Source organism: Lonchura striata, chromosome 25, assembly GCF_050655825.1.
Source record: "Lonchura striata isolate lonStrDom1 chromosome 25, ASM5065582v1, whole genome shotgun sequence".
Taxonomy (NCBI): domain Eukaryota; kingdom Metazoa; phylum Chordata; class Aves; order Passeriformes; family Estrildidae; genus Lonchura; species Lonchura striata.
In genome coordinates, this window is record NC_140727.1 from 1740236 (window position 1) to 2280131 (window position 539896).

The 539896-nt window shown below is 55.0% G+C and overlaps 41 protein-coding genes, 5 long non-coding RNA genes and 2 other non-coding genes across 131 annotated transcripts in view; 25 read left to right on the top strand and 23 right to left on the bottom strand.

The window, feature by feature from the left end:
- Positions 1–545: 545 nt before the first annotated feature.
- On the top strand, positions 546–6547 carry EFNA4 (ephrin A4). Of its 2 annotated transcripts, XM_085560582.1 has the most exons (6): positions 546–667; positions 3127–3419; positions 5208–5276; positions 5393–5452; positions 5852–6105; positions 6188–6547. In XM_085560582.1, exons 1-5 carry the CDS (start codon positions 561–563, stop codon positions 5938–5940), a joined length of 618 nt encoding a protein of 205 aa, XP_085416708.1. In that variant the 5' UTR covers positions 546–560; the 3' UTR covers positions 5941–6105; positions 6188–6547. The 2 variants fall into 2 exon arrangements, with proteins under 2 accessions (XP_085416708.1, XP_085416707.1); XM_085560581.1 differs by lacking the exon at positions 546–667 and having other exon boundaries at positions 1236–3419.
- A 10525-nt stretch (positions 6548–17072) lies between these two features.
- Positions 17073–26345, top strand: EFNA3 (ephrin A3). 2 transcript variants are annotated; one of them, XM_021532179.3, is made up of 5 exons: positions 17073–17287; positions 24188–24477; positions 25165–25230; positions 25368–25445; positions 25585–26345. In XM_021532179.3, the coding sequence occupies exons 1-5, from the start codon at positions 17175–17177 to the stop codon at positions 25704–25706; spliced, it is 669 nt and encodes a 222-aa protein (XP_021387854.1). In that variant the 5' UTR covers positions 17073–17174; the 3' UTR covers positions 25707–26345. The 2 variants fall into 2 exon arrangements, with proteins under 2 accessions (XP_021387854.1, XP_085416710.1); XM_085560584.1 differs by lacking the exon at positions 25368–25445.
- Positions 26346–31415: 5070 nt separating this feature from the next.
- Positions 31416–34417, top strand: EFNA1 (ephrin A1). Its single transcript, XM_077789400.2, has 5 exons — positions 31416–31546; positions 32638–32933; positions 33021–33086; positions 33334–33384; positions 33651–34417. Exons 1-5 carry the CDS (start codon positions 31440–31442, stop codon positions 33767–33769), a joined length of 639 nt encoding a protein of 212 aa, XP_077645526.2. The 5' UTR covers positions 31416–31439; the 3' UTR covers positions 33770–34417.
- A 1147-nt stretch (positions 34418–35564) lies between these two features.
- SLC50A1 (solute carrier family 50 member 1) lies at positions 35565–38584 on the top strand. 2 transcript variants are annotated; one of them, XM_085560583.1, is made up of 6 exons: positions 35565–35675; positions 36716–36793; positions 36867–37017; positions 37092–37250; positions 37316–37435; positions 38183–38584. In XM_085560583.1, the coding sequence occupies exons 1-6, from the start codon at positions 35611–35613 to the stop codon at positions 38282–38284; spliced, it is 675 nt and encodes a 224-aa protein (XP_085416709.1). In that variant the 5' UTR covers positions 35565–35610; the 3' UTR covers positions 38285–38584. The 2 variants fall into 2 exon arrangements, with proteins under 2 accessions (XP_085416709.1, XP_021387852.3); XM_021532177.3 differs by having other exon boundaries at positions 36894–37017.
- A 2936-nt stretch (positions 38585–41520) lies between these two features.
- DPM3 (dolichyl-phosphate mannosyltransferase subunit 3, regulatory) lies at positions 41521–43255 on the bottom strand. Its single transcript, XM_021532183.4, has 2 exons — positions 43197–43255; positions 41521–42998 (listed from the first exon to the last, which is right to left on the bottom strand). Exon 2 carries the CDS (start codon positions 42990–42992, stop codon positions 42705–42707), a length of 288 nt encoding a protein of 95 aa, XP_021387858.1. The 5' UTR covers positions 42993–42998; positions 43197–43255; the 3' UTR covers positions 41521–42704.
- Positions 43256–44231: 976 nt separating this feature from the next.
- On the bottom strand, positions 44232–46579 carry KRTCAP2 (keratinocyte associated protein 2). Its single transcript, XM_021532180.4, has 5 exons — positions 46517–46579; positions 45884–46038; positions 45437–45500; positions 45148–45214; positions 44232–44436 (listed from the first exon to the last, which is right to left on the bottom strand). Exons 1-5 carry the CDS (start codon positions 46518–46520, stop codon positions 44316–44318), a joined length of 411 nt encoding a protein of 136 aa, XP_021387855.2. The 5' UTR covers positions 46521–46579; the 3' UTR covers positions 44232–44315.
- A 182-nt stretch (positions 46580–46761) lies between these two features.
- On the top strand, positions 46762–57189 carry TRIM46 (tripartite motif containing 46). Of its 2 annotated transcripts, none has more exons than XM_021532173.3 (10): positions 46762–47169; positions 49403–49658; positions 50898–51241; positions 51699–51842; positions 51964–52059; positions 52183–52436; positions 52515–52636; positions 55275–55574; positions 55658–55955; positions 56065–57189. In XM_021532173.3, exons 1-10 carry the CDS (start codon positions 47107–47109, stop codon positions 56438–56440), a joined length of 2253 nt encoding a protein of 750 aa, XP_021387848.1. In that variant the 5' UTR covers positions 46762–47106; the 3' UTR covers positions 56441–57189. The 2 variants fall into 2 exon arrangements, with proteins under 2 accessions (XP_021387848.1, XP_077645521.2); XM_077789395.2 differs by having other exon boundaries at positions 46905–47169; positions 49408–49658.
- Positions 57190–59345: 2156 nt separating this feature from the next.
- Positions 59346–64794, bottom strand: MUC1 (mucin 1, cell surface associated). 2 transcript variants are annotated; one of them, XM_085560578.1, is made up of 7 exons: positions 64561–64792; positions 63265–63854; positions 62741–62814; positions 62495–62637; positions 62127–62245; positions 61889–62035; positions 59346–59781 (listed from the first exon to the last, which is right to left on the bottom strand). In XM_085560578.1, exons 1-7 carry the CDS (start codon positions 64601–64603, stop codon positions 59707–59709), a joined length of 1191 nt encoding a protein of 396 aa, XP_085416704.1. In that variant the 5' UTR covers positions 64604–64792; the 3' UTR covers positions 59346–59706. The 2 variants fall into 2 exon arrangements, with proteins under 2 accessions (XP_085416704.1, XP_085416705.1); XM_085560579.1 differs by lacking the exon at positions 59346–59781 and adding an exon at positions 59796–59861 and having other exon boundaries at positions 64561–64794.
- A 2990-nt stretch (positions 64795–67784) lies between these two features.
- On the bottom strand, positions 67785–75770 carry THBS3 (thrombospondin 3). 3 transcript variants are annotated; one of them, XM_021532184.3, is made up of 23 exons: positions 75618–75769; positions 74746–74952; positions 74358–74614; positions 74166–74268; positions 73920–73946; positions 73571–73653; positions 73424–73475; positions 73193–73341; positions 72936–73076; positions 72688–72765; positions 72453–72605; positions 72242–72352; positions 72052–72159; positions 71686–71845; positions 71477–71595; positions 71326–71378; positions 70996–71189; positions 70743–70921; positions 70590–70638; positions 70234–70430; positions 69984–70156; positions 69026–69165; positions 67785–68872 (listed from the first exon to the last, which is right to left on the bottom strand). In XM_021532184.3, exons 1-23 carry the CDS (start codon positions 75694–75696, stop codon positions 68814–68816), a joined length of 2871 nt encoding a protein of 956 aa, XP_021387859.2. In that variant the 5' UTR covers positions 75697–75769; the 3' UTR covers positions 67785–68813. The 3 variants fall into 3 exon arrangements, with proteins under 3 accessions (XP_021387859.2, XP_085416679.1, XP_085416678.1); XM_085560553.1 differs by having other exon boundaries at positions 71477–71845; positions 75618–75770; XM_085560552.1 differs by having other exon boundaries at positions 70234–70638; positions 71477–71845; positions 75618–75770.
- Positions 75771–77371: 1601 nt separating this feature from the next.
- MTX1 (metaxin 1) lies at positions 77372–80612 on the top strand. The gene is made up of 8 exons (XM_021532178.2): positions 77372–77479; positions 77565–77634; positions 78611–78690; positions 78821–78913; positions 79199–79381; positions 79625–79701; positions 79951–80105; positions 80230–80612. Exons 1-8 carry the CDS (start codon positions 77399–77401, stop codon positions 80454–80456), a joined length of 966 nt encoding a protein of 321 aa, XP_021387853.2. The 5' UTR covers positions 77372–77398; the 3' UTR covers positions 80457–80612.
- A 985-nt stretch (positions 80613–81597) lies between these two features.
- Positions 81598–85700, bottom strand: LOC110471547 (lysosomal acid glucosylceramidase). Its single transcript, XM_031506909.2, has 11 exons — positions 85669–85700; positions 84637–84778; positions 84320–84511; positions 84102–84248; positions 83844–83977; positions 83437–83609; positions 83100–83337; positions 82796–83020; positions 82520–82683; positions 82317–82442; positions 81598–82234 (listed from the first exon to the last, which is right to left on the bottom strand). Exons 2-11 carry the CDS (start codon positions 84701–84703, stop codon positions 82126–82128), a joined length of 1575 nt encoding a protein of 524 aa, XP_031362769.2. The 5' UTR covers positions 84704–84778; positions 85669–85700; the 3' UTR covers positions 81598–82125.
- A 141-nt stretch (positions 85701–85841) lies between these two features.
- On the bottom strand, positions 85842–98521 carry LOC110471575 (lysosomal acid glucosylceramidase). 9 transcript variants are annotated; one of them, XM_085560572.1, is made up of 11 exons: positions 98386–98521; positions 93307–95053; positions 92917–93108; positions 92697–92843; positions 92441–92574; positions 91912–92084; positions 91585–91819; positions 90709–90933; positions 90467–90630; positions 90264–90389; positions 85842–90188 (listed from the first exon to the last, which is right to left on the bottom strand). In XM_085560572.1, the coding sequence occupies exons 2-11, from the start codon at positions 93374–93376 to the stop codon at positions 90083–90085; spliced, it is 1572 nt and encodes a 523-aa protein (XP_085416698.1). In that variant the 5' UTR covers positions 93377–95053; positions 98386–98521; the 3' UTR covers positions 85842–90082. The 9 variants fall into 9 exon arrangements, with proteins under 9 accessions (XP_085416698.1, XP_085416697.1, XP_085416694.1 ...); XM_085560571.1 differs by having other exon boundaries at positions 92917–95053; XM_085560568.1 differs by having other exon boundaries at positions 85842–90933; positions 93307–93423; positions 93751–95053.
- On the bottom strand, positions 95201–104610 carry LOC110471546 (lysosomal acid glucosylceramidase). Its single transcript, XM_085560577.1, has 10 exons — positions 104395–104610; positions 103914–104105; positions 103693–103839; positions 103471–103604; positions 103218–103390; positions 102897–103134; positions 102541–102765; positions 102304–102467; positions 102034–102159; positions 95201–100726 (listed from the first exon to the last, which is right to left on the bottom strand). The coding sequence occupies exons 1-10, from the start codon at positions 104459–104461 to the stop codon at positions 100624–100626; spliced, it is 1569 nt and encodes a 522-aa protein (XP_085416703.1). The 5' UTR covers positions 104462–104610; the 3' UTR covers positions 95201–100623.
- Positions 99092–106167, top strand: LOC146765365 (uncharacterized). The gene is made up of 3 exons (XR_014950055.1): positions 99092–99234; positions 100394–104318; positions 105773–106167. It is a non-coding gene; the product is annotated as an uncharacterized LOC146765365 (long non-coding RNA).
- ENTREP3 (endosomal transmembrane epsin interactor 3) lies at positions 104891–111209 on the bottom strand. 4 transcript variants are annotated; one of them, XM_085560575.1, is made up of 12 exons: positions 110991–111209; positions 110373–110429; positions 110145–110255; positions 109869–109994; positions 109667–109774; positions 109329–109489; positions 109140–109239; positions 108972–109056; positions 108546–108892; positions 108076–108141; positions 107004–107266; positions 104891–105921 (listed from the first exon to the last, which is right to left on the bottom strand). In XM_085560575.1, exons 1-12 carry the CDS (start codon positions 111207–111209, stop codon positions 105849–105851), a joined length of 1716 nt encoding a protein of 571 aa, XP_085416701.1. In that variant the 3' UTR covers positions 104891–105848. The 4 variants fall into 4 exon arrangements, with proteins under 4 accessions (XP_085416701.1, XP_085416700.1, XP_085416699.1 ...); XM_085560574.1 differs by having other exon boundaries at positions 108076–108144; XM_085560573.1 differs by having other exon boundaries at positions 108332–108892.
- Positions 106176–110994, top strand: LOC146765366 (uncharacterized). Its single transcript, XR_014950056.1, has 3 exons — positions 106176–106702; positions 107173–109789; positions 110155–110994. It is a non-coding gene; the product is annotated as an uncharacterized LOC146765366 (long non-coding RNA).
- A 799-nt stretch (positions 111210–112008) lies between the features above and the next one.
- SCAMP3 (secretory carrier membrane protein 3) lies at positions 112009–114933 on the bottom strand. The gene is made up of 8 exons (XM_021532171.3): positions 114752–114933; positions 114513–114632; positions 114313–114433; positions 114104–114232; positions 113817–113976; positions 113585–113686; positions 113383–113500; positions 112009–113283 (listed from the first exon to the last, which is right to left on the bottom strand). Exons 1-8 carry the CDS (start codon positions 114866–114868, stop codon positions 113137–113139), a joined length of 1014 nt encoding a protein of 337 aa, XP_021387846.2. The 5' UTR covers positions 114869–114933; the 3' UTR covers positions 112009–113136.
- Positions 114898–118267, top strand: LOC146765367 (uncharacterized). Of its 2 annotated transcripts, XR_014950054.1 has the most exons (3): positions 114898–115251; positions 115886–115950; positions 116540–118267. It is a non-coding gene; the product is annotated as an uncharacterized LOC146765367 (long non-coding RNA). The 2 variants fall into 2 exon arrangements; XR_014950053.1 differs by lacking the exon at positions 114898–115251 and having other exon boundaries at positions 115810–115950.
- CLK2 (CDC like kinase 2) lies at positions 116597–129409 on the bottom strand. Of its 2 annotated transcripts, none has more exons than XM_021532170.4 (13): positions 129286–129409; positions 126334–126503; positions 122823–123057; positions 121076–121169; positions 120661–120727; positions 120228–120344; positions 119842–120008; positions 119336–119430; positions 118945–119074; positions 118140–118222; positions 117850–117929; positions 117582–117672; positions 116597–117269 (listed from the first exon to the last, which is right to left on the bottom strand). In XM_021532170.4, exons 2-13 carry the CDS (start codon positions 126501–126503, stop codon positions 117087–117089), a joined length of 1512 nt encoding a protein of 503 aa, XP_021387845.1. In that variant the 5' UTR covers positions 129286–129409; the 3' UTR covers positions 116597–117086. The 2 variants fall into 2 exon arrangements, with proteins under 2 accessions (XP_021387845.1, XP_021387844.1); XM_021532169.3 differs by having other exon boundaries at positions 121076–121172.
- A 673-nt stretch (positions 129410–130082) lies between these two features.
- On the top strand, positions 130083–140415 carry HCN3 (hyperpolarization activated cyclic nucleotide gated potassium channel 3). 3 transcript variants are annotated; one of them, XM_085560561.1, is made up of 9 exons: positions 130083–130526; positions 132855–133284; positions 133418–133579; positions 133999–134217; positions 134594–134740; positions 134842–135082; positions 135545–135709; positions 136364–139136; positions 139358–140415. In XM_085560561.1, the coding sequence occupies exons 1-8, from the start codon at positions 130207–130209 to the stop codon at positions 137494–137496; spliced, it is 2817 nt and encodes a 938-aa protein (XP_085416687.1). In that variant the 5' UTR covers positions 130083–130206; the 3' UTR covers positions 137497–139136; positions 139358–140415. The 3 variants fall into 3 exon arrangements, with proteins under 3 accessions (XP_085416687.1, XP_085416688.1, XP_021387933.3); XM_085560562.1 differs by having other exon boundaries at positions 136364–139044; XM_021532258.4 differs by having other exon boundaries at positions 136364–138570.
- Positions 140416–143915: 3500 nt separating this feature from the next.
- Positions 143916–148454, top strand: FDPS (farnesyl diphosphate synthase). Of its 2 annotated transcripts, XM_021532167.4 has the most exons (9): positions 143916–144111; positions 144193–144327; positions 145028–145108; positions 145195–145317; positions 145827–145915; positions 146676–146748; positions 147633–147710; positions 147788–147922; positions 148085–148454. In XM_021532167.4, exons 1-9 carry the CDS (start codon positions 143983–143985, stop codon positions 148283–148285), a joined length of 1044 nt encoding a protein of 347 aa, XP_021387842.1. In that variant the 5' UTR covers positions 143916–143982; the 3' UTR covers positions 148286–148454. The 2 variants fall into 2 exon arrangements, with proteins under 2 accessions (XP_021387842.1, XP_085416706.1); XM_085560580.1 differs by lacking the exons at positions 147633–147710; positions 147788–147922; positions 148085–148454 and adding an exon at positions 146928–147134 and having other exon boundaries at positions 146676–146820.
- A 110-nt stretch (positions 148455–148564) lies between these two features.
- RUSC1 (RUN and SH3 domain containing 1) lies at positions 148565–156892 on the top strand. 2 transcript variants are annotated; one of them, XM_085560551.1, is made up of 10 exons: positions 148565–148647; positions 149883–151531; positions 151823–151927; positions 152254–152330; positions 152429–152603; positions 152691–152796; positions 152888–152934; positions 153185–154127; positions 155337–155438; positions 156313–156892. In XM_085560551.1, exons 2-10 carry the CDS (start codon positions 150010–150012, stop codon positions 156479–156481), a joined length of 3246 nt encoding a protein of 1081 aa, XP_085416677.1. In that variant the 5' UTR covers positions 148565–148647; positions 149883–150009; the 3' UTR covers positions 156482–156892. The 2 variants fall into 2 exon arrangements, with proteins under 2 accessions (XP_085416677.1, XP_085416676.1); XM_085560550.1 differs by lacking the exon at positions 148565–148647 and having other exon boundaries at positions 149328–151531.
- A 4321-nt stretch (positions 156893–161213) lies between these two features.
- On the bottom strand, positions 161214–238987 carry ASH1L (ASH1 like histone lysine methyltransferase). 5 transcript variants are annotated; one of them, XM_085560587.1, is made up of 28 exons: positions 238795–238987; positions 231455–231965; positions 214917–219666; positions 207131–207232; positions 201438–202152; positions 200398–200577; positions 195769–195863; positions 192593–192666; positions 191007–191052; positions 190663–190771; positions 188418–188624; positions 186471–186617; positions 185173–185281; positions 184843–185004; positions 184547–184641; positions 183907–184064; positions 180494–180646; positions 180033–180087; positions 179803–179935; positions 177784–178032; positions 175509–175595; positions 173697–173787; positions 168803–168941; positions 167318–167490; positions 166009–166175; positions 165066–165106; positions 164070–164371; positions 161214–163295 (listed from the first exon to the last, which is right to left on the bottom strand). In XM_085560587.1, the coding sequence occupies exons 2-28, from the start codon at positions 231863–231865 to the stop codon at positions 163204–163206; spliced, it is 9042 nt and encodes a 3013-aa protein (XP_085416713.1). In that variant the 5' UTR covers positions 231866–231965; positions 238795–238987; the 3' UTR covers positions 161214–163203. The 5 variants fall into 5 exon arrangements, 3 of the variants coding, with proteins under 3 accessions (XP_085416713.1, XP_085416712.1, XP_085416714.1); XM_085560586.1 differs by having other exon boundaries at positions 180488–180646; XR_014950058.1 differs by lacking the exons at positions 161214–163295; positions 164070–164371; positions 165066–165106; ... (3 more) ...; positions 173697–173787; positions 175509–175595 and having other exon boundaries at positions 177894–178032; positions 179803–179934.
- A 3437-nt stretch (positions 238988–242424) lies between these two features.
- Positions 242425–259521, top strand: DAP3 (death associated protein 3). 3 transcript variants are annotated; one of them, XM_085560604.1, is made up of 14 exons: positions 242425–242768; positions 243547–243595; positions 244871–244913; positions 248302–248418; positions 250825–250926; positions 252184–252292; positions 252679–252771; positions 254020–254150; positions 254325–254405; positions 255514–255672; positions 256822–256881; positions 257882–257971; positions 258637–258754; positions 259411–259521. In XM_085560604.1, the coding sequence occupies exons 3-14, from the start codon at positions 244875–244877 to the stop codon at positions 259494–259496; spliced, it is 1185 nt and encodes a 394-aa protein (XP_085416730.1). In that variant the 5' UTR covers positions 242425–242768; positions 243547–243595; positions 244871–244874; the 3' UTR covers positions 259497–259521. The 3 variants fall into 3 exon arrangements, with proteins under 3 accessions (XP_085416730.1, XP_021387839.3, XP_085416731.1); XM_021532164.3 differs by having other exon boundaries at positions 242425–242479; XM_085560605.1 differs by lacking the exon at positions 255514–255672 and having other exon boundaries at positions 242425–242479.
- LOC146765368 (uncharacterized) lies at positions 257977–259557 on the bottom strand. Its single transcript, XR_014950070.1, has 2 exons — positions 259418–259557; positions 257977–258431 (listed from the first exon to the last, which is right to left on the bottom strand). It is a non-coding gene; the product is annotated as an uncharacterized LOC146765368 (long non-coding RNA).
- An 8-nt stretch (positions 259558–259565) lies between these two features.
- On the top strand, positions 259566–265414 carry MSTO1 (misato mitochondrial distribution and morphology regulator 1). 3 transcript variants are annotated; one of them, XM_085560597.1, is made up of 14 exons: positions 259566–259695; positions 260128–260251; positions 260654–260708; positions 260855–260921; positions 261001–261043; positions 261939–262047; positions 262142–262259; positions 262349–262483; positions 263191–263343; positions 263821–263952; positions 264038–264222; positions 264406–264501; positions 264592–264710; positions 264975–265414. In XM_085560597.1, the coding sequence occupies exons 1-14, from the start codon at positions 259621–259623 to the stop codon at positions 265202–265204; spliced, it is 1641 nt and encodes a 546-aa protein (XP_085416723.1). In that variant the 5' UTR covers positions 259566–259620; the 3' UTR covers positions 265205–265414. The 3 variants fall into 3 exon arrangements, with proteins under 3 accessions (XP_085416723.1, XP_085416722.1, XP_085416724.1); XM_085560596.1 differs by having other exon boundaries at positions 259568–259695; positions 264403–264501; XM_085560598.1 differs by lacking the exon at positions 260855–260921 and having other exon boundaries at positions 259568–259695; positions 261902–262047; positions 264403–264501.
- GON4L (gon-4 like) lies at positions 265195–304656 on the bottom strand. 4 transcript variants are annotated; one of them, XR_014950060.1, is made up of 32 exons: positions 304428–304656; positions 302535–302699; positions 301548–301744; positions 300129–300203; positions 299669–299719; positions 298988–299038; positions 298565–298660; positions 297512–297616; positions 296495–296665; positions 295349–295541; positions 293891–293992; positions 293246–293286; positions 291791–291894; positions 289000–289198; positions 287993–288079; positions 287262–287433; positions 286612–286756; positions 286343–286493; positions 285740–285856; positions 283652–285256; positions 282013–282262; positions 279473–279654; positions 275623–275820; positions 274622–274765; positions 273189–273332; positions 272813–272901; positions 270937–271065; positions 268743–268911; positions 267235–267967; positions 266719–266821; positions 265806–265956; positions 265195–265643 (listed from the first exon to the last, which is right to left on the bottom strand). XR_014950060.1 is itself a non-coding variant. In XM_085560589.1 (32 exons), the coding sequence occupies exons 1-31, from the start codon at positions 304639–304641 to the stop codon at positions 265807–265809; spliced, it is 6363 nt and encodes a 2120-aa protein (XP_085416715.1). In that variant the 5' UTR covers positions 304642–304656; the 3' UTR covers positions 265195–265643; position 265806. The 4 variants fall into 4 exon arrangements, 2 of the variants coding, with proteins under 2 accessions (XP_085416715.1, XP_085416717.1); XM_085560589.1 differs by having other exon boundaries at positions 272813–272932; XR_014950059.1 differs by having other exon boundaries at positions 265195–265956.
- A 600-nt stretch (positions 304657–305256) lies between these two features.
- SYT11 (synaptotagmin 11) lies at positions 305257–321313 on the top strand. 5 transcript variants are annotated; one of them, XM_077789397.2, is made up of 4 exons: positions 305257–305546; positions 308202–309001; positions 314400–314520; positions 317687–321313. In XM_077789397.2, exons 1-4 carry the CDS (start codon positions 305513–305515, stop codon positions 317995–317997), a joined length of 1266 nt encoding a protein of 421 aa, XP_077645523.1. In that variant the 5' UTR covers positions 305257–305512; the 3' UTR covers positions 317998–321313. The 5 variants fall into 5 exon arrangements, with proteins under 5 accessions (XP_077645523.1, XP_077645522.1, XP_021387837.1 ...); XM_077789396.2 differs by having other exon boundaries at positions 305258–305546; positions 317684–321313; XM_021532162.4 differs by having other exon boundaries at positions 305259–305546; positions 314400–314523.
- RIT1 (Ras like without CAAX 1) lies at positions 316305–333969 on the bottom strand. 2 transcript variants are annotated; one of them, XR_014950064.1, is made up of 6 exons: positions 333837–333969; positions 332327–332383; positions 330158–330231; positions 327519–327710; positions 324605–326275; positions 316305–323956 (listed from the first exon to the last, which is right to left on the bottom strand). XR_014950064.1 is itself a non-coding variant. In XM_085560600.1 (5 exons), exons 1-5 carry the CDS (start codon positions 333925–333927, stop codon positions 326045–326047), a joined length of 645 nt encoding a protein of 214 aa, XP_085416726.1. In that variant the 5' UTR covers positions 333928–333969; the 3' UTR covers positions 316305–326044. The 2 variants fall into 2 exon arrangements, 1 of the variants encoding a protein (XP_085416726.1); XM_085560600.1 differs by having other exon boundaries at positions 316305–326275.
- Positions 333970–335165: 1196 nt separating this feature from the next.
- Positions 335166–351780, bottom strand: KHDC4 (KH domain containing 4, pre-mRNA splicing factor). Of its 10 annotated transcripts, none has more exons than XR_014950062.1 (14): positions 351632–351780; positions 351313–351553; positions 348992–349114; positions 347524–347603; positions 346966–347018; positions 345566–345729; positions 344687–344898; positions 344173–344233; positions 343508–343565; positions 341929–342182; positions 340277–340435; positions 339153–339237; positions 337411–337502; positions 335166–336428 (listed from the first exon to the last, which is right to left on the bottom strand). XR_014950062.1 is itself a non-coding variant. In XM_085560592.1 (14 exons), the coding sequence occupies exons 1-14, from the start codon at positions 351676–351678 to the stop codon at positions 336229–336231; spliced, it is 1854 nt and encodes a 617-aa protein (XP_085416718.1). In that variant the 5' UTR covers positions 351679–351779; the 3' UTR covers positions 335166–336228. The 10 variants fall into 10 exon arrangements, 6 of the variants coding, with proteins under 6 accessions (XP_085416718.1, XP_077645530.1, XP_021387833.1 ...); XR_013341324.2 differs by having other exon boundaries at positions 348992–349120; XR_014950063.1 differs by having other exon boundaries at positions 340277–340432; positions 351632–351779.
- On the bottom strand, positions 344960–345088 carry LOC116184489 (small Cajal body-specific RNA 4). The gene has a single exon (XR_004149245.2).
- On the top strand, positions 351737–367398 carry HORMAD1 (HORMA domain containing 1). 12 transcript variants are annotated; one of them, XR_014950067.1, is made up of 16 exons: positions 351737–351876; positions 356291–356383; positions 356480–356531; positions 356824–356968; positions 358198–358261; positions 359031–359067; positions 359421–359441; positions 359540–359566; positions 360140–360207; positions 360944–361095; positions 362426–362661; positions 363009–363072; positions 364872–364939; positions 365561–365644; positions 365732–365819; positions 366390–366466. XR_014950067.1 is itself a non-coding variant. In XM_085560613.1 (15 exons), the coding sequence occupies exons 3-15, from the start codon at positions 356499–356501 to the stop codon at positions 366468–366470; spliced, it is 1080 nt and encodes a 359-aa protein (XP_085416739.1). In that variant the 5' UTR covers positions 351737–351876; positions 356291–356383; positions 356480–356498; the 3' UTR covers positions 366471–367398. The 12 variants fall into 12 exon arrangements, 10 of the variants coding, with proteins under 10 accessions (XP_085416739.1, XP_085416746.1, XP_085416748.1 ...); XR_014950068.1 differs by lacking the exons at positions 365732–365819; positions 366390–366466 and adding an exon at positions 363975–364705 and having other exon boundaries at positions 365561–365598; XM_085560613.1 differs by lacking the exon at positions 365732–365819 and having other exon boundaries at positions 366390–367398.
- Positions 367306–383383, top strand: GOLPH3L (golgi phosphoprotein 3 like). Of its 7 annotated transcripts, XM_085560608.1 has the most exons (6): positions 368761–369891; positions 370161–370386; positions 370625–370833; positions 378246–378404; positions 379335–379449; positions 381799–383383. In XM_085560608.1, exons 3-6 carry the CDS (start codon positions 370657–370659, stop codon positions 382224–382226), a joined length of 879 nt encoding a protein of 292 aa, XP_085416734.1. In that variant the 5' UTR covers positions 368761–369891; positions 370161–370386; positions 370625–370656; the 3' UTR covers positions 382227–383383. The 7 variants fall into 7 exon arrangements, with proteins under 7 accessions (XP_085416737.1, XP_085416738.1, XP_085416733.1 ...); XM_085560611.1 differs by lacking the exons at positions 368761–369891; positions 370161–370386 and adding an exon at positions 367306–367440 and having other exon boundaries at positions 370657–370833; XM_085560612.1 differs by lacking the exons at positions 368761–369891; positions 370161–370386 and adding an exon at positions 367306–367440 and having other exon boundaries at positions 370657–370833; positions 378273–378404.
- A 423-nt stretch (positions 383384–383806) lies between these two features.
- Positions 383807–387200, top strand: LOC110471476 (alpha-endosulfine). 2 transcript variants are annotated; one of them, XM_021532154.4, is made up of 3 exons: positions 383807–383919; positions 384689–384790; positions 385579–387200. In XM_021532154.4, exons 1-3 carry the CDS (start codon positions 383863–383865, stop codon positions 385747–385749), a joined length of 330 nt encoding a protein of 109 aa, XP_021387829.2. In that variant the 5' UTR covers positions 383807–383862; the 3' UTR covers positions 385750–387200. The 2 variants fall into 2 exon arrangements, with proteins under 2 accessions (XP_021387829.2, XP_085416750.1); XM_085560624.1 differs by having other exon boundaries at positions 385582–387200.
- Positions 387201–389314: 2114 nt separating this feature from the next.
- LOC110471539 (MCL1 apoptosis regulator, BCL2 family member) lies at positions 389315–394153 on the top strand. Of its 2 annotated transcripts, XM_031506890.3 has the most exons (3): positions 389315–389894; positions 392886–393133; positions 393992–394153. In XM_031506890.3, the coding sequence occupies exons 1-3, from the start codon at positions 389330–389332 to the stop codon at positions 394106–394108; spliced, it is 930 nt and encodes a 309-aa protein (XP_031362750.3). In that variant the 5' UTR covers positions 389315–389329; the 3' UTR covers positions 394109–394153. The 2 variants fall into 2 exon arrangements, with proteins under 2 accessions (XP_031362750.3, XP_085416725.1); XM_085560599.1 differs by lacking the exon at positions 393992–394153 and having other exon boundaries at positions 392886–393950.
- A 664-nt stretch (positions 394154–394817) lies between these two features.
- On the bottom strand, positions 394818–409573 carry GLMP (glycosylated lysosomal membrane protein). Of its 3 annotated transcripts, none has more exons than XR_014950065.1 (7): positions 409482–409573; positions 408101–408358; positions 407048–407227; positions 405448–405666; positions 403500–403777; positions 400186–400308; positions 394818–398613 (listed from the first exon to the last, which is right to left on the bottom strand). XR_014950065.1 is itself a non-coding variant. In XM_077789407.2 (6 exons), the coding sequence occupies exons 1-6, from the start codon at positions 409551–409553 to the stop codon at positions 402183–402185; spliced, it is 1176 nt and encodes a 391-aa protein (XP_077645533.1). In that variant the 5' UTR covers positions 409554–409573; the 3' UTR covers positions 401330–402182. The 3 variants fall into 3 exon arrangements, 1 of the variants encoding a protein (XP_077645533.1); XR_014950066.1 differs by having other exon boundaries at positions 394818–398616; XM_077789407.2 differs by lacking the exons at positions 394818–398613; positions 400186–400308 and adding an exon at positions 401330–402351.
- Positions 400290–401443, top strand: LOC146765369 (uncharacterized). The gene is made up of 2 exons (XR_014950069.1): positions 400290–401076; positions 401200–401443. It is a non-coding gene; the product is annotated as an uncharacterized LOC146765369 (long non-coding RNA).
- Positions 409574–413185: 3612 nt separating the features above from the next.
- On the bottom strand, positions 413186–413259 carry TRNAR-UCU (transfer RNA arginine (anticodon UCU)). The gene has a single exon. It is a non-coding gene; the product is annotated as a tRNA-Arg (tRNA).
- A 26672-nt stretch (positions 413260–439931) lies between these two features.
- Positions 439932–444523, bottom strand: LOC144247764 (uncharacterized). Its single transcript, XM_085560625.1, has 3 exons — positions 443838–444523; positions 442421–442481; positions 439932–442321 (listed from the first exon to the last, which is right to left on the bottom strand). Exons 1-3 carry the CDS (start codon positions 444507–444509, stop codon positions 442008–442010), a joined length of 1047 nt encoding a protein of 348 aa, XP_085416751.1. The 5' UTR covers positions 444510–444523; the 3' UTR covers positions 439932–442007.
- Positions 444524–448449: 3926 nt separating this feature from the next.
- LOC110471475 (cell adhesion molecule 3) lies at positions 448450–487163 on the top strand. 7 transcript variants are annotated; one of them, XR_014950071.1, is made up of 10 exons: positions 448450–448634; positions 461712–461852; positions 463502–463654; positions 465636–465773; positions 469078–469248; positions 470395–470485; positions 472361–472530; positions 475205–475330; positions 476457–479364; positions 479600–480455. XR_014950071.1 is itself a non-coding variant. In XM_077789408.2 (9 exons), the coding sequence occupies exons 1-9, from the start codon at positions 448559–448561 to the stop codon at positions 476573–476575; spliced, it is 1185 nt and encodes a 394-aa protein (XP_077645534.1). In that variant the 5' UTR covers positions 448450–448558; the 3' UTR covers positions 476576–480455. The 7 variants fall into 7 exon arrangements, 3 of the variants coding, with proteins under 3 accessions (XP_077645534.1, XP_085416760.1, XP_021387826.1); XR_014950072.1 differs by having other exon boundaries at positions 476457–478157; positions 478228–480455; XR_014950074.1 differs by having other exon boundaries at positions 476457–478157; positions 478281–480455.
- Positions 481833–485354, top strand: ACKR1 (atypical chemokine receptor 1 (Duffy blood group)). The gene is made up of 2 exons (XM_021532250.4): positions 481833–482071; positions 483009–485354. Exons 1-2 carry the CDS (start codon positions 482051–482053, stop codon positions 483939–483941), a joined length of 954 nt encoding a protein of 317 aa, XP_021387925.3. The 5' UTR covers positions 481833–482050; the 3' UTR covers positions 483942–485354.
- Positions 487164–489018: 1855 nt separating the features above from the next.
- On the top strand, positions 489019–491815 carry DUSP23 (dual specificity phosphatase 23). Of its 3 annotated transcripts, none has more exons than XM_021532288.3 (4): positions 489019–489118; positions 490519–490791; positions 491420–491601; positions 491704–491815. In XM_021532288.3, the coding sequence occupies exons 2-4, from the start codon at positions 490522–490524 to the stop codon at positions 491720–491722; spliced, it is 471 nt and encodes a 156-aa protein (XP_021387963.1). In that variant the 5' UTR covers positions 489019–489118; positions 490519–490521; the 3' UTR covers positions 491723–491815. The 3 variants fall into 3 exon arrangements, with proteins under 3 accessions (XP_021387963.1, XP_085416763.1, XP_085416762.1); XM_085560636.1 differs by lacking the exon at positions 489019–489118 and adding an exon at positions 489302–490190; XM_085560637.1 differs by lacking the exon at positions 491704–491815 and having other exon boundaries at positions 491420–491605.
- A 3402-nt stretch (positions 491816–495217) lies between these two features.
- Positions 495218–512813, top strand: IGSF9 (immunoglobulin superfamily member 9). 2 transcript variants are annotated; one of them, XM_085560627.1, is made up of 20 exons: positions 495219–495552; positions 495947–496138; positions 500998–501150; positions 501246–501397; positions 501521–501638; positions 501738–501879; positions 502009–502154; positions 502262–502404; positions 503180–503320; positions 505288–505404; positions 505889–506039; positions 506140–506263; positions 506337–506512; positions 506598–506848; positions 508431–508515; positions 508872–509042; positions 509175–509220; positions 510221–511381; positions 512352–512497; positions 512577–512813. In XM_085560627.1, the coding sequence occupies exons 1-20, from the start codon at positions 495501–495503 to the stop codon at positions 512768–512770; spliced, it is 3861 nt and encodes a 1286-aa protein (XP_085416753.1). In that variant the 5' UTR covers positions 495219–495500; the 3' UTR covers positions 512771–512813. The 2 variants fall into 2 exon arrangements, with proteins under 2 accessions (XP_085416752.1, XP_085416753.1); XM_085560626.1 differs by having other exon boundaries at positions 495218–495552; positions 512352–512813.
- A 3664-nt stretch (positions 512814–516477) lies between these two features.
- On the top strand, positions 516478–519421 carry TAGLN2 (transgelin 2). 2 transcript variants are annotated; one of them, XM_085560635.1, is made up of 5 exons: positions 516478–516512; positions 518138–518478; positions 518555–518729; positions 518799–518901; positions 518980–519421. In XM_085560635.1, exons 2-5 carry the CDS (start codon positions 518287–518289, stop codon positions 519119–519121), a joined length of 612 nt encoding a protein of 203 aa, XP_085416761.1. In that variant the 5' UTR covers positions 516478–516512; positions 518138–518286; the 3' UTR covers positions 519122–519421. The 2 variants fall into 2 exon arrangements, with proteins under 2 accessions (XP_085416761.1, XP_021387962.1); XM_021532287.2 differs by having other exon boundaries at positions 518270–518478.
- A 1246-nt stretch (positions 519422–520667) lies between these two features.
- LOC116184463 (Fc receptor-like protein 2) lies at positions 520668–527742 on the bottom strand. 2 transcript variants are annotated; one of them, XM_085560629.1, is made up of 10 exons: positions 525788–527742; positions 525087–525107; positions 524768–524998; positions 523922–524557; positions 522918–523187; positions 522526–522828; positions 522359–522442; positions 521959–521980; positions 521797–521876; positions 520672–521711 (listed from the first exon to the last, which is right to left on the bottom strand). In XM_085560629.1, exons 1-10 carry the CDS (start codon positions 526131–526133, stop codon positions 521602–521604), a joined length of 2103 nt encoding a protein of 700 aa, XP_085416755.1. In that variant the 5' UTR covers positions 526134–527742; the 3' UTR covers positions 520672–521601. The 2 variants fall into 2 exon arrangements, with proteins under 2 accessions (XP_085416754.1, XP_085416755.1); XM_085560628.1 differs by having other exon boundaries at positions 520668–521876.
- A 149-nt stretch (positions 527743–527891) lies between these two features.
- FCRL6 (Fc receptor like 6) lies at positions 527892–533161 on the bottom strand. Of its 3 annotated transcripts, none has more exons than XM_085560632.1 (10): positions 532006–533161; positions 531304–531324; positions 530985–531215; positions 530530–530787; positions 530153–530431; positions 529348–529617; positions 528956–529258; positions 528789–528875; positions 528293–528314; positions 527892–528131 (listed from the first exon to the last, which is right to left on the bottom strand). In XM_085560632.1, the coding sequence occupies exons 1-10, from the start codon at positions 532400–532402 to the stop codon at positions 528032–528034; spliced, it is 1968 nt and encodes a 655-aa protein (XP_085416758.1). In that variant the 5' UTR covers positions 532403–533161; the 3' UTR covers positions 527892–528031. The 3 variants fall into 3 exon arrangements, with proteins under 3 accessions (XP_085416758.1, XP_085416757.1, XP_085416756.1); XM_085560631.1 differs by having other exon boundaries at positions 527892–528157; positions 528789–528872; positions 532006–533156; XM_085560630.1 differs by having other exon boundaries at positions 527892–528157; positions 532006–533155.
- A 1899-nt stretch (positions 533162–535060) lies between these two features.
- LOC146765370 (Fc receptor-like protein 2) lies at positions 535061–538669 on the bottom strand. The gene is made up of 7 exons (XM_085560633.1): positions 537925–538669; positions 537223–537243; positions 536904–537134; positions 536417–536680; positions 535644–535913; positions 535253–535555; positions 535061–535172 (listed from the first exon to the last, which is right to left on the bottom strand). Exons 1-7 carry the CDS (start codon positions 538268–538270, stop codon positions 535078–535080), a joined length of 1530 nt encoding a protein of 509 aa, XP_085416759.1. The 5' UTR covers positions 538271–538669; the 3' UTR covers positions 535061–535077.
- A 137-nt stretch (positions 538670–538806) lies between these two features.
- The window catches only part of LOC110471572 (Fc receptor-like protein 3), a 7704-nt gene continuing 6614 nt past the window's right edge, over positions 538807–539896 (bottom strand). The window contains exon 10 of the mRNA XM_085560638.1: positions 538807–539896. This exon is cut by the window's right edge and continues 397 nt beyond it. The gene's annotated coding sequence lies outside the window, so the exon portion shown is untranslated.

Genomic DNA, 539896 nt, shown 5'->3' on the forward strand with positions numbered 1-539896 from the left:
GATCCCGGTGCCGGCGGGGGCAAGCGGCGCCGCCGGTGCCGGTACCGGTGGGTGCCAGCTTGGGGGGGTTTGGCAGGGAGCCGGACTGGGTCGGAGCCGCCGGTGCCAGGGGCGGCGCCGGTGGATGCCAGGCGTGTCGGTCGGTGCCGGTGCCAGGGATGTCGTTGCCGGGGATGCCGATCCCACGTGCCCGGGCAGTGGCGGTCCCGGTGCCGGTGGATAGTCACGGTACCGGGTCGTGTCGGACTGGGAGAGGTACCGGGGAGTTGCCAGGGATACCGGTGCCGGTGGGTGTTGGCGGTACCGGGGGCGCCGGACCGGGGCGTGGCTGCCGCTGCCGGTCCCGATGCCGGTGGGGAGTTACCGGTCTCGGTGCCGGTCCCGATGCCGGTGCCGGTGGGTGCCGGTGCCGCCCGCCAAGGGTTAATGGCAGTCGGTGAAGTTGCCGGGCGGCGGCGCGGCGGGATTGGCCCGAAGTTCTCGGGGCGGGCCGGGCCGTGCCGAGCCCCGCCGGGCCGCCCCGCCCGCGGCCCCCGCCGCCCCCCGCCGCCGGCGGAGCCATGCGCCCCGCGCCGCTGCTCGGGCTCCTGCTCTGGGCGCCGCTGCTCTGGGCGCCGCCGGTGCGCGGCTTCCGCCACGGCGTCCACTGGAACGGCAGCAACCCCAGGTACCGCCGCCGCCCCCGCCGGCCCCGCCGCCTTTGTACGCCCCGGGCCCCGCCGAGCCCCGGGCCCCGCCGAGCCCCGGGCCCGCGCCGCCGCCACGGGACGGGACGGGAGGACCGGCGGGCGGTGGGATTCGGGGGGGGGCGGGGCTGCTGGCCACCGGGCCACCGGGCTCCCGTGGGTGAGACTGAGCCGGGGAGCACCTCCCGGTGGGACCGGGCATCCCCGGCAGCAGCGAGCGCCCAGGTAATGCTGAGCTGGCGAGCGGCCCCCGGTGCGCCGAGCCCCCGGGCATCCTCACCGGCGCCGAGCCCCGGGTGGTACCTCCGGTGCTACCGGGCCCCGGTGGTACCGAGAACCAGTGGTACCGAGCCCCGGTGGTACTGAGCCCCGGTGGTACCTCCGGTGGTACCTCCAGTGCTACCGAGCCTCGGTGGTACCCAGTCCCGGTGGTACCGAGCCCCGGTGGTACCTCCGGTGGTACTGAGCCCCGGTGGTACCAAACCCCGGTGGTACCTCCGGTGGTACTGGGCCCCGGTGGTACCGAGCCCCGGTGGTACCGAGCCCCGGTGGTACCAAGCCCCGGGTGGTATCTCTGGTGGTACCCAGCCCCGGTGGTACCAGGCCCCGATGGTATCCAGCCCCGGTGGTACCGAGTCACCGGGCAGCCCCGGGTGCTGTGCAGCGGGTGAGAACCCCCGGGGGTGCTGAGCTCCGAGCAGCACCGGGCACCTCCGGTGGTACCGAGCCCTGGGCAGGACAGAGCCGGTGAGTGCCCCAGCCGGTACCGACCCCCGGGTGCCCACGGGGGGCACTGAGCCCCGAGCACTGCCGGTGACACCGAGCCACTGGGCATCCCTGGGTGCCACCGGGACAGCGAGCACACCGGGGTGGTGCTTAGCCCCCGGCACTGCTGGTGGCACCGAGCCCCAGGTGGCATCCAGCTTGGCTGGCATCAGCTCGTGAGTCTCCCTCAGTAGCACCAAGCTCTGGGTGTTCCCACACCAGTGGGCATCTCTGGTTGCCCCCAGGCCAGTGGGCACTCCTGGTGGCACCAACCCTTGGTGGCACCAAGCTCTGGGTGTTCCCACACCAGCGGGCATCTCTGGTTGCCCCCAGGCCAGTGGGCACTCCTGGTGGCACCAACCCTTGGTGGCACCAAGCTCTGGGTGTTCCCACACCAGTGGGCAGCTCTGGTTGCCCCAGGCCAGTGGGCACTCCTGGTGGCACCAACCCTTGGTGGCACCAAGCTCTGGGTGTTCCCACACCAGTGGGCATCTCTGGTTGCCCCCAGGCCAGCGGGCGCTCCTGGTGGCACCAACCCTTGGTGGTACCAAGCTGGTGCTGCCAATCTGCCCGTGGTACCCACCTGTGCTGAGCCTGAATGCCCGTGGCAGCACTGAACTCTGGGCATCCTCTCGTGGCATCAGGCTGGTGGGTGGCACTCCCGGGGCTGTGGGGTTCCGTGGCAAGTGTCCCCTCTGGTGGGGCCCACACCCTGCCCTTGGTGCTGCCCGTGGGCTTGGCTGTCGCCAGCAGGCCAAGCTCTGGCTCCATCCCTCTTCCCAACCTCCTCCATTTTAGGTATTTCCCAGCTTGGGGCTTCTCTGGGAGCGGGAGGCAGGGTCAGGATCCTCCCCCGTGGAGGTTCCGTGCTCTGCTGGACCGGGGCAGGCTGGCACACGACGGGCAGGGCTGGGGGTACAGGCGCTGCCTTGCTCCTGTCCTGCGGATGGGGGAGGTGACGCCCCACCACCCATGGGTGCCCCAGGAAGGGGGGCTCTGGGTGCCCCGCTGCTGGGTCAGGCGCCGTCCCCCCAGCCCTTGGCCCTGCCCAGGCCCGTCCCAGCCGGCGTCACCCGTGGGATGCTCTGAGTCAGCAGGAGTCTGTGCTCCATCCTGCCCTCGGGGAGCCCCCGGCCTGAGTGGGGTGTCGGGGCTTCCAGCCGCCCTTTGCCAGCGCTGCCATCCCGCTGATGAATCTTCTGCACTCTCTCAACACCGTGGGGCCGACATCTGCCTGCCGGCCCCTCTTTTCCACGCTCAGGACCGACCGTGTGTGCACACGCGTGTGCCCGCTCATGTGCACACGGCTGCTCCACCCCGGCCCGGCCGCACTTGCTGCCGGCACAACCGGGAGCTCGGAGCATCCCCTGGGCTGGGCTCCGTCCCCCACCCGCCCCGCGCCCCCCGCGGGACCGGAGCGTCCCGCCGCACCGGCGCCCCGCCGGCGTGTCGCGGCCGATCACGGCCCGGCGGGTGCCCGCGGCGAGGGGCTTTGTGCCTGGCCAGCGTGGCTCTCCAAACCCCCTGGGCCGCGGGGGCCGAGCCCATTCAGCTCCAGCGGCCTGCGGCTAATCGGAGCTGATGGCGCGGCCGGTGGTTTTTTGGGAAAAGCGCAGCTCCCCGCTCCGCTGGGGCGGCCCTCCCATGGGAACCCCCTGCTCTTCCTGCCCGCCAGGTTCCTGCGGGACGATTACTCCATCCAGGTGGCCATCAATGACTACCTGGACATCTACTGCCCGCACTACGAGGGGCCGGTGCCCGCCGGGCGGGCAGAGACCTTCACGCTCTTCATGGTGGACCGGGAGGGTTACCGAGGCTGCTACGAGACCCCCGGCGCCTTCAAGCGCTGGGAGTGCAACCGGCCCCGGGCTCCCTTCGGGCCCGTCCGATTCTCCGAGAAAATCCAGCGCTTCACCCCCTTCTCACTCGGCTTCGAGTTCCAGCCGGGGGAGACCTACTATTACATCTGTGAGTGCCCCCGGGGCACCGCGGGCACCGCGCTGGGCTCACGGGGTGCTGGGTGCTGGCCCCGGGGTCTGAACGTGCCAGGGGGTCTTGGGTGCAGCTCCCCAGGGTTGGGTGTCACCAGGATCCCCGTGGGAACGAGTTTAGGGTGTATGGGGGGAGCAGGGTACAGCCAGGATGTCTCTGAGGGGTTCTAGATGATGCCAGGGGGGAGGTGCAGGAGGCTCTGGGTGTCCCAAGGGTGGGGGCACAAGGGGATGGGGATGCAGGTGGTGTCTGGATGACCTGGGGTGGGGGATTCGTGGAAGCTTGGGGTGCAGAGGGGTTCTGAATGCCCTGGGGTGGGGGATTCGTGGAAGTTTGGGGTGTAGAGGGGTTCCAGATGCCCTGGGACAGGGGATTCTGGATGGAGGTGTGGGGTGAAGAGGGGTTCTGGATGCACTTGGATGTGGGATTCATGGAAGTTTGGGGTGCAGAGGGGTTCTGGATGCTCTGGGACAGGGGATTCATGGAGGTGTGGGGTGCAGAGGGGTTCTGGATGCCCAGGGAGGGGGATTCATGGAGGTGTGGGGTGCAGAGGGGTTCTGGATGCCCTGGGGTGGGGGATTTGTGGAAGTTTGGGGTGCAGAGGGGTTCTGGATGCCCCTGGAGGGAAGCACAAGTGGATCGGGGTTCAAAGGGTTTGTGGGTGCCCATGAAGGGGGGCACAAGGGGATCAGGGTGCATGGGTGGGGTCTGGATGCCCTGGGGTGGGGGATATGTGGGGTGCAGGGGCTGTCTGGGTGCTGCAGGGAGGGGGCACGAGGTGTCGGGGTGCCCTTGGTTCGGGGTGCAGGGGGTATTTGGGTGCTCCGGGGTGGGGGCATGAGGGATTAGGGTACCCCCGGGTTTGGGGTGCAGGGGCTGTTTGGGTGCTCCTGGGTGGGGGCATGAGGAGTCGGGGTGCCCCCGGTTCGGGGTGCCCTGGTTTGGGGTATCCCTGGTTGGGGGTGCAGGGTGGGCTGTGCCGTGCTCCAGGGTGGGGGATGGAGGGGTTGGGGTGCCCCAGTTGGGGGTTCCTTGGTTGGGGGTGCCTCAGTTCAGGGTGCCCTGGTTGAGGGTGCAGGGTGGGCTCTGCATGCTCTGGGGTGGGGGTGCCGGGAGGGGTCCAGGTGCCCTGTTTCGGGGTGTCCCGGTTGGGGGTGCAGGGTGTATTTGGGTGCTCTGGGGCAGGGACACGAAGGGTCTGGGTGCCCCGTTTCGGGGTGTCCCGGTTGGGGGGGGCAGGGTGGGCTCCGCGTGCTCCGGGGTGGGCGCGCCGTGCCCGCGTTCCGCCGGGAGGGGGCGCCCCCGGGCCGCGCGGAGCCGCCGCCGGTGGTCCCGGGGGGTCCCGGGGGAGTCTCGGGGGGTCCCGGGGGGATCCCGGGGTGGTCTCGGGGGGACCCGGGGGAGTCTCGGGGGAGTCCCGGGGGTCTCGGGGGGTCCCGGGGGTCTCGGGGGGACCCGGGGGAGTCTCGGGGGAGTCTCGGGGGGTCCCGGGGGATCCCGGGGTGGTCCCGGGGGATCCCGGGGTGGTCTCGGGGGGACCCGGGGGAGTCTCGGGGGAGTCCCGGGGGTCTCGGGGGGTCCCGGGGGGATCCCGGGGTGGTCTCGGGGGGACCCGGGGGAGTCTCGGGGGAGTCCCGGGGGTCTCGGGGGGGTCTCGGGGGGTCCCGGGGGGATCCCGGGGTGGTCTCGGGGGGTCCCGGGGGGTCCCGGGGGGGTCCCGGGGGGGCCGCACCGGAGCCGGTCCCCTCTGACCCCCCCGCCCAGCCGTGCCCAGCCCCGAGAGCGCCGGACGATGCCTGAAGCTGCGCGTCACCGTCTGCTGCCGAGGCACCAGTGAGTCCGGCTGGGGGGGGGCCGTGCCCCAAAACTCGGCGGATCCCGGAGCCTCGGGGGCGGCTCCGCGGAACCCGCGGCAGCCGGTGCCTGACAGCCGTGGGGGGTTTTTACAGCGCCAGAGCCGGTGACGGAGGTGCCAAATTCGCAGCCCCGAGGGCGCGGGGGCCCCGACGGTGAGTACGGGAGCGGGGCCGGTGAGTACGGGAGCGGGGCTGGTGAGTACGGGAGCGGGGCCGGTGAGTACGGGAGCGGGGCTGGTGAGTACGGGAGCGGGGCTGGGAGGCCGGTGAGTACGGGAGCGGGGCCGGTGAGTACGGGAGCGGGGCTGGTGAGTACGGGAGCGGGGCTGGGAGGCCGGTGAGTACGGGAGCGGGGCCGGTGAGTACGGGAGCGGGGCTGGTGAGTACGGGAGCGGGGCTGGTGAGTACGGGAGCGGGGCCGGTGAGTATGGGAGTGGGGCTGGTGAGTACGGGAGCGGGGCCAGTGAGTATGGGAGTGGGGCTGGTGAGTACGGGAGCGGGGCTGGGAGGCCGGGCACCGGCTCGCCCTGACCTCTGCTTCTGCCCCGGCAGATGTGGCTCCTGCCCGGGGCTCCGCGCTCCCATCGCCGCCCTGCGGCCCGTGCCTGCCGCTCGTGCTCCTGGCCCTGCTCTGGATGTGACCCCGGCGTTGTCCCTGGCGGGGGGACGGGCTCTCGTGCCCCGACGCCGCTTCCAGACTCTTCCTCACAGCCAAACCCCCCGAGCCCGTGGGGCAGCCCCAGGCCATGACCCGCCTGCTGGACCTCCGCAAAGCCGAGCTGGGGCCGGGAGCTCCGGGCTGGAAGGTGAGGGGCAGCGGGGGCTCCCGTGGGTGAGCGCCTGCCTGCTGCCCTGAAGCATCCCTGGCCGGGGCTGTCTCCCTCTCAGGGCCACCGCTCGCCGCCGGCATCGCCTCCGTCGCCGGGATTGCCGCGAGTCCTCGCGCCGGCATCGCCGCCCCCCTGGCACTGCCCGCCGCCCGCCCGCCCGGCGCTGGGGTCCCCTCAGCGAGCGCCTCTCTGCCCCACAGCCATCACCTCATCTCGTGCCTTTCCCCACGGACCCCCACCCCCGGGGCCCAGGGACCCCCGAGCCCGGAGCGGGGCAGCAGCTCCGATGGTGGCATCTGCCGCCGTGTCCTCCTCCAGCGGGGACACGCTGATCTGTCTTCTGGGAAGACGCTTTCCTCCGTCCCCTCGGTTCGGTTTTAACCCTTGGTAGTGACTGAGCAATACAATATTTGCAAGATCGCTGCGCCCCGGCCGTGCGGCCCCCGCCGTCCCCCTACCCGTGCCCCCCATGCCCGCACCGGTGCCAGGGTGGCTCCTCCAGGGTGTCCCCTCCAGAGTGTCCCTGCCCCTCTCTCCCTGCACAGCCTCCATGGCCGAGGGCTTAATTGCAGCAGTTTGATATTGAGTCGTCAGCTCCTGTCACCGGGAGAGCTTTAATTACAGACGAGCTGCTGGTAATTAACACCTGGTGGTGGGATGAGCATGGGACAGGGGGTGAGGGGGCAGTGGGCTCGGGGGTCACTCACCCAAAACCCCCAGCCAGGCACCCTGGTCCTTCTTGCCACCTTTGGGTGTGGTCAGGGTGCCCACAGAGCAGCCACTCTCTGTCCATCTCTCCATCTGCTACGCGCCCCGTGAGACGCCAAAAATGGGGAGGTCTGGGGAGCTGCAGGGGGAACGGGGATCAGCGGGGGCTGATCCCATGGCACAGCAGGGTCCCCGTCACAGTCACGGCTCTGCCACATGCCCCAGGCCTGCCAACCGGTGGGAGCGTTCCCTGATGCTCTGGGTCCCCCATCCCGTGAGTGCAGCCCCCCGCTTTGCCCTCCCGAGGGGCTCCAGAGGGGCCCAAATCCCCCCGGGGCCGCCTGCAGCAGGGCCCCCCAGCCCCTGGCCGCCGCGCAGGCGTTGCCGGCCGCCTGCCGCAGCGGTGCCGGGCACGTCAGACAGGTTTTATGGCTTCTGGGAGAAAGAAGCTGCTTGGCAAGAGGCTGAGCGAGAGCATCGACCGTGCCGCTCCCCTCCCCCAGCCCGGCTGCCTGCCCTTCCCCCAGTGCACCCCATCCTGCACCCCGCCCTGCCCCAGCCCCAGGGGGACGCAGAGGCTGCCAGGGCACGGGGGGGCATCTCCCGGGGGACCCGACCCTCCCCAGGAGGGGGTGAGACCATCTGGGGAATGCGGTACCCAAGGGACCCCCGTGTAGGATGCTGGGTGGGGCATCCCCCAAAGTACCCCCCTGCGGGGGTGCTGGGGGGCGACGATGCCTGTAGGAGCGGCGTGTGGGGATGTCAGGGGTGATGGTGACTTGTGGGACCCCCGGGCAGGGATTCCAGGGTGCAGCCATGCCCTGCAGGGTCCCCATGCCCGGATGATGGGGGGGCTGTACCCTGTGGGACCCCCACGCAGGGATTCCAGGGTGCAGCCATGCCCTGCAGGACCCCCATGCCCTGCAGGGTCCCCATGCCAGGATTCCAGGGCACAGCCATGCCCTGCGGGACCCCCATGCAGGGATTCCAGGGTGCAGCCATGCCCTTTGGGACCCCCATGCAGAGATGCTGGGTGGGGGCATCCCCCAAAGGGCCCCCATAGAAAGATGCTGGGGGACAACTGTGCCCTGGAGAAGCCCCGTGCAGGGATGCTGGTGGGCTGTGCCTTGCAGGAACCCATGCAGGAATTCCAGAAGGGGGCTACCCATTGCAGCACCCCTTCCCCAGACCCTCAGAGGATTCCCAGACAAGGCCAGGGAGTCCCTGTGGGACCCCCAGCATGGGTGCTGGGTGCTGGGTCTGGGCCCTGCCCTTGAGGCAGCGTTGTTTGGTATGCAGGAGCTGCCACCAGCTTCAAATCCCATCGACTTCCAATGAGCAATGCCATCAATAACGGCTAATTGATGGCGCGGGCGCTCCAAATCAGATTCCCCGTCCCCTGAATCCAATTGATGGCTCCGCACCCCGCAGCCGCCGCGGCAGAAATTGAATCTATTCAAGGAATGGGCTCCATTAGCCCATCCCTTCTGTCTCGCCATCCCCCTGCCTCGGGGCCGCCCCTACCCCCCTTCCCGGTGCCACCTACACCAGCTGGGCTGCCCGTGGGGAGGAGCGGGGGGTGAGGATGTCGGGTGTCCCAGGTGGGTGGGAGTTAAACCTTCAGAAAGTGGGGAGGAAAAATTTATCACCTGGAATAGCAAGTGATGGGAAATGGCAATAGGCAGCAGGGAGATGGAGAGCAGGATAAAGAGCCGAGTGGTGCCAGGGGCTGGGAGCCGCAGCAGGCAGCGAGGAGGGAGCATGGCATGGCAGTGCCCACCGTGGCCTGGCTCGCTGTCACCACAGGGATGAGCCTGGCACTAGGATGAGCCTGCTGGGCACAGCCCCTTTAGCTCTGTGGCGTTCCCACTCCTGGCATCAGATCCCTCACCCGGCCACGCTGCCCCCACCCAACCCTGCCGCGAGAGCGTGCCCCAAACCCCCCCCAACACCCCAGCACGAGGATGAGGTCAGGTACTGCGGCCACCCCAGAGGAGCCCGAGGACACACGGGGCACACGGGGCATACGGGGGACACAGGGGACACGGGGGACACGGGGGACACGGGGGACATGGGGGACACGGGGGACATGGGACACGGGGCACACGGGGGACACAGGGGACACAGGACACACAGGGGACACGGGACACACAGGTGACACGGGACACACGGGGGACACGGGACACACGGGGGACACGGGACACACAGAGGACACAGGACACACGGGGACACAGGACACACGGGGGACACAGGACACGGGGGACACAGGACACACGGGGGACACGGGACACACGGGGGACACAGGACACACAGGGGACACGGGACACACAGGACACACGGGGGACACGGGACACACAGGGGACACGGGACACACGGGGGACACAGGACACAGGACACACAGAGGACACAGGATACACGGGGAACACAGGACACAGGACACAGGGGGCACACAGGACACACGGGGACACAGGACACAGGGGGGACACAGGACACACAGGGGACACGGGACACATGGGGCACACGGGGGACATGGGACACACAGAGGACACAGGACACACGGGGAACACAGGACACAGGACACAGGGGGCACACAGGACACACGGGGACACAGGACACAGGGGGAACACAGGACACGGGGGACACAGGACACACAGGGGACACGGGACACACAAGACACACAGGACACACGGGGGACACAGGACACAGGGGGGACACAGGGCACACAGGGGACACAGGACACATGGGGGACACAGGACACACGGGGGACACAGGACACACAGGACACAGGGGACACAGGACACACGGGGGACACAGGGGACACAGGACACACGGGGGACACGGGACACACGGGGGACACAGGACACAGGGGGGACACAGGGCACACAGGGCACACGGGGCACGGTGCCCCACCCCGGTGACTGAAAAGGGGGAGCACAGCCCCCCAGGGCTGTGGGGCCCACCCCCGCCTGCTTCCCGTGGGCAAAGGGCAACGGCGGCAGCGCCCACCCGGGAGCTGTGGAGAGCATCCCGGAGATGGGAAATGGCTCCGTGTCACCATGGAAACGGGGCCACTGGCTCCACACGCCGAGGGGACGCGTGTGCCGAGGGGACACGCACGCCGAGCCCCGAGGAGCGGGGCGCTGGGAATGCCAACCTTCGGGCACGACGGGCTGGGCAGCGGGCACCGGCCGCAGGGCTCTGAGCCGAACCGCAGGGCCCATCACCCGCCCCGGGCCGGCTGCCTCGGTACCCACGGGGATGCCAGCTCGGGGATGTGAGCTCGGGGATGCCAGCTCGGGGATGCCAGCTCGGGGATGCGAGCTCGGGGATGCCAGCTCGGGGATGCGAGCTCGGGGATGCCAGCTCGGGGATGCCAGCTCGGGGATGCCACCGTGGCCGGGCGGCTGCAGACCGCCAGAGCAGTGCTGGGCGCGGGGAGCGGGGGCCGGAGCGGCGTTCCCCGAGCAGCCCTGCCCGATGATGCGCGTCGTCAAGGTTATCATTTCGCCAAACGCTCAGCGGGGGCTCGCAGGGAGCCGGCCCGCGCCGCTTCATTAAGCGGAGCTGCACGCACCGAGCCCGCTCCTGCCATAGCAATGAGGGTGCGGGCACCGGGCTGGGTGGCACAGGCAGGGGCTGGCACGTCCCACCCTCACCTCGGACTGGCCAGCTGCCAGGTGGGACCAGCAGGCAGCACCGAGGCTTGTGCCCACTCCAGGAGCCAGGGTGGCAGCCGGTGTGGCGGGGAGGGTCACTGGGGTGTGAGGCAGCCTGGCACCGGTGGGTGTGCCCGTGCAGATGCTGCCTGTGGCATCACTATTCCAGGCCGGGGTGGCTGTTTGTCCATGCCTGTGTCCGTCTGTCCTGTCGTGCCTGTGCCCTTGCACGTGCTGGAGCGCACCCCCAGTGTGATGTAATCCTGCTGGACAATGATCCTGCAGTGTCAGGACAGGCACGGGCAGGAGCTGCCCTTGCTGCCAGCGCTGCTCGGACCTGCTGCAGACTGAGGGCCTGCATGGTCCCCGTGCTGGGAGAACCTCTGCGTCCCTGGGGAGGACGATTAGGACTTCAATCATCCTCCTGAGTGGGTGCAAATGCCATGGGCCATCACCCCAGCACAGTGCTCCTGTCTCCAGGGCAGCCAGACCCTGGGGGCAGAGGCTGGGGCAGGTGCTGCCCACCCAAAGCAGCAGCTCCCAAGGGTGCCCGAGTGGATGCTGAGGTGCTCTGTGCCAGGGTGTCACCGGGCTCGCACCACCTGTGCTGCCATCCGGCCTCTCCGGGCATGTGTCCACTGGAGGTGGAGCCCTGGAGTGTCTTGGGCCCTGCTCCCCACATCCACCGACCTGCCCTGTGCTCCTGTCATCCCTCAAGCTGCTAACGAGCTTCTCTGGCAAAGAGCTCGTTAGCCACGGCAGTCTGGGCAGCTCCTCAGGTCCCTGCGGTCCCAGCCCAGGGACAGGGACAGGCCAGGCCAGTCCCAGCAGCTGGCAGGACTGGCCAGTGTGGCCAGGCTGTGGCCAGAGGCAAGTGCAGCACGGGTGGGTGGATGCTCTGAATTATGGAGCACAGGAGCACAGAGTGGCAGCGACAGCACCACCCGCATGGGGGGCTTGGGGCCACGCTCACAGCCAGGCATGGCAGCCCACCTAGCCCTGATAGAGCAGCTGGGCACTGCCAGGCTGCAGAGACACTGCACCCACCCAGGGTCCTCTGCCAGCCCCTCGGGTGGTGGCTGCCCACACTGCCAGCACCTCTTGCTGCTCTCCAGGCTATCCCCGGCGGTGCCCGCAGCACCTCCTGTCCAGCACCCACCTCCCATCCCCTGGGGCCACCGCAGCCAGTGGAGGGAACCCCCATTTTCACCCCAGCCCCTCTGGTGAGCCATTTCCAGGCGATGCGTTGTGGAAGCCCCCCCGTGCCGTCGCTCGCGGCCGGCGTGACGGCAGCGCCGCCTCAGCCCTGATGAATATTTCAGGCCCTGAAATCTCCTGCGCCTGCACGCTTGGCCCCAGCCCCCCGCTGCCCCCCCAGGTTATGGGCTCCTTTGTTTGCCTGCGCTTCTGCCCAGCAGCACGGCCACAGCAGGGCAGGGACACGGTGCCACCCTGCCCTTCTCCCTGGGGACGGTCACCCGTGGGCTGGAATGGGATGGGAATGGGCTGTTCCCAAAGGGGCGGGTGGGCACTGCTGGTGCCAAGCTCAGCGCCAGCTGGGGGTTCCTAGGATGGCTCCTGTGTTTCCCAGGTCAGCTGTGCCCATCCCCAGCCCTCATTTGGGACTGCAGGTCCCTGGTGCCATCACCCGCAGGGTCAGGGCAGGAGGATGGGGACAACCTAGAGCGCAGCATGTCATGGATCTGTCCCTGGCACCCCAGCCTGGCACCTCCCAGTTCAATGCCATCCCCGCCAGTGCTTCCAGCTGCTGTTTGTGGCGTGATCTGTGTGCAGTGGGAGAAGGATATCGATGCTGCTTGTCACTCCTTCATCAGCTTAACGTCACACCCCACCAGACACCTCACAGGGGACACCAGGGTGGCATGGCCGGGAGGAGCAGAGCATGTCCCAGGGCCAGTGGGGAGCCAGGTGCTGCGGCTGGCAGCCACAAACCCATCTCTGTGTCCTTGTCCCTTCCCCGGAGAGCTGTGGCTGCACGGGGCCATGTGCCAGCCCTGCCCTGCCCAAACCTCCCACCCGGCACGGCCCTCCCACCTCCAGCACATCCACGCCGTGGTCATGGCAGAGCAGCAGGGGCCCGGAGTGAGGCCGGGGCTGCCACGGGTGGGTGATATTGGAGTGATCTTGAGGCCAGGAGGGAGGTTTGCCATGCGGGAGGAGAGGAGAGGAGCCGGCTGAGTCACCCGGTGCCGGCTGCTGACTCAGGCGCTTCCTGCCAGGTAACCTCCGCCGCCGGCTGTGGGCTGCTGGGACAAGGGACGTGGCACAGGGGACAGACAGGACCGCCTGGCACAGCAATCCAGCACCCAGGGTGGGCTAAACTGGGAATGTGCATGGCTGTGCACCATGTGGCCACCTGATTCTACCTGAGGTCACCCCGCCACAGGCCGTGGGAGCCACGAGGAGCTGGTGGCTCCCATCTCCCACCCGCCACCTCTGGGTGCCCACACGCCCAGGGCGGGTGAGATTTGGCACAGCTGCTGGAGCCAGGGTTCCGGCAAACCGGCGTCTGGCTCCCGGGGCAGGAACCCTGCAGCTTCCTCCTGCCGGGCAGCGGGAGCGGCGGGGCTGGGAACCACGCGCTCCTTCATCCAGCGGCTCCACCAGGAAGCTGATTTCCTCCGACGGCCCTGGCGCTGCCGCCTGGCATCGCTGCTCCCTCGCGGGTGGCCGTGGTGGCAGCTCACCCTCCTCTGTGAGCCCACAGAATCCAGCTCCACGTAAATTAACTCGGGCTGCTAATTCAGGAATTTCTCCCATGTCCCTCTGTGCAGCAGGCCTCGCTCTGATCCTCACCAAGGAGTTGTCTGCCCATCTTCACCTCCCTTGCGTCCACGCTGCCAGCACGGCCAAGCCCGGACCCAGGATGTCCCCCAGGACTCCTCCAGAGCTGGGTCTTCCCCCGTCTCCCCGGGACCTGGGAAGGCTCAGACCCTGCGCCCTCCCCGAGGCGATGCCCGGCGCAGCCATCCGTGAGGCTTCATTCAAATTTAACGCCTGACGCGGGCTACAAAAGGGAAGGGGCAGGGAGGAGCAGGGCTGGGGTACCGGTGGGCACACTGTGTGTGCTGAGTGTGCCCCAGGCGTGCCAGCCTGGCAGGACAGACCCGTGCCCGAACAGCGGCGTGGAGTTGTGAGGCTGCCGGGAGAAGCTGGCAGGAGCCAGGACTGTTCATCTCCACGTGGCCACGCCAGCACTGCCAGCTCCTCGACCCAGGCCATCCTCCCTGCATGCTTTTGGCTTGTTCTTGCCGTGTCTGGCTGGACGCGTGCCGGCACCTGGCTCCCGCGGGCGGGTCGGGAGCCCTGAGCTCAGCGCGTTGGGCCCCGGTAGGTGTGGCTGGTGAATATTTCATGCCCGCGTTCACCGAGCCCTTTCTTGGTTACAATCCTGCCTCCTCCCCGCACTCTCACCGTGTTTATTTGTTTAATGAATTATTTATCGGCTCCCCCTCTCGCTCGGCTGGGCGCTGCCCCCCCCCAACTCCCCCAGCCCAGCTCCCAGCCCGGCGCGATGATTTATTGAATGCCGGCTCTGCTCTGCGGTTGCGACATTCTGTCACAGGAAGCCGCGGTTAAATATTAACCGAGGCGGGCCAAACGGGTCCCGTGCCCGCCGGGCACCCGGTGGTGCTCATGGATGCCAGCTGGGAGGCTTTCCCCAAAAGCTGCTGGTCCTTGTGACAGGGACAGAGCAGGCAAGCAGGGCTGCTCTGCAGACCTTGACTCTGGGCAGCTCAAGGCCTCACGTCCCCCCGCCGAGAGCGAAGCCGCCAGGCTGTGTCCCCATCCATCCCATCGCAGGCACCACGTCCCCTTGTGCCAAAACCCGGCCAAGCCCCCTGTCCGTGTCATTCCAGGAGCAATTCCCGCTGGTGCTGACACCTGCACACAGCGCGGTGCTCCGGGGCTGCCTTCTGCCCCCCGGGCGCCTCCGTCCGCACCGGAGCCCGTGGATTGTCCCTCCGTGGTCCCGCACCCGGCGGTGCCGTGGCGGGGGGACCCCCGTGGTGCGGGCGCTGACGGCGGCGCCTGCGTTGCCATGAGCGGGGGGGGGTTTCCATGTGGAGGTGGGTGTTGCCATGGGTTTGCCGAGCCAAAGCGTTTCCATGGTGGCAGCGCCGGTGCTCCGGGTCCTCCCAGAGGTGTGCAGCGCCCAGGGATGCCACCGCTGCCGCTGCCACCTCAGCCCACCACACAAGGAAGGCCAAACCCCGCAGCCCCCCCAGCTCCCCCCCGCTCCCACCCGCAGGCAGCCAGAGCCCTTTTCCACGTGTTGTGTTTTCTTCACTTCACTTCTTCGGATGAATAATTAATCGAGGCTTTTTTGGTCCTCCGGGCCTTTCCGCTGGCCCCCTCCCCCTTCCTGGCAGGGCTCCAGCAAGGGGCTTGGGCTCCCAGTGCCACCAGTATGGATGGGGAATGGGGGCTGGGGCACAGCCCTGTCGCGGGCATCACAGCACTGGGTGTCCACAGTGCTGGGTGGGACCGGGGCCCTGCCCATCATCATCCTCCTTGTCCCCCTCCATAGCCTGGGGCAGCATCCACATGGCCAAAGGCACCCCGAGAAGAAACGGGGTGGCTCTCCTCCCACACTGAGCTCCTCCCAAAATTCTGGGGAGCCAGGAGACCCCCAGGACTCAGCACCGGGACCAGGCCTGAGAGTCAGCAGGCCCACTGGGGATTTGGGGAGATGACATCTGGCACCGCAGCACCCTGGCCACGCTCACCACGCCAGCCAGATAGCTCCTGGCAGGAGCAGCTCAGGCCGGCTCAGCAAGCCCAGCCACAGCTTTGGGAGCCTCCTGGTTCCATTCCCAAGCTCCTCGAGGCTGCCAAAGCTCCGGGTGATGCATGACGCCGGCGCTGCCAGGGCAGAGGCCACTGGGTCGGTACTGGAGGCTCCATGTGGGAGTGGAGAGAGAGCTGAGTGTGCCCGGTGAGCTGAGTGTGCCCCGTGAGCTGAGCTGTGTGTGTCCGGTGAGCTGAGTGTGCCCGGTGAGCTGAGTGTGCCCTGTGAGCTGAGTGTGCCCGGTGAGCTGAGCTGAGTGTGCCCCGTGAGCTGAGCTGTGTGTGCCCCGTGAGCTGAGTGTGCCCAGTGAGCTGAGTGTGCCCGGTGAGCTGAGTGTGCCTGGTAATCTGTGCATGCCCAGTGAGCTGAGTGTGCCCGATGAGGTGAGTGTGCCCTGTGAGCTGAGTGTGCCCTGTGAGCTGAGTGTGCCCGGTGAGCTGAGCTGAGTGTGCCCAGTGAGCTGAGCTGTGTGTGCCCCGTGAGCTGAGTGTGCCCTGTGAGCTGAGTGTGCCCAGTGAGCTGAGTGTGCCCGGTGAGCTGAGCTGGGTGTGCCCAGTGAGCTGAGTGTGCCTGATGAGCTGAGTGTGCCCGGTGAGCTGAGCTGTGTGTGCCCGGTGACCTGAGTGTGCCCTGTGAGCTGAGTGTGCCCGGTGAGCTGAGTGTGCCCGGTAATCTGTGTGTGCCCGGTAATCTGTGTGTGCCCGGTGAGCTGAGTGTGCCCGATGAGCTGTGTGTGCCCGGTGAGCTGTGTGTGCCCGGTGACCTGAGTGTGCCCAGTGAGCTGTGTGTGCCCAGTGAGCTGAGTGTGCCCCATGAGCTGAGTTTGCCCCATGAGCTGAGGGTGCCCAGTGAGCTAAGTGTGTCTGATGAGCTGTGTGTGCCTGGTGAGCTGAGTGTGCCCGGTGATCTGTGCATGCCCACGCCGGTGCGAGCGTGCCCGTGCGTGCACACGTGTGCCAGGGTGCCTGGCACTCGCTCTGCCGGGCGGCGCTGCACGGCAGTTGCTAAGGGATCTCGCTGAGGACGGGCACTGGGAGCTGGCACTCAGCTCGATCCCCACAGCCCCCGTGGCTCCCCCAGGGATCTCCACGCCACCAACCCTTGGGGTGTGGGAAGAACAAGGGCCCGGCCGTGTGGGTGGGCACTCGGCCAAGCGCTGGCTCCTGAGGAGGTCAGGGCAGGCGGCAGAGCCTGGCACCGTCTGTGCCCCTCGGTAGCCACGCTGTCCTGCTACACGGGCACGCTCCCTCCACCCGCTCCTGTGCCTCCAGGATGGCCAAACCCCTCTGTGGGTACGTGTGACCCCCATGGCACTGGCAGCAGCACCCTGAGGAGCCTCGGGGGTCCCGAGCCCCCACCCACGGCTCCCTCAGCAGCTCAGACCCACGGGGGCTGCTGCCCCAAGGCCCGGCACGACCCCAGTCGCGGTGGGTCCTGATGCCCCCAGCCGTGGTGACCCAGGGACATCCCGGTGGCACCGCGGATCCCGCTGGCACCGGATCCCGCAGGGACAGGCACGGGTGCACCTACCCGTGGGTGCACCCCCAGGGGTCCCGGTGAGACCCCGATGGCAGCGGGACCTTTCACAGGCAGCGCCCCCCACCCATGGGCGTCCTGCCGAGATTCCGGTGGCACCTGGAGACGCGGCCCCGCTGTCTCCACCCGCGGGGACCCGCAGCCCGAGCCTGGTGCCGGTGCCGAGCCGGTGCCGGGGCGGGCCCGGGGCGGCGGCGGGAGCGCGCGCGGGGGCGCGGCGGCGGCGGGCGCGCGCGGGGCGGAGCTGGGCGCCGGGGCCGCGGGGCGCGGGCGGCTCGGGCTCGGTTCTCCCTCCATTCCCCGGCATCGCGGCGGGCTCGGGCGGCGGCAGGATGGCGGCTGGGCTCCTGCCCCTGCTCCCGCTGCTGCTGCTGCTACCGGGCCGGGGGCCGCCGGGGGCCCTGGGCAACCGGCACGCCGTGCACTGGAACAGCTCCAACCCGCAGTGAGTGCGGGCGGGGGCGCCGGGACCCGCACCGGGAGGCGGGGGGGGGGATGGGGGGGTGTCCCCGGGGCCGCGCGGGGTGGGGGCATCGCCAGGAAGGACGCGGCGGCGACACGGCGGGGATCGCGCTGAAGGATGCGCCGGGGGCGGCGGGCGACACCGGGACTGCGGGACCCCCGGTGCCGGTCTCCTCCCGGCGCCCTCGTGCGGGCGGGGCCGCCCGTCCGCGGCTGCCGGTGCCCCCGGTGCCCCTCGCCCTGCCCGTGAAGCCGGGGATCGCTGCGGCGGGAGGGGGGCAGCCTCCCGGCCGGTTCGTGTCCCGGTGGCCGCGCCGCCGGGCGGGGCTCGGCGGCTCCCGGTGCGGGCGCGACGAGGTCGTGGGCACCGGGGGAAGAGCCCCCCCCCCGCCAGCGCTGACCCACCGGGGGCAGCGGGGACAGTCCGGCTCCCCCAGACTCCCATCTCCCGGTGCGCCGGGGCGGGCAGGGGTCCCGCTCCCCCCGCCAGTCGCGCCCCCCGCATGTCTGGGTGCGGGAGCGGCACCGGCGGCGCGGCGGAGGCGGGGGGGGCCCGACAGGTGCCTGCCGCCCCCCATCGTCTTTGCCCGGCAGCAGTGGCACCCCCGGGGCGGCGGCGGTGGCTCCGGGGCTGCGGGGACAGGGGGGTGAGAGCGGAGGGAGGGAGCGGCCGCCGGGAGCGGAGCAGTCGGGGGTCGGTGGCCTTGGCCCCTCCCTCACACCCCGCGCCGGGGCTGCCTCTGCCCTCGCCGGCGCACCCACAGCTGGAGTCGGGATGTGCACGGGCACGGTGCGGGCTGCACCCTCTCGGGAAATGGGGGCTGCGCGCCTGTGGCGTGGCCGTGGATCCCTCCACGGGGATCCGCGCCGGCTGCCATCGCCCACCTCTCCGTCCCTCGCTGGTGCGAGTGCCCAGGGGTGTGGCGGGGACACGCAGCCAGCCAGAGCATCCTCTGGTGCCCGTGCGTGCAGGGGCCCTCCTGGGCTCCCCCCATCCCACTCCCCTTTTGTGCAGGGTGGGAGCAGCCCCGGCAGCCCCCTCCCCTGCCATTGAGATTGTGTCGCCGGGCGGAAGCTCGGGCCCCATAAATCGTGCGTGTGTGCGACGTGCCGAGGCGCGGCACAATGCCGAGGTGCCGCCACGCTCGGCATCCCCCCCTGCACCCCCCTGCTCTGCCCGGACCCCCTTCACGCCCGGCCTCGTCCCCGCACCGTGACATCGCCACGACGTCGCTGGCGGCTGGGCCACCCCCACCCTCGTCTCTCCGTGACTCCCCAAATCACCGCCGTGCCCTGCCGCTGCCCCGGCACCTCTCGAGGGACAGGGCGGAGAGGGGGTGGCAGTGCCCGGGCCGTGCCAAGCCGGGGGTGTCGCAGCCAGATGCCCGCACCCCCTGCGCAGGCGTGTCTGGCGCGGCCGCCGGCGTCCGGCTCAGGGCATGGGCGGCGCGGTGGGGGCGGCTGCGGCAGAGCCGTGTCCCAGGGACTCCGGAGCTGATATTTATTGTTAGGCAGTGCGGCAGCTCGGACGCAATTATAGCCGCGCGGCAAAGTGTCTGGATTGGATAAATTATGGGGGGAATTAGGCTCCCTGGGCCGCAGCCTGCAAATCCCAGCAACCCTGCCGCAAGTGGAGCCATAAACAAGCCCAGCGCGGCCCTGCGGGGCTCGCCGGGGAGGAGGGGGTTGCTGGCTGGGGTTGCTCCTTGGCCACGAATTTATTGTGGCTCCTGCCATGCTACTCTGAGTACCCCTGTTGCTGCCCTCAGCGGGACAACAGGACGTGGGGCACCGCAGGGAGCAGCCCGATGGTGCCTTGGGAAGCACCTCAGCCCCTTTGGTTGTGCAAGGAATGGCTGGCGGTGCCAGGAGGCCAGGAAGGGTCCCCAAGCAGGCAGAGCACCCCTCGTGCCATGGGGTTGGGGTGTGTTGGCTAATCCCAGGGGAGCTGTGAAGGTGGGATCCTCAAACCCTGCTCCCGCTCGGCCTGGTTGTTGGTCCGGCTGTGCATTCCATCCCTCTGTCCCATCACCTGCAAGCCCTGGGGGTGTGGGATGACCCTTGACTCATCCCTGCCCTCCACTCCCCCCGTCCTGCCAGGAATAGGCCCGGTGGCATGGGACAAAGGTGCGGGACAGCCATGTCCACCCAGCACTAGCTTTTTTGGGGCCTGTGACCCATTGAGCAGGGTCAGGGGCTCCTGGAGTGACCCCAGACAAGCCAGGTCCTGGCATGCTGGAGGATCTCTCCCTGCTGTGTGTCCCAGATGCCGAGACGGGAACGGCAATTTGTCCCTGTTCATGGACACAGACACGGCCGGCACTCCCGACACTGCTGCACCCCAAGAAGCACCCCAGAGCAGGTTGGGGTGTACCACCCTGTGCCACTGACTGATCTGGGACCTGAGGATACTCGTCCTGAGGGCCTTGGGTGCCGTGGAGGGGGCAGAGCGGGGGGTGCTGTGACACAGGGGCACAGAGGGTGCCTGGCTGTGGTGTGGGGGTCAGAGCCCACCTGTGTGCAGGGAGGTTGTGGCACCTTGTGCAGGCACACGGCTCATGCAGCTGCCGCCAGCACTGGCACTGCCACCACGCTCACCTCTCCAAAGGTGGCTTTTATCTGGCCCAGGCTGTGTTGCAGGCAGCAAGGGCTGGAGTGGGCTCTGGAGAGGGTTGGAGTGGGCCCTGGAGAGGCCTGGAGTGGGCTCTGCAAAGCCCCAGTGCAGAGCTGGGGAATATCTCACCCAGGAGAGGAGCCACATCCCTGCAGAGCAGGTCTGGAGGGGCCCAGGCTCCTCTGCAGCAGCCGAACCCCAACACCAGGGCTGTGCCTGGCCACGTCCCCCCATCCACCGGCACCCGCAGGGCTGAGGAGGAGTCACCCACAGCAGGAGGGACCCGTGGGTCTGGGGGCACCCAGCAGGAGGTGCTGCGGCTTGCGGGGCAGCTGTGCCCAAGCAGGGACAGTTCCATGCCCACTTGTGGAGCTGAATGTAGGCACAGTGCCAGCAACACCCCCTTTGGCAGCCCTAGGCTGGCTGGGGGGCTCAGCCAGCCCTCACCCCACGCCTCTGCCCCGCAGGATGGGCACCCAGAAACCCCAAAAACCCAGCCGTGCACGGGTGCTCGTCACGGGAGCGGGTGCCCACGGGCAGAGCGCGCCGTGCCCCGTGAGTCACGGCGCTGGGCGGCACCGAGCCCCGGCAGCACGGACGGCGTTCCCGTGGGAGAAGCGGCCGCGATGTCGGGGTGCAACAGGGCCGGGGCCACCTGCTCCTGCCCGGGCTGGTAATTGAGTCACCGGTTGCAGATTGATGGTTTAATTAAAACCCAATTAGAAACCTCATTGATCTTGTTAGCAACGCGGGAAGGGGCCGACTTTAGCCGGGATTACGGGGATTGTGTGGCCGTCGATAGTGACGGGGGGGGCACCTGTAGGGTGCTGCTGGAGTCCCGGCGTGCTTGGGGAGGGCTCTGCCCGTCCCGCCGCCGCTGCCCGCTGGCACCCACGCGTGGATCAGCGCTGGCCTCCCCCGCTCGGAGCATTCCCCACGCAGGGAGGTGGCCCCGGGGACGCCGTGTGCCGGCGGTGCCGGCAGCGCCCGCGCCTTGCGGCTGCGCCAGGCGAGGCCGGGGGGGCTGTGCCGTGGCTCGGTGCCACTCTCGTGCGTGGGCTGCGTCGCGGGCGCTGTCTGCCGAGCCAGCGCGCGTGTGCGTGGCCGTCTGGGCGCCGTGACTGTGCAGCGCTGGCTGCGTGGGGAGGGCTGCCACGGGGCGGGGGGGAGGCGCGCTGAGCCCCCCATCTCCCCCGCGCTGGGTGCGGGAGGACGGTCGGTCTGTCCGTCCGTCCGTCCGCTGGGGTGGACCGGCCGCAGCGGTCGATGCGCCTTTGCCTCTCGCTGTGCTGCGGGGTGACGGGAAGGGGACTCGTAAATCAATGGCACTTTTTTGTTCCCCGGGTGATGGATGGGCGGCGGATGCGCCAAAAGGACGAAGCTACCGGAGCCGAACAAAGAGCCTGGCTGTGCTGGGGGCTGTCCAGTGCCGGGGGGCACCACATGGAGGACACAGCCCGCTGCCCTGCTCCTCACCGCTGGCACCGCCCATGTGGGGTGCTGAGCCCAGCTCTGGCCCTGCTGCCCTCCAGGCCTCTCCAGCACCGTGGCAGCGAGTCTCTGGAGTGTGGGGGTCCGGGCAGGGGTCTGGTCCCGCCGTGCCACCGCTGCCAGGGCGTGCTGCAGTGCACCAGGCGCTCCCCGGCAGTGTGGGAGCCAGCGTGCGGCACGCAGCCCGGATTTATGGCAGCAGATGGGAGCGGAGCGGCCGCCCGGCTCACCGGTGGCTGCGGCGTGCCAGGTAGCCAGGGGTGCCACCAGGGTGCCACCAGGGTGCCACCGATGTCCCTCCGGTGTGGGGCCGGCGGGCGCCGAGCCCGGGGCCGGTGCTGCCAGGGGACATCCATCTGCCCAGCGTGACAGGCTGCTGGAAGGTACCACTGCCTCACCAAGCCCTGCTCTACAAACGCAGTCGTGCAGAAGTGATGCTGCCCGTTCTCCTCCCGCACTTAACCCTTCGGGCACTGCCAGAGCCCACCATCCCCACCGGCCGTGCCATGGCTGCCGGGATATCGAGGGTCCATCCCAGCCCAGGTGCTGTGGAGCTGGCAGGGACCAGGCAGCTCATGCCTGCTCTGGGATGGGTGCTGGTGAGAAAAGAGGCAGAGTCCCTCTCCCAGAGTGTCTGTTCCTGCCCTTCCACCCCAAACCAAGGCCCACGAGCTTCCTGGATGGTGCTGTCAGCAGATCTTGGAGCACGCGGGCTCACTGCACTGAGGGGGCTGCTGGATTTGGGGGTACCTGGAGTTGCTGCTCTGCAGCGACTGTGCAGGAGCCAAGCGTGGCAGGGACACAGTGTTATGGCCAAAGCTGCTACTGGGGTCGCCCAGATGTGCCTCGGGCTGTGGTGGCCCTGTGCTCTCCCCAAAGAGGCCATTCCCCGGCCCCTCCCAGCTTATGATGATGCCCGTGGGCTCCTGGCATGTTGTGGCAGCTGGCAGTGCCCGTGGGAGTCACTACCATGGGCATTGCCACACCACCTGAGGCTCCTGCACCCTGCCATGGGTGCTGCTGTCCCCCAGCCCGGGGGGACATTTTGGTGCCTCGTTAGTGAGGCTGTTTATCAGCAGCTACACCTCTTAATGAGCTGTGGCTTAACGAGCCCCAGCCTGGGGTCCCAGGGGACCGTGCCTCAGCACTGGGTGCCACAGGGGAACGGGGCTCCCCAGCACCCCGTGACAGAGTGCCACTCGTGACACTTCTCCTAGTCCCCCTGTCCCTTGGCACAGCCACAGCCCGGCTGCGGGGAGCCCCAGCTGCGGGTGCCCGCCCCGGTGTGGGGCAGCTGGTATTGGGGTACGCCGGCGTCCCAGCTCTGCGTCCCGCGTGGAGTTAATTGCAATTTTCTCCTTGGGGCCATTTCTTTAATAACAAGCCTTTTTCTCCCCCCGCCCCCCTTCCCACCACATCAAAGGGGGAAGATGAAAGGTCCCGGCGCCCGCTCAGCAAGGGTGGCTGCCTCAGCACCTTCCCGGCGGAGCAGTTGCCGGCGGGTGCCGGGATGGGCTGCGGAATAGCGGCTGCGCAGCGAGGGAGGGGCCGCGTGGGGCTGCGCTCCCTGTCCCACGAGTGATGAGTTCTGCCTTCAACCACCCCTCCGTTTCCCCCCGGGTGCTGGAGGCGGCGCTTCTTGTCCCCCTCCTTTGCCGCCCGACACCGGGTCCCGCTACGGTTCTGTCTCCGGCGCTCGGCTCGGGGTGCCGCGGGCGCTGGCGGCGTGCCGGGGCTCCTCAAACATCGCCGGGGGCGATGGTGCAGGGTGGGGCGTCTGCACGCGTAGCCCTGCCCGCTGCCTGCCCAGCCCTGCCGGGGAGACCCAGGGAACCGCTCGGCTCCGCGAGGGGCGGCGGCGCCCCCCGCCCAAAGCAAGCCGAGGGGACGCGGAGTGATGCTTTGGGGGGCTCACGCTCGGGGGTTTGCCCTGAGAGGTGGGAAAAGGTGCAGAACCGGGAGCACGCGTGCCGGGATGCTGCTGGCCGTGTCCCGCGGGATGCGGGCAGCGCGGGCCGGTCGGGGTCCGGTGCCGCCGCGGCGGCTCGGTGCCGAGCCAGCGCCGGCTGGTAATGAATTGGCAGGAGCAGCGGGTCAGAGCGGCGGCGAGGATTACCGCGGCCGGGATTTCCGTCGGGCGCGGATTAGGAGCCAGCCGAGCCTCTCCTGAGTGGATCTGAGGGGATTGCTTGCTCCTAATCAATGTAAATGAGGCTCCCCCAGGGCCACCCTTTACGGCATTAACGAACTAACGGGATTAGCCGGAGCAGGGTGAGAAATCCTGGCTCCGAGCTGCGACGCGTGCCAGGGCCGTGGTGGGCGGCAGCGGTGGGTCGGCTCCAGGCTGCTGGAAATGGGGAATGCCAGGGAATTCCAGGGAATTCCAGGGAATTCCGAGGTCCCCCGCGCACCCACGGACCGCGCCCCGTGGAGACCCCGGTGCCTGTGGGACGCCGATGCCCTTCTGGGTCTGTCTGTCCATCTTTGAGGCTGTCTGTGCTCTTGCCCGTCCCACCTCTGCGTGCGGCTTGACGCTTGTCCCCAGCAGCGCCTGTCCCCCACCTGCTCCACCCGTGCCCTCCAGGATGGGGATTCTGCTCCACTCGTGAGGCTCATCCCATGCAGGGGTCCCACACAGGGGTGGAGCAGGGGGTATCACTGCTCCAAGAGTTCCAACCCTCGCTGCAGCCTCATCCAGCCTCTGGCTCCCCTTGGAGAGCGCTGTTTGGAGAAGTGCAGGGCGTGTCCCTGACCTCCCACCCCTTCTTTCCCTCGCAGCCTGCGGCGGGAGGGCTACACGGTGCAGGTGAACGTCAACGACTACCTGGACATCTACTGCCCGCACTACAACGCCTCGGTGCCCGAGCACCGGCTGGAGCAGTACGTGCTCTACATGGTGAACGCGGAGGGGTACCGCACCTGCAACACCAGCCAGGGCTTCAAGCGCTGGGAGTGCAACCGGCCCCACGCGCCCCACAGCCCCATCAAGTTCTCGGAGAAGTTCCAGCGCTACAGCGCCTTCTCACTGGGCTACGAGTTCCGTGCGGGGCAGGAGTACTACTACATATGTACGTGGGGCGCCGGGGCGGGACCCCCACACAGCCCCCAAGCCCCCCCTGAGGTCCCACCCCAGTTGGGTCCCCTCAGGTCCCACCCCAGTTGGGTCCCCTGAGGTCCCACCCCAGTTGGATCCCCTCAGGTCCCACCCGAGTTGGGTCCCCTCAGGTCCCACCCCAGTTGGGCCCCTCTGCGTCCCCTTTGGCTGGTTCCCCTGCACCCCCCAAATTGGGCAGCTGTTTCCCCTCTAAGAGTGGGAACCTGGAGCTCTGGGAGAGGTTGAAGGAGCAAGGGGGTGGAGGGGAGGGGATTTTGCATGATGCAGGGAACAGATAGGGGTGTGGGAAAAGCTGGAAAGAAGGTTGGGGCTGTGGATGGGGGTGCCAGTGCGTGATGGGGTGCTGGGGGATGGTGATGTAGGGTGCAGGATGCTGATGCAGGATCAGGGTTCAGGGGCTGCTGCTGCAGGATTTCAGCATTGGTGCCAGATGCTGGTGCCAACTTGGGATGCTGGAGCTGATGGGGTGCTGGTACAGGGCATCGGTGCAGGATTTGGGGTGCTGCTGCATTCCCCCAGCCCAGAGCGCGCCCCTGGGCAGTACCAGACCCCTCTCTCTGTCCAGCCCCACCGAGCCTCGGGGTGCCTGGGGTTGGGATCCCTGCCACGGAGCCCCTCTCAGCACGCTCTTGCCTTGCAGCCACGCCGACACACAACCACCACCGGGCCTGCCTGAAGATGAAGGTGTTTGTCTGCTGCGCCTCCAGTAAGTACCCCCGTGCCCATCCCGGGGGCGGCGAGGCCGGCCGGTGGGTGCCCCGTCCCTCCTGAGGGGAGGGGGCTGCGTGGGGGCTGCGGGGGCATCCAGGGAGCGTGACCCCCGTCCCCTCTCTCCCTCCACAGCGTCGCACTCCGGGGAGAAGCTGGCGCCCACCCTGCCCCAGTTCACCCTGCGGCCCGAGGTGAAGATCGAGGACCTGGGTGAGTGAGGAGGCGCAGCCCCCGGCCCCGCAGCGCCGTGTCCCGTCCCCGCCGCCGCCCCTGGGGCAGCCCCAGCTAACGGGGGTGGGGGTTCAGGGCCGCCCTGCTGCCCTCCTCATCCTCTCGCTCCTCCCCACAGAAAACTTCAACCCGGAGATGCCGAAGCTGGAGAAGAGCATCAGCGGCACCAGCCCCAAGCGGGAACACTTGCCCCTGGCCGTGGCCGCCGCGCTCTTCCTCATGACTCTGCTGGCCTCGTAGCTCCCGGCGCCCACGGGGGCCCGGCCAGCGCCGCTCCGCCGAGCGCGGCCCCCTGGACCTGCTGCCCCTCGTGAGAGCCAGCGGGGAAGCACCGCGAGCCCGCCAGCCCCTGCCCGGAGAGCCGCCCGCGGAGCTGGGACCGCGGCACGCACCGACCCGGCCGGACTCGCCTCCCATCCCGCCCGCGGCCGCGGCCACCGCCGCCGGGAGCCGTCCCCGGGAGCGCGGGGTCCTGCCCGCGCCCTCCCGGTGCCCCGGGGCTGCCCCGTGGCTGGGGGGGCAGCGCCGAGCCCGATGAGAGCAGGGACCCCCGGGGCCGGGCAGTCTGTACATACCCATATAGATCTATACATACTGTACAGAGATATATCTATACTGTACCATAGGCAGCGGCGCCGGCCCCGGGCTGGCTTGTACATAGTCGAACGTGTTGGATTTTCCTCGTCTTCCGTGAAGACCCGACCTATGCAAACGCACAGACACTTTTTGGGGAAAAACAAAACAAAACAAACGAAAAAAAAAACAAAAAACAACAAAAAAAAAACCATTCTCGATCTTTTTTTCAAGTGCTTTGGCTGGTGATTTTCATATTCTGCTCTTAGTCTATAAAAAAAAATAATAAAAGGATAAAAAAAGGGATCCCTGTCACCGTGGCGTGCAGCACTTCCAGCCCTCGGAGGGGTCCCAGGGGGGCTCCGGCTCGGCCAGGCGTTCAGGAGAGGGCTGACCCCACCGTGCCACCCGCCTTGCCGGGCACAACAGCTCCAGCCACGGGCTCGGTACCGCTGGAAGGGGGACGCGGTGCTTCCCACAGGAACGTGGCCTGGACATCGGACCTCTTGAAGGTAAGGGCAGCGCGGGGGTCCTTGGCACGCAGCCCTGGGGGCGCTGGGGTGGCATTTGGGAGCAGGGGAGCCTTTCTTGCCATCCTCGCCAGCTGCACAGAATGAGCAGACATGGGCTGCTGGCAAGCCCATGGGAACTGCGGCATCGCCCCTGCGGCGCGTCTGGCTCTGCCGGGCATGCCGGCTCCTGCCTGTTCCGGGGGGATCTGGCACTCGCTGCGGGCCGGGGGACGCCGTCATCACCCCCCCACCGCCTCCAACCAAGAGGATGCGGCGGCTGGATTATGCCTGGGGGTGGCATTCCATCTAAAGGGGACCCCCACAACCCCCACAGACACGGTGGAGCAGTCGTGGGCTCCTCACCCTGCGCTCTGCGGGGACCCGGTGCCCCCCGGGAAGGGGCAGCCACTGTCCCCACAGGGCGGCAAGGGATGAGGGGCTGCGAGGGTCCCGCTGCCGGTGTGGGTTCCTGGGGAAGGGGGTCCTCACAGCCGCAGAGAGCGGGGCAGCCACTCTCCCCCACCCAGCGGGTGCTGCTGGGCGGTGGCTGGGTGTCCCGCCGGCCCGGGCTTGTCCGGGTGCAGAAAGAGTCGAGGAACCCGTCAGACGGGTCCTGGGAGCCCTCCCAGCAGGCGCCGGGTTCCCGCATCCCCCCCGCGCTCCGCAGGCCTGGCCCGACGTGGGGCTCTGCTCCTGCCATGGGGACCTGAGGTGCCACCGGCAGCTGTCTGCTGGCCCGGGGCAGGGTGGGCACGGCGCGGGTGGGGCAGCGCCGCTGCCATTGCCAAGGGCCATATCCAGCCCGGTGCTGATTGCCGGGGACTGGCCAAAGCGCCTGGCCCGCTGTGGTGCCACGCTGGTGGCACGTGGCACGGTGAGCCTGGCACAGCTTGGGTGGCCAGTGCCCTGGGGGGGTGTGAGGCTGGAATCATCGCCCTGGCACAGAGAGCTCTGCCTGCAGGATCCCTCCTGCCACTTGCCTCGACCCTGGCACCGCTTCTCGTGCATGCGTGGCACCAGCGAAGGCTCGGTGGGCACCTGGCTCGGGTCTGCTCCGAGCTCCAGGGCTGAGCATAGTGGGACAGCCTAGACCCACCAGGAGACTTCTGGGGTGCTGGCAGAGGGGATACCCAAGCCCAGCTGCCCCAAATCAAGTGGGGGACCATTGCTGGGACCCCAGTGCTGATGTTTGGGTGCCCCTTGAGTGCTTTGGGGTTTCACAGCCTCGGCAAGCAGATCCAGGCAGGGGGATGTGTGCCAGGAGCAGCTGTGTGGCACAAGGCTCTGCCTCACCTTGGGGCAGCTCCCCTGCCCGGTGTGGGCTCTCTGGCCAAGGGGATGAGGTCCTGGCACAGCTGGACAGCTCTGCTCCCACCAGGCTGGCATCAGGCCATGCCTACCTGCCATGCCTACCTGCCAGGCCGCACGCAGCTGGCACTGCGTCACCGCGGCCTTCGCTCCCAGCCACAAACTGGACGGCTCCTCTTCCTCCCCCAGCCTTGCATGGGTGACGTCAGCTCGGCCAGGGGCCGGGGCACTCCCGGGTGTCCCCAGCCAAGGAACCACAAACACTGTCACGAGTTCGGTGCCCTCTGGCCGACCCTGCCTGCCCCACACGGAGCAGCAGCGATGTTTACAGCCTGAAACGGCTTCACCTTTGTCCCTCCATCATGGGCACCCATCCCAGCCCATTGGCACCTGCTCCCAGGTGCCATGGCCATGGCCATGACCATGCACACCATGTGCACCATGTGCACTGGCACCCCCAGTGCCACTGTGGGTGGGCAACCACCCTACCCAGCGCCCCGGGAGGGAGGTAATGGGGCATTTCTAGCCCCATTTTTTGTCTCAGACTGTCCCAAGCAGGGGATATGGGTTTGTCTTTCCAGTCCTGGTCCTCCAGCAGTGCTCTGGGCCAGGCATGGTGGTGGCACTGGGTCTCGGCGTGTCCATGTGGCCTCCCTTCCCTGTGACCTGGTGGCCTGGTCCAAGGCTGGGGCCATGGCACACGGGACAGGGGAGCCCCTTGGCCAACGGGGTTGGGTACCACAGGATGGATCCAGCGTGGTCTCCCAGGAGGCTCATTATGCCCCTGGCAGGCCCAGCACAAGGCTCAAGCACCAGGGGCTGCCCAGCCCTCCTTCCATCAGCGCTCCCTGCCTTAGTTTCCCCAGGCACAGTCTGTCCCTGACGCGGAGCGGGCAGTACCAGCGTGGTGCCAGGACCATGGGATTGGTGCTGCACCCATCCCCGTGGCCTGCACGTGCCACGCTCCAGCTCTGGGATCCCAGCGCTGTTCCCAGGAGGTGCTGCCCCGTACAAGCCACGGCAGCGCCGGCATCCCGGGAACAGAGGCCTGGCACTGTCATTAGCGATGATGTCAGGCCTGGCCACAACAGGGAGGATGAGAGCAAAGCAGCCTCCCTGGGAGCGAGGGCGTGGGGAGAGAGGCTGGCATGTGGGTGGCATGTGGGGCACGCAGCTCCACGGCCCGGGCCCGTGGGACGCCGCGGCAGCGGGAGCCGCGGCCGCTCTCGGGTTGCCGCGGCGGCGCCTGCCGGAGCCCCTGCCGCGTGCCAGGGGAGCGCTCCGCGCCCGCTGCGGCACAGGGCATGCAACATTACCCACAATCAATGGATCATTATGGAATAAACAAGAGGAAAGTTGTTTTGCAAATGCGGCTGAGTTATCGCTCCGCGACACGCGGCGAAGCGTCGCGCGCCGGCCGGGACACGGATGGATCCGTGTCGGAGCAAATGGGAGCCGACAGCCGGGCACCGCGCTCCCGCCAGGCTGTGGCAGCGTGCCCGCTGTGCCCACCCCGGCTCTGCACCTACAGAGCCTGTTCTGTACATACAGACCCCTGTTCTGCACCCACAGTTCTCCCTTCTGCACCTACAGCCCCCTCTTCTGCACGTGCAGCACCCCATTCTGCACCTACAGAGCCTGTTCTGCACCCACAGCCCCCTTTTCTGCACCCACAGAACCTGTTCTGCACCTACAGACCCCTGCCCTGCACCCACAGACCCCTGTCCTGCACCCACAGTTCTCCCTCTTGCACCAACAGATCCCTGTCCTGCACCTACAGCCTCCTCTTCTGCACCCATAGAACCCTGTTCTGCACCTACAGACCCCTGCCCTGCACCTACAGACTCCTGCCCTGCACCCACAGTTCTCCCTCCTGCACCTACAGAACCTGTTCTGCACCCACAGCCCCCTCTTCTGCACCTACAGACCCCTCTTCTGCACCCACAGTTCTCCCTCCTGCACCCACAGATCCCTGTCCTGCACCTACAGAGCCTGTTCTGCATCCACAGCCCCATCCTGCACCTACAGACCCCTGCCATGCACCTACAGACCCCTGCCACGCACCTACAGTTCTCCCTCCTGCACCTACAGAGCCTGTTCTGCACCCACAGCCCCCAATCCTGCACCCAGAGAACCCTGCCCTGCACCTACAGAGCATGTCCTGCACCTACAGACCCGTTCTGCGCCTACAGAACCCTGTCCTACATCTACAGACCCCTGTTCTGCACCCACAGTCCCCTCTTCTGCACATGTAGCACCTCATTCTGCACCTACAGCCCCATCCTGCACCTACAGCTCTTCCTCCTTCACCCACAGCCCCTGTACTGCACCCAGAGCCCCCAATCCTGCACCTACAGCCCCCCATCCTGCAAGTACAGCCCCGGCCTGCACCCACAGCTCTCCCTCCTGCACCCAGAGCGCCCAATCGTGCACCTACAGACCCTTGTCCTGCATGGACAGTCCCCCATCCTGCATCCACAGCTCCCCTCCTGCACCCACAGCCCTGTCCTGCACCCACAGCCCCCCATTCCTGCATGTACAGCCCCGGCCTGCACCCACAGCCCCAGCCTGCACCCACAGCTCTCCCTCCTGCACCCAGAGCACCCTGTCCTGCATGTACAGACCCCTGTTCTGCACCCACACTTCTCTCTCCTGCAACCACAGCCCCCAATTCTGCACCCGTAGCCCCCTATCCTGCACCCATAGCCCCTGTACTGCACCCATAGCCCTCAATCCTGCACCCACAGCCCCCCATCCCGCACCCACAGCCCCAGCCTGCACCCACAGGCGCCCATCCTGCACCCATAGCACCCTGTCCTGCACCCACAGCTGCCTGTCCTGCACTCACAGCTGCCTATCCTGCACCCATAGCCCCCAATCCTGCACCCACAGACCCCATCCTGCACCTACAGCTGCCTATCCTGCACCCACAGGCACCCATTCCATACCCACAGCTCTCCCTCCTTCACCCACAGCCCCCTGTCCTGCACCCATAGCCCTCAATCCTGCACCCATAGCTGCCTATCCTGCACCTACAGGCCCCCATCCTGCACCTACAGCTGCCTATCCTGCACCCACAGTCCCCTGTCCTGCACCCATAGCCCTCAATCCTGCACCCACAGCCCCCAGCGGGGGGATGGGGGGTGGGTGGGTGTGTGGAGTTGGGGTGGTCCTGCAGCGTGGGGTGAGGCTGGGGTCTTCTGTGTGCGTGTGTTTGGGGGGCTCCTCATCGCTGTGTGAGGAGCGTGTCCCCTTCCCGGTGGGGGTTTGTGTCCCCCTGCCCGCTCCTGGCGTGTTTGTGTCCCGGTTAACGCCGGTCCCGGTAGGGAAGGTTTGCATCCCCCTCCCTGCTGCCGGTGCCGGTGTCCGGGGGCGCGTATCTGTGGGGGGAGGTTTCCGTCCCTCTGATCGATACCGGTGGGGGTGTGTCGTGTGTGTGTGTGTGTGCGTGTGTGTGTGTCCTCCCCCCCGCCTCGTCCCGTGTGTTGTTGTGCGAGCGGCGGGGCGGGGCGGCGGCGGGGCCGTACTTAAGGCGGAGGCGGGCGCGGGGCCGCCCGTGGAGCGCAGCGCCCGCGGAGCGATGGGGCAGCCGGGGGTGCCCCTGGCCCTGCTGGGGCTGGGGCTGGGGCTGTGCTGGGCTGCGGCGGCCGAGCGGCACACGGTGTTCTGGAACAGCTCCAACCCGCGGTGAGTGACCCCCGCCTCCCACCGGGAACCCCCCTCCCCGCAAACGCGCACCGAGACCGGCACCGGCCGCCCCGAGGGCGCGGGCGGCGCCGCTCCGCTCCCCGGCGGCCTTTGTGCGGGACGGGGCGGCGGGGCCGGTGCGGGGCCGGTGCGGGGCCGGTGCGGGGGGCGGCGGGGCCGGTCCAGGTGTGCCCGGGGGGGCCTTTCCGTTCCCAGGGCCGTGCGAAGGGGCCGCTTCCTTCCCGCGGGGGGGGCACGGCGCCAGCCCCGGCGCCGGCCCCGGGGACCGTGTTGACAAACACGGGGCAGGATGTGCGGGGGGGTGAGACCTGGATCGGGGCCCCCCGCTCACCGGGCTGCGGGGTGACCCCACGGCAGGCAGCGGCCCTACAGGCTCTAGGGGTCCCCCCTGCCCGCTGCCCTGACTCCCCTTGCTTGTTGAGGTGCTCCCCCGGAGCATGAGCTCTCTCAGGCTCTGGGATTTCGGGAAGACCCCCCATCCCACTCTCCAGCCCCCCAGGTTGTGGCCCTGCCCCACACTCAGGCACCGTGGGGAGATACGGGGCCTCCCCTCTTTCCCGTCCGTCACTGCCTCCCCCCGTTTTGGGGTTTCCCCCCCACAGCCCCATATCATAGCGCTGTGTCCTCCCGGGAGTTTTTGGGGTGTCCTAAGTGGCTGTGCCCTCTCGAGGCCACCCCAGCCGGCGAGGTGGGGACCCCGTGGGGGCCCCCGGCGTGTCCCCCCCCCGGCTGGGGTGTGGGGCGCAGCTGGAGCCGGGCTGGCTGCCCCACGGCGAGCGCCGCGCCGGGCAGGGCGCGGGCAGGCTGCGCGTCCCAGCGGGTCCCTCCCTGCTCCCCGGCTCTTGGCAAGCGGGGTGCGCTCGCCACTCACTGCCGGGGGGCCGAGCCGGAGGGAGAGTGAAGGTGGCGTTGCCCTTTCCAAGCTGTTCCAGGTGCTGCGAGGCTCGGCACAGGGAAGGGTGGACCCAAGGGTGCCCCTGCCCAGCGCTGCCGTGGCATAAAGGGGATTTGGGGGTGTAAATTAGGCCCTTAACCCAAACCTGACCCCCCTGCCGGCCCTCCTGCGGCAGGTTTCTGTGGAGTGACTACACGGTGGAGGTTCGTCTCAATGACTACCTGGACATCATCTGCCCCCACTACGAGGAGGGCAGCGTGGACCCCCGGGCCATGGAGCGCTACACGCTGTACCTGGTGGAGCTGGAGGAGTACCAGGCCTGCAAGCCCCGCTCCAAGGAGCAGATCCGCTGGGAATGCGACAAGCCCAGCGCCCTGCACGGCCCCGAGAAGTTCTCGGAGAAGTTCCAGCGCTTCACTCCCTTCACGCTCGGCAAAGAGTTCAGGGAGGGACACAGCTACTACTACATCTGTGAGCGCTGGGGGGGCTGAGAGGTGCTGCAGGGACTCACCAGCGGGCTCCCCCCATCCCTTCCTAACCTTGCCTCTCCCTCCGCAGCCAAGCCCATCCACCACCACGGGGAAGCCTGCCTGAAGCTGAAGGTGACGGTGGCAGGCAAAGGCAGTGAGTATCAGCACCCCCCCGGGGCCCCCCGCGTCCCGCTCGCGGCGCCGCTGCCCAGCGTGGCCTTGGCCGCGCTGAGTCACGGCCTGGCCGTGGCCCCTGGCCAGCCCGGGGTGTGGGCACGCACGGCTTGGCCAGGAAGGTGTTGGTGGGGGTGGGGGAAAGGGGGACAACCCACAGCAAAATGGGATTTTTGGGATTTTGGGGTGCTGCCTTCCCTGGCGTGACCCCCCTGTTTACTCCGCAGCTCCGGCACCGCCTGCCCCGGCTTCGACGCAGAAGGGGAGGATCCAGGCAGGTGGGTTGGGGCTGAGCCAGCTTCCCTTCTGGGGAGGCAGGGTGTTCTTGGGGGTGCCAGGAGGCAGGTGGGGGGCACTGGCCTGAACACAGCCACCCAGGGGTTTGCCAGGGGCACTGGGGCTCATCTGCCCCTCCTGGGGGGCTCTGGAGCTGGCTGAGGTACCAAGGCTGCTGGCACTGCTCTGCAGGGCTGTTGTGCTGCTGGTTTGGGCTACAGCTTGCCTTCGGGGGTTGCTGATGGCTCCTCTCTTTTCCCCCCTGCAGACGACGCGGCCGCACACGTGCTGAGGAGCGTGGGGCAGAACTCGGCCATGCGCAGCAGCAGCCGCCCCTTCACCTTTATCAGCCTCCTCCTGCCCCTGCTGGTGCCACAGGGGCTCTGAGCTGCCCCTGGTGCCCGGACCCACCGAGGCTGTGGCCACTGGAGACCCCCGTGGTCCCCACACATCTGCCCCGGGTGCCCTGCCCGGTGCACATCTGGGCAAGGAAAGGATTTGTGTCAGTATTATGGGGCTGGAAGACCCAAAAAGCCATGGGAGCAGCTGGAGCCTTCAGGCTTTCCTGGCCCTTCCAGGATGGTCCTGGCAGCCAGAGACCGAGCGGGAGCCTGGAGCTGGAGGGGCTGAGGTGCCCCAGACTGGAGAGGGGCAGGGGGCTGGCACCCCTGCCCCGCGGCCGAGCTCGCCCACCACCCTCGGGGCTTGGTGGGCTGGAGCTGGAGCGTGTCCTGCAGGCAGGGACGTGGGGGTGGCCAGGTGAGGCTGGTGCAGGGGGGCAACTACCCCCCAATGTCAGTAGCCAGGGAGCACAGGCGGGCTGGAGATGCCCCGCAGCCAGGGGAGCGGGGTTGTACCAAACATCCCCCTCCTCACTGTGCTGCACCCCTACCCCGTCCCTCATCCCCTGGCCCTTCCCCATCCCTCCCCTCCGCTGGGTGCCGGAGGGGCCCCCCAGCACCCCCTTTGTACAGTTTTTGACACAGGATTTTTTTTTATACCATTGTCGGGAATAAATAACCAAAACCACGCTGAGCTCCTGAGACCTTCCCCCACCCTCCTGGGCCAAGGCTCTCCTGGCCCCTGTGGGGGGTTGGGCTGGTTAATTAATTAATTGGCCGGTGTTTGCACGGGGCTGTTAAGTGGCAAAGTGCCACCGTGGCTGGCACTGTCCCCGGCTTTATCTGGTGACACAAAGGCCTCCCCTGAGGGTAGGGACCCCTCCCCCTGCTCTGCTGTGAGCTCCTGGGGCAAACCCCACTGGAATGTGGCAGATCCCATGGGATGGGCCTGATAAATCACTGCTGCTGAGGAGGGGGCTGGGCAGGGGACACAGCCTGGCTGCGCCCCGGGGACCCCCACGGAGTGACCCCAGGGATGTGGGACCCCCTGAGGGTGAGACGCTGTGGGTGCAGGGAGCTGGGATCACAGGGAACTGGGAATTGCAGGGAGCGAGGGTCCTGGAGAGGCGAGATCTGGGGGTACAGGGATGCATGACACCCAAAGGAGGGGGACCCTAGAGATGGAGGGTCGCAGAGAGGGGTCACAGGGATGAGAGACCCCCAGGATGTGTGTGGGGACCATGGGACAGTGGGGTCAAGGGGGAAATGTGGATCCCAGGATCCTGGGGAATTGTCACAGGGATGTGTGACCCCCAGGATGTGTGGGGGGACCATGGGACAGTGGGGTCATGGGGGAAATGTGGATCCTGGGGAATTGTCACAGGGATGTGGGGACACCCAGGGACAGTGGAGCCACGGGGGAAATGTGGATCCCCGGATCCTGTGGATGCAGGATCCTGCGGAATTGCTGTCACGGGGATGTGTGGGGACACCCTGGGACAGTGGAGCCACGGGGGAAATGTGGATCCCCGGATCCGGTGGATGCAGGATCCTGCGGAATTGCTGTCACGGGGATGTGACCCCCGCAGGAGGCGCGGAGCTGGGGTCACAGCGCGGGTGACCCCCGGGCCGTGCAAACCGTGAGCTTCACTCTGGGGATGCCCAGAGACCCCCAAACCGAAAGTGGGGCGCTCAATCCACGACACCTTGCGGGTGCTCCCCCCTGCTCACCGCACCCCCAAACCGGCCCCGGTGCCCTCCCCGGGTGCCCCGGTGCCGCTCCCCCCGCTCGGAGCCGGATCCCCGCCGCTCCTCCCCGGTAGTGCGTCCCGCCCCGCCCCGCTCCGCCGCGGGCAGCGCCGCCGCCGCCGCCGCCCGGTGTCCGGCATGGTCGTGTCGGTGCTCGCCGGTGTCTGCCTGGCCGCCACCCTCGCCATGTTCGCCACCGGCTTGTGAGCGATCGGCGGCGGCCCCGGGCGGGGGCGGGGCCGATGCGGAGCGCACCGGGGCCGGCTCGGGGGTGCCGTGACGGCCGGGGGCGAGGGGAGAACCCCAGCGCTGGTTTTGGGGGGCAGTGGGGCAATGGGGAGGGCGATTTGTGGGTGCACTGGGACTCATGGGGGATGAGGGTACAATCAGGACCCCAGGGCTGGTTTTGGGGGGCAGTGGGGCAATGGGGAGGGGGATTTGTGGGTGCAGTAGGACCCATGGGGGATGACCACCCCAGGGCTGGTTTTGGGGGACAGTGGGGGCAATGGGGAGGGGGATTTGTGGGTGCACTGGGACTTATGGGGGATGAGGGTACGATAAGGACCCCAGGGCTGGTTTTGGGGTGCAGTGGGGGCAATAAGGAGGAGGATTTGTGGATGCACTGGGGCTCATGGAAGATGAGGACCCTAGGGCTGGTTTTGGGGTGCAGTGGGGACAATGGGGAGGGGGATTTGTGGGTGCACTGGGACTCATGGGATATCAGGACCCCAGGTCTGGTTTTGGGCTGCAGTGTGGGTATTGGGGCCCATGGGGGATGAGGACCCCAGGGCTGGTTTTGGGGTGCAGTGTGGGGCCTGGTGGGAGGGTTGGGGGTGCAATAGTGAGGGCACCAGAGGCATTTTGGGTGTTGCAGTGGAGGCCATGAAGGGACACTTGGGGGTAAATTAAGGAAGGTGTTAGGGCCAGTTTGGGGTGCAGTGAGGAGGGTGGTAGGGGGGTGTAATAGGGGCCAGATTGGGGGTGCAGTGGGGGCGATGTGGGGTGCAATGGGGAGGGCACCAAGGCCAGTTTGGAGTGCAATTCAGAGGGCATCAGGCCCAGTTTGGGGTGCAGTGGGCCACGGATGGCTGGTGCAGAGGGATTGGGGGTGGTGCTGAGTCCCGTTTGGGGGTGCAGGGGGAGGAGAGTGGGGGGTGCAGTGCCTGCTGGCTGCACAGACTGGAGCCCCCCAACCCCAGAACCACCAGGCACCCAGGAGGCCGCTGCCCTCCACCGTCCCCAGGTCTGACCTGCGCCAGATGTTGGCGACCAAAAGCGTGGAGAACATCCAGTTCCTGCCCTTCCTCACCACTGATGCCAAGTACGGCGGGCTCGGGGCCTGGGGAGGAGGGTCACACACATTTGAGGGGCAGGGGGGATCCCCCAGGCTGCAGCCGAGTGCCTGTGCCACGTCCCTGCAGCAACCTGAGCTGGCTGGGCTACGGCTGCCTGAAGGGGGACGGCACGGTGATCACCGTCAACGCCATCGGGGCAGCTCTGCAGACCCTCTACATCCTGGTGTATCTCTACTACAGCCCTGCCAAGGTGGGGCAGGGCCCTGGGGCCACGGGGAGGATGGGGGAGCCTCACCCTGATTGTCCCCCTGCTGTCCCCCCCAGCGCCCCATGCTGCTGCAGGTCCTGCTGCTCCTGGCTGTGGTGGTCACTGGCTGCGGCTACTTCAGCATCCTGGTTGACACGGGGACGCGCCTGACACACCTGGGGCTCTTCTGCAGCGTCTTCACCATCAGCATGTACCTCTCACCGCTGGCTGACCTGGTGTGTGGGGCTTGGCAGAGCTGGGGCTTGCCAGCCCGGGCCCTGCCTGACGTTTGCTCCCGCAGGCCAAGGTTGTCCGGAGCAAGTCGACACGGTGCCTGTCCTTTCCCCTGACCGTCACCACCCTTGTGGCCTCCAGCAGCTGGACACTCTATGGCCTGCAGCTCCATGATCCCTACATCACAGTGGGTTGGGCTGGCGGGATGCCGGGGGTGTCATTCTATCCCATCTCACATCCCCACCTGTCCTACTCCATTGCAGCCCCATCCCCATCCCACCCTGGCCTGCTCCATCTGTGTTCCACCCTTCTCCATCCCATTCTGTTCTGTCCCCCTCCTGCCCCATTTCACCCCATCCCATTCCCATCTCACACCACTCCATCCTCATTCCACTCCTATCCCATCCTGTCCTATCCCATTCCCACCCCATCCCATTCCCATCTCACCCCACTCCATCCCCATTCCACTCCTATCCCATCCTGTCCTATTCCATTCTCACCCCATTGCCATCCCATCCCAACCTCTCCTATCCTTCCCCATCCCCACCCCACTTCCATCCCATCCCATTTTATCCCATCCCATTTTATCCCATCCCAGCCTATCCTATTCTTCCCCATCCCCACCTCACTGCCATCCCATCCCATTTTATCCCATCCCAGCCTGTCCTATCCTTCCCCATCCCCATCCCCACCTCACTCCCATCCCATCCCCTCTTCTCCCATCCCATCCCACCCCATTCCCCTCTCGTGGCTCAGCCGAGCGCTTGGCTCGGCGCCGGCCCCGTTCAGCACCGCGTGTCACCCAGCCAAGGGTGACAAGGCCCAGCATGATGACTATAGATTTCAATTAATTAGCTGGGATGGGGCCAATAAGCCTCCCCCAGCACCGTGGAGGGGAGGGGTACATCCACGGTCCCCCCGTGTCCCCCCGCAGGTCCCCAACGTGCCGGGGATCGTCACCAGCCTCGTGCGGTTCTGGCTCTTCCGGCGGTACAGGCCGGAGCAGGGCAAGCCCTACAGCCCCCTGCCTGCCTGAGGGGTCCCCAGGAGCCCCCCAACTCTGGCCTGGGCTGGCCCCAGGTGCCACCTTGGCCACTCCCAGTGGGACATCAGCAAGGACCTCCTGCCTCCAGCCCTGCATCCTTCAGCGAAGGCCCTGGAGCTCTCAGCGAATCCTTTGGGGGTGCCGTAAGCCCCTCAAACCCCAGGGTGGGAGTTTTCCGTGCCCGTGGCACCAGGATTTTGAAGGGCAGGGCTTTCGAGTGGCTTCCAGGGCTCCAGGTGTCACTTTTGTATGGATTCAAGTGCCTTTTAATAAATCAGAGACTTCCCAGTGCCTGCTTCTTGTACCTCCCTCCTGCTGCTGAGGATGCTGCAGAGAGCTCTTGGCCCTACAGCAGCTTTGGGAGCTTTTGTGGCCAGCCAGGGGGGCTCCTTATGGCCATAAAGGGGCTACTTGTGGGGAGGGCTCGTCCTGGCACACCCTGGGCTCTGGCAAACCCTTGGTGGGCATCAGCCCTGGTGTTGGGGCCACGAGGGGACCCCAGGGAAGCCAGTGCTGCTGGGGGTCTGCTCGGAGCCCCCTGAGCTACAGGAGCCTCCCATCACAGTGTGGGGGTAAAAATCTGTGGAATTGATCTGCAGCCACCATGGCAGGACGTGGGAATCGATGGAATCCTTGCTAAACCCCCGTGGATTGAGCAGGCCTGGATCAAGCTCTGTCAATTAACCAATTAACAGCGATCTGGAATGAAGATATTGTGCCAGTGCCTCAGTGGAGGGATGGGAGGGGCCAAATCACACAGCAGACCCCAGAGCCTGGCAGGGAGAGACCCCCACCCCATGCAGGACCCCCCAGGACTGAGGAGCCTCATCTCACACTCCCCCATGAGAAGACCCCAGGGAAGCCAGCGCTGCTCTGACCCCCCTGAGCTACAGGAGCCTCCCATCACAGTGTGGGGGTAAAAATCTGTGGGATTGACCTGCAGCCACCATGGCAGAGCGTGGGAATCAATGGAATCCTTGCTAAACCCCCGTGGATCGAGCAGGCCTGGATCAAGCATCGATGCTCTGTCAATTAACCAATTAACAGCGATCTGGAATGAAGATATTGTGCCAGTGCCTCAGTGGAGGGACAGGAGGGGCCAAATCACACAGCAGACCCCAGAACCTGGCAGGGAGAGACCCCCACCCCATGCAGGACCCCCCAGGACTGAGGAGCCTCATCCCACGCCCCAGCCAGACACCGCTGGGATGAAGGATGCTGGCAGGAGCTGTGCTGTGCCTCTGCTGCTCGTGCACGCCTCACACACAGCCTGGAAAAATCCATCTCAAGGGCCAGAGCTGAGCGTGGTGCCAAGGGAAGGAGGACGAGCTCCTGGCGTGCTCCGTCTTGCCCCTGTGGAGCCGGGGCTCCCCATGCCTGCTCTGGCTGCTCCCAGGATTCGGCCCAGCAGGGAGGAGCCCCCCAACCTCAGGAAAAAGCTCCCAGAGCCTGGGGAAAGGGCAGCTTTCTCCACTGCCACACCTCAGCTGCCAACCGGTCGCTCCGGCTGGCCCGTGCCGGCAGCGGCTGTGACGTGGCCCCTGGTGCCAGGCTGGAGGCAGCTCCCAGGTGCTTCCACGCAGGGAGGAGCTGCCACACAGGGCTGGGAGGAGCTCCTGATGGCCGTGACTCGAGGCTCTGGATCGCCCTGAGTAGCCCCTGGATGACCATAAGTAGCCCCTGGATGACCATAAGTAGCCCATTGAAGACCATGAGTAGAGGCTCTGGATTGCCATGAGGAGTTACCCACGCATGGGTAGCTCAGAGATGGCTGGGAGTAGCCCCTAGATGACCACAAGTAGCCCCTGACGGTCCTGAGTAGCTCACAGAGGACTGTCAGTAGCCCCTGATGGCCACAAGTAACCCCTGGATGGCCACGAGGAACTCCTGGCTGGCTGTCAGTAGCCCCTGATGGCCACAAGTAGCCCAGGATGGGGCTGGACTTTCACGAGCAGCCTGTAGAGCCATGGGCAGCCCTTACATGACCACAAGCAACATTCATGTAGCCCCTTCAAATGATCATGAGGAGCCCTTGGCTGGCTGTGAGTAGCCCCTGATGACCCCGAGTAGCCCCTGATGACCCCGAGTAGCCCACAGAAGGCTGTTAGTAGCCCCCAGAGCACTGCTGGCCTCGTGCTGTGGTCCTGACCCCACCAAATCCAGGGCAATGTCACCCCCCCCTCCAAACCACCCGTGTGCCAAACGAGCGCTGGCAGCTTCCCACTCTGCTCCCACCAGCCTTTGCTGCTCAGGAAACAGCTAATTAGCTGCTCCTGCTAATTAACCCGAGTCCTCCCAACTGCTCCTTTCTGCAGAGGATACACAGCTGCTAATTAAAATCCCAAAGTCCTTTGGCTGGAGGAGCTGCAGGCTGCCAGGGCAGGTTCCTGCGCAGGGGGTCAGAGAGCAGAAATGAGGATCCCCTCCCCAGACAGAGCCCCCCCACCACAATTTAAAGGCTGCGTTGCCCACCCCACCCTACAAACCCCTCTCCTCCTTGCCGGGAGCGCGGCCAGCGGGACGGGATGAGGCTCCTGCAGCTCCCGGGGTGAACCACACCTGAGCCGGGAATGCGGCTGGGCCACGGCCCCGCTCCCGCATCCCAGTTCCAGACAGCTCGGCGAGGGACAGCAGCGCCTGTGGGGGATTCCCCGAGACCCGCGTGGACACCCTGCCCTTCGCAGAACCCCCAAATTCTCCCCTCACACCGCCGAGAGCTCAGCGATTCCCCCGGGAGAACCAAGGGATTCCTCCGGGTGGTTTCCAGCAGCGCCCGAGGCTCCCGCAGCCCCCTGAGCCCCCCAGCCCGGCAGTGTCCCGAGGCTTTATTGGGGTCCTGGGGCTTTTTGGGGGTCCCAGGGTCCCACAACAGCATGGCCAGCATGACACCGGGACTTTCTTGGGGTCCCGGAGCTTTCTTGGGGTCCTGAGGCTTTATTGGGGTCCCAGGGTTTTATTTGGGTCCCAGGGTCCCACAACAGCACTGGCAGCACCGTCCCGGGGCTTTGTTGGGGTCCTGAAGCTTTTCTGGGGTCCCAGGGCTTTTTTGGTGTCCTGGGGGTTTATTGGGGTCCCGGGGCTTCCTTGGGGCCCTGAGGCTTTATTGGGGTGCCAGGGTTTTATTGGGGCTCCCAGGATCCCACAGGAGCACAGCCAGCATGGCACCGGGGCTTTATTGGGGTCCCGGGGCTTTATTGGGGTCCCATAGCAGCACAGTCAGCACCGTCTCAGAGTTTTCTTGGGGTCCTGAGGCTTTATTGGGGTCCCAGGGTCCCACAGGAGCACGGCCAGCACGGCATCGGGGCTTGATTGGTGGTCCTAGAGCTTTACTGGGGTCCCGGGGCTTTACTGGGATCCCAGGATCCCACAGCAGCACGGTCAGCACCGTCCCGGGTTTTCTTGGGGTCCTGGGGCTTTCTTGGGGTCCCCAGAACAGCATGACCAGCACTGTCCCAGGTATTTTTTGGTGTCCTGGAGCTTTTTTGGGGTCCCGGGGCTTTATTCAGGTGCCGGGGTCACACAACAGCACGGCCAGCACCATCCCGGGGCTTTATTGGGGAACACAAGAGCAGGGCCAGCACCATCCCAGAGCTTTTTTTGGGGTCCCAGGGCTTTTTTGGGGTCCTGGGGTCACACAACAGCAGGGCCAGCACCATCCAGGGCTTTATTTGGGGTCCCAGGGCTTTATTGGGCTCCCGGTTTTTTTGGGGGGTCCTGGGCTTTATTGGAGTCCTGGGGTCCCAGGGTTTTACTGGGGTCCTGGAGCTTTATTGGGATCCCGGAGCTTTACTGGGGTCCCGAGGCTTTTTCAGGGTCCCGGAATTTTACTGGGGTCCTGAGGCTTTTCTGGGGCCACACAACAACAGGGCCAGAACCGTCATGAGGCTTTATTTGAGTCCAAGGGCTTTCTTGGTGTCCCGGGGCGTTTTTGGGTTCCCGAAGCTTTCCGGGGCTCCCGGGGCATCACTGAGCTCCAAGGCTTTTTTGGGGTCCTGGAGTTTTCTGGGGCTGCCGAGGCTTTACTGGGCTCCCGGGAGTTTTTGGGGGTCCCGGAGCTTTCTGGGTCTCCCGGGGTGTCACTGAGCTCGGAGGCTTTTTTGGGGTCCTGGAGTTTTCTGGGGCTGCCGGGGCGTCACTCCACTCCAAAGCTTTTTTGGGGTCCTGGAGTTTTCTGGGGCTCCGGGGCGTCACTGAGCTCGGAGGCTTTTTTAGGGTCCTGGAGTTTTCTGGGGCTGCCGGGGCGTCACTCCACTCCAAAGCTTTTTTAGGGTCCTGGAGTTTTCTGGGGCTGCCGGGGCGTCACTCCACTCCAAAGCTTTTTTAGGGTCCTGGAGTTTTCTGGGTCTCCCGGGGCGTCACTGAGCTCCGAGGCTTTTTTGGGGTCCCGGGGCTTTCCGGGGCTCCCGGGCCGTCACTCCGCCCCGAGGCGCAGCCCCCGCCGCCGCAGGTCGGCCCTCGCCGCCCTGATGTGCTCCTGCAGCTCGGCCGCCGCCTCCTCGCAGTCGTTGAAGGTGGCCAGGCGGTAGCCCACGGTGGCCAGCGAGTAGCAGCCGAAGGCCACCAGCAGGTAGACGGGCAGCGGCAGCAGCGCCCGGCGCAGCGGGGCCGGCGGCTGCAGCCCCGGCGGCGCCAGAGCCAGCGCGGCCCAGGCCGAGCCCAGCAGGGCGAGCGCGCAGAGCCACTGGGCCAGCTTGGTCATGGCGGCCTGAGGGGAGAGAGGGCGGCAGGCGGACATGGGGGAGCCGTGAGGGGGAAAAAAGGCGGGAAAAGTGGGGCGGGGGGAGGGGAGCGAGACGGAGAGCCCCGCGCCGGGCCCAGTGTCTCAAGGGAGAGCGGCCCCAATTCCCTCTGTGCCTCCACCCGCCGCACCGAGCCCTCCCCAGAGCCCCATCCCCACCCGCACCTGGCTCGGTGCCGCTCCCGGTGCCGTGCCGCTCCCCGCCCGGTGCCGCGATGGGCGGTAACGGCGGCGGCGCGCGCGGGGGATGCCGGGAGTTGTAGTTCTGAGGAGCGGCGGCAGCAAGCGCCCCCTGCTGGCGGGGAGGGGCGCGGCACCACCGGGACCGCTCCGGGAGCCCCCGAGAGCTCTACGGGAGCCCACCGGGACCCCTCCGGGACCACTCGGGGACCCCCCCCGGGAGCCCCCCGGGACCACTCCGGGAACTCCCCGGGACCGCTCCGGGACCCCCCAGGAGCTCTACGGAAGCCCACCGGGACCCCTCCGGGACCACTCGGGGACCCCTCCGGGAACCCCCGGGAGCCCACCGGGATCACACCGGGACCACTCCGGGACCCCCCCGGGAACTCCCCGGGACCACTCAGGGAGCCGCCCGGGACCACCCCGGGAACCGTCCGGGAGCCCTCCGGGACCGCTCCGGGACTCCTCCGGGAGCCCCCCGGACCCCTCCGGGAGCCCTCCGGGAGCGGGTCCGGCCCCGCTGCCGGTGCCGCAGGAAGCGCCGGGCTTTGTCGGTCGCCGCCGGGGCCGCAGGAAGCATCTGGTTTCCTCCGCGTCCGGCCGGAGGGGTGCCAGGGAGCCGGCGTGGGAGCGAGTCCCGCCCGCCCTCCCACGGCTGCGGGAACCGCACCGTTCCCACCCCCCCGCCACAACCGGGCAGCCTCGGTGGCCCCCCAGCCCGGTGTCCTGCGGAGGGCACGCAGGAGTGCGTGATGCCCTGCCAAAGCCGGCAGGCTGAGCTGTGCCAGCGGCCGGGGGCAGATGGGGCTGGAGCCATGAGCCACTGGGACCACCAGAGCCCCCTGCCCACTCCTGGCTCCACTGGGATCTTCTTCCCTCGCAGCTCTGGGCGGACAAAACGCCAGCAGCATTTTGGCCACCCCCACCTCACCTGGGCAACCCAGAACCTACCCTGGGCTCCAGGGCCACTTCCAGCAGGGTCAGGAACCCGGCTGGCAGCTGGCACAGGGGACAAGAAGGTACAAAGAAATGGCTTTATTGGGCAGGGGGGAGTCCCAGATCGGCCACAGGGAGGGGGCTGCCCCAGGAAGGGGCAGCAGGACATCAATTTCTCTTCCTGCCCTTGCCAACAGCCTTGGCAGGAGGAGCGACGGGCGCTGTGGACTGGTAGAGAGTGGAGGAGATCTTGTTGATGTAGTAGAGACCCACCATGGAGAAGATGAGGCTATGAGGGCAGATGGGAAGAGGCTGCTCAGCTGCCGGGGGCAGGAACACGCCAGGCTCACCCCAGCTTCTGGTGCCTGGGTCCCCCTACCCTTCCCAAACTCTCTCCCTTGGATCCCATTGTGCTGCACTTCCTAAACCTACAATTTCCCCTTGGATCACACTCCCCTTCCTAAACCAACAATTTCTACTCAGATCCCACTTCCCTGCCCTTCCTAAACCAATAATTTCCCCTTGGATCCCATTGTGCTACCCTTCCTAAACCTACAATTTCACCTTGATCCCATTCTCCTGCCATTCCTAAACCAACAATTTCCGCTCAGATCCCACTCCCCTTCCTAAACCAACAATTTCCCCTCAGATCCCACTCCTCTGCCCTTCCTAAACCAACAATTTCCCCTTGGATCCCACTCTCCTGCCTTTCCTAAACCAACAATTGCCCCTTGGATCCCACTTTCCTGCCTTTCCTAAACCAACAATTTCCCCTTGGATCCCACTCCCCTTCCTAAACCAACAATTTCCCCCTGGATCCCCTTGTGCTGCCATTCCTAAACCAACACTTTCCCCTTGATCCCACTGCGCTGCCGTTCCCGCCTGAGGCTCCCTGGCACTCCTGGCCCTGCCCAGCCTCCTGCCCCGCTCCCGGTGTCACCCGTGACCCCTCGGGGTCCCCGTGGTCACTCCCTACCCCCCAGGGCAGCTCTGGACGTACCAGGTGGTCACACAGACCCGGTGGATGAGGCCAGAGGCGAACAGGGCCAGCAAGAGGCAGGTGAGGACTGCGGAGAGCCAGGAGACACACCATGCTGCAGGGCTGCCCCAGGTGATGGGGAGGCCGTGCCTGCAGCACCAAAATTTCCCCCAAACCCAGGAGAAGCTCAAGGGGAACTGCCACAGTTCCAGGGCAGGGCTGGGACTGTCTGGTGCCACTGCTGGAGCATCCCCAGCCCTTTCACCACTGCTGTGTCCCCCCTCCCCTCCTGGGCTCCCACAACACTTACTCTCGGGGAATATCTTAGCCTGGAAACCCTTCCCGAAGATGAGGTTCTCCAGGTTGTTGAAGGCCTGGTTGTGGAGTTAAGGAACAGAACGGGATCCTGCTGTCCTGCTCCCATTTCCCACCCTCCTTACTCCATCCCCACTCCGGTCCTCTGGACCTGCTCCCCAGCAGCCCCCTGGTCCCGTTGTCAGCACCCTGGTCCCGTTGCCATCTCCCTGGTCCCGTTGACATCTCCTCGTCCCATTGCCAGCCCCCCGGTCCCGTTGTCAGCCCCCCGGTCCTGTTGCCAGCCCCCTTGTCCTGTTGCCAGTCCCCTGGTCCCATTGTCAGGCCCCTGGTCCTGTTATCAGCCCCCTGGTCCCGTTGCCATCTCCTCGGTCCCACTGCCAGCCCCCCGGTCCCGTTGCCAGCCCGGTGGCCCCGGTGGCCCCGCCGTGCCCGGGGATGCCGTGAGGGAGCAGACGAAGAGCGCCGAGCCCAGCAGCCCACCCTGGATGGTGAGCCACTCGGTGGAGGCCAGCTGCCGGCTGTACATCTGCATCCCGGCGAACAGAAGCAGCGACAGCAGCGACGACAGCGCCAGCGACGTGCCCGTGCCTACGGCTGAGCCCCGGGGCCGACTCAGCACCGGCACCGGCACCGGGGCCAGACCCGGGGCTGAGCTCAGCCCGCAGCCATAGGGCTGTGCCGTGCCCCCCTTCCCCCAGCCCAGCTGCCCCGCCGCTCCCGTTATCCCCGTGCCCCAATACCCTCCTGCCCCGTTACACCTCCATCCCCTCTGCCCCGGTATCCCCCGCTCCCGTTAACCCCGTTAACCCCGTGCCCCCAATACCCTCCCCGCCCTGCCACACCTCCATTCCCCTCTCCCCACTGCTCCATTCCCCCCGTGCCCCGGTACCGCCCGTTCCCCTTTCCCGTTCCCCCCGCTATCCCCGGTACTCCTCCCGCCTCCGTTACCCCCCTGCCCCGTTACCCCCGTTACCCCATGTGCCCCCAGCATTCCCATCACCGCCCCCGTCTCCGTGCCCCCCATTCCCCCCGGTTCCCCGTTACCCCCGTGCCCCCCCCCCCCCCCCGTTACCCATGGTGCCCCCGGCCGGTCCCGGTCCGCTCCCGGTGCCGCCGTTCCGCGCACGCGCGCTCCGCCCGCCGCGCGGCGGGGCCACGGCGGCAGCGCCACTGCGCGTGCGCGAGGGGCGCGGCCCCGCCCCTCCCAGCGCGCGCCCCCCGGCGGCCGGGAGCGGCACTGCAGCTCCACGCCGCCCCCGGAGCGCCCTCTGGCGGCGGGGACGGGAACAGCGCGGGCACGGGACACCGGCACCGGCAGCGACCCCGGGAGCACCGCCGGTACCGGTGCCATGCTCATCCTGCCCGCAGCCCGCCCCCGGCGCCGCTCCCCGAGCGTGGCTCGTCGGGGGATGCCCGGGGGTGCACCCAGAGCATCCCCGCGCTCCCCGCCCCCCTGCCCACCACACCGGTGCCGCCCCTCCGGTGTCTCCACCGCCCTCCGGTGCCGGCGGTGAGGGCGCCGCCGAGCATGCGCGCCGCCGCCCCCCGCCCTCCCCCCGGCTCCGCCGCTCCCTGCAACGCACCGGGGCGATCGCGGCCGCCGCTGCTGCCGCCGCCGCCGCTGCTGCCGCCGCCGCAGGCACGGGCGCGGGTAGCGGAGCCATGGCCGAGGGCGAGGACCTGCAGACCTTCACCTCCATCATGGACGCGCTCGTCCGCATCAGCGTGAGCGGCCGCGGTGGCGGCGGGGGGCGGACGGGGCTCCTCCGGGACCGGGTCGCCGTGGCAACGCGGCGGGGACCGGCGGGGGGGGAGGGCGATGCCCTTGAGGGGTGGGCGGGCAGCGGACCCGCACCCCGACTCACCGCAGCGACCCCCGGGAGGGCAGTCCGTCACCGGGACCCCCCCACACCGAGCCGTGACCGAGCCGGGAGCAGCGGCTGCGGGGAGGGCGGCCGCATCCCGGCCCCGATCTCGGTGGCCAGCCCGGTCCTGGCGCTGGTCGCAGTGGCGGAGCCAGTTCGGGCCCCGATGTGGGTCCAGCCCCAGTCCCCATCTCCATCCTGGCCCCCATGTCCGTCTCCATCCCAGTTCCAATCCCACACCCATCCCCGTCCTCATCTCCATCCCAGCCCTGGGCCCATCCTGGCACTATTCCCAGTGCTGGTCCCCATCTCCATCCCAGTCCCCATCCCACCCCTGGGCCCATCCTGGTGCTGATCCCAGTGCTGGTATTCATCCCAGTCCCAGTCCCCATCCTCATCCCACCCCTAGGCTCATCCTGGCACTATTCCCAGTGCTGGTCCTCATCCCCATCCCAGTCCCCATCTCCATTCCAGCCCTGGGCCCATCCTGGCACTATTCCTAGTCTGGTCTTCATCCCTATCCCAGCCACCATCCCCATCCCACCCCTGGGCCCATCCTGGCACTATTCCCAGTGCTGGTCTTCATTCCCATCCCAGTCCCCATCCCCATCCCAGCCCCGGGCCCATCCTGATGCTGATCCCAGTGGTGCCCCCATCCCCATTCCACTGCCAGTCCTGATATTGGTCTGATCCTGGCCCTGCTCTGGGCCCAGCCCCAGTCCCATCCCCATACCAGGCCTGGGTCCCATCCAGGTTCTGATCCCAATCCTGGTCCTGATTCTGGCCCAGCTGCTGCTCCCAGGCCTGATCCTGGCTCTGATGCTGGTCCTGGTGCCAGTGCTGGCCCCAGTCCTGCTCCTGGTGTGGCCCCAGTCCAGCCCAGGGCTTCATCCTGGTGCTGACCCTGACATTTTTTCAGACTGCTTCTAGGCCTGATCCTGCCCATGATGCTGGGCCCAGTCCTCGCCCCTATCCCAGTGCTGGTCCTGACACTGGCCCTGCTCCTGGCTGTGGTTCCAGTGCTGACTCTGGTCTTGGCCCTGCTGCTGATCCCAGCTCCATTCCTCATCGCAGTGGCAGCCCTGATCCTCCTCCTGCTGCTGGTCCTGGTGTCCTCATCCCATCCCTGGTGCTGCTCCCAGGCCTCATCATTGCCCTGATGATGGTCCCAGTCCTTGTCTCCATCCCAGCCCAGATCCCATACTGGGCCTGATCCTGTTGCTGATCCTGGCCCTGCTGTTAATTCCAGGCCCTGGTGCTGGCCCCAGCTGTGATACTGGTGCTGAACCCAGCCCTGATGCAGGTCCTGGCCCTGGTGCTGGTCCTGGCCCAGATCCCAGCCATAGGGATGGTCCCAGCCCTGATTCTGATCCTGTTCCTGGTTCTGGTCCTGGTGCTGGTCTCAGCCCTGACATTGATCCTCGCCCTGGTGCTGATCCCAGCCCTGGTGCTGGTCCTGGCCCTGATCCCAGCCATAGTGATGGTCCCAGCCCTGATTCTGATCCTGTCCCTCGTGCTGGTCCTGGCCCTGGTACTGGTCTCATCCCTGATGTTGATCCTGGTCCTGGTGCTGGTCCTGGCCCTGATCCTGGTCCTGGTGCTGATCTCATCCCTGGTGCTGGTTTTGACCTAGATCCTGGTCCTGGTGCTAATCTCTGCCCTGATGTTGATCCTCGCCCTGGTGCTGGTCCTGGCCCTGGTGTTCGTGTCCTGGCCTTGGCCCAGATCCTGGTCCTGGTGCTGGTCCTGGCCCCGGTGCTGGTCATGGCTCAGATCCTGGTCCCGGTGCTGGTCCTGGCCCCGGTGCTGGTCATGGCTCAGATCCTGGTCCCGGTGCTGGTCCTGGCCCCGGTGCTGGTCATGGCTCAGATCCTGGTCCCGGTGCTGGTCCTGGCCCCGGTGCTGGTCATGGCTCAGATCCTGGTCCCGGTGCTGGTCCTGGCCCCGGTGCTGGTCATGGCTCAGATCCTGGTCCCGGTGCTGGTCCTGGCCCCGGTGCTGGTCCCAGGCCCTGATCCCAGTCCCGGTGCTGGTCCCTTCTGCTCCTGGCCCTGCTGCGTCCCCGGCGGGTGACGCTCCCGCTCTCTCCGCAGACCAGCATGAAGAACATGGAGCGGGAGCTGGTGTGCCCGGTGTGCAAGGAGATGTACAAGCAGCCGCTGGCGCTGCCCTGTACCCACAACGTGTGCCACGTGTGTGCCAGCGAGGTGCTGCTGCAGCACGGCCACCTCTACTGCGACCCCACCTCGGAGCCCACCTCGCCTGCGGCCACCCCGTCCACCCGCAGCCCCCGCCTGGGCCGCAGGGCTGTCCCCAAGCCCGACCGGCTGGACCGCCTGCTCAAGTCAGGTGGGGCTGGAGGGGCTGCAGGAGGGACAACAGGGGGACAGGGCTGGCTGCAGATGGTGGGGGTGGCTGAGGGCATGGGGACAGGGAGGGCTGGAGGGGTTTGGGACAGCCAGAGGGGACAGGGATGGCTGGAGAGGACAGGAGTGGCTGAGGGGATGGGGACAGGGTGGCTGGAGGGGTCTGGGACAGCCAGAGGGGACAGGGATGGCTGGAGGGGTTTGGGACAGCCAGAGAGGATGGGGACAGCTGGAGGGGACAGGAGTGGCTGAGGGGATGGGGACAGGGTTGGTTGGAGGGGTTTGGGCAGCTGGAGGAGATGGGGACAGGGATGGCTGGAGGGAACAGGGATGGATGGAGCGGATGGAGATGGCTGGAAAGGACAAGGGTGGCTGAGGGGGTGAGGACAGAGATGGCTGGAGGGGTTTGGGACAGCCAGAGGGGATGGGGACAGTTGGAGGGGACAGAGATGGCTGGAGGAGATGGGGATGGCTGGAGGGGACAGGAGTGGCTGAGGAGATGGAGACAGGGATGGATGGAGGGGTTTGGGACAGCCAGAGGGAACAGAGATGGATGGTTGGAGGAAATGGGGACATCAGAGGGGACAGAGATGGCTGGAGAGGACAGGAGTGGCTGAAGGGATGGGGACAGGGATGGCTGGAGGGGTTTGGGACAGCTGGATGGGACAGAGATGGCTGAAGGAGAGGGGGATGGCTGGAGGGGATAGGGATGGATGGTTGGAGGAGATGGGGACAGCAGAGGGGATAGAAATGGTTGGAGGGGACAGGAGTGGCTGAGGAGATGGGGACAGGGTTGGTTGGAGAGGTTTGGGACAGCTGGAGGAGATGGGGACAGGGATGGCTGGAGGGGTTTGGGACAGCCAGAGAGGATGGTGACAGCTGGAGGGGACAGAGATGGCTGGAGGAGATGGGCATGGCTGGAGGGGACAGGGGTGGCTGGAGAGCACTGGGTGGCTGAGGAGATGAGGACAGAGATGGTTGGAGGGAACAGGGATGGCTGGAGGGGAGGTGAATGGCTGGAGGGGATGGCAGTGGGAAGAAGAACAGCAGAGAGCATGAGGATGGCTGGAGAGGACAAGGACAGGGATGGCTGGAGGCACTGGGAGCAGGACCAACAGGAAGGGATGGCGGTGGGCACGGGGACAGCACCCTGGGCTCCCCCCGGGAGAGGGCTGAGGGACTCCGTGCCCTGCTGACCCCCACCCCTGCCTCCTTCCCACAGGCTTCGGCACCTACCCGGGGCGCAAGCGGGGTGCCGTGCACCCCCAGACCGTCAGCTTCCCGTGCCCCGCCTGCCAGCGGGACGTGGACCTGGGCGAGCGGGGCCTGGGCAGCCTCTTCCGCAACCTGACGCTGGAGCGGGTGGTGGAGCGCTACCGGCAGACCATCAACATCAGCGCGGCCATCATGTGCCAGTTCTGCAAGCCCCCGCAGCTGGAGGCCACCAAGGGCTGCACGGAGTGCAAGTCCAGCTTCTGCAATGAGTGCTTCAAGCTCTACCACCCCTGGGGCACGCAGAAAGCCCAGCATGAGCCCACGCCCCCCACCCTCACCTTCCGCCCCAAGGTGGGTCCTCCCGCCCTGGTTAAGGCTGGGAGAGTTGGGATGGTTCAGCCTGGAGAGGAGAAGCTTTGGGGTTACCAAATTGTGGCCTTCTGGTGTCTGAAGGCAATTTTAGGAAAAATGGGGTGAGACCGTTTACAAGAGCCTGGAATGACAGGACAAAGGGCAACAGGTTCAGATTGAAAGAGAATGAGTTTAGGTTAGATATCAGTAAAAAAACTATTCTAGTGAGGGTGATGTGGTCCTGCAACAAGTTGCCCATGGAAATTGTGAATGCCACACCCCTGGAAGTGGTGTGGATGTCCCTGCTCGTGTTACACGGGTTAGGACAAGATGATCTTCAAGATCCCCTTCCAACCCCAGCCATTCTGTGATTCTGGAGATGTGGGGTGCAGGGCTGGGACTCTGCGGGGCTGCAGGGGGGTGCAGGGCCCCGCTGAGCCCCGCTGTGCCCGCGCAGGGGCTGATGTGCCCGGAGCACAAGGAGGAGGTGACTCACTACTGCAAGACCTGCCAGCGGCTGGTGTGCCAGCTGTGCCGCGTGCGCCGCACCCACACCAGCCACAAGATCACCCCGGTGCTCAGCGCCTACCAGGCCCTCAGGGTAAGAGCTCCTGGGGCCAGGCTGGGGCTCTGCGGGGAATTTGGGGCACCACAGAGCCCCAGTGCAGAGGGGAGGGGTGTGGGGCGGGGGCTGCTGGCGCCATCTCATCACCTTCTTGCAGGAGAAGCTGACAAAGAGCCTCGCCTACATCCTGAGCAGCCAGGACACGGTGCAGACCCAGATTGCTGAGCTGGAGGAGACGGTGAAGCACACGGAGGTAAGGGCAGAGGATGCCCATCTGTCCCTGAGCTGTCCCTGGGCAGGGGTGGCACAGGCAGCCCAGTCCCCTCTGATGCCAGGACGTGCCACACGCCGACCCTGCCGTGTCCGTGCCCGGCAGGTAAACGGCTCACAGGCCAAGGAAGAGGTGTCCCAGCTGATCCAGGGGCTCTGTGCCATGCTGGAGGAGAAGCGTGCCACGCTGCTGCAGGCCATCGAGGAGTGCCAGCAGGAGCGGCTGGCCAGCCTGCACGGCCAGATCCGGGAGCACCAGGCCATGCTGGAGAACTCGGGCATGGTGGGCTATGCCCAGGAGGTGCTGAAGGAGACTGACCACCCCTGCTTTGTCCAGGCTGCCAAGCAGCTGCACAACAGGTACTGAGCTGCCAGGGGTGTTGGGACCCTCTGGTGCCCGAGGTGGCAGCCTGATATCCCCTCTCCCCTGTGCTGCAGGATCCTCAGGGCCACCGATTCGCTGCAGAGCTTCCGTCCTGCAGCCAACGCCTCCTTCAGCCACTTCCAGCTGGATGTCAGCAGGGAGCTGAAGCTGCTCACTGACCTGGCCTTCATCCGAGGTAAAGGCAGCGGGAGCCGGGCACCGGCTGTGCCCCGTGCCGAGGCACAGCCCCTGCGGGCAGAGCGGGTCCCTGCCCGCCTCGGAGCCGCGGCTCAGCCACCTCGCGGATGTGCCGGTGCCCCCTCCCCGTCAGGGACAGCCCCCGCCCCAGCAGCCCCCAGAAATACCCCTGCCCTGTGCCAGGGCAGCCGGGGCAGGCAGGCAGGGCCGTGGTGCCAGGTGAGGGTGGCAGCAGTGCCGGAGGGTGAGTACGGAGCTGCCCCGCCGCCGGGCAGGCGCTTCCCGCAGGGCAGGAGCCGCGTGGCCCTGCCAGGGTCTGGCGACCCGTTTCAGACCTGCTTCTACCTCTCTTTGTTTATAGGCTGCGGCCGCTGCCGAGGCGTCACCGAAGTAACTGAGGCAAGTCACACCCCTGCCCCAGAGCCGCCCCCGCTCTCTCTTCCCATCCCTCCATCCTGCTCCCAGCCCCGGCCCCGCTCCGCCGCCATCCTCCATCCCCTCCATCCCCTCCATCCCCTCCATCCCCTCCATCCCCTCCATCCCTTCCATCCCTTCCATCCCCTCCATCCCCTCCATCCCCTCCATCCCTTCCATCCCCTCCATCCCCGTCCTGCCCGCTGGCCTTGGCAGCCGCTGGCTCTGCCTCCTCCATCTGCCGCCCCTCCTGCCCTCCCACCCCCTCTCGCCACATTCCCATCCCCATCCTCACCCAATTTCCATCCCCATCCTCACCCCGTTTCCATCCCCCTCTTGCCCCATTTCTGTCCCTTCTCAGCTCATTTCCATCCCCCTCTCTCCACATTTCTGTGCCCATCCTCACCCCATTTCTGCCCCCATCCTCACCCCACTTCCATTCCCCTCTCGCCCCATTTCTATCCCACTCCTTGCTCCATTTCCATCCCCTTCCTTGCCCCATTTCTGCCCCTTCTCACCCCCTTTCCATCCCCTCTCTCCCTATTTGTCCCACTCCTTGCTCCATTTCCATCCCCTTCCTTGCCCCATTTCTGCCCCCTCTCACCCCATTTCCATTCCCCTTTCACCCCATTTCCATCCCCCTCTCACCTCATTTCCATCCCCATCCTCATCCCATTTCCATCCCCCTCTCGCCCCATTTCTCTCCCTTCTCACCCCATTTCCATCCCCTTCCTTGCCCCATTTCTGTCCTCTCTCACCCCATTTCCATCCCCTTCCTTGCCCCATTTCTGTCCTCTCTCACCCCATTTCCATCCCCTTCCTTGCCCCATTTCTGTCCTCTCTCACCCCATTTCCATCCCCTTCCTTGCCCCATTTCTGTCCTCTCTCACTCCATTTTCATCCCCTTCCTTGCCCCATTTCTGTCCTCTCTCACCCCATTTCCATCCCCTTCCTTGCCCCATTTCTGCCCTCTCTCACCCCATTTCCATCCCCTCTTGCCTTCTTTCCATTTTCTTCCTCACCCCATTTCTGTCCCCTCTCACCCTGTTCCCATCCCACTCTTCACTCCATTTCTGTTCAACTCTCACCCTACTTCTGTCCACATCCTCACCTCACTTCTGTCCCTTCCATCACCCAATTTTGTGCTCCCTCCTCATCCCATTTCCGCTCTCCTTTGCCCCATTTCAACGCCATCCTTGCCCTTTTTCCACTTTCTTCTCATCCCATTTCCATTCCCCCACTTTCCATTCCCACCTGTCTCAGCCCTTTTCCTCCCCAGTCTCAGCCCATTTCCACCCCAATCTCAGCCCATTTCTATCCCATTTCTTGCTCCATTTTCACCTCTCCTTGCCCCATTTCCACCCCTCTAATTGTTCCATTTTCTTCCCCCTTTTGTCCCATTTTCTTTCCCTTCCTTGCCCCATATTTGTCCCCCCTTCACCCCATTTAGTCCACATTCCTCCCCCATTTATGTTCTTCTCTGCACCCATTTCTCTCCCACTTTCACCCCATTTCCATCTTCTTCCTCACTCTATTTCCACCTTTCTCCCCATCCCATTTCTTTCCCCCCTTGCCCCATTCCCATCTGCCTCCTCACCCCAATTCCATCCTGCTCACCCCATTTCTTTCCCTTTCTGCATCCCATTCCCACATCCTCCTTGCCCTATTGCTGCCCCATTTCCATTCTCCTCTCTTTATTTCCATCCTACTCTCACCCCATTTCTTCCTCTCCCCATCTCCATCCCTCTCCTTGCCCCATTTCTACCTCCCTCACCATCCTGTTCCCTTTCTCTTCCTCGCCCCATTCCCATCCTTTCCTTAACCCCTCTTCCACCTGCCACCCTTCATCTCCCCTTCCCACCCTGCCTCTGTTCCTGCCGGTACCTTCTCCCACCCTCCATCCCCATCTCCTCCTCCTCCTCCTCCTCTCCTGCTGCCTCCACTTTTTCTCTCTCTCTCTCTCCTCCCTCCTGACTTGCACTCGGCCTGTCTGGTCCCTGGAGCCCCACAGCAGCAGCTCCTCTGTCTCCCCGACTCTCGCTCTCCTCCGGTGCCGACGCACGGTCTCCGCAGTCAGACCCCTCTTAGACTCCGCTGGTTGTGCGTCCGTCCGTCCGCCCGTCCGTCCGTCCGGAATGCCCCTTCCCCGCGTCCGGCCGCCTCCCTGCCCGCGGGGTGGGGGGACGCTGCCTGACGCCCGCCGCCGCTGCCTCTCCCCGCAGCGCCCGAGGCCCCCGTCATCGACACGCAGCGCACCTACACCTACGACCAGATCTTCCTGTGCTGGCGGCTGCCGCAGCACTCGCCGCCCGCCTGGCACTACACCGTGGAGTTCCGCAAGACCGACGCCAAGGCCAAGGGGCTGAAGCTGTGGCAGCGGCGGGAGGAGGTGAGGGGCACCTGCGCCCTCGTCGAGTACCTGGACACCGACAGCGTCTACGTGCTCCGCGTGAAGGGCTACAACAAGGCGGGCTTCGGGGACTACAGCGAGGACATCTACCTGCACACGCCGCCCGCCCCAGGTGAGAGGGGATGGGTGCTGGGATCAGCACGGAGCGCCCCGCTGTGCTGCGCTGCTCACCTTTCTCCTCTCTGCTCCCTGCAGTCCTCAACTTCTTCCTGGACAACCGCTGGGGCTTCAACCGGGACCGGCTGGCCATCAGCAAGGACCAGCGCGCGGTGCGCAGCGTCCCCGGCATCCCCATGCTCTTCGCCGCCGAGCGCCTGATGACCAGCTGCCACCTCTCCATCGACCTGGTCATCGGCGACGTGGCCATCACCCAGGGCAAGAGCTACTGGGCCTGCTGTGTGGACCCCAGCTCCTACCTGGTCAAGGTGGGCGTGGGGCTGGAGAGCAAACTGCAGGAGTGGTTCCAGGTGCCGCAAGACGTGGTGAGCCCCAGGTGAGCGCGGCGCTTTGGGGGTGCAGGGTTTGTTCTTACCCCCCCCAGCAGGCACTGGGACGTGCCCCGGGATGTTCTTACCCCAGGCTGACCTGTCCCCGTCCCACAGGTACGACCCCGACAGTGGCCACGACAGCGGGGCAGAGGACACGACGGTGGAGGCTCCTCCTCCCTACGCCTTCCTCACCATCGGCATGGGCAAGATCCTGCTGTCGCACGGCTCGGCCCTCACGTCCCGCGACCCCAACGGCTGCACCGTGCCCTTGCCCCCTCGCATTGGCATCTGCCTGGACTACGAGCAGGGCAAGGTGAGCTTCTACGACGCCGTGTCCTTCCGCGAGCTCTGGGAATGCGGCGTGGACTGCTCGGGGCCCGTCTGCCCCGCCTTCTGCTTCATCGGAGGGGGGGCCCTGCACCTCCAGGAGCTGGTGGCCAACAAGCAGGAGAGGAAAGTGACCATCGGGAACTTCGCCAAGCTGGACTGAGCCATGCCCGTGGTCCCCACGTGCCCCACGGGGGACACACGTGGGAGCAGAGCGGAGCAGGGGCGGCCCTGCCACCGCTGGGGACAGGCCAGGTGTTTGTTTTGTGGGACGGGGGGACGGGGACAGCTTTGCCGTCCCCTCCTCACCCTGTCCGCTTGCCCCGAGCTCCAGCTCAGCCCCAGGCTGCTCTGGGCAGGGCTGGCACAGGGTCGGCCCTAGAGATGGGTCAGGGAGGGGGACGGGGCTGCGCAGGGAGGGGGGTGGAAGGTGACGGTGGGGTGACACTGCAGGGCAGAAGCTGGGTGCTGGTTGGGGCGGGGGAGGCAGCTGGGGTGGGGGAGAGGGCTGGGGCGGGGTGGGGGAGGCTGGGCTGGAACAAGGTGTGAAGGTGTTTTGTAAATGGCTCATTTTCAACGTGGGTCGTCTGGCTGCAGCCCCTGGGCACGGCCAGCGTGGGGTCCCTCCCGTGGGCTGCTGGGCACCGCGGTGCCGCCTGCTCTGCCCTGTCCTGGGGGAGGAATGTGCCTGGCCAGCCCTGCACTGGGCTCCTGTTACACCCAGCCCTGTGGCCGGGGTGGGCTGGGGCTGCAGGGTCTGGGTGTGAGCCCGGCCAGGGAGCCCCAGGCACCGTGGGGGCCGTGGCAGCAGTGCCACAGCGGGACCTGGCCGAGCTGCTGTTGTTTCTCCTGGGTTCTGCTACAACTAACGCTGTATTTTCATGGTTTCCTACAATAAACTGCAATGCCAGACTCCTCCGGAGCCGCCCTGGCACTGCGGGGCCATGGGGCCAGGCTGGGCACAGGGTCAGGGTGCCAAGGGACGTGGGGACCTTGGGTTTGGGTTGGTGGTGGGGTCTCAGGGCTGTGGGGTCGCAGGGTTTTGGGGTCTGTGGGGTCTCAGGGCTGTGGGGTCACAGGACTGTGGGGTTGCAGGGCTGTCAGGTTGCAAGGCTGTGGGGTCTCAGGGCTGCGGGGTCCATGGGGTCTCAGGGCTGTGGGGTCCATGGGGTCTCAGGGCTGTGGGGTCCGTGGGGTCACAGGGCTGTGGGGTCTGTGGGGTCTCAGGGCTGCAGGGTTGCAGGGCTGTGGGGTCACAGGGCTGTGGGGTCTGTGGGGTCTCAGGGCTGTGGGGTCTGTGGGGTCTCAGGGCTGCAGGGTTGCAGGGCTGTGGGGTCACAGGGCTGTGGGGTCCGTGGGGTCTCAGGGCTGTGGGGTCACGGGGCTGTGGGGTCCGTGGGGTCTCAGGGCTGTGGGGTCACAGGGCTGTGGGGTCTGTGGGGTCTCAGGGCTGTGGGGTCCGTGGGGTCTCAGGGCTGCAGGGCTGGGCTGGCCCTGGCGCCGTGGACCCAGCCTGTCCAGGGGCACGTGTCCAGTGGCGTGCACGGGACCGGGGCCATGGGGCCGGGCTGTCCTTTGGGCCGTGGCCAGCAAGTGCCAGCCCTGCCCAGCAGTGCTGACGTGTCAGGTCCTCCCCGAGCTCTGCCCGGCCACGTGGGCACTGCCACTCCAGCTCCAGCTGTTGGGGGGCTCCTGGATGGGACATCTCCCCATGGAGCCCAGAACAAACTCCCTCAGCACTGCCGGGGAGCCCCACGGCAGCCAGCCCAGCCAGGGGGGCTGGGGGGTCTCGGGGCTGTGGGGTCTCGGGGCTGTGCAGTCACAAGGCTGTGGGGTCTGTGGGGTCTCAGGGCTGTGGGGTCACAGGGCTGAGGGGTTTCAGGACTGTGGGGTCTGTGGGGTCACAGGGCTGGGTGCTGAGGCACCTTCTCAGGGTGGGTGTTGGAGCTGCACCCCCCCAGCCTGGGTGCTCTGCAGGGCAGCTGGAGGGGCCACAGGTGGGTCCCAGTCCCTGGAGGTCCCAGTCCTGAAGCTGGACGGGGAGGGGGTTGAGCTCTCTGTGGTCACCCAACCCTTTGTAGGGCCCAGCCCTGCAAATTTGGCCCCTGCTCCGATTCCTGGGGCCCTGCCCAGGGCTGGGGGGGCTGAGTGGGGCAGCAGCAGTGCCAGGCACACCCCGTCCCCTCTCCTAGGCACACAGCCCCGTGCCCAGCTGGCAGAACGGATCTGGGCGTGGGGGGTGCTGCACTGAGCCAGACCCCCATCAGTGCCCCCCCCCAACAGTCTGAGGGCACCCCCTGTGCTCCGGAGACCCCCAGCCCCTGGCCCGCAGCCCAGCACAGCTCTGAGAGCTCCCAGCACGTGCCAGGGTTCCTGGGCACCTGGCACAGCCATGGGCCCCACCCAGGCCCACGTTCTGTGGCCGAGGGCTCCGTCAGCGTCCCGCTGCTGGGCTGGTCCTGGGGCTGCTCCCGGCCGAGCCCTGGCTCCGTGCCTGCGCCCACACGGGCTTTCTTTGGAGAAGGTTTGCTTTCCTTGTTTTTCTGCCTTTTCAGTGGTTGCCAAAACACTCCCAGTGCCCAGGAACAAGCCCGGCTCCGACTGGGGCTGCCAGGGGGCCACCGCCGTGCTCCAGGGACGGCTGCTCCACAGCTTTGTGTCCCGGTGCTGCCACGCAGCCTCTTCTTCCAGCACCCCCAGAGCCTTTTTTGGGCTCACTGAGTGTTTGGAAGAGCAGGACACGCCGCACGCAGCCAGGGACACGCGTGCAGCTGCACTGCATTCCACCTGTGCAGCCACCGGGAAACCGGGCATGTCAAAGGAGACACGTTAAATCACGAGCAGAAACCGAGAGCGCGGGAGGGGTGAGAGGGATGGGGGCTGGCAGGATGTGTCACATCCAGAGGCGTGCGGGCACCAGGGACGCAGTGACACCGCCAGGACTGCTTGGAATGGGAAACAAGAGCCACCACCCAAGCCGAGGCCACCTAGGTGGGTGACAGCCACGTCGGGGGGATTCACCACCCCAGAGAAGCCCCCCTGGCACACCACAGCAGGGGCCACATGGCTGCCCCCATCCTTTTATTTTAACCGCGATAAATACACCCCAGCCGAGGACCTGCCACCCCGCAAATGGAGATATTTATAGAAAACAACACCACGAAAAGAGCAGGGGGGAGCACCAGCCCAGCCCTCCACCCGCCCCGGCACGCAGCAGGGTTGCAAAGCCAAGCGAGTGCGGGGACCGTGGGGCGTGCGGGACCCTCCCTCCCGCCGCCGATCTTCGTCCATCCACTTCTGGCACGTGCACGAATCCGGCTGCTCCAGAAACCATCGGGCTCCCGCTGCCCACGGCCGAGCAGCACCGGGGGATGCGCCCGGGGGCCGCTGCTGCTCCCTGGGCAGCCGCCCTCCTTCCCTGCTCGCCCTTCAGAGGTTGTCGGAGCCGGCGGCGGGGTTGGTGTAGGTGAAGGTGCCGGCCCTCGTGGTGCTGCCGCCGGCCACCTTCGGGGCAGGAAAGATGAGGGGGGGTGTCAGGATTTGGCTGAGGCAGCACAGGAAGACCTGCACCCTCTCCACGGCCACTATGGGCAAGAATAAATATGATTGCCTGGCAGAAGATTCACAATAGTACAGCCAGGATGAAAACAATCCCCCATATTGGTTGGACAATGCCCTTACCTACAGATAGGTCCAAAAATCAAATGGACTGCTCAACCTCAACCCCCAAAATGTTCATCCCACACCTGTAACCCTCCCCTGAAGCATCAGGCGTCTGTGACCCCGTTGGCCCAAGTCTTGTTCCAGCCCACCTTGAAGCCCCCTGACAAGGGGTCTCTGAGGGGCCAGATGCTCTCTTAGAACTTCCTTTCTCTTGTATCTTCCCCTCTCTTGGAACTTCCCCCCTCTTAGAACCTCCCCCCTCTCCTGGAGCATCCTCTTTTCTCTCCTGTCCTCCATTCCCTCAGGCCTTACCACGCTCCAAGCGAGACCTTTCACCATCCCAAATAAACCTGATATCCCAAGAGCAGCTTCAGAGATCTCTCGTCTCCATCCATCAAAACCGTCCTGGAGCCCAGCCTTCCCTACATCCTCCCACCGTGGTGGGGCTGCTGCCCCCAACCACGGGCACCCACGGACGCCCCCAGCCCCCACTTCCCATGGCAAGGAGGAGCAGCGGTGGCCCCGGCTGTGTTCCCGAGCGATAAGCCGGCCTGGCGAGTGCGAAGGTAAATATTTACCCAGGCCCCTGGTATTTGCTCAGGGTGAGCTGCTCGAAGGGAGCCAGAGCAGCTGGACACGGCCCCCGCCCACAGCCCCGCGTGGGGGGAGTGCAGGGCACAGGCGGACGGGGCCCCCCGCACCCCACATCGCCTTGGAGAGCCTTTTGCACCTCCAGGCAGCAGCTCCAGCTCGTTTCGGAGCTGCTGCTGCGGGATGAGGGATGCTGGCCGCGGGAATCGCCTCCTCAGCCCCCACATCAGCGCCCCAAGCTCCCCACCCGCGGCAGCAGGAGACCCGAGGGTCTGGGTGGGGCACAGCCGAGCAGGGTGGGCAGGCAGCGAGCCCCCCGGTGCCGCAGGGATGGGGCACCGGCAGCGGCTGCCCAAGGTCGCGGGAGCTCCCCGGAGCCGCTCCCAGGCTGCTCCAGCCAGGCGTGAATGTTAGGCACACCTCCCGGCGAGGTGACGAGCTCCCAGAATCCCAGAATCGCGGAATCCCGGAATCACAGAATCCCAGAATTGCAGAATCGCAGAATCACAGAACCACAGAATCACATAATCACAGAATTGTGGAATCGTGGAATCTCAGAATCTCAGAATCTCAGAATCTCAGAATCTCAGAATCACAGAACCACAGAATTGCGGAATCGTGGAATCACAGAATCTCAGAATCTCAGAATCACAGAATCCCGGAAACACAGAATCGCAGAATCGCGGAATCGCAGAATCACAGAATTGCAGAATAAAAGAATCCCAGAATCCCAGAATCTCAGAATCACAGAATCGCGGAATCCCAGAATCTCAGAATCACAGAATCACAGAATCTCAGAATCGTGGAATCACTGAATCTCAGAATCTCAGAATCCCAGAATCACTGAATCCCAGAATCTCAGAATCCCAGAATCACTGAATCTCAGAATCCCAGAATCACAGAATCCCAGAATCTCAGAATCACAGAATCACAGAATCTCAGAATCGCGGAATCGCGGAATCACTGAATCCCAGAATCTCAGAATCTCAGAATCATGGAATCACAGAATCCCAGAATCTCAGAATCTCAGAATCTCAGAACCACAGAATCTCAAAATAAAGAGGTTGGAAGAGACCTTTAAGATCATCAAGTCCAACCTGTGCCCTAACACCACTGGACTATAGCACCAAATGCCAAGTCCAGTCTTTTTTTAAACACATCCAGAGATGGTGATTCCACCACCTCCCTGGGAAGACAACTGCGGTATTTTATTATTCTTTCAGTGACATTTCTTTCCTAATATCCAACCTAAACCTTCCCTGACGTATCCTGAGGCTGTGTCCCCGCACACCCGTGTCCTGCCCTGCCATCTCTGTCTGTCACCTGCCCTGCCCTCCGGGGAGCCCCGCGCTCTCACCTGGCTGTAGGGGTTGGGTTTGCTGCTGGGGGACACGTAGCGCCCGTGGCTCTGGTACTGCAGGTATTCGGCCATGGGGTGGTAGGAGTCCTTCTGGCTCAGCAGGTCCAGCTTCCCGCGGCTTTTCCGGCGGCAGGTGCACGTGGACTTGGGGAGAGAGAGGGCTCAGAGCTCGGCCGGTGCCAGGGCAGCGAGCAGCAGAATGCAGGTGAGGATTGGGGCGGGGATGGGGCCTCACCATCAGCAGGAGGCAGGTGAACATGGTGAACAGCAGCAGGATGCTGACCAGGACCAACAGAGCAATGGCCCAGTCCGGGATCACGGGCGCTGGAGCTGGGGACGTCACTGCTGCGGAGCCTGAAAGGAGCAGAGCTGTGTCTGCACCAGAGGCAGAACCACAGAGCCCTGAGAGATCCCTGGGATGGGACACCGGGGTCTGAGCCCTCCTGCCTGGCACAGGCGCTGCAAACTGTGCTGGCCCCACCCTCTGCATCCCCAAGCCCATCACAGCACCAAGCAGCCCCCTGCCTCCACCAGGACAGGGCAATGCTTCTGGAGCCCCCCAGGCTTCGCCCAGGCTCCATCCCCTCCCTCCCAGCCTCTCACTCTGGATGCTGTCCAGCTGCAGGCCCATGATGAAGCCATTCTGGTCCAGGCTCTTCCTCAGGCGCCGCTCGGCAGCGTCGGGAGTGACGGCATCGCTTCCGTTCCCAAACACGAGGGTGGACTGGACCTCCACCGAGCCTTGGCTGCACGGGAGGAGGCATCAGCACCCGGATTGCCCCCTGAGGAGCTACAAACCGGGGGGGTACACTGCAGGACAGCAGCCCTGCTGGCGCTGCTGCTGCTCACCTGTAGCGCAGCTCGCTGCACCCGGTGTAGGTCTGCGTGCCCATGCAGCCCGCGCAGCCGAAGACGTGTTCGAACTGGAAGGAAGCACTGAGGTCACGGCCACCTCCCCACGGACACAGGCACCCCCCTTTCCTGTCTCCATGCAGAACTGGCAGAACGGATGCTCCAGGTGCTTCCACGGAAAGCCACGAGGTGAGGGGGCTCCTTCCCAGCACATCTGCCCCAGGGTGAGGGGGCTCCTTCCCAGCACGGCCCCAAATCTCTGTCCCAGGGTGAGGGGGCTCCTTCCCAGCAGAGCCCCAAATCTCTGCCCCAAGGTGAGAGGGCTCCTTCCCAGCACATCTGCCCCAAGGTGAGGGGGCTCCTTCCCAGTACATCTGCCCCAGGGTGAGGGGGCTCCTTCCCAGCACATCTGCCCCAAGGTGAGGGGGCTCCTTCCCATCATGGCCCCAAATCTCTGCCCCAGGGTGAGGGGGATCCTTCCCAGCCAGCCCAGGGTCTCTGCTGGTGGGGCTGGGACTCACCATGGCCAGGACAGTGCGGCTCAGGCTCCTGTACTCCTCCGATGCCGGGTCTCGCAGGCTCTCGTTGAAGCTCCTGTTGATGATGCGGAAGGACAGCGGGACACGGACGAGCAGCTGGACGCCAGCTGGGGTTTTGCTGGGGTTGGGACCACCCCGGGTGGGGGTCTGCCCAGGAGCCGTGCTGCCCTCGGACGTTATCTGGGTGGGAAAGACCTGAGCGCTGGTGCTGCCGTTGCCTTTGGCGCTGCCAAAGTGCGTGGTGGTGGGGGTGGCAGAGCTGCCGTTGGTGCCAAAGTGGGGCACCCAGCTGCTGCTGTTGGAGGTGGCATTGGCATGGGGGATGGCTGGGCTGCTGTGGACGGGCACCACGGTGCCGTTGGACGTGGAGCGGTTGCCAAACTGGAAGTTCGTGGTGTTTGTGCCAGGGAATGCGGTGGCATAGGGGACGACGGAGGTTTGGGGCCGGCTGCCCCGTGTGCTTTTGGGGTATATATTTGGCAGCCAGGTGGTGCTGGTGGTTTCCGTGGTCATCTCCACGGTGGTCGTTTCGGTAGTTTCCATCTCCATGGTTGTCTCGGTGGTCGTGGCACCTGGAGGAAACCCTGGGAGTCAATGGCTGCAGCCCAGTTAGGGAAGGTTTCACCCAAAACAGCTCATCAGCTGGACGCTGTGGGAAGCACCACAACCCCCAGGAACCAAGAGCCGGTTGCCCACGAGGCTAACCCCACCAGCAACACCCCACGGCTGGGTACTTGTGGCACCACCGAGGGTCCAGGTGGAGCTGGCTGGGCACTGACACCGGTGCCACACCCAGCACTGCAGACCCTGGGGCGTCCCTGACATGCGGGGGGCTCAGGCATGCCACCCAACAAAGCCCCCCTTGCTGTGGGGGACAGGCTGGGCTGCCCCTGTGCCCTCCAGACTGGCTGGGGGCCAGTACAGGCAGCTCCCGGGCAAGTTCCCAGCGGGTGCTGCAGGCAGCACTGGAGGAGAGCCCGGGGTCCGGCTGCTCACCGGGACACACCTGCATTCCAGCCCGCAAGCCCCGGGCACAGCCTGCTCCGGCTGCTCCCGGCACAGCCCGGCCCTCGGCCGAGCCCTTCGGACGCGGCAGAGGGGCCGCGCTCTGAGCCCCCGGGTGCCAGCTTTCCTGGGCACAGCCGGGGCGCTGCACCCCACAGCCAGAACGGGACAGGTGACAACGGCGCTGCTGCCAGGATGCCAGCGGGTCCAGGATCCCCCGGTGCCCGCTTTGAAAGGGATCCCGTTCCTCTCTCCCTGCCCCCAGCCCCTCACCTGTGCCCACCACCAGCAGCAGCAGCAAGACGGGGAACGCCATGTGGGGCTTGTCCGGGGGTCCCGGCGCCTCCTGGGGCTCAGCAGCGGCTGCTCTCCCGTTAGCCGGTGGCTGGCACACGCCTCGGTCCAGCAGGGATCCGGAACTGGCAGCGCGGCAGCGGCCGGAGCTTTATGGAGCACCTGGGGCAGGTGGGGCGGCCCCGCCCCGCCCGGCTGCGGGCAGGGGGGGTCGTTCTGCCCCGCTTGGCACAGGGGTGCCACCGTGCCCACGGGGCCCCCGCGGCATCAGCCCCCCCAAGCTGGGTCTGTCGCGCTTCCCTGGCTCGGGGAGGCGCCGCCGGCAGCGAACCGGTGCCACGGGCAGAGAGCCGCGGGCGGGGGCACGGGGCGCGAAGGTAGCCGGGCATCCCGGGGAAGGGGTGGGAGCAGCATCTGCCTGGGATGAGCCACGGGCTCCAGAGCCTGGTGGGGGGCACGGGGTGGGCACGGAGTCCCCTGGTGCAGGAGGGGCCTCGTCCTCTGCTCAGCCCAGGGTTAATCATTACCGGCTGGGCATCGCCTCGCCCAAATAAACACCGGTGACCCCCCCGAAACGCTTACGCAGGTACAGCCCAGGGCCCCACGACACCCCAGTACCTCCCAGGAACCTCCCTCCGGGTGCCAGGGCCCCCCTAGCAGGCACAAAGCCCCGTCCCAGGACACGGGTGATGCCAGTGCTGGGTGTCAATGCCCCACCCCAGAGGTGACGGGCACCGCCCGTGCCTGGGCGCAGGTGACTTGTGCTCCTGGCACGGACGGGCATCAAAAGCTACCGTGGTCCCACTCTGCCCCTGCCCTGCAGGAATTCCTGAGAGCCCCAATCTCTCAGGAGGGTGCTGATTCCTGTGAGGATCCCAGTCCCTGGGGAGGTCGCGGTCCCCACGCTCGGCTCCTGGCCAGCCTCACGCGAAGCCAAAGTGCCACCGCTGTCACTCCAAAGGGTCCTGAGGTGGTGCTGAGAAGGGGAGCAGAGAGGGGGGCCTGGGCACTGAGGCTGAGGGTGGATGCCCTGGGTGTCAGCTCAGCAACGGGACCCAGCAGCGCCCTGCTCCCCCCACGGTGGCCACAGCCTCGGCAAGGCCGGCCACGTGCGGGCAGCAGCTCTGGGCAAACATTTCCTTCCCAAAAGGCCTCACTGTTGCGGAAGATAGATAAATAGGATTATCCATAAATAACCCAGCCAGGATGAGAACAGTTCTCCCAGCTAGCCGGACAACGCCCCTGCCTACGGATGGGTCCTGGGGTCAGGAAGACTGTTCCATCTCACCCCCCAAAAGATGTACGGCTCACCCCACACCTGTATTCCCTCCCCTAAAACATCAGTGGGGTTACAGGCACCCCATTGGCCCGAGCCTTGTTCCAACCCACCTTGAAGCTCCTTGAAAAGGGGGCTTCGAGGGGCCACGCAGTCTCTTGGAACTCCCTCCCCTCTCTTGGAACTCCCTCCCCTCTCTTGGATCTTCCTATCTCCTTGAGCATCCTTTTGTCTCTCCTTCCCCACCCTCTCAAACCCTGCCACATGCTTGGAGCACGAGGCAGGACCCTTCTGCATCCCCAAAAAACCTCATTCTCCAAGAGCAAACTTCAGAGATCTCTTGCTTCAATTCAGCCAAACCGTCCTGGAGATGCAGCAATTTTCTACACCTCACCAGGGGAATGGCTCTCCCCACGCAGTGCTGCTGAGCCCTGCTGCCCTCTGCTCCAGCCCGAATCCCCCACCCTGCTCAGCTCGGGGGGCTTTGCTCTGAGCCTCCCCACGAGGGGGGGGCTGAGGGGGTCCCAGCAACTGCGGTCACCCACCAGCCCTGGGAGAGAGGCCATGTGCCCACCCTGTCCATGCCCAGTGGGGTGCCCACCCTGTCCATGCCCAGTGGGTTCATGTGCCCACCCTGTCCATGTCCAGTGGGTTCCATGTGCCCACCCTGTCCATGTCCAGTGGGTTCCATGTGCCCACCCTGTCCATGCCCAGTGGGTTCCCATGGTGCCCGGTGAGATCCCTGCATCCGCCCTGTCCGTGCCCGGTGTTTCCTCTGTGCCCACCCTGTCTGTGCCTGGTGTTTCCCCTGTGTCCAGCCTGTCCGTGCCCAGTAAATCCTTGTGCCCACCCTGTCCGTGCCCGGTGTTCCCCTGTGCTCACCGTGTCCAAGCCCGGTAAATCCTTGTGTCCAGCCTGTCCATGCCCGGTGTTTCCTCTGTGCCCACCCTGTCCATGCCCAGTGTTTCCCCTGTGCCCGCCCTGTCCATGCCCGGTGTTTCCCCTGTGCCCACCCTGTCCATGCCCGGTAAATCCTTGTGCCCACCCTGTCCATGCCCCGTGTTTCCCCTGTGCCCATGCTGTCCGTGCCCGGTAAATCCTTGTGTCCAGCCCGTCCGTGCCCGGTAAATCCCCGTGTCCGTCCTGTCCGTGCCCGGTGTTTCCCCTGTGCCCATGCTGTCCGTGCCCGGTAAATCCTTGTGTCCAGCCTGTCCGTGCCCGGTAAATCCCTGTGTCCGCCCTGTCCGTGCCCGGTAAATCCCTGTGTCCGCCCTGTCCGTGCCTGGTAAATCCCTGTGCCCACCCTGTCCATGCCCGGTGTTTCCCCTGTGCCAAGCCTGTCCGTGCCCGGTAAATCCTTGTGTTCAGCCCGTCCATGCCCGGTAAATCCCTGTGCCCACCCTGTCCGTGCCCGGTAAATCCCTGTGTCCGCCCTGTCCGTGCCCGGTAAATCCCTGTGCCCACCCTGTCCGTGCCCGGTGTTTCCCCTGTGCCCATGCTGTCCGTGCCCGGTAAATCCCTGTGCCCACCCTGTCCGTGCCCGGTAAATCCCCGTGTCCGCCCTGTCCGTGCCCGGTAAATCCCCGTGTCCGCCCTGTCCGTGCCCGGTAAATCCCCGTGTCCGCCCTGTCCGTGCCCGGTAAATCCCTGTGTCCGCCCTGTCCGTGCCCGGTAAATCCCCGTGTCCGCCCTGTCCGTGCCCGGGGGTCCCAGCCCGCCCCGTCCCCGCCCCGCCCGAACCTGCGGCGCCCCCTGGCGGGCACCGCCCCGCACGACGCTCCCGCCGCGCACCGGGACCGGGACCGGGACCAGAACCGGGACCGGGAGGGGGAACGGGACCTCTACTGGAGTGAGACCAGGAGCGTGACAGGGACTGGGATTGGAGCGAGAGCGGGAACGCTGCTGGAAAGAAACCGGGAGCGGAATCGGGAATCGACTGCAGTAATGCAGAGCGGGAGTGAGACCGATACTGGAGCGAAACGGGAGCGGGAGAGGGAGCAGGAGCGGCGTCGGGAACGGTGCTGGACCGGGATCGGAGAGGGAGCAGAAGAAGGACCGGAACAGGAACGGGAACCGCGTTTCCCCGCGGGAGGAGGCGCTCAGCAGCCAGCGCTGATTTCACCTGTCCCGGTACTCCCGGGGAGAGCCGGCTGCGCTCCCGCCGCGGCCTCGGGGACGGGCACAGGCCCCAGCCGCGGTCCCGGTCCCAACACCGGAGGGCACCCCCGCGTTGCCCTTTTAAGAGGGGCCCGGTGCCGCCGCGCCCATTGTCGCCGCCGCCGCCGCCGCGGGGCGGGGGGGCCGGGCCGGTGCCGGAGCCGCGCGCTCCGGGGCGGGCGGGATGGGGTGGGGGGGGTTGGGGGCACATTCCGCCGCGTTGCCGGGACAGCCGTCGCCGTGGCGACCGGTCCCTGCCGCCGAGCCGCGGTGCGCGCCGCGCAGTTCCCACGGAGCGGCCCGGGCGGCGGCGGCGGCTCCGCTCCCTCCGGGGCGGCGGGAGGGCCGGGATGCGGTGCAGTGTTGTGCTCTCGCCCACCAATATTGCACTCGTCCCGGCCTCCCGCCGCCGCGGGCTGCGCCTGTGGGACCGGCCGGGCGCTGACCCAACCCCGCGACCACCGGGAGGACGGCGCGGGACGGAGCCGCGAGCACGGGGGGGGGGACCCACGGCCCTCCCGGGCCAGCGGGAACCCCCAGGGACCGGGCGCGCAGGGTTAGAAAACACTCAAAACTTTATGGCCAGGCGTGGGGCAAGGACCGGAGCGCCCGGGGCAGGCGTGGCGGGAGCCCCGGCACTGCGGGGCCCCGGTACTGGCAGTGCAAAGTCCGCGGGGGGCCGGGAACGGGGCCCGGCCGGGAGGAGCGGCGGGGCCCGGTGCGCCCCCGGGTGCCGCCGGTGGCGAGAGCCCGGAGCGCCACCGGTGCCGCCGGCGGGGGAGGCCCGTGCCGGGCGCGGTCACTCGCGTCCCTCCAGCAGGAACCGGCGGAAGGGCTCGAAGTCGGCAGGGATCGTGTCTGTGGGGAGCAGCGCGGGGGGCGTCAGGAGCCGGCGGGGGCAGCGAGCCCCGGTAAAGCCCCCGGCCCGGGACTGAGCCCGCCGAGGGGCGAGCGAGGGGATGCTCGGCCGGCCGCCGGGCCGGTGCGGGGGTCCCGGGGGGCCCTGCTCACCGTTGCAGCGGTACTGCAGGTTGGACCAGATGATGTTCTCCTGGGAGAAGCAGAAGACCCCCAGCCGGCCCCCGCGCATCGTGGTGTCGATGATCACACCGGAGTCGGCCACCAGCTGCGGGCCCTCGTACAGACGGACCCTGCGGGGGAACGGGGCCCGACCGGTCAGCGAGCCCTCCCCGGGACCCCGCCGGTACCCGACCGGGGCCAACAGCGGGATCCTACTGGGACCCCCCCACGACCAGCACCGGCCGCCGGGCATCCCGACCGGGAGACGGTAGCGCCGGGCATCCCGACCGGGGGACGGTAGCGCCGGGAGGAAACCGGCGCACCCTGCGGGATCCTCGGGCCGGGGGCACCGGACCGGCTGGATCCTCGGGCCGGGGCCCCCCGCCGTGGCCGGGCTGAAGCCCCCCGCGCCGCCCCCGGCCCGGCCCCGCCGCTTTTGTCGGGCGCTTTGCATGTGAAAGGCGCCGGCGGGGTCGCCATGGCGACGGGACAATGGCCCCGGGGGCCCGGGGGGCGGAGGGCCCGGCGGCGGAGCCCCCCCGCCGCGGCCGCCCCGGCGGGAGCCTTAAAGGAGAAACGCGGCTGCGGTCCCACCGGGCAGAAGCCCCCGCCACGCCCGAAATCTCCCCACTGCGGTGGTCTCACGGGGCTGGCTGCTTCCCACGGCCGGTATCCCCACACTGCGGTGGTCCCGCGGGGCTGCATCCCCCGCACGGCCGGCATCCCCTCACTAGGGTGGTCCCGGGAGGCACGAGGCCTCCTCATGGACATCCTGCTACCCCCTGAGGTGCTTCTGCAGGGCAGAATCCTTGGTTATCACAAGGGCCGGGTCACTCTGGGCTTGCTTCTCACCACTCACCACCCCCGCGCTGCTGTGGTCCCACTGGGGCTGCACCGTGGGGAGCGCAGCCCCCACCCCGGTGGGCAGCCCCCCTGCCCCCCTGCTTACCTGATGTAGCCCACCTGGGGCCTGTGTGCCAGCTGCCAGCGGTAGGACGTCTTGTCCCTCCAGCCCACGTTCCGGGGGTCCTTCCAGAGCAGGCGGACGTGGTCGGGCGTGTGGCCCGTGTGCCACAGCGCGTTGCGCAGGTGCTCCCCAGGGCCCGTCGAGGACTTCACTGCCTGCAGGTGCATGGGGGCTTCAGGGGGGAGCTGAGCAGGGGGGTCTGAGCCAGCCCGTGGGTGGGGTCGCCACCCACCTTGAGCTGCAGCCCTGGCTCGGCCACGGCACGGAAGGGAGTGGCCTGCCAGTATGTCTGCTCCGTCTGCTTCCACATCACCACATAGAAGCTGGCGCTGTCCTGGTAGCTGAAGATGAAGCCGGCGTAGTCGTCGTCGGTGATGGTGTTGACGTGGAAGGTGCCCTCAAAGTCTACCCCGTTGAAGGCTGTGTAACCTACAGGCAGGAAACGCTGTGGGGAGCCCTCTCTCCCCACAGGACTCCCAGCCCACCCGCCCTCCATCCCCAATCTGTGGGGCACAGAACCTGCTCTTACTCCCCTGCACAGTGGGAGTAGATGCCCCCAGAGCCTGTGGGTGGGTGAACATATCTTACCCACAGCCAAACCCGGGTCACTGTTCATGGTCTGCACGATCTCCATGCCCTGTGGGAGGACAGCTGGGTGAGGGGCATCCGCTTCTGGCCGCCTCCCAATCCCCTGGGCTCCCACCCTGCAGCCCCCAGAAACACGGGGCGCAGCACCCACACCTGGTTGAGCACCACCCAGTTGGGGTCGATCTGGGCGTCCCCCTCGGGGTCGAGGATGACGGTCTGGTAGGCGCGGAAGTCGGTCAGCGTCACCTCGGCGCTCTCGGGGCACACGTCCAGCTGGTCCACCACCGTGTCGTTGTCGAAGTCCTCCTCGCAGACGTCACCCACGCCGTTCCCTGGGGACACGAGCGCAGTCAGGGCTGGGCTGAGCCCACGCGGCTCTGCCTCCCTCTGCCCACCCCACGCTCACCGTCTGAGTCTTTCTGGTTGGGGTTGGGGATGAGGCGGCAGTTGTCTGGGCCAGGTGCCACGTAGTCGGGGATGCCATCGTTGTCATCGTCATTGTCACAGTCGTCCCCCAGCCCATCGTTGTCCGAGTCCAGCTGGGAGCTGTTGGGGATCTCAGCGCAGTTGTCCTTGGTGTCCTGATGCCCATCCCCATCGCTGGGAGCAAGAACGAGGTCAGAGCGATGACAAAACTGGAGATCTCCCCAAAGACCCCATTGTCCCTCCTGACAGGCCCCAGGAGCCCAGTTCTGCCCGCCGGGACACAACTGGGAGGTCACCCCGCTATCCACACCTGTCCTCGTTGGTGTCACAGATGTCTCCTACCAGGTCACTGTCCATATCTGTCTGGAGGAGAGCGGAGCCCTAGTTCAGTGGACATCCTGGGGCGAGGAGGGGGAGGCCAGACCCCAATCGTCCCGGGCCCAGCCTGGCCCCAGCCATACCTGAGTGGGGTTGCTCATTTCAGGGCAACTGTCACAGGCGTCCCCAACACCGTCCTCGTCCCGATCAGTCTGCAGAGGGTTGGGCACCTTGGGGCAGTTATCCAGCATGTTGGGTATCCCTGCAAGGAGAGTGCTGAGTGGATGCCCTCCCCCACCCCGGTGAGACACCCCCTCCCCGGCACAGCCAGGCCAGCCCGAGAGCGGCTCACCGTCCCCGTCGATGTCATTGTCACAAGCATCACCCTCGCCGTTGCTGTCCGTGTCCCGCTGGTCATTGTTGGGCACGTTGGGGCAGTTGTCACAGGCGTCCCCGAAGGAGTCAGTGTCCGAGTTCTGCTGGTCCTTGTTGGGGAAGAGCCGGCAGTTGTCCTGTGGAGAAGAGGACGGGGATGTTGGCACTGTGGTGGTGGGCAGACAAGAGGTGACAGTCCCCCGGTGATCGGGGCAGAAAGGATCTCCAGCACCTTGAGAGCATTCCCAAACCACCAGCCTGCTGCTCCTCAGGAGAAGCATCTTGAGGGACTCAGAGCCAAAACGAGAAACCCTCCTAGAACCACCCCATCCAGCACAGCCACCTCCACATTCTTGACACCATCACCATCAGCGTCGTCATCACACTGGTCCCCAATGCCGTCGTTGTCAGCATCCTCCTGCCCGGAATTGGGCGTCAGGCGGCAGTTGTCCTGCAGGCACAGCCAGAATTAGGGACAGGGAGGAGATGAGGTCTGGACCACAGCCCTGCTGTGCCCCCCTGCAGGAGCCCACCTGCTTGCAGTGCTTGTTGTTGTCGATGCAGGGCAGGGGCTCGTCCGGGTACCCATCCAGGTCTGTGTCTGGCCCACACACGTTGCCATTGCCAGCCCAGCCCACGTTGCACTGAATAAAGAAGAGATCAGGGGCTGGAAATCATTGGGGCAGGACCAATGCTGCCATGCTGTACCCCCATACCCTCCTCCTGCCCCTGTCCCCCGCTCACTGCGCAGGAGATCTCGCCGTTCCTCTCAAACAGGCAGAAGCCGTTGACGTCGCAGGGGTTGGAGGTGGCAGTGCTGCAGGACCTCTGTGGGATGCAGCCGGACGTTTGGTTGCCCACAAAGCCCGACTTGCAGGGCCCGCACTTGTAGGAGCCCTGGGGGAGAGAGGGCAGGGGTGGGATGAGGGGAGCTGAGCGGCCCCGGGAGCGAGGGAGGGAGCGGGACAGCGCTGCTCACCACCGTGTTGGTGCAGACGGAGTTGGGGTCGCAGCCCCCGTTGTTCCCATCGTTGCATTCATCGATATCTGTGCAAACCTGTGAGCAGGGTGGGAGAAATGCTCACCCGGAGCCTTTCCCTGCGGGTGGCTCTGCCCACTCCTGCCCCCAGGACGCTGTCCTCCTCCGCAGGCACTGCATTTTCCACGCTGTCCCGCACTCCAGAGATGCCACAGGGACCTGGCCCAGTCCCCTGGCACTGCACTCACCTGCTTGCTGGCCTTGGCATAGTCCACCCCCACGCCAGACACGGTGTTGCCTCGATAGCCACGGGGGCAGGGCTCGCAGCGGAACCCGGGGGCTGTGTTGATGCACTTGGAGCCGGGGAAGCAGGGGTTGGCGTGGGCACACTGCAATGCCGGGAGGGACACAGCCGTCATCCTCGGGCATCTGCTGCTGGCCCAGGCTGCTCCAGGGCCTCACCAGAGGAATCATCCTCTGCTGATGCCCCCCGGACCGTGCCCACCTCCTCGATGTCAGCGCAGTGTGTTCCGTTGCCCTCCAGCCCCGGCGGGCAGGGCCCGCAGCGGTACCCGGGGTACTCGTACGTCTCCATGCAGTCCACGCCGCTGAAGCAGGGATTGGGGTTGCAGCGGGAGCGGTGCTCATGGAAGCCTGAGGAGAGGAGAGGAGAGGCAGGGGAATCAAGGTGGCCCTTTGCCCCCCGAGGTGGGAGCAGAGCCTCGCCAGCACTCACCGCAGACCTGGCACTCCATGATGGTGTTGCGGATCAGGGACATCTCCTTCACCTGCAAGGCAGCAGAGCGTGGAGCATCAGGAGGGTGCTGGCGCTGTGCTCCAGGAAAATCCAGCCCAGGGAGTGTCAGTACCCCCTCAGCCCCACCTGGTCCCTAATGTCTTCCCGCAAGTCGGTCAGGAGCTGGTTGAAGAGGGTCAGCTGCGTGACCAGTGCCTTGGTCTGCTCACCTGCCAGCAGCAGAAAGGAAAGGTCAATCCCAGCACAGACAAAGCCTCGCGGGGCTGTGGGCCAGGACTGCTCTGCCCATTGGCACTGAGCTAGGAGGATGAGGCACCTGGCAGCCTGCGCTCACACAGAACCCCTTCTCCTGTAGCACACCCCACACCCTCTGATCCCACATGGGGCACGGGGACAGGCTGGGCAGGGATTGCTGCCTCCGTGGAGCCCCAAACGCCTCACGCCAGGCAACGAGGGAAGCAGAGCAGGGACTTACCCAGGATGGAGGCCAGCACGCTCGTCACTGCAAGGAGAGAGATGGGACATTACCAAATGCTGCTGTCACACCCCAGCAGCATCACCTCGCGTGGTCACTCCTGGTCAGCACACGTGCAGCACTGTAGCTCCCACCTGTGTGGGGACACTGGGCCAGGAGAGACCAGAACATCCCTCTGTGCTGTCACCCCCACCCCCTTGTGCCACAGCCCACACACATGACCCCAAAAGCCCCCCAAGCCATTACCTGCACTGTGAATGGACTCGTCTCCTTGGAAAGGGCACTCACTCAGGGCCCCTACACGGCTCATGGACCCTCCCAGGATCAGCTTCATCGACTCCACAAACCCCTGATGTACGTGGGGAGATGCAGTCAGCGCGGGGGGCTCTGCCCATCCCCGAGGGTGCATTGGCCACTCTCCATCCCCCCGGCTCTCACCTGCATCCTCTGGTAGGCCTTCAGCCCCGTGCGCACCTCGATGGACTCCACCTCGGCCAGGGGGATCTCGGAGAGCTCAGGCAGCCCCACGCTGGAGTCCATCTGCTTGCAGTCGACGTAGAGCTCCACGCTCAGCGTGTCCCTGCGCAGCCCGCTCAGGCGCACGATGACAGAGTGGCTCTGCCCGTCCGCCACCTGCGCGTGCTGCAGGTTGACCGAGTGCACCTTGTTGTCCTCCCGCAGGTACCTCACCAGGACTGCAGGGCAGCGGGAAGGGGCCGTCAGCTCCCCCACCAGCACTGGCAGCACCCTGGCACCGGCGTGTGCCCACTGCTCTTCCCTGCAGGAACTCAGTCCCGTCCCTCTCTCGGAGTCCATCCCCACCCACCTTTGTTAATCTTCCCCACGACAGAGACCTCCAGCCATCGGGTGTTGTCCTTCTTGGAGTAGAGGCCGAAGAGGGTCCCGCCCTGCTTGGGGGGCAGGCGGAAGGTGGACAGGAGGTACACGTCGTTGACAGTCAGAAGCTCCATGCGGATCTTGTGGGCCACGCTGGCCATCTGCCGAGCCTCGCTCACCAGCAGCAGGTCGATGACTGCGGGACACGAGCACCGGGGGTCGCCGCTGCACCGGCAGCTGCAGCTTCGGTGACAGCGGGGATCCCCGGTGCGGTCAGAGCGGGGGTGGGCCGGGGGCGTCCCGGGACCGCCGGGTTCTGGGGGGAACAGAGAAGCCCCGGGGGCTCCGGGGCCGCCCCCGCGCGATGGCGCTCCAGGACCGGCCGCTCCTCCGAGCGGGACCCGCGGAGCCCCCGCACCGGCGGGACCGGCAGAGTCCCGGCCCGTTCTTGGGGCTTCCCTGCATCCCGTTCCGCGGAGCTCCCCGCGGGCCAGCCCCGGTAAGGGGTGTCCTTACCGGGACACCTCGGAGGGACGGTCCGAGTCCCGGCACCGGCTCGGGGCGCTGAGCGGAGAGCGCGGACAACCGCACGGGTTGTTCCATGCAGACGCACCGAGCAGACCGGGGTCAGCCCCGCCGCCGCTCTCTCCCGCGGCCCCGAGCCAGCATCGGACCGGCGGCCACCGAGCGCCGCGGTGTGAACGTTCCAGCGTCCCCGCCGCCCGCCGCCCAGCTCCCCCGGGGCGGGCAGAGCCGCTGTCAGCGGCCGTGGGACGGGGTCTGCCGCCGCCGACCCCCGAGTGTCGCCCGTCCCGCAGCCCTTCGGGGCCGCCCCGCCGCCGCCCCGAGCCCCTCCGGTACCTTGCAGCTCCTGACGCGCCGCGGCGGCGGCGCCCAGCAGGAGCAGCGCCAGCAGCGCGGGGCTCCCCGGTGCCCCCATGGTGCCGCCGGTGCCGCCGGTGCGGAGCGGAGCGCGGCGGGGCGGGGTGGCGCACGGGGGAGGGGCCGGCGGGGCCGGCGAGGAGGAAACAAAGAGCCGTCAATCACCGGGCGCATCCCGGGGACACCGGCGGGCCACCGACCGCGGCTCCGGCCCCGGAGCGGGGCACCGTGCCGGCGCGGCGCACTGGGCCCGGGGCTTCGGGGATGCCCGGGCACTGCCGGCCCCGGGACAGCCCCCGTTCACAGCGCCGGTTCACCGGGAGGTCAGGCGGGGCGGGCTGCTGGGGTCGCCCCAGCAGCGCCGGAAAATCCCGGCCCGGTAGAGCGGGACCGGCCGTGGGGTCGCTTGTTCGGGCGTGCCCCACGGGCCGGCAGAGCCCCGGGGCCGCTCCGTACCGCCGGGGGATGCTCGGGCCGCTGAGCCGCTCCCGCGGAGCTCCGGCCAAGGCGGGCGGGCGGCCCGCGGCGTCCCGGCCGTGTTTACAGCTGTTTCCCCCGGTGCCATAACAACGGGCCGAGCCCGGCCCCGGGGCTGCCCCAGCCCCGCGCCCCCGGTGCGGCTCCGCGCCAGCGATCCCGCGTAACCAGGGGGTGCGGGCGATGGAGGGGGGTGGTCCCGAGCCGCACACGGGGCGTTTTCCTTCCGCCGCTGCCAGCGGGCTCCCGGCCCGGCCGCTGTCCGTGGAGAGCTGCGGGGGGGTGCGGGGCCGAGCAGGGTGAGCAGTGCGGAGCTGGGCTGAGCAGGGTGGGCACACGCGGGGAGATGCGGGGCGCGGCGGGACTGTGCGGTGCGGGACCGAGAAGCGCGAGCAGTATGGAGCTGAGCCGTGCGAGGCGGTGTGGGGCCATGCGGGGAGATGCGGGGCTAAGCAGGACTGAGCAGCGTGGAGCTGAGAGATGCGGGGCGATGCAGAGAGATGCGGGACACGGCAGGACTGTGAGCACGGTGCGGGGCACGGCAGGGCCGGGAGCACGGTGCGGGGCACGGCGGGGCCGGGAGCACGGTGCGGGGCACAGCAGGACTGTGAGCACGGTGCGGGGCACGGCAGGACTGTGAGCACGGTGCGGGGCACGGCAGGTCGGTGCGGTGCGGGACACGGCGGGGCCGGGAGCACGGTGCGGGGCACGGCAGGACTGTGAGCACGGTGCGGGGCACAGCAGGACTGTGAGCACGGTGCGGGGCACGGCAGGGCTGTGAGCACGGTGCGGGGCACGGCAGGACTGTGAGCACGGTGCGGGGCACGGCAGGGCTGTGAGCACGGTGCGGGGCACGGCAGGGCTGAGCTGTGCGGGGCACGGCAGGACTGTGAGCACGGTGCGGGGCACGGCGGGGCTGTGAGCACGGTGCGGGGCACGGCGGGTCGGTGCGGTGCGGGGCACGGCGGGGCCGGGAGCACGGTGCGGGGCACGGCAGGACTGTGAGCACGGTGCGGGGCACGGCGGGTCGGTGCGGTGCGGGGCACAGCAGGGCCGTGAGCACGGTGCGAGGCACGGCGGGACTGTGAGCACGGCAGGGCTCAGCTGTGCGGGGCCGGGCACCGTGCCGCTGAGCTGAGCTGAGCCGTGCGGGGCCGGACGCGGGCTCTGCCCCGAGGACCCCGCCGCCTCCCCGGGCTCCGCCGCACCGCGGAGCCCCCGCTCGGTGCCGCCCCGCGGCCGGGGCGGGCGGGGCCGCCCGTCCGGTTCCGGGTCGGCGGAAGATGGCGGCGCCCATGGAGCTGTTCTGCTGGGCAGGGGGCTGGGGGCTGCCCTCGGTGGACCCCGACTGCCTGGCGGTGCTGGTGAGCGGCGGGGTGCGGCGGCGGGGCCGGGCCGGGGTCCCGCGGGCAGAGCCCCGCTCTATCCCTCCCTCCCTCCCTCCCGCAGACCTACGCGCGGTTCACGGGGGCGCCGCTGAAGGTGCACCGGGTCACCAGCCCCTGGAGGAGCCCCTCCGGTAAGGGCCCCGCCGAGGACACCGGCACCACCACCGGGAGCCCCCACCCCGTGATCCCCTTGTCCCCACTTGCCGCTACTGCACCCTCCACGTGTTGCCCCCCAGACCCCATAACAGCGTCCCAGCCCATCTTGTCCCTCACCACTGGACCCCCTGCCCTGTTGCACCCTCTTATCCCACTGCACCTCTCTTGCCCTGTGCTCTCTCCTCCCCACTGGCACCATCCTACCCCAGTGCGTCCCCCTGAACCTCATCACACCCCCTGTCCCCTTACCCCGTTACCATCTCATCATACCCCCTGTCCCGTTTCCCCTGTTACCATCTCATCACACCCCCTGTCCCCTTACCCCGTTACCATCCCATCACACCCCCTGTCCCATTACCACCACCTCATCACACCCCCTGTCCTGTTACCCCCATTACCATCCCATCACACCCCCTGTCCTGTTACCACCACCTCATCACACCCCCTGTCCCCTTACCCCTGTAACCATCTTGTCACACCCCCTGTCCCCTTACCCCCATTACCATCTCATTACACCCCTTGCCCCATCACACCCTCCCACCCCATAGCACCCCTCATGTCGTGTGCCCCTGACTGCCCCCTCTCATCTTATTGTACCCCCTTGTCTCGCATCCCCCCACCACTGCACTCCCCTCTATCCCATCCCAGCCCCATCTTCTCATCACTGTCCCTGTCCCATCACACCCCCTCTTGTCCTGCTGCCCCCTCGTGCCCGTGTCCCATTGCACCCCCCTGTGCATCACCCATCCCCACTCCCCCCCTTGTCCTGGTGCATTCCCCATTTCCCATCACACAGTTTTTACCCCCTCTCCTGCACCTCACCTCACACCCCTACACTGCCTCGTGCCCCTCATCCAGGCGTGGGGGTCCACACCCCGTTGCAGCCCCCTGCACCCCTCACCTGCCCAGGGCACGGTGACTGCAGCCCCCACTCACTCCCCCTGCCCGCAGGGCACCTGCCCGCGCTGAGGACGCGGGACGAGGGCATCATCTCCAAACCTCAGCAGATCATCACACACCTCAGGAAACAGGTACACAGGGGCTTGGGGCACCCCCTGCCCTGCTCTGCAGGAGCCCCTCGGGGAGGAGGGAACTGTGTTGTGTCACCCACGGGTGGGATTTGGGGCATCCCGTGGCATCAAAGTGGCGTTTGCTTTGCAGAAGTACAACGCTGACTACGACCTGTCGGCCACGCAGAGCGCGGACACGCTAGCCTTCGTGTCCCTGCTGGAGGAGAAGCTGCTGCCAGTGCTGGTGAGGCTCGGGGGGGGGCTCGCCGAGGATGGGGAGCTGTGCCAGTGTGTGCCCAGCTGCCAGCAGAGCACTGCCAGCAGCACCATCGTGGGAGCCGGGCATGGCAGGGATGGGGGTTTGTGGGGTGGCACCAGTGGGTTGTGCAGCCCGGGGTGGGGTCTGCCCTTGACCCCAATGCTCCTGCAGCCCCTGATGGTCTCCAGGGTGGCTGTGGCAGGCAGGGGCTCTGGTGTGCCAGCAGCCCTGCCAGGGGGTGGCCAGGCTGTGGATTGTTCTCCACTGCAGATCCACACCTTCTGGGTGGACGCCAAGAACTACGTGGAGCACACGTGGAAGTGGTACGCGGAGACCATCCCCTTCCCCCTCAACTTCTTCCTGCCCAACGCCATGCACAAGCGGCACCTGGAGCGGCTGCAGCTCATCTGGGGGGATGACTACATGGAGGATGAGGAGAAGCTGGAGAAGGAGGTGAGATATGGGGTCTGGCCACAGTGGGTCCTCAGCAGTGTCCAGGAAATCCCTGTGAGGCTGTCCTGGTGTGACTTCATGATGCTCGTATCCCCATTTGTCTGTTTAGCCCAGAAATAAGTTTTGCACCTTTCAGATTGATTCTGAAAAAAGCCCAGCTGGGGTTTGGGTTCCTTCCTCCTGCTCCCCTGAGCACTGTGATGGTACCTGGGCAGGTGACAACCCTCTGTCCTCCTCCTGCAGCTCTACCGGGAAGCTCGGGAATGCCTGACACTCCTCTCCCAGCGCCTCGGCTCCCAGAAGTTTTTCTTTGGAGACTCGTAAGTGGCCAGAGGGGGAGAGGAGAAGGGGCCTGAGAGCCCCCTACACCCAGCAGGGCTGAGGCCCTGTAGTCTGCAGGGAAGCTGCAGCTGCTCTGGGGGTGGAACAGGCTCACAGGGGACAGGGCGCTGTCCCAAAGGAGGGGGAGCCACGTGGGGTCCCCGGGGGTGCTGGGGCTGGAGGTGCCTGGTGGGTCAGGGTGGCTTTGGGTGGGGACAGTGGCCCAGGCACGGCTCTCTGTGCCCCAGGCCGGCCTCCCTCGACGCCTTGGTCTTCAGCCGCCTGGCGCCGCTCCTGAAGGCGAAGCTGCCCAACGGGAAGCTGCAGCAGCACCTCAAGTCCCTGCAGAACCTGTGCAACTACTGCACCTCTATCCTCAGCCTTTACTTCCCCTGGGACGGAGGTGAGAGCCGTCCCCAGCCTCACCCTGCGGGCTGGGGGTGACCTGTCCCCCCCAGGTGCATCCCCAGGTGAGGTTCGGTCTCAGGGTCACCCTTCCCACCCACGTCCCTGCTCTGCCCCTCCAGGTGAGCCCCTGACCGGTGTCCCTCGGGCTGCAGGCACAGATGGCAGCGAGGCAGAGGAGGACCCCCACAAACGGCGCAAGCAGCTGCTGTCAGTGCTGGTGGGGCTGGTGGCCATGCTGGGCTACGCCTTCCTCAGCGGCATCGTCTCCATCCAGCGCGGCAGCGTGGGGCCGGCCGGCCGGCAGCCCGTCACCCTGGAGGAGGAGGAAGAGGAGGAGGAGGAGTGAGGAAGATCTGCGAGGCTGCTCCTCCACAGCCCCTGGAACTGACTGTTTTTACCCTGGGAGCGTGGCAGCAGCCCTGCTCCGCTCCGTGTCCCACCAGGAACCACAGCCCGCTCCGTGGGAGCGTCCCTGCCACACCAATAAACCTCCCTCTCTCCACCTGCTCCCTTTCATGCTCCCAGCACCCTCAAGGCCCTTCCCAGTTTCCCCAGTTGCCCAGGCTGGAGTTTTGCAGCAGGCACCAGTGTGTCCTGCCTATAGCTCTGCCCCTCACTGCAGCTTGGGGTCCCAGAGCAGGGACCTAAAAGCATCTGTGGCACCTGAGCCGCGTCCCCTGTCCCTTCTCCAGCAGCTGTGGGGCCGAGCCCCACATCTCCCCTGCATCATTCCCACGTTGCAGCCCTGCAGGCAGCTCTGCTGGGCTGGCACCTCCCCTCCGCGCCGCTGCCAGCCCGGCAGCAGAGCCGAGACACGCAAGCAGAGCCAAGGGCAGCCGGGGCTGCTCGTCAGGACACGTCCCCGGCCCGGGAGCGCTCCCCGCTGCCAGCGGGACAGCCGGAGCCCCGCTCCAGCAGCCGGGATCCCTCCGGCGCTGACAGCTGCTCGCATTCCAGCGCTCCTGCCAGCGCCGGCAGCTCCTGCGGCTGGCACGGCTGCGAGCGCATCGCCCGGGCGCTCCGCGGGGCTCCGGCCGCCCCCGCGGACCCCCGGGACACCGGCGCGGGGTTGGAGCCGGTGTTTGGCTGCGCTGCCCTTGCCGGTTTAGGAGCGCGCACAGATGGAAAGGCGGCGTGCGGCCAGGCCGGCACACAGCCCTCGCTTGTTCGGCCGCCGGCTGCCACCGCCTGCGGCATCCCAGCCCTGCTGCTGCTGCTGCTGCTGCTGCTGCTGCTGCTGCTGCTGCTGCGGTGGCTGAGTGTCCCCAGGCTGCGCTCCTGGACACGAGCCCCGCAGCCGGGTGCGGTGGCCAGGGGCCCCCACACTGGGCTGGAGCAGAGCCAGGGTGCTGGGCCAGCTGCAGAGCCTCCCCCATACTGGCCCAGTTCGAGGGGCCCCACTGGGAGGGGGATGACTCAGTGCAATCCCCCCCACACCCCCCCAGCACGCTCCCCTCTAACGTCACGCAGGAACTATGTGCCCCACGCTCCCGCTTCCCATTAGCTGGAGGGGCTGGTGGCTGCTCCAGCAGGAGAAAGCACAGCCGCCTGCTCTGGCCAGGGAGAAGCTGGAGCTGCTGACGCCAGAGATCTGCTCTAAGTCCTGACTGCAGCTTTGGGCCCTTCCCTGCCTGGGGATGGACAGCAGAGCGATGCCACCCCCTTAGGGTGACAGCCCCCTGCATCCCCAGCCCGGTGGGATGCCTCAAGAACCTGGGCAGAGGAGGGATGGCACCCATGGGGCCTCAAATCTGCCTCCTCTGGGCCCTGGCATAGTCCTGCCCACTGAGCTGGCACCAAGGGGAGGTCAGGGGTTCAGGAAAGTTCGTAGAAAACCTGTTTATTTTATGAAACATCTAGAAAAGCACAGGCGTTGCAGCCCTGGGGTCAAACAGGTCCCCTGGGGCACAGGGGGCTGCAGGGGCTGTGCTGCAGCCCCGACCCCATTGGAGTCACCTCTCCAAGCTGCCACCAGCACCGTGCTCCTGGTGCTGGCACCTCGCTCCTCTGCCACGCTAGGCTGGCTGCTTCCAGAGGAACGTCTGGATGGAGTCGCTGGGAGCCACGGCCTCGATGAAGCCGACGTGCGGGTCGGAGATCCCGAAGGACACGTCCGTGGCGGAGCTGTGTGGAAAGCGAGAGGGGATGGGGGGGCTCAGTGGGGCCGGTGGGGCCTTTCAGCAGGGATCAGAACCGAGCCACTCACCGGTTCAGGACCACCAGGACAACGGCGCCGTCGGGGCGCAGGAAAGCCGAGTGCTCCAGGTCACAGCGGCGGCACTTCTTGGAGACGGCCAGTCCCACACGCTGGGAGCCCTCGGGGATGAACTTGCTGTGGGGACAAGCAGGGTCAGAGCGTGGCACTTAGGCCGTGGTACCTGGAGCCAGCAGCCCGTGGCCCTGACACACCTGAAGTGGCCCAGGTGGTAGAACATGGGCTGCTTGTAGAAGACATCCTTGCTGCTGTCCACAATGACGGGGCTGTCCACGTAGTTCTTGCTCCAGTTGGGGCCTCCCTCCATGTCCAGGGCCAGGTTCCAGTCGGTCCAGCCTGTCACGTAGTTGTTGAGGTTCTGTGGAGAAGGGGGTGGCGCTGAGCCGCAGGTGGGGCCAGGGGCTGGCCAGGGTGGCCAGTGTGGCTGTTGTAAATCGTTTTAGGTGGCCATGGCTCCCACCCGGCCCTACCGACAGAATGCTGTGGCTGTACTTGCTCCCGCGGTCCCAGCCACCCAGGACCACCCTGGGCTCCCAGAAGTAGGAGCCTGTGGAGGCCTCCGTGGAGAGGAGGAAATAGTCTGGGAAGAGGTGATGGGTGATGGAGAGCGTCAGGTCGATGGGTGCCAGAAAATCCAGGTACCAGTGGATGCCGATGCCGCTGATGTAGCTGGCAGCCACAGGGTCTTTGAGAACCTGGCAGGAGGAAAGGGTCAGCAGCGCCCAGGGCTGGGAGATCTGCTGTGAGGCCAGGAGAGCTGCTGTGGGCACTCACCACCTCGGCCCAGTAGGGCAGCATCACCCTCTGGTCGTCCAGGATGATGAGCTGGACGTGGCGGTGGGAGCTGTTGGCCAGCGCCGGGCCCAGGTCCTGGGCGATGAAGTCCCGCTGGTGCTCAGGGGAGAAGCCCAGGCACTGGAAGGGGTAGAAGATGATCTCACCAGCCGTGGGCTCGTTCCCTGCTGTCACTGCCCAGAAGGTCAGGTTGTGCTTGGCGTATTCATCCAGGAAGCTGGTGTGGGGTAGGAGGTGACACACCTGTCACACCTGTGCCAGCCCCAGCTCCAGGTGTGGCATCCCCGGCACACGCCGCACTCCCGTGGCACCTCACCGGATAAAGTACTTGGCCCAGGCCCGGTGGTACTTGTCCCCTGGGTTGCCCTTCAGGGTTCCCCTCCCTGTCATTGCTCCGTTCGTCTTCATCCACACCGGGGAGGTCCAAGGGCTGGCATAGAGCGACAGCGGCCGCTTGGCCACTGCCTGGGCTGCTTGGAGGATGGGGATCTAGGGAGAAGGGGGACGGCACAGAGATCTCTGGGTCTGTCCCAGTGCTGGCTGTGCAGGCAGCAGGAGGTGTCACCTCCCTCCCCAGAAGTGGGAAGGTGCTCCCTTTCCCCATCCCATCCCATCCCATCCCATCCCATCCCATCCCATCCCATCCCATCCCATCCCATCCCATCCCATCCCATCCCATCCCATCCCATCCCCAGTCCCTCAGGCCCTTCCTGCAGGACTCACCTTCATGCGCGTGTCCTCCTCGGTCAGGTTGAAGTGCCTCAGCTCGAAGTCACCCTCGGCGTCAGCGTAGGTGTACAGGCGGACAGAGAAGTCCGTGCTGGCCATGGGCACACGCACCAGGTTGTACTCAATGCCTGAGGACGGGGCAGGTGCTGATGGCCATCCTCCAGTTGCATTTGGGGGTCCAGATCCCCCAGCCCCTCAGAACAAAGCCAGGCAGACCCCAGCTCTACCCCAGCTCTGCCTGCCTGGCCTCACCTTCCTCGGAGAAGTAGGAGCGCAGCAGATTCTTCTGGGCACCCTTGGACAGGGACTGGATGTTGATGGCGGCCGCGTCGGTGATGGAGCCACCAAAGCCCTTCACCTTCTGGTACCTCTGCGCTGTGTCCAGGGTGAGGTGGAAATCTGTGGGGACGCGCGGCGTCACCGCCGCTGCCGGGGGGGACGGGCCCTCCTCTCGCAGCCCGCGGGGGTACCTGGGCTCTTGGCGTTGTGCTGGAACTTCCCCTCGCTCCGCTCCAGCCGCTTGCCGGCCTTGCTGCTCTCGTACCTGACGTAGGAGCCGGGGGCCGGCAGGACCAGCGGGTCCAGCGTGTCGCAGTACGTGGCACTGCAGGCACAGACCACCGAGCCGTGCCCAAAATCCTTGGCGTCACAGGGACGGCCGCCTGCAGCGGAGGAAAGAGTGGGTAGGCAGCAAGGGCTGTGGTAGGAGCCCGGCTCATCCCTTCGAGCCGTGACAGACTCCAAATGTGCCACCCTCCAGAGCCCAGGGACACGTGCCAGCACCTACCTGTGGCCTGCAGGGCCGCCTGTGCCAGCAGGAGCCAGCCCAGGACACTGGCACAGCCTGGCCCCATGGCTGCAGCGGCTCAGACGATGCCGATGGACTCGCCGGGAGCGGGGCAAGGTCTCAGCACCCAGAGCTTCTCAGCCTGACCCAGCCACACACAGGGACACAGACACGGGGCAGGGAGAGCCCCAGCATCACCCCCCTGCCTGGGCTAAGCCTGTGCTGCCCTCTGCCCACCGCTCCAGCCCTGCACCCGCCTTCCCTCCCACCCCTCCAGAGTCCACCAATAGTTCTGGTCTGACCCAGCTGGGGGTGCAGCCCCCCAGGTGTGGGCATCCCCCAGGTGTGGGCATCCCCCAGGTGTGGGCATCCCCCAGGTGTGAGCCACCCCACCAGCCTGCTGCTCTCAGCTGCCCACGCTGGCTGTACCCAGCAACCCGGTTCACTCCCATCGACTCCCTCCCACTCCTTCTCCCTCCTCACGGCTGTGCCATGCCGTGCCACGCCGTGCCATGCCGTCCTGCATCACCCCATGCATCCCCAGTGCCCCCCGAGCCATGGCTAGCAGCAAACAGCTCCACATTCCCAATCCCATATGCCTGGAGGCTGAGGCTTGTCCAGCCAGAGTGGTCTGGGGCTCAAGCCCCTGGCATGGAGAGCCCCACATTCCCCCGTTCTTGCATGTTTTCACACCCTGTCCTGTCCTTCCCGTGGTGCTGGGCAAGGAGAGCACAGAAGGAGCCACCTCCAAGCCTCGGCACCCTGGTGCCAGGCTGAGGACACCTGGGGACCTCTGCCAGGGTGGGATGGTGCCCTCCTGTTGCTCCCCAAGCTGCTGTGGGATGTGGAGTGGGGCCAGGCAGTGGTCCCACCTCCATTGCCTCCCACTCCCTGCCAGGGAACGATGCCCAGCTCGGCCAGGGCACGGCCTCAGCACGGTCCTGTTGCCCAGGGCTGTCCCATGCCCATCCTTATCCCCGTCTCTCTCCCCATTCCCACCTGCTGAAGCCACCTCGGAGCCAGGGGACTCACCTGCTGCCAAACCAGCTCCTGCTGCTCTCTGTGGCAGGTCCCGTGTCCCGGCTGTGCCTGGTGGGAGGGGACGCGTCCGGCGAAGCAGGAAAGGTGAGTTTGGAACGGGACAGCTCATGGGACTCCGTGTTTGAAGAGGAGCCTGGGGTTGATTTTGCAACCTGGCTCCAATAAGCTTTCCACACACCGCAGCATTTGCAAAGCTCCCCTGAAACCTGTTCCAGTGGCCAGAGGGAGGCTGGGGAGGGGAGGAAGCTTTGCCAGCCCCCCCCGAGTGCCTCCATCACCCCCCAGCCTCCATCAGCCTGCCCTGCTCCCCTCGGGAAGAGCCCCACGGGAGCAGCCCAGTGTCCCTGGCACACCTCGGGCAGGGCAGGGCTGTGCCCACCCACCCAGGGTCGCTGCTCTTGGCAGCACTTTGCCACCACCAATGCCACCACCAGGACCTGTGGTGTGCCGTTTGTGGCTGCTCCAGGACCTTTCGTGGCCGGTCATGGCAGGGATTCCAGACCCCTCTTGGCGTGGGCACAGCAGGGAATGCCCACCCAAGCCCCCTCGCCCCCGCCGTGCCCCCGCATGCTGGAGCCCCGGGCCGCAGCTGGGCTGGGTGGAGCCGGCAGCAGCGGTTTGTCATCTGCAAAACAAGTCTGGGCTCCACACCGTCTAATTTGGGATCCTTCCTAATTGCAGGCATCTGCTCCGCTGGAGAAACAGGAGGCGGGCAGAGGCACGGGGGGAGTGGCAGCAGCCCCGGGGTCCCCTTGGGGCAGCTGGTGAGGGTGGCCAGGGAGAGACCCCCACCCAGGGACCACCGTCCATCGCTCAGTGTCACACCCAGCCAGAGACCCCCACCCAGGGACCACCATCCATCACTCAGTGACACCCAGCCAGAGACCCCCACCCAGGGACCACCGTCCCTCCCTCAGTGTCACACTCAGCCAGAGACCCCCACCCAGGGACCACCGTGCCTCCCTCAGTGACACATCCAGCCAGAGACCCCCACCCAGGGACCACCATCCATCGCTCAGTGTCACATCCAGCCAGAGACTCCCACCCAGGGACCACCGTCCATCGCTCAGTGTCACACCCAGCCAGAGACCCCCACCCAGGGACCACCATCCATTGTTCAGTGTCATACCCAGCCAGAGACCCCCACCCAGGGACCACCGTCCCTCCCTCAGTGACACATCCAGCCAGAGACCCCCACCCAGGGACCACCGTCCATTGCTCAGTGTCACACCCAGCCAGAGACCCCCACCCAGGGACCACCGTCCATTGCTCAGTGTCACACCCAGCCAGAGACCCCCACCCAGGGACCACCGTCCCTCCCTCAGTGACACATCCAGCCAGAGACCCCCACCCAGGGACCACCGTCCATTGCTCAGTGTCACACCCAGCCAGAGACCCCCACCCAGGGACCACCATCCATCGCTCAGTGTCACACCCAGCCAGAGACCCCCACCCAGGGACCACTGTCCCTCCCTCAGTGACACATCCAGCCAGAGACCCCCACCCAGGGACCACCGTCCCTCCCTCAGTGTCACACTCAGCCAGAGACCCCCACCCAGGGACCACCGTGCCTCCCTCAGTGACACACCCAGCCAGAGACCCCCACCCAGGGACCACCATCCCTCCCTCAGTGTCACATCCAGCCAGAGACCCCCACCCAGGGACCACCGTCCATCACTCAGTGACACATCCCCGGGCAGGGTCCCAGCCCCTCGCTGGAGATCGCAGACCCCTGTGGGAAATAGCAAAGTTCAGATGATTTTCAGAAAGCTGGAAAAGGAGGCTTTAGAAAGAGAAAGAGCAGAGAACTTGCTGCAGCTGCAAAGTCTGGAAGCAGGCAAAGCTACAGTGAGAATCTGAAAGTAGAAAGCAGCACAATCTGAAAATAGACAAAGCTACTTTTGCTAATTGGCTAAAACGATTGTCTGTAAGCTTTAGCAGTAACTAGACTTTTTGCTATCAGCTAGAACATTTTTCAAGTGCTCTGTACAAAGAAATCTTCCACTGCTACTGGCTGTACGTGAGCTTTACCATCTTCCCATTGTAAAGAGGCTGATGCTGCAATTAAAGCTCAAGGAACGTACCCCAACAGTCCCATCCTGTTCATATAGAAAACACCTCCCCAACACACGCCCCACTCCAGGCCCTGCTCCTCCTGCTGCCCCCAGAGAAGGGACCCCCCAGTGGGGATGCTGGGGGTGGTTCCTCCAGCCTCACCCCACCCCTCATGGCCATCCTGCTGCGGTTCCAAAGCCTTTCCCTGCTTGGCCCTGGGCAATGCTGAGGTTCCATATTGTTGGGAAGGATGGAGAAATATGATTGCCTGGCAGAAGATTCACAATAGTACAGCCAGGATGAAAACAATCCCCCCTATTGGTTGGACAATGCCCTTACCTACAGATAGGTCCAAAAGTCAAATGGACTGCTCAATCTCAACCCCCAAAATGTTCATCCCACACCTGTAACCCTCCCCTGAAACATCAGGTGTCTGTGACCCCGTTGGCCCAAGTCTTGTTCCAGCCCACCTTGAAGCCCCCTGACAAGGGGTCTCTGAGGGGCCAGATGCTCTCTTAGAACTTCCTCTCTCTTGGATCTTCCCCCCTCTTAGAACCTCCCCCCTCTCCTGGAGCATCGTCTTGTCTCTCCCCTCCTCCATTCCCTCAGGCCTTACCACGCTCCAAGACCTTTCACCATCCCAAATAAACCTGATATCCCAAGAGCAGCTTCAGAGATCTCTCGTCTCCATCCATCAAAGCCGTCCTGGAGCCCAGCCTTCCCTACACCATATGGGCCATGCCAGCACAGCAGAGGTCCGCTGTCCCCTGGGAAGGGGACGTTCCCGAGGTGGCAGCAGGACATGGGCACTGATGAGGCCTCACCTCAAATCTTTGGGGTCAGTTCTGTGCCACTCACAAGGGCTGGAGCATGTCCAGGGAAGGGGATGGAGCTGAGGAAGGGTCTGGAGCTCCAGGAGGAGCTGGGGGGGTCATGCTGGAGAAAAGGAGGTTCAGGGGGGACCTTGTGGCTCTGCACAACTCCCTGACAGGAGGGGACAGCCAGGTGGGGGTCAGTGTTTCCTCCCAGGGAACAGGGACAGGACAGGAGGAAATGGCCTCAAGTTGCATCAGGAGAGCTGTGACATTTCCCTGGAGTGGTTTAGGTTGAATATTAAAGAAAATTTCTTCACGGACAGGACTTCCCAGCCCTGGCATCGGCTGCCTGGGGCAGCAGCGGAGTTGCCATCCCTGGAGGGATTTAATAGATGTGCATGGAGCACTTGAGGACGTGATTTAGGGCTGGCCTTGGCAGCGCTGGGGGAACGGTTGGGCTTGATGATCTTGGAGGCCTTTTCCAACCTCAAGGATTCCGTGATTCTATTCTATAATTCTGAGCTCAGCCAGCCCGACCCAGCTGCCGTTGGGGCCAGCATTCCCAGGAACATGGATGAAAGCACAGGACAGGCTGGTGTGCTCCATGAGCAGGGCTGGCACGGAGCCCGGTGCCACCTTCACACCACACTCCAATAATCCAGCCGTAAAACCGCTGGGTTCTTTCATTTTCCCCGACCTCAGCAGTTCCGTGGCTCTCACACAAGGGGCACTGGCCAAGGAGAGCTCTGGCTTTCTCATTCCTGTACTTCAAAGGTGCTGGGAACGTTCCCAAAGGCACAGGGAATACTGGAACTGGTATTTAGGGAAAGCAAACAGGACGGGGAGGTCACTGCGGGCTGCGGCCGGTGTCGGCCACAGCCAGAATAGAGGGCACTCTGTCCAGAGGCCACCCTGGAGAGGTGGCACCAGCCTAATTTCTCCATAAGGTTTGGTGGACGGGGACACTGATATCATTTACTCTGCCTTTCCGACAGCGTCTGACATTTGGGGATTTTTTTTTTTTGTTGTTTTTTTTTTTTAAAAAGTAGGCTGGGGAAAACCAAGAGCACATATGGAACGAATCAAGGGCTGGCAGCGGCGGAGGCTCTCCAGCTGCAGGGATAAACAAGGAGCCACCCGCAGGCCACGGGGGCCGGAGCCCCCGGGGTACCCCTGGCCCCGGCGAGGAAAAAGCCGGCGAGGTTTCCGAGCGCGTAGAGGAAACACTGACGGGAGCGGCGCATTCCGCGGGGACGGCGTCATGGCTTTACTTGGCGCCCGCCGCACACGCGAGGCTTTCGAGGGGGCCACGTGTGGAAGTGTGCTCCAGGAGACGGTGCAAAGGCAACTTCCAGGGGGATGGGAAGCGCCGGGAGGGAGGGGAGGATGGAGACCCCGGGGGCTGCACTCCCGGCGATGGCTCAGCAGCTTCTTCCACCCTTGAGGGATGCTGGAGGAAGGCTTGACCCCCAGAGCCCCCCAGAGCCCCCAGAGCCCCCAGAGGCCCCCAGAGCCCCCCAGCACACCCCTGGCTATCACTGCTGGCGCCACAGGTAGGTCTGGATGGAGTGGGCTGGAGCCACAGTCTCGATGAAGCCCATGGCAGGGTCCTGGATCCCAAAGGGCACATCCCGGCCAAACCTGGGGAGCAAGAGGGGCTGAGCAGGTTGGCACAGCCGGGGCTGAGCATCATCCCCATGCCCCGCCCGGGCTGACCTGTTGAGGACCACCAGGACGAGGGCACCGTCGGGGCGCAGGACGGCCGCGTGCTCCAGCTGGCAGAGGAGGCAGCGGCGGCTGCTGCGCAGCCCCACCCGCCGGGAGCCCTCGGGGATGAATTTGCTGTGGGGAGAGGACCAGGAGAGAGGTTCTGCCTCTGCTCTGGGGCTGGCGGCAGCACCCGAGCTCCCCTGACCCACCTGAAGTGGCCCAGGTGGTAGAACATGGGCTGCTTGTAGAAAACATCCTTGCTGCCGTCCACGATCACGGGGCTGTCCACGAAGTTCTTGACCCAGTTGGGGCCTCCCTCCAGATCCAGGACCAGGTTCCAGTCGGTCCAGCCAGACACAAAGTGGTTCATGACCTGGGGGGGCAGGGAGGGGGCTGAGTGGGGCTCCCCCAGCCCGGGTGGGCGGTGTGGGGTGGTGGGATGGGGAGGTACCGTCAGGATGCTGTAGCTGTAGTGATCTCCCCGCTCCCAGCAGCCCAGGGACACGGCGAAGCGGAACATGAAGAAGCCAGTGCAGGCCTCCGTGTAGAGGAGGAAATGGTCAGGGAAGAGCTTGTGGGTGGCCTCCAGGCTGCAGCCAGGTGGGACGATGGCATCCAGGTACCAGTGGACGGCCAGGCCAGCCACGTAGCGGGCAGCGGTGGCGTTTCCCAGGACCTGGGGAGCAAAGGAGATGCCTCACACCGAGGCTACCCATGCCTGAAGCCTGCAGGGATGGAGCCCGTGTGGTCTCCCAGGGCCAACCTCTCGTCCAGCACACCCTGCAGCCCCCTCCCTGCAGCACTGCACCCCTTTGAGCAGCACCCCAGCACGGATCCGGTGCCCCAGCACGGCTTTGGCACCTCGCTGGGCGCAGTGCTAAGGGGGTGGGACACAGGTTTGTCCCCAGCTGGCTCTGCTGCTGCCTGGGCCTCTCTCCACACCCCGCTGGGGCTGTCCAGCCCTGCAGCCATGGAGGCAAAGAAGGAGCAGGCTGCCTGGTTTGAGGAGTTTTACTTTCTTTCCTCTTAGTTTAAGGCAATATCCCCAAAGAGCATTGTGGGGGGGAAACCAAATCAGCCAAAACTCTGCCCAGAAAAGTGCCCAGCAGCACTGCCAGGGCATCCAGGTTGTGGGTGCCACCTCCTGTCCTCACTGCCGCCGGGCACACGCGGAGCTGCTGCTCCAGAGGGGCCGGTTCTGGCTCCCGCTCCGGCAGACCCGGTTTGCTGCCACTCTCCAGGGCTGGGAGAGGCCACGGCTCCATTTCCCCTCAAGCCTGGGGCTGGGGAGTGAGGCGGAGGGGAAGGAAGGGACGCTGCTCTTCACCACTTTGGCCCAGTGTGGGAGGTGGATGCGCTGGTCGTCGAGCATGAGGAGCCGCGTGCGGTGGGAGCTGCGGGCCAGCGCGGGGCCCAGGTCCCGGGCGATGAAATCCCGCTGCTGAGCGGCCGTGAAGGCGATGGTGGGGGCCTGGGGGGGCGTGAAGAGCCCCGCCAGCGGCTCGTTCTGTGCCGTCACCGCCCAGAAGGTCACGTTGTGCTTGGCGTATTCATCCAGGAACCTGGTGCGGAGAAAGTGGGGGCAGAATCAGCTGTGCTGCCCCGCTCCCTGATCCGCCCGCTGCCCATCCCGTTCTGGTTCCAGAGGCAGTACTTGATGAAGTAGTTGGCCCAGGTCTTGTGGTATTTGTCCCCTGCCTTCCCCTTCAGAGTCCCCTTCCCACGGACGTCCCCGTTACTCTTCATCCAGGCCGGGGCGGTCCAGGGGCTGCCAAACAGCAGCAGCGGCCGCTTGCTCATGGCCAAAGCTCGGCGCAGGAGGGGAATCTGCAGAAGGGGACACAGGGACGGGCTCAGCTCCAGCTGCAGCTCCCCCAAAACCACAGGGAAGGCCCAGCACGGCAAGAAGGGGAGAACTCCAGGCACCTCAGCGGGGACTGGCAGCTGGCAAGCACCACCCCACCGGCACAGGGCACAGCGCCCTGGCTCCTCACCCTGCCGCTGCCAGCTGGGATGCGCCAGGACGTGCCCCGGGGCAGGTGCCAGCTCCCACAGGCTGTCCCCGTGCACCCTGCCACGGTGTGCAGGGCTCAGCAGCACCTGGTCCCAGCGGTCCCAGCACACGCAGGAGCTCCGGTGCGAGAGGGGACAAAGTGCCGATGGCGGCGGCTTCAGCCTCCCACCTTCATCTTCACGTCCTCGTCCACCAGCCTGAAGTGCTTCAGCTCGTAGTCCTTGGGGACATCATCGTAGCTGTAGGGGCGCACGGAGAAGTCGCTGCAAGCCATGGGCACCCGGATGAGGTTGTACTCGATCCCTGAGGAGAAGGAAAAACATCAAGCGGCACCGGAGTGGGCGTCCAGGTGACGATGTCCCCGCAGCGGGGACAGGCACAGCCTCCTCTGGCGACCCCCACAGCGCCGTGCTCTCACTGCTCACCGCTCTCGGAGAAGTAGGAGCGCAGCAGGTTGTCCTGGGCTGGCTGGGACAGCTTCAGGATGTTCATGGCAGCGGCATCCGAGAGGGAGCCGCCGAAGCCCTTCATGTGCTGGTACAGCGCGGAGATGTCGAGCGTCAGCAGCAGCCCTGCGGGAAGAGCCGGGCTCGGTCCCTGCTGCCCGGGGACCGCGGTGGCACCGCCACCCACCACTGGGGCTACCTGGGCTGCGCAGGCTGCGCTGGAACTTCCCCTCGCTCCGCTCCAGCCGCTTGCCGGCCTTGCTGCTCTCGTACTTGGCGTAGGAGCCGGGGGCCGGCAGGACCAGCGGGTCCAGCGTGTCGCAGTACGTGGCGTTACAGACACAGACCACCGAGCCGTGCCCAAAATCCTTGGGGATGCAGGGTCGGGCACCTGGGAGGCACGGCAGGGAGGGTGGGGGTGGCTGCCGGTTCAGGGACGTGTCCCTGGCTGCTCCCCCGCCTGCCCCGGGGTGATGCCATCGCTCCGGTGCTCCGCACCCCGGCACCTCCCGGGCACCCAGCTCCGCTGCTGTCCTTGCCGCGGGGTGCCCAAACCCCGCTGCCACCCCCGCGACGTCCCCGAGCTCACCTGTCACCTGGGCCACCGGCAGCAGCAGCAGCAGCAGCAGGAGCCAGCCCACGATGCCGACAGCCCACATGGCCCTTCCGCCTTGCCCAAAATTTGGAAGTTCCCGCGGAGCAGCACCTGCGGCGGGGACACCCTCAGCCACGGCAGGGGGATGGAGGGATCAGCCCCATCTCCTCAGCGCCACGGAGCTCCTGTCACCTTCTCCACCCCCCCAAAAACCACCTTCATCTCGCTTGGGCAGGGTCCACCCCTGCCCGGAGCCCGCACCACACCCGCCTTCACCCCGGCTGCTCCCGACCTGCGCTGCCGCCAGCCCTCCTCCTCCTCAGCAGCTGCAGCCTCCCCACCTCCTCGCCTTTACAGGGAGCTGCTCGGAGACCTCCCATCCGCAGCACACCCTCTCCCACCCCCACAGCTCCTCCTTGCTCTCCTCCCGGCCCGTACCTGCCGCGCATCTCCTCGGAGCACCGGGTCCCCTCTGCCACCGTGCCGAGGAGGGACAGGGACACGGTGCTGGCAGCTGGGCCTGGGGGAAAAGTCCAAGCAGCACGGGGAGGTGCCACAGGGACAGATGTGAGACCCCAGTGCTATCCCTGAAGGAAGAATTGATTCATTTATTTTGTCGGGCAGGGCCTGGATGAGCCCCTGAGAGCCCAGCAGAGCCAAGCAGGCTCCTGGCACTGTCTGTCCTGCTGGGCACCTCCAACAGGACACCCACCCATCCCTGCCTGCCACCCCGCTGTCCCCAGTGTCCCCCAGGAGCCGCAGGGCCGTGCAGGAGGGTCCGGGGCACCCAGGCAGGGTCAGTGAATGTGGCTGCACAGCTCAGGGCACAGCAGGGGTGGCCACAAGGGAGCTGGGGCTGTTACCATTGCCTGCCCAAGCCTTTGGCATCGCTCTGCCCAGCTCAGCACGTGCTGGGGAAGGTGGCAGCAGTGGCACAGTGACAGCAAGCAGGCAATGCCCCAGCTCCTGGGCAAGCAGGGCGACACTCCAGCTGGTCAACAACAGCAGCCAGACCCTCAAAGGGCACCCTGCTCTCCCAACACCACGCCAGGAGCAAAGCCCAGCTCAGCAAAGCCCACTCCCTGCTCCTCCAGGAGCCACCCTCCAGCCTCAGCAAGCCAGGGCTGAACTGGGCCAGCTCACCTGGGCACCCCAGACCCTACCTGGTCCCATCAGCCAGGATGTCCCCACTCCTGTGGACATGTACCCCTCACTGTGGGGACATCCTCGGCGTCTCCACACCGGGGTGGCCCAGGGGATGGGGAGTGGCCACATCCCAGCCACAGCTCCACTTGCCTGGAGCATCGATCACCAGCTCAGGGCTCCCCTGCACAGGGTTACAGGGTTAAACTGCTCCGTTAGTTTCCCTCCATGGGTGGAGCAGCGCTTCATGACTAATTTTCTCCATTTCTGCCATATCAGATGCAGCTCTGGGGCAATTTCAATTCATCAAAGTTCCTCCTACCCCCAGCACTGCCCTGCTACGGGGCCCTGCCCCAGTTCCACACCTCTGCTGGGAGCTGAGCCATGAGACACCTGCAGCAGCTGTGGATGGGCCAGGGAGCCCCTGGTTACATCTCACGGGGCAAACAGGTGCCCAGGAAGGAGCTCCTGCCCCTGTCCCGCTGCACCGTGCATCTCCCACCTCCAAGTGTGATTAAAGCGTGACCAGGCTGCTACACCCAAGTTAATAAGCCCCAATTTTGGGGAGGGATTAATAGCTCCTAAGGCAATCAGCAACCTTCTGTTGAGGCGCGGCATGCGCTCCTCGCCGCGGCACTCCGAGCCGTGCTGGGCGGTGAGGGAAGAGAACGGGCGGCCGCTTTCCCCCGCAAGCTCTGCAGTTTCAGTTCGTGGCGCGCAGGGACAGACGAAGGCGACACGGGACTTGGGGGGGGAACGAGATGGTTTTATTCCATGAGCCCCAAGACCCCGGCGGGCGGGGGGGCAAAGGTTTTATACAGAACTCAGGAGGACGGGTGTAGGAACAGTAACCAATGAGGGAATAGCAGGGGAGGAGTTTAGGGCAGAACTAACATCTGGAAGCTGAGGAGGGGGCTAGAATGAATGACAGGGAAGGTTCTAGGGAAAGGGGCAGGGAAAGGGGGGTTGGGGGGGGAAACAGATATTAAACAAATATCAAATGAAAGAAAAACACACCACCGCATCTCCCTCTTTTACTTTACAAAAAGAAGGAGAATTTTGTGGTTTAAGCAAATTAATAAAACATGCAAATAATATAAAATCATATGATAACATTGTAAATTATTTAAAGGACATGAAAGACACATTATTGCATTTATAGGGCAGGAAGAGTAGTAACAGCTTAAATTAGACACAAGACTGCACAAAACTTGCTGTTTTGCTGTTCTGAGTAACAATTTAAAATAATGTAAATAATGTAAATAATTGAAATAGAATGAAATAATTGACAGAAATTAAACTAAAAAATTTAATTAGAATGATTAAAATTATAACTATCTAATTTGAATAAAATAATTAAATGGAATTATTGGAATTAAATATAATAAAAGATCAACTAAATATAACTAATAAATTTTTAAATTTCGCAGCAATGCAGCAAGCCTGAAGCGATATAGTAGCTGAGTGATTCCTGTAGCAATAATGGTTAAACACAGCCTTTAAGTTAAAAAATATCAGAAAAGACTGAATTAATTATAATTACAACAAAACAACTTAATATAAAATCAAATTGTAATATTACATATTATTAAAAAAACATAAATTGAAAGACATTAAAAAATGATAAACTAATTGTGATTATAACATATGAAACATATAAAAACTTCATCTGGAATATATAAAATTGTCCTAAATGAGAGTCTAAATTAAGGGTACAAAGCACAGCAGGATTTGTGACTTCATCTGATTTAGAATTTGCTGCGTCGCGGTGCTTGCGATGTTTGGCTTCTCAAATTCTTAAAGCAGAGTCAGCGGAAAACGGCGCTTGTCTTAAAGCAGAGTCAGCGGACAGCGATGTGGTTTGTTCAATTTGAATGTTTGTTTGCGAGGTGGGCATAATATCTTAAGTATTAATTAACTGGGATGATCTTTTTTTCTATAAAATATAACTCAACAAACAGATTATTCAAAAATAATCAAAAGCAAAAAGAGGAATTTGTAGTTAAATAAAAAGGAATATTGGGTAGGGTACATTAAGGAATAGGATAGGGGAATCAGACAATCACTTAATTAGTGATTGCCATGATTAACGGGGGGTATCGGTAAGGGGTGGACCGGGGCGCCGCCATTTCAGGGGGAAGACAAAATGACGGATCCCCAGTCCCGGGTTTCGGCTCCATTTCCTCGGGAGAAGATCCCTCCCGACCTTCCCCCCGGAGGAAGAGCCAGAAGAAGGATGGGGAATATCCAACCCCGCCTCCCCCAACAGGGACTAGCCTCGTGCAGGGACGGTGCAGGGCTATTGGGGGAGAGATGGGACTGGCGGGAAACCAGGGGCGGAAAAAGAAGGGTCAAGGCGGGAAATGGGTCCCGAGCGGCGTGGCCAGCGCCATCTTGAGAGGGGTGCCGGGCACACTGCACTTGGCCTGAGCAGTGTCCGGCAGGGCACTTGGGGCGGCTCGGCCACAGCAATCCCCAAGGGAGGATAGGAAAGGGTTTTAGGAAAGTCCGAGGGGATGGGGGCATAGGGAGCTTCACAGAAGCAAAAAGGGGAAATTTATAGGAGGGGGGGGGGCCGCCCGACGCAGCTGGATGTCGGCGCAATGCGTGGGTGTAAAGGGCCCCTTTTAACAACTCTCCTATAGCTAACGTGTCGTCTTCTTAGCTGATCCCTACTGGTGTCTTTTCTACCCCCTCCGTCCAGCCCAGAATGGGGAGGGGAGGATAGAGAAGACAACTTTTTCGAGGAGAAGAAAAAGCGATCTAATCTAGGTCCCCACAGAAGACTAGGCGAAGGATAGCACTCAGTGCTAGCTTCTCCCAGAAAAGGAAAACCCACCCGCTTGCCAGGGACATGCACGGCTACAGCCCCAGTCTGGGCGCAGACGGGGGTTAAAACGCGAGAAAAAAAAAAGGTGGCAGACCCAGCCGTCCGTCGGGGCGACCCCCACCCCGTGTAGCCTACCTTACCTTGCAGGCTCGGACGGAGATGGCTTGAATCTTCTCCTCGACTCGATGGAAAAGTCGCGCTAAAAACTGGGGATGTTCCTTCTCTTTCGGTTTGGCCCTTCCGGAAGCCTGGGTGTTCCCGTTAAACCAAGACTCGTCCCCGAAGCCTTGGTTTCGGCCACTATCAGCCTCCGGTGGTCTCGCTGCAGATGCTGACCGAGGAATGAACCTCTTCTCGGTCAGCCCCTCTTCAGGCTCCCCCGAGCCGCTGCCAAAACCGCCCTCTGTGTTCTCGGGTAAGTCTGCCCGCCAAAAAGCTCTGCAGCCCGGCTGCCCGTGCAGCGCGGCTGCTCCCGGGCGGGAAGATGGCGAGAACAAAGAGGTCCCGGAGCCTCAATCTTTTTCGCTCGGCGCTCAGCTCCTCATAGCATCAGGCAGAGCTTTTACGGCCGTAGATGTTCCTCTTCCTTCCTTCTTCTTCTGTGAGGCGGGCGCCCCCACAAATTTGCCCGTTTTTTTTACAAGACGAAGGAGGGAACCATCCTCTCGCTACCATATGTTGAGGCGCGGCATGCGCTCCTCGCCGCGGCACTCCGAGCCGTGCTGGGCGGTGAGGGAAGAGAACGGGCGGCCGCTTTCCCCCGCAAGCTCTGCAGTTTCAGTTCGTGGCGCGCAGGGACAGACGAAGGCGACACGGGACTTGGGGGGGGAACGAGATGGTTTTATTCCATGAGCCCCAAGACCCCGGCGGGCGGGGGGGCAAAGGTTTTATACAGAACTCAGGAGGACGGGTGTAGGAACAGTAACCAATGAGGGAATAGCAGGGGAGGAGTTTAGGGCAGAACTAACATCTGGAAGCTGAGGAGGGGGCTAGAATGAATGACAGGGAAGGTTCTAGGGAAAGGGGCAGGGAAAGGGGGGTTGGGGGGGGAAACAGATATTAAACAAATATCAAATGAAAGAAAAACACACCACCGCAACCTTCGAGCTCGCTTCCAGCCATCCAGGATGCCCCCGTTCACCCTTTGCCATTCCAAGCTCCAGTTCTTCCTGCCCTCCATCAACCACAGTCCCCTGGCTGGCTCAGGTCCCACAGCTCCTGGAAGCAAAACACTGCGGAGGCTGCTGGAGCTCAGCCTTATCAACACCAGCTGATAAGAGCGCCCTGCTGAGCAGGAAAAGTGAGACCCAGGGGCCGGGCAACGCCTCGCACGGAGCTGCTGGCACGGCAGATACCAGGCAGCCCCACCAAGCCCCCAGAGCCGCTTCTTGCAGCCAATCTCCAAATTGGGGGAGCTCCTGGGGGTCGCAGGGGCCTGGTGGCATCGTGTGAGCGCCCTTTGCAGTGCTCGGGTGTGTTCTTTCCAGGATGGGGTCAAAGAAGTGAGGTCAAGGGAGCCATCAGAGGAGCCAGAGGGTGAATTTTGTCCCTAAGCCAGGCCGGTGTGGATGGGGACACAGGGACACGGAGCTGGGCTGAGTCACCTTTCCGGGGATCACAACTCTCCTAACATCAATGCCAAAGAGCCTCACAGCGTGGCATCACGGCAACTCCTTCCCAACAGCAGGACCCCGGCCCAGAGCATGCGGGGACAATCCTCAGGGCGATCACCGGCTCTAGGTGGGACCCCAGAATCCCCCGGCCACCGCCAGCCCCACACGAGCCAAGGCTTTGCACAAGAATTAATGAGCAGAGCCAAGCCCAGCGACGTCGGAGGATTCGCCCCCGCTGCGTTCATCCCGGAGCCAGTCGGTCCTTGAGCACCGAGCCGAGCGCAGGGTCCCACCGGGGCCCTTCAGCATCCGGCCAGCAGCTCGGAGCACCGCCAGGTAAGCGAGAACCAGGCGGGGGAGCAGCCCCGCGCCGCGAGTGGGGTGCCGGCAGCAGGGCGCTGGGGATGGGACTCGCCGCACTCGTGATCCTGGAGAAACATTTCCCTCTTGTGGACAAACACAAACAGCCTCGGGGCAGGAGCAGGGTGCTCTCCCCAGGGCTCTGCCGGAGCTGCGGGGTCGCAGGAGCAGCATCCCTGGGCTCCCGTGGCGTGCCAGTGTGCCAGGGTGCCACTGTCACTCACTGGCCACGCCTGGGCTGTGCTCAGCCCACGCGGCATCGCGGCTGTCAGTCCTGACAGCGCCCCTGGGCACATCCCGCCTGCACGGCCCTCCTCGCCCTGAAATTAGGACCTCCCTGCCCTAATCTCCTGCTCTCACACCCTGCCGCCTCCCTCCCTCCTTCCTGGCTTGCGCCCACACTCGGCACCCACTCCCGCTCCTGCCCCCGCTCGCTCAAGGCACCCCGGATCTGTGGTGGGTGCACCCCCCGTCTGCTCAGCACAGCGGGGACCCCTCGGATCAGTCCCCACGGGGAACAGCAGGCTCCAGGCGGGGCTGCTGCAGCCCGGCCAGCCTCCCTGACCCAGGAAAACCCCAGCAGCAGCTGGCTGGGACCCTGAGCTCCTGGAGCTGGCCCTGCCTCCAGCCCTGACCTCTCCTTGGTCTGGGAGAGACGGGACCCACACAGCCCCTGACCTGGCACCAGGCTGCAGGTGGCTCCGGGCTGGCAGGGAAAGCACAAAAAGCTGAAGTTTGGCCACAATCCCTGCTCAGCCCTTCCATCGAGGGTGGGTGTCCGAGCGCTTTGCCCCTGCTCCTGATGCAGCACCCCGAGCATCCGCGCTCAGGGTGAATCCTGAGCTGCTTGCTAGGTCCTAAAACCCATCCCCAATGACAACCGGGGCTCCGCTCAGCCCCAGCCAGGCACTGCACGCTTGGAACTGGGAGCAGAGCATGCCTGGAGCATCTCTCAGCAGGGTGAGCCCCAGGGCAGCTGAAGTGGGCAGAAGGGCAGGGGCTGGGCAGGGAGAGGGGCTCCAGCATGCTCCGGCTGCTCCGCGCCGCTCGCCAGCCTCCAGCAGGCTCCACGCCGGGGTGGCACCCAGCCACGGTGCCCAGGAGCGCGGGAGGCACCCGGAGGTTTCTCTTCCAGCCGCAGACATCAAGGCAGCACCCGTGTTTAATGTCAGAAGAGCAGCACACAGCGTCCACAGCCGGTGGGGTCTCCACCCTGAGGGGCACCGCTGCCCCCGGCCCTCCTGCACACGCACAGCATCCCCGGCCGGGCCGGTCTGGCTCTGCCACGGCCCCGGGGACGCTTCCCCCGGCCCGAGCCCGCGGGCGGCGGGGGCTGCGCGTCCGGCCCGGCTGCGTCCGGCCCCGTCACGGCCGCTGCCACAGGTAGGTCTGGATGGAGTTGGCCGGAGCCACGGCCGCCACCAGGCCCACGGTGTCCGCCAGCCCAAAGGTGATGTCCTGTGGGGACCTGCGGGGGGACAGCACGGCGGTCAGACCTGCAGCACCTGCACAGGGCCCGGCGGGATGGGGTCCCACAGGGTGGGGGTCCCAGAAAGGGATGGGGGTCCCACATGGGGATGGCAGGGTGGGGTCACACAGGAGGATGGGGGTCCCACATGGGGATGTCAGGATGGGGTCACACAAAGGGATGGGGGTCACACAGAGGAGTGGCAGGGTGGGGGTCCCAGAAAGTGATGGGTGTCCCATATAGAGCTGGCAGGATGGGGTCACACAGAGGGCTAAAGGGATGGGGGTCCCACATGGGGATGGCAGGGTGAGGTCACACAGGGGGATGGCAGGGTGGGGTTACACATGGGGATGGCAGGATGGGGGTCCCACACAGAACTGGCAGCATGGGGGTCTCACAGAGGGCTGGCAGGATGGGGGTCCCACACAGGCCTAAAGGGAAAGAGGTCCCACACAGGACTGGCAGGACGGGGGTCCCACAGAGGGCTGACAGGATGGGGTCCCACAGAGGCATTGCAGGATGGGGGTCCCACATGGAGCTGGCAGGATGGGGTCCCACATGGAGCTGGCAGGATGGGGGTCTCATAGAGGGCTGACAGGATGGGGTCCCACAGAGGACTGGCAGGATGGGGGTCCCACACGGGGCTGGCAGGACGGGGGTCCCACAGAGGTCTGAAAGGACAGAGGTCCCACATGGAGCTGGCAGGATGGGGGTCTCATAGAGGGCTGACAGGATGGGGTCCCACAGAGGACTGGCAGGATGGGGGTGCCACATGGGGCTGGCAGCACGGGGGTCCCACAGAGGGCTGGCAGGATGGGGGTCCCACATGGGGCTGGCAGGATGGGGGTCCCACATGGGGCTGGCAGCACGGGGGTCCCACAGAGGTCTGAAAGGACAGAGGTCCCACATGGAGCTGGCAGGATGGGGGTGCCACATGGGGCTGGCAGCACGGGGGTCCCACAGAGGGCTGGCAGGATGGGGGTCCCACATGGGGCTGGCAGGATGGGGGTCCCACATGGGGCTGGCAGGATGGGGGTCCCGCAGAGGTCTGAAAGGACGGGGGTCCCACATGGGGCTGGCAGGATGGGGTCCCACATGGGGCTGGCAGCACGGGGGTCCCGCAGAGGGCTGGCAGGATGGGGTCCCACACGGGGCTGGCAGCACGGGGGTCCCGCAGAGGGCTGGCAGGATGGGGTCCCACACGGGGCTGGCAGCACGGGGGTCCCGCAGAGGGCTGGCAGGATGGGGTCCCACACGGGGCTGGCAGCACGGGGGTCCCACACAGGGGGCCAGGCAGCATCACCCACCGGTTCAGAACCACCACAACCACAGCCCCGTCGGGGCGCAGGAAAGCCGTGTACTCCAGCGCTGTCTTCTTGGACTCTCTGGAGGCGACGAGCCCCACGCGCTGGGAGCCCTCAGGGATGAATTTACTGAACAGACAAACAGGAAGCAAGCTCAGGGTGGAAGTGAGACCCCAGCAGAGTTCCTCTCCAGCTAAGTTTGCCTTGCATCTCTCAGGATAAGCTGCTGCTGGAGCCCAGGAAGATTAGCACATGCTGTGGGCTCCAACCCACCTGAAGTGGCCCATGTGGTAGAACATGGGCTGTTTGTAGAAGATGCCTTCACTGCTGTCCACGATGATGGGGCTGTCCACGTAGTTCTTGACCCAGTTAGGGCCCCCCTCCAGATCCAGAGCCAGATTCCAGTCAGTCCAGCCGGCCACATAGTGGTTCAGATTCTGCAGCAGGACAGCTCAGATGTCTGCCCGACACCAACAACCCTCCCCAGGGCCCGGCACACAGGGGCCTCACCGTCAGGATGCTGTGGCTGTACTGGTTCCCCCGCTCCCAGCAGCCCAGAATCACATCCCGCTCCCAGAAATGGGCCCCAATGCACGCCTCCGTGGCCAGGATAAAGTAATCAGGGAAGAGCTCATGAGTGGGCAACACCGTGTCCTGGATGGGACCGATGAAGTCCAGGTACCAGTGGATGCCGATGCCGTGGACGTAGCGAGCTGCCCCCTCGTCCTCCAGCACCTGGCAGGGAGAAGAGTCAATCCCATGGGCTTGACTGCCAGCCCTCCTCAGGACAGAGCACCCAAACCCCCCACAAGGACAGGGGCTCTGTCCTGGGTCACCACGCTGGCACACGCCCCCACCACCCTCACCACTCTGGCCCAGTGCGGGAGGTGGAGCCGGTTGTCGTCCAGGATGATGAGCTGGACGTGGCGGTGGGAGCTGTTGGCCAGCGCCGGGCCCAGGTCCCGAGCGATGAAGTCCCGCTGCTGCTCAGCTGTGAAACCCAAGCACTGGAAGGGGTAGTTGTTGATCAGCCCAGCCGTGGGCTCGTTCTCCGCTGTCACTGCCCAGAAGGTCACATTGTGCTTGGCGTATTCATCCAGGAATCTGGCGTTGGGGGAAGGGGTGAGCCGTGAGGAGTCCACTGAGAGTCCCCCGGGTGTTGCCCCGGTCCCCCAGCAGCTCCTCACCGTACAAAGTAGTTGGCCCAGGTCTTGTGGTACTTGTCCCCTGCCTGCCCCTTCAGCGTCCCCTTCCCCACGTAGGACTCGCTGGTCTTCAGCCACGTCGGGGAGGTCCAGGGGCTGGCATACAGCGACAGCGGCCGCTTGCTCATGGCCGAGGCTCGGTGAAGGAGGGGGATCTGCAGGAGGAGGTGGAGGGGCCCGCTCAGCTCAGCCCCCATCACCCTCCACCCCACCCTGCTCCCTTCCCACCGCTCGCCTTCAGCTTGGTGTCCTCGTCCCGCAGGCTGAAGTGGGCGAGCTCGAAGTCGTAGGGGACGTCGTCGTAGGTGTAGGCGTGGAGGGAGAAGTCGCAGCTGGCCATGGGGAGCCGGATGAGGTTGTACTCCAGCCCTGCAGGCACAGCGGGACACGAGGCGTCCAAGATGTGCCAGCACCCACAACCCCCGTCACCATCCCACCTCCCTCCCCGACACCCTACCCTCCTCAGAGAAGTAGGAGCGCAGCAGGTGATCCTGTGCTCTTTCAGGCAGGGATAAGATGTTGATGGCGGCCGCGTCGGTGATGGAGCCACCAAAACCCTTCACCCTCTGGAAGCGCTGCGTCGTGTCCAGCGTGAGGACAACATCTGCAGGGAGGGCAGCCCAGCATGACGGTGGGTTGCTGCGGGGTCCACCCCATCCCTGCCACCCGTGGCAGTACCTGAGGGGCAGAGTCTGCGCTGGAACTTCCCCTCGCTCCGCTCCAGCCGCTTGCCGGCCTTGCTGCTCTCGTACTTGACGAAGGAGCCGGGGGCCGGCAGGACCAGCGGGTCCAGCGTGTCGCAGTACGTGGAGTTGCAGACGCAGACCATGGCATCGTAGCCGAAGTACTTGGGGCTGCAGGGCCGGGCGCCTGGGGGGCACGGCAGGGTGGTGGGGGCAGCCTCAGGGACGCGTCCCTGCCTGCCCCGGAGGTGATGCCACTGCTCCCGTGCTGCACACCCCGGAACCTCCCGAGCACCGAGCTCCGCGCTGCCTCCGGACCCCCGGACAGCTCCTGGGCATCCCTGACAGCTCCCGAGCATCCCTGAGAACTCCCGAGCATCCCTGAGCACGGACTCCAAAGGTATTCCCTCCTCCTCCCCGCCCCGGGAGCCCCGTCCCCTCCACCCGCCGCGTACCCCCGGGTCCCCCTCGCTCACCTGCAGCCCGGTGCACGGCCAGCAGCGCCAGCAGCAGCCGCCAGCACGGGGCACCGACAGCCCGCATGGCCCCGCCGCTCCCGGTGCGCCCGGAGCCGGCCCGGCAGCACCGGCCCCGCCGCCGGCTTTGCCTTTAAGGGCGCCCCGCAGCTCGTCCCGCCCACACCCGGTGCAGAACGGCACCGACTCTGGGCGGGCCTGACCCCCGCCCTTCCCCCGAGCCGGTTCTGGCCCCGCGAACCGGGGGAACCCCGGGGTCGCTTCCCCCGCCCCCTCCCCGAGAAGCGCAGGCGGTCCCGGTCCCGGTATCGCTCCCGGTGCCTGTCCCGGTCCTGCTCCCGGTCCCCGCTGCCTCCCCACGCCCCGACGGCGCCGGTCACCCCGCCCCGCGATGCCGCTACCGGGAAACCGGGAACCGGCACCCCGTGACCGCTCAGCTGACCGCCCGCCCCGCCCCGTTCGGCCCCGCCCGCCCCGTGACACCGGCCCCGTGGGCGGCGGTGACCACCTTTATTCGGTCTCTAGCGAGCGGCGGCGGCCGCGGGACCGGCCCCGCAGCGCGGCCCGGGCGCAGCCGGGCGGGGAGGAACAGGCACGGCCGGCACCGGGACCGGCACCGGCACCGGCACCGGGACCGGCACCGGGCGGGGCGGAGGGCCTGGAGAGGAGACGGGCAGAGTGGGACAGCTCAGGGGACAGAGCAAGGGACAGGCGTGGTCGTCCTGGAGGACAGGCACGGCTGGCGCAGGGGACCGAGGATCAAGCCAGCATGGCCAGCCAGAAGAACAAGGCAGAAGACAGGCACGGCCAGAGGAGGGGACAGGGCGGGGGACAGGGAGGGGCGATCAAGCCAGCACAGCCAGCCAAAGGGACAGGGCAGAGGACAGCATGGCCAGGGCAGGGGACAGGCACGGCTGGCACAGGGCACAGGAGATGGACACGGCCATGCCAGAGCACAGGCACAGCTGGCACGGCTGGCACAGGAGATGGCCAGTGCGTGGGTCAGGCACAGCCACCACACGGGACAGGGCAGGGGACAGGCGTGGCCATCCCAGGGAATAGGCACAGCTGGCACAAGGGACATGGCAAGGGACAGGCATGTCCAGAACAAGGAACAGGGCAGGGAACAGGCATAACCATCCCAGCCAGGCAGGGCACAGGCACAGCTGGCCCGGCCCCCAAGGGGACCAGCCCCGAAGCCCAGCCCTGCTTGGGGAAGGGGCTCAGCCGAACCCCCGGGGCAGCAGCGCAGGGCGCAGCCCCACCAGGGCGGCAGCAATGTCCGAGCAACGTCCAGGGCTGAGGGCAGGGTGGGATTCCCTGCCCAGAGCAGAGGCTCCCTGCACGGCCGGGCCCTCAGAGCGCGCTCTCCTTGCAGGCCCCGCTGAGGCTCCGGGGGCGGCCGCGCTCCAGCCGCCGCGCGGACAGGAGCCGCCGCAGGGACGAGGTGGAGCTCAGGTCCCCGCAGCTCTGCAGGTGGATTCCTTCGTGGGGCCGCTCTGCGCCCGGCCAGGCACTCCAGGGAACCTGCAAGCCGTGGGGATGGGCTGCAGCCACCAGGGATGGCAGTTCTGCCCGTGGCACCCTGCCCGTGGCACCCCTGCCCATGGCACCCCTGCTTGTGACACCCCTGAAATAACACCCCTGCCCGTGGCACCCCTGCAATGGCACCCTTGCCCGTGGCACCCTAGCCCGTGACACCCCTGCAATGACACCCCTGCCCATTGCACCCCTGCTTGTGACACCCCTGCTTGTGACACCCCTGCAATGACACCTCTGTCCATGACACCCCTGCCTGTGGCACCCCTGCAATGGCACCCCTGCAATGACACCTCTGTCCATGACACCCCTGCCTGTGGCACCCCTGCAATGGCACCCCTGCCCGTGGCACCCTAGCCTGTGACACCCCTGCAATGACACCCCTACAATGACACCCCTGCCCATGACACCCTTGCCTGGACATCCCTGCAATGACACCCCTGCCCGTGACACCCCTGCCTGGACACCTCTGCCCGTGACACCCCTGCCACAACACCCCTGCCACAACATCCCTGCAATGACACCCCTGCAATGACACCCCTGCCCGTGACACCCTCCCGCATTCACCCCCCTGTGCTCGACCCCCCGTGCTCCAGCGGGGCCAGGTGGCACACGGGGCAGGAGGACAGAGGTGACAGGGATGGCAGAGGCGTGCATCATGCGCCCACACTGGCATTTGGGACAGGTTGGTTCCCGTCAAGGCCTCCCTGGGCTGCGCAAGGACTCCCGTAAAGCTGAGTCGTGGGGACGTCCCAGCAACTGCTTCCAGGTGCAGTGACTCAGGGGCAAAGCCAAAGCCATTGCAACAGGCACGGTTTTCCCACCTCCAGTGGCTCCAGTGGGGATCAAGGAAAAAGGAGCTGCCCCCCAGGAAGGGCTGGGCAAGGCCAGAGCTGCAGGAAGAACGCTCTGCCTGCAGCCAGGGTGCCGACAAAAGGGGTGTAGCAGGGACACGGAAACAAAGGAAGGCTGGAAAGGTGGAGGTGTTGATGGGGAGAGACGGGAGGGTGAGTGTGGATGGTTCTCTGGGAAGGAGGAGCTGCCCATCCCCTGTAGCTTTCAGAACCCACCTGTTTGTGCCCGTGGAAGCTGTGTCCAGACACCTCCGTGCCAGCTGCCGGGTTGCGCTTGGGTCTCTGCAGGAACCTGGCCACCAGCCCACGGGTGCCTCGGTAGCCCTTGAGGTCCCCCAGGGAGCGGGTGGTTGTCTTTGACAGCTGCTGTGGCACCTTCTTGCAGGGTGGCAGCTTGTTCTTCCCCATGGAGCCGGCCCGGAGCAGCGGCGGGGAGTCACAGTGGGAACGGTGGAGCAGGCAGGCCTCGGAGCACAGCCCTGCAGAGTGGGGCTGTCAGACCTGGGACACTGCCCTGACAGCCCTGTCCCCATTGTCAGAGCCAGGACACTGCTCTGACAGCCCTGTCCTCATCATCAGACCCAGGACACTGCTCTGACAGGCACAGGACACTGCCCTGATGGACCTGTCCCCACTGTTAGACCTGGGACACTGCTGTGACAGCCCTGTCCCCATTGTCAGAGCCAGGACACTGCTCTGATGGATCCACCCCCACCATCAGACCTGGGACACTGCTCTGACAGCCCTGTCCTTGTCATCAGACCTGGGACACTGCCCTGATGAACCTCTCCCCACTGTCAGAGCCAGGACACTGCTCTGACAGCCCTGTTCCCATTGTCAGAGTCAGGACACTGCCCTGATGGATCCATCCCCACCATCAGACCTGGTACACTGCTCTGACAGGCACAGGACACTGCCCTGATGGACCTGTCCCCACTGTCAGAGCCAGGACACTTCTCTGATGGCTCCATCCCCACCACCAGACCTGGGACACTGCCCTGATGGACCTGTCTCCACTGTCAAAGCCAGGACACTTCTCTGATGGCTCCATCCCCATCACCAGACCTGGGACACTGCCCTGATGGACCTGTCCCCACTGTCAGACCCCAGGATGCTGCTCCCAGCAGACCCATCCTCAGAGGCCTGTTGTCCTGCTGTCTCCCATGCCCAGTCAGCAGGAGCAGTCCCACCATTGCTCCAGCCCCAACAGGGTGAGCTCAATCCCCAGAGGGTTACAGACACCCCCCCATGCCCCCTTTTGTATCCCAGCACATCCCAGTGCCCTGACCTGTATCAGCGGAGGAGTCGGACACGGCGTCCTCCAGTGCTTTGGTATAAAGTACTTCCCTGAAATCTGCTGGGAGCAGAGAGAGCCCTCAGGCCTGGGCGGCTGTGCACACCCCGGGCAGCACAACCTCCCAGGCCAGCAGACCTCCCCTGCTCCCCAGAGCGGCCCTAATCCCGCCTGGCCACAGAAAAACACGGCCAAACCCCGCTGCCACACTCGCTGCCACGCTCCCATCCCAGACGTCATTGTCACCTACCAGCACGGCCAAGCGTGGGCACGCCGGGGTCACTGTGTGACCTGAGCAGCGGGCGCGGGGCCAGCCCCGGGGACGAGGGGCAGGAGGTCTCGCTGTTGCGCCGGGGGTGGCCGGTGGCCGTGGGGCGGCCACCCCCGCGCCGCTGCGGCGTGGAGCCCTTGTCCTTGAGGCGCACCTCGGGGAAGCAGGGCCCGGCGCAGCGCGCCGGCCCCACCAGCCTGTTGCAGCTGTGGGTGACGGCTCCCCCCAGCAAGACGCCGTCGGGGCCGGGCTCCGCCGTGGAGCAGGAGTAGGATCGCTCGCCCCGCGCGCGGGGCTGCGGCGTCTCCTCGAAGGGGCCCTGCAAGGCCAGCGTGGGGCTGCGAGCGTGGTGGCTGCACTGCACGCAGTCCACGCTCAGGCAGTAATCGGCGCGGCTGCGCTGGATGGAGCGGAACAGGACGTAATCGACGGAGCGCATGGAGCCCTGCAGCTCCAGCAGGCACGAGTCCTCCGAGGGGCTGCTGTCACCAGGGATGTCCATGATCTCGGACATGATCAGGGACCCGCTGTCCATGGAGACTGCAAGGAGAGGACGGGCACCACTGAGGAGCTGCTACGGCCCCCGCTGCCATCCCCGTGCCCCGGGGGGAACGCTCACCTTCCCCGCTGAGCACGATGGAGGGGACGCGGTCGCAGGTGCAGGCGTGGGAGCTCTCTGTCAGCTGCGAGTCGAACAGGGTGACCTGTGGGACAGCAGGCTCAGGGCTCAGCTGAGCACGAGCCCGTCCTGCTCAGCCTGGCCTCCCCACGGCCCCACGGCCCCCACCTGGCTGTCCCCCCGCAGCCCCATCACAGTCTCGTACGATGGGGGGAAATCGGTCGGGTAGAGGGGCACGGGGCTGTCCATGGAGCCATTGTAGGTGATGCTGCAGAAGCAAGAGCAGAAAAGCCACACTGAGTGGGACGAGCCCAGCCTGGGCACCCCTGCCCTGCCAGCCTGGCTCCCAGCTGGTACCTCTGCGCATCCGTCTCGGAGCTGCATGTGTACTCAGGTGGGTAGTAGGGGGGTGGCGGCACCGGAGGCACAAACTCCTCGAAGTCCATCATGCTCTGCAGAAAGGTGTCAGGTGGGGACGTGCATTCCAACGTCACAGAGCTCGAGCGCTGTGGGACCAGCTGCGGGGAGAGGGAGGGGAGAAGGGAGAGCTGAGACCTCCTGGCCAGAGATCCAGCAAGGGATGTGCATCCCGGGCTTTCATCTGCACCCAGCTGGGGCCGGGTCCTGCCCTGGCACCTCAGGCACCACCCCTGCTCCCCAGCCCTGCCTGCTGCTGGGCCAGAGCTGGCACTCACCACATGGACGATGTCGAGGGAGAAGATCTGGATGCAGCACACGACAGCAGAGAGCATGCAGATGACGGTGGAGAAGATGGTCAAGCCACAGACACTGAAGAGGAGATCCTGGGGAGCAGTGGGGTGAGCTGCAGAGCCCGCGGAGCGTGGCCGGGTGTGCGGCCGCTTCCCAGGGAGCCCTTGCATCCCCCTGCTCCTCCACCTTGAGTGCCACACGGATGCTCCGGCAGTTGGGGTTGGGGAACATGGTCAGCATCTCGCTCTGCTGGCTGCAGGAGGCGGGCGGGGGCTCGGAGCGGGCCTGGCAGCAGACACACGTGTCCCTCTCCTGGGGACAAGAAACACTGCGAGGAAGCTCCAGATGCTATCCCCCTGAGAGATACCCGACCGCAGCTCCGCAGCTGCCCGTGTCCCCAGAGTCCCCCACAGCCAGGGAGGAGCCGTGCATGGAGGCCCGGGGGTCTCCGCTCAGCCTCACCCTCTCGCAGGCCTCCAGGGTCTTCACCAGCTGCGCGTTCTGGCACGACAGGATGGAGCCGGCCAGGCTCAGCATGACGCCCAGCACCGACAGCAGCGCGAAGAAAGCGATCTGCAGCGGGAGCAGAGGAGGGGCTGCGGGCTGCACACCCCGGGGGCACGGGGGGGGTTCCTCGGCCTCCCCATCCTGGTCTCCCCCGCCTCGGAAGGGCGTCCCCCCAACACCTACCACCAGGGTGAGCGGCCGCTTCCAGGAGATGACGCCGACCAGCCCGGACAGTGCCAGCTGCAGGTGCACAAGCCCCGGGGTGAGCACGGGGAGAAGGCTCTGCCAGGCTGCGGGACCCCGAGCAGCCCCTGCCCACGGGCAGAGCCCCCTGGTCCCCGCAGGCCTGCAGCCAGCCCAGGAGCAGTGGGGCTGTAGGAGCAGCCCTGGCGCCACAAGATGGGAGAACTGCTGATTCAGGGCCTGCTCTGGCTGGGCAGCAAACCCAGGCCAGGATCCGTGCTGTATGATCACCACGGGGGACCCCGGGTGCTGCCCACACCCCAATACCCAGCAGACAGAGCGGAGCCCCCGTCGCCACCCTGCCCCTGCCCTGTTGTCCCTGCGGTGCCCCCGCGCCCCTCCCCGCCCGTGGCTGGGTGCCCAGGACAGTCCCCCCGCACCCCTTGGGGGTCCCCATCCCTCACCGAGTCACCCTGGGGGAGCCCTTGGGATACTCCCACAATGCACCGCGGCAGCCACGGGCAGAGGGTGGGCGAGCAGCGGGGCTGCCCTCCCCGGGGACCGGCGGCCAGCTCGGCCCCCGGGGAGCGGCGCAGCCCCCTCGCCCCCCGCACTCACCGAGAAGCCGGCCCAGGACGGGCAGGAGTGACGGATCTTGGTGGAGGGAGTGATGGTGGCCGCCACCAGGCTGAAGGTGACGATGAGGACGCCCAGGACGGCTTGCACGAGACCCAGGGCCAGCAGGACCTGCAGCCAGGTGCGCCGGAGGCGGAGGTGGGTGAGGCTGCGGGAGCCGCGGCCGGTCAGCGAGCGGCTGGAGTCGGTGGGGGAGGGCATGGCCCCGGCGGGCGGCGGCGGCGCGGGGCCGGCCCCGGAGCCCCGGGGCAGCCGGCGGCACCGCGCCAGGACCGCGGGGAGCGGGAGCAGCCGCTCTGCGGGAACGGGCCGGGCTCCACCTTTCGGCCTGCCGGAGGATGCTGACGGCGGCTCTTCACTGCCCCGGGCGGGGGGGCTCGGGCAGCGCCCACGGCCACGCGGAGCCCCGCGGAGAACAGAACCGGCCTAGAGCCGCCGGCCCGACACACAGCGCGGCCCCGGGACCGCCGCCTCCTCCCTGGCCGTCGGTGGAGCGCCGGGCCCCCGCCGGGAGCTCATCCCGCCCCGCGGGGTCCGAGAGCCGCCGCCCGGGACGCGGCCCCCGGGGCAGCGGCAGCAGGCGGGAGCCGCGGTCCGGAGCGGAGCATCCTCCGCGGGCGGCGGGCGCAGGGCTGGGTCCCGCTGCCGGGCCGGTACCGGTAGGGGCGGGCGGCTACCGGCGGTCCGTCCGGCCCGCGCCCCGCAGCCCCGGCGCCGCGGGGAGCGGCGGGCGGGCACGCCGGGCCGGCGGAAAGCCGCGGGCGAGCATCGCCGCCGCCGCGCCCTCCGGGAGCGCAGCCGGAGGCGGGCGGCGGAGCGCCGGGAGCGGCGGGGACGGTCCCACGGGCCGGCGGCTGCTCGGCCGCGCCCGCCCCGGGGCCGGCCCTGAGCGGCACGACGGGAGCTGTAGTCCATCCCCACCACCCCCGGGAGCGGCGGCAGCGGCAGCGGCCCCGCCGCTCCCCCCAGCCCCGGTGGGCGCGCGGAGATGGCGAAGGAGCAGAGTGAACCTTCATTTATTCCTTAAATAAACCGGGAGCGGTCGGGAACAGCACACGGGGAGCAGCGGAGGAGGCGGGACCCCCGCAGGAGCCCCGGCCGCAGCGGGACCGGGAGGGCACCGGCCCCCACAGCTGAAGGCACAAAGCCCCTCGCCAGCCCCGGAGCTGCGGGGACAAACCGGGAGCATCCGAGAGGAGATGGAGTGAAGCAGAATGCAGGAGACCTGTCCTGGGGACCCCCAGGGACACCAGGGCAGGGGACAGAGGGCAGGTAAGGGGGGCGCCGGGCTGGCTCAGCCCCCGAGGAGTGTGAAGGGTGCTGGGGGCAGCGAGGGGTCACAGTCCTCGAAGCGGGTGGGGAGGGGGACTGGAGGAGCTGTTCAGCCCTCCCTGGAGGCAAGGGGGTGCCATGTAAACACCAGGGCTCCTCCTCGGCACCCAGCCCGGCTTTGGGTTCCACGTGGGCTAAAGGCAGGATCCCCACAAGCAGCAGCTGCCTGAGCTCTGCCCGTCCCTGCCCTGCTCTCCTCATCCCTGGGCCTGAAGAGAGGGAGAGGATGGGGAAAGGGACAGGACAAAAGGACAAGACACCCTGGGGAAAGCACCAGCCCCATCCTCATCCCACTGGAGCAAGCCCCAGGAGGAAGAGGGCGATGACGTTCTTGGCAGAGCATGGGGGTCCCTGGGCACGCGGGGGGCAGGGGACCCTCCACACCCTGGGGCACGCAAGCGTCATCACCAGGTGGGGAAACAGGAGAGCACAAGGAAGGCAAGTTCCAGTCCCTGGAAGCAGCATTCCAGCCATCTGGAGGAGGCTCCTGCCCTCAGCAGCTGGTGCTGGAAGGGCGGGCGATGGCTCAGGGCTCGTCCTCAGCGCTCCCCACCCTGCTCCCCCCAGTCTGCTGAGGGGAGGGGACCAGCACAAACCAGAACAGCCTCTGTCCGTGAGGAAAGGGGGTTAAGAGCAGCAGACGATTCAGGCACCAGCGCTTCCAAGCTGGGATGAGGCAGCCTCTGACAGCTGACGCGGACGCACGGGGATCCAGTGAGAGCGCGACTCGGGTTTCCTCTTCCTCGGGAAGAGCTCCCGTGCGCCAGGGAAGGGGCAGGGCCGGGCACCCGCGGGGCTACGGGGCGCGGAAGGCGTTGGTGGCCGCGCCCGCGGCGGCGTTGGCCGCGGCCGTGCGCACGGCCTGGTTGGAGAAGACCCCGGCTGCAAACTCCTCCTGGGCCTTCTGGAAGCTGGCACCCGTGCGGCGGTACAGGGAGTGGATCTGGAGGGCAGGAGCAGCCTGGGGGTCAGGGCCCTGGCAAACAGAGTTGTGAGGGCCCAAAGCTCCCCAGCAAAGGGACAGGTTGTGATGCGAACCCACCTTTTTCAGCATGATGATCCCCAGCACGGCCACCGCCGTGAAGGACAAGGACACCAGGATCATCATCACAGCCACGGCCGTGTTAGTCCGCAGGGCTATCAGGCTCAGGATCCAGCCGCTGCAAAACAAGAGGCTGTTGTTGGCCCCGGGTTCCCTCTTCCCCGCCCGCCTCTCGCCTTGCCAGGGTCAGCACACGGCGCACCTGAATCCCCAGTTTGGGATGCCGATGGCCTGCAGCACGTACATCACGTTCTGGGCAAAGAAGACGAAGAAGAAGACAAAGAAGTTGAAGGAACTGTCGCTCCTGGCAGGAAGAAACGGGCACGGTTAGGCCACAGGAGGAAGCTCTCAAACTTTCCTTGAAGCAGGAGGACGGGGAGCTCGGGGTGGAACAAAGAGGAGCCCGAGCAGGTGCACAGGGTTCAGGGACACACCTGAAAGCTTTGTACATGGGCCGATACCAGCAGACGAAGGAGCAGGGCGTGTAGAGCAGAGCCCAGAGGATGGAGAGGCCAAACCCAGACCCGGAGCTGGGGTCCACGCAGAACCAGGCCAGCGAGGACAGGAAGTTCAGGAAGAGAGTGATGGTGCTGGCTGAGGGAGAGGACAGCTCTCAGGAGCCAATCCCACCTTTACCACCACCTGCTCATCCCAATTCCCCCAGAGCAGCAGCACAGGACGTTCATCCTTCCACCTGCCCCAGGCTCGCCTGCAGCCTCACCCATCCAGAGGTAGTACATGGTTGTCACTGTCTTCTGGAAGTCGGCCGGGATCTCCACGGGGATGTCCTGGTAGAAGCAGGGCTTCACCGGGCAGAAGGACGGCAGCGGGGGCCAGTTGTTGAGCCTCGCTGCGGACGGGAAGGGGTGAGGAGGAGCGAGGAGGGGTCCAAGCGGGTTCCCCTCCCTGCCCAGCCCCGCAGCCACTCACTCTGGGAACCGCCGAGGGCCGCGTTCTGCAGCTCCCGCTCCCGCCGGTCCAGCTCCTCCGCTTTCCGGTTCAGCTCCTCCTGCCGCTTCAGCAGCTCCGCCGTGGCGGCGGCGGCCGAGGCCTGCGGAGAGGGGGGACACAAACCCTGGGCTCCCGCCGGCGCCCGAGCCCCCCCGGCCCGCCGGCGCCTCCGCCCGTACCTGCGAACCGTAGGAGCCATAGTTGCGGGGCTCGGTGGGACTCGCCTTCCGCGGGGGCTGCGCGGCCGCCGGTACCGGGGGCGGCGGCGCTACCGAAGGGGTCTGGAACGGCGGCGGTGGCTGCAGGGGAAGAGGAGAGAGGTGAGACCGCGCCGGCAGCGGGGAGCGCTCCGCTTCCCCCGGGAAGGAGATCCGGTGCACGGGCAGGCCGCGGCGTCCGGGCAGGCCGCGGCGCTCACCGCGTCGCTCTCGAAGGGGTTGTAGCCGTCCAGCACGGCGGCGGGCCGGGGCTGCAGCGCGGCGGGGTCCTGGAAGGGGTTGTCCGGGAGCGCGGCGGGGCCGCCGCGCTGGGCCATGGCCGGACCGGGCCGGGAGCGCGCGGGACCCGCGGCACCGGCGCCAGGCCCCGCCCCTCCGCGCCGCCGATTGGCCCCGCGCCGCCGTGACGTCATCGCGGAGCCCCGCCCCGCCCCGCCGCAGGGGGCGGCTGCGCACGCGCCGGGCGGGGCGCGCGCGTGACGCGGCCACGTGTCCCGGGTGGGGGGTCACGTGCGGCGCGCCCATCTCACCCCACCCCCCTCGCTTTCCTTTGGGGTCCCCCCGGTGTCCCGGTATCCATCGCCCGTGGCCTCCCGGTGTCCCGGTATCCATCGCCCGTCACCCCCCGGTGTCCCGGTATCCATCGCCCGTGGCCTCCCGGTGTCCCGGTATCCATCGCCCGTCACCCCCCGGTGTCCCGGTATCCATCGCCCGTCGCCTCCCGGTGTCCCAGTATCTATAGCCCATCACACCCCAGTGTCCCGGTATCCATCGCCCGTCACCGCCCGGTGTCCCGGTATCCATCGCCCGTCACCGCCCGGTGTCCCGGTATCCATCGCCCATCGCCTCCTGGTGTGCCGGTATCCACCTCCCGTCACCCCCCAGTGTCCCGCTATCCATTGCCTGTCACCTCCCGGTGTCCCAGTATCCATCGCCTGTCACCTCCCGGTATCCTGCTATCCACCTCCCGTCACTCCCGTGTCCCGCTATCCATTGCCTGTCACCGCCCGGTGTCCCGGTATCCATCGCCCATCACCTCCTGGTGTCCCGGTATCCACCTCCCGTCACTCCCGTGTCCCGCTATCCATTGCCTGTCACCTCCCGGTGTCCCGGTATCCATCGCCCGTCACCCCCCGGTGTCCCAGTATCTATAGCCCATCACACCCCAGTGTCCCGCTATCCATTGCCTGTCACCTCCCGGTGTCCCGGTGTCCATCGCCCATCGCCTCCTGGTGTCCCGGTATCCACCTCCCGTCACTCCCCAGTGTCCCGCTATCCATCGCCCCCGGCTCCACGGTCAGCAGCATGAATTTGTGATTTTCTTGAATTCTAAGAAACGACACAGTCGATTTAACCGGGGCAGTGGGACAGGAGCTGCCCCTGCTGCCTCAGGAGGAAGGTGAGCCCATGGAGATCACTGTGTCAGTGTCACCCTTCCCCACGCTCCCTCCAGGTGAAACCAGACTTCTCCTCTCCCCTCGGCATGGTGACAGCCTGGCACAGCCTGCTGGTGCCACAGCAGAGGGTTAGGAAGTCTGTCACCCACACCCCAGTGAGACTCTCCCCGCTGCCATCAGCTGTGACACGGCCCCAGCAACGCCCAGGGAACAGCTCAAACCAAGGCCCAGCCTCCCTGCAGAGCTGGGAAAAGTCAAAAAGCCACAGCCAGGCCTGGGGTGGGTGTAGGACAGCTGGATGTGGGCTCCTGACAACCCCTTTTCCAACAGCCACCCCCCCCCCAGCTGAGGCTGAGAGGTTCCTTCAGGTGAGAGAGCAGCTCTCCGAGGGCCCCACTGTCCTTTCTGTGCCTCCCACCCCAAAAATGGACCCAGGCCATGAAGAAAGGGCCAGTCCCTGATCTTCTGTCCCACACAACAACATCTGCTCAGGTCCAGCTGCAGCCCTGATGGCCAAGAGCAGCTCCTGCTCAGTGTAGGAATGGTGCAGCTGGATCACAAAGTTCCTTTAATCTCTCCTTTTCCCCACAGAGCACAGCAGAACAACCCCAGGCTCAGCTGCTGCCGGGCCGAACCCAGACCAGGTGCTTTATTCACTTCATATTTATTTTTCACAAAGACTGTACAAAATTCTTATAAAACTCTGGTGTGGGGATGGGCTATGACATTGATCCAAAAAATAATTCCCATGCAGTCCCACCAGTTCCATAACTTACAAGGAAACAGATAAGCTACAGAGAGCTGCGAGTCCTGGAGTATTTACACCGAGGAGGGCAGGAACAGGAGACAAAGCAACACAGGACAAGAGGTATTTACAGCACGGACACACAGGCCCCCCTCACCTCACGAGAACGGCAGCAGCGACAGCAGGTCAGGCCCGTGGTGCTCCTAGGCTGACAGAGAATCTGGGCTATTTACAGTATCTCACATATTAACAGCTTTACAAACTTATCCAGGAAGTTCATCTCATGTATAAAAAAAAAAAAAAAACCCAAAAAAAAAGCACCAAGTGTCTGAATAGAAATCACACAGGCCTCCACGGGGGCTAGAATCCGAGGGCTGGCTGGCACCTGTGGCGTCACCGGCTGATGTCCCGGCTCGAGTCCCACATTTTTGTGCTGGGCTCCATGCCTAGCATGTCAAAGAAGGGGTGCTTGAGGGCCTCGGCCAGGGTGACACGCTTGGAGGGCTCGTACTCCAGCATGCTCTCGATGAGGTCGAACAGGCGGTGGTGGTCCTCGGCCTCCGAGGTCAGGTATCGCTGCCAGGTGGAGGGGGAAGGTGAGGTTCAAGGAGGCTACACCCCGTTCTGGGATGTTCCCCGGGCTCAGGGATGTTTGTTCACACCATCACTCAGCCTGCAGCTGAGCTCTGCACTCCTCTAGCTAAACGGACAGATTTTCACGCACCCTCCCTTCCCCGGGCACATCCTTAACTTTTCATGCCCTCCTTGTCCTCCACATTAAACTCAGGCTGCTGCAGCTTCCTATTGCTGGGACAGCCAAGGATCCCTTCAACCACTCTTCTGCTGGCCCAGAGAGGGAGAATCTAGGGAGGGGCCAAGCTGCCTTACCCGCAGTGGTTTGCAGTTCTCCCTAACATAGCGTCCAGCTGAGGTGTTCTCGTCCCAGTCCAGGCGGCCGTGGTAGAAATATTTCTGTTTCCTGTCAGAGTTAAGAGGTGGCAGCAGGTTACACCTGAGCACGACACACCCTGCAGCAGCAGCAGCAGGGTGCCAGCCCCAGTGGGGCACAGCTGGCTGGGCAGGCAGCTCCAAAGTGGGGTCTGCCCATGGAGCAGGAGGACTGGCAAACCTGCAGTGCCCAGCTGGCCTTGCTCACCTTGTCTTCCGGACCATCCGAGAAGGAATTGGCCCCAGGATCCTCTCCATCATGGCCAGGTGCTCCCGGTTGTCATGTGTCTGGCAGGGAGAAATGTAAAGGGAAGGCATGGAACAGATTCCAGCGGTTCTGCCTCCAGCCCTGGGTATTCCCCCACCCAGAACCCCCTTCCTGGCCAACACCTTGGGTGTCTCCACAAGACTGCAGTGATGGAGGGACCCCCATCAGTCTCAGGGAAGCAGCCAGCATCCTCTCACAGCTGGGAAATACCCACACAACACAGTTCTCACCTGGAAAAGGGTGAAACCCACATAATACTCAAAGATGATGCAGCCAATACTCCACACATCACAGGGCTGGCTCCAGCCAAGCTCTGAAAAACAATGTCATTTAAATAAATGATCCAGTTACAACCCAAGAGTCCAAATCCCTCTCTCTTTTAGAAATAAATAACTGATAAAAAAAATAAATAACATCCTATTCCAGCCAGGCTCCTGGTGCTCTGCTGGCAATATACCGCCCAGCTGATGATGGATCAAGGAATCAGCAAGGTTGGAAAAGACCTTCAAGATCACCAACTCCAACCTGTGACCAATCCCCACCTTGTCACCCAGTCCAGGACACTGAGTGCCACATCGAGCCATTCCTTGGACACCTCCAGGAATGGGGACTCCAAACCTCCCTGGGCAGCCCCTTCCAATGCCTGACCACCCTTTCCAGGAAGAAATTCCTCCTGATGTCCAACCCTGGCACAACTTGAGGCCATTTCTTCCTGTCCTGTCCCTTGCTCCCTGGGAGCAGAGCCCAATCCCCCATGAGGAAATTGTGGAGAGTGAGATGGTCCCCTCTGAACCTCCTTTTCTCCAGGTGAAACAAACCCAGAATAATGACAGGGCTGTAACCATGACCTTTCTCAGGAAACAGATTTAACAGCACTGCGGAGCTGTTCAATCAAGCACTTCCCATCTCCCAGGGCAAACCCACAAAACTCCTGAATGATGTGGAAGCCAAGCCCAACACTCCCCAGCCCAGCGGGCAGCACTCGGTGCCCTCAAGGGGCACACCTGCCCTGGCAGAGACCCAGTGGCACCTTACCCAGGATGACTTCAGGGGCCCGGTAGTGCCTGGTGGAGACGATGGTGCTGTGATGCTCGTGGTCAAAGGTGGCACTGCCAAAATCCACCACCCTGATGGCCGTGCTCTTCACGCTCCTCTCATCCCGCTTCTGCAAGGGGCACAATGGGATCCATCACCTGGGAGCTTACACAGCTGAGGGCACCACGGGAGGGGAAGGTTTTGGCAGCCCCAGACGAGCTCCCACCACCAGCCAGCTACACCTGGGGTCACCGTGGCTAACTCAGCACTGCCTGGCAGATCATGCACAGCCCTGAAGGACTGCATGGAGCCCACAACCCCTGGGGCTGTGTCTCTCCTCTGGCAAGGTCAGGGACACCAAGAAGAGAGCCAAGTCGAGGCAGTGTGTTACCTTTTCCAGGTTGTAGGAGAGCTCGTAGTCAGAGTTCACGAAGAGGATGTTCTCTGGCTTGAGGTCAGTGTGGGTGAGTTTATTGTCATGCAGAACTGAGGGAGCAAACAGAGTCTGGGTGAGGGGAGAGAAGCAGAACAAGGCTGCACCACCCCCTAAAAAAGCCATCACTGGTTCAGTTTGCTCATACTGGCACCAGTTTAACCCACATTTCAACCTGTTGTGAACAGCCAGGCAAAGCCCAGGCCACAATGCTTCAGCAGAAGCACAAAGATTTATTGTATTGATCACCAGAAGGTGAAGGGGGGTGGATGCTGGAGTGCTCTGAGCTACTGCCAGCCCACAAGCATCAGAAAATGAAGAGCACTCATTCCCAGAGGGGCGGGAAGGCTCAGGCTCAGAACCACAGCAAAAACTTGTTGCTCTGGGCCACCAGTTGCAGAAGTGCAACCTACTCAGCTCCCCGGGTCAGCCCAAAGCAGGGGAGAGCAGCAGGGAACACTTACACTTCACAGCCTGGCACACCTGGAAGGCCATGTGCCGTACTTGGTGGATGGGGTAAGGCAGGTAGTTGTTATCCTTCAGGAAATCAAAGGTGCTGAGCCCCAGCAGCTCGAAGGAGATGCACATGTGGCCGTGGTAGTCAAACCAGTCAAACATCCTGACACAGAGACTGACAGAAACATTCCAGTTGGGAACAGCTCTGCAGGCACTGCTCAGCTGTGTCACCCCTGCGTCAGGCTCCTCCTTTCCCTGCTCAGTCTGCGTCTCACAGCAAGCCAAGATGCTTCCAAAACTATCCAGGACCACATTCAACCACACAACACCAAGCACCTCTTCCACCCCAGCCCTGAAACCGGCCCGTCCTGCTGAACAGCAAGGGCACACTCACTTTGTGTTCTCAGGATCCTTCTCGTTGATTTTCTCCAGCACGTTGATTTCCAGTCGAGCAGCCTCTTTGTATTTCTCTACGTTTTTGATGATTTTCAGAGCAACACGTGCACCACCCCTGTGGGAGAAACAGGAAGAAAGCACAAGGTGAGCCCTGAGCAGGTAACAGGGGCTGTGCCCTGTGAAAGGGACCTTCTGACCAGCCTCCCTTGCTCAAGCAGCTCATCATTAAGGGGTGTCCACCAAAGGTTTCCCTTTCCCTCCCTACAGAACAGCCCTGAAGCTTTCCCCAGCACATGGGCAACACAAGCAGGGTGAGAGCCTGGAGCAGCAGAGGATATTGGAAACCAGGAGACCGATTTTCACCCCCAGGCTCCCACGTTATGCCCAAAAGGCTCCGTTGCCAGCTGCGGTCTCTCCTTTCCCCCACATACCTCCGGTGATCCATGCACTGCACCACTCTGCCGAACGTGCCTTCCCCCAGGGTGCTGATAATCTCATCTGGGAGGGAGAGAAGGAGAGGGAAGGAGCTGAGAGAGGGAGCAGGACCTGGCTGCAGCGATACACAGGGCAGAGGAGAATGCATTGCAACACCTAACCTGCACACAGCTGGAGAGACCGGAGCAGCGGAAGGCTGACACCGGCTGCACAAGGCAGCTGCCCTAATTCCCTGGCACTTCAGTAACAATACACAATATAAACGTAGCTTTAACAAAAGGGGAAGGAAAAGGAGAGGGTTTTTCTCTTTAATAAACAATGAAAATAAAATGAAACAGAAAGATAAGACAGATCTGCGACTGCGATGGGAGCTTAACTAGAGAGCTAAATTATGTTACGATTTGGCTGTACATCTTTCTTGTAGCCAGTCGCCGACGCGATAGATCAGATGCCCCTCGTCGTCGTCCTCCACACTCTTGGCCCTTCTGCTGCTCTGTCGACTCCGCTGCTGGCCCAGGCAGACAGGGAATTCATCATTCACCAATCAGATTTTCAAACCAGCGCAGCAGCCAGCGTCACGCATTGGTTGGTTTGGAAATTCACATGGTTGTTTGAGGAGGGGTTGCAGGAGGAGATTCCCAGCCAATTCATACGGCACAGAGGAATATATAACGATAGGGATATTGCAAGGGAACATGTCAAGATACAACACACTAGCTCAGAAAAGAAAAAAACAGTTTGCTTTTCGTTGTAGCAAAAAAAAAATAAAAAAAAAAGGAAAAAAAAAAGAAAAAGGAAAAAACAAAAGAAAAAAGAAAAAAAAAGAACCTACAAACAGCCCCAACCCGAACCAGAGTGACAGCAGAGCTGTCAGAGTGAGGGAGCTGAGGGGCGTGGAAAGGGCTGGCTGCTCTCGCTCCCACGGGGGCTCAGAGAGGAACAGCACTGGCCTTCGGGTCCTGGGGACTGCCTGAGCACGCCGAGGGCCAGAGGCCACGGGGAAGGGCTCCCCGGCCCCACGGCCGCCGCAGAGCACGGGCAGCAGGAGGCAGGTGCTGGGAGGTCCTGCACAAGCCCAGGCTGCCCCCACAGGCACCCCTATCCCACTCCAATAACCGCCCACACAGCTTCCCCCAGCCCCGACACTCAGGGAAAGATGAATTCTGAGATTTCAGAAAAGCAGCTCTAGATACAATGATCCATCCAAAACGGAAAGTTCGCAGTGACTGCCTGGGGAAAGATGGACAGTTCTTCCTAGACCCTCCCCCAAAGAAGCTGATCCTGGAAGGACTAACTTCCAGAAGAGAAGCAGAACCCAACAGGGAACAGGGACAGCCTGGGATGAGGCAGATAAAAGAGGTTTATGCCGGAGAAGAGAAAATTCCTGCCTTCGGTTCCTCAGCTAAGTATCCCCATACCTGGGCGCAACCAGACAGCAGATTTGGGACCCAAATCCAGCCCCCAATCCCCTCCCTGGACACAGAGCCAGAACAGACCAGACAACACTGAGAGCTCCACACACAGAGCAGAGAATGTGTCTGGGGTCTAACAGAAGTGGAAGGTGAACAGCAGAACAGACAAGAAGAGAAAGCCAGGGATGCTTCCGGGAAGAGCCTGGGATGGTTCTGCCTCCACCTGAGCCGAGTGCTCCAAAAGCTCTGCTCCTCCGCAAAGCCCACATCAGCTGGGCCCACCCAGGAGGATCCTGCTCTGGAGCAGGTTCTCAACCCCCAGAGCCAGGGCCCGAAACAGGGACCACAGGGGCAGTCACCTGTCCCAGGCTCTGTGGGACTGGGAGCAGCTGAGCGCTGGCTGTCGGAGCCTTGCACAAATCCCGCCTGGCTGGGGCTCCTCACAGCGCTCCGCGAGCATCGCTGAACGCGAGGAGATGCAGCACCACCCTGGGGACCCGCCAGCCTCGCGGGGCACTCCTGTCCTCCCACCTCAGAGAGGGCCTGAGCCACCCGTGCCCGGCTGGCACCACGGCGCACGGGGACGTGGGCAGGAACGCTCTGCACCGAAACTCCTCTAACACACACGCACACACACGCTTCGAGCCGACTCGGAGGGAGCGTTATAAAGTGAGTTTTCTACTTACCCAGCTCAGCACCTGGGAGAGAAAGGTTACAGGGCAGGCGCGGCACGGCACGATACTCACCGATGAGGAGCGGCTAAAGGACCGGCTGCGGCGCCGCCTCCGCCTGTGCTTACGCCGGCTGCTTTTGCAGCTCCGGTAGCTGCCCTCGCGGTCCCGGGAGCGCCGGTACTCGTAGGAGTGGCGGTACTCGGGCTCGTAGTAGGCGTCGCCCCGCTCGCGGCTGTAGTCGTTGCGCCGGTAGCTGTCACAGTAACGGCGGTCGTAGGCCCGTCGGTCTGCGGAGTGGTCGTCGTAGCTGGGCAGGGGGAGGCGGAGGGGTGAGGTGTGAGAATCTCGGCCTTGTTTTGGGTTCCCATGCGGTGGTGAAATTTCTCCTCTAACCCGTGATTCTAAAGAAAAGCTCTGCAGTCTCTTGTTTGGTCTCAAGGCAGTTTATTGCTAGTTATCTAACAGATTATGTTCTCGGGCTGCAGCTGTTTGATCAGTGGCCTGGGCAGAGGCACACACACACCCTGACATCCTCTCTATCTGCTGTCTTCTTCTTTGTCTCTCCCCCCACCCAGGGCTGCTGCTATCTTTTATATGATATATTACGTATTACATGTTTATAGTTTTCTCCCAATACCTACTACTTACATTACAAAGTGCTTTTCTACTTTAATCTGTGAGTGCCAACATTACTAAGAACATGGAGGTAAGGAAGAAGAAAGAGGAAGGATAGGATCGGCCCACTTTCCTCTATCTTAGAACTTCCAACTCCCATATACAAAGTAAAAACCCCTTTATACATATACTAAAACCCTCCTATACAATACTAAAAAAATTTCCCCTCTATTTTATAACTACTTTTACTATACTATCTAACCTTTTATAACTACTTATTCTACCTCTAAAGTTAGTAATTCATTCCATAGCTCAAACTCAAAATCACAGCTGTTTTTCAGCTGCCTACCAAAATCTAAAATACTTTTAACTAAAGCCTAAAACCTCTAAAAATGTCTAAGAGACATTTTGAATTCCCACAGTGATGTGTTAACTCTTTGGGTGTTACGAGCTCGCAGAGAACCCAGCACACCCCAGAGAGTTCTGCTATCTAAAATTAACAGGATGGCTTCTGAGGTAGTGCTGGAAACAGAAAAAAGTTTAATAAAAGACAAAACGGCAAAGGTCTGACAGAGAAAAACCGAGCCGGGGGCAAGAGGTTCTTGTTCCTGCTAAAACACCCCACAAAATGGATTATTTCCTTTGTTCTCTTCTTTTTCTAGTGAATTACCTATGTGAGACCTCTAGGCTTCTGTCCAGTTGGGCAGCCCCAGGTCTGAAGTGAAGCCCCAGAGGTGTCTTTTTACCAAATTGAAGAGAGAAACTTCTGGGCTTTTTGCCTTTTTAAGCAGACAAATAATAATTTAGTCACTCCATCAACAGAGGTCACATTCCTACATCGGGGAATGTTGAGGGGTTGGAATGGACCTGAAGATCATCATTGCCTCTCACTAGACCAGACTGCTTTGTCCAGTCTGGCCTTGAACGTTGACAGGGTTGGGGCATCCACATCCAACCTGTGTGCAGGGGTCTCACCACCCTCACAGGGAAGATCTGCCCAAGCCTAGCCTAAATTCCCTCTCTTTCAATTTGTACCCATTACTCCTTGTCCTATCACTACAGCTCCTCATGGAGGGTCCCTCTCCAGCTTCCTTGTAGGTCCCCTTTAAAACTGGAAGGTGCAAAATCTTCTTTTCTCCAGGCTGGAAAACTCTCCCAGCCCAAATTCTCTCAAAACTTTCTCTTCTCCAGGTTGGAAAATGCTCCCAGCCCAAATTCTCTCCCAACCTTCTCTTCTCCAGGCTGGAAAACTCTCCCAGCCCAAATTCTCTCATAGTTTTCTCTTCTCCAGGCTGGAAAACTCTCCCAGCCCAAATTCTCTTACAACCTTCTCTTCTCCAGGTTGGAAAGCGCTCCTAGCCTAAATTCTCTCACAACCTTCCTCCATGAGGAAGGTGTTCCAATCCTCTGAACAACTTCCCAGCCTCCTCTGGACTGTTCCAACAGTTCCATGTCCTTGCTATGTTGGGAACACCAAAACTTTTGCTGTGCTTTGAGGGGTGGGAGCCCAAGGCAAAAAGCCAAGAACTGCCAATCCTTTGCATAACAAGGGGGACAGGGACCTGTGTCCCAACCAGGTGAGGGACACTGAGGGACACTCTGAGCTGAGGACCCCAAATCTTCCTGTCCTGAAACTGTGAAGGGATAAAAGCTCAGCAGGTCCCTCCTTGAAGGCACCAGCTAGAGCTGTGAACTTTGTTATTGCACCAAGATGAAACATCTTTAACGACTGAGATGTCTGAGACTCTGCTGTGAGAAACCAGGGCTGAACCAGTAAGAAAACTGGTCTGACTGGGACCGTGGGGTGTGTAGGGAGTCAAACAGAGCAACCATTGGGTCACTGAAGCCACCTCTGTGGGCTCAGTCCCAGCTCAGGTGGTGGAGTGGCACTGCCAGAGGGGCTCCTGGGTGGAAGGACAGGGAAGTTTCCCTGAGAAGGGAGTGAGGGGCTTTGGTGACAAGCACTGCCCAGGCTGTGACAGCTCAGAGCAGGCCCAGGTCACATGGAAGCTGAGTGAGTATGGATGACTAGGCCATGATTAAGGGACTGGAGCATCCCTCTTAATGAGCAGAGACTGTGGGAGATGGGCCTCGTTAGTCTGGAGAAGACTGAGAGGAAATCTCATTATTGTACATCAGTATCTCCAAGGCAGGTGCCAGGATGGTGCCAGACACCTTTCAGTGGTGCCCAGCGACAGGATGGGGAGCAAAACCATAAATTAAAACACACCAACACTACCTCAACACAAGGAAGAAGTTCTTCCCATGGAGGGTGGCAGAGCACTGGAGCAGCTGCCCAGGGCGAGCCTGGTACCTCCTTCTCTGGAGACATCCCACATCAATATTGCCAAGGCAGGTGCCAGGATGGTGCCAGACACCTTTCAGTGGTGCCCAGCGACAGGATGGGGAGCAAAACCATAAATTAAAACACACCTCAACACAAGGAAATTCTTCCCGTGGAGGGTGGCAGAGCACTGGAGCAGCTGCCCAGGGAGAGCCTGGGGTCTCCTTCTCTGGAGACATCCCACATCAGTATCCCCAAGGCAGGTGCCAGGATGGTGCCAGACAATTTTCAGTGGTGCCCAGCAACAGGATGGGGAGCAAAACCATAAATTAAAACACACCAACACTACCTCAACACAAGGAAGAAGCTCTTCCCGTGGAGGGTGGCAGAGCACTGGAGCAGCTGCCCAGGGCGAGCCTGGCACCTCCTTCTCTGGAGACATCCCACATCAGTATCCCCAAGGCAGGTGCCAGGATGGTGCCAAACACCTTTCTGTGGTGTCCAGTGACAAAATGGGGAGCAAAACCATAAATTAAAACACACCAGCACTACCTCAACATAAGGAAATTCTTCTCGTGGAGGGGGACAGAGCACCAGAACAGGCAGCCAGGCCAAGCATGGGGTCTCCCTCTCTGGAGACATCCCAAAGCCACCCGGACGTGTCCCCCTGCCCCCGTCGCTCACCTCCGGGATCGGACGTGGTAGCTGTCCTCCCGCCGGTGCCGCCGGTCCCGCTCGCTGCTGCTGGAGCGGGAGCGCGTCCGCCGCCGCTTGTGCTTGCGGCTCCGGTAGCGCTCGTGGTAACTGCCGCGGCTGCTGCGCTCCGACGAGCGGTACCTCCGGGAGTGCGGCATCTGCGGGGACAGCGGGGACCGTCAGGGACCCGCGGGGACAGCGGGGACACTGCGGGGACAGCGGGGACACCGCGGGGACAGCGGGGACCGTCAGGGACCCGTGGGGACACTGCGGGGACACCATGGGGACAGCGGGGACACCGTGGAGACAGCGGGGACCGTCAGGGACCCGCGGGGACAGCGGGGACACCGCGGGGACAGCAGGGACCGTCAGAGACCCGCGGGGACAGCGGGGACACCATGGGGACACCATGGGGACAGCAGGGACAGTCAGGCACCCACGGGGACAGCGGGGACACTGCAGGGACAGTCAGGGACCTGCGGGGACAGCAGGGACACCATGGGGACACTGTGAGGCACCCATGGGGACAGCAGGGACCCCGTGGGGACAGCAGAGACTGTGAGGCAGCTGTGGGGACGCAGGGACCCTGTGAGGCACCCATGGGGACAGCAGGAACTTGTGGGGACAGCAGGGACCCTGTGAGGCACCCATGGGGACAGCAGGAACTTGTGGGGACAGCAGGGACCCTGTGAGGACAGCAGGGACCCTGCAAGGCACCCGTGGGGACAGCAGGGACCCCGTGGGGACAGCAGGGACAGTGAGACACCTGTGGGGATAGCAAAGACCCCACAGGGACAGCAGGGACCCTGTGAGGACAGCAGGGACCCTGTGAGACACCTGTGGGGACAGTAGAGGCCCCGTGAGACACTTGTGAGGACACCAGGGACCCTGTGAGGACAGCAGGGACCCTGTGAGGCACCCGTGGGGACAGCAGGAACTTGTGAGGACAGCAGGGACAGCGAGACACCCATGGGGTCACCCAGGCAGCATTAGCAGCTGCATGGGACAGGAACCCAACGTGTGTGAGTGTGCCAGGGGATGTGAGAGAGAGGAGAGCAACCTGAGGGACCCCAGAGCCCCACAGGACAAGGTGAGACCCCCCACTTGCCCCGTGGTTCTCCTTCCCAGGTTGAGACCCCTCCTTCACGCCCATCTCCACTGCCCACAGCTCCAGGAACAGCTTTTGCACCTTCTCTCTTTAAGCTGCCCAGGAAGGAGGGGAGCAGCACCAAGGAAGGTGAGGGAAGGGGAAATGAAGCCCTGGGTATCACCAGAGTCCCTGGGCAAGGTGAGAAATGGATTTTATAGAAAATTCTCAAAGCCTGACAGAAGTTTCAAAAGGTGGCCATGCAAATAAGACCAGAATCTTTGGAGAACTAGAACTATGAAAGATGCATTGTGGTAAGACCCACGATGGGTAATTTTAAACTATTTACTTTAAGGTATGATGTGGCTAAAACTGATAAGCCAAAAAAATGATTATAATGTACTGTAATTAAAAAAATAATTAGAATCTGATTGTGATGGCGTGGATTATAACATCTGTATTGTCTCAGCCTTCACAAAGGACAGAGAATAGAATAAAAGTTTAAAAAAAAAACTCTCAGTTGCCTCATCTCTGGGTCAGAAAAAGGCATAATGTAGCAATGGATGCCCAGAGAGCAGCTCCTCTCAGGTTTACTGCCAAGTGACTCTGACAAGGGTGGGGAAGGGGCTAGGGGAGCCCACCAGGAGCAGCTGGGGGCATTTGTTCTGTTCAGCTGGGACTCAGGAGAGATCTCAGGGGGCTTCCTCAGGAGAGACAGCCCCAATCTCTGCTCTGTGGGACAGTGACAGCACCCCAGGGAACGGCTGGAGCTGTGTCAGGGGGGGTTTAGGTTGGATTTCAGGACAAGGTTTTTCCCCCAGAGGTTGCTGGGCACTGCCCAGGCTCCCCAGGGAATGATCCCAGCCCCAGGAGGGTTTGGACAACGCTCCCAGGGATGCACAGGGTGGGGTTGTTGTCCCTGGGGAAGGACGTCAGGACTTGCTGATGCCTGTGGATCCCTTCCAACTCAGACTGGTGACACAATTCCCTCTGTCCACCCAGGAGCAAACCTTCCCTTCCCAAAGGACATCACCAGAGCCCCGCAGACCCTCAGCTCTGCCCACCTGGGGGAAAACGAGAGGCTGGAGCCGAGGGGCCAGCGAGGTGGGGTGGCACAGCGGGCACAACCCCTCGCAGCCTCTCCGACATTCCCCACGCGGATTTGGGAATGACAGAATTATTAACTGGGCGGGACCCCCAAAACTCACTCAGTGCCACTTTTCACTAGCCCAGTTTGCCCCAGTGCTCGCCCAAGCTGCCTTTGAACATCCCAGGGATGGGGCAGCCACGGCTTCTCTGGGCAATCCGTGCCACGGCCGCAAGAGAAGCCGGAATTTTCCCCCATCCAAAACGCCCCTGGCTGCGTCCCCGTCCCCGCCCTGCGCTGACATCACCGGCAGGGCTCGGACAGGCCGGACCGGCCCCGGGCTGACCGGGGGCACGGGCCCGGTACCGCCCGCACCGGGGGCTTTGCCCGGGCTGCCGCCGAGCCTGGCGGTGTCCAACCGCGGGGCGAAGGGAGCGGCGCTGGCGGCCCGCCAAGCCCCGAATCCGCGGAACGAGCAGCGGGGCTGGAACCGGTTTGGGGCCGGTGATGGCGGCCGCGCCGGGCGGGGCCGGAAGCACCGGGACACCGGGAGAGGGCGGGGCGGCCTCGGCGGGGAGGCCTCCACCCGGTTCCCCCGGGCCATCCGGCCGCGCCGCCCCCCCCGGGAACACCCAAGGCCGCCGATTCCCACCGGGAACCACCAAACCGGGAACGGCAAACCGGGAACCGCAAAGCGGGCCCGCCCCGCGCCGCCCTCACCGCCCGCGGCCTACCCACCCCGCCCCCGCCCCGCGCGGCCTCGCACCGTCCTGGCAGCCAGCCCGGTGCGCTTGTCCCACAGGAAATCCGTGATGGCGGCCGTGGGCCCCGGGGCCCCGCTCCAGCTCCCGCCGCCGCCGCCGATCCGGGTCCTGCCAGCCCGCGGGGCCGCGCGCGCACGTACGCGCTCGCTCACGCACGCACGCACGCACGCACGCAGGCGCGCGGAGCTGCGTCACGCCGCGGTGGGCGGGGTTAAACAGGAGGGGCGGGGCATCGCCCAATTTGTAAGCCACGCCCTTTCGCTGTCCCGACGGCGCTGGGTGGGATCCGAGGGGCGTGGCCTGCGCTGATCTCCCCGCCCACCTCCTCACCGAAGCCACGCCCCTCTCCTGACGGGGCCGAGGGCGGGCCCGCTCTAGGGGCGGGGCCTATGCTAATACGCTGGCCACCGCCTCCATAAGCCACGCCCAGCTCCTCACAAGCCACGCCCCCTAGCCTCGCTGCCGCCGATGGGCGGGGCCAGGCAGAAAGGGCGGGGTCTCTATAGGTAGCCCCGCCCCTCTCTCGTGAAGCCCCGCCCCTCAGCGGTTCCCCCGGTGGTACCGGGGCCGGACCGGGGGCGCGTTCTCCTTCCCGAGGTCCCTCCCGCCAGCCCCGCCCCGCCCCTCCCGCCGCGGGGTCCCGCCGCTCCGGTGCCGCCCGGGCCTCGCCGCTCCCCTCTCCGCCGCTCCGGTGCCACCGGCGCTTCCCGGCTGCCGGCGGCCGCCGCGCCCGCGCCGGAGCGTGCGCAACAGGCGGGCGCCGGCGGAGCTTCGTGAGCGCTCGGTGAGCGGGCGGCCGCGGGCGGCGAGCGAGCGCCCGCCCGCCCGGGGCCGGGCATGTGCGGCGGGGCGACGGGCAGGGCGCCCGGGCAAGGGCGTTTGAAGGAAACGTGAGGCGCGGCGGCGGCGGCGGCGGCGGCGGGATGGAGGCGGCGCCGAGGCGAAGCCCCGAGCCGCGGGAGAAGCCGCCGCTGCTGGACGGGGAGGCAGCGGGGGCGCCCGCGGGGGCGTCGGGCGCGGCCCCGGCCTCGGCGGCGGCGACGGAGCAGATCGCGGCGGAGGGCGAGGCGGCGGCGGCGGCGGCGGCGGGCACGTTCGTGCAGCGGCAGCTCGGGGCGATGCTGCAGCCCGCCGTGAACAAGTTCTCGCTGCGCATGTTCGGCAGCCACCGGGCCGTGGAGATCGAGCGGCAGCGGGTGAAGTCGGCGGGCGCCTGGATTATCCATCCCTACAGCGACTTCAGGTGGGACCGGGGCCCCGCGACCCCCGCCCCGCCACCGGCACCGACCCCCATCCCGGCGCCGGTCACCGGCTCCGCCGCCCGGCCCGGTGCCCGCTGTCCGTGGTGCTGAGCGCCGCCCCGCCGCCCGACACCGTAGGGGCAACAAGTGCCGGTAACCGGGGCTCCGCACCGGCCCGGGGAGGAGGCTGCCGACCGCCGGGGCCCGGGGCCCGCTGCCCCAGCCCCTTCCCGTCGGGGATTATCCCGCCCGCACCGGCGGCTCTGTCCTGCCCCAGCACCCGCGGGCTCTCGGGGCTCCCGGTGCCCGGGGGCAGCCCGGCTCCGCCGGTCCCCGCTGCCCCGGCCCCGGGCGTGCGGAGGCGGCGGCAGGGTTTGCTGGGCTTCGCCTGCCCTTAGAGCTTCCCCCCGCCCTTCTCGATGCTGTTTTTAATTTGATCCGGAGCCTTCATCCCGCTGGGACGCGGCTCCCCGCGGCTGGAGCGGGGCTGGTCACCCAGCGAGGAGCCGGGCCCGGCTCTCGGTGTCACCGGGATCACAGCGGGAGCTCGGGGATGGATGATGTGGGAGGAACTGGGTGTCACGGGGATGTTGAGTCATATAGGGTGGGCTTTCTCCACGGGGAATGAAGCTGCCAGGCAGTCATCTCCCGCAGCAAGCTGTGACATGGATGATGTCCCCAGCCTGGGAAGAACCTCAGAATGGAGCCAGCACCCGGTGTGGGTCCCCAGCACCTGTAGCCATCTCCCCTCACCCCTGGGTCCCTTGCAGCACCCCAGCCCTGAGAGCCCTTTTCCCTGGGAATCCCAAAGTTTGGGAGCCTTGAGCTTGGCAGGAGCAGCTTCTGCAAGCAGCACCGTGAAGGGAGCTGGCAGGTAGACAGCCAGGCGGATTACTCCAGTGTTTATCACATTAGGGAGATACATAAAGGCCATGGAGATCAGGGCCCTGAGTGTTCAGTCTGACACGTACTGAAGGACAAGGCCTGTCCTAAAGAGCTTAAGCCTAAATCTGAAGCGAGAGCTCCAGGCAGGCTTGGGCAGCTCCAGGGACAGGCAGCTTCCCTGCTCAGCTCCTCAGGGCACAGCATGGAGGTGCAGGAGGCAATTCCTCCGCTGGGTCAGGCCCTTTCTGCCTCAGCTGCAGTTCCTTCCCTGGAAATCCCAGCAAATCCTGGCCACTGGCAGGAAGGTGTTAACTCAGGAGAGGCTCCTGACCCTGGGGTGGTTTGTAGACCTGGTGTCACTCTGACCTTGGGGTGGCTCCTTGAGGACCCTGCCCCCCCTCAGGCTGTGATGCTCTCTCTGAAGAAGCCTCTCATGGCACCACGACTTCCCTTCCCTTCCCTTCCCTTCCCTTCCCTTCCCTTCCCTTCCCTTCCCTTCCCTTCCCTTCCCTTCCCTTCCCTTCTCCCATCTCCAGAATTCCCAATATCCGTGTCCCACCACGGGTGTGGGGTAGGAAATCCCCACAGGCTTCTGCCACCTCTAAAAGCTGGTTTGGATTGCCTGGGCACTAAGAGCTGCCCTGAAATCACCCTTGGAGATGTGAGCCAGGGCTGGGACAAACAGGGACACCTAAAGCTGGGTTTGTTTTCCCATGAAGGCTCTGACGGGGGATCCCAGGAGTCACAAGCCTGGTGGAGAAAGTCCTGACGTGTCTGTGTGAAGAATGAGAACATCCCGGTGGCATTTGCATGTGAACAGGGCTGCTGGGTGCCCTGACAGAACCAGCTGCTGCCGGCATCTCTGGGCTTTCCTTCCAAACCCTCCGAGCCCATCCACTCCCAGCAAAAGGAGGTGGATGAGGAGTCCTTCATCCTGCCCGTAGTGTTGGACCTTCCCCTGGTACCAGCACTGTCTATCCTTGTCTGGCTGCTGCCTGGCTCACCACAACAGCCTCCCTGCTCCTTCTGTGCTGCCCCCGGGGAGCTCGGTTTGCATAACCAGCAAAGCTTATCCCAAATCCTGCTAAGCCAACTCGGGTGGTGCCAGGGAGACAGCGGATGACAAGGAGCCTCGAGGGAGCAAAGCCCACATCCTCTCTGAGTTCTCCGTGGGCACGTGGCAGCTTTGGGGTTGGGGCATAGGTGTGCATGGAGAAAGAGGGACAGCCAAGCTCCCACACCGCCCATTCCCACACAGGGGGACTTCTGCACCCCACTTCTGCTCACGTCCGTCCCAGCCAAGCAGCAGGGTGTTAGTCGTGTGTGTGGGCAGGCACGTGTGTGTGTGTGTCTCCTCAGCACCCTGTCAGACCCAAATTTCATCCTGGGTTTATTGTCTAACTGCCTGTGTCCCGCTCTGGCCCCTGCATTCCCACCCCCTGCAGGTTTTACTGGGACCTCATCATGCTGCTCCTGATGGTGGGGAATTTGATCATCCTGCCCGTGGGCATCACCTTCTTCAAGGATGAGAACACCCCTCCCTGGATCGTTTTCAACGTGCTTTCGGACACTTTCTTCCTGGCTGACCTGGTGCTGAACTTCCGGACAGGCATCGTGGTGGAGGACAACACGGAGATCATTCTTGACCCTCACACCATCAAAATGAAGTACTTGAAGAGCTGGTTCCTGGTCGACTTCATCTCCTCCATCCCTGTTGACTACATTTTCCTCATTGTTGACCTGGAGACCCAGGTGGATTCTGATGTCTACAAGACAGCCCGGGCCCTGCGCATCGTGCGCTTCACCAAGATCCTCAGCCTGCTGCGCCTGCTGCGCCTCTCGCGCCTCATCCGCTACATCCACCAGTGGGAGGAGGTGAGAACCCCTTGGGGGTCTCCTGCTCGGGGTCCCAGGCCAGCTTGGGCTCCCCTGTCTGAAGGGCAGAGGGCTCCGAGGGCTGTTCTTGGAGAAGAGTTCCTCTGCAGCTCCGCTCCTGCGCATTCCCCAGATCTTCCACATGACGTACGACCTGGCCAGCGCCGTGGTGAGGATCTTCAACCTCATCGGGATGATGCTGCTGCTGTGCCACTGGGATGGCTGCCTGCAGTTCCTGGTGCCCATGCTGCAGGACTTCCCCGAGGACTGCTGGGTCTCCAAGAACCACATGGTGGTGAGTGCCCAGACTGGGGTGGTTCCAGCTGGGATTTGTTGTGGTGGGGAGGGGATTTGGTTTCCTGTCTCTCAGCCCAAGGCTGGAGCTGCTGGGAGATGTGCTGGTGAGCATTGTCTCTGTGGTCCCAGCAGTGGGAATCTCTGCATCACCTTCCCATCTCAGCCCATCCCGCTGGAGTCAGGGAATCCCTCGGGGAGGGAATAGGACAATGGGGCTCCTACCTCCTCCCCAGAGCATGGACTCGTGCCTGCTCAGGGCTTCACACACTCCAGTTCCATTTTCCTGGAGGACAACTCATCCCTTTGGCCTTGGAGGAACCTTCTCACTGGGTGCCTGGACTCCCCAGCTTAGGGAGGTGGGACTGGGGGGTTCAGGTGCACACCAAACCCTTCAGCAGCGCTGTCCCTCGCCTGCAGAACGACTCGTGGGGCAAGCAGTACTCGCACGCCCTGTTCAAGGCCATGAGCCACATGCTGTGCATCGGCTACGGGCAGCAGGCGCCCGAGGGCATGACCGACGTGTGGCTCACCATGCTCAGCATGATCGTGGGGGCCACCTGCTACGCCATGTTCATCGGCCACGCCACCGCCCTCATCCAGTCGCTGGACTCGTCCCGGCGCCAGTACCAGGAGAAGGTCGGCGGGGTGAGGGAGGGAGGGCCTGGGTGCTGGGGAAAGAGCGGGTCCAGCTCCAGAACCAGCTCGGCACAGCTGCCGTGCGCTGAGTTGGGATCTTTGTCCTTGCCACCCTCCCTTGGGTTGTTGCAGGTGAAGCTGAGGCTGTCTGTTGAGAAAGAGTGTCCATATTGGGGTCACTCCTGCACAGCGTGGCCCCATCCTGCCCCCTGCCCTGGGCCCACCTGCATCCTCAGTGCACAGGCGTGCTGTCCTTTGTCCCCGTGGGCGCTGGAGCAGGGGTGTGTGTATCTACACCACCGAGGAGAAGGGAGGCGTGGTCCAGCCACGCAGGTGGTCCCAGCTCAGCCCTGTGTGCCTCCCCTTGTCCCTGCAGTACAAGCAAGTGGAGCAGTACATGTCATTCCACAAGCTGCCTGGGGACACGCGCCAGCGGATCCACGAGTACTACGAGCACCGCTACCAGGGCAAGATGTTCGACGAGGAGAACATCCTGGGGGAGCTCAGCGAGCCGCTCAAAGAGGTGCGGGCAGCACTCCTGTGCTGTGGCCAGGAGGGCAGAGGCTGGTGGTGGCAGGGGCCAGGCTCGGCGACGTCCCCACTGACCCGTTCCTCACCCCTCAGGAAATCATCAACTTCAACTGCCGCAACCTGGTGGCCAACATGCCCCTGTTCGCCAACGCCGACCCCAACTTCGTGACGGCCATGCTGACCAAGCTGCGCTTCGAGGTCTTCCAGCCTGGGGACTTCATCATCCGTGAGGGCACCGTGGGCAAAAAGATGTACTTCATCCAGCACGGCGTGGTCAGCATCCTCACCAAGGGCAACAAGGAGACAAAGCTGTCTGATGGCTCCTACTTTGGGGGTGAGGCTGGGCTGGGGGAGCTGGTGAACAGAGCAGGGGACAAAAGCTGTCCGGGAGCAGAAGCTGGGGCATCCTTAATGTTTCTGCCTGCCCTTCTCCTCTTGCCCAGTGCCAAAGTCTTGGCATCCATTCCACCCCAGTTCTGTCTGGCTGGGGCAGAGGGAGCATCCACTGCTGGCCAGGGAGGAGTGGGGCTTAGAGCAGAACATCTGAGCCGGTTTGTAGGATTACAGGCACAGCTCTGGGAGGGAAACAGGCCAGGCCATCACAGCAGCCACACCTGGGGGTGTCTCCATGGCCTGGAGAGGGAGGAAAATGCTGTGCCAGGCTGCAGGGTCAGTCCCTGCCTCCCAGCCGAGCTTTGTGCAGGGTGGTGGGGTGCTGGGCAGCCCTGCTCCTGCTGGCAGGGTGGGAGGGGGGTGGATGGCTGTGTCGCCCTGACCCCAGCCCCGTGCCCTGCAGAGATCTGCCTCCTGACGCGGGGCAGGCGCACGGCCAGCGTGAGGGCCGACACCTACTGCCGCCTCTACTCGCTGTCCGTGGATAACTTCAACGAGGTGCTGGAGGAGTACCCCATGATGCGCAGGGCCTTCGAGACGGTGGCCATGGACCGGCTGGACCGCATAGGTGAGGAGGAGTGACCCCCCTGGGCTCAGCGCAGCCACCTCTACAGCCACTCCCGGGGGCCCACCGGCCCCCAGACCCACGGGTGGTGGAGTCACAGAGGTGGCATGAGGTGATCACAGCGCCCCAATGCCGTGGGTGCCCAGCAGTGAGGATGATGGGGAGCAGGAGGAAGGAGCCTGTCCTTTCTCTCCCCACTAGCAAGATCCAGGCAGTGCTGTAGGACAGGTTTGTGATCACAGGTGGTGATCACATGAGGTGATCACAGCGCCCCAACGCCGTGGGTGCCCAGCAGTGAGGATGATGGGGAGCGGGAGGAAGGAGCCTGTCCTTTCTCTCCCCACTAGCAAGATCCAGGCAGTGCTGTAGGACAGGCTTCCCTGGGAAAACGTAACTGCACTGCACTGCACTCTCAGTGCTTGGCAGCGACCAGCTGCTTGTCCTCACCCTTCCTTGCCTGTGGACAAGCAGGACCCCAGCCCCCAGCCCCTTTGGAGTCAGGGCTCTCCTGTTTTGTCCCTGCTGCTTCCACTGCTCCAGCCTGGACCCTTCCCAGGGTCTTGCTTCCCCTGGAACGCTGGCGAGGTTTTATTGTCCCTTCCCCACTGCCACCCTGCCCACACTCCAGGGTCGGTGACGCTCCTGCCTCCCCTGCAGGGAAGAAGAACTCCATCTTGCTCCGCAAGCGAGCCGAGCACAGCTCGGGACCCCTGAACAACGAGATGATCCAGCAGATCGTGAAGCACGACCAGGACATGGCCCACAACATCCAGGACCTGCAGCAGATGGCGATGGGCCGGGAGCTGAGCGGCAAGCCGGTGATTTGGGAGCCGCTGGTGCACGCCCCGCTGCAGACGGCCGCCGCCACCACCAACGTGGCCATCGCGCTGACCCACCAGCACAGCCTGCAGGCTCACATCTTCCTGCCGCCCTCCTCCATCTCCAGCCCGCTCTCTCCCGAAGCCACGCTGCTCACCAAGCCCGTTCGCCGCTCGCAGCCCAGCCTGGGGGGCTCCCGACCCTCCTCCGTCGGCTCGCCCTCCGGGGCGCCGTCCCACCTGCAGACCCCGGCCGCCGCTTCGCCCTCCTCGCCCGTGGTCCAGCCGCAGGCGCCGCTGGAGGGCGGGGGCCAGAGACCGCAGCCGCTGCCCCGCTCCGCGCAGAGGGCGGAGATGCCCGCGGGGCCCAAGCAGCCCCCGGCCGCCCCCCAGCCCCAACTCTCCCGCTCCCGCGGCGCCTCGGTGTCCACCTCGCTGCTGCAGCAAGCGGCGGGCGCCGCGTCCCCCAGCTCCGAGCAGGCGCTGCCGCCGGGGAGAACGCTCCACTACAGCCTGTCCCGAGCCACCGGCTCCCACATCTCCCTCCTGATGCAGCCGCAGCAGCTGGTGAAGCACAGGAGCATCCAGGGCCTGCCGCTGGGGCGGCTCACGCAGGATGTGCGGCTCCTGTCTGCCTCGCAGCCCTCCCTTCCCAATAAAGTAGCCCAGCAAGGCGACGGGAGCTCTTTGAAGCAGGGCAGGAAATCTGCGGGGAATTTGGCCCGCAGGTCCTCGCCCTCGGTAGCCGGACTCCTGGCCAAGCCGTGCGCGGGGCTGCCCGGCCAGCCCGCACACTCGCAGCAGATGCCTTCAGGATCGCTGGCTCAGCCCGGCCGCTCCTCCGCGGCAGCGTCCACTCCCCAATCCCCCAGCTCCGCGTCCAGGCAGCCGCCAGGTCCCTCCCGCAAGGGCTCCGTGGCCTTCAGCCCCGAGGTGGAAACGGCGAAGCCCAAACTCCCATCCAACATGTGAGTCCTGGCGGCGCCCACGCGGGCGGGAGGGAGCCGGGCATCCCGGCGGCACCCGAGGCAGGAGAAGCAGAGCACCAGCCCCGCCGTGCCGGAGGGAAAATGAGGTGAGAGGCACCAGCCGGGGCCGTGGAGGGGCTGTTCCAGGCACGGGGACACGGCAGGGATGAGGATGGCGCCAGCCCCAGAGCTGGCCCAGCGGGGTGAGGAGGGGGCTCTGCTGACTGCCCCAGGGGGGTCACCCTGCCCTTGCTCATCACCATCTGTGAGTTCTGCCCTCCTGCCGGAGGCGTAGGACAGGTCAGAGCCCTTTGCCCAAACTCTGGCCTCTCTGGGGAGCTCAGCCCCCCACGCTGTCCCACAGCCTGTCCTCGGGGCAGGCTGACGCTGGCAGCTCCTCCAGCTTGGCCTCTGTCACAGCAGGGGCTGCCCGATGCCCACCTTCAGCCCCAGATTGCTCTGCCCAGCCCCTTTGCCTTTAGGGTGAGGAGGCAGAGGCACAGCCTGGCTCCTCTGCCCGGCTGGAGGGAGGAGGTGGAGCCCATGGCAGAGCATGAGGGTCCAGGGTCAGCACTCCCCCTTCCCAGAGTGCCAGGACCGCCTGGGGGTCCTGGGCAGGGCTCCCCTGGTGTGGCGAGTGCCAAGGGGCAACGCTGGGGGCAGAGGAGCAGCCCCCCAGTCCCTCTCCCCGGCTTGTGGGACCGTTTTGCCTCAGAGGTACTGAGTGCCAGTCAGGTTGGGACGTGCTGCCGGGCAGGGCTCTGTGGCTGCCCCTCCACGTGCCCCCACGGGGGCAGCCCGGGGGGATTCTGCAGCTCCAGGAGGATGCTCAGAGGGTCAGTCCAAAGGGACCCCTCTGTGGCCTCAGGAGGATGTCCAGAAGATCATCTGGGATGACCCTTCTGTGGCCCCAGGAGGATGCTCAGAGGGTCCATGCAGGGACCCCACTGCCTGCGGCCCCAGGAGGATGCTCAGAGGGTCTCCCACAGGGACCCCACTGCCTGTGGCCCCAGGAGGATGCTCAGAGGGTCTCCCACAGGGACCCCACTGCCTGTGGCTCCAGGAGGATGCTCAGAGGGTCCATGCAGGGACCCCACTGCCTGTGGCCTCAGGAGGATGCTCAGAGAGTCCATGCAGGGACCCCACTGCCTGTGGCTCCAGGAGGATGCTCAGAGGGTCCATGCAGGGACCCCACTGCCTGTGGCTCCAGGAGGATGCTCAGAGGGTCCATGCAGGGATCCCTGTGGCTCCAGGAGGATGCTCAGAGGGTCTCCTGCAGGGACCCCTGTGGCTCCAGGAGGATGCTCAGAGGGTCCATGCAGGGACCCCACTGCCTGTGGCCCCAGGAGGATGCTCAGAGGGTCCATGCAGGGACCCCACTGCCTGTGGCCCCAGGAGGATGCTCAGAGGGTCCATGCAGGGACCCCTGTGGCCCCAGGAGGATGCTCAGAGGGTCTCCTGCAGGAACTCCACTGCCTGTGGCCCCAGGAGGATGCTCAGAGGGTCCATGCAGGGACCCCACTGCCTGTGGCCTCAGGAGGATGCTCAGAAGGTCCATGCAGGGATCCCTGTGGCCCCAGGAGGATGCTCAGAGGGTCCATGCAGGGACCCCACTGCCTGTGGCCCCAGGAGGATGCTCAGAGGGTCCATGCAGGGATCCCTGTGGCCCCAGGAGGATGCTCAGAGGGTCCATGCAGGGACCCCTGTGGCTCCAGGAGGATGCTCAGAAGGTCCATGCAGGGACCCCACTGCCTGTGGCCTCAGGAGGATGCTCAGAGGGTCCATGCAGGGACCCCTGTGGCTCCAGGAGGATGCTCAGAGGGTCCATGCAGGGATCCCTGTGGCCCCAGGAGGATGCTCAGAAGGTCCATGCAGGGACCCCTGTGGCTCCAGGAGGATGCTCAGCCCGGGCTCTGCTCCCCTGCCCTGTGCTGCAGTCCCATTTCCAGGTCACCCAGAGATGCCAGTCACCCGTGCCACGGGAGCAAAAGGCTGTCACGAAGAGATGCCAATCCCGGGCAGCGCCTGGGTGACGTGTGGGGCTGTGGGGTCACCCCCCCGTCCAACAGGAGCCCGGGGTCCCCCCAGATGCCCCACTCCCCCCGTCTAGAGACAGCAGTGTGCAATGTGTGTGCGAGTCGTGGCTCTGCCAAGCAGCCGAGCTCTGCTTCCAGCGTCGCTTTGGGCCAACCGTGTTCAGTCCTGGTTAGAGTAGCGTCCCCTCCGTCCTCACCGCGCTGTGCCAGCTGCTTCCCACTCCCGGAGTCAGGAACCGTGGCTTGTCTTCGTGCTCTGGGGCTGAGCGGCGGGCGAGAGGTCTCGTTCCCCGCGGAACTCACCGAGCTGCGGCGCTCCCTTCTCCACGCTCGCGTTTTGGGAGCAGCGCGGAGCGCAGGGCTCCACCGGGAATCCCGGCAGCGCCTGCCGCAGGGGATGTCCTGCGCTGCCTTTTTATCCCCCACGCGTTTCAACCTCCCTCCCGTGCTCACCCCCACGTCCCGCTCCATCCCCGCGTGTCCCCATCAGGAGGGGGGGACACGAAAACCTCCCCAAATCTCGGCTGGTTCACACCGCGTGGTGTCGGTGTCTCGGCGGGCCGGCGCGGACAGCACCGAGCTCTCTCCGGTGAGCGCTCCCCGTGTCGGGAGGCAGAGCCGCCCCGAGCTCCGCTCACCGCCACCGGGGCGCCCCGGGGCCCGGTGCTCGCCCCCGGTGCGGGCTGGAGGGGCCGGGGGCGCAAGTTCAGCCACCAAAGACCACGACCCTCCACTCTTGCACTCACGGCAGTCGATGTACAGAGCTTGTAGTTTTCATATCGCAGAGAAATTTAAGAGCGGGGTGGTTTTTTTTAATTTAATTTAATTTTATTTTATTTTTTCGGTCGTTGTACATAACGGATTTCAATAATAAAGAGAGATTCGGAGCCGGGCTGGGGGGAAACTCCTTCTGCACCTCCTGTGACCCCCGGGGGATGGGACAGCACCCCAGCTCCAATCCTGCAGAGCCGGGACAGCCTCGGGAGCCACCGAGGGGGTTTAGCAGGGCGGCACAGCAGGTCCCCTCCCAGGCACGCCGGTCCCTCTCGGCCCTGGGCAGATTAATGTTTAATCTTGGGTTCTTTTCCCCTTCCATCTCCGTTGCCTTGATTGCCGGGGACGGGGGAGGGGCGGGTTTGGCAGCGCCTGATTGCAGAGCAGCAGCCGAGGCATTAACGCGATTAAATGAAGGTCACGGAGCGCAAGGTGGGCACCTGGCGCGGGTCACCTTACAACACAGGTGGTAAATATTAAAGAAAAACTTTAAACATATAAACATCATCTATCATATATAAAATAACAACAGCCCTAGGCAGAAAAGAAAAAAAAAAAAAAGAACATACAATAAGGGTGTCAAAAATACACGTGTCTCTGTTGGAACTCAAAATGTTTCTCAGACATTTTTGGAGGTTCCAGGCCTTGCTCAGAAGCATTTGAGACCCTGGCAGGCAGCTGCAAACAGCTGGGATTTTGAGTTTGAGCCATGGAATGAATTACCAACTTTAAAGGTAGAACAAGCAGTCACAAAGAGTTAAATAATATAGTAAAAGTAGTTACAAAATAGAGGAGAAAAATTTTTTAGTGTTGTACAGGGGGGGTTTAACACCTATACAGGAGGGTTTTTACTTTATACATAAAATTCAAAAGTTCTGAAATAGAAGAAAGTAGGCTAATCCTATTCCTCCTTCTTCTTCCTTGGCTCCATGTTCTTAGTGATGCTAGCACTTAGAAATTAGTTTAAAGTAAAAAAAGCACCTTATAACATAGGTAGTAAATATTAAAGAAAAACTGTAAACATATAACACATCATCTATCATATAAAAAATAACAACAGCCCTAGGCAGAAGAGGAAAAAAAAAAAGAACACCAGACAGTAAGGTCGTCAAAAATATATGTGTCTCTGCCTGAGCTGCTGACCAAACAGCCACAGCCCGAGAAGAAAATCTTTTAGATAATTAGCAATAAACTGCCTTGAGACTGAACAACAAGAGGCTGCTGAGTTTTCTTTGGAAGCTCGGGTTGGAGGAGAGACTTTTCCACCACACGAGACCCCTGAACCAGGCTGGGTTCTCACACACCTCTAGGTCGGGGGTGACTCCGTGCGGTGGAAAAATCTCTCCTCCAACCTGTGCTTTCAAAAAAAAAAGCTCAGAAATCTCCTGTTGTTCGGTCTCATGGTTGTTAATTGCTAATTATCTAAAAGATTTTCTCCTTGGGATGCTGTGGTTTGCTCACAGCTCAGGCAGAGGCACACACACACCCTGACATCCTCTCTGACTCCCGACTGCTTCTTCTCTCCCCACCCAGGGCTGCTGCTCTCTTTATATGGTACATTATGTGTTAAATGTTTATAGTTTTTCCCTATTGCTATTACCTGTATTAAATTGTGCTTTTCTATCTTCTATATGGTACATTATGTGTTAAATGTTTATAGTTTTTCCCCAATTTTACCTATATTAAATGGTGCTTTTCTACTCTAAACCAATCTGTGAGTGCCAACATCACCAAGAACATGGAGGTGAGGAAGGAGAAAGAGGGAGGACAGGGCAGGCCCAAATTCCTCTATCTTAAAACCTCTGGCCCCCATGTAGAAAACCAAAATCCCCCTGTACAGCACTCAAAAATTCTTCCCTTTACTTTGTGACTACTTCCACTATAATATCTAAACTTTTGTGACTTCTTGTTCTTCCTGCAAGGTCGGTAAATCGTTCCATGGTTCAAATCCAAAATTTTCCAGCTGCCTGCCGGGGTCTCAAATGCTTCTGACCTGGGTCTGGAACACCCAAAAATGTCTGAGGGACATTTTGGGTTCTGACATCCTTCCCCAGCCCCCTCGGGCAGGGCACAGCGGGCTCAGACAGGACACGGTGGCAAGCAGGACATGGGCGCCGGTGCCACCGAGCTGTGCCCTGCCCGGTGTCCCCACCCGTTCCCGGGGCAGCCTTGCCCCGCTGCCCGCGGGAATTAGGCTCGGTGACACAGCGAGAGCTCAGCGCTGATTAACGGTTTCTCTCTAATTTGATTATTTGAGATTACACCGCAGCCAGCCTGATTAAGGGGGCACGGGGCTGGGAGCAAAAAAAAAACCAACAAAAAAAAAAAAAACAAAGAGATCATTTTTTTTTGGGAATGAATTCCAGCAGATGTGCTATTCCTATTCCAACACTCTTCCAGCGAGTTCGTGTCCTCGGCTCCGGCGGCCGAGGCAGCGGGACCGGCTGGCGCCCACCGCACACCGGGATGCGGCGGAGCCCCGCTGCCCGCCCGGGGCTGAGGGCAAAGCCGCGGGGTACGGGGCCCCGCAGAGCCCCGGGGATGCGGGCAGAGCCCCCGTCCGTCCCCGCTTCCCTCTCCCCGGGGACAGCCGGGGGCTCTGCCCCGAGCCCCGCGTCCCGGTGGCGGCGGGAGGGGGATTAGAGAGAGATGAATTAACGCGGGTGAGCCGGGATTAGGGGATGCGGGGATGCGGGGCGGGCGCCGAGCGGAGGGCCCGGGGGCCAGGCAGGAGCTGCGGGCAGCAGCGGGAAGGTGGCACCGCGTGTGCCCCATAACTGCTCCGTGCCCTATAACTATTCTGTACCCCATAATTGCTTTGTGCCCCATAAATGCTCTGTACCCTATAACTGCTCCACACCCCATAACTGCTCTGCGCCCCATAACTGCTCTGCGCCCCATAACTGCTCTGCGCCCCACACCCGCCCCACACCCACTCTGTACCCCATAATTGCTCTCTGCCCCATAACTGCTCTGTACCCCGTAACTTTTCTGCACCCCATAACTGCTCTGCGCCCACACCTGCATAGCATGTCAGCTGCACGGCGCCCCACGCCTGTGTGTACCGCACACCTGTGTGCGCCTCACACCTGTACTGTACCCCACACCTGTGCTACACCCCAAAATCACGTTGTATACCACACCTGCATGGCGACCCACACCCCCCTACAACCCCACAGACCGCATGGCCCCCCACACCGGCACCCCACACCCCCATTTTGCCCGCAGTTCCAGCGCTCCCCCGTCCCGGTGCTCGCGACTCCCCGTTCCGCTCCCGGTTACCGATCACGCCCCGCCCTAAGCCACGCCCACGAGCCCAAAGCCACGCCCCCGCGCCAGGCCGTGCGCTCTTTCCATTCCCCCTCTCCACCAATCACCGACCTGCATCCCGCCCCCGCCGCGCTTCCATTGGCTCAGCCGCCTTGGGCTCATCCTCGCACGATGAAACAGACCAATGGGCGCCGCTCCAGCCGCGTGCCCGCTGGCCCGCCCCCAGGCGCGGGGCACACTGGGAGTTGTAGTCCACTGTGTGCCCTGGGTAGCGGTCGCACCCGCGCCTCGGAACTACGCGTCCCGGCGTGCCTCGCGCGGGGGGCGGGCCCGGAGGGGCCGCGGGGGCCGCGGGCGGCAGCGGCGGCACCGGGGAGCGGCACCGGGGAGCGGCACCGGGAACCGGCACCATGAGCGGGGCGCGGGCAGCGGCCGAGCGCGAGGAGTTCGCCGCCTTCTTCCCGCAGATCGTCCGCGACCTGACGGAGGACATGCTGGGCCACCCGGAGGTGGGAGACGCCGTGGCGCGGCTGAAGCAGGTGAGAACGGGAGGGCGGCGGCGGGAGCGGGGACGGGGAACGGGAAAGGTCCGGGCTGCTCAGCCGGCTGTGCCCCCGCAGGTGCTGGAGTACAACGCGCCGGGCGGGAAGTGCAACCGGGGGCTGACGGTGGTGGCGGCGTTCCGGCGGCTGGCGGAGCGGCAGGAACCGGGGAGCCTCCGCTGCGCGCTGGCCGTGGGCTGGTGCATCGAGCTGGTGAGAACCGGCACCCGCCGGGGATGGAGCTCAAAATGTCCCGCAACATTTCCAGAAATCCCGAGCCCCCGAAACCCTAACAACAGCTGTGATTTTGGGTTTGAACCGGAGAATAATTTAGCGATTTTGCAGAAAGAGCAAGAAGGCGCAAAAGTTTAGATATTGTAGTAGAAGTAATCGCAAAGTGAAGAGAAAAAATTTTTAGTACTGCACAAGGAAGTTTTAATATTATACAGGGGGGTTTCTGTTTTATACATAAGAGTCGATAGTTTTAAGATAGAAAAAATTTAACCAGTCCTTCTTCCTTACCTCCATGTTCTTAATAATGTTAGCACTCACAAATTAGTTTAAAGTAAAAAAACACCATTTAATATAAGTAGTAAGTATTAAAAAAAAAAACTATAAACATATAACACATAACATACCATATAAAATATAACAATAGCTCAAAAGCAAGGAAAGAGAAAAAAAAAACACCAACAAAGAAGATGTCAAGAGTGTGTAAACCTTTGCCTAAGCTGCTGAGCAAACCACAGCAGCCTAAAAAGACAAATCTTTTAGGGAACTTACAAATAAACAACCATAAAACCAAACAACGGGAAGCATAAATTAGGGGGGAAAAAAAGTTTTTCCACCGCACAAAGCCACCCCACAGTCAACACCCGGGGGTTTTACCCATCTTTGATCCAACCTCTCGCAGTTCCAAGCCTTTTTCCTGGTGGCTGACGACATCATGGACGCGTCGCTGACCCGCCGGGGGCAGCTCTGCTGGTACAAGAAGGTGAGAGCGTCCCTGTTCCCATCTTGGGGGGGTGTCCCCTGAGGGTCAGGAGGGTTTGGGACACCTCCCTCCCCTCCCTGGTGCAGGAGGGGATCGGGCTGGATGCCATCAATGATGCTTTTCTGCTGGAGTCCTCGGTGTACCGGCTGCTGAGGAGGTACTGCGGGCAGCAGCCCTACTACCTGCACCTGCTGGAGCTCTTCCTGCAGGTGAGCCCGCCTCCCCAAAACCCCTTCCTGATTTTTTTGGGGGGTCTGAGCCTTCACGTCGGACCTTTTCTGATGTGGGTCTCGGAGTGCTCCTTGCATTGCTGGCCGTCCTGCTGGACGCACCCTGGCAAAAGCCAAAGAGGAGCTGAACAAGAGGAGTTTGGGGTCTGCACTGTGCTGTGCTGGGGCTTTCCTGGAGGGTTCTGTGAATAAATCATGGAATCGCTGCTTTGGGTTGGATGGGACCTTAAAGAGCATCTTGTTCCACTCCCCTGCCACGGGGACACCTCCCAGCTTGCTCCAACCCGGCTTTGGACACTTCCAGGGGCACCCACAGCTTCTCTGGGCGCAGGAATTCCTTCCCAATATCAACATCATTGATCCAGCATAGCCACCAGCCTTTATCTTCTTATTCTCCCCGTTCAAAACATCCTCCTCCCTCTTTTTTACACCCCTCTGAAGCACTGCAAAGCCACAGGGAGGCCGCAGATCCTTTCTTTCCTCTCCAGACAGGCTACCAGACCGAGCTGGGGCAGACCCTGGACCTCATCACTGCTCCAGTCTCCCAGGTGGACCTGAGCAGGTTCAGCGAGCAGCGGTACGGGGGGGCAGAGGCAGAGCCCGGGGCTGGTTTTTGGGGAGCAGCCCGGTCCCTTCCCAGCTCTGCTGAGCCTGGGGCTGGTTTTTGGGGTTTTGGGGAGCCCTTCTGTCCCCAAGGGTGGCAGAGGCAGGGCCTGGTCCCTTCCTGGCTCTGCTGAGCCTGGGGTCGGTTTTTGGGGAGCAGCTCAGTTCCTTCCTGGCTCTGCTGAGCCTGGGGTCGGTTTTTGGGGAGCAGCTCGGTTCCTTCCTGGCTCTGCTGAGCCTGGGATTGGTTTTTGGGGAGCAGCCCGGTCCTTTCCTGGCTCTGCTGAGCCTGGGGTCGGTTTTTGGGGAGCAGCTCGGTTCCTTCCTGGCTCTGCTGAGCCTGGGATTGGTTTTTGGGGAGCAGCTGAGCCTGGGGTCAGTTTTTGGGGAGCAGCTCAGTTCCTTCCTGGCTCTGCTGAGCCTGGGGCTGGTTTTTGGGGAGCAGCTGAGCCTGGGGTCAGTTTTTGGGGAGCAGCTGAGCCTGGGGTTGGATTCTGGGGAGCAGCCTGGTCCTTTCCTGGCTCTGATGAGCCTGGGACTGGTTTTTGGGGAGCCCCTTCTGTCCCCAAGGGTGGCAGAGGCAGAGCTTGGTCCCTTCCTGGCTCTTCTGAGCCTGGGGCTGGTTTTTGGGGAGCAGCTGAGCCTGGGGCTGGTTTTTGGGGTTTTGGGGAGCCCTCGTGTCCCCGAGGGGGGCGGAGGTGGCCTCGGGGCTCAGCCTGCTCCCTCTGGCACAGGTACAAGGCCATTGTGAAGTACAAGACGGCGTTTTACTCCTTCTACCTGCCCGTGGCCGCAGCCATGTACATGGTGAGTCTGCTGGGACGGCAGGTCCTGGAAGGCGTGAGCCCCAGGTCCTGGAAGGCTTTACTTCATCCCCAGGTCCTGGAAGGATTTACTTCATCCCCAGGTCCTGGAAGGCTTTACTTCATCCCCAGGTCCTGGAAGGATTTACTTCATCCCCAGGTCCTGGAAGGCGTGAGCCCCAGGTCCTGGAAGGCTTTACTTCATCCTCAGGTCCTGGAAGCCTTAATCCCCAGGTCCAGGAAGGCTTTACTGCATCCCCAGGTCCTGGAAGGCTCGATCCCCAGGTCCTGGAAGCCTTAATCCCCAGGTCCAGGAAGGCTTTACTTCATCCCCAGGTCCTGGAAGGCTCGATCCCCAGGTCCTGGAAGCCTTAATCCCTAGGTCCAGGAAGGCCTTACTTTATCCCCAGGTCCTGGAAGGCTTCATTCCCAGGTCCTGGATGCCTTAATCCCCAGGTCCAGGAAGAATTTACTTTATCCCCAGGTCCTGGAAGGCTCGATCCCCAGGTCCTGGAAGGCTTTGCTTTATCCCAGGTCCTGGAAGGCTTTGCTTCAACCCCAGGTCCTGGAAGGCTTTACTTTATCCCCAGGTCCAGGAAGGCTTCATCCTCAGGTCCTGGAAGGCTTGATCCCCAGGTCCTGGAAGGATTTATCCCCAGGTCCTGGAAGGCTTTGCTTTATCCCCAGGTCCTGGGAGGCTAGGCTTTATCCCAGGTTCTGGAAGGTTTTACTTTTTCCAAGGTCCTGGAAGGTTTAGCTTCAACCCCAGGTCCTGGAAGGCTTGATCCTCAGGTCCTGGAAGGTTTTACTTTATCCCAGGTCCTGGAAGGCTTTATCCATAGTCCTGGAAGGTTTTTTTTATCCCTGTTATTCCTCCCCTCCCCTCAGGCAGGCATTGACAGTAAGGAGGAGCACGAGAACGCCAAAGCCATCCTGCTGGAGATGGGAGAGTTCTTCCAGATCCAGGTAGGAGCTGCCTCAGCACCCCTGGGTGCTTGCCCGGCGCTGGCTGGTGGCACTCAGGTGTCGTCACTGTCACCCAGGACGATTTCCTGGACTGCTACGGGGACCCAGCCCTGACGGGGAAGGTTGGGACCGACATCCAGGACAACAAGTGCAGCTGGCTGGTGGTGGAGTGTCTGCGCCGGGCCACGCCGGAGCAGAGGCAGATCCTGGAGGTAAAATCCTGGATCCCACACCTGGGAGAGGGGCTGGAGAAGCCTGGGTGTACACCTGGAGTGCCAGGCGCTGCTACCTGGCTGGGAGGAGGGAGATGAGCATGAGGAAGAGAGAACAAAGCTCCGCGCCGTGAGCTGGGACTCACTCCAGCGTTTTCTCAGGAAAACTACGGCTCGAAGGAGCCCGAGAAGGTGGCCAGGGTGAAGGAGCTCTACAATGCGCTGGGCATGGAGGCGGCTTTCCGGGAGTACGAGGAGAGCAGCTACCGGCGCCTGCAGGAGCTGATCGGGAAGCACGCCCAGCGCCTGCCCGCGGAAATCTTCCTGGACCTCGCACAGAAGATCTACAAGCGGCAGAAGTGATGGAGGGGCCGGCAGGGGGCTGGGCTCCGGCACGGACCGCCCGGAGCGGCTCCCTGCCCTGGGAAGGGTCGCGGCGGGTTGGAGAAGGTGCGATGGGGTGGCCGGGCTGGGGTTCAGCCGTCTCCCCCCGCCACCCCCGGCCGTGTGTGAATAAACATAAATTATTGTAGCCGCGGCGCTGCCTGCTGTGGTCTGGGGACAGGGAGGGAGGGCGGGACCCCTCCCGTGCTTTCCGGGCTGGGGGGATGCCCGGAGCGCCGCCTCCGCCGGCGGGGCGGGACCGGGCGGCTCCCGGTGCGGCGGCGGCGGGGCCGCGGCTCCTCCCTCCCTCCCGCAGCCGCATTCGCCGCCGCAGCGCCGAGGTGAGCGGGGGACGGGAGGAAGGGGATGGAGCCGGGAGGGGGATGAAGAGGGCCGCGCCCAGGAGGGCCGCTCCCGCTGCCTGGCTGCCGGTCCTCGCCCTGCGCCCGGGGCATGCTCGGAGCCGGGGGATGCTCGGGGCCGGGGGGTGCTCGGGGCCGGGGGATGCTCGGAGCCGGGGGATGCTCGGGGCCGGGGGATGCTCGGGGCCGGGGGGTGCTCGGGGCCGGGGGGTGCTCGGAGCCTGCGGATGCTCGGGGCCGGGGGATGCTCGGAGCCGGGGGGTGCTCGGGGCCCGGGGATGCTCGGAGCCGGGGGGTGCTCGGAGCCGGGGGGTGCTCGGAACCGGGGGGTGCTCGGAGCCGGGGGGTGCTCGGGGCCCGGGGATGCTCGGAGCCGGGGGGTGCTCGGAGCCGGGGGGTGCTCGGAGCCGGGGGGTGCTCGGAACCGGGGGATGCTCAGAGCCTGCGGATGCTCGGAACCGGGGGGTGCTCGGAGCCGGGGGATGCTCGGATCCGGGGGATGCTCGGATCCGGGGGATGCTCGGGGCCGGGGGATGCTCGGGGCCGGGGGGTGCTCGGAGCCGGGGGGTGCTCGGAGCCGGGGGATGCTCGGGGCTGGGGGATGCTCAGAGCCTGCGGATGCTCGGAACCGGGGGGTGCTCGGGGCTGGGGGATGCTCGGAGCCTGCGGATGCTCGGAACCGGGGGGTGCTCGGGGCTGGGGAATGCTCGGAGCCGCCCTCCCGCGGTCTCCCGTTCCCTGCCCAGAGCCTCCAGCAGGTAGCCGGGGCCGGGGCTCCCCATCCCCCCCGGTAAGGCCAGGCCCGGTGGTGCGGTGGCGGCTCCGCAGCGGCTCCCAGGACCGGGGGATTCCAGCCAAGCCTTGGTCCCTGAGCACCCGTGGTGCCACCGCCCCCAGCCAGGGCAGCATCCTCCCCCGGCCCCCCCGTCTCGACGAGGCTCCAAGGGCGTTTTCTCCTTGGCGGCATCCCCGAGATGCTCCCGATGCTCCGGAGGGAATCGAGCCCCGGAGCAGCCCAGCTTGCTGGGATCATTCCCAGGCCACGCTCCATGGAGCAGCGGCTGGTTTCGGCCCCTGCCCGGCCGCAGAGCCCCAAGCCCGGCAGGAAGGTGTGGGGCAGCCCCTCCCTCAGGGCACATCCCCATGGCTAACCCCCAGACCCATTGCTGCGAGGTCACTGCCATCCCTCTTCCCCCGGCTGTGCCTCTCTCCAGGTTTGTCCCGCTGGGTTCTTCCTCGGCCAGGAGGGTGTTTGGTGCTTGCAGGGAGCTGGATGGTGTGAAGAGAGGAGCTGCTGGCCTTTCCTGGGAGCCCTGGCACTTCCAGCGAGGAGGCAGCGCCATGCTGGCTCCAAAGAAAGGCCTCCTGTGCAACCTCAACCACATCCACCTGCAGCACATCTCCCTGGGGCTGCACCTCTCCCGGCACCCCGAGCTCCAGGATGCTTCCACGGCCGGGGGAGAGCAGACCGGCTGCACCCAGTGCCCGGAGAACCGGGAGCCGGTGGATGCCAATTCCAACAATCCCTCGGTGAAATGCCGCTGCTGTGAGTCCCACGCTCCGGAGCTGGAGACGCTCGGGCTCCAGAACCAAGAGGATTTCCCCTGCCTGCACAGCGGAGACGAGGAGGAGGCGGCTTCCCCTTGTGATCCCCCTTGTGATCTGGCTTCTTCCTCCTCCTCCTCCTCCTCCTCTGTCAGTAGCTGCTCGGATTTCAGCTTGGATGAATCCCCGGTCTCGGTGTACTGCAAGGAGTTCGCCAGAGCAGAGTCCCAATCTCCTGACAAGCAGCTGAACGTCATTCCCACAGAAAACGCCTGGCATGGAGAGTCTCTGGCTGATGGAGAGAGTCTGCCTGACCAGGAGAGGACGTGCCATGGGAGAGATGCCAACCACAACTCCCCGGTGTCCCTGCGAGCCACCGCCGTGGCCAGCAAGAGCCCGGACAGCCTCTGCAGCAACAACTCGCTCGACTCCCACTGCGACGAGCTCTCTCCCAGCGCAGCAGCAGCAGCAGCACAGGACACCGCCGGCACCTGCCCTGACCTAGACCCCAACTGCAACCCTCTCCCCGAGCCCGGTGCCGCGCCCCCAGCACCGCCGCCTGTGCCGGAGCGGCGGGACCCCGGCATCCCGAGCAGCGCTCCGGAGCCGCGGCCCCGGCCCGGCGGCCTCCCCCCGCCGGTGCCCCCTCGTCCCCGGCGGCGGCTGCAGGTCCTCAACGCGCACAGAGCGGAGCAGCCGCCGGAGCCCCGGGCCGGCCCCGGTGAGCTCTGCCGAGACACGGGCGCCAAGACCATCACCTCCTTCCACGAGCTGGCCCAGAGGAGGAAGAGGAACGCGGCCGGAACGTTCGCCCAGGCCAGGGTTGACCGCAGTGACTGGCTGATCGTGTTCTCGCCTGACACGGAGCTGCCCCCCACCAGCGAGCTGCTCGCCGGCACCGCGGGCCGGGAGCCAGCCCGGCCTCCGCCCCAGCCCCAGCCGCAGCCCCGGCAGGACGGGCCGGCCGGGCCTCCCGGCTCCGGGCAGCGCGAGGTGACGACGTTCAAGGAGCTGCGGTCCCGCAGTGCCGCCCGGCAGCCCAAGGGCCAGCGGGCAGAGCCGGGCCAGCGCCCCGCTGTGCCCGCGGGGACGGGCGCGGGCCCGCAGCCCGTGCCGGCACCCAGCGACCAGCTGAGGAGGAGACCCCGGCCGAGCCTGCAGCCCATCGCGGAGGGGCAGCCGAGGGATGTGGAGAAGGGGGAGCAGCCCCCGGGGGAAAAGGGGCTGGGCACCGCCCCGCTCCGCAGGCTCGGGGGTCCCGCCGGGGACCCCGCGGTGCCGCGGGCGGCTCCGGGAGGAGACGAGACCCGCACGGGGGGTGAGTCTGGGTCCCTCCGGGGCTCTGCCGGGGGGCTGCGGGGCCGAGCGGTGGCAGCGACCCCGGGGTGCGGAGAACCGGGGCTTCCCCCGCATCGCGCGGCCCGGGACGCGGCGGGGCTGTCCCGGTGCCGCTCCGCCCCGCGCTTCCTCCGCCGCCCGGCCCGGCCCCGCCGCCCTTCGCCCCGTGAATCCATGAGCCGCAGCGAGCCGGGCCCCGCCGCCGGCCCCGCTCCTCCGCCGGCCCCGGGCGCCGCCGCCCCGCCTGACCCCGCCGCCCCGCTCTCTGCAGCCAGCCCCGAGCCGCTCACCGCCGGAGCCGCCGCCGGAGCCGCCGCCGGAGCCGCCCGGCCCGGCGGGGGAAGAGCGGAAGGGCCGCACGGCGAGCAAACCAAAGGTTGGGGCAAGTTCTCCTCCGCGGAGCCTCCGCGGGGAACGGGAGGGGAGGAGCGGGCAGCGGGACCCGCAGCGTGCCCCGTTCAGGCCGTTCCCCTCGGGGGGTGCGAGCGGCTCGTCCCGGGCCGGCTCGGTGTCCTGGGGCACGGACAGTGCGGGCCGGGATGGGCAGCGCTGCCTGCGCCGGGCGCGCTGCCGCTGGTCCGGGAGAGCGCGGCACAAACCCGCCGAGCGTGCCCCGAGCTGCGGCCCTGGCACAGCCCCGGGCCCGCCCGGTCCCTCCTGGGCGCTGACCCTTCTCTGCTCCTCCTCTCCCGCTGTCCCCAGCGCTGCTGGTGGCCGTCAGCTCCGCTGTGGACAAGGTCATCGCCCACTTCAGCACCGCGCGGAACCTGGTGCAGAAGGTGAGAGCTGGGCTGGAAGGATTTTGGGATGCCCTCATCGCTCCCAAGGGTCGCGTGCTGCCCTGTCCTTCCCTCCCCTCTCCTTGTGCCTCCCCCAGGCCCAGCTGGGGGACAGCCGGCTCAACCCCGACGTGGGCTACCTGCTGCTGCACACCCTCTGCCCTGCGCTCTACGCCTTGGTGGAGGACGGGCTGAAGCCCTTCCAGAAGGATGTTATCACGGGCCAGAGGAAGAATTCCCCCTGGAGCGTGGTGGAAGCCTCTGTGAAAACAGGTGAGGGCGAGGCTGGGGGCATCCCCAGGTGCCCGGCGTGCTGCTGTGCCCTGGGCAGTGGCTGTCTGTGCTCTTTGCACCCCACAGGCCCCAGCACCCGCTCCCTGCACTCCCTGTGCTGGCACGTGGCCGGGCTGGCCCCGCTCAGCAGCGCCAGGCAGAAGTTCCACGCCTTCATCCTCGGCCTTCTGAAGTGAGTGGTGTCAGCCCTGCCAGCCCCAACTGCCACGGCAGGTCGGAACGGTGCCAGGGGCTCTAAGTTGGCCTCCCTTCATCTCGTTTAGCATTAAACAGCTGGAGCTGTGGATATCTCACCTGCAGAAGAGCCCAGGTAAGGCCACGGTGGCCAGCAGCTCCCTCCCCGAGCCCCCTGTTCATACCTGCCAGGCTGATAATGCCACTCTGGGGCTGGGATGCATCCCTGCTCGGCTGGAGTTCCCGCGGTGGACCGGGGCATCGTTTTCCGTGGTGCCTCTGCAGCACAGAGGTGCTCTGAATGCTCTGACCGACGCGGGCAGCCTGGCTGGCCCTGGGCGGGGATGTGGCGAGGGCAGGGGGGCATTCTGTCCCTGTCCCCACAGGTGTGATCTCCGTGCTCTACTCACCCACGGCCTTCTTCGCCCTGAGCCAAGGCCCGCTCCCCCACCTCGCTGACGAACTTCTGCTGCTCATCCAACCCCTCTCGGTGCTGACGTTCCACCTGGACTTGCTCTTTGAGCACCACCACCTCTCCGTGGACGTCCGGCCCCTGTCCCGCCGGGCGCGGGGGGCCGCGTCTCTGGGGGGCCTGGAGGACGAGACCCCCGCCGCTGCCCTGGGCGGGGTGGGGGGCACAGGGGGCAGCACAAGGCTCTGGTCCCCAGCGTCCGTGGGTGAGCTGGTCCCAACGCCCCCCGTGGGGGCTGCCCTGCACCAAACCTTCCAGCAGGTCCTGCGCTGGGGCGACCAGCTCGGCCGCAGCTTGCTGGGGTCCGACGCCCCCTCCCCGGAGAGCCACAGGCCCGAGGGGGACACTGGGGGTGGCCTCGGCGGCTGGTGGGGCCAGCTGAGCCAGAGCTCCAGGGTTTACACCGCTCCCAGCAAGGAAAAGTCCCCCTCGGTCTGGTGGACCAAGCTGCGGGCGGCTGCGGGGGATCCCAGCCCGGGCCAGGCCGGGCAATCCCAAATTTCCAGCAGCGAGCCCAGAGGCACGGAGCTGCAGCTCCTTCAGACCAAAGCTGTCCCCGAACGCTCCGGCGCGAGGCCCAGCAGCAGCAGCAGCAGCACGGACACCTCGGGCACCTCTTCCCCTGAAGATCTCTTCTTGCCCGCTGGAACTGGGGCGCTCACCAAGCCCGATGGTCCCAGGGCGGGGAGGAACCTCCCGGCTGGTGCCCACATCCTCCCGGCAGCACCTGGAGGGCCGGAGAGGGGCGATGCCAAGGGTCCTGCCAGGGGCGGATGGCTGGGCTGGCTCTTCGGGGCCACCAACGCCCCGGCCGGGAGCGTCCCCGCCGGCCCTGACGCCCTCGGGGCCGGGGCCAGGTGAGACCCGGCTCGGGCAGGCACGGGGGAAGGGTTTGGGGGAGCTGAGGGAGGGTTCTGTGTGCCCAGGTGTGCTCAGGGAGGGTTTCTCTATACCCAGGTGTGCTGAGGGAGGGTTTTGTGTGCCCAGGTGTGCTCAGGGAGGGTTTTGTGTGCCCAGGTGTGCTCAGGGAGGGTTTTGTGTGCCCAGGTGTGCTCAGAGAGGGTTTTTGTGTGCCCAGCTGTGCTGAGGGAGGGTTCTGTGTGCCCAGGTGCCCTGAGGGAGGGTTTTGTGTGCTCAGGTGTGCTGAGGGAGGGTTTTGTGTGCCCAGGTGTGCTCAGAGGGGGTTTTTGTGTGCCCAGCTGTGCTCAGGGAGGGTTTCTGTGTGCCCAGGTGTGCTGAGGGAGGGTTCTGTGTGCCCAGGTGTGCTGAGGGATGGTTTTTGTGTGCCCAGGTGTGCTGAGGGATGGTTTTTGTGTGCCCAGGTGTGCTGAGGGAGGGTTCTGTGTGCCCAGGTGTGCTGAGGGAGGGTTTCTCTATACCCAGGTGTGCTGAGGGAGGGTTTTGTGTGCTGAGGGAGGGTTTCTCTGTGCCCAGGTGCCCTGAGGGAGGGTTTCTGTCTGCCCAGGTGCACTGAGGGATGGTTTTGTGTGCCCAGCTGTGCTGAGGGAGGGTTCTGTGTGCCCAGGTGTGCTGAGGGAGGGTTTTATATGCCCAGGTGCACTGAGGGAGGGTTTCTCTATACCCAGGTGTGCTGAGGGAGGGTTCTGTGTGCCCAGGTGTGCTCAGGGAGGGTTTTGTGTGCCCAGGTGCACTGAGGGAGGGTTTCTCTATACCCAGGTGCACTGAGGGAGGGTTTTGTGTGCTGAGGGAGGGTTTTGTGTGCCCAGGTGTGCTCAGGGAGGGTTTTGTGTGCCCAGGTGCACTGAGGGAGGGTTTCTCTATACCCAGGTGTGCTCAGGGAGGGTTTTGTGTGCCCAGGTGCACTGAGGGAGGGTTTCTATGCCCGTCTCACCACGGTTTTGGCCTCTTGGGGGTCCTGTCGGCTCCGTGCCCGTGGGATTAACGCACATCCCACGTGCTGCCGCCGCCTCCCCGTTCATTCCCGGTTCTCGGCGGGGCTCGCTGCTGCTCGGGGCTCCTCGGCCGCTCTCGGCTCGCCAGCACAGCCCGAGGCTAGCCTCGGCAAGCGCTGCCGGGCGAGCTCGTGGCTCTTTGCTCTGTGGCAGGAGGCCGTCCCGCTGGCTCGCCCCCGGCCCGCACCTCCTGGCCGGGCTGAGGAAGGCTCTGGTGTCCCAAAGGAGCCGCGCCCCGGAGCCCCCGGCCCGCAGGTGAGCCTGGGCACGGGCTGGGCACGGGGTGGGCACGGGGGTGGGCACGGGCTGGGCACGGGGTGGGCACGGGGTGGGCACGGGGTGGGCACCCGGCCCGCAGGTGAGGCTGGGCACGGGGTGGGCACGGGGTGGGCACGGGCTGGGCACGGGGTGGGCACCCGGCCCGCAGGTGAGGCTGGGCACGGGCTGGGCACGGGGTGGGCACGGGGTGGGCACGGGCTGGGCACGGGGTGGGCACCCGGCCCGCAGGTGAGGCTGGGCACAGGGTGGGCACGGGGTGGGCACAGGGTGGGCACGGGGTGGGCACCCGGCCCGCAGGTGAGCCTGGGCACGGGCTGGGCACGGGCTGGGCACGGGCTGGGCAGGGCTGGAGGGGATTTCTGCACCGGGGGAAAGCCGGGGCTGCTCCCCGACACGGCCCGGGGGTCGCACGGGTCTCGAAAGGGAGGCTCCCCCATCCCCCTGCGGGTTTTGGGGAGTCTGAAGCTCTGCCCGCCATCAGCTGGTTTTTTCCCCCAGATGTTTTGGGGGGAATTTTCCGCATTTTCTCGTGTGGTTTCTGGATTCAGAATCTGGGGCAAGCATGCAGCTGGTGGTGCAGGGGTGGCATTTGGGGTGCAGGGGTGACATTGGGGGTGCAAGGGGGGACATTTGGGGTGCAGAGGGTGACATTGGTGCTACATGGGGTGACACTGGGGGTGCAGAGGGTAACATTTGGGGTTCAGGGGGTGACATTTGGTGTTGCAGGGGTGACATTGGGGGTGCAGGGGTGACATTGGGGGTGCAGGGGGAGACAGTGGCCGTGCAGAGGGTGACATTTGGGGTGCAGGGGGTGCCATGTGGGGCTCAGGGGGTGCCACTGCTGCTGCAGGGCAGTTCGGGCGCTCTGTGACCACACGGGCACCGCCGACGGGCACCTGAGCTTCCAAAAAGGAGACATCCTGGAGCTGCTCTCCACCGTGGATGAAGACTGGATCTGCTGCTGCCACGGGGACAGCACCGGCCTCGTCCCTGTGGGTTACACGTCCCTGATTTTGTGAAGGAGGCAAAAGGGACCCGAGGAAGCAGCTGAGCTCACCCGAGAGGAGACGTCCCCTGCCAGGGCTGTGCCACCTCCGGGGCTGGCAGCTCCCAGGGGACCCCGCCTTGCGCCTGTCACTGCTGCATGGCATCAGCGTCTGCCACCGTGTCCCATCGTGTGCCACCGCCTGCCACCCTGTCCCCCTCCTCTCTTGGGGGCTGGGGGGCTCCTCTGCCGCTGCCCACCCCCGTGCCAGGGCCTCTCCCTGCCCCGTGCCCCCTCCGTGCCCCGTGTCCTGCGCCTGCCGCCTCCCCGCGCCCTGCCCTGCCGCGGGGGCCCGGTGCCAGCGCTCTGTAGAGAGGTGTAAGCACAGGGCTGAGCTGGTTCCGCGGGGGGAAAAGCTGGAAATAAAGGTTGTGATTCACGTCTCCGCCGGGGCAACGAGCGCTGGGGCTGGCGTGCGCAGCTCGGGGCGGGATGAGGATGCTCCAGCAGGGTGAGAACCCCGGGCTTGGTCTGGGGTCTCGTGCGGTGGAAAAGTCTCTCCTCCAACCCCAGCTTCCAAAGAAAAACTCCGCAGCCTCTTGTTGTTTGGTCTCAGGCAGTTTATTGCTAATTATCTAAATGATTTTCTTCTTTAGCTGCTGGGGTTTGCTCACAGCTCAGGCAGAGGCACACACACACCCTGACATCCTCTCTGACCCCGACTGCTTCCTCTCCCCACCCAGGGCTGCTGCTCTCTTTTTTATGATATATTATGTATTACATGTTTATAGTTTTTCCCCAATACCTACTACCTATGTTAAAAGGTGCTTTTCTACTCTAAACCAATCCATAAGTGCCAGCATCACCAAGAACATGGAGGCAAGGAAGAAGAAGGAGGAAGAACAGGATCAGCCCACTTTCCTCCATCTTAGAACTTCTGACCCCCATGTACAAAGTAAAAACCCCCCTGTACAGGTGCTAAAACCCCCCTGTACAATACTAAAAAAATTTCCCCTCTGTTTTGTAACTACTTTTACTGTACTATCTAACCCTTTGTGACTGCTTGTTCCACCTCCAAAGTTGGTAACTCATCCCATGGCTCCAACTCAAAATCCCAGCTGTTTCCAGCTGCCTGCCAGGGTCCCAAATGCTTCTGAGCAAGGCCTGGAACCTCTAAAAATGTCTGAGGGACATTTTGAGTTCCAGCACAGGAGCGGCCGGGGCTGGGGATGGGCTGGATCTCAGCATCCCGGCTGCCAGGCGGAGCAGGGAGGCTCCGGCAGAAGATGCTCGAGCTCCTCCACAGCGTGGGAGGAGCGGCTGCATCCTCCCAGATCCGGGAAAATCCCGGGAGAAGCTCCCGAGGAGCAGCCGCACTCCGCGGGAGCAACTGGCAACAGCCCAGGTCGCTGGTTAATTATTTCTGTCGCTTCAGCTAATCTTTTCACAGCCCGGAGGATGGCAGCAGGGGCTAAACGGCTCCGAGTTCTTCATGGTTTTGTCGTTGCTCCTGATTTCATCCCAGGATTTGCGTTTCCTGCTGTGAAAGAATGGTGTGGCCATAGCGGGGAGCGGCCGCAGCAGCAGCAGCCTGCGCCCCGGGGAATTTTTGGGTCTCTGCTCCCTCCCAGGGCCACGTTTCACCCTTCGGAGTTCCCCTTTGGGTGGCCGGGCTCTGCTGCTCTGCTTTCACTCTGCTCTCATTTCCACTTGTCTCCCTGGCATTTTTATTCTCAGCCGAGTGACGTTATTTCCTAACTGGAATATTCCTTGGCTCGCCTTAAGGAGGTTGGATTGATTTTCCGCAGCTGCTTCTGGACTTGGAAAACGGGGTCATGGCAGCAGGGGAGGAAGCCAGGTGGTACTTCAATTTATTTATTTCTTTTTAAAATAAACACCTCTCCAAACCTTGGGTTTATAAAGGAGCGTAGGGGTCAAGCGTGGAATTTTCATGATCACAGAGAGCCAGACTGGGAAAGGGAAGAAGAAAAATCAGGCTGCACAGGAGGGAAGAAGAAGAAAAAGCTGTTTAATCCCCGAGGGACCCTGGTCTCTCTCTGCACTCACCTGTGCAGGTGGGACACGCCCTGGGGGTGACAGTCCCCAACCTGTGCAGGACAAGGGGGCTCCAGGACACCAAATGGGTTTAATGGCTCACACTGAACCCTCTGAGACGTGTGGCAGCTGGGGGCTCCCATCCCAGGGGGGGTTCCTGGCTTGGTTTTCACCCCACTGAGTGATTCTGGATTCCCATTCCAGTGGGTGTTCCTGGGTTCCCATTCCAGTGGGTGTTCCTGGGTTCCCATCCCAGTGGGGTGATCCCAGGTTCCCATCCCAATGGGTGATCCCAAAATCCCATCCCAGTGGGTATTCCCAGGTTGGTTCCCACCCCACTGAGTGACTCTGGATTCCCATCCCAGTGGGGTGACCCCGAGTCCCCATCCCAGTGGGTGTTCCTGGGTTCCCATCCCAATGGGTGATCCTGAAATCCCATCCCAGGGGGGGTTCCTGGGTTGGTTCCCACCCCACTGAGTGACTCTGGATTCCCATCCCAGTGGGGTGACCCCGAGTCCCCATCCCAGTGGGTGTTCCTGGGTTCCCATCCCAATGGGTGATCCTGAAATCCCATCCCAGAGGGTGTTCCTGGGTTCCCATCCCAGTGGGGTGATCCCAGGTTCCCATCCCAATGGGTGATCCCAAAATCCCATCCCAGTGGGTATTCCTGGGATGGTTTCCACCCCGCTGAGTGTTCCTGGGTTCCCATCCCAGTGGGGTAACCCCGAGTTCCCATCCCAGTGGGGTAACCCCGAGTTCCCATCCCAATGGATGATCCCAAAATCCCATCCCAGTGGGTATTCCCAGGTTGGTTCCCACCCCACTGAGTGACTCTGGATCCCCATCCCACGGGGATGCATTCGGGAGCTGGGACAGCCCCATCCCCACCTTGTCCCCAGCCCAGAGCTCCGAGTGCCACCTCCAGGAGTTCCTTGGACACCTCCAGGGATGGAGATCCAAACCTCCCCGGGCACTTCCAAGGCCTGAGCTCCCTTTCCAAGGGGAAATTCCTGCTGCTGTCCCCCCTGAGCTCCCCTGGCCCAGCCTGGGGCTGTTCCCTCTCCTGTCCCTGTTCCCTGGGATGATCCCAAATCCTCCTGGCTGTCCCCTCCTGGCAGGAGCTGAGCAGAGCCCCAAGGTCCCCCGGAGCCTCCTTTGCTCCAGGCTGAGCTCCTTTCCAACTCCCTCAGGAATTCTCCAGCTCCCCCAGGAATTCTCCAGCTCCCCCAGGAATTCTCCAGCCTTTCCCAGCTCCCCCAGGAATTCCCTCAGCTCCTTCCCACTTCCTCAGGAATTCTCCAGCCCCTCCCCAGCTCCCTCAGGAATTCTCCCTGTATTTCATGGCTATCCCTGTGGATTTCATGGATTTCCCTGTGAATCCCACGGATTTCATGGATTTCCCTGTGGATCCCTGGATTTCAGGGATTTCCCTGTGGATCTCATGGATTTCCCTCTGGATCCCACATATTTCATGGATATCCCTGTGGATCCCTGGATTCCCCTGTGAATCCCAGGAATTTCCCCGTGGATCCCACGGATATCCCTGTGGATCCCATGGATTTCCCTGTGAATCCCAGGGATTTCTTTGTGGATCCCTGGATTTCCCTGTGGATCGCATTAATTTCTTTGTGGATCCCTGGGATATCCCTGTGGATCCCACAGATTTCCCAGGGAATCCTACGGATTTCATGGATTTCCCTGTGGATCCCAGGGATTTCCCTGTGGATCCCTGGATTTCCCTGTGGATCCCATGGATTTCCCTGTGGATCCCAGGGATATTTCTGTGGATCTCACGGATTTCCCTCTGAATCCACCGGATTTCATGGATTTCCCTGTGGATCCCTGGATATCTCTGTGAATCCCAGGGATTTCCCTGTGGATCCCTGGATTTCCCTGTGGATCCCAGGGATATTTCTGTGGATCCCAGGGATATTTCTGTGGATCTCACGGATTTCCCTCTGAATCCACCGGATTTCATGGATTTCCCCGTGGATCCCATGGATTTCCCTGTGGATCCCTGGATATCTCTGTGGATCCCAGGAATTTCCCTGTGGATCCCAGGGATATTTCTGTGGATCTCACGGATTTCCCTGTGGATCCCATGGATTTCCCTGTGAATCCACTGGATTTCATGGATTTCCCTGTGGATCCCTGGATATCTCTGTGGATCCCTGGATTTCCCCGTGGATCCCTGGATTTCCCTGTGGATCCCAGGGATATTTCTGTGGATCTCACGGATTTCCCTCTGAATCCACCGGATTTCATGAATTTCCCTGTGGATCCCTGGATATCTCTGTGGATCCCAGGGATTTCCCCGTGGATCCCTGGATTTCCCTGTGGATCCCATGGATTTCCCTGTGGATCCCAGGGATATTTCTGTGGATCTCATGGATTTCCCTCTGAATCCACCAGATTTCATGGATTTCCCTGCGGATCCCTGGATTTCCCTGTGGATCCCATGGATTTCCCTATGGATCCCAGGGATATTTCTGTGGATCTCACGGATTTCCCTGTGGATCCCATGGATTTCCGTGTGAATCCACCGGATTTCATGGATTTCCCCATGGATCCCAGGGATTTCCCCGTGGATCCCAGGGATTTCCCTGTGGATCCCTGGATTTCCCCGTGGATCCCTGGATTTCCCCGGATCCCTGCCCAGACCCTCTGGCACATCCACGCTCCCAGCCAAAGAAAACCCCCCGAGCCAGCCGTAGGAAAAGATTTTCCATTTAATACTCGACTCTCAGGATTGAGACGCAGGCTTTTTATGCAATTACATCCAATGTTAAAATTGGTAATACATAATTTACAAAGATTAACATCCAAAACAATGATCTATTTAGATATGCTTTGTAAAAAGGAAATATATTAGCAGCATTTATTTTCAGCAATCACACAGCCTACACCCATGCAGACTAAGGTTCAGCTCTATTTGCAGTAACGTAGTGCTTCCTGGCTCCGGCGGCGATCCTGGGGACACACGGGTCTGCTCAGTATTATAAAATAACCAAAAAAATAAAAAAAGTCATTAATTTCTACACCAGTAAGAAAAAACAATTCTTTGCACTTACCTAACATTTGATTGTCTAAAAAACATTTTGTTTAGTCTTTCAACAAAAGAAAGATAAAATGACAGAGCTAGTGTTCTCGCTTCTGTACGCACTTTATTTTTTTATTTTTTTTAAAAACTTTTTAGTGTTTAACACCATTTGAGACAATGATTTCTGTTTGAAACTAAATGAGACAACTTGAGGGTTTGGACATGCGATATTCCTACTACACGCACGAGTATTTTATACTCAGGGTTCCTGGTACTGTACAGTGCTTCTCTACAGTAAGAAAATATTCCAAACTATTTTCTTATTTCTTTTTTTTTTTTTAATAAAATATTTTTTTCTCAAAGGGTTTTTTTCCTTTCTTTTTTTTTTTTTTTGTGTGTGTGTTTTTTTTTTTGTTTCGTTTTCTCTTTTTAAATCAACACGTAAAAGTTAATGGAATGAGTCATGTTCCACTAAGAGTAAAATAATTATAATAATAACAAGAATGTACATTAGGACGAGCTTGGTCCAATAAAAAGGAACATGGAACTACGGTATTGCTTTACATCCACGCAGCAGATATATACAACTTGGCACATTAAAAACTGGATTTCTTATAAGAACACCTAAAACAGGACTGGGTATGCGTGGGGCCCTTCGCTGTCCACCAGCACACGAGGGTAGTGTCAGCAGCCGAAAATTCCACAGCTCACGACAAACACTCGCCTGACGGAGTGAAAGGGTCCTGGCTTGGGTTGGTTTTGTTGTTTTCTTTTTGTTTGTTTTTTTTTTTCCTTCTTTTGTTGTTTTTTTTTTCCTTTTTTTTTTTTTAACGGGTTTTTTTTTGTTTTTTTTTTTTTTTTAATTTGCACAACACACGAGACACACGAGAAACCACAGCTTATCAAAAAAACCAACAGCGATGGTGGCGTCAGGAGCTGACTTCGCTTTTTATAAAATTTCTCCGCAGGGGAAAAAAAAAAGTGGGGAAAAAAAACCAAAACCCCTCAGGCCCCCACCCACCCCCTCCCCCCTGCACAGCAAGTGCCTCTTCCCAGCGCTCCTGCCCCGCTCCAAGGGCTTCTGGAAGCTTCTCCTTGGCACAGGCCGCAGGGACACGAGCCCAGCTGTCCCTCGGCTCCGCTGGGGACGTCGCTCTCTCTCCTTGGAACTTGTGCAAATCACAGGCCACGGCTTCGGGGCAGCTTTTCCTTCTAAGCCACTGCTGGCCTTTCCTCTCCCCTCTGGATTCCTGGATTCCCTTGCCTGGAGTGCTGAGGGTGGCTGGTACAATCCCAGGTTAGCAGTGACCGTGGGGAACATCCTCCTCAGAGTCCTTTTCCTCTATCCTCCCTATTATTATTATTTTTTAAAAATTTTGTTTGTTTTTTTTTTTTCTCCTCTGAGTGGGAATATCAAGCGCAAATAAATTAAATTTGACCATCCTGGACAATAACCACGAGGTTTCCTCAGTACCTAACATCAATACAAGGCACGCCCACCAACACACACACCACGAGCGCTGCAGAGCAGGGTGGGCAGCGTGCCGGCCCGGCCCCCCAGGTGCCACTGTTTGTATTTTGTCACTTTGCTGCTGCCTCCCCTTGCCCAGGGCGCTGCCCCCAGCCCTGGCAGACCCCAGAGCTCGGCTGCCCCTCCTGGGTCACTTCCTGAAGCTGCTCTCGGGGATGCTCAGAGTGCGGCGCCGCAGCTTTCGGCCCGAGCCTTCCTCCAGCAGGTAGGTGACGTCGATGGCTGCAACAGAGCACAGGGACACCAAGGGGATTTTAGGGCATTTCGGTCATTCCAGGGTCACTGAGGCTGGAAAACACCTCCGGGATCATCGACTCCGAGCTGTGAGTGATGCCCACCCCGTCGCCCCGAGCGCTGCCTCGCGTCGCTCCTCGAACACAGAATTTGTTTCCTGCTTCTCTCAAGGGTGTTCCCCTCCAGGAAATCCAGAACACGCCAGGACAAGGTGATGAGTGACCAAGCCCTGAGCCACACCTCCAAAAATCCTCCCAACCCAAATGAAGCATCAGTCCATGACTTTTTGGCACTGCCAGAATTTGGAAGAGACTGGACAGAGCTCGTCCGGGCTACAATTTAAAAGCAGGGTCACACTTCACCCTGATCCCTCATCCCACTACAGCAGGTACTCAGAACCAAAGGAAAGCTCACGAAAGGTCAAAAGAGACTTTCCAAATTCCCCTCAGTCTTTCCTGGCTTGTCTGCTAAGTTTCTCCGTTGCAGATACGGAGTGAAGGGGAGGAATTAAGTTTATGGAAAGGTTTTGTGGTCATTAAAAATATTACACAAAAAAAAATTTAAAATATTATACAAAACAGTGTCATAGTTGCAAGAAATTTCACTTGGATTTAGTGGATTTCTGTTGCAAAGGAAAACTTTCCCAACGGCCGCTAGCAAGAAATTCAGCCAAAAACATTCATTTTATCAACACAGCTCAGCCAGGCGACCCCAGACCTGCAGCAGACCCAGGGGCTGTGCAAGCAGAGCCTGAACTCTCACCGTTTTTCCCTGGGATTTTCTCGAGGAGGTTGAGCAGGATCTGGTTCAGCCTCTCCCTCTGGAGGTGCCGCCGCTCCTCGGGGCTGCAGAGCGGCCTCGTGTCCGAGGGGTTCTCGTCCCCCTTCTTCTCAGCCTGGCAGCTCTCGCTGGCCACGGGCTCCTTGTCGGGCTCCTCGGGGCTGGGCACCTCCCCTGGAGCCTGCTCAGGGGCCCCCAGCACCTCCTCCATCAGGGGCAGGGAATCCTCCTCTTGGGTTAAGTCTTTGATCTGCGGTTTCGAGCGATCCGATTTCCAGGATGACCTTGCCGGGGGGGGAAAAAAAAGGGTTTGAAGAGCAGTTTTTCACCTGAAAGGATAATTCCCAGCCAGTCCAGCACTCATCCATGGGTAGGAGCTGTCTGGAGCTCAGTTTATTCCCTCAATCCCTGCACTCACACCCACCAATGCTTTATCTGCACCGCACCAAACTCAGCTTTGAAAAACAAATGGCTTTTCCTTTTCAGTTCCAAAAGATTTTACCTCCAAAAGCACTTTGGCCCAGCCCTTAGTGGGATGTTCTTGCAGATCTGGGCTCTGACTGCCCCACAGACACGGGCAGCACGTCCAGGACCTGGGTTCCTCCATCTGGGGAGGCTGGAGCCTCCTGTTTTGGGCATCTCCTCACTCAGCTGCTTTTTTTAATTTTGACTTTCAAATGGCTCCTTTCTCCTCCTGATGTACATTATTAGGGCTGCCTATCCCTCCCAGATTGTTCCCTTTTACCTCTCTGAAAGTTTCAAATGGCTCCTTTCTTTTCCTGATGTACATTATTAACGCTGCCTATCCCTCCCAGCTTGTTCCCTTTTATCTCTCTTAAAGTTTAGAGAGCTTTAAATAATTTAAAACTTCTTCTTTCCATAGCAGCCAGGGGAAAGGGGCAGGAGGAGAGGGGGCACAACAGACAAACAAACAGCATTATTTCATCTCTTCTCAACAATCTGGGAGGGGAGACTCACCTGCCTCCGTTCCTCTTGTAGTTGTCTGGCACATAATGAGGCTGCAATAACAATAAAGATTATCATCGATACCAAATCAAATTCACAGTGGAAGGAAGTGCTGGTCTATCAAATATGTGAATGTGCCAATGCAAGACACTCTGGAAATGCTGGTGTACCTCAAAGGGACTTCACAGGAGGAGGCACAATCATGTAATTAGAGCCAGACTTGTCTGATTCTTCACATCTTCTAAATAAATTTCAAGCCACAGACCACGGTGATAAAAATCATCTTTGCTTTCTGCACAGCACGAGTCTGGAACCTTCTCCAAAGGCACTACACAAACCTCTGCTCCAGGAGGAACAGAGCTCACTTGCAGGTGTGCAGATCTGCTGCTGTGTGTTTCTTTGAGCTCACCATCACCATCCCTTGAGCACCTCTCTGCCTCGCAGCTGCAGGTTCTGTTACACCCAGTTTTCTTTCCAAGCTTGTTTTCCAGCCAGCTTTTCCCCCCAGGCTGTGCATACTCACAGAATCATGGAATGACTGAGGTTGGAAAAGCCCTCCCAGAGCACCGAGTCCCAGCTGTGCCCAATCCCCACCTTGTCCCCAGCCCAGAGCTCTGAGTGACACCTCCAGGAATTCCTGGGACACCTCCAGGGATGGGGACTCCAAATCTCCCTGGCTTTGGAGGGAGGTTTGGATGGGGACTCCAAACCCCCCTGCCAAAGCCTGACCACCCTATCCATCAGGAAATTCCTCCTGATGTCCAGCCTGACCCTCCCCTGGCACAGCTTGAGGCCTTTTCCTCTTCTCTTGCTCCCTGGGACCAGAGCCTGACCTCCACCAGAGCATCAGCTCCCTCTGCCTGACCAAGCTTCACTTATAACCAGTCAGGAGCTTTCCAGAACTCCATCCAGCCTCCTAAAAACAGGTGAGGAAGCTGAGAGCAAAGCCACTTACTGAGAAATCCCTCTTGGGTGTGAGTTTCTTGGGGAAGTGGTCGAAGGCGTAGGGCTTGGTGCACACGGGGTAGCGGTTGCGGTGGATCTTGTAGAAGAGGTGAGCTGATTTATCCAGGCGGTAATCACAGATGTAAACATCCTGCTCCTTCACTCCCTTGGGCCTCCCTGCCATCAAAACAAGGGGAAAACAGTCATGGATTGAGGAGGAAACACATGGTTCATCACTGTGGTTGGCACAGTGTCCCTGTTGGTTCTCTCCCTCAGAACCCAACAGGGTCGCTCTGAGGGGAGAAACTGAATGCTCTGATCAAACATTTCCCCAGCTTTCACACACACAACTATCAACTGACATCATTTTCTCTTCCCTCATTTCCATTCTGGCTATGAGGGTTTTCCAGGATCCATTCTGAGCCCTTTTCAAACAGGAATCCCTGTCCCAGGGCAAAGCCATCGTGCGTCCTCAGCTCTGAACCACACAAACATCCCCCGTGGCCTTTGGGCAGCAGGAACTGCTCCAGGGCATGTCCTTCCTTCCAGAACAGAGTGGATCTGTCCCAGTGCCTGGTTCAGGGTGAGGATGACACTGGTGGTGCCCAGCAGTGCTCAGGACCCTCCAGAGTCCCCTGCTCTGCCAGCAGGGCCAGGACAGTTGATCCCAGGATATTCCACACCACAGAGGGTCTGATCCAGTGGGGGTGACTGGCATTCCCCAATTTTTGCTGGGGAGTGGCTGCACTGGGCATCACTTGTGCTTCCTGGGGTTTATTCACAGAATCATGGAGTGGTTTGGGCTGGGAGGGACCTTAAATCTCATCCTGTTCCATGCCCTGCCATGGTCAGGGACACCTTCCATGATCCCAGGTTGCTTGGACACTTCCAGGGATCCAGGGGCAGCCACAGCTTCTCTGAGCAACCTCTGCTGGGGCCTCCCGACCCTCACATAAGAATTTCCTCTCTGTGTCCAACCCAAATTGCCTTTTTTTCAGGTTGAAGCCATTCCTTCTTGTCCTGTCACTCCAGTTCACGATTAAGAGCCTCTCTCCACCTTCCTTCAAGCCCCTTCAGATATTAGACACCTTCCTGTAACCTCCCTTTCTATTACTACTACTGCTATCATTATTATTACCACTACAATATTTTAATGTATTTCAACCATTAAACTGTTTTTACCCCTACCCCTGGGTTTTAACTTTTTCCAGTTCCCTCTCCATCACAGGGGGAATGCTGAGCTTTCAGCAGGGGTTAAACCACCACAGCCCAGTGCCCAAATGCTTCCTTAAACACAAAGGAATGTGTTTAATTCCCACCTTTGCAGTAGGTGTAGAGGTCTAGCACACAGCACGTCCCCACCACGGCCTCCAAGGGGATGATTTCGTACAAGGGCACCCGGAAGAGTTCGTTGTGGTAGAACTTGCGAGACGGGGAATGATGCGTTTCGTGGGGACGGAAATAGTGGTGGCCAAAGGCAAAGCGCTCCTCCCTGGGGGTGCAAAGGGGACAGAAACACCAATCAGCCCATGACACAACTCACTCACTGCCCCCTGCTTCATTCTGAGCTCCCTCTCCTCCCTGGGGGTGCAAAGGGGACAGAAACACCAATCAGCCCGTGACACAACTCACTCACTGCCCCCTGCTTCATTCTGAGCTCCCTCTCCTCCCTGGGGGTGCAAAGGGGACAGAAACACCAATCAGCCCGTGACACAACTCACTCACTGCCCCCTGCTTCATTCTGAGCTCCCTCTCCTCCTTGGGGGTGCAAAGGGGACAGAAACACCAATCAGCCCGTGACACAACTCACTCACTGTCCCCTGCTTCGTTCTGAATTCCCTCTCTTGCACCTGGCTGTGAAGAACAGCAGAGTCACACAAGTGTTCCATGTTCTGCCTGCAGCAAGGGCAAACCCTCCCAGCATCATTTTGGAGGGCACAGCAGAGCTGTCACTGCACCCACACTGAGGAAATCCATCCATTTCTATCCCTAACCCTTTGCTTAAACCTCCAACCTCACGTGTTTCCACTGTGCAGCTGCGGAGCACAGCTGGAATTCCCCAACCTCTGCACCTGGCACTTTGCTCATTCCTGCATCTATAAGGTGAGGCTTCCACAAAATCCCTGAATTCCACAGTAATTCCACAACTGCTTTGACAGGCAGGCCAGGGGGATGGCTCAGATGGCTCAGCTCAGGCTGTGTGGCACGTTGTCAGAATCCGTGGTATTGATAATTCCCAGATTGTAAAAGTCTCTGTCTGTCAGCCCCATTGCCAAAGAAGAAGTCATAATTGGTCTGTGCTGGTTCCAAGGTTGTTTATTCTGTTGATCTCTCACATGTTCTGCTGCCCTGCCCAGCTCTGTCCTGCAGGGCAGCGTGTGGGGCTCTGCCCTCAGTGGGATGTGACAAACATTAAATACCAGAAACTCCCTGGGCTGCATTTACAATAACGTGCCAAGATCTGTCACCTACGTTGGACAGTGTGTCCCCAGCCTGAACCAACAGAAAAATGCCAACACCACAGTGAGACATGGAGGGCATGAAGAAGGAGAAAAAGGACAAGGCACACCCAATTTCCTCCAGCTTGTCCCCTTTGGATCCCTCATCTAGAACCCTAAAATTTTACTTTTGCACCCGTGCCACACTTAATTATTACTTAAATCAAACACTCAGAGCTGGTAATTCATCCTGTAAGATTGAAAACTCTTTTCCATGGACAGAGATCACAGCCAGTGTCTCTGGGGGCTCTGTCCAGGGTGTCCCAGGGCAGCCAGAGGGAAGCCCTGGGTTCCCCCAGCACATACTTGTCGTTTTTCCAGAGTTTCTCGATGCGGAAGATGTCGAGCTTGTCGCGGTTGATGTGGGACAGCAGGCGGTACGACTGTCGCACCGGGTGCCCGTCGGGGGTCCTGCGGCTGTCCCGCATCAGGTACACGCAGTCACCTGTCCAGGGCACAAAGGACACACCTGTGAAGAGCCTGCCTTCAGCCCAGCACGCCCAGAAGCAGAGGAAATAATCCTTAAAATGAACACAACACGGGTACCTAATGCTGGGTTGTATAGGAACAACATGAAGCTGATAGTAAAAAGGGGGATTTAGGGTTAAAAGGAAAATTAAGCTTAGTAGGCCCTGAAAAAAAAAAAAAATACCCTAGGTACATGAAAAGCCCTTGCACCTTGCTAGAAATGCAGCTGTGTAGCCAGTACATGATAAATGATATAACTGTTAGACGTGATGATTGGTTAGTAATTAAATATAATTACTGTTTTGTGGGACTCAGATTCAGTCAAAGAAAGAAACTGAGAGTTGCTAGCCTGGGAAAGAGCTGGAAAGAATGTAAATAATTCTTGATCTCTCTTGTTTTTCACATTGTTTATAGTGAAGTTCTATCACTGTGCCTCAAGCACTCTGCACCAATGCTGTGGGTGGTTTTCACTTCAGGACCAACGGAGTTGGTCCTTAGGAAGCTCTGTTTAAAAGAGCAGTGTATTTTGAATAAATTAGAGTTTTACTCTCAGCAGTCTTCTGAGTCTCTCATTCCCGTCCTGCCTTGACAGCAACACTGTTTAATTGTAAGAATAATCATCAGAAACCGTGGTCAGGGGCCTAAGAAAGATCATGAGAAACTCATGTCAATGTATACAATAGAACAATATCAGTTTAATAATTAATATGTAAGTTATATAAGGATAGAATATAAAATATGTTCAGCTCGAAAGCCATGTCTGAGTCAGATTTGGGTCTGTACCTGATTCCCAGAGCTCTTCATCAATAAAAGCACCTGCAGATAATCATATCCCGTGATTATGTGTGCTCCTGAAAGCTAACAAACCCACTGCAGAAGCTGCCACGAGCACTAAAATGTTTTTCACAGCAGCTTTACAGCAAAACTACCCATAACTTTCCACGCCCAGTCTGAAAACACCAATCTGTAAGGAATCAAAGCCATGACAAACCACAGGATATGTAAACGTCAGTCATGATTAGGAAAAAGTGTAGGAATTAGTGATGGCTGCAATAAATCTTTGAGAGAGAAGATACTTAGAGAGAAGTTTACTATTAAGGAAATAAATCTTGTCCTGAGAAGCCCCAAGCCTTTGGTTATTCCAGCAGAATTGCAATGAGATGTAGAGCTCAGAAAAGATAAAGAGAATGCAAAAAGGACTAACAAACTGGCACTGCTGGCAATCAAAAGGTTTTTCTCAAGGGTGACCCCTAGGTTTAAATTTATTCATTTTGTCCCATAATTCACCCCTTAATTTCTCTGCTCTGACCTGTGAAATCCCAGAATGATTTGGGTTGGAAAGGATCCTAAAGACCATCCAGACCCACCCCCCTGCCTTGTGCAGGGATCTTTCCCTGGACCAAGCTGCTCAGAGCTCCATCCCACCTGGCCTTCAGCACTTCCAAGGCTGCGAAGAGACTCCACTTCTTCTGTTATTTACCTAAAAATGACCAAAACCTGGGAGGTCCCAGGTTATAAAACCTGCCCTGGGTAGGAGCAGAGGTCACACAGGAACAGACAAGCCAAGGAAAAGCCTCCCCGTGCTGTCCCTGCCTTTCTGCTGTTTATGGACTTTCAGAGCCAAAGGCTAGAGCTTTGGGGATTAATCCTTCTTCCAAGTATTTGCCTAATCTTTTTTGGAATCATTTATACTCTGACCTCTCCACCCTTCTGTAACAAGACTTGCCACAGCCTAGTTATGCTTTTGTAAAAAACATCTTTACAGCCCAGAGTTTCACTGTTGCCAGCTGATTTCTGTTTGCTCCCTAATTTCTGCACGGTTGCACCTTCCTGAGCATTTCACAGACTTTCATCATCCACCCTCCAAATCAGCTGGGCAGACTGTCCACAGAAAAGTTGATCCAGGTCGGATGATCTTTGTTAGCTTTGTTTTTACAGGTAGTGAGATCCCCAGTGCAGTGGGATGTCAGAGCAGCACAGGGCAGACAGGCAGCACAGGAGGTCACAGAAAGGCACAATCATTCTGCTGTTTTGTGCATAACAATTCCTGATACTCCCTTTGCCTTTTTTGAATCAGGCAGAACATTTTTCTCATGTTCCCATTAAATTGCAATGACTCCTGGTGTTTTTTTTCTCCATTTTTCCCCCTGTTTTTGTGTATGTGTAGCTATGGCTGTTTTCCTTCCATGGATATTGGTGTTATTAATTAGCATATTTGGGGAAAAGATGCCAGGGAACCACTGAGAACAACGTGTCCATCAACACCCCAGTTTTGCTATAACCAGATTCAGGATTAAAGTGAAGCACAATTCTATTTTCATTCATATAATCTAATTTATCAATCTTGTCTAAATTTAAAAGATACTCTGTAGGACTCCTCATAAGCAGAAATTTCTCCCATATATCCAACTTAAACTTCACATGGTCCCACCTCTCTGGGTCCCTCTGGATCCTTCTGTTCCCTCTATCATTTTGACCACACAATTTGGTGTCTTCTTCCCACCTGAGCTAAAACTGGGACAACACCACCTTCCCTTTACAACTTTAGGGAGAACTTTTAAAGAAATTGGGGAGCTGGGTCCCTCAAAAGACTCTTAGAAAACAAAGAACATACTGAGAGGAGCTACTGGCCCCAAGCAGAATGTAATTAAACATAATGTAATGTAATGGTGTAAAATAATAAACAATAAAATCATGCAAAATGTAATGTAAATAATTTTAAACCATCTTTTTTCAACTCTTCTTCCCCACCTCTCCCATGAGAAGAAAGCAAGCCCAGCATTATTGTGCCTGCCTGAAAAAGGAGCATTCAGAAGGAGATGTAGACAGATGCCCTCTTGTTCTAAAGATCAAGAAACTTGATTTCAATTCCAGTTTATACAGGTGTTCTACCTCAAAGATGAAGTTGCCAAGGAAAAAACACAGCAGCTGTTGCTGGTGCACCAGGGGATGATGATTTGTTACAATTTCTGGATATGTGGGTTTTCCAGGATCCATTCTCACCCCTGTTTATCAATTCCTATCCAAGATAAAACTCTGTGTTCACTCCAAGGGATGGATCAGATCTGTTTTATTTGCATCATCTCCTGGGTTTAGGAATTAGGGAATTCCTGCAGAGGAAGCTTGTCTGTGATGTAAAACTCAACAATTCCAGCAGAATTGCCACGGAATTAAGAAACAAGTTCTGCAACCAGCCCTGAGATCCCTCTGAACGAGAGGGATTTGGTCACAGCAGAGTGTGACCACTCACAAAGCTGAATTTCAGTCTTTTTCCCCCAAAACATCAGCTCTTAACCTTGGAACTCAGGGTGCAGCTTCTCAATGCACTTCCAGGCTCTGTGGCAGCATCCACCTCTTCCCAGTCCACAACTCCCAGGAAAATGCAAACCCACACACAGCCTCAAGGGCTGCAGGCCACGTTTTTGCCTCGGAATGTGGAATTATGAGGCCTTGTAGACACCAGAGGGAGTAAAAAAAGCTTTTCCTCCCACTGTCCAAGCTGCCTGATACACCCACAGCACAGTAAAGGTCCTGCCTGAGGACTCTGGCTGGAAAAATCAACAAGGTCATGGATTTCTCCTTTCCCTGCTGGAGCTGCATGTTCTGTTCCAGCACCTTGGGGTGGAATTTGCTTCATCTGCTCCCTGTGCCTGCAGAGGCATTTGGTGCCCAACAGCTGCAGTTTGGTCTCCTTAGTCCCCTGCCAAAAATGTCCCACAGAGGGAGATTTCTCTCTTTAAAGGGCATTTCTCCAATTAAGGTCACCAAGATCAGATCAGATTTTACACAAGTAAAATTTAACACACCGTGACAGAAATTATGTTAATGCTCTGAACACCTGGAAGATGCCACAAGTCCCAGATAAAACATCACCCATTTCAACACAAAATGTAAAATCAAGTTCTGACACAGCCCTTGAAGTGAGTTACTCTCCAGCAAAAAAAAAAACAAAAAACCATGAGACACTCAAAGGCTGAACTCTGGAAAGAGCAGACAATGCAGAACAACACCCAGCAAGGAGAGCTAAATGCAAATTCCAGAATCTTGCAGATGGGATAATGAACATGCTGGGTTTTGACCTTTTTTAATTCCCCATTTTCCTGAAGACTCTCCTATTCCCCTCTAGCAAACTTATCAGCTGGTTTCACTCATTCAAGAGCAGTTTCCTCATAATGCTAAAGGGTTCTTTCTAGCCTTGTGTGTATCTGTGGCATGAAATAAAAAAAAGCAATAATCTGTGAGCTGAATTGGGCAGCTGCTTGGAGAGATTCAGGAATTCAGAGCACAGTCCAGAAGAGATAAGCTTTAGGGAACACACAAGCAATGAGCTGGATGTTTTAATGACCATTCTGCACTAAAATACTGGAGATCTAACAGCTTTCTTGGCCTTTACTTCTAAATGTTAACTACCAGCAGTTGGCTCAGCGTCATCCTCCCCTGGCCAGCACAGCCCTGGCTGTGCTAATTAACATTTCTTCATCAACAGCCTGTGAGAACTCTGACTGTGTATCACTCCCAGCAGTGCAGAGAGAGCAACTTGCACTTGTGAAAAATGAAAGTATTTTGGACAGGGTGATGCCACAAGTAGCAGCTTGCAGTTGTGAAAAATGAAAGTATTTTGGACAGGGTGATGCCACAAGTGGCAGCGTGCACTTGTGAAAAATGGAAATATTTTGGCCAGGGTGATGCCAGAGATCCCTGCACACTGAAGGGACCCAGGGGCAGCACGTACCTTGGCGGAGCAGCAGATCATCCCTCAAGAGGCAGATGTAATAAACACAGCCAGGCTGGGCATAGTGAGGCCGAGGGATCATAGGAACCTCCTGCAGGGAGAAAAATAAAAAGGGAATGCTCAGCTGCCCACCAGTGTCAGAATTTGTGGTGTTGATGATTCCCAGATTGTAAAAGTCTCTGTCTGTCAGCCCCGCTGCCAAAAAAGTCATAATTGGTCTGTGCTGGTTTCCAGGTTGTTTATTCTGTTTATCTCTCACATGTTCTGCTGCCCTGCCCAGCTCTGTCCTGCAGGGCAGCGTGTGGGGCTCTGCCCTCAGTGGGATGTGACAAACATTAAATACCAGAAACTCCCTGGGCTGGATTGACAAGAACGTGCCAATATCTGTCACCTACGTTGGACAGTGTGTCCCCAGCCTGAACCAACAGAAAAATGCCAACACCACAGTGAGACATGGAGGGCATGAAGAAGGAGAAAAAGGACAAGGCACACCCAATTTCCTCCATCTTGTCCCCTTTGGACCCCTCATCTAGAATCCTAAAATTTTACTTTTGCACCCGTGCCGCACTTAATTATTACTGATATCAAACACTCAGAGCTGGTAATTCATCCTGTGAGACTGAAAACTCTTTTCCATGGCCAGAGATCACAGCCAGTGTCTCTGGGGCTCTGTCCAGGGGGTTCCTGAGCCCTGCCAGGGTCCCAGACCTTTCCACACACCAGGATTGGCCCAAAATTGGGCTGCCAGCTGCAGTTGGTGTTGTGTTCATTCAAGGGATGGGATTCAGATTGCACTAAGAACGTGCAATCCTTTGGGCTCCTCACCTGCTGGAATGAAAACCCCTCTGAGCTCCTCAGAGAGGGAAATGAATGCAGGGGTTGAATTTCTTCAGAGAAATTAAGATATATTAACCCACACAGATATCAAGTAGAGGTGTAGGTTTAAGTTTTAAGTCAGTAGAAGTGTAAGTTATAATTTTAAATAAGTTTAAGTTTTAGGTTTTAAGTATGTAGAAATATGTTTTAAGTGGCTTAAGAAACTGTGCTAGCTAGCAAAAGCCCTAAGGCCTAGTTTAAAATTCAGTAACTTAGTCTTAGATATAACAGAAACATATTATTTAGATAATATTTGTTTGAGAGGTTGTGAGATTTGTAAGATAGGAAGTAGTTGGTTATAGATTTTTTGTTATAAGGTATTATATAACTTTCTGAGCCAATAGGCTGTTATAGAGTTTATTTTGCTTTTTTGATGTATCGCTTTTATTTCTTTTTATTGTAATGTAGATATTTTTGTCTAATAAGGTTTTATTACATGTATACACATATGTTTTTATTACAATATCTAAATTATTCAGTTATTTTATACAATTACATTATTAAATTACTGTGCTATCAAAAGTTTTATAATCTTGTTTAATATGATATTATATATAATCTATAATCTATAATATAATATATTTTCTCTTACTTACTTAAAGTATATTCTTACTTTTAACTATAGAAGCATAAGTTAATGTTTTTTTTTAGTTCAATGTTTGTTTATTTTGCTTTTACATCGATTTAGGCTTCTTCTAAGGCTACAAATCAAACCCTCCTGAGTCCGTGAGGATTTCTATCTTTCCAATTCCCACACCACCCTATAGAAATACATAAAGAAAAACAGAAAAAAACAGAGAAAAACTGACCCCTCGTGGAGCTGAACCTAAATCAATCTTCACCAATCCCAAAAGATACAAATTCTAAATACAAATATAAAAAAAGCCCTAAGGAGCTGCTGTAGTTTTGTGGGAGCAATAGGAAGTTTTGTTTTACCCTGTTCACAGCTCGAGGTTCACACTGCTCACACAGGTAGTGTTCAACATCCGAGTTCACACCCATGCAGTCACAGTGCTGCCACACCTGGAAAAACAGATAAAAACAGATAAAACAGATAAAACACATAAAACTCCCAGTCACAGAGCCCTGGCACAGCTTATAGCTGCAAACTGCATTTTCTCAACAAATATTAAAGAAAGCAAGAAACTTCACACAGGAAATTTAAGATTTTTATGTGAACTACTTCACACCACGTCAGCAGACAGACAAGATCTCCATGCAACAGTAAAAGTCCAAAATTTTAAAATTAATTTCTCTCTCCCGAGAGAGCTGAGGCAGTTTCAGCTCGCCTGCACAATGCAAGTTGCATTTTCTCTGTGAAAAGAGAATCTCTCCTCTTGTGGAGAGGAAGTTAAAGGCCTGAGGAGTTAATTAATGCTGCCATTAATTAACTGCTGGTGAAAAGCTCCACTTGCTGTGGAGGAGAAGAGAGAGGAGAAACCTTTGGGCTCCTCCTCACCTGCTGGAATGCAAGCCCCTCTGAGTTCTTCAGAGAGGGAAATGAATGCAGGGGTTGAATTTCTTCAGAGAAATTAAGATTTATTAAGCCACACAGATATCAACTAGAGGTGTAGGTTTAAGTTTTAAGTCAGTAGAAGTGTAAGTTATAGTTTTAGATAAGTTTAAGCTTTAGGTTTTAAGTAAGTAGAAATGTGTTTTAAGTGGCTTAAGAAACTGTGCTAGCTAGTAAAAGCCCTAAGGCCTAGTTTAAAGTTCAGTAACTTAGTCCTAGACACAACAGAAACAGAACCTTGCCACTAGAATAGACAGAATTATTCATGTAAAACAAATAAAATTGCTCATGTAAATAGAACTATTCACATAGATAAATTATGCAGATGGGAAATATGCAAGTAAGATTAAGCATCTTGCATTGCATTTGATCATATCTTGGAATATTTAGGGGTGGAGAAAATGTGATGAATGCCATCAGCCAATTTTCCCCCAGGTTTTTAGTTAACCAGCAGAGTGTCTACATGCAGAGCTTGATTCTTTCACTCACCAGCTGGGAGAAAATCTATTCAAGCAAACAAAACCTCCCCCAGGCACACGAATGGCTGCACGTCCTACCAGGTTACAGCTACAAACCTTCCAGTAAGTTTGTAGGAAACTTCCTGAGACATGTAGGAAATGTTGAGATAATGACCTGCTTTGTTTAAGAAATCCATGGCACTGTATTTATTATGTTTGCTTTATATCAGCTTGAATAGTGGCAGTTTTTTATCAGTTTTTCTTTGCCATCATCTTTTCCAAATGACTTGGATTTGCATGATAGTACAGAATACATAGATAGGAAACAGATAGTACATTTGTGTAAGTAGATAATAGATTTTTAGGTAAGAACTGATGCTACTTTTGTACATTAGAATCAAAACCAGATTGGTTTAGAAAGAATGTTTTAGAATCAAGAAGAAGAGGAAGAGAGGAGGAGAAGGAGGAGGAAGACGAGGAAGAGAAGGAGAGGAGGAAGAAGAAGAAAGTGAAGAAGGTGAAGAAGAGAAGGTGAAGAAGAAACAGAAGAAGAAACACAGAAGAAGAAGACAACAGAAGAAGACAACAGAAGAAGACAACAGAAGAAGACAACAGAAGAAGAAAGAAGAAGAAAGAAGAAGAAAGAAGAAGAAAGAAGAAGAAAGAAGAAGAAAGATGAAGAAAGAGGAAAGAAGAAGAAAGAAGAAAGAAGAAGGAAGAAGAAAGAAGGAAGAAGAAAGAAGGAAGAAGAAAGAAGAAGAAAGAAGAAGAAAGAAGAAGAAAGAAGAAGAAAGAAGAAGAAAGAAGAAGAAAGAAGAAGAAAGAAGAAGGTTGCGGTCCCTGCAGAAGAAAGAAGGAAGAAGAAAGAAGGAAGAAGGAAGGAAGAAAGAAGGAAGAAGGAAGAAGAAGGAAGAAGGAAGAAGGAAGAAGGAAGAAGGAAGAAGGAAGAAAGAAGAAAGAAGAAAGGTTGCGGTCCCTGCTGCTGCTCAGAACCTCACACTCCACACCAGGGAACAATTGCTGCTGCTGCAGTTCCTGCACAAAACCTGGGACAATATACAACAAAGCAGCCTTGCAACTGCTGCTCCAGCCTGGGACTCTGTGCCAGGAAGCTTCTGCGTGGACTTTAACACCTCTTTGCCTTCGAGATCGATATATTCACGCAATAAACAACCTCACAGCAACCCACAACCGCTGGTGTCTCTGGCAACCCGAGCCCCACTAACACCTGCACACCCACCATGCACTTTTCGCACTGGATCATCAGCCCCTCGTCCTTGTAGAGGCCGCAGATGCAGCGGATGACGTCCTCGTCCTTCTCGTGCCCGTTGTCCTTGTCACACACCGAGGTCTCGCTGCTGTCGGCCTCGCTCGCCGTCTCCCCCACGATCTCGTCGATCTGGGCCGAGGCCTCGTGCCGCGCGTTGTAGTAGGCCTTGCGCAGCCGGCACACGTCCCGCCCCGTCGGGGACTTCCTGCCGTAGTATTTCTGCAAAAATCACAAAAAAAAACCCAAAAAAGCTTTATTTCCAAGTGCCATCCTGTTTAGATCCTGCCTGTGCACACCTGGGCAGTAGTGGGCCTTGCACAGCCGGCACATGTCCTTCCACATCAGGGATTCCTGCCGTACTATTTCTGCAAAAATCACAAAAAAAACCCCAAAAAAACCTTTATTTCCAAGTGCCATCCTGTTTAGATCCTGCCTGTGCACACCTGGGCAGGAGTGGGCCTTGCGCAGCCGGCACACGTCCCACCCCGTCAGGGACTTCCTGCCGTAGTATTTCTGCAAAAATCACAAAAGAAAACCCAAAAAAGCTTTATTTCCAAGTGCCATCCTGTTTAGCTCCTGTCCATGCATGCCTGGGAGCCTGTAGCCCCAAACCTGGGGTGACATCTCCATCTCCCTCCTGACTCTGGCCAGCCGTGCGCAGCCGGCACGTCCTGCCCCATCAGGGATTCCTACCGTAGTATTTCTGCAAAAATCACAAAAATATCCAAAAAAGTGCTTTATTTCCTGCTTAGCTCTTGGGAGGGGTTCTCCCTACAGCTGCAGCCCCAAACCTGGGGTGACATCTCCATCTCCCTCCTGACTCTGGCCAGCCTTGCACAGCCGAGACACATCCCGCCCCAGGACTTCCTGCCGTAGTATTTCTGCAAAAATCACAAAAAATCCCCAAAAAAGCTTTATTTCCAAGTGCCATCCTGTTTAGCTCCTGTATGTGCATGCCTAAGAGGGTTTCTCTCTGCAGCTGCAGCCCCAAACCTGGGGTGACATCTCCATCTCCCTCCTGGCTCTGGCCAGCGGGTGCATGGACGTGACGTGCACAGGGGAGGAACTGAGAGCAGCCCTGGGAGGAGGACTTGGGGTGATGGGTGACCAAAAAGTCAATGTGCCCTGGCCATGTGTGTTCACAGCCCAGAAACCAGCCCTGTCCTGGGCTGCATCCAAAGGAGCATGGGCAGCAGATCAAGGAAAGGGATTCTTCCTCTCTCATCTGCTCTCCTGAGACTCCAGCTGAGGTGCTGTGTCCAGTTCCAGGACCCCCAGTGGAAGAAGGACATGGAAGTGCTGGAGCTGAGGGGACTGGAGCCCCTTCCCTATGGAGCCAGGCTGGGAATGGTCAGCCTGGAGATGAGAAGGTTGTGTGGAGACCTCAGAGCCCCTTGCAGGGTCTGAAGAAGCTCCAGGGAAGCTGTAGGAGGATCATTCATCAGGAACTGGAGTGACAGGACAAGGGGGAATGAGTTCAGACTGAAAAAGAGGAAATTTAGGGTGGCTATATGGGAGAAATTCCGCCCTGTGAGGGTGGAGGGGCCCTGGCACAGATGCCCAGAGGAGCTGTGGCTGCTCCTGGATCCCTAGAAGGGTCCCAGGCCAGGCTGCCCAGAGCTTGGAGCAGCCTGGGACAGGGGAAGGTGTCCCTGCCCATGGCAAGGGGTGGAATGGGATGAGCTTTAAGGTCCTTTGCAACCATTCCATGATTCTGTGATTCCATGACATCTCATACTGAAAAAACAGGGTATCCCTTCCAAAAGGAACAGAAATTTCTTTAGGTCAGCTCTTCATGAGTGTCCTTGACCTTCTCTCTGACCTAAGGCAGTCAAGGGCTCATGATTTGCTACTGAGCCCTCATCAGGAATGGATCAGCACGAGTTCTCTTCCTCCAGAATAAATTTCTTCTTTCATTCCTGTAAGAGCATTAAAGGAGGGCACATCCCTGCTGCCAGTGCACAGCCATCAGACCAGACAGAACCTCACCTCTGCATTCCTGAAGACCTTCAGCATGTCCCCATCAAAAGCTTCCACAGTTTTGTAGTAACCAGTCAGGATCTGCTTCTCAATCGTGGCAAGGTCCAAGGGGTCAGAGATCTTTTCATAATAGTCTGCATTTCTACAACAGGAATGTTGGCACAATGTCAGGCTCGCCACTCAGCAATTCCCACTGTGCAAATCCATCAGAGAAGCAGCTCTGGGAAGGCAGCACTTACTTTTTCTTTGGGGGCAGGTTCAGGAGAGGAGCTGCCAGCGCCTGCCTGGAGGAGTCTGCAAGAGGAACAGAGCTTAGTGCCATCACTGGAGTGAAACTTCCAAAGAAAAGCAATTAACAACATTCAATCTGGGTTAAAAAAAGGCTTTTCTGTTATCTGAGCCATGGGGAATTTCAATGCTTCTGCATTTCTGGATGTTGGTGGCGCAAGGACAACAGTTTCTGATTTTTTCTGGAATTTTGAAAAATCAATTTCAAAGGACAGCAACATCTGCAGATTCTGGTGGTAAAGCAGGGTGTTGTGTTGAGGCTGAAGCAAAGTGATTACTGGAAAGGGAAGACATTTTAAAAACCAGGAGTTACTTAACACCGTTATTTTTCTAGCATTTCCTATTCACAGAGTCCATTTCCTAAGGTTGAAAACACGCCCACAGCGATTTTTTTAAAGAGAATCACCTTCACCTTTGTAGGATATGATGCTGTCACATATCTCCTTGAAGATCTGAGCCAGGCGGGCGGCACGAGCCACCTCGAGGTTCTCCTCAGCCGCCGCCAAGCGCCGCGTCCGCACCGAGCGCGACGTCTGCAGCGCCGAGAACTGGGTCATGAACACGTCTGAGAGGGAGAGGGGCAGAGATTCACGTTACAACACTGGATTTCTGCACAAGTTCAAATGGGTTTTGTACGTGTGGGGTTAAATAACTTTGGTATAAAAATATGGGGTTTGTTTCTGTTAATTACACTTAGGCATAGTAGTGGAAGAGCTGATATGTGTAAGATACATATTATAACATTGACTTTTCTTAAATGTTCAAATGGATTTTATATGTGTGATGTTAAAGTAGCATCATTATATATATAGTTTTCAATATGTGATGTTAAAGTAACTTTCTTATAAGATATGTTTTTTATTTGTTAATTATGCTTAGACATAGTAGTGAAATAGCTGATAACTGTGCTATAGATACATATTACAACATTGGCTTTTTGCAAATGTTACAATGGATTTTATATGTGTGGTGTTAAATAACGTTGTTATATATAAAGTTTTCATATGTATGATGTTAAAATAACTTAAAAGGATATGGTTTTTATTTGTTAATTATGCCTAGACATAGTAGTGAAATAGCTGATAACTATTTGCTATAGATACATATTATAACATTGGCTTTTTGCACAAGTTCAAATGGATTTTGTGTGTGTGGTGCTAAATAACTTTGTTATAAAAATATGGGGTTTATTTCTGTTAATTACGCTTAGGCATAGTAGTGGAAGAGCTGATATGTGTAAGATACATATTATACATATTATAACATTGACTTTTCTCAAATGTTAAAATGGATTTTATATGTGTGATATTAAAGTAACTTCGTTATGTATATATAGTTTTTATATGTGTGATATTAAAGCAACTTTGTTATATATATAGTTTTTATATGTGTGATGTTAAAGTAACTTTATTATAAAGATATGTTTTTTATTTGTTAATTATGCTTAGACATAGTAGTGAAGTAGCTGATATAAGTATGTGCTATAGACATAATATGACTTTTTGGAAATGTTACAATGGATTTTATATATGTGGTGTTAAAGTAACCTTGTTATCTATATACATATAGTTTTTATTTCTGCTGTTAATTAAGCTTAACAAAATAGCTGAGAGAAGTATATGTTATAGATACATATTATAATATGGCTTTTTGCAAATGTTAAAATGGATTTTATATGTGTGGTGTTAAAGTAACTTTTTTACATAGCTTTTATTTCTATTGTTAATTAAGCTTAGTGAAATAGCTGATATAAGCATGTGTTATAGACTATTATAACATGGCTTTTTGCAAATGTTGAAATGGATTTTATACATGTGATGTCAAAGTAACTCTGTTATACAGATATGCTTTTTAAAGAGGAGCCAAAACCACAGCCAAAGGCAGACCCAAGGAGGGACCATGTAAAATAGCTCCTGGAAGATGTAAACTAGTTATGCATATGCATAACAGTCTATGAATATGCAAGATAATGAATGGAAAAGGTATTTAAGGGGTATCCCTGAATATAACAATGTGCTCTTGGCTGAGGGCCATAATAACCTCTGCTCTATGGTCCTTGTCTCTTATTGTCCTTTATTAAGCTTTTAAAATTTTCCCAGGAGAGTGAACGTGATTTTCACACTCCACACGAAGTATTCCTTCCTAAACCAGAAATATGTAAGAGATCCAACCACAGCATCTTCTCTGGTGCAGCAACTCCACCGTCGATTATTAAATGAAGATGTGTCCTGAGTTACAAGATGTGGTTGGGGGTGTGTATTTTATTTCCATCTGTTATCTTCTGTTAATTGTTAAAATTAACACTGTTTTACACTGTTAAAAGCAGGTGGGGCAGTTCTCTTCTGTTCACTGGGCAGTTTTATTTATGTCTTCCACAAACCAATCCTCCCTCCAGGAGATCTCTGCTGTTCATGGGCCATTAATTAATTATCTTCTGTTCATGGATCACTGAGTGTCCCTGCATGGCTGATGAAATTCCACCACCCCATGGGGAGATGCTCTGCCCACGGGGAGGAGCCAAGAATTCCTACCTGGATATAACCTGGGATTTTGGGACACCAGAACAGCTTTTCCCCCTGCATTCCCAGAGGAGCAGCTTTCCTCCCACTGCATTCCCAGAGGGGCCCAGGCCCATCTCCACCACCAGAAAAAAGGCTCATCTTCCTTTTTTCAGAGGAAAACTCCTCCCTTGTGCAGGATCCTGCTCCAGCAGAAGCACAGGATCCTCCAGGATCCTGCAGGAGGGCTGAGCCACCATGGAATGGCACTGCAGCCACCTCCCCGACCCACGGGGTGCCAGGGCAAATTCTCTGTTAGTAGGTTGTTTTTTTTGTTTCTACTATTACATTTGTATTTTTAGCTGTCCTAGTAAAGAACTGTTATTCCTATTCCCCTATCTTTGCCTTTTAATTTCAATTTTAATTCGGAGGGAGAGGGTTTACATTTTCCATTTCATTTTCATTTCCCGCCTTCCTCAGCAGACACCTGGCCTGTCAAACCAAGACAAATATGTACCAACATTGCAAGTCACTCATTCCAAGAATGGATTTACAGAGAGTTTTAACTCTTTGTGTCCCGGGCTGGCCTCATGTCCTGGCTTGTAAGAAAAGCATGTATTCTATTGCCATCTGTTGGAGGTTGGGCAGTTTTCTTATCTCTTCCAAGGACAATGCCTCCCTCCAAGGAGATATCTTCTGTTAATGGGCCATGGAATGACTCACTGCATGACTGATAAAGTTACATCATCCATTGTGAGATGCTCCACCCAGAGGGAGGAGCCAAGCATCCTACCTGCATAAAATCAGCATTTTTTGGGACACTGGGCAGCCCTTTGCTGGATTCCCAGAGGAGCAGCTTCTTCTCTGCTGGATCCCCAGAGGAAGACCAGGCCCAACTATTATCAGACCTTCAGGGAAAACTCCACCCTTCTTCAGCAACATTTCATTTGCCCCTCCAGGAGGAGCACCCACCATTTAACTGGACTATTCCCAACACCCTGACTCCTCAGGGTGTCAGGTTTCTGACTCTATCAGTAATTTTGTTTGTACTAATTACATTTTTATTATTATTTTTTAAATTTAATTTTTCTCCTAGTAAAGAACTATTATTCCCATTCCCATATCTTGCCTGAGAGCCTTTTTGAAAATTGTGGTAATTCACAGAGGGAGGGGATTTACCTTTTCCATTTCACAGGAGGCTTTTGCCTTCCTTCACAGACACCTGGCTTGTCAAACCAAGACAAATATGTACCAACATTGCAAGTTACTCATTCCAAGAATGGATTTGCAGAGAGTTTTAACTCTTTGTGTCCCGGGGTGGCCTCACCTGATTTGATGTTGCCGTCGTCGCGGCAGATCCCGTTCCAGCGCGTGTACAGCGAGGAGCTGTGCATGCTGTCACTGACGTGCTTCACCTCCTCCTGCTTCTGCCTGATCTTCTCCCAGTTCCGTACCAAGAACACGTGGTGCTTCAGCACAAAATTCCTGCAGAGATTAGGCAGCTATTCAAGAAGCTGTTTTAATGGGAAATTCATTCTTTAATGTGGGGGAAAAGCTGGATATTCAGAGGTGTATCCTGCGTCTTCTCTCCTCAGTGGAGAGCAATTCCAGCCTGGCTGGTAAAGGAGAACTAAAAGCTGCACCCTCAGAAATTTCACCATGATCCATCTTCTAGAAGAAGACATCAGTATTTGTACAGCACTCTATCTCCTGCAGAGATTAGGCAGCTATTCAAGAAGCTGTTTTTACTGGGAAATTCATTCTTTAATGTGGGGGAAAAGCTGGATATTCAGAGGTGTATCCTGTATCTTCTCTCCTCAGTGGAGAGCAATTCCAGCCTGGCTGGTAAAGGAGAACTAAAAGCTGCACCCTCAGAAATTTCACCATGATCCATCTTCTAGAAGAAGACACCAGTATTTGCACAGCACTCCATTTCTGAGGCAAATCCCCCTGAAATCAGCCCTTACCTTTCCCTGTTAGACATGGGCTTCATCTGCAGCTGAGGTGTCAGCCTGGTTGGGGCGTTCACGCTTTCACTGGGTTCCTCGGGGATGTGGCCCCTCTGGAAAAAGAGATTGTTCTGATAGACAGGAAAAACTGTGCCAAGAACTCAGCAAAGCAGCCCTGAGACAGAGCCTGCAGCATTACTCTACTGTACTTCTGTTTAAAGTTTCTGTTTCAAGTTTAAAATTTACAAAACGACCACTTTTTGGTCTGGTGGCACAGACTGATTTCCCACCCAAGCTCTGTCTTTCCTACTTACTCTCTTCTTTAGTTTGTGCTTTGACTTCCTCTTCTCTTTCGACCTCCCAGGTCTTCTGTGGGTGCTCACAGGCTGGTTGCTTTTGCTTGAGAGTCCATTCATGCGTTGACTTTTACCCCCAATTATTCCTCTGCATTTGTCAAAGCCACATTTGCAGAGTTGCTTTGAGGAAAAAAAAATAAATCAAATAAACCCCAAATGTTTAGATTCATTCTCAATATTAAAACATTTTCTGCCTAATACAACGTGACGGGTTTTGTTAATTTTTACACTTTACAGAACTGTTAGGCCTCAGTGAGATTTTTTTCAAGGTCTCACAGGGGTTTTTACCTGCTTTTCAACATTAAATGAGTGGAAGTTGTAGTCATAGGTGAGCTCAGTCCCAGCAGGCATGTCCTTCAGTGCATAGAGCCCGATCCGATACACACCGTTCACAGACCTGGAGGAAAATACAATCAAATACCCAAAAATTCAACATAAAACCATCTTTGTGCACAGAGTGGCAGTGTTAGAGACAGGCAGCAACACCTCTGCCGTGCCCTGGCTTATGCTTGTGCATTTCTTTTATTTATCTCTTACAATAAACTTTGGCAGTGGGAAGACATTGCCCCCTGTCCTGTCACTCCAGGACATAAATAAAATAAATAATTGGAAATAACCTCTCTCCATCTTCCCTGCAGCTCCTTCAGGTACCAGAAGGACACAATTAGGACACTTGGGGCTCTTCTTCTCCAGGCTGAACCACCCCAATTCTCTCAGCCTTTCCTCATAGCACAGCTGCTCTTTCCCTCTAATAAATTTGGTGCCTCCTCCAGACCCTCCAATAGCTCCATGTCCTTCCTGCAGAGTTCTCCTTTCAGATCTTTGTGGCAGATGAGGCAGATGATCCATTTCAAACATTAATCACCCCTCAATTCTGGACTGAGAAAAACTTGGTTAACCAAAACCCCCAGAATTCTGCCTCAGACTGGAGGCAGCTCTGCAAGGAGGGGCCTCACCTGAGCAGGGCAGAATCCCCTCTATCTCTTCAACTATTTTATTTTGAGTTGGATTTTCATGTTTAAAACGTTATTGTTGCTTAAATCTAGAATCACTTGAGAACCATGAGCTACTCTTATGTGCAGTGACTCCTGTTCCACCATTTGCCATTCCCCTGAAAATCACTCACTACAAATCCCTCAGCAGTACTTCCTCCTAAGTGCTGGTGTGCTGGAATCCCATTATTTCTTTTTTAACCCTGCTTTAAAAAAATATTTGAATTGTCAAAACAAAGGGTTTATACACAGATAGATGATTTTAGAGCATTACCCAGGCTTCAACCTTCACAGCAGATTAAGAGTGTGAAAAGCAGCAATACTGGGAGGGAAAGAGCCCAGCGTAACCAGAAATGCTGGGAGGGAAATATCCCAGTGCGACACCCAGCAGTGCTGGATCTGCCAGCAAACTTGGATCCTGCCTCCAAAGCATCCAGCACTCACCAACACCACACAGCTTCTCTTGAGCACCGTGTAAAGATTATTTCCAGCTCGATTCCCTCCCTGTTTTTAGATCTGAGTCCCTCAGCTGAACTGGCTCTCTCCCTCTCTGGGCACACGGGTTCTCCCAGGGAGCAGAACGCCCCTGCTCACCATTTCTGCATCTCGCAGTTGGGGTTGCAGCTGTGGTTGATGAAGCGAGCCTCGTTGCCCATGCGGTAGCTGTCGATGACCATGCCACTGTCCAGGTTCAGGCAGTAATGGTCGCTGTGGTTGTGGTACTGCTCAATCATCCGGTTCCTGGGGGCAACACAGGGTGCAGCTCGTCATTCTGCTTGTCCCCACACAAACCTCTCAGAGAGGGTTTGGAAGAAAAAGCATTGATAATCTTTTATATTTGATAGAACTGTGGTGACCAGGGAAAGCTGGACAGGGTAGAATGCACATCCAACCTGTGTGATTAATGCAATGTTCTCCATTTATTCCAGAGAAGATGGCAGTTTTTATACACTTCTATATAGTCTGATTGGCACGCTAACATTGTTTACCTTTGCCTTAAGGTGGTCAGGCTTTTCACGCTGCAGCTCTACCCTAATTCACACTCAGACAGCTCATTACTTTGTAATTACCTTAACATAATTTCTGACTGCGCCACAACTGAATTCTCACTGCATCAAAGGCTTCCAGGCCCCACCAAGGCCACTTATCAATGCCTAGTCCAAGTAGGTAGAGCTCAATTCTCACTCCAGACATAAATCATGCCCTCTCTCCCTCAGAAATTCTGCAACAACTGTGCACCTAGAGATGGAGGGAAACCCTTATTGTACCTATTTTTATAAGTCAAGGTCAATGACAGAGCTTGGGTTAGAATTCAGAAATTTGCTCTTCTGGAATGCCCCCTTTTGAGTCCTGTGGCAAACACATTTCTCTCTCCCTCTCAGGACTTTTCACAGAGGTGCACAGAGAGAAATGAAAGAGAAAACAATTTCTATTTCTGCTCCTTGTTTTTCCTATGTGTTTGGAGAATTGTTTACCTGGAGTGAGTGCTTGATTGGATTCTGGTGAGGATTGTTTGAGCCTGATGGCCAATCCAACCCACCTGGGGCTGGGCTCTCAGAGAGGGTCACAAATTGTGTTAGAGTCAGAGAAAGTAGCGTGTAGTTTTAGTGTCTTCCTTTTATATAGCATATTAATGTATTTTAGCATAGTTATAATAAAGAAATAATTCAGCCTTCTGAATTGAGTCAGACATCCTCATTTCTTCTCATTGGGTTTGCCTGCATTAACAATAGAGTCCTGCAGATTATTTGTAGAAATTTCATGTATGGAAGAGAAAATGCAAGTGTGCATTCCTTGGGGTGTCTGTAACAACCAGCTTCCTCCTGAGTGGGCAGCATCTGGAATCACATCCATGGATCACAAGAGCACAGGGACAGGGGTCAGGGTTTATCTCTGTGTGAGGAGAATGCAGCTGAGAGCAGCAAGTCCCTCCAATCTCAAATATCCCACGGAATTAACAAGACAATTTCTTTCCATGCTTCCACTTGTTCTTTTTCCTTCACATTTTTTTGCAGAAGCCCATGCTCCTTGCAGCCCCACTCTGGCCCTCAGTTCCACCTGGTGCAGCCCAAATCCTGCAGAGTTCTCCTCTCACATCCAGTCACTTGTGGCATTTGGCATTTATGGGGCAGATGAGGAAGATGATCCATTTCAAACATTATTCACCCCTCTTTTCTGGACTGAGAAAAATTGGTTAACCAAAACCCTTGGAATTCTTCCTGGGCAGGTTCTGGAATCACATCCATGGATCACAAGAGCACAGGGACAGGGGTCAGGGTTTATCTCTGTGTGAGGAGACTGCAGCTGCCTTCTGGTGGCATTTTGCATTTATAGGGCAGATGAGGAAGATGATCCATTTCAAACATTAATCACCCCTCAATACTGCACTGAGAAAAACTTGGTTAACCAAAACCCCCAGAATTCCAAACCTTCCTTTTCCCCCTCATTCTCCTGCTTTAGGATAACCCAACCACAACCGCAGACGCTAAAAATAATTCATGGGCCTTTGCATGCGAAAAAGCAACAAATCAATGTTGGCACCTGAATTCTTGCTCGCTAACAACTTCTCCCAGATACTCGATGATGAACTGTCCTGCTTTCAGGGGCTCTTTGGTGCGGATGCCCCATCCCTTCTCCTCGGCCCGGAACCTCTCCAGGCACTGCACCCACTCGTGCCTCTGGATGCGCTGGTTGCAGCACTGCTCCCCGCAGGGGCACGTGTTGGGGGAACACTCGGCGAAGATCATCCTAAAAAGGGACGACACACAACGTGAAGGCAGGGGAAGGGTGCTCTGGGATAAAGGCATAAATGTGAGGGTAATAAGAAAATAAGAATAAATGCGATAATAAATAAAAATACAAACATCAATATGTGAAATTGAGATATAAATATATACATCATCACATAAGTAATATATAATAATTTATAGCTATTAAATCAAGCTAGAAATATATACATAACCACAAACATAATATATAATTATTCATAAATATTAAAAACATAAATATATAAAATTTTATAAATATATAAAACTTTATAAATATATCAAACTTTAATATAATTACAAATATATACTTATATAAAAATATATAAAACATATTTATTTATATATATTAATATAAATATAACAATTATAAATATAAAAAATAGAAACATAAAATTATATACATTTTATATAATTATTTATATATGTGATTTCAATTTATTTATATAGTTTTATATTACTTATATAAAATACATAAATATAAATATATAAAATGCATATAGGTTATATATAATAATTCATATAGATCTATAAATCAACAATACATCTATATAAAATCAATTTATAAATCAAGAAAAAATCGGTATTATATATATTATGTATATATGAATCAATAATAAATCAATACATTAAAAAATAAATTAATAATAACAAAACAGAAGTAATTGAAGAACTAAAATACTTCTTGTTTTCAAGATGCAATTCACACAGTGATTCCCTGCCTAGCTCTCACTGCCATTCATAGGGCAAAAAGGAGATTTTAATGGGATCTGCCGTTCAAAGGGCAAAAAGGAGATTTTAATGGGATCTGCCGTTCAAAGGGCAAAAAGGAGATTTTAATGGGATCTGCCGTTCAAAGGGCAAAAAGGAGATTTTAATGGGATCTGCTGTTCAAAAGGTAAAAAGGAGATTTTATTGGGATTTCCTCCGGAGAAGGGGCAGGGCAGGGCTGGGACTCACCTGGCGCAGGTGCAGCTCCTGCAGGCTGTGCCCTGGGCAAGGGGCCGGGCCGGGCACTGCCCCTGTGCCTGCCCGTGGCCAAGTGGCCACTCTGAGCCCCCAGAGCACCGGGCACAGCTTGGGGGGACACGAGGACTGGGGGGGACACGAGGCCAAGGGGGGGACACGAGCCCAGGAGGGGGACATGAGCCCAGAGACCCTCCCAGTTGGGGACACAAGCCCAGTTGGGGACACAAGCCCAGTTGGGGACACAAGCTCAGGAGGGGACATGAGCTCAGGGTCCCTCCCCAGGGAGGGGACACAAGCCCAGGGAGGGGACACGAGCCCAGTTGGGGACACGAGCCCAAGGTCCCTCCCTAGTGGGGGACACAAGCCCGGGGGGGACACGAGCCCAGGGAGGGGACACAAGCCCAGGGTCCTTCCCCAGGGGGGGACACGAGCCTGGGGTGGGCACACAAGCCCAGGGAGGGACACGAACCCAAGGTCCCTCCCAATGGGGGGGACACGAGGCCAGGGACCCTCCCAGTTGGGGACAAGAGCCCAGTTGGGGACACGAGCCCAAGGTCCCTCCCTAGTGGGGGACACGAGCCCAGGGAGGGACACGAGCCCAGGGAGGGACACGAGCCCAGGGAGGGGACACGAGTGCAGGGGAGACAGAAGCCCAGGGTCCTTCCCCAGGGGGGACAAGAGCCCAAGGGGGGACACGAGCCCAGTTGGGGACACGAGCCCCGTTGGGGACACGAGCCCCGTTGGGGACACGAGCCCCGTTGGGGACACAAGCCCAGGGTCCCTCCCCAGGGGCAGCAGCTGGAGCTGCTCCTGTGGCTGCTCCACCATGCCAGGGCTGGAAGGATCCACAGCCTGGAGCTGGGAGGGAACTGGTCAAACTGGGAGCAGCTGGGAGTGGCTGTGAAGGGGCCTCAGTGACAATCTGGGGGACCCCAGAGCTGCTCCAGGAGGGTCCAAGTGGGAATTTCCCTCGCTGGGATGATGGCTTTGTTGCTGGGGTGCACCCAGCAGAACTCTTGCTAGGAGATGATGAGGAAGAATCCATTTCTAACCTGTTCAGACAATCCTCCACACAGCCCTTCCCACTGTCATCCTCTGGTTTCTTACAGTTGCACGTGGTGGCCTCGTAGCCAGAGAGAGGTTTGACATCCACGTAGACATCTGGAGGGAAAAAAAAAAAAGAAAAAAGAAAAGAAAAACAAACCCAAATAGGGAAAAGAATTCTTTTCAGGTGAAAAACCAGAACTGTTTATCTACAGTATTATCATTCCAATCAGTAAAGTAAAAAAAAAAGCCAGGTGGAAGTGTCTTTGGTAGGACAAAGAGCAGGACAGAAAGGAGGGTGTCACACGAAAATTCCACAGTTATCACAGTTTAGTAATAAGATTTTACTTACTGGAACGGATTTTTTTATAAAGTGGGACATCTGGCTTTTTATACAACTAAAAGGAAGAGAAAGAATATTTTAATACATTGCATAAGTGCATCTGTTATTCAAAAGGAGCAGGGAAATTATGTTCTGTACATAGGCAACTGTTCTGTAATCATTACTAGAAATCTGTGTTCTCTTTGGGCTCAGACTGCATTAACAAATAGGTCACAAGAACAACCTGAAGCAGCAGAATTTGGGCTTGGTGAGACAGTGGAGCAGTTTGTTCATTCTGTCTGTCCAGAGCAATGTGACAAAGAGCTGTCCTGAGGACAGGCTCCCCTGAGCAGGGCTTAGAAGAAGAGGAATTATTTATATCTACTTTGGAGAAACCATCTTTGGTGGAATCACCATGTGCCAATGCTTAAAAAAGTGAAAACAAAAAAAAAATCAAGGTGCTGATTTATCAAAGTGACTCGATGATCTGAAGGGTTTTTCCCAATCTAAAGGATTTTGGGATTCTGTAAGAACTTTGAGTACAGGTGGGAGCCATGAGAAATGCAGATTCATCTTCTCTGCAGAGATAATGGGAAGGGAAAGGAGAGCTTACTTTACAATTCATTATTTCATCTATATTCCAGCCTGTCAAACAAGCTTTAAGGAATAATTTCCAATTATTCTCTATTTCACACACATTTCCTGCTCTAAGAACCTTCCTTCGGTGACCCTCGTGGCCCACAGGAACAACCCAGACATCTCCACACCCCTGTGCAGAGAAACTCCTCTGCAAGGGCCTCCAATATTCCAGGGAGAGCTGGGGAATGTCAAGGAAACAGATTCCATCTATTTATTACTCATAAAATACTGAACAGATGAGACAGGCATTGTCAGTCCACGGCAAGAAAAGTGTCCTCAGCTGAAATGTTCCCAGTGCTCCTGACTTGAGGATCAGATTCCAGGGGTGTTGGAGTGCAGCTGGAGCCACAGCACCTGGCAATGTGTCCTGCTCATTTACCTGCTCAAGTTACACCTCTGAGAGCACTTTCCCACCACAGAGCTGAGGGCAGATTCTCCCTTAAATCCTGTGGTAAATCACTTGGTGAAAACATCTCAGGGAAAAAAAAAAAAAAAAATCCTATTTTTAAGCTTGCACATATTTAAAGCTCTTTAAAAAAGAACGAGACTGTTAAACAGTTTCTCCTCTTTCCTCGGTATGAAAATTTCAGCTCGCAAGTGAAAAATAAATTCCACTCTGCTGGGATTGATCCAAGAAAAACAAGGCCTGAAATTTCTCAGTGCTGCTGGCAGTACATCCCAATTCTCCTGAGGCGTGTCTGAAACCAGCACTGCCAAAATAAAAGTCTGCAGCCAAATTAATGACTTTTTTTCAGAGCAGAAACTCACAGGGTTGCTATTTTGCAGGAGATGGAATAATGGGAATTTTCAAGGTGAAGTACATATGCAAATCCCTTCTCCCCTCGCGCAGCTGGGATGTGTGAACAGGCTCCGGGTGTTGCTGTTTCCTTCCCATCCCAACCTTGGCAACCCCCGAGCGCTGCTGTTTCCTTCTGATCCCAAAATCTTGGCAACCCCAGTGACTTCTTATCTCCTACCTGGTTGTGTTTCCACTGCCAGAGGATGTCGTAAGGCAGCTGGAAGTCGATTCTCTTTTGTCTGAGGTACTTCCCTGGAACCACAAAAACATTTGTAAGGGGCACACACTCACAGCCACATGTCCTGAGAGAAGGGAGCTGCCCCCAGGCACCGGCCAGGCTCTGGCAGGGCCTCTCAGGGCACAGAGGAGAGGGGCAGAAGCCTCTGAGAAGATCCTGGATGTCCCAGGGAACCCCCCCCGGACACAGATCCAGGTCCTGTTCTCCTGTCCTGCTCAGGAGGGGACTCCAGGGACAGCAAGGGATGGGGAGATGGGTCAGACCCACCACGGCCAGCCCAGGACAGAACTGACCACAACACCTGACAGCACTACCACACCTGGAACAACTGACCACAACAGCTGACAGCACTGACCACACCTGGAACAACTGACCACAACAGCTGACAGCACTGACCACACCTGAAACAACTGACCACAACACCTGACAGCACTGACCACACCTGGAACAACTGACCACACCTGGAACAACTGACCACACCTGAATCAACTGACCAAACCTGAAACAACTGACCACAACAGCTGACAGCACTGACCACAACAGCTGACAGCACTGACCACACCTGAAACAACTGACCACAACACCTAACAGCACTGACCACACCTGGAACAACTGACCACAACAGCTGACAGCACTGACCACACCTGGAACAACTGACCAAACCTGAAACAACTGACCACAACACCTGAAACAACTGACCACAACACCTGAAACAACTGACCACACCTGAATCAACTGACCAAACCTGAAACAACTGACCACAAGAGCTGACAGCACTGACCACACCTGAAACAACTGACCACACCTGAAACAAACAACTGACCACAGCACCTGACAGAACAAACCACACCTGAAACAACTGACAGCACTGACCACACCCGGAACAACTGACCACAGCACCTGAAACAACTGACCACAACACCTGGAACAACTGACCACAACAGCTGACAGCACTGACCACACCTGAAACAACTGACCACAACAGCTGACAGCACTGACCACACCTGAAACAACTGACCACAACACCTGAAACAACTGACCACAGCACCTGAAACAACTGACCACAGCACCTGACAGGACTGACCACAGCTCTGTCCTCAAAGCTGACCCATTCTCCTGAGTTTTCCTGTGCACAACTCAACACTTCAACACCCAGGACAAGACCTGCACCACCCATGCAGGCTGGTAAATCATAATATTGTACTCAAAGAAATCAAATCAGTTCTGAAAATAGTCTCCCAGCCTGTTCCCGTGACCTTTACCAGAAGAGATTTAAGAATGAATTCAGACTTGGCAAATACATTCCTGGATTTTTTGGAAAGGCTTCAAGGGGATCTGTATTTTCAGCAATAACTAGAACTCGTTTTAGACAGGAGTTCCTGCTTTCACTGCAGATTTTGGCTCTGTTCTTTCATTCCCTGACACCCCTAAAGGACACAGACCCATTACATCATTCACACCAGCCCCGAGGGCAGACACTGGTTAGTTCCAGCCAAAATTCAACATTCTCTGATCATTTTGCTGGAATCCTGTGTCACAAAACTGCAGGGAGCAAGCAGAGTGCCTAGGATGAGGTGTCAGGCCCAGGCCTGGTTTTTTATCCCCAGCTTTTCTAACTGTTAACAAATGCCTTTATATTCCTCCAGCAATGCTCTGTGGGTTCATATAAATTCACACAGATACCCTCACCACTGGAAAATAAAAATGGTAATGTTTTCCTTACAATTTACCCCTAAATTACTTTCCATTTTCAATGCCTTATTCATCCCTAGCAGGTTCCAGGAAAGAGCTAAATCTGCTGGGAATTTGCTTTCACTTCTATGACCTCAGCAGGCCAAACAAAAGGCTCTTTCAGGTGCCCTGGCACCGAGCCCCCAGCACAGGGAAGGTCCCCCCAGCCCACCCTGAGTGGCACCAGGGCAGTCCCCTGGCAGAACCCCAGTCCTGGTCACTGCTCTGGGGTTAAACCATCCCCAGGCTCCCCTGGAGCCACGGGAGCAGCTGCAGGGCAGGAGCAACAATGTGGGTGAACCTGGTTTTATGACCCCCCATTGAAAAAGGAGCTGAGCAAGGAAACATTGTGAAGAATTTAAATTGTCACCTTCGGCTCTGAAACCTGTTCTGTGGCTGCTGATTCACACAGGTCTGTCCAACTGCTCTGCCTTGCTGTGCAGTTGTGCAGGGAGCCAAAGAGTTTTGTGACAGGAGACAAAGCAGTGACAGCTTGTGTTCCGTGGGACAAAGATTCCTGAATTCCCCAAACCCGCTGGGCCTGACAGGACTTGCAGCGAGAAATCACAGCACTTCAAAAGCTGAAAACAATTACCTGACAGTCAGGAAATTACTCAATCCTGGTTTTAACCTGGGAAATGGTATGAGCTGCAAACAGTGGGAGCTCTGCACCATCCCCCCTGCCCCAGGAGCAGCAGCCTGAGCTCCATCCCATCCGAGGGCCTGGGACAGATTTTGGGTTATCCCTTCTTTCCACAGGATAAGGGAAGAATACCAGGGACAGGGTTTGGAACCTGGGCTATGGAATTCCATGGAACAAGGTGGAATAAGATCATCTGTAAGGTCCCTTCCCACCCAAACCATTCCATGTTTCCGTGATTCTGTGAAATCCTAATTCACTTTTTTTTTCCTACCTGAGACATAAAAATGGGGATGCAGTAAAAAAAAAAAAAAATATTACAGCAAAGCTTTTAATTCCTCCACCCTTTTATCCCTGTGTAAAGACAGACACCTTTAAGTGCATGGGGACATGGGGGAATTTATCATTCCATGCTCAGCTTTTGGGATTTAAATGGTCAGAATTGTCTGTGGCTATTCTGCTGTAATTTTACTTTGAGGTGGAGACTATTGCTCTGCATTTCATCCAAGTACTATCACAGTTTTCATCTAGAATGGTATTTTCTGACACCCCAAAAAAATCAAGAACAATGTTTTAAGCTAAAAAAAGCCTCTTGAGTCAAACTGGGGAACACAGAGGGATGACTTGGCAAAGTTCATGTGCAAAAAGCCACGGGTGACCTGGCAAGGGATAAAAAGCAGAGAAAGGCAGAAGCTGTGCAGGCTCCCCAGTGCCTCAAGAATGAAAATACAGATGAGGTACCCACCAACGTGGATAGGGGCTGGGAACAGCCCGTGCTCGTGCTCCCCTGGGGTGTATTCCAGCTTCTCCTTCTTCAGCTGGATCAGGCGGCTCTTGGGGCTGTGGAGGACAGGGACAGAACCAAACCATCACAATGGGCATCATCTGTCACTTCCAAAAATGCATTTTCTGCTTTAGTTAAGGCACAAACGGCTGGAGCATCAGGCAAGAGAGTGATAATAGAAACGGCCAAAGAACTGCCCTCCAGGTTGCCTGTCAAACACACTGATCCCAGCCCTCCCACAATGGGTTTTTTCTCCATAAATGCTGTTAAGGCAACACCCAATGGGACTTGAAATGCCCAGTATGTGATATAAAAGTAAAAACTAAAGCTACACAAACGAAAGAGGAGCAGCAGATTGTATCTGGTGGCTTTGCTGAGGAACTGTGACACGTGTACAGCCCTGCTCTCCCACTTCCCTGAGAGCAAACATTCATGTGCTGCCCTTCAGAAGGTTGTTCATCAGGAAAGGCAGAAAAAGAAGATAAATCAGAGTTTAAAAAGGCAATGAGACACCCCTTTGCAGAAAGAAAAATAAGAGTATGGAATTAGAATGGTTGTATGGGTTAGGCAGGTGACAGCTCTGTAATCTGGTGTTTATAAACATCTCCCTCTGGCCAACAACAAACCTCGGAAAATAGAATCTGATGTGGTTATATTTAGAACTGCAGTCCTGCAACATTCAAAGGAGACTTTTAAATGTTAAACATACCAAAGATTAAATGATATTGAAGCCTGTTGAAGTTTAGTACTAAAGTTTTTCAAGGGATCTATTTTAAGAACTGGACAAGTAACAGAAAGATGGCTCAATAAAAAAATGTGGTATCATTGTTTAATCATTATAGTGGTTAAACAATGCAGACCATTATAGTGAAGAGAAAATGCAAGTCAAAAACAAAATTTTGAGATACAGATATCAACAACTGGAAATACTTAGGAAGAAATTCTTCCCTGTGAGGGTGGTGAGGCCCTGGCAGAGGTGCCCAGAGCAGCTGTGGCTGCCCCTGGATGTGTTGGACAAAGCTTGAATCAACCTGGGATAGTGGCAGGAAGTTTTAAGGTCCCTTCCAACCCAAAGCACTCCATGATTCTGTGATTCCAAGCAAGCCAGTGAGACCTGGGAAAGACTTTGCCAATCATCAGGGAAATGACAACTTCCACCAGCCCAGGTGGGCACCTACAACAGGGAGCTGGGAGAGGACATTCCTGAGCATCTGACAGACTCAAACATAAGCCTGGCTGCACAAAACCTCAGCCTTGATGATCATGGATGTTTCTCCTAACTTTAAAGACTCTCTGATTCTACAAGAAAAGCTTCCCACTCTGTAATCCACTGCCTACAGCTGTTTGGTTCAGTTTCTGTGGGGATGAATTTGCAACACTCATTTTGGTGCACTCCACACCAAGAGAACTAAACTGGCCTCTGTGCAGGCTCCCAGTAACAGGGTAATGGCCAAATGGTATTTTTGTAGATGAGCAGATTTTGTTCCACTCTGCAGGGGCTAAAGACTAGGTCTGGTCTCCAAATGTCAGTCTGAAATCTCAGGCAAACTAAGGGAACAAAGACCAGACCCGGAGTTGTCTTCCCTGTACCTGCACTTCTCTCCATCACTCTGCTTCCCTGTTTTCTGTTCCATTTGTGTTCTTCCTCTCTAGCTTCCACTCCTCCCATGCTGGCTGGGATCACTTCTCTGTGGAATGACATTTTTGATGTGTGGAGCCCCATTTTCCCTCAGCCCATGGTTTGATGAACATTTTAGGTGGGGATAAGCTAGCTTTGATGTCAGACCATTGCTCTGACTGCAGAGAAGCCTCCAGTGGAAGGCTGGATTCCATCCAACCATCATCCCACCTGGACATCAGCATGGGACAAAGGAAGGGACAGCACAAGAACAGGAATTTGCCAGAGGTGAGGAGAATGCACAGCTGATTCTTCTGGTGCACCATCAGCTTGTGCCAGCATCAGCTACCTGCTGACCTGCACTTCATGTCCTGTTCAAGTACCAAAATAATGTGTTTCTCAAAATACTCTACAGCATTTTAATTAATTGCTAATTTACCAATTGTGCATTTTTTGTGAACTGCACTTTGCAGTTCACTCCTCTAGGAAAGCCACTGCTGGATACAGAGAACAAGTCCTGCAGAAGATCTTCCCTCATTCTCAAAGCTGCAACCTTGTGCAACCACAGACTGAACATCTCACTTCCACCACGGAACTCCCAGAGGGAGCTGAGGACTGGGAGCACTCCTGTGGAGGTTACAGCCATGCTGCCTACAAAAATTACAGCTGGAAATGAGGCAGAACTGAGACTGACTCAGGACCAATCCCTTTTATCCTTACGTCATCTGCAGTGTAACAAAACCTGTATTTTAACAAGGAGGGGAGCTGGAGCGAACTCCTGAGACAAAATTCTACATGACTGCAGAGAACTGAGGTGTTTTAAAAAGACCTTTTTAACATCAACTATTGAAATCTCTTTTAACAGTCCATCAGCACTGGCCAGGCCAGGCCAAACCTGTCCTGTGCTGTTGTTGATTGAGCAGCTGGATGTGACTGGTGCAGGAACAGGCTGTGACTTGTATAAACCTCAGTGCAACCTTCTCTGCTCCACACATCCTCGTGACATTTAGGAATTGTTTAGGAAGGATGAAATAAGAGTAGGAAAATGGTGTTTAAGGCAAAATGTCTGCAGTGAACACTGCAAACAATGACAGAAAACCAGTGAGTACGAGCCACTAATGGAATGGGGACAGGGACCAACACTCACTGTGGCAGCACTAGAGGGTGCCCCATGATCACAGAGCTGCCTTTTCCTTCTCCACTCACATCAGGTTTTCAAACTCCTACAGCAGAAGTAATGGGACAACAACCTGAACTTCTGCTCTCCTCTTACTCTGTTTGCAAATATCCAACCATATGTCTGACCATGCAGTAGAATGGGAACAGCACAGAAAACCAGATAAAAATCTGATTACCAGAAAGTGACAGTTGTACTGTGGATTTAGTTGTGCTGTGGATTTAAGTCTACTGAACCAGCTTGGTAAAAAAAGTGCCCCAGTGCCAGCAGGATGGAATGGTGGAATCAGCCCCCCGGGCTCCAAAGGGCAGGAGCAACAATGTGGGTGGTGGCCACAGTTCTGTCCTTGCCCAGCTATGCAGGTCCATGCCCTGCTTCACTAGCAGTGTGCAAACAGTGCACAGGCAGCATTTCCTTCCTTGGAAGGGTGAAATTCCTCAGTGTCCACAAGCAGCTCATCCCAAACCCAGGATCAGAGCAGGGGAGAACTCAGCATATGGAGCAAAAGGCAAAGGGAAGACAGAGCAGTCCTCTGTAAGTGATTTGTGACTCCCCCTGAGGAGCAGCTCCAATCTCTGCTCTGTGTGAGCAGGGACAGCACTTGAGGGAATGGCCAGGGCAGGTTTAGGTTGGATTATAAAAGGTTCTTCACCCAGAGGATGATGGCACAGCCCCAGGGCTGCCAGGGCTCCAGGACACAGCTCAGGCACAGGGTGGGATAGTTGGGACTGTGCAGAGCCACGAGTTGGACTCCACGATCTTTGTGGGTCTCTTCCAACTTAGCAACACCCAAAGTTCCAAATATTTACACTAAAGAAAAGGAGAAGACTCTCTCAGCTCCTCCCATAAGATGAAATTGTGAGATTTGAACTGTGTACAGCAGTGACAGATCAGCCAAGTGGCAAAGTTTTAGCACATCTCTTTAAAACAGATAAAATTCAAGTGGCCTCACTTAGGTCAGACTGAGATCTGTGTTTTTTCCTTAATCTTCACCCTCTCACTGATTCTTTGACTCTGCTGCAGAGAAAGATTACAGCAGGAGCAGCTGATAAACTGTACTGGCAGCTTCCCAGTGGTCTCTGTAACATTTTCAAGTGGTCCATGACATAGTGACAAGGTGCCAGATTTTCTCTCTTTTCAATCTGTCAGATCATATTGGAACAGAAGCATAAATTCCTGACTTCAACTGATTTGTTCAGATGGCATTAGAAAGCATGTGTGACTACAAAGGGAAGGGAAAGAGGGAGGTGACCACATTCTAGTGGACACCAGGCTGAAAACCAACCAGTGAATAAAGAAATGCTGGATTTTTTTACCCTAAACATCTCAGAGAAAACAGAGATGAACTTTGCTGAACTGTGAAATGAACTGGGTGCATAGCTGGAATTCTTTCACACAGAAGATGACCGGTTGTCACCATTCAGCCAGTGAAAACAGGAACCTAATGACCCCTTCTCTGCAGACACTCTGCTCCAATCCTGCTCAGAACCTGCACACATCCAGCTCTCCCAGCACCTGGATTGCCAGGACTATTAACACTCTTGAATAAATCTCTTCTTCAAAGCTGATAACCAGAAATACTTCCAGCCTGCTCGAGGTTGTTTTCTGACTGGAGTTACATTTTACATCCTCACTGGGTTAGGTTCTGACAATTATCATGCACATCATTCTCCACAGGCTTCACTTATGTTGATGGTTTTATTTCACCTGCTCATGAGTGGCAGCTCTTTATGGTTCTAGGTGAAAGGAGTTTCCCCTGGATTATCAGAGAGCAGTTTTGCTCTGTTTTACTTACTCTGTTGTTTTGTAGACATCAGAGTAGAGCCCAGCCTTCTGGTACTTCTTCTTTGGGGGCCGAGGGGCTTTCTTCTCACGCTGGGTTAGAGGAGGCAAAGGCTGCTCAGGGGTTTCAGATTCAGGTGGTTTCCCAAGGGCCTCATGTGGACTGGGAGGTTCAGCTGCTGTCTCAGAGAAACTGGAAGAAAAAGTGGAGATTAAAAAAAAAATCCCCTTCCCATTAAGATCATCTCACAGGATTTCATTATTCCTCTCTCAAATCTGGTCAGCATAAAAAGTTCATGTTTCTGAATTTCTGGGTGTCTCAACTACTTAAAAAAAAATGCGACTCAATGATCATGATCAAGTGGGGGTTAAGTATAATCATAAGAAAAGCATGATTCTTTTTGTGATATTATTATTACAAAAAGAATGTTGTTTGTACTGCTAATGTTTATCCCTTGGAGCCTCAGCTGAGTAATTCAGAAGGCAGCTCTTGCTTTCTGCTTTTGCACTCTAAAACCAGCACGTGGTAACCCTTTCCTCAGCCTTCAGGAGAGCCACAGAGCAGCCCTTGAACATTTCTGGAAAGGAGAACTCCTGACAGAGTTTGTTTATTGATGACTTTGGGGATGAGTGTGAGATGGTGAGATCAGAGAGAGATTTTTGGTGTGTGCCTTTACCAGTGACTGCTTTAGTTTTACTCTTTATCTGCATCACTTGACCTCACTTTGCATTTGTGATCTCCATGAGTAGATCCCATGGCACACACGACCCTTCAGGGCTCCTCATTCCACACAGGATGAAGGAACAATCTGTGGCCCCTCATCAGTAACCCTGTTACCAACTCTTCACATAAATCCTTCACCAACACAAGAACAGAACCAACAGTTTTAGATCACCTGAGATTCTCATTTCTGGGGTGTTTTCGGTACCCTGACAACACGTTGGTTCCCTCTACACTGAACTCCTTCATAAAATCAAGCAGAAGACGATTGAAATGTTCTCAACGACTGAAACCTAAAACCAACTGAGGTACAAAAGTGCAAAGGAAATCACCTCTTGTTGCTCTCCTGCTCGTCTTCAGGCAAAGCCTTGTGCCTCTTCCTGGCCTGCTCCTCGGGCAGCCACCTCTTCCTCTTCCAGCCCTTGCGGTGCTCGGGGTTGAGGTTGACGCTCTGCACCACGGCCTCGATGACGTCGGTGATGGTGTCGGGGCCCAGGCGCAGGGGGCTGCGGCTCTGCTCCCCGTCCTGCAGCTCCTGGCTGACCATCCTGGCCGCCTGCAACGCCTGCACGGACACCACGGCCTGCAGCGGGTACTTGCGCGGCCGCCCCGGCCGCCGCTTGACGAAGTTGTTGCCCGTCCTCGACTGCCTCTGCAGCTTTTTGGCTTTCAGGATTTTGTTGACGTGGTCCAGGTTTTTTTTGGTCGCCAGGATCTTGTTGTAATTGCACATTTTCCTCGCTTGGCGCTGCATGGCTTCCACCACGCTCCTCTTGAGGTGGCGCGGCGAGTAGCTGCCGGGCAGGCGTTCCTGCGGGCGGGCCGTGCCCTCGCCGCCGGGCACGCCGGGCACGCCGGGCACGTCCTGCCTGCCCAGGGCTGGCTCCCGGGAGCGGCTGCGGGCCGGGCTGCCCGGAGGAGGCGCGGCCAGCACGGCCTCCAGGCCCTTGTCCAGCGCGGGGGGCCCGTCCGGCTGCGCCAGGCGCTGCAGCAGCGAGTCCACCGCGGCCTCGGGCGCCAGGCGGGCGCGGGCCGGCGCTGCCGCCCCTGCAACACACACACGTGAGGCCTGGGGCTGCGGCGAGGCTGCCACCCTGCACGTCTCTGCAGCGCGGCTCGAGCAATGCACTCGTTCTGATATAACATATTAATTATATTATATTATATTATATTATATTATATTATATTATATTATATTATATTATATCAGAATAACATAATATAATTACACTATACTATACTATAATATAATATAATATGACATAATATAATTATACTATACTATACTATAATATAACATAATATAATATAATATAATATAATATAATAAATATAATAAAATTAATATAATATAATATAATATAATATAATATAATATAAATGTTATATATATTATATATAATTATATAATATATTATATATATTATATATAATATATGTAATATATTCTAATTTATATTATATTATATTATATTATATTATATTATATTATAATGATATAATAATAGATCACATAATGTATGTAATGGATATAATCTGTAATATACATAATCTATATAATGTATGTTATATATAATCGGTAATAATTATATAAGATATAGCTATAAGATATATAATCTATCTAATGTATGTAATATAATCTGTAATAATTATATAAATCTATAATAATTATATATCTATAAGATATAGCTATAATATATATAATCTATCTAATGTATCTATAAAATATATCTATAATATATATAATCTAAGGTATGTAATATAATCTGTAATAATTATATGGATCTAGAATAATATACCTATAAGATATATCTATAATACATAATCTCTCTAATATATGTAATATAATCTGTAATAATTATATAGATCTAGAATAATATATATCTATAAGATATATCTATAAAATATATAGTCTAAATATACCTATATAAAACTCTAATAACATAGTAATTCTGATATAATAGATCATATAATGTATGTAATATATATCATGTATAAAAATTATATATCTATAATATATATAATCTATCTAATGTATGTAATATATATAATGTATAATAATGATATATCTATAATATATATAGTCTATCTAATGTATGTAATATAATCTATAATTATATAGATCCATAAAATATATCTATAATATATATAGTCTAAATATACCTATATATAACTGTAATAATACAGTAATTCTAATATAATAATAGATCATATAATGTAGGCAATATAGATAATCTATAATTATATATCTATAATATATATAATCTATCTAATGTATGTAATATATATAATCTATAATAATTACGTAGGTCCATAATAAGATATATCTATAAGATGTAACTATAATATATATCATCTAAATGTACTATATATAACTCTAATAATATAATTCTAATATAATAATAGATCATATAATGTATGTAATATATATAATCTATAATAATTATATCCTCTCTAATAAGATATAGCTATAATATATAACTATAATATATATAATCTAAATATATATCTACAGAATATCTATAGAATCAATATATAATATGTATATAATGTATACAATATATAATATATATCTAATATAATAATATATAATATAATATTAGACATATATTATATATCTATATTATCATATAGATATAATATTATAATATTCTATTTGATTTTATAATATATAATTATATATATTATATTAATATATATAATATATAGTATATACAATATATAATACAATATTATATGCTATACAATATATACAAATATCCCCATTTTTATTCCCACATAATCGCCCATTTCTAACAGCAAAAAGCAATGAGGGCTCACAGAGCCCTCAAGTTTCTTTCTATTCAACATTAAAAATCCCCTGTGCACATAAAAACTCAATCCTGATAAAAAATGGAGAAACATCTGATATCTTTTTAAACTCAGTTTTCTTTTTTTTTTTTATAGTTTGGAAGTACTGAAACAACTTTTTTCATTGCTCTTGCAGTTTTTCTACCAAATAGACAAGGCTGATGATGACAGAACTGATTGGATAAAGGTAAATCAAAGTTATCTGGGCAAAAGAGAAAGGCTAATTCACGCAGGAAATAAATCTAGAGAGATAAAGCACAACCAGTTTAAATATTTTCTACCCTTCTAGCTATTCTTGAAGCCTTTTCTAGTTTAAATATTTTCTATTTTTTTCCAGTGCTCAGCAATCCAATTGTGTTACTCTGGAGAACACAACCCTCACTAAGATTTCAAAGTCAGGAGTTTTTAAGTGCAAATAAAAATGTATTTTCTAGCTATTCTTGAAGCCTTTTCTAGTTTAAATATTTTGAAATATTTTTTTTTCAGTGCCTAGCAATCCAATTGTGTCACTCTGGAGAACGCATTCCTCACTAAGATTCCAAAGTCAGGAGTTTGTAAATGCAAATAAAAAATTATTTTCTAGCTATTCTTGAAGTATTTTCTAGTTTAAATATTTTCTAATATTTTTCCAGTGCTCAGCAATCCAATTGTGTTACTCTGGAGAACACAACCCTCACTAAGATTCCAAAGTCAGGAGTTTGTAAATGTAAATAAAAAAGTATTTTCTAGCTATTCTTGAAGCCTTTTCTAGTTTAAATATTTTGAAATATTTTTCTTCAGTGCCTAGCAATCCAATTGTGTTACTCTGGAGAACGCATTCCTCACTAACATTTCAAAGTTAGGAGTTTGTAAATGCAAATAAAAAATTATTTTCTAGCTATTCTTGAAGTATTTTCTAGTTTAAATATTTTCTAATATTTTTCCAGTGCTCAGCAATCCAATTGTGTTACTCTGGAGAACTCAACCCTCACTAAGATTTCAAAGTCAGGAGTTTTTAAGTGCAAATAAAAAGGTATTTTCCAGCCTTCTAGCTATTCTTGAAGCCTTTTCTAGTTTAAATATTTTGAAATATTTTTTTTCAGTGCTTAGCAATCCAATTGTGTTACTCTGGAGAACACAACCCTCACTAAGATTTCAAAGTCTGGAGTTTTTAAGTGCAAATAAAAAGGTATTTTCTAGTCTTCTAGCTATTCTTGAAGCCTTCTCTAGTTTAAATATTTTCTAATATTTTTCCCATGCTCAGCAGTTCAATTGTGTTACTCTGGAGAACACAACCCTCACTAAGATTCCAAAGTCAGGAGTTTGTAAATGCAAATAAAAAAGTATTTTCTAGCTATTCTTGAAGCCTTTTCTAGTTTAAATATTTTGAAATATTTTTCTTCAGTGCCTAGCAATCCAATTGTGTTACTCTGGAGAACGCATTCCTCACTAACATGTCAAAATCAGGAGTTTTTAAGTGCAAATGAAAAGGTGCTTCAGAGAATACACAATGTGGAGGAGAAAGAGCAAAACATGTTTTAAAAGTCCTCCTCTGGACAATGCTCTTCCTGGTGACAAAGGACAGGAGAATCCTCCTGCTGTGAGCTGACAAGGACACCCCAACAGCTCCAAGACACCTGGAAGCATTTCCACTTCCAGCTCTGCGTTCCAGATGAAATAATACAAATAAATTACCCTTGGTTTTCTCCTTGAGAGATGGAGCTGGGGCTCCTCACCCGCTCGGGACCCTCAGGCAGCACCATCTCCCATGGGTGCCCTGGAGCTGCTGCTTGGGGAGGGATGCTGAGGGCTGGGACAGCTGCAGCTCCTCTCTGACAAACGCACGGAAACCCACCCGAATTCCAGCTCCAGGGAAAACACCACAACCCACCCGAATTCCAGCTCCAGGGAAAACACCACAACCCACCCGAATTCCAGCTCCAGGGATAACAGCAGTGACTGATCTGCTCAGCTGCATCCTCAGCTCGCTGACTTTGAAGCTGATTAACTCGCGCTTCGTGTCCTGCACAAAGCACTCCTCGACTTTAACACTTCCCATTCCCACTGAGGACAACTGCAGCTGCCCCTTTCAAGCGAGTGAGGGCAAGAAAGGGCTTGAGACAGAGGAAAAAGGAAGATTCCTTTCCCACTGCGAAGGATTCCTGCAGCACAGGCTGAATGCAGCAGCTGCTGTCAACATCTGCTTAAAGCAGGGAGGAAATGGCACTTTTGGCACATCCTTCCTAGATGGAAACCATAACTAGCTCTAAGTACCAATCCCAGGGATTTACTACATATTTGCAGTCAGTTTGGGAGTCTGAGAAACGTCTGAATTCTGGCAATCGGAGCGTTTCTGCAACTGCGTGTCTTAGAAAATGGGTCAAGCTGCTGGATTTTCTTCTGTCCAACCCCAGGGGAGCTCGCATTCTATTTTTACAGAATCACAGAATGGTTTGGGTTGGAAGGGACTTTAAAGACCCTCTTGTTGCACCTCCCTGCCATGGAGAAATGATGATGCCTGGCCTCCAGTTCAGAAGGCTGAATGATTTCTTTATGATAACTGTACTATAATACATTAATATACTATTTAAGGGAGATACTAAAACTACACACCTACTTTTCCTAACTATCCTAACTCACAACTTGTGACCCTCTGTTGAGAGTGCAGACCCAGGTGTGTTGGATTGGCCATCAGGCTCAAACAATCCTCACCAGAATCTAATTAAGCAATCACCCCCAGCTAAACAATTCTCTAAACACATTCCACATGGGAAAACAAGGAGCAGAAATAGAAATTGTTTTCTCTTTTTTTCTTCTGTGAAAAAATCCTGAGAGAGAGAAGAATGTGGCTGCCACGGTCACCCTCCATCACCTTGGCAGGATTCTCTCATGTGAGCAGGAAAACCCCACAGCACAGCCTGGCCTGATCCTCCTGTGAGTTGCCCAGAGCAGGAATTCATTTATTCCTCTAATTCATTGATTAACTTCACAGGTCTGGATTAAAGCCCTGAGCTCCTAACTGAAGCTGGTGAGGAACCAAACTCTGAGCACCAGCTCGAGTCTCCCAATTCTACAACCCAACCCACAGCTCCCGTCCCTCAAAATGCCAGTGGAAAAGGTTCTCCCAGCCATGCTGTGTCCCAGCACAGGTCTGAGCACCCAGGGATCCCAAACCAGGTCCCTGAGCAGGACTTGCCTGGAGAAGAAGTGCTCTCTGAAGTGGATCTCTTCCTGGAAGGGCTGCAGCTCGTGCTCTCCGACGGCCTCTGCGAGGGCTTGTCCTGGCTTGGCAAAGTGCCTGCAAGGCAGAGCAGGGAAAAGGCACAAAAACATCATTTCAGTCTGGCTGGGCCACTGCAGCACTGAAGGCTCAAATTCAGGCTGCTCTGGCGTGCCTTCGGAACACCGGTGTGCTCCCAGAATGCAGGGAGGGATGGGAAGGAAACGCCGAGCGGGGATTTCACAGGCCAGTGGCAAACAAAGCACGAGTAAAGAAAGCACGTAGTGTTAACCAGCAGAATTAGCTTGTGAGGAAGGGAAAAAGGGAAAAGGAAAAAGGAAAGGGAAAAGAAAAGGAAAAAGGAAAGGAAGGGAAAAATTAAAGGAAAGGAAAGGAAAAAGGAAAAGGGAAAAAGGAAAGGAAAAAAGAAAAATGAAAAAGGAAAAAGGAAAAGGAAAAAGTAATAAGGAAAGGAAAAAGAAAAGGAAAAAGGAATAAGGAAAGGAAAAAAGAAAAAGAAAAGGGAAATGAAAAGGGAAAAAGAAAAGGGAAATGAAAAGGGAAAAGGAAAAGGAGGAAGGGAAGGGAAAGGAAAGGAAAGGAAAGGAAAGGAAAGGAAAGGAAAGGAAAGGAAAGGAAAGGAAAGGAAAGGAAAGGAAAGGAAAGGAAAGGAAAGGAAAGGAAAGGAAAGGAAAGGAAAGGAAAGGAAAGGAAAGGAAAGGAAAGGAAAGGAAAGGAAAGGGAAAGTCCCCCACATATTCCTACTCTCAAGTGAATCCAAACTCCTCGATTTTCAGAAGAGTTTGGAAAAGACCTCTGCAGATTACCAAAACCAAGCACCCTGCTCAAAACAGGGTCAGCTTGCTCAGGGCCACCACATTCCACTGGGTTTTCTACACCTCCAGTGACACAGATTCCCAGATCTGCAATTCCCTCACCATCACTGTGACCCCCAATTTCTTCTGCACAATCAGAATTCCCTGAACTCCAGTGGGACTCCTGCTGCTGGGCACCACCAGAACCAGTTTCACTCCTTTTTCTTCATTCCCTCCCAGCTGGGAAGAGATTCCTTTGTGCATCCTCTGCTCCAGATTTGACAATCCCAGTTCTCCCAGACTCCCTGGATGAGCAATCCCAGTTTTCCCAGTCTCTCTGGATGAGCAATCCCAGCTCTCCCAGTCCCTCTGGATAACTGATCCAGCTCTCCCAGTCTCTCTGGATGAGCAATCCCAGTTTTCCCAGTCTCTCTGGATGAGCAATCCCAACTCTCCCAGTCCCTCTGGATAAGCAATCCCAGCTCTCCCAGCCCCTCTGGATGAGCAATCCCAGTTTTCCCAGTCTCTCTGGATGAGCAATCCCAGTTTTCCCAGTCTCTCTGGATGAGCAATCCCAGCTCTCCCAGTCTCTCTGGATGAGCAATCCCAGCTCTCCCAGCCCCTCTGGATAACTGATCCAGCTCTCCCAGCCCCTCTGGATGAGCAATCCCAGTTTTCCCAGTCTCTCTGGATGAGCAATCCCAACTCCCCCAGTCCCTCTGGATAACTGATCCCATTCAGGGATCTGTCCCAGCATTCAGGGCACTGGGAAGGAGGTGAAGCCCTGGGTGGCTCTGTGCTGCTGAGCCCATCCCTCTGTGCTGGAAGGTCACCTCATCCAGGAACAGCATTCCCTTGCCCTCCTTGGGCAGAACAGCTCACCAGGAACTGCAGACAGGTGAAAAGCCAAAAAAGAAAACCCCCAGGATTTTAAAATTCTTTAGATTTGCCCCTTGCTGCGTTGCTTTTCCTTTACAAGATCCTGCCACAATAAAAAACACAAATATTTCTGCTCCAGTCCATCGTGGCAAAGCTGTTAAAGCCCTGGGGCCTAAACAAGTGAGGATGATGATTATCTACACTCAGAGCAGCACTGGATTTTAGGCACCTGCAGAACACATTTCACTCTGTGTTCCCAGCACACATGGCTTGCTGGTACTTGCTAAATCCTTGGGTGATGTCACCAGGCAGCAGGAAGCACAACTGCCATGCCTTGAGTTAAACCAATTTTAGAAAGATACAGAAATCCCACGACTGCTGCAGGGTGAAGGGACAGGGCTGGGAATGGCAGCTCTGCTGAGAACACAAGCTATTTGTTTCCCTTTTTACACTGTAAATATTTTCTTACAGTAAACTGTTTTATTTTCCTAAAAATTCGACTTTCAGAGAATCCCAGTTACGCTTGAAAGCAAAGGCTGTGGGAGTCGTGAAAATGTCATAGAAAAATCTGGTATTGCAGTTATGAAAATGCTGAGATATTAAAAACTCAGATCGGTGTAAAACCCCAGATAAGCAAAAATGCACGTGGTAGTGCAAGAGGAGAATGTGCATATCCTGAAAATATTGAGAAGACAAAATCCAGGATGCAAAAAAACCAGATTTTTGCTGTTCCACTTCAAAATATGGTTCATCATGAACAAGCCCTTCCCTGCCTTCCTCAAAGAATCCTCCAAAAGGTGACAGCAGGACCCTGAATTTCTGCCCAAAATCAAGGCCCAAAATTCTTCCCCTGCCCACGGCCTGGGGCTTCAGTGCCTCAAGGGAAACCCCAAGAGCAGGGAGACAAAACAATTCCTGCTCTAGCTGGGGACCAAGGCCAAATGATCCAAATCTCAGCCCAAGAGCACAAACAACGTGGGCTGAAGAGAGAAAAAACAAGGATGGGACTGCATGGGCTGGAGCTGTAATTGGATAATTAGCTCTAATATGTTAATGGACCAAAACTCATAAAAAAGTGTGAGACTCGTCCATTTTTGTAGCCATTTTGGGTTGTGCTGCCCAAGATGGATCTGTTGAGGTCTCTTAATAAATTCCTACTTTATTCTTTAACTCTGCTCTGCCAGCAGGGCCAGGACAGATGATCCCAGGATATTCCAACACCACAGAGGGTCTGATCCAGTGGGGGTGACTGGCATTCCCCAATTTTTGCTGGGGAGTGGCTGCACTGGGCATCACTTGTGCTTCCTGGGGTTTATTCACAGAATCATGGAGTGGTTTGGGTTGGGAGGGACCTTAAATCTCATCCTGTTCCACCCCTGCCATGGTCAGGAACACCTTCCATGATCCCAGGTTGCTCCAAGCCCCAGTTGGTGCTGAGCACTTCTGCCTTGTGCTTCTTGGGCTTTATTTCCCTCTGTCCTTTCCATGACAATTATTACTACTGTTATTATTATATATCATTTTATTTCAATTATTAAAGAGTTCTTAACCCATGAGTTTCACTTTCTTCTGACCCTCTGGGTTCAGGGAGCTGCTGTAGCAGGTCTGTCATTCCAGGGTGACTTTTCCTCCTGAGGAACTCCAAGATTCATTGAATTAAAAAAAAGTCTACATTAACCAAATCCCCTGGGAGCTGGGATTGAAAACGGAAATTAAACAGTGGGAGTTAGTGTTCGGAGTGAGAATGGACTGTAAATTCATAACAGAGAAAGAGGAAGAAGGTTTTGGAGGTGGTCCCTGTGCCGAGCGGTCCCGGTCCCTGTGCCGGTCCCTGTGCCGAGCGGTCCCGGTCCCTGTGCCGGTCCCTGTGCCGGTCCCTCTCCCGAGGGGTCCCGGTCCCTGTGCCGGTCCCTGTCCCGAGGGGTCCCGGTCCCTGTGCCGGTCCCTCTCCCGAGGGGTCCCGGTCCCTGTGCCGGTCCCTCTCCCGAGGGGTCCCGGTCCCTGTGCCGGTCCCTGTGCCGAGGGGTCCCGGTCCCTGTGCCGGTCCCTGTGCCGAGCGGTCCCGGTCCCTGTGCCGGTCCCTCTCCCGAGGGGTCCCGGTCCCTGTGCCGGTCCCTGTGCCAGTCCCTCTCCCGAGGGGTCCCGGTCCCTGTGCCGGTCCCTATCCCGAGCGGTCCCTGTGTCCATCCTTGCCTGGGGGTTCCCGGTCCCTCCCCGAGGGTTCCCGGTCCCTGTCCCGAGGGGTCAGCGGTGGCACATCCCGGGGGCTGCCCCAGCCGGTGCTCCGGGAGGGGCCCCTGTGTGACACCCGCAACCCCGCTCAGCATCCCGGGACCCGCTCAGGTGTCCCCGGTCCCGTCCCGGTGCCCCCGGTCCCGTCCCGGTGCCCCGGTCCCATCCCGGTGTCCCCTCCCGGCTCAGGTGTCCCCGGTCCCGTCCCGGTGTCCCCGGTCCCGTCCCAGTGCCCCGGTCCCGTCCCGGTGCCCCGGTCCCGTCCCGGTGCCCCGGTCCCGTCCCGTTGTCCCCAGTCCCGTCCCGGTGTCCCCGGTCCCGTCCCGGTATCCCCGGTCCCGTCCCGGTGTCCCCGGTCCCGTCGGTCCCGTCCCGGTGCCCAGGTCCCGTCCCGGTGCCCCGGTCCCGTCCCATTGTCCCCGGTCCCGTCCCGGTGCCCCGGTCCCGTCCCGGTGCCCCGGTCCCGTCCCATTGTCCCCGGTCCCGTCCCGGTGTCCCCGGTCCCGTCCCGGTGCCCCGGTCCCGTCCCGGTGTCCCTGGTCCCGTCCCGTTGTCCCCGGTCCCGTCCCGGTGTCCCCGGTCCCGTCCCGGTGCCCCGGTCCCGTCCCAGTGCCCCGGTCCCGTCCCGGTGTCCCCGGTCCCGTCCCGGCGCCCCGGTCCCGTCCCGGTGCCCCGGTCCCGTCCCGGTGTCCCCGGTCCCGTCGGTCCCGTCCCGGTGCCCCGGTCCCGTCCCGGTGTCCCCGGTCCCGTCCCGGTGCCCCGGTCCCATCCCGGTGTCCCCTCCCGGCTCAGGTGTCCCCGGTCCCGTCCCGGTGCCCCGGTCCCATCCCGGTGTCCCCTCCCGGCTCAGGTGTCCCCGGTCCCGTCCCGGTGCCCTGGTCCCGTCCCGGTGTCCCCGGTCCCGTCGGTCCCGTCCCGGTGGCCCGGTCCCGTCCCGGTGCCCCGGTCCCGTCCCACCGGGCTCGGCGGTTCGCGGCAGAGGAGCGGCGGAGCCGCCAGGGGGCGCTGCTGCCCGCCGCTCCCGGGGCCCCGGGGCGGGAACGGGAACGGGAACGGGACCCCTCGGGACAGGGACCCGCACCGGGACCAGGACCCCTCGGGACCGGGACCGGGACCCCTCGGGGAGGGACGAACACAAGGACCGGGAATCCTCGGGACAGGGATCGGAACAGGGACCGGGACCCCTTGGGACAGGGACCGGGATGCCTCGGTACAAGGACCGGGACAGGGACCGGGACTCCTCGGGAGAGGGACGAACCAGGAACACTCAGGCAGGGACGGACACAGGGACAGGGACCGGGAATCCCTGTGAAGAGACGGAAACAGGGACCGGGAATCCTCGGGACAAGGACCCCTCGGGAGAGGGACCGGCACAGGGACCGGGACCCCTCGGGGAGGAACAGACACAGGGACAGGGGTCCCTTGGGGCAGGGATGGACACAGGAACACGGATCCCTTGGGGCAGGGATGGACACAGGGACACGGATCCCTTGGGGCAGGGATGGACACAGGGACGACCAGCACAGGGACCGGGAACCCTTGGGACAGGGACTGACACAGGGACAGGGACTCCTCGGGACAGGGACTGGGAACCCTCGGGCAGGGACGGACACAGGGACAGGGACCGGGACCCCCTGGGAAGAGACGGACACAGGGACCGGGAATCCTCGGGACAGGGACTGGGACCCCTCGGGAGAGGGACTGGCACAGGGACAGAGACTCCTCGGGACGGGGACAGGGACCCCTTGGGGCAGGGATGGACACAGGGACAGGGACCCCTTGGGGCAGGGATGGACACAGGGACAGGGACCCCTCGGAATAGGGACTGGGACTCCTCGGGATAGGGACGGACACAGGGACCGGGAAGCCTCGGGAGAGGAACGGGGACTCCTCGGGACAGGGACTGGCACACGGTCTGGGGCTGCCCCCCGGTAACACCGGTTATCTCAGACATGGGCAAACCCCTGCCATCGGCCAGCATCGTAAAAAGAATTTGTTCAGCCAGTTTTATGTTCAAAATGCGGAGCTGAGGTAGCATTCCATGGTTTTTCACATGGAATACGCTGAAATAAAGCATCACAAACATTCCCTATGGATCCCAAAGACCCATTCTGGATGGTTCCCTGATGCTGATCCCTGACTGTTTATTCCAAGTCTCTGATCCTGCACCTCTCCACCATGCACCTACACTGCATCTGGTTTTATAAATAAACGATCACTGATGCACCAAAGATTTTCTCTCCATCTGTGCCTTTCCTTTAATCTTTAATCCATGGTCATGGATACAGAATCACCATTTGGCACCATGGCTAAAACCTAAACACCCCAAACACAACATGCAAACTGGCATGGATCTCAATCTCCACAGTCTGGCATTTCCCTTTCCTGAGGCTTTTTACCAGATGTGGTTTCAGTTTTCCAAGTGATGTGGGGCACTGGGAGCTCACTGGGAACGAGCTGGACGCCAATCCAAGTGCCAGCCTCACAAAATATCCAAGCTCCAGGTGGGAATGGCCTGGAAGTGACATCCCAGCTCGAGGAATCGCTCAAACTTCCTGGCGCAGGCAGAGCCTTCCCAAAAAGCATCTCTGCCCTCCCCCTCCCTTGGGTCATTCCTCACACAAACCCAGGTCAGATGATTCACTCCAATGGAAAACATCTCCCAGTTCCCAGAGCTGCACAGGTTCCCACAACCAGTTCACTCCTCGGAACCGAATTTAACCCTCTGAGCACTTGGAACTTCTCTTTCCATCGCTGCAGGAGAAGCAATCTCACGGTTCTGCTGCCCTCTCCACACTCCTCTCACCACCTCAAACAATTTCAGTAGCAGCACAAAGAGATATGAATTTGTCAAAGATCCAATTGTGCTTAAAATAAAGAAGGAAAACACAAACCCCCCAAATCAAGAGAAAATCCCTGTGCATACACAGGTGTGCAGAGCAGAGGAGGTGGCAGCAGGCATCAGAGCAGGAGTATCCCAGGGGAAAGGAGAAAGATGAGAGCCAGGAATGTGAGGAGGGATTTTTCAGTCCTGGTACCTGGTTCTTGCTCTGTGAAATATTAGTCACAACGATTTAAACTTCAAGGGAGAATTCAGGAAGATGGGAAGGGAGAAGCAGCTCGGGCTTCCTTCACACACTGGAAGCAGGCAGGAGCACAAGCTGCACTTGCCCTTTTGCAGGTTATCTTTTATTTTCCTTAATGTTATGCAAATGACAAGTTCCTGTTCCTGCTCCCCCTGTTCCAGGTTTGCTCGGGGCTGTCAGTTGCATTTCCCAAGCATGAATAAATCCCAAATTTCTAGGTTTGGTCTCAGGCATCCCCAGCATCAACCCCAGCTGTTCTGAGGTGTTGCAAGAGGCCTCAAGGCAGGGATTGAAAGCTCTGTTGCAACAGAGATTGTGGAATTACCAAAATGGAGTTACAAAAGGAATAGGAAACAGTTTCTTAAATGAAAACATTACTCACAACAGTAGCAGCAACACTCGATCTGAACCAAACCAAACTTCAAACAGAAAAATGGCTTTGAAAATATCAAAAATCGTGAGAAACTTTCCCAGAAAATTAAAATTGTATGGAAAAAGCAAAGAGCTTTGCATGAGAAAGCATCCTTAGCCTGTAAGGAAGCAAGAGGAGCCTGCTGGGAGGAGGAACAGAGTGCTGTGGGTGGCTCTGGGGGAGATCCCCTGCGCTGACCCTGCAGGAACAGAGCCCCAGCGAGGGCAGGGCCGGAGCCGGCGCCGATCCCTGCAGAGCCACAGCTTCACCTTCCCCCTGCTGCAGGTGTTTGGTCCAAGAGAACCCAGCGAGCCCCGGGGAAAGCCTGACTCCCTTACCTGCCAGTGGCTTCTCCAGGGCAGCAGGCACGGGCTCCTTGCGCAGGGGCCGGCTGAGCGCCGCGTCCTGCCCGCCGAACAGTCCGGGGCTCTCGGGTAACTTTTTACGTCCGCTGGTGCTGGCAGAGCTGGTGACTCTGCAGCTGCCTATTGCACTTGTGAAAAGGTTTGTGTGTTCATCGCTGCTGGCCGCCTCCGAGCTGGGAGTGAATCCCCCCAGGGACAGAGCTGGGGAATTTTCGGAGCAGTCTATCTGCAGAGGGGTCTGCAATCCCAGCGCCAAGGAATTAGACTCCGAAGGTTCTCTCCTGACCCACTGCTCGTCTCTGCTCAGCAAACCCTTGGAAGGTGACAGGTGAGGACAAGACATGTGGCATCTGTGTTTCTCTTTATGTTTGTACCTGTCTCCAACAGCCTCCTTCCCAAACCTGTAGCGCTTCAAGGACTCCAGAACCGTTCTGGAGGAGCTGTTGGCCGCGATGGTGTCCATGGAAACCTGGGGCTGCTCGGAGGAACGGTGCTCCCGGTGCTTGTGGCGGTGCCTGTGCTTGTGTTCCAGCATCCAGCCGTAGGCCATCTCGGGTGGGACGCTGGGGTACGTGCTCATGGACAGCAGAGGAGTCCTGCTCGTGGTGAGGAAAGCTTCCTGGCGCAAGAGTTTATGCTTCTTCTTGTGGTATTTGGTGGGGTTGAGAAGCAGGTGGCCTGTATGCATGTAGGAAGGTGGGGGCAGGGGGGTAGTGAAAGAAGGAGAGGGTGGAGGAGGGTAAAGAGTCGGAGGGTACCTTCCATAATAACCTAATCCTATGGGAGCAGCTGCCAGGGGAGAAGGGGAGTAAGGCATGCCATAGGAGGGGTAGAACCCGGTGCTGGACAGGGGAAAGCTGAGGCTATGCATGAAAGGCATTTCTGCCATAGCTTCCCGCATTTTTGGAGGCCTGCCTCTCTTTTTCTTTAAATCGGGTTTTCTAATGTAGTGCAAAGGATCTAAAGGAAAAGTAGGGTGGGTGTAGAAACTATTGAAATTTATCCTGAAAATGGTAGGCAGCAAATCTCGGGGTATGAAGTGGTGACTTCTGTGGGTTATTCTAATTTCACTTAAACGACTTATTAACTCCTCTAACTCGGCTAGGAAATCAGGGTCCTGCCTCCCCCGGAGCTGAGGGTACTTCTTTTTCCTTTTTCTCTTCTGCCTCTTCATCTTGTCGTAGCTGAGGTAATCGTGGCTGCGGCGCTTGCACTTGTGCTTGTGCTTTTCCTTCAGGTTGCTCAGCACGGTGGAAGTCTCGGGTGGGATGAGGGCCACGTGGTCGAACGAGTGCCTCTTCTTCTTCTGCCCGCAGAACTTCTCCGCTCGGTCCGAGGTGCTGTTGTTGTCCGTGCCTATCCCGCTGTCGCTGGGGATGGTCTCGTCGCTGTGGGACTCGCTGACGGGGGACGGGGTGGCCTCTTTGAGCGACGTCAGCTCGCTCAGGTGCGACGGGGAGTTGGGCAGCAGCGTGGGTGGGGACAACCTCCTCCTGCCCTTGGCTGCTTTCTTCATGGCCAGCGTCTGCACCACGCCGCCCTGCCTGGGGTGGAGGTGCAGGTAGGGCACCGAGCTGGGCTCGATGAACCCTGCCTCGCTGCTCACGGGGCTCTGCCCGCCGCTCACGGCCGAGGACTGCGAGCAAACCGGCGACGGGAGGATCTCCGAGGGGTTCGCTGCCGAGGGCAGCAGGTGGGGAAGGACTTGTCCTAGGGAGGTGCCAGGAGCTTGCTGGGCAGACTTCTCCAGAACCGTCAGGCTGGCAGCGCTGCTGGCTAAAATGCCGTTCAGGACAGCTTTAGGTTTCCTCCCTCTCCTTTTTCCTATGTAAATCGTTCCTTTCTTGCTGACGTTGATTTGCTGGCCTAGTTTTGAACCGAATGTGGCAGCGAGAGTTGACACGGTGTTGTGGAGCTTGGATTGTATCTTCCCTTTGGTATTTGGTTCCACTGTACTGGACAGAATCTGATTCAGAAGTTTCTTTCGCTTCAGAGTTTTCATTTTATTTATTTTTCGAATGATTGTTTTCATTAACTGTCCATTATTTCTCTTGGCAACTTTTCTGTCTGAGTCTACTTCCAAATCACTCATGCTACAAATACTGGGGCTTTGGACTTCTTCTGGCCCTCGGAGCTGGTCCTTCCTCTCAAAGAACTCCCCAGGTCGATGCTGTTCACCGTCAGGCCCCATCTTGCTTGAGTTCTCTGTTCCAACAAAAGGTGCCACAGACAGAATAGGTGGTTTCATTTTAATCGACGACCGGATCTGCCTTTTAGGTCTCCCTCTCTTTTTAGGAAAAGCTTGTCCAGATAAGCTTTGTTTTAGGGAGGGAATTTCGACTTCGGGCTGCAAAATCGGAGGTTCTTGCTCTTCTTTCGACTGCACTGAGAAGACTTTTGATGCTGGGATCTTAAGAGTTCTTTTGGGGGGACCTTCGAGTTCTGGCATTTCCTTGGCTTTAGGTCTTCCTCTCTTGGGTTTGTATATGTCAGGTAAGAAATCATCCGACATGCACAAGCTAGAGGGTTGTTTGTGAGCGCTGTAGAACTTCTGAGTTTGTTTGTCAGTCTCAGCCAGCAGTGCCAGAGACTGTCCACTAGCTTCATTCAGCTTTGGCAACTGATGTTTGACAAACTCATGCTCCACAAATGAGGACGAACCGATGTTCTTCAGGAATTTGGCCTGCTCCAAATTACTGCTCGATAGTGCAGTGTATGAAATGTTTTTAAAAAGCTCTGACCTTTCTAGTTCCAGACCCTTTGGAGGTCGGCACGCGCTTCTTGACACCACTTTAGTCCATCGTGGCTTCCTTCCTTTTCTTTTCTTTAAAGGTTTTGATTGCTGAGTGCTGCTCAGGTTTTTTGCTCCTTGGCAGGATTTCTCGGATGCAGCTATTGCACCGATCTTGAGGAACTGCTTGCTACCAAACAAGCTGGTAAAACTAACTACTGAAGGGGTGACAGTAGCGTGGATGCTCGTCTCAGCTGCCAAAATGGGCTTTTTCCCTGTGGGAGGACTTGTTCTTGAAGTTTCCACGTAAGATGCTTTTGAATCGCTTAAGTCTTTCTCAGCACCTTTAAAATCAGTGCCGAGGGTGTGGTTCAATGTCCTGTTCAGACTCAGCAGGGAGCTGTCCGAGGAGAACGGCGTTTTGCCCATGGGATCTGAAATGCCTTCCAAGAGCTCTGCCGTGGAGCTTAAGTGCAACGAGTTGGACGCCAGCTGGGAGGAGGCTGTGGAGAGGCTCCTGTTCAGGGTGGGGACAGACACTGTGGGGGAAGGAGATGGGAGATTCCCCTCTCCCACTGCGCTGAACGGGGACTTGGCTGTCGACACCTCCGAGGCACCTCCTGTCCTGAAGTCTGGTGAAGTGCAATAAACTGGAGGCTGCTTTTCGTGCTTCGACGTTTCATAAATCCCTTTTTCACTGGATGAGTAGGCATCCTGTGGAACACACATTCCTTCATTGAACATCTCTTTGCCTACATCAGCGATTTCTTTCCGAATTGAAAACTTGTCCAAGATACTTTCTTTGCTCTGTCTCATAATGTGCTTCTCAAAGGTTTTGCTGGTAGTATTTTCCTTCAGTAAATCCGCAGGCTCATGGCTTTCAAGGCTACTGAGGTTTGAGTTGCAAGGAAGCTTAAAGGGCTCTGAGGAGGGCATGAGGGAGTCTGCTTTCAGAGTTCCAGAGTCCTTGTTAGCCAAGCCAGCTGGACTGCCAATCCCTGCTGGCTTCTTCCCACAGTCCTTGCTAACCAATCCCACAGGACTGCTGATTCCTGGCATCTTCCTCCCAGGGTCCTTGCTGACCAGTCCCATCGGGCTGCCAATCCCCGGTGTCTTCCTTCCAGAGTCTTTGCTAACCAGAGCTGTGCTGTTCCCAGGCCCTGGCATCTTCCTTCCAGAATCCTTGTTAAGCAGACCTGTAGGACTATTTATTCCCAACAGCTTCTTCCCAGCATCCTTGCTCACCAATCCTGCTGGAGTGCTGATCCCTACTGGCTTCTTGAGAGGCTCCTTGTTAGTCAGTGCAGCTGGAGTGCTGATCCCTGGAAGTTTCCTCCCCGCATCTTTGCTGATCAAGCCAACTGCAGAGCTGGTCACCGGCTGCTTCTTTCCCAAATCCTTGTGGACTAACCCTGTTGGAGTGCTGATCCCTGGAGGCCTCTTCCCAGAGTCCTTGCTTACCAATCCAATTAAGGGGCTGATTGCTTGGGGCTTCTTCCCAGAGTCTTTGTTAAGCAGTATGGCTGCGCTGCCAATCCCTAATGGCTTCTTCCCTGAGTCCTTGTTCACCAACCCAACAGCAATCCCAGAGCCCGGCAGCTTCTTCACCAAATCTTTGTTAACCAACCCACTCGTGGTTATGGCTCCTGGCAGCTTCTTCCCAGAGTCTTTCACCAAACCAGATGTAGCTCCATTTCCACTTCCTGGCTTCTTCTGCTTTGTTTTGGAAGACTTGGAAGGAGGACAAGTTGCAATAAGTTGAGCCAATTTTTCCGTGACGGTTGTTGCTCCGTTAATTTCTGTTCTATCCTTTAAGTCAGAATTATGGCTACTGATAAGAGTCGGAGGAGATGACTTTATATAATCTGTCATTTCAGAATGCAGTGGGGAAACTTTCTTAGATAAAGGGGTTGGTTCTACTTCGATACCTTCTTCCACGTGTAACTCAACTGATGCAACTTCTCCAGCTTTCTTGTAAGACTTTGAAGGGTCCTAAGAATTAAGAAACAAAAAAAAAAAACCTTTAGGAAGAGGGTACAAAGAATCAGTTTGAGTAACACAGTATCTTTTTATGTTTAGGTGATTAACACTTGATCTGGTATCAGGGTTAATGTATAAATGTTAATTTGTATTAAAATATATTTTATATATATATATATATATATATATATATATATATATATAAAATACCTATATAATATATATCACATATTATAGATATATCTATAATATATTATATATAAATATATAAAAATATATAAAGATATCTATAAATAAATATATATAAAAATATATATATAATATATTATAGATACATATATAATGTGTATATAATGTAGATATATAATGTATATATTGTAGATATATGTATATATAATATATATATAATGCTATGGCATAGGACATATATATACACTTATATATGTATATATATATACACATTATAGGTTTCATGACCCTATTAATTTTAAACCAAACAACAGTAATATCAGTAATTTAAATAAGCAAATAAACATAATAAAATAAACACATTCTGCAAATAATAGTGACATTCACATCTACAGCAAAATTTTAAAACGGTGGGCACGCTGAGGCTTTGCTGATGTTAACAAAACCCAAACTCCCTCCCAGCCCGGAAATACAAACCATTTAATCTGTCCCCCAATTACTGCAAATATCCTCTGAAAATACTGTTGATGTTTGTTAATAAAAACCCACCAACAACAAAGTGCTGGGCTATTTATAGTGTGAGAGCACTTGAAGAGCTCCCACGGAGCTGAGCAGCAGCTGAGCAGTGCCCTGGAAGGGCTGGCACTGTCACCCTGTCCCTGCACAGCCCTGCTGGCAGCTCAGCCCCTGCACCAACAGCTTCTCCTGCCAGCACAACACTGACAGTCAGGAAAATAAGCGAAATAAGTCCAATTCTTCTGTTTGAATGGAGGGGAGGGAGTGGTGTTAATGCACACACACAGAATAGCTGAAACTCGCACTCATTTCCAGTTCAGGCCTCACCCAACTTGAAATTTATTCTGTAAAGGTTAAAATCAAAAATTGCAATACCCAATTCCTTCATAAATCCTACTGAGAGCATCTCAATAAATTCATCTTTGATTTTGGAAGGATATTCTTTACACACAATGCCCAAAACATCTCTGCAGTGCAGGGGACACGTCCAGTCCACGCAGGGGCTGGGAATGGAAGGCTCTGACCCTCGATGAGATAATTCTGCCCAGGGCTCTGATGTCCCCAGCACAAGAAGGACACGGAACTGCTGGAGCAAATCCAGAGGAAACCATGAAATTGCTGAAGGGACTGGAGCACCTCCCCTATGGAGAAAGGTTGGGAATGTTCAGCCTGGAGATGAGAAGGTTGTGTGGAGACCTCAGACCTCACAGGAAAAGCTGAAGGGGCTCCAGGGAAGCTGGAGAAGGATCATTCATCAGGAACTGGAGTGACAGGACAAGGGGGAATGGGTTCAGACTGAAAAAGAGGAAATTTAGGTCGGATATATGGGAGAAATTCCTCCCTGTGAGGGTGGGCAGGCCTGGCACAGGTGCCCAGAGAAGCTGTGGCTGCCCCTGGATCCCTGGCAGTGCCCAAGGCCAGGTTGGACAGGGCTTGGAGCACCTGGGACAGTGGGAGGTGTCCCTGCCCATGGCAGGGGGTGTGGAACAAGCTGGGCTTTAAGGTCCCTCTCAGCCTAAAGTCACTGTGATGCCGTGATTTTGTTCCCAATTTGAAAACCTCCTGAGACCTAGCAGAACAAACACTAAACACAGAATGAAAAACATCAATGCCACAGCTGCTCATCCCTCTGCAAGACAAACTGCTATGGCAGTGACTTCCAGCACTTGATTACATTGCCCTGATCCCAGAGCTGTACCTATGGCAAACACCTACGGATGCTGAAGGAAGGGGCAGCCTGGATTCCCCTGGAATCCAACTTTGGTGCTGATCACGAAGAATTACGTTCTGGATTTGTGCCTGGATCCAGCTGAACACTGCTGAGATGAGCAGCAGCTGTGTGGGCAATGTGGGAGCCTCTGCAGCGACCCCCAGGCACCCCAAATCCAGGGATGGGGCAGGAGGGGGGTCTGGCACCCACGAGTCAGCATGACACCACCCTGAGCCTGCAATCCAACTGCTCCTGGAATTCCCTGGGACAGACCCCGAGTGCCACTAATGAGCATTAAAGCCTTCAGAGAGCTGCATCCTACTGCTACAACCTGAAATTCTGACAAGAACTTTGGAAGAAAAATCTCCTTTGTTCAGCCAATTTCAAAATTCCACCTCAATACTGACTTGGGAATTCAGCTCCTCATCCCTGTATTTGCACTCCAGACTCTTCCTTCTTTTTTCTTTTTTCAGCCACCCCCTGGGCCAGGCTCTGTGATGCTCTCACACTGCCACTGCTGGGTATCCAACACCACTTGGCAGGCTCTGCTTTTCCCTGCTCACCTCCACTTCCAAACAAAGAGCTTGGAGGTTTGAGGAGACACTTAAATAATAAATACATAACTAACAAAACCCTTCCAAACACCAGCTTTGATCTGAGCAAGATGCCAGGATTCTGAAAACAAGACTTTAGCATCAAACACAGATCCTTTGAAAGCTGAAGGCGTGTGCCCTGGAAAGCTTCTTTCTCATCTAAGGGTGAGTGAGTTTTCCAAGCACACTGAAAACTAATTCAAAGAACATGAAGAGCAAAACAGGAAGCATCTAGTGAGATGTCACTCAAGAAGTCAAAAAAGTCTGTCATTTTTTTCAGCATTTTAAAATCCAAAATTCTTATAAGGGAATTTTTTTTCCCCATAAATATACTTAATAATCAGCATGATTAAAATAAACATTTTGGAGGGAAATTTTTAAGGACAAAATTTCATCCAGTAACCTCTAACAGAAACATTTTGAGATGTTTCCTTTGGAGAAGGTTGCAGTGGCTGCAGAAACATTAAAAAAAACCTCCCAACATCAGCCACAGAGTCAAAGCATCTTCTTGCAATTCTGTATCATTAAAAATTTCAGATTTTTGGTTGAAGTGAATAGCAGGTATTGCTGCCATTGCAGACAGAGACCAAAATCAAACTGCAATCATGCACAGCCCCAGACTTCAGGAATAAAAAAGGACATTTTCTCTGCAGAGGCAACAGAGGAAGAAGTGGACTCCAATGCTCATATACTGAGGGAATCAGGTAAAATCACCTTCAGCCACGTCAGCCCAACTCTCCCATCACACACACCCTGTCCTGGACACCCCCTGGGAAACAAAAAAACCCCAGGACACTCCCAGAAACCCCCCTAAACACAGGGGGGGTTTGGGGACACATCTCTGAGTCCCCCCAGGACAAAGCCCTGGACACAAATGCCAGACACCCCCAGAACAAAAAAATCACAGAACTCAACAGAACTCAAAAGTCACAGAATCACAGAACTCACAACTCACAGAATCACAGAACTCACAAAATCACAGAACTCACAGAATTCACAGAACTCGCTGAACTCACAACTCACAGAACTCACAGCTCACAGAACTCACAGAACTCACAGAATCACAGAACTCACAGAATTCACAAAATCACAGGATCACAGAACTCACAGCTCACAGAACTCGCAGAACTCACAGAATCGCAGAACTCACAGAATCACAGAACTCACAACTCACAGAATCACAGAACTCACAAAATCACAGAACTCACAGAATTCACAGAACTCGCTGAACTCACAACTCACAACTCACAGAACTCACAGCTCACAGAATCACAGAACTCACAGAATCACGGAACTCACAGAACTCACAACTCACAGAATCACAGAATCACAGAACTCACAGCTCACAGAACTCACAGAATCACAGAACTCACAGAATCACAGAACTCACAGAATCACAGAACTCACAGAATTCACAGAATCACAGAACTCACAGCTCACAGAACTCGCAGAACTCACAGAATCACAGAACTCACAGAACTCACAGAATCACAGAACTCACAGAATCACAGAACTCACAGAATCACAGAATCACAGAACTCACAGAATCACAGAACTCACAGAATCACAGAACTCACAGAATCACAGAACTCACAGAATCACAGAATCACTGGGTTGGAAGAGACTTTCAAGATCATCGAGTCCAACCCAGCCCCAACACCTCAACTAATCCATGGCACTGAGGGCCACATCCAAGCTATTTTTAAAAAATCCAGGGATGGTGACTCCACCACCTCCCCAGGACAGCCCTTCCTCCCCCTTGGACAGATGTGCAACCTTTGAAATAAGAAATGTTGACTTAGAAATGCCATGGAATAGGACAGATATTTTTGAGAGAGAAATGGAACTAGAAACAAGCTTTAAAGCATGGCTTTGCAAATAAGACCAGATACTTTGGAGACATAGAACTATGAAAGATGTATTGTAGTAGGATTTACAAGGGGTAATTTTAGATTACTTGCTTTAAGGTATTTACAGCATGGTGTGGCTAAGGCTGATAGGTCAAGAAATGCTTATAATGTATTGTAATTAGGAAATTATTAGCTTCTGATTGTAATTACATGAATTATAACACCTGTATTGTCTCACACTTCACATGAGACTGCAAATGGAATAAAAATTTTTAAAATGCCTCTCGGCTGCCCCATCAAAAAAAAAGAGAGGGATAATCCAACAGGACACACCTTGAGATACACCCCTAGGATATCCCCATCAGGACACACCTCGGGATACAGCCTCAGGACAACCTGTACAGGACACACCCTGGGATACACCCCCAGGACACACCTTGGGATACAGCCCCAGGACACCCCATTCAGGACACACCTTGGGATACAACCTCAGGACACCCTGTACAGGACATTCTCTCCAGGACACACCTTGGGATACACCCTGGGATACACCCTGGGATACACCCCCAGGACACCCCATTCAGGACACACCTTGGGATACACCCCCAGGACACCCCATTCAGGACACACCTTGGGATACAGCCTCAGGACAACCTGTACAGGACATTCTCTCCAGGACACACCCTGGGATACACTTCCAGGACACCCCCTCAAGGACACCCCCCAGGACATCCCCTCCAGGATACACCTTGGGATACACCCCCAGGACATACCCTGGGATACACCCCCAGGACATCCCCTCCAGGACATCCCCCTAGGACACACCTTGGGATACAGCCCCAGGACATCCCCTCCAGGACACACCTTGGGATACACCCTCAGGACACACCCTACAGGGATACACCCCCAGGACATACCCTGGGATACAACCCCAAGACACTCCCTCCAGGACACACCTTGGGATACACCCTCAGGACACACCCTACAGGGATACACCCCCAGGACACCCCCTCCGGGACACACCCTGAGATACACCCCCAGGACATCCCCATCAGGACACACCTTGGATACACCCTAGGATACAGCCCCAGGACACCCTCTCCAGGACATCCCACCAGAATACACCTTGGGATACACCCCCAGGACACCCTTGGGATACCCCCCAGGACACACCATACAGGACATCCCCTCCAGGATGTGACACCCCACGGTGTCCCAGTCTGCGGCCACGGGGTCAGGCTGAGCTCAGCCCAGCTCTCCTGCGGGTGTGGCGGGTGTAAATCTCATTTACACCCTGAGCAATTGTCCCTGCAGAGCTCCAGAGCCCAGCTGGGCAGGGGGAGCAGAGCACTGTCACCTGCACAGGGACAGCAACACCGCGTCTGGGAGATGGGGACACAGGCCTGGAGCCAAGGCCAGGTGACAAAGTGTCCTCAGCTCCTGTCACTGTCACCATCAGAACTGAAGGATGGGACCATTTTCAAGTTAAGAATGATTTATTCCAGAGGTAAAAATCAGTCTTAGAAGTTGTGAGATTTTAGAGGAGTAAGTATTCAGCTATAGCTCAAGAGTAGTCACAAGTCTGTTACAAGATAATATATAATTTTATAATAATAGATAATATATTATTATATATATATTACTATATAATATACAACTTTCTAAACTAATATAATAACTATTAACTAATATAATAACTAATAACTAATATAATAACTAATAACAAATATAATAACTAATAACTACTATAATGACTATATAGCTAATAAAACTTTCCAAATGAATATATAACTTTCTAAATGAACATATAACTTCTCAAACGAATATATAACTATCTAAATGAATATATAACTTTCCAAACTAACAGACAGTTGCCACAGAACTTATTTTGCTTTTCTAACTTATCACCTTTACTTAACTTCTGCTGCACTGAGGATACTAATGGCTTCTGTCTCCCTTTTACACATATGCTACTCACAGCTTACTCCATACACCATTTTATGTATAGTTTCTTATGTATTTAAAGTAAATTTTACTTTCAGCTACAGAAACATAAGGTGGTGATTTTTCTGCTTAATATCTGTGTATTGTATTTTTACATCAATCCAAGCTTCTCCTAAGGCTGCAAATCAAACCCTTCCTCTGCCTGTGGAAGTTTCTATTTTTCTGATTCCCACATATTCCCATGGAGCTGTAAATGTGTCCCTGTCTCCTGCCAGCTCCTGGTGCTGCAAGCTGGGCATTCAACATTTCTTTAATTCCTTCCTGAGCCCTGCTTCCCTTGGACAAATGCAGTTTTCCATCAGGGAAGCACAAAGTCAGGTTTTAATCAGACACATTTTGTGAACGCTGTGGAAAAAAAAAGAAAACAACGCCAACATTTCCTGAATGTTTCACCTGCTCTCTCCTCCTCTCTCTACGAGCAGCTGCCTCAATGTTGCAATCAAATGGACAATGCCATAAAAAAAAGACTAAAACATTTTTCCTGGAATTCTGTGCCTTTTCAGCCCAAATTTCAAGCCCTGCTCGACGTTCCTGTGGTGTCAGCTGGAATGAAATGGCTCATCTGGGCACAAAGCTCTTCAAAAGGGCGAGATTACCTTGCATCAAAAAGCATTTTGTGCTTTAAAAACCGAAACATTTGTTCCTGTGCAATCTTTAGTTCAACTGTCTGATTTCAGAACCCATCCAATAAAAGTAGTGCCCCAAGCAATTGCATAAAACACATGAAGTTGCCATATAATTGGCATTATTCTTAGTTTGACACTGAGCTGAACTGAAAATTCCTTATCTCCTATGTGAATATACAGTTTCTTGACCTGCACCATTCATCTGAGGGATAATAATAATATTATTATTATTCCAGGTTATTTTGATATAAACTATTAGCAGGTTATGATTGCTGGGGACATGGGTCAGTGGTGGCCTTGGCAGTGCTGGGGGAACACTTGAACTCCACCATTTTAAAAGTCTTTTCAACCTAACAAAATTCAGTGATTCCAGAATCATCACAGGCACCAACAGCAAAAAAAAACTCTATTTTAAAAGGGGAATCAGGGTTTATTACTACTAGATCATGATTTAGTGTCATTATCATTGGTATTTATGTGCAAAAAGGTCAAGGGTAGCTGATGTCTCCTGAGAACAGGGACATCTATCAAGTCTGGTGTCCTACTTCTCAACAAAACCCCAGTTGCAAAATACAAAATACCCTCAGCCTCCAACACCTGAAGTAGTTAGAAGGAACCAGCCTGTTAATGAAAATGTTGTGTGGTATTTCCTGACAGCCACTGGCAAGCAATAAGGATTTTTTTATGCACATAAACAGATTTACCCATTATTATTTCGGTTGTTGGACTTCAGGCCAATGCTCAGACTACAATTCAGAGCATTTTGAGGAATCACAGGAATTGTTTTGTAGTTGTGGCATCAACATATTCTAGGCAATTCCTTAATTAAAAATGCTGTTTATTTTTCACTTCCATGTTTTAGGCTTTTCTAAAAGTTTGAACAACCAGGAAAACAACGATTCTGTGGAATTAGTCCAAGACAAAAAAACTTTTGCCCCAGATCCTGCAGGAAATATTCCTGAGCTACCCAACAAGAAAATTTAATCAATTCTTCCTATTTTAAACTTTTTTGGCTTGAAACTTTTTTTGGTGGGTGGCTGTGATTTCATCAGCAAACTTCCCTGCATGACCAAAGGCAAGAGAAAGAGCTGCAGAATCCTGCACTCAGCATTTTCACACAGAACAAGGAGATGGAGCAGGACGAGTCCCAACCTGCTGCCCTTGTGTTTCCACCGAGTGAGAGTTCCACAGGCTGCTACTGTCACTTCTTGCCTTTTATGTGCTAAACCATTCCTACAAAATAACAGGGGTAAAATGTCTACTTTTGTTCAAAACTCAGGTTTTTGGGCTTAGCACAGCAATGTCTGCCTGCCCCAGGACACTTTTTGAAAGAATGAAATCCATATTCAGTGTCAAAAAGCCAACTGAACACTGCTAATTTTGTTTCTTGTAACACCTGGGAATGTCAGTCATTCCTGGGTTTCCCTTTCCTGCTCTGTGAAAAAATATTTAGTAACTTTTATGTCTACGTATTTCTGGAGGACAAATTTTAAATACACAAGGGAAATGCTCCACTGAAAGGGTGGTCAGGCATTGGAACAGGTTGCCAAGAAAGTGGTGGAATTACTATCCCTGGCAGTGTTGAAAATCAAAATTCAAAAGCATGGATGTGGCACCAGGGCTCAGTGCTGGGAACTGAGCTGGATTCCATCATTTGGGAGGTCTTTTCCAACCTGAAGGATTCTGTGATTCCAACTTACATCACCCACCCACACCCCTTCAGACTGGAGATAAACCCTCTATTCATATCTCTGAAGATACTCCCCAAGTTTTATGAGTCCTGTCAGCACTAAACTTGAGGGAAAAAAACCTGTCAGGGATGGCAGTGCAAAGGATTTTCCTATTATTTTCATTTTAACACTGGTATTCCCAGGAGGAGAATTCCACTACTTGTCTTCGTCTTTCAGTGGTTAACTGTGTACACTGCAAGTGCTAAATTTTCATTCTAATTCTTCATTGCTCTTTTAAAAGAACAGAAAGTTCCTTTTCAGAGCTCCAAGTAAAGCCACACCTGGCTCTGAATGGGTCACATGCTTGCTTGCCCTCCTCTGCATCCACAGCAAAAATTCATGGATAGCTTTCTTTTGCTGAAGTGTAATTTGCAGTGCTAAAACTCACTTTATTACATGGCAGTAAGACAAAAAAAAACAACCCTTGGGTATTATATTCAAAACGTGTGATGGTTTTCAGCCATCACTCCCATTCATTTCCACACAGACACTTCTAATCCCTCTTCAGGAATCAGCAGGATGTTGTTTAGTGTCATTTCTAACAATCCAAAGTGCAAAATGGCAGCAGGGAACAGACAGACTTAAACATCATCTCAGAACAAGTCAGGAGAGAGCAGAGGATCTAAAGTGAGTTATCGTGAGTCAGGGATTTGAAACTCTTGTAAATAATGCAAATTTAATGCAACAGATCTGCATCCAGGGCTGCTTGCCAGGCAGGAGAGCAGTGACTGCACTGAGAGGAGCTGCAATTTAAAACTGACATGGTATCAACATGCATCACATCAATAATACTCTACACCATCACTAATATCTGCCTCCCTTTCTACTTTCCATTTGAAATGGGATGCACCTCTGGAAAAAAAAAAAATCCTGGTGTATAAACAAAGATGTCAAGGATGAAGAATCCCTGCTGTCACCATGAGAATTCGAATATTGATTATTTTCTCCGGTAAAAACTCCCAGGGCACGATCTCTTGATGCAAAGGGAAAATCTCCAGACACAGTGGTGCCTGTTGAGTATAGAACCAGGGAATTGTGGAATTTCCTGAGCTGGAAGAGACCCACAGGGATGAAGCTCCTGGCCCCGCACTGACACCCCAATAATCCCAGCCTGGGGATCCCTGGGAGTGGTGTCCAAACTCTCCTGGAGCTCTGGCAGCCCTGGGGCTCTGCCCATTCCCTGGGGAGCCTGGAGAGTGCCAAGCACCCTCTGGGGAAAGAATTCCTGACACCCACCATAAACCTCCCTTGATTAACTTAACATTAAACCTCCCCTGAACAAGAGATTTTCAGCTGCAGGGGCCACCTCAATTCAGACATCAAGAGAAATCACTGGCTGGATATTCTAGACTGTTCCAATATTCAACTCATTTCAACAGAGTCTTGTCAAAAAAAAAACAAACAAAAAAAATAAAGAAAAAGGAAAAAAAAAAAACATCAGTGTAATAACAAACGGCCATCGACTCTTCTCATGTTTTTCAAGCCAAAGTTAGAAACATCATTAGAAATAATAAGCTTGTTCTGAAATGGAAGAATGTAAAACAAAGACCACTGCCAAAGTTTTAAGTTACGCAACGTACACTTGAGAATTTCTCGTTCAATGGGCTGACACTACAAACACCTCTGCTTCCAGTGGAGGAAAACACCAGTGTCAGTGCACTGTAGAGCCTGGAAAAGGCAATTTTAGTCCTTACACGTAACATCCAGCACACTTGTTTTGTAAGCACATCATTTATTCCTCAGAATCTCAAAATCCCACACTGGCTTGGGCTAAAAGGGATTTTAAAGATTTCATTCCACCCCCTGCCATGGGCAGGGACACTGTCCCAGGTTGTTCCAAGCCCTGTCCAACCTGGCCTTGGACACTTCCAGGGATCCAGGGGCATCCACAGCTTCTCTGGGCACCTGTGCCAGGGCCTGCCCACCCTCTCAGGGAGGAATTCCTGCCCAGGATCTCATCCATCCCGGCCCTGTGGCAGTGGGAAGCCATTCCCCCTGCGCTGGCACTCCAGGCTTTGGAAGGCCACAACGAGGTCATCCCCAAATTTCACTTCTCTTTAAGGTGACTCTTCCTCAAGGCAGGGTATGCCAGGGGAAAGGAAAAGGGCTGGGTATGTCAGGCACAAATTACCTCAGCACAAGGTGAGGAATTTTCCTTCCCCTTGGGCAGGTTCTGCCTTAGGAGATCTGCCAGGAGCCCTGAGAACAGAAATCCATTTCCTGGAGAAATGGAAATTATTCAGCCTTGGGAAGCTCTGGAGCAGGAGCCCCCTGAACAGAAAACCCCTGCAAAGGAAGGATTCCAACTTCCAGGGATTCCCTGGATTGCCCTGCCGAATCACCTGGCACAAGGATATTCTAACACTTGATTAATAAAACTTTTATGTTTATTGGAAAAAAGAGCAGACTGGAACCAAACTCTTCAAAAATTTAGCATCTATGCTTTTATATTAGTAATCCTTGCCATTTATCCTGTTTTCCCTACCTGCTACTGCTGCTCTTGCTGATCTCATCACGGAGATCATAAAAACAAATCCTCGAGGCAGGGCCACTTCCTGGTGTTTGGAAAAGCCCTGGCACCTCTCTCCAGCCACTGCATTTACATGCAGTTATCACCAGGCTGGTTTCTAACTCGTTTGGAAAAGTCCATCTTACTTGTCAGACCTTGCCTGAGCAGTGACAGGTGAGACACAACAAAACAACTGCTTCTAACAGGGGAAAAAATAGAAATCCAACCAGCAGAGACAAGCACAGCACATCCAGAGCCTCATCTCAAGAAACAAGATACCCAAACCCCTCCACAGTTACAGAAAAGAGACTAAAAATCTCCCTATTACTTTTCAGAAATGAACCCACTTCAAGTGAACACCGCTGTTGAAACAACAAATTGGCACACTGTGAAAAGAGCATTTTTCCCTGCTAGTGACCACAAAACAAAACCATTTCTAACACCAGACACTTCAGTATCAGAGGTTACACGAAAAAAACCCAGCAGAACACAGTGGTGCAGAGATGATGAAGCTTTTAAACACAGCCTAAATGTACCGTGACTTGCAAATCACCCCTCAGCCACATCACTCACTTGCTTTGAAGGACAGTGCTCGCTCTTCTCCTCTGTCATCTTCCCACTCTTGGGGGCCCTTCTTGGCTGCTTGATGCTGGTTTTTATGGCAGGCCTACAGACATAATTCTCCAGGTTCTTGGGAGGCTTTTTTGTCCTCTTTGCTTGAAGGCCAATCTTCAGTTTGAGGTTTCCCTCGGAGAAGTTGGTTTCTTTCACCGAGAACTGCTGCTGCGCATCGCCCAGAGCCTCGCTCCTGCCGCTCTCCTCCCTGCTCTTCTTCCTCCCCTCCTCCTCCTCCTTGCTGCAGCCTTCGAGCTCTGCTTCCCCTTTGCCCACCAAGGTGCCAATGTTTACCACAGAGGGGCTTTTCCCAGAAAACCCTTCAGAATCAGAACCCAAGCCTAACATAGCAGTATTCCGAGGGTCCATCACAGGCGGAATATTTGCCTTTGGGTGATTTTAGGGAAGATTTACAGAGATATGTTCCTCAGGAGAGCTGTTCCACTATGGGCAGTCAACATCTTTCACTCTGTGGGAGGAAAAGACAGACAGCATAAACTTGGATTTTCTAGTAGAAATTAAACTAATATTAAATAAAAGCAATCTTGAAATCTAAAACCAATATAGTTAACAATAACACAGAAAACCAATATATAAAAATATAATGCATAATAATATATAAGTATATATTAAACCAATTAGAATATATTTATTAGAAAATATATATAGATTAGAAAGCAAACAATTGTACCATATAATTAGAAAGCAAACAATTGTATTTCAGACAAGCACAGCAGCTGATAGTCCAAGACACCGACGCTTCCAGTCACTTCCTTCAAAATCACAACTAAGCTGTAAAACACTTTTAAATAGTAAGTGAAAAAATAAAAAGTATGTGAATATTATAATTTCCAAATTATCCACGTGACACTTCCAATTATGGCTAGAGAGTTCGATATTGATCATCAAAGTAATTTTTTTATTTATAACCAGAGCCTGGTTAGTCCCGGTCTTGCTGCATCTAAGGAAGGGGCAGGCAAATGAAACCCATGAGAAAGCATCCAAAGCCCAGCAATATTCTGGTTTTAATTATCTGAGCCACCAGGAAAGCTGAGCCTGAGCCACGTGTGCATCAGTTTACAAACACGCCACAAAATCCGCTTGTTAGTCAAGGACTTTGCACAATTCGGGAAGAAGGATGGGAGAACAGATGCCAGCCCCACCAAACATTCACACACTGCTTTGTGCTTCCTGAAGCAGGGGAAGAGGGAAATCCACATTTCCATCAGCACAGACACTGTTAGGAATATAGAATTGACCTATTTAGCAGAAAATAATAGAGGGGAACCTTTTCATCTTAATACAGTAAATTAGAGTCAAGCTCTAAGTTTGTGAGGGTCCCCAGAACCTTGTGAGGCACTGCTCACTACAGAGATCCCAAGCTTCCCTCCCTGCCAGAACACAAACCAAACCTGTGCTCCTGGTAATTTTATCATGCAGACAAAAATCCCAAAATCCCAGAACTGTTTGGGCTGGGAGGGACCTTGAAGATCATCTCATCCCAGTGTGAGTGCATTGTAGAGCCTGGAAAAGGCAATTTTAGTCCTTACACGTAACATCCAGCACACTTGTTTTGTAAGCACATAATTTATTACTCAGAATCTTGGAATCCCACACTGGCTTGGGCTAAAAGGGATTTTAAAGATTTCATTCCACCCCCTGCCATGGGCAGGGACACCTCCCACTATCCCAGGTTGTTCCAAGCCCTGTCCAACCTGGCCTGGAATCCTTCCAGGGATGGGGCAGCCTGTGCCAGGACCTCACCACAAAGCCATTCCCCCCTGTCCTGTCTCCAAACATTTCTAAATTCTCTCTCCATCTTTCTTGCAGGCTCCCTTAAGGCACTGAAAAATTATTTGTTGTGGGGGCATTCTAAGGAGAAAATGCTTAAATATCTGCAGCACTTAAATAGCTTGATCATTTTTGAAATGAAATGGATCAGAAACAGGTCTGAAAAAACACTGATTTGCTGAAAAAAGTGCACCACAGGCACCAAACCAGCCTGAATCTCCTGTCCTTCTCTTCCCAAAAGTCATTAAGGCTGAATGGCATGGAAAGGTGATCTCAAAATGAGTTTCCAACAAAGGTCTCAAGGAGCCCAGCACCTTTCTGTGATGTTTGGCACCCTGGCAGGAGCCACAGCTCCTCCATGCCAGACAAAAATCGGGGAAGCAGCAGCAAGGAGCTGCTTTTGGGGTGGCTCAGGAGCGCAGGCAGGGGAAGGGTTTGAAAGGATCAGGAATGTGAAAGGAGACACCAGAGAGCACCAAGGCAACTGCAGTGGACACAGGTTGGAGGACAGATGCCAGGATTAGTGGGGGCAGAAGAAATGCTGCTGGGAACACCAGATGCAGCCAGTCACAAAGCCAGGCTTCCCTGGCTGCGTCCTCAGAGAAAACAAACTTATTTCCATGTGTTCTGTGCACGTTCTTCGTGGGGTTTCTAGCTGCTGCTCTGGCTTTCCAACTACACACATCCTCAGAAATCAAACCTGTTATTATTACTCATAAGACCAGGGGTAATTAGATAAAATCTCCATTTTACAAGGAGAAATAAAGGGTAGAGCAGTGTGACATGGACACAGAAAGTGAGTCAGTGGCACTGCCCAGTTCAAAGCCCAGTGTTAATGCAACAGGCTTCACCATGTCACTAAAAATGGGCTTTTTCATCAATGTGCAAGGAAAACTGGCCAGCAGGTAAATAATTCTGAGCTAAAGCCTGAATTTGTATTAATCAAGTCCAAGAAAAGGGACAATCCCACATGCTATCATGCACCTCTTAAATCTGTGCTCACACAATTGTTTCCTTTTCTAGTGACTGGAATGCAGAGCAGTGACAATACTTCAGACATTTTCTTACAAATTAATTAATTAATTAATCAGCTTCAAATACAAAACCAACAGCAAGACTCGCACACTGACCTTCAGAAACTCCAAGACCCAAAGTGCACGGTGGGAATCAGAGCAAAGGAAAGGTGTTCACATCTTACTCCCACAACAAAGTCACTGAATTGATGGCTCCCACAAACACAGAGCAGGTCATTTATTCATCCATTAATTGCTCTCAACACAGCCAACAAAAATGCTAATCCTGGCCCTAATCACCATTTTGCCTCCATCACAGTAATCTTCTCCCAGCTCCCCACTAATTCACAGGATGTGTGTCTGCCACTCAGATCTCATCTCCCCGAATCCCCATGTGCTGCTTCCTCCCTGCCTTATCAAGTTCAAGCTTCCTGCCACTGTCTCCGAGGTGTTCTCAAGTGTACCTTGGCTCTTGCCTTGCTCCTGCTCCTCGGAGCTGTTTCCCCAGTGATGCCACTGTTTGTTTTCTTTTCTCACTTTACTTTCTCTGTGCTGCTCTTCACTCGCTGCGGGATCTGTTCCACTCCTCCTGCAGGCTGTGCCTTAAAAACTTGTGGATGTCAAAGTAAATGAGCAACCAACTGGTGACAGCCACAGTTAAGAAACCTGCAAGAATTCACCCTGAAAACTCTCATGCTTTGGGACTTTAAAGACCTAAAATGATCATATTTAACCATGTGAGATAAGATACTTATCCGTATCTCTGCTTTCCATGTTTGCTGCAGTTCTGAATTATCCCACATCCGTGGTGTCAGATTAAAGCATTATAATATATTGTAGTTAAGAAATAGTTAACTTCTGATGATAATTATAACATCTATATTGTCTCACCCTTCACATGAGACTGAAAAGAAAATCCAAATTTTTAAAACGCCTCTCAGCTGCCCCATCTCTAAGTCAGAAAAAGGCTTAATCTGACACATGGGATTTAAGTTAACAAAACTTTTGCTGCATTGAAAACCATCCAGTACCAAACCCCTGCGTGGCCTCTCAAGTGAAGAGCAAGACATGTCCTCACCACTCCCTACGAAGCAAATCACATCAAACTCCCAGCCCCTCAGCCAGCAGCTCCTGTAGATCTCAAATCCCTCCTGAAATTGTTCTTCCCCAAAAAAATTAACTACGAGGCATTTTACCATCCATTTTTGACACGTGCCACCTGGAGCTAAGTGGTGTTCATTAATGATTTCTCTAATGCCATACACAGTTTTAATACCTGGCGCTCATCCTTATTCCCCTGGTGTCACATCCCAAGCCCTTCCTGCCCATCAGCAGCGAAGATTTCTGTTCTTCTGATCTTCTGCTTTCCCAGCAAAAAAACCCACCAAGGATTGATTCTACTGCCAGATCCCAGATATGTTTCCCCACACCCCCTCAGCAATATTAGCCGAGATTTCCCCCTCTGTTCATTCCTGCTGCTGCTTTTCTCGATGAAAACACACTGTCATGTCATATTTGGAAGGTGAATATTTTTCTTTTGGCTCTTTTCATTGCTTCAGCTCCAAGGGACATTAAAACCAATTCAGCTAAGTGTTAGAAATCCCGGAATATTACTACTAACTCTATGGCCTCCCACGGTCCCCTCTCAAATTCCTTGTCTTCTTTTATTTGCTAAGAAAGACAGACCACACTCAGAAAAAAAGAAATAAAAAGTGTGATAAAGCCTCACTTAAAGTATTTCTCTGTATCACAATGCCAGAACAGGAGAAACAGGAGCTCAAGGGCCTTGAATCACCTGCACAAGCATCTTTAAAATGTTTAGAGATGGAGACATTTCCCAGGAATAAAGTAACTGTTTGCTTTACAGGAGGTAACAAATAAAACACTTCCCAATCAGAATCTGCTGGGTTTTTTTGGTGTTTTTTTGGTTTGTTTTTTTTTTTTTTTTTTTCTGACAGAAATCCCAGGGGATTTCTTGTCAGGAAGAATATTCCACAGAAGTGCTGGGAGCAGAGGCCAGGCTCAGGGAAAGCACCTGGAAGAGGACACAAATTTTGTGGGAAGAAAGGCAGAGGACAGACATGGTAAAACACCCTCCAGTGGGAGGAGGAAAATTGGGAAGCAGAAATAGATTTTTCTCCTGGTTTTTAACCTGACTGCAGCTCTGGAATCACCTCCTGAATTTGGAGGTGCAGGCTAATTCTGTCGGTTGCCTATTCATATGCAAATAAAGGCAAAATTGCTAAAATCTGCATAACCAAGTCTGGAGCAAAGGTTCCTCCAGCCTTAGGCTGCGAGTGCCAACATCAGCCAAGGCTGACTGCTGAGGGAAAAGCAGTTTGGGAATTCTCCTAAAATATTATTATCCCATCTGCCACAGGGTGAGTCAGGAGCTCCCTGAGAGGTCTCCACATCCAGTGCCTTCCAGGGGATTTTTCTGGACAAAAGCCATTTTATATCCATCTAGTAAAAGATAAAGGTCACAGCTAACCAACACTTGCCCTTTAATTCCTTTAAATCCTTTGGTTATTCCCAACCCACCCCAAGGCAGAATGGGCACACCTGTGCCACAGGTAAGGGACACAAAACCAGGGACAAACAGAGATTTTGCTTTCACAGAACAAACACAGTAGGTCTCGTGACAGATTTTTTTTTTTCCCTTTGCAAGCTGGAGATGGGACTCATGACCTCACTGGTCCACAACAGCACCAGCCCTTGCATAGCAGCAGAAATGAATTTAATTTTAAAATAGCCAACAATCCTATAGAAAACAATATCTATTTTAAAATACCATTAATTCAGTAACTACATGTGCTATTGCCACTTTTCTCTTGTAACAACAGCACTGCCATTTTTTACCAATATGTCTATCTCTTGCACCAAGGGAAAAAAACTGCTTTTTAAATCTTCTAGGACAGTTTAAACTTTTGAAAACAACTAGGAAGGAAAAACAGAAAAAGCTTCTTCTGGAAATTGTAACTCAAATTTTGTCACTGGTTATTATCACTCAAACCTTTTTAGGCGACTGCCTGTAGCAAAGAATTCAAGTCCAAAAAGAAGTTGTGGTAATTTTGTCTTTTAAATCAAGATGTTTCAGACTTAGAACTGTTTAAAATGGAAAAGAAAAAAAAAAAAGAAAAGTCTCTCTTTTATACTCTCAGACAGCTGAGAAAAGCTTTGGGTAAGAACACTTCTTAAGAACTCAAGCAGGCAGACAGATGATGATTTTAGAGCCCATCTCTCCCCATATGTTCAAGCAGCTGCCAGAATTTCCCCGTTTCCCACAGAGGCACCAGGGATGATCCCAAGGTCCTCAAGGATGACCACAAATCTCACAGGATTCACCCCAAAACCCCAACACCCCCGGAAAACAAGTGCAGGTGCAACCTAAATTACTTAGCAATGAGGCCAGCCGACACAAAGTAGGAGAGAAGGTCCTGAAAATGAAAAGTGAGGAGGTTTCAAGGGATGAGGGTGAAGGCACAGGTTCTGTCCCTGCTCCCAGCAGCTCCAGTTTCCCTGCCTGGCTCTGACACCACACAGCTGGCAGCAGAGTGAATTCGTGTCCCGAGGCCATCGGATGGAAACCCACATTCCAAATTCTCTGCCCCATAATTAACGGGGTGAAGAACCACAAACCAGGAGTTAGGAACTCAGGAGACCATGGAAGAGAGGGACAAGGATGGGAACACATTTTGGATTCTGATGGGAGAGGTTGGGAAGGCCAAGGTTCAACCACCCAAACTCAAATTCACCATCAATAAAGCTAGAATAGGACTAAAACCTCCATGAAACAATAAATAAAACTGACTTAAAACTTCACAAGTATGCTTTTGGAGAAGGAAGATCACCAAGTCTACAAGACACTGACCCAATAAACCAGCCATTATCCTAAAAAAAAATAAACATCAATATTTGGGAGGGAGACTCCCCGCTCCATGCCCCGCGTGTCACCCGGGGAAACACCGAACTCGGGGATGCGCAGCTCCGCTCCGCGGGGATGCGGGGCCCGGGGGGGCTCCCGGGGCCGCTGTCAGGCACCGCCCCGGCCCCGGTACCGAGCGCGGCTCCCAGGCTCCCGCACCCCGGGGGCTGAACGGCCCCGGGCCCGCCGCCGCCGCTGTCAGCGGGCCCCGCCGCCAGCGGGGATCCCCCGCCCCTCGCCGCGCTCCCTGTCAGGGCTCCCCGGTGCCTCCCGCTCCGCCAGGGGCTCCCCCCGGCTGTCACGGACCCGCCGCCCCGCTCCCCGTCCGCTTCCACGCCGCGCTCCGGGCCCTACCGGGGATCCCCCCCCCGCCGCCCCCGGGGATCCCCCGCCGTGGCCGGGGATACCCCGGCGGCCGCCACCGCGCCCGCAGCGGGGATGCGGCGCGGCGGGGATCCCGGGGGGGATGCGGGCGGGCTGCGAGGCGGCCCCGCCGAGGATCCCAGCGCGCCTCCCCTCCCCCCGGGCCGCGGGCCTGAGGCGGTCCCGCTCCCCCGCCCGCTCCTCACCGTGTCAGCGGCAGCGCGGCCGGGGCCGAGCACGGGCTGCTCCGCGCCGCATCCCCGCGGCCGCCCGGGCGCGGACGGGGCCGGGGAGGGACCGGGACCGAGCGGCCGCCGCGGCGGGGCCTGAGCCGAGCGAGGCGGCGGAACCAAAATGGCGGCGGCTCCTGCTCCGCCGCGAGCGAGCGCACGGCCACGCCCCCCGCCGGCCACGCCCCCTCCGCGCGGCCACACCCCCGCGGGCAGAGGGCGCGGCGGCCACGCCCGTTGATTGGCTACGCCCACCGCTTGGCCACGCCCATGTGTGAATAGGCCACGCCCACCGCGGCCCCGCCCACGCCCACCGCGAAAAGGAACGGACGGGGAAGGAAAAGAGGATTTTTTGCCCCAAAGTGATGCAGGTGGTGATTTTCACCCACAAAGCCGTCTTTTCCTCGAGTGTTGGAACTCAAAATGTCCCTCAGACATTTTTGGAGGTTCCAGGCCTTGCTCAGAAGCATTTGAGCCCCTGGCAGGCAGCTGGAAACAGCTGTGATTTTGAGTTTGAGCCATGGAATGAGTTACCAGCTTTGAAGGTGGAACAAGAAGTCACAAAAGTTTAGATATTAGAGTAGAAGTAGTTACAAAGTAGAGGGAAGAATTTTGTAGTATTGTACAAGGGATTTTTAACACCTGTACAGGGGAGTTTTTATTTTGTACATAGGGGTCAGAGGTTTTAAGATGGAGGAACGTAGTCCCATCCTATTTCTCCTCTTTCTTCTTCCTTACCTCCATATTCTTGATAATGCTGGCACTTATGGATTGGTTTAGAATAGAAAATCACCATATATAGGTAGTAGGTATTGGGGGAAAACTATAAACATGTATCACATAATATATGATATAAAAAATAGCAGCAGCCAGGGGTGGGGGGAGAGAAGGGACAGAGAGGATGTCAGGGTCTATTTGTGCCTCTGCCTGAGCTGCTGAGCAAACCGCAGTAGGAGAAAAGAAAATCTTTTAGATAATTAGCAATAAACTGCCTTGGGACCGAACAACAAAGGCTGTTGAGTTTTCTTTGGAAGCTCGGGTTGGAGGAGAGACTTTTCCACCACATAGAACCCCTAAACCAGGCCGGGGTTCCGACACTTGAGTGCCTCACACACACCCTCCCCACTTCAGTGTCATTAAAATCTTCTGGGGGGATGTTAAGGGGTTGGAATGGACTTTAAAAGTCATTTATTCTCAACCCACCTGCTGTGAGCAGAGCTCTTCCACTAGATCAGATCACTCAAAGCTTGTCCAGCCCTTGGGCACTTCCAGGGATCCAGGGGCAGCTCTGCCAGGGCTTCCCCACCTTCACAGAGAGGAATTTCTTCCTAACAGGTGACCTGACTTTTCCCTCTGTCAGTTTGTTCCCATTACCCCTTGTCCTGTCACTCCAGTTCCTGATGGAGAGTCTCTCTCCATCTCCCTGTGTCGCCCTGATTTTTAAGATTTTCTAAAGCCTTCTGAGTTTACACTCTGTTAGAAAACTTCCCCACACATTTTCTATAAACAACGTATTGTTTTGCATTCCTTTGTGGGGCTGGAGGAAGTTGATGTACTGGTGGTTTGGCCAATGTCTTTGGAGAGGTGGCACCTTCACTCTCCAATCCACTGTCACCTTTAGAAAAGTATAAAAATTAGAGTCAGAAAATAAACCTTCTTCTTTTTTACCTTGCCATCGCAGTAACTCGTGTTGTGCTTTCTCGTGTCCTATAGCGACATCCCTGGAGCCCTTTTAGATCCTGGAATGTGCTTTGAGGTCTCTGCAGGCTGAATATTCCCAAATTTCCCAACCCTTTTAGTGACGTTGTTGTCCCCACTAGACTTCCTCCAACAGTTCCATATCCTTGGTATTTTGGGAATGATGCTCACCATATCTGATGGGAATTACTACAGCCATTTGTAATTGCTGTTAATTAGTGTTTTAAAACATTGTCTGCCAGAAATAGCAATTAATTAAAATATTGTGTTACAGCAATGTGTATATAGAAAACCCAAATGAACAAAAATCCCTGGACTCATGGCAAAAATAAATGTGAAGTCTCTGCAGAAGCAGGGATTTAAGTTGTCAATACCTGAAAATCTGGCAATGAAACCATGAACAGCAAATTAATCTTGCACCATGCGTGCAAAATTCAATAGTGAGGGTCCAGATGATTCCTCAGAAATGAAAAATGTCCTGGAGCCAGCAAAATACTGGGGGCTTCAGGACGAGCATTCCCAGCAGGTCAGGGAGGGATCCAGGGAGTGCTGAGCCTCTGGAGTGCCGTGTCCAGCTCTGGGACCCTGAGCACAGCAGGTCAGGGAGCTCCTGGAGGGGCTCAAAGATGCTGAAGGGCCTGGAGGGTCCCTGCCCAGGAAAGGCTGAGGGAGCTGGGGCTGCTCAGCCTGGAGAGGAGCCCCAGCTGAGAGGGGCCTCAGCCCTCAGTGGCCCTGGGTGTCCCCGATGGCCCTGGGTGTCCTCAGGTGTCCCTGGGTGTCTCTGGCTGTCCCTGAGTGTCCCTGGGTGTCCCTGGGTGTCTCTGGGTGTCCCTGATGTCCCTGGCTGTCCCTGAGTGTCCCTGGGTGTCTCTGGCTGTCCCTGAGTGTCCCTGATGTCCCTGGGTGTCCCTGATGTCCCTGGGTTTCCCTGTCTGTCCCTGGGTGTCTCTGGATTACTGTGGGTGTTCCTAGGTGACCTCAGATGTCTCTGTGTGTCCCTGGGTTTCCGTGGATGTCCCCGAGTGTCCCTTGGTGTCTCTGGTGTCCCTGAGTGTCCTCAGGTGTCCCTGGGTGTCTCTGCCTGTCCCTGGCTGTCCCTGGATGTCTCTGGCTGTCCCTGGATGTCTCTGGATTTTCATGGGTGTCCCTGGGTGTCCTCGGGTGTCTCTGGGTTTCTGTGGATGTCCCTCGGTGTCCCAGTCTGTCCCTGACTGTCCTCTCTGTCCCTGTCCATCCCAGTCTGTCCCAGTCTGTCCCTGTTCATCCCAGTCTGTCCCTGTCCATCCCAGTCTGTCCCTGTCCATCCCTGTCCCAGTCTGTCCCAGTCCATCCCAGTCTGTCCCAGTCCGTCCCTGTCTGTCCCAGTCTGTCCCAGTCCATCCCAGTCCGTCCCAGTCCGTCCCAGTCCATCCCAGTCCATCCCTGTGTCCCCAGGCCCTGCCCCAGCCCCAGCGCTGCCCCAGAGCCCCGGGCAGGGCCGAGCCCAGGAGCTGCCCCTGCCCAGGAGGCAGAACTGCTGCCCTGGGCAGTGCCAGCCCTGGGCAGAGCCCGGAGAGGCTGCGGAGCGTCCAGAGCCGCCTGGCCACCGCCCCGTGCCCCGTGCCCTGCGATGGCCCTGCCTGCACAGGTCGGTGCCACCAGATGTGCCACCAGATGTGCCCCCATCCACGACCCACCGCCACCCTCCCAACCCGACCCATCGCACCGCTCTGATTCATTCACCCGTTTCTTCAAACCTGCCCGCAAAGCCCTTCCCGCGCCGCGAGAAATCAATTAAAACAAATTAACGCGGCTCGCCCCGGCGCCGGGGCCACGCCCACCGGGGCCACGCCCACCGCGGCCACGGCCACGCCCACAGCCACGCCCACTCCGGCCACGCCCTCTTTGGCCACGCCCCCCGTGTCCCTCAGCGGCTCCCGTAGCGATCGCGGCGGCACCGGCGGCACCGGCGGCACCGGCCCCGGTGAGTGCGGGGCCGCCGCGGCTCTTTCGGGGCCGCCGCGGCTCTTTCGGGGCCACCGCGGCTCCCTCGGGGCCGCCGCGGTCCCTCCCGCTTCCTCCAGGCGTCCGCGCCGCTCCGGTCCCCGGTGTGACCGGGAATGGGGCGGGCACCGGGCCGGGCAGCGGGCCGGGCAGCGGGCCGGGCAGCGGGCCGGGCACCGGGCCGGGCAGCGGGGCGGGCAGCGGGCCGGGCAGCGGGCCGGGCACCGGGCCGGGCAGCGGGGCGGGCAGCGGGCCGCGCTCGGTTTTGGGTAATTTGGGGGAACCGAGGCGTTCCCGTGGGTGGGAGTGCGGCTTTGCGGTTGCCTGAGGGGGTTTTGGTGCTTTGGGGTGCTGGGTTTTGGGGTTTTGAATTCTGGGGTTCTGGATTTTGGGATTTTTGGGGTTCTGGATTTTTAGGGTTCTGGATTCAGGGATTCTGGGGTTCTGGGTTTTTGGGGTTCTGAGTTCAGGGGTTCTGAAGTTTTGGGATTCTGAATTCTGCGATTCTGAATTTTTGGGATTTTGAATTCTGGGGTTCTGAATTGTTGGGGTTTTGGATTCAGGGATTCTGGGATTCTGTATTTTGGGGTTCTGAATTCTGGGGTTCTGTATTCAGGGGTTCTGGATTCAGGGATTCTGGATTTTGGGATTCTGGGATTCTGCATTTTGGGGGTTTGAATTTTGGGGTTCTGAATTTTAGGGTTTTGAATTTTGGAGTTCTGAATTCTGGGGTTCTGGAATTCTGAATTTTTGGGATTCTGAACTTTGGGATTCTGAATTTTTTGGGTTCTGAAATTTTGGGGTTCTGAACTTTGGGTTTCTGAATTTTGGGATTCTGAGCTTTGGGGTTCGGGATTCTGGATTCTGAATTTTTGGGATTCTGAATTTTTGGGGTTCTGAACTTTGGGATTCTGAATTCTGGGATTCTGGCAGGATGCTCAGAATTAAGGGCGGGTTTTAAAAGGAAGTCAGCAGCAAAATTAAAAAAAAAAAAATCAACGGGGAGTTTAAAAATATTGACATAATTAAGTTTTCTGTTTTCTGCAGGTTTTACTCACCACTTCCACCGAGGGGCAGCTTCTTCTGAGGAATTCAGGTAATTAATTAATTAACACTCCCTTGAAATGCAAATTACTGCACCCAAAGCATCCTTCTTAGGCAATGTCAGCATTTTCTCCTCAGGAAATTCTGGGGAAAAGCCCTTGGATGCAGCAGAGGTGGCAGAAGAAATCAATTTATTCCACTCTTTGCTTTTATTTTGGGTTTTTCCTCCAAGCTGGGCTGTTTTTTTGGGGATTTTCCTTCAAGCTTGGCTGAGACCTTCAGTCGCTGCATTATTTCAGTTTTTTCCTGATAATCACTCTTACTCCTCTTAACATTTTCTGTCAAAATTCCTTTCCCACTCAAAGCCAACAAAAGACTGTTCTCCTCTCCAGGAGAATGAAATATCTTCATTTACAAAGGGTTTTTTTTTTTCTCTTCATATCTCTGAGAAAATGGTGATTAAAGGAATAGTTTTTGTTAGTTTGATTTATGCTTTATCAGTTTTTTTTTTTTTAAACCCTTAATATAGGGGGTTTAAAGATTAAAAAAAATTTATTTTCCATTAAATCATTCCATTAAAATGTTAAATTTCTTTGTTTCTTTATTTTCCATTAAACTATTCCATTAAAATTTTAAATTTTTTAATTCCTTTATTTTCCATTAAATTAGTCCATTAAAATTTTAAATTTTTTTCATTTCTTTATTTTCCATTAAACTATTCCACTAAAAAGTTAAATTTTTTGATTTCTTTATTTTCCATTAAATTATTCCATTCAAATTTTAAAATTTCTCATTTATTTATTTTCCGTTAAACTATCCCATTCCAATTTTAATTATTTCAAATTTCAAACTGATTTTAATCTTAAAATTTTTTTTAAATTCATTTTTAAATTTAAAACGATTTGTGATTTTAATTTTTAATGGCATGGTTTTTGTATTATTATCATTATTGCTATTATTATTGCTATTATTATTGCAATTTTTGCTGTTATTGCTTTTATTTTTATTACTACTACTACTACAAATTATTATTATTGTTATCATTATCATTATTATCATTATTGCTATTATTATTACTTCTATTTAATTTTATTAATAGTTTTTCCTGGGCAAGTGGTGCTGCAGCAGTCTGTGTCACTGCAGAGCATCTGACACTTGCTCTGAATTATTTGTGCCCTTTGTCACAACACAAACTTTTTATTTTATTTGTGCACTTTTTATTTTTTTTTTTTTAATTTGTGCACTTTTCAACACAAACAATTCTCTCTCGACATAAAATAATCAGACATAACAAAACCAACTAAAATATCCATTTCTGCTCCTGCAGGAAAATGCTGAGAAGCCTGAAAGGAATGTGCCATTCCCTGAGGGTGAGTCCTGTACGAGCCTGCTGCTATTCCCAACATTCCAACTTTCCTGTGGCCTGGAATGCCAAATCGCAGCTGTAAAAAAGTGAAATTTTTGGTGGCTGCTCTGAGCTGGGGGTGTCGACTCCCAGTGTGGGATAAGGGAGGAGCTGGGACAGAATTCCCACATTTCCCCGAGGGGTCTGGCTGCAACCAGGGTTCTGAAATCCTGCACTGGGGTAAAAAAGGGATTTTTCCTCTTGCTCTGCGTGGCTGGGACGTGCAGAGGAAGAAGCCACGCGCCTTGCAGAAATGCCAAAAATCCTGGAATTGTGGGATGTCCTGAGCTGGAAGGATCACGGAGTCCAAGGCCGGCGATCCCACCCTGTGCCGGGAGCTCCAGATGCCCCTGGAGCAGCTGTGGGGCTGTGCTGGGGCAGGAACCTTGAGATTTTTCCATTTCTGAGCCAAAAAGTGGATCCGGGGGATATTTGGGAACAGCCTGGCATTCCCAGAGCCTGGGATCCTGTGGGATATTTGGGAACAGCCCGGCATTCCCAGAGCCTGGGATCTGTGGGATATTTGGGACCAGCCCGGGATCCCAGAGCTCGGGATCTGTGGGATATTTGGGAACAGCCCGGGATCCCAGAGCTCGGGATCTGTGGGATATTTGGGAACAGCCTGGCATTCCCAAAGCCTGGGATCCCTGGAAATGTGGGACCAGCCCGGCATTCCCGATGCCCGGGATCTGTGGGATATTTGGAAACAGCCTGGCATTCCCATAGCCCAGCATCCCTGGAAATGTGGGAACAGTCCGGCATTTCCAAAATGTGGAACCCTGGAAATGAGGGAACAGCCCAGGATCCCTGGAAATGCAGGATCAGCCCGGCATTCCCAGAGCTCGGGATCTGTGGGATATTTGGGAACAGCCCGGCATTCCCAAAACCCAGCATTCCCAAAACCCAGCATTCCCAGAACCTGGGATCTGTGGGATATTTGGGACCAGCCCGGTACCCCTGAGCCCAGGATCTGTGGGATATTTGGGAACAGCCCAGCATTCCCAAAACCCAGCATTCCCAAAATCCAGTATTCCCAGAGCCCGGGATCTGTGGGATATTTGGGACCAGCCGGGCATTCCCAGAACCTGGGATCCTGTGGGATATTTGGGAACAGCCCGACATTCCCAGAGCCCTGGATTCCTGGAAATGCAGGAACAGCCCAGGATCCCTGGAAATGCGGGACCAACTCAGGATCCCTGGAAGATGTGGGACAAGCCTGGCATTTCCAAAACCCAGGATCCCTGGAAATGCAGAACCAGCCCGGCATTCCCAAAACCCGGGATCCCTGGAAATGCGGGAACAGCCCGGCATTCCTGAGGCCGGGATTATGGGATATTTGGCACCAGCCCGGCATTCCCAGAGCCCGGCATCCCTGGAAATGAAGGACCAGCCCAGCATTTCCAAACCTGGCATCCCTGGAAATGCGGGACTAGCCCGGCATTGCCAAAGCCTGGGATCCCTGGAAGTGCGGGAACAGCCCGTCATCCCTGAGCCTGGGATCTGTGGGATATTTGGGATCAGCATTCCCAAACCTGGCGTCCCTGGAAGTGCGGGACCAGCTCCACCTCACGGCTCGGCGCTCCCGCTCCATCCCGCCGCACGTGGTGGTTCGCTGCCATTTCGGGGATCCTAAAGGATCGTTTGGATTTGAGGAGGAAAAGGGCAACGTGGGAAGATTTGTTGGGTGATCTCCTGTGGGAACCCAGGAATTCCCTCTGGCTGCCCTGGGACCCCCCAGACAGAGCCCCCAGAGACACTGGCTGGGATCTCTGTCCATGAAAAAGAGTTTTCAATTTACAGGATGAATTACCAGCTCTGAGTGTTTGATTTAAGTAATAATTAAGTGCGGCACGGGTGCAAAAGTAAAATTTTAAAATTCTAGATTAAGAGTCCGAAGGGGGACAAGATAGAAAAAATTGTGTGTGTCTTGTCCTTTTTCTCCTTCTTCATACCCTCCATGTTTCACTGTGGTGTTGGCATTTTTCTCTTGGTTTAAGCTTAGAACACACTGTTCAACGTAGATAATAGATATTAGCACATTATTATAAATATAGCAGACATAGTTTCTAATATATAATGTTTGTAACATCCCACTGAGGGGCAGAGCCCCACACGCTGCCCGACAAACAGACCTGCAGCAGGGCAGCAAAACATGTTATAAATAAGCAAAAATAACCTTAAAAACCAGCACAAACGAATTATAACTTCTTTAGCAACGAAGCAAAAAGAGGTTTTTTAAAATCTCAGGATCATCAATACCACAAATTCCAACAATATTCCTATTTGCACTGCAGCTGTTCTGTTCCAGAGGGTCCAGGCTGGATTCATTCTTTCCCTAAGAGGAGGGCAAGCGCCCAAATGCCAATTGAGGAGTGTGGAATGTGGGTAATTCCGTTTTCCCTGGAGCCCTCGTGGCTTTGCAGTGGCCCCCCGAGGAGCCCTGGGGTGGCAGCGGAGCTGCGTGGTGCCACGGGGAGCTGAGCCAGCTGTCCCTGCCTCTGAGCTTTGCATTCTGCCACACAAAATAGGAAACTGCTGGCTGTGTGTTCAGCTGCCACTGGCCCTGCCAGTGCTGCGAGGGGCTCTCGGCTTCTAGAGCCTGTCTGGAGGATGCACTTTTTAAATCATTGACAAATGTTTGTGTTTTCTTTCACCACAGCATAATAAAATGCTTGTCCTGCCACTGCTCACTTCCTTGCCTGTTTTGGCTGGGCTTTGCAAGGCAGGCTTCAGCAGTCTGTCTGGGGAAAAATGAATTAATCAGCTTAGCTGGCTGTTTTGGTTTCTCAGCCACGTCTGTATCCTAATGCCAGAGTCTGGATGCAGGGACACAGAGAAATCGGTGTAGGCAGTGTAATTATAAATATCAAATAGTGGGCAGTGCTGCACTAATCCCTCGGTAATTGAGGTGATTATGGATTGCTAGACAGCCTGGATTTTCAGGGTGCTGCCACTCCTCAGTGTAGGCAGAAACATGGTGGGCACTTCCCAGCAGTGAGAATGGATGTGGGATCTGCAGGAATTCTCTGGGGTAAAACTCAGGGGCAGGGCTGAGGTGGCTTCAGGTGGAACCGGCTCGGGTGGGGATGGTTTCAGTGCAGGCATCTAAATGTGAAACCTGCTTCTGCCGCATGTGGGTTTTCCTGATGAATTTCCATGCTAATGATGAGTTTTCATCCTAATTGCAATCAGAGTTCAGCTCTGGGTTGCGCGTGCCTCGGCGGGATCATGGAGCGCTCGGAGCAGACTCCCTGGGCTGGATTTCACCAGCTGACAGCTTTGTTGTCTCTTTGCCTTGCTTTTCCTTGGCTGCTGACAGCTTTGTTGCCTCTTTTGCCTTGTTCTCCCCTCAGCTGGAGCGTGGCTGTGCCCTCCACACGACATCCAGGGCTGGCCTGAGCTCTGTGTCCAGCCAGGATGTGCCTGCACAAAAGCCCCGAGCAATTTTCCACACCAGCGAGAGCGACCCGGTGAGTGACTGCCACCTCTGTCCCTGCCCGCTGCCAGCCCTGGGTGCCACCAGGGGCCATCCTGGCAGCCAGCACTGCTGCCTGGCACTCTGCTGGTCCAGGGAAGGGGGTACACAGACCGAAATTTGGGATCGGCTCCGAGGGAACGGGCTGTGGCTGTACAGGGCGCCTGCTCAGCACGGGGCTGTTCTGCAGGGGGTAGAACAGGTACTGATCCCTTCTCCAGAGCTGCACAGATGAGAGACAGATGCAGAGAAGCTGGGACAGGGCTTAGCTTGTCATCACCCCCCATGAATTTCAACTCCAGGGTTATTCTTCCCTGGAAAAGCCTGCCTTGAGTTGGCTGTGAAGGGGATAAAAACCACACCGCAGATGACCTCAGCGCAGCTCTGCAGCATCAACGATTCCAGCCTCACACTCTGTTGTCTGGAGCACAAAATGAAGGGCAGCTAAATGAATGGAAGAAGCCTTTTCGAGGTGCTTTTCTGCTGCCGTGTAATTGGAGTCTCTGTGCTGATTCCTCTGGAGTCTCTATGGAAACGGCAGCGGGAGATGATCCGCTGCACGTGACCCCGTGTCTCCACGGATTGCACAGCACAGGCCAGATGGCCACCATTGTCCCCACTGGCCTCTGCCTGCTTTTTGGTTGCCAGGCAACTCCTCTGGCATTCTGACTTGTGCCTGAGCTTTGGCACAGCTTTGGCACAGCTCTGGCCGGCGCTGGGTCACTCCAGCAGCAAACCCTGGTGGCACCCCAGCTCCTGCACCACACAATCCCATTGAATTTGGACTAAGAAAGCCACCAAACACCACATTTTTTCATCAGTTTGTTTATCCTTCCATTAGCAAAACTCCAAGTGACTAAACACGAGGATAAATGATGTAGGAGAGTTAAGGAATTTATCCAAAGTCATGCAGCAAGTCAGGGATAAAGCTGAGAATGAAAATGGGCTCTGGAGTCCTGCTCTTCTGGAAAACCACAGGTGCTGTGTCCAGCACGTGCAGGAGAACTCCAGGGAAGCCACAGTTTGAAACAAGGTTGGGAAAAAGAAGTGTCACTTCACTCTTATCCTCAGGTGATGCCTCCTTACAGCAGGGCACCTCTTGAGCAGCCAGGATTTAACATTTCCCCCCCCGTTGCAAAGATTTCCTGACCAGTGAAGCCCAGTTTGGCAGCTCCAGCAGCTCAACCCTTTGCTGAAGTTACCAAACTTTCTGGAAATCATTCCTTGAACCAGGAGTTCCTCAAATCCTGCAGCTGTGCCAAGGTAAACCACAGAGTCCAGGACACCCTAGGGAGGTGTGGAACAGGGGCAGTTGCTGAGTAAAAGGGGCAGAAGGTGAGAGCAGAGGTGTATTTTGTGCTGAAAGGCTGCAAATCTGTCCTGAAGAAGGGAAGGGACATTTAACAAAAATCCTGTGGCCAGAAAATTCATGGATATGCAACAGAGATTCCAGCAGTGGTCCGTGAAGAGCCCATCAAGAGCTGGGAAAAGCCAAATATTCCTGGCCAAACAGGCAGAAGTCACACCTGCACACAAAAATGCTGGCACGTAAAATAAGGAAAACAAGGAAATTGTTGTATTTGTTGTTGTGCATTCCAGTTTTTATATATAACAGGAATAAAGAGGAGGACAGTTTTACTTTAAATCCATGGGAAAAAAATGCAGAAAGCAGAGCAGGACAAGATCTAAGCTTCAAAGATTAACACAAAACTGCTAAAAGTCACACAGGAAGGGCTGCAGAGCAGTCTCTGTTTACTGTCCTAATTAGACAAGACACAAAAAAGGATGACTTGAGCAAGAGGAAATAAGTAACTTTGCAGGTATTGCATGGCAGGAAAAGAGAATAATGAAAGGAAAGAGGCAGGCATTAAATGAAATTCTCAGATCCCAGTGACAAGAGCTTCTTGCTGTCATTATGGTGAGACCTGCAGGGTAAAAACTAGAAATAAATGCAGCAGGATTCAAGTCCAGTGGAGGAAGAGCCCTGATCACTGAGGTCACCACAAGGGACTGGAAATTCTTGCCCCAGAAAAAAGATGAGGAGTTTTTAAGCCTCCAACCCCAGTAATGAAATGGCACCGTGGGAATCTCACTGCTGGGAGGCAGCAGCCCCAAGGCAGAAAACATCATTTTGTCACAGAAGAAAGTGAATGTGACACCAGCAGGGAGCTCAGAAGGGTGTCACACCTCTGGCAAGGTTTGGGGGGGCTGTTGAAAGGTGAGGTAAATTTGTTGTGCCTCCAAAACACCACAAGCTCCGGGAATCCCTTCATTGTTCAGTGCCAAAAAAACCCCAAAATTCCTGCTTTATCTGCTCTGCCTCCCAGCAAGAGAGCATTGCCACCCTGCGTGCAGCAAAGAGGCATCACCAGGGTGCAAAATTCCCATTTTGTTCTTCCAGGCCAAGCACACGGAGCAGCACGAGGGGCGTCTCTACGACATCCCCCTGGAGGAGGTGAAGGCTGTGTTCCCCCATGGGCTGCCCCACCGTTTCCAGCAGCAGGTATTTCACCTTGGAATGCACAAATCCAAGTCAAAAACGTTTCAGACCCTAGCAAACAACTAAAAGCAATTCTCATTTTCAATTGAAACCATAAAATCATTTACCAACCTTACAAAAAAACCACAAAAAATCACAGAAGTTTAAGTATTATAATAAAAATAATCACAAAATAAAAAAAATTAAATACTATACAGGAGGGTTTTAAGTCCTATACAAAAAAGTTTTTATTTTATACGTAAAAGTAAAAAATTTTAAAATAAAAAAATTTAAGCCTATCCTATCCTCCCTCTTTCTTCTTCCTTACCTCCATATTCTTAATAATATTAACACTCACAAATTAGTTTAAAATAAAAAACACCATTTAATAGAAATAATAAACATTAAAAAACTATAAGCATTTAACGCATAATATACCATATAAAAATAACAACAACCCGAAAAAAAAATCTAAAAGTATATATGCACAGGTGCAAAAGTAAAATTTTAGGGTTCTAGATGAGGGGTCCAAAGGGGACAAGATGGAGGAAATTGGGTGTGCCTTGTCCTTTTTCTCCTTCTTCATGCCCTCCATGTCTCACTGTGGTGTTGGCATTTTTCTGTTGGTTCAGGCTGGGGACACACTGTCCAACGTAGGTGACAGATATTGGCACGTTCTTGTAAATCCAGCCCAGGTAGTTTCTGGTATTTAATGTTTGTCACATCCCACTGAGGGCAGAGCCCCACACGCTGCCCTGCAGGACAGAGCTGGGCAGGGCAGCAGAACATGTGAGAGATAAACAGAATAAACAACCTTGGAACCAGCACAGATTAATTATGGCTTCTGCTTTGGCAATGGGGCTGACAGACAGAGACTTTTACAGTCTGGGAATCATCAATACCTCAGATTCTGACAGAGGACAGACCTTTGAGGGTCTGATTTGTGTGGCAAGGCAGGTGGGCTCTGCTCTGTCAGCCTGGTTCAGGAACAGATTCCTGTTCAAATACCTGTGCAAATCCAGTTGATTGAGTTGGATTCATGCACAGGCCCAGCCTGTGGGAACAGGGTGGAGCAGGTGACCCAAAAAATCCTTCCTGGGCACAGAGAAAATCCTTCCACCAAGGGCAAGCAGCACCTGGCCACCTCTCAAGTGCTGCTTGCCCAACCCTGTGGGTGCTGCTGGGCAGAGCTGGGGGTGTTGGAGCCTCCAGGCAGGGCTGGAGCAGGGCTGGAGGGGTCCCTGGGGACAGCTGGTGGCAGTTTGGTGACTCCTATCTCAGATCCAGACCTTCAACGAGGCGCGGGTGATGGTGCGGAAGCCAGCGCTGGAGATCCTGGCTTACCTGAAGGGCTCCAACTTCGCCCACCCTGCTGTGAGATATGTGATCTGTATCCTTGAATTTGAGGGTGGAATGAAGAGAAACACGAGAATTTAGTGCGGAGGAGAGGGTGGTTGTGACCCTGAGCTGCTCTGGTCTTCAGGAGGTGGTTGTGCCCCGTGGTCTGTGCTCGGTGCAGGGACTCCAGGCACTTGAGGGAGCTCAGAGCTTGGATGCCTTTGTCCTAACTCGTGGCAGGGTCAGCACACAGGGCAGGGGCTCCTCAGTTCTGCTCAGTGGGGTGGGGGACAGAGAGCAGAAACTCTCTGGGTGAAATGCCATCCTTGCTTTGACGAGCTCTTTGTGCCATTTCTGAACTCCCTTTCTGGAGGAATCACACTCAAGTACAAACTGGAGTGGTTTTTCAAAGATTTTCCTTGACAGTCCTCGTTGGAGATGGTGAGAGAGGAACAGGGAAGACCATGACCCTGTGCCACGTGGTTCACTACTGCTCCAGGCAGGGCTGGCTGGTGCTGCACGTCCCGGATGGTGAGAAAGCCAGGGCTCTGTTACCACACCAAACACCCAAACAGCTGCTTCAGGAGCTGTAGGATATCCCACACCAAACACCCAAAGAGCTGGTTCAGGAGCTGTAGGATATCCCACACCAAACACCCAACAGCTGCTTCAGGAGCTGTAGGATATCCCACACCAAACACCAAAATCAGCTGCTTCAGGAGCTGTAGGTTATCCCACACCAAACACCCAAAGAGCTGCCTCAGGAGCTGTAGGATATCCCACACCAAACACCCAAACAGCTGCCTCAGGAGCTGTAGGATATCCCACACCAAACACCCAAACAGCTGCTTCAGGAGCTGTAGGATATCCCACACCAAACACCAAAATCAGCTGCTTCAGGAGCTGTAGGATATCCCAAACCAAACACCAAAATCAGCTGCTTCAGGAGCTGTAGGATATCCACACCAAACACCCAAACAGCTGCTTCAGGAGCTGTAGGATGTCCCACCACAATCTATCCTTGTTTTTCTCTAGTGGAAAAAGCTCATAAAACACAACCCCCCCCAATAAAACAGAGCATAATTAGTTATTTTCACCTGCTCACACGTTCTGTGGGCCGGGGTGGTTTTCTCCATTGGGAAGAGATTGTTTGGGTGTGTGTGGCCTCCTCTGATCCCAAGGGAGAGATCTCCAGGAAGGACGGAGCTGCACCACCTCTGGGGTGCCCCACAGCAACATTCCCTGTGGAAATGGAGGCAGAGGGGGCACCAGGATGATCAGAGGGATCAGGGGAGCAGCTCTGCTGTGAGAATTGGGATTGTTCAGCCTGGAGAAGAAAAAGGCTCTGGGTTTACCTTTTTGTGGCCTTCCAGGACCTAATGGGACTGGAAGAAGAACGGAGAGAGGCTGTTTACAAGGGGGAATGGCCTCCCACTGCCAGAGGGCAGGGATAGGTGGGATGTTGGGAAGAATTCCTCCCTGTGAGGGTGGGGAGGCCCCGAGGAGCTGAGGATGCCCCTGGGTCCCTGGCAGTGTCCGAGGCCGGGGTGGATGGGGCTTGGAGCTCCCTGGGATGCTGGAAGGTGTCCCTGCCATGGCAGGGGGTGGGACTGGTTCATCTTCAAGGTCCCTCCCAACCCAAACCATTCCATGATTCTGTGACTTCCCCTACCAGAGCTGCAGACACAACACAAACACCCCTACCATCCCCACCTCCTAACATTATTTTGACTAAAAAACCCAAAAAAATTCAAAACAACTGTTTTATTTCGCTCACAGCTCATCTCTGGGTGAAGAACTGCAAGGAGCTTTTTCAGTCTTCCTACAACAAAGACCGGCTGGATCAGCCTCTGCAGGCCTCAGTGTGGCTCAAGAACTTCAAAACCTCCAATGAACGTTTCCTGCAGGAGGTTTGTGGCTGCAAACCCCACCTACCACTCTCAGCTGCTGTAGGAAAAGCAGTTTAGATCCATCCTCTCCGTGGGGATGGCTGGTGCTGGGTGGATACTCCTCCCAGATTCTGCAATCCAGCCTTGCTTTGCCTCCTATCATCCCCAAATCTCATCCTAGTTTTCTTCCAACAGATAAAAACACAAAAAAAATACACGTGGGGCAAAAGAGAAAGCACAGAGGAGGGCAGACCTTTGAGGGAAGTGGTGGAGCAGGTAAGGAGCAGCCCCTGCTGCTGGTGTGGTCTCACCTTGCACCAGAGTTTTTGGAACAGATTGCTCCTAAATACCTTAGATACGAGTCCTGGGAAATAGAAAGTGTCTCCCTGTCAATAAAAGATGTTGTGGAGGATCTGTAAAGAAAATTGTACAGAGAATTTTGATAGAAGACAAAGTTAGAATTAGAAGTTCCCATGTTTTGATGCTCACACTGCTCTTGGAAGAGGTTGTTGACTGTCAGTTTGTCTTCCCCTGGAAGGGCTGCCCAAAAGTCACCCCCTAGCAAGAAATTCTCTTGGTTTGACAAGCAGGATCCTTCCCTGAAAGGGAAAATGTAAACCCCCTCCTTCTGAATTATTACAATTTTGAAATTAAAAAGCTCACAGGCAAAGATGGGAGTAGGCATAACAGTTCTTTACCAGGAAAGCTAAAAATACAAATGTAATAATAATGAAAAAAATATATTGACAGAGTCAGAATCTGCCCTGACACCTGTGGGTCAGGGTGGTGGCAGCAGTGCCATTAAATGGTGGCTGTAGTAGGGTTTTTTTGTTGTTTGTTTGTTTTTTTTTTTTTTGGGGGTGACAAATGTGATTTTATTGAAGCAGGGATCCTGTAGGAGAGTGGATTTTTGCTCTGAAGCTCCAGGGGTGCTGGAGATGGGCCTGGGCTTCCTCTGGGAATGCAGTGGGGAGGAAAGCTGCTCCTCTGGGAATGCAGTGGGGAGGAAAGCTGCTCCTCTTGGAATGCAGTGGGAAAAGCTGTTCTGGTGTCCCAAAATCCCAGATTATATCCAAGTAGGAATTCTTGGCTCCTCCCCCTGGGCAGAGCATCTCCCCATGGGGTGGTGGAATTTCATCAGCCATGCAGGGCCAATGAACAGGAGATAATTAATAATTAATGGCCCATGAACAGGAGATAATAAATAAATAATGAACAGAAGAGATCTCCTGGAGGGAGGATTGGTGGTGGGAGAGATAAAGAAAAAGCTGCCCCATGAACAGCAGAGAGCTGCCCCAGCTCTGCCAGGTGGCAAACAGAGCTTGCTGAATCTTTCGTGCTGGGTCAGCCACAGGCTGAGCTGTGCTCCTTGTGCTCCCCGCAGGGCCTGGCTCGGGTCAGGAGCGCCAGCGACGCCCTGGGGGTGGTGCTGAGGGAGCTCAGGCAGCAGAGCCACCGCGGCTCCTTCCGGCTCCTGGTGGCCGTGGACGGCGTCAACGCGCTCTGGGGAAGGACCACGCTGAGCAGGGAGGACAAGAGCCCGGTGAGGACGGTGCCTCTTGTAGCTGGGACAGTCACAAGAGCAAGCGACGCTCCCTGTTCAGGCTGCCTCAAAGCTGGTTTTATTCTAGCATGCTTTTTCTACATTCTTACAGAACTAACAAATTTACGCTTCACTCATTGCTCAGGAAACACAAAAAAAGTGCTCGTTGGAATAGATTTCTCTTATTTATCCTTTTTTCTTTCTTGGTTTCCATGTTGTCAACCTTGATAGGAAATTCTTTCAGGTGTAAACATGGATCCTCTCATCAAACTTCTCTCTGCTCACAGAATTCTCTGTGAAACCTCTTCCACAGATTGGGCTACCTAACAACAGAGGCCAGACAAAACTAAAGGAATAAAAGCAATTCTACTTATTGAAATGCCTTCAGGTTTTTGGGCTACACCCAAAAAATGGATGATGGGTCACAGGTTTTTACACTTTTTGGCCCATTTGCATATTGGGGGTTAATCTTCCAATTCCAGCTTTAGGTAATGAAGTAATTTACCCCAAGTTTGCTTCTCTCAATTCACTTTTGTTTATATTTTTCAAGGCCTAAGGCAGTGAGGTGTCCTTGATTCCCAGGCCTGGAGAGGGATTGTTGTGTCTGACCAAAATGGGAAAGCTGTAGTTAGCATTGTCTATGGAATTTAGAGTTATACACCAAAGAATTGCAGGATTATAAATATAGAAAAAAATTTAAAATATTAAAAAAATAGAAAAATATATAAAAATTATGAAAGCTAAAATCCTAAGGCATCATCCCCCCCTCATCATTCCCCCAGAGCTCTGCCCTGGGGACAGCCCTGATTCCTGCTGCAGGGAGGCTGTTTGGTTCAGTTTTATTTCTGTGGCAATCCCTGAAAACGTCCAGGCTTTGGAGGGGCCTGAAAGCTTCAGGTTGTGCTTTAGACAATTTTTTACTGCATTTCTCCCTGGGGCAGAAGTGCAGGTGGGTGTTGCAGAGGCAGGGCCTGGGTGTTGCTCGGTGCAGCTTGACTCAGGCTCGATGCTGCAGGGTGAAGGGAAAGCAAAGAAAAAAAACCTGAAAGATAGAAACAATCCCGGCCTCACTGGGAGGAGGGGAGGGGAATTTGTGTCTCAGAGAAAAGCTGCTGAAAATGAAATAGTGATGCAGCCCATCTCCACCAGGTCTCTCCGGAGGAGCTGACGCTCGTGCACAACCTGAGGAAGATGGTGAAGAACGACTGGGTGAGTTCCAAGCTCTGCTCTTTGCCCCTCTCTGTCCCAGCACTTCAATCCCAGCAATTAAATCTGCCACAAACCCAAAACCACGAGTCCAGGAGAGCACAGACTTGGCAGCAGTGTGACACCACCTGAGGAGAATGAGGGCAGCTGGAATCTGTGGCAGCATCTCCTGATTCCCCTGCCAAGCTCTGCTGGAGGACCCTGAGCTGGGGGTGTTTGATACCCTTGGGACAGTTTGAGTTCTTTGAGCTCATGAAAATTTCTGGTTTCTGAACATTTTGCTCCTCCTGCTGCTTTTTCAATCCCCTGGATGCTCAGAACTAGAACGAGTAGGCTGCAGATTGAAAGGTATATAGGAAAATCCATTTTAAAGTATTTCAATTGTTGGCATAAAAAACCCATTATAGGTAAGAAATTTTAATGCCAGCCCTGGGAACATGAGCTGTGTATTTATTTTATTTTCCCCGGTGCTCTCATGGACTTGGAGCAGCCAGGATGAGTGTGGTCAGGAGCATGGTAAAAAGTTAATCTTTGTAGAATTTTTGAAGAATCCAGATCCCAAAATGGGATCTTAAAGCCCACTCAGTCCCACCCCTGCTGTGGGCAGGGACAGCTTCTGCTGTCCCAGGCTGCTCCCAGTCCCATCCAACCTGGCCTTGGGCACTTCCAGGGATCCAGGGACAGCCACAGCTTCTCTGGGCACCTCCTCAAGCTCACAGCCAGGAATTCCTTCCCAAAATCCCATCTATCCACGCCCTGTTACTGTGAAACCATCTCCCCTTGTCCTGCCCCTCCATCCCTTGTCCCCAGCCCCTCTCCAGCCCTGGCAGGAGCTCTGAGCTCTCCCTGGAGCTGCTCCTCTCCAGGTGAGCTCCAGAGCAGAGGGGCTCCTCTGGACTTGCTCCAGCAGTTCCATTTTCCAAGAAAAAGATGCCTCAGGGGTTGATCCTAAACTAATTAGCACTGGGTTTGCAGCTTATTTTATTTCTGATCTGCGTTCCAGAGTGGAGGTGCCATCGTGACCACCCTGAGCCAGACTGGCTCGCTCTTCAAACCCAGCTCAGCCTACACTCCCCAGGAGCTGCTGGGAAAGGTGAATTATGTTGGGATTTTTTTATTTATTTTGGGTTTTTTTTCCCCTCTTCACATTGGGAAACAAACAAAAATCTTGGTTCTGCTCAAGGGGACGCTGTTCAGGGTTTGGATCACAGCCACCTTTGGGTCAGCAGTGCCCTGACAGCCAGGGGAGCCAAAAGTGTCCTGGGGTGTGCCAGGCACAGGGGCGAGGCAGGGATTTGGGCATCAGCATCTGTGAAAGGTCTGAGGCTGCTGGGGAGTGCCCAAAGGAGGGACACGAGGATGGTGAAGGCTCTGGAGGATGAGGAGCATCCGAGGGCATTTCTGTGCAGCTGGAGAAGAGCCTGAAGGAGACCTCGGGGACCTGCAGCTCCTCGGGAGGGGCAGCTCGGACCTCTGTGACCCGGACAGGACCCGGGGGATTTCTGGAGCTGTGTCAGGGCAGGGTTGGGCTGGGTATCTTCTTCCAGAGGGTGCTGGGCACGGAACAGGGAATGTCACAGCCCCAGGGGAGTTTGGACACCGCTCCCAGGCACAGGATGGGATTTTTGGGGTGTCTCAGGAGCTGGACTGGGTGATCCCTGTGTGTCCCTCCCAACTCTGGATATCCACACCTCCATGACTGAGCTGTTTGAGGTTTTTTTGAGCACTGACCCCGAGTGACCTCCCTCCCCTCCCCAGGAGGGCTTCGATGCCTTGGACCCCTTTGTGCCCATCCCAGTCCCAAATTACAGCCCCAGGGAGTTCGAGAGCTGCTACAGCTACTACCTGGAGCGCAGGTGGCTGCAGCACGAGCAAGGTCAGAGCTGGGGAGGGGCAAACCCATCTCCCCCCAACCCTCCATCTCTCCCCCAGCCCTCCATCTCTCCCCAAACTCCTCCATCTCTCCCCCAGCCCTCCATCTCTCTCCAAACTCCTCCATCCCTCCCCATCCCCTCCATCCCCCCCATCCCCTCCATCTCTCCCATCCCCCCCATCCCCTCCATCTCCCCCATCCCCTCCATCCCCCCCATCCCCTCCATCTCACCCATCCCCTCCATCCCTCCCCATCCCCTCCATCCCCCCCATCCCCTCCATCTCTCCCATCCCCCCCATCCCCTCCATCTCCCCCATCCCCTCCATCTCTCCCCATCCCCTCCATCCCTCCCCATCCCCTCCATCTCTCCCATCCCCTCCATCCCCTCCATCTCCCCCATCCCCTCCATCTCCTCCATCCCCTCCATCCCTCCCCATCCCCTCCATCTCTCCCCATCCCCTCCATCTCTCCCCATCCCCTCCATCTCTCCCCATCCCCTCCATCTCCCCCATCCCCTCCATCCCTCCCCATCCCCTCCATCCCTCCCCATCCCCTCCATCTCTCCCCATCCCCTCCATCTCCCCCATCCCCTCCATCTCCTCCATCCCCTCCATCTCCCTCAGCCCCTCCATCTCCCTCTCCCTCTCCCTCTCTCGCAGCGCGCACTGAGGACGGCAAGGCGGAGCTGCGGTTCCTGAGCGGCTCCAACCCGCGGCAGCTGGAGCGGCTGGCGGGGCCCCTGTAGCGCAATAAACGCTCCGTTCCCCCGCTCTCGGCTCCGCGTCCCGCGGGCGGGCCCGGCCCCGCCGCCGGCCCCGCCCGTCCGGGGCGGGCCCGGCCGTGACGCGCTCCCGGTTCCTGCGGGGGCGATGCCGGGGGAGGCGGTCACGCTGCAGCTCGGCCACTACTCGGGCTGGGTGGGCGCGCACTGGTGGGGGCTGCAGGTGCGGGGAGGCTGCGGGACCGGGCGGGGACCGGGCGGGGATCGGGACCGGGACCGAGCGGGGACCGGGACCGGGACCGGGACCGGGACCGGGCTCGGGCGGGGACCGGGACCGGGCGGGGACCGGGCGGGGATCGGGACCGGGACCGGGACCGGGAGGGGGCCGGACGGGGATCGGGACCGGGACCGGGACCGGGACCGGGACCGGGGCCGGGACCGGGATCGGGGCCGGGCGGGGACCGGGACCGGGAGCGGGGACCGGGCTCGGGCGGGGACCGGGACCGGGCGGGGACCGGACGGGGATCGGGACCGGGACCGGGACCGGGACCGGGACCGGGATCGGGACCGGGCGGGGACCGGGGCCGGGCTCGGCCGGGGCCGGGCTCGGCCGGGGCCGGGGCTCGCTCTGATCTCCCGGCCCCGTTCCCCGCAGGCCGCCGCGCTGCGCGGCCCCGCCGAGCCCGCCGAGCTCCGCGCGGCCGCGCTGCTCCGGTTCGGCCGCGGCCCCGGCGGCACCGAGAGCCCCGCGCCGCGGCTGGTGGCGCTGGAGCTGAAAGGTACCGCGGGACGGCTGGGTGGGTGGGGACCGGTACCGGGTACCGCGGTGCCATTACCGGGTACCGGGTACCGCTACCGGGTGCCATTACCGCGTACCGGGTACTGCTACCGAGTACTGGGTACCAGGTACCGGATACCCCTACCGGGTACCGCTATCAGGTACCGGGTACCACTACCAGGTACTGCTACCGGGTACTGCTACCGGGTACCATTACCGGGCACTGCTACCGGGTACCGGTACCAGGTAACGGGTATGGCTACCGGGTACCGCTACCGGGTACCGGTACCTCTACCGGGTACTGCTAACCAGGTACCGCTACCGGGTACCGCTCCCTGGTATGGTGTACTGTTATCGGCTACCGTATACCGGGCGGCCCCGCCGTGACCGGGCTGTGTTGCAGGCGGCGTGGGAGCGCTGGGAGCCGCCGGGGCGGGCGATGAGCCGCCGGTGACCTGGTGAGTGCGGGACCGGGACCGGGCGGGACCGGACCGGACCGGGCGGGACCGGACCGGGACCGGGCGGGACCGGACCGGACCGGACCGGACCGGGCGGGATCTCCTCCCGCCGCCGTCCCCGCAGCTGCCGCCGCTCTGTGCCGCAGGGACGGCGCCGTCGCCGATTACCGGGAGCGCGCGCCGGGGGACGCCGGGAGCGCCGGGAGCCGCGGGGTGAGCGCGGCCGCGGCTCCGTGCCCGGGGCGCGGGCGGGGACGGGCGGAGCGCCCCGGTAACGGGATTGTTCCCGCAGGGAGACGGCGGCGGGAAGGGGAACCCCGGCGCTGCGGGGCCAGGTTCGTGCGCGGGCCGGGCGGGCGGAACCCCCGCGGGATAACGGGGGCGCTGGGCCGGAGAGCCGGGCCAGCAGCGATGGGCCAAAAACGGACAAGCTGAAAGAGTGGATACGCTAAAAAGTGATTTTACATCCGTGGGGATGCTCGGAGCATGTCAGAAAACTGATTTTACATTCACAGGGATGCTCGGAGCATGTCAGAAAACTGATTTTACATTCACAGGGATGCTCGGAGTATGTCAGAAAACTGATTTTACATTTAGGGGGATGCTCAGAGCATGTTAGAAAACTGATTTTACATTCACAGGGATGCTCGGAGCATGTCAGAAAACTGATTTTACATTCACAGGGATGCTCGGAGCATGTTAGAAAACTGATTTTGAATTTATGGGGATGCTCAGAGCATGTCAGAAAACTGATTTTACATTCACAGGGATGCTTGGAGCATGTTAGAAAACTGATTTTACATTTAGGGGGATGCTCAGAGCATGTCAGAAAACTGATTTTACATCCATGGGGATGCTCAGACCATGTCAGAAAACTGATTTTACATTTATGGGGATGCTTGGAGCATGTTGGAAAACTGATTTTATATTTATGGGGATACTCAGAGCAGATTGGGGATGCTCAGAGCATGTTAGAAAATTGATTTTACATTTATGGGGATGCTCAGACCATGTCAGAAAACTGATTTTGCACCCACAGGGATGCTCAGAGCGTGTCAGAAAGCTGATTTTACATTTATGGGGATGCTCGGAGCATGTTAGAAAACTGATTTACATTTATGGGGATGCTCGGAGCAGATGGGGGATGCTCAGAACATGTCAGATAACTGATCCTGCATCCACGGGATGCTCAGAGCTCCAAGAGCTTTGCTCTCCCTGGCCTCCCTGCAGCTCCCACGGGCTCCCAGGAGCCTCCCTCGCTGAGGCTCTGGTCCGACTACCTCAACGTGCAGCTGCACCCCAAGAGCGTCTACGTGATCCGGCAGTACCTGCACGACGGGTACGGCCCAGAACCCAAAAAAGAACCCGAGTTTTGCCTTCAGGAGGGAATAAAAGGGATCAAACAACCCCTCTTCACCCCTTTTTCCCCTTAGGGATTGTGGGTGCCTCGGAGCCTTCGGGCAAGGTGAAAGTCTCCTGCAGGACTCTGCCTGTGTGGAGGAGCTGGAAGATCGGCTGCATTTCTTCGTGGAGGAGTGTGATTACCTCCAGGTTCACACCTTCTCCAGCTCCCTTGGCCTCCCAGAAACGTTCTGCTCCAGCTGAAGCAGAATCCGAGCTGCTGCCCTTGTTTCCCACAGGGCTTTCAGGTCCTCTGTGACCTTCACGATGGCTTCTCTGGAGTCGGTGCCAAGGTGACAGAGCTGCTCCAGGATGAATATTCACGGAAAGGGATCCTGACCTGGGGCCTGACTCCAGCCCTGAGTCCTGTGGGAGTGAGTAAAGCATGGGGAGAGCCAAGAAAGGTGCCCAGCCTGCCTTTGACAGGCTCTTGTCTGCTCCTCGAGGTCCCAGTGGTTGGATTTTTATCCCATGGTTGGATTTTTATCTAATTGTTGGATTTTTATCTAATTGTTGGATTTTTATCCAACGGTTGGATTTTTATCCCAGTGCTTGGATTTTTATCCCAATGGTTGGATTTTTATCTGTGGTTGGATTTTTATCCCAGTGGTTGGATTTTCATCCCAATGGTTGGATTTTTATCCAATGGTTGGATTTCTATCCAATGGTTGGATTTCTATCCAATGGTTGGATTTTTATCCCAATGGTTGGATTTTCATCCCAATGGTTGGATTTTTATCCCAATGGTTGGATTTTCATCCCAATGGTTGGATTTTTATCCCAATAGTTGGATCTTTATCCAATGGTTGGATTTTCATCCCAATGGTTGGATTTTCATCCCAATGGTTGGATTTTCATCCCAATGGTTGGATTTCTATCCAATGGTTGGATTTTCATCCCAATGGTTGGGTTTTTATCCAATGGTTGGATTTTCATCCCAATGGTTGGATTTTTATCCCAGTGGTTGGATTTTTATCCCAATAGTTGGATCTTTATCCAATGGTTGGATTTTTATCCAATGGTTGGATTTTCATTCCAATGGTTGGATTTTCATCCCATGGTTGGATTTTCATCCCCCCAGGACCCCCAGAAGAGTTTTTGCAGACTGATGAACACGGCCCTGGGCATTGCCCACCTCTCCCGTCACAGCTCTCTCTTCTGTCCCCTGTCACTCAGTGGCACTTTGGGAATCAAGCCAGAACCTCCTGTGACCTTTCCATACATCAACTACAACGTGAGTCCTGGCCTGGCATCACCCACCACGAGCTCCTGCAGCTTTACCCCTCTCAAAGTGTTTCCTGTGGCTGGGTGGTTTTTCGTGGTGCTGTTTCTGCTCAGCAGAGACTTTCCCCTGCTTAATTTCTGTGGTTTTCTTCCCACTTTTGGAAATATTAAGGCATTTCCTTGGCCCGTTGTGTTTTCTGGTGGGGTGCTGCCTGCAGTGTTGGCACTGAAAAGGCTTTTCTGTTACTCTCCTTGCTTGGAGTAACTCCAGCTTCACTAAGGAGCCAAAAAAGATAAGGAAACTGGCACCAAAGTTAGCAAACAGCTGGGCTGGAACTACAGATACACACTGGCTGCTTATCCCAACCCTCAAATAACTGCAAACCACCTCTTTTAAAGGCACCACTTAAGTTAAATACACAAAACTGGGTTAAGGAAGGGCTGACTGTGACCTGGCCTGTGACTCCTGCATTTGCCTCCTCCCCAGGCATCCCTGAACTACCACAGCAGCTCCATTTTGGCAGCAGCCCTGGACACCTTCACAGCTCCCTACAGGCTCTGCTCCTCCCAGGGCTCCATGCTGCACTTTGCTGACTCCCTCACCTTCTCTGGGAGGAAGGTGAGGATGCCTTCCAGCTGTGCTCCAGCTGTGCTCCAGCTGTGCCAGGAGCCTGCTCCAGCCTCTGCTCTGTCACCCCATCCAGGTTGTGGCAGCGTGGGCAGCTCTTCCCTTCCCTGCCCCGTCGGGCTCCTCGCTCCCTGATATTTTAAGTGCCCACCAGGACGTGCCCTGGAAGCTTCTGTCCTCGTGGAAGGAGCAAAAGGGCAGCTGCTGTTTTGCTCAGTCTGTTGTGCTACGAGGAATTTGCCAAGAGAAAAAAGCCACCAGGTAAATTCAGCATCTGAGCTGCGCTTCCTCCCCGGGAGGAATCCAAGCTCCCTCCGTTCCGAGAGGCAGCCGAAGGGAGGAGCAGTCTACTTGAGTGCTACTAATTTTAGAGCAAAACTCCTAAAAAGCAGCTGAGGCGTGGATGGTTTCGGGCTGGGAAACGCTGAATTTCCTTTGCAGCAGCTGCCTGGGCCAGCCCAGCTCCCCCCTGCACAGCTGTGAGAGCCCTGAGCAGATGCTCCAGCAATACCTGCACACCCAATTCCCCGGAGCCTTCAGGTGGGTGCAGGTTTAGAGCTTCAGCTGGGGCTGGTTTAGAGCAGGGGACGGTTCAGGGAGCTCTGGGTGACTTTATTCATCTCCTCACAGCACATCCCACGTGCTCCGGCAGCCCTGTCACACCCAACCTCCCTTCCCTCAGTTCTTCTCTCCTCTCCTGACCAGACGAGGCTTCCTGCTGGACAAAGCTCAGGGAATTTCCTCAGCAGGTAACGGAACACCCCTGTAAACTCTGCAACAGAGAGAGCAGGGCCTTACAGAGGTAAAAATCACCAAAACTATTGATAACGAACCAAAACTATTGATAACAAACCAAAACTATTGATAACAAACCAAAACTGTTGATAACAAACCAAGAATGATTCCCAATACACCGACCCAGCGCGCCGAGTGCCGGTGGAGCAGCACGGAGCACGGGCTGCGAGCCGGGATTTCGGGGCTGTTTAACCCCTGCTGTGCCTGTCACCCTGCAGGTGTGGGGAGCATCCCCGTGCTGGCAGCCCTGCAGAGCTGCCCGGGGCTGGCCTGGCTGCTGCGGGGGCTGTGCCGGGAGCTGCGGGCGCGGCGCTGCAGCAGCTCCTGCGCGGCCGGGCTGGAGCACGACGACTTCCAGGAGGCCCTGGAGGAGATGAAAAGCCTGGCGCAGTGCTACGAGACAGGATTTGGAGCAGATGGATCCGAGGATGAAGCGGATTCAGATTAATCCGGCTTTATTTCCTGGGAATGGTTTTGGAGATGGTCCAGCCGCTGCTTTCTCCTCATTTTACCAAAAAAAAAATCTTACTTCTGGGGCTCACAGTTGTGTTGGTTTTTTGGGGAGCTGGTTTTATATGTATTTTGGTTGGGTTTTTTCGACTGTGCAAAGTGGATTTGCTCCGCCTGTTCAAATAAAACCCACACAATAAATAGAGAATTCAGACTGGAATTGTCTCACGTACAATCAGCACGAGGGGAGAGCTTAGAAGAAGTCATGTGTTTGTTCCACATGAAAACTGACAATATCTACAGGTCCTGGGCAGAGGCTGCTGGGCCAACCTTCACCCCAAGGCCAGGCCAGCGTCCACAAATTCTGTAATTTCACTGCTGAAGCTCCCCAGGGAGGTTCTGGAGAATTTTATTTCCTGCCTTTGGTTTGGTACAGGCTGGAAACGGAACAAAATAAATGAAGGTGCTGATTCAAGTACCTGTGCAAATGTTTTTTCCACAGCACCTGTCTAGCAGCAAACTGGCAAAAAAAAAAACCCAAAAAATTAAAAAAAACCCCAAAAAAAACCCCTTTTCTGGTGCAGTCAGTAGTTTGTCACCTCAGTCATCAGGTTCTTCCTCAGAAAGCAGAAGATCTTTGTCTGACAGCTGGTCTGTGTTGCTGGTGCTGGTGGCATCCTCCTCATCCTCAGAGCTGCCATCACAGGACGTGTGGAACAGCCTCATCAGCTCCCTGAACCTGTGGGACACCTGGAGAAAAGGGAAATCCAGGGGGGAGAGCTGTCATGGAATTGGAATTTCCTATTTCACAGCTCAGGGGGCTGTGTGAAAAAAAACAAAAACACAAAAACCAAAAACAAACAAACAAAAAAATCGTAATTTTATAATTTTTTGTTAGAAAGTACAGAAAGGACTCCTGGGTCACTCTGCCCTGTCTGTTTTAAAGTCTTATCTTCCTTATCTCTTATCTTTTAGTGTGGAAATCTGCATTTTTTCTCCTTAGCTGGGGTAGTTCTGCTAGGCCTGCAGTCACCAGACTGAACAGCACATTTTGCAAGCTTAAAGTGGCACATTTCACCTAAACCCACATGGATTTCTACCCCGTTAAATTTTCACTCTGTCTCGATACCATGATGGCATTTCAAACAGGAGCCAGGCATAAAGAAGAGGAATGGAAGAGCACTGGGTGGTTGATTGCTCTGGAAGAAAGTTACACTCTCCAGGTAAAATCTGGCAGTTTGGGAGGGCCCAGAGACAAAAGCAGATCCTTTTCTCAGAAGCAGGAGGCTGAAAACCTGAGTAGCAGCTACAGAAACAATTCCAGTACCAAATCTCAATGGTGACCCTGCCAGAAGGGATTTTTGGCACCACTAAACCAGAGCAAAGTTTGGTTTTGTTTGGATTTTTTTGTTTTTATTTGCAAGATGATTTTTTTTCATCAAATTGAAGTTTGGGAGACTGGTAGGACAGCACCTCCCACCTTCCCAGCCCCTCTCCCACAGCAGCCCTCACCTCACTGGCTGTCTTGTTGCCCAATTTCTGGGAGATGGCGTGGAAGGTGTCCAGGTGAGCTCCCTTCTCCTGGCAGGTGGTGAGGATGACTCTGTCAGCCTCCCTGCAGAACAAAACCCCGTGAAAGCAGCCCAAAAAAACCCCCAGCCCTGTTCCCAGCTCAGCAATCCCTCCTTCCTGCCACCCCCAACCCCAGGACCCTTCTCTGAGCACAGCTCCTTCAGCCTGGTTTGAAGTTATTTGAAGGTTTAAAGAACCCTTCTCTAAGCAGAATTCCTTTAGCCTGGTTTGAGGTTTTTTGAAGGGGGTTTAAAGGTTTTTTTGAGAAAGTTTCAAGTTTTCTTTTCCCTGTCTGAAGTGCTGCAGTAGCAGCCCTGCCAGGAGCTGCTCACTGATGGACTGAGCAACGTCCAAAGAAAAGGGTCGGAAAATCAGGATCCAAAATGAAAACCAATGAACCCTGTCAGAGCTGGAGCCAAGCAGGGCACACAGAACGAGGAGCTCAGGCAGAAGTACCTGGTCCAGAGCACAACCTTCTCCCCAGTGGAGCTGACTTTGCTGTTCTTGGCACACACGGTGGCCTCGGTCACCCTCTGCTGCTGCTGCTCCTCCTCCCTCTGCCCCGGCGAGGCTCTGGGCTCCAGCTGCTCAGCTGGGTGCTGATGCACCACCAAGCATGCACTGGCCCTTGGGCCGCCCTCGGGAGCAGCTCCAGTGCAGCCTCTGTCCTGCATCTCTGAGCTGCGGCGAGCGGGGGGCCCCGAGCTGCAGCTCCCGCCCGCCGCTGCTCTGCTGCTCTTGGAGATCCAGCCCTGCTTTGCTCCTGCTCTTCCTTCCAGGGCCAAAGATGCTCCCTCGAGCTCTTTGCCACCTCCCGGGCCACGAGCAGAGCCCCTGGGCTGCTCTGCAGCAGGATGGAGCCCCTGGGTCTGACGGGGGCTCTGGCAGCAGCGTGGAGCTCCCAGGGAGGCTTTTGCTGCAGCAGAGAGCAGCAGGTCCCTGCCCAGCCCCGGGGGAGCCTCTGCATTCCCTGCAGGCTGCTGCAGTCCCTCGCTGCAGGGGCACTCCTGGGGCTCCTGAGGTGGTTCCAGAGCAGCTTCTTGCAGCTGTGCCCATCGGGGGCCAGTGGCAGCAGAGTCCCCGTCCCCGGCAGCGGCCACGGATGCTTCTGGAAGCTGGGCATCAGCTGGGGCAGCTTTCTCACAAGATGCAGGTCTGCTGGAGGCCACCCTTCCTTCCAGGTGAGATCCTGTGAGAAACCCAGACAAGGTCAGAGAAGAAACCCCTGGAGGCTTCGTTCCCTGACTTTCAAAGATATTTTTATTTACAGAGCTTCATGCTGCTTGTTGAACACTTTGTGGCTCCCACCTGAGTTTCACCCACCTGTACTTCAAAGAAGACAATCTGCAGCCAATTTCCTTCACCCCTGTGGGTTGCTACAACAAACTGCTGCGTGAAGTGATGAAGGTTTTTTAAAAAGCTCCCCAGTGGAACAGCCGCAGCTGCTCTGGGCAGCCAGGTTACAAAGCCAGGCTTGGGAACAGATTTCAGCTCCTGTGTTTAACTCTGTGCTGTCCCCAGCACAAGCTGAGCCCTGGCTCCAGGGAGGAGGGAGAAATCTCCCTCGGGTTGTTTTTCCTGCCAAAATTGTGTTTTTCCTTGTCTGGAGCAGAGTGGAGGAAGAACAAGCAGCACAGAGGTTGTTTAAAGGTTGTTTTAAAGATTAGGGTGGTGGGGGTTCTGAACTGCTGTGCTAAAATGGAAACTGGGAAAAAACCAGTTCCATGGGCTGGGGATGGAGCAGCATCCTAGCAAGAGGATCTTTGTGAAAAGGGCAGAACATTCTCCAGGCAGGAAAGGTTTTGTTGAAGGGAACGCTCGGCGGGTTTAGAGCATCCAGAGAGGAAGGAATAAAAAGTGAGAAGACAGCAATTAGAAGCTCTCATGGTAATAAACGTGCGTGACAAGTGGCCGAAGCTCTGCCCACGCCTTTCCAAACCGTTCTGCTTTTGGTCTGCACCCACCTGGGGACGGAGGCTCCCCGCTCCTCGGGGCGGCTTTCGCTCTGTCCTCTCCCTCCGGGATTTCCTCTCCGGGCCCCCGGGAGGTGCCGGGCTCCTTCCCCTCGGGCTGGGCGAGGCCGGCAGGCGGCTCGGGGCCGTCCCTGCTCTTGTGGAGTTTGTTCTCGCACACCTGCAAAGCGACCCCGGGCAGCGTCACGCGCCCGCGTGCCCCTGGATGTGCCCCTGGATCCGCCCCTGATGTGCCCCTGGATGTGCCCCTGGATGTGCCCCTGGATCCGCCCCTGGATCCGCTCCCGGCCCTGCCAGGGCTGCGCTTGGGCGCTGGGCTGCCCCGAGCAAGGGGGCTCTGGTGGTATTATTCATTATTATTTTCTGTTATTGTTATTATTATATAAATATAGTAATTTATCTGAATATGTATAATATACTGTAATATATTAATGTATTACTATATTAGCATATTAATACATTATATATATTAATATATTATTACAGTATACTATAATATACTATGATATACTATAATATATTCTAATATACTATAATATACCATACTATACCATACTATAATGAATATAATTTAATAAACATAATTAATGTAATATAATATACCATAATATAACACACTATAATATACCATAATATAACATACTATAATATGCCATAATATACTATAATATACTACAATGTAATATAGATTATTATTTTGTTATTCCATACTAATGTCTATAAATATATAATATATTCTACTATATTAATATATTAGTATATTAATATACTGATATATTAATATATATTATTGTATTATTACAATATAATACAATATATTATTACAATATAATACAATATATTATACCATGATAGACCACGATATAATATACCATGATATAATATACCATATAATACATATATTATATTATATTATATTATATTATATTATATTATATTATATTATATTATATTATATTATATTATATTATATTATATTATATTATATTATATTATAATTACATTATATTACATTATATTTATTATTATATTCCCTTCCCCTCCCCGACATTTGGGATGGATTCCCTCCCCTGCCCAATATTTGGGATGGATTCCCTCCTCTCCCCAGTTTCGGGATGGATTCCCTGCCCAATTTTTGGGATGGATTCCCTCCCCAATTTCGGGATGGATTCCCCCCCAGTTTTGGGATGGATTCCCTGCCCAGTTTCTGGGATGGATTCCCTCCTCTCCCCAATTTTGGGATGGATTCCCTCTCCCCAGTTTTTGGGATGGATTTCCCCCAGTTTTTGGGATGGATTCCCTCTCCCCAGTTTTTGGGATGGACTCCCCCCCAGTTTTTGGGATAGATTCCCTGCCCAATTTCGGGATGGATTCCCTGTCCAGTTTTGGGATGGATTCCCTCCTCTCCCCAATTTCGGGATGGATTCCCCCCAGTTCCGGGATGGATTCCCTCTCCCCTGTTTTGGGATGGATTCCCTCCCCAATTTCGGGATGTATCCCCCCTGTTTCGGGATGGATTCCCTCTCCCCAGTTTCGGGATGGATCCCCCCAATTTCAGGATGGATCCCCCCAGTTTCGGGATGGATTCCCCCCAGTTTCGGGATGGATCCCCTCCCCAGTTTCGGGATGGATCCCCTGCTCAATTTCGGGATGGATTCCCTCTCCCCAATTTCGGGATGGATCCCCTCCCCAGTTTCGGGATGGATCCCCCCAATTTCAGGATGGATCCCCCCAGTTTCGGGATGGATCCCCCAGTTTCAGGATGGATCCCCCCAGTTTCGGGATGGATCCCCCAGTTTCGGGATGGATTCCCCCCAGTTTCAGGATGGATTCCCTCCCCAGTTTCGGGATGGATCCCCCAATTTCAGGATGGATCCCCCAGTTTCGGGATGGATCCCCCAGTTTCAGGATGGATCCCCCCAATTTCAGGATGGATTCTCCCCAGTTTCGGGATGGATCCCCCAGTTTCGGGATGGATCCCCTCTCCCCAATTTCAGGATGGATTCTCCCCAGTTTCGGGATGGATTCCCCCAGTTTCGGGATGGATCCCCCCAGTTTCGGGATGGATCCCCCCAGTTTCGGGATGGATCCCCCCAGTTTCGGGATGGATCCCCCAGTTTCGGGATGGATCCCCCCAGTTTCGGGATGGATCCCCCAATTTCGGGAGCAGGGGCCCGCCCCTGACCTTGCTCCCGCAGTGGCTGCAGCTCCTCCTCTTGCTCCTCTTGAGCCTCAGCTCGCCGCCCTCGGCGCAGGGGCGGGAGCCGGAGCCGGAGCAGGAGCACTCCCGCAGCCCTTCCGCCCACTCGGCCTCCTGCGGGCGGACAGACGGACGGACTGACCAAAGCCCAAGCGACGGACAGACAGACAGACAGAACCCCAACAGACAGACAGACGGACTGACCAAAGCCCAAGCGACGGACAGACAGAACCCCAACACAGAGACAGACGGGCTCCAGCACACGGACAGACTGACCAAAGCCCAAGTGACGGACAGACAGAACCCCAACACAGAGACAGACGGGCTCCAGCTGACAGACGGACGGACTGACCAAAGCCCAAGTGACGGACAGACAGACAGACAGATAGAACCCCAACAGAGAGACAGACGGGCTCCAGCACACAGACAGACGGACCAAAGCCCAACAGACAGACAGACAGACATAACCCAAACAGGCGGACAGACAGGCTCCAGCACACGGACAGATGGACAGACAGACCAAAGCCCAACAGACAGACAGACAGACTCAATTCCAACTGACAGGCTCCAGCTGACAGATGGACAGACAGACCAAACCACAACTGACAGACAGACAGGCAGACATAACCCCAACAGACAGACACAGACAGACTCCAGGTGACAGACAGACAGACGGACAGGCAGACCAAAGCCCAACTGACAGATGGACAGACAGACGGACAGACAGACAGGAACAGGCAGAGCACTGAAGTGACGCTGGCAAGCAAAGCACAGCGGGGACATCCCCGTCCCCTTCCTTCCACCTCTGCCAGGTGCTGCCACATCCTCAATCATTCAATCCCAATTCAATCCCAATTCAATCCCAATTAATCCAAATTCAATCCCAATTCAATCCCAATTCAATCCCAATTCAATCCCAATTCAATCCCAATTCAATCCCAATTTAAATTGCTCAGAGGTGAAAAATGCCAGGAGATGCCCCAGGCCCAATTTAATCCCAATTTAATACAAATTTAATTTGCTCAGAGGTGAAAAATAACACAGAGACGCCCCAGGCCCAATTAATCCAAATTTAATCCCAATTTAAATTGCTCAGAGGTGAAAAATACCAGGGAGATGCCCCAGGCCCAATTAATCCAAATTTAATCAAAATTTAATCCAAATTTAAATTTCTCAGAGGTGAAAAATACCAGGGAGACGCCCCAGGCCTAATTTAATCCCAATTTAATCTGCTCAGAGGTGAAAAATGCCAGGAGATGCCCCAGCCCCAATTTAATCCCAATTTAATACAAATTTAATTTGCTCAGAGGTGAAAAATAACACAGAGACGCCCCAGGCCCAATTTAATCCCAATTTAAATTGCTCAGAGGTGAAAAATAACACGGAGATGCCCCAGGCCCAATTGAATCCAAATTTAATCCAAATTAAAATTGCTCAGAGGTGAAAAATACCAGGGAGACGCCCCAGGCCCAATTTAATCCAAATTTAATCAAAATTTAATCCAAATTTAAATTGCTCAGAGGTGAAAAATACCAGGGAGACGCCCCAGGCCCAATTTAATCCAAATTTAATCCCAATTTAATCTGCTCAGAGGTGAAAAATACCAGGGAGACGCCCCAGGCCCAATTTAACCCAAATTTAATCCCAATTTAATCCAAATTTAAATTGCTCAGAGGTGAAAAATAACACGGAGATGCCCCAGCCCCAATTTAATCCCAATTTAATCCAAATTTAAATTGCTCAGAGGTGAAAAATACCAGGGAGACGCCCCAGCCCCAATTTAATCCAAATTTAATCCAAATTTAATCCAAATTTAAATTGCTCAGAGGTGAAAAATAACACGGAGATGCCCCAGGCCCACCTTGTCGTGCTGCTGGCCTCCCATCTCCTTCCTCCTCTTGTTCCTGGTGGCTCCGTGGATTTTGGGTGGCTCATCCTCCTCTTCCACCTCTGGCAGAGACACCTCTTCAAACCCATCGAACTACAGCAGAACAAGCACACAGCAGCTGCTCTCAGCTCACCCAAATTTTGGTTTCCCCCCACCAGAAAACAAAAATAAAAAATAAAATAAAATAAAATAAAACCCCTAAAGAATTCACCTGCTGGCAACCAAAAAAAAAATTTAAAAAAAAAAAAAATAATGGAACTGTGCCCTCTAATTTGAGTTCTTGCAGGTCAAAAATTTTTTTTTATCTCTGTTTTAGTCATTTCTGGTTTTGGGGAAAAGGTTGCTGCACCTCGTATTCCTTCTCTTCTGTCCAGTTGATCTCCTCAAAGTCTCCCATGCGGCTGGCTGAGGGCCGCAGGTGGTCGAAGAAAACTGAGAACTCATCCTGCAGGTGGTCGTGTCCCTTCAACAGCTGCCACATTTGGGTTTTCAGCTGGGAAAAATCCAGAGGGGAAAAAAAAAAGGAAATAAAAATGCAGGGTTTCATTCCAGCTCCTCTCGCTGTCCCCTGAAGGTTCTCCAGCATGGACGGGGGGCTGGGGTGGGAACAACGTGGAAGTTCTGAGGTCCTTCCCCACCCAGCTGTCAGATCATTCCTCCAGAATTCCCCACAAGCCCAAAGCGTTTTGTGACTCCAGGAAATTCGGGCTGTAACCCCCCAAAAAAAAGCCCAAATAATTTTGTGACTCCATAAATTTGAGCTCTAACCCCAAAAAAAGCCCAAATCATTCTGTGACCCCATGAATTCTTGAGCTGTAACCCCAAAAGCCCAAATCATTCTGTGACTCCATAAATTTAAGAGGTAACCCCAGAAGGCCCAATAACCCCAAAAATCCCAGATAATTTTGTGACTCCGTGAATTTTTGAGCTCTAACCCCAAAAAGCCCAAAGCATTTTGTGACTCCAGGAATTTGAGCTGTAACCCCCCCAAAAAAAGCCCAAATAATTCTGTGACTCCATGAAATTGAGCTGTAACCCCCAAAAGACCCAAATCATTTTGTGACTCCATAAATTTGAGCTCTAACCCCAAAAGGCCCAAATCATTTTGTGACCCCATAAATTCAAGCTGTAGCCCCAAAAGGCCCAAATCATTCTCTCACTCCATGAATTTTTGAGCTGTAACCCCAAAAGGCCCAAATAATTTTGTGACTCCATGAATTTGAGGTATAAACCCAAATCATTTTGTGACTCCAGGAATCTGAGCTGTAACCCCAAAACGCCCAAATAATTTTGTGACCCCATAAATTCAAGCTGTAACCCCAAAAGGCCCAAATCATTCTGTGACTCCATGAATTTGAGCTGCAACCCCCAAAAAAGCCCAAATCATTTTGTGACTCCAGGAATCTGAGCTGTAACCCCAAAAGGCCCAAAACATTTTGTGACTCCGTGAAATTGAGCTGTAACCCCAAAAAAACCCAAATCATTCTGTGACTCCCTAAATTTGAGCTGTAACCCCAAAAGACCCAAACTATTTTGCGACTCCATAAATTTGAGCTCTAACCCCAAAAGACCCAGATAATTTTGTGACTCAGGAATTTCAGCTGTAACCCCAAAAAGCCCAAATCATTTTGTGACTCTACATAAATTTGAGCTCTAACCCCAAAAGACCCAGATAATTTTGTGACTCAGGAATTTCAGCTGTAACCCCAGGAATGTGCTGGGCCAGCTCCCGTGGTCTCCAGGACAGGGACAGGGAGGAAAAGCTCCCAGCTCCCTGCCTACCTCTGCGATCTCCTGGGGCAGACAATCTGCACAGCTCTGCAGCACTTTGATGATTTTTTGGTGGTGGGCAGGATTTTCAGCAAAGCAGATCTCCAGCTGCCTGAGGAACTTGCGGCTCTTTTCGAAGGCTTGCTGCTCCTCAAACTGGCCAGAAAAGAAAAAAAGATTCACCCTCGTGGTCAAGCACATATTCCTGGAATTGACCTGAACAAAGAAAATTCCTTCTCGTGGTCTTTGTTTTCCATTGTATTGTTGCACTTCACAAAACTGGGAAGAGAAAAATCGCTTTGTATAATGAAACACCACATTTAAATAATGTATGGCTTTACACGAGCTACAAATCCATTCTTTCTGCACTTCTCTGTCTTTGCACAAAAAGAGAGGGAAATCCAGAAAGAATGGAACAGGTGAAACTCTATCCTGCAAAGTGGGAGGCAGATTTGGAGACAAGGGAACCACTCTGCTGTATTTGCTGTCTGTGCAGTCGAGTGGGGCAGGGCTGATCCTCGACGGCAGATTTACAAACACCAAACTTCCTGATTCATTTTATTAATCCTGATTAATGAAAGTAGCAAGGCAAGGAAGTCAAATGTCTGAATAGTCTGCCTGGGCAAAGTAAAGAGAGCTCTTCATCCTTCCCTCTTTATCCTTCCCTCTTCATCCTTCCCTCTTCCATCCTTCCCTCTTCCATCCTTCCCTCTTCATCTTTCCCTCTTCCATCCTTCCCTTTTCATCCTTCCCTCTTCCATCCTTCCCTCTTCATCCTTCCTTCTTCCATCCTTCCCTTTTCATCCTTCCCTCTTCATCCTTCCCTTTTCATCCTTCCCTCTTCCATCCTTCCCTCTTCATCCTTCCCTCTTTATCCTTCCTTCTTCCATCCTTCCCTCTTCATCCTTCCCTCTTTATCCTTCCCTCTTCATCCTTCCCTCTTCATCCTTTAAATTTAAATTTAAATTTAAATCCTACTTAAAATCCCACCTCCTGCCCTCGCTCCACCTTACCAGCCCACACTCCAGAGCTTGCTCTGGCAAAAGAAATGCAGCAAAGTCGGTCAGCAGCTGCGGCCAGTCGTGCAGCAGCTGCTGCAGGGTGCAGTAGAGGTCCACGGCCGTCCGTCTGTCCGTGCCCACCTCGAACTCGTAGATGACGCGCAGGAAATCCTCGTACTTGCCCGGGATGTGCTGCAGGGTCTCACGCACCTGGGGGGACACCCGGCCTTGGTGAGATCCAGGGGGAAAAACATCATCCAGGGGGAAAACATCCAGGGGGAAAACATCCAGGGGGAAAAAACATCATCCAGGGAGAAAATCATCATCCAGGGGGAAAAAACATCATCCAGGGGGGAAAACATCCAGGGGGAAAAAACATCATCCAGGGGGGAAAACATCATCCAGGGGGAAAACATCCAGGGGGAAAATCATCATCCAGGGGGAAAAAACATCATCCAGGGGGGAAAAACATCCAGGGGGAAAAAACATCATCCAGGGGGGAAAACATCACCCAGGGGGAAAACATCCAGGGGGAAAACATCCAGGGGGGAAAAACATCCAGGGGGGAAAACATCCAGGGGGGAAAAACATCATCCAGGGGGAAAAACATCATCCAGGGGGAAAATATCCAGGGGGAAAACATCATCCAGGGGGAAAAAACATCATCCAGGGGGGAAAACATCCAGGGGGAAAAAACATCATCCAGGGGGGAAAACATCATCCAGGGGGAAAACATCCAGGGGGAAAATCATCATCCAGGGGGAAAAAACATCATCCAGGGGGGAAAAACATCCAGGGGGAAAAAACATCATCCAGGGGGGAAAACATCATCCAGGGGGAAAATATCCAGGGGGAAAACATCATCCAGGGGGAAAAAACATCATCCAGGGGGAAAACATCCAGGGGGGAAAACAAACATCCATGGGGACAAAACATCCAGGGGGGAAAAACATCATCCAGGGGGGTAAAACATCCAGGGGGAAAACATCCAGGGGGAAAAACATCCATGGGGACAAAACATCCAGGGGGGAAAAACATCATCCAGGGGGGAAACATCCAGGGGGGAAAACATCCAGGGGGAAAACCAAACATCCAGGGGGGAAAACCAAACATCCAGGGGGGAAAAACATTATCTTAATATTATGTATTATTATATTATATTTTATATTGTTATTTATATTATTTTATATTATTATTATTATTATTATATTATATTTTATATTATCTTCTATTATATTATTTTTATTGTATCTTATTTATTATTATATTTTCTATTATTTATATTATTATTTATTATTATATTATATTTTCTATTATTTTCTATTGCTTTATTCTTTTATATTATATTATTTATATATATTATAGAAAAGAAGGATACTAAAACTACATAACCACTTTTTGTGACTCTAACTCCCCACAACTCATGACCCTCTCTGAGAGTCCAGCCCCAGGTGGGTTGGACTGGATTGGATTGGATTGGATTGGATTGGATTGGATTGGATTGGATTGGGTTGGATTGGATTGGATTGGGTTGGATTGGATTGGATTGGATTGGGTTGGATTGGGTTGGGTTGGATTGGGTTGGATTGGATTGGATTGGATTGGATTGGATTGGGTTGGATTGGATTGGACTGGGTTGGGTTGGGTTGGATTGGGTTGGGTTGGGTTGGACTGGATTGGATCAGATCGGGTCGGGTCAGGTCGGATTGGATTGGACTGGATTGGATCGGACTGGATTGGGTTGGATTGGATTGGATTGGGTTGGATTGGGTTGGATTGGGTTGGGTTGGATTGGGTTGGATTGGATTGGGTTGGGTTGGATTGGGTTGGATTGGATTGGATTGGATTGGATTGGATTGGATTGGATTGGATTGGGTTGGGTTGGATTGGGTTGGGTTGGATTGGATTGGATTGGATTGGATTGGATTGGATTGGACTGGATTGGATTGGATTGGGTTGGATCGGATCGGACTGGATTGGGTTGGATTGGATTGGATTGGATTGGGTTGGGTTGGATTGGGTTGGGTTGGATTGGATTGGATTGGATTGGATTGGGTTGGGTTGGGTTGGGTTGGGTTGGGTTGGATTGGATTGGGTTGGGTTGGGTTGGGTTGGGTTGGATTGGATTGGGTTGGGTTGGGTTGGGTTGGGTTGGATTGGATTGGGTTGGGTTGGGTTGGGTTGGGTTGGGTTGGGTTGGATTGGATTGGGTTGCATTGGCCTGGACCGGACTGGATTGGACTGGACTGGATTGGATTGGATGAGGTTTAATCGGATCAGATTAGACCGGACTGGATTAGACTGGACTGGATTGGATCAGGTTTAATCGGATCAGACCGGACTGGATCAGACTGGATCGGATCCTGGCCTTGGACACTTCCAGAGCAGCCACGGCTTCTCTGGGCACCCAATTCCAGGGCCTCGCCCCCCTCAGGGAGGAATTCCTCCCCAAATTCTTTTAATTTAGTCATTTTTCATCTCCTCTACTCCGAATTTACGCAGCACTCGAGGTTCTGCTGAAGTCTCTTCCCAAAGACAAACCAAAGCTGCTCGCTGCAGGTCAGAAATTCAGGAATTTCTGCTGCTGTGCACCCCCAGCCCCTGGCTCCTTCACTTCCAGCCCCCCACTCAGGACATGCGAGGGAGGAGGAGGAAAAATGGGAAATCAGCAGGAATCTGCTGGAATTTCACCCTGCAGGGTACGATTTTGGGCAGCTCTGGAGGGGTTTGAATTCTGCTCCTCAGCAGAGTCCCTTGCTTGGGCAGGTGCTGATCTGTGAAATTGCCTGTTGGATGCAGTGAGGAAGCTGCTGAGTGATATTAAACCGAACAAAAAAATAAAATAAGAAAGTATAAGAAAGTAAGGCGAGCAAGAAAATAAATAAAAAATTAATGGGAATTTTTTGTTGTTGTTGTTTCTTAAGGAGACAATGGAAAAACTGACTTGGCTTGCAGCAGAGAGACATTTAAACCAAGAAGGAAATTCTGAAGAGAATTCCCAGAAGAGAACTCTGAGCCTGAGGAAGAGGAGCTGGTCTCCTCCAAGGGACACTTTGGGAAGTGAAGCACCACACGTGGAATATAGAAATTAATTCCATCCCAGCCAGACCAGGAGGAAATTCTGAAGAGAATTCCCAGAAGAGAACTCTGAGCCTGAGGAAGAGGAGGAGCTGCTCTCCTGCTTTTCACCTCAATAAAGGGAAACTTTGGGAAGTGAAGGCATAAAAGAAATTAATTCCACCCCAGCCAGACCAGGAGGAAATTCAGAAGAGAATTCCCAGAAGAGAACTTCGAGCCTGAGGAAGAAGAGGAGCTGCTTTCCTCCAAGGGACATTTTGGGAAGTGAAGGCATAAAAGAAATTAACTCCACCCCAGCCAGATCAGGAGGAAATTCAGAATTCCCAGAAGAGAACTCTGAGCCTGAGGAAGAAGAAGAGGAGCTGCTCTCCTGATTTTCACCTCAAGAAAGAAACACTTTGGGAAGTGAAGCACCACATGTGGAATATAGAAATTAACTCCACCCCAGGCACACCCAGAAGGAAATTCAGAATTCCCAGAAGAGAACTCTGAGCCTGAGGAAGAGGAGGAGCTGCTCTCCTCCAAGGGACACTTTGGGAAGTGAAGCACCACACGTGGAATATAGAAATTAACTCCACCCCAGCCAGACCAGGAGGAAATTCAGAAGAGAATTCCCAGAAGAGAACTTCGAGCCTGAGGAAGAGGAAGAGCTGCTCTCCTCCAAGGGACACTTCGGAAGCGAAGGGGTTCGAGAATTCCGCTGCCGCCCATCCACGCCCGTGAGCTCCGTGGCTCAGCCCCGTGCCAGAAATCCCCAAAATCTCCCATTTTGCAGGTGCCTCACCCTGCTGAGGTACGCCCGGGCGAAGGCCAGGTCCTTCTGCTCCCTCAGGGGGTCCCTGTCCAGGATGTCCTCGTCGTAGAGGAGCAGCAGCTTGGACGTGTCCTTGCTGCCGCGAGCCCGGCCCCGCCTGCTCCTGGTCCTGTGCGAGCTCCTGCCCTTCCCGGGGACTTTCAGGATCTCTCCTGTGGAGAAGCACAAAATGGTCAAAAACCACCCTGTGAGATCCCCAGCCTTGCTCTGGGGCCTCACGTGGTGGTGAAATTCCTCCTCCAACCCGTGCTTCCAAAGAAAAACTCCGCAGGCTTAGCTGTTCGGTCTCAAGGCAGTTTATCGCTAGTTATCTAACAGATTATGTTCTTGGACTGCGGCTGTTTGATCAGCGGCCTGGGTAGAGGCACACACACACCCTGACATCCTCTCGATCTGCTGTCTTCTCTTCCCCCCACCCAGGGCTGCTGCTATCTTTTATATGATATATTACATAAAACATGTTTACAATTATTCCCCAATACCTACTACCTACGTTGCCAAGTGTTTTTCTACTCTAAACCAATCTGCGAGTGCCAGCATCACCAAGAACATGGAGGTAAGGAAGAAGAAAGAAGAAGGACGGGTTCAGCCCACTTTCCTCCATCTTAGAACTTCTGACCCCCATGTACAAAGTGAAAACCCTCCTGGACAGGTGCTAAAACCCCCTGTACAATACTAAAAAAAATTCCCCTCTGTTTTGTAACTACTTTTACTATACTATCTAACCTTTTGTGACTGCTTGTTCCACCTCCAAAGTTGGTAACTCATCCCATGGCTCAAACTCAAAATCCCAGCTGTTTCCAGCTGCCTGCCAGGGTCTAAAATGCTTCTGAGCAAGGCCTGGAACCTCCAAAAACGTCTGAGGGACATTTTGAGTTCCCACACCACCCCAGGAGCTGAGCCAGGGCAACATCCCAACAGAAATCAGGGCAAAATACACCCAAAATATACAGGAGGTGAAATTCCGACAGGATCGGCGAGGAGTTTCCGTCCGCGCTGCCTGGAAGTGGAGGAGAAAGGCAATTCCCACCAGTCCAGCTGCATGAAATCTTAATTTTGTTGCTTGTTTCAACAGCGTCTAAGTGAAAAAAAACCCAAAAAAATCTCGGGATGCGGCCACAAGTTGATGCCAGATTTTTCCGGAGGTAAAAAATCCTGCACGCCAGGGCAGAAAAACAGACCGAGCTGGCTGTGAACTCTAATTTTTGTTAATTATTCACATTAAATCATAGATAAACAGCTGGTGTCACACAACAGGGAATTAAAGAGGGGTTACATCCAGATTTTTGGGGTTTTTTGTGATTTTTTTGTGGCTTTAGGTTTAGGAATTTTGTTGATTTAACGGGCTGAGGTCCCAGAATTAAAAATAAAAACCCCTACAGAATTCACCTGAAGGCATAAAAAAAAATTTAAAAAATTTAAAGAATTAAAAATGAAAACCCTAAAGAATTCACCTGCTGGCATCCAAAGAAATAAAAACCTTAAAGAATTAAAAATAAAAACCTTAAAAAATTCACCTGCTGACACCCCAAAAAAATTAAATACCCTAAAAAATTCACCTGCTGGCATAAAAAAAAAATTAAATACCCCAAAAATTCACCTGCTGGCATCCAATAAAAATTAAATACCCTAAAGAATTCACCTGCTGACACCCAAAAAAAAATTAGAAACCTTAAAGAATTCACCTGCTGGCATCCAATAAAAATAAAAACGGTAAAAAATTCACCTGCTGGCACCCAATAAAAATGAAATACCCCAAAATTTCACCTGCTGGCATCCCAAAAAAATGAAATTCCCCAAGAATTCACCTGCTGGCACCCAATAAAAATGAAATACCCCAAGAATTCACCTGCTGGCACCCAATAAAAATTAAATACCATAAAAATTCACCTGCTGGCACCCAATAAAAATGAAATACCATAAAAATTCACCTGCTGGCACCCAATAAAAATGGAATTCCCCAAGATCTCACCTGCTGGCACCCAATAAAAATGGAATTCCCCAAAATTTCACCTGCTGGCACCCAATAAAAATGGAATTCCCCAAGAATTCACCTGCTGGCACCCAATAAAAATAAAAACCCTAAAGAATTAAAAATAAAAACTCTAGAGAATTCACCTGCTGGCACCCAATAAAAATGGAATTCCCCAAAATTTCACCTGCTGGCACCCAATAAAAATGAAATTCCCCAAGAATTCACCTGCTGACACCCAATAAAAATGAAATACCCCAAGAATTCACCTGCTGGCACCCAATAAAAATAAAAACCCTAAAGAATTAAAAATAAAAACTCTAGAGAATTCACCTGCTGGCACCCAATAAAAATGGAATTCCCCAAAATTTCACCTGCTGGCACCCAATAAAAATGAAATACCATAAAAATTCACCTGCTGGCACCCAGTAAAAATGAAATTCCCCAAAAATTCACCTGCTGGCACCCAATAAAAATTAAATACTATAAAAATTCACCTGCTGGCACCCAATAAAAATGGAATTCCCCAAAATTTCACCTGCTGGCACGCCCTGGGTTTGCAGCTGCGGGCAGGCAGCCGCCGTGGCCGCGCTTGAGGCAGATTTGGGCTCCTCTGCTGCATCCCCGCAGGTCTCGTCGTCCTTCTGGGAATTCTCCGCTCCTTCCCCTTCCTCCTCCTCCTCCTCCTCCGGCTCCGAGTTCTCCTCCTGGGAATTCTCCTCTTCAGAATCTCCTTCTTGGCTTAAACGTCGCTCTGTGGCAAGCCAAGTCAGTTTTTCCATTGTCTCCTTAGAAAACAGCAAAATAAATCCCATTTATTTTATTTTATTTTCCTTGCTCGGCTCGATATTTTATTTATGTTTGGTTTAATGTCGCTCAGCAATCTCCTCGCTGCATCCAATTTCATAGATCAGCACCTGCCCAATTAAAGACAATTAATTTTGTTAAGGGACAGAATTTAAACCCCTCCAGAGCTGCCTAAAAGTTGTAAAATTGAATTTCAGCATGCGCCAGTCAGCAGATTAGGGCTTCGTTAAGGAATGTTTTTTTAATTATTTCTTAATGATCATCTCAGCTCTAAAAAACCCTGCTGGAATTGTGACCTGGAAAATTAAAAAATTCAATTTTTAATTGAAGTATTTCTCGCAGAGCAGCCTCAGTGAGGAGTCCTGGCAGCTCAGCAGAGCTAAAATCTGAATTTCTGCAATGAATTCCCTCAGCCTGGGCTCCAAACCTGCCCAGGAAAATGGGATGGGAAATTTCTCTGTGAGCAGCAAATTCCCAGGGGGGATTCCCAAAAATTCCCAGGGGGATTCCCAAAAGTTCCCAGGGGGATTCCCAGGGGGATTCCCAAAAAATCTGGGGGATTCCCAGTGGGATTCCCAGGGAGAATCCCAGGGAGATTCCCAAAAATTCCCAGAGGGATTCCCAAAAATTCCCAGTGTATTCCCAGGGGGATTCCCAGTGGATTCCTAGGGTGGTTCTCAGGGAGCTTCCCAGTGGGATTCCCAAAAATTCCCAGTGTATTCCCAGGGGGGTTCCCAGTGCATTCCTAGGGGGATTCCCAAAAAATCTGGGGGATTCTCAGTGGATTCCCAGGGAGACTGACAAAAATTCCCTGGGGGATTTCCAGGGGGGTTCCCAGTGGATTCCCAGTGGGATTCCCAAAAATTCCCAGTGGGATTCCCAGGGGGATTCCCAAAAATTCCCAGGGGGATTCCCAGTTGATTCCTAGGGGGATTCCCAATGGAATTCCCAGTGGGATTCCCAAAAATTCCCAGCGGGGATTCCCAAAAATTCCTAGTGGGATTCCCAGTGGGATTCCCAGTGGAAGAGACTCCCAGTGGGATTCCCAAAAATTCCTAGTGGCATTCCCAGGGGGATTCTCAGTGGATTCCCAGTGGGATTCCCAGTGGAAGAGACTCCCAGTGGGATCCCCAAAACTTCCCAGTGGGATTCCCAGGGGGATTCTCAGGGAGGTTCCCAGTGGATTCCCAGTGGGATTCCCAAAAATTCCTAGTGGGATTCCCAGTGGGATTCTCAGGGGTTTCCCAGTGGATTCCCAGTGGGATTCCCAAAAATTCCCAGGGGGATTCCCAGTGGGATTCCCGACCCCTCGGGGTGTTTCACGCCAGGCGCCATTGCCTTTTCCCGCGGTTTTCCCGCTGCCCCTTCACCTGCAGCTCCGGCACGGACAGCACGGACTCCTCGGAGGCCGAGGACATCTCCTCGTCCTCGTCCTGCGTGAAGTCATCGAACTCGTCCTCCTCCTCCTCCTCCTGCCCTTCCCTGTCCCCGGCGGCCTCGGGCCCGGCCGGCGTCCCCGCCGACTGCCCGTCCACGCTGGACGCGTCCTCGGGCCGGCCCGGGGGGCTGCCGAGCTCTGCGTCCCCCTCGGCGGGGCAGCCCGGGGATTTCGGGGAGTCTCCGCCGCCCCGGGCCGGGGACGGCACGGCGCGGCGTTCCTCCTCTCCCTTCTCCTTCTGGGGCTCTTGGCAGCACGCCGCCTCCACGGTCAGCTCCTGCCCGAGGCCCAGCATGAACTCCTCCTTCCTTTCGGCGCACGGAAAATCCTTTCTCGGCGCCGGCTTCGCTTCTTTGGGAGCGTCGCTTAAATCTTCGGGTTTGATTTCCTGTGACGGATCGGGAGCTTGTAAGGCAGGCGAGAGCTCCGCCGTGGGCTGGGGCGTGTGCCCATCTCCCTCTGCCCCCGGCCAGCTGCAGCACTCGGCTTTGCTGCCCTGGTCCTGAGCGTCCCCGCGGGCGGCGCCTGTGCCACCCTCCTCCTTGGGGACAAGGCCGGGGCAGGGCACCAAGAGCTCCGGGGGCTCCGCCTTGGGCTCGGCCGCGGGAGCAGGGAGCAGGGTCAGCTTCTCCTCGCCTTCCCCCGCGGCAGGAGCGGCCAGACCCACGGCGCCGGGAGAGACGATCAGCGACGGGATGGAGGAGGTCACCAGGGGCTGGCTCAAGGGGAAGGTGGACGGATTCACCAGCAGGGTGGTGACGGGGATGGCGCGAGCGCCGCGGCCCACCGCCGCGCCCAGGGGCTGCAGCACGTTGCAGCCGTTGCCGATGTTCACCACCTTCACCGTGGCGGCAGGGACGGTCAGGATGACTGGGGAGGGCTGGATCAGAGGGGAGGGTTTGATCGGCGGCGTGGATCTCGCCCCTTTTTTCCTCTGGTAGCCCTTGCGCGCGCAGGGCTTGCGCGGCTTCGCCCCCGCCAAGGCCGGCAGCATCAGCTTGGGCTGCAGAGCTTCTGAGGACACCAGGGCCGGGGCCACGGCAGCTGGGAAGCTTTGCCTGGGGTTCGGATGGCCACTGGAAGGCACCTTCTGGAATTCCAAGCCATCCCCCCCTCCCAGCACGGCCGGAACGTTCGGGGGCTGCGCCCCCGGCACGAGCGGCGCCGGCTGGATGGGCCGCGGCACCTGGCGCAGGACCTTGCTGGGGGGAGCCTCCGACTGGGACAATTTTGGAGTTTTCTGCACGCTGAGGGGGCTGGAGCTGGGCTGCAGGCAGGGGCTGGGGCGGATCAGGACGGGCTTCAGAGCTGAGGATCTCTGCCGCCTCCAGGCCCTCCTGGAGAAGCGGTTGGCCAAAGGTTTCAGGGTCAGCACCAGCCCCTTGGGCATCAGCAGAGGGTATTTGTCACCACATTCCGTGTTTGAAGCTTCCTTTTCTGGCCCCAAAAGGGCAGATTCTCCTTCGGGTGAAGCTGGTGTCTCCTTGGCACTTTCTGCCAGCTGCTTCAGCTCTCTCTGGATGGAGGGCAAGCTTGCCTAAAGGGAGCAAGAATTCACTGGAATTTATTATTTATGTGCTCCTGTATTCCCCCCTTCACACAGCAGCACAGAAGGCAGCAGACCTTCTTCTACAAGCAGGTTTTATTTCCTTTATAATTCCTTAATTTCCTTTATAATCCTTCCTGCATGTTACTTAACAGCACTTTAAATTCACGAGTTGCACTGCAAAGCTTTTAGGAGAATCCGAGAGAAAAAAAATAAAGGTTGTTTTTTTTTTTTTGCTTTATAAAGGTTGCTTTAGTAAACACAAGATTTTGTGGGAAGGAAATTTCCCTGTGTAACAGGGGATGATCAAGAAAACTGGATTTTATGAGCCCAGCTCTTCCCTTGGGCACAGTCCTCCCTGACTGACTGACGGGAATGATCTCCAAGAAAAATCCCACAAGGAAAACCCACAAGAAATGAACCAAACAACAACTCCCCGGCAGGCCTGGGTGCAGAGCAGCAGAAAATAAATACCTTTAACCAGAAGGGCAGGCGATGCTCTTCCCTCTCCACAGGAGCTTTCCACTCGTGGGGCTGGATTTCCTCACAGCACTTCACCAGCACAGGCAGCTGCTTCGTCTTTTTGTAGTACTGTGGGGACAGCCAAGCCACACAAACTCAGGTCACCTGCTGGGATCTCTCCAAGTGTTCATGTGAATAAAGCCATTTTTAATAAGGTTCTACCCACAGGAACATTCAAAATCGATAATCAAGGTTGAACAGGAGCTCGGTGCCATCCTGGCTGCTCTCACAGAGGTTCAGGCAGCTGTGCAGGTGTTGTTTTGTGTGGTTTTGGTCCCAAAAGGGACAGGGTTACTGCCCAGCTGGCTGCTAACAACATTTTTATTTAAGTTTTCCTGCTCAAAAGCTCATTTGTATCAATTTTTCATCAGCATCACTGAGTTTTACCAGTGGGCTCTAAATAGTCCTAATAGTACCTAAATATTTGCCAAGTCCTGTGGCTAAAGTAAAAGAAAAGGAGAAATCCTCACTGCTCACAGAAGAATGACTTTTTTTTTTTTTTTTAAATTAAAGAACAGCTATTTCTTAATTTCTGTCCTCGGAGGTGCCCCTTACCATGATGATGTTGTCAGGGGCTCGGTTCATGCTGAGGTTCTTGATCCTCACTGTCAGCTGATGGGCAGTTTTGGTGGGCAGGAGATATTTGCTGATCAAAGGCTTGGGGAACTCCGTCCCTTCAAAATGTTTCAGCCCCAAAGCCAACAAGCTGGAGAGGGAAAACAGGGAGGGGAGGAGATAAGAAACCTCTCAGGGAGCTGCTGGGATGTGGCACCCCAGAAATTCTCTTTTTTCTGCCCATTTTGGACAATAATTCAAGCACCTACTTGTCCTCTGCCTTGGTGAAGACAATCTTGTCTCGGTGAGGGTTTGCTCTCAAGGAACAAATTGGCAGCAGCTCTGGGTACATAAAAACTTTCCTGGTTGCCAAAATCCAGGCCACTTGCTTTGGCAAACATGAGAATTCGTTTGCTGTGGAAAGAATGAACAGGAGAGTTGTGTGTGTGTGTGTGTTTCTTTTACTCCTTTCACTGCAAAAATAAAAACTTCCTTTCTGTTTTTAATGTTTGCACATTTCCTAGTTTCCCCCCCACAAGTTTACACCAACAAAAGGTAAAATTCTTTTCCTCTTCCATCTTTTCTTTTGCTCTGTAATGTTCTTGAAAGATTCTGAGCCCCAGGGAGGGACACGAGCCCCTTAAAATATGGAATAATTCTCCCCGCCAATGTTTTCTCCACCCTGTCCCTGTGGCAAATGGATTTGTAGAAAATTGGTGTGGCTAAAGCTGATGGGCAAAGAAAACACTTAAGAGTGTATTGTAATTAAAAAATCATTAGCTTCTGATTGTAATTGCATGAATTCTAACATCTGTATTGTCTCACCCTTCAGGCGAGAGTGAAAACAGAACAAAAGTTTTTTAGAACACCTCTCAGTTGTCCGAAATGAGTCAGAAAAAAGGTGTAATCCAGCAGTTACCATTTTTTTTCACAGCTTTCCGAGGGCTCCAGTCCACTGGCACCTGGGCGTGGAAGTCCTTGATGAGCTGCAGGGCCCCCTGCAAGTTGCAGGGCTGGAACATGGTCTGGAATTTGGGGTTTTGGGGCACCTGGTGCAGGGTGGAGCTGCAGGCAAAGCTCCCGAGCTCGCTCTGCGAAGAGAAAACAGAGACACGTCACAGAGAGGCTCCTCTGGCAGGGAACAAAACACTCCGTGCAAAAAACAAACAAAAATCAGCTTATAAACCTTAATTTGGGGCATGACGAAGGCTGGGATAGAGGATTTGATGGGAGGGAAATCAGAAAATTGTGGATGTCCCATCCCTGGCAGTGTCCAAGGCTTGGAGCAGCCTGGGACAGGGGAAGGTGTCCCTGGTGCTCCACTCAGGTGCAACTCAGTGAGCTTTAAGGTCCTTCCCCACCCAAACCATTCTGGCATTCCATGACTTTTATTTTTTTTATCAATTGCCACCCTTTCCAGAACCTGAGTTCTCAGTTTAACAGCATAAATAAAATAAAATAATTCGCCTTTCTAAGTAAATAAATCAATCAAACAAACAAAAATTAATAAATTAAAAGTAAGCAATAAATTAATAAATTAAAACAATAGATTATTTGATAAAATTAATACATGAAATTAATAAATTAATCTTTTTAAGCATGCCAGCAAGCTTTTGAATGGATGGATCTCCGATTTCAGGCATTCCTCACCAAAAACATCTGGGTGGTGCTGGCCTCTGAACTTAGAGCAGGGTTGAAACTTGCCAGGAGATGGATTTGAGTCAGGAGCTGAACATGCTGGAAGAATAAAATCAGACAAATTGGCTTTTTTGGGTTTTTTTTTCCAGTTTATCACAAATGCAAACACAAGTCCAAAGGCACAAAAGCACAGCGAGAATCTGACTGCAAAAAAAACTTAAAAGCAATACAAAACTGAGGGGAAATATTTAATATCCACTGGCAGAAATTACACAAATTTTGAAGAAATCAGCTGTTGAAGCCTTTGGGCAATTTCCCAGTTTTGTGCCAAATTCTCATAATGAGCAACAGAGAATTTTATTTTTTTTTTCCCTACATAAATACATATTTAGCAACAATGATTTCAGCTCTCAGAACTGCCCATTTCTGAACTTCTACAGAATTTTGTGTGGTGGCAGGAGGAAAAAAGAAAAGAATTCGAGCCAGATGAAGAAGAATAATATCCTTAGACAGCAATAAAGAAAATAGGTGAAATAGAATTGGTGAAAATCAGATTTTTACAGAATACAGGATTTTTACAGAATAAAACACCTCCCATGAGAACAGATGCCATGTGAGCATCACCTAAGAAAGCTCCAATTCACAAGGAATTTTTTCTAATGAATTCCAATGGATTTGAGTCAGGAGCTGAACATGCTGGAGGAATAAAATCAGACAAATTTGGGTTGTTTTTTTTTTCAGTTTATCACAAATCCAAGGACCTGGAAATCACAAGTCCAAAGGCACAAGAAATAAAGAAAATAGGTGAAACTGAATTGTTGAAAATCGGATTTTTACAGAATACAGGATTTTTACAGAATAAAACACCTCCCCATGAGAACAGATGCCATGTGAGCATCACCTACAAAAGCTCCAACTCAGAAGGAATTTTTCCCACTGAATTCCCTGCAGGAATTCCCTTTTTTCCTGAATTCCCTGCTGTGTCCTGGCACAGATCAGCACCCCCCAGCACTCATCACCTGCTGCATTTGCTGCTGCAGCCTCTTCCTCTGGGCACTGTCCAGAGCCAGGCTGTGGAGAGGTTTCTCATTTGTGGCTCTGCATTTTTCAGCTTCTTGGGGTGCTTTGATTGAGGATTTTTTCATTCTCAGCTGCTCCAGCTGCTCCTTCACTGTCTGGTGCTGCTTGTTCAGCAAATTGGCCAGAGGCTCCTCAAACCTGTGATTTAATAAATGCTTTTATTTATTTATTTTACCCTCTGGCTTGCACAGTTGGGTTTTGCCATCCCTCTGCTACTCAGCTTGTAAAACCCGAGTTATTTACACAGAAAAGTCTTTTAGAGCACCCCAGCACTGCTGTAATTTTGGGACACAGTGTTTTTAAGGACACTTAAAAGCCTTTTCCACCTCTCCCAAATATCTGTGCCCCACTCACGTGTTCAGATCTGTCCCCAGCACTCAGGAATCCAGAATGCATCACCCAAATCTTTAATTTTTACCATCACCAAGGTCTTATCTGAGGTATTATAAAATGGCATTTTAACATCTGGAAGGTCTCCAGAAAGACCACACACACTGCCTCAAATCTTGCTACTCTATTAAAAAGTTAATTATCACCCAGCTTTATGCTGAGAACTCTACCAGAAATCCTACAGTAAGAGCTGCTCCTGTAGAGAAGGAGTTAATTATTTCATTATTATTCATTATTTTATTTTATTTATTTTAGCTGTACCAGCTAATCCCCTGATTTCTGATCAGCTTCCCTTCTATACAAGGCCTGAGGTGAGTTATAGAATTGCTCCATGATGCTCCTAATGCAAGGTATCATAAAAACAACAATAAATCCAGCAAATAGAGATTTTTGACTTAAAAAATCCTGTAAACTGATGCCTTGGGAAAGCTGACCTAGAACAGAGACCAGACAGAGCTAAAGAATAAAACAGAGATTTATTAAAAGTCCTCAATGGATCCACCTTGGGCAGCACAAGAGCCCAGACAGGGCTGCACCCAAAATGAACCAAAATGGTCACAAAAATGGACAACTGGTCATGGGGTCTGTCACTTTTAGAAGCTCTGCTCCATTTCCATATTGGAGTTAATTATACAATTACAGCTTTAGGTTATTAAGCCCCATCCTGCTTGTTTTTCTCTCTCCAGCCCACGTTGTTTGGGCTCTTGGGCTGAGATTTGGATCATTTGTCTTTGGTTTTGGGGATAAGGACAAATGATCCAAAGAAAGAGCAGGAATTGTTTTGTCTCCCTGCTCTGTGAAGAGAGCTCACCTTCCCAAAATATGAAGCTCAAACCCACACACTAAAGCAAAAAGTGAACCTGAAAAATATCAATCTAAAACCTAAGGCGTCAAAACAGATAAAACCAGGGAAGAAACAACTGGGAGAAGTGCCCACCAAATTAAAAAATCAATCAAAGCACCCATTATCAAAGCCAAATGCATACAAATAAGAAGATAAAGCTGCCTGGATTTCAGTTTGTAGCTGGTTTCAGAGCTGCTGCACTCCCCTCTGGCACTGCTCAGCCCAGGGAGAGCATCCAGAACCTCCAGCCTTCACTTTAGCTCCTTTCCCAAACAGACCCAGCTCGACCTTGAGCTGATCTGCCCCATAAACAAGGAGACACCACTGATGCTGCAGCTCCTCTTGAGCCAGAGCCTGGAGCTGCTGCAACACACTGGAATTATTACCTGGAGAGAAATCACAGAATCGTGGCATGCTTTGGGTTGGAGGAACCTTGGGATTCATCTCATTCCACCAGCCCAGCGTGCTCCAAACTGTCCAGCCTGCCCTTGGACGCTTCAGGGATGGAGCTGCTTCAGTCCCTCTCCTCTTCAACCCCAAAAATGACAACCCAGAACCCAAATTTCCCAGACATCTCATTCCCAGGCAGTTATTTTCCTTAGAAAGGGCCAACACAACATCCCAGCTGTTTAATTAAAAGAGAAGGTGACACACTTGGATAAAACAGCTCCTCAAGCATCTCCTGCCATCCCAACAATGTCAGGGCAGCAAGGGAACCTTGCAAAAATAAAAAGGGAAAGTGAATTATTCTTTTTCTGCTTTGATGTTGCATCACTCCAGCCAGCAGCAGAGCGAGGAGGGGCTGCCACTGAGCTCGGGACAATCTTTGCTCAGGTCCTGCAGAGCTTTGATCCCACACACAGCAGATCCTGGGAGAACCACCCCAGCTGGGCCAGTGACAATTTTACACGTTTTAAATTAGAAATGAGAGATTTAGATTAGATTTTTGGGACGAAATTGTTCCCTGTGAGGGTGGGGATGCCCCTGGCACAGGTGTGGCTGCCCTGGCAGTGCCCAAGGCCAGGCTGGACAGAGCTTGGAGCAGCCTGGGACAGTGGAAGGTGTCCCTGCCGTGGCAGGGGTGGAATTGGAGGAGTTTTAAGTTCCCTTCCAACCCAAACTATTCCATGATTATCGAGCACAGAGTTTGGAGAAGCAGGAACAGAATTCCCCCCTGCAGATCCTCCTGCCTTGCTGGGGCACATTCCCACATCTGTGTTTTCAGCTGAAATGAAGAACAGCACCGACCTTAGTGCAGCCACTCTTGCTCTTTCTGTCACTTTTTTCATTGTTTTTAATTTTCAGATTTTCAAATTACGAGCAATAAAGTCAGTGGTGGCAAACAGAATAAAAAGGATCAATTGAATTGTCCAATCCCATGAAGAAAAATGGCTCAGAGCTTTCAGAACAGTGGACTGAGCTGCCAGGACAATTTTTCTAGAGGTAACAAGAGGCTTTTCCTCGTAAGAAATCAGAACACAAACAAATGCTCCTACCTGAGGGCCTGGGGGGTGTTAAAATTTGGCCGAGACTCTGTAACAGCATCTTCATCCTCTGGCCTTTCATCTTTCACGTTGGAGAAGCCCATCTCATCCTGGAACTGGCAGCAGACATGGAGCAAGTCAGGAGGAGGAAGATCAAGGAAAATATTTACCTTTGGCTAATTAAACTCAGGATGACCTTCTCAGAAAAGATCCTCACTTGAGGGCATCCCTGAAGATCTTCAGGAAATCCCTACAGGTCTTCACTCCAAGAAATCCCTGCAGACCTTCACTTCAGGAAATCCCTACAGATCTTCAGGAAATCCCTGCAGATCCTCCCTCCAGGAAATTCCTACATATCTTCAGTCCAGGAAATCCCTACAGATCTTCAGGAAATCCCTGCAGATTTTCACTTCAGGAAATCCCTGCAGGCCCTCACTTCACAGACCTTCACTCCAGGAAATCCCTGCAGATCTTCAGGAAATCCTTACAGACCCTCAGGAAAACCCTTCAAATCTTCAGGAATTCAGGAAATCCCTGAAGATCTTCACTCCAGGAAATCCCTGCAGACCCTCACGAAATCCCTACAAATTTTCAATTCAGGAAATCCCTGCAGATTTTCACGAAATCCCTACAGACCCTCAAGAAAACCCTTCAAATCTTCAGGAAATCCCTGCAGACCCTCAGGAAATCGCTGCAGATCTTCCCTTCAGGAAATCCCTGAAGATCTTCACTCCAGGAAATCCCTGCAGATTTTCAGGAAATCCCTGCAGCCCTTCACTCCAGGAAATCCCTGCAGCTCTTCAGGAAATCCCTGCAGATTTTCAATTCGGGAAATCCCTGCAGATTTTCAGGAATTCCCTGCAGACCTTTGCTCCAGGAAATCCCTGAACATCTTCACTCCAGGAAATCCCTACAGATTTTCAGGAAATCCCTGCAGATTTTCACTCCAGGAAATCCCTGCAGCTCTTCAGGAAATCCCTACAAATTTTCAATTCATGAAATCCCTGCAGATTTTCAGGAAATCCCTGCAGACCCTCAGGAAAACCCTTCAAATCTTCAGGAAATCCCTGCAGACCCTCAGGAAATCCCTACAAATTTTCAATTCAGGAAATCCCTGCAGATTTTCAGGAAATCCCTGCAGACCTTCACTCCAGGAAATCCCTGAACATCTTCACTCCAGGAAATCCCTGCAGACTCTCAGGAAATCCCTACAAATTTTCAATTCAGGAAATCCCTGCAGACCCTCAGGAAAACCCTTCAAATCTTCAGGAAATCCCTGCAGACCCTCAGGAAATCCCTACAAACTTTCAATTCAGGAAATCCCTGCAGATTTTCAGGAAATCCCTGCAGATTTTCAGGAAATCCCTGCAGACTTTCCTTCCTAGCCCCTGGCACAGGCCCAGCCCTGAGCACCCCTCCAGATGCCGTGTCACACCCGACAGCTCCATTCTTCACTTCATCACTTACTGTCTCAAACAGCTCCTCCATCAGCTCATTCACTTCCTTTTCTGCAAGTAAAATCAAAAAGTAAAATTTAAAAAAGTGCCTTTTCCAAGAAGCACTCAGCAATCCTGTCATAATATCAGCTCAATTAAGGAATTTCCCTCACAAAGGGAAAGCCTCCTCCTGCAAACTGAGGGCCAAAAAAAGAAAGGCCCCTGATAATTCCCTTTTTAATGCTGGGCCCAAAAAAATCTGAGCCGTCTGGATTCTAAAATATCACAAAAAAACTCATTTTCATGATTAAATTTAAATTATGTTAATCTGCAGTAAGACCTAAAGCAAGTGTGGCTTTTTGCAAAGACAGAGAGTGATATGTTTATAAAACTAAACTGAAGACTGTGAGAACTTTGAAATTTAATTAAATTCAATCACAAGGCAAGCATTCAAGTCTGAACTGCCTGAAGCTTTCAGAATGCATTATCACCTAATTTCAGGTTTTATTGTCACCTAAATATTGTTCTTCAGGCTGTGCTGCACCTGAGAGCCAAAAGCTGGTTAAACCAACATACAGATCTTTTATTTAATATCCTACACTGCAAAAATCCCTGCAACAAAACACTCCCCAAGGAATTACAAGGAGACAGGAGGGAGAATTCCTGGGGAACTCACTGGTGATTCTCACAGCACGGTCATTCCTGAAATCTTCCGTGTCTGGTTCATCCAGATCTTCCAGGAAATTATACTCAGGGTCATCATCATCATCAGCTTCATCTACAAAGAAGCAGGTTTGGAGCTGTCACCACCCTTGACTCACTGGGTTCTGAGTGTCAGCTAAATTTAGAAAGAGTCCAGTAGTGTAATTTCAGTTTCTGGTTTATATTCAACTTGCACAATTGTAAGCAGCCAGTAAAAATAGGAAAAAGAAAAAAGACAAAAAAAAGAAAAAAAAAAAAAAGAAAAAGGATGCTGGGCCCCAGAGCTTGCTCCTATTTTGTTGTTTTTTTTTTTTTTTTTAATAAAAGAACTATTTCTACCCTGGGATCACCCCAGGGCTCAGGGAACGTTCTGAGCTCATGTGCAACCTCCTGAGTCCTCCTAGGGCTCATCCCCAGCCTGGATCCACCTCCAAGGTGCAACACCAGCACCTGGCCTGGTTAAACCACAGAACCCCTGTGGAAGAGGTTTCACAGAGAATTCTCTGAGCAGAGAGAAGTTTGATGAGAGGATCCATGTTTACACCTGAAAGAATTTCCTATCAAGGTTGACAACACAGAAATCAAGAAATAAAGAAGGATAAATAAGATAAACCTATTCCAATATTCCTTTGTCTTTCCTGAGCAATGAGTAAAGTGTAAACTTGTGAATTTTGTAAGAATGTAGAAAAAGCATGCTAGAATAAAACCAGCTTTGAGGCAGCCTGAACAGGGAGTGTTGCTTGCTCTTGTGACTGTCCCAGCTACAAGAGGCATCATCCTCACCGGGCTCCTGTCACAGCCCAAAAAGGAATCTGTGGAAGAGGTTTTACTGTGAATTCTGTGAGCAGAGAGAAGTTTGATGAGAGGATCCATGTTTACACCTGAAAGAATTTCCTATCAAGGTTGACAACATAGAAATCAAGAAATAAAGAAGGATAAATAACAGAAACCTATTCCAATATTCCTTTGTTTGTTTTTCCTGACCAATGAGTGAAGTGTAAACTTGTGAGTTTTGTAAGAATGTAGAAAAATTTAAGCCTTTTGAAAATGGAGTGTGCTGCTTTGTATTGTCTCCATCCAACTATGATATAAACATGGAAAATATTTCTGTAATTCTTTTTGTGCTTGAATGTTGGAGATGAAAACACTGGAATGAAAGCTGCCTGAGGTGGAAAACTCAAACTCTTCTGCTGCTGCTCTGGGTGGTTGGCTCATCTCTTTTGGATGCTGAAAACAACAGGAAGGGCTGCACTCTGCTCCCAAGAGGAAAACATAAAGATCACCAATGGATCTAAAGCGTAAACTTAAGGGTTTTGTAATAAAGTACAAAAAGCACGCTAGACCAAAACGAGGTTGGAAGCTCTGGTGACCACCTCAACAACCACAAAGCCCCAACCCCAGTGCCCCCAGCAGCTCCACGTGTGGCGGGTACCTTCGTTGTCCACGTCGTCGTTCATCAGCCCCCGGAGCCACCTCTTCCACTCCTCGTCGTCGGCCGTGCTGGGGTCGTACATGTCGGGGGTGATGTCGGGCGCGCGCAGCTCGGCCTCCAGCTGCCCCAGGGGAACGTCCTTCAGGGGCCTCTTGGAGCGGGTCCTGAAGGCAATCAGGCTGTCCTCCAGGGGCTGCGGGGACCAGCGAGGGTTCCTGGGGTTATCAGCCCGGCCAAGCAAGCCTAAACCCAAAATCTTTCTGTTCCTGATGCGGAGGATCGTTTGTTCCGTAGGATGAGAAAGCTGAGCTTTTCTCAGCTTTACCAGGCTCAGAAAGCTGAGCTTCCCTCAGCTTTACCAGGCTCAGAAAAGAGCTTTCCTCAGCTTTACCAGGCTCAGAAAACTGAGCTTTCCTCAGCATTACCAGGCTCCAAAAGCTGAGCTTTCCTCAGCATTACCAGGCTCAGAAAACTGAGATTTCTTCAGCTTTATCAGGCTCAAAAAGCAGAGATTTCCTCAGCTTTACCAGGCTCAGAGAGCTGAGCTTTCCTCAGCTTTACCAGGCTTCAAAAACTGAGCTTTTCTCAGCTTTACCAGGCTCCAAAAGTTGAGCTTTCCTCAGCTTTACCAGGCTCCAAAAGCTGAGCTTTCCTCAGCTTTACCAGGCTCAGAAAACTGAGCTTTTCTCAGCTTTACCAGGCTTCAAAAAGCTGAGCTTTTCTCAGCTTTACCAGGCTTCAAAAAGCTGAGCTTTTCTCAGCTTTACCAGGCTTCAAAAACAGAGCTTTCCTCAGCATTACCAGGCTCAGAAAACTGAGATTTCTTCAGCTTTATCAGGCTCAAAAAGCAGTGATTTCCTCAGCGTTACCAGGCTCAGAGAGCTGAGATTTCCTCTGCTTTACCAGGCTCAGAATACTGAGATTTCCTCAGCTTTACCAGGCTCAGAAAACTGAGATTTCTTCAGCTTTACCAGGCTCAGAGAGTTGAGCTTTCCTCAGTTTTACCAGGCTCAGAAAACTGAGCTTTTCTCAGCATTACCAGGCTCAGAGAGCTGAGATTTCCTCTGCTTTACCAAGCTCAGAAAACTGAGATTTCCTCAGCTTTACCAGGCTCCAAAACTGCAAGCACCACAGGCTGCTCTGTACCTGGTAGGAGTCCATGCAGACAGGGCTGCAGGCCAGCTCTTCATCCACGGCGTGCAGCTTCTCCATGAAGGTGCTGTCCTTGCTCTGCTTGGGTTTGGGAGGTGGTGGGGGTCCCATGGGCACCACCTCAGCACTGATGTGCCTAACAGCAGGTGATGTGGCCACCTCCACCTAATCAAAAAGGTGTTAAAAGGTTTTATTCAGAACAGGTCTTTCCAAGGACAGAGTAAATCTCTTTTTCTGCTCGACCAGAAATGGGAGAAATGCTTCACAGGAGGATGTGGATTTTTCCTATTACACTCACTTTGGTTTTCAGAAAATACAAAGAAATAAATATCAAGATTTTCTGGAAATTAAGACATTTATTTGGAAGAGCTGAGTATCGGTCTCAACATTACCACAGCTGATAAACTGTGGCAATTTACCCCCCCTCCAATTCACTGTGGCAGAATCCTCCCAAAAACAAACTCCTGGTGAGCAGAATGTGGAAATAACAATATAATATTGCTGGTTTTGATCCCAGTGTCAATTCTGATTCTTGTTTGCTGCTCCTTGGCCTGTATCACACTGCACCCACCACTCCCTCTGCCTGTGCACAGGCACAAAAACACTTTTATGCTTTCACCAAAACTCACTTTCTGCTCTTAAGCCAAGCACAGGAAGCCATTCTCCAGCACTCCTCAGAAATTACCAGAAAAATAATCATTATCTAAGGAACTAACAACAGTTTCTATACCTCTGCACAGTCACAAAAACCAAAACTCACTTTCTGCTCCTAAGCCAAGCACAGGAAGCCATTTTCAAGCACTCCTCAGAAATTACCAGAAAAATAATCATTATCTAAGGAATTAACAACAGTTTCTATGCCCAGAGCTTTATTTTAGACTCAGCCCTCCCTGCAAGGAAATGTGGTACCACCTGGGAGCTGGAATGACCCCACAGCTTTAGGAATTGGTTTTTTTGGGGGGGCGTTTGGATGAATAAATTAGGAAAAATGACTGTTTCCTCCAGCTTTACCTCACAGACTGTCCCTCCCTCCTCGTCAGAGGAGCGCCTGGTCCTGCACCTCTTGGCTCCACGAGGAGAAGAAGCTGTGCTCTCCACATCACTCTCCAGCAGGCTCTGCAGGGCAAGAGGTGCACAACACTCTCAAAAACCATCGAGCCACAAACCATAACTGTGGGAACCCAGGGCTGCCCTCTGGCTGCGCTGGGACCCCCTGGACAGAGCCCCAGAGACACTGGCTGTGATCTCTGGCCATGGAAAAGAGTTTTCAATCTCACAGGATGAATTACCAGCTCTGAGGGTTTGATATCAGTAATAATTAAGTGTGGCATGGGTGCAAAAGTAAAATTTCAGGATTCTAGATAAGGGGCCCAAAGGGGACAAGCTGGAGGAAATTGGGTGTGCCTTGTCCTTTTTCTCCTTCTTCATGCCCTCCATGTCTCACTGTGGTGTTGGCATTTTTCTGTTGGTTCAGGCTGGGGACACACTGTCCAACGTAGGTGACAGATATTGGCACGTTCTTGTAAATCCAGCCCAGGGAGTTTCTGGTATTTAATGTTTGTAACATTATGTACAAGATATAATGTTTGTAACATTATATATCAGAAACTGGGGACTGGGTTTAGGCTGGGGACACACTGTTCAATATTGGTGATAGATTTAGGCACGTTATTGTAAATATATCACAATAGTTTCTGGTATTTAATGTTTGTAACATCCCACTGAGGGCAGAGCCCCACACGCTGCCCTGCAGGACAGAGCTGGGCAGGGCAGCAGAACATGTGAGAGATAAACAGAATAAACAACCTGGAAACCAGCACAGACCAATTATGAATTCTTCTTTGGCAATGGGCAGAAAGACAGAGACTTTCTACAATCTGGGAATCATCAATACCACAGATTCCGACAAATATCTGCTCTAAATAACATTTCAAAGACTCTCTTCAAGCCAAAATGAATAGCAGAGCATTGAAGAATGATTGCTGGGAGGTTCAGGATGGCTTACAGGTATCCATGTGTTAAAATAAAGAGGGTTTTCCTGCCTGAGACACAAGCTGCATTTACCTCTTCTGCAGTCTCATCCTCCTCTTCATCATCAGGCTGGTATTCTTCATCAGAGGAATCATCTTCCTCCAGGGGAATGTCCACAAACTGAGGGGGCTGCACACAAGAGAAAGAGGGTGATCACCCTTAACAACAGGAAGAGGAGGAGATGAACAGTCAGAGCAAATATTTCACACTGAGGAAACACCCTGAAGCTCAGAAAGGAAATCCTGAAGAAAGCAAAGAAATAAATCACCAGAAGATTGGCAAAGGAAAGCCAAGTGGTGCAAGAACAGGCACAAATAATTTAATATTTATATGAGGGAAACTGCATGAGCAGACAGCAGCTCAGAGATGGTTTTAGCACACGAGTCTGCTCCAGCCCTCCTCTTTTGGAGGAAGCCTCCAGTATGATCTCCCCTTTCCCAGCAATAATTCACTTACCTTCACCTCGTTTGCCTTCTTAATTGGAGAAATATTCCACGTTGGAATCACCTAGGGACAGCAATAAAACCCACTTGGGCTGTGTCACACAGGCAGGGTCAGTCTCATCAATCTGAGGAGCACCTGAGCTTGTGGCCTTGATCTCCACAGTGGCCAAGCAACAACAGAGCTCAGACAAAACCTTCCAATCTCCCTTGGGATCTCCAGGAAGGGAATTCAGGACAATGGACACTGGGAGTTCACTGTCCTTGCCAAGCCTGACCTGATCAGCTCAAATTAATCCTTTCTTAACACTGCCTTGACTGATTCTTTGCACTTCAAGACTCAAATTACATTTAGGCTTCTCTTAGAGGGTCACACACACAAAAAAATAAAAACCACAAAAAACACAGAACACCAGGACAGGCTGAGCTGGGAGGGACAAGGATGGTGAGTCCAAAACCAAAAAACATTCACAGAACAACAGGACAGGTTGAGCTGGGAGGGACAGGGATGGTGAGTCCAACTCCTGGCCCTGCACAAACACCCCAAAAATCCCAGCCTGAGCACCCCTGGGAGCATTGTCCAAACCCTCCTGGGGCTGGGACCATTCCCAGCTCCTCTGGGGGAAGAAGTTTTTCCTCTATCCAGCCATTCCCGGGGCTGCTGTCACTGTCAGCAAGAGCAGAATGATTTACTCACCCCTCCTTTCTCCACCACTTCCTTCAGTTTGGAACGAGTCATTTTGGGCTCCTGAGAATTTAAAACAAGATAAAAGCAACAAATTCAGGCCTTTCCTTAATGAGATTTTTCCCCAGCAACTCTTTACTATCAGTAAAGTTATTATGAGTAAAGTATAGCTTACTATGAAGCTTTTCTCTTTTTTTAAAATTCATTGCCTTTAAATTCACTACCTTGAAATTAATTACATTTCAGACACCTCAAAAATAACTCCTCCTATTTCTGTTTTCATAATTTACACTCAGACACTTCGTCCAGGTGGCAAATCTGATCATGAAATCCAATTATTATAACAGGTAAATTACTTTTTTGTTCTACCTCTTCTCCACCACATCACATTGTAGCCCAGGAAGACTCTGTGCATTTGGAATAACTGATAAAACAAACTGAGCAAGTTTAACTTACAAACTTTTTAACTTACAAACAAAGGAATATCTTCTGTCTCACTGATGGCTGCTTTCACCATGGCCACCACGTGCTCATTTGTGATCACTTCCTAAAGGAACACACAAAACCAGGATGTTTATCAAAGAAAAACAGATAATACAACAAGTGTTAGAATAAACTACCTGGAAATACTCATTGTATTTCCTCCACGCTTTGGAATGACACTGTAGCAAAAATAACTGTTCAGAGATCAGACAGTCAAATTTAAATGAATTAATTTAAAATAAATTATTTTTTTATTATTTTAAATAAATTAATTAATTTAAAATTTAAATCACAGCAGCAACTAAAACATTTGCACTATGTTCTTTGGGAATGCTCCCCAGAATCAATTCCCAGCAGAAAGAAAATAGTCAAAACAAAAGCCCACACCGGTTTCCCTGAGATCAGTAATCAGTCATGTCATGTAATCAGTAAAATGAGCTGCTCCCAGTCACAGCAGGAATGATGCTGAGAAGCTGCAATAGAAAACCTAAAAAAAAAGGGGGGAAAAAGGGAAAAAAAAGGGGGGGAAAAAGGGGGAAAAAAAAGGGAGAAAAAAAAGGGAAAAACAATGGGGGCAAAAACAATGGGGAAAAACTATGGGGGAAAACAATGGGGGGAAAACAATGGGGGAAAAACAATGGGGGAAAAACAATGGGGGAAAATCAATGGGGGAAAAAATGGGAGGAAAAACAATGGGGGAAAAATGGGAGGAAAAACAATGGGGGAAAAACAATGGGGGAAAACAATGGGGGAAAAACAATGGGGGAAAAACAATGGGGGAAAAACAATGGGGGAAAAACAATGGGAGGAAAAAGGGGGGTGAAAAAGGGGGAGAAAAAAATGGGGGAAAAAGGGAGGGGAAAAAAGGGGGGAAAAAAGGGAGGAAAAGAAGGGGGAAAAAAGGGGGGGAAAGGGGGGAAAAAGGGGGAAAAAGGGGGGAAAAAGGGGGAAAAAGGGGGAAAAAGGGGGAAAAAGGGGGGAAAAAGGGGGAAAAAAGGGGGGAAAAGAATGGGGGAAAAGAAGGGAGGAAAAGAAAGGGGGGAAAAGGGGGGAAAAGGGGGGGAAAGGCAGGGGAAAAAAAGGGGGGAAAAAAAGGGAGGAAAATTGGAAGAAGAACCTGCCTCTGCTCTAAAACCTCCATCTTGCTCTATGTATTAATATTCTATATTCTATATTCTAAAACCCCAAACCCTAAATTTTCCACCCTGTGACATCCCACCCTTCCAATCAACTCCACACCCACAAAATCCCACTTCTGTCATTCCATTTTGGAATTTTTCTCCACAGCCTCTGGTCAAATGCAGTGTTCTCCTGGGAGCCAGAGTCTGCCAGCAGAGAAAATGTGAAATTCTCAGCAGCCACAACTCCAACAGAGCAAGAGTGAGGAATCCAAAGCCACCACACTCACGTGCAGGATGTTCCTGACGTTGACCACGGTCAGGTTGTGCTGCTTGGCTCCATCTTCCAGGGTTCGGTCCAGGGACTCGTCCAGTTTGATGTCACAGGACAAGGAGCCCTCTTCTTCCAAGCTTTTCCCTTCTCTTTTCCGTTTGCTTGCCTTCCTCCTCCTCTTCCTCCTCTCGCCATCCTCCCCGTCCTGCTCCTCTGAAAATCAGCAGAAATGGGATGGAAAACCTCGGCCCCTTCGCGACAGGAGGAGTTTGAAAAGAAACACAAACTGGAATTCTGCAAAGGACTTGCAAGATTCCTCTAGCAAAGATTCCCCTTGCAAAAACTCCCCTTGCAAAAACTCCTCTTGCAAAGATTCCCCTTGCAAGACTGCAAAGACTCTTCTTCCAAAGATTCCCCTTGCAAAGATCCCCCTTGCAAGACTCTTCTTGCAAGGATTCTTCCAAAGATTCTTCTTGCAAGACTCCTGCAAAGACTCTTCTTGCAAGAAACAGCAGAACTTCAATCAGCTGCTGCAAGACCACCCAAACAGAAACAGCCCTGAGAACCCAAAAGTCTTTTCAAGGATGGATTCAAGTTCTGCAGGACCTGGCTGAGTTATCTTAAGCACGTGGAGGTCTGCAGAATGAATTATAAAATGGCCTCAGAAGCCTTTTTACACCTTTAACAGTGCTGTAAAACTCCAGCTACCACGCAGCAGAAACAGGGTACAGTTTCAAGGACTTAAAAAGGGTTTTCCTGCTTTGCTGACTCATTTTCTCTGAAGCAGAGCAGTGGTTTTTAGTAGCCAAAAATTGCAGAGATCAACTCCAGCAAGTTCCGCCGGGATGCTGAATTATGGAGCACAAGATGAAATTTTTTAAAAACCCCACACCTACACAGCCCCCACCATCTTCCGCAGTTCCGCAGTTTGTTGTATCGGCCAGATTTATCCAAAACAACCCCAAATCCAAATTTTCCTCATCACCCTGCTGGGATCACTCACCAGCTCTGGTGTTCTTCGGTGGCTTCACCGTGGTGGGAACTCTGGCAGCAGAAATCTGCAGGGAGCTTCTCCCGGGAGACTCTGGCACTGCACCAGGGTTTTCACTTGGATATGGATCCCGCTGAGAATTCACTTCCACCTCTGTGTACAGCTTAGGGATTTTCCCTGGAAACAGAACACCCAGCTGTAGGGAGGCACACCACAGAGCAAAGGTAACACATTTGTTAGGTGCGTGCTACCCCTAACAAATTAATTTTCTCTTCATTTCCCACTAAATTTCCCCTTCAAACACATCAAACCAACAGCCATAGGTGGGATGCAGCTGCACAGGGCAGCAGCGGCTCCATCCTGCTGGAAACGGCCCCAGGCACAGAGATCCCATGGCAGCTGTTTCAGCACTGCTCCCTCACTATCAGCTGGGCACAGCCACGCTCAAAGCTGCCCCTGCCACATCAGCCAACTGCCAGAACCTGGGGATTCCTCCAGAACGTGGCTGGAGCCCCTGTTGTACAAGTGCTCCTGCCACAGGAGGGGCAGGCACAGCCAGGGGGTTATTCCCACCTGGAACAGCACACTTGGGATGCATTTCCATGGCCACTGTGGCTGCAGGGGTGGCTACAAACCCTTCAAACCCTTCCCCTCCTGCTCTGGGCAGGCTCACAGCCTAGAAAAGAGCTGGGAACTGTCCCGTTGCACCTCCTTCCTTGACACAAACTCGGCTTGCAGACAAATCAGGGGGCTCATCACAGCAGCACGAGAACCAGAGGTGATTCCCACTGGGAACCACAGAAACCATCCAACCTGAAGGGCCACTGCGGGTCACCTGTGCCACGCTGTGCAGGCAGGGCCATCGCAGGGCACGGGGCACAGGCGGTGGCCAGGCGGCTCTGGACGCTCCGCAGCCTCTCCGGGCTCTGCCCAGGGCTGGCACTGCCCAGGGCAGCAGTTCTGCCTCCTGGGCAGGGGCAGCTCCTGGGCTCGGCCCTGCCCGGGGCTCTGGGGCAGCGCTGGGGCTGGGGCAGGGCCTGGGGACACAGGGATGGACTGGGACGGACTGGGACGGACTGGGACGGACTGGGACAGACTGGGACAGACTGGGATAGACAGGGACAGACTGGGATGGACTGGGATGGACTGGGACAGACTGGGACAGACTGGGATGGACCGGGACGGACTGGGACAGACTGGGATGGACTGGGAAGGACAGGGACGGACTGGGACGGACTGGGATGGACAGGGACAGACTGGGACAGACTGAGATGGACAGGGATGGACTGGGACAGATTGGGATGGACTGGGATGGACAGGGATGGACTGGGACAGATTGGGACAGACTGGGATGGACAGGGACAGACTGGGACGGACAGGGATGGACTGGGACACACAGGGACAGCCACAAAAATCCAGAGACACCCAGGGACACCTAAGGACAGCCAGAGACACTGAGGGACACCCACGGAAATCCAGAGACACCCAGGGACAGCTGAGGACACCCTGAGACACTCATGGATAGACAGGGAGATCCAGGGACACACAGGAACATCTGAGTTCACCCAGGGACACCCACAGAATTCCAGAGACGCCCAGGGACACCTGAGGACACTCATGGACGCCCAGGGCTGAGGCCCCTCTCAGCTGGGGCTCCTCTCCAGGCTGAGCAGCCCCAGCTCCCTCAGCCTTTCCCTGTGGCAGCGATGATCCCCTCAGCTGCCTTCCCCACCTCACCACAGCCCGGTCCGTGTGGGGAGCGAACACAAACCCACAAACGCCACCCCAGCCAGGCCGGGCCACCTTCCACCGACCCCGCCTCGCTTCCCGGGGGGAGAAAACACCCTCATTTTAAACCAAACAATGGCAAAACGCCTGGTCCAGAGCCGCCGCTGCCGCCGGTACCTTCCGCCGCCGCCGGGCTGCCGGGGCCCGCGGGGAGCTCCGCCCGGACGGCGCCGCTCCTGCCGCCCCTCGGCGGCTCCGCTGCGGCGGGGCCCGGCCCGTCGGGAGCCCCGGGGCCTCCGGGCGGCTCCGCGTCCTCGCCGCGCTCCCGCGGGCTCGGCGGCCCCGCCGCCCTGCGCTTCTTGCAGGGCAGCATCTTCAGCGCCAGGGCCATGCCGGGGCTCGGGGCCGCTCCGGGGCCGCTCGGTCCCGCCCGGTCCCGCTCCGGGGCCGCTCCGGTCCCGTTCAGTCCCGCTCCAGTCCCGTTCGGTCCCGCTCCAGTCCCGTTCGGTCCCGTTCCGGCCGCCCGGTCCCGTTCCGGTCCCGTTCGGTCCCGCCGCGGGGCCGCTCCGGTCCTGTTCCGGTCCCGCTCCGATCCCGTTCGGGCCCCGTTCGGTCCCGTTCCGGTCCCGTTCGGTCCCGTTCCGGTCCTGTTCCGGTCCCGCTCCGATCCCGTTCGGGCCCCGTTCGGTCCCGTTCGGGCCGCCCGGTCCCGCTCCTGTCCCGCTCCGATCCCGTTCGGGCCCCGTTCGGGCCGCCCGGTCCCGCCCGGTCCCGCTCCTGTCCCGCTCCGATCCCGTTCGGGCCCCGTTCGGTCCCGTTCGGTCCCGTTCGGGCCGCCCGGTCCCGCCCGGTCCCGCCCGGTCCCGCCCGGTCCCGCCCGGTCCCGCGGCCCGCGCAGGAACCGGAAGCGCGCGGTGCTCGCCCCGCGCATGCGCGCCCGCGGCCGGTCCCGCCGCGGCCCCGGTGAGGCGGAGCCGTGAGGGGGGGGGGCACGGAGCGCGGTCACCGCCATCTTCGCCGGGCGCCGCCGCCGCCCGCTCGCTCGCACGGAGCCGCCCGGTGCTGCCGGTGGCAGCGCGGCTCCGACTCGCGCGGGGCTCGGCGCCCACGCCCCGCGGCTCTCCGCGCCCCGCCGCTTGCCGAGTCACCGCCGGGCGGGGCCGGGCGGGCGGGGCCGGGCGGGGCGAGCGCCGCAGCGGGACCGGCCGCCAGCTCCCGCATCTCCGCACCGGGCCCCGCAGCCCCGCGGCCCCGCCGGGGCCATGGCCGAGATCACCAGCGTCCAGCCCGGCTTCGGTGAGTGCGGCCCGGCGCCGGTTGCTCCAGGCGGGGCCCCGAGGGGCGCACCCGGGGCTGGGCCGTGCGCGGGGATGGGAGCGGCGCTCCGGGGCCTCCGCACCCGGCGGCAGCGCAGCATCGCCCGGTGCCTCAGCATCCCCCGGTGCCTCAGCATCCCCCGGTGCCTCAGCATCCCCCGGTCCCTCAGCATCCCCCGGTCCCTCAGCATCGCCCGGTGCCTCAGCATCGCCCGGTGCCTCAGCATCGCCGGTTCATCAGCATCCCCCGGTCCCTCAGCATCGCCGGGTTTATCAGCATCGCCCGGGCCCCGAGCATCCCCCGGTGCCTCAGCATCCCCCGGTGCCTCAGCATCCCCCGGTGCCTCAGCATCCCCCGGTGCCTCAGCATCGCCCGGTGCCTCAGCATCCCCCGGTGCCTCAGCATCGCCCGGTTCATCAGCATCCCCCGGTCCTTCAGCATCCCCCGGTGCCTCAGCATCGCCCGGTCCCCAAGCATCCCCCGTTTCTCAGCATCCCCCGGTGCCTCAGCATCCCCTGGTCCTTCAGCATCCCCCGGTTCCTCAGCCTCCACCAGTCCCCGAGCATCCCCCGGTCCCCGAGCATCCCCCGGCTCCTGAGCCCCCCCGTTCCCCGAGCCCCCCCCCGGTCCCCGAGCATCCCCCGGTCCCCGAGCACCCCGCGGCCCCTCCGCCCCCGCGCTGCCGCCGCCGCTGGGGCGGTGCCAGCGCTCGGCCGCGGGCGCGGCGCCGGTGCCGGCGGTGGCGGCGGAGCGGGGGCCGGTGGCAGGTGCGGACCGGGCGGATGACGTGATGTCTGTGCCGGGCCGCGCCGCGCCCCGGCCTTTGTTCGCGCTCCCCGGGGCGGCTGCGGCACCGGCGCCGCGAGGCGGGGCCCGCCCGGGGCACCGGGGGGTGCTCGGGTGGCGGGGACGGGGAGCGGACCGGGCGGGGCCGGGAGCGGCACCGGGAGCGCCGCGGGGGTGACGGAGAAGCTCCAAACGCCGCCGAGCCCCGACAGGGCCGAGAACCGCTGGGGGTGGGGATGGAACCGCTGGGGTTTGGGATGGAACCGCTGGGATTTGGGATGATTTTGGAACCGCTGGGGTTTGGGATGGAACCGCTGGGATTTGGGATGATTTTGGAACCGCTGGGGTTTGGGATGGAACCGCTGGGATTTGGGATGGAACCGCTGGGATTTGGGATGGAACCGCTGGGATTTGGGATGGAACCGCTGGGATTTGGGATGGAACCGCTGGGATTGGGGATGATTTTGGTGTGAGAACCGCTGGGGTTTGGGATGATTTTGGTGTGAGAACTGCTGGGGTTTGGGATAATTTTGGTGACAAGAATCACGGGGGTTTGGGATGATTTTGGTGACAAGAACTGCTGGGATTTGGGATGATTTTGGTGACAAGAACCGCTGAGGTTTGGGATGATTTTGGTGTGAGAACCGCTGGGGTTTGGGATGATTTTGGTGTGAGATCCACTGGGGTTTGGGATGAAACCACTGGGGTTTGGAGATGATTTTGGTGACAAGAACCGCTGAGGTTTGGGATGATTTTGGTGACAAGAACAGCTGGGGTTTGGGATGATTTTGGTGACAAGAATTGCTGGGGTTTGGGATGATTTTGGTGTGAGAACCGCTGGGGTTTGGGATGAAACCGCTGGGGTTTGGGATGATTTTGGTGACAAGAACAGCTGGGGTTTGGGATGATTTTGGTGTGAGAACTGCTGGGGTTTGGGATAATTTTGGTGACAAAAATCACTGGGGTTTGGGATGAAACCGCTGGGATTTGGGATGATTTTGGTGTGAGAACCTCTGGGGTTTGGGATAATTTTGGTGACAAGAATCATGGGGGTTTGGGATGATTTTGGTGACAAGAACCGCTGGAGTTTGGGATGAAACCACTGGGATTTGGGATGATTTTGGTGACAAGAACTGCTGGGGTTTGGGATGATTTTGGTGTGAGAACCGCTGGGGTTTGGGATGATTTTGGTGTGAGAACCGCTGGGGTTTGGGATGATTTTGGTGTGAGAACCTCTGAATCCCCAAGTATTTTAGATATTCCTCTATCCAGCACCATTTATCTCCTGGAAAACGGCCCCACGTCCCTCTTACCTTGTGTTTCCTGGGATGCACGTGCTGTCACCATTTAACCATCAGCCACCATTGGGGTATCCTTAGCAAAATTTGGGTTTAAAAGGAGGTTTTCAGTTGGTTTGGAAACTGGGAGATTTCAGGTTTTCAGCAAAACAACCATTTCAAGGCAAAGGGATATTTTAAAAATCATTACTGAAGGATGTCTCGAATCCAGCATCGTGGCCAGATTTATTACTCCTTTTCTGTAGTGAAAAGAGAGTTGTGTAACGTTCCTGAACAGGGCATCAAAAAAATCAAAGGAAAATGCTTCCTGCACATCGAGAGCCCGCGTTCCTATGGAGATGCTGGTGATGCAGGAGCTGGGTTTGGCAAGATAAGGCAACCAACAGTTTCCTGAGCTCATGGAACACAGGTCAGGCACGCCTTAGGAGCGTGAGAAATAAATTTAGAGGCGAGGAGGGATGTGTGGGGAAGCTGGGGGAGATCCCAGAATGGAGAGCGTGTAGATCTGCAGGCAAGGTGTGCTGCTCCTCACCGCTGTGTCTCCCCGCAGATGTGTCCCCCGTGGTGGCAGGACTCATTGGAGCCACCGTGCTGGTGGTTTCTGTCTCAGTCACGGTCTTTGTGTGGACGTGCTGTCACCAGCAAGCAGAAAAGAAGCACAAAACCCCCCCCTACAAATTCATCCACATGCTGAAAGGCATCAGCATCTACCCCGAGACCTTGAGCAACAAGAAGAAAATCAACCGGATCCGCAGAGACAAGGAGGGAGGCAGGGGGAACCTCCTGGTGGATGCTGCTGAGTCTGGCTTGATGGGCCCCACCAAAGCTCCAGGTGGACCCCCACAAGTCGACCAGCTCCCCATCAAAGTCGATTACGGAGATGAACTCAGCCCAGATCAAAGCCTCACTCCGGGAGGGAGCAAAACCTCCTCGCCTTCTTCCCCGGGCGACGACGTCCTGCTGGGAGACCTGACGTTCTCCGTGGACTACAACTTCCCCAAAAAAGCTCTGGTGGTCACCATCCAGGAGGCTCATGGGCTGCCCGTGATGGACGAGCACACGCGGAGCTCCGACCCTTACATCAAGATGACCATCCTGCCCGACAAGAGGCACCGCGTCAAGACCCGCGTGCTCCGCAAGACCCTGGAGCCCGTTTTCGACGAGACCTTCACCTTCTACGGGATCCCCTACAGCCACCTGCAGGACCTGGTGCTGCACTTCCTGGTGCTCAGCTTCGACCGCTTCTCCCGCGACGACGTGATCGGGGAGGTGATGGTGCCCCTGGCCGGGGTGGATCCCAGCACCGGCAAGGTGCAGCTCACCAGGGAGATCCTCAAAAGGAACATACAGGTGAGTGTGTTCGCCCTGCCTCCATCTAGGCTGACTTTGACCCCACAGATTTTCATCCGGGAGCCTCAGTTGTTTAACAAGCAGGAGTGGTGCAGGTTCTCAGCCATCAATTCTGGTTTTCCCACAAATGCACATTTTTGGTGTGATATGGCTGTGTTTGACCCCCATTATTTTGATCTGGGAGCCTCCATGGTTTAACCAGCAGGAATGATGCAGATCCTCAGCCATCAATTCTGGTTTTCCCACAAATGCACATTTTTGGTGTGATCCAGCCACCTTTCAGGGGTGGATCCCAGCACCGGCAAGGTGCAGCTCACCAGGGAGATCCTCAAAAGGAACATACAGGTGAGTGTGTTCACCCTGCCTCCATCTAGGGTGGCTCTTTGACCCCACAGATTTTCATCCGGGAGCCTCAGTTGTTTAAAAAGCAAGTATGGTGCAGATCCTCAGCCATAAATTCAGTTTTTTCCATAAGTACATATCTTTGGTGTGATATGGCTGTGTTTGATCCCACAGATTTTGATCCAGGAACCTCCATGGTTTAACAAGCAGGAATGATGGAGATCCTCAGTCATAAATTCAGGTTTTTCCACAAATATGTATTTTTGGTGTGATATGGCTGTGTTTGATCCCAGAGATTTTGATCTGGGAGCCTCCATGGCTTAACCAGCAGGAATGATGCAGATCCTCAGCCATGAAATCTGTGTTTTCCACAAATACATTTTTTTGGTGTGTTACAGCTGTGTTTGATCCCAGAGATTTTGATCTGGGAACCTCCATGGTTTAACAAGCAGGAATGATGCAGATCCTCAGCCATAAATATTGCTTTTTCCATAAATACATGATTTTGATGTGATATGGCTCTGTTTGACCCCAGAGCTTTTGATCCAGGAGCCTCAGTGGTTTAACAAGCAGGAATGATTCAGATCCTCAGCCTTAAATTCAGTTTTTTCCACAAATGCACATTTTTGGTGAGATATGGCTCTGTTTGATCCCCATTATTTTGATCTGGGAGCCTCCCTGGTTTAACCAGCAGGAATGATGCAGATCCTCAGCCATTAAATCTGGTTTTTCCACAAATGCACATTTTTGATGTGATATGGCTGTGTTTGATCCCTGAGCTTTTGATCCAGGAGCCTCAGTTGTTTAAAAAGCAAGAATTATAAAGATCCTCAGCCATAAATACTGGTTTTTCCACAAATGCACATTTTTGGTGAGATTTGGCTCTGTTTGATCCCCATTATTTTGATCCAGGAGCCTCAGTGGTGTAACCAACAGGAATGATGCAGATCGTCAGCCATAAATTCAGTTTTTTCACAAATACATATTTTTGGTGAGATATGGCTCTGTTTGATCCCTGAGCTTTTGATCCAGGAGCTTCAGTTGTTTAAAAGGCAAATATGGTGCAGATCCTCAGCCATAAATATTGTTTTTTCCATAAATACATATTTTTGGTGAGATATGGCTGTGTTTGACCCCCATTATTGTGGTCTGGGAGCCTCCATGGTTTAACCAGCAGAAATGATTCAGGTCCTCAGCCTTAAATTCTGATTTTTTCCACAAATGCATATTTTGTAAGATATGGCTGTGTTTGATCCCAAACCTTTTGATCTGGGATCCTCCAGGATTTTACAAGCAGGAATGATGCAGATCCTGGGCCATAAAATCTGTTTTTTCCACAAATACATATTTTTGGTGTGATATGGCTGTGTTTGATCCCTGAGCTTTTGATCCAGGAGCTTCCATGGTTTAACCAGCAGGAATGATGCAGATCCTCAGTCATAAATTCAGGTTTTTCCACAAATACATATTTTTGGTGAGATTTGGCTGTGTTTGATCCCCATTACTTTGATCCAGGATTCTCCATGGTTTAACCAGCAGCAATGCTGCAGATCCTCACCATTAAATATGTTTTTAAATTCAGTTTTTTTCCCACAAATACATATTTTTGGTGAGATGTGGCTCTGGTATTTCTCTGCTCTGTGGTGATGACATTTGGATGAGGTTTTGTCACTCCTGAGGCACAGCAGTGATGAATTTTATGATGAATGTGCCAAAAAAAAAAAGGCAAATTCCCAAATTCCCATCTCCAAATAAACTGACGTGATAACAGGACATTCAAACCTCACTGAGCGAGGGAGATTTCTCTGATCCGACCACTTTAAACCCAAATATTTGGAATTATTTACAGCTGAAATGTGGCTGTAAAATGCCTGATTGGATTCCCCTGGTCCTGGGGCAGAAATCAGCTCCCAGGAATTCCAACCTGAGATGGGCTGGATTGGGAATAAAATGCAAAAAAAAGCAAAAAAAAAACCCCAAAAATTTAGATATTTAAAATCTGGGTGAAAGAAATCCCACTCTTAGTGCCTGGTGGTGTAAACAAAGGGATGAGCAGATGTTTGGTGCTCAGGAGGAGGAGATAATTCCGATTTTAATCTCCTTGCTCTGTTGATTGCTGCTGCCCATCCTCTCCCAGGTTCAAAAACAAAAGGAGTCCTTCCTTATGTCCTAAAAAAAATATATTATTTAACTTGAAATGTTTCTGCTTTATGGGGTGTTTAGCTTTTTTTTTTTTTTTAATTTTTATTTTCCTTTTTTTTAAATTATCTTTATAGGAGATTCTATGTCAATAACCCCAAAAAAACCCAAGATTTCTGGTAATTCCTTTGCTGTTCTTACAAAACAAGTGGTCTTTAATATATTTTTTTTTTCAGTGTATTGACTGGATCTCTTAGGAGTAATAGCTTAAAAATAGAGGGGAAAAATAGATTTAAAGATGAATAATTTTAATCGAGGATGGAAATTATTTAACATTTGTTACTAATTGAAAATTGATTTCTCTTGGTGCCAGATGTGCACGCTTGAAAAAAGTTCCAAACATTTCTAGTCCAGGCCCAGGAATGTATTCTTTATGATAATTTATTATGCATTTATGATAATTTATTATATATTTATTATAATTAGTGACACGTTTATTATAATTTTGTATATATTTGTTATAACTTGTTCTACATTTCATGTATCTTTATTTAATTTTGTTTGTTTATTTTAATGTTATTTATTTTTCTATTAATTCTTTATTTTTATTATATATATTACATTTTATTATATTTTATTATTTATATTATATTTTATTATACTTTATTATATTTTATTATTTTAGTATCTAATATTTTATTGTATTTTATTATTATAATATATAATATATAATATATAATATATAATATATAATATTATATTTATATATTCTATATTATAATATCTATAATCTATATAATAATATATATATTATTTTATTTACTTTATTACTTGTATTTTATTCCATTTTATTATTTTTATTCTATTATTCTATTTTATTATTTTTAGTATATAATATTTTATTGTATTTTATTCTTTATTATAATATGTAATATATTATATATAATAATATATATTATAATATTTATATATTATATATATTATAATATGTATAATACATATAATAATATATATTATTATATTTACTCTATTACTTGTATTTTATTCCATTTTATTATTTTTATTCTATTTTATGATTTTTATTCTATTATTTTTATTCTATTTTTATTACATTTATTTCATTTTATTATATATAATCTATTTGTTCTCCTCCCAAAATTTTGCCCGAGCAGGAAGTTCCCAGCAAAAAAATCCGTGGAATTGGAGTTCCTAAACCCCTCAGAGCCTTTTGATAATGGATCCCCCAGGGTAGTCTTGGTAAAACTGTCACAACAATCCTAAAGAGAGGTTCAGCAATTGAAACCCCAAAAAAATCCGTGGAATTGGAGCTCCTAAACCCCTCAGAGCCCCCAGGGTAGTCTTGGTAAAACTGTCACAACAGTCCTAAACAGGGGTTCAGCTCTGAAATCCCAAAAAAATCCATGGAATTGGAGCTCCTAAATCCTTTAGAGCCTTTTGATAATGGATCCCCCAGGGTAGCCTTGGTAAAACTGTCAGGACACTCCTGAGGTGAAACCCCACCAAAAAATCTGTGGAATTGGAGCTCCTAAACCCCTCAGAGCCCTCAGGGTAGTCTTGGTAAAACTGTCACAACAATCCTAAAGAGAGGTTCAGCAATTGAAACCCCAAAAAAATCCGTGGAATTGGAGCTCCTAAACCCCTCAGAGCCCCCAGGGTAGTCTTGGTAAAACTGTCAGGACAGTCCTAAAGAGGGGTTCAGCTACTGAAATCCCAAAAAAATCCATGGAATTGGAGCTCCTAAACCCCTCAGAGCTTTTTGGTAACAGATCCCCACAGGCAGCCTTTGTGAACCTCCCAGAACAGCCCTGAAAAGGGGTTCAGCTACTGAAACCCCAAAAAAATCCGTGGAATTGGAGCTCCTAAACTCCTCAGATCCCCCAGGGTAGTCTTGGTAAAACTGTCAGGACAGTCCTAAACAGGGGTTCAGCTCTGAAATCCCAAAAAAATCCATGGAATTGGAGCTCCTAAATCCTTTAGAGCCTTTTGATAATGGATCCCCCAGGGTAGCCTTGGTAAAACTGTCAGGACACTCCTGAGGTGAAACCCCACCAAAAAATCTGTGGAATTGGAGCTCCTAAACCCCTCAGAGCCCTCAGGGTAGTCTTGGTAAAACTGTCACAACAATCCTAAAGAGAGGTTCAGCAATTGAAACCCCAAAAAAATCCGTGGAATTGGAGCTCCTAAACCCCTCAGAGCCCCCAGGGTAGTCTTGGTAAAACTGTCAGGACAGTCCTAAAGAGGGGTTCAGCTACTGAAATCCCAAAAAAATCCATGGAATTGGAGCTCCTAAACCCCTCAGAGCTTTTTGGTAACAGATCCCCACAGGCAGCCTTTGTGAACCTCCCAGAACAGCCCTGAAAAGGGGTTCAGCTACTGAAACCCCAAAAAAATCCGTGGAATTGGAGCTCCTAAACTCCTCAGATCCCCCAGGGTAGTCTTGGTAAAACTGTCAGGACAGTCCTAAACAGGGGTTCAGCTCTGAAATCCCAAAAAAATCCATGGAATTGGAGCTCCTAAACCCCTCAGAGCCCTTTGGTAACAGATCCCCCAGGGTAGTCTTGGCAAAACTGTCAGGACACTCCTGAGGAGGGGCTCAGCTTCTGAAACCCCAAAAAAATCCGTGGAATTGGAGCTCCTAAACCCCTCAGAGCCCCCTGGTAACAGCTCCCCCAAGGCCACTCCTCTCTCAGAAGATCCCACCAGGTTTTCCCTCCCAGAAATTCAGAGTTCCAGGCTGGGGGATGCTCACAGCTGTGGGGTGAGCACGAGCTGCTTCCCCTTCCGCAGCTGGGATTTATTTTTCCCACTTTTTAGGCATTTCTCACAAGGAAAGGGAATTGTGGGGAGGTGTCAGACCCCTTGTCCTAAGGAGTTCTCTGTGTGTTGCACCCTGCAGAAATGCATCAGCAGAGGGGAGCTGCAGGTGTCCCTGTCCTACCAGCCCGTGGCACAGAGGATGACCGTGGTGGTGCTGAAAGCCAGGCACTTGCCAAAGATGGACATCACCGGCCTCTCAGGTAGAAGCTATTTTCTCCAGCTTGGAGTGTTTGGGCAAAACATAAATCCCCAAGTTCACCTGCAGGCTTTTGCTGTTGTTTTAGCTGAAGATTTTTTGGCTGTACACACGTTTTCCCTCAAGTTCTTCTTAAGGGTTTCGGATTGGTGCGGGTGGTTGTGCAGAGCAGCCCAAATTCTTTCTGCTGGGAGCAGAACTTGGTGCTGGGTGCAGGAATCTCTGGATCCATGGGATCCATGGGGTGAGGTCAATGGTGTGAGGAAAAATTGGGAATGGTCCTGCCTGGAAGGGGCTGGACACCAACCCAGATGTGCCCAGATGTGCCCAGGTGTGCCCAGGTGTGCCCAGGTGGCACAGGAACAGGGAGTGCCCATCCCCTGTGCTGGGCACTGCTGAGGACCCTCAAGTCCTGGGGTCAATTTTGGGTTTTCCCATGACAAGAAAGACCTGGAGGGGCTGGGAAGGGGATGGAGAATTCCTGGGGGAGCTGGGAAGGAGCTGGAGAATCCCTGAGGGAGTTTGGAAGGGGAATGGAGAATTCCTGAGGGAGTTTGGAAGGCACTGGAGAATTCCTGAAGGAGCTGGGAAGGAGCTGGAGAATTCCTGAGGAAGTTTGGAAGGGGAATGGAGAATTCCTGAGGGAGCTGGGAAGGAGCTGGAGAATTCCTGAGGAAGTTTGGAAAGGGATGGGAGAATTCCTGAAGGAGCTGGAGAATTCCTGAGGAAGTTTGGAAAGGGATGGGAGAATTCCTGAAGGAGCTGGAAAGGAGCTGAGGGAATTCCTGAGGGAGCTGGGAAGAGGCTCAGCCTGGAGGAGGCTCGGGGGGACCTTGTGGCTCTGGGGAGTGGAGTTCTTCTCCCAAAAATTCTGTTTTTAGGTGTTTCCATTTCTGTTGTGCTGTTTGGAGAGAGGGGAGCAGCTGCTCCGGCTTTGGTGTTTCCCAGATTTTCACACTCCTAAGCAAAGTCTCCTTCAGGATGGTGGGGAAATGGTTGGAATCAATTTGAGAGTCAGTGACAGCCTGACTGAGAGCAAACCCACTCCTGGTTTTGCAATTTTCTCCTGGAATGCAGACTAGGACTAATTACTGTAGGTCCTACATTTTATCCTTTCTTTAAGGAAAAAAAAAAAGAAAAAAAGGAAAAAATCTGTGCATGTGTAGTCTCCAACCACAGGATAAAACTTCCAGTGCTGTTCTACCTGCAGAATCGTGTGACTAACACTATTTATGTGATCTTTGTATTATGCATAAACCCATTTCAGCTGGGTTTAAAAAACAAAAAAGGTGAAAAAAAGGCAGTGCCAGCTGGGCAAGGGCCTTCAAAACTTGTGTGGAATGCAAAAAACAAAAATATCCCTCAGTGCCTGGTATCTTGATTGTAATCCTCACCAGTGTCTGCATAAAGAGCAGCTGCCTGAGGGCTGGGGGGAAAAGGGAGGCTTTGTTTTAAACTTTATTCTTTTTATTCTTTCCCAGCACCTTCTGCTGGCAGCATTTTCCCATCTGCAATTTCTTGGAAGTGCCTCGACCCTCTGTGTCCTGAACAAGGGTGGGGTGCTCAGTGTGGGGAACAAAAAGAAATCACCTCAGGAAAAGGAACATTTTCCAGGCTGAAATTCACCCTCTGCATTTTCCTGCTGAGCTGAGCGGGGGAGCAGTGCCAGAATTTCACCTCAGAGCACAGAATTGGGCATTTGAAAATGAAAAATCCATTCCTTGGGGCTGGCCAGATCCCAGTCCCTGATGGGGCAGGTTTGGGGAGGGAAACCAAACTTTCAGCAGCTCAGAGATTTCGAGTTTTTATTTTGACAGCAAATCAGCTCCATCCCAGATGGTGGAAGTGTCCCTGCCCACGAAACTGGATGAATTTTAAATTCTATTTCAAACCAAACCATTCCACGGTTCTGTGAGAGAATTCCCCCCACCAAAAACCCCCTTGCACCTAAACTGGGGTGGGGGTGAGGAGCTGAAACTCCTGAGTTTATTAATTTTGGGATTAAATCCATTACAGCAGATTTTTCAGGGCTGCCCCTGGATCCCTGAATGTGCCCAAGGCCAGGTTGGAGCCACCTGGAGTAGATGAAGATGTGGAATGAGATGGGCAGGAGAAAAATGGGATTTTAAAGTTCCTCCAAGCCCAAACCCAGGCTGTCCATCCCTGGCAGTGCCCAAGTTCAGTTTGGAGCCACCTGGAGTGATGGAAGGCATGGGATGGGATGGGCAGGAGCAGAATGGGATTTTAAAATCCCTCCAAGCCCAAACCCAGGCTGCCTATCCCTGAATGTGCCCAAGGCCAGGTTGGAGCCACCTGGAGTAGTGGAAGGTGTAGAATGGGATGAAGGGGAGTAGCAGGAATGGAATGGGATTTTGAAGTTCCTCCCAGCCCAAATCCAAGCTACCCATACCTGGAGGTGCCCAAGTTCAGTTTGGAGCCACCTGGAGTAGATGAAGGCATGGAATGGGATGGGCAGGAGCAGAATGGGATTTTAAAGTTCCTCCAAGCCCAAACCCAGGCTGCCCATCCCTGGCACTGCCCAAGACCAGGCTGGAGCCACCTGGAGTGATGGAAGGCATGGGATGGGATGGACAGGAGCAGAATGGGATTTTAAAATCCCTCCAAGCCCAAACCCAGGCTGCCTATCCCTGAATGTGCCCAAGGCCAGGCTGGAGACACCTGGGGTGATGGAAGGCGTGGGATGGGATGGGCAGGAGCAGAATGGGATTTTAGAAGATCCCTCCTAGCCCAAACCCGGGCTGCCCATCCCTGGCAGTTTCCAAGTTCAGTTTGGAGCCACCTGGAGTAGATGAAGGCGTGGGATGGGGTGGGCAGGAGTAAAATGGGATTTTAAAGTTCCTCGCAGCCCAAACCCAGGCTGCCCATCCCTGGCAGTGCCCAAGACCAGGCTGGAGCCACCTGGAGTAGATGAAGGCATGGAATGGGATGGGCAGGAGCAGAATGGGATTTTAAAATCCCTCCAAGCTCAAACCCGGGCTGCCCAAATCCCTGGCAGTGCCCAAGGCCAGGTTGGAGCCACCTGGAGTAGATGAAGGCATGGAATGGGATGGGCAGGAGTGGCATTTTCAGTCCCTCCCGACCCAAAGCTGCCTGTGCCCCGTGCAGCTCTCCTGGGCCGTGTCATTGCTGCTCCCTCTCCCCCCCAGCAGACCCCTACGTCAAGGTGAACGTTTACTACGGGCGCAAGCGCATCGCCAAGAAGAAGACGCACGTCAAGAAGTGCACTTTGAACCCCGTCTTCAACGAGTCCTTCATCTACGACATCCCCGGCGATCTCCTGCCCGACGTCAGCGTGGAGTTCCTGGTGATCGACTTCGAGCGCACCACCAAGAACGAGGTGGTGGGCAGGCTGATCCTGGGCGCCCACAGCGCCGGCGCCGCGGGCACCGAGCACTGGCGCCAGGTCTGCGACAGCCCCGGCAAGGCCGTGGCCAAGTGGCACAGCCTGAGCGAGTACTGAGCCCTCCTGGCACGGGTGGCACACCCGGGTTTAGCTGTAGGACTAAAGGACTTGGCGCTGAGGAGCAGCAGCTGGTTGGTTCTTGGGGGTGTTCTCAGTTTAGGCAGGGAGAAAGGAGAGTTTCCGAGCAGGCTTCAGCATTTCTGGTTTGCAAAAGGGTCGTTCCAAGGAGAATTCCAGCTGGAGCAGTGAGGGATAGAGGGGTTCCACTTCAACAAGTGAGAATGAGCAGAAGAAGGGCCAGGAAGAAGTAAGGAAGGGAATCTACAAAGAAAAAACCAGAAATAAAATTAGAGGGATAGCAGCATAAAAAGGAAAATGAGATGGGGACCCAGGGACAAGACAGGCAAAGCATTGAGTGAGCTGGCAGGAAAGGGAGTCACTTGTATTAACTTGTGTTCCTGGGATCCTAAAAACCTTTAGCCTGGTTGGAAACTCTCCTTTCTCCCTGACTAAACTGAGAATACCCATAGGTTCTCTCTGACTAAACTGAGAATACCCATAGGTTCTCTTTAGTGACGTGGTTTTTGCAGGGCACTAAAAATTCTAAGGAGCATTAAAACAAATGTACGATGGGGAATAAATAATGATGAATAAATAATTAAAAAGAAAAAAAAAGGTACCACGAATATATATAACAGTGTAATCACGCTATTGCATGCCTACTACAAACTGAAATTAGTATAACTGCCAATATCAAGTTGCAGGTTTGAATACAATTATCTGTCACTATGGAAGTCGTGTTTGTGCCGAGCTGTCTTTGCTGGTATTCACCAAGATTGGCCTGTCTTCGTTAGGCTTCTCCCAAAGTTTCTGAATTCTGCTGTTTTAACCTCTAGTTTCTTGTTAGTTTTTGCCTGCCCATTGGTTCTTGCAGTTCCGTTCTGTGCTGGTTTGGGAGTCCCAACCACGTTTCCATGTAGAGCTGGGTTTGAATTCTGCACTGGCACAAAAGGAGAATACGGGGGAGATGGCACTGGCCTCCAGAGAAATCCTCGTTGTGATGGAGCCGGGGGAGCTGTGAGCTCACAACATCCAAGAATTGACTCTTAAAATCCACGGGCAGCACCTCACAGACTGCAGGAACCGGGGGAATCCTGCTCAGGTTCATTTTACTGAATCCTGTCCGTGCACGAAGGGCCCAAGGAAACCCAAAATCTGATGTGTCACTGCTTGGTAAGGAAACTTTTCAACATCACCAATTCTGATCGTTTCTGTTTCATGGCAGAACAAAGCTGAGAGTGGCAGAAAGGTCCCCGAGGGCAGAGCTTGTCCACGAAAAGGTGACAAAGCTTTTTTGGAGTCAATTTGCATCAAACATCGTCCTGCAGTCACCTAAAACCAAGCCCAGGGCAAAGCCTGGCACTAAAAACGTGCTTTGAGGGCAGCTTGGGGAATCCTGAAATCCTGAAATCCTGACTGATTTCTGAGCCTGGGATCCAGGGGAAGATGGGCCTGCAGGGTCAGGAATTTATTTGGGACAAGAATTTTAACCTTGCAGGGTCAGGAATTTATTTGGGACAGGAGTTTTAACCCTGCAGGGTCAGGAATTTATTTGGGACAAGAATTTTAACCTTGCAGAGGCAGGAATTCATTTGAGACAGGATTTTTAACCCTGAAGGGTCAGGAATTTATTTGGGACAGGATTTTTAACCCTGAAGGGTCAGGAATTTATTTGGGACAAGAATTTTAACCTTGCAGAGGCAGGAATTTATTTGGAACAGGAGTTTTAACCCTGCAGAGGCAGGAATTTATTTGGGACAGGATTTTTAACCCTGCAGGGTCAGGAATTTATTTGGGACAAGAATTTTAACCTTGCAGAGGCAGGAATTTATTTGGGACAGGAGTTTTAACCCTGCAGGGTCAGGAATTTATTTGGGACAGGAGTTTTAACCCTGCAGAGGCAGGAATTTGGGACAGGAATTAATAAAATTTGGCATCTGCTGGAGCTGCCTTTGGATGCAAGCAGAGCATCCTGGATTTGGGTATTTTGCTCAGAGCCCAGCCAGGGCACAGATAAAGCTGATTAATATCTGGCAGCAAATTATTCATGGTAAGCTGTGTTGGTGGATTGAGCAGAAATAATGAAAATTCAAATTATTCCTGAGCTCCCCAGTGGAAATGGAGAAGCAGAATTGAGTTTGCAAAAAGGCTCCTCGACAGCTTCAGGTTTTCAGGAAAATCTTTGGTTGCTCTGAGCCCTCTGGGATGCAAATAGGAATGCAAATAACAGATTAAAACTTTTAAAAATTAAAATCATTTAATTACTCACACCATTCAACTGCTGAATTTTACATCCCTGTTGGAAAAAGGATCTTTTTCACCTCCTCTGCCCTGAAATGGGAATAATGAGCGAGGCTCTGCTGGTTCCCCACGAGGCAGCAGCCCTGTGTGAACAGACAGAATTTTGGCATCTTTTCCTAAGGCATTTTTTGGTAAAAAATCTGATTTTTCTCACCCGCTGGGGCTCCATTTCTCAGCAGACACAAGCGTGGATTTTTTTCCCCCTTCACCCATCCACAACCAGGATTTCTGCCTGAGGTTGTAGTAGATTTTCTCAGCGTCTTAAATTTCTTCAATTCTTCAATTTATTAAATTTATTAAATTTATTGAATTCCTTCTAGCTCGAGCTCTGTGGCTCAGCAAACGAGTTCCCCCCCATTGGAAATTGCTGTAAATCTCTTTCAATCCTCATTTTTTTGCACTAAGCAATTGCATTGTTGCAATTCAAGCAACTTTTCACCGATTTTTCCTCAGAAAATGCTTTCCACTCCAAAGATCTGACCACAATTAAAAGCAGCAACAAAAATTCATTTTTTTTTTTTTTCCCTTCGGTGTGAAAAGCATGGCTAAGTCTAGATGATTTTAAAATTCCTTCGGTTGCAAAGGAAAAATTAATTTTTTGTCAAGGAAACATGCTCAGGGTAAATAGACTTAGGCTGTCGGGCAGGTAGGAGTAGCTCCAACACTCTTCTGGAATAATAGGAAACTGAAAAATGTGCAGATATATATATTTTTTAAAAACATAAAATAGACAGTAAAGTGACAGCGGACTCACTGTAAAATCTCCCAGGTGTGGTTATTCTTTACCTTGTGTCTTCTGTTGTAAAATGAACTTGGACAGTTACAACTTTGTGTGGAGAAATGAAAAAAAAAAAATAATAAAATTACAAAAAAAAAAGGCAAAAAAAACCCGAACTCAACCTGTGTGAAACTGCATAATGCTATCAGCTAACCTACATTCTGTAATGCTACCTTGTATGTTGGATTTGTTAACGCACATTGAGCGTGCAAAATAAAAATTAAATCACTTTAATTCTGCTGCCTCTGCCGTGTGTGACCGTGGGCGACGACCAGCAGCACTGAGAACTCTCAGTCAGCTGCATTCATTTGGTTTCATTTGGTTTAATTTGGTATAATTTGGGTTGATTTGGTAGAATTTGGTAGAATTCGGTGGCACAGCCAAAAGAGAAGTAAAAAAAGCAAATCTCTTTTTCCATTTATCAATCAGTGAAATCTTTCCCATTATTCCTTTTTTCTCTCAGTGCTGGTTTGATCCACCAGCAGACCCAAAGATCGGTGGGAAAAACAAATCCCTCCTTTTTCCCCATTTTTTGGGAAGACAAATCCCTCCTTTTTCCCCATTGTTTAGAAAGTCAAATCACTCCTTTTTCACCATTTTTTTGGAAAGACAAATCCCTCCTTTTCACCATTTTTGGGAAGAAAATCCCTCCTTTTCACCATTTTTGGGAAGAAAATCCCTCCTTTTCCCCATTTTTGGGAAGACAAATCCCTCATTTTCACCATTTTTGGGAAGACAAATCCCTCCTTTTCACCATTTTTGGGAAGACAAATCCCTCCTCCCTCCCCACTTTTTGGAAAGAAAATCCCTCCTTTTTCTCCATTCCAACGTTTGGCTCAGGAGCAGCAGCCACAGAAGGCAATAATTTCAAATATAATGTAAGTACAATAACAAATATAGAAATATATTAACAAACCCACTGAGACCCAGCAGGATCCTGCAGGTAAGGAATGACCCAGCCTGGAGATAATCAGGGTGAATAAATGTGACCCAAAAAATGGAGAGGGATTATCTGCCAAGGACACAGGGAATGGTTTCACAGATGGTGGAAGTGTCCCTGCCCACGAAACTGGATGAATTTTAAATTCTATTTCAACCCAAACCATTCCATGGTCCTGTGAGAGAATTCCCCCCACCAAAAACCCCCTTGCACCTAAACTGGGGTGGGGTGAGGAGCTGAAACTCCTGAGTTTATTAATGTTGGGATTAAATCCATTAAAGCAGATTTCCCAGGATGGTGGAAGTGTCCCTGCCCACGGGATTGGATGAATTTTAAATCCAAATTGAACCCAAACCATTCCATGATCCTGTGAGAGAATTCCCCCCACCAAAAACCCCCTTGCACCTAAACTGGGGTGGGGGTTAATGAGCTCCTGAGCTCATTAATCTTTGAACATTTGGAATTAAATCCATTGAAGCAGATTTTCCAGGGCAGTGACACTGAAATTTGTCCCTGCCAGGCCGGGGTGGCACTGGGTGGGATTTGAGGCCCTTCCCAGCCCAAACCCTCCTGGGATTCTTGTGCAGGGGATAAACCAGAATTGATTTAAAACTGGGATTTCCCCTTCATTTCACCAGGCTGATGAGGACGCTCCATCCCTGTGGGTGATTTATCAGGGCAATAAACGGAATTATTGAAGCTATTCAGCCCAAGTGCACAGTCAGCGATTGTCTTCTCCTCCTGGTGCAGAAAGTGGAATTTCTCTTCTCGCCTCTCTGCTGGACTCCAGCACGGCGCGTTTCAGTTTCTTACCCCGCTCAGCCGCACAGAAACAAAAGGATTTGCATCATAAAAAGAAGGAGAAAGAAAGGAGAAGCGTGAACGGAATGGGCTCGACAAGGCGTGGAAAGCGGGATGGGTTTAGGAGAGCGTGGACGCTCAGCCCCCGCTGGCTTCCCACCTCCCCCGGCCGCGCTGCGGAGAGCGGGCCCTCCTCCTCCTCCTCCTCCTCCTCCTCCTCCATCCCCCTCCTCCATCCTCATCCTCCTCCTCCTCCTCCTCTTCCTCCATCCCCCTCCTCCATCCTCCTCCTCCTCCTCTTCCTCCATCCCCCTCCTCCATCCTCCTCCATCTCCTCTTCCTCCATCCTCCTCCTCCATCTCCTCTCCTCCTCTTCCATCCCCCTCCTCCTCCTCCTCCTCTTCCTCCATCCGCATCCTCCATCTCCTTTTCCTCCATCCTCTTCCTCCATCTTTCTCCATCCTCCTCCATCTCATCTTCTTCCTCCATCCTCATCCTCTTCCTCCTCCATCATCCTCATCCTCCATCTCCTCCTCCTTCTTCATCCTCCTCTCCTCCTCCATCTCCTCTATCCTCCCCCTCCATTTCCTCCTTCTTCTCTTCCTCCATCCTCCTCCTCCTCCTTCTCCATCCTCCATCCCCCTCTCTTCCTCGATCCTCTCCTCCATCCTCCATCCTCCATCTTCCTCCTACTCCTCTTCCTCCTCCATCTCCTCCTCCTCTTCCATCCTTCTCCATCCATCCATCCTCCTCTTCCTCCATCCCCCTTCTCCATCCTCCTCCTCCTTTTCCTCCATCCTCTTCCTCCATCTCATCTTCTTCCTCCATCCTCATCCTCTTCCTCCTCCATCATCCTCATCCTCCATTTCCTCCTCCATCCTCCTCCTCCTCCATCTCTTCCTCCTTCTCCATCCTCCTCTTCCTCCTCCTCCATTTCCTCCTCCTCCATCTCCTCTTCCATTTCCTCCTTCTTCTCTTCCTCCATCCTCCTACTCCTCTTCCTCCTCCATCTCCTCCTCCTCCTTTTCCTCCATCTCTTCCTTTTCTCCTCCTCCTCCTCCATCCTCTTCCTCCATCTCTTCCTCCTCCTCTTCCATCCATCCTCTTCCTCCTCCCTCCTGGAGCACATGAGGACTCTACAGGAGAATTATTTCAGAGAGAGAGAATTTTTAAACCCTGACAGAATGTTTATATATTTGGTATTTCTATGTAAACTTGGAGAGAAGAAATGAATTAGAAATTTTATAGAATAAGACAGACATTGTTGAGAGAGAAACAGAATTGAAAAATAAGTTTTAAAGGATAGTTCTGTAAATAGGATTAGATAATTTTGGAAAAATAGAATTAAGAAAGATGTACTGTAGTAGGATTTTACCAGAGGTAATTTTAGATGATAAAATGTTCATATTTCAACAAATCAGCACCAGACCCACAGAATTTTTAGGCTTTGCACCACTTAAATAACATTTTTTTTTTCTCACAGCACTCTCAGGCTGAGCAACCCCACCACACACCGACACAATCAGTGCAAAGGTTTGTATTAAAAATTATATATATTGTGTCAAATAAAAGGATTGTTCTGTGTACAAATTTATACATGACGAAAAATAAAACTCTTTGAATAACACTGTGTAAAAAAAAAAGACAAAAAAACAAAGTGAAAAAAGTGCTGGCTGCTGTTCTGCCCTACGAATTCTAGAAGCAACAGGCATTAGTAAACACCTAAACTGCACCTAAAATTCCATTTTTTAGGGGTGAAAATAGTTCTGTATAGCGTTCAGCACCTCTGCTGTGCTCTGAGAGCTGATGGAGATTTTAAGGAAAAGCACTGGGAAATGCATCATCACCACCAGGCCCCAGCTCTGCAACACCTGACAGAGCCAAAAAACGCTTTGGAGCCACTTCTTTGCTCCTTCCTCCTCCTCTTCCTCGGGTTTTGGGTTTTAATCCGAGTTTTAGACAGCTTTGAAGCCAAAAATGAGAACATCAGTGATGGCTGCTCACACGGGAAGGGGGAAGAGTCTGAAATTCTGAACAATCTGAATTTTCCTTCAGCCTCTTCCAAGCCAATTTTTGATTCTGTGGTTGCTGCCAGAGCAGCGCAGCACGGGGAGGAGATGAGAAATGGAAATCAATTTAAAAGTTAAACAAAGTAAATACAAAATGCAGCCCCTGATACACTTCTCTTCTGTTTAAGTCTTCCACAAAGAAAATATTCTTCAAACCAACAGGATTTCCATCCCTGTCTTAGGTAATAAGGAGGTTTTTTTACATATATATATTTTTTTTATCCTTATTTCCTTTACCAACTCTTTTCCACCTGGGTTTTCAGTTTGGGTGGCACTGCCAGTGCAGCACAGATCTGAGAGGTGATCAGGAAAATCACTTCAGTCTAATTATCTAATTAGCTCTTTCAAAATGAAGGATTCCAGGCACTTGGTGCAGAAAAGCTGCTGAGTTACCCAGCTGTGATCTGTGCTGTTGTTAAACAGCAAAATCCAGATTGTGGAGGTGTTTAAAGGGCTGAATGCTCTGCTCTGGGTCTCAGGGTGGTGCTGGCTCACAGGTTGGACTTGCTGATCTCAGAATTCTTTCCAGTTGAAATTATTCTGTGATTCTGGTTTGTTTATGTCCCACCTACAGTAATAATAATTTCCAGTTGAAATTATTCTGTGGTTCTGGCTTGTTTCTATCACTGCTGATGAACTGATGACTTGGATGAGCTTGCACACAAATATCCCACTTCAATTTTCCTGGAAAGAAATCTGTCCCATGAGGGCACAAGAAATTTGGTGACCTGCAAGGCCGTGATAATTCTGTTCAGCCTCTCACGCTGTGGGAGAGAGTAGCAAAATCCTCTTTTCCAACTGGGAAAAAACCACAGATTCAACGAGGCTGGGTCCAACTGCAGCAATGCTTTGCACAGTTCAGCTCCCAGGGTGCTGTGACCAAACACTCCAAAGTGCAGGGCCACCAACCCATGGCCAACACCTGCTGGGTGCAGTAAAAAAAAAATGACAACAAGCAAAGTACAACTGTCACTGGGTGTGAATTTCAACCCCCAGAATCAAGGCAACATGGTTCTAAAGGAAAACAACGGGCAGAGTCAGCCATTCCCTCACAAAGTCCCCTCAGGTGTCACACGTCCTCTCGGCGTTGTCACCGAGCTCCTTTGGCTACAAAAGGTCACAGCTTTCGTCCTGTTGTGCGGGGGAATCTTCTCTTCAAGTGACCGAATCCTTCTTCCTCCTAAAGGGGGACTTGAGTCTTTTCCAGACGCTGCTTTTGGGCTTGGATTTCTTCTCCATGGCCATCACGGCCTCCCTCTCCTTGCGGCGGATCTCGCGCACCAGCGCGTGGAACACGTCGTCGATGTAGTAGCGGAAGGCGGCCGACGTCTCGAAGAAGGGGCAGCTGAACTCCCGGGCCAAGGCAGAGCCTTCCTCCTTGGACACCTGGAAAATGAGTGCACACCCTGGTCAGGGAAGCAAACCCCAGGATTTTATTCCTTTGCCTTTCCCTGTTTTGCTCTCTGTCCCTCTGTGTGAGCACTCCAAGCCCCAGCACTGGAAGTTTCCACTCAGCTCCAAAGGTTCCTCCTGCTAAGGCAGAGCCTTCCTCTTCAGACACATGGAAAAGGAGTGGTCAGGGAAGCCAAACCTCAGGATTTTATTCCTTTCTCTTTCCCTGTTTTACTCGCTGTCCCTCTGCTCCAAGGCCCAGCACGGATGGATTCCACCCAGCTCCAAAGGTTTCCAAAGGATTGATTCCACCCAAACCCACGGAGAAGAAGGTGAAGAAGCAGGACCAGCGTGCACCCTAAATCCTCCATCTTGTTTTACATATATTACTATATTCCAAAACCTTAAACTTTGAGTTCTTTACCATGTGACATTATATGCTTCTATTCAAAGTACACACTTCTAATGTCAGTTTTATTATTCAATCTTGGAAGTTTTCTCCATGGTCTCAGGTGAAATGCAGTGTTCTCTTGCTCTGTCAGCACACAAAGTCTAAAATTCCCATTAACCTGGGTCCCAACAAACTTTGTTTCACTTAAACTCTGAGTTCTTTACCTTGTGACATTATATTCTTCTATTCAAACTATACACTCCTCCTCTCAGTCCTATTATTCAATTTTGGAAGTTTTCTCCATGGTTTCAGGTGAAATGCAGCGTTCCCTTGCTCTGTCAGCACAGAAAGTCTAAAATTCTCAGTAACCAGGGTCCCAACACAACTGCTTCTATTCAAACTACACACTCCTAATCTCAATTTTATTATTCAATTTTGGAAGTTTTCTCCATGGTTTCAGGTGAAATGCAGTGTTCTCTTGTTCTGTAAGCACAGAAAGTCTAAAATTCTCAGTAACCAGGGTCCCAACACACTGCTTCTATTCAAACTACACACTCCTCCTCTCAGTCCTATTATTCAATTTTGGAAGTTTTCTCCACGGTCTCAGGTGAAATGCAGCGTTCCCTTGCTCTGTCAGCACAGAAAGTCTAAAACTCTCAGTAACCAAGAAGGAACAGACAATCCAACAGACTTTCTGCCTGCCGTGGTGTTTTTCAGGCACCAATCCAGCACCGCTCTCACCGCGACGACAACCCAAAAAAACCCCAAAAAAGGGACAAAACCCCGCGGTTCTGCTGCGTTTCCCCAGGGGAACAGAGGCTCGGGAGGGCTCCCCGTGGGCCTTACCTGGCGCAGCTGGCTCAGGTCAGACTTGTTGCCCACCAGCACCACGGGCGTGTCGTCGGTGCGGCGCACGCGGTAGATGAGCTGCTTGAAGTCGCGCACCTCGTGGAAGCTGCGCCGGTCCGTGATGGAGTAGCAGATGATGAAACCCTCGCCGGCCCTCATGTACTGGTCCCTCATGGCTGTGAATTCTGCCTGGGAACACGCATTTGTGCCATTTCAGTGCCACGGATTGCAGTGGTGGAGGAGTGGGCCCTTGTTGACAGAGCGCCTACGTTATTCTTTGTCTGCTCAAAAAGGCAAAAAGCCCAGAAGTTTCTCTCCTCACCTCACAGGACCTTTTGGACTTCACATTTCTCTCCCTCTCAGGGGTTTTCATAGAGGTGCACAGAGAGAAATGAAAGGGAAAACAATTTTCTATTTCTGCTCCTTGTTTTTCCCATGTGGAATGTGTTTGGAGAATTGTTTACCTGGAATGAATGCTGGGTTGGGTTCTGGTGAGGATTGTTTGAGCCTGGTGGCCAATCCAACCCAATCCAACCCAACCCAACCCAATCCAATCCAATCCAATCCAATCCAATCCAATCCAATCCAATCCAATCCAATCCAATCCAATCCAATCCAATCCAGTCCAGTCCAACCCAATCCAACCCAATCCAATCCAGTCCAGTCCAGTCCAGTCCAGTCCAGTCCAGTCCAGTCCAACCCAATCCAATCCAATCCAATCCAATCCAATCCAATCCAATCCAATCCAATCCAACCCAATCCAAACCAATCCAATCCAATCCAATCCAACCCAATCCAATCCAATCCAATCCAATCCAATCCAATCCAATCCAATCCAACCCAACCCAACTCAATCCAACCCAACCCAATCCAATCCAGTCCAACCCAATCCAACCCAATCCAATCCAATCCAATCCAACCCAACCCACCTGGGGCTGGACTCTCCAGAGAGGGTCACAAGTTGTGTTATAGTTAGAAAAAGTAGTATGTAGTTTTAGTATCTTCCTTTTACATAGGATATTAATGTATTTTAGCATAGTTATAATACAGAAATCATTCAGCCTTCTGAACTGAGTCAGACATTTCATTTATTCCCATTGGGTTTGCCTGCATTTACAAGAATAATTCACTAGAAAAAGAACAAAAATAAATAATCCCTTTTGTTTTAGCAGGAGCAAGGACCTCTTACCCCTGGCTTGGTTTTTCTCTGTAAGAGCTTTGTTATTTCACCTTTTATTAAACCTTTTTCTACTACCTCAGAAGCCATCCTAATTTTATGCCATTCAGGGTAGCAGAATCTCCCCTGACACAGAACTCCCACTGCCACATGACTTACCAGCAGCTCGTTTTGTTTTTGTGTTTTTCTCTGATTAATTAATGAAGAGGTGTGGATGTTGATAACTGGCCAGAGGAAAAGAGTCAGAAATTTTGGGAAAGTTCAGGGAAGGAATTAAAACAATTCTTAATCTTTGCAGCTGGTGTTGTTTACTTGTAGGAGGTGCAAGAAGGGTGTTCTTCCTAATTAGACAATGGTGTTAATTGGGGACCAATCAGGTCCACCTGTATCATAACTGTCTATAAAAAGTGTGTGGTTTTTAATAAAATTGCATTTTGCCTTCTGAGACATAGGAATCTTTGTGTCACTTTATTCACCCGTCCTCAATGCAATAGCAACAAAGAGAATTATAGTACTTAAAGAGAATTACTATAAGTTTTTCTTTAAAACTTAATTTTGTTTGTAATAATTTGTGACTTAGATAATGAACAGAATAAACACTTGAAAAATTTAATAATGTATTCTGTAAATATTTTTAATTTTATGAAGCTTAATTAAGGTAATCTTTTTTTAAACATAAATAGATAATGACAAAGTTTTGGTTTGTTAGAGTTAGCAATCTTGTTCTGGTTCTATTTATAATTTGTTATTTTTATAGTTGTAAAAATTGGTTTACACTTATTGATGGTTGGAACTGAAAAGTTAAATTGAGGAGTATTTTTTGAATGTTTGATAAAGCACTTTTTAAAAAGACTTTTTAAAGTGATGATTCTGATGGTGACAAGAGGTTCGTTTCTTGGAATTATTAAATAGAAGGAAGTCTTGGTGGCAAATATTTCATCTTTTTTATGATTTTGTTGTTTCTCTTTAGGTTCTTCACCAGCCCCACAGCTCCAGCCAGGCACCATCAACCACAAGATGCTCCTGAGAGGAGTCAGAGCTCCAAACCCCAGTTTGGAATAAAAAAATCCAAACCATAACGTTCTTTATGCAGGATTTCTGTCCTCACACCTGATCATTACAGAATGCTTCCCATTTAAAACACTTTTTAAAAAGACTTTTTAAAGTGATGATTCTGATGGTGACAAGAGGTTAGTTTCTTGGAATTATTAAATAGAAGGAAGACTTGGTGGTAAATATTTCATGTTTTTTATGTTTGTTGCTCTTCTTTAGGTGCTTCACCAGCCCCACAGCTCCAGCCAGGCACCATCAGCCACAAGATGCTCCTGAGAAGCGTCAGAGCTCCAAATCCCAGTTTGGAATAAAAAAATCCAAACCAGAACGTTCTTTATGCAGGATTTCTGTCCTCACACCTGATCATTACAGAATGCTTCCCATTCACCTGGCATTACTCACACACCTGTCCTGCTGTGTCCAAAATATCCAGGTTGGCAGGTTCATCATCGATGCGAATCCGGATTTTATAGGCGTCCTCTGGATCCCAGGACATGAGAAAAGTTGGGAAACAAGCACAGCACTCATCAGCTCTCAAAAAAAAAAATGCTACCCCAAAACCACCCAGCCTGCCAGGAGCACTGGACTACCTCAGTCTGAGCTATGTTTCAGTTAAAGGAAGTTAAATTTCTAATTGTTCTGGTGTGATTTAACATTTCATGTGTGAAAATCGTGGGCACGCAGCCCAGGAATTCATTTTGGTCACCTTGGTGGAAAACACAAAGGAGTAACGTTTTGTTTTCCTCAAAGCCAGAAAAGATCTGTGGTTCAATCACCAACAGCTGCTGATTTTTTAGAATATATATAATTTCTTAGAATTATAAGAATTTTAAGCATATCAGCAAAATATATGAAACATTATATATGTTTCATTTATATATGATATATATATGAAACATATATAATATGTTTCATCTATATATGATATATAGATGAAACATATATGTTTCATTCATAAATGTTATACAGGTAAATATAATTATATATGTAAATATTATTTATTATAAACACCATATAAAAATGATCTATCAATATATAAATACAAAAATATTCTGTCCCTCTCAGTCAGCACTCCCACACTTTAAGAACTCATTCTCAGCAAGAATTTGGCTTTTTTACCCTCACTTTTCCTTCCACTGGGTAACTGTTGGTTCAGGTTTCTCCTGGAGATGCTGCTGAGGTTCTACAGCACCAGAGTGAGCCGTTGAGCACTTCCACCCCTCTCAATTTCTCAAACACAGAGAACAATTTGGCCTGACAAGTGAACAGCAAAGAGCTGATCACAGCACAGAGTCTGGATTTTGTGAGCAGACAACTAAAAATGGCTCAGCAGCAGTTTCAAGCCCTGGCTGCCAACAGACAGACACAGGGCATGCCCTGAGTGGATGGATGGAAAATGAGTAAAGAACTGAAACTCAGGATTCACACCCCACTCTCAGAAGCCTGAAATCACAGAAGCACCGAGAGGGTTCAGGCTGGAAGGGAGCACAGCAGATCAGATCACCTGCAGGGCACGGGGCACGGGGCACGGGGCGGTGGCCAGGCGGCTCTGGACGCTCCGCAGCCTCTCCGGGCTCTGCCCAGGGCTGGCACTGCCCAGGGCAGCAGTTCTGCCTCCTGGGCAGGGGCAGCTCCTGGGCTCGGCCCTGCCCGGGGCTCTGGGGCAGCGCTGGGGCTGGGGCAGGGCCTGGGGACACAGGGATGGACTGGGACGGACTGGGATGGACTGGGACGGACAGGGATGGACTGGGACGGACTGGGACGGACTGGGATGGACTGGGATGGACTGGGACGGACTGGGATGGACTGGGACAGACTGGGACGGACTGGGATGGACTGGGACAGACTGGGATGGACTGGGAGAGACTGGGACAGACTGGGATGGACTGGGACAGCCAGGGATGGACAGGGACACACAGGACAGCCAGGGACACTCATGGACATCCATGGAAACCCAGAGACATCCAGAGACAGCCAAGGACACCCAGAGAGAGACAGGGACAGCCAGAGACACACAGGGACAACACCCACGGAAATCCAGACACACCCAGGGACACCCAGGGACATCCACAGAAACCCAGGGACACACAGAGACACCTGAGGTCACCTAGGAACACCCACAGTAACCCAGAGACACCCAGGGACAGACAGGGACACTCAGAGACACCCAGGGACACTCAGGGACACTCAGGGACACACAGAGACACCCAAGGACACACAGGGACATCAGGGACACCCAGGGCTGAGGCGCCTCTCAGCTGGGGCTCCTCTCCAGGCTGAGCAGCCCCAGCTCCCTCAGCCTTTCCTGGGCAGGGACCCTCCAGGCCCTTCAGGGTCTTTGTGCCCTCCAGGAGCTCCCTGACCTGCTGTGCTCAGGGTCCCAGAGCTGGACACGGCACTCCAGAGGCTCAGCACTCCCTGGATCCCTCCCTGACCTGCTGGGAATGCTCGTCCTGATGAGGGATCAAAGATCCATCTCCAGGCAGATTTAGAGATATCTTACAATTGAATATTTTAAAGCAATGGACTGCACTGAACGAACAGAACGAGCGAACAGAAAAGACGTTTTCCTCACCGATGGTGGGGTCGTGGTCCTCTGGGAAGCGGTGACTGATGAACTGCATGGTCATGGCTGCAAGAAGAAAGCGGGGAAGAACTGAGCAGCCCAGCTCACAGCTGATCGCATGCTTACCCCGCAGCCACGGCACAGAACCGGCCCGGGGATGCTCCGCCCGCGCCCAGGCGGGACCAGCTCCGGGACACCGGCAGGCGGGGCCCGGGACAGCCCGGGAGGGGTCGGGACAGCCCGGAGAAGACACCCTGGGATGGGCCGGGACACGCCGGGATGAGCCGGGACATCTCGGGAAGAGCCGAGACAACCTGGCGGGGACACGCCAGGAGGGACAGGGAGGGGTCGGGATGGCTCGGGACAGCCCGGGAGGGGTCGGGATATCTCGGGATGGGTCAGGACAGCCCGGTGGGACACCCTGGGAGGATCGGGGATGGCTCGGGAGGAGCCGGGACACGGGGAGGTGCCGGGATATCTCGGGATGGGCCGGGACAGCTCGGGAGGGGACACCCTGGGATGGGCTGGGACACCCGGGAGGAGCCGGGATGTCCCAAGAGGAGCCGGGACAGCCCGGCAGGGACACCCTGGGAGGATCGGGGAGGGGTTGGGACACCCCGGGATGAGCCGGGACATCTCGGGAGGAGCCGGGACAGCCCGGCAGGGACATCCCGGGAGGATCGGGGAGGGGTTGGGACACCCTGGGATGAGCCGGGACATCTCGGGAGGAGCCGGGACAGCCCGGCGGGGAGACGCCAGGAGGGACAGGGAAGGGTCGGGACATCTCGGGATGTCCCAAGAGGAGCCGGGACAGCCCGGCGGGGATAGCCCGGGAGGATTGGGGAGGGGTCGGGACATCCCGGGATGGGCCGGGACAGCCCGGAGGGGACAGCCTGGGATGGCTCGGGACAGCCCGGAGGGGCCACCCCGGGAGGGACGGGAAGGGGCCGGGATATCCCGGGATGGACCGGGACAGCTCGGGAAGAGCCGGGACAACCCGGTGGGGACACTCTGGAAAGGACGGGGAAGTGTCGGGACATCTCGGGATGTCCCAAGAGGAGCCGGGACAGCCCGGAGGAGACATCCCGTGAGGATCGGGATGACTCGGGACAGCCCGGGATGGGCCGGGACAGCCCGGCGGGGTCACCCCGGAAGGGACGGGGATGGCTCGGGACAGCCCGGGATGGGCCGGGACAGCCCGGCGGGGTCACCCCGGAAGGGACGGGGATGGCTCGGGACAGCCCGGGATGGGCCGGGACAGCCCGGCGGAGACATCCCGTGAGGCTCGGGAGGGGCCGGCCCCTCTCGGGAGCAGCGGCGCCGCGCCCAGACCGGGGCCGTGGTGCGGAGCGCGGCTCGCCCCGGCCCGGCCCGGCCCGGCCCGGCTCGGCCCGGCTCGGCCCGGCCCGGCCCCGGCTCGGCTCGGCCCGGCCCCGGCTCGGCCCGGCCCCGGCCCCGGCCCCGGCCCCGGCTCCGGCTCGGCCCGGCCCGGCTCGGCCCGGCCCGGCCCCGCGCTCACCGCTCTTGCCGACGCCGCCCGCGCCCAGCATCACCAGTTTGTACTCCCGGGACTGGCCCGCGCCGCCGCCCGGGCGGGCTGCGGGCTCCATCGCCGGCCCCTCCGCGCCGCCCGGCCCCGCTCGCAGCGCCGCCAAAATGGCGGCGGCGCCTCCGCCCTCAGCGCGCGGGCCCGGCCCGGCGACGGCGGCCCGGCGGGGACAGCGCGGGACAGAGCGGTTCGGAGCGGGACGGAGCGGGACACAACCGGGACAGAACCGGGACAGCGCGGGACGAACCGGGACGGAGCGGGACAGCGCGGGACGGGACGGAGCGGGACGGAACCGGGACAGCGCGGGACGAACCGGGACAGCGCGGGACGGAACGGGACAGACCGGGACAGAGCGGGACACAACCGGGACAGCGCGGGACGGAACGGGACAGCGCGGGACAGACTGGGACGGCGCGGGACGGCGCGGGACGGAACCGGAACAGAACCGGGACAGAACCGGGACAGCGTGGGACAGAACCGGGACACAGCGCGGGACAGAACCGGGACAGCGCAGGACAGAACGGGACAGAACTGGGACAGCGCGGGACGGAACCGGGACACAACCGGGACAGCGCGGGACGGCACAGGACAGAACCGGGACAGCGCGGGATGGAACGGGACAGAGCGTGGGACAAAATCGGGACAGCGCGGGACGGAACCGGGACGGAACCGGGACAGCGCGGGACAGAACCGGGACAGCGCGGGACGGAACCGGGACAGAACGGGACAGCGCAGGACACAACTGGGACACAACCGGGACATGGCGGGAGCGACGGCAGCCCGGTGGGGACAGCGCACGACGGGACAGAACCGGGACACGGCGGGGACACATCGGGACGGGACAGAACCGGGACACAACTGGAACATGGTGGGGATACACCAGGACAGAACCGGGACAGCGCAGGGATACACCAGGACAGAACCGGGACAGCACGGGGATACACCGGGACACAGCGGGGACAGCACAGAACAGGACGGGGAAACAACGGGATACACCGGGACATGGCAGGGACAGGACGGGACACACCGGGGACACACCGGGACACCCTCCGGCCCCGCACCCCCTCAGCCCCGGGACTCCCGTCCCGCTCCCGTTCCAGCCTGCGAGTCCTTCCCCGTCCCCAATCCCCAGGGACCCCCCAACACCGACCCCCAGCCCGGGACCCCCAGCCCGGGACCCCCGGGGCTCCCCCGATCCTGGGGCACCCCGAGCCCGGGTCCCCTCCCCGCCCCAGGGCTCTCCCAGCCCAGCGTCTCCCTCCTCCAAACCCCGCTCCAACCTCAAAGCAGCGGCAGGGAGCAGAATATTTATACATTTATTTATAACCAAAGTACGGTTCTAATTATTTACAACGCGTTGGAAAGCTGAGGTTTGTACAGGCGAGCCATCCCTCCTCAAAACATGTCCCAAAAACTGCCCCGTGCCTTGGAGCAGCCCCCTTGGAGCAGCCCCTGCTCTGTTCAAGAGTTCTGTCTGCACCAGCCCACCCCCCGGTGCAGTTTGTGTCCAAAACAGCGCAGAAACAACCCAAAAATTCATTTTCATACTCAAAATTCTTCTGCATGTGAGGCAGGAGCTGCTGCCTTTTGGGAAACCACCGTGGAACCTTCTGGCTCTGGTGGAATCCAGTGAATGAGGGAAGAGATGGGGGTGAGCCTCTGGAAAAGGAATTGCTGCTGGGTTGGTTTGAGTCCTGGGGTGACTGGAAATAATTCAGCTCTAGGGCTGTAGTGCCAAGTCCACCTGGAGCGACGTGGACCTATCCAAAAACCTGAGCATCCCCCCGCCCCAACACCTGGCTAGAACGAGAACTCGTGGGATTGGTGAAATCACGTCTCAAAATAAAACCAAGCGGAGTGACAGATGTTTGAAATAAAAACGAGGCTTTTCCAAATGTGATGCTCAAGGTTTTCACGGCTGCTGGTTGGGTGTTCCTTCCCTCTGGTGAAAGTCCAAAATTGAGGCTGAGTCACCAGTAGATCACTGGGGCTGACAGCAGAAGCACTCCAAAAATGCAAATGCAGAGTGAAGTCAGTGTCACTGACTCTTCCCTTTCAGTTATCTGGGAGAAATGAAAAATACGGCCCAAGAGGCTTCCCTGGTTCCTCTTTACAGCACTTCTCCCTTGCACAAGGGATTAGCCCAGTCAGGATGCTATTCCAAATACTCCTTTTTAAAATTAACAACCACGCTGCCAAAATGAGGATTTAAAAAACAATGGAGCCCTTCCAAGGGGAAATTGGCTTCTGCAAATGTAAAAACAACACGTCTTTGCCAAGTCCATTGTGGAATACACATGCATTATTGCTAGAGGGGGGAAAAAACCAGATGAATGAAAACTCTTGTGCAGTTTGTTTTTTTTTAGGGTGCCATCCAGAAAGGCATCTGTTGTTTAGCTCGCTGTTGTGAGGATGGGTACTGGTACCCCAAACTCCAGCCCTGTGAAAAAGTACTTGCGTTTTTATGGCCACCGTGCTCCTCCTCTTCATCTGATGAATCTCCAGCATAGGCCACTAATCCAAAGCCCTTCTCTGCAGTTTTCATCTTCTTGGCTTGATGATCTAGGAGGGGAAAACAAAACAAGCCCCGCCCCAGCCCCCCCGAGAAGGAAAAAAATAAAAACAAAACGAACAAAACAAAAAAAAAAAGAGATAAAATGCCCCAAAAACGAGTTAATAATAATAAAAAAAGATGTTAATTGTAAATTGTTAGTTGGACACCATTTTGAGGTCACAAGGCCAATGGTCATCCAAGGTCGAAGGCCACAGGAAACAGCACCAGCAACAGCCATGTGATCCATCAGAACCATGTAAGAGAACAGAGAAACAAGAAAGAAACACACAGAAAAGGTAAAGTTAGCAAATGGCTCTCAGTGAGGGCAATTTCACCCGTTAAAGAGATCAACACGTAAAGAAAAAGTAGAAATTTTGTTCAAAAGGAAGCTAACAGGAGAGCAAGACTGCAGAAGAGCTAAGGTTAACCAGGCTGGGTGATGTCCCTGCAGAGCTGAAAGCCTGCAGACTTCAACAGCTGCAAGTCTGACCGAGTTCAAACCCTTGCTGAGTGACAGAAAAGATGAAATCCTGACAGAAATCCTGACAGCACTTGTGTTGTCTGCTCTCAGAAATGTGTGTAAATCCCCACCCGAGCAGAATTCAGAATTCCCCCCACGTTCCTCAGTGCCTCTGAGGCAGCTGCTCACAATGCAAAGCCACAGCACAAACACATTCTGTGCTGCCTGATGGGTTAAATCTCCCTGTTTTTAGTCCCTCACTTTAATTAAACTCCTCTCATTTCACAGATATTTATTAAAGCTTGGAGAAGCAACCTGTGTGTATAACCACAGCAAGCACCAGTGATTTTCGAGTGATTTTCGAGTGATTTTAGAGCAGTGCAGTGTCACCTGCTTTGCACTTTGACACAGAACAGCCAAAAAAACCCCACTTGTTAAAACCAGCAGCATTTGGGAGAGGAAAATGGACTTAGAAAGGGGTTTGGGAAAGGAAACTGGACTTGCAAGGGCATTTGACCCATTGCACTCACCATGGTTGCCTGGTAAAGACCCCGCACCTTTTCTTTCTTCCGATTCCGATTTCATTCCAGTGACAGGAAAAGCTGGCGGAGGCATCAACTGCCTGTTCAAAACAAGATTTTTTGTTCTTTTTTTAAACCAAGCTAAGAGCCAAAAGGAATAAAAACACAATTCCTAACTCAGAGCTTGGCGTGAGGAGTTGGATTTTAAATTCCCTGATTCATCCAGTGACTGTGACAGGAATGGGTGATGGGTTCTACCTGGAGCTCTCCCAGAATTCTTACTTCCAAATGGGACAGGGATGGATGGATGGATGGATGATGGATGGATGGATTCCATGGATGGATGGATAGATGGATGGATGGATGGATGGATGGATGGATGGATGATGGATGGATTGATGATGAATGGATGGATGGATGGAGGATGGATGATGGATGGATGGATTCCATGGATGGATGGATGGATGATGGATGGATTTATGATGGATGGATGATGAATGATGGATGGATGATGGATGGATGGATGGATGGATGGATGGATGGATTTCTGATGGATGGATGATAGATGGATTCCATGGATGGATGGATTCCATGGATGGATGGATGATGGATGGAGGATGGATGATGGATGGAGGATGGATGATGGATGGATGGATGGATGGATGGATGGATGGATGGATGGATGGATGGAGGATGGATGATGGATGGATGGATTCCATGGATGGATGGATGATGGATGGATGATGGATGGATGATGGATGGATGATGGATGGATGGATGGATGGATGGATGGATGATGGATGGATGATGGATGGATGATGGATGGATGATGGATGGATGGATGATGGATGGATGGATGATGGATGGATGGATGGATGGATGGATTTCTGATGGATGGATGATAGATGGATTCCATGGATGGATGGATTCCATGGATGGATGGATGATGGATGGATGGATGATGGATGGATTTATGATGGATGGATGGATGATGGATGGATGGATGGATGGATGGATGGATGGATGGATTTCTGATGGATGGATGATAGATGGATTCCATGGATGGATGGATTCCATGGATGGATGGATGATGGATGAATGGATGATGGATGGATGGATTCCATGGATGGATGGATTCCATGGATGGATGGATGATGGATGGATGGATGGATGATGGATGGATTTATGATGGATGGATGATGAATGATGGATGGATGATGGATGGATAGATTCCATAGATGGATGGATGATGGATGGATGGATGATGGATGGATGGATGGATGATGGATTTATGATGGATGGATGATAGATGGATTCCATGGATGGATGGATTCCATGGATGGATGGATTCCATGGATGGATGAATGGATGATGGATGGATGGATTCCATGGATGCAAGGATTCCATGGATGGATGCAAGGATTCCATGGATGGATGGATGGATTAGAAGGGTAAGCATGGCCATATCCAAGGAGTTACCACCACAGCTCAATGTCCAAGATGAAATTAGTACCAAGTGGTGACTTGAGGGTCTGTGCTGGTGCCAGTACAATGAAATGTGTGACAAAATACCAGACCCACACAAAGACTCAGCTGAGAGTGGAAATGCAGCATCAAAATGCAATCTTTGCATCCCAACCCAAAACACAAAATAAAAACCCCGCTCACAACCAAACAACCCCCGAGCCTCAGAAAACATGAAACACATCTCTGCAATAAGCTTTGCATCAGAAGCACGACTCCTCACTCACCTGTCCCTCTCTCTCTCCTTTCCTGAGGAACTTGCTGCCTTCGACGCCGCTCCCTCGATTTCACTCTGACTGGAGAAGCCTGTACCTAAATTAGTCATATGAATGGGTCCATGCTATGAGCAGAAAAACACACGGCATTAGCAAATCTACAACTACAACAAAAGCTACAGCTCCTTAATGATACTGTTAGGAAACCCAACCTTTTCAGAGCCAACTAGCAGAAGGAATCTCTAAATCACCACTGCTACACAAAACGCTCTCTCCTCAAATTCCTGAGGGCAGCGTGGTGGGAAACACGCCTGAGCACCACTCTGGGAAACTCCTCAGCACCTACTCCACCTTGTCAGCATTCAGGACAATAAAGAGAGCTGCTCCCTTCCTGGATCACCTATTGCCTCCTCAGCCAGATAATTCTGAGCACTGAACAGACCTCATGCCACAGGGATCTGCTCGAGATTCTAAAATTAGCTCGAACACACAGGCAGCTCCTTATTGCCTCCAGGCAAAGCTTTTATTAAGGGCTTTGCCTGTGGCAGGGGTGTAGCATCACAGAAACATTTACAGACACTCCCCTTTGCTCATATGCAAATTGGAAGAACTCAAAATTATTTTCCTTAAAACCACCTAAGTATCTAAAAATTATTTTTCTTAAAATCACCTAACTATCTAAAAATTATTTCTCTTAAAATCATCTTAGCTACCTAAACAAATAAGCTTTTAAACTAGGCTTCTTGAAATCCTCTCAAGTGCAACCTGCAAGGTAAATGGGAAAAACTAGAAGTTATTACATTTCCCTCCCTCAAAAAGCCCACCTGAAGACCCCAAAAATTCCAACAAACTCCCAGATAATCTGCCTTTAAGTCCCACGCTCTTGTCATGTCTGTGACCTGGATGCACCACTCGTGCTTTGGGAAGGGCTGAGGGGTGGAAAGAAGCTGGAATGAGTTCAAGGCAGAGTTTTAGAGCAGTGCATCCACTCAGAGACACCAACGTGTGAGCCCTGTGCTTTGGGACAGCCCTGCACAGCTGCTCCAACAACCTGCGCTGACAACACCAGAAAAACAACCTCTGACCAACCCCTCTCTGCCTGGGTGAGGGAAGGGAAATTGCTGATTTTATTCCACCTGGTATCCCAGCAGTCCTGACTCTCTCTCATCAGGCAGCTCCTCGGTGAAACGTCTCTTCTGGCCCTGGGCATGGGGCTGGACCTGGGGCTGGCTGCCAGTTGGCATGCTGGTTTTGACTGGGGCAGCAGGAAGGAAAGGAGCACTCAGAGGACTCTGCTGGGATCAAGGTGGAGAGAAAACACAAAAAAAATTGATAATATGCGTGTAAAATATTCATTCGATGCATACAAAGAAGCAGAACGCACAGACAGCTTCTCTATAACTTAAAAGGAAAAGTTTTGTTTTACCAAAGAGGACAGGTGTAGTTTATAATATGAATATAGAACATGAAGGATAGAATATGAATATAAAACAGGAAGGATAGAATATGAATATAAAACAGGAAGGATAGAATATGAATATAGAACATGAAGGATAGGATATGAATATAGAACATGAAGGATAGAATATGAATATAGAACATGAAGGATAGAATATGAATACAGAACATGAAGAATAGAATATGAATATAGAACAGGAAGGATAGAACAGGAAGTTGATAATATGTTTATATAGTTTTATATATGCTTATATACTTTGTAATACAAATATAGAATAGGAAGGATAAAATATGAATATAGAATAGGAAGAACAGGAAGGATAGAACAGGAAGGATAGAACAGGAAGGATAGAACAGGAAGGATAGAACAGGAAAAACAGAACAGGAAAAACAGAACAGGAAAAATGTAATAGGAAGCTGCCAACACAATTTAGTTGCTTAGAAGGAAGGAACACACAGATAGCTTCTCTATAACTTAGAGAAAAATTTTTTTGTTTTACCACAGAGGTAAAACAAGGATTTAATTTAGAGAATGCTCACACCTCCAACTAATCCCCAGTTGTAATTTAAACTAATTCACCTACAATGAGCTCTCACCCCTTAAAATGTCCTTGCTGTTAAGAGGACAGGTGTAGTTTATAATATGAATATAGAACAGGAAGGATAGAATATGAATATAGAATAGGGGGAACAGGAAGGATAGAACAGGAAGTTTGTATGTTTATATAGTTTTATATATGTTTACATAGTTTATAGCATCAATATAGAATAGGAAGGATAGAATATGAATATAGAATAGGGAGAACAGGAAGGATAGAACAGGAAGTTTGTATGTTTATATAGTTTTATATATGTTTACATAGTTTATAGTATCAATATAGAATAGGAAGGATAGAATATGAATATAGAATAGGAAAAACAAGAAGGATAGAACAGGAAGGATAGAAGAGGGAAAGACAGAAGAGGGAAAGACAGAAGAGGGAAAGACAGAAGAGGGAAAGACAGAAGAGGGAAAGACAGAAGAGGGAAAGACAGAAGAGGGAAAGACAGAAGAGGAAAAACAGAAGAGGAAAAACAGAAGAGGGAAAACAGAAGAGGGAAGACAGAAGAGGGAAGACAGAAGAGGAAATATGAAATGGGAAGCTGCCAACACAATTTAGTTGCTTAGAAAGAAGGATCAGCTAAATAATACCAAAAAACCCAAACATCCTCCCCCCCCAAAAAAAACCCAAACAAACAAACCAACCAAAAAAACCCACCAAAAAGGCAAAAGTAAAGCTCTAAACGAGAACCCCAAGAGTCTTCTGCAGAGAGCGGCCCCGGGCGGTACCTGGCCAGTGCTGGCTGGAGGCTGGACCTGAGGTATGGGGTACTGCGTGGGCACGGGTGGCACGGCCGTGGGCAGCGCTGGCAGGACTCCGGGAGCCAGGGGCACGGCAGGGGCGACCATGCCCGGCACCCCGTAGGGAGGCTGGACAGGCTGCTGGGGAGGGGGAACCACAGGGTAACCAGACTGGTACCCGTTGGAGGGGTAGTAGGAGGGCTGGGAAGGGACGCTGTTGATTGTGGCTGGTTGGGTGAAGCCTGGAAAGAAGGAAAAAAGGATATTTTAGTTTGTGGGAATCCAGGGCTGCCCTCTGGCAGAGGTCTGAGACCCCCCTGGACAGAGCCCCCAGAGACACTGGCTGTGATCTCTGTCCATGGAAAAGAGTTTTCAATCTTACAGGATCAATTACCAGCTCTGAGTGTTTGATATCAGTAATAATTAAGTGTGGCACGAGTGCAAAAGTAAAATTTTAGGGTTCTAGATGAGGGGTCCAAAGGGGACAAGATGGAGGAAATTGGGTGTGCCTTGTCCTTTTTCTCCTTCTTCATGCCCTCCATGTCTCACTGTGGTGTTGGCATTTTTCTGTTGGTTCAGGCTGGGGACACACTGTCCAACGTAGGTGACAGATATTGGCACGTTCTTGTAAATCCAGCCCAGGGAGTTTCTGGTATTTAATGTTTGTCACATCCCACTGAGGGATGCTACATTGGCACATTATTGTAAATATAGCACACGTATATTTATAATGAAGAATATAATCAAGAAATTATAATGAAGAACACAAACTGACAAACAGATTTTAGGAACTGAATACAATTGTGGGCTTCCTCTGTTCTGAAACCAACTGGAGACAAGGAATGGGAGTTCCACTAAGAGTTCATTTGTCATATTGGCATTGAAAAGGTCGAAAGGTCAGAATGAGGAAGACTTCATTGACTTCCTCATTTTGGGACCCCTCCCCATGAAAGGGACCCATTTCAACATCCCACTGAAGGGTGTTACATTGGCACCTTATTGTAAATATAGCACAGGCAGTTTGTGGTATTTAATGTTTGTAACATCCCACTGAGGGGTGTTACATTGGCACGTTATTGTAAATATAGCACACAGTAGTTTTTGGTATATAATGTTTGTAACATTATATAATGTTTGTAACATTATATTCCAGAAACTGGGAACTGGGTTTAGGCTGGGGACACACTGTTCAATGTAGGTGACAGATTTTGGCACGTTATTGTAAATATAGCACAGGGAGTTTGTGGTATTTAATGTTTGTAACATCCCACTGAGGGCAGAGCCCTGCAGGACAGACCTGCAGCAGAATATGTTATAGATAAGTTTATACTTATACATATAAGAATATATATATACATATATTATTGTATGTATAAGAATGAACAACCTTGAAAACCAGCACAGACAAATTATGACTTTTTTGGCAGCGGGGCAGAAAGACAGAGACTTTCTACAATCTCAGAATCACCAATACCTCAGATTCTGACATTAGTTCTGCCACGGTCACCAAAATAATCAGTTTAATTACAACTGGAAAAGAGGCTTTATTCTCCAACCTGGTATTTACCTGCCAAGGGAACTGCAGTGGTTATCTGGTTCACAAATCGGGAGTACTCGGCGTGAACCTACAAAGAATTTCAAAGATTAGAGGCTAAAAATAAAAATATTAACATTTATGCAATTCCTCGTGACCATGTGAGAGAATGTTGATTAGAGGACACACTGTGCGCAAGGACAGCAATAACCCAAACATAACAATCCACCCACCAAAACCTCAATAAACATCCCCCTGATCCTGCTGGCCTCTGTGGCAGATTTGTGTAAATTATGGGAACAGTTTAAACAATCATTTTAATAATTATAGTAACAATTAATACAATAATAATTTAATAAAAATAATTTTAAATAATTTACATTTCTCTCATAGGAAAGAGAGTGGCAAATTAATTACTATAGAGCCTGAGAGACTACAAACACTTCCAAATATTTTTCGAAACAGATTTTGTAGACCATTATCTTAGTATTATATTAAGTGAAAGACTCTTCAAGACTTTCTCAGCTCTTTCCTGAGAAATTTTTATTCTCTGAACAAGAATTAGACAGCAACCCTTGGAAAGAGAAACCTATGAGGAACAGACACATGAACAGCTTTGCTGAAAGCATTAAAAATTCCTTAACGCACATCCCAAAGCTACAAAAAGCTCTGAAATCTCATATTTTTAAATTACTCACTGTTTGCAAGAGGTTCTCACACAGCTTTTTAGCAGCTGCCAAACCTTCTGGCTTTGGGTGACTGAAAAAATACACAAAAAAACCTCATAAGAACAAAATTTTCTGTCAAATTTGGGAGCTCCTTTGCCCCCCCACCACATGGTTACACCCTTATCACTTTAGAGAAACCTCTAAAGTCAAACCAGCTTCAAAAACTTATTTCATTTGCATTAAATCAGTCCAAATTAAGAATTCCCCACAGTGATTAAAGGTTAAGACACATTCCTTGACCAGCCAATGGGATTTTTACAAATAGATTTGATGAGATTTTTTTTAATAGATTTTATGGGATTTTTTAAAAATAGATTTTATAGGATTTTTTTAAATTGATTTTTTAATGGGATTTTTTCTTTAAATGGATTTTTAATGGGATTTCTTTTAAATGATTTTTTAATGGGATTTTTTAAAATGGATTTTTAATGGGATTTTTTTTTAAATGGGTTTTAAAGGGATATTTTTTGGAACGCCCCCATACCTGATGTAGATGTACATGGGCTCAAAGGCCTCTCTGCCTGATGCTGGCTCTATGCAACCTGAGCCTTTCCCTCGAAGAAAGACTTTGGCACCAGTTTCAATCTGAATGTGCTGCAAGTAGGAGCAGCCAGGCCCTTCCACCTTCTCCTTCACGTTAAAGGTGGGAACAGCATGTTCCAGCCCAACAAACAACTTGTCCTGGACATAATGCATCTGTAAATGAACAGCAAAAGCTTCAATAATTCTAATTTCACATCTCGCAGGCAGAAGGGTTCAGTGTCAGGTGGCACAGTGAGTCCTGTGCTTTTCTGCAAGTAGGACTGCTCTCTCCATCCTTTTGCTTTTTGGAGGTCACTGTCACCAGAGTCTCACTCTCCAGACACAGTTTTGTTAGTCCTCCAGATTTCACAACACAACACAAGGTGGGGGTGATTTTTTTGGGGTGTTTTTCCATCTTTTGCGTTGTGATTTTGTTATTTTTTTAATAAACAGCACATGACATGTCTGTCACTGTCGAGGCAGGATGGGAATGACTAGACCCTGACTCAGAAGGCTGCTGAGAGTAAAACTCCAATTTATTCAAAATACACTGCTCTTTTATACAGAGCTTCGTAAGGACCAAATCCATTCATCCTGAAGTGAAAACAACCCACGCATTGGTGCAGAGTGCTTGACACACAGTGACAGAACTTAACTATAAACAATGTGAAAAACAAGAGAGATCAAGAATTATTTACATTCTTTCCCAGGCTTTTTGCCTGGCTAGAAACTCTCAGTTTCTTTCTTTGACTGAATCTGAGACCCACACATGTCTGCTTTGCAAAAATCAAATTCTGTAAGCAGCGATACTGAATGAAATGCACATCAGTGGATCACTCACCCCTGACTGGAATGGAGGTTTTTGGCCAACAGCTGGAGTTATCTGAGTGATAGGGGCTGGCTGGTGATAGACAGTGACTGTGGCTCCGTTGAACGTGGGGCTGGAGCCCGTGGCTGCTTTCACCACTCCATTGGTAATGATCTCTTTGATTCTGTTAACAGCTCCTGGTTGAGAAAACGTGAAATCCATTCTTATTCTTATTCATTCTTATTATTAGTTCATATCCATTCTGATTCAGCAGCCCAGAGTAACCAAACTGTGACAGGACAGGGTTGTTTTCCATATTCTGTGAGAGGATCGCAGCTTCCAGTGGGGCCCAGGGTTGGAATCACAAAGGGGATCACAAAGGATCCCCAGGGATCCTGGAGCTGTGGCAGGGAGGTTTGGGCTGGATAAGGATAAGGAAAAGGTTCTGGGCACAGTCCTGAGGCTGCCAGAGCTCCAGGAGAGGTTGGACAATGCTCCCAGGGATGCACAGGGTGGGATTTTGGGGTGTCAGTGCAGGGCTGGGGGTTGGACTGGGTGATCCCTATGGATCCCTTCCAGCTATTCAGTGAAGTATCAGAATTTCTCCTCCATTTCCACCCTGATAAAACTTGGGCCAATGTTTTAAGGCAAGGACAGGGAGGAACAACCCCAGGCACCAGCACAGGCTGAGGGAGGACCTGAGGGGTGTCACCAAGCTGTCCCTGAGCCTTGGCAGCCACTGGGGTCCTGGGGTGGGTGAAGAAGAGCATTCCCAGCAGGTCAGGGAGCTCCTGGAGGGGCTCAAAGACCCTGAAGGACCTGGAGGGTCCCTGCCCAGGAAAGGCTGAGGGAGCTGGGGCTGCTCAGCCTGGAGAGGAGCCCCAGCTGAGAGGGGCCTCAGCCCTCAATGGCCCTGGGTGTCCCCGATGTCCCTGGGTGTCCTCAGGTGTCCCTGGGTGTCCCTGGCTGCCCCTGGGTCTTTCTGGCTGTCCCTGAGTGTCCCTGGTGTCCCTAAGTTTCCCTGAGTGTCTCTGGGTGTCCCTGAGTGCCCTCAGGTGTCCCTGGGTGTTTCTGGCTGTCCCTGAGTGTACCTGGTGTCCCTGGGTGTCTCTGGGTCTCCCTGGGTGTCCTCGGGTGTCCCTAGGTATCCCTGGGTGTCTCTGGGTGTCCCTGGCTGCCCCTGGGTCTTTCTGGCTGTCCCTGAGTGTCCCTGGTGTCCCCTGGGTGTCCCACCCCCCCCCCCACCTTCCTTGTAGTCTATCCAAATTTTTAATTTCCTGATGAATGCAGTACGTGGCACCTCGGGGATTTCAGAGCAGAGATCTCAGCATCAATGTTTGAATGCAGTCTGTTATCACCACCAAGGTGTTTATAACTCAAATCCAAGCCTTTATCACAAAAAAGAGAGAAAAAGCAGAATATTTTGTACTCACTGTCAACCAACTCCCGTGTCTGACCCTGAACATGAAGATACAAAGGACGATCTCTGGGGGAAAAAAAGTCAAATATTCAATTAAACCCACAGACATCACAATTATAATGTATTCAATCTAATTACATTACAGTCATTACACACATAAAGTCTTCCATAAAAATCTGAAATGCCCTCCAGATAACAATACAAATTCCTTGAGTATCATAGTGCTCAGGCAGGAAAGCTCTGCACTGAAAATGTGATTCAGGAGTTGATGGTGACTCAGAGAACTTACACCACTGAACAATTTAATTAGCTTGCTCACATAAATGGGTCACTAATGAAAAGCAGCAAGAAATTGGGTTTGGGAAGTTGCAGTGTTCTGTGGGGAGAAGTTGAGCACAGTGGGATGTGCCAGGGTGATGGCTGGGGTGGTTATTTCAGCTGAAATAAAGCAGCTAGGAGCACCCGAATGGCAAATTTATTAAAGAACCAACCAAAAGGAACCCTAGCACTTTGTCACCTCAGGAGGAAAGAAACAGAATCTTCCAAAAAAAAAAAAAAAAGAAATACAAACCCAGGTCCCACTTTGGCTTTCTCTTCTGCAGTCATGAACCTCCCTCGAGTGGAGACAGCTGCTCCACTCAGACGACTGATCTGCAAAAAATGGACAAAGTCCAGTGACACACCTGCCAACAGCAAACAGGGCACACCCACTAGGCCAAAATGTAAATAAATTTATTTATTTAAATAAATAAATTTCAATAAGTTGCTGAAAAAACCCCAGAAATCATTAACAAAGTGCTAAGAGACTGATGCTGGCTCTGAAGTCAATACTGATGCCTTGTGAAGGCTGATTTAGAACACAGGCTGGACAGAGTTAATTGTAAAGCAGGGATTTATTAGCAGAAATAAATCCTAAAACAGATCCACCTTGGGCAGCACAAGAGCCCAGCCAGGGCTACACCCAAGATGAACCAAAATGGTCACAAGAATGGACAACTGGTCATGGGGTCTGTCACTTTTAGAAGTTCTGCTCCATTTGTATATTGGAGTTAATTCTATAATTACAGCTTTAGGTTATTAAGCCCCATCCTGCTTGTTTTTCTCTCTCCAGCCCACGGTGTTTGGGCTCTTGGGCTGAGATTTGGATCATTTGTCCTTGGTGTCCAGCTGGAGAAGGAATTGTTTTGTCTCTGCTCTGTGCAGAGAGCTCAGCATCCCCTAATATGGAGCCCAGACCCACACACTAAATCAGCACAGAACCACTATTTTTTATATGAAAAATATAAAAACTAAAACCTGAGGCATCAATACAACAAGTTACTGAACAAAACAGCAAATGAGAAAACACAAATTTTCCAGAAAGGAACAACCCCTGAAGAGAGTCCCCTGCAAGTTCTTTTCACCTCATCTCCTCAGAGACAAAAAAGAGAAAGGTGTAGAGGGTTGTGTAAGGTATGCCAGTGAGGAGAGAGGAAGGGGAGAGGAAGGGGAGAGGAAGGGGAGAGGAAGGGGAGAGGAAGGGGAGAGGAAGGGGAGAGGAAGGGGAGAGGAAGGGGAGAGGAAGGGGAGAGGAAGGGGAGAGGAAGGGGAGAGGAAAAAAAGAAGAGAAAAAAAAGAAGAGGAAAAAAAGAAGAGGAAAAAAAGAAGAGGAAAAAAAGAAGAGGAAAAAAAGAAGAGGAAAAAAAGAAGAGGGAAAAAAAGAAGAGGAAAAAAAGAAGAGGAAAAAAAGAAGAGGAAAAAAAGAAGAGGAAAAAAAGAAGAGGAAAAAAAGAAGAGGAAAAAAAGAAGAGGAAAAAAAGAAGAGGAAAAAACGGGAGAGAAAAAAAGGAGGAAAAAAAAGGGGAAAAAAAGGAGAAAAAAAAGGAGAAAAAAAAAGGAGAAAAAAAAAAGGAGGAAAAAAAAGGAGAAAAAAAAAAGGAGAAAAAAAAGGAGAAAAAAAAGGAGGAAAAAAAAGGAGAAAAAAAAGGAGAAAAAAAAGGAGAAAAAAAAGGAGAAAAAGGAGAAACTGTAGTGGGTTGTGGAAGGCCAGGGGCACGTACCTCATCCTGGGTCTGGCCCCTGGTCAGCAGGTTCCTGCAGGTCAGGGGGACGTCGTTGATCTCCACCTCTGCCACCACGAGGTCATCTTTGCTTTTACTCGTGGCTGGACCTTTCCCCAGAGCCTGCAGCTTCAAAAAAAGCAATTGCAACGTGGGTGAAAGCAGGAAAACAAATTGGGAGGGTGAACATCCTTCTTATGTCACCCTGTTTTATTTTAAATTCCTCCTAAAAGTTCCTACGCCTTCTGATGTTTACGTATGTCAAATGAGTTTTCTCACAGTGTTTGAAATAATTACAAAATAATAATAAAATAATGATTTTTAAAATATTTTTCATTGTAAGTGGAGAGAATTGATGGGCTGTTGGTTTGAGAGGTGGTGATTTCTCCTCCAAGACACTGTCATTTTTACTATAATATATATATAATATACATATATTTTATATAGATTATATATATTTTATATATATTATAACATACGTATTTATATATTTGTAATATATATTTTTTCTGACTCTCCTACATATATATACAGCTTTTTTCTTTCCTTTTCCATCCAGCCTGCTTCTGTGAGTTATTTTGTGTCAAAATGGGACATTCTTGTTCACCCCTTTCATTTATTGAAGGTAAAATCCTCAGAGATTATGAAAAGCACATTGGAATATTCTTGATTTGCCTCCTCACAGCCCAAATAAACAATCTGGATTTATTTTCACCACATATTGATAAAATAATTAATGTTTCTCTTCTGTACGTGATGTAAAACTGAATTGTAGAATTTTAATATTTCACACTTCAGCTGGCAGCTCTGACAGAAAATGAAATGTGTAGTTCGTGCTTCATTAATTTAGAATTAATTTAGAATTTCTGTCCAAGATCTGAACTCATCCACACTACACTCATCTTTAAGACAGGGGTAAAATATTTTGGGTCAGGCTAAGAAATAAAAAAAACACAGTCAAAGATTCAGAAAATACAGCGGAAGAGTTAGCACAAAGATTTTTGCAATGCACAGAGTTAGCTGAACTAAACCTTCTAAATATCCTGGAATTAATTTGGGGGACATAAAAGTCAAAAAAGACTCTGTAAAAAAAAGAGAAATTTCCAGGATTAACACTGAAAAACATCACGTGCAGGAGAGCCACAAGGCAGCTACAGAGAGGCTCCAGCACAGGGCACTGTTCTGACTTAAAAAATAAAAATATATTCATTAACTTGCAGCTCCTTAATTTCCATTCCCTCACAACCTGAAAGGTCGTCAGAGTTAATTACTCTGGAAATGCCATCACTGAACGTGTTTCAGCCCCTAAATTGACAGAAAAGCAATTTAAGGAGAATTTGGGACAATTTATCACTATTTTATTTTCAAAATGAGCACTCTAAAAAGGCTGCAGGGGTGGTTTCAGCCCCAGAAGTGGCAGAAAAGCAATTTAAAGAGAATTTGGGACAATTTCTCACTATTTTATTTTTATTTAAGGAGAATTTGGGACAATTCCCCACTTTTTTTTAAATTCTGAGTAAATCCTGTGGCAACATGAGCACTCCAAAAATGCTAAAGGAGTGGTTTCAGCCCCAAAAGTAACAGAAAAGGAATTTAAAGAGAATTTATGACAATTTATCACTATTTTATTTTCAAAATGAGCACTCTAAAAAGGCTGCAGGGGTGGTTTCACTCCAAGCAGTGACAGAAAAGGAATTTAAGGAGAATTTGGGACAATTTATCACTATTTTTTTTTCATTTAAGGAGAATTTGGGACAAATCGCCACTTTTTTTTTAATCTGTGAGTAAATCATATGGATTCTCCCCCTTTCCATTTTTGAGGGCCTCAATTTCCATCCAAACTCGTAGAAATTAAAAAGAAATAACAACAAGAGTGAGTTTTTCTGGTGTTTTATTTCCTTTTTTTTCACACTGTGCCACTCGAGTGCTCATTTTTCCATGAGATTTACTCAAATTAAAAAAAAAAAGTGGAGAATTGTCCCAAATTCTCCTTAAATAAAATAAAATAGTGATAAATTGTCCCAAATTCTCCTTAGATTCCTTCTAGGACCGAAACCACTTCTGCTTTTTGGAGTTCTCATTTTGCTCTCTGGAAAACACTTGAGGAAAAACCCTCGTGGTTCTTTTACAATATTAAATATTATAAATATTTAAATATTCCATGGTTCTGAGGAAAAAAAAATTAAGTTTTTCACCTCCCTACAGGCGGCTTTGGTAAAATCTTACAGCGGACTGACCTCACAGCCACCTAATGGTTTTAAAAATATTTTTAAGTGCTTTTTTTCGCAGCCAATTCCCTGAATCCGCTCCCACCCACCCACCTTGTCCGCCGTGCTGGGCGCCGGCTTCAGCTTCCCTTTGGCCATCAGCATCGCGTTAATCTTCGCCGCCACCGCCGCGGCCGCATCCAGCGCCCCCGAGGGCGCCGCGGAGCTCTCGGACCCGGCCACGGCGGCGCCGCCATCGCCGCCCCCACCGGGGAACGGCCGCCCGGGCAGCGGCGCGGTAGCGGGGAGGAGGAAACTCGGAGCAGGGCCGGGCTGATCCCACTTGCTGCGGCGCCTGGAAAAGAGAGGAGGAAGGTGAGACGCTGCTCTGAGGGGCGGCGGGACCGCCCGAGCCGCCGCGGCCGCGCCTCACCCGCCCGCGGCCCCCGCGTCCCGCTGCGCTCCGCCGCCCGCCGACATGGCCGCCGCGGCTGCCGGCCGTCACTTCCGGTCCGCGCCGCCGCCGCTTCCGGCCGTTGCCATGGCGACGGCGCCGTCGCTTCCGGTTGTTGCCACGGGGCGCCGCCGAAAAATCACCGAATTTAACCCGTTCCCCGCCTGAAAAACACGGGAAAAGTTTAATAAAGGAGACGAGGAGACAAAGATAATAAGGCGAAGGTTGTTATGGCTGAGTGCGTGTTGGGATTTAGCTAAAAACACACTTCCGGGATACCCTTTAAATACTTCTATTAGTTTGTTACATATTCAAAACTAGTGTCCCTTTAAATATTCCTTCTGTTATATTAGCTTGTTATATATTCATAAATGGTTATCCCTCTAAATACTTCTATTATATTAGCTTGTTACATGTTCATAACAATTATGCCTCTAAATACTTCTTTATTATATTAGCTTGTTATATATTCATAATGATTATCCCTTTAAATACTTCTGTTATATTAGTTTGTTATATACTCATAAACGGTTATTCCATTAAATACTTCTATTATATTAGTTTGTTACGTATTCAAAAGGATTGTCCCTTTAAATACTTCTATTATAGTAGCTTATTACATATTCATAAATGGTTAACCCTCTAAATACTTCTATTATATTAGTTTCTTACATATTCATAAACGATTATCCCTCTAAATACTTCTATTATATTAGTTTGTTATAAATTCATAAATGATTACCCCTCTAAATACTTCTATTATATTAGTTTGTTACATCTAAATAGTTATCCCTCTAAATACTTATTCTAGCTTGTTACATATTCATAAATGATTATTCCTTTAAATACTTCTTCTATTATATTAGTTTGTTATATATTTATAAATTATTATTCCTTTAAATACTTATATTAGTTTGCTACATATTAACAAATGGTTATCCTTCTAAATACTTATTCTAGTTTGTTACATATTCATAAATGATTATTCCTTTAAATATTTCTTCTATTATATTAGCTTGTTATATATTCATAACAATTGTCCCTTTAAATAATTCTATTATATTAGCTTGTTACATATTCATAAATGATTATTCATTTAAATACTTCTTCTATTATATTAGTTTGTTATATATTCATAAATGATTATTCCTCTGAATACTTCTATTATAGTAACTTGTTATATATACATAAATGGTTATCCTTCTAAATACTTTAATATATTAGTCTGTTATATATTCATAAGTTATTATTCCTTTAAATATTTCTTCTATTATATTAGTTGACTACATATTAATAAAGTTATCCTTCGAAATACTTATTCTAGCTTGTTACATATTCATAAATCATTATTCCTTTAAATATTTATTCTATTAGCTTGTTATATATTCATAATGATTATCCCTTTAAATACTTGTTGCATTAGTTTGCTACATATTAATAAACAATTATCCCTCTAAATACTTCTATTATATTAGCTTGTTACATATTCATAAATGGTTATCCCATTAAATACTTCTTCTATTATGTTAGCTTGTTACATATTGGTGAAAAATGCAGATTTTATTATTGGCTTTTCGCAAATTTAAAATGAGTATGATATGTGTAATGTGAGAAAGTTATGCTGTGTTAATTCTCTTTAGTGTGTTAAATCTAATTTTAGGTTCCAACATAATGTTTAAATACAGACTATGTATGTGGGGGAAATGTTTTTTATTTTAGGAATGAGATGCTTCGAGGAACACCTAAATCTTCTAAAGAAAAGGAATTTATGGATTTCTTATCAGAAAAAGCTAATTTCTTCATGCCTTGCTGAATAGTAGCCTTGGGAATTAAAGGAAACAATTGACAAACAGACAAAATTCTTATTTTAAATAAAATATATGCATAACCATGAAGGATATTTTAATATATTGGCTTTTTTCACACTTATGTTCATTGGGTGTTACCCCATCCAAGCAGGCATTTTAACACCAATTTTTATCAGCTATTTCCCTATAATTAACAACAGAAATAAAAACCGTATCCTTGTGAAAAACGCCAATTGCGTGGTTTTTCAAATTTTTGAAAGTTTAATAATAATAAAATGGTTATAAAAATAATAATACAATTAGAGTAATCAAGTTTAGAGTTAGGGCAATTACGAAACAATAAAAAGCAAAGAATTAGAAACTAAGTCACAAAAAGCATGACTTGTGAACAAAGAAATAACCTTAAAAACAACAACCTGTTATATATTCATAGATTCTTCATGGTTATGCATACATTTTATTTAAAATAAGAATTTTGTCTGCTGGATGTCAACTGTTTCCTTTAATTTCCATGGCGTCTTCAAGTTGAGCAAGGCCTGAAGAAATTAGCTTCTTATGATAAGAAATCGATAAATTCCTTTTCTTTGGAAGGTTTAGGTGTTCCTCGAAGCGAGTATTTAATTCCTAAAAAAAACCAAACAAAACTCCCCCCACATACATTTTAACATTACGTTGGAACTTAAAACTAGATTTAACACGCTACTTAAGAGAATTAATACAGCACAGCTTTCTAACATGACACATGTAATATTCATTGTTATACTTACGAAAAGCCAATCATAAAACATGCATTTTTCACAAGGACCAAAGCTGAAATTAGGAAAAAAAAACCATTTATCATTCCCTCAGAGCCCAGAACATTCCACAAGGCCCGCAGCGCTCACGGCAGGGGCGGCGGCTGCGCATGCGCGGCGCTTTGGCGCCAAGCGAGGCCGAGCCCCGCCCCGCGAAGTTTGCGCACGGCCCCTCGGCCGAGCCCGCTGAGGGCGAGGGCGGGAAAGGCGCCCTGAGGGTGAGGCCGGCATTTACCTTCCTTTATCTCGCTTCTCCTCACATTCCCCTCCAGTTTTTCCTCCCTTATCTCTCAACTCAGTTAACTTCTGAGTTTTGTCGCCCGCAGCCCTCGTGGAAGGGGCGGTAGCTGCGCATGGGCGCGCGCCAAGCGAGGCCGAGCCCCGCCCCCTCGGCTTTTGCGCACGGCCCCTCAGCGGCGCGCGCTGAGGGCGAGGGCGGGAAAAGCGCCCTGAGGGTGAGGGCGACGTTTACCTTCCTTCATCTCCTTTCCTTTATCTCGCTTCTCCTCACATTCTCCTCCAGTGTTTCCTCCCTTATCTTTCACGCACACCTCACGGTTTTTGTCGCCCGCCGCCCTGCGTCGCGTCTTCGCGCTTTCCTCCTCCGCTTGCCTCAGTTTCCCCTTGAGGAAGCAGGTGATGGATTCTGCGCTGAGGGGGGTGGGGGATGATGCCGTGTGTGGAGGATCGGTGAGGGGAGCTCGGTGCCCTCGGTGATCCGCACTTCGTTTCTAACTTGGGAAAGGTGTTTTCCTCAGGCGTGGGTGCGTTTGATATTCCTGATGTGAAAAATGCAGATTTTATGATCGGCTTTTCGCAAGCATTACAATGACTATTATATGTGTAATAGTTGTGGTGTATTAATTCTCTTAAGTAATGTGTTAAATGTAATTTTAGATTCCAACGTAATGTTAAAATAAGAGACTATGTGGGCGGAGTTTTTTTTTTTTTTTAGGATGAGATACTCGCTTGGAGGAACACCTAAATCTTCCAAAGGAGAGTGTTTTTCATATTTTATGATTGGCTTTTTTGCAGATATTACAATTAATATTATAGGTGTAATGTTAGAAAATGATGCTGTATTAATTCTCTTAAGTAGCGCAATAAATAGAATTTTAGGTTACAACATAATGTTCAAATAGAGACTATGTATGTGGGCAGAGTTTTTTTTTTTTTAGGATGAGATACTCGCTGCGAGGAACACCTAAATCTTCGAAAGGAGAATGGGAAAAGTACAGATTTTATGATTGGCTTTTTGCAAATATTACGATGAACATGATATGTGTGATGTTAGAAAATTACGCTGTATTGATTATCTTAAGTAGTGTGTTAAATATAGTTTTAAGTTCCAACATAATGTTAAAATAGAGACTATGTATGTGGTGGGAGTTTTTTTTAGGAATGAGATACTGGCTTTGAGGAACACCTAAATCCAAAGAAAAGGAATTTATGGCTCCTTATCAGAAGAAACAAATTCCTTCAGGCCTTGCTCAGACTCAAAGGGGATTAAAGGAAACAGCTGACATACAACAGAGGGAGTTCTTATTTTAAATAGAATATATGCATAACCATGAAGGATATATGAACATGCAACAGGCTGTTGTTTTTAAGGTTATTCCTTTTTTCACAAAGGATGCTTTTCATGACTTAATGTCTGAGAGCATCTGGACATCCCTAATTCTTTGCTTTTTATTGTTCTGTAATTATCCTAACTCTAAACTTGATTACTCTAATTGTGCTACTATTTTTTATAACCGTTTTATTATTATTAAACTTTTAAAAATTTGAAAAACCAAGTGATTGGCATTCTTCACGCAGAGTTGGGGGAAAGGCTTTTGTGGAGTCAGGGTGGTGAGGGTTCTGTTTGTCCCATACTCATTTAAATTACAGAAGAAAACAAATCTGGAGGTGTTTGAAATGTGGGGAGCCTTTTCATGAGGTCCTTTAAAAATCCCATAGGTTGACGAGAGCTGTCTTTAGAGGTTCATATTTCATAAAAATACAGATATAAAAGTGCTGATTATTGCATCCTGTAGCCTCAGGGGAGGCCTGTGCTGCTGTGAAAACCAAGGATGTGACGCTGGGGATGATCAGAGGAGCTGAACTGCTCTGTTTCCTGAAAAACACAGGTTTGTTTGAGCTGGCAGGAGGTGTTTGTAAATCCAGGGAATGCCCTTTTTTATTTTTTCCTTATCCAGGTGCTAATGCAGGTGTTTTGTTGACAGGCACGGGAGTCTCTGCAGGATGGCAACTGCTCAGAAGCAAAGGAGTTCGGTGGTACGGTTTTGTTTTTTGTGTATTTCAGCACAATCGTGGGGGAAAATGAGGGAATTTTAGCTGGACCAGTGCACCCAGGTGCTCTGTGGTATTTTTTAATGTGAAAATAGCAGGTTAATTCAGTCTTTTAATTACGAATGAAGAACAGATAGCAAAAAAAAATTATTTAGAAATGACATGAACTTTGTTGTCGTAGAAACTGTGTCCTACAAATACTGTAACACCAAGTGTAAGGAACGTGCTTAGCTTTATAAATCATACAATTGCATTGGTTTCTTGCTGGGATTTCCAGAGTGCAGTTGTATTTCCCAAGAAAATAGCCACGGAGCAGCAATCCCTGATGCTGGTGAAGAGGCTCCTGGCAGTGGCAGTGTCCTGCATCACATACCTGAGGGGAATCTTCCCTGAGAGTGCCTATGGAACCAGATACATGGATGGTAAGGGGCTGTTTCCATGAAAATCTGCAAATAAACTGGGTTTTTTTGTTGTTTTTAAAGCCACTTGGTCTTTTTAATGAATGGATGCCATTTCGGTGCTTGTAAAGGAAATTTCACTTATGAATTAATTAAATTTTTTAAATATTTTGTTAATAATTCTGGTATTATCGTTGCTGCTAACTCAGCATTAACACTATGCTCACGCTTGTCAATTGTCAAAATATTAATTTTAGTCTGTGAAAAATGAATATTTTGTGATTGGCTTTTTGCAAATATCATAATAAATATTATATGTGTAATGTTACAAAGTTATGCTGTATTAATTCTCTTAATTAGTGTGTTAAATCTAGTTTTAAGTTCCGACATAATGTTAAAATAGAAACTATGTACGTAAAAAGAGGGGCTTTTTTTAAGAATAAAATACTTCAAAAAACACCTAAATCTTCCAAAGGAGAAGAATTTATGGCTTCTTATCAGAAAAGCTAATTTCTTCAAGCCTTACTCAAAGACACCATAAAAATTAATGGAAATGGTTAACATACAACAAACAAAGTTTCTTATTTTAATTAAATATACATAGCCATGAGAATATATAAATATACAACAAGTATATTATTTTAGGAGTAATTCCTTTATTGACAAAGGATGCTTGTCATGACTATATATATATATTATTTTAAAAGTATATATAATATAAAATATTATATATAAACTATAATACAAAATATTATTTTAAGAGTAATTCCTTTGTTCGAAGTATGCTTTTCCTGACTATATATATAGTATTTTAAGAGTATATATAATGTAAAATATTATATATCAAGTGTAATATAAAATACTATTTTAAGAGTAATTCCTTTGTTCACAAAGTATGCTTTTTCATAACTTAATGTCCAAGAACACCCAAACATCCATAATTCTTTGCTTTTTATTGTCTTATAATACTCCTAGCTCTAATATTACTGTAATTGTATTACTATTTTTACAACCATTTTATTATTATTAAAATTTAAAAATTGAAAAACCAAGTCATTAACTTTTCTCACAAGTCTCTTCTTGATATGTACTTTTAGGCAATGAACTTTTCGTTGTACTTTGTCCTAAGTAAATGTGTGTGTGTTTTTGTTAGGTTTTTTTGGGTGTTTGTTTTTTTTTTTTTGGTGGTGTTTTTTGTTGGGTTTTTTTTGTTGTTTGTTTGTTTATTTGTGGTTGTTTTGGGTTTTTTTGAGACGTCTGTGTCAAAATTCTGCGGGAAGACAAAACCTGTCCTGGCTCTACCCAGCTGGTGAAATGGTAGGTTGATTCCAGCACACAGGTAACGCTTCCTCAGCACGTGAGTGCTCAAAGGTTCCTGGTTTTATTTCCACTAAAAGGCAAAAATTTCCCTCCTACATTTGTTTCCCAGATGCAACATTGATGTTTCCACAAAGGTTTTCAGCTCAGGGCTTAGCAGAGCACAAATCTCTTTTTGAAAAGTGAATATATTTTATATTTACTAAATAAATAATAAATATCTAACACTACATATTTGTATATTTCATTTTTCTGGGTGCTCAAGAGTGCACAGAAGTACAAAAGTCTAACCAGTAATTCCTCTTTTTTTTCCCCTCTTTTTTTTCCCCTCTTTTTTTTCCCCTCTTTTTTTTCCCCCTCTTTTTTTTCCCCCTCTTTTTTTTCCCCCTCTTTTTTTTCCCCCTCTTTTTTTTCCCCCTCTTTTTTTTCCCCCTCTTTTTTTGCCCCTCTTTTTTTGCCCCTCTTTTTTTCCCCCTAATGAATACATATGTTGGGAAATGCTTGAAGCATTGCAATATGTTTTTACTGATAAATGATTTACCTACAGATTATATTTTAATTATTCTTTCAAGAGGTTGAGGTGATTTGACGTTACAAGGAGAATCATTGCTTGTATAACTGCTAATAAGAGAATGATGGAATCAGTGTTATTTATTGCTCTAATACATTAAGAATAAACACAAGAGTTTCATTTTTTTGGTGCTATTTGATTTAATGAGAAACGAGTGAAAATTAGCAGTAGATGGCAAATATAATTTGGTTTTTGCAGGTTGTTAGGATGCTACGATGCCTTGCAGAAGAAATACGTAAGTCCTCCAGTCCCATTTCAGTCATGTTGAAATGTTTGTTTATCTGCCAGTGCAGTTGTAGGGCTGCTCAGGGAGTAGCTGAGCTCTCTCAGCTGCAGTGTGGGATGCACAGGCATTTCTGCATCAAATTCTTGGAAGCAGCAGCACAGAAAGATCTGGGGGTGTTTTTTTCTGCAGCTGAATCCTCTCCTCCACAAAATAGGAGTGAAGAGGAAGATTCTCTTCCAACAGGCTTTAGTTGCCTGTGTTGGATTCCAGAGCTAGAGACAAAACAGCGCAAATGGGCAATTAAATATATTTAATGTTCTTTTTTTGTTTTTTTTTTTCCCCTCTGTTTGTGTTCCTGCCAGCTGAGACAGATTGTCCTAGCAGTGAGTATCTCTGAAAGGCAGGGACATGTTTTTAGGGGACATTTTTTGAGGGATGTGCAGTTCTCATTCCGATTCCTCTATTTTCTTTAAAAATGCAGGTCTATACCCAGACAGAAGATCCTCAGGTAAATCTGCATGAATATCTCACTGATGATAATATGGATATAGTGAAATTTGTGTACCAGCAGGAATATTTAAATAAAAAAAGGGCATTTTGAAATACCAGGTGCAAAAATGACTGAAGTCAGTGGGATTTACGATGTGTGAAATTCCATTTGAGTGTTCTCAGTCTGTGCAAAAAACCAAAATGTCATTGCAGAGTGAGATCCTGACTCTGCCTAACAATTTTATGGGGCTTTTGTGGAAAACACAAAACCCACTGGGTGTCACCACATCTATTCCACGTGTGAAACATTTTCATAGCGATTGAAACCGGAATATTTTGTGCTAAAAACTTCAGCTGATTTTCAAAATACTTCATCGTGGTGATTCCTGGAAAAGAATCATCATTATTATTATGCTTTAAAGAGTTTTTTATGTTTTTACTGTGAATTGTTAGAGGATTAGGAGCCTGTATTCGGCACGTGGGAGTTGGGCTGTGGTTATTTCCTTTAAAGGTTAATGGATTACTGAGCAGAGCTGCAGCAGGAATGTTTAGGATTAATAATTAGTTTAGTCATTACTGGCTTTGTTTGCAGACAGTCACAGAGTGTTACCACTTCAAGTTCAAGTACACCCACGATGGGCCACTCCTGGATTTTGGCAGGTACAGCCCCTGGGACTGTTCCACGTCCCTTGGACACACCTGAATGTCACAGCTCTGCATTTGATCTGTTTGCTTTTTAAATTCTGCATCTTGAGACTAATTTTATCAACATACACTCCTGGCTTAGCTGTACTAAAATACAACTGATCATTTTGATAATGCTCATATTTTAATATCCACTCAGAAGATGATGCTCAATGTTAGTCTGATACTCTGTGAGGATACTTGAGATGTTTTATGTGTAGGGAGTGAAGCTTCACATCAGATTACTTCACATCAGTATCTGAAGATACTGAATGTTACATGGAATTCCTCATTTAGCAGAAATAAGAGAAAATACAGCAAAAACACAATAGAAATGTAAATTGTGATACACAGCTCGGTCATGGTGGAATTCCCATTGCTGAGGTGAGGACACAGGGCACCCCTGGCCTTTTAAGCACTGTGTGGTAGGATAGAGCAGTTGGTGCCAGGTGCTGATCCTGGCACCAGGATTAATTTAATGGATTTACCTCCAGATTGTGTTTTTAATTATTCTTTCAAGAGGTTGGGGTAAACCCTCCTGGCGTCCCTGGCTCAGGGTTTGATCTCCCAAAGAGATCAGCCAACAAGCAGGGGTAGGAATTGCAGTGTTCAGTCTCAGGCAACAAACAGGATGCTTCTCACCTTCGTAATTGTTAACAAACACTTTGGAAACGTGGATCAGACAGAATGTGAGTGCTGTGTGTGTTTTTAGCAAGGACAGGAAGTCAGACTCCACCATCAGCTGTGCAGACACCAAGAAGGCCAGCATCCTCCTCATCCGCAAGATCTACATCCTGATGCAGAACCTCAGCCCCCTGCCCAGCGACGTCTGCCTCACCATGAAACTGCTCTACTACGATGAGGGTACGCTGCCCTGCCCCCTGGTTTGTTCAGCTCTGCAGAGCAGTCCAAAGGAGTGTTTAATGAATAATCCTTGTGGCTGTTCAGGGAGGTTAGTTCACCTGTGGCTGTTTCCCAGGACAGAGGGATGTGATCTCCCTGCAGGAGCACAATCCTGGCACTGACGTGGTTGAGTTTGGCTGGGTGCCGGAGCTCACCTTTCCATGTGGTGGAAAAATTCCTCTTCTAACTTGTGCTTGTAAAAAAAAAGGCTTAGAAGTTTTCTGGTGTTCAGTCTCAAGGCAGTTTATTGCAAGTTATCTAAAAGATTTTCTCCTTGGGCTGCTGTGGTTTGCTCACAGCTCAGGCAGAGGCACACACACACCCTGACATCCTCTCTGACCCCGACTGCTTCTTCTCTCCCCACCCAGGGCTGCTGCTCTCTTTTATATGGTACATTACGTGTTACATGTTTATAGTTTTTTCCCAATGCCTATTACCTATATTAAATGGTGCTTTTCTATCTTTTATATGGTACATTACATGTTACATGTTTACAGTTTTCCCCAATGCCTATTACCTATATTAAATGGTGCTTTTCTATCTTTTATATGGTACATTACATGTTACATGTTTACAGTTTTCCCCAATGCCTATTACCTATATTAAATGGTGCTTTTCCACTCTAAACCAATCTGAGTGCCAACATCACCAAGAACATGGAGGTGAGGAAGGAGAGAGATTTGAGCCTGTCCTATTCTCCCTCTATCTTAAAACTACTGACCCCCATGTACAAAACCAAAACCACCCTGTACAGCACTCAAAAATTCTTTACTTTGTGACTACTTCTACTATAATACCTAAATTTTGTGAGTTCTTCTTCTTCCTGCAAGGTTGGTAAATTATTCATGGTTCAAACCCAAAATCACAGCTGCTTCCAGCTGCCTGCCAGGGTCTCAAATGCTTCTGACCTGGGCCCGGAACCTCCAAAAATGTCTGAGGGACATTTTGAGTTCCCACAGCTGGGTTTTAAAACATTTGGAGTTTCCCAGAGTGTGTCAGAATTTCCCAGCCTGGTTTGATGACTGTCCAAATACCTGGCTCTGCTTTCTGAGTGTGTTCCTGCCTTACAATGACAAATCAGAGCTTCTATTTTTTATATCTACAACCTCTTCTAGAGAGCTTTAACAGGGCTTTAATAGAGACTTTAAAGAGACTGAATATTGATTACTCCCCTCCCCACACACAGGTTTGTTCGTGTTTTTTTTTTGCAGTAACTCTATTTAAAGGGGAAAAGAGTTAAAATGAGTTTTTAAGGACATATTTCACTCTAACACATTTAATTTCTCTGTAGTTACACCCCCTGATTACCAACCTCCAGGGTTCAAGGAGGCCAAGGACGAGGGGCTGCTGTTCAAGGAGGAGCCCATGTACCTGAACGTGGGGGAAGTGCCAACACCTTTTCACCTGCTGAAGCTGAAAATCACAACTGAGAAACAGCGCATGGAGAATGTTGATAAGAGCATCCTAAAGCAGGGGGAGACTGCTGAGCCTCTGCAGGTGGCAAAAGAAGAGAGCCAGGACATGGATGTAAGAGCACAGAATTTGTTTTGGGTAGCTTTTTGAATTTTTTGGTGGTGTGGCATCTAGAAAAAGCCCATTATTATTTCACTGTGTGTAAGCCATAACCCCTTTGTATTCAGGACAATGTGTCTTTAATCCATTTTTTCCTTAATTTTACTGCTCCAGTTTGCAGCCTGTTCAAGCAGGGTGAGCAGCAGAGGGACACTGGTGGAACCTCACAGTCCCGTGTCACAATCACTTATTTCAGTTTATTCCACCACAAATCCATCTAATTATTGTGTCCTCAATCATCTCAGTAGAAACCTTCTTCCTTGTGTGTCTGCTGTAAGTGACAGACTTGTTCCTTAATCTAGGAGGATCCTGGCTTGGATAACGAAGTGGAAGATAAGAATAATGTGAATATTTCAGAAGCTCAAGGTAATATTTGTGTATATAATTCAATATTATATTTTGTAATGTATATTTGTGTATATTATATATTTTTGGTAATATATATTTGTATATATATTTCCATATTATATTTTTATTTTATGATATGTTTTATTATAATTTTATATTATCTATTATATTATTCAAGCCCTCGGTTTTCTATATTCAAATATCTATTATTTCCTTCACATATATGACTGTGCCTTTGTTTTCTATCACAGCTTCATTCTGTGAAGCCCTTGGTTAGCAAATTTAAACACATTAAAACATCATTAACATATTTTCATGTTACTGTTCAAAATTCTGATCTTCTGTTCCATTTTATCAGATAAGCTAAATGGAATGGGGTTTATATTTAGAAATAAATTTTATTTGCTGCTCTGGCCACCTGTGCCAGGGCCTCCCATCCTCACAGGGAATAAATCTTTCCCAATATCTGTCAGGACAAAGCCATTCCTGTCCCTCCAAAGCCCCTCTCCAGCTCTCCTGGAGCTCCTTTAGGTGCTGGAAGGAGCTCTGAGCTCTCCTTGGGGCCTTTTCTTCTGCAGGCTGAGCACCCCCAACCCTCTCATCCTTTCCTCCTAGAGGAACTTTAATAAATACAAGTCCTAACAAAGTATTTTTGTTAGTATGAATCACACAGCAATGAATTTCCTCAAGTGTTTTTCCTAACGCTGTCAATAAAATCTGACAGCAAATAACTCCTCCAGCCCTGGGAACTCCCCACTGCTGGCTTTTCATCAGAGCAACAAAAAATGTGAACCCAAAGTGTCTCCAGCACAAAACATGAGACACTCCAAGGGATCCATGAGGCCCTCGGGGATCTCAGGAGTTTCCTTTTCAGATTTTAGATAAAACAGAGGACGGTTTGTGTTCACATTTCCCTTCAGGCCCCTGAAGACTGAACTTTGCTGCCAAACAAACTGAAGAAGGAATTGCTGCTTGTTGATCTTCTCCTCTTGGAGAGGCTGGATAGAAGCACCCAGACAATCTGGAACCCATTTGCTGTACAGAAAGCATTTCAAATGTTGGGTTTGGGTTTTTTTTTCTGGTGCAGCTTTGCCAAACCATCTGCCATTTCCATGCTGTTCAAAAAATAATGGTGGAAATGTGTAGGAAACAACACACGTAGATGAGAACTTTTGTCTTGACAATGCTGGTAGGCTGCAGAACTGGAATAACCACATGAAGGTGTGTCTGATTCTTCTAAAAAAATAATAAAAGTTCCAAAACCATGCGGAAATGCATAAAATTTCTTGCCCTAGGGAGTTGGCAAGTGTTTTATTTACAGGGAAACCCATCTGTCAGCGTGGAATTCTTTTGTTGTTTCCACAGTCACACATTCACCGTTCCACACGTCTGTCTATCCTAGAAGAGCAGCATGAATTAGGAACAGCCAAAAACTACCAGGAACTGCTAAAAACCCCCTGAGAACCTGTTCTGCAGCTGCAGGCAGTGCTGGGGGCTCTGCAGCTGGAATTGCTGCTGGCCCAGGGTGGCTTTTCCCTGTCCTGCAGCTCCTGAGGCTCCAGGTTGAGTCCAATCCCTCCAGCAGGGCAGTGAGGGAGGGAGCTGGGGGTCAAACCCTCTTCATGGATCCTGTGTGTGAGCTGGAGCTCGGGTAGGAAGTGGCTGACTTCAATAAATTAAAGTTTGATGGAGTTAAGGATGAGAACTGCAGTCTACAACCTGTTGTAAAGTGTTCGCCGGGGCAGAGCTGGTGTTAACACCTTTATTTGTTTTGTTATTAACACTTTATTTAACTCTCCAATGTTTCCTTCTTTCAGAAAAGAATTCAGCTGATGAAGAGGAAGCTGGAGGGCTCCAGACTCCCTTCAATGTTTCCAATCCTCAGGTAGGAACTTTGCCCTGTCATCTTCAGCTTTCACTGGAGCTCCTTCCCTCCTCTGAATAACCTTAAAGCCTTATTTCCCCCAGTCACTATTTCAGCAACAAAATTCCTTTACATTTCACTTCCTGGTGTTTTCCAGAACCATTCTAAAGCACTGACAAAAGGCTGTTCCTCTGGAATAACAGCTCTCAAAACAAACCAGATGCTGTGACTGTTCCTGAGTGAAAAGGGGAATGGAATTTCCATGTTAATAAACTGCCTGATGGGAATTCCACTGCTCATTCTGACAAACCAAAGCTTGTTGAAAAGTTGATTCAAACTTAAAAAATTCAAGTTGGTAACTCAGGTTATATCCCCTGCATGTAGAAATCGGTGGGATTTATACATGGAGGGCTGCTTCACACAGGTCTTTAATAAAGATTTCTTAAAACATAATAGCTGTAGGTGAGTGATTTTCTGTGTAAAACCAGCACATGCACACCCAGCTGTAAAAGCTGTGATTTCCATGGCTTATCACCATTTAAAAACCCCAACATTTCAGTTTTGAACAGCGAATTCCCCAGCATTGAGCCCTGCTGTGCTCTCCAGTGTGTATTTTTTGCAAAATCTATTTTCTGATTCCAGGTTGATCATTTGACCCGTAAAACATCTGAGCTGATTGTGTCAGAGAGCAGGACAAGAAGTGGGAAGATATTCCAAAGCTGCATTGTTAGTATCAGTTTTTCTTTAGTTCTCATAATTTCTGTTCCAAACAGTGAATAAAACTCAGAGCTTGAATGCATTTGCTATTGACAGAATGAAATTCTCATCACTCCCTAAATTCCCATTCAATTCAACACTGCCAAAAAGAATTCTGTCCCAAATGGAAGCTGACTCGATGCAGGTAACAAAATTCCTTAGTTTTAGATGATATTTAGCCAAATTTCCTGCAGGTTTGATCCATCAGCCAGGGGAGCTGGTGCCAGCAGAGATGCCCAGAACTCACCCAGTGCTTCTTTGTGCTTCTACTTGGGAAACACTGGGCCAAAATTAAAACCTCACCTTTGTGACTCCTTCGTTCCTAGAAAAATCCCTTTTTATTTGTTTAACCAGGTCAGTCTGGCAGGCAGTGCTGCTTGTGGGGACCCAAATCCTTCCCACCTGGCACAGCTGGAGCAGAGGTTGTGTCCAGGCTGGAATTTGGGCCCCGTGTCTGTGCTGCTCCTTGGCATCTGCAGCTCTGGGAGGTTTTGGGGGGCTTTTGCCACGTGTTGGGAATGCTGAGTGAGGACAAACCCTTCCCTAAAACCTGTGGGGATGAATTTCTGTCGGGAAATAGCATCCAGATGTTCCTGCAGGCGCTGCACATCTGGGCAGGGACTGGCTGTGTCCCCCCTCTGTCCTGGCCCCAGGAGCTGCTGGAATTCCGGGTGTAATTCCGGGTGTAATTCCATCTGTTGGTTTTCCTTGGCAGGTGCACCAGGCTGAGCTCTCCTCCAGCCAGGAGGTGCTGCCCAAAAGGAGGAAGCTCAGCGAGCCCAAGGAACAGATTTAGTTGCCCAAAAGGAGGAAGCCCAAGGAACAGTTTCAGTTGCCCAAAAAGAGGAATCTCAACAAGCCCAAGGAACAGTTTTAGTTGCCCAAAAGGAGGAAGCTCAAGGAACAATTTCAGTTGCCCAAAAGGAGGAAGCTCAGCAATCCCAAGGAACAGTTTTAGTTGCCCAAAAGGAGGAAGCTCAAGGAACAATTTCAGTTGCCCAAAAAGAGGAATCTCAACAAGCCCAAGGAACAGTTTTAGTTGCCCAAAAGGAGGAAGCTCAAGGAACAATTTCAGTTGCCCAAAAGGAGGAAGCTCAGCGAGCCCAAGGAACACTTTTAGTTGCCCATCTCCTCCTGTCCCAAGTTCTCCACTCCTGTTTGTTTTTCCACAACTCTGTTGGGTTTGAAGGATCTGTTCTGCTCATGGCAATGTGTTTGAAGGAAGGAAAACGTCCAAAAGCCCAGCTGAAGGAGTCCAAACTCACTTTCTACAAGGGCCATCAGGCAGGATCAGAAATCCTTGGATTTTTGGGGGTTTGTTGGGTTGGCTGCAGGTCCTGATGGTGCTGGAGGAAATCCATCCCCCCAGCACAAGGTTTCACCAGTGCCTCTGGTTCTGAGCTGCCTGCCCCAAAACCTCTCCAGTTTTGGGGTGATTTCCAGAGGGCTGGGCTGTGTTACAGTTTGCAGGTTACAGTTTTTGCTTTTCCTACGGGGACAGTTGGAGGAGGAGTTGGATGCTTTGCATGTTTTCCACTCTCAGGTGAAGAACAAACCCTCTTCGTGCCTTAAATTCCAGCCTCCGTGCCGGGAGGAGCCGCGTGTTCCGAGGTGTCCCCGGAACGATTCGCGGCACGGGTGGGACGGGCCCGTTCCCACCGGGGACAGCGGAACGTTGCGCGACGGGTTTGGCTTGGAAATGAACAAAATCCGTTCGTCACCGGGCTCTGTTACACGGCGTTCGGTTTGGGCGGCAGCGTGCCGCGGTACCGGGACGGGGAGAGGACGGGAGCGGGATGGGGAGATGGGAACGGGGCACGGGACTGGAGCGGGAACGGGACACGGGACAGGACGGGAACGGGACACGGGATGGGACATGGGACAGGACGGGAACGGGATGGGGAGATGGGAACGGGACACGGGACAGGACGGGAACGGGACACGGGATGGGGAGATGGGAACGGGACACGGGACAGGACGGGAACGGGATGGGGAGATGGGAACGGGACACGGGACGGGACGGGAACGGGAATGGGACACAGGACGGGACTAGAGCGGGAATGGGACACAGGACGGGACTAGAGCGGGAATGGGATACGGGACAGGACGGGAGCGGGATGGGGAGACGGGAACGGAGCAGGAACGGGACATGGGACAGGACGGGAACGGGACGGGAACGGGATGGGGAGATGGGAACGGGACACGGGACGGGACTAGAGCGGGACACGGGATGGGACACGGGACGGGACTGGAGCGGGAACGGGACACAGGACAGGACGGGAACGGGATGGGGAGACGGGAACGGAGCAGGAACGGGACTGGGAGTGGGATGGGACATGGGACAGGACCGGGAGTGGGATGGGACTGGAGCGGGAACGGGACAGGACCGGGAGTGGGATGGGACACGGGACAAGACGGGAATTAAAGGGGACGAGTGGGAAAGGGACGGGACACGGGACAGGACGGGAACGGGATGGGACCAGCCAGAAAGGGACACGGGACACGGGACAGGACCGGGAGGGGGATGGGACCAGCGGGAAAGGGACGGGACAGGAACGGGACAAGGGACAGGGCGGAAAAACGGAATTGGAATTGGACTCGGAATGGGACACGGGACTGCAGCCGGGGACAGGAACGGGACACGGGACAGGACAAGGAACGGGACTAGAACCGGAACCGGACACGGAACGGGACAAGACCCGGAACCGGACAAGACCCGGAACGGGAGCGCGACACGACACGCGGGCGGGGGCGGGGCCACGCGCTGACTGGCAGGCGGCAGTCCCGCCCCCCGGCCCATGCCGGCCGCGCTCATTGGCTGCTCCGCGCGGCGCGGGCTGCCATTGGCCGGGGCGCGGCGGGGGCGGGGCCCGGAAGCGGCGGCGGCGGCGCGGGGCTTTTCCTGCCCGCGGCCGCGGAGCCGAGCGCGGCGGGCGGAGCCGCGGGGCACCGGGCGGAGCCGCGGTGAGCCCGGGCTGCCTTGGCGGCCCCCAGGGCTCGGGGGCAGCGGGGCGAGGCTGCACCCGCGGGCCGGGAGGGTGGGGTGCACCGGGCCGGCACCGGCACCGGCACCGGCACCGGGAGGGGTGGGATGGAGCCCCGGGGGTGAGGCAGAACCGGGCCGGGGTTTGGAGGCGGAGCGGGGGTCGCTGCCGGTGGGACGGGACCGTCCCGGGCCGCTGGCGGGGGTGCGGGACCCGGCCGTGCGGCCTCACGGGCTCTTCCCCGAGGGGTAATTGAAAATTGTTTTAAAATTGAGAAATGGAGGCATTTGTAGCGCGGTGTGGTTCGAGGTGATGGGCCAAAAAACGCTCCACAAGCTGGGAGTGCCGCCGTGGGGAGGGGGAGAGGGAAACCCTGGGGTAGGAGGGGTGAGAGCCCCCGGATTTGGGTCTGGGGGATTTGGGTTTGGTTTGGTTTGGGTCTGGGGGATTTGGTTTGGGTCAGGTTTGGGTTTGGATTTGGGGGATTGGGTTTAGGTCTGGGGGCTGGGGTTTGGGTCTGGTTTGGGTCTGGGGGCTCGGGTTTGGGTCAGGTTTGGGTTTGGATTTGGGGGACAAATGGTTTGGGGCTGGGGCTGGGGGTGTGGGTTCGTTTGGGTTTGGGGCTCAGGTTTGGGTCTGGGGGTTGGGGTTTGGGTCTGGTTTGGGTCTGGGGCTGGGGGTTTGGGTCTGGTTTGGGTTTGGGTTGAGTTTGGGTTTGGGGCTCTGGTTTGGGTCTGGGGGTAGGGTTTGGGGCCTGGGGCTCTGGTTTGGCTCAGGTTTGGGTCTGGGGGTCTGGTTTGGATCTGGTCTGGGGGCTGGGGTTTGGGTCTGGGGTTTGGGTTGGGTTTGGGGCTCTGGTGTGGATCTGGGGGCTCAGGTTTGGCTCAGGTTTGGTTCTGGGGGCTGGGGTTTGGCTCTGGGGCTCAGGTTTGGCTCTGGCTGACTCTGGGGGCTCGGGGTTGGGTTGGGTTTGGGGCTCAGGTTTGGGTTTGGGGGCTCAGGTTTGGGTTTGGGAGCTGGGGTTTGGCTCTGGGGCTCAGGTTTCGCTCAGGTTCGGCTCTGGCTGCCTCTGGGGCTCAGGTTTGGCTCAGGTTTGGCTTGGGTTGGCTCTGGGGGCTCAGGTTTGGGTTTGGGGCTCTGGCTGACTCTGGGGGCTCGGGGTTGGGTTGGGTTTGGGGCTCAGGTTTGGGTTTGGGGGCTCAGGTTCGGCTCAGGTTCGGCTCTGGGGCTCAGGTTTGGCTCAGGTTTGGCTAAGGTTGGGCTCAGGCTCGGCTCTGGCTGCCTCTGGGGCTCAGGTTTGGCTCAGGTTTGGCTCTGGGGCTCAGGTTTGGCTCAGGTTTGGCTCAGGTTTGGCTCAGGTTCGGCTCAGGTTTGGCTCAGGTTTGGCTCAGGTTGGGCTCAGGCTCGGCTCTGGCTGCCTCTGGGGCTCAGGTTTGGTCAGGTCTGGCTCAGGCTCAGGTCTGGCTCAGGTCTGGCTCAGGTCTGGCTCAGGTCTGGCTCAGGTCTGGCTCTGGCTGCCTCTGGGGCTCAGGTTTGGCTCTGGGGCTCAGGTTTGGCTCAGGTTGGGCTCAGGTCTGGCTCAGGTCTGGCTCAGGTTTGGCTCTGGCTGCCTCTGGGGCTCAGTTCTGGCTCAGGTCTGGCTCAGGTCTGGCTCAGGTCTGGCTCAGGTCTGGCTCAGGTCTGGCTCAGGTCTGGCCCAGGTCTGGCCCAGGTCTGGCTCAGGTCTGGCTCTGGCTGCCTCTGGGGCTCAGGTTTGGCTCAGGTCTGGCTCAGGTCTGGCTCAGGTTTGGCTCAGGTCTGGCTCAGGTCTGGCTCTGGCTGCCTCTGGGGCTCAGGTTTGGCTCAGGTTTGGCTCAGGTCTGGCTCTGGCTCGGCTCTGGGGCTCAGGTTTGGCTCAGGTTTGGCTCAGGTTTGGCTCAGGCTCGGCTCTGGGGCTCAGGTTTGGCTCAGGTCTGGCTCTGGCTGCCTCTGGGGCTCAGCACCGTGCCCCTGGCCCAGATGACGACGCTGACGCACCGGGGCCGGCGGGCCGAGGGCCGCGGCGCCGACAGGAGGCCGGAGGAGGAGGAGGAGGAGGAGGCCGGGGAGCCCGGCCAGGAGCAGCCCGAGGACTCCAAGGACATGCGGCTCACCCTGATGGAGGAGGTGCTGCTCCTGGGGCTGAAGGACAAGGAGGTGAGGCGGGTTCTCAGAACTCGGACGGGATCTGCTCGGGGCTCGGCCCGAGAACCTGCTCGGGGTCCAGGGTGGGCTGGGGGCTCCGGGTTCAGAGTGAGGGGCTGGGGGCTCCGGGTTCAGAGTGAGGGGCTGGGGGCTCCGAGTTCAGAGTGAGGGGCTGGGGGCTCCAAATTCAGAGTGAGGGGCTGGGGGCTCTGAGTTCAGAGTGTTGGGCTGGGGGCTCTGAGATCAGAGTGAGGGGCTGGGGGCTCTGAGATCAGAGTGAGGGGCTGGGGGCTCTGAGATCAGAGTGAGGGGCTGGGGGCTCTGAGATCAGAGTGAGGGGCTGGGGGCTCCGAGTTCAGAGTGAGGGGCTGGGGGCTCCGAGTTCAGAGTGAGGGGCTGGGGGCTCTGAGATCAGAGTGAGGGGCTGGGGGCTCTGAGATCAGAGTGAGGGGCTGGGGGCTCTGAGATCAGAGTGAGGGGCTGGGGGCTCCGAGTTCAGAGTGAGGGGCTGGGGGCTCCGAGTTCAGAGTGAGGGGCTGGGGGCTCTGAGTTCAGAGTGATGGGGGCTCTGGGTTCAGAGTGAGGGGCTGGGGGCTCGAGTTCAGAGTGATGGGCTGGGGGCTCTGGGTTCAGAGTGAGGGGCTGGGGGCTCTGAGTTCAGAGTGAGGGGCTGGGGGCTCCAAATTCAGAGTGAGGGGCTGGGGGCTCCGGGTTCAGAGTGAGGGGCTGGGGGCTCTGAGTTCAGAGTGAGGGGCTGGGGGCTCTGAGATCAGAGTGAGGGGCTGGGGGCTCTGAGTTCAGAGTGATGGGCTGGGGGCTCTGAGATCAGAGTGAGGGGCTGGGGGCTCCAAATTCAGAGTGATGGGCTGGGGGCTCCAAATTCAGAGTGATGGGCTGGGGGCTCCGAGTTCAGAGTGAGGGGCTGGGGGCACAGAGTGATGGGCTGGGGGCTCCGAGTTCAGAGTGAGGGGGGCTCTGAGTTCAGAGTGAGGGGCTGGGGGCTCTGAGTTCAGAGTGAGGGGCTGGGGGCTCTGAGTTCAGAGTGAGGGGCTGGGGGCACCAAATTCAGAGTGAGGGGCTGGGGGCTCTGAGTTCAGAGTGATGGGCTGGGGGCTCTGAGTTCAGAGTGATGGGCTGGGGGCACCAAATTCAGAGTGAGGGGCTGGGGGCTCTGAGTTCAGAGTGAGGGGCTGGGGGCTCTGAGTTCAGAGTGAGGGGCTGGGGGCTCTGAGATCAGAGTGAGGGGCTGGGGGCACCAAATTCAGAGTGAGGGGCTGGGGGCTCTGAGATCAGAGTGAGGGGCTGGGGACTCCAAATTCAGAGTGAGGGGCTGGGGGCACAGAACTCACAGAATTCCCAGAATGATGGGTTGGGGTCAGAAAATTCCCAGAATGATGGGTTGGGGTCACAGAATGTTGGGTTGGGGTCAGAAAATTCCCAGATTTCACACATTGATGTGTTGGGGTCAGAAAATTCCCAGAATGATGGGTTGGGGTCAGAGAATTCCCAGAATGATGGGTTGGGGTCACAGAGTGATGGGTTGGGGGCACTGAATTCCCAAAGTGATGGGTTGGGGTTACAGAATTCCCAGAATTCCCATAATGATGAGTTGAGGTCACAGAATTTACAGAATAATGGGTTTGGGTCTCAGAATTCCCAGAATTCTGGGTTGGGGTCTCAGAATTCCCAGAATTCTGGCTTGGGGTCACAGAATTCCCAGAATTCTGGGCTGGGGGCACAGTGTTCACAGAATTAATTCCCAGAATTCTGGGTTGGGGGCACAGAATTCCCGGAATTTAACACGCTGTTAAAGAACTTCCTCACATAACTTTCCCTCAGCAACCTCTTGTTTTGCGTTCCTTCGTAGGGGCGGAGAAATTAATTTCCTTGTAATTGATCCAGTGTCTTTGGAGAGGTGACACATTCACCCTCCAATCCGCCGTCACCTTTGGAAAAGCTCAAAATAAGCTTTTTACAAGTGAAAATCAGAAAACAAACATCCCTTTTTTTTTTTTTATTCCACCTTACAAACAGCAACTCCCATTTTCCTCCCGCGTGGCTCCAGAGCCGAGGCGGAGGTTGTTTTTCCCGTGGCTGGAAGGAGTTTCGGGTGGTTTATGGAAGGGTGAGCGTCCCCCTCTGCACCCCAAAGCTGCAGCTGGCACGGGGGGCACGCCGGGCACTGCCCTGGTGCTGAAAAATCCCCCTGGGAAAAGCAGAGGGAAGGGGCAGAGTGAGCTGGGCTGAGATTCGAGGGTCTCAAATTCAGGCAAAAAAAAAATAAATAAAAATAGAAATAGAGGATTTCCAGGCAGGCAGAAGAGCTGGAGAAAAATGTCAATAATGATCTTTCAGGGTGGGACTGGCAGTGCTGGCAGCTCCTCCTGTGGGCCTGCCACCCTGCAGGAAGTGGAGCGTGCTCCAGCAGAATTGATTTGTGGTTGCTCAGTGCTGGGAACTCCTTTTGTCAGCTCTGCTCGGAGCTGGCCCTCTGCCTCGGTTTCCCCCCGTCTTCTGCCTCAGCTCGGGGGAAATCTTGGCCTGGGAGGGTGCTGAGGATAATTCCGTGGTTGTCACATCCCTGGGAGTGTCCTGGGATGGGTTGGATGAACTTTGGAGCATCCTGGTGTGGTGGATCCATCACAAGGAATGAGAACGTTTGACCTTTCCAACCCAAACCATTCCAAAACTCAAATCTGCCATTCCTGAGGAATGGAAAATCTTTGTCTGGGAGGGTGCTGAGGGTTATTCCATGGCTGTCACATCTCTGGGAGCGTCCCAGGATGGGTTGGATGAACTTTGGAGCACCCTGGTGTGGTGGAACCTCTCCTTGCCATCACAAGGAATGAGAACGTTTGACCTTTCCAACCCAAACCATTCCAAAATTCCAAAATCTGCCATTCCTGAGGAGTGGAAAATCTTGGCCTGGGAGGGTGCTGAGGATAATTCCGTGGTTGTCCCATCCCTGGGAGTGTCCTGGGATGGGTTGGATGAACTTTGGAGCATCCTGGTGTGGTGGATCCATCACAAGGAATGAGAACGTTTGACCTTTCCAACCCAAACCATTCCAAAACTCAAATCTGCCATTCCTGAGGAATGGAAAATCTTGGCCTGGGAGGGTGCTGAGGATAATTCCGTGGTTGTCCCATCCCTGGGAGTGTCCCAGGATGGGTTGGATGAACTTTGGAGCATCCTGGTGTGGTGGAACCTCTCCTTGCCATCACAAGGAATGAGAACGTTTGACCTTTCCAACCCAAACCATTCCAAAATTCCAAAATCTGCCATTCCTGAGGAGTGGAAAATCTTTGTCTGGGAGGGTGCTGAGGGTTATTCCATGGCTGTCCCATCCCTGGGAGTGTCCCGGGATGGGTTGGATGAACTTTGGAGCATCCTGGTGTGGTGGATCCATCACAAGGAATGAGAACGTTTGACCTTTCCAACCCAAACCATTCCAAAACTCCAAAATTTTCCAGCTGCTGGAATTATTCCCCGATTTTCCAACTGGAATTATTCCACCATTTTCCAGTTGGAATTATGGTTTTCCAGCCGGAATTTCATGATTTTCCAGCTGGAATTTCATGTTTTTCCAGCTGGAATTATTCCATGATTTTCCAGCTGGAATTATTCCATGATTTTCCAGCTGGAATTAGGATTTTCCACCTGGAATTTCATGATTTTCCAGCTGGAATTTAATGATTTTCCAGCTGGAATTTCATGATTTCCAGCTGGAATTTCATGGTTTTCCAGCTGGAATCATGATTTTCCAGCTGGAATTATTCCCCCATTTTCCAGCTGGAATTATTCCACCATTTCCCTGTTGGAATTTCATGATTTTCCAGCTGGAATTATTATTCCACCATTTTCCAGCTGGAATTATTCCATTATTTTCCTGTTGGAATTTAATGATTTTCCAGCTGGAATTTAATGATTTTCCAGCTGGAATTTAATGATTTTCCAGCTGGAATTTAATGATTTTCCAGCTGGAATTATTCCATTATTTTCCAGCTGGAATTTAATGATTTTCCAGCTGGAATTTCTTGATTTTCCAGCTGGAATTTAATGTTTTTCCAGCTGGAATTATTCCACCATTTTCCAGCTGGAATTATTCCATTATTTTCCAGCTGGAATTTAATGATTTTCCAGCTGGAATTTCATTGTTTTTCCAGCTGGAATTTCATTATTTTCCAGCTGGAATTTCATGATTTTCCAGCTGGAATTTAATGATTTTCCAGCTGGAATTTCATTATTTTCCAGCTGGAATTCTTCCACCACTTTCAGCCAGCAGGAACCTGGCAGGGCCCAACAAATACAGGAAATAAAAAACCCTTTTCACTCTTTTATTTCTTTTTTTCCCCCTTCTCCATCCTGTCCTTCCACATTCCTGTGGCCGCCCGGCCTTGAGCTGAGCTCTGATTTTGTTTATTTTTTTTCACTCCTGCTTTAATAACTGGAGGGAAAAAAAAACCAAATTTATTTTTGCCAAATTCCATTAGCTCACAGCATAATTTCATTTTTTAAATCCCGATCCGTCCGTGTAGGAGGATGTGGCTGCAAACCAATAACCACAAAAGCTGGAAATAACCCAGGAATTTTGGGATTTGGACATTTCCTAGGGGTAACTTGCCCTTGGAGGGCAGGAAATGGAAACCTCTGCTCATCCTCACGCCCTTTCCTGGAGAATTTTCAGGAATGGAAAGCAGGAGAGGGCAAAGGGTGAAAGGTTGCTTTGTCTTCCTGCACCAGGAAACGGAGAAAGCAAATAAAAAATGTCATTTATTTTATGGTGCTTTGTGCTGGCCGAGCCCAGTGGCTGCTCAAACAGAGGCACGGAGGAGGGAAATTCAGCTTTAAAGTGGAAAATTCAGCTTTAAAGTGGAAAATTCAGCTTTAAAGTGGAAAATTCAACTTTAAAGTGGAAAATTCAGCTGTAAAGTGAAAAAATTCAGCTGTAAAGTGGAAAATTCAGCTTTAAAGTGGAAAATTCAGCTGTAAAGTGGAAAATTCAGCTTTAAAGTGGAAAATTCAGCTATAAAGTGGAAAATTCACCTTTAAAGTAGAAAATTCAGCTTTAAAGTGGAAAATTCAACTTTAAAGTGGAAAATTCACCTTTAAAGTGGAAAATTCAGCTTTAAAGTGGAAAATTCACCTTTAAAGTGGCAAATTCAGCTTTAAAGTGGAAAATTCAGCTCTAAAGTGGAAAATTCAGCTTTAAAGTGGAAAATTCACCTTTAAAAGTGGCAAATTCAGCTTTAAAGTGGAAAATTCACCTCTGAAGTGAAAAATTCACCTTTAAAGTGAAAAATTCAGCTGTAAAGTGGAAAATTCAGCTGTAAAGTGGAAAATTCAGCTTTAAAGTGAAAAAATTCAGCTTTAAAGTGGAAAATTCACCTTTAAAGTGGAAAATTCAGCTGTAAAGTGGAAAATTCATCTTTAAAGTGGAAAATTCAGCTGTAAAGTGAAAAATTCACCTTTAAAGTGGCAAATTCAGCTTTAAAGTGGAAAATTCACCTTTAAAGTGAAAAATTCACCTTTAAAGTGGAAAATTCAGCTTTAAAGTGGAAAATTCAGCTTTAAAGTGAAAAAATTCAGCTTTAAAGTGGAAAATTCACCTTTAAAGTGGAAAATTCACCTCTAAAGTGGAAAATTCAGCTCTGAAGTGAAAAATTCACCTCTAAAGTGAAAAATTCACCTCTAAAGTGGAAAATTCACATCTAAAGTGCAAAATTCACCTTAAGGAGGGAAAAAAATCCTTCCCAGGGGGTTCCCAGCCTGGTTTTCTTGGGAAAAACATTTCTCAATTTTTTTCTCATTTTTTAGCTTTGAGGTCCTTCCTTCCTTGTTTTCCAGCCAGAAAAGGAGCAGCAGAAAGGAGGAAAAGGAAACAGAAAGGGAGGAAAAAGCTTTGGAGAGAAAGGAGCAGGGAAATGTGGAAATTTGGGAAGATTTAGAAAGAGAGGAGTGGGAAAATCTGGGAAGGTTTGGAGAGAAAGGAGCAGGGAAATTTGAAAATCTGGGAGGGTTTGGAGACAGGAGCAGGGAAATGTGGAAATTTGGGAATCTTTGGAGATAGGAACAGGGAAATGTGGAAATCTGGGAATCTTTGGAGAGAGGAACAGGGAAATCTTGGAAGCTTTGGAGAAGCAGGAACAGGGAAATCTTGGAAGCTTTGGAGAAGCAGGAACAGGGAAATGTGGAAATCTGGGAAGCTTTGGAGAGAAAGGAGCAGGGACATGTGGAAATGTGGGAAGGTTTGGAGATCCTTTGGATCCTCTGGATTCTGGGAGGGCTCCGGGAAGGATAAGGAGCAGGAGCAGGGAAATGTGGAAATCTGGGAATCTTTGGATAGAGGAACACAGAGATCTTGGAAGCTTTGGAGAAGCAGGAACAGGGAAATGTGGGAATGTGGGAATCTTTGGAGATCCTGCAGGCTCCGGGTGGGCTCTGGGAGGGCAGAGGATCCGGAGCAGGGAAATGTGGGAATGTGGGAATGTTTGGAGATCCCTTGGAGATGCCCTGGGCTCCGGGCGGGCTTGGGAAGGATCCGGGCAGGGAAATGTGGGAATGTGGGAATGTTTGGAGATCCTTTGGAGATCCTGCAGGCTCTGGGTGGGCTCCGGGAGGGCAGAGGATCCGGAGCAGGGAATGTGGGAATGTGGGAATGTTTGGAGATGCCCTGGGCTCCAGGCGGGCTCGGGAAGGATCCGGGCAGGGAATGTGGGAATGTGGGAATGTTTGGAGATCCTTTGGAGATCCCTTGGAGATCCCCTGGGCTCCGGGCGAGCTCTGGAAGGATCTGGGCAGGGAATGTGGGAATGTGGGAATGTGGGAATGTTTGGAGGATCCGGGCAGGGAATGTGGGAATGTCTGGAGATCCTTTGGAGATCCTTTGGAGATGCCCTGGGCTCTGGGCGGGCTCTGGAAGGATCCGGGCAGGGAATGTGGGAATGTGGGAATGTTTGGAGATCCCTTGGAGATGCCCTGGAGATCCCCTGGGCTCCGGGCGGGCTCGGGAAGGATCCGGGCAGGGAATGTGGGAATGTTTGGAGATCCTTTGGAGATCCCTTGGAGATCCTTTGGAGATCCCTTGGAGATCCTTTGGAGATCCCCTGGGCTCCGGGCGGGCTTGGGAAGGATCCGGGCAGGGAAATGTGGGAATGTGGGAATGTGGGAATGTTTGGAGATCCTTTGGAGATCCTTTGGAGATCCTTTGGAGATCCTCTGGAGATCCCCTGGAGATGCCCTGGGCTCCGGGCGGGCTCGGGAAGGATCCGGAGCAGGGAAGTGTGGGAATGTGGGAATGTTTGGAGGATCCGGGCAGGGAATGTGGGAATGTTTGGAGATCCTTTGGAGATCCCTTGGAGATCCTTTGGAGATCCTTTGGAGATCCCCTGGAGATCCCTGGAGATGCCTGGGCTCCGGGCCAGCTCCCCGATGCCGTGCCGCCGGCGCAGGGCTACACGTCCTTCTGGAACGACTGCATCTCGGCGGGGCTGCGCGGGGCCGCGCTCGTCGAGCTGGCGCTGCGCGGGCGCATCCGCCTGGAGCCGCGCGCCGCGCGCCGCAGGAGCCTGCTGGACAGGAAGGTGCAGCGTTCCATCGGAATGGGAAAATTGTTACATTATCATTATTATTATTATTATTATTATTATTATTATTATTATTATTATTAATTTTAATAAATTATTAATTAATTATTTTAATACATTATTAATAATAATAATGTTAATAAAGTACTAATTAATTATTGTAATGAATTATTATTAATAATTTTAATAAATTGTTAATTATTGTAATGAATTATTATTAATAATAATACTATTATTACTATTATTACTATTACTATTATTATTACCATCATCATTATAATTATTACTATCATCATCATTATCATTATTATTATAATAATCATCATTATTATCATAATTATCATTATTATTATTATCATCATCATTACCATTATCATTATCATTATTATTATCATCATTATCATTATTATCATCATTATCATTATTATCATCATTATCATTATTATTATTATTATTATCATTATTATTATTATAATCATCATCATCATTATTATTATTATCATCATCATTATCATTATTATTATCATCAATATCATTATTATTATAATCATTATCATTATTATTATCATCATCATTATCATTATTATTATAATCATCATCATTATTATTATCATCATCATTACCATTATCATTATTATTATCATAATTATAATCATTATTATCATCATTATAATCATTATCATTATTATCATTATTATTAACAATTTTATTAAGTTAATAATATTCTATTTTATTAAGTAAAACGTTAAATTCTATTAATATTAAATTAATACAGAACAAATATTTTATAAAATTATTAATATTATATTTTATTACATAAAAATTAAAAAATTATCAATATCAAATTGATATGAAATTAAAAATTAAATTAAAAATTAAGTAAAAAATGAAATGAAGAATCAAAGCAATCCCCTTTGCCTCGGGCAGGTGCTGCTGAAGTCGGACGCTCCCACCGGGGACGTGCTCCTGGACGAGACCCTGCGGCACATCAAGGCCACCGAGCCCGCGGAGACGGTGCAGACCTGGATCGAGCTGCTCACGGGTACGGCCAGCTGGAGCCCCAAAACCAGCCTGGAACCTCAAATCCCACCAAAACCCGTCCAGGAGCTCCTGGGGGAGCCCCAAAACCAGCCTAGAACCTCAAATCCCACCAAAACCCGTCCAGGAGCTCCTGGGGGAGCCCCAAAACCAGCCTGGAACCTCAAATCCCACCAAAATCCCTCTCCAAGCCTGTCCAAACCTCCCCCAGACCCACCAAAACCTATCCAGGATCTCATCAGGGAGCCCCAAAACCAGCCTGGACCTTCAAATCCCACCAAAATCCCTCTCCAAGCCCGTCCAAACCTCCCCCAGACCCACCAAAACCCGTCCAAGAGCTCCTGGGGGAGCCCCAAAACCAGCCTGGAACCTCAAATCCCACCAAAATCCGTCCAGGAGCTCATCAGGGAGCCCCAAAACCAGCCTGGAACCTCAAATCCCACCAAAATCTGTCCAGGAGCTCCTGGGGGAGCCCCAAAACCAGCCTGGAACCTCAAATCCCACCAAAACCCGTCCAGGATCTCATCAGGGAGTCCCAAAACCAGCCTGGAACCTCAAATCCCACCAAAATCCCTCTCCAAGCCCATTCAAACCTCCCCCAGACCCACCAAAACCCGTCCAGGAGCTCCTGGGGGAGCCCCAAAACCAGCCTGGACCTTCAAATCCCACCAAAATCCGTCCAGGAGCTCGTGGGGGAGCCCCAAAACCAGCCTGGAACCTCAAATCCCACCAAAACCCGTCCAGGAGCTCATCAGGGAGCCCCAAAACCAGCCTGGAACCTCAAATCCCACCAAAACCCGTCCAGGAGCTCCTGGGGGAGCCCCAGAACCAGCCTGGAACCTCAAATCCCACCAAAATCCCTCTCCAAGCCTGTCCAAACTTCCCCCAGACCCACCAAAATCCGTCCAGGAGCTCATCAGGGAGCCCCAAAACCAGCCTGGACCTCAAATCCCACCAAAACCTGTCCAGGATCTCATCAGGGAGCCCCAAAACCAGCCTGGAACCTCAAATCCCACCAAAATCCCTCTCCAAGCCCGTCCAAACCTCCCCCAGACCCACCAAAATCCGTCCAGGAGCTCATGGGGGAGCCCCAAAACCAGCCTGGACCTTCAAATCCCACCAAAACCCGTCCAGGAGCTCCTGGGGGAGCCCCAAAACCAGCCTGGGCCTTCAAATCCCACCAAAATCCGTCCAGGATCTCATCAGGGAGCCCCAAAACCAGCCTAGAACCTCAAATCCCACCAAAATCCCTCTCCAAGCCCATCCAAACCTCCCCCAGACCCACCAAAACCCATCCAGGATCTCATCAGGGACCCCCAAAACCAGCCTGGAACCTCAAATCCCCCTCCAGGTCTATGCAAACCTTCCCCATACCCACCAAAATCCATCCAGGATCATCCAGAGCTCCAGGATCTGGTGGTGAGGGAACCCCAAAAAAAGGAGGAAGGGTTTTGGGGATCCCCAGTAGGATTTGGGTCTCCTGGGAAGGATTTTGGTGGTCCCAGCTTGGATTTGGGTCTCCTGGGAAGGATTTTGGGGGATCTCAGGTAGGATTTGGGACTCCTGGGAAGGATTTTGGTGGTCCCAGGTAGGACTTGGGGCTCCAGGGGAAGATTTCCAGATCTTCAAGAGGATTTTGAGGGAAGCATTTTGGAGGATCCAAATGCTGAGGTCTCACCAAGCCTGGGGTGATCTGTGGGTGGAAGAGGCTTTGGAAAGGGATGGGATTTGTCTGGGATTTCTCCTCAAAAGTCCACTGGGAGCTTCTCCAGGAGAGTCTGAGTCAGACCAAGGGATCAGAGCCAGGTGTCCATGCAGGACATCATGGAAGGGTGGAAGCCCTGGAGATCCCTGGAGATCCATGGAGATGGGGAGAGCAAGGAAAGGCAGAATATGTGGGCAGAGAAGAATTTCCTGGGTGTTCTTCTGGGAAATCTTGGACCTCGTTCTCCTTTGGTTCCTCCTGAGGTCTCACCAAGCCTGGGGTGATCCATGGGTGGAAGAGGCTTTGGAAAGGGATGGGATTTGCCCAGTTTGGTGGGGATTTTTCTCCTCAAAACTCCATCGGGAGCTTTGTCAGACCAAGGTGTCCATGCAGGACATCATGGAAGGGTGGAAGGATGGGAGCCCTGGAGGTCCATGGAGATCCCAGGAGATGGGGAGAGCAAGGAAAGGCAGAATATGTGGTCAGAGAAGAATTTCCTGGGGTTGTTCTTCTGCTGGGAGCTCGGTGGAAATCTTGGCCCTCAGAGCTCCGGTGGCAGAGCAAGGTGTCCATGCAGGACATCACGGGGAAGATGGAAGAACATTGAGGTTGCCCAACAAACGTTGACCAGAGCCTCCCACCCCTCAGGAGAGACCTGGAACCCCTTCAAGCTGCAGTACCAGCTGCGCAACGTGCGGGAGCGCCTGGCCAAGGCTCTGGTGGAGAAGGGCATCCTGACCACGGAGAAGCAGAACTTCCTCCTCTTCGACATGACCACCCACCCGGTCAGCAACGCCAACGAGAAGCAGCGGCTGCTGAAGAAGCTCCAGGAGAGCGTCCTGGAGCGTTGGGTCAACGAGCCCCAGCGCATGGAGCGCAGGACCCTGGCCCTGCTGGTGCTGGCCCACGCCTCCGACGTGCTGGAGAACGTTTTCGGCAGCCTGGCCGACGACAAGTACGACGTGGCCATGAACAGGACCAAGGACCTGCTGGACATGGACCCTGAGGTGGAAGCTGCCAAAGGCAAGGGCACCGAGATGATCTGGGCCGTGCTGGCGGCCTTCAATAAGTCCTAAACTTCTCCTCACGTGGGGTGGGGGAGATCTTTGGTGGGTCCCATCATGGTGACCCACCACAGGATCTCCCCCAGAAGAACTTTGAGGTGGAAGCTGCCACAGGCAAGGGCACTGAGATGTTCTGGGCCGTGCTGGTGGCCTTCAATAAGTCCTAAACTTCTCCTCACGTGGGGTGGGGGAGATCCTTGATGGGTCCCATCATGGTGTCCCACCCCAGAAGAACTTTGAGGTGGAAGCTGCCACAGGCAGGGCCATGGAGATGATCTCGGCTGTGCTGGTGGCCTTCAATAAGTTCTAAACATCTCCTCACGTGGAGATGGGGAGATCCTTGATGGATTCCATCATGGTGTCCCACCACAGGGTCTCCCCAGAAGGACTTGGAGGTGGAAGCTGCCAAAAACAGGGGCACCGAGATGATCTGGGCCGTGCTGGTGGCCTCCAATAAGTTCTAAACACTCCTCACATGAAGTGGGGGAGATCCTTGGTGGGTCCCATCAAGGGGACCCCATACCCCACATGAGTTCCTATCAAGGGGACCCCTCTCCCCAGAAGGACCCTGAGGTGGAAGCTGCCACAGGCAGGGCCACGGAGATGATCTGGGCCGTGCTGCTGGCCTTTAATAAGTTCTAAACACTCCTCATATGAAGTGGGGGAGATCCTTGATGGGTCCCATCATGGTGTCCCACCACAGGATCTCCCCAGAAGGACCCTGAGGTGGAAGTTGCCACAGGCAGGGCCATGGAGATGATCTGGGCCGTGCTGGTGGCCTCCAATAACTCCTAAACTTCTCCTCACATGGGGTTGGAGAGATCCTTGGTGGGTCCCATCATGGTGTCCCACCCCAGGCTCTCCCCACGGAGCTCCTGGGGCGCTGGCTGGGCTCAGCCTGGGGAGGGACATGGGGATTTTGCTTTTCCCCTCCCCAGGTAGGGCTGGCAGCTCTGGAGGTGCCCCCTGGGGTGGCTCTGGGGCTGTTGGCCACCCCCAGCCCTGGCACCCGGAGCTGCTCCGGGCAGGAGCTCCGCGGGCTGTGCCCCCGCGCCTCGGCCGCTTCTCCTCGGAGGAATCCATGGAAGCGAGGTGATCTTTGTGCACAGCCCTCCCTCCCTCCTCCCCGCCTTCGTTCTGGAGCTCACGTAAAACTCCAATGATTTCCATTCTGTCCGTGTTTCAGTGGGGCTCGGCAGGGGCGGGGTGTCCCGGGGGTGTCCCGGTACCGTGAGTCCCTCCTCCCCCCGTGCCCCTTTCCCTTCCCGCGGTGGTTTCGGGGCTCTCCGGTGTCCCCCGCATCTCCCGGTCCCGCACCCTCACAGCGCCGGTCTCGAACCCGCGGAGCTCCGGTACCGCGAAAGCCACGCCCCTTTCCCCGCCCACTCGCTGGTTCGCGCTTTTTATTGGCCGCTGCTCGTGCCAGTCATTCATGCCCCGTCCTCCCCCTCCACCGCCCCCTCTCAATGCCCCGCCTTCCTCGCTCACTGATTGGTCAGGTGTGATGTCACCGCGGCCGAACCTCTGCGTTCATTGGGCAGAGCTGCTGCCACTCACACAGCTGAGGCGGTGGAGGCGGTGGCGGCCATTTTGGAGCAGGGCGCGGGGCCGGACGCAGCGGAGGGAGCGCGGAGCCTCCCCCGCCGCCATGGCAGCGCCGCTCGGTACCGGCGCCTTCACGGAGGAGACCGGGCGGGACAAACAGGTGGGGGAACCCCCGGGGGAGGAAGGAGATGCCGGGCGGGTCGGCTGCACGTCCCTCTTTCCAGTCCTAAGCGGCGATTGGCTGTTTCTGTTGTCCGTCTGGCGAATACCGGGCGTTGATTGGCTACGGGGGTTGGGGTGGGCGGGACTTCCTGCTTGGGGTCGGAGGGGAGGGATGAGGGGACCGGGATGTAAAATGTAAATTTGATTTAATAAGTAAAATTTAATTGAATTAATCATTCAACAAAATGTAAATTTTATTTACTAAATAATTTTTTAAAATTATCCGATGCAAATGCAAATTAATAATGTAACAAATAATGTAAATGTTCTTCGACAAATACATTTTAATTGATTAATGCAATATAAATTTCATTCAATAAATAATTACTAATGTAACAATGTAAATTTCATTTAATAAATTGTATTTAATAAATAAATTTCAATTCAAATTAATAATGTAACAAGTAATGTAAATCTTATTTAATAAGTAAAATCTAATTGATCATTCAACAAAATGTAAATTGCATTTAATAAATTTTTATTTAATAAATAAATTTCAATTCCAAATTAATAATTTAACAAATTATGGAAATTTTATTCAATAAATAAATTTTTATTTAATATACATAAATGCGAATTAACCATGTAACAAATAATGTAAATTTTAGTCAATAAACACTTTTTTTTTTTTAACAAACACATTTTAATTCAATGAATTATGTAACGAATAATGTAAATTTAATAAATAATTTTTAATTTCTCTGCAGGCTGCCCAGCCGGAGCCCGGGGCCGAGCCCAAGGGGAAATACCCCGGGCTGGGGCTGAGGCCGGGAGGGGCAGAGTTCCTCATGAGGAGGCTGCAGAAAGGGGTGAGTGTCCCCAAAAAAGGGGGAAAATTGGGGGAAAAAGGGAAAAAAAAATTGGGGGAAATGGGAAAAAAATGGGGGGGGAATGGGAAAAAATGGGGGGAAAATGGGGGAAAACTGGGGAAAAATGGAGCAAAAAAAATGGGGAAATAATGGGGAAAAAATAGGGGAAGTAATGGGGAAAAAATAGGGGAAAATGGGAAAACTGAGGGGAAAAAATGGGGGGGAAAATGGGAAAAAAAAAAGGCAGAAAAACTGGGAATCCTGGGGGGAAAACCCTGCTCCTAAATACCCAATCCCTGCTCCTAAACACCCAATCCCAAATCCTGCACTCCCAATCCCAATCCCAAATCCTGCACTCCCAATCCCAGTCCCAATTCCTGCTCACACAATCCCAAATCCTGCACTCCCAATCCCAAATCCTGCACTCCCAATCCCAGTCCCAAATCCTGCACTCTCAATCCCAAATCCTGCACTCCCAATCCCAGTCCCAAATCCTGCACTCCCAATCCCAATCCCAAATCCTGCATTCCCAATCCCAGTCCCAAATCCTGCACTCCCAATCCCAATCCCAAATCCTGCACTCCCAATCCCATTCCCTGCTTCTAAACACCCAATCCCAAATCCTGCACACCCAATCCCAAATCCCAATTCCTGCTCCTGCACTCCCAATCCTAAATTCCGCACACCCAATCCCAGCCCCAATTCCCAACTTCCCCCTCCCCAAGTCTCCTCGTGCCTCTGCCCTTCCCCTGCTCCCTCACCAACGCAAACATTTCTCCCTCCTGCAGCAGAAATATTTCGATTCTGGCGACTACAACATGGCCAAGGCCAAGGTGAAGGCCAAGCAGGTGCCGAGTGCGGGGCCTGGCCAGGACCTGGTGACGGGAGCCCACATCCCCACGCCCCAGGACCTGCCCCGGAGGAAATCCTCGCTGCTCACCAGCAAGCTGGCAGGGTAGCTGCCCTCTCACCTGGGGGCTGCCCTCTTTTTGTCTCTATTTTTGGGGTTTTTCCTTTGGCTAAATGGATGCGACTTCACTGTGCCGTGGGGGTGGGAGCACCGGAATCCATGTGGGTGTTGGATTTTCCAGCAAACACGCCCCGAAGATGAGTGGGGAGCAGGGTTGGGTTGGTCCTTCCTCGCCCAGGGGATTTGCCTTAATTTTGGTGCTGTTTGGGACCATCCTGGTTCCTGCTGGAGCTCTGCATCCCACTGGGAGAAACCCAGGAGGGGCAGGGCTGAGGTGTGGGATGGGATTTCAGGGGTTGGGGTCACAGGAGTGAGCCCAGATCCCACAGGAGTGATCCCAAATATCACAGGAGTGACCCCAGATCCCACAGGAGTGATCCCAAATATCACAGGAGTGATCCCAGATCCCACAGGAGTGATCCCAAATATCACAGGAGTGATCCCAGATCCCACAGGAGTGACCCCAGATCTCACAGGAGTGACCTCAGATCCCACAGGAGTGACCCCACATCTCATAGGAGTGATCCCAGATCCCACAGGAGAGACCCCAAATTTCACAGGAGTGACCCCAGGTCTCACAGGAGTGATCCCAGGTCTCACAGGAGTGACCCCAAATCCCACAGGAGTGATCCCAAATCCCACAGGAGTGATCCCAAATATCACAGGAGTGATCCCAAATATCACAGGAGTGACCCCAGATCCCACAGGAGTGATCCCAAATATCACAGGAGTGATCCCAGATCCCACAGGAGTGACCCCAGATCCCACAGGAGTGATCCCAAATATCACAGGAGTGATCCCAGATCCCACAGGAGTGACCCCAGATCCCACAGGAGTGATCCCAAATATCACAGGAGTGATCCCAGATCCCACAGAAATGATCCCAAATATCACAGGAGTGATCCCAGATCCCACAGGAGTGATCCCAAATATCACAGGAGTGATCCCAGATCTCACAGGAGTGACCCCAGACCTGGAAATTATGATCCCAGATTTGGAAAATGAGATCCCAGCTCTGGAAAATGTGATCCCAGCTCTGGAAAGAGTGATCCCAGATCTTGAAATACTGATCACAGATTTAGAAAGAGTGATTTCAGATCTGGAAAGTGATCCCAGACCTGGAAAGTATGATCCCAGACCTGGAAAGAGCATCCAAACTTGAATTTATTTTTTCCCCATTTTTTTTCCCCATTTTTTTCCCTTGTGTTTTCTTTGTCTGAAGCCTGGGAAAAAAAAAAACAAAAAACAAAACCCCAAAATTAACACCAATATCACAACAAAACCCCCCAAATTAACACCAATATCACAACAAAAAAAATCCAAATTTTACAAAAATTCAATTCCAGCCCCTTTGTGACACGCTGGCTGCAAACCCTCCTTGGGTGTCCCAGCTATGTTGTAAATAGATAAAAATATATTTAAATATATAGATATATATAATTTTTTTTACATGTTCGCCTCTTCTGGTTTGCTGTGCTTCCTTCTTTTTTTTTTTTTTTTTTTTTAATTCAACCCCAAAAGGGGAAATAAAACCCAAAAGGGGAAATAAAAGCCAAAATGTGTGGGGACAGCCCAAAATGTGTGGGGACAGCTCCCAAATTTTCGGTACAGTCCCAAAATTGTGGGGACAGCCCCAAAATTGTGGGGAAAACCCCTAAACTTATGGGGACAGCCCCCAAAATTGTTGGGACAGCCCCCAAAATGTGTGGGGACAGCTCCCAAATTTTGGGGACAGTTCCCAAATTTTGGGGACAGCCCCCAAAATGCGTCCAGCCCCATTCTCTGTCCCCACCTGAGCTTTCACTTTTTGGGTTTTTTTCAGCCTTGTCCTTCCCCCAGCCCCACCTTCCCTTCCCCTGGAGAAGCTCCCAGGACTCTTTGGATTCCCTCCCCTCAAAAAAAATTTGGGAATTCCCAAAATCCGGAGCGCAGCCAGCTCCCGCCGGGGACGCGTTGTTCCAGCCTCGTGTTTGTGCTCAAATTTGGCACCTCCTCCCAAAAAAAAAAAACCACAAAAATGTTTTGTTGGTGCTGCCAGAGCTCCTCGTTCCTGCTCCTGCTGCCAAAAATTCTCTTCCCGACAAGGACAAATTCCTCGGGGCCGCGGGAAGGATTTTGGGAGGGACGGAATTTTCACCCTGCTGGACACCCCCACCCCAGGTCTGGTTTGTTTTTTTGGGGGGGGACAGGAGTTGGGGACCCCCAAATGTAAAATTTGGAGCTGGGACATCTCCAGGGCACGGGGATGGGACTGGGCTGAGCACGAGCTGCCCCAAAAACACAACGGGGAGGCTCAGGGGTTTTGGATTTGTCCCAATTTGTCCTGTTTTGTCCCCAAAAATTCTGCCAGGTGGGTGGCAGTGCTCCAAGCACAGCATGGGGATGCTCAGTGGGTTTGGAATTGTCACAATTTGTCCCGTTTTGTCCCAGTTTGTCCCCAAAAATGTTGGTCAGAGAGGTGGCAGTGCTCCAAACACAGCACGGGGATGCTCAGTGGGAATGAACCGGGAACGAACTGGGAATGAACCGGAGATGAACCGGGAATTAACCGGGAATGAACCGGGAACGAACCAGGGATGAACCGGAGATGAACCGGGGATAAACCTGGAACGAACTGGGAATGAATCGGGAATGAACCTGGAGCGCACCGGGAATGAACCGGGAATGAACCGGGGACGAACCTGGAGTGCACCGGGAACGAACCGGGAATCAACCGGGGATACACCGGGAATGAACCGGAGATGAACTGGGAATGAATCGGGAATGAACCGGGAATGCACAGGAAATGAACCGGAAATGAACCAGGAATGCACCGGGAATGTACCGGGAACGAACCGGGAATGAACCGGAGATGAACTGGGAATGAATCGGGAATGAACTGGGAATGCACCGGGAATGTACCGGGAACGAACCGGGAATGAACCGGGGATGCACCGGGAACGAACCGGGGATGCACCGGGGATGAACGGGGAAATGAACCGGGAATGCACCGGGAACGAACCGGGGATGCACCGGGAATTAACCGGGGATGAACCGGGAAATAACCGGGAACGCACCGGGGATGCACCGGGGATGCACCGGGAACGAACCGGGGATGCACCGGGGATGCACCGGGAACGAACCGGGGATGCACCGGGGATGCACCGGGGATGAACCGGGGATGCACCGGGAACGAACCGGGGATGAACCGGGGATGCACCGGGCGGCTCCGGCAGGGCAGGGGACACGCGTGGCCGGTGCCCCGAGGACTCTCGCCGCTACCGGGGGCGCTTTTCCCCGCGGGATCCATCCCTGGCTGTGCTCGGCGGGATGCAGGAGTGGGGGCGGCACCCGCCGCTCGGTACCGGGAAGAGTCACCGGGAGCGGGGTACCGGGGGCGAAGCGGGCGGTCCGCTTTTCCGCCGAGAAAACGGAAGCGGAGGTGGAAAAAAAAAAAAATTAAAAAAAAAAAAAAGCAAGCTCGGTTTGCCGTCCCGCCCTCGCCCCGCCTCTGGCGTCACCGCCGCCGGTTATATAACCCGGCCGCGCCGGTCCCGCCCGCACCCCGCCGGCCGCTCGCACCGGGCGCCATGTTCGCCGTGAAGCCGAAAGCTTTCATCGGCTTCAACCTCTACTGCGGCGGCTCCCCGGCGCTGAGCCCCGCGGGGCCGGGGCCGGTGCCGGGGCCGGTGCCGGGGCCGCTCCCGGGGCCGCTCCCGGGGCCGGGGCCGCTGCCGGGCCCCGCCGCCGCCGCCGCCGCCGCGGAGCCGCCCCGGGAGCGCCGCGCGGCCGCCGCCGGCCCCCCCCGCGCGCTGATTGGCTGCGGCGCGGCACCGCGCGCGCTGATTGGCTGCGGCGCGACTCTATGGCGCCCCGAGGAGGAGCTGGACGGATGCGAGCCCGAGCCCGAGCGCGGCCCCGAGCCCGGGCCCGCGAGCCCGGACGGGCTCCGGCAGGACTCGCTGGAGCTCATCAGCCGCTACCTACGGGAGGTGGCGGGGGAGGAGCAGCCCAGCGCTAAGAAGCTTTTTCCGGGTGTCCTGGGCGGGCCCGGGCGGCCCGGAGCGGCGGGGGATGCGGTGATGGAGAAGGCGCTGGAGACGCTGCGGAGGGTCGGGGACGGCGTGATGAGGAAACACGAGCTCGCTTTTCGAGGTGGGTGTGAGTGTCGGGAGGATGCTCCGGGAGGAGGGCGAGACCCCCGTGCTGCCCTTCGGTGGCAGGAGGGGGATGCCCCCGCGGCCGGGCTGCCGGAGGGGACGCGCCTTTGGCACGGGAGGGGTTAAATAAAAGCGGGTGGGAAGCGCTGGAGAACGCAGCTGAACTTTGGACGAGGGCACGGCGCCGTTGCGTGTGCCGGGGAGATAGTGCCGCTCCAGACTGCCCCGCTTCCTCCTCTGCACCCCGGGGTGACGCTGCGAAAATCCCCAGCGCCCAAAATCCCGGGAGCTCGGGACCTGCAGGTGGGGGAATTCTCTCACAGATCCGTGGGATGCTTTGGGTTCAAATAGAATTTAAAACTCATCCAGTCCCGTGGGCAGGGGCACTTCCACCATCCTGGGAAATCTGCTTTAATGGATTTAATCACAAAATTAATAAACTCAGGAGTTTCAGATCCTCAGCCCCGCTTTAGGTGCAAGGGGGTTTTTGGTGGGGGGAATTCTCTCACAGAACCGTGGAATGGTTTGGGTTCAAATAGAATTTAAAACTCATGAAGTCCCACAGGCAGGGACACTTTCCACCATCCTGGGAAATCTGCTTTAATGGATTTAATCCCAAGATTTATAAACTCAGGAGTTTCAGATCCTCAGCCCCAGTTTAGGTGCAAGGGGGTTTTTGGTGGGGGGAATTCTCTCACAGAACCGTGGGATGCTTTGGGTTCAAATAGAATTAAAACTCATCCCGTTTAGTGGGCAGGGGCATTTCCACCATCCTGGAAATTCTTCTTTAATGGATTTAATCCCAACATTAATAAACTCAGGACTTTCAGATCCTCAGCCCCACTTTAGGGGTAAAGGGGGTTTTAGTGGGGGGAATTCTCTCACAGATCCGTGGGATGCTTTGGGTTCAAATAGAATTAAAACTCATCCAGTCCCGTGGGCAGGGGCATTTCCACCATCCTGGGAAATCTGCTTTAATGGGTTTAATCCCAACATTAATAAACTCAGGAGTTTCAGATCCTCAGCCCCACTTTAGGGGTAAAGGGGTTTTTGGTGGGGGGAATTCTCTCACCGGATCATGGAATGGTTTGGGTTGAAATAGAATTTAAAACTTACCCAGTCCCGTGGGCAGGGGCATTTCCACCATCCTGGGAAATCTGCTTTAATGGATTTAATCCCAAAATTTATAAACTCAGGAGTTTCAGATCCTCAGCCCCACCCCAGTTTAGGTGTAAAGGGGATTTTTGGTGGGGAAATTCTTCCGGGTAATATGCTCACAGAACCGTGGAATGGTTTGGGTTGAAATAGTATTTAAAATTTACCCAGTCCCATGGGCAGAGACACTTCCACCATCCTGGAAAATCTGCTTTAATGGATTTAATCCCAAAATTAATAAACTCAGGACTTTCAGATCCTCAGCCCCAGTTTAGGTGTAAAGGGGATTTTTGGTGGGGGGAATTCTCTCACAGAACCGTGGAATGGTTTGGGTTCAAATAGAATTTAAAACTCATCCAGTTTAGTGGGCAGGGACACTTCTACCATCCTGGGAAATCTGCTTTAATGGATTTCATCCCAAGATTAATAAACTCAGGAGTTTCAGCTCCTCACCCCACCCCAGTTTAGGTGCAAGGGGGTTTTTGGTGGGGGGAATTCTCTCACAGAACCATGGAATGGTTTGGGTTGAAATAGTATTTAAAACTTACCCAGTTTCGTGGGCAGGGACACTTCCACCATCCCTGCCCAGCCTGGCCTTGGGCACCTCCTGGGATGCAGGGGCAGCCCCAGCTGCTCTGGGAAATTTGGATTTTTTTTGAATTTCACCCTGAAGCAGCTGGAGGAAGTTGAGCCCCGGTGCCTGGCCTGGGTTTGAACTGAAATGAGAAGTTTTGTCCCGGGTTTGACCCGGGTTTGACCCGGGTTTTGGAACCGGGGCTGATCTCCCCAGCCCTGGAGCTGCTGATGCACCCCGGGCCAGGATGGGGCAGGGCAGAGCAGGGGTTGCATTTCCTGCAGCACTTTTGGGGTCCCTGTGACACTTTTGGGGTCCCTGTGGCAGTTTTGGGGTCCCTGTGACACTTTTGGGGTTCCTGCAGCACTTTTGGGCTTCCTGCAGCACTTTTGGGGTGTCAGGGTGCAGATTCTGCAGCAGTTTTGGGGTTCCTGTGACGATTTTGGGGTCCCTGTGACACTTTTGGGGTTCCTGCAGCACTTTTGGGGTGTCAGGGTGCAGATTCTGCAGCAGTTTTGGGGTTCCCGTGACAATTTTGGGGTCCCTATGACCCTTTTGGGGTTCCGGCAGCACTTTTGGGCATTCCTGTGACAGTTTTGGGGTTCCTGCAGCACTTTTGGGGTTCCTGTGACAGTTTTTTGGTTTCTGTGACAGTTTTGGGCTTTCTGTAGCAATTATGGGCTTCCTGTGACAGTTTGGGGTTTCTGCAGCACTTTTGGGGTTCCTGTGAGAGTTTTGGGCTTCCTGCAGCACTTTTGGTGTTCCTGCAGCACTTTTGGGGTTCTTGGAGCAGTTTTGGGTTGTCAGGGTGCAGGTTCTGCAGCAGTGTTGGAGTTCCTGTGAGATTTTTTGGGGTTCCTGTGAGAGTTTTGGGTTTCCTGCAGCAATTTTGGGGTCCCTGTGACACTTTTAAGGTTCCTGCAGCAATTTTGGGGTCCCTGTGACACTTTTAAGGTTCCTGCAGCAATTTTGGGGTCCCTGTGACACTTTGAAGGTTCCTGCAGCACTTTGGGGGTCCCTGTGACACTTTGAAGGTTCCTGCAGCACTTTTGGGGTTCCTGTGACACTTTGAAGGTTCCTGCAGCAATTTTGGGGTTCCTGTGACACTTTGAAGGTTCCTGCAGCACTTTGGGGGTCCCTGTGACACTTTGAAGGTTCCTGCAGCACCTTTGGGGTCCCTGTGACACTTTGAAGGTTCCTGCAGCACTCTGGAGCTGAACTGGATCTTTCCTTGTCTCCCCTCACCCCACCCTGCAGGGATGCTGCGCAAGCTGCGCATCCGGCGCGAGGAGGACCTGCGCGCCGTGGTGGAGGTGGCCGCCCACCTCTTCAGCGACGGGGTCACCAACTGGGGCCGCGTGGTGACCCTCATCTCCTTCGGGGCCTTCGTGGCCAAGCACCTGAAGAGCATCCGGCAGGAGCGCGGCATCGCCTGCCTGGCCACCATCATCACCGACAGCCTCGTGTCCTCCAGGAGGGAGTGGCTGGAGAGCCAGGGGGGCTGGGTGAGTCCCTGGCAAGGATTCCTGAATTGGGGCTGGGGGAGCACGGGGGATGTGCAGGGTGAAATGGGGCTGGGGGTGAAATGGGGCTGGGGGTGCACAGGGGATGTGCAGGATGAATTGGGGCTGGGGGAGAACGGGGGATGTGCAGGGGGAAATGGGGCTGGGGGAGAACGGGGGATGTGCCGGGTGAAATGGGGCTGGGGGAGAACGGGGGATGTGCAGGGTGAAATGGGGCTGGGGGTGAAATGGGGCTGGGGGAGAATGGGGGATGTGCAGGGTGAAATGGGGCTGGGGGAGAATGGGGGATGTGCAGGATGAAATGGGGCTGGGGGAGCAGAGGGGATGTTTGGGGATGAAATGGGGCTGGGGGTGAAATGGGGCTGGGGGTGAAATGGGGCTGGGGATGCACAGGGGATGTGCAGGATGAAATGGGGCTGGGGGTGTTTTAGGATGAATTGGGGCTGGGGATGTGCAGGATGAAATGGAGTTGGGGATGTTTTAGAATGAAATGGGTCTGGGGGTGCACAGGGGATATTTTAGGCTGAAATGGGGCTGGGGATGTTTTGGGATGAAATGGGGCTGGGGGTGCACAGGGGATGTTTGAGGATGAAATGGGGCTGGGGGAGTGGGGGAGCTCAGTCTGATGTACTGGGCTGAAATGGGGCTGGGGGTGCACAAGGGATGTGCAGGATGAAATGGGGCTAATGGTGCAAAGGGGACATTTGAGGCTGAAATGGGACTGGGGGTGCACAGGATGAAATGGGGCTGGGGGTGCACAGGGGATGTTTTAGGATGAATTGGGTCTGGGGGAGTTTGAGTCAGAATTGGCTCTGGGGCTATTGGAGTCTGATTTGCCAGGGCGGCTTCGTGGATTTTTTCCGCCTGGAGGACCTGGAGGGCGGCGCCCGGAACCTTCTGCTGGCCTTGGCGGGCCTGGCCGGCCTGGGCACCGGCCTGGCCTGCCTGCTCCGGTGAGGCGCACCTGCCAGGACCTGCCAGGACCTGCCAGGACCTGCCGGGACCTGCCGGGACCTGCCACAGAGCTGCCAGGACCTGCCAGGACCTGCGGAGCTGCCAGGACCTGCCACAGAGCTGCCAGGACCTGCCAGGACCTGCCGGGAGCTGCCGGGACCTGCGGAGCTGCTGGGACCTGCGGAGCTGTCAGGACCTGCCGGGACCTGCCACAGAGCTGCCGGGACCTGCCACAGAGCTGCCAGGACCTGCCGGGACCTGCTGCTGAGCTGCCGGGACCTGTGGACCTGCCAGGACCTGCCACAGAGCTGCCCAGGACCTGCAGAGCTGCCAGGACCTACCAAGCTCCCAGCAGAGCCGCCAGGACCTGCCACGGCTGCCAGGACCTGCACCAGCAGAGCTGCCAGGACCTGCCGAACTCCCAACAGAGCTGCCAGGACCTACCGAACTCCCAGCAGAGCTGCCAGGACCCGCAGAGCTGCCAGGACCTGCCAAGCGCCCAGCAGAGCTGCCAGGACCTGCAGAACTTCCAGGACCAGGACCCGCAGAGCTGCCAGGACCTGCCAGGAGCTGCACTTTTGAGAGGACTGACTCCCAGCAGAGCTGCCAGGACCTGCCGGGACCCTCAGAGTTCCCGCAGAGCTGCCAGGACCTGCCCGGAGCCCTTTGGGCAGAATTTCCGTTTCCCTCGCGTTTTTCTTCTTTTTCTTTCTTTTTTTTTTCTTTTTATTTTCTTTTATTAAGAATTTTTTTCTTTTTTGTTTCTTTTTTTTCATTTTTAAAAATTTTTTTCCTTTTTTATTTTTTTAAATATTTTTCATTTCTTTCATTTTTCTTACTCTTTTAATTTTTTTTTTCATTTTTCCTTAGTTTTTCTTTTTTTTCATTTATTTTCATTCAATTTTTCATTTTTTTCATTAATATTTTTCTTTTTTTTATTTTATTTTTCTTTTTTTATTTTTAATTTATTTTTTATTTTTTTCAATTTTAATTTTTTTCTTTTTTTAAATTTTTTCATTTTAGTTTTCATTTTTTCATTTTAGTTTTCATTTCTTTTCATTTCTTTTCATTTCTTTTCATTTCATTTGTTTTTTTGAAATTTTTCTCATTTAAAAAATTTTTTTCTTTTTTTCATTTTTTTTTTTCTCATTTTTTTATTTTTTCTTTTTCAATTTTTTTCATTTCTTTTTCATTTTCTTTCATTTCTTTTTCATTTTTCCCCCTTTTTTTTCTTTTTTTTTTCATTTCTTTTTCTTTGTTTTTTCATTTTTTTTCCATTTTTTTTCCTTTTTTTAATTTCAATTTTCCCTTCTGGAATCAGCACCTTTTCCTCCGCCTCCACTCGCAGCTCTGCTGGAATTCTCAACCAGAGAGTGCCAAAAAAACCCAAAAAACCCCAAAAACTCCCGAAACCTCCGGAGCCTTCCCACCCCTCACGGAAAAATTTTGGGGGACCCCCAAAAAGCCTCTGACTGCACAGAAATAACTCAAAAAAATTGTAATTATGTACAAAAAAAACCCCAAAAACCCCCCGTGGGCTGGGGAGGATGTAGAAAACCTGTAAATGTTTATAAATCTGTAAAATATATTCATTTTTACAGAGCTGACCATCCCAAAAAAATGAGGAATTTCTTCTCCGCGCGCTTCGCTCCGGTGGAAAATTGAATTTTTTTGGGGCAAAACCTTTCCCTGGAATCCTTCAGCAGGGGTGTGGCAACGGCAGGTGATATTTTTAGTTATAATCTTATTTTTTTTGGGTGGTAAAAACCTCCTGGGCTGCCAAAATGTGATTTTTTTGCCCCAAAAAAAGAGCTCCTTGCCCACCCCTGGTGCTGGGGTGAAGAAGAAGCTGGAGTTTGGTTAATAAATGTATTTTTTGTGCTTTTTACTCTGCTAAAAAGCTGGTTTTTCCCACCCCAGCCGAGGGTTTTGGATTTTTTGGGAAATTTTGGGGGGAAAAAGGGGTGGGGGTGGAAGTGCCGGGCAAAATTCCACCCTAAAATCGCCGGGAGAGGGAAAATGCACCCCAAAAATCAGCTGGAAAGGCAAAATCCCACTCCAAAAACAATCTGGAAAATGGAAATCCTGCCCCAAAATTCTCCTGAAAAGCAAAATCCTGCCACAAAATAATATTGAAAATCGAAATCCAACCCCAAAGTCCTCTGGAAAGGCAAAATCCCACCCAAAAATAATCTGAAAAAGCAAAATCCTGCCACAAAATAATATTGCAAATTGAAATCCAACCCCAAAGTCCTCTGGAGAGGCAAAATCTGCCCCAAAATCCTCCCGAAAAGCAAAATTTTGCCCCAAAATCCTCTGGAAAATAAAAATCCTGCCCAAAAATTGTCTGGAAAATTGAAATCCAGCCCCAAAATCCACTGAAAAAGCAAAATTCTGCCCCAAAATTCTCCAGAAAAGCAAAATTTTGCCCCAAATTAATCTGGAAAGGCAAAAAGTTGTGACTCGGCCCTGCCGTGCTGGGTGTGAATTTCTGCTTTTTTTTGGGTGGTTTTTGGTTTCGTTTTTCTGTTTTTTGGGGGATTTTTTTGGGGTTTTTTTGGTGTTTTTTGGTGTTTTTTTACGATTCTGTGGGGGCTCTTTTGGGCCTGCCCGGGTGCAGCCGAAATTTGGGGTGCAGGGGAAATTTGGGGTGTGGGTGCTCCTAAATTTGGGTTTTTGTTCCTGGGAGGGGTGGGGGTGTTGGTGAAGTTTTGGGGTTCCTGCCCCAGTTTTGGGGAGCAGATTCCTGCAGAATTTTGGGGTTCCTGGAGCAGTTTTGGGGTGCAGAATTTTGGGGTGCAGATTTCTGCAAAATTTTGGGGTTTCTTCCCCATTTTTGGGGTGCAGATTTTGCAGAATTTCGGGGCTCCTGTCCCAATTTCAGGGTTCCTGTCCCAATTTCGGGGTTCCTGTCCCAATTTCGGGGTGCAGTTTTTACAGAATTTCGGGGTTCCTGTCCCAATTTCGGGGTTCCTGTCCCAATTTCGGGGTGCAGTTTTTGCAGAATTTCGTGGTTTTTGTCCCAATTTCGGGGTGCAGATTTTACAGAATTTCGGGGTTCCTGTCCCAATTTCGTGGTTTTTGTCCCAATTTCGGGGTGCAGTTTTTGCAGAATTTCGGGGTTCCTGTCCCAATTTCGGGGTTCCTGTCCCATTTTCGGGGTGCAGATTTTGCAGAATTTCGGGGTGCAGTTTTTGCAGAATTTCGGGGTTCCCGTCCCATTTTTGGGGTGCAGATTTTGCAGAATTTCGGGGTGCAGTTTTTACAGAATTTCGGGGTGCAGATTTTGCAGAATTTCGGGGTTCCTGTCCCAATTTCGGGGTGCAGATTTTGCAGAATTTCGGGGTGCAGATTTTGCAGAATTTCGGGGTTCCTGTCCCAATTTCGGGGTTCCTGTCCCAATTTCGGGGTGCAGTTTTTACAGAATTTCGGGGTTTCTGTCCCAGTTTTGGGGTGCAGTTTTTGCAGAATTTCGGGGTTTCTGTCCCCAATTTCGGGGTGCAGTTTTTACAGAATTTCGGGGTGCAGATTTTGCAGAATTTCGGGGTGCAGATTTTGCAGAATTTCGGGGTGCAGTTTTTACAGAATTTCGGGGTGCAGTTTTTACAGAATTTCGGGGTTCCTGTCCCATTTTCGGGGTGCAGATTTTACAGAATTTCGGGGTGCAGTTTTTGCAGAATTTTGGGGTGCAGATTTTGCAGAATTTCGGGGTTCCTGTCCCATTTTCGGGGTGCAGATTTTGCAGAATTTCGGGGTGCAGTTTTTACAGAATTTCGGGGTGCAGTTTTTACAGAATTTCGGGGTTTCTGTCCCAATTTCGGGGTGCAGTTTTTGCAGAATTTCGGGGTGCAGTTTTTGCAGAATTTCGGGGTGCAGTTTTTACAGAATTTCGGGGTGCAGTTTTTACAGAATTTCGGGGTTCTGCCCCAATTTGGGCTCCGCTCCCTGCCCGCCCGCCCGGGCGCTCCGAGGTTTCCGTTTCCGTCCCCGCCGGGGCGTTTCTGCGAAGCCGCCGCCGATTCCCCGAAACGGGCCGAAAATACGGGCGGGGGAGGGGGTGAACAGTGAAAAACTCAAAATTCAGCTGCTGGGAAAACAAAAATGAAAAATTCAAAATTCAGCCGCTGGGAAAACAAAAATGAAAAATTCAAAATTCAGCTGCTGGGAAAACAAAAAAAAAAAAGAAAAATTCAAAATTCAGCCGCTGGAAATAAACAAAAAAATAAGGTGAAAAATTCAAAATTCAGCCGCTGGAAATAAACAAAAAAATAAGGTGAAAAATTCAAAATTCAGCCGCTGGAAATAAACAAAAAAATAAGGTGAAAAATTCAAAATTCAGCTGCTGGGAAAACAAAAACGAAAAATTCAAAATTCTGCCGCTGGGAAAACAAAAATAAAAAATTCAAAATTCAGCTACTGGGAAAACAAAAAAAAAAAAAAGAAAAATTCAAAATTCAGCCGCTGGGAAAACAATTAAAAAAAAAATAGATGAAAAATTCAAAATTCAGCTGCTGGAAAAAAAAAAAAAAAGGTAAAATATTCAAAACTCAGCCACTGGAAGAAAAGTTTGGGGTGGAATTTTGGGGTTGTTTGGGGGGGATTTAGGGTTTATGGGGCCATAGGGGGTGTTAAGCCCCTGCAATTTGGGGGGATTTACAGGGATTTGGGGCACAGGGGGTGTTTGGGGGGGATTTGGGGTTTGGGACACACTGGGAGCTCACTGGGATGTACTGGGACATACTGGGATGTACTGGGAGCTCACTGGGGTGAGCTGGGGAACACTGGGACACACTGGGGGTGCACTGAGAGCTCACTGGGACATACTGGGAGTTCACTGGGACATACTGGGGAACACTGGGACACACTGGGAGTTCACTGGGATACACTGAGAGCTCACTGGGACATACTGGGACATACTGGGGGTGCACTGAGAGCTCACTGGGACATACTGGGACATACTGGGGGTGCACTGAGAGCTCACTGAGACATACTGGGACATACTGGGACACACTGGGAGCTCACTGGGACGTACTGGGGAACACTGGGACACACTGGGAGCTCACTGGGATACACTGGGGGTGCACTGAGAGCTCACTGGGAGTGCACTGGGACATACTGGGAGTGCACTGGGGCATACTGGGAGTGCACTGGGGCATACTGGGACATACTGGGATCACTGAGTGCGGGGTCAGCGGGTGCGGGGCAGTGCCGGGGCAGTGCCCGGGGTCACTCCTGGGGTCAGTGCCCCAAATCCCACAAATCCCCCCCAAACCCCCTCATCCCGTCCCAAATCCCACAAATCCCCCCAAACACCCCCCGTGCCCCAAATCCCTGTAAATCCCCCCAAATTGCAGGGGCTCAACACCCCCTATGGCCCCATAAACCCTAAATCCCCCCCAAACAACCCCCTGTGCCCCAAACCCCAAATCCTGCCCCCAACCCCAAATCCTGCCCCCAAACCCCAAATCCTGCCCCAAACCCCAAATCCTGCCCCCAAACCCCTCATTGTGCCCCCCAAACCCCAAATCCTGCCCCCAAACCCCAAATCCTGCCCCCAAACCCCTCACGGTGCCCCCCAAACCCCAAATCCTGCCCCCAAACCCCTCACGGTGCCCCCCAAACCCCAAATCCTGCCCCCAACCCCAAATCCTGCCCCCAAACCCCAAATCCTGCCCCAAACCCCAAATCCTGCCCCAAACCCCAAATCCTGCCCCCAAACCCCAAATCCTGCCCCAAACCCCAAATCCTGCCCCAAAACCCCAAATCCTGCCCCCAAACCCCTCACTGTGCCCCCCAAACCCCAAATCCTGCCCCCAAACCCCAAATCCTGCCCCCAAACCCCAAATCCTGCCCCCAACCCCAAATCCTGCCCCCAAACCCCAAATCCTGCCCCAAAACCCCAAATCCTGCCCCAAACCCCAAATCCTGCCCCCAAACCCCTCACGGTGCCCCCCAAACCCCAAATCCTGCCCCAAACCCCTCACTGTGCCCCCCAAACCCCTCACTGTGCCCCCCAAACCCCAAATCCTGCCCCCAAACCCCTCAATTCTCTGCTCAAAAATCACAACGAGGTTTCCCACCGTGTCAGAACTCCAAATGTCCCTCAGACATTTTTGGAAGTTCCAAGCCCAGGTCAGAAGCATTTGAGACCCCGGCAGGCAGCTGGAAAATTCTGGATTTAATCCATGGAACGATTTACCGGCCTTGCAGGAAGAACAAGAAGTCACAAAATTTAGATATTAAGAGTAAAAATAGTCACAAAGGGAAGAATTTTTGAGTGCTGTACAGGGGGGTTTTGGTTTTGTACATGGGGGTCAGAATTTTCAAGATAGATTTGGGATCTGGGCCTGCCCTGTCCTCCCTCTTTCTCCTTCCTCACCTCCATGTTCTTGGTGATGTTTGCACTCACGGAATGGTTTAGAGTAGAAAATCACCATTTAATACAGGTAAAATTGGGCAAAAACTGGATATAATCTGGATTTTTGGGACACCAGACTCAGCCTTACACTGGATTTCCCAGAGGAGCAGCTGGGTTTTCCCACTGGATTTTCAGAGCTCCCTTCTACAGGATCACTGCTCTGACAAGGTGGGAGCCCTAGATTGCCAGGCAATATTTAATTTATAAATAAAATATATTTATCTGTCACCATCTGCCAGAGGTGGGGCTGTTATCTTCTATTTTTTGGGGCAGTTTTCTCTATCTTTTTTTACAAACCAATGTTAATGCCCCATTGAATGTCACTGGTGACTGATAAAATTATCCCACAGTGAGATGGGAGGAGCCAAGCATTCCTACCTGGATAGAATCTGGATTTTTGGGGCACCAGCTCAGCCTTTTCCGCTGGATTTCCCAGAGGAGCAGCTGGGTTTTCCCCTGGATCATCAGAGGAAGGCTCCACCCTCCTCCAGGCTCACTGCCCCGACAGAACCACACCTGCCCCTCCAATTTGGACTGACCAAAAGGGTTTCAGGTTGTATTCTCACTCTGCCAGTGATTTTTTTTTTTTTTTTATTGCATGGATTTTGGTTTTTTTTTTCCCTTTTCCTAATAAATTCTATTTCTGACTTGGAATCTCTCACTGCTTTCAAACCAGAACATCATTTTGGCGCCCAGCGTGGGGCTCAAACCAACGACCCCGAGATGAAGATTCTCCCAACTCCCAGCACAGCATTCCCACAGCAAACCGTGTCTAGAAATCCACTTTATTTGGTTGTAGACAAGTCAGAAATCCACTTTATTTGGTTGTAGACAAGTCAGAAATCCACTTTATTTGGTTGAAGACGAGTCAGAAATCCACTTTATTTGGTTGAAGGCGAGTCAGTGATGGCCAACTCGGCCCCAGATCCCCCTGAGAACCCCGAGGAGCCGCGCCCACCCCAGCTGGGCAGCACCTGGCATCAAGCCTGGTGGGTATCCAGGAGAACATTCCCAGCTGGAGCAGCTCTCCGTGGCCTGGCAGGACACGCCTGAGCTCCAGCAGCTGCTGGCACGTGGCACTGGGTGTCCCTCGTGTCCCAGGCTGGCGCAGCAGCGGGAAGGTGGAGCAGGGAGGAGCTGGGATGTGCTGGGAGTGGAGCTGCTCCCCACCCCTGCAAGTGGCACTGGAGCCAGTCCGTGGCCAGCAGTGGTTGTGTCCCTTGGGAGGAGGAGGAGGAGGAGGAGGAAGGGGAGGATTTTCCTGACCAAACTCCCCCCCACCATCGCTTCCCTTTGCTGCGTGGGTCAGGAAAAATCCGGGGAGGGAGTGGGAAGGAGCAGGACACAAAGTGGGGGACGTGGGCAGCTGAAAGTGTCACCCCGGTCCCCTCGGGGGGCAGAGAAGGTGTCACCAGCACTGGGCAGCTGAAAGTGTCACCCCAATCCCCTCGGGGGGCAGAGGGGATGGCAGGGGGCTGGCAGAGGAGGTGGCAGCAGCAGCAGCAGCAGCAGCCATGGCCATTCCCTGGCAGGGAATCCGGGAATCCCAGGGGAAGGAGGAGCTGGGAAGGGAAGAGGAGGGTCCTGGGGGTCTCGGTGCCCCCTCAGTTGATGGGCTCACACTGGGACGGGGAGGGTCCCGGGGGTCTCGGTGCCCCCTCAGTTGATGGGCTCGTACTCGGAGTAGCGTCGCCTCCGTGCCAGCAGCAGCAGGCAGCTGCCCAGCAGCAGCATGGCCAGCGGGGTGCCCAGCGCCACGGCGGCGATGGAGATCACCAGGGGGGAGAAGGTGTCCCTGGGGGGCTCCCCGAAACCCAGCAGCACCGACCTGCGGGAGGGGATCGGGGTCAGGGTCAGGACAGGGGAGGGGCTCTGCCCTTCCCCACCTCGCAGGGTCAGGGCAGGATGAGGCTCCTCAAGGAACTCGGTGGAGCCTTTGCTGCAGGACTGGAGGGAAACTCAAAACTTGGGCATGGAGAGGGGTGCTAAATAGAGAAACCCCGTGACATGCCAGTCCCCAAAGTGCACAACAGCCTGAGTGACCAGCAGCACCCCTCACACCCTTCTGCACACCCTGAGTGACCAGCAGCACCCCTCAGACCCCTCTGCACACCCTGAGTGACCAGCAGCACCCCTCAGACCCCTCTGTACATCATGAGTGACCAGCAGCACCCCTCAGACCCCTCTGTACACCCTGAGTGACCAGCAGCACCCCTCAGACCCCTCTGCACACCCTGAGTGACCAGCAGCACCCCTCACACCCCTCTGCACACCCTGAGTGACCAGCAGCACCCCTCAGACCCCTCTGTACATCCTGAGTGACCAGCAGCACCCCTCAGACCCCTCTGCACACCCTGAGTGACCAGCAGCACCCCTCACACCCCTCTGTACATCCTGAGTGACCAGCAGCACCCCTCAGACCCCTCTGCACAGCCTGAGTGTCCACCAGCACCCCTCAGACCCCTCTGCACAGCCTGAGTGTCCACCAGCACCCCTCAGACCCCTCTGCACACCCTGAGTGACCAGCAGCACCCCTCAGACCCCTCTGCACAGCCTGAGTGTCCACCAGCACCCCTCAGACCCCTCTGTACACCCTGAGTGACCAGCAGCACCCCTCAGACCCTTCTGCACATCCTGAGTGACCAGCAGCACCCCTCAGACCCCTCTGCACATCTTTAGTGACCAGCAGCACCCCTCAGACCCTTCTGCACATCCTGAGTGACCAGCAGCATCCCTTTAGATCCCTCTACATATTCTGAGTGGCCAGGAACATCCTTGACCAGGAGATTCTTCCACTTTTAGACCCTTCAGACCCCTCTGCACATCATGAGTGACCAGGATAATTTCAGACCCCTCTGCACATCATGAGTGACCAGGATCATTTCAGACCCCTCTGCACATCATGAATGACCAGCAGCATCCCTCTAAACCCCTCTGCACACCGTGAGTGACCAGCACCCCTCAGACCCCACTCACCAGCTGAGGTACCTCTTCTCCTGGTACACCTCTCCCTCCTCACCCCCAAAGGACACGTTGAGGGCGCTGATGGTGCAGCTGCTGCCCAAACTCTCCCCAAAATAAGCCTGGACCACGCTGGCCATGGGCAGGGTCCCGTTGGCCACCTGCAGCCCCCCAGCCCTGCACTGGATGCCGTCCTCACGCCGGGGGCTGGGGGAGCCGTAGGCCGTGGCTTTCCACTGCAGGAATCCCAAAACGGAGCTGCTGTTGTGGGGCTGAGCCAGCAGGGACAGCACCTGGGGAGGGAGGGACAGCAGGGTCACCCTGCGAGTGAAAGAGCTTGAAAATCACGGGGGTTTAGGGTTAAAAGGAAAATGAAGCTCAGTAGGCCTTGGGGGAAAAAAAATTAAAAAATAAAAATAAATAACCTAGGAACATGTAGGCCGTGTGCCTTGCTAGAACTGCACCTTGCTAGAGCTACATGATAAATGATGTAATTGTTAGATAGGATTCTAGATTAGGGGTCCAAAGGGAACAAGATGGAGGGAATTGGGTGTGTAGGATCTCTGTCCATGGAAAAGAGTTTTCAATCTTACAGGATGAATTACAAGCTCTGAGGGTTTGATTTAAGTAATAATTAAGTGTGGCACGGGTGCAAAAGTAAAATTTTAGGATTCTAGATGAGGGGTCCAAAGGGGACAAGATGGAGGAAATTGGGTGTGCCTTGTCCTTTTTCTCCTTCTCCATGCCCTCCCATGTCTCACTGTGGCGTTGGCATTTTTCTGTTGGTTTAAGTTAAGGACACACTGTTCAATGTAGATAATAGATATTGGCACGTTATTGTAAATAGGGCACACATAGTTTCTAATATATAATGTTTGTAACATTATATTCCAGAAACTGGGGACTGGGTTCAGGCTGGGGACACACTGTTCAACATAGGTGACAGATATTGGCAATTATTTTAAATATAGCACAGGGAGTTTGTGGTATTTAATATTTGTAACATCCCACTGACGGCAGAGCCCCGCAGGACAGACAGAACACGTTATAGGTAAGTTTATTCTTATACGTATAAGAATATATGTATATTCTTATATATATACATATATATATATACATATATTCTTATATGTATAAGAATAAACCACCTTGCAAACCAGCACAGACGATCCACGACTTCTTCTTTGCCAGAGGGGCCCAGAGAGACTTTCTACAATCCCGGGAATCACTGGAATATCACTTTCTACAATCCCTGGAATATCACTTTCTACAATCCCGGGAATCCCTGGAATATCACTCTCTACAATCCCGGGAGTCCCTGGAATATCACTTTCTACAATCCCTGGAATATCAGTCTCTACAATCCCTGGAATATCACTTTCTACAATCCCAGGAATCACTGGAATATCATTCTCTACAATCCCGGGAGTCCCTGGAATATCACTTTCTACAATCCCTGGAATATCACTCTCTACAATCCCTGGAATATCACTTTCTACAATCCCAGGAATCACTGGAATATCGCTTTCTACAATCCCGGGAATCACTGGAATATCACTTTCTACAATCCCGGGAATCCCTGGAATATCACTCTCTACAATCCCGGGAGTCCCTGGAATATCACTTTCTACAATCCCTGGAATATCACTCTCTACAATCCCTGGAATATCACTCTCTACAATCCCAGGAATCCCTGGAATATCACTCTCTACAATCCCGGGAATCCCTGGACTATCACTCTCTACAATCCCGGGAATCATTGGAATCTCACTCTCTACAATCCCTGGACTATCACTCTCTACAATCCCAGGAATCCCTGGAATATCACTCTACAATCCCTGGACTATCACTCTCTACAATCCCTCTCTACAATCCCTGGAATCTCACTCTCTACAATCCCTGGAATCTCACTCTCTACAATCCCTCTCTACAATCCCTGGAATCTGGCGATCCCGGGGCTCACCTGGAAGATGCTGGGCGTGTACTCGTCGTCGATGGACCTGCGGGAGCGCAGGCTGCGGGCCGCCCCCGGCGCCTCCACCGTGGCCAGCTGCAGCAGGAAGCGGGAGCCGTTCCCGCGGGGAGCCACCCCGGCCAGCAGGAACTGCAGCTGGCAGCTCTCGGCGCTGTGCAGCAGCCGCGGCAGCCGCGCCGCACGGCCCGCGGAGCTGTAGGCCGTCAGCTGGGGACGGGGGACGGGGGACAGGGGACAGGGGACAGGGGACAGAGAGGGACAGGGAGGGACAGGGGACAGGGGACAGGGGACAGGGGACAGCGAGGGACAGGGGACAGCGAGGGACAGGGGACAGAGAGGGACAGGGGACAGGGGACAGGGGACAGGGGACAGGGGACAGCCAGGGACAGGGAGGGACAGAGAGGGACAGGGAGGGACAGGGGACAGCGAGGGACAGGGGACAGCGAGGGACAGAGAGGGACAGGGAGGGACAGGGGACAGTGAGGGACAGGGGACAGAGGGACAGTGAGAGACAGAGAGGGACAGGGGACAGCGAGGGACAGGGAGGGACAGAGGACAGTGAGGGACAATGAGGGACAGGGGACAGTGAGGGACAGGGAGGGACAGAGGACAGTGAGGGACAGGGAACAGAGGGGCAGGGGACAGACAGGGATAGAGACAAGGGGACAGAGGGACAGTGAGAGACAGAGAGGGACAGGGGACAATGATGGACAGGGGGACAGTGAGTGACAGGGGGACAAAGAGGGACAGGGGGGCAGTGAGGGATGCTCTCTGCCCCCTGGACACGTCCCCTGCCCCATGGACGTGCTCCCTGCCCCTGGACACGTCCCTTGTCCCCTGGACATATCCCCTGACCCCTGGACAAGTCCCCTGACCCCTGGCCATGTACCTTGCCCCCTCCCGTGCCCCCTGCCCCTGCCCATGCCCCCTGCCCCATGGACGTGCTCTCTGCTCCCTGGAGACATCCCCTGCCCCTGGACATGCCTCCTGCCCCCCGGCCATGCCCCCTGCCCGTGTCCCCTGCCCCTGCCCATGCCCCTGCCCCTGCCCATGCCCCTGCCCCCCGGCCGTGCCCCCTGCCCTATGCCCATGCCCCCTGCCCCCTGCCCATGTCCCCTGCCCCCTGGCCATGCTCCCTGCCCCTGGACATGCCTTCTGCTGCCTGCCCGTGCCCCCTGCCCCCTGCCCCCCAGCCGTGCCCCTTGCCCATGCCCCCTGCCCATGCCCCCTGCCCATGCCCCCTGCCCATGCCCCCTGCCCGTGCCCCCTGCCCCCTGCCCCCGAGCCGTGCCCCCTGCCCCTGGCCGTGCCCCCTGCCCCTGCCCATGCCCCCTGCCCATGCCCCCTGCCCATGCCCCCTGCCCGTGCCCCCTGCCCCCTGCCCCCCAGCCGTGCCCCCTGCCCATGCCCGTGCCCCCTGCCCCTGCCCGTGCCCCCTGCCCATGCCCCCTGCCCCCCAGCCGTGCCCCCTGCCCATGCCCGTGCCCCCTGCCCCCTGGCCGTGCCCCCTGCCCATGCCCCCTGCCCCTGCCCATGCCCCCTGCCCATGCCCCCTGCCCCTGCCCGTGCCCCCTGCCCCCGGACACACCCGGAACGCCAGGCTGCCGTTGGAGAAGGCCCCGCCGGGGTCGGCGGCCGGCGCCCCGCGGAGCTCGGCCGTCAGCGCCGTGCGGTTCAGGCGGAGGCTGTCCCAGGAGAACTCCGCCAGGTCATAGGCGGGGTAGAAGAGCTCCCCCGAAGGAGCTTTGGCCTCGCTGAACTCGAAGAGCTGCAGGGAAAGGGAGGGGAGAGGAGCTGGGAGCACCGGGGGCAGAGGTGCCTCAGGCAGGCAGCTCAGACACTTCCCTGGATGGGGATGGATGGGTGGATGGATGGGTGGGGATGGATGGATGGATGGATGGATGGGGATGGATGGATGGATGGGGATGGATGGGTGGGGATGGATGGATGGATGGATGGATGGATGGGGATGGGTGGGGATTTCCCAGGAGCTTTGAAGCTGCCCAGGGACCCCCTGCACCCCCAGGTATCCCAGACCACCCACTTGCTGTGGGAACCCAGGGCTTCCCTCTGGCTGCCCTGGGACCCCCTGGACAGAGCCCCAGAGACACTGGCTGTGATCTCTGTCCATGGAAAAGAGTTTTCAATCTCACAGGATGAATTACCAGCTCTGAGTGTTTGATATCAGTAATAATTAAGTGTGGCACGGGTGCAAAAGTAACATTTTAGGATTCTAGATGAGGGGTCCAAAGGGGACAAGCTGGAGGAAATTGGGTGTGCCTTGTCCTTTTTCTCCTTCTTCATGCCCTCCATGTCTCACTGTGGTGTTGGCATTTTTCTGTTGGTTCAGGCTGGGGACACACTGTCCAACGTAGGTGACAGATATTGGCACGTTATTGTAAATCCAGCCCAGGGAGTTTCTGGTATTTAATGTTTGTCACATCCCACTGAGGGCAGAGCCCCACACGCTGCCCTGCAGGACAGAGCTGGGCAGGGCAGCAGAACATGTGAGAGATCAACAGAATAAACAACCTGGAAACCAGCACAGATTAATTACGACTTCTTCGCCGGCAACTCGGAGACTTTCTACAATCTGGGAATCATCTCACCACCGCCGTCCCCAGCACCCTGCCTGCTGTACCTTGGTGAAGACCACGGCCGTGGCGTAGACCACGCTGTCGGGGGGCTCGATCCACACGGCTCCGGCGGGGCTGGGGGACAGCAGCCGGCTCCAGTTGACCCTCAGGGCGCTGCTGGGGCTGCGGGTGGCCACCAGGAGCACGGAGGGGGCCCCGATGCTGCTCCAGACGTAGTGAAGGCTGTCGGCGGGCCCCAGCGCCCGCACGTGCAGCAGGTTCACCGAGGAGCTGTTCCAGCCCGGGTTGTACTCCATGGACACCTGCGGGGTGGGGATGGGTTTGGGCTGGCTCCGAGCCCTGCCCGAGGTTGGGGCGCTGCCTCGGCTCCCGTGACTCCGCGGGCCCGGGTGTTGCTCAATGCGCTCGGTCAGCGTTTTACAGCTTGGAGCTGCTGGCCATGCTCGTGGCCCTTCCCCTGCACAGCCCCTTCCCTTCCCTTCCCTTCCCTTCCCCTCCCTTCCCTTCCCTTCCCTTCCCTTCCCTTCCCTTCCCCTCCCTTCCCTTCCCTTCCCTTCCCTTCCCTTCCCTTCCCTTCCCTTCCCTTCCCTTCCCTTCCACAGCCCCTTCCCTTCCCTTCCCTTCCCATCCCTTCCCTTCCCTTCCCTTCCCCTCCCTTCCCTTCCCTTCCACAGCCCCTTCCCTTCCCCTCCCTTCCCTTCCCTTCCCTTCCCTTCCCTTCCCTTCCCTTCCCTTCCCTTCCCTTCCCTTCCCATCCCACCCTCGGCCCCGGTACCCCCCGGTACTTCCCGGTACTCCCGGTACCCCCGCTCACTTTCCGGCTCCACTCGGCCCTGGTACCCCCCGGTAGCCCAAATACCCTCGGTACCCCCCCCAGTACCCCTCGGTATCCCCCCCCTGTACCCCCCGGTACTTCCCGGTACCCCCCGGTACTTTCCGGCTCCGCTCGGTCCCGGTACTCCCGGTATTCCCGGTACCCCCGGTGCCCCCGCTCACCCCCCGGCTCCGCTCGGTCCCGGTACCCCCCGGTACCCCCAATACCCTCGGTACCCCCCAATACCCTCGGTACCCCCCGGTACTTTCCGGCTCCGCTCGGTCCCGGTACTCCCGGTATTCCCGGTACTCCCGGTACCCCCGCTCACCTGCCGGCTCCGCTCGGTCCCGGTACCCCCCGGTACCCCCAATACCCTCGGTACCCCCGGTACCCCCGGTACCCCCGGTACCCCCGGTACTCCCGGTACTCCCGGTACCCCCAGTACTCCCGGTACCCCCCGGTACCCCCGGTACTCCCGGTACCCCCCGGTACTCCCGGTACTCCCGGTACCCCCGGTACTCCCGGTACTCCCGGTACCCCCAGTACTCCCGGTACCCCCCGGTACCCCCGGTACTCCCGGTATTCCCGGTACCCCCGGTGCCCCCGCTCACCTCCCGGCTCCGCTCGGCCCCGGCCGCCGCCAGCAGCGCCGCCAGCAGCGCCAGCCCCGCACCGGCGGCCATGGCGGCACCGGAACGGCCCCGGGACCGCCCCGGGACCGCCCCGGAACGGCCCCGGGACCGCCCTTGGACCGCCCCGGAACGGCCCCGGGACCGCCCCGGAACGGCCTCGGTACAGCCCCCGGGACTGCCCCGGATCCGCCCTTGGACCGCCCTTGGACCGCCTCGGTACCGCCCCGGTACAGCAGCGGGGACAGCCTTGGAACCGCCCCGGTACGGCACCGGTAGCGCCCCGGTACCGCCCTTGGACCGCCTCGGAACGGCCCCGGTACCGCCCCAGTACAGCATCGGGAACCGCCCCGGTACAGCCCCGGTACAGCCCCGGGGACAGCCTCGGTACAGCCCCGGTACCGCCCCGGTACAGCCCTGGTACAGCCCCGGGACCGCCCTTGGGCCGCCCCGGTACCGCCCCTGTACAGCACCGGGGACCGCCCCGGTACCGCCTCGGGACCGCCCTTGGACCGGCCCGGGACCGCCTCGGAACAACACCGGGGCCGCCCCGGTGCCGCCGGTGCCGCGCCCCGCACAGAGGACCCGCGGGGTGCGGCGGAGCCGGGAACCGCTCGGGATTCGCCTTCAGCTTCTGCCCCGCCTGCGGCGAGCGCCAGGGCGGCAGAGACCCCGTGGGGTCAGCCGGTGGGGCGAGACCCCCGTGGAGTCCTCCGGTGGGGTGAGACCCCCGTGGGGTCATCCTGTGAGACCCCCGTGGGGTCATCCCGTGGGGTGAGACCCCCGTGGGGTCATCCTGTGAGACCCCCATGTCCATCCTCCCATGGGGCGAGACCCCCGTGGGGTCATCCCGTGAGACCCCCGTGTCCATCATCCGGTGGGGTGAGACCCCCGTGGGGTCATCCCGTGGGGTGAGACCCCTGTGTCCATCCTCCCGTGGGGTGAGACCCCCATGTCCATCATCCCGTGAGACCCCCATATCCATCAACCGGTGGGGTGAGACCCCCATGTCCATCAACAGGTGGGGTGAGACGCCCATGTCCATCCTCCCGTGGGGTGAGACCCCCGTGTCCATCATCCGGTGGGGTGAGACCCCCGTGGGGTCACCCGGTGGGGTGAGACCCCCATGTCCATCATCCCGTGGGGTGAGACCCCCATGTCCATCATCCCGTGGGGTGAGACCCCCATGTCCATCAACAGGTGGGGTGAGACGCCCATGTCCATCCTCCCGTGGGGTGAGACCCCCGTGTCCATCATCCGGTGGGGTGAAACCCCCGTGGGGTCACCCGGTGGGGTGAGACCCCTGTGGAGTCATCCCGTGGGGTGAGACCCCCATGTCCATCAACCGGTGGGGTGAGACCCCCGTGGAGTCATCCCACGGATTGGAGACCCCCATGTCCATCCTCCCGTGGGGTGGGAGAGTTTTTCATGGTTGTCAAATGACAAAAAACATGGATTTTTTGGGGGTTTTAGGATTGCCAGGGGAAAATTCCACATTTTTTTCTTGGTTCTAGGGTTGTCAAACAACAACAAAAAAAATTTGTTTTATTTGGTTTAGGATTATCAGGGGAACATTCCAGAGTTTTTCATGGTTCTAGGGTTGTCAAATGACAAAAAACACTGATTTTTTTGGGGGGGTTAGGATTTCCAGGGGAAAATTCCAGAGTTTTTCTTGGTTCTAGGGTTGTCAAAAAACAACAAAAAAAATTGGTTTTGTTGAGATTAGGATTGCTAGGGGGAAATTCCAGAGTTTTTCTTGGGTTTAGGATTGCCAGGGGAAAATTCCACATTTTTTCTTGTTTCTAGGGTTGTGAAACAACAAAAAAACCCAATTTTTTGTTTGGTTTAGGATTTCCAGGGGAACATTCCAGAGTTTTTCTTGGTTCTAGGTTTGTCAAACAACAAAAAAAAATTTGGTTTTGTTTGGTTTAGGATTATCAGGGAAACATTCCAGAGCTTTTGTTGCTTCTAGGGTTGTCAACCAAGAATTCCATTGTTTATTTTGGGTTTAGGATTGCCAGGGGAAAATTCCACATTTTTTTCTTGGTTCTAGGGTTGTCAAACAACAAAAAAATTGGTTTTATTTAGTTTAGGATTATCAGGGGAACATTCCACATTTTTTCTTGGCTCTAGGGTTGTCAAAAAACAAAAAAAAAATTGGTTTTGTTGAGATTAGGATTGCTAGGGGGAAATTCCAGAGTTTTTCATGGTTCTAGCATTGTCGAACAACAAAAAAAAAAATTGGTTTTATTTGGTTTAGGATTATCAGGGGAACATTCCAGAGTTTTTCATGGTTCTAGGGTTGTCAAACAACAACAACAAAAAAATTGGTTTTTTGGAAAGCACAAAACACCTTTTGGGAAGAAAATATCAAAAATGGGAAAGTACTGGGGGACACATGCGGGGTTAATTTACCAAACATTCCCAACTGGAGAAAATCTGAATTTATTTACCAAGGAGAAATTGATGATGGAGGGGAAATAAATGATGGAGGAGAAACAGATGATGGAGGGGAAAGAGATGATGGAGGAGAAATTGATGATGGGAGAGAGATTGATGATGGAGGAGAAATTGATGATGGAGGAGAAAGAGATGATGGAGGAGAAATTGATGGAGGAGAAATAAGATGATGGAGGAGAAATAAATGATGGAGAAGAAATTGATGATGGAGGAGAAATAAATGATGGAGAAGAAACAGATGGTGGAGGGGAAAGAGATGGAGGAGAAACAGATGATGGAGAAGAAATGGATGATGGAGAAATGGATGATGGAGGAGAAAGAGATGATGGAGAAGAAATTGATGATGGAGGAGAAATTGTTGACGGAAGAGAAATTGATGGAGAAGAAACAGATGATGGAGGGGATAGAGATGATGGAGGAGAAACTGATGATGGAGAAATGGATGATGGAGAAATGGATGATGGAGGGGAAATGGATGATGGAGAAATGGATGATGGAGGAGAAATGGATGACGGAGAAATGGATGATGGAGGAGAGATGGATGATGGAGGGGAAATGGATGATGGAGGAGAAATGGATGATGGAGAAATGGATGATGGAGGAGAAATGGATGATGGAGGAGAAATGGATGATGGAGAAATGGATGATGGAGGAGAGATGGATGATGGAGGGGAAATGGAGGAGAAATGGATGGAGGAGAGATGGATGATGGAGGAGAAATGGATGATGGAGGAGAAATGGATGATGGAGGAGAAATGGATGATGGAGGAGAGATGGATGATGGAGGAGAAATTGATGATGGAGAAATGGATGATGGAGGAGAAATAGATGACGGAGAAATAGATGATGGAGGAGAGATGGATGATGGAGGGGAAATGGATGATGGAGAAATAGATGATGGAGGAGAAATGGATGATGGAGGAGAAATGGATGATGGAGGAGAGATGGATGATGGAGGAGAAATGGATGGAGGAGAGATGGATGATGGAGGAGAAATTGATGATGGAGGAGAAATTGATGATGGAGAAATGGATGATGGAGGAGAAATAGATGACGGAGAAATGGATGATGGAGGAGAAATGGAAGATGGAGGAGAAATGCTTCAAGAAGGGAGCAGGGGATGTCCCAAAAAGTGGTCCCATCCCCTCGGGGTCGTTATGAACCTCGCAGAGGGGGGTCCTGGGAGGAAAATGGCACGAAAAGAAAAGAGACACCTGCCTGGAGATCATCTCTGCCGGGACTCGAACCCGGAACCTCTGGATTAGAAGTCCAGCGCGCTCGTCCATTGCGCCACAGAGACCTCACCGTGAGGGGAGCGGCGGCTCCGGAACTGAGGAATCCCCACCTCCGGAGCCCCCTCCCGCTCCCAGGCGGGCTGGAATTATCCCAGGGATGATCCATTTCTGGCCCGATGCAGCAAGAAGCCGCCGGTACCCGCCTCCCCGGCAACGGTTTCCGCAGCATCCCCGAGCACAGCGAAATCCCGGAGCAGAATCCGTCGCTGCGTCTCCCTCTCAGCATCCGCACGAGGCAAGGGATAAAGGTGGGAAGAGGATTTAGAGGATGGGAGGAAAAAAAAAAAAAAGCACCCAGGAGCTGAGGTTTGAGCGTGGGTTTCCTTTCAGCGAGACGTCAGGCACGGGGGTAATGAGGAAACGTCGTGGCTCTTCTGTCCGGGGGGAAAAAAATGGAGACAGATGTCAAAACAAAAGAGGAAAGGTCCATTGAAAGGCACTGATCCATTAACAATGGATCAGACTCTGGCATGAGGGAATGGTGCGTTTGGAATCCCTGAACGGAACGAATTTCAGGCTGTTGTTCTGTCCCAAACACACCCGCAATTCCCGGGAAAGGGGAGATGGAAAGTGGAGTCCGAGAAGAGGAATTCCCTGCCGCAGGCAGAGGGAATGCCTCGAGGTCAGTGTTCTCTTCCTGGCAGAGAACAGCAGGAATAAAGGGGAGATTCACCCCAAACTGGAACCAGAAAATCAGAATTGAGGAAAAACCCCCAAAATTCCCAGGAAAGTGTAATCCAAGAAGAGGAATTCTCTACCACAGGGAGAGCGAATGACTTGAGGTCAGTGTGACCTGAAGCTCAGGCAGCTCTTCCTGGCAGAGAACAGCAGGAATAAAGAGGAGATTCACCCCAAAGTGGAAGCAAAACCTCAAAATTGAGGATAAACCCCCCCAATTCCTGGGAAAATGCAATCCAATCCAACCCAACCCAATCCAACCCAACTCAACCCAATCCAATCCAATCCAATCCAATCCAATCCAATCCAATCCAATCCAACCTGACCCACCTGGGGCCGGACTCTCAGAGAGGGTCGTGAGTTGTGGGAGAATTGGTCAGAGAAAATACTATTTTTAGTTTTAATATCCTCCTTTTATATAGGATATTAATGTATTTTAGCATAGTTATAATACAGAAATCATTCAGCCTTCTGAACTGAGTCAGACATTTCATTTCTTCCCATTGGGTTCACCTGCATTTACAAGAATAATTCACTAGAAAAAGAACAAAAATAAATAATCCCTTTTGTTTTAGCAGGAGCAAGGACCTCTTACCCCTGGCTTGGTTTTTCTCTGTAAGAGCTTTGTTATTTCACCTGTTATTAAACCTTTTTCTACTACCTCAGAAACCATCCTGCTAATTTGATGCCATTCAGGGTAGCAGTGAAAAAGCTGCCAGCTGCCCCCCAGCTCATCTTCCCAGCCCCAAATCATTTCTCATCCTTGTAGCCCCAAATCATTTCTCATCCCTCCAGCCCCAAATCATTTTGGCAAGAACACGAGCCACCAGCAAGGATTCGGTGGCCCAGAGTGACCCCAGAGAATTTACCACCTCATAAACACCTGGGAAAGGCCTTTGGGAAAGACAAAATTCTGAGTAATTTGGTGATTGATGGAGCTTTCAGATCCACTTCACCTAAAGCTGCTCCAGGGCAGCATCAGCAGGGATGAGAGATGAAGAAATCCTTTGCACGCTGAAAGAAACAGCGACAGAAAATCCCTACAGAAAAACCCTACAGAAAATCCCTGTAGAAAGTCCCTATAGATATTCCTACAGAAAATCCCTACAGAAATCTTTATAGAAAATCACTACAGAAAATCCCTACAGAAATCTTTATAGAAAATCACTACAGAAAATCCTTAAGGAAATATTTATAGAAAATTCCTACAGAAAATCCCTATAGGAATTCCTAGAGAAAATCCCCACAGAAATTCCTAGAGAAAATTCAGAAATCCCTATAGAAATACCTACAGAAAATCCCTAAAGAAATTCCTACAGAAATTCCTACAGAAATCCCTACAGAAAATCCCTACAGAAATTCCTAGAGAAAATCCCTACAGAAATTCCTAAAGAAAATCCCTACAGAAAATTCCTAAAGAAATCCCTACAGATATCCCTACGGAAATCCCTACCGAAAATCCCTATCAAAATTTCTATAGAAAACCCCTACAGAAATTCCTATAGAAAATCCCTAAAGAAATCCACACAGAAAATCCCTTCAGAAATTCATCCAGAAAGCCCCTACAGAAAATCCCTACAGAAATTCCTACAAAAATTCATACAGAAATAAACTACGGGAGTCCCTACAGAAATCCCTATAGAAAATTCCTACAGGAATCCCTACAGAAAATCTCTGTAGAAAGTCCCTACAGAAATTCCTGCAGAAATCCCTAAAGAAATTCCTACAGAAGATCCCTTCAGAATTTCCTATAGAAATTCCTACAGAAATCCCTACAGAAAGTCCCTATAGAAATTCCTACAGAAAATCCCTACAGAAATCCCTATAGAAAATCCCTAAAAAAATTCCTACAGAAAATCACTACAGAAATTCCTACGGAATTGGGTGGAAAAGGATCCAGAAAGATCCTTTGGGTGGGAAAGGATCCAGGATCATCCTTTGGGTGGGAAGGGAGCCAGGGTGATCCTTTAGGAATTATGATCCATTGGGTGGGAAGGGATCCAAGGTGATGCTTTGGGTGGGGAAAGGATCCAGGATTGTTCTTTGGGTGGGAAGGGATCCAGGATGATCCTTTGGGTGGGAAATTATCCAGGATGATCCTTTGGGTGGAAAGGGATCCAGGATGATCCTTTGGGTGGGAAAGGATCCAGGATCATCCTTTGGGTGGGAAGGGATCCAGAAAGATTCTTTGGAGGGAAAATTATCCAGGATGATCCTTTGGGTGGAAAGGGATCCAGGGTGATCCTCTGGGTGGGAAAGGATCCAGGGTGATCCTCTGGGTGGGAGGGGATCCAGGACCATCCCTTAGGAATTATGATCCTCTGGGTGGGAGGGGATCCAGGGTGATCCTCTGGGTGGGAGGGGATCCAGGACAATCCCATAGGAATTATGATCCTCTGGGTGGGAGGGGATCCAGGATCCCCCATGGCCAAGGACACCTTCCCCTATCCCAGGCTGCTCCAAGCCCACCCAGCCTGGCCCTGGCCACTTCCAGGGATGAGGCGCCGCTGGAATGACCCGTGCCAGGCCCTCCTCACCCTCACAGGGAGGAATTTCTCCCCCAACCCCACCTCAACCTCCCCCCTGCACTGGAACCCCGTCCCCCCTTGTCGCGCTTTCCCAAATTCCCTCTCCAGCGCTCGGGAAAAATTCCCTTCCGACCCCGGCCGCCTCCTCCCCTCAGCTCCGCCGCCTTTCCCCGTTTTCCTCACCGAAATCTCCTCGCCGGGGCGGCTTTTCTGTCCTCACAGGCTTGGCTCATGGTGTTCCCGGTGTTCACGGTGTTCCCGGGCTTGGCTCACGGCGTTCCCAGTGTTCCACGGTGTTCCCGGGCTTGGCTCACGGCGTTCCCAGTGTTCCACGGTGTTCCCGGGCTTGGCTCACGGTGTTCCCAGTGTTCCACGGTGTTCCCGGGCTTGGCTCACGGTGTTCCCGGTGTTCTCAAGCTTGGCTCACGGTGTTCACGGCGTTCCCGGTGTTCCACGGTGTTCCCGGGCTTGGCTCATGGTGTTCCCGGTGTTCTCAAGCTTGGCTCACGGCGTTCCCGGTGTTCACGGTGTTCCCGGGCTTGGCTCACAGTGTTCCCGGTGTTCACGGTGTTCCACGGTGTTCCCGGGCTTGGCTCACGGTGTTCCCGGTGTTCACGGTGTTCCACGGTGTTCCTGGGCTTGGCTCATGGTGTTCCCGGTGTTCCCAGCCTTGGCTCACAGTGTTCCCGGTGTTCCCGGGCTTGGCTCCTGGTGTTCCCAGTGTTCTCTGGGCTTGGCTCACGGTGTTCCCAGGCTTAGTTGAGGGTGTTCCTGGTGTTCCCGGTGTTCTCAGCCTTGGCTCACAGTGTTCCCAGTGTTCCCGGGCTTGGCTCCCGGTGTTCCCAGTCTTGCACGGTGTTCCTGGTGTTCCCGGTGTCCCTGGGCTTGGTTCAGGATGTTCTCAGCGTTCTCCAGGCTTGGCTCACGGTGTTCCTGGTGTTCTCAGTGTTCTCTGGGGTTGGCTCACGGTGTTCCCGGTGTTCCCAGCCTTGGCTCACAGCCTTCCTGGTGTTCCCTGGTGTTCCTGGGCTTGGATCACAGTGTTCCCGGTGTTCCCGGGCTTGTTTCATGTTGTTCCCGGTGTTCCCGGGCTTGGCTCACGGTGTTCCCGGTGTTCCCTGGGGTTATTTGCTGGTTTCCCCAGTGTCCCTGGGGTTGTTTCCTGGTTTTCCCGGTGTTCCCCGGTGTCCCTGGGGTTGTTTCTCTGCTGTTCCTGGTGTAGTTCCCTGGTGCTGTTCCCCGGTACTCCCAGAGTTGTTTCCCGGTTTTCCTGGTTTCCCCACAGCTCCCGGCATCCCGTTCCTTGGAGTTGTTTCCCAGTGTCCCCGGTATTCTTGGAGTTGTTTCCCGGTTCTCCCGGTGTTTCCCAGTGTCCCTGGAGTTGTTTCCCGCTGTTTCCCGGTGCCCGTGTGGCTGTTTCCCGGTGTTCCCGGTGTTTTGTGGGGTTGTTTCCTGGTGTTCCCGCTGTTCCCGGTGCAGTTCCCCGGCGTTCCTGGAGTTGTTTCCCGGTTTTCCCGGTGTTCCCGGTGCAGTTCCCCGGTGTTTCCCGGTGTCTCTGTGGTTGTTTCCCGGTGTTCCCGGTGCAGTTCCCCGGTGTTTCCCGGTGTCTCTGTGGTTGTTTCCCGGTGTTCCCGGTGCAGTTCCCCGGTGTTTCCCGGTGTCTCTGTAGTTGTTTCCCGGTGTTTATTCCCGGTGCAGTTCCCGGCGTTCCCGCAGCTGTTTCCCGGTGTTCCCGGTGTTTTGTGGGGTTGTTTCCTGGTGTTCCCGGTATTCCCAGTGCAGTTTCCTGGTGTTTCCCGGTGTTTTGTGGGGTTGTTTCCCGGTGTTTATTCCCGGTGCAGTTCCCGGCGTTCCCGCAGCTGTTTCCCGGTGTTCCCGGTGTTCCCGGTGTTTATCCCCGGTGCAGTTCCCGGCGTTCCCGGAGTTGTTTCCCGGTTTTCCCGGTGTTCCCGGTGCAGTTCCCCGGTGTTTCCCGGTGTCTCTGTGGTTGTTTCCCGGTGTTCCCGGTGTTTATCCCCGGTGCAGTTCCCCGGCGTTCCCGGAGTTGTTTCCCGGTGTTCCCGGTGTTTATCCCCGGTGCAGTTCCCGGCGTTCCCGGAGTTGTTTCCCGGTGTTCCCCGGTATTCCCGGTGTCGTTCCCGCGGTTGTTTCCCGGTGTTCCCGGTGTTCCCCGGTATTCCCGGTGCCGTTCCCGGCGCTCGCAGCCGCCCCAGGCCCGGCCGTGCCCGTCCCGCCCCCGCCGCGCTCTTTGTGCCGCCGTCCGGCCCCTTCCGCCGGCCCGGACAAAGGACGGGGGAACGGGGAGGGACCGGGGAGGGACCGGGCAAAGGACGGGACCGGGCAAAGGACGGGACCGGGGAGGGACCGGGGAGGGACCGGGCAAAGGACGGGACCGGGACCGGGCAAAGGACGGGACCAGGACCGGGCAAAGGACGGGACCGGGCAAAGGACGGGACCGGCACCGGGCAAAGGACGGGACCGGGGAGGGACCGGGGAGGGACCGGGCAAAGGACGGGACCGGGACCGGGCAAAGGGCCGGGGATGGGGGGACCGGTACCGGACAAAGGACGGGGGACCGGGACCGGGAGATCGGGACTGGGATCGGGACCGGGACCGGGACCGGGGGATCAGGACGGGACCGGGACCGGGACCGGGGGAGCAGCGGAGAACGCGGCCCCTTCCCCGGCTCAGGAGCCGCGGGGACCCGCTGGGAAAAACTGGGAGAAACTGGGAGAAACTGCTGGGAGATACTGGGAGGAACTGGGAGAAACTGGGAGAAACTGCTGGGAGATACTGGGAGGAACTGGGAGATACTGGGATCCACTGGGAGAAACTGCTGGGAGAAACTGGGAGGAACTGGGAGATACTGGGAGAAACTGCTGGGAGATACTGGGATATGCTGGGAGAAACTGAGATCCACTGGGAGATACTGGGATCCACTGGGAGAAACTGCTGGGAGGAACTGGGAGATACTGGGGGATACTGGGATCCACTGGGAGAAACTGGGATCCACTGGGAGAAACTGCTGGGAGAAACTGGGAGATACTGGGATCCACTGGGAGAAACTGGGAGAAACTGGGAGAAACTGCTGGGAGATACTGGGAGGAACTGGGATCTGCTGGGAGAAACTGGGATCTGCTGGGAGGAACTGGGATCTGCTGGGAGATACTGGGAGAAACTGGGATCCACTGGGAGAAACTGGGATCTGCTGGGAGAAACTGGGATCTGCTGGGAGAAACTGGGAGGAACTGGGAGGAACTGGGAGAAGCCGGGATCCCCATGGGGATACTGGGATCCACTGGGAGGAACTGGGATCTGCTGGGGGATACTGGGATAAACTGGGAGAACCTGGGAGCCTTTGGGGTTTGGGATTTTTCCCCTCAAATGATCAGGAGAAACAGGAGTTTTGGGGTTTTCCCCTCCAATTCCCATTTTAAAAATGGAGGTTTTGGGGTCGTTTCCCTCCAATTCCCAGGGAAAACAGGAATTTTTGAGGTTTTTTTCCCCTGGTTTCCCAAAAAAAAAAAAACCAACCAAGATTCTCCAATTCCCAGGATAAAACCCCACTCAGGGGGTCAATAAAGGGAATAAAAACCAGGCTGGGATAAAAAATAATGCATTAAAAAATGAAATTTTTTGGAATTTCTCAGCTTCTGAATGTGGGGCACATCCAGCTCTACTCAGGGGGTCAATAAAGGGAATAAAAACCAGGTTGGGACAGAAATGATGCATTTAAAAATGACATTTTTTGGATTTTCTCACCTGCTGAACCCGGGGCACATCCAACCCACTCAGGGGGTCAATGAAAGGAATAAAAACCAGGCTGGGACAGAAATTATGCATTTAAAAATGACATTTTTTGATTTTCTCACCTGCTGAACCCGGGGCACATCCAACCCCACTCAAGGGGTCAATAAAGGGAATAAAAACCAGGTTGGGCTAAAAAATGATGGATTTAAAAATGACATTTTTTTGAATTTCTCACCTGCTGACCCCACATCTCTGCTCCAAACCAATATTTACCCCCAGTTTTTATATTTTTTATTCACCCCAACCTCAGGCTCTGCGTGTCATCACCAAGCTTTGCTGACAGCTCAATTTATCACAAAAACTGCTTTTTTTTGAGGGGTTTGTTTTAGGCAGAATTTCCCCCTCCTCGCCGCTGGTTGTGTTTTATATATTTTCTTTTTTTTTTTAAATTCCCGTTGAAAAATCTCCGTGGAGATTCCGGGCGACAGCGAAATTCCCTTTGCATTCCTGCTGCACACTCAGGCAGCCAAGCAAGGCTGTAAATAATTGAGAACCCATCATTTTTATTTATTTATTTTTTCCCCTCACCAGAACCAGCAAATATTTAGTGAGGAAATCAATCCAAAACACCCAAAAAACAACAACAACAAAAAAAATCGTAATTTGGATAAGAAAATTCAATGTTTTTCCCCCCCCAGATCTTCTATCTGATTATCCTGCTGTTCTCAGGGTAGGTGCCGGAGCAGGAGATAATTAGGAGGAGCTCAATTAACTGCAGTTAATTCTCCTTATTAGCATTTTGCTGGGGTTTGTGGGGTGGTTTTTCGGCTGAAAGGGATAAACAAGCTCAAACATTCTCACAGGAAAGCTGAGGCGAAAAACAGAAACAAAAGGCCAGGAAAAAAAACAAAAAAAACCCCAACCCCCCCCCCCCAAAAAAAAAAACAACCCAAAAAAACAAAAAAAACACCCCAAAACCCCCTCAAAAAACCCCCAAAAAACCCCCCAAAAAAACCCCAAAAAAACCCCCCCAAAAAAACCCCCAAAAAACCCTCCAAAAAACCCAAAAACCCCCCAAAAAACCCAAAAACCCCTCCAAAAAAGCCCCCCAAAAAACCCCCAAAAAAACCCCAAACCCCCCCCCCCAAAAAAAACCCCAAAAACCCCAAAAACCCCCAAAAAACCCCCAAAAAACCCCCAAAAACCCCCCAAAGAACCCCAGAGCAGCTCTGGCTGGAAACCTCACAGTGCTCAGGACGTGGATTTTGGAGCTTCACACGCGGGGTGGGACGGGGTGGGACATCCTTGGGGACAGGAGACACCCCAGGAGTGTCCCCAAATCCAGGACAGCACCCACAGGACCTCCAGGAATGTCCCCATGGTCAGGATTGTTCCCACAGGACCTCCAGGAAGGTCCCCAAGGTCAGGATTGTTCCCACAGGACATCCAGGAGTGTCCCCAAGGTGAGGACAGTGTCTCCAGGAGTGTCCCCATGGCCAGGATTGTTCCCACAGGACACCCAGGAGTGTCCCCAGGGTCAGGATGGTGCCCAAAGGACATCCAGGGGTGTCCCCAACACCAGGACAGCACCCACAGGACCTCCAGGAATGTCCCCAAGGTGAGGACGGTGCCCTCAGGAGTGTCCCCAAGGCCAGGCCGGTGGCCCCAGGAGACCCCAGAAGTGTCCCCATGGCCAGGATGGTGCCCAAAGGACATATAGGGGTGTCCCCAACACCAGGACAGCACCCAGGGGACGCCCCAGAAGTGTCCCCAAGGCCAGGATTGTTCCCACAGGACACCCAGGAGTGTCCCCAAGGTCAGGCCAGGCCAGGATTGTTCCCACAGGACCTCCAGGAAGGTCCCCATGGTAAGGACAGTGCCCTCAGGAGTGTCCCCAAGGCCAGGCCAGTGGCCCCAGGAGACCCCAGAAGTGTCCCCAAGGCCAGGACAGCACCCACAGGACCTTCAGGAGTGTCCCCAAGGCCAGGATGGTGCCCTCAGGACACCCCAGGAATGTCCCCAAGGTCAGGCCAGGCCAGGACAGCACCCACAGGACACCCAGGAGTGTCCCCAGGGTGAGGACAGTGTCCCCAGGAGTGTCCCCATGGCCAGGATGGTGGCCACAGGACACCCCAGGAATGTCTCCAAGGTCAGGACGGTGGCCACAGGACACCCAGGAATGTCCCCAGGGTCAGGACGGTGGCCACAGGACCTCCAGGGGTGTCCCCAACACCAGGACAGCACCCACAGGACACCCAGGAGTGTCCCCAAGGTGAGGACAGTGTCCCCAGGAGTGTCCCCATGGCCAGGATGGTGGCCACAGGACCTCCAGCAGTGTCCCCAGGGTGAGGACAGTGTCCCCAGCAGTGTCCCCAAGGCCAGGATGGTGGCCACAGGACCTCCAGCAGTGTCCCCAGGGTGAGGACAGTGTCCCCAGCAGTGTCCCCAAGGCCAGGCCAGCACCCACGGGACACCCCAGCTGGAACTTCTCCACTTCTGGCACCTTCCCCACCCCGCAGCTCCCCAAATCCCCACCAAAAAAACCCCAAATTTGGGTTGTGAACCTCTGGAAAACCCTGCAGCCGGTTTTGGGTCTGTGACCGATCACCCCAGCCCGGTTCTGGTCCCTGCTCAGCCCCATTTCCTCAGAGGGGAATTTGGGTGATTTTCCTGCATTTTCCCCACTTTTCCCAGGAGTTTCGCAGCTGCCGTCAACGGCTAGAAAAAAATGCATTTTATTTATTTTATTTATTTTATTTATTTTTTTTTATTTCCCCCCATAAAGATATTTTGGAGAGCATCACTCTCCCATCTCACCTCTCCACCATCAAAAATCCAAACACTTTTCCCCCGGAGCTGCCAAAAAAATTGGGAAGCCCCTTGAAAAGAGGTTTGATGTGGCAGCCTGGAGCTGATAAAACATTGATTATTATTTTTTTTTTAATTTATTTTTGGGCTGGAGGAGATTGCCAAACCCAGGGACACAAAAGCGAGGCAGGGACTGGCACAATGCCCCCATGAAAATGTAATTTATTAATTGAACGCTGTGAAATGCGATCGAGAACGGAGCAAAGATTAATAACCAAAAAGGGAAAAAACTTTATTACACCACCACTACTACTATAAAATGGGAAAAAAAACCCCAATATTTGCTCTTTAATAGAATTAATATTGAGACATCCCAGATGAAAATCTGCCAGGCAGTGAGGGCAGCGACAGCGTCACCCCGGCAGCCGCGGGCGGGGAGTTGGTTTAAATTCCGAATTTTGGGTGCCAGGGTGCCAGGGGGTGCCAGCCCAGCCCAGCCCAGCCTGGCGATGCCTCCGGGGGAATCGTCCAAGGGAAGGGAAAAACTGCCCCAAAAATGTCATTATTTGGGGTTCCAACTGTGGAAATGCCTTCTTCCTTCTTCCTTCTTCCTTCTTCCTTCTTCCTTCTTCCTTCTTCCTTTTTCCTTCTTCCTTCTTCCTTCTTCCTTTTTCCTTTTCCTTTTCCCTTTTTCCTTTTTCTTGCCTTTTTCCCTTTTCTTCCCCAATTCCTTTTCTCTCCTGGGCTGCCCTCAAATATTTCACTATTTGGGGTTCCAAGAGTGGAATGCCTTTTTCCTTTTTCCTTTTTCCTTTTTCCCTTTTCCCTTTTCCTTTTTCCCTTTTCCCTTTTCCTTTTTCCCTTTTCCCTTTTCCTTTTTCCTTTTTCCTTTTTCCTTTTTCCTTTTTTCCCTTTTTCCCTTTTTCCCTTTTTCCCTTTTCCTTTTTCCTGTTTCCTTTTTCCTTTTTCCTTTTTCCTTTTTTCCTTTTTCCTTTTCTTGCCTTTTTCCCTTTTCTTCCCCAATTCCTTTTCTCCCCTGGGCTGCCCCCAAATATTTCATTATTTGGGTTTCACAACAGTGGAAATGCCTTTTTCCTTTTTCCTTTTTTCCCTTCGTCCTTTTTCCTTTTCCCCCTTTTCTCACCCTTTTCCCTTTTCATTTTTTTCAATTTTCTCCTCTGGGCTCACCTGGGCTACTCTCAAATATTTCATTATTTGGGTTTCACAAGTGTGGAAACGCCTTTTTCCTTCTTCCTTTTTTCCCATTTCATTTTTTCCCTTTTCTCGCCTTTTTCCATTTTCCTTTTTCCCCTTTTCATTTTTTCCATTTTCTCACCTTTTCCCCTTTTCTCACCTTTTTCCCTTTTCATTTTTCCCTTTTCTCACCTTTTTCCCTTTTCCTTTTTTCCCCTTTCCCTTTTTTCCTTTTTCTCACCTTTTCCCCCTTTCATTTTTTCCCTTTTCTCGCCTTTTTTCCTTTTTTTTTCTGGCTTTTTCCCTTTTCATTTTTTCACTTTTCATTTCTTCCCTTTTCTCACCTTCTTCCCTTTTTTCCTTTTTCTCACCTTTTTCCCTTTTCATTCTTTCCCTTTTCATTTTTTCCTTTTCTCACCTTTTTCCCTTTTCCTTTTTTCCTTTTTCTCACCTTTTCCCCCTTTAATTTTTTCCCTTTCCCCCTTTAATTTTTTCCCTTTTCTTTTTTTCCCCTTTTTTCGCCTTTTTTAATTTTTTCCCGGCTTTTTCCCTTTTTATTTTTTCGCTTTTCTCGCCTTTTTTCCCTTTTCCTTTTTTCTCTTTTCATTTTTTCGCTTTTCTCACCTTTTTCCCTTTTCCTTTTTTCCCTTTTCCTTTTTTCCCTTTTCTCACCTTTTCCCCCTTTAATTTTTTTCCCTTTTCTCCCCTTTTTTCCTTTTCTTTTTTTTCCCTTTTCTCGCCTTTTTTCCTTTTTTCCCGGCTTTTTCCCTTTTCATTTTTTCGCCTTTCTCGCCTTTTTCCCTTTTCCTTTTTTCTCTTTTCATTTTTCCCTTTTCTCGCCTTTTTTCCCTTTTCTCCCCCAATTCCAGCCCTTCGAGCAGGAGAGGGCAGCAAACCGCTCCTCTGGAAGCGAGGAAGCGCACGAGGAAATTTTGGGATATTTTTGCTCTTTCCTGTGGAAACCTTCAGTCAAAATCATTTTTCTGCCTCTCTCCAGAGGCCTGCTGCAGCCAAAATATTTGGATTTTTCCTCCCCAAAATCGACATTTTTAAAGGATGTGATGCAGAACAAGAATTCAAAAGCTCAAGTTTTTGAATCCCGGACGCCAATCCTTGACCTGAACTGATTTTTGCGGATTTTTGCTCAAATCTCCAGCAGAAAATTCACAATTTGAGGAGTTTTCAGCCCATTTTTATCCCTGAATTCACCTCTCCAACCACTCCCCGGGGGCTTCTGCCCCCACAGCTCCAACTCCACTCCTGAGCCAGCCCAGGTGTGAAAAAACATTTATTTGTTGAAAATCCTACAAGTTAATTACTAATCGAACAGTTATTAAAAATAATAAATATCTAGAAATATTATAAATTATAAATATATAACATTATACATTATAAAGAACAAAATAAGAATAAAATTAGCGTGATAAAAATTTGGATGGTGAGAGTTATGATGCTACAAAACAATAAAAAACCAAAGAATTTTGGATATTTGGATGTTTTTGAGCTGCCGAAACCACGCCTCGTGAACAAAGGAATTAACCTTAATTTAACTTTGCATATTCATAAATCTCATGCATGATGCATCAATTCCTTGAAAATTAAGAATTTTTTGCTGGTTTTTGTCCACTTCTTCCCCTTAATCCTGGTGGTTCCATCAAGACAGGGAGAAGGTGGAAGAATATTTGTATTTTCTGATAAGGAGGTTGTAATTTTTTTGGGTTTTGTGTCTTTTTTATCTCTGTGTGAAGAGTTTTTTGATTATCTTATCCATTTTCTCGAGCTACTAAAAAAAATTATCTTGCATCTCGCAGTTTCTATTTTAACATTACGTCAAATAGAAACTAAAATTATATTTAACCTAACCTAAATGACCTAAAATTGTATTGAACACGCGACTTAAAAAGGGATTAATACAGTATATTACAAATGGTGAAATAATTGATGAAATAAGTAGAATAAATAATAATAAAATTAAGAAATAATAATAAAATGCTAAATAAATAATAATAATTAATAATAAGATAATAAATGATGATAAAGTAATAATAAACAATAATAAAACAAGAAATAATAATAAATAATAGTAAAATAAGAAATGATAATAAAGTAATAATAAACAATAATAAAACAAGAAATAATGATAAGTAATAGTAAAATAAGAAATGATAATAAATAATAAACAATAATAAAACAAGAAATAATAATAAACACTAATAAACTGATAAATAAAGAGTAAATAAAATAATTAATACAGTAACACAAAATGACAAATCAGTATTCAATTTAATATTTGAGAAGACCCAGGCATAAAAAAGACACATTTTTTTACACACCAGGCATGGTTTAAAAAATAATAAGCTAAAAATGTAATTTTTTTATTTCTTTACATCACCAGCAAAAACGCTCAAACGACAAAGAAAAAACCTAAAATATTGATTTTAATTGCTATTTTTTTTTTCCTTTTAATTATTATGAATAAAATTTTCTTCGTACCTCCACGCCCCTCTGGGATGAGCTTCCCAAATCCCGCCTTTCCTGATTTCCACTTTTCCCCGAGGCGGCTTGAAGAAAACTCCCGAGGAGAAAAAGAGAAAAGCGCCGAGAAGTTGAATGAACGTCCCACGGAACCTTCCCGGGTGGGAGCGGCTGAAGATCGGGGCGCCCGCGCGCCCCAGCGCCGCTCGTGCTCCAAATCCTGGATTTTGGGTTTTCAGCCCGGGAGAGGCACGAACCCCCACCGGAAAATTCCTTAATTCCTGGGATAAAGGAACAGAATGAATTCGGGGAGATCTGCCCCGAGATGCAGCGGCGGCGGCAGGGCCGTTCGTGGATGAGACTGAGAAGGTCCTGCTCTTTTTGGGGTGTAAAATGGATGGATGAACCCAAAACCAGAAGGATCCTGCTCTTTTTGGGGTGTAAAATGGATGGATGAACCCAAAATGAGCAGGATCCTGCTCCTTTTGGGGCGTAAAATGGATGGATGAACCCAAAATGAGCAGGATTGTGCTCCTTTTGGGGCGTAAAATGGATGGATGAACCCAAAACCAGAAGGATCCTGCTCCTTTTGGGGTGTAAAATGGATGGATGAACCCAAAACCAGCAGGATCCTGCTCCTTTTGAGAGCCCATCCCAAAATGATCAACCCAAAATGGACCAACCCAAAATGACCGATCCCAAAAGGAGCAGGATCCTGCTCCTTTTGGGGTGTAAAATAGATGGATGAACCCAAAATGAGCAGGATCCTGGTCCTTTTGGGGTGTAAAATGGATGGATCAACCCAAAATGAGCAGGATCCTGCTCCTTTGGGAGCCCAGCCCAAAATTACAAACCCAAAATGAGCTGGATCCTGCTACGATGGGAGCCCAACCCAAAATGACCAAACCCAAAATGGACCAACCCTAAATGACTGACCCCAAAATGAGAAGGATCCTGCTCATTTTGGGGCATAAAATTGATGGATGAACCCAAAATGAGCAGGATCCTGCTTCTTTGGGAACCCAACCCAAAATGACCAAGAGGATCCTGCACCTTTGGGAGCCCAAACCAGATGGATGAACCCAAAATGAGCAGGATCTTGCTCCTTTTGAGGCATAACCCTGATGGATCAACCCAAGATGACCAACCCAAAATGATCCAAATGGACCAGGATCCTGCTCCTTTGGGAGGCCAAAATAAATGGAGCAACTCCAAAATGAGCAGGGTCCTGCTCCTTTGGGAGCCCAGCCCAAAATGGACCAACCCAAAATGACAAATCCCAAAATGAGCAGGATCCTGCTCCTTTGGAAGCCCAACTCAAAGTGACCAAGATCCTGCTCCTTTTGGAGCCCAAAGTAAATGGATTGGCCCAAAATGAGCAGGATCCTGCACCTTTTGGAGCCCAACCTAAAATGACCAACCCAAAATGGAGCAACCCAAAATGACTGACCCAAAATGACCAAGATCCTGCACCTTTGGGAGCCAAAACCAAAATTACAAACCTAAAATGACCAAGATCCTGCTCTTTTTGGAGCCCATCCCAAATGGACCAGGAGGATCCCGCTCCTTTTGGGAGCCCAAGCCAGATGGACCAAACCAAAATGAGCAGGATCCTGCTCCTTTGGGAGCCCAACCCTGATGGATCCACCCAAAATGAGCGGGATCCTGCTCCTTTGGGAGCCCAACCCTGATGGATCAAACCAAAATGGACCAACCCGAAATGACCGATCCCAAAATGAGCAGGATCCTGCTCCTTTTGGATGCCCAAACCCATTTCCCCTCCCTGGAGCGGGCTGAAGCCACCAGAGGTGTCTTGTCCTGCTCGTTGAGGATTGGAAAAGCCACTTGGGACCCCTCAGGCCTGAGGGACTGCTCACAGCAGGGAAACACCCACAAATCCAGGGAAAAACCAGCTCGAGGTGCTTGGAACCTCATTCCCCAGGCCAGGGCTCCTCTGGCTTAGGCTGGAGCCAAGCTGAGGAGCGCGGCTGATCCCTGGGTGAAGATCTGGGCCGTCCTGCCAGCTCCGAGAGGGCAGCTTTGGAGATCTGCAGGGCAAAAGGGAGATTGGAGCCGAGCCCGGGCTCGGCAGCGCCCGGGGGCTCCGAGGGAAGCGCCAACGCTGGCGGTGTCACGGCTGTTGTCACTTTGTCAGCCTGCTGCAATCTGCTTTTCTGCTATCTTTGCCTGTTTATAATTAGCCCGCTGGGTTTGCCGCTCTCCCGGTTTTCTTATCTGGCTCCTGACAGTTTTGGAGATGGCTCCATCTTCAATCTCTCCTGGGCTTTAAGGAACTCTTCCCCAGCTCCCTTTGAAGCTCAGCACTGCGACAGGCTCGGCGCTCCCAGAGAAAGGGACAATTATGTGGCAGCAAACATTTAATTATCAAATGGATTTGGGCGCTTCTCGCAGTGCCTGAGGAGATCCTTCAAATATCAGATGTGAGGAGCCTTTGAAGGCTCACCCCAACGAGCTGATGGGAGCACTGAGGCGGTGAATGAGGCTGGGAGAGGCTTCGCACCTGCAGGGAGCAGCTTCCAGGTCACCGCACACCCGGCTCGGGGCACGGGGGACCTGCTCCTGCCTGGAGAAGGTTCCACCGATGGCACCGACCAGGATCCTGCTCCTTTTGGAGAGCAAAGTAATGGAGTGAGCCAAAATGAGCAGGGTCCTGCTCCTTTGGGAGCCCAAACTAATAGGATAGAGCCAAAATGAGCAGGATCCTGCACCTTTGGGAGCCCAACCCAAAATGACTGACCCCAAAATGACCAAGCCAAAATGACCGACCCCAAAATGAGCAGGATCCTGATCCTTTGGGAGCCCAAACTAAATGGAACAACCCCAAAATGACCGACCCCAAATGAGCAGGGTCCTGATCCTTTCGGAGCCTAACCCAAAATGGACCAGGATCCTGATCCTTTGGGAGCCCAAACTAAATGGAACAACCCCAAAATGAGCAGGATCCTGCTCCTTTGGGAGCCCAACCCAAAATGACTGACCTCAAAATGAGCAGGATCCTGCACCTTTGGGAGCCCAACCTAAATGGAACAACCCCAAAATGAGCAGGATCCTGCACCTTTGGGAGCCCAAACTAAATGGAACAACCCCAAAATGAGCAGGATCCTGCTCCTTTGGGAGCCCAACCCAAAATGACTGACCCCAAAATGACCAACCCAAAATGACCAACCCAAAATGACCAACCTCAAAATGAGAAGGATCCTGCTCATTTTGGAGCCCAGCCCAACTTGACCAACCCCAAATGGATCAACCCAAAATGACGGACCCCAAAATGAGCAGGATCCTGCTCCTTTGGAAGCCCAACCCAAAATGACTGATCCCAAAATGACCAACCCAAAATGACCAACCCAAAATTAGTAGGATCTTGCACATTTGGGAGCCCAACCCAAACGGACCAACCCAAAATGACCAACCTGAAGTGACCAACCCAAATGAACCAGGATCCTGCACCTTTGGGAGCCCAACCCAACATGACCAACCCAAAATGGACCAACCCAAAATGACTGACCCCAAATGAGCAGGGTCCTACTCCTTTGGAAGCCCAAGCCAAAATAACTGACCCCAAAATGACCAACCCAAAATGGATGAACCCAAAATGGACCAACCTAAAATGACTGACCTAAAATGAGCAGGATCCTGCACCTTTGGGAGCTCAACCCAAAATGAACAAGATCCTGCTCTTTTGGAGCCCCACCCAAAATGACCAAACCCAAAATGGACCAACCCAAAATGACCAACCCAAAATGAGCAGGATCCTGCACCTTTGGAAGCCTAACCCAAAATGGACCAACCCCAAAATGAGCAGGATCCTGCTCCTTTTGGAGCCCAAACTAAATGGAGCAACCCCAAAATGAGCAGGATCCTGAACCTTGTGGAACCCAAGCCAGAATTACCAACCCCAAATGACCAAGATTCTGCTCCTTTTGGAGCCCAACCCAAAATGGACCAACCCAAAATGACCAACCCCAAAACGAGCAGGATCCTGCTCCTTTTGGAGCCCAAAGTAAATGGATTTACCCAAAATGAGCAGGATCCTGATCCTTTGGGAGCCCAAACTAAATGGACCAACCCCAAAATGAGCAGGATCCTGAACCTTTTGGAACCTCACCCAGAATGACCAACCCAAAATGGACCAACCCAAAATGACCGACCCAAAAACGAGCAGGATCCTGAACCTTTTGGAACCTCACCCAGAATGACCAACCCAAAATGGACCAACCCAAAATGACCGACCCAAAAACGGATCCTGCTCCTTTGGGATTCCCAAACCCATTTCCCTCCACTGGAGTGGGCTGAAGCCACCAGGGGTGTCTTGTCCTGCTCACTGGGGAGTGGAAAAAGCATTTGGGACCCCTGGGTCCCTGGGCAGGCTGTGGTGTGCAGGGTGGGTCAAAGCTGGGGGAGAAGGTCTGAGCAATTCCCTGCCATCCCCTGGGAGCTCAGGGATATTTCCCTGGATGCTGAGGGGAGGAATCCCAGCCCCGGGATGGAGAGGAGGATGCCAAAGATCCCCCGTGTGAATTTTAGAGACGAGGCTGCCGGAGCTCCCGGGAAAACTGGCAACAAAACCGGAGTTTTTCCAGGAAAACAGCAGCACGGCCCAGATCCAAAGCAGGAAACAGAGGCACAAAACTCCCTGCAGCTCCGTTTCATCCCAGGATGACCTCGGAGATCTTTTCCTGTGGAGTCTTTGCTCCTTTTTTTGTCCAAGATTAAATACGTGAGGCACCATTTCTCATTTGGACTCAGATATTTATTAGTTCTTATTTAAATTACAGACTTACAAAACGGTGAGTTCTACAGCGCTTCACTCTAAAAAAACTAAAAATGGAGCTTTATTTTTCTCTCTCGGAGGCCTTTTAAGGATAAACTGTTTAATTAAGAAACGACACCTCAATTATTTTTACTTTTGACCTAATAACTAACGACCTGTGGCCCGTCATGCCAGACTTTTTAATCTAATTACACAAAACCACCCAAATCCGTGGAGGAGACGGTGAAGGTGAAGGAGAAGAAGAAGGAGAAGATGAAGAAGAAAGAAAAGAAGGTGAAGAAGAAGGACCAGGCTCCGCCCCAGAACCTCCATCTTGCTTTATATATATTACTATATTCCAAACCCTTAAAATCCAAGTTTTCCACCCTGTGGTCTCACACACATCTAATCAAACTCCACATCCATAATCTCAATTCTATCATTAATTTTGGAAGCTTTCTCCACGGCCTCAGGTCAAATGCAGTGTTCTCCTGGGAGCCAGAGTCTGCCAGCACAGAAAATCTGAAATTCTCAGTAACCAGGGCTCCAACATTTTTCAACCTAAAAAAATTAAAAATTCCATGTTTTTGTCTGGGACATCCCAGCACCACCTCGTCCCTGTCCCTGCCCAGGCAACACCCAGCCCCTGAGCCTGCAATTCCAGCAGGAATCATCCTGGGATTTTCACCAAGCACCAGGCAGGAATTTTTGCCAACAAAAAAAGAGCTTTTCCTGCTCTCCACTGCCAGTTCCCTCCTCAGCTCTGCCGCTCCAGACTCCCCAGCCCTGACCATCTGCACCAGGGCCAGGCCAGCTCTGGAAAATGGAAAAAAAAAAAAATTGATTAAAGCAGGCTGTTAGAGGCACTTCCTAACGCAATTTCCCAAACATTTCGTGGTTCAGCTGGGAATTTCTGCTCTCGTCTTGCAGGGAACAGCACATCCCCAAGACAGAGGGACACAAATCCACGCTGGCACCCCGAGTCTCATCCTTCAGGAGCTCCACGTCCCTCCCTGCATTTCCTTTCCCCCCATTCTTGGGGTGGGGATGGGTTTTTGGTGCTCCAGCCCAATCCTGTGGTCTCCTGGCTGCTGCTGAAGCTGGAACGCCAGCTCTGCCCAGCTGTCCTCCTCCTGCATCCTTCCACCATCAAATCCTGCCCTGGGTGTCCTCTGTGCCACCTCCCCGGGGCCACCCTGCTGCTCTGCTCCGTGCGTGCCAAAGCTGAGGTCTCCTCCAAAGCTCCTGAGCATTGCAAGGTTGAGCCACGTCCAGGTCTGGTGGCATTTGAAGGCGCAGAGAAAGTTTGGGTTGGTTTTGGGGGTTTTTTTTTTTTTGGTTAAATGTCAATTTGGGCTTTACAAACGCTCACCTCCCTCCTGATGGAGCAGCGGGGCCACCAAAATGGGGAAGGGTCTGGAAGGGGAAGGTTTGGAGTGGATGAAGGCACTCGGTTTGTTCAGCTGGAGAAGACACCGAGGGGAAACTCAGCTTCTCCTGAGGGTCAGCTCCGCTCTATGACCAGGACAGGATTTAGGGAATGGCTGGAGCTGTGCCAAGGGCGGGTTTGGGTTGGATTTTAGGGATTTTCATCCTTCCCCCAGAGGGTGGTGGCACTGACCAGGGAATGCTCACAGCTCCAAAGCTGCCAGAGCTCCAGGAGAGCTTGGACTCCACTCCCAGCTTGGGGTGGGGTTGTTGGGGTGTCTGTGCAGGGCCTGGGGTCGGACTCGATGATCCTCGTGGGTCCTTCCAGCTCAGAAAATTCTGTGATCTCAACGCTTGGTCTCCCCTTCGAATTTCAAAACCTTCCCAGACAATTCCTCCCCACCACCTCCTAGGAAAGCACCCAAACGCAAGCTTGGCCTTGCAGGGGAATCTGATTTTTCCATCTGATTTTTCCATCTGATTTTTCCATCTGATTTTTCCATCCGATTTTTCAATCTGATTTTTCCATCTGATTTTTCCATCTGATTTTTCAACCTGATTTTTCCATCTGATTTTTCCATCCGATTTTTCAACCTGAACCGAACTCGTCTGAGGCTCCAAGGCCAAAAGGGGCTCCTGCCGCTGCGGTTCCTCCCCCGTCCTCTTCCTGCCGCTTCAGAGATCCAAAGATCCCTTGGAGACGGAGCACGGGAGCCTTGCTGGTGGCCGGAGCGAGGCATTAATTCCACTTACAGGATGAAATTGGCAGCGGAGCAACTGAATTTTCCGTCCAGCTCTAAAGTGCTCTCAAAGCGATCTCGTTTATCACGGCGGCGGCGGCCGTTCAAAGGCTGTCCCAGCTCCCTGCCTCTGCCGCGGCCTGAGGAGATGACTTCAGCAGCAGATGGGTCCAAGTTCTTCAGCCGGGTCCTCGCCAGACCTCGGCTCTGGCAGATCTCAGCCTGGGTTTGGTGCTTCAAACCTCCACAGGATGAGGAACGGCCTCGGGTCGGACATCGGGAGGAATTTCGCCATGGGAAGGGTGGTCAGGCCTTGGAAGGGGTTTGGGGTGCCCAGACTCCCCAGACCACCTGGAGGTGCCCAAGGAAGGTGTGGAGGTGGCACTGGGCTGGTGACAAGTCCATCCTGGACTCGATGGTGGCGCAGAGCTTTTCCAGCCTCAGCGATTCCGTCGTTCCGTGATCCTTGGAGTCCAGGATCTGCTCAGAGCTGTTCCGAGCGTTCCTGAGGGATGCTCTGGATTCCGGGAGCTCCTGTGGAGCTGGCACGGAGCTGAAGAGAAGAGCTCCTGAACTGCCCGTGACGGCTTAACCTCGTGATGACACCCAGGAGATCCCAACATCCAGGAGACCTCGTGATGACATCCAGGAGATCCCAACATCCAGGAGATTTCAACATCCAGGAGACCACAACACCCAGGAGACGTCTTCACAATAATAACAATATTAATCCAGGAGACCTTATCACAACATCCAGGAGACCTCATGACGACATCCAGGAGATCACAATATCCAGGAGATCTCAACATCCAGGAGATCTCAATATCCAGGAGATCTCAACATCCAGGAGATCTCAATATCCAGGAGATCACAACACTCAGGAGACCACAACACCCAGGAGATCTCTTCACAAAAATAATAATATTAATCCAGGAGACCTTATCACAACATCCAGGAGACCCCATGACGACATCCAGGAGATCTCAACATCCAGGAGATCTCATCCCAACATCTAGGAGATCCCAACATCCAGGAGATCCCAACATCCAGGAGACCTCAACATCCAGGAGACCACAATATCTAGGAGATCACAACATCCAGGAGATCTCAACATCCAGGAGATCTCATCCCAACATCCAGGAGATGTCTTTATCTGTCACAGGTGGAGCAGCTCTCTGCTGTTCATGGGGCAGTTTTTTCTTTATCTCTCCCACAACCCATCCTCCCTCCAGGAGATCTCTTCTGTTCATGGGTCATTAATTATTAATTAGCTTCTGTTTATGGGCCATTAATTATTAATTAGCTTCTGTTAATAGACTGAGTGTCCCTGCATGGCTGATGAAATTCCACCACCCCATGGGGAGATGCTCTGCCCAGGGGGAGGAGCCAAACATTCCTACTTGGATATAATCTGGGATTTTGGGACACCAGAACAGCTTTTCCCACTGCATTCCCAGAGGAGCCCAGGCCCATGTCCACCAGCCCTGGAGCTTCAGAGGAAAATCCACCTTTCTCCAGGATCCCTGCTTCAATAAAATCACATTTAGCACTCAAAAAACACCACAGCCACCATTTAATGGCACTGCTGCACCACCCTGACCCACAGGTGTCAGGGCAGATTCTGACTCTGTCAGTGGGGTTTTTTGGTTTTTTTTTAGGTTTTTTGGTTTTTTTTTTTATTTTTTGTTTGTTTTTTGTAGTATTACATTTGTATTTTTACCTTTCCCAGTAAAGAACTGCAATTCCTACTCCCATATCTTCGCCTGCGAGCCTTTCAATTTCTAAATTTTAACAATTCAGAGGGAGGGATTTTCCATTTTCCATTTCAGGCGAGGCTCCTGCCCTCCTCAGCACGCACCTGGCTTTTCAAACCCAGCAGGAGAACTCAGAATTTGGGGAAATCCGTCAAATCCCACGGAAGCTTTTTGGCACTCCAGGCTGTCGACGGCCGGTGGGTTTCCCCATGTTCTGCTGGATTTTTGGAGGACCTTTGCTGCCCCGAAACCTCCTCTGGTGGCTCCGTCCATCCCGGAGAAATGAGGCAGCGGCAGCCTGCCCTGACTGCGCCGGAGTCACGGGACTCGCACGTCGTTAAAGGGTTAAAATTGTTCAAACGTTCAAATTGTTAATTGGGAAAATCGTTCAAATGTTCAAATTGTTCAAGTGTTAAAATGGTTAAAATGTTCAAATTGTTAATTGGGAAAATTGTTGAAATGCTAAAATTGTTCAAACGTTCAAATTGTTAATTGGGAAAATCGTTCAAATGTTCAAATTGTTCAAGTGTTAAAATTGTTAAAACGTTCAGATTGTTAATTGTTAAAATAGTTAAAATGCTAAAATTGTTAAAATGGTTAAAATGTTCAAATCGTTCAAATCCAAAACCCAAAACTCAAACCCAAAACTCAAAATCCAAAACTCAAACCCCAAAACTCAAAACCCAAAACCCAAAACCCAAAACTCAAAACCCAAAACTCAAAAGCCAAAACCCAAAATCCAAAGCTCAAAATCCAAAACTCAAACCCCAAAATCCAAAACCCAAAACTCAAAACCCAAAACTCAAAACCCAACCCCCAAATCCAAAACCCAAACCCCAAACCCCAAAACTCAAAAGCCAAATCCCAAAACTGAAAATCCAAAATTCAAAACCCAAAACCCAAAATCCTCGTTAAATCCGACATTTCTCGTGGCTCGTCTGCAGCAATTATTTCAGAGAGGGATTAATTGGAGGGCTCCGAGATGCTTCGAATGAAGCCCCCAAAGCTGCCAGGGGAGGACATGGGCACAGCTTTTGTCATCCCAAGGTGGATTTTGGGAGAGTTGAAATGAATCCTGCGTGAGCCCCGTTGCTAAATGGAATTTAAAGATGCACAGGAGATGGTTTCCTGATAGATTCCCCTCCTCGTTAAACGTTTGCATCAAGATTTTGCCTGGAAATCCTTAAAAAAATTCTTTCATGGCCGAGCCTTTAGGAAATCTCTGTTCCATTAAAAATTCCTCCGCTCCCGTTCCTTGCTGGGTGCAGGGAGTCAGGGATCTCCCCTTGCTTTGCCTCCGTCAATTTTCCATCCAAATCCCGTTTTTTTGTTTGCTGCTCTGATAAAAATGGTTGGAGTTGGAAGGGAGCTCAGAGGAGATCCAGTTCCAATCCTCTAAAACCCAATTTGGTGCCTTTAAAATCCCCAAATCTTCCCAAACCAAACCAGGTTTTGTTCAAACCCCCCAAACCCAAATTTGTGCTTTTAAAACTCCCAAACCCAGCTTGATACCTGTCAAACCCCCAAATCCATCCCACTGAGCTCCTCCCAAAACCCAACTTTGTGCTTTTAAAACCCCCAAATCCTCCAAAATCCAACTCGGTGCCTTCCAAACCCAACTCGGTGCCTTCCAAACCCCCCAAATTCATCCCCTGGACCCTTCCAAACCCAACTCGGTGCTTTTAAAACCCCCAAATCTCCCCAAACCCAATTTGGTGCCTTTCAAACCCCCAAATCCTCCCAAACCCAACTTGGTGCCTTTCAAACCCCACAAATCCATCCCCTGAATCCTTCCAAGCCCAACTTTGTGCTTTTAAAACCCCCAAATCCTCCCAAACCCAACTCTGTGCTTTTAAAATACCCCAAACCCAACTTGGTGCCTTTCAAACCCCCCAAATCCATCCCCTGAGCTCCTCCCAGAACCCAACTTTGTGCTTTTAAAACCCCCAAACCCTTCCAAACCCAACTTTGTGCTTTCAAACCCCACAAATCCATCCCCTGGATCTTTCCAAGCCCAACTTGGTGCTTTTAAAACCCCCAAATCCTCCCAATCCCAAGTCGGTTCCTTTCAAACCCCTCAAATCCATCCCCTGAATCCTTCCAAGCCCAACTTTGTGCTTTTAAAACCCCCAAATCCTCTAAAACCCAGCTCGATGCCTTTCAAACCCAACTTTGTGCATTCCAAACCCCCCAAATCCATCCCCTGAATCCTTCCAAACCGAACTTTGTGCTTTTAAAACCCCAAAAACCCATCCCCTGAGCTCCTCCCAAACCCAACTTGGTGCCTTTCAAACCCCCAAATCCATCCCCTGAATCCTTCCAAACCCAATTTGGTCCTTTTAAAACCCCCAAACCCTCCCAAACCCAACTTTGTGCCTTTCAAACCCCCCAAATCCAGGCACAGCTCTTCCCAAACCCAACTTTGTGCATTTCAAATCCCCCAAATCCATCCCCTGAATCCTTCCAAGCCCAACTTTGTGCTTTTAAAACCCCCAAATCCTCTAAAACCCAGCTCGATGCCTTTCAAACCCAACTTTGTGCATTTCAAATCCCCCAAATCCATCCCCTGAATCCTTCCAAACCCAATTTGGTGCTTTTAAAACCCCCAAATCCTCCCAAACCCAACTCGGTTCCTTTCAAACCCCCCGAATCCAGGCCCAGCCCTTCCCAAAACCCAACTTTGTGCTTTCAAACCCCCCAAATCCATCCCCTGAATCCTTCCAAACCCAACCCAGTGCCTTTCAAACCCCCCAAATCCAGGCACAGCTCTTCCCAAACCCAACTTTGTGCTTTCAAACCCCCCAAATCCAGCCCCTGAGCTCCTCCCAAGCCCAACCTGGTGCTTTTAAAAGCCAGGGCTGGGAGCTGAGGAATGTGGAGAGCTTTGGAGGAGAAGCAGGAGGATTGCAGCCCTTGGAGGAGCCGGTTGCCACGGAGACGGGCTCGATTAACCCAATCAGGGTCAGGCAACCCTTTGTGTCGGCGCTAATTTAATTAAAAACGAGGAGGATGAGCGGAATCATTCGGCCCTGAGCTCACCTCCAGGCCCGGGCGGGATTCCTGGTGCAAGGTTGAGGGGGAAATTTTGGGATGGGGCCATCCCAAACCCCACAGGCAGCCTGTGAAGATGAAGAAATGGGACAAAAAAAAAAAAAAAAAAAAGAGAGCAGAGGGAAAAGGAAGGAACGGGACAAAAAAAATGGGAGATGCCCCCAGTGCCTCAGGATCTTCTGGGGTGTGGGAGCTCCCAGCCAAGGATGGGTTCCTGCCGGAGCTGATGGGATCGTGGCTTTATCTCATCCCCGAATTTTGAGATGTGGATGAAGCAAAGCTGGCGAGGTAATTCTTCCTGGCTGTCAACCATCGCTCTGGGTTTGCTGGCTGCAGACAGCCCGGCCTGATGAATCCTCCCGTGCCCGCAGCAGCCTTGGAGCGGCTCCAGGAAAAGGTTCCCTGCAAGCAGGCGGGGACGTTTGGCTGGAACGGGCCCCAAATCTGCTCCAAATCCAGCTGGGGGACCCCCAGTGTGGGGTTGTTTCTGCCATCCCCTCCCCTGGATCAGCCTGTCCCAATTCCAGATCTGGAACCCACATTTTGGGGTTATTTCTGCCATCCCCTCCCCTGGATTTTCCTCTCCCAATTCCAGATCTGGAACCCAGATTTTGGGGTTATTTCTGCCCTCCCCTGGATCATCCTGTTCCAAATCCAGATCTGGAACCCACATTTTGGGGTTATTTCTGCCATCCCCATGATCATTCTCTTCCAAATCCAGATCTGGAACCCAAATTTTGGGGTTATTTCTGGCATCCCCTCCCCTGGATTTTCCTCTCCCAATTGCAGATCTGGAACCCCGATTTTTGGGTTATTTCTGCCATTCTCTCTCTTGGATCACCCCATCCTAAATTCAGGAATAAATAACCCCCATTCCAGGGATTATTCCTTGACCATCCTGTCCTAACTCCAGGTGTGGAATCCCCATTTTTGGGTTATTTCTGCCATCTCCTCCCCCGGATCATCCTGTCCCAAATCCAGATCTAGAACCCCCAATTTTGGATTATTTCTGCCATCCCCTCCCTTGGATTTTCCCCCATTTTTGGGTTATTTCTGCCATCCCCTGGATCATCCCATCCTAAATCCAGGTGTGGAATCCCCATTTTTGGGTTATTTCTGCCATCCCCTCCCCTGGATTTTCTTCTCTCAATTCCAGATCTGGAACTCAAATTTTTGGGTTGTTTCTGCCATCCCCTCCCCTGGATTTTCCTCTCCCAAATCCAGGTGTGTAATCCCCACTCCAGGATTATTTCTCATCCACACGTTTTTCGGCAGGAAAAATCCCATTTTCACCCCATTCCTCAAGCACAGGATCTGCTCTGTTACTCCCCCCTGGCTCAGGACTCCTTTCTGTGGCTTTTTCCCCCCTTTTTTAAAACTTTTAAATTTTTTTTTCCTGTTTAAACAAGAAATAAATCTCTTTTCCTTTCCTGAGCCTCGTCCAAATTCATTCACTGGCCCTCTGCCTCTCTCCTGAATGACTCCACGGGAGTCCTTGAGTCTCAGCATTATTATATTTTATTTATACAGCGCAATAAACGTACGTGGCGCTTCCCAACATACATCAAGCAGCAAAGTCCATTTTCTGATGAGTGCAAAATTTGATTTACAAAAAAAAAAATCTGGTTTATAAAATGCAGCAGCCCCCTGGCCCCCAGAGGCTGAGCTGGGCCGGTGTGAAGGATCTTCCTCAGCCCCAAAAGTTGAACCAAGCAGAAGAAATCCCCACCTGGAGAGGAGAATTTCGTTTGGAAATGAAATTTTTGGAGCTGGTCAGGTTCCAGGTTTGGGGAATCTTTATCCCCTGAGTTTGGGAAATTTTTATCCTTTGGATTTGGAGAATCTTTATCCCCTGGGTTTGGGGAATCTTTATCCTCTAGGATAAAAATTTGGGAGCTGCAGGTGAATTTTGGGTTTGGGAAATTTTTATCCTTTGGGTTTGGGGAATCTTTATCCTCTGGATTTGGGGAATTTTTCTCCTCTGGGTTTGGGAATCTTTATCCCCTGGTTTTGGGAAATCTTTATCCTCTGGGATAGAAATTTGGGGAGCTGCACGTGAATTCTCTGGGTCTGGGGACTCTTCATCCTTTGGGTTTGAGGAATTTTTATCCTCTGGATTTGGGGAATTTTTATCCCCTGGTTTTGGGGAATCTTTATCCTCCAGGATAAAAATTTTAGGGAGCTGCAGGTGAATTTTGGGTTCGGGGAATCTTTATCCACTGGGTTTAGGGAATCTTTATCCCCCGAGTTTGGGGAATTTTTATCCCCTGGGATTGGGAAACTTTATCCTCTGGGATTGGGAAATCTTCATCCTCTGAGTTTGGGGAATCTTTATCCTCTGGGATAAAAATTTTGGGGAGCTGCAGGTGAATTTTGGGTTTGGGGAATCTTTATCTACTGGGTTTGGGGAGCTGCAAGTGAATTCTGTGTTTGGGAAATCTTTATCCTCTGGGTTTGGGGAATTTTTATTCTCTGGTTTTGGGGAATCTTTATCCTCTGGGTTTGGGAAATTTTCATCCCCCGAGTTTGGGCAGCTGCAGGTAAATTCTGGGTTTGGGGAATTTTTATCCCCTGAGTTTGGGGAATTTTCATCCCCTGGGTTTGGGGAATTTTCATCCTCCAAGTTTGGGGAGCTGCAGGTAAATTCTGGGTTTGGGGAATCTTTATCCTCTGGGTTTGGGGAATTTTTATCCCCTGAGTTTGGGGAATTTTTATCCCCTGAGAGAAGGGATTTGAGGAGGGGAAGAAGGGATTGTGCAGAGTCACTTGTGGCCAGAGGAGTGAGAGAAGAGGCTGCAGGCACCGAGGGCAGGGCGGGAGGAGGGAGAGTGTGAGGAATAAAATCAGGAACAAAGTGGGGCTGGGAAGGAGGGAGAGGCGGGGGAAAGGTGTTTTTAACACTTGGGTTTAATTCTCATTACCTGCCTCTGCTCTCACTGGTAATAAATTCAATTAACTCAATTAATTTCCCAACTCGAGGCGGTTTTGCCCGTGGTGGGAGTTGATCTCCCTGCGTTGTTCTGAGCTCAGGAGTTTTTTTTTTTGTATTTCCCCTCCTCTGTCCAGGTGAGGGGAAAAGTGATGGAGCAGCTTTGGTGGGGGGCAGCTCTGGCCAATGATCCTCACAAACAGAATCCTTTTGGAAAAAACCACTCCAAGAACATCTTGCCATGAAAGCAAATAGAAAGAACCAGCTGCCAGCATCTCCGGGGTTTTCCCCAAGTGCCTCCTGTGGGCACGGCCGGACTGATCCGAGCAAACAAAGGCGGGATGAGAAAACCCAACGAGATCCGGAGCCTGGAGGGGCTTGGGAGGAGCTTCCTCCAAAGCCTTCTCCTCCTGGAGCTGGGAAATGTCTCCCCAGGGCTTCGGGGGAGCCAACACCGACCTGACCCCACAGGGGATGCCTGCGGTGGCGTTCCTGGGGTTGTGGCCTCCTGTGTCCTCCTGGTTGTCCCCAGGACTCAGTGATGGCAGTCCTGACATCCCCAGAGCCAGTGGTGGCATTCCTGGGGTTGTGTCCTGGCTGTCCCCAGGGCCAGAAGTCAGTGGTGGCATTCCTGGCATCCCCAGGACTCAGTGGTGGCATTCCTGGGGTCCCCAGGAGCCAGTGGTGGTGTTCCTGTTGTCCCCAGGACTCAGTGGTGGCATTCCTGGGGTCATGTCCTCCTGGCCAGTGGTGGAACTCCAGGGGTTGTGTCCTCCTGTGTCCTCCTGGTTGTCCCCAGAGCCAGTGGTGGCATTCCTGGGGTTCCCAGGACTTGATGGTGGCATTCCCGGGGTTGTGTCCTCCTGGCTGTCCCCAGGAATCAGTGGTGGCATTCCCGGGGTTGTGTCCTGGCTGTCCCCAGAAGTCAGTGGTGGCATTCCTAAGCATCTCCCTGGAGGCTCTGAAAGGCCCAGAAATCCCCAGGGAAGCGGCGGGAGATGTTTCCACCATCCCTGTGAGCTCCTCGGTGCCCAGACTCTCCTTTTAACCTCTCTCCCACCTCGTGCTGCCTCTCCGACGCGCTCAGCCCTGTTTGTTTCTGCACCTCGGCTGATTTTCCTCTTGAAAACCAAAAAAAAAATAAAAGAAAAGCCCTTCATTAGCCCCACGCTGGGTTGGAGTGTTCGCTCCTGGCTGGTGGCGCTCCTCAGCCCTGGATTCCCTGCTCCACGCCGAGCCGAGCGCGGGGCTGCTCCTGCAGCTTGAATTCCCAAATTCCGCCAGAAATTTTGAGCCCGGATTTTTAGGATCGGGCCTCGCCGCTGCTCTCCTTGCTCCGAGGAGTGTGAGGGACCACGGAGCTTTGTGGCACCCTGCTGCCGTGGCGGCGGCTCCTGGCCCCGATTCCGTCGGGGAATCCCAATTCCATCTGGGTTTTTGTTCTGGCTGCAGCTGCCAGCCAGATGTTTTGGTGTTCACTCCATCCCTGCACCTCCTTTCCTCTCAAGCCCAGTTTGAACCGTGCCAGGCTGGATTTGGAGCTGGTTCTTGATTCCTGAATTCTCAGCTGAGCTGATTTTACGGAATTTTACTCCACCCTTACTCCTCCTTTCCTCTCAAGCCCACTTTGAACCGTGCCAGGCTGGATTTGGAGCTGGTTCCGACTCCTGAATTCTCAGCTGAGCTGATTTTACAGAATTTTACTCCACTCTTGCACCTTTTTTTCCTCTCAAGCCTGCTTTGAACCGTGCCAGGCTGGATTTGGAGCTGGTTCTTGATTCCTGAGCTCTCAGCTCAGTTGATTTTACGGAATTTTACTCCACCCTTACTCCTCCTTTCCTCTCAAGCCCACTTTGAACCGTGCCAGGCTGTGCCAGGCTGGATTTGGAGCTGGTTCTAGAGCACGGAGCTCTCATGGAACTCCTGAATTCTCAGCTGAGCTGATTTTACAGAATTTTACTCCACCCTTGCTCCTTTGGGGTTTCTCATTTGGGGTTTCTCTAAACCCTTCTTCTCTAAACTCTCATATGGACTTTAGATTTACACATTAAAATGGTATCGTTTACAGAATATATAATATGTAATAGGGAATATAATATATAATATGTTATATATATTTCTATTATATATATTATATATATTTATCATATATATTATTTGCCTTATATATAATAATATAATATAATATAATATAATATAATATAATATAATATAATATAATATAATATATATTACAATATACAATATATATGATATAATGATATTACATATCGCATATTACATGATATTATATATTACAATATATAATATATAATGATATTATATAATATATAAGATATAACAAGTAATACAGTATATATTATATTATATTATATTATATTATATTATATTATATTATATTATATTATATTATATTATATTATATTATATTATATTATATTATATTATATTATATTATATTATATTATATTAATTACCTGGGAGGGTTTGGAGGGTCTGGAGCGAGGAGGTGACACAGGTGTCACCCTGAGACACAGCTCGGGAAACGGGAGCCGAGCAGCTCCGTCCTCCCGGTTCCCTCTCCCGGTTCCCTCTCCCGGTTCCCTCTCCGGTTCCCTCTCCCGGTTCCTCCCGGTTCCTCCCGTTACCGGCGGCCCCGGGACGCCTCCGGCCGAGCGGCTTCGTGCCAGCGGCTCCCCCGGCAGAGGCTCCGGGGCTGAATCACAGCGATGTGCTGCGGCGGCAGCTGCTGCACGCTGAACTCCCCCTCCTCTTCCTCCTCTCCCTCCTCTCCCTCCTCTTCCTCCTCCCCCTCCTCTTCCTCCTCTTCCTCCTCTTCCTCCCTCCCCGAGTGATGCCGAGTGGGCGCTGCACCCGCGCGGGTCGGGGACAGCCGGAGGAGGCAGGGAAAGGGTTAAAGGGAGCCCCCCAGCACCCCGGGGTGTGACAGCGACAGGGACAGCCCGAGGGGGCTCCGAGCTCTGGCACAGCCCGCAAGGAGCACGGGCATCCCCAAAAAAACCCAGGAGAGCCAGCGGCACCCGAATCCCACCTTTTCCAGAGGAAACGGCTCCCAGTGCTGCGTGCGGGGCCAGGAGACAGCCACAGCCCCCAAAACTGTCCCGGACCTTCCATCCCATCGATCCCATCCCATCCCTTCGATCCCATCCCATTGATCTCATCCCATCCCATCGATCCCATCCCATCCCATCGATCCCATCCCATCCCTTCAATCCCATCCCATCGATCCCATCCCATCCCATTGATCTCATCTTGTCCCATCGATCCCATCTCATCCCATCAATCCCATTTCATCCCATCAATCCCATCCCATCCCTTCGATCCCGTCCCATTGATCCCATCTCATCCCATCGAACCCATCTCATCAATCCCATCTCATCGATCCCATCCTATCCCATCAATCCCATTTCATCCCATCAATCCCATCCCATTGATCCCATCTCATCCCATCGATCCCATCCCATTGATCCCATCCCATCCCATCGATCCCGTCCCATCGATCCCATCTCATCCCATCGATCCCATTGATCCCATCCCATCCCATCCCATCGATCCCCTCCCATTGATCCCATCCCATCCCATGGATCCTGTCCCATCGATCCCATCCCATCCCATCAATCCCATCGATCCCATCTCATCCCATCAATCCCATTTCATCCCATTGATCCCATTTCATTCCATTGATCCCATCCCATCCCATCGAACCCATCCTATCCCATCCCACTGATCCCATCGATCCCATCTCATCCCATCGACCCCATTGATCCCGTCCTATCGATCCCATCTCATCCCATTGATCCAATCCCATTGATCCCATCAATCCCATCCCATCAATCCCATCCCATCCCCCTGATCCCATCTCATCCCATCCCATTGATCCCATCCCACGGATCCCATCCCATCCCATCCCTGCTCCAGGAGCCGAGCTGCTCCCACATCCCGGGGTGCTTCCCGAGCCCTTCTCCAACCAGACAAGGAATGAAAACCTGGGAAAAGCCTCCTGATCCCAAATCTGACCCCAAATTTCCCCCACCAGGTGATTTTAGTTCCCTCCAGGTCCACGTTTGGACACGAGGGATGGAGCTGGAGGCGGCTCGGGGACGGGCTGGAGCTGTTCCTTCCTTCCCAAGCCCTTCTCCAACCGAACAAGGAGCAAAAACGTGGGAAAAGCCCCCCGTGATGCCTCCTGACCCCAAATTCCCCCCACCAGGTGATTTTAGTCCCCTCCAGGTCCACGTTTGGACACGCGGGCTGGAGCTGGAGGCGGCTCGGGGACGGGCTGGGAGCGGCACCGAGCTGTTCCTGCCTCCCACGGGCGCTTCCCACGGGGATTGTGACTAACGGAGCATCCCTGGCACAGCTCCGGCGCAGGAGCCTCGGAGCAGCTCCTCAGAGGAGCCCGTGAGGGGTGGGTGCCTGCGGGACACGGATTTGTAAAGAGATTTTTGGTTCATCGGAATAAAAGTTTTGCAAGAGCCTCTCGCTTGCCCCGCGGCGGGGGCAGAAAAGGGAATTTTCTGACGGGTGCCAACCTGGGGAAGGGTGAACAGGAGCACAAGGGGTTAATTCTCCTCGGGAAAAGAGCTGGAAATGCCTGGGCTGGCATGAGGCAGAGCCCGGGGGTGATGGTGAGACACGGCTGGGTGAGGGGAGGTGCCAGGGAGGTGCCAGGGCACAGCCAGGACCTTTTGGGGTCGGATTTTTTGGGATCGGATTTTTTGGGATCGGATTTTTTGGGATCGGCACAGAACGGGCTCCAGCTGCGAGGAGGGGCTGGGGGACGGGGTGGGACCAGTGGAGGGACAGGGACGGGCTGGGCCACGCAGGTGACACCGCAGTGAGGGTGACACCGCAGCGAGGGTGACACCGCAGTGAGGGTGACATCGCAGCGAGGGTGACATCGCAGCGAGGGTGACAACCCAGCATAGGTGACATCCCAACATGGGTGACATCGCAGCGAGGGTGACACTCCAATGAGGGTGACATCCCAGCACAGGTGACATCCTCATGAGAGTGACATCCCAGCATAGGTGACATCCCCAGTGAGGGTGACACTGCAGCATAGGTGACATCCCAACATGGGTGACATCGCAGTGAGGGTGACACTCCAATGAGGGTGACATCCCAGCATAGATGACATCCCCAGTGAGGGTGACACTGCAGCATAGGTGACATCCCCGTGAGGGTGACACCCCAGCATAGGTGACATCCTAACATGGGTGACATCGCAGTGAGGGTGACACCCCAGTATAGATGACACGCCGGTGAGGGTGACACCCCAGAATAGGTGACATCCCCGTGAGGGTGACACCCCAGTGAGGGTGACACCCCAGAATAGGTGACATCCCCAATGAGGGTGATATCCTAACATTGGTGACATGCCAGTGAGAGTGACATCCCATCATAGGTGACATCCCTGTGAGGGTGACATCCCAGCATAGATGACATTCCAGCATAGGTGACATTCCAGCATAGGTGACATTCCAGCATGGGTGACATGCCAGTGAGAATGACACCCCAGCAAGGGTGACATCCCTGTGAGAGTGGCACCCCAGCACGGGTGACATCCCTTCAAGGGTGGCATTCTCAGACAGGTGACACCCCAGCATAGGTGACATCCCAGTCAGAATGACACCCCAGCATAGGTGACATCCTAACATGGGTGTCACCCCAGTGAGAGCGACACTCCAGCATAGGTGACATCCCCGTGAGGGTGACACCCCAGCACAGGTGACACCCCAGCACAGGTGACAGTGACACCTCGGTGACATCCCAGCACAGGTGACACCCCAGTGGGAGTGACATCTTAGGACAGGTGACATCCCAGCACAGGTGACACCCCAGTGAGGGTGACATCCCAGCACGGGTGTCATCCTAGCACAGGTGTCATCCTAGCATAGGTGACATCCTAGCAAGGGTGGCATCCTAACGTAGGTGACATCCCGGCACGGGTGACACCCCAGCACAGGGCCCATCCCGGGGACACCGAGGGGATCATGGGGACCGAAGGGAACAGAGGGGACCGAGGGGATTTCGGGGACCGAGGGGATCTCAGGGACTGAAGGAACCGAGGAGGTCGCAGGGATCTCTGTGACCGGGGGACCTTGGTGACCGAGGAGACCGAGGGGAACGGAGGGAGTCGCGGGGACCACGGGGATGTCGGGGACCGGAGGGATGTCGGGGACCGAGGGGATTGGGGGACCGGGGGCATGTCGGGGACCGAGGGAATGTCGGGGACCGAGGGGATGTCGGGGACCGAGGGGATGTCATCGAGGGGATCGTGGGGACCGAGGGGATGTCATCGGGGGGACCGGGGGGATGTCATCGGTGGGACCGCGGGGATGTCATCGGGGGGACCGAGGGGATGTCATCGGGAGGACCGGGGGGATGTCATCGGGAGGACCGGGGGGATGTCATCGGTGGGACCGAGGGGATGTCATCGGGGGGACCGAGGGGATGTCATCGGGGGGACTGGGGGGATGTCATCGGTGTGACCGCGGGGATGTCATCGGGGGGATCGTGGGGACCGGGGGGATGTCATCGGTGGGACCGGGGGGATGTCATCGGGGGGACCGGGGGGATGCCATCGGGGGGACCGGGGGGATGTCATCGGGGGGACCGGGGGGATGCCATCGGGGGGACCGGGGGGATGCCATCGGGGGGACCGGGGGGATGTCATCGGGGGGACCGCGGGGACCGGGGGGATGTCATCGTGGGGACCGGGGGGATGCCATCGGGGGGACCGGGGGGATGTCATCGGTGGGACCGGGGGGATGTCACCGGTGGGACCGGGGGGATGTCACCGGGGGTCCCGGGGGGATGTCACCGGGGGTCCCGGGTCCAGCCGCGCTCCCGCCGCCCCGCGCGCACCTGCCTCCCGCGGGGAGCCGCGCATGCGGCGCGCACCACCCCGCCCCAGCCCGCGGGGGGGCCGGCGGCCGGAGCGGGCGCGTTTACACGGGGGCCGAGGGGGGCGGCATCGGCGCGTGTCCCCCCCCCACCCCCCCGGCAGGAGTGGTCTCTTCCTCGCGCTCTATTTAAGGCGCGCCGCTGCCGCACCGCCGGCTCCGGCGCGGAGGAGCAGCGCAGGGAGCAGCGCCCGCCGCCCGCGCTGCGGCTCGGATCGCGCCGGCCCGCGGGCTCCCGCCGCCTCCCGCCGCCTCCCGCCGCCGCCGCCATGCAGCCGCCCGCCCTCCGCACCCTCCTGCTCGTCGCCTGCTTCGCCAGCGCCCGGGGAAACCTCTCCCGCGACGGTGAGTGGCGGCACCGCGAGCGCGACGAGCGGCGTCCCCATCCCCGCCGCGAACCGTGCGGTGACGCCGGGGAACCGAGCGACAGGTGCGGGCGGCGGCGGCGGCGCCGTTATGTGGGTCAGGCAGGTGCCGCCCGCCCCGCCCCGCCCGGCCCTCGGGGCCCGCCCCGCCGCCGCCCGCGGGCGCGGCTCCCCGGGGCGGCCGGCGGGGCTCAAGGTCACGGCGGCGCCGGTGCTGCCCGTCGTGTCCCGCCGGGGCCGCGGCGGAACGTTCCAGACAGGCCCCGCCGGGCGGCGGCGGCGGCGCTCGGCCCCTCCCGGCGCTGCCCGCGGGGCGGGGGAGGGCGGCGGAGGAGGAGGATGGAGAATCCCCGGTGGTGGCGGAGATGCGCGGGGACACCGCGGAGGGGCGGATGGAGCCGCCCGGGTACCGGCGGGGATATCCGAACCGGGGCGGATGGAGCCGCCTGGGTACCGGCGGGGAGGATGGAGCCGCCCGGGTACCGGCGGGGCGGATGGAGCCGCCCGGGTACCGGCGGGGAGGATGGAGCCGCCCGGGTACCGGCGGTGACATCCGAGCCGCGCTGGGGCGGCTCCCGGTGCCTCCGGTGGGAGCCGCCGCCTCCCCCCGGGATGAGCGGAGGGGGGGCTCGGCGGCGGCGGCCGCTCCCCGGTCCCGCCGGGATGCTCGCCAGACAAAGCCCCGGTTCACCGGGGGTTCCGTCCCTCATCGCTCCCGGTGGCTCGGAGCCGCCGTGCCTTGTCTGGCTGACGGCGGCTCCGTTCGCCGTGTCGGGAGTCGCCTGTCGCGACAGAAGCGATGCCGCTGCGTGTGTTTGGGTGGGGAGGGCTGGGCTGGAGCCGCCGTGCGGGGTTTGGGGGTGCTGGGGGTGCTCTGTCCCCATCCCTGCGGAGCTGGGGGTGCTCCGTCCCCATCCCTGCGGAGCTGGGGGTGCTCCGTCCCCATCCCTGCGGAGCTGGGGGTGCTCCAGCCCCGTCCCTGCGGAACTGGGGGTGCTCCATCCTCATCCCTGCGGAGCTGGGGGTGCTCTGTCCCCATCCCTGCGGAGCTGGGGGTGCTCCATCCTCATCCCTGCGGAGCTGGGGGTGCTCCAGCCCCATCCCTGCGGAGCTGGGGGTGCTCCATCCTCATCCCTGAGGAACTGGGGGTGCTCTGTCCCCGTCCCTGAGGAGCTGGGGGTGCTCCAGCCCCATCTCTGAGGAACTGGGGGTGCTCCAGCCCCATCCCTGCGGAACTGGGGGTGCTCCATCCTCATCCCTGCGGAGCTGGGGGTGCTCCAGCCCCGTCCCTGCGGAACTGGGGGTGCTCCATCCTCATCCCTGCGGAACTGGGGGTGCTCCATCCCCATCCCTGCGGAACTGGGGGTGCTCCATCCCCATCCCTGCGGAACTGGGGGTGCTCCAGCCCCGTCCCTGCGGAACTGGGGGTGCTCCATCCTCATCCCTGAGGAGCTGGGGGTGCTCCATCCTCATCCCTGAGGAACTGGGGGTGCTCCATCCTCATCCCTGAGGAACTGGGGGTGCTCCAGCCCCATCCCGGTGGAGCTGGGGGTGCTCCATCCTCATCCCTGAGGAGCTGGGGGTGCTCCAGCCCCATCCCTGCGGAACTGGGGGTGCTCCATCCTCATCCCTGAGGAACTGGGGGTGCTCCATCCTCATCCCTGAGGAGCTGGGGGTGCTCCAGCCCCATCCCTGCGGAACTGGGGGTGCTCCAGCCCCGTCCCTGCAGAGCTGGGGGTGCTCCATCCTCATCCCTGAGGAACTGGGGGTGCTCCATCCTCATCCCTGAGGAGCTGGGGGTGCTCCAGCCCCATCCCTGCGGAGCTGGGGGGGGGTCGAGGGTCCCGAGGGCTGTGCCGGGTGGGAGGTGACACGGTGGGGACAGGGGCTGAGCCCACGGGGCGCCCCCGCACCCATCTCCGTTGCTGTCACAGCCTCTGGGGGCTGGTGGCTGCGTTCCCATCCACGAATCCCGGGGGTTTGTGCTGCTTTTGGCCACGGTCCTCCCACGGAAGAGTCATTTGGGTGTGGGTGATGCTCAGCCTGGGGGGTGGCCGTGACCCGGAGCTGCCCTGGGACAGGACACAGCCCGGATGGTGACACTGCAAGATTTCCTCCCGGGCTGGCCTCTGCTTTGGCCCAACCCTGACCACCAGCGGCACAGCTGGGCAAACAGATCCCCCCAAAAAAAGAAAAAAAAATCCCTTAGGAGCAGAGGAGATGCTTGGAACGGAGTTGTCGTGTTTTCACGGTCGGTGCCATCCCCTGTGCTGGGGCAGAGGGATGGAGTCTCCTCCTTGGAGAAGGTTCCTCCAGAGCTCCACGACGGCCGGGGCAGGGTGTGGAGGAACCCCTGGAAGCCCCCCAGGCCCAGCTCCTGCACAAGAGGACCCTGTCTGAGCTCTTGGCCGCCGTTGTGCTGCCGTCGGCACATTCGGCTGTTTGGGCTGCTGCGTGGTTGTCCTTGTGTGAGGAGCATTCTCTCGCGGCGGGGTTATTCCACTCGGCAGTTGTGTAACCCTTTTGTTTGGACAATGCCCTGGGAGGCCAAAACCAGATCTTTTGGGGCTGGTTTTTGTTGTTTTTTTTTTTCCCCGGGGCACTGGAGGACACGGGAAGGTTTGCAGAGATGCAGGTTCAGGGCGATGTCCCTGTCCTGCAGGGTGAGTTTTTATTTCTGGAGCTTTCTGCTTGGCCAGACCACCCAGAGAAGATCCTGTGGCCTGAGGAGATGTCCTGCCCGTGTGGGATGGGGCTTTTGTCATGCCCAGGTGACATCTGCAGGTCCAAACCCTTTTTTTGGATAATGCCCTAGGTAGGAGGCCACCACGAGCCAAAACCAGATCATTTGGGGCTGTTTTTGGTTGGTTTTTTCCCCTGGGGCCCTGGAGGACACGGGAAGGTTTGCAGAGGGGCAGGTTCAGGGCGATGTCCCTGTCCTGCAGGGTGAGTTTTTATTTCTGGAACTTTCTGCTTGGCCAGACCACTTGGAGAAGCTCCTTTGGCCTGAGGAGATGTCCTGCTGTTGGGGCAGCTGGCTCCCAACCTGCCCTGCCCCTGTGGGATGGGGCTTTTGGCATGCCCAGGTGACATCTGCAGGTCCAAACCCTTTTTTTGGACAATGCCCTGAGATTACTCAGGACTGTTTTTTTCCTTGGGGGACTGGAGGACATGGGGGGATGTCCTCAGCCTGCTGAGATGAGGCAGGTTCAGGGTGGTTTTTTATTTCTGGAGCTCTCCGCTTGGCCAGGCCACCCAGAGAAGATCCTTTGGCCTGAGAAGATGCCCTGCCCATGTGGGATGGGGCTTTTTCCATCCCCAACCTCCAAGAAAATGACATCTACAGGTCCAAACCCATTTTTTGGACAATACCTTGGGATTACTTAGGACTGTCTTTTACCTTGGAGCACTGGAGGACATGGGGAGATGTCCTCAGCCTGCTGAGATGAGGCAGCTTCAGGACATTGTCTGTGTCCTGCAGGGTGATTTTTTATTTCTGGAGCTTTCTGCTGGACCAGGCCACCCACGGAAGCTCCTGTGGCCTGAGGAGATGCCCTGCCCATGTGGGATGGGGTTCCACGGGAATTATTCCATCCCCAACGTCCAAGACAGTGACATCTGCAGGTCCAAACCCTTTATTTACACAATGCCCTGGGATTACTCAGGACTGTTTTTTACCTTGGAGCACTGGAGAACATGAGGAGACGCCCTGCCACCTCCCAGCCTGCCCTGCCCATGTTGGGATGGGGTTCCACGGGAATCTTTCCATCCCCAACCTCCGAGCAGGTGCCACCTGCCTGTCCTGCTGGAATGTGGGAGAGCCCAGGGCCGTGGTGGCAGGCTGCTGCTGTCTGGAGCAGCAGGATCCTTTGCTCGGCGCTTTTCCTGGTGCTTTTCCCCCAAGGAATTCGTTCCCGGTGCCGTCCGGGCTCTCCGTATGCTCCCAGCGCTCGTGCCAGCGGCAGCCCTGGCACTGGCAGCCCTGGTGAGGCCCAGGAAAGGAGGGAGGGAGGGAGGGCGACCTCTCTGCATCCCTCCCTACCTGCCTGGCCTGATTTTGGATGATTCGGATCAGCTGCCTGGGGGGAGAGGAGCCGTTCCAGGGCTCAGGCAGAAGGGAGGGAGCGGAGCATCCCAGGAATCCTGCACTCAGCTCAACAGGCAAGGCTGGATTTTGGGACAAAGCCCCGGGATCAGGCTCTGCAGAGGTGCCCAGACGGTGAGGGATGTGCTGGCACCGCTGCCAGGACAGGAATTCTGCCTCAGGCCTGGCACGGCCAAACCCTTTTTGGTGCCGTTTGCAGAGGAGAAATCCCAAAGGAACGGGGTGATACACGAGCTGAGCATCTCCAGGTGTGGGAAAAGGGGAAAAAAAAGCCCTTTTTGGCCAGGATTGCCTGCCTGGGAGCTCTCCTGCCCACAAGCTGCTGCCTCTCCTCCCCGTGCCCAACTGATGGGATCACCAGAGGAACCGGAGGCGACCTGACCCCGTCCGGTGCCAATTTTGGGGCGTTTCGTGCCCGTCCTGGTCCCTGCCAGGAGGAGGAGGAGGAGCAGGGCAGGGTGTGGTGGTGCCAGCTGGGAGCTCAGTGGGCTCTGCTGGTGCCCGTGGGTTTGTTCTGCCGTGCCAGGCTCTGGCTTGGCACTGCCCGCTCTCCTCCTGAGCTGCTTTCCCAGCCCTGCTGATGCCTTGGCTGGTCCTGCACAGATGGAGCGGAATCCTCCTCGATTCGGCTCTTCACCGAGGCCTGGAGGGTGCTGGCAGCTCTGTGACACCCCCACGGTCAGATGGACCTCCTCCTCCTCCTCCTCCTCCTCCTCCTCCTCCTCCTCCTCCTCCTCCTCCTCCTCCTCCTCCTCCTCCTCCTCCTCCTCCTCCTCCTCCTCCTCCTCCTCCTCCTCCTCCTCCTCCTCCTCCTCCTCCTCCTCCTCCTCCTCCTCCTCCTCCTCCTCCTCCTCCTCCTCCTCCCAGTTACTGGGTCAGCTCAGCTTGAACCATCTGGTCCAGTTCTGGTCACTCTGTTCATGGCCAGCAGAGCCTTCATCGGGTGGAGACCAGCGGAGTCTTCATCGAGTAGAAACCAGCAGAGTCTTCATCGGGTGGTGATGCCAGGCTGGGTGTGACCCTCTCAGATGGATCTGCTGTTCTTCTTCCTCCTCCTCCTCCTCTTCCTCCTCCTCCTCTTCCTCCTCCTCCTCCTCCTCCTCCTCCTCCTCCCAGTTACTGGGTCAGCTCAGCTTGAACCATCTGGTCCAGTTTGGCCACTGCTCGTGGCCAGCAGAGTCTTCATCGAGTAGAAACCAGCAGAGTCTTCATCGGGTGGTGATGCCAGGCTGGGTGTGACCCTCTCAGATGGATCTGCTGCTCTTCCTCCTCCTTCTCCTCCTCCTCTTCATCCTAGTTCAAGCTCAGCTTGAACCATCTGGTCCAGTTCTGGGCACTCTGCTCGTGGCCAGCAGAGCCTTCATCGGGTGGAGACCAGCGGAGTCTTCATCGCGTGGAGACCAGCGGAGTCTTCATCGCGTGGTGATGCCAGGCTGGGTGTGACCCTCTCAGATGGATCTGCTGCTCTTCCTCCTCCTCCTCCTCCTCATCCCAGTTCAAGCTCAGCTTGAACCATCTGGTCCAGTTTGGCCACTCTGTTCGTGGCCAGCAGAGTCTTCATCGGGTGGAGACCAGCAGAGTCTTCATCGCGTGGTGATGCCAGGCTGGGTGTGACTTATTAAAAAATCTGGATATTGATCTGGTACCGATATCCAACTGTGACACAAAAACTCTCGAACAGTTTAAAGTTACAAAGTGTGTGTTTATTGTGTTTATTGTGTTTATTGTGTTTATTGTGTTTATTGTGTGTGGGATCACTCCCAAATCCACACTGCACCTTCCAGGTGATTACAGAGCTCTTTTATCCACCCAAGTATTGAATACCCAAAAATACAAATAAATATTCATCATTTTGGTACATCCCCTTCCTCTCTTCGTACGCTAATCATTTCAAAAGCCATTCAGCATAAAATTTATTCCTTGAAAAGAGTCCCTTTCATGGAGAGGGGTCCCAAAATGAGGAAGTCAATGAAGTCTTCCTCCTTCTGACCTTTCTACCTTTTTAATGTAAATATGACAAGTGAACTCTTGGTAGAACTCCCATTCCTTGTCTTCAATTGGTTTCAGGACAGAGGAGACCAACAATTGTATTAAGTTCCTAAAATCTATTTGTCAATTTATATTCTTCATCATAATTTCTTCATTATATTCCTCGTTATAAACCCAGCTAACTCAACATTGTGCTGCCAAACAATCCATTCTTAGTTAACTCCTAACTCTTAACTTCATCAAGGCCTACTCGTTTATTATTATTATTATTTTAATTAACTCGAGTGAGCCTTATTTCTGACTAAAATCTTAGTTAGATTTTAAATCCCTTCAAGTTTACGTGGTGCTGCTCAGGTTTTCTGGGACCCCCACACAGACCCTGGGGAGATGTCCCAGAGCTGGGATGTTTTCTGGAGATGTTCCAGAGTTTTGGGATGTTTTCTGGAGATGTTCCAGAGTTTTGGGATGTTTTTTGGAGATGTTCCAGAGTTTTGGGATGTGCTTTGAGATTCTGCACTGGTGTCCAGAGCTGGACCCTCAAACACCTTGGTGAGATGTTTCCAGAGTTTTGGGATGTTTTTTGGAGATGTTCCAGAGTTTTGGGATGTTTTTTGGAGATGTTCCAGAGTTTTGGGATGTTTTTTGGAGATGTTCCAGAGTTTTGGGATGTTCTTTGGGGTGTCTGGGTGTCCACAGACACCTTATTTGGTGTCCACACAGACCCTGGGGTGATGTCCCAGAGCTGGGATGTTTTCTGGAGATGTTCCAGAGTTTTGGGATGTGCTTTGGAGATGTTCCAGAGTTTTGGGATGTGCTTTGGGATTCTGCACTGGTGTCCACAGCTGGAACCCCACAAACCCCAGGGAGATGTTTCCAGAGTTTTGGGATGTTTTTTGGAGATGTCCCAGAGCTGGGATGTGCTCTGGAGATGTTCCAGAGTTTTGGGATGTTTTTTGGAGACGTTCCAGAGTTTTGGGATGTTCTTTGGGGTGTCTGGGTGTCCACAGACACCCTGGGGAGACGTTCCAGAACTGGGATTTGCTTTGGGGTGTCTGCTTTGGTGTCCACACAGACCCTGGGGAGATGTTCCAGAGTTTTGGGATGTTTTTGGAGATGTTCCAGAGTTTTGGGATGTGCTTTGGGATTCTGCACTGGTGTCCACAGCTGGAACCCCACAAACCCCAGGGAGATGTTTCCAGAGTTTTGGGATGTTTTTTGGAGATGTTGCCAGAGTTTTGGGATGTGCTTTGGAGATGTTCCAGAGTTTTGGGATGTGCTTTGAGATGTCTGCACTGGTGTCCAGAGCTGGACCCTCAAACACCTTGGGGAGATGTTTCCAGAGTTTTGGGATGTTTTTTGGAGATGTTCCAGAGTTTTGGGATGTGCTTTGGAGATGTTCCAGAGTTTTGGGATGTTCTTTGGGGTGTCTGGGTGTCCACAGACACCTTATTTGGTGTCCACACAGACCCTGGGGAGATGTCCCAGAGCTGGGATGTTTTCTGGAGATGTTCCAGAGTTTTGGGATGTGCTTTGGGGTGTCTGGATGTCCACAGACACCCTGGGGAGACGTTCCAGAGCTGGGATTTGCTTTGGGGTGTCTGCTTTGGTGTCCACACACACCATGGGGAGATGTTCCAGAGTTTTGGGATGTGCTTTGGAGATGTTCCAGAGTTTTGGGATGTTTTTGGAGATGTTCCAGAGTTTTGGGATGTGCTTTGAGATGTCTGCACTGGTGTCCAGAGCTGGACCCTCAAACACCTTGGGGAGATGTTCCAGAGTTTTGGGATGTTTTTGGAGATGTTCCAGAGTTTTGGGATGTGCTCTGGAGATGTTCCAGAGTTTTGGGATGTTTTTTGGAGATGTTCCAGAGTTTTGGGTGTGCTTTGGGGTGTCTGGGTGTCCACAGACACCCTGGGGAGATGTTCCAGAGTTTTGGGATGTTTTTGGAGATGTTCCAGAGTTTTGGGATGTGCTTTGGAGATGTTCCAGAGTTTTGGGATGTTTTTGGAGATGTTCCAGAGTTTTGGGATGTGCTTTGGGCTGTCTCCTGGTGCCCGGAGCTGCAGCTCCTCCTCCTCCTCCCTCCTGCTGCCCCCAGGGTCCTGCTCCGACACCATGAGGAGATGGATCCAGATGTGCTCCAGAGGTGCTCCAGATGTGCTCCAGAGGTGCTCCAGCCTCAGCTGCTGCTGCTCTGAGCATCCCTGAACCCCTGCAGCCTCTCCGCTCCATTTTACCTCTCCAAGCCTCACCAATTTTGGTTTTTGGTGCATTTTTTTTGGTCTCCCTGTGGTTCTGGGCGCTCCAAAATTCGCAGAACCTTCAGCAGCAGCAGCAGAGGTGACCTGCTGGCCCCACAGCTGGCGCGGAGACATTCCTGGCCGGTTTTTTGGGACGTGGGCAGCCTCCAGGACCTGCTGGAATGGCTGGTGGTGCCTTTAGGTCGGACACTTGGAAAATCCATCTTTTCCCCCAGAGGGTGGTGGAGCACCGAGGAAGCTCCGCAGGGAATGACCACGTTCCCAAAGCTGCTGGAGCTCCAGGAGAACTTGGCCAAGCCGGGATTCTCGGGGTGTCTTCTCCACTCCGGCCATTCCACGATTTTATTTTTGGCAGGAGAGGAGCAGAGCTGCCAGAGCCTCCCCGAGTTTTATTTCAAAATAAAAAATCCTCTCGCGCAGCCTGGAGCACGTTTTGGGTGGGGTGACAACGGCTCAGGACCTCGAGGTGCCTTCAGGGCCACCCAACCCTTTCTGCCAGGGCGTCGTTTGGGCAGGGAGATCCTTAAAAAAACCAGAATTGTCAAGGAAAAAAAAAATAAATAAAATAAAAATAAAGCACGGAGCTGGTTTCCCTTGGCAACAGCCGTGCTGGAGATTGGCCTTAGGGTAGGAGCTAAAAACCCACTGGAAAATTGGAATTTTTGGCTCCTGAGAGGAGGAGGGCGCTGGCACAGGGGTCACCCTCGGTGCCCCCAGGTTTTGGGGGAATTTTCTCTTTTTTTGGGACAAGCAGGGTGCCTGTGGGATTTGGGGTGGCTCAGAATTTTGGTTTTTTTTTGGTTTTTTTTTCCCTGTGTTCTGCTCCCCCCCTCTCAGAGCTCAGGGTGTGAGCAGCTGGCTCGTGGCTCCCTGGAGTCAGGGAATGCTGATTTCCAGGGAATTCCTCTGGGATTTGGGATTTAGGGTGAAATGATTTAATGTGGGAAGTGTCCTCTTGCTGTTCTCCTTCCCAGGAATGTTCATTGACAGGGAATTCTCATTTAAAATTGGGAATTTGGGGTTTGGGGTGAAATGATTTAATGTGGGAAGTGTCCTCTTGCTGTTCCCCTTCCCAGAAATGTTCATTTACAGGGAATTTCTCTGGAATTTGGGGTTTGGGGTGAGGATATTTCATGTGGGAAGGTGTGAGGCCCCTGGAATCAGGGAATTCTCATTTAAAATTGGGAATTTGGGGTGAGGATATTTTATTTGGGAAGGTGTGAATTCCCTGGAGTCAGGGAATTCTCATTTAAAATTGGGAATTTGGGGTGGGGATATTTTATTTGGGAAGGTGTGAATTCCCTGGAATCAGGGAATTCTCATTTAAAATTGGGAATTTGGGGTGAGGATATTTTATTTGGGAAGGTGTGAGGCCCCTGGAGTCAGGGAATTCTCATTTAAAATTGGGAATTTGGGGTGAGGATATTTTATTTGGGAAGGTGTGAGGCCCCTGGAGTCAGGGAATTCTCATTTAAAATTGGGAATTTGGGATTTGGGGTGAGGATATTTGATTTGGGAAGGTGTGAGGCCCCTGGAGTCAGGGAATTCTCATTTAAAATTGGGAATTTGGGATTTGGGGTGAGGATATTTTATTTGGGAAGGTGTGAATCCCCTGGATCTCCCAGCTCCCATCCCTGGCAGAGCCAAGCACACCCAGGGCTGTCGAATCCTGAATATTCCTCCACTTTTTCCCACTTTTCGGGAATATTTTCCATTCCTGTGGCTGTGGGGGCTGGAGGTGCAAAAGGTGGGAGCTGCCAGAAGGAAACTGAGGCACCAATGGAATTTTTGGATGGATTTATCCCCTCGGGGAGAGCAGAAATCCCCAAAATTCTGCATTTCCTGCGTCCTGGATGTTTTTTGGAGTCCTAAATGCTGAGAATTTCCAATTTTTGACCCCAAAAAGAGGGCTGCATTTAATGAAAGCCCGTCCTGGATCAACCTGGATCCTTCCCAGCTCCACTTTTCCCTCTGAGCCTGCTCCAGCATCTTCTCCCTGCCCGGATCTGCGTTTTTGGGGACGTTTTTGGGGAAAAAACCAACCTGGGAGTTGTGGGAGGAGCTCCCAGAGGGATGAGATGTCACAGCACCCAAAAAAGGAGCAGATTTCCCCTCTCCTGGGAAATCTGGAAGCTGCTCGTCTGCCTGGAAATTTGAGTTCTGGATATTCCAGATTGTGGATTCACACCCAGCGGGAAAAAAAAAATCAGCTTGCAAAAAAAAAAAAAGTAAAAAATAAAATAAAATAAAATAAAATAAAAAAAGGATGTGCACAGCAGATGTCGGAGGTTTCCCGATCTGTGGATTTGAAATTCCCACCCTGGCAGGGTTGATTCCTGCAGGGAAAAGTGGGGATGGAGCTGAGGAGGGAATTCCTGGGACATGGAAAAGTGCCGGGAGAGGAGGAAAAGGAGTTTTGGGAAAAACATCCGTGCCCGCGGGGATGAGCTGGAGATGTGTGGTGCTGAACCGGGAAAAGGAGGGAAGGGAGGGGGAAAATTTGGGAAAGGAGGAGGGAAAAATTGGGAAAGGAGGAGGGAAAATTTGGGAAAGGAGGAGGGAAAATTTGGGAAAGGAGGAGGGAAAATTTGGGAAAGGAGGAGGGAAATGAGAAGAGATTTTTTTGGGAAAAAAGGAGGGAAGGGAGAAGGGATTTATGGGAAAGAAAGAGGGAAAATTTGGGAAAGGAGGAGGGAAAATTTGGGAAAGGAGGAGGGAAAATTTGGGAAAGGAGGAGGGAAAGGAGAAGAGATTTTTCGGAAAGAAGGAGGGAAAATTTGGGAAAGGAGGAGGGAAATGAGAAGAGATTTTTTTGGGAAAAAAGGAGGGAAGGGAGAGGGGATTTTTGGGAAAGAAGAAGGAAAATTTTGGGAAAGAAGGAGGGAAATGAAAAATGGTTTTTGGGAAAGGAGGGAAATAAATAAGAAGGGATTTTTAGGAAAGAAGGAAAGAAATTTTGGGAAAGGAGGGAAAGGAGAAGGGGTTTTTGGGAAAGAAGGAGGGAAAATTTGGGAAAGAAGGAGGGAATTGAGAAGAGATTTTTTGGGAAAGAAGGAGAGAAAGGAGAAGGGATTTCTGGGAATGAAGGAGGGAAATTTTGGGAAAGAAGGAGGGAAATGAAAAATGGTTTTTGGGAAAAAGGAGAGAAGTTTTGGGAAAGGAGGGAAATGTCTCGGTTGGCTGGGGACAGCAAGTGACTTCTCTGGGAATGGTTTAAATCCCAAATTTGAGGTTTTTTCTTGAAAGGGTTTTAATCCCAGTTTGAGGCTCTAAGGGAAATTTTGAAAAAAAAAAAAAATCCCAAATTTGGGTTTTTTCTTGAAATTGATTTAATCCCAAATTTGAGGCTTCTCTGGAATTTATTTAAATCCCAAATTTGAGGCTTCTCTGGGAATGGATTTAATCCCAGTTTGAGGCTTCTCTGGAAATTATTTTAATCCCAAATTTGGGGATTCTCTGGGAATGGTTTTAATCCCAGTTTCCACGTGCAGAGAGCAGATTTTGGGGACACCCAGGGTTTCAATAATTCCATTTTTTTTTGTGCAGGGGGCACATTTTGGGGACAATAATTCCATTTTTTTTGTGCAGAGGGCACATTTTGAGGACAATAATCTCATTTTTTTTCTGCAGAGGGCACATTTTGAGGACAATAATCTCATTTTTTTTTCTGCAGGGGGCACATTTTCGGTAAGATAATTCCATTTTTTTGTGCAGGGGGCACATTTTGGGTAAGATAATTCCATTTTTTTGTGCAGAGGGCACATTTTGGTGACAATAATTCCATTTTTTTGTGCAGAGGGCACATTTTGGTGACAATAATTCCATTTTTTTGTGCAGAGGGCACATTTTGGTGACAATAATTCCATTTTTTTGTGCAGGGGGCACATTTTGGGTAAGATAATTCCATTTTTATGTGCAGGGGGCACATTTTGGGTAAGATAATTCCATTTTTATGTGCAGGGGGCACATTTTGGGGACAATAATCTCATTTTTTTTTCTGCAGAGGGCACATTTTGGGTAAGATAATTCCATTTTTTTGTGCAGAGGGCACATTTTGGGTAAGATAATTCCATTTTTTTGTGCAGAGGGCACATTTTGAGGACAATAATTCCATTTTTTTGTGCAGAGGGCACATTTTGGTGACAATAATTCCATTTTTTTGTGCAGGGGGCACATTTTGGGTAAGATAATTCCATTTTTATGTGCAGGGGGCACATTTTGGGTAAGATAATTCCATTTTTATGTGCAGGGGGCACATTTTGGGGACAATAATCTCATTTTTTTTTCTGCAGAGGGCACATTTTGGGTAAGATAATTCCATTTTTTTGTGCAGAGGGCACATTTTGGGTAAGATAATTCCATTTTTTTGTGCAGAGGGCACATTTTGAGGACAATAATTCCATTTTTTTGTGCAGGGGGCACATTTTGGTGACAATAATTCCATTTTTTTGTGCAGGGGGCACATTTTGGGTAAGATAATTCCATTTTTTTGTGCAGAGGGCACATTTTGGGTAAGATAATTCCATTTTTATGTGCAGGGGGCACATTTTGGGGACAATAATCTCATTTTTTTTCTGCAGAGGGCACATTTTGGGTAAGATAATTCCATTTTTTTTGTGCAGAGGGCACATTTTGGGTAAGATAATTCCATTTTTTGTGCAGAGAGCACATTTTGGGTAAGATAATTCCATTTTTTGTGCAGAGAGCCAGCCCACGACGTCGGATGAGACCGTGGTGGCCGGGGGCACGGTGGTGCTCAAGTGCCAGGTGGAAGATCCCGACGATTCCTCCCTGCAATGGTCCAACCCAGCCCAGCAGACCCTGTACTTCGGGGAGAAACGAGGTAAAATCACAACTGACTTGAGCTCAAAGCACAATTTGAGCTCAAATCCCAATTTATTGGAGCTCAAATCCCAATTTATTGGAGCTCAAATCCCAGTTTATTTGAGCTCAAATCCCAGTTTATTTGAGCTCAAATCCCAATTAGGGGTAAAATCCCCAATTTGAGGCAAAATCCCAATTCCAGCTAAAATTCCACAGTTGGGGGAAAAAAGAGGCAAAATTCCAATCCAAAGTAAAATCCCAGAGCTGGGGAAAAAAAATAAATAAAATTCCAGTTTCCATAGTTGGGGAAAAAGGTGAAATCCCAATTTGAGGTGAAATCCCAATTTGAGGTGAAATCCCAATTTGAGGTGAAATCCCACAGTTGGGAAAAAAGAGATAAAATTACAATTTCTTTTCCCTTTCTTTCTTTCCCCTGGTTTTTCCTCTTGTTTTTTTTTTCCCTGTTTTTTTTTTTTTTCCTGTATTTTTCCTTTGGTTTTTTTGGGTCTTTTTTTTTCCTTTTTTTTTCCCCTTTTTTTTTTTCTTTTTTCCTTTCTTTTCGTTTTTTTTTTCATTTTTTTCCTTTTTCCCCCCTTTTTTTCCTTTATTCCTTTTTTCCCTTTTTTTTCCTTTTTTCTCTTTCTTTTTTCCTTTTTTCCTTTTTTTTCCCTTTTTTTTCCTTTTTTCCCCTTTTTTCCCTTTTCTCCTTTTTTTTCTTTTTTTCCCTTTTTTCCCTTCTTTTTTCCTTTTTCCCTTCTTTTTTCCTTTTTTCCTTTTTTCCTTTTTTTTTCCTTTCTTTTCCTTTTTTTTCCCCTTTTTTCCCCCTTTTTTCCCATTTTTTTCTTTTTTTCCCTTTTTTTCCCTTTCTTTCCCCCTTTTTTCCTTTTTTCCCCCCTTTTCCCCTTTTTCCTTCTTTTTTCCTTTTTCTTTTTTCTCTTTCTTTTTTCTTTTTTTTTCCTGTTTCTTTTTCCTTTTTTCCCCATTTTTTCCCTTTTTTTTTTCCTTTTTCCTTTTTCTTTTTTCTTTTTCCTTCTTCCTTTTTTTCTCACTTTCCCCCCTTTTTTTCCCCTTTTTTTTCCTTTTTCTTTCTTTCTTTTTCCTTTTTCCCCCTTCTTTCCCCCTTTTTTTTCCTTTTCCTTTTTTCTGTTTTCTTTTTTCCTTTTCCTTTTTTTTCTTTTTCGTTTTCCCCCATTTTTTTTTTCCTTTTCCTTATTTTCTTTTTCCTTTTTCCCCCTTCTTTCCCCCTTTTTTTTCTTTTCCTTTTTTTCTGTTTTCTTTTTTCCTTTTCCTTTTTTTCCTTGTCCTTTTCCCCCATTTTTTTTTCCTTTTCCCCCTTTTTTTCCCCTTTTTTTTTCCTTTTCCTTTTTTTCTGTTTTCTTTTTTTTTTCCTGTTTCTTTTTCCTTTTTCCCCATTTTTCCCCCCATTTTTTCCCCTTTTTTTTCCTGTTTCTTTTTCCTTTTCCCCCATTTTCCCCCCCTTTTCCCCCCATTTTTTCCCCTTTTTTTCCTGTTTCTTTTTCCTTTTTCCCCCATTTTTCCCCCCTTTTCCCCCCATTTTTTCCCCTTTTTTTTCCTGTTTCTTTTTCCTTTTTCCCCATTTTTCCCATTTTCCCCCCCATTTTTCCCCTTTTTTCCCCTGTTTCTTTCCCCTTTCCCGTTTCCGCGCAGCGCTGCGGGATAACCGGATCCAGCTGGAGCGCTCCACGCCGCACGAGCTGACCATCAGCATCAGCGACGTGGCGCTGGCGGACGAGGGCGAGTACACGTGCTCCATCTTCACCATGCCCGTGCGCACCGCCAAGGCGCTGGTCACCGTGCTGGGTAGGGCGCCGAACGGCCCCGGGGACCCGAACATCCACGTGGACCAGAACATCCACGTGGACCAGAACATCCACATGGACCAGAACATCCAGATTGGCCCGAAAATCCATGTGGACCCGAAAATCCACATGGACCAGAAAATCCACATGGTCCTGAAAATCCAGATTGGCCCGAAAATCCACATTGACCCGAAAATCCACGTGGACCCAAACGTCCCTGTGGACCCGAAAATCCATGTGGACCCGAACATCCACATGGACCAGAACATCCAGATTGGCCCGAAAATCCATGTGGACCCGAAAATCCACATGGACCAGAAAATCCACATGGTCCTGAAAATCCAGATTGGCCCGAAAATCCACATTGACCCGAAAATCCACGTGGACCCAAACGTCCCTGTGGACCCGAAAATCCATGTGGACCCGAACATCCACATGGACCAGAACATCCAGATTGGCCCGAAAATCCACATTGTCCCAAACATCCACGTGGACCCGAACATCCACATGGTCCTGAAAATCCACATGGTCCCGAAAATCCAGATTGGCCCGAAAATCCATGTGGACCCGAAAATCCACATGGTCCTGAAAATCCAGATTGGCCCAAAAATCCATGTGGACCCGAAAATCCACATGGACCAGAACATCCACATGGTCCTGAAAATCCAGATTGGCCCGAAAATCCATGTGGACCCGAAAATCCACATGGACCAGAACATCCAGATTGGCCCGAAAATCCAGATTGGCCTGAAAATCCACATTGGCCCGAAAATCCACATTGTCCCAAACATCCACATGGACTCGAACATCCACATGGTCCTGAAAATCCAGATTGGCCCAAAAAATCCACGTGGACCCGAAAATCCACGTGGACCCGAAAATCCACGTGGACCCAAACGTCCCTGTGGACCCGAAAATCCATGTGGACCCGAACATCCACATGAACCCGAAAATCCAGATTGGCCCGAAAATCCAGATTGGCCCGAAAATCCACATGAACCCGAAAATCCACATTGTCCCAAACATCCACATGGACCCGAACATCCACATGGTCCTGAAAATCCACATTGGCCCAGAAAATCCATGTGGACCCAAAAATCCACGTGGACCAGAACATCCACATGGTCCTGAAAATCCACATTGGCCCAAAAATCCACATTGACCCGAAAATCCAGATTGTCCCGAGAATCCAGATTGTCCCGAAAATCCACATAGACCCGAACATCCACATTGGCCCGAAAATCCACACTGGGACAGCCTGGCTGCAGGATTGTCCCTAAAATCCAGATTGTCCCGAAAATCCAGATTGTCCTGAAAATCCACATTGGGACAGCCTGGCTGCAGGATTGTCCCTAAAATCCAGATTGTCCCTAAAATCCAGATTGTGTCACTCTTGTTAAAGGATTTCCCACTGTCCCTAAAGTCCAGACTGTTCCTAAAGTCTGGACTGTGCCACCCTGGCTAAAAGATTTCCCAGTGCCAGGAGCAGGATTTGGGATACCAGCACAGGATTTGGGATGGATTTGGGTTACCAGGTCAGGATTTGGGATGCCAGGGCAGGATTTGGGATGGATTTGGGGCAGCAGGGCAGGATTTGGGATGGATTTGGGATGCCAGGGCAGCATTTGGGATGGATTTGGGGTACCAGGGCAGGATTTGGGATGGATTTGGGATGCCAGGGCAGGATTTGGGATACCAGCACAGGATTTGGGGTGGATTTGGGATGCCAGGGCAGGATTTGGGATACCAGAACAAGATTTGGGATGGATTTGGGTTACCAGGTCAGGATTTGGGATGCCAGGGCAGGATTTGGGATGGATTTGGGGCACCAGGGCAGGATTTGGGATGGATTTGGGATGGATTTGGGATACCAGCTCAGCATTTGAGCACCTCCCAGATGCCACCCCCGTGCGCGTGCCCCGTTTTGGGGTGGCACTGCCCCCTCCCCTGGCACGTTTGGGATTGTTCCCCTCTCCCCGCAGGGATCCCGCAGAAGCCGCAGATCTTCGGGCACGAGCAGCCCATCGACGAGGAGAAGGTGGCACGGCTGCTGTGCCGCTCGTCCGGCAGCAAACCCGCGGCGCAGCTGCGCTGGAGGAAGGGCAACCGCGACATCAAGGGTGGGTGCCACCGGCACCGGGGTGGCACTGGCACCCCGGGGTGGCATTGTCATCGTGGGATGGGTGGCATTGTCATCGTGGGATGGGTGGCATTGACGCCGTGGGGTGGCATTGTCACCCCGGGGTGGCATTTTCATCATGGGATGGGTAGCACTGTCACCCCGGGGTGGCATTGTCACCATTGGATGGGTGACATTGTCACCATTGGATGGGTGGCATTGTCACCTTGGGGTGGGTGGCATTGTGACCGTGGGATGGCATTGTTGCTGTGGGATGGGTGGCACGGATGGGTGGCATTGTCGCCATGGGGTGGCATTGTCACTTGGGATGGGTGGCATTGTCACCGTGGGATGGATGGCATTGTCATTTGGGATGGGTGGCATTGATGCCGTGGCATGGCATTATGCTGTGGGATGGGTGGCAGGGATGAGCGGCATTGTCACCATGGGGTGGGTGGCATCGTGAAATGGGTGCCATTGTCACCCTGGGATGGCATTTTCATCATGGGATGGGTGGCATCACCATGGATGGCATTGTTGCTGTGGGATGGGTGGCAGGGATGGGTGGCATTGTCGCCATGGGGTGGCATTGGCACCAGGGTGGCATTTTCATCGTGGGATGGGTGTCATTGTCACCATGGGATGGGTGTCATTGTCACCATGGGATGGCACTGTCACCGTGGGGTGGCATTGTCACCATAGGGTGGGTGGCATTGTCGCTGTGGGATGGCATTGTCACCATGGGATGGGTGGCAGGGATGGGCGGCATTGTCACCATAGGGTGGGTGGCATTGTCACCATGGGTGGCATTGTCACCATAGGGTGGGTGGCATTGTCACCATGGGTGGCATTGTCACCATAGGGTGGGTGGCACTGTTGTTGTTTGTTATAATATAAAATATAAAGTAATAGAATGTGACATAATAAAATATAACATAGCATAATATAACATAGCAATATAACATAACATATTTTATTGTAATATATTATAATATAACTATTATATTTAAACGTAATATATGTTATAACATATTATAATAACATAATATAACATAATAGTATAACATAATATAATATAGTGTAGTATAATACAATGTAATATAATATAGTATAATATTGTGTTATATAATCTAGTGTAATATAATATCAGTGTAATTATATAAATATTATAATGCATTATGTATATAGTCTATATTAATATAACAGTACAAAAGGATAGAATTCTATATAATGTAATGTAATATAATATAATATAATATAATGTTATATCATATAATGTAATATAATATGGTGTAATATAATATAGTATAATATAATATAAATATAATTATATATTATTTTTTACTATTTATAATAAATATAGATAATATAATTTATTATGTATATAATCTCTAATACATTAATATAATATAGTACAAAATAATATAATAGAATTCTATATTATATAATATATTACATTACATTACATTGTACTGCATTACATTACATTACATTACCTTATATAAGGTATATGTAATATATAGTAGTTATAAAACTAAAACATAGAATATATAATATTATTATTATATTATAATTGTATAATATATTATATATAATAATATATCTTATTCTATAATATATATTAAATAACTTTCTAAACTAATATATGGAATTTCTCACTTATTTAAAAAATATTCTCATTTAAAACTATAGAAATGTAAATTTATGATTTTTCTGCTTAATGTCTGTGTATTGTATTTTTAAATTATAATATAATCATCATTTAATTATAATAGTTACAATACAATTATAAATTTATCGTTTCTCACTTATTTAATCATATTTTCATTTACAACCCTAGAAATGTAAATTTATGATTTTTCTGCTTAATGTCTCTGTGTTGTATTTTTAAATTATAATATAATCATCATATAATTATAATCGTTACAATCATGATACAGTTGTAATACATTTAAAATACAATTATGATAATATTTATAATTTCTCACTTACTTAAAGCATTTTCTCACAAGTCTAGAAATGTAAATTTATGATTTTTCTGCTTAATGTCTGTGTATTGTATTTTTACAATTATAATAATATAGTTATAATACATTTATAATACAGTTGTAATACAATTATAATGCAGTTTTAATGCAGTAATAATACAGTTATAATGCAGATTTATTGGAGTAATAATGCAATTATAATGCAGATATAATGCATTAATAATACATTAATAATGCAGTAATAATACCATTATAATGCGGTTTTAATGCAGTAATAATGCATTAATGATGCAGTAATAATAAAATTACAATACTATTATAATGCAGTAATAATACAATTATAATGCAGATGTAATGCAGTAATAATGCAGTAATAGTACAATTATAATGCAGAAATAATACAGTTATTAAGCAGATATAATTCAATTATAATGCAGTTATAATACAATTATAATGCAGATGTAATGCATTAATAATATATTAATAATGCAGTAATAATACAATTATAATGCAGATGTAATGCAGTAATAATGCAGTAATAGTACAATTATAATGCAGTAATAATACAGTTATAAAGCAGATATAATTCAATTATAATGCAGTTATAATACAATTATAATGCAGTAGTAATGCATTAATAATGAAGTAATAATACAGTTATAATGCAATTATTATGCAGTAATAATGCAATTATAATGCAGTTATAATACAATTATAATGCAGTTATAATACAATTATAATGCAGTAGTAATGCATTAATAATGCAGTAATAATACAGTTATAATGCAATTATTATGCAGTAATAATGCAATTATAATGCAGTTATAATACAATTATAATGCAGTAGTAATGCATTAATAATGCAGTAATAATACAGTTATAATGCAATTATTATGCAGTAATAATGCAATTATAATGCAGTTATAATACAATTATAATGCAGTAGTAATGCATTAATAATGCGGTAATAATACAGTTATCATGCAATTATTATGCAGTAATAATGCAATTATAATACAATTATAATGCAGTTATAATACAATTATAATGCAGTAGTAATGCATTAATAGTGCAGTAATAATACAGTTATAATGCAATTATTATGCAGTAATAATGCATTAATGATTCAGTAATAATACAATTCCAATACAAGTATAATAGAGATATAATTCATTAATAATACATTAATAATGCAGTAATAATCCAGTTATCATGCAATTATAATGCAGCAATAATATATTAATAGTGCAGTAATAATACAGTTATCATGCAATTATTATTTAATTTAATTATTATCCCCTGTCCCTGTCCCCGCAGACTCGGGCACCGAGGTGGTGGAGGACCCCAACGGCAAAACCTTCACGGTGACCAGCCGGGTGGAGTTCCGTGTCACCAAGGAGGACAACGAGGTGGAGGTCACCTGCACCGTGGACCACGAGTCCCTGCAGAACTCCGAGAGGTCGACCACGCAGAAGCTGCAGGTCCACTGTAGGTGGCAGGGGACATTTGGGTGGCACTGGACCTTCAGGGGACCCCACACGAGTTCTGTCCCCAAATCCTGTTTGTCCCCATCTCCCAGAGGTTCATCCCTGCATCTCTTCCCATCCTTGTCCCCAGATCCTTCTCACCATCTCCAGACTTCTGTCCCTGCTCCCCTTCCCTCATCCTGTCCCCAGATCCATCTCCCAGAGGTTTGTCCCTTCACCTGTTCCCACCCGTCCTCAAATCTTTGTCCCCATCTCCAGAGGTTTGTCCCTGCACCTCTTCCCTCATCCTGTCCTCAAATCTTTGTCCCCATCTCCAGAGGTTTGTCCCTGCACCTCTTCCCTCATCCTGTCCTCAAATCTTTGTCCCCACGTCTCAGGGATTTGTCCCTGCTCCACTTTCCACCCCTGTCCCCCAATCCTTGTCCCCGTGTCCAGGGATTTGTCCCTGCTCCACTTCCTACCCCTGTCCCCAGATCCTTGTCCCCATCTCCCAGAGGTTTGTCCCTGTATCACTTCCCTCATCCTGTCCCCAAATCCTGCTTGTCCCCATTTCTCAGGCTCTACTTCCCACCCCTGTCCCCAAATCCTTCTTGTCAGGGCATTATTTGGGGTTCTGGGTGCAGGATTCGGATGCCAGGGCAGGATTTGGGATGCCAGCTGGAAGATTTGGTGTGCCAGGTGCTGGATTTGGGATTCCAGGGGCAGGATCTGGGATACCAGGTGCAGGAATTGGGATACCAGGGCTGGATTTGGGTTTCTAAGTGCAGGATTTGTGGTTCCAGGGTCGAGATTTGGGGTTCCAGGAGCAGCATTGGGGGCTCCAGGGACAGGATTTGTGGTTCCAGCTACAGGATTTGGGATACCAGGGCAGGATTTGGAGTACCAGGGGCAGGATCTGGGGTTCCAGGTGCAGGATTTGGGATACTAGGGGAAGGATTTGAGTTTCCAGGTGCAGGATTTGGATTTCCAAGTGCAGGATTTGGGGTGCCAGTGTCAGGATTTGGGGTGCCAGGTGCAGGATTTGGGATGCCAGGCAGGATTTGGGATGCCAGGGCAGAGTTTGGGGTTCCAGGTGCAGGATTTGGGGTTCCAGGGCATTATTTGGGGTGCCAGGCCCTCACCCCACTGTTCTCTCCCCCTTTTCCAGACAAGCCCACGGCCAAGATCGAGCCTCACCCGCAGTACCCGCGCGAGGGGGAGAAGCTGCAGCTGCAGTGTGACGGGCAGGGCAACCCCATGTAAGGCCTTCCTCCCCTCCCTCCTCCTCCTCGGGGCCTCCCCTCCCTCTGCCAGGTCCCACAGCCCACCCCAGGAGGGGCTTTGGGGTGTCCCTGTCCCCGGGGGGGTTCCACGAGAGGTGACAGAACAGAAACCCTAAAATCACAAAGAATCAGGACAGAAACACTAAAAACCCCAAAGAATCAGAACAGAAACCTTAAAACTCAAAAGAATCAGAACAGAAAACCTGAAACCCCAAGGAACAGCAACCCTAAACCCCAAAGAACAGAAACCCCAAACCCCCAGGAGCAGCCCCCCAAAGCCCAGGACCAGCACCCCAAACCCCATGGAACAGAAATCCTAAAACCCCAAAGAATCAGACCAGAACCCCTAAAACCCAGGGAACAGAAACCCAAACCCCAAGAACAGAACCCCTCCAGGAACAGCACCCCTAAAACTCGGGAACAGAACCCCTAAAACCCCAAAGAATCGGAACAGAAACCCTAAAACCCAAGGAACAGAAACCCAAACCCAAGGAATAGAACCCCTAAAACCCCAAAGAATCGGAACAGAAACCCTAAAACCCAAGGAATAGAACCCCTAAAACCCCAGGACCAGCACCTCCAACCCCAAGGACCAGCCCCCCAAACCCCATGGAACAGAAACCCTAAAACCCCAAAGAATCAGAACAGAAACCCCAAAGCCCAGGAGCAGCCCACAAAATTCCAATACCAGCCCCCCAAACCCCAGGAACAGAAACCCTAAAACCCCAAAGAATCAGACCAGAACCCCCAAACCCCAAGGAACAGCCCCCCATACCCCAGGACCAGCACCCCAAACCCCAAGGAACAGAAACCATAAAAACCAAAGACCAGCCCCCCAAACCCCAAAGACCAGCCCCCCAAACCCCCAGGACCAGCCCCCCAAACCCCCAGGACCAGCCCCCCAAACCCCCAGGACCAGCACCCCAAACCCCAAGGACCATCCCCCCAAACCCCAAAGACCAGCCCCCCAAACCCCAGGACCATCCCCCCAAACCCCAAAGACCAGCCCCCCAAACCCCAAGGACCATCCCCCCAAACCCCAAAGACCAGCCCCCCAAACCCCAAGGACCATCCCCCCAAACCCCAAAGACCAGCCCCCCAAACCCCAAGGACCATCCCCCCAAACCCCAAAGACCAGCCCCCAAACCCCAGGATCATCCCCCCAAACCCAAAGACCAGCCCCCAAACCCAAAGACCAGCTCCCCAAACCCAAAGACCAGCCCCCAAACCCCAGGATCATCCCCCCAAACCCAGGATCACCCCCCAAACCCCAGGATCACCCCCCAAACCCCAGGATCATCCCCCCAAACCCCAAGGACCATCCCCCCAAACCCCAAAGACCAGCCCCCCAAACCCCAGGATCATCCCCCCAAACCCCAGGATCACCCCCCAAACCCCAGGATCACCCCCCAAACCCCAGGATCATCCCCCAAACGCCAGGATCATCCCCCCAAACCCCAGGATCAGCCCCCCAAACCCCAGGATCATCCCCCAAACCCCCAGGACCGGCCCCCCAAACCCCAGGATCACCCCCCGAACCCCAAGGACCGGCCCCACAAACCCCCAGGATCATCCCCCCAAACCCCAAGGACCGGCCCCCCAAACCCAGGATCAGCCCCCCAAACCCCAGGACCAGCCCCCCAAACCCCAGGATCACCCCCCAAACCCCAGGATCATCCCCCCAAACCCCCAGGATCATCCCCCCAAACCCCCAGGATCATCCCCCCGAACCCCAGGATCACCCCCCAAACCCAGGATCACCCCCCAAACCCCAGGACCGGCCCCCCAAACCCAGGATCACCCCCCGAGCCCCGCAGCCGCCGCAGCCCGGCTGAGGCCGCGCCCGCTCAGCCCGCAGGAGTTCCTGTGGGAGAAGGAGGGCGGCGAGGCGCCGCTGCAGCTCAGCTCCGACAGCGTCCTCATCTTCCCCTTCCTCAACAAGAGCGACAGCGGCACCTACGTCTGCACGGCCACCAGCTCCATGGGCAGCGTGGTGGCCAAGTACAACCTGGACGTCAGCGGTGAGTGTGGCCCCGGGGCACCCCAGAAGTGTCACCCGTCACCTGTCTATGAGGTTATGGCATCCTTTGTGCCCAAAAAGTGTCACCCTGTCACCTGTGGATGGGGGCACTGCATCCTTTGTGCCCAAAAGTGTCACCCTGTCACCTGTGGGAGAGGTTATGGCATCCTTTGTGCCCAAAAGTGTCACCCTGTCACCTGTGGATGGGGGCACTGCATCCTGTGTGTCCCCAAAGTGTCACCCTCTCACTCTGTGGATGAGGTCACGGCATCCTTTGTGCTCAAAGAGTGTCACCCTGTCACCTGTGGATGGGGGCACTGCATGCTGTGTACTCAAAAAGTGTCACCCTGTCACCTGTGGGTGAGGTTACGGCAACCTTTGCGCCCAAAAAGTGTCACCATGTCACCCCTGTCACCTGTGGATGAAGGCACAGGGGACATTGTGTCCTTTGTGCCAAAAAGTGTCACCCTGTCACCTGTGGGTGAGGTCACTGCATCCTTAGTGCCCTAAAAGTGTCACCGTGTCACCTGTCTTGGGGTGGGAAGGGGCACATGGCGCTGTCCCCTGACTGTGCTCTGCTTGTCCCCGTGTCCCCATGTGTCACATGTGGTTCAGGGCTGTGTTTGTGTCCCCATGTCCCCATGCCGTGTGTCACACGTGGTTCAGGGCTGTGTTTGTGTCCCCATGCCATGTGTCACACGTGGTTCAGGGCCACATTTGTGTCCCCATGTCCCCATGCCATGTGTCACACGTGGTTCAGGGCCATGTCTGTGTCCCCATGTCCCCATGCAGTGTCACACGTGGTTCAGGGCCACATTTGTGTCCCCATGTCCCCATGCAGTGTCACACGTGGTTCTCCTTCCATTTGCAAAATCCAAATTCCTGCTCTCCTCCCCGTCTCTCTCTCCCACCTTGAACTCCCCCTCTTCCAGCTCTTCCCTTTCCTGCCTCCTTCCCCTGCGGTGCCACCCCAAAGTGGCACTCTGTCCCCCGTGTCCCCTCCCTCAGCCCCCAGCGCTGTGCCGTCGCTCCCGTGTCACCCTCGTGTGTCCCCTGTGTCCCTGTGTGAGCACCCACAGCTCTCTGCACCCACCCAGGAGCTCCCCACGGGTGCCACCCGCTGTCCCTCGCCCACCCGGTGCCACCACCCCGGTCACAGCAGACGAGTTCCCTATCCAGGTTTGGTGGCACTGCCACTTTTGTCCCTAAAGCCACTCGTGTCCCAGGCCCTGGGAGCCACCTCCATGCCCAGCTGAGCCCTCCAGCTTGCCCACCTTGGTGCCACCCCTGTGGTCACCAGGGATGACACCACGAGGGTCCCTCAGGGCGTAACAAGGAGGAGAAGATGGCCACAGTGTCCCAGAGGTTGGTGGCAGAAGCAGGGGGACCTGTGGGGTCCCTAAAGCCACCTCCGTGTCCAGCTGAGCCCTGTAGCCTTGCCCACCTTGGTGCCACCCCTGTGGTCACCAGGGATGACACCACGAGGGTCCCTCAGGGGGTAACCAGGAGATGGGAGAAGATGGCCACGGTGTCCCAGAGGTTGGTGGCAGAAGCAGGGGGACCCCTAAAGCCACTCATGTCTCCAGCCCTGGGAGCCACCACCTTGCCCACCTTGGTGCCAGCCCTGCCAACACCCTGTGGTCACCAAGGACGTGCACAGGTGGCACCTCACCATGGTGCCACCACGAGTGTCCCTCAGAGGTTACCCAGGAGGAGAAGATGGCCACGGTGTCCCACCAGGGTCCCTCAGGGGGTACCCAGGAGATGGGAGAAGATGGCCACGGCGTCCCAAAGGTTGGTGGCAGAAGCAGAGCGACCCGCGAGCTCACGACTGGACCCGCCCGAGGTCCCCTCGAGGTCTCTGTCACCTCTGCGAGCCCTTCGTGCCATTGATTCCTGTGCTGTGTTTTTTGTTGTCCTCCCCAGATGTTCCCCAGCTCCCCACCCCACACGTTCACTCCACCCGGGGCCCTTCCCAGCCCATCTCTCATGCTTCCATGGCCTCCGCTCCATCCTTCACTCCAGCTCCCATCCAAGGTACCGTAACCTCCTTTTCTGTCTCTTTGCGGACCCCAGCCCGGCCTGGAGAAGCTCCACAGGATGTCCCCACCCTGGCCTGGGGACAGCCCTGCCCAGGTGGCTCCAGTCCCCTCGGGGGGTGCGCGTGTGGATTTTGGTGTTTTTTCAACCGAGCTGTCCCTTGTCCTATGTGTCCGTGTGCCGTGTTGTCCCTCTGTCCTGCTGCCTCCCCTGTGTGTCCCCAGCCTCGTCCTTCCCAAAATGTGGCTCTGTCCCCACCCCGAGCTGATGGGAAGAGGATTTGTCACCGTGGCCCAGAGCTGGCACAGGATCCCAGCAGGAATGGAATGTCTTCTCACCACCTTTGGGGTCCTGCTGTCGTCACCTCTCGGGGTGCAGCCTGTTGGCCGTGCCAGCCTTCATGTCCCCTCCATCCTCCCTTTTATTTTGGGGGCCAAAACCCTGAAAAAAAAGGGCAGAGGATGGGATTTCCCCCTTTGCTTCCCCCCGTTCTTGCTGCCAGGACCCACAGCAGGACCCCCGGAGGAGCTGCTGGCACAGGATGGAGCTCCTGGTTGGGCAGCAGCAGCAGCTTCTGCTGCCCTGCAGGGTCTCAGCTCTTTTCTTGTCTCTTTTCTGTCCCCCCGCCTGGGCAGATGCCAGCCCGGTGCCCTCGACCTCCAGCACTTACCACGCCATGATCGGCGGCGTGGTGGCCGTCATCGTCTTCCTCCTGCTCAGCCTCCTCATCGTGCTGGGACATTACCTGATCAGGCACAAAGGTACGGCCCTGAGGGCTGCAGGGGGGCTGCAGGGGGGTCTCGGGGGTCTCAGGGCAGCTCGTGGGGATGTCAGGAATGTCCCAGGGAATGCAGGGGGAGGTGGTTCCCACCCGCTGTGTCCCGGGATTGTCTCCGTGTCCCCCCCGCCTGCTCCCTCTGCCTTCCTCCTCCTCCTTCCCCCCCGCCTGCCCCTTCCGTGCCCAGCAGGTTTGTGCCCAAGCCCTGGGGACACGGTGGCACCCGGCCATGGGCCACCCCCGGTGCTGATGTGTGAGTAGAGCCCCCCGCCCTGCTCCGGGGGCGGCCAGGACCCCCTGTTCTCCAGGAGGGGTTTGGGGGGGTCAGGAGCCTGACTGGCAGCGGTCACTCCATGTGTGGACACTGCCCAAAATCCTGGAGCACCCCACTGGGTCTGCATCCCATCCATCCCATCCTTCCTGTGCATCCCACCCCATCCCATCAATCCCATTCCATCCCATTGATCTCATCTCATCAATCCCATCCCATTGATCCCATCCCATCCCATCCCATCCAATCCCATCCCATCCCATCCATCCCGTCTTATCCCTCCTATCCCGTTCATCTCAATCCAATCCCATTGATCCCATCCCATCTCATCCCATCAATCCCATCCCATTGACTCCATCCCATCCCGTCCCATCAATCCCATTGATCCCGTCCCATCGATCCCATCCCCATCGATCCCGTCCCATCAATCCTGTCCCAATTGATCCCATTCCATCCCATCCCATTCATCCCATCCCATTGATCCCAGTCCTATCCCACTGATCCCATCCCATCCCATCCATCCCATCCTATCGACCCCATCCCATCCCATTGATCCCATCCCATCCATCCCATCTCATTGATCCCAATCCCATCCCATCGATCTCATCTCATCCCATCAATCCCATCCCATCCCATCCCATCCCATCGCATCCCATCCCATCCCATCCCATCCCATCCCATCCCATCCCATCCCATCCCATCCCATCCCCTCCCAGCGACTTCTCCATCTCCCCCAGTCCCACCAGAGCCCCCCAGACCCCCCATTTGCGGGGGACTTGGCTCTGTCAGAGCCCCCCGTGACCCCAAACCCCCAAACCCCGTCCCCCCCTTTCTCCAGGCACGTACCTGACCCACGAGGCCAAAGGCTCGGACGACGCTCCGGACGCCGACACCGCCATCATCAACGCCGAGGGCGGCCAGGCCGGCGGCGACGACAAGAAGGAATATTTCATCTAAAGGCGTTGGAGAGAGAGAGAGAGAGAGAGAGAGAGAGATGGAGCCAAGAGAACCCCGATGGCAACGGCAACCAGACCACAAACCCCACACCAAACCCAACAGATTTTCCCCGGCGCCCGGCACGGGCGGCCGGCCGGCCGGACGGACAGAGGGATGGCGGGACAGAGAGCAGGGAGAGCCACCGGCCTGGAGGCGTCGCTGACGCTTCTGGAACTTTGTACAAATCCTTCACTCCAACAGCGAGAGCCCCGGCCCCGTTTGCTTGCTTGCACCTCCATCCCCACGCCCTGACCCCCACAGACCAACCCGTGAGTGAGCGAATTCCTCCTCCTCCTCCTCCTTCCTTTTTTGGAACTTTTTATTTTTATTTTTTTTTTGGTTGTTTTTGGCTTTGGTTTCGTGGCTGCTCTTTGCTTCGGGCCCTTGGTTGGGGTGTTGGGCTGGGGTCGATGTAGCTCTTTCCCTTTGTTTCTCTCCGTTTCGGTTTCTTTGATATCCAAGGATAAAATCAGCTCCGGGTTTCCCGGGGCGAGTTTGGGGAACCCCCCACCCTGGGGGGGGTTTGTGACTCCAGCTGGGAGCAGAGCGAGACCCTGCCCCGATTTTATCCTTGGTGGTTCTTGTGGAGCAGTGTCCGTGCGGGAGCAGAGCTGTCCTCGTGCAGTCAGTGTGTGAAAAGGGGGTGAAAATCCAGGGTGGGACCCCCAGATGAACCAGGAGCCCCCCACAGCTCCCGGGTCCCACCCCAGCGGGAGGGGGGAGGGCTGAGATTTATGTTGAGTTGGGGCAAATCCAAAGGAAAAGCCCCCCAATTTATTTTATTTTATTTTATTTTATTTTATTTTATTTTAATTTGTCTTAAATTCTCCGATTGGAAATGCCAATTTTTAACCATCTATTGAGATGTTCAGTGCAGGAGGCAGCGCCCTCGGGGTTGGGGCTGCTTCCCTGGGACCCCCAAAACAGGGCTGGGGGTTCTGCCAGGGTCTCTCTGCCCCCCTTCCCTCCCCAGCCCCTTCCCAGGGCAGGGATGAGCTTGGAAAGGGCTGATTTTCTTCTTGGCTCTGAGAACCCCCAACCAAAACACCTGGATTTGGGGTCTGGGGAGTTTGGGGTCACCACAGAGGCTTGGAGTGGGGGGGTTCACCCTTTTTCCTTGGCCTTCCTCCTGCCTCTTTCACCTTCACTTCCCAAAAACCTTTCCCCACCTCTCCAGAGCAGCCCCTCCCCAAACCAGGCACCCCCTGGCATCTTTTAGGGTACCCCCAGCCTTGGCATGAGGGTTCCTGGCACCCCACATCCCAGTCTGGGCACGAGGGGGGCTGCAGGAGATGCCCTTGGGCTCGGATCCCCGTGGATTTGGGGTTGTGGGGAGGAGGGGAGGCCTTGGGGAGGGGTAACCCCACCTGGGAGGTCACCCCAAGGATTTGGGGTCATCTGGAGGAGGGGGTGACTTCACCTGGGAGGTCACCCCATGGATTTGGGGTTGTCTGGAGGAGCTTTTTAGGAGGGGTAACATCACCTGGGAGGTCACCCCATGGATTTGGGGTTGTGTGGAAGAGGGGGTGACCCCAGCTGGGAGGTCACCCCATGGATTTGGGGTCATCTGGAGGATGAGGGGACCCTTGGAGAGGGATAAACTCAGCTGGGAGGTCACCCCGTGGATTTGGGGTCATCTGGAGGAGGGGATGACCTCAGCTGGAAGGTCACCCCATGGATTTGGGGTAATTGGGAGGAGCTTTTTAGGAGGGGCAACTTCACCTGGGAGGTCACCCCAAGGATTTGGGGTCATCTGGAGGGGTCAACCCAAGGATTTGGGGTCATCTGGAGGATGAGTGGACCCTTGGAGAGGAATAAACTCACCTGGGAGGTCACCCCAAGGATTTGGGGAAATTTGGAGGAGCTTTTAAGGAGGAGCAGCTTCACCTGGGAGGTCACCCCAAGGATTTGGGGTCATCTGGAGGATGAGGGGACCCTTCAGGAAGGAGCTGGGGTGGGAAACCTCCCCTGGGAGGTGCACAAGAATTTTCTCACCTCTTCCACAGGGCTGGAAGTGTCACCCTCCCCCCCAAACCCTGTCACCTGTGTCACCTGTGTCACCTGTGGGGCAGGAGAGGGGCCCAGCTCGGTGCCACACATGGGTGGCAGCCAGGGATGTGACACTGGGGACACTGCAGAGGTGGCTCAGCTGTGTCAGGAGCAGTGCTGCCACTGGGAAGGAGCAGGAAAATGAAATTTTTGAGGTTACCTTTGCTGGGTACGGCCGTTTTTGGGGTGTTTTTCCTCTTTTCCAACCTTTTTGGAGTGGGGGATGCCCTCAGGGCAGCTCCGAGCTCGGGCTGGGGCATGAATCCTGGGGTTGCCAACACCCAAAAGTCACCAGGACTGAACAATTCCTGCAAATAAAAACAGCCAGATGTTTTCTCAAGCAAAATTCCATCTCCTGGGGGGGCTGGGGGGATGCCAGGCAGAGGCAGGAGCAGGGCTGGGAGCTTTTCCCGCTTGGAATTCAGTTCTGCTGCTCCAGAGCTGCTCCAAGGGCTGGTGCCAGGGAGAACAGGCTGGATTGGTGGTTTTGAGGTGATTTTTGGGGTGATTTTGAGGTGGTTTTGGTGGTTTTCTGGTGATTTTGAGGTGGTTTTCAGATGGTTTTGGTGTTTTTGAGGTGGTTTTGGTGATTTTGGGGTGGTTTTGAGGTGGTTTCCAGGTGGTTTTGGTGGTCTTGAGGTGATCTTGAGGTGATTTTGGTGGTTTTGAGATGATTTTGAGGTGGTTTGGGGGGTTTTGAGGTGATTTTGGTGGTTTTGAGGTGGTTTTGATGGTTTTCAGGTGATTTTGGTAGTTATGACGTGGTTTTGAGGTGGTTTTGATGGTTTTCAGGTGATTTTGGTGGTTTTGAGGTGGTTTTGGTGGTTTTCAGGTGATTTTGGTAGTTTTGAGGTGATTTTGAGGTGGTTTGTGGGGTTTTGAGGTGATTTTGAGGTGGTTTTGGTGGATTTGAGGTGAATTTGAGGTGGTTTTCAGGTGATTTTGGTGGTTTTGAGGTGGTTTTGAGGTGATTTTGGTGGTTTTGAGGTGGTTTCGAGGTGCCACGTGCTGTGGGGTGTGGCAGGGCAGCCCGAGGAGCAGCCAGGGGGACACGTGGAGGTGTCACCTGGCCCCGGTGTCACCTGGAGCTCACAGAGAGGGGCCGGGAAGGGTCGGAAATTCCATCCGAGGCCGCTTCTGGATCCAAAAGTTCTGGCGGAGGTGGGAGCAGCAGAGATTCGTGTCACACCTGGGGGTGACAACAACACCGGGGGTGTCCCACCAGCGTGGCCGTGGGGTGCCAGGGACCCCCCCAAACTGGGAGAATTCCAGGTGGAAGCTGTGCCAGGGGGAAAAAGCGAGTCCCTGGCCCTTTTTTGGGGTCACTTTTGGGGTGACAGACGAGCAAGGGCTGGGGGTGACGGGGTGGGGTGGGCGTCACCGTGTCTGGGGGAGAGCCAAGGCCACCGCCCCGTCCTCGGGCGGGGGGTTCTGTTGGTGGCCCCACATCCACCAAGTCACGGGGTTGGGTCTCCAAAAAAATTTTGGGACCCTCCTGAGAGGTTTCCCGGCCGGCACTGAACTCTCAATAGACACGAAAGCCATATTTTGGTATTTTGGGGAGCTCTGGAGAGGCCGGGGCGGGGGGCAGAGGCTGGGCTGTGTTGTTGTGCTGTGGTTTTTTGGGTTTTTTTGTTTTGGTTTTATTTTTTATTTTGTTTTGGGTTTTTTTTTTTTTTTTTGTCTGTACATAAAGGGAGCAAACGACCGTCGATGTGACTTTATAACCTTTCTAATATCCTGTGCTAATCTTGGAAAATAATCCTATAAATATATCTGGATTACACACACACACCTTTACCTGCCTGGCTCTCTGTGTTTGGGGGGGTAGGGGGACAGAGCTCAGCCCCCCTCAAACCTCCCCCGAGCCCCCAAATCTCCCCCTGAGCCCCCAGACCCACCCAAGTCACCCTGATCCCGACCCTCAGCACCTCCCCACAAAGATCAGTAACCCCAATTCCCAAACCCTGGGGATCCCCAGGACTTTCACCCCAAATCTGACTTAATCCCTCCCCAATTCCCAGATTCCTCCTCAGCCCTTTCCCCTCCAAATTCCCAATTCCCAGATTCCTCCTGAGCCATTCCCAATTCCCAGATTCCTCCTCAGCCCTTTCCCCTCCAAATTCCCAATTCTCAGATTCCTCCTCAGCCCCTCCCAAATTCCCAATTCCCAGATTCCTCCTCAGCCCCTCCCAAATTCCCAATTCCCAGATTCCTCCTCAGCCTTTTTGCCCCTTGAATCTGCCCTTTAATCCCTCCCAAATTTCCAATTCCCAGATTTGTCCTCAGCCCTTTTCCCCCCTCAATCTCCCCAAATTCCCAATTCCCAGACTTCTCCTCAGCCCTTTCCCCACCAAATTTGCCCCTCAATCCCCCCCAAATTCCCAATTCCCAGACTCCTCCTCAGCCTCTTGCAAATTCCCAATTCCCAAACTCCTCTTCAGCCCCTCCCAAATTCCCAATTTCCAGATTCCTCCTCAGCCCTTTCCTCCCCAAATCTGCCCCTCAGAGACACCCAAATCCCAACCCCCAAACAACAGCGACCCCAATTCCCAACCCCTGGAGCTCCCCAGACCTTTCACCCCCTAAATTTGCTCCACAGCCCCTCCCAAACTGGCACTTCCCAGCACTTTTCACCCCAAAACATCCTCCTAGACCCCTCCCAAATTACCCTAATTCCCAACCCCAGAGCCCTGTGATGTTTCTGAACGCCATCAAAGCCACTAAGCTGGCCCAATGTCACAGGATGACCCCTGGAAGCCCTTCCTTCCTCCCAATTTGTCACTTCCCAGCACTTTTCACCCCCAAACATCCCCTTAACCCCTCCCAAATTACCCTAATTCCCAACCCCAGAGCTCTGTGATGCTTCTGAAGGCCACCAAGCTGGGCCAGTGTCACCGGATGAGCCCCGGGAGCCCTTCCTTCCTTCCTCCCGAGGAAAAACCAGGAAATTCCAGCCTCCACGGGGGGTTCCCTGAGTGCCCACCCCAATCCTGCACCCCAAACCCCTCCCTGGAGCTGGCACAAACTCCGGGAGCATTGGCTGGAAAGGCAATTCCTAATTAATTTCATTAGTCCTGCCAAGAAAACTGATGGTTTCCTGCTCGAGAAATGGTGTTTTTTCCCGGCAGAGCCGTTCCCTGTTTTCCGCCGGGTGCCAGGGTGAGGGAGGGCAGGGCGGCTCTGGGGCTCCTCTTATCTCCTGCCCACAGTCCTCGGCTCATTTTTGGGGGAGCCGAGGCAGGGAGAAAGGAGAAAAGTCACCCCCTGGGCACCTCCTGACCCTGTCCGAGTGGCCATCCCTGAATTATTTTGTGGCCACTTCAGAGCTGCAGTTGCCACCTCAGAACCCCCCAAAAATTGGAGGAGCATCGTGAGAAACTCATCATGGGCAACTGTATCCCCGTGGTGAGTGAGCCCCCCAAAATTCCTGTCCCATCCCCGGGGAGGGAGGGGAGGGCTGGGGGTCCTCGGTGGGAGGGAATCCCCAGTGGGATTTAGGGGAGTTGGGTGGGGTTTTTGGGGATCCCTGGTGCTGATTCCACAGTAATCTCCAGTGCTCAGGTTTAGGGGGATTTATGGGATCCCTGGTGCTGATTCCACAGGAATCCCCAGGGTTTAGTGGGGTTTTGGGGGATTTAGGGGATCCCTGGTGCCGATTCCATGGGAATCCCCAGTGCTCAGTGGAGTTTAGGGGGACTTAGGGGATCCCTGGTGCTGATTCCATGGGAATCCCCTGGGCTCAGTGGGGTGTAGGGGAGTTTTGGGGATCCCTGGTGCTGATTCCATGGGAATCCCCTGGGCTCAGTGGGGTGTAGGGGAGTTTTGGGGATCCCTGGTGCTGATTCCATGGGAATTCCCAGGGCTCAGTGGGGTTTAGGCGGGTTTTGGGGTTTAGGAGTCCCCAGCACCGAGCAGAGCCATGAGGTCCCCTGTTCTGAGCAGGATCTTGGGGATCCCAATTCTGAGCAGGCTCATGGGGGGTCCCCAATTCTGAGCAGGATCATGGGGGTCCCCAATTCTGAGCAGGATCAGGGGGGTCCCCAGCACTGAGCAGAGCCATGAGGGTCCCCAATTCTGAGCAGGCTCATGGGGGGTCCCCAATTCTGAGCAGGATCATGGGGGTCCCCAGTTCCGAGCAGGCTGATGGGGGGGTCCGTGTCCCCACACCCCCATCCTCCCCGTGTCCCCGCTGTGAGCAAACGTGCCCGTCCCGCAGCCCAGCCGTGCCCACCGTGTGTCCCTCCCTGATAACCCACCCTGCCCTGCCCTGCCCTGCCCTGCCCGGCTGGGTGATCCCAGGGTGATGTGGCACCTTCCCCATGCCCATCCCCTTCACCCGCAGACCCCCGGCATCCTGGAGACCCCCGGCACGCTGGACCTGGAGGAAATCATGAGCGACCTCTCCTCCTACAACGACACTTACACCAACGCCACCTTCCTGGACTACGACGCCGCCCCGTGCCACAACCGCTTCTGTCCCCTCTTCCAGCGCGTAGCCCCCCCTTTCCTGGCCACCACCAGCGCCACGGCCACGCTGGCCACCGTCGCCTTGCTGGTGGCCCTGTCCGAGCGTCCCCAAGCGTGGCGGTGGCCGCAGAGCCGCGCCTTGGTGGCGCAGCTGGCGCTGGGCACGGCGCTGTTCGCGGCGCTGCTGCCGGCGCTGGCCGCGGGCGTGGCGTGGGGTTGGCACCTGGGCACGGGGTTGTGTCGCCTCACTCACCTCCTGTGGCACTGGAGCGTCTTCGCCCAGGCTCTGCTGGTGGCCAGCGGTTCCCGTGGCACGGTTTGGGCTCGCTGGGACCCCCGCAGCCGCCGGCTGGCCGTGGTGCTGTGGGCAGCGGCGCTGCTTTTGGCCACTCCGGCCGCTCTGGTCAGCGGCGTGGCGGCGGGCACGGCCTGCATCCAGCGCAGCGTGGGCATCCTGGCACCGGCGTACCTGCTGCACCTCGCCCTGTGCCTCTGCCTGCTGCTGCTGCTGCCCGCGGGGCTGCTGCTGGCCGCGCTGGCCGTGCCGAGCTTCAGGGCGAGCTGGGCGAGCGGAGCCGGGCTGGCCTGGCTCTTCCTGGGGCTCTGGGGGCCCTACGGAGCGGGGCTGGCGGCGGAGTTCCTGCTGCAGGCCGGGCTGCTGGAGCCCACCTGCGGCTCCTTCGAGCATTTCGACCTGGCCCTGGGGCTGAGCGAGGGGCTGGGGGTGCTGCACTGCGGGCTCGGGCCGCTGGCGATGCTGCTCGCCCGCCGCTGCCGCCGCGGTGCCGGGGCTGCAGGGGGATGCTGAGCTCCGGGACTGCCGGGCTCCGGGGGATGCTGAGCTCGGGGGGATGCTGAGCTCGGGGGGATGCTGAGTCCCCGGGACTACCGGGGCTGCCGGGGGATGCTGAGCTCGGGGGGATGCTGAGCTCCGGGGGATGCTGAGCTCCGGGGGATGCTGAGTTCCGGGACTGCCGAGCTCCGGGGCTGCTGAGCTCCGGGGGATACTGAGTTCAGGGATTCCTGAGCTCCGGGACTGCTGAGCTCCCGGTAGTGCCGGGCTCCGGGACTGCTGGGCTCGGGGGCTGATGAGTTCCTCCGGGACTGCTGAATTCCGGGATTGCCGAGCTCCGGGATTTCCGGATTCCGGGACTGCTGAGTCCCCGGTATTGCCGAACTTCGGGATTGCTGAGCTCCCGGTGCTGCCGAGCTCCCGGTGATACCGAGCTCCGGGATTGCCGAGCTCCCGCTGTATACTGAATGTGGGTGCTGCTGAGCTCGGGGATTGCGGAGCTCCCGGGGCTACTGGTCTCCGGATTGCCGAGCTCCGGGGAATACTGAACTCCCGGTGCTGCTGAGCCCCCGGGGCTATCGGGCTCCGGGATTGCTGAGCTCGGGGGGCTTCTGAGCTCCGGGATTGTCGAGCTCCCGGTGCTGCCGGGCTCCGGGACTGCCGAGCTCCGGGACTGCTGAATTCCGGGACTGCCGAGCTCCGGGATTGCTGAATTCCGGGATTGCTGAATTCCGGGACTGCCGAGCTCCGGGATTGCCGAGCTCCGGGATTGCCGGGCTCCGGGGTCTGCACCGCAGAACCAAACGGACCCACGGCACCGGACTTGGACCCCCCGGCTGAGCCCCGACCCCCAGACTTGGACTCCTTGGCACCAGACTTGGACCCCTTGGCACCAGATTTAGACCCCGGGCACCAGACTTGGACTCCTTGGCACCAGACTTGGACCCCTTGGCACCAGATTTGGACCCCGGGCACCAGACTTGGCACCCTGGATCCTGGCCCTGCCGCACCAGCCTGAGACGCCCCAGCAACAATGCCTGTGCCCCCACCCCATCACTGCCCCCCAGCCTGGCCTGGACCACCCAGCACTGACCCCTGGGCACCTGGCACAAGCCTTGGCACCTGGGCACTGACCGCTGGCCCCACAGCCTCTGTCCCACAGCCAACACTCCCCCAGGACCCCCCGTTCTGTGCCCTCTGTCCCCTCCCTTGGGGTCTCAGCCCCCTCTTTGGGGCCAGACCCTCCAACTGCCCAACACAGACAGTGCTGGGCTACCTCAGGCTGCCCGGGGGGGTCACCCCAGACTCCTGGGGGATCCCCAAGGCTCAGCCCCGGATGCCCCCACACAGCTCCAGGGGGAGATTTTGGAAGTGATGGGATTTTTTTCCAGTGGGAATTGCACACAATAAACACAAGCGCCAGAGGCACTCCCAGTTCATGGACTGGATGGGACTGGGAGGTGATGGCGGGGGGGACAGGAAAGGGGGGGGGTTCGTGCTCCTCGTGCTTCCAAATTGGCAGGAAAAGTTCCCAAGGAAGCTCTGCAGCCTGCCAGGGGGGAGTTGGGGGCATTTATACCCAGAGCCCACGAGGGCCGGGCGCGTGCGGTCACGGGTGTGACACGGGCACGGCAGTGGGGACAACGGGGCTGCTCTGCCTCAGCCAAGCCCTGGAGGAGCTGGGGCTTCATCTCCCCTAAACCGGGGGGGGCTGATCAGTGGGGAACGAGCCTACATTGTCCCCAAAATTTGGGATCCATCAAATCCCTGCAGGAAGTCTACACCCCCAGCCCAGACTCTGGCTCCTCTGCCATTTGGGGCAGGTAAAACCTTCCGCCTTCCCATCTGCCTGTCCCCTTGGGGACACTCCAGGACACTGGGCCACTCACGGCTCCATCTCTGTCCCCTTGGGAGAGCAGAGCCCGGGATGTGTCCCCGAGCTGTGGCTCAGAGCAGGGGGCCAGGGGAACCTTTCCCTGCACCCCTCGGATGATCCCAAATCAAACCACATCCCCCTGATGGGGTTTACCCACAGCGGGCACACCTGGGGAAGGCGTTTCCGGGGTGTCCCCACCCCACCTCCCGAGTAGACACACGGCTGGGGTGTCCCTGTCCCCTGGGAGGGGGGGGACACACCCAGAGCCAAGCTCCAAAGAGGAGCCCCGTGCAGGCAGGTGACCCCAGATCTTGTGGCTGGGCCGCGTGACGGCATGAAATCACCCACCCTGGGCATGAAATCGCCCTCTGGGGCACGCCAGGCTGCTGGGGATGGCATTGGGGACATCCCCCCCAGCAGTCCCCTCCCCTCTTTGGGTACATAAACCCGGCGGCAGCGCCGCGCCTGCCCGGCTCCAGCACCCACCATGGGCCACCTGCAGCTCTGGCTGCTCGTCCTGGCTGGGCTCACGGGGATGGCGGCCCAGGAAGGTACGGGGGGACACCGGGGTGGGGGGATAGAAGCCAGCACGGGGTAGGGCAGCTCCAGAGGGGGACGTGGCAGCAGCTCTGGGTCACTCTCGGCTGGAGGATGCTGGAGCATGCTGGAGCAGGGGACAGTCAGAGAGGGTTGTGGGCCACCCCAGGCTCCCAGCCAGGTCCCCCCCTGTGTTGTCCCCAGACCTGTACCGAAAGGTGTTCGTGTTCCGGAAGGATCCCAGCGACGCCTTCGTGGCGCTGCGGGCGCGGCTGCAGCAACCGCTGCACAACTTCACCGTCTGCCTGCGCTCCTACACCGACCTCACGCGGCCCCACAGCCTCTTCTCCTACGCCACCAAAGCCCAGGACAACGAGATCCTCCTCTTCAAGCCCAAACCCGAGGAGTACCGCTTCTACGTGGGGGGAAAATTCGTCACCTTCCGCGTCCCCGAAGGCCGCAGGGACTGGGAGCACGTCTGCGCCAGCTGGGAATCCGCCACCGGTGTCGCCGAATTTTGGCTCAACGGGAAGCCCTGGCCGAGGAAGGGGCTGCAGAGGGGCTACACGGTGGGAGCCACGGCGTCCATCCTGCTGGGGCAGGAGCAGGACAGTTTCGGGGGTGGTTTTGACCTCTACAATTCCTTCTCGGGCGAGCTGACCGACGTCTACCTGTGGGACGCGGGGTTGTCGCCGGACAAGATGCGCGCGGCCTTCCTGTCCTTGCGCCTGCCGCCGGCGCTGCTGGCCTGGAACAGCCTCAGCTACGAGGTGAAGGGAGATGTGGTGGTGAAACCCCGGCTCCGGGAGGCTCTGCAGGCCTGAGGGTTGTGGGGTTTGTGGTTGGGGTGGCCTGGGTGGCTGCTGTCCCCTCCTCATCCTCATCTCTCACACCCATCTCCGCAGCACGCAGCTTCAGCTCTACAACCCACCACGAGGAAGGTTCCCCAGCTGGGGATGTGTGGGACTCGGATTCGGTCAAAGAGAGAACGGAGAGTTTCTAGCCAGGCAGAAGCCTAGGAAAGAGCTGGGGAAGAATGTAAATAATTCTTTATCTCTCTTGTTGTTCACATTGTTTATAGTTAAGTTCTATCACTGTGCGTCAAGCACTTTGTGCCAATGCTGTGGGTTGTTTTCACTTCAGAACCAATGGATTTGATCCTTGCGAAGCTCTGTATAAAAGCGCGGTGTATTTTGAATAAACTGGAGTTTTACTCTCAGCAGCCTTCTGGTCAGTCCTGCCTCGACAGCGACAGGGATGGGGTCCCCCCTGAGTGTTGGTGGCACCCAATTCCCCTTCCCACACCCCCTGAGCTGTCCCATGCATGGGCAGGACACAGATCCAGAGGCTCCAGCACTGCCCAGCCCCACGTGGAGTCAGGAACGGGAAGAGCCTTCCCTTGGGGACAGGGGGATTGTCCCCAAAACCAGTCCCCGCACTCACCGGGCTGATTTCCCAATGGGGACGAAGGTGGGTGTCACCACGAAAGTCACTGTCACTGAGCAGCTCCGGGTGGCTCCGAGGTCCTCCCTTCTTTATGGTGGTGGCAGTGGCCGTGGGGCTGCTGCGGCTCTGCCTCCTCATCCTCGCTGCAATCTCTGCTCCCACAAGGTTGGAAATCGGGATCCCCACGTGGGACATGGGGATAGGGAGGTTCAGCCCCATATCTGTGAGTGGGTTTAGCCCCATGTCCTGGAGGATTCCGACCCAGAGCTCTGGGGGTGCAGTCCTGGAGCTCATGGGGGGTTCAGCCCCATGTCCTGGGGGATTCAGCCCCATGTCCTGGGGGATTCAGATGCAAAGGTCTGGGGGTTCAGTCCTGCAGCTCTTGAGGGGTTCAGCCCCATATCCTGGGGGATTCAGACCCAGAGCTCTGGGGGTGCAGTCTTGGAGCCCTTGGGGGGCTCAGCCCCATGCCTGTGGGGGGGTTTAGCCCCATGTCCTGGAGGATTCTGACCCAGAGCTCTGGGGGTGCAGTCCTGGAGCTCTTGGGGGGTTCAGACCCATGTCCTGGGGGATTCAGATGCAAAGGTCTGGGCGTTCAGTCCTGCAGCTCTTGAGGGGTTCAGCCCCATATCCTGGGGGATTCAGACCCAGAGCTCTGGGGGTGCAGTTCTGGAGCTCTTGGGTGGTTCAGCCGCATGTCCTGGTGGAGCACAGTCCCATATCCTGGTGGAGCACAGTCCCATATCCTCGAGGATTCAGACCCAGAGCTCTGGGAGAGCAGTCCTGGAGCTCTTGGGGGGCTCAGCCCCATGCCTGTGGGGGGGTTTAGCCCCATGTCCTGGAAGGTTCCGACCCAGAGCTCTGGGGGTGCAGTCCTGGAGCTCTTGGGGGGCTCAGCCCCATGTCTGTCGGGGGGTTTAGCCCTATGTCCTGGAGGGTTCCGACCCAGAGCTCTGGGGGTGCAGTCCTGGAGCTCTTGGGGCGTTCAGCCCCATGTCTGTGGGGGCACAGTCCCATATCCTGGGGGATTCAGATGCAAAGCCCTGGGGGTGCAGTCCTGGAGCTCCGGCCCCGCTCCGCCTCAGCTCCGGCCCCGTTCCTCTCAGCTCCGGCCCCGTTCCCCCTCAGCTCCTCCTCAGCCCGGCCCCGCTCCCCTCAGCTCCTCCTCAGCCCGGCCCCGTTCCCCCTCAGCCCCGCCTCAGCCCGGCCCCGTTCCCCTCAGCTCCGCCTCAGCCCGGCCCCGCTCCCCTCAGCTCCGCCTCAGCCCGGCCCCGCTCCCCTCAGCTCCGCTCAGCCCCGCCCCGCTCTCGCTCCGCCCCGCGCGGCCTCCCCGGTACGGCGGGGCCGGGGGGCTCCGGGGCCGCGGGGAGCGGGGCAAGGCCGGGACCAGCCCCGGAGCTGCGGGGACGGGAGGGTCCCGGGGGGCTGAACGGGGGTCCCGGGGGGCTGAACGGGGGTCCCGGGGGGCTGATGAGGTGTATGGGGGCGGCTGAATTGGGGGAGCCGGTTAAACTCTCTGAGGGGTGGGTGTGGGGGTCCTGACATGAGGGGTGTCAGTGGAGGGGTCTGAATTTGGGTTTTATTTGGGATTCCTGCCCAGGGAGTGCAGGGGAGTTTGGGGTACCCTGGTCACGATCTCCAGGGTGTGGTTTTGGGGGTCCTGACATGAGGGGTGTCAGTGGAGGGGTCTGAATTTGGGTTTTATTTGGGATTCCTGCCCAGGGGGTGCAGGGGAGTTTGGGGTACCCTGTGGTTTTGGGGGGCCTGGGGGTCCTGACATGAGGGGTGTCAATTGAGGGGTCTGAATTTGGGTTTTATTTGGGATTCTTGGTCAGGGGAGTTTGGGGTACCCTGGCCACAATCTCCAGGGTGGGGTTTTGGGGGTCCTGACATGAGGGGTGACAATTGAGGAGTCTGAATTTGGGTTTTATTTGGGATTCCTGGTCAGGGGGTGCAGGGGAGTTTGGGGTACCCTGGCCACAATCTCCAGGCTGTGGTTTTGGGGGTTCCAGGTGTCCTGACATGAAAGATGTCAATTGAGGGGTCTGAATATGGGTTTTATTTGGGATTCCTGCCCAGCGGAGTTTGGGGTACCCTGGCCATGATCTCCAGGCTGTGGTTTTGGGGGTCCTGACATGGGGGGTCTGAAATGGGGAGTCTGGGGGTCTTGACCTGGGGGTCCTGGGGATGTGGGCAGGTTCTCCAGGGGGTTAATTTTGGGGGACCAGGGGTCCTGATGGGCAGGGTCTAAGATGGGGGTCTCGGGGGTTTTTGAGGGGTCCCAAGGTTTCTGGCCAGGGGGTCCAAACCACACCCTGGAGATCGTGGCCAGGGTACCCCAAACTCCCCTGCACCCCCTGACCAGGAGTTCCAAATAAAATCAAAATTTTGGGATTTTTTCTGAGGTATACCGGGTTCTCCAAGGGGATGGTGTTGGGGGGGTCTGGAAATGGGGGTTCTGGGGGGTCCCAGCATCCGAAATGGGGGTTCGGGGGGTCCTGACTTGGGGGATCTGCCCCGGGGGTACCACCATCCAAAATGGGGGTTCTGGAGGTCCTGACTTGGGGGATCTGAGGGGATCTGCCTCGGGGGTCCCAGCATCCGAAATGGGGGTTCGGGGGGTCCTGATTTGGGGGATCCGAGGTGATCTGCTGCGGGGGGTCGTGATTTGGGGGATCCGAGGGGATCTGCCCCGGGGGTCCCCCAGAACAGCAGTGTCCCCTGTGCCCACAGGCAATGGATGCATGCAAGCCCCCCAACTTCTCCTGGGTGGTGGAGGGGCGGCTGGCGGGGCTGGCGATGCCCCGGGAACCGGGACATTACCGGTACCTGCGGGAGCTCGGCGTTCGGCACTTGGTGTCCCTGAGCGAGCGGGCCCCGCCCCACCACGGCTGCTGTCCCCAAATTCAGCTCCACCGGCTCCGAGTGGCCGATTTCACCCCGCCGAGCCCCGAGCAGATCCGGAGCTTCCTGCGGATCGTGGAGGAGGCCAATGGCCGCGGGGAGGTACGGCCGGGGGTGCCTGGGGGTGAGAATTGGGGGGCAAATGCGAGAAGACACTTTGGGGGGACACCTGGAGAGGACAATTGGGGTGGTGACACTGGATGGGGGGCAAATCCTGGGGGAAATACCTGGAGGAAGACACCAGGAGAGGGGACACTTAGGGGACACCTTAGGGGACACTTAGGGGAAGACATCCAGGGGATCACTTAGGGGACACCTGAGGGGGTGGCATCTCAGGGTGGGGAGCACCTGGAGGGTTTTGGGGAGACCTCAGCAGGGTGACACCTTGATGGGGGGGTCACCTCAATGGGGAGAGTCACCTTGAGGAGGGGTTGGCACCTTGGTGTTGGGGGACACTTTGGAGGGCGGATGGCACCTTAGTGGGGGTGACACCTCAGGAGAGGGACACCACTTGAGGAATGCCACCTTGGGAGGGTGACACTTGGAGGGGAAGGCACACCTGTGGCTGGGCTGTGACACCTGGTGGATGTGCCATCTCAGGGGGGTTGCCACTTGCAGAGGGGACACATAGGAAGATGCCAGTGGAATGCCAAAATGGGTGTCACTGTCACCCAGGGGTGGGCTGTGAGTGTCCAGCGGTGCCACCCACCCGCCGTGTCCCTGTCCCCAGGCCGTGGCAGTGCACTGCATGCTGGGCCACGGCAGGACTGGCACCATGCTGGCGTGTTACCTGTGCAAGGAGCAGCGCCTGGCCGCTGGCGATGCCATCCGCGAGATCCGGCGCCTCCGACCCGGCTCCATCGAGACCTCGGAGCAGGAGCAGGCCGTGCTGCACTTCTGCCAGCGCCTCGGGTAGGTGCCACCCTCGCCAGGGTGTCACCACCCACCACGGGGGTCTCCTCCCCGCCAAATGTCCCCAGTTGTGGCTCACCGGTGGCGTTTGTCCCTCCACAGCGCTGGCGAGGAGACCTGAGGGCGTGCGTGGCATCCGTGGGACTGGGCACCTCCAAGTGCCAGGCGTGCCCAGCTCCGTCCGTCCCCTCCTGCATTAAAGGACTGGCCTGTGGCTTCTCTCCAGGTCTGGTTTTGGGGTGCACATTTTGGGGATGCCTGGCCATGCTGGCCATGCTGGGCACCTGCAGGCCTGGCTTGGTTGGCAGCTTCATCCTGGGATTTGGGGTCCTGGGTTTGGGGTTCTTCAGGGTTCTGGTTCTGGATCCCAGCCTGGAGCTCCCTCAGGGGCCTGAATTTGGGGGCGTTCAAGGTCCTGGTTGTGGGGTTATTTGGGATCCTGGTTCTGGGGTCATCTGGAGTCCCAGCTCTGGGTCCCAGCTCTGGGTTCTGGTTTTGGAGTCCCAGCTCTGGGTCCTGGCTCTGGTTTTGGGGTCCCAGATCTGGGTCCTGGCTCTGGTTTTGGGGTCCCAGCTCTGGGTCCTGGCTTTGGGGTCCCAGATCTGGGTCGTGGCTCTGGGTTCTGGTTTTGGGGTCCCAGATCTCGGTTGTGGCTCTAGTTTTGGAGTCCCAGCTCTGGGTCCTGGCTCTGTGTCCTGACTCTGGGTCCTGGCTCTGGGTTTTGGCTTTGGGGTCCCTGCTCTAGGTTCTGGTTTTGGGGTCCCACTTCTGAGTCCTGGCTTTGGGTTCTGGTTTTGGGGTCCCAGATCTGGTTTTGGGGTCCCAGCTATGGGTCCCGGCTCTGGGTTCTGGTTTTGGGGTCCTGGCTCTGGGTTCTGGTTTAGGGGTCCCAATTCTGGGTCCCAGCTCTGGGTCCTGGCTCTGGGGTGCCCCAAATGTTGTTTTTGGGGTCCCACGGGATCCCAGCTCTGGGGTGGATCTCGCTCTGGATCCCTTAGGGACCACCAGCAGCCCCCAGAGCTCCCCCCCAGATCTGTCACCCGCCGGCGCCGCGCTGCCACGTGGAGGGTGACAACCGTGTCAGCGCCCGGGGGGCCGAGCCGGGACGTGGACGCTTAAAGTGTAGCTTAGCCGGAATTGAGGCATCTCCATCCAAAAATCCAATCCTGGAAATCTCTTCTCAGCTGCTCCTAACCTTGGTGGCATTTAAATCCCGGTTGGAAGCGGTGTCACCGTCCCCATTTCCGGGCGGGTGGCACATGGCTGGCAGCGCCCCGGGCACGAGTGGAGCCAGCGCCTCAACCAGCAGCTCCACGGTCCCCCAAAAAAATTCCTTTGGAAGGCCACAATGTCACGGGATGAGGTGCCAGGGTGGTGACATGACACCGGGGTGGTGACACCGGGGTGGTGGTGGCACTGCTGGCAGTCCAGCTGTGCCCTGCCCAGATGTGCCCAGAATTGGGGAGGTGCTCGCTGCAGAGTGTGGGGTCACTCCAAAACTTTGCACAACTGGCTTTGGTGGCCCGTGGTGGCATTTTGGGGACGCCCGTGTCCCCCAAGCGATGCCACAGCGAGGCCACCCCAGAGCACGGGGCTGTGTTGGGGTGCAGAGGCGGTTTGGGGGTGCCCAGCCCTGTGTGGGGACACAGTGGGGACACAGTGGGGAGACAATGGGGACACAATGGGGACACAGTGGGGACACAATGGGGACACAATGGGGACACAGTGGGGTCACAATGGGGTCACGATGGGGACACAATGGGGACACAGTGGGGATGCAGTGGGGACACAGTGGGGACACAATGGGGAGACAATGGGGACACAATGGGGACACAATGGGGACACAGTGGGGATGCAGTGGGGACACAGTGGGGATGCAGTGGGGACTCAGTGGGGACACAGTGGGGACACAATGGGGACACAGTGGGGATGCAGTGGGGACACAGTGGGGACACAATGGGGACACAATGGGGACACAGTGGGGTGGGGACACAATGGGGACAGTGGGGACACAGTGGGGACACAATGGGAAGACAATGGGGTCACAGTGGGGACACAGTGCCGTGGGGACACAACGGGGACACAATGGGGATACAATGGGGACAGTGAGGACACAGTAGGGACAAAGTGGGGACACAATGGGGACAAGTGGGGACACATTGGGGACACAGTGGGGACACATTGGGGACACAGTGGGGTGGGGAAACAATGGGGACACAGTGGGGACACAAGGGGGACATAATGGGGACACAATGGGGACAGTGGGGACACAGTGGGGACACAATGGGGACACAGTGGCCACAGTGGCAATGCGGCCAACGATGCCCAGCCTAAGCGAAAGCTGCTTACGGCAGAATTATTGCCCTTAACCCCGCTGACCCCGCGCTGTCCTCAGAGTCCCCCGCGCTCGGGGGGCCGGGCCGGGCCGGGGGGGCTCCACCGACGCCCCCAAACCCTCCGAGGGGGGCTGAGCTTGGGGGGCACCGCCCCAGCGGGATCGCGGGGCTCCGGTGTGGCCGGCTCGGTGTCACACGTGCGGGGTTTGCACGTCCCTGGATGCTGGCTCTGCGCTGGGGATGTCCCCGCTGTGTCCCCCTCCTGTCCCCAGGCCAGGCTGGCGAGTGGCCCAGCTCCGGCTCAGCCCGCCGGGGATGGGGAGGTGGCAGCGGTGGCTGTCCCCGTGTGGGGACACTTTTAGGATGGGATTAGAGAGGGGGAGATGGGATGGGGAAGGGCGAGCGGGAGTGCTGGCACAGAGGGGACACAGGGCTGGGCTGCTTGTCACCCCCTGCCTGTCCCTGTGTCCCACGGGGGGTGTCCCACGGGGGGATCACACACCCAAACCCCACCCACGTGTCCCGTCCACGTCCCACCCGTGTGTCCCGTCCACATCCCACCCGTGTGTCCCCTCTTTGTCCCACCCGTGTGTCCCCTCTTTGTCCCACCCCTGCGTCCCACCTCTGTCCCCTGTGTGTCCCAGGAGTGTTTGGCCTGTGTGTCCCGCCCATGTGTGCCATCTGCGTCCCCTCCACGGTGCCACCCATGTGTCCCACTCGTGTGTCCCACCCATGTGCCACCCCTGTGTCCTATTCATGACCCACCCCGTGTCCCACCCTATGTCCCCCGTGTGTCCCATTCGTGTCCTCCCTCTAGATGCCCCTCCCGCAGCCCCCCGTGCCTGCCCCGGTGATCCCCCATGTGTCCCCCGTGTCCCCCTCGCTTGTCCCCCCATGTCCCCTCCGTGTCACCCCACACGCCACCCCTGTGTCCTATTCGTGACCCCCGCCGTGTCCCACGCTATGTCCCACGTGTGTCCCACCCGTGTGCCCACTCGTTTCCTCCCTCTAGATGCCCCTCCCGCATCCTCCCGTGCCTGCCCTGGTGATCTCCCATGTGTCCCCCCCATGTCCCCCTCGCTTGTCCCCCCATGTCTCCTCCGTTTCACCCCACACGCCCCCGATCCCCCGCCCCACTCCGAGAACTACATCTCCCAGCACCCCTCGCTCCCCGCTGCCTCGCTCCGCCATTGGCTGCCTGGCGAAGCGCCCAGCGGCGCCTCCTGATTGGCTGTCGCCGTGGCAACAGGCGGCGGGGGGCGTGTCCGGGGCGGCCCCTCCCGCCATCGCGGGTTTGTTTGCGGCCGCCCGGCGGCGGCGGCGGCCGGAGCCCGAGCGGACCCGGACGGACCCGAACCGCGGCGGAAAGAGCCGAGAGCAGGCGGGAAGAGCCGAGCGCAGCCGAGCGCGGCCGGCCGGGCATGAGGAGCGGCGGGACGCGGAGCCCCCCGCGCCCCCCGCGCCCCCCGCCCGGGGCCGGTGCTCCCGGGGCTGCCCGGCCGAGCCCGCCGCTCCGCGGGCCCCGGTGACGCCGCGGGAGCCGCCGCAGAGGGGGCCTGGGCTATGCGGTGGTGGCTGCGCGCCGCCGTCCTCAGCCTGCTCGCCGGAGCCGGGGGTGAGGGGATGCCCCGGGGAGTGGGGGGCGAGCGGCGGGGCCGGTCTGGCCGGTGGCGGGGCTCGGGGGCGGGGAACGGGTCTCGGTGTGACCCGGTGTGCTCCGGCGGGGCCGGTCCTACCAGTGCTGGGGAAGCGTGGGGAGGCGGGGAACAGCTGGGGATAACGGGGGCGGGGGGCTCCGGGGGCGGGAGGAAGGTCCCGGTGTGTCCCGGGGTGTCCCGGGGTGTCCCGGTGGGATCGGTTTGGCCAGCGCCGGGTCCCGGAGAGGCGGGGGCTGGGGGGTTCCGTGGGCAGGCGAACGATCCCGGTGTATCCCGTGCCGTCCCGCTGCCATGCCGCTCCATCCCGGCGTGTGTCCCGCTCTCACCGGTGGCCCGGTGCCGGTCCCGCAGGCAGCGGGCGGAGCGAGCCCCGGGCCGTGGTGGGGCGCGTCGGGGGCAGCGCGGTGCTGGGCTGCGGGCTCCTGGGCGCGCACGAGGCTCGCCCGCCGCTCTACGTGATCGAGTGGGTCCGCTTCGGCTTCGTCCTGCCCATCTTCATCAAGTTCGGGCTCTACTCGCCGCGCGTGGACCCCGAGTACGCGGGTGAGTCGCGGGGACGGGGCGGGTGGAGGTCCCCGTGGGTCCCCGTGGGTTCCCCGTGGGGTTTCCCGTGTTTCCACTCGCTGTGCTTGGGTCAAACCGGGTGTTTCACCACATGAACCCCACTCCCGGAGAACTTGGGGGGCTCTTCTGGGGGTCTCGGGGGGCGCTGAGGTCCCTGCAGCAGGTGAGTGCCAATCCCCAAGGGTGGCAGGAGGGATGGGATGTGCCCAGCTGGTGGAGGGGATGCAGATCCCCACAGGGTGAAATTTGGGAAAAGCTCCCCCAACCCACCCCCGTGGGTGCTGGGGCATCTCCCGCAGGGTGGAACGAGCCCTGCCCGCCGCACCACCGGGGTGCCCCGGGGGCTTCGGGCGCTGCCTCGGCCGGTGCGGGTCGCCTGAAGGTTGAGGCTGGGGAGGGGATTTCGGGGGAGCTGCTAATTGGAGCAAAGCTGGGCCGGGCTGGGCGTGGGAGGGGGATATTGGCTGCTTTAGCGGGTATTTAAAGTGAGCGGTGGCAGAGGAATCCCAGCGAGAGGATCGCTGCGAGCACCCGGGGAAAGCCACAGCAGTGTGCCCTGGGCACGGGCAGGGCTGGCAGCCCGTGGGTGATTCGGGCTGAGCCCAACCCCGGCGCTGTGTGCCAGCCACGCACCGAAATCCCTGCTCCGACCTTTGCTCGGGGGACGGGATCATACCCAAAATTATCCCCTGCCTAAAAATCACCTCAGCAGGGATGCCCGCTCTCCACCCTGGAGAACACACAGATTTTTTGGGGATGCTTTTAGCACCTCCAACTTGGCTCTGGGTGATGGGATCATACCTGCATCAGAACCCAAACCCTGGTGCCAAAATTGTCCCCATGCCTAAAAATCACCTCAGCAGGGATGCCCGCTCTCCACCCTGGAGAACGGGAGGATACACAGATTTTTGGGGATGCTTTTAGCAGCTCCAACTTGGCTCTGGGTGACGGGATCATACCTGCATCAGAACCCAAACCCGGCTGCCAAAATTATCCCCTGCCTAAAAATCACCTCAGCTGGGATGCCCGCTCTCCACCCTGAACACACACATTTTTTGGGGATGCTTTTAGCACCTCCAGCTTGGCTCTGGGGGACCAGCGGTGACAACGAAGCCCGGGCAGGACAAGGCACCTTCTCTCCCGAGAGATCTGGGTTGGGCTCCTGTTACCTGAGCACCGAGGGGCCCCGGGGGCTGTGGCAGCTCCGGTTACCCGGGAAGGGGCTGGCGGTGCCCGCAGTCCCCTCCCCCGTGTCCCCTCGTCCCCGCCGGGGCTGCGGGAGCAGATTGGGATCAGCGCTGGGGGAAGGGGCTGGTGGCTGGAATTGAGGGCGAGCTGGGTGGGCAGGGGGGCTGGGGGCCGTCGCCATGGCAGCGGGGTGGCTTGTTTTCCATCGGCCGGGCATGGCAGGGGTGGGATCGGTGGGTGCAGGGCGATGCCAACCCCCTCTCCCCACGCTTCCCAGGTGGATCGGTGGATCAGGTGTCGCCGCTGCTGTCACCGGTGTGGCTCCTGGGGAGATCGGGAGGGGGGATGGTCCTGAGGACAGGGTGGGCTGGGGTCTGTCACAGCGCTTGGTGGGATGGGGTGGGCTCTCCCCTGGGTGCCACCACCACCCACGGTGCCGCGGGACGCTGTCCCCTGCCCTAGGGGAGGGTCGGTGGTCTCTGACCTGGCTCAGACCCCCCCTCTCCCCGGCTCTGGCCGCGTGGCGGGGGCTGCAGCCCCCTTTGTGTCCCCCCACCCCCTTTTGTGTCCCGCTGAATGTCGGTTGCCAGGCGCGGGGGGGATGCTGGGCCACAGGGTTTTGTTTTTTGGTTTTTTTTGTTGTTTTTGCAGGGCGGTGGAGGAGGAGGAGGGGGCTGGGGCCGGCACAGGGGGATTAGGGGGAGGCTGAGGGGCGTCCCCAGGCCGCTCTGATCCCTTCCAAAGGGACCTTTGTTCGGGAGCCGGCTGCTCCCGACGTGCCTGGGGCTGGGGGTGGCAGCTGCTGGAGCTTCCCAGAGCTTCCCAAAGCTTCCCAGGGCTTCCCAGGGCTTCCCAAATCTTCCTAGGGCTTCCCAAAGCTTCCCAGAGCTTCCTAAAGCTTCCCAGGGCTTCCTAAAGCTTCCCAGAGCTTCCCAGAGCTTCCCAGGGCTTCCCAAATCTTCTCAGAGCTTCCCAGGACTTCCCAGGGCTTCCCAGAGCTTCCCAAAGCTTCCCAGGGCTTCCCAAATCTTCTCAGAGCTTCCCAGGACTTCCCAGGGCTTCCCAGAGCTTCCCAAAGCTTCCCAGGGCTTCCCAAATCTTCTCAGAGCTTCCCAGGACTTCCCAAGGCTTCCCAGAGCTTCCCAGAGCTTCCCAAATCTTCCCAAGGCTGTCCCACTTCCCAAAATTCTGGCGGTCCCCTCGTCTCGCAGCCGCGGGGTGAAGGCAGAAGGGTGGGACCCAGCTCTGGGCGCTGCGGGAAAGGTTTGCCCGCGGTTGTGTGCGGGGTTGGCACGGCTCGGGGCTGGATTTCCGTGCCCAAACCCGCCAGCCCGGCTCCTGCCACTCCTCCTCCTCCTCCTCTTCCTCCTCATCCTTGCCGGGCTCGTCTGGCGGGACTCGGAATGCCAATCGCGGTGCCCAGCGGGACTCCGGGTGGAGCTGGCATGGCGGTTCCCCGAAATTTCCCGTGTTGGGAAAGGTTTTGCCCGCGGTTGTGTGCGGGGTTGGCACGGCTCGGTTGGATTTCGGTGCCCAAACCTGCCTGCCACTCTTCCTCCTCATCCTTGCCGGGCTCGTCTGGCGGGACTCGGAATGCCAATCGCAGTGCCCAGCAGGACTCCGGGTGGAGCTGGCATCGCGGTTCCCCCGAAATTTCCCGTGTTGGGAACCCCTCGGGGAGCTGCAGCTCCTGGGATGCTGATGGAGCATCCCGGGCTGTTCTGCTCCTTCCGTGGTGTCCCGGGGCCAAAGTCACCTGGCATGGCCCGGGGGTGCCCGGGTGGCAGGGAAGGATGGGTGCCCAGGATGGATGCCCACGGAAGGGGATGCTCAGGGCTGTGGGTGCCCCGGACAGGGGGTGCCTGGAGAAGGGGAGGCTCAGGGCAGTGGGTGCCCGGTATTATGGGTGCCCCGGACAGTGGGTACCTGGGGAAGGGGATGCCCGGGATGATGGGTGCCATGGAGAAGGGGTGCCCAGAGAAGGGTGTGCTCAGGGCTGTGAGGGCCTGGGGAAGGGGATGGTCAGAGCAGTGGGTGCCCAGGGAAGGGGATGTTCAGGACACTGGGTGCCTGGAGAAGGGGTGCCCAGAGAAGGGTGTGCTCAGGACACTGGGTGCCTGGAGAAGGGGGTGCCCGGGATGATGGGTGCCCGGGACGGGGGGTGCTCAGGGCACTGGGTGCCCCGGACAGGGGGTGCCCACAGAAGGGGATGCTCAGGGTAATGGGTGCCCTGGACAGGGGATGCCCAGGATGATGGGTGCCCCGGACAGTGGGTACCCGGGGAAGGGGATGCCCAGGATGATGGGTGCCCTGGACAGGGGGTGCTCGGGAAAGGGGATGCTTAGGCCAGTGGGTGCCCGGAGAAGGGGGTGCTCAGGGCTGTGGGTGCCCGGAGAAGGGGATGCCCGGGATGATGGGTGCCCCAGACAGAGGGTACCCAGAGAAGGGGGTGCTCAGGACAGTGGGTGCCCAGAGAAGGGGCTGCTCAGGGCAGTGGGTGCCCAGGATAATGGGTGCTCCAGACAGTGGGTACCCAGGGAAAAGGATGCTCAGGGCAGTGGGTGCCTGGGGAAGGGAATGCTCAGGGCACTGGGTGCCCAGGATAATGGGTGCTCCAGACAGTGGGTGCCCGGGGAAAGGGATTCTCAGGGCAGTGGGTGCTCGGGACAGGGGGTGCCCGGGACAGGGGGTGCCGGTGCGTTCGTTGGGAGCCGCTGCCCGCGCACCCCAGCCTGGGCTGAGCCAATTGCCCGCTGCACCGTGAGCCGATTATGGCTCTGATAATAGCCCGGGGGATTAACGGGCTGCGCCCGCTCTCGCTCCGGCCTTTATCCCTCTCCTCATCAAAGAGGCCGCGGGGCATGGGGCGAGAACCCCACGGGGGTGGGAGAGTCCTCGGGAAGGGGGAAAAGGGGTCGGAGGACCCCTTTTCCCCCTTCCTGAGGACTCTCCCACCCCCGTGGGGAGAGAGGGGTGGGCAGCTGGAGGGATGCTGGGACCATCATCATGCTGGGAGCGATGCTGGAAGCGTGGAGCCGCCGTGCTGGGGGGACCCCGCCGTGCTGGGCACACCCCGCCAGGGGTGGGTGACAGAGGCATTGTCGCCTCCTCTCCGTGTCACCCACGCGGTGCAGTGCTGGATGTCGCCGTCACCAACTTGTCGCACCGCCGTTCTCAGCTCTGCGCCGTGCCAGCGTGGGCGGGCACCCTGGGGAGAGGGGTGACCCGGGAAAGGGGTGACCCGGGAGAGGGGTGACCCGGGCAGGGGGTGGCCTTAGGGAGGGGGGTGGCCTGGGAGAAGGGTGACCCAGAGAGAGGGGGACCCCAAGGCCGGGGTGACCCGGGAGAAGGGGTGGCCCAGGGAAGGGAAGGGGTGACCCAGGGAGAGGGGGTGACCCAGGGAAGGGGGTGGCCTTAGGGAGGTGTGTGACATGGGAGAGGGTGGCCCGGGAGAGGGGGACCCCAAGGAGGGGATGGCCCAGGAGAGGGGTGATCTGGGAGAGGGGTGGCCTCAGGGAGAGGGTGACCCAGGAGAGGGAGACCCTAAGGAGGGCGTAACCTGGGAGAGGGGGACCCCAGGGAGAGGGGTGTCCCGGGAGGGGAGGGGGTGGCCCGGGGACACGGCTGTCCCTGAGCCGCTGCCGCTCCAGGTCGTGTGCAGCTGGAGGAAGGCGCCTCGCTGCGCCTGGACCTGCTGCGTGCCGAGGACCAAGGCTGGTACGAGTGCCGGGTGCTCTTCCTCGACCGCCACAGCAGCGACGCCGACTTCCAGAACGGCACCTGGATCCACCTCACCGTCAACGGTACCGGCCCACACCTCCCGCTGGAAACGCTGGGCTTCCACACCGAGTTGAGGCAGATCTAAGGGTGAAGGTTTGGATCTAAATTTGCCTTCCAGCACCCCCAACCTTCCTGGAGACCCCCCCTGCGTTTGTAGAGGTGCGGGACCGGGCTGCGCTCAGCCTCACCTGCAGGGCTGTCGGCAACCCCCAGCCCGTTGTCACCTGGAAGAGGAGTGACCTGCCTGTGCAGAGCAGGGACACGGTGCAGGTGAGGGTGACACCCCCTCTGTGGTATCACCAAGCTCTGGCGCCCATCCCCGCTGTGGTGGCACCTGCCTGGTGTCACCACGCCGTTCACGGGGCGCGTTGCTGTCCCTCGGTGCCGCGGCAGGTGAGGAACGGGACGCTGAGCATCGCCGCCGTGGAACGCGCCAGCGCGGGCACCTACACGTGCCACGCCTCCAGCCAGGAGGGCAGCGTCACCCACACCACCCGTGTGCTTGTGCAGGGTGAGGCCAGGAGGTTCCCGCAGAGGGAACACGCAGAGGGAGCCTTGGCATGGTCCCCGTGCCCAGCCCTCACTGCCCCTCTGACCTGCACCCCTCCAGGGCCGCCCGTCATCGTGGTGCCACCTCAGAACGTCACTGTTAACATCTCCCAAGATGCCTTCCTGGCGTGCCAGGCTGAGGCTTACCCAGGGAACCTCACCTACACCTGGTTCCAGGGCGGCAGCAACGTCTTCCACCTCAGGTACGACAGCAACGGGGGTGGCACCGGGGCTGAGGAACCCCCGAGTGCCAGGCACAGGCTGGGCGTGTGGTGGGGGCAAACAGGGAGGGTGCCAACCGTGCCACTGACGGCTGTGCCACCCCTTCCCAGCCACCTCCAGGCTCGAGTCCGTGTCCTGGTGGACGGGAGCCTCCTGCTGCAGCGAGCCACCCCGGACGACGCTGGCAAATACACCTGCACCCCCAGCAACGGGCTCTGGAAGCCTCCTTCCGCCTCAGCCTTCCTCACAGTGCTCTGTAAGACCCCCTTCCTGCACCCCCGGGGGCTGGGGGTGCCCCGCTGGGGGGGTTGTGGTGGGAACAGGGGTGTCCCGTGGGGACCCCAGCCCCGTGTGTCCCCGCAGACCCGGCGCAGGTGACCACCATGCTCCCGGAGACCCACCTGCCCAAGGGCATGCGGGGCGTGATCCGCTGCCCCTGCAGGGCCAACCCCCCCCTGCTCTCGGTCACCTGGACCAGGGACGGGCGCCCGCTGGAGCTGGACAAGGTAGAGCCACTCCCAGTGGCCTTCCCAAATCCCTCCTACTTCCACATTCCTCTCTCCCAGCTCCCCGGCTGCTCCAAGGTATGGCCACGCCCACCTTCCCAAATTCTTCCTCCTTATCCGTTCCCCTCTCCCGGTTCCTTCCCCCCATCCCAAATCCTTTCTGCTCACCCATTCCCCAGCTCCTTTCCAAATCCTTCTTCATCCGTTCCCTTCTCCCAGCTCCTTCCCAAATCCCTCCTGCTCACCTATTCCTTTCTCCCAGCTCCTTCCCAAATCCTTCTTCATCTGTTCCCCTCTCAGAGCTCCTTCCCAAATCCCTCCTGCTCACCCATTCCCCTCTCCCAGCTCTTTCCCACCTTCCCAAATCCCTTTTTCTCACCCATTCCCCTCTCCCAGTTCCTTCCCAAATCTGTCCTCACCCATTCTCCTCTCCCACCTCCTTCCCACCACCCCAAATCCCTCATCCTCACCTTTTCCCCTCTCCCGCCTCCTTCCCACCATCCCAAATCCCTCCTGCTCACCCATTCCCCTCTCCCAGCTCCTTCCCAAATCCCTTTTTCTCACATTTTCCCCTCTTCTACCTCCTTCCCACCATCCCAAATCCCTTTCTCACCTTTTCCCCTCTCCCAGCTCCTTCTCAAATCCCTCCTGCTCACCCATTCCCCTCTGCCACCTCCTTCCCACCATCCCAAATCCCTTTCTCTCACCTTTTCCCCTCTCCCACCTCCTTCCCACCACCCCAAATCCCTCATCCTCCCCTTTCCCCCTCTCCCAGCTCCCCGGCTGGTCCCTCGGGCCCGACGGCTCCATCGTCATCGCCACGGGCAACGACGACGCGCCGGGGCTGTACCGCTGCACGCCCTTCAACAGCTACGGCACCGCCGGCCCCTCCCGGCCCACGCGCGTCCTGCTCAAGGTCAGCAGCCCCTCGGGGTCCCCTGAACCCTCCTCTGCACCCCCAAACTGCCCCTCTGCTCGAAACGTACATTTGAAGGGATTTAGAGGTTTTCGAGGAGCTGAGATTTTAGTTAGATGTTTCACAATTCCTTCCATCTGAAACATCAACTTTAAGGGATTTAGAGATGTTAGAGGGGTGAAGATTTTAGTTAGATGTTTCACAATTCCTTCCATCTGAAACTTCAACTTTAATGGATTTAGAGATTTTTGAGGAGCTAAGATTTTAGTTAGATGTCTCACAATTCCTTCCATCTGAAATATCAACTTTAATGGATTTAGCGATTTTCAAGGAGCTAAGATTTTAGTTAGATGTTTCACAATTCCTTCCATCTGAAACATCAACTTTAAGGGATTTAGAGATGTTAGAGGAGCTAAGATTTTATGTGGGAATCCAGGGCTTCCCTCTGGCTGCCCTGGGACCCTGGCAGGGGTCAGGAACCCCCTGGACAGAGCCCCCAGAGACACTGGCTGTGATCTCTGTCCATGGAAAAGAGTTTTCAATCTTACAGGATGAATTACCAGCTCTCAGTGTTTGATAGAAGCAATAATTAAGTGTGGCATGGGTGCAAAAGTAAAATTTTAGGATTCTAGATGAGGGGTCCAAAGGGGACAAGATGGAGGAAATTGGGTGTGCCTTGTCCTTTTTCTCCTTCTTCATGCCCTCCATGTCTCACTGTGGTGTTGGCATTTTTCTGTTGGTTCAGGCTGGGGACACACTGTCCAACGTAGGTGACAGATATTGGCACGTTCTTGTAAATCCAGCACAGGTAGTTTGTGGTATATAATGTTTGTGACATTATATAATGTTTGTAACATTATATTCCAGAAACTGGGGACTGGGTTTAGGCTGGGGACACATTGTTCAATGTAGGAGACAGATATTGGCACATTATTCATACTATTGTAAATATAGCACAGGTAGTTTCTGGTATTTAATGTTTGTAACATCCCACTGAGGGCAGAGCCCTGCAGGACAGACAGAACATGTTATTGATAACTTTATTCTTATACATATAGGAATATATGTATATATATTCTTATATATATAAGAATAAACAACCTTGAAAACCAGCACAGATGAATTATGACTTCTGCTTTGGCAATGGGGCAGAAAGACAGAGACTTTACAATCTTGGAATCATCAATACCTCAGATTCTGACAATTTTAGTTTGAGAGAAGCCTTACTAGAGTTAATTAAAATAAATAAGTATGCCTTGATAAAGTTAAGAGTTAGGAGTTAACTAATAATTGATTGCTTGTCAGCACAATGTTGAGTTATCTGGGTTTATAATGAAGAATATAATGAAGAAATTGTAATGAAGAATATAAATTGACAAATAGATTTTAGGAACTTAATACAATTGTTGGTCTCCTCTGTCCTGAAACCAATTGAAGACAAGGAATGGGAGTTCTACCAAGAGTTCACTTGTCATATTTACATTAAAAAGGTAGAAAGGTCAGAATGAGGAAGACTTCATTGACTTCCTCTTTTTGGGACCCCTCCCCATGAAAGGGACCCTTTTCAAGGAATAAATTTTATGCTGAATGGCTTTTGAAATTATTAGCGTAGGAAGAGAAGAAGGGCATGTACCAAAATGATGAATATTTATTTGTATTTTTGGGTATTCAATAGTTGGGTGGATAAAAGGGCTCTGTAATCACTTAAAAGCTGTGGTGTGGATTTGGGAGCTGTCCCACACACAATAAACACACACTTTTTAACTTTAAACTGTTAGAAAGATTTTGTCTGTCACAATTAGATATTGGTGCTAGATCAACATCCATATTTCTTTAATAATTCAGAGCAGGAGCTTTGTAAACACACACTTTTTAACTTTAAACTGTTAGAGAGATTTTGGCCATCACAGTTGGACATGGGTGCTAGATCAATATCCACATTTTTTTGAATAAATCATGCTTTGCAGGACCCTCCTGCCTTCACGGTGCGGCCCAAGGAGGAATATTTCCAGGAGGTGGGTCGGGAGCTGGTGATCCCCTGCGTGGCTCACGGGGATCCCCCACCCACCATCACCTGGGTGAAGGTAGGAATTGGTGTTTTGGGGGGTCAGCTGAGCCCCCCTCAGGGACAGGGATTGATTTTGGCTTCCAGGGTATAATTTCTGGGGTGGTATTTTTGTCTCTACATCACTCCTGGGGTTATGTTCCTGTTCCCCACTGGGTTCCACCCCAAACTGGGGTCCCATCAGGTGGGACAGAGATTGCTTTTGGCCTCCAGGGTATCATTTCTGGGGTGGTATTTTTGTCTCTACATCACTCCTGGGGTTATGTTCCTGTCCCCACTGGGTTCCATCCCAAACTGGGGTCCCATCACTTGGTTCCTGAAGGATCTCAGGTCACTTTGCTTCGTTTTCCTCTAAAAATTGGACAAAATCCTGCTCCTTGCTCTCCAAACCAGCCCCATTTTTCAAGTCCCCTTGTCCCCACAAGTGTGGCAGTGTCACAGCCCCAGCCCTGCGTGGGGGTGGCTTGGTGGTGAACCCCCATCAGCGTGCCCGTGCCCCACAGGTGGGCAGCGTGGGGAAGAGCAGTGCCCAGGTGGATGGGAACAGCAGCCTCGTCCTCCGCCCCCTCATCAAGGAGCAGCACGGAGTCTGGCAGTGCACGGCCACCAACCAGGTGGCCAGTGTCACCACTGCCACCTCTGTCCACGTCCTGGGTGAGCTGCTCGTCACTGGTGGGCTGGGATAGTCCCAGGGGTGGGTGACATGCTGGAAAGGGTGGTCCAAGCCCCCCAGTGTGCCACCGCTGCCCGCCAGGTACCAGTCCCCACGCTGTCACCAACGTCTCCGTGCTCCCGCTGCTGCTGGCAGCCAACATCTCCTGGGAGCCAGGCTTTGATGGAGGCTACTTCCAGAGGTTCAGCGTTTGGTACACCCCACTGTGAGTGCCCCACCTCTGCTGTGTCCCCCCCAGGGACCCCAACTTTGGGCTCACACGTCCCTCCTGTCCCCAGGGTGAGGAAACCACCGCGGGCACACCACGACTGGGTGTCGCTGTCGGTGCCAGCGGGGGCTCAGCACCTTCTGGTGGAGAACCTGCAGCCAGACACCAGTTACCAGTTCAGCGTCCTGGCCCAGAACAAGCTGGGCAGCGGCCCCTTCAGCCAGATCGTCACCTCCGTGCCCAGGGGTGAGTGAAGCTCCCCAAAACACCCCCGGTGCCCCCCAAAACACTCAGGATGCTCCCGTTCCCTCAACCTCTGCCTTCTCCCCAGGCTTCCCAGTGACCACAGTGCCTCCGGAGCCACCAGCCATCACTGTGCACGTCTTCCTGTCCCCACCACGATCTCTGAGGGCCAACGAGAGCGTGAGGGGGGTTCTGCTTCGCTGGGACCCCCCTGCCCGTGCCTCAGTGGCCCTGAGCGGGTACGCGCTGGAGCTGCGGCAGGACAAGGGCGGCTGGGAGGTGCTGGAGAGCTCCATCCCTGCCACGGACACCCAGGTGCTGGTGCCAGGGCTCATCAAGGTGAGGTCTGGCCGGGTGCCAAGGTGGGTTAGTGCCAGAGATCACCTCTAGGGGTGGCTCCACGTGGTGGAAAAAATCTCCTGTGGGAGTCCAGGGCTTCCCTCTGGCTGCCCTGGGACCCTGGCAGGGGTCAGGAACCCCCTGGACAGAGCCCCAGAGACACTGGCTGTGATCTCTGTCCATGGAAAAGAGTTTTCAATCTTACAGGATCAATTACCAGCTCTGAGTGTTTGATATAAATAATAATTAAGTGTGGCACGGGTGCAAAAGTAAAATTTTAGGATTCTAGATGAGGGGTCCAAAGGGGACAAGATGGAGGAAATTGGGTGTGCCTTGTCCTTTTTCTCCTTCTTCATGCCCTCCATGTCTCACTGTGGTGTTGGCATTTTTCTGTTGGTTCAGGCTGGGGACACACTGTCCAACGTAGGTGACAGATATTGGCACGTTCTTGTAAATCCAGCCCAGGGAGTTTGTGGTATATAATGTTTGTGACATTATATAATGTTTGTAACATTATATTCCAGAAACTGGGGACTGGGTTTAGGCTGGGGACACATTGTTCAATGTAGGAGACAGATATTGGCACATTATTCATACTATTGTAAATATAGCACAGGTAGTTTCTGGTATTTAATGTTTGTAACATCCCACTGAGGGCAGAGCCCTGCAGGACAGACAGAACATGTTATTGATAACTTTATTCTTATACATATAGGAATATATGTATATATATTCTTATATATATAAGAATAAACAACCTTGAAAACCAGCACAGATGAATTATGACTTCTTCTTCGGCAACGGGGCAGAAAGACAGAGACTTTTTACAATCTCAGGATCATCAATATCTCAGATTCTGATGTCCTCCAACCCGTGCTTCCAAAGAAAGGCTCAGCAGTTTCTTGTTTGGTCTCAAGGCAGTTTATTGCAAGTTATCTAAAAGATTTTGTTCTTGAGCTGCTGTGGTTTGCTCACAGCTCAGGCAGAGGCACACACACACCCTGACATCCTCTCTGACCCCGACTGCTTCTTCTCTCCCCCTGCCCCTGGGCTGGTGTTATCTTTTATATATCTTAAATATTTTAAATATCTTAAATATTTATAGTTTTTTCCCAATGCCTATTTACCTATATTAAATGGTGCCTTTTTACTCTAAACCAACCTGTGAGTGCCAACATCACCAAGATCATGGAGGTAAAGAAGGAGAAAGAGGGAGGACAGGGCAGGCCCAAATCCCAAATCCATCTTAAAACTTCTGGCCGCCATGTACAAAATCAAAACCCCCCTGTACAGGACTTAAAACCCCCCTGTACAGCACTCAAAAATTCTTCCCTTTACTTTGTGACTATTTTTACTATAATATCTAAATTTTGTGACTTCTTGTTCTTCCTGCAAGCTTGGTAAATCATTCCATGGTTCAAACCCAAAATCACAGCTGCTTCCAGCTGCCTGCCAGGGTCTCAAATGCTTCTGACCTGGGCCCGGAACACCCAAAACTGTCTGAGGGACATTTTGAGTTCTGACAGGTTAGGGTTTGGTGGCCGCTGTGGCCGCGTGGCTCATGGCCCCATGTCCTCCCCAGGACGCCTTCTACGAGTTCCGACTGGTGGCCTTTGCTGGCAGCTACATCAGCGACCCCAGCAACACGGTGAACATCTCCACGGCAGGTAAGGCTGGGGATGGAAAACAGAGGTGGGAAACACCCAAATTCCCAAAGGAGAACCCCCCTCCATGCTGCTCCCACCCCCTGGCACTGCTGCTACACGGACAGAGCAGGACCCCCAAGGCTAAACCTACCAGGACTGCTGGCTTCATCCTCAGGGAGCAGAGCATCCTTTCTGGTGGTGCCCAGGGTGGTGGGCACAGTCCTGCCAAGGGCACAGCAGCCTCTGAGCTGAGCTGAGCTGTTGTCCCCACGACGCTGGTGACACAGCAGCCTCTGAGCTGAGCTGTTGTCCCCACGATGCTGGTGGCACATCTTGGGGGGCCGTGCCTGCCTGATGGGGTGCCCTGTGCCTGGCAGGGATGGAGGTGTACCCGTCCCGCACGCAGCTGCCCGAGCTGCTGCCGCAGCCGGTGCTGGCGGGGGTCATCGGGGGGATCTGCTTCCTCAGCGTGGCCATCATCTTCAGCACCACGGCCGCCTGCCTCACGAACCGGCGCCGCGCCGCGCGCCTCCGCAAGCGCCGCCAAGGTACCGGGGACAACGGGGACACGGGGACAGGCCAGCCAGGGTGGGGGGACCGAGTGGGTGCCGCCGTCTCCTCCTCATCGCCTTTTGAGTTGCTCGCCGTGTGATTCCCCCTGTGTTCTCATGGCCTTCCAGATCCACCACTCGTCTTCTCCCCCAGCAAGAAGCTTCCACCTCCACAGTAAGTCACGCCACGCCATTGCCACGCTCCCTCCCCGTCCTGACGTGTCATGCCGTGCCATGCCATGCCATGTTCCCTCCCTGTCCTGACGTGTCATGCCGTGCCATGCCACGCTCCCTCCCTATCCTGCTCCCACCATGCCACGTTCCCTCCTTGTCCTGCCATGCCATGCCACACTCCCTCCCTATCCTTCTTCCACCATGCCATGTTCCCTCCCTGTCCTGCCATATCACTGCTGTGGTCCCTTCATCCCCACTCCCTTCCTGTCCTGCTCCCACCATGCCACGTTCCCTCCTTGTCCTGCCATGCCATGCCGTGCCATGCCATGCCACACTCCCTCCCTATCCTGCTCCCACCGTGCACATTCCCTCCCTGTCCTGCCATGCCATGCCATGCCACGTTCCCTCCATCTCACTCCCTCCCTGTCCTTCTTCCACCATGCCACGTTCTTTCCCTCTCCTGTCCTGCCATGCCATGCTGTGCCATGCCATGCCACACTCCCTCCCTGTCCCTCTCTTGCTCCTCCACATCCCCTTCCCTCCCCGTCCCACCTCTGGCTTTCACTCCCCCAAATCCTGCTCCCTCTCATCCCACTCCTGGCCATGCCACACTCCCCTCCCTCTCCCACTCTCTCCATGGCATTCTCCCTCCCTCCTTGTCCCTCCCTGTCCCGCTCCTGGCCATGCCATGTTCCCATCCCACTGCACTCCTCATCATCCCTCTGCCACCAACTGGGGGCACGGGGACAGCCTGGGGACAGCCACCCCCTGCTGCACTGCCCAAGGGCGTTAGGAGCGGGGTGTCCTCATCCCTCTGCCACCCTGGGGACAGCCACCCCCTGCTGCACTGCCCGAGAGCGTTACGAGCGGGGTGCTGCCACCGAGGCTCCCCTTGTGCTCCCTCTGGGGCAGTTCTGTCTGGAGAAACAAATGAGGGAATGCAGGAGCAGGGCCTGGCAGCACATCTGGCGGCTGCTGCAGCTGCTGCCTCTCCCTTGCAGCAATGCTCGCGGCCCTGCTAGCCCCGCCAGCACGGTGAAGCTGAAGCTGCAGCCATCACCGTGCCGGAGCCTGCACCGGACGCTGCTGTGGGGTGAAAAAGCCGGCACCAGCCTGGGGCTGAGCATCGCCGGCTCCCGTTACCCCGGCTACGAGAGCCACGTCCCGCTGGAGCGCATCTGCCGCGGCCCCGACGGCCGCTTCGTGCTGGGCTCTCCATCCCCTCGCCCGGAGCCGGAGCCTCCGCCGGCTCCCCCGCAGCCCTACCACCAGCTGCCCGCCGGGGAGGAGGAGGAGGAGGATGAAGAAGAGGAAGACGACGAGCCCGTGTGGCACAGGGAGGTCTCGCTACGCCCCCAACCCGCGGGGCAACCCCGCCGGGGCTCCCGAGCCTCCGGTCACCGCCACGGCCGCTACTTCGGCTACGGCGGCAGCAGCAGCCCCGTGGATGAGGCCGTGGCGTTGAGCATCACCGACATCAGCCCCGTGGCCTCTGCCGCCGCCACCCTGCCTTACAGCGCCGTCCCGGAGCCCCCCGGGCCCCGCCACGGCCCCCCCTGGGACTCACCGCCCCGCCGGGGCTCCCCCAAACCGGCCGCCGGCCCCCCGGTGTCCCCCGGCCCGCCGGCCATCAGCGGGATCCTGCAGTACCTCAGCCTGCCCTTCTTCAAGGAGATGTGTGTGGACGGCGACTGGCCGCCCCCGGAGGAACCGGGGGAGCCCCCCGGCCGGCCGGAGCCCCCCGCCAGCCCCCCGGCCGCGGAGCGGACGCTGTGCCCGGGCTGCATTGACACAAGTGCCAACGCCACCTCCTCCGCGTTCCTCGAGCCCCCCCGGCTGCCCCCGGGCCCCGCCAAGGCTTCGCTGCCCGGTTCCCCCTCCTGGCCCCGCTCCCCCAGCCCCGGGATTCCCCCGCAGCCGGTCCCGCATCTCCGGACTGAAACGCCGGGGCGGCCGCCGGACGCCGCCGCGCCCGAGAAGCTCCCGCGGGGCAGCTTGACCAGCCAGAGCAGCGGCCGGGGCAGCGGCTCCTTCCTGCGGCCCCCCTCGCTGGCACCGTCCTTGGGGGGCACCTTTCTGGGCACCCCCGTCGGCGACGGGGGCAGCTGGCACAGCGGGGGCTCGGCAGCGGAGGGCAGGACGGATGCTGGTGCCGGGAAGAGGTGAGCCACGGGCAGGGCGCTGGGATGAGCTCCCGGAGCGTGCTGGGGCAGCTCCGGGCCTGTCCCACCGAGCCTGGCGTGGCACGGAGCCACCTCCCAGCCCTGCAGTGCCGTGGGGACACCCCCTCCGCTCTGTTCCCTGCCCCGAGAGACCACCCCAGTTCTCCCCCAGCTCCCCATGTCCCTCGGGGTGGTGCATCCCCGGGATCTGACCTTGGGATGTGCCCCTGCCACCCATCTCTGGGCACCTGTGGCTTGGTGTTTACCCTGATGTTCATCCTTGGGGGTCTCATGGCCATCCCTGCCATCATGGGGGGACACGGGGGGAGATGGGGTGGTCTCAGACCTCCCAGACCTCAGGGTCTGTCCTGACCTCCATCCCCGGGCTCTCCATCCCCAGGGTTTCACATCCATCCCCAGAGCTTTCACTTTTTTGGGGTCTCCCCTGGAGCCCATCCCCTGGGCTCTCCATCCCCAGGGTTTCACATCCATCCCCAAAGCTTTCACTTTTTTGGGGTCTCCCCTGGAACCCATCCCCTGGATTTCCACTTTTTTGGGGTCTCCCTGACCTCCATCCCTGGGCTCTCCATCCTTGGGGTTTCACACCATTCCTGGGATCTGCCACCTCAGAATCTGCCCTGACCTCCATCCCCTGGGCTCTCCATCCCCAGGGTTTCACACTCATCCCCGGGGCTTTTACTTTTTTGGGGTCTTCCCTGACCTCCATCCCTGGGCTCTCCATCCCCAGGGTTTCACACCCATCCCCGGAGCTTCCACTTTTTTGGGGTCTCCCCTGGAACCCATCCCCTGGGCTTCCACTTTTTTGGGGTCTCCCCTGGAGCCCATCCCCTGGGCTCTCCATCCTTAGTGTTTCACACCCATGCCCAGAGCTTCCACTTTTTTGGGGTCTCCCCGGGGGTCTCACTCCCTCGGGGCTGGGGGGTCCGTGCCCCTCTCCCCCTCCCCGCAGGAGAAACACTTCGGTGGACGAGAACTACGAGTGGGACGCGGAATTCGCGCTGGAATCCGAGCTCCTGGAGGCGCTGCAGCTTTACCGGGGCGCGGCCCCGGCCCGGCCCGGTTCCTCCATCGCCCTGCGGGACCTGCAGCGGCACAGTGAGTGCGACCCCCCGTACCCCCCGTGCCCCGTGGCCGGGTGCCACGGAGGGACCGGACGCTGCTTATCTCCCCGCAGAGCCCGGCTCGGCCCCGGTGAGCTCGGTGTCGGCGGAGGCGCTGGGCACGGGGGGTCCCCCGGAACGCGGCCAGAGCCCCCGAGCCGAGGGGCTGGGGGCGAGGCGCCGCAGGGAAGGGGCCCAGCAGCGGCGGCAGCGGGTGGGCACCCGTGGGTGCTGCTCCGAGCGCTTCGAGGTGGCCACGCTGCTCTAGGTGGTCCCCCGTGGGGGGGAGGAAATAAAGAAGCGTGAGAGCAGCTCTGGCTCCTGTTGGCGAGGGGATCCCCAAAGCGTGCAGGGTTCTGCCACGTCCCCCCATCCTTCTAAACCCCCTCTGTCCCATCCTCCCCTCCCTCCATCTTCTCAGTTGCTCCCCATCTTCTTCGTGCCTCCTGCGGGCTCCCCAATTCTCCTGTGTTGTCCCCCCATCATCTTCCCCATCCCCTGGCCACATTTTCCCATTCCCCACTCGGTGTCCCCCTATCAAATCCCACCCCCCTCCCATCTTCTCGTGTCCCCCCCCCCCCCTCAAATTGCTCCGTACCCCCGTTTTCCTCACGTCTCCCCTCATCTTCCTCGGGGTGTCCCCCTCATCCTCTCGCTACCCCTTCCCCATTTTCTCGTGCCCCCTCCCCAAAATTGCTCCGTACCCCCATTTTCTTCATGCCTCCTCTCATCTTCCTCCCTCGGGGTGTCCCCTCATCCTCTCGCTACTCCTCCCCCATTTTCTCGTGTCCCCCCCCCCAAATTGCTCCGTACCCCCGTTTTCCTCACGTCTCCCCTCATCTTCCTCCCTCGGGGTGTCCCCTCATCCTCTCGCTACCCCTCCCCCATTTTCTCAGTGTCCCCTCCCCATTTATCCGGGTGGCCGCCATTCCGATATCCCCCTCCCCTCCCGCTTGCCTCAGTTTCCCCCCTCCCCTCCCTCTCCGTTCCGTCCCCCCCCCCCCCGGAGGGGGCGTGGCCCGGCGCGCGCGGGGAGGGGGCGTGGCCCGCGCGGGAGGGGGCGTGGCCAGCTCGCTCATGCCCTTATATGGTCACGGCGCGGGAGCGCGTCAGCGAGGGGGCGGGGACTGGCGGTGACGTCACCCGGGGGGGTTCGCGCGTGGGGTTCCGGCGCGGGTCGCGTCGGGTCACGGATTTTGGGCACCCACACCCCGTACCCGCATCTTTGTCCCCCTTTGTGTCCCCCTGCCATGTCCCCGTGGCCCCTCATGATGTCCCCTCGTGTTTTCCCCCTGCCACGCCCACCCCATCTCCCACCGTGTCCCCCCATTATGTCCCCCCATGTTCCCTTGCCACGCCCACCCCCTGTCCCTCCGTCCCCTCCTGTCCCCCTGCCACGCCCGCCCCATGTCCCCCCGTGTCCCCCTGCCATGCCCCCATGTCCCCTGTTATGTCCCCTTGTGTCCCCCTGCCACCATGCCCCCATGTCCCCCATGATGTCCCCTCGTGCCCCCTGCCATACCCACCCCATGTCCCCTTTCAGTTCCTCCTGTATCCCCTTGCCCTGCCCACCTCATGTCCCCAGTGTCCCCTCGTGTCCCCCTGCCACACCCACCCCATGTCCCCTTTCAGTTCCTCCCGTGTCCCCTTGCCCCGCCCACTTCATGTCCCCCATCGTGTCCCCCTGTCACATCCACCCCTGTCCCTCGGTGTCCCCCATCGTGTCCACCCCATGTCCCCTGGCCCTGCCCCTCATCCTGCCCTCTGTCCCTGCCTCAGTTTGTCCCCAAGGTCCCCCACCCCACTTTGGGTGACCCCCACATTGTCCCAATGGTGCCCTGTGACACCCCGGCCTTGTCCTCCCCCCGTGCCACCCCCGGGGGTCCTGTCCCCAAACCACCCCCTGTGTCCCCTGGCTGAGGGGGATCCTGCCCCAGTGTCACTGTTCCTGTCACCCAGGTCCCTTGGGACATTCCTGCCCCTGTGTCACCCCTGGGTCCTGTCCCTGTGTCACCCAACCCCGTTCCTGCACCTCTGTGTCACCCCTGCCCTTGTTCCCCCCATGTCACCCCGTGTCCCATGGGTCACCCAGTGCCACCCCCTGCCCGTGTCCCCAACGGCACAGGAAACGCCACCCGAAATCCCCAGGGGACACCGACAGTCCTTAAAGTCACCCCACCCTGTGGCACCCGTGGGTGCAGGGAGGGCAAGGGGACATTCTGGGCTGGTCCACAGCGTGACCACAGTGTCCCTGGTGGCACTACAGTGTGACAGTGCCATCAGAAACAAGCTCTGGTGGCACCACAGAGTGACAATGCCATTCCAGCTGAGCTCTGGTGCCACCACAGAGTGACAATGCCATCCCAGCCGAGCTCTGGTGCCACCACAGTGTGTGACAGTGCCATCCCAGCCGAGCTCTGGTGCCACCACAGTGGCAGTGCCATCAGAACCGAGCTTTGATGGCACCACAGTGTCACAGTGCCATCCCAGCTGTGTGACGGTGCCATCCCAGCTGAGCTCTGGTGGCAGAACAATGTCACAGTACCATCCCAGCTGTGTGACAGTGCCATCCCAGCCGAGCTCCTGGTGGGCTGGGCACAGCTGGGTGCTGAGGGGTGGCAGTGGTGACAGGGACACCGCAGGGATGGTGACAGGAACCCTGCAGCGGTGGTGACGGGGACACCGCAGGGATGGTGATGGGGACACTGCAGGGATGGTGACACTGCAGTGGTGGTGACGGGGTCACTGCAGTGGTGGCCCTGCCACCCCTTCCGGAGGCGGCCGATGGCCCCGAGCCGAGGTTTTGTTTTTTGTTTTGGTGGCGCTCGCCATGGAGACGGGACTCGTGCCAACGCCATCGTCCCTGCCGGCGCCACCGGGGACACTGCGGGGGCCACGTCCTCCCCCCCCGACCCTCAGCTGTCCCCTTGTCACCAGAGCCAGCCCCTGCTTGTCCCCGTCATCATCATCATCATCACAGCAGGGTCCTGGCACCCGCCACGTGCCACCGTGGGCATTGTCCCTGTCACAGCTCCTTGCTGCCACCGTGAGAGGTTTTGTCACCAGCAAAATGCTCAGGGGGGTTAAGCACAGCCTGTCCCCATCGTGTGACTCTGTCCCTGCTACTGCAGCCACACTGTCCCCACCACAGCCACTGTCCCTGTGTCCCCCTGCCACCGTGGCCTCCCTGTCCCCACCACGGTCACATTGTCCCCACCACAGTCACCCTGTCCCTGCCACAATCCCTGTCCCCACCACAGCTACATTGTCCCCACCAGGGCCACCCTATCTCCATGCGGGCCCCATGTCCCCCTGCCACCACGGCCACTCTGTCCCCTCCACAGCCACATTGTCCCCACCACAACCACATTGTCACCACTACAGCCACATTGTCCCCACCACAACCACATTGTCACCACTACAGCCACCCTGTTCCCACCACAGCCACATTGTCCCCACTACGGCCACATTGTCCCTGTCATGGCTACCCTGTCCCCATCATAGCCACATTGTCCCCACCACAGTCACCCTGTCCCCACGCAGCCCCGTGTCCCCCTGCCACCACGGCCACCCTGTCCCCGCCACGGCCACATTGTCCCCACCGCAGCCACCCTGTCCTCACTGCAGCCACATTGTCCCCACCACAGCCACCCTGTCCCCACAACGACAACACTGTCCCCACCACGGCCACATTGTCCCCACCGCAGCCACCCTGTCCTCACTGCAGTCACCTTGTCCCCACCACAACCACATTGTCACCACCACAGCCACCCTGTCCCCACCGCAGCCACCCTGTCCCCACCCCGTCCCCGTGCCCCCCGTGTCCCCCTCCCGGGGCGGGGCTGCCCCGGGGCGCGGTGCCGGCTCGCTCGCAGCCCCGGCCGCGGCCCCGGCGGATCCCGCCCCGGGGGCGGGCGGTGCCGGGCGGTCCCGGTGACATCAGCCGTGAAAAGGGCGCGGGCGGCGGCATCCGGCACTGCCGCCCCGGGAGCGCGGGACCGGCGCCGCAGGTAGGGAGGGGCTGGCACCGGCCACCGGCCACCGGGCACCGGTGAGGGATGGGGATGGCACCGGGAGCGGCGCGGGCACCGGGAAGGAGATGCGGACCGGGAGGACAGCGACAGGGCGGAGATGGGAACGGGCTCGGGACCGGCCACCATACCGGGGGCTCTCCCGGTGTCCCCCGGGGTGTCCCCCGGGGTGTTCCCCCCGCCCGCCCCGGTAGCGGTTGCGGCCGGACCGCGCCCGCGGAGCCGCCGGGACGCGCGGCCGCGCCCGGGAAACGGGACCGGGGTGCGGCTTCCGGCCCCGCCGTGCCGGGAGCCCCGGGGCGCGCCCGCGGGGCTGGCTCCGGTCCCCTCCCCGCCGCCCCCGGGGGGCTCTGGGCACCCTAGGGTGCTGCAGCCCTGGGTGCAGCCTCTCGCTGCTGTCCCCGGGGTGTGGCGGGGGTCCCCAGGGTGGCTTTGTGCTGGTTGGGGTCCCCTTCTTGTCGCCGCTGGAGGATTTCGGGGGTCCCCGGCGTGGCTCGGTCGCAGCGGGGCTGGGTACAGCCCTTTCCCTGCCGCCCCTAGGAAAGAATTTGGGGGTGCCCGGGGTGTCCCCTGGGGTGGCTGCCCCATAAGTGGGACCTTCCGTGTCCCCACGCTGGCCGGAGGGTCCCCAGCAGCCCAAGCCGGGCTGGGCGCAGCCCCTCCCGCCGAGTCCGGAGGTCGCCGGGGCCGCGGCGCTGGGTGCGGCTGTGTCCCCATCCCGCCTGGGCAAGCTCCGGCTGGGTCGGGAAGCGATCCCAGTTCCAGCTCCTCTTTGTTTCCCAACTCCTTGGCCCCCGGCCGGCCGCTCCCCACGCCACCCCCGCGGGGTCCCCACATGCCAGGCTGGGTCCAGGAGACCTCCGCGGTGGCACAAAGCTTTGGCTCCGGGGGCACACCTGGCTGGGGTCGGTTTTCCTCCTGTCCTGGGGGTGCTCCCGGTGACAGGACCCCCGAGCTTGAAGCCCGGCGTGTGACAGGGGTGAACGCTGCCCCAAACCGAGCCTGGCACCCCCGACTGGAGCTGGGCAACCCCCGGGGCTGGGCCGGGCAGCTGCCACATGTGCCCGGCTGGGACAGGGACACCGGGCAGGCGTGGCCACCCGCACGTGTTCTGGCTTCTCGGTGCCCCCAAATGCCAGCGGGGTGTGGGGGCGATGCACGGGTGGGCAGCTTCATGTGCCCACCACATTGTGGGGCAGAGGGGATGGAGAGACCCCCGAGGAGCTCGGGACACCCTGGCTGTACGGGCAGGGCCACTCTGCTCATGTCCCCCGTGGGCATTATCTCCAGCATGGGTGGCACCGCTCCAGCGGCACCTTGGCACAGCACCTGGCCAAGGGGTGGGGTGGGGACACCGCCGCCATCAGCCCTGGCCCCACGCTCCCGTGCCAGTCCCGGATCTGGCTCCGGGCCCGAGCAAACGGGCGAGATCCTCAAACAAGCTCCGACCGGCCCCCAGCGCCTGCCGAGCCGGCGCACGGCGGCGGGGCCGGGCCGCGGGCCGGGGATGCTCAGGGTGGCACGGAGGGCGTCACAGCGCTGCCCACCCTGCCCGGGGACAGCTGCCCCTCGGGTGGGCACAAACCCAGCGCGTTCCCGGCCAGCTGGGCAGGAAGAGGGCAGAGCCTGGGCAGCGCCTGGCACGGGCGATAAGGCTCCACGCCGGACGGGGCTGTGCCACGCCGAGGTGACGGCGTGGGTGCCACCGGAGCCACCAACGGGTGCCACCCCCGCAGATCCTCCTGCCGTCAGCATGGCGAACCGGGGCCCGTCGTACGGGCTGAGCCGGGAGGTGCAGCAGAAGATCGACCGGCAGTACGACCCCGAGCTGGAGCAGGTGCTGGTGCGCTGGATCCTGGCGCAGTGCGGCGGCGACGGCGGCGGCGCGGTGGCACAGCCGGCGCCCGGCAGGGACGGCTTCCAGCAGTGGCTGAAGGATGGCACGGTGAGTAGCCCCGTGGCCAGCTGGCATGGGTGCCACGCACCTGATCCCTACCATTAAACCCCGTCCCTGCCTGCAGGTGCTGTGCCGGCTCATCAACAGCCTCCACCCGCGGGGACAGGCGCCCGTGGCCAAAATCCAGGCGTCGGCCATGGCCTTCAAGCAGATGGAGCAGATCTCGCAGTTCCTGCAGGCGGCCGAGCGCTACGGCATCGCCGCCACCGACATCTTCCAGACCGTGGATCTCTGGGAAGGTGAGCGACCCGCGGGATGTGGGGTGGGACGGGATGGGGACGGAGCCGAGCCTGATGTGGACCTTCCAGGCAAGAACATGGCGTGCGTGCAGAGGACCCTGATGAACCTGGGCAGCCTGGCCGTGGCCAAGGGTGACGGGCTCTTCGTTGGAGACCCCAACTGGTTCCCCAAGTAGGTGGAGGTGCTGGAGGGGGAGGAACCCGGGTTGTGGGGTCCCCTGGGGATGCTGACACCCCCGTGTGCCCGCAGGAAGTCGCAGGAGAACCGGCGTGTCTTCTCCGAGGACAAGCTGAAGGAGGGGCAGAGCGTCATCGGGCTGCAGATGGGCACCAACCGGGGCGCCTCGCAGGCTGGCATGACGGGCTACGGGATGCCCCGCCAGATCCTCTGAGCCCCTCCGCGCCCCCCAGGCTCTGCCTGCTGGGGACCCCCCCACCCCAAAACTGCCTTAACCCCTCGCCATGGACCAACCGGGTGCCCCCCGCTCCAAGCCCGGGCAGCCGCCCCCTCGCCAGTTTTATCAGGACCAAAGTCATTTTTTTATTATTATTATTATTTGGCTGGGTGGGGGCGGCGCCGCCGCGCCCACCCCACAGCCCCGCAGTGCCTTGGGGGGCTGCTGGAGGCCCCCCCAGCGTTTTGGGGAGCAACCCCTGTGCCCCAATAAACAAATCCACTTCTTCTTTCCGGGCCTGGCTGGTCGTGATTTGGGGCTGGGGGAGGGCAGGGGGCTCCTGGTGGGTTAAAAGTGGGGGACCCCCGGTCTGGGGGGGGCAGGGACCCCATGGCCACACAGAGGGGCGTGGCCACGGCAAGGGGGCGTGGCCACGGCAAGGGGGCGTGACCACGACAAGGGGGCGTGGCTTTGCTGCTGGATCGCAGCGCCCCCTGCTGGCCGGGCGCTCTCCTTGCAGCGCCCCCTGCCGGCCACGCTTGTAACTGCACCAAAGATGGAAAAACATCTTTTTTTACCCCAAAACAGATGAGAAAATTCTGGTTTTGCGTCGTTTGTTCTGTTCTATTTATTTTCCGATAAACAGCCGTTATTCCCTTTCGTACATTTTTTTCCCTGAAAAAAATTTTCCTGAAAAAAACTTTCCCTGAAAAAAATTTTCCTGAAAAAAAATTTTCCCTGACATTTTTTTCCTTGAAAAACGTATGAAAAGGAATAACGTATTTTTGAAGTTATAATAATTTGGAGCGAGGGGGAATCTTCTTTTCCATTCCTGCCCTCCTTGGCAGGCATTAATCTTTCACACTGGGAGAAACAGGAAGGAAAATATTCCACTCCCATTTTTTGGGAGCAGCTGAGATCTGGTCCCCGGGAATTCAAAGGCAGCCAAACCCATTTTATATTTTATTTTCTCATTATTCATAATGAGGGACTGGGAAAATGAGCAAAACTCACCAGCTGTGGCTTGATTACATTGACCTAAAACCTTCAGAACACTAAATAAATATGAAAGATGGAAAAATCCCGTGTTTCGCCTCCGGTGCCACGACAAGGAATGGACAAATTCAGCACAGAGAATTTGGGTGATGACCTCAAACCTATAAAATGACAAATAAATGGGTTCTCCTAACCAATTTAATCCCCTAAAATATGCATTATCCCCTAAAATATGCAATATTTTATTTTATATTAATAAAATATATTATTTAAGGATATATATTTTTAATAATATATAAAATTTTAATATATATATTTAAAAATAATATTTCAAATATATACTATATATTATTAAAAAAATATTATTAAAATATGCATTATCCCCTAAAATATGCAATACTTTATTTTATATTATTAAAATATATTATTTTAATAATCTATATTTTATAATAGATAACATGTTAAAATTTATATTTTAAAATAATATTTAAGATATATATAATATTTATTATTAATATCTATTTTAAGATTATATTTTATATATTAAAATATATAAAATAAAAATATACACTATTAAAATATGCATTATCCCCTAAAATATGCAATAACCCCCTAAAAAAAGAGGCATTTCCCTTAATTTAAATCTCTCAAATTATGGGGAAAGGGGGGTTTTCTCAATTTAAACCCTTAATAAGGAAAGGCAGCAGGGTTTCCCCGGTTTTTTTCCCCTTATTTTCATCATCTTAAGGTTTAAACTTCAAGATGATGAAAATACGGGGTTCAAACCTTAAATTCAAGAAAAAAAAAAAAAAAGCCATCACCCAAGGACGTGATGACGATGGAACTGCACAAAATCGAAGTAAAACACCCAAAATAAGCTCTGTAATTCAAAATATTGAGCAGCAGGTGGCAATGCCACTCCACGGAAAAGATATAGGATTAAAAAAAACCCAAAATCCAAGAAATTCCGAGTGCCTATGAAAACCCAGAGTTCACCCCTTAGAATTTTTAAAACTTTAATAAAAAAAAAGATAAAATTTCCAGCTCGGGGGTGCTGAAAGAGCACTTAAAAAAGCTTAAAATGACATTAAAATCCTATTTTCTCCATAGCGTTCCATTGCTGGGGTTACACACCAATTCCTTAGATTATATAAAATTTATTAAATTATTTAAACACTCCCGAGAACTTTTGACGTTGAGAGAACTCAGAGCCTCCTGAACGCCGCTTTGGCCACCAGAGCAGGGAAATTCCAGGAAATGTCCGGGGTTCGTCCATTTTTTGGGGGGTTTTCCCAAGAAATCGTGATTTTTGGTGAACCTCGTTGCTGTTGCTGCTGGTTCTATTCCCTCTCGTTGCCGTTTCGGGAAATTTTTCTTCTCTCAGCCCTTTGGGATTTTTGGGTTTCCACGGGGGGGGACAGGGGCGGGTTTTAGCGGCACGCGTGGGCACCCATGGGTGGGGAGCGCCACTCCCCCCGGTGTCACAGCACATTCCCGTAGATGTCACCGGGTTCCCCAGGTCGCTCCCGGGGTCCCCGCAGCTCCGCGTAGGTCACCTGGGGATCCTGGAGCGTGGTGGCACGGGGGGACGCTGCGAGAGACACAGGCTGTGACATCTGGGTGGGGTGACACTCGTGGGTGACGTGTCCCTGTGCGTGTGTCCCCCCCGTACTCACCTCCTGCCCTCTCGGGGGTCACAATTTGGGTGTACAGCACCTCCCCCTCCTCTGGGGGGGCCGGGGGATCAGGGGGGGCTCTGAGGGAATAAAGGGGATGTGTGGGAAGGGGAGTTGTGGGGTGGGGGTAAAAGGGACTCATGGCTGGAGACCCCCACTCACCTTTCCTGGTGCTTCCTGGTGGCTGCAGAGGAAAGAGGGGAGGGGTCACTGTGGGGTCCCAGAGCCCTGACCCCTCTTAGGATTCCTGAAACCCCACGGGACCCTCAATTCCCCTCAGGACACCCAAGCATCCCTGGAGCCCCCCAGAATTCATGAACACCCCCAGTGTCCCCGAACTCAAGAATCCAAAGCTCAGCAGGGACAGAGACCCCCTCAAACCACCCCAAGGGCCCCTGAATGAACCCCCAACATCCCTGCAGGACCCTCCAGCACCTCGCCAAACCCTACAGGACACCCAGCCAAGGTCACAGTTCTGGGGCTGTGGGTGCTGCCCTACCGTTCCCAAATTCTGGTGGCCTCTACAGCTCCCTGGGACCCCCGTCCCCCCATTGTCACCCACCCACTCGGTGCCACCGGTGCCAGGCCACAATGACACCCACGAGCAGGACCAGGAACAAAAGGGCCCCACCGACCCCTGCAGCCACTGCAAGAAACAGAGGGGGACACATCAGGATCACCCATCACCCCAGGGGTGCTGCACTCCCTGGTGACCCTGTGTGACCCCACCTGTGTTCCTGTGTCCCCATGGTGTCACCTTCAGGGCCAGCTCTGGGCTGAGTGCCTGGAACACGCGATGCCCGTCCTGTCCCAGCTGGTTGGTGGCCACGCACTGGTAGGTGCCCGAATGTCCCACCTCGATGTCCCCGAGCTCCAGGAGGGGACCCTGGGCCACCTCCTGCCTGTTGTGCAGCCAGGTGAAGGTGACAGGGGCTGAGCCCACCTGCACCGAGCAGTGCAGGTTCACGGGATCACCTGCACGCACCTGGTGTGCCAGGGGACTGAGGGCGATGGTGGCATTGGCCACAGGCACTGCGGGGACACAGACAGGGCTGGCACCGGGCGGGGTGGGATGGGGGTGCCATGGGTGGGGTCACCCCCAGCGCGAGGGTCCCGCTCACCCAGCACGGTGACATTCAGGGGGTCACTCTCGGCCACGCTGTCCCCGTTGCTGACCCGGCACCGGTACTGGCCGCTGTCATTGTCCTCAACGTGCCGCAGCTCCAGGCCGGGCCCGGTGCCCAGCGGTGCCCCCGAGCCCTCCCGGTGCCAGGAGAAGGACAGGGGACCTGTCCCCTTGGCCACCGCGCAGCTCAGCACCAGGCTGTCCCCAGATGCCACCTGTGCCCCGGGGGGCTGCACCGACAGTGACACCCCCGAGGGTGGGACCCCTGCGGGAGGGGGACACCAGGGGACAGTGAGGGACCCAGGGGAGAGGGGCAGGGGGACCCCAGGGAGGGAGAGGGGGGCAGAGATGGGGGGGCTTGGAAAGGAACCCCGAGGTTCGGGGAGGGGACACCGGGAGAGGGAGGGGGCGACAGCAGGAAGGGGTGAGGGGACCCAGGGGGGGGATGGGGGAGACCCGCGACAGGGATGGGGGTCCCGGGCAGTAATGGGGAGACACGGAAAAGGTGTCGGGGAAGGATGGGGGTCCCAGGCAAGGCTGGGGGAGCCGGGAAGGGAGGGGGGGGCCCAGGGTGGGATCGGAGAAGGGATGGGGGGATCCAGGGTGGGATCGGAGAAGGGATGGGGGGACCCAGGGCGGGATTCGAGAAGGGATGGCGGGGCCCGGAACACGGATGGGGAACCCGGGGAAGGATGGAACGAGCCAGGGAGGGACCCGGGCAGTGATGGGGAGAGCTGGGAATGGTGTCGGGGAGAGCTGGGGGTCCCCAGACAGGGTTGGGGGACCCGGGGCGGGACCCTGAAAAGGATGGGGAGATCGGGGAAGGGATGGGAGGAAGGAGCCGGGGAGGGCTGAGGGCACCGGGGCGGGACCTGGGAAGGGAGGGGGGGACCCGGGAAATGTGTCAGGCAGGGCTGGGGGTCCCAGATGCTGATGGGGGTCCCCAGACAGGGACCCGGGGAGGCCGTGGGGGCTCCCCGTGCCCATCCCCGCACTCACTGCGCACCGTGACGCGGAGCCGGGCGCTGCTCTTCCGCACGGCCCCCCCCTCGGAGCGCACCTCGCAGCTGTAATTCCCCGAGTGGGAGACCCCCACTTTGGGCAGCAGCAGCTGCGGGGACCCCTGCGGGCCCCACATCACCCGCCCGTCCCGGTAGAACACATGCAGGAGGGGGGCTCGGGGCCGCAGGGGGCTGGGGGTGCTGAGGCAGCTGAGAGCCAGGGGGGACCCCTCGGTGGGCGCGGGGGGACCCTCCAGCACCGGCACAGAGAAGAGCTCTGGGGAGGAGAGGGGAGGTGAGGACGGTGACCCTGAGTCTGCTGGGGAAATGGCTTTGGGGGTGCCGGGATATTGGAGTTCACGCTGTGGGGGGCTCACCTGCACTGTCACTGTCACCAGTGCTGACTTCTTCCAACCCCAGTATCGCATCCAGCCCTCGCAGCTGTAGCGGCCGCTGTGGTTCAGCTGCAGAGGGGACAGGGGCAGCTCGGTCTGCTCCTGGAACAACCTCAGTTTCTGCCTCTCGTGGTAGAAGGACACCGAGGTGACCTTGTCATCATGCCAGCCCCGGCAGCGCAGTGTCAGCGTGTCCCCCTCCAGCAGCGCCCGCGCCGGCACCTGCAGCACCAGCCAGTCTGGGGGACAGAGGGGTCCTGTCACACCCCATGGCACCATGACCCATCGGGTCACACCAGCACACCAGGGTTCCCCAATTTCAGCATGGGGTCCCCTCAGAGCGGGGGACAGGCTCTGGGCACAGCACTGAGTGACCCATGGAGCGGAGCCCACCCAGAGCCCTCGGGGTCCCCGCGGTGCCAGGCTGGGGACACGCAAACCCCTCTCACCATTTGAGACAGTCACAGGGGAGCTGAGCCCGGTGCCGGGTCTGTGACACTGGTAGGTGCCACTCTCAGTGACAGTGACTTGGTCTCGTCCCTGCTGTCCCCATCGCTTCCTGTCCCTGTACCAGGTGGTGACACCGGCGGTCCCCGAGCCCTGGCAGGTCAGTGTCACCTGGTCCCACAGCACTGCCGGCCTCCAGAGGGGCTCCACAAGGAGCTGGGTGGTCTGGGCACCTGTGGGTGACAGGGGACACCAGCCTGCCAGGGCCACCACGGGGCTGGGGACAGCGGGGTGGGGACATGGCATCCCCCGAGGACTCACCAGCGAGGCCGAGGGTCTGGGCTGGAAGGGAGAAGGGACAGGGCTGGGTGGGGGTGGCACCGTGGGGACAGTGCCACTGAAGGCACAGGGTTTGGGGGCTGTCCCCAGAGTGTCCCCGTGGGGAGAACTTTCAGTTCTTGTGGGAAAGTGCGTGGGGATGGTCCCCAGCAGATTTGCGAGGCTGGGGACATGTCTGTGTCTCAGCCACCCCTGCACCACATCCCAGTGGCACGGATGCCTTGGGAACAGGGACACCGAGGCCACCCTGGGCTGAGGCAGATAATGGGGACACTGTGCACACCCCGGGCACCAGGACACCACGGACACAGCCCATGCTGGCCCAGGTCACCCCCACCAGCTCCTGATCCCATCCCCATGGCCACATCCTCACCCTTCTTGTCCCCTTCTGTCCCTGCATCCCAGTTCCCTTGTCCCTGTGCCCAGAGCTCCCTGAGCCCAAAGGTGCCAGTCCCCACATTCCTGTCCCCACATTCCCATCCCCAAATTCCTGCCCCCTCTTCCTGTCCCCAAACCACCTGACATCCCCAGTGACACCAAGCTGCACTGTGGGCAACAGGGACTGGCACTGCTGGCCTTGGGGACCTCAGGGGACCCCGCAGCCCCCCTGTGCCCCCTCCCCACCGGTCTCTGCCCCACCAGGGCCCATCCCTGGGCTGTCAGGCCCGTGCTGGGGCACTCACCCCACAGGAGCAGTGCCACCTTCCCGGCCATCCCGGTGTCCCCAGCCATGTGGACTGGCTGTCCCTGGCTGCTGTGGCCACCGCTCCCCTGGCTGGCGGCTCTTCGGATGAAGGGGAAGGAAGCGAGGTCACGTCTCGTCCCCACGTGGGGGTGGCCCTTGGTGGGGGCAGGGTCGGACAGGATGGGGGCAGGGTGGGGGAAAGGAGACACAGCAGGGGACAGGTTGGGGACAATTTGGGATAGTCTGGGGACATGGTGGGGGATGCTGCTGGGGGCCTGGGGGATGTGGGGAACCAAGGATGGGTGTCCAGGAGAATGGGGCTCCAGGGGAATTGGCGTCTCCATGCCTGGGGGGATTCAGGGATGGGGGTGCTGTGGGAACATGGTCCCCAGGAATTTGGGCTCATGGCATGTGGGTGCCAGGGTTGGGGGTGTACGGGGGAAAAAAGAACCCTTGGGAAGAGGGGTTCTAGTGGAAGAATCAGCCACTGGGATGGGATCAAGGCAAGGCTGGTCCCGGGCAATGGCAGTGCTGGGATGGGGGTCCCTGGGAAGGAGAGACAAAAGTGATGGGGGTCCCATGACTGGGGAACCAGGAATGGGGTTGCCAGGGATGGGCAGTGCCTGGGTGGGGACGGGAGTCACAGCTCCTTCTCAGGGTGCCTCAGATTTTGGGGTGACCCAGGGCCCAGCACAGCCCCCAGTCCGGGTGCTCGTTTCCTGGGCAGCATCACATGGGTGTCCGGGGTTGCTCTGCCTCTGTGCCCTCCCCTGCCCTTGACTTTTCCCAGTCTTTATTTCTCCTTTAATTTTCCTCATTTTGTGCCATGTCCCCTGACCCCTGGTTCCTGGCTCATCAATCCAGGGAGCAGCTGAGCAGGGAATGGGATGGGGGGACCCAGGGGAAGGGGCAAATGGGGAGTGGGGAGTTCAGGGAAGGGTGGGGAGGCTGTGGGGGATGGAGGTGTTGGGCTGTGCCCCTCAACACTTTCACTTTCTTTTTGCTGGACAAGAAGGAAGAGGCTGTTTGTGCTGAGAGTCAGATGGGAAAGGGGAGGGGATTCTGTCCTGGGGGAAAACCAGGGGAGTCCTGTCCTGGGAGGTCCTTGTTTTGGGGAAATCCAGTCCAGGGTTGACACATCCTGGCATGGGGGGTCCTGTCCAGTGCGTGGCACTTCCAGAAATGTCCCTGCATATTCCTGGATGGCTGCCTGTTCCAGGGCTGGCACATCCTGGGCACCCCGTCAGTCCAAGGCTGGAGCCCAGCCATGGCCCAGCCCCACTGCACAGGGGTGGCCACTGGCCAGCCCTGCTCTGGCCAGCCCCAGGTGGCAGCCAGGACCTGAGGGTCCCCCCCAGCCCCCTTGGCTTTGATTCTGGCAGCTTTAGAGCTGCTGCAGAGGTGAGAATCCTGTGGGGGAAGTGGCCTGCCTGTGGTTTGCTCAGCCCTGCAAGAAGCACAAAACCCAAAAGGAGCCCAAGCTGTGGCTCTGTGAGGGCCTTTGATGGTTTTCAGGGCAGGGCTGGCTGGAAACCCCCCTGCAGGGGCAGCTGAGAGGGAACCAGTCCGGAAATGCAGCAATTGATCATTTTGTCTCTTGCAGCAATGGTCTGAGATAGCTCCAAAAACCCTGCAAAGACAATAACGTTTTGCACAAGAACCTGACCAGGTCCCTCCTCCTTGCTGTCTCAAACCTGCAGCCCCGTGGAACATCCTGGCAAGAATATTTGGGTTCTGGCTCGGCTGCCCTACAAGAGGGAATTGTGTGGAAACATCGAGCAATGTCTGTGTGCTGCGGCCGTGGTGGGGCTGTGGGGAGTGACCCTGTCTGGATTCCAGGTGTCCCCAGAGCTGCTCCATCCCTGCCCTGCTCACCTGCACAGGGCACGGGGAATAGACAGGGCTCTGCCCCAGCCCTGCCCCACCCCTGCCAGGGTACCCCTCCACTTCGCGGAGCTGTGGGGACCTTACCCTGTGTCGTGGTTGAACACTGGCACAATGCCAGTGCCCCCATGAAAATGCAACCTCTCAGCTGAATGCTGTGAAATGAGATCGAGAGCGGAGCAAAGCAGGCCAAGCTTAATAACCAAAAGGGAAAAAACTTTATGAAGATACTAGTACTATACTTTTATTAAAGAGGGAAAAAAATACCAGAAAGGAAAGCACACAAAGAATCCAAAATGAAAACCTGTCAAAACATTTCTCTTCCCAGTGCCCCCAGTGTCACAACACGATCTTGTTGTCACGGGGGTCCCGCTGTCCCTCGTAGGGTCCCGGCAGCTCCGCGTTGGTCACTCGTGGATCCCGAGGTGGGGCAGGGCCAGGGGACACCCGTGGGGGCCCTGAGAGTGACACTGGTTGTGGGGACCTGGGGGAGAGGGGACACCTGAGGGTGATGCATTCCTCTGTCCCCTCCTCCGGGGTGTCCTGTGGGGATAAGGGGGGGTCTGGGTGGTGTCAGGGGAGGCGGAAAGGGGAGTCCCAGCCCAAGCCCCCCACTCACCTGTCCTGGAGCTTCCTGGCAGCTGCAAGGGAAACGGGAGGGGGTGACCGTGGGGACCCCAGGACCCCTGAACCTTCCTGGCACCTCGGCAGCTCCAACCACCCTTGGAACTTCTGCACCACCACAGTGCTCCAAACCCACCCGGTATCCCCGATCGTTTGAGCCCCAGAACACCAAGCCTGGCAGGGAGGGGCACCTCCAAGCTCCCCCACCCCCCTGAAAAGATCCCCCAACATCCCCGCATGGCCCATCAAGAGCTCCACAAGTGCTCCCAGAGCTCCTGGTGCCACCCCAATGTTCCCCAAAGCCCACCCAGGGATGGCCCTGGAGCCCAACCAAGACCCTCCAAATTCCCCGCAGATCCCCCAGCCCCCCCAGCCGAGGTCACTGCGGGCTCAGTTTCCCCAGCTCAGGGTCCCTGGCTGCTGCTGATCTCTGCCCCCACTCTGGGGGCTTCCCCTCACTCCAGGACCCCCATCCCCCCATTGTCACCCACCCCGGCGGTGCCACCAGAGACAGCCCCCGACGACAGCCAGGAGCAGGAGCAGGAACAGGAGGGTCCTGCCGACATTCACAGCCACTGCTGGGGACAGAGGGGGACACACCGGGGTCACCCTGAGCCTCGGGGGTCCTGAACAGCCCAGTGACCCCGTGGGACCCCACCTGTGAGCCAGGGAGAGCCAGGTGCCACCTCCAGGACCAGCTTGGGGGTGAGTGCACGGAACACACGATGCCCGTCCTGTCCCAGCTGGTTGGTGGCCACGCACTGGTAGGTGCCCGAATGTCCCACCTCGACGTCCCCGAGCTCCAGGAGGGGACCCTGGGCCACCTCCTGCCCGTTGTGCAGCCAGGTGAAGGTGACAGGGGCTGAGCCCACCTGCACCGAGCAGCGCAGGGTCACGGTGTCACCTGCGCGCACCTGGTGTGCCAGGGGACTGGGGGTGATGGTGGCATTGGCCACGGGCACTGCGGGGACACAGACAGGGCTGGCACCGGGCGGGGTGGGATGGGGGTGCCGTGGGTGGGGTCACCCCCAGCCCGATGGTCCCGCTCACCCAGCACGGTGACATTCAGGGGGTCACTCTCGGCCACGTTCTCCCCGTTGCTGACCCGGCACCGGTACTGGCCGCTGTCATTGTCCTCAACGTGCCGCAGCTCCAGGCGGGGCCCGGTGCCCAGCGGTGCCCCCGAGCCCTCCCGGTGCCAGGAGAAGGACAGGGGACCTGTCCCCTTGGCCACCGCACAGCTCAGCACCAGGCGGTCCCCAAGTGCCACCTGTGCCCCGGGGGGCTGCACCGACAGGGACACCCCCGAGGGCGGGACCCCTGCGGGAGGGGGACACCAGGGGACAGTGAGGGACCGAGGGATTTGGGGAGGGGCAGGGGGACCCCAGGGAGGGAGAGGGGGGCAGAGATGGGGGGGCTTGGAAAGGAACCCTGAGGAAAGATGGAGGGTCCAGGGAGGGGACACTGGTAGAGGGTGGGGTGCAACACCAGGAGGGTGTGAGAGACCCCAGAGCGGGGACCTTGAGACCCGTGGATGGACCTCAGAGTGGGGTGGGGAGATCCAGGGAGGGGTGAGGGGACCTGGTGAGGGATGGGGAAATAGGAGCCAGGAATGGGGGACCTGGGAGGGACCCATGGCAGGGATGGCAAGACACAGAAAAGCCTTCGGGGAAGGATGGGGATACCCATGTAGGGCAGGTGAACCTGGGCTGGGAACTGTAAAAGGAGAGGGGGAGCCATGGAGGGATCCCAAAAAGGTTTGGGGCCTCAAGGCAGGTGTCAGGCTCGGCTTGGGGTCCCTAACGAGGGGACCGGGGAGGCCCTGGGGGCTCCCCGTGCCCATCCCCGCACTCACTGCGCACCGTGACGCGGAGCCGGGCGCTGCTCTTCCGCACGGCCCCCCGCTCGGAGCGCACCTCGCAGCTGTAATTCCCCGAGTGGGAGACCCCCACTTTGGGCAGCAGCAGCTGCGGGGACCCCTGCGGGCCCCTCACCACCTGCCCGTCCCGGTAGAACACGTGCAGGAGGGGGGCTCGGGGCCGCAGGGGGCTGGGGGTGCTGAGGCAGCTGAGAGCCAGGGGGGACCCCTCGGTGGGCTCGGGGGGACCCTCCAGCACCGGCACCGAGAAGAGCTCTGGGGAGGAGAGGGGAGGTGAGGACGGTGACCCTGAGTCCCTGGGGAGTGGCTTTGGGGGTGCCAGGATATTGGAGTTCACGCTGTGGGGGGCTCACCCTGCACTGTCACTGTCACCAGTGCTGACTTCTTCCAACCCCAGTATTCCACCCGGCCCTCACAGCTGTAGCGGCCGCTGTGGTTCAGCTGCAGAGGGGACAGGGGCAGCTCGGTCTGCTCATGGAACCAACTCAGTTTCTGCCTCTCGTGGTAGAAGGACACCGAGGTGACCTTGTCATCCCGCCAGCCCCGGCAGCGCAGTGTCAGCGTGTCCCCCTCCAGCAGCGCCGGCGCCGGCACCTGCAGCACCAGCCAGTCTGGGGGACAGAGGGGTCCTGTCACACCCCATGGCACCGGGACCCCCCAGCGCAGCAGGGGTCCCCAATTTCAACACGGAGTCCCCAGAGCAGGGGACAGGCTCTGGGCACAGCAGGGGTGATCCATGGAGCGGAGCCCACCCAGAGCCCTCGGGTTCCCCGCGGTGTCAGGCTGGGGACACCCAAACCCCTCTCACTCTTTGAGACAGTCACAGGGGAGCTGAGCCCGGTGCCAGGTCTGTGACACGTGTAGGTGCCACTCTCAGTGACAGTGATTCGGTCTTGTCCCTGCTGTCCCCATCGCTTCCTGTCCCTGTACCAGGTGGTGACACCGGCGGTCCCCGAGCCCTGGCAGGTCAGTGTCACCCGGTCCCACAGCACTGCCGGCCTCCAGGGGGGCTCCATGAGGAGCTGGGTGGTCTGGGCAGCTGTGGGTGACAGGGGACACCAGCCTGCCAGGGCCACCACGGGGCTGGGGACAGCGGGGTGGGGACATGGCATCCCCCGAGGACTCACCAGCGAGGCCGAGGGTCTGGGCTGGAAGGGAGAAGGGACAGGGCTGGGTGGGGGTGGCACCGTGGGGACAGTGCCACTGAGGGCACAGGGTTTGTGTGCTGTCCCCAAAGTGTCCCCGTGGGGAGAACTTTCAGTTCTTGTGGGAAAGTGCGTGGGGATGGTCCCCAGCAGATTTGCGAGGCTGGGGACATGTCTGTGTCACAGCCACCCCTGCACCACATCCCAGTGGCACGGATGCCTTGGGAACAGGGACACCGAGGCCACCCTGGGCTGAGGCAGAACACGGGGACACTGTGCACACCCCGGGCACCAGGACACCACGGACACAGCCCATGCTGGCCCAGGTCACCCCCACCAGCTCCTGATCCCATCCCCATGGCCACATGCTCACCCCTCTTGTCCCCTTCTGTCCCTGCATCCCAGTTCCCTTGTCCCTGTGCCCAGAGCTCCCTGAGCCCAAAGGTGCCAGTCCCCACATTCCTGTCCCCACATTCCCATCCCCAAATTCCTGCCCCCTCTTGCTGTCCCCAAAGCCACCCAACATCCCCAGTCACACCAAGCTGCACTGTGGGCAACAGGGACTGGCACTGCTGGCCTTGGGGACCTCAGGGGACCCCGCAGCCCCCCTGTCCCCCCTCCCCACCAGTCTCTGCCCCACCAGGGCCCATCCCTGGGCTGTCAGGCCCGTGCTGGGGCACTCACCCCACAGGAGCAGTGCCACCTTCCCGGCCATCCCGGTGTCCCCAGCCATGTGGACTGGCTGTCCCTGGCTGCTGTGGCCACCGCTCCCCTGGCTGGCGGCTCTTCGGATGAAGGGGAAGGAAGCGAGGTCACGTCTCGTCCCCACGTGGGGGTGGCCCTTGGTGGGGGCAGGGTCGGACAGGATGGGGGCAGGGTGGGGGAAAGGAGACACAGCAGGGGACAGGTTGGGGACAATTTGGGATAGTCTGGGGACATGGTGGGGGATGCTGCTGGGGGCTTGGGGGAAGTGGGGAACCAAGGATGGGTGTCCAGGAGAATGGGGCTCCAGGGGAATTGGCGTCTCCATGCTGGGGGGATTCAGGGGTGGGGGTGCTGTGGGAACATGGTCCCCAGGCATTTGGGCTCATGGCATGTGGGTGCCAGGGTTGGGGGTGTACGGGGGAAAAAAGAACCCTTGGGAAGAGGAGTTCTGGGGGAAGAAGCAGCCACTGGGATGGGATCAAGGCAAGGTTGGTCCCGGGCAATGGCAGTGCTGGGATGGGGGTCCCTGGGAAGGAGAGACAAAAGTGATGGGGGTCCCATGACTGGGGAACCAGGAATGGGGTTGCCAGGGATGGGCAGTGCCTGGGTGGGGACGGGAGTCACAGCTCCTTCTCAGGGTGCCTCAGATTTTGGGGTGACCCAGGGCCCAGCACAGCCCCCACCCTGGGGTGCTCGTTTCCTGGGCAGCATCACATGGGTGTCCGGGGTTGCTCTGCCTCTGTGCCCTCCCCTGCCCTTGACTTTTCCCAGTCTTTATTTCTCCTTTAATTTTCCTCATTTTGTGCCATGTCCCCTGACCCCTGGTTCCTGGCTCATCAATCCAGGGAGCAGCTGAGCAGGGAATGGGTTCGGGGGACCCAAGGGAAGGGGCAAATGGGGAGTGGGGGGTGCAGGGAAGGGTGGGGAGGCTGTGGGGGATGGAGGTGTTGGGCTGTGCCTCTCCACACTTTCACTTTCGTTTTGCTGGACAAGAAGGAAGAGGCTGTTTGTGCTGAGAGTCTGATGGGAAAGGGGAGGGGATTCTGTCCTGTGGGAAAACCAGGGGAGTCCTGACCTGGGAGGTCCTTGTTTTGGGGAAATCCAGTCCAGGGGTGACATCCTGGCATGGCGGGTCCTGTCCAGTGCGTGGCACTTCCAGAAATGTCCCTGCACATTCCTAGCCGGATGCCTGTCCCAGGAGTGGCACATTCTGGGCACACCGTCAGTCCAAGGCTGGAGCCCAGCCATGGCCCAGCCCCACTGCACAGGGGTGGCCACGGCCCAGCCCTACTCTGGCCAGCCCCAGGTGGCAGCCAGGACCTGAGGGTCCCCCCAGCCCCCTTGGCTTTGATTCTGGCAGCTTTAGAGCTGCTGCAGAGGTGAGAATCCTGTGGGGGAAGTGGCCTGCCTGTGGTTTGCTCAGCCCTGCAAGAAGCACAAAACCCAAAGGGAGCCCAAGCAGTGGCTCTGCGAGGGCCTTGGATGGTTTTCAGAGCAGGGCTGGCTGGAAACCCCCCTGCAGGGGCAGCTGAGAGGGAACCAGTCCGGAAATGCAGCAATTGATCATTTTGTCTCTTGCAGCAAGGTGCTGAGATAGCTCCAAAAACCCTGCAAAGACAATAACGTTTTGCACAAGAACCTGACCAGGTCCCTCCTCCTTGCTGTCTCAAACCTGCAGCCCCGTGGAACATCCTGGCAAGAATATTTGGGTTCTGGCTCGGCTGCCCTACAAGAGGGAATTGTGTGGAAACATCGAGCAGTGTCTGTGTGCTGCGGCCGTGGTGGGGCTGTGGGGAGTGACCCTGTCTGGATTCCAGGTGTCCCCAGAGCTGCTCCATCCCTGCCCTCCTCACCTGCACAGGGCACGGGGAATAGACAGGGCTCTGCCCCAGCCCTGCCCCAGCCCTGCCAGGGTACCCCTCCACTTCGCGGAGCTGTGGGGACCTTACCCTGTGTCGTGGTTGAACACTGGCACAATGCCAGTGCCCCCATGAAAATGCAACCTCTCAGTTGAATGCTGTGAAATGAGATCGAGAGTGGAGCAAAGCAGGCCAAGCTTAATAACCAAAAGGGAAAAAACTTTATGAAGATACGAGTACTATACTTTTATTAAAGAGGGAAAAAAATACCAGAAAGGAAAGCACACAAAGAATCCAAAATGAAAACCTGTCAAAACATTTCTCTTCCCAGTGCCCCCAGTGTCACAACACGATCTTGTTGTCACAGGGGTCCCGCTGTCCCTTGTAGGGTCCCGGCAGCTCTGCGTTGGTCACTCGTGGATCCCGAGGTGGGGCAGGGCCAGGGGACACCCGTGGGGGCCCTGAGAGTGACACTGGTTGTGGGGACCTGGGGGAGAGGGGACACCCGTGGGTGATGCATTCCTCTGTCCCCTCCTCCGGGAGGTCCTGTGGGGATAAGGGGGGGTCTGGGCGGTGTCAGGGGAGGCGGAAAGGGGGTCCCAGCCCGAGCCCCCCACTCACCACTCCTGGAGCTTCCTGGCAGCTGCAAGGGAAAGGGGAGGGGGTGACCGTGGGGACCCCAGGACCCCTGAACCTCCCTGGCACCTTGGCAGCTCCAACCACCCTTGCAACCCCCAAATCCCCACTGCAGCCCCAATTCCCACAGGACCCTGATTCCCCCTGGGCTCTCCCAGCACCCCTGAAGACCCTTGGAACTTCTGCACCACCACAGTGCTCCCAACCCACCCGGTATCCCCCACATTTGAGCCCCAGAACCCCAAGCCTGGCAGGGAGGGGCACCTCCAAGCTCCCCCACCCCCCTGAAAAGATCCCACAACATCCCCGCATGGCCCATCAAGAGCTCCACAAGTGCTCCCAGAGCTCCTGGTGCCGCCCCAATGTTCCCCAAAGCTCACCCAGGGATGGCCCTGGAGCCCAACCAAGACCCTCCAAATGCCCCGCAGATCCCCCAGCACCCCCCGCCGAGGTCACTGTGGGCTCAGTTTGCCCAGCCCAGGGTCCCTGGCTGCTCCTGATCTCTGCCCCCACTCTGGGGGCTTCCCCTCACTCCAGGACCCCCATCCCCCCATTGTCACCCATCCCGGCGGTGCCACCAGAGACAACCCCCGACGACAGCCAGGAGCAGGAGCAGGAACAGGAGGGTCCTGCCGACATTCACAGCCACTGCTGGGGACAGAGGGGGACACACCGGGGTCACCCTGAGCCTCGGGGGTCCTGAACAGCCCAGTGACCCCGTGGGACCCCACCTGTGAGCCAGGGAGAGCCAGGTGTCACCTCCAGGACCAGCTTGGGGGTGAGTGCACGGAACACACGGTGCCCGTCCTGTCCCAGCTGGTTGGTGGCCACGCACTGGTAGGTGCCCGAATGTGCCACCTTGACGTCCCCAAGCTCCAGGAGGGGACCCTGGGCCACCTCCTGCCCGTTGTGCAGCCAGGTGAAGGTGACAGGGGCTGAGCCCACCTGCACCGAGCAGCGCAGGGTCATGGGGTCACCTGTGCGCACCTGGTGTGCCAGGGGACCAGGGGTGATGGTGGCATTGGCCACGGGCACTGCGGGGACACAGACAGGGCTGGCACCGGGCGGGGTGGGATGGGGTGCCGTGGGTGGGGTCTGCCCCAGCCCGAGGGTCCCGCTCACCCAGCACGGTGACATTCAGGGGGTCACTCTCGGCCACGCTGTCCCCGTTGCTGACCCGGCACCGGTACTGGCCGCTGTCATTGTCCTCAACGTGCCGCAGCTCCAGGCGGGGCCCGGTGCCCAGCGGTGCCCCCGAGCCCTCCCGGTGCCAGGAGAAGGACAGGGGACCTGTCCCCTTGGCCACCGCGCAGCTCAGCACCAGGCGGTCCCCAAGTGCCACCTGTGCCCCGGGGGGCTGCACCGACAGGGACACCCCCGAGGGCGGGACCCCTGTGGGGGGACACAGAAGGGATTGGGGACATGGGAGGGGTGGGGGACACGGGAGGGGAAAAGAGGGAATGGAGGGCAGCGGAGAGGATCCCAGTGAGAAGAAGGGCACCCTGGGAGGCATCTTGGGACCTGGGGACAATGGTGAGACCCCATGGAAAGGTGGAGAGACCCAGGCAGGGATGGGGAACCACACGAGAGACTGAGGAGACTCGGGGAATGATTTGGGGTTTAGGGATGGGCGGGTGAAGCCAGGGAAGGAAGGGAGAGCCAAGAGTGGAACAGGGACCTTGGAAGGGGTCGGGAATCCAGGGAGGGGCGGAGAGAACAAACAGAGGGGTGAGGGATCTGGAGGGGGAACTGGGCAGTCATGGGGGAAACCAAGAAGGGCTTGGGAAATTTTGGGTGACCCCAGGGAGGAGAAAAGGGACGGATGAAGGATTCAGGCAGTGGTGGGGAAACACTCAGAGGATGTCAGGCTTCCCTGTCCCCATCCCTGCACTCACTCTGCACTGTCACTGTCACCACCTCTGACTCCCTCCACTGTGCCAGGACAGAGCCCGGCCAGCCCTTGCAGCTGTAGCGGCCACTGTGGTGCAGCTGCAGAGGGGACAGGGACAGCTCGGTCGCATCACTGGGGCCCTTCAGAACCTTCTCTTCATGGTAGAAGTACACGCTTGTGAGCTCTGTGTTCTGCCAGCCCCGGCAGCGCAGTGTCAGCGTGTCCCCCTCCAGCAGCGCCCGCGCCGGCGCCTGCAGCACCAGCAGGTCTGGGGGACAGAGGGGTCCTGTCACACCCCATGGCACCGGGACCCCCCAGCGCACCACGGGTCCGAATTTCAGCATGGGGTCCCCCTCATTCTGTGCTCAGGGATGTGCTCAGAGCGGGGGACAGGCTCTGGGCACATCAGGGGGTGACCCATGGAGCGGAGCCCACCCAGAGCCCTCGGGGTTCCCATGGTGCCAGGCTGGGGACACCCAAACCCCTCTCACCCTTTGAGACAGTCACGGGGTGGCTGAGCTCGGTGCCGGGTTTGTCACACGTGTAGGTGCCACTCTCGGTGACAGTGATTCGGTCTCCTCCCTGCTGTCCGCATCGCTTCCCGTCCCTGTACCAGGTGGTGGCACCGGTGGTCCCCGAGCCCTGGCAGGTCAGTGTCACCCGGTCCCACAGCACTGCTGGCCTCCAAGGGGGATCCACGAGGAGATGGGTGATCTGGGCACCTGTGGGTGACAGGGGACACCAGCCTGCCAGGGCCACCACGGGGCTGGGGACAGCGGGGTGGGGACATGGCATCCCCCGAGGACTCACCAGCGAGGCCGAGGGTCTGGGCTGGAAGGGAGAAGGGACAGGGCTGGGTGGGGGTGGCACCGTGGGGACAGTGCCACTGAGGGCAAAGGGTTTGGGGGCTGTCCCCAGAGTGTCCCCGTGGGGAGAACTTTCAGTTCTTGTGGGAAAGTGCGTGGGGATGGTCCCCAGAAGATTTGCGAGGCTGGGGACATGTCTGTGTCTCAGCCACCCCTGCACCACATCCGAGTGGCACGGATGCCTTGGGAACAGGGACACCGAGGCCACCCTGGGCTGAGGCAGAACACGGGGACACTGTGGACACCCCGGGCACAGGGACACCATGGACACACCCCTTGCTGGCCCAGGTCACCCCCACCAGCTCCTGATCCCATCCCCATGGCCACATCCTCACCCCTCTTGTCCCCTTCTGTCCCTGCATCCCAGTTCCCTTGTCCCTGTGCCCAGAGCTCCCTGAGCCCAAAGGTGCCAGTCCCCACATTCCTGTCCCCACATTCCCATCCCCAAATTACTGCCCCCTCTTGCTGTCCCCAAAGCCATCTGACATCCCCAGTCACTCCAAGCTGCACTGTGGGCAACAGGGACTGGCACTGCTGGCCTTGGGGACCGCAGGGGACCCCGCAGCCCCCCTGTCCCCCCTCCCCACCAGTCTCTGCCCCACCAGGGCCCATCCCTGGGCTGTCAGGCCCGTGCTGGGGCACTCACCCCACAGGAGCAGTGCCACCTTCCCGGCCATCCCGGTGTCCCCAGCCATGTGGACTGGCTGTCCCTGGCTGCTGTGGCCACCGCTCCCCTGGCTGGCGGCTCTTCGGATGAAGGGGAAGGAAGCGAGGTCACGTCTCGTCCCCACGTGGGGGTGGCCCTTGGTGGGGGCAGGGTCGGACAGGATGGGGGCAGGGTGAGGGAAAGGAGACACAGCAGGGGACAGGTTGGGGACAATTTGGGATAGTCTGGGGACATGGTGGGGGATGCTGCTGGGGGCTCGGGGGACGTGGGGAACCAAGGATGGGTGTCCAGGAGAATGGGGCTCCAGGGGAATTGGCGTCTCCATGCCTGCGGGGATTCAGGGATGGGGGTGCTGTGGGAACATGGTCCCCAGGCATTTGGGCTCATGGCATGTGGGTGCCAGGGTTGGGGGTGTACGGGGGAAAAAAAGAACCCTTGGGAAGAGGAGTTCTGGGGGAAGAATCAGCCACTGGGATGGGATCAAGGCAAGGCTGGTCCCGGGCAATGGCAGTGCTGGGATGGGGGTCCCTGGGAGGGAGAGACAAAAGTGATGGGGGTCCCATGACTGGGGAACCAGGAATGGGGTTGCCAGGGATGGGCAGTGCCTGGGTGGGGACGGGAGTCACAGCTCCTTCTCAGGGTGCCTCAGATTTTGGGGTGACCCAGGGCCCAGCACAGCCCCCAGTCCGGGTGCTCGTTTCCTGGGCAGCATCACATGGGTGTCCGGGGTTGCTCTGCCTCTGTGCCCTCCCCTGCCCTTGACTTTTCCCAGTCTTTATTTCTCCTTTTATTTTCCTCATTTTGTGCCATGTCCCCTGACCCCTGGTTCCTGTTTCAACAATCCAGGGAGCAGCTGAGCAGGGAATGGGATGGGGGGACCCAGGGGAAGGGGCAAATGGGGAGTGGGGGGTGCAGGGAAGGGTGGGGAGGCTGTGGGGAATGGAGGTGTTGGGCTGTGCCTCTCCACACTTTCACTTTCGTTTTGCTGGACAAGAAGGAAGAGGCTGTTTGTGCTGAGAGTCAGATGGGAAAGGGGAGGGGATTCTGTCCTGGGGGAAAACCAGGGGAGTAGGGTCCTGGGAGGTCCTTGTTTTGGGGAAAGCCAGTCCAGGGGTGACACATCCTGGCATGAGGGGTCCTGTCCAGTGCGTGGCACTTCCAGAAATGTCCCTGCACATTCCTAGCCGGATGCCTGTCCCAGGGGTGGCACATCCTGGGCACCCCGTCAGTCCAAGGCTGGAGCCCAGCCATGGCCCAGCCCCACTGCACAGGGGTGGCCACTGGCCAGCCCTGCTCTGGCCAGCCCCAGGTGGCAGCCAGGACCTGAGGGTCCCCCCAGCCACCCTGGCTTTGATTCTGGCAGCTTTAGAGCTGCTGCAGAGGTGAGAATTCTGTGGGGGAAGTGGCCTGGCTGTGGTTTGCTCAGCCCTGCAAGAAGCACAAAACCCAAAGGGAGCCCAAGCAGTGGCTCTGCGAGGGCCTTGGATGGTTTTCAGAGCAGGGCTGGCTGGAAACCCCCCTGCAGGGGCAGCTGAGAGGGAACCAGTCCAGAAATGCAGCAATTGATCATTTTGTCTCTTGCAGCAAGGTGCTGAGATAGCTCCAGAAACCCTGCAAAGACAATAACGTTTTGCACAAGAACCTGACCAGGTCCCTCCTCCTTGCTGTCTCAAACCTGAAGCCCCGTGGAACATCCTGGCAAGAATATTTGGGTTCTGGCTCGGCTGCCCTACAAGAGGGAATTGTGTGGAAGCATCGAGCAATGTCTGTGTGCTGTGGTCGTGGTGGGGCTGTGGGGAGTGACCCTGTCTGGATTCCAGGTGTCCCCAGAGCTGCTCCATCCCTGCCCTCCTCACCTGCACAGGGCACGGGGAATAGACAGGGCTCTGCCCCAGCCCTGCCCCACCCCTGCCAGGGTACCCCTCCACTTCCCGGAGCTGTGGGGACCTTA

Coding starts and splice junctions, on each gene's coding strand:
- FCRL6 (XM_085560630.1), bottom strand. CDS start 532,402: ATGCCTGGGGACCATGTTCCCACAGCACCCCCACCCCTGAATCCCCCC. Junction 530,788..530,984: donor CCCTGTGACTGTCTCAAAGA/GTGAGAGGGGTT, acceptor TCTGTCCCCCAG/ACTGGCTGGTGCTGCAGGTG. Junction 530,432..530,529: donor GGTGACAGTGACAGTGCAGG/GTGAGCCCCCCA, acceptor TCTCCTCCCCAG/AGCTCTTCTCGGTGCCGGTG.
- ENTREP3 (XM_077789403.2), bottom strand. CDS start 111,209: ATGCCCTCCCCCACCGACTCCAGCCGCTCGCTGACCGGCCGCGGCTCC. Junction 110,256..110,372: donor AGCGGCCGCTCACCCTGGTG/GTAGGTGTTGGG, acceptor CTCCCGCTGCAG/ATCGCTTTCTTCGCGCTGCT. Junction 109,995..110,144: donor CCCTGGAGGCCTGCGAGAGG/GTGAGGCTGAGC, acceptor TCTTGTCCCCAG/GAGAGGGACACGTGTGTCTG.
- THBS3 (XM_085560552.1), bottom strand. CDS start 75,696: ATGGGGGCACCGGGGAGCCCCGCGCTGCTGGCGCTGCTCCTGCTGGGC. Junction 73,342..73,423: donor CATGGAGTGCCAGGTCTGCG/GTGAGTGCTGGC, acceptor TCCTCTCCTCAG/GCTTCCATGAGCACCGCTCC. Junction 70,639..70,742: donor ACTGGGTGGTGCTCAACCAG/GTGTGGGTGCTG, acceptor GTCCTCCCACAG/GGCATGGAGATCGTGCAGAC.
- MUC1 (XM_085560578.1), bottom strand. CDS start 64,603: ATGGCGTTCCCCGTCTTGCTGCTGCTGCTGGTGGTGGGCACAG. Junction 62,246..62,494: donor GCAGCTGGACAGCATCCAGA/GTGAGAGGCTGG, acceptor TGCTCCTTTCAG/GCTCCGCAGCAGTGACGTCC. Junction 59,782..61,888: donor AACCCAACCCCTACAGCCAG/GTGAGAGCGCGG, acceptor CCTGCCCCGAAG/GTGGCCGGCGGCAGCACCAC.
- MSTO1 (XM_085560596.1), top strand. CDS start 259,621: ATGCCGGGGGAGGCGGTCACGCTGCAGCTCGGCCACTACTCGGGCTGG. Junction 263,953..264,037: donor TCACCTTCTCTGGGAGGAAG/GTGAGGATGCCT, acceptor CACCCCATCCAG/GTTGTGGCAGCGTGGGCAGC. Junction 264,711..264,974: donor TCAGGGAATTTCCTCAGCAG/GTAACGGAACAC, acceptor GTCACCCTGCAG/GTGTGGGGAGCATCCCCGTG.
- LOC110471546 (XM_085560577.1), bottom strand. CDS start 104,461: ATGCGGGCTGTCGGTGCCCCGTGCTGGCGGCTGCTGCTGGCGCTGCTG. Junction 103,391..103,470: donor ACGAGGACACCAAGCTGAAG/GCGAGCGGTGGG, acceptor CTCCTCCTGCAG/ATCCCCCTCCTTCACCGAGC. Junction 100,727..102,033: donor GTTGTGGTGGTTCTGAACCG/GTGGGTGATGCT, acceptor GTCCCCCCGCAG/GTCCCCACAGGACATCACCT.
- EFNA3 (XM_021532179.3), top strand. CDS start 17,175: ATGGCGGCTGGGCTCCTGCCCCTGCTCCCGCTGCTGCTGCTGCTACCG. Junction 24,478..25,164: donor GCAGGAGTACTACTACATAT/GTACGTGGGGCG, acceptor CTTGCCTTGCAG/CCACGCCGACACACAACCAC. Junction 25,231..25,367: donor GTTTGTCTGCTGCGCCTCCA/GTAAGTACCCCC, acceptor CTCCCTCCACAG/CGTCGCACTCCGGGGAGAAG.
- SCAMP3 (XM_021532171.3), bottom strand. CDS start 114,868: ATGGCCCAGCGCGGCGGCCCCGCCGCGCTCCCGGACAACCCCTTCCAG. Junction 113,977..114,103: donor CATGTACTACCTCTGGATGG/GTGAGGCTGCAG, acceptor CCTCTCCCTCAG/CCAGCACCATCACTCTCTTC. Junction 113,501..113,584: donor ATCCCAAACTGGGGATTCAG/GTGCGCCGTGTG, acceptor CTTGTTTTGCAG/CGGCTGGATCCTGAGCCTGA.
- HORMAD1 (XM_085560613.1), top strand. CDS start 356,499: ATGGCAACTGCTCAGAAGCAAAGGAGTTCGGTG. Junction 356,532..356,823: donor AGAAGCAAAGGAGTTCGGTG/GTACGGTTTTGT, acceptor TGGGATTTCCAG/AGTGCAGTTGTATTTCCCAA. Junction 359,442..359,539: donor TGAGACAGATTGTCCTAGCA/GTGAGTATCTCT, acceptor TTAAAAATGCAG/GTCTATACCCAGACAGAAGA.
- LOC146765370 (XM_085560633.1), bottom strand. CDS start 538,270: ATGGAGACGCCAATTCCCCTGGAGCCCCATTCTCCTGGACACCCATCC. Junction 537,244..537,924: donor GGTGGCACTGCTCCTGTGGG/GTGAGTGCCCCA, acceptor TCTCCCTTCCAG/CCCAGACCCTCGGCCTCGCT. Junction 535,173..535,252: donor TGGCTCTCCCTGGCTCACAG/GTGGGGTCCCAC, acceptor CTCTGTCCCCAG/CAGTGGCTGTGAATGTCGGC.
- ASH1L (XM_085560586.1), bottom strand. CDS start 231,865: ATGGACCCTCGGAATACTGCTATGTTAGGCTTGGGTTCTGATTCTGAA. Junction 184,065..184,546: donor CCCATGTCTAACAGGGAAAG/GTAAGGGCTGAT, acceptor TAATCTCTGCAG/GAATTTTGTGCTGAAGCACC. Junction 179,936..180,032: donor AACCTGCCCCCAAAGAAAAA/GTAAGTGCTGCC, acceptor TTCCTGTTGTAG/AAATGCAGACTATTATGAAA.
- LOC144247764 (XM_085560625.1), bottom strand. CDS start 444,509: ATGGGATCGATGGGATGGAAGGTCCGGGACAGTTTTGGGGGCTGTGGC. Junction 442,482..443,837: donor GACCCTCCAAACCCTCCCAG/GTAATTAATATA, acceptor TTGGTTTTCAAG/AGGAAAATCAGCCGAGGTGC. Junction 442,322..442,420: donor CGTCGGAGAGGCAGCACGAG/GTGGGAGAGAGG, acceptor TGGGCCTTTCAG/AGCCTCCAGGGAGATGCTTA.
- GON4L (XM_085560589.1), bottom strand. CDS start 304,641: ATGGCCCTGGCGCTGAAGATGCTGCCCTGCAAGAAGCGCAGGGCGGCG. Junction 291,895..293,245: donor TGGAGGAGCTGTTTGAGACA/GTAAGTGATGAA, acceptor GTCTGCTGCCAG/TTCCAGGATGAGATGGGCTT. Junction 271,066..272,812: donor GAGGCCAGCAGCACGACAAG/GTGGGCCTGGGG, acceptor GTCCGCCCGCAG/GAGGCCGAGTGGGCGGAAGG.
- LOC110471539 (XM_085560599.1), top strand. CDS start 389,330: ATGTTCGCCGTGAAGCCGAAAGCTTTCATCGGCTTCAACCTCTACTGC. Junction 389,895..392,885: donor ACACGAGCTCGCTTTTCGAG/GTGGGTGTGAGT, acceptor CCCACCCTGCAG/GGATGCTGCGCAAGCTGCGC.
- LOC110471575 (XM_085560563.1), bottom strand. CDS start 93,376: ATGTGGGCTGTCGGCATCGTGGGCTGGCTCCTGCTGCTGCTGCTGCTG. Junction 92,575..92,696: donor CTCCTACTTCTCCGAGAGCG/GTGAGCAGTGAG, acceptor CCTTCTCCTCAG/GGATCGAGTACAACCTCATC. Junction 90,934..91,584: donor TCCCACACTGGGCCAAAGTG/GTGAAGAGCAGC, acceptor TTTGCTCCCCAG/GTCCTGGGAAACGCCACCGC.
- SLC50A1 (XM_085560583.1), top strand. CDS start 35,611: ATGGTCGTGTCGGTGCTCGCCGGTGTCTGCCTGGCCGCCACCCTCGCC. Junction 36,794..36,866: donor TTCCTCACCACTGATGCCAA/GTACGGCGGGCT, acceptor CCCAGGCTGCAG/CCGAGTGCCTGTGCCACGTC. Junction 37,251..37,315: donor TCTCACCGCTGGCTGACCTG/GTGTGTGGGGCT, acceptor TTGCTCCCGCAG/GCCAAGGTTGTCCGGAGCAA.
- MTX1 (XM_021532178.2), top strand. CDS start 77,399: ATGGCGGCGCCCATGGAGCTGTTCTGCTGGGCAGGGGGCTGGGGGCTG. Junction 78,914..79,198: donor AGAAGCTGCTGCCAGTGCTG/GTGAGGCTCGGG, acceptor TCTCCACTGCAG/ATCCACACCTTCTGGGTGGA. Junction 80,106..80,229: donor TTACTTCCCCTGGGACGGAG/GTGAGAGCCGTC, acceptor CTGCCCCTCCAG/GTGAGCCCCTGACCGGTGTC.
- LOC110471475 (XM_085560634.1), top strand. CDS start 448,559: ATGCAGCCGCCCGCCCTCCGCACCCTCCTGCTCGTCGCCTGCTTCGCC. Junction 461,853..463,501: donor GTACTTCGGGGAGAAACGAG/GTAAAATCACAA, acceptor GTTTCCGCGCAG/CGCTGCGGGATAACCGGATC. Junction 469,249..470,394: donor GCAGAAGCTGCAGGTCCACT/GTAGGTGGCAGG, acceptor CCCCTTTTCCAG/ACAAGCCCACGGCCAAGATC.
- DAP3 (XM_085560604.1), top strand. CDS start 244,875: ATGCTGAGAAGCCTGAAAGGAATGTGCCATTCCCTGAGG. Junction 252,293..252,678: donor TGCTGTGAGATATGTGATCT/GTATCCTTGAAT, acceptor TCCTCGTTGGAG/ATGGTGAGAGAGGAACAGGG. Junction 256,882..257,881: donor AGATGGTGAAGAACGACTGG/GTGAGTTCCAAG, acceptor TCTGCGTTCCAG/AGTGGAGGTGCCATCGTGAC.
- SYT11 (XM_077789396.2), top strand. CDS start 305,513: ATGGCCGAGATCACCAGCGTCCAGCCCGGCTTCG. Junction 305,547..308,201: donor CAGCGTCCAGCCCGGCTTCG/GTGAGTGCGGCC, acceptor GTCTCCCCGCAG/ATGTGTCCCCCGTGGTGGCA. Junction 309,002..314,399: donor TCCTCAAAAGGAACATACAG/GTGAGTGTGTTC, acceptor TGCACCCTGCAG/AAATGCATCAGCAGAGGGGA.
- KRTCAP2 (XM_021532180.4), bottom strand. Junction 45,501..45,883: donor TCTTCGTCTGCTCCCTCACG/GCATCCCCGGGC, acceptor CTCCACAACCAG/GCCTTCAACAACCTGGAGAA. Junction 44,437..45,147: donor CGGGTCTGTGTGACCACCTG/GTACGTCCAGAG, acceptor CTGCCCTCATAG/CCTCATCTTCTCCATGGTGG.
- GLMP (XM_077789407.2), bottom strand. CDS start 409,553: ATGGCCGCCGGTGCGGGGCTGGCGCTGCTGGCGGCGCTGCTGGCGGCG. Junction 405,667..407,047: donor ACGGCAGCCTGGCGTTCCGG/GTGTGTCCGGGG, acceptor CCCCGTCCCCAG/CTGACGGCCTACAGCTCCGC. Junction 402,352..403,499: donor GAGAAGAGGTACCTCAGCTG/GTGAGTGGGGTC, acceptor CCCCTCCCGCAG/GTCGGTGCTGCTGGGTTTCG.
- GOLPH3L (XM_085560611.1), top strand. CDS start 370,657: ATGACGACGCTGACGCACCGGGGCCGGCGGGCCGAGGGCCGCGGCGCC. Junction 370,834..378,245: donor TGGGGCTGAAGGACAAGGAG/GTGAGGCGGGTT, acceptor GCTCCGGGCCAG/CTCCCCGATGCCGTGCCGCC. Junction 378,405..379,334: donor GGAGCCTGCTGGACAGGAAG/GTGCAGCGTTCC, acceptor TGCCTCGGGCAG/GTGCTGCTGAAGTCGGACGC.
- EFNA1 (XM_077789400.2), top strand. CDS start 31,440: ATGGGGCAGCCGGGGGTGCCCCTGGCCCTGCTGGGGCTGGGGCTGGGG. Junction 31,547..32,637: donor TGGAACAGCTCCAACCCGCG/GTGAGTGACCCC, acceptor CTCCTGCGGCAG/GTTTCTGTGGAGTGACTACA. Junction 33,385..33,650: donor GAAGGGGAGGATCCAGGCAG/GTGGGTTGGGGC, acceptor TCCCCCCTGCAG/ACGACGCGGCCGCACACGTG.
- TAGLN2 (XM_085560635.1), top strand. CDS start 518,287: ATGGCGAACCGGGGCCCGTCGTACGGGCTGAGCCGGGAGGTGCAGCAG. Junction 518,730..518,798: donor GACCGTGGATCTCTGGGAAG/GTGAGCGACCCG, acceptor TGGACCTTCCAG/GCAAGAACATGGCGTGCGTG. Junction 518,902..518,979: donor GACCCCAACTGGTTCCCCAA/GTAGGTGGAGGT, acceptor GTGTGCCCGCAG/GAAGTCGCAGGAGAACCGGC.
- RIT1 (XM_085560600.1), bottom strand. CDS start 333,927: ATGGAGCCCGCAGCCCGCCCGGGCGGCGGCGCGGGCCAGTCCCGGGAG. Junction 332,384..333,836: donor GGGCGGCGTCGGCAAGAGCG/GTGAGCGCGGGG, acceptor TTCTTCTTGCAG/CCATGACCATGCAGTTCATC. Junction 330,232..332,326: donor GGACCACGACCCCACCATCG/GTGAGGAAAACG, acceptor CCTGGGATCCAG/AGGACGCCTATAAAATCCGG.
- DUSP23 (XM_021532288.3), top strand. CDS start 490,522: ATGGATGCATGCAAGCCCCCCAACTTCTCCTGGGTGGTGGAGGGGCGG. Junction 490,792..491,419: donor AGGCCAATGGCCGCGGGGAG/GTACGGCCGGGG, acceptor CCCTGTCCCCAG/GCCGTGGCAGTGCACTGCAT.
- CLK2 (XM_021532169.3), bottom strand. CDS start 126,503: ATGCCGCACTCCCGGAGGTACCGCTCGTCGGAGCGCAGCAGCCGCGGC. Junction 120,728..121,075: donor CGACTGGCTACAAGAAAGAT/GTACAGCCAAAT, acceptor TCTCCCTCCCAG/ATGAGATTATCAGCACCCTG. Junction 117,673..117,849: donor CGGATGGTCCGGAAGACAAG/GTGAGCAAGGCC, acceptor TAACTCTGACAG/GAAACAGAAATATTTCTACC.
- DPM3 (XM_021532183.4), bottom strand. CDS start 42,992: ATGACCAAGCTGGCCCAGTGGCTCTGCGCGCTCGCCCTGCTGGGCTCG.
- HCN3 (XM_085560561.1), top strand. CDS start 130,207: ATGGAGGCGGCGCCGAGGCGAAGCCCCGAGCCGCGGGAGAAGCCGCCG. Junction 130,527..132,854: donor CATCCCTACAGCGACTTCAG/GTGGGACCGGGG, acceptor CACCCCCTGCAG/GTTTTACTGGGACCTCATCA. Junction 133,285..133,417: donor ACATCCACCAGTGGGAGGAG/GTGAGAACCCCT, acceptor CGCATTCCCCAG/ATCTTCCACATGACGTACGA.
- LOC110471547 (XM_031506909.2), bottom strand. CDS start 84,703: ATGGGGCCAGGCTGTGCCAGTGTCCTGGGCTGGCTCCTGCTGGCACAG. Junction 84,249..84,319: donor GCACAACGCCAAGAGCCCAG/GTACCCCCGCGG, acceptor GCGTCCCCACAG/ATTTCCACCTCACCCTGGAC. Junction 83,021..83,099: donor TGCCCTACTGGGCCGAGGTG/GTGAGTGCCCAC, acceptor TCCTCCTGCCAG/GTTCTCAAAGACCCTGTGGC.
- IGSF9 (XM_085560626.1), top strand. CDS start 495,501: ATGCGGTGGTGGCTGCGCGCCGCCGTCCTCAGCCTGCTCGCCGGAGCC. Junction 496,139..500,997: donor CGTGGACCCCGAGTACGCGG/GTGAGTCGCGGG, acceptor CTGCCGCTCCAG/GTCGTGTGCAGCTGGAGGAA. Junction 501,151..501,245: donor GATCCACCTCACCGTCAACG/GTACCGGCCCAC, acceptor TTTGCCTTCCAG/CACCCCCAACCTTCCTGGAG.
- EFNA4 (XM_085560581.1), top strand. CDS start 2,642: ATGAATCTTCTGCACTCTCTCAACACCGTGGGGCCGACATCTGCCTGC. Junction 5,277..5,392: donor CGTCTGCTGCCGAGGCACCA/GTGAGTCCGGCT, acceptor GGGTTTTTACAG/CGCCAGAGCCGGTGACGGAG. Junction 5,453..5,851: donor AGGGCGCGGGGGCCCCGACG/GTGAGTACGGGA, acceptor CTGCCCCGGCAG/ATGTGGCTCCTGCCCGGGGC.
- LOC116184463 (XM_085560628.1), bottom strand. CDS start 526,133: ATGGAGACGCCAATTCCCCTGGAGCCCCATTCTCCTGGACACCCATCC. Junction 523,188..523,921: donor GCTCCGCGTCACGGTGCGCA/GTGAGTGCGGGG, acceptor CCCCTCCCGCAG/GGGTCCCACCCTCGGGGGTG. Junction 521,877..521,958: donor ACCAGGAAGCACCAGGAAAG/GTGAGTGGGGGT, acceptor TTATTCCCTCAG/AGCCCCCCCTGATCCCCCGG.
- RUSC1 (XM_085560550.1), top strand. CDS start 149,812: ATGGCTAACCCCCAGACCCATTGCTGCGAGGTCACTGCCATCCCTCTT. Junction 152,797..152,887: donor TTCATCCTCGGCCTTCTGAA/GTGAGTGGTGTC, acceptor CATCTCGTTTAG/CATTAAACAGCTGGAGCTGT. Junction 154,128..155,336: donor GCCCTCGGGGCCGGGGCCAG/GTGAGACCCGGC, acceptor GCTCTGTGGCAG/GAGGCCGTCCCGCTGGCTCG.
- TRIM46 (XM_077789395.2), top strand. CDS start 46,973: ATGCGCGCCGCCGCCCCCCGCCCTCCCCCCGGCTCCGCCGCTCCCTGC. Junction 49,659..50,897: donor GGACCGCCTGCTCAAGTCAG/GTGGGGCTGGAG, acceptor TCCTTCCCACAG/GCTTCGGCACCTACCCGGGG. Junction 52,060..52,182: donor AGACGGTGAAGCACACGGAG/GTAAGGGCAGAG, acceptor CGTGCCCGGCAG/GTAAACGGCTCACAGGCCAA.
- LOC110471476 (XM_021532154.4), top strand. CDS start 383,863: ATGGCAGCGCCGCTCGGTACCGGCGCCTTCACGGAGGAGACCGGGCGG. Junction 383,920..384,688: donor AGACCGGGCGGGACAAACAG/GTGGGGGAACCC, acceptor ATTTCTCTGCAG/GCTGCCCAGCCGGAGCCCGG. Junction 384,791..385,578: donor TGAGGAGGCTGCAGAAAGGG/GTGAGTGTCCCC, acceptor TCCCTCCTGCAG/CAGAAATATTTCGATTCTGG.
- ACKR1 (XM_021532250.4), top strand. CDS start 482,051: ATGGGCAACTGTATCCCCGTG. Junction 482,072..483,008: donor TGGGCAACTGTATCCCCGTG/GTGAGTGAGCCC, acceptor CTTCACCCGCAG/ACCCCCGGCATCCTGGAGAC.
- FDPS (XM_021532167.4), top strand. CDS start 143,983: ATGAGCGGGGCGCGGGCAGCGGCCGAGCGCGAGGAGTTCGCCGCCTTC. Junction 144,328..145,027: donor TGGGCTGGTGCATCGAGCTG/GTGAGAACCGGC, acceptor AACCTCTCGCAG/TTCCAAGCCTTTTTCCTGGT. Junction 147,923..148,084: donor AGCAGAGGCAGATCCTGGAG/GTAAAATCCTGG, acceptor GCGTTTTCTCAG/GAAAACTACGGCTCGAAGGA.
- KHDC4 (XM_021532158.4), bottom strand. CDS start 351,678: ATGTCGGCGGGCGGCGGAGCGCAGCGGGACGCGGGGGCCGCGGGCGG. Junction 340,436..341,928: donor CTCCAGCCAGCACTGGCCAG/GTACCGCCCGGG, acceptor CCTTGATCCCAG/CAGAGTCCTCTGAGTGCTCC. Junction 337,503..339,152: donor AAGGAGAGAGAGAGGGACAG/GTGAGTGAGGAG, acceptor TGTTTTGAACAG/GCAGTTGATGCCTCCGCCAG.